Below are 555105 nucleotides of genomic sequence, written 5' to 3' on the forward strand. Positions count from 1 at the left end.
CATTCAATCATCTCAGAAAAGGAGTGGGCTACAAAACAAACAAAAAACCATCAGCCGGGAAGTTTTGCGGACTTGGGAGATGTACCGTGTTTCTCATATTATAAGACACGTCTTATATTCATTTTTTCCTAAAAAAAACACACACTATGGCTTATTTTCAAGGGATGTCTTATTTCTTTCCTCCTCCTCCAGCCACGGCCGGCATTGCTGCTGCGCCTATCACTATGTCTTATTTTCGGGGTATGGCTTATATTCCTTGAAAGCTTAAAAATCCTGCTATGGCTTATTTTATGGGTATGTCTTAAAATATGAGTAACAGGGTATCTGCTTTATTTTATGACTGACGTCAGTCTTTTGGAAGACACGTTTTAAGTTTTGTAGGCAAGGAAGACTAATTTAATAATTAAGTTGGCTAGATAATTAATTTCTCTAATTCTTTTAAGCATCTTGAGACATGTTTGTTTGTTCCACAGGCTTTCAATAAATATTTTCAGGGCAGGTTATTATTGTAATTTATGAATTTATGTATTAATAAGTAACAATGAAAAGGAATATGACAACAATGAAGTAGTAAAAACAATAAAGCCTTCAATAATCAATGAAAGAGGATTAAAGACTCAATAAATGTTAAAAAGCCATGGAAAATAGATGGATCTTTGCCGGGAATCAAAATGATGAGAGTAGATGCTAGGCAAGCCTCCCTGGGTATTGCATTCCATAGGCAAGATGCCACCACCAAAGAAACAGAAGACAAGGGCCTGGAACCAAAGGACCATGCAGCTAATTCTACACCCAAGAGAAGGATTTTGACCTGTGGTTTCTTCAACAGCAGCACATGCTATATAGGAAGTGACTTTTCAAAAAGGGAGGAGTTTCACAGTGGTTGGCTGCTTAAAAAAAAACACCACAATCCCACTGGTTATTTCCCCAACTTCATTATAAATAAAAATTCAGAAAAAGAGAAAAGAAAATGATACATGTGGCATGGCACTGTATGCCCTGACTTCTCAAATCCTTGCTTAGATAAGCAGCCACTGCCTCTTAGGCTGCTATTGTTTTTTCCACAATGACAACTCGAAACTTGGCTCTCTCTATTTTAGCAACGAAACAAGCCGAATCTCCCGGTTCTGCCAGAGGCTGCCGGTTCCACAACGGGCCGCGCGCGCGCACACACGTACACACGGCGTGCAACGCTCAAGGTCGGATCCAGCATCTCTCTGTCCCCCTGGGTCTCTTCGCACAAGGCTCTGGAAGATACTCGGGCGCCATTCCGTCCCCAGGATACAGCATCCGACCACAGAAAAAGGAGGCGAAGACGAGGAGGAGGAGATGGGAAGCAGTGGCTGCTTGTAAGCCCTGGTTTCCCTTACCGAGGAACCGAAACCTCTATTTCCGCCTCCCTCCCTCCCCCACCAGCCACTTTCCACCCGCTCGCCGTGGGCTGATGTCGCTGTTGCTGGAGGGAAGTGAAAATGAAATCGACTTTTCTGAGAACTGATGAAAGCAGCGGAGCCTGCCAATGAACGGCTGCGGCAAACTTCCGCACCCCTTTCTCTCCTTCCAGCCCCCACCTCCCCTTCTCTCGCTCTCTGCACAAACAGGCCTGGAAGAGGAGCAGGAGGAGGAGGAAGGGAGGGGGGGATTTCCAAGACTCAGCTCCTCGCGGCTTCCTCCCCTTGTTTTGCTTTCGATCTGGACTGATCTCCGCCAAAAGCAGAGGAGGAGGGAATAACTTTTAGTTTTGCTCCCGCGATTTATGCAGCCGCCTGTTTTCCTTTCCATTTTGCGTCTCTTGGCAACCGCGATAACCTTGAAGGGAACTGCCATAAATAAGGCGAAACAAACTTATTGGTAAGGCATTTTTTTAAAACAAAAACAAAAACCCAAATATTAATCCTTTGCAGATTAGGCGTTTCTCTCCCCGTCCCCCACATGCTTGAGACGCTTGCTTCCAGAAATGTTGCTATTGATCTTGATTGAAAACAAAAATAAAAGGCCAGCGCCGTTGCGGGTCATATGATTTTAGGTGCAGCTACTGGTAAGAGAATGCAGGGCTTTTAATTTCACTTTTGGATTTGCAGAGGCAGGGAAGGGATCGGCTGGAAGGACGCGTTTCTCTCGCTGGTTGTGGGGCTCTGAAACAGGCGGTTTGCTTAGGGGGTTGCCGGATGGCGAGAAATAGCAGCGGCAGAAACAAAGGCGAGGAGCGATTGCGACGGGGCGGAAGGGAGAAAATAATCTGGATTTAGGAGCACAGAATTTGAACCAAGCCCAGGAGCACCTTGCTTGGGGGACGCGGAGGAAGCAACTTTATTTTAACTCCCGCGGAGGTTTACGAGAGAAGCTAATGGAGCTGCTGAGCTGGTGGACACTTGTTGTTTTCGATCCCGGGATACGTTGGCCATGCGGATATTATTTCTGGCAGCTGACCAGCCTCTTCGCGGGCGTGGAAGCTAGGTGAGCGAGCGAGGGCCTCAAACCCTGCAATGCACGAAGGGGAGCCGTGCATAAAACCGGGGGGGGGGGGCTAGGCAAGGATTTCTCTTCCCACCTCGGGGACTTTGAACCCAGCCGTGGCAGGGCAAGGCCCGTTGTGGTAGTAATCGCTTTGCCGAGAGAGGAGACCCGGGCGGCTCCCGGGGCCCTGCGGCTGCCGCTTCCCATGCTTATTCTTTCCCACTCAGTACTGTGAAATGAGGTCGGGGAGGGGAAATTGGGCTCGGTGGTTTCGTAACGTGTGCTTGGTACCGAAGGGCGCCGTGTGCTCTTTTTTGTCTTTTTTCTTTTGCCTTTCCCCGCAGAGGCCTTGCGGCTGCCATCTCCACCTCTCCCCTGCCCCTCCCCGAGAGGCTGTATGTAAGAGGAAGAACCAGGCAGGGAGGCGGCCTTGGGCTGGAGCCGGAGAGAAAGGGAGGAAATGGCCACTTCCCGCCCTTAACTAGCAACTGGCGCTTGGGGGGGACGGGACGAGACACACCTGGAGGTGCCACTCTGCCAGAGGCGTTGGCGGGAGCCCCCGCCTCCCCCAAATACAAGCGTGACCCTCCCCCCCCCGCGAAGTAGGCTGTTGGTTACACAAGCTTGGCTCGGCCACTTCCTTTTCTCCTCCGCCTCAGCGGCCGGGTCAAGCCGTGACGTGTCTCCTCCGCTTGGCCAATGGGGAGCCGGATTCGCGGCAATAGAACGCGGCACTGGATACTTCTGCGGCTCGAGGCGTGGGAGGGGAAAGGCGATACGTACTAGGTGCATTTTGTTCCAGGAAGCTCGGCTTACCTGGTACAAGGGCTACCAGATACTGTATACCCCTTTCGCGCGCTAGCCTTACCCGTTTTTGCTTGAAGGCAGGCCGAATAGGTTGGAACCCGATGGTTATTATTCTAGGGCAGGGTTTGAGGAACCTGTGGGTCTCTAGGTGCTGCTAAACTGCAACTCCCATCAGCCCCAGCCAGCATGGCCAGTGGTCAGGGTTGATGGGAGTTGGAGTTCAGGAATATCTGGCGGCACAAGGTTGAGAAAGGCTGTTCTAGAGTGTCACAGCTACCTATGATGGCCTTCTCTGTTGGTCACTGTGTTCAGGTACATGCACTTAGGAAAGTGTACCTTAGAACAGAAGCTCTAGTTAGCAAATTCATGGTGCCACGTGGTCGATTTACTCTGGTTTAATTAATCTAGAATCATTACCACCCCAGTTTATGTTTTGCCAATTTACAACCTTAGATTGTGGCATGGCAGCCCCTTTGCTCACTGGGATTTAGCCATTAATGTCATGTGCAGAGGCAGCAGGCGCACACAGTGCAGAGCAGGTCTTTTGTGAAAACCTGGTGTGCACAGAGTTCTGTGCCTGTCTTTTATGTGACTCTAAGGAGACATATAGAAGTCAACAGTGGTTGCCACACTTCAGGAAGCCAATAGAATTTTACACGCATTAAAATTTGATAGTCTGTAAACCTGCATTTGCACTTTTCACTGAATCATGACACTGAATACAAAAGAGCCATTCAAGTAAGGGGCATAAAAGTATATTGGCTATGAATGCTGGAGTGTTGTCTGCCCTGCAATATCAAAATGTACTTTGTCTGCAAAAATTGCTCAGCGTGAAGATTAGGCTATGTGAGGAGTGGGGGGGGGGGGCTTCTCAGTAGTGGCACCTACCCACCTTCGGAATGCCCTCCTGTCAGATGTCAAGGAGATACAGTATAACCTTTTGAAGACATCTGAAGGCAGCCCTGTATAGGGAAGCTTTTTAAGGCTTAATGTTTTATTATGTTTTTATATATGCCGGAAACCACCCAAGGTGGTTGGGGCACTGCAGTCAAATGGGCAGGGTAGAAATAATAAATTATTATTAATATTAATATTATTAGGAACACAAATCAATTCCAGTGAGAATCACTCATTGAAATCAATGAAACAAGTTTTTAAACAGCAAACTTAAGCCCGATTAATTTCAAATGGACTTAAGTGCAACTGACTTTTACTGAGTGTAAGGAACTCCTGGTCTAAGGTTTATTTGGGGTTTTTTGGTGTTCTGAAGTCTTTGTTTGGTCCAAGTTTGATTCTCCCTATTCCTAAATTGTGGCAAATTTCCTTCAAAAGAGTGGCATCCTTTGCATTGGGCAGTCTAGAAATCCTATTTTGAGTAAATATTACCATTTTTGAAAATCTCAGTCTGGTTCCTTTGGATCCCAGAGATCACATAGGAAAAGGGCCTATAATTAACTCTTAAGATTCAGATATTCATACCAGCTCAGTTAGTATGCAAATATAAAGGTAAAGGTAAAGGGACCCCTGACCATTAGGTCCAGTCGTGACCGACTCTGGGGTTGCGCGCTCATCTCGCATTATTGGCCGAGGGAGCCGGCGTACAGCTTCCAGGTCATGTGGCCAGCATGACAAAGCCACTTCTGGCAAACCAGAGCAGCACATGGAAACGCCGTTTACCTTCCCGCTGTAGCGGTTCCTATTTATCTACTTGCATTTTGACGTGCTTTCGAACTGCTAGGTTGGTAGGAGCTGGGACCAAGCAATGGGAGCTCACCCCGTCACAGGGATTCGAACCGCCGACCTTCTGATCAGCAAGCCCTAGGCTCAGTGGTTTAACCACAGCGCCACCTGGGTCCCAGTATGCAAATATAAACATAGCCAAAGTCTTGGGACAAGTTCTTTTTAACTTGTTCACAAATTATCTAGAGCAGTGGTTCCCAACAGGTGGTCCGCGGACCCCCAGGGGTCCGCGAGCTATGCCAGAGGGGTCCGCAAGATGCTATTAGAATAAAAAATATATTAAATATATTTCGTATGATAACAGATTTTTTGTTTTGGCCGCTTCCTGCATGAGCAGAGTCTAGCGCAAAACTAGAATTAGATAGAGGCAGTAGTTCTGCTGTATGCCGTTAGGTGGCGCTTTACAAACACTACTGTTTTGCAAAGAGGCAGTGCGCGCATTCTACTAATGCTCACCTCCCCAAGATGCTTTGCGCGCGTCGGCTTCATTTGTGCGCTACTGCGCAGGTACCCTGTCTTCTCCATTCCCCTCCCTCCTCCCTGGCGCGCGCTGCCTCTTTGCAAAACAGTAGTGTTTGTAAACAAAGCGTTGTTTTTCGCGGAAGCTACAGTTCGCGTAGTTAAAAATGGACCGTTGGTTAAAAAGTGGTTCATCTCATTAAGAACTGAAAATTAAAACTAACTGTATACTGATGGAGTACTCTGTTGTAACTGTAAAAAACGTATAAATATAAAATATAAAAAGACTCTTAATTTGGCTCTCACTTTTTAATTTTAGGATGAGGAATTAATGGGGGTCCTTGTCACAATAGCAGCTCGATGAGGGGTCCTCGAGAAAATTTTGTTGGGAACCCCTGATCTAGAGGTAGGGTGAGTAGTGAAGCAGCCAAGTTTGCTAAAGACTTCAAATTATTCAGGGGATTAAAATACAAAAAGCAACTGTGAGGAACCCAGAAAGGATCTCTCCAAACTGGGGAATGGGTATTAAAATGGCAAATGCAGTTTAGTATAAAATCATAATTCACTGGGGTAAAAAAAAACTTCACATATACGCTGATGGAATGTGAACTAGCAGTGGTGGATTTTGTTGTTGTTTAGTCGTTTAGTCGTGTCCGACTCTTCGTGACCCCATGGACCATAGCACGCCAGGCACTCCTGTCTTGCACTGCCTCCCGCAGTTTGGTCAAACTCATGTTCGTAGCTTCGAGAACACTGTCCAACCATCTTGTCCTCTGTCGTCCCCTTCTCCTAGTGCCCTCAATCTTTCCCAACATCAGGGTCTTTTCCAAGGATTCTTCTCTTCTCATGAGGTGGCCAAAGTATTGGAGCCTCAGCTTCAGGATCTGTCCTTCCAGTGAGCACTCGGGGCTGATTTCCTTCAGAATGGATAGGTTTGATCTTCTTGCAGTCCATGGGACTCTCAAGAGTCTCCTCCAGCACCATAATTCAAAAGCATCAATTCTTCGGCGATCAGCCTTCTTTATGGTCCAACTCTCACTTCCATACATCACTACTGGGAAAACCATAGCTTTAACTATACGGACCTTTGTCGGCAAAGTGATGTCTCTGCTTTTTAAGATGCTGTCTAGGTTTGTCATTGCTTTTCTCCCAAGAAGCAGGCGTCTTTTAATTTCGTGACTGCTGTCACCATCTGCAGTGATCAAGGAGCCCAAGAAAGTAAAATCTCTCACTGTCTTCATTTCTTCAACCTATGCAGTGGTGCATAGGTTGGTGAAAATGTTGATGCCGTGTGTTGCAGCTTTGGAGGAGAAAGCAAATTTCTTTTTTGGAAATGGTTTGAAAATAAAACTGTCAATATTATCAATATTATAGTGCCTATTTACAGACTTCTGGTGTGACCAAACTTAGCATACTGTCCACAGTTCTGATATCACCTCACAATATTGAGCCAGAAAAGGGCAGTCCAAAATGATCAAGGGGCTGGAGCAACTCCTAAGAACATCTAGGCTAGCATCCTGTTCTCACTATGGCCAACATTCTCTCCTCTAAAAACCCAGGTCATCCAGTGATGCTGAATGGTGGGAGATTCAGGGCAAACATTCACTACCACAAGATATTGTGATGACTGCTACCATACAGTGGTCCCTCGACTTACGAAGTACTCGACTTACGAAATTTCGAGTTACGAATGAAAAGAAATGGTCGCGCGCTTACGTTTTTTTTTCGACATCCGAAAGGAAAACTGTAGTAGTTTAGATGGGGTTTTCTCGACTTACGAATTTTAGATGCGGTTTACTCGACTTACGAATTTTAGATGGGGTTTTCTCGACTTACGAATTTTAGATGCGGTTTACTCGACTTACGAATTTTTCCGTTTCCAATGCATTCCTATGGGAAACCGCTTTTTTCGACTTACAAACTTTTCGACCTATGAATGTGCATTCGGAATGGATTAAATTCGTAAGTCGAGGGACCACTGTATATAGCTTTAAAGCGGGATCGGGCAAATTCATGGAGGATAAGGCATATTGATGGCTCCCAGTCGTGGTTGCTATATATTACCACCAGTATCTGTCAAGATGCCCCAGGTGCTGTTAGTGCGCTGTTCTGCTGTGGCTTTCTTGTAGGTGTCTGGTTGGCCGCTGGGGGAAGAGAATGCTGGAGCTGTTCGCACTCCGACCTGGTCGGATAGGGCTCTTCCCATATTCTCAAAATAAATGTGGACACTGGGACAAGTTTCAGTTAATTACACTTCCTATATTGTAGCACTGACACTGGTAATGGCGCAACATTTCTTGGGACAGAAATTGGGCTTGTAATGAAGAATGGCCATTTTAAAATAACACCACGGGCTGTGTTCAAAAGCATTACTTGGGGATGTATTGTGCCTCCCCTTCTCATCTCAATTTAATAATAATAGTCCTGATTAATTTGAGGGCATATTTTCTGCATTCTAACAACAGATAGCAACTAATATGAGTATCTGGTCAAGGGGGTCCACAGTTTCACTTGCCATGTTCCCCATGTTTGAGTTCCTTCCCCTGACGAGGGAGACAGTATTGCTCTAAGTTCTACTGAGTATTATTGCCATATTGCTATAAGTCAGTGGTTCTAAGTGAGCCAGGACATTACCCTGTTTGCCTCTACGTACTTATATCCTTATTTCAGACATCGTGATATATTGATATATCATGATGCTTAACTGGTGATATATTATGATGTTGAAAACCAGGCATTGCTCAGCTCTAGCTGCCATCTCGTAAAATATCAGTGTGGTGTACAATACAATAAAGCACAAAACACCATTAAAAATAATACAGTTGGTAGACGGCTATCAAAGCCAACAAAAATGTGTGGACCCCTTATCAGGTGCCTCCAGACATTGCTCTGTGGGGAGAAAGAAGCATGTTATTTTAACAAGCAATCTCTCTGGCCACCTGGTTAAAAACCCCTTCCTTCCTGGTGATAGATGATATAGTCACATCTCAGGTAATTTGCTACTTTCGGAAGCAGTAGTGGGGAAGCTGTGGCCTTCCAGATGTTATTGGACTCCCAACCAATTCCCATCATCCTCACCCAGCATGGCCCATTAATGGTCAGGGATGATGAGAGTTATAGCCTGGAGAGCAACATCTGGAGAGCCACAGGTTAGTCACCCCTGCTTTACGGTGAGGGAGAATCAGAAGGATACACCTGCATCTGAAAGTCACACCAAATTGAGAGTTCCCTTTAGGACATAAGGGTGTTGTGAGACAGCCTTAGAAAACTTGGATCGTTTGTGCCACAAAGTAGCATGGAGTTGGATATACTGTAGATTGAAAACTATGATTGTTGTTTTCACTTGCATGTAGAGCTATGGTCAGATTTTAGAAATGGGTTTATGTTACTTGCGTGTAGACAGAGAAGTGATTTTTGTTTTAATTTAGCAGCATTTACTCTGAAGTAGATGTGCATAAGATTGCCACCCATAGAGGGTCGTGATTCTAGTCACAATGGGTTTACACAGAGGAGCACTCATCCTCAAAAGTCTCCAGCTGCAGAACCCTCAATCCATCCAGAAAGACTTTTCTTGTTGGGGCATATTGTGCATTATTAGCCTGCTGGGCTGCAATTATGGAAACCCTTGCAGCTTCCAAACTGCATTGATGCCTGCTCTGCTTTACTGGCACAAATGCTTTTCAGAGCACAGCCTGAGTTTGCTACTTCATAAGCATGAGTCATTCTTCCAGTGTTAAACAAGAACAAAATGTGCTCTAAACATGATGTTCTTTACAGTAAGGTACTCTTAGCATCAATGATTTGTAAAAACACTGCCTACTGCTGTAATGCTGAATGCTGCTTATGAGTTTTGTTTTCTGTTTAAGGGCACTTTTGTCATGCTGCTTATGAATGGGGTACAGGGCTACCAATATAATTCTGAATTTGTGATCTCTTGTGCAAAGGGGAAACTAATAGGCTTGGGGGGGGGGCTGAAAAGATACTTGTGGCATGTCCAGGGTTTTGTATGTGGCCAGTGGGTTTAGAAAAACAAACTTGTGTTTTTGTATCAACATTTGATTTCCATGCCATGTCACAAACTACTTTGGAAAGTCCCCCCTCCTGCATTTTAAGAGTAGCCATATGAAAGGTGCCACTTATGTAAAAGAAGTCCGCAAGTTCAAAGTCTGTCCCTAGCCAGACTATAGAATACTATTTGCAAAGATATCTCAGATTATGAAGTAAAAAAAATAAAAAAATGATACAGAGATAGATAGATGCTCAAACTGTGGTCTGTGAACTCTATTCTGTGGTCTGCAAAAAGTCAAGCATATCTGTTCTTGGCTGTGCCTGTGTTTTATTTTTTATGATAATGGAGATCAAGGCCTTTTTAACCAGGGCTGGATTATCAAATAGTCTAACAAGATTCTGGCCTAGGAGCTGTGATTTTCATAGTAAGATGCTGGTGCAGTCTACTAATTTCCCTCTAAGTATTTTCTGAAATAGTGGTCTAGACTAGGGTCCCATCTGCACTATACATTTAAAGCTGTATGATACCACTTTAAACAGTCATGGCTTCCACCCAAAAAATCTTTATTAAGAGTGCTGGGAGTTGTGACAAGACCCCTATTTCCCTCACAGAAGTAAACCCAATGTGGTTTAGCAGTCAGTCTCTCTTCCCAGGGAACTCTGAGAATTGTAGCTCTGTGACAGGAATAGGGGTTTCCTAACAACTCTCAGCAGCCTTAACAAACTGCAGTTCTCTGGGAAAAGCCATGACTGTTAAAAGTGGTATGATGTCATCTTAAACATATACAGTGGTACCTCGACTTACGAACGACTCGACAACTGAATTTTTCGACTTACGAATGCGGGTAACGGCCACGCGCTTACGAATGCCTCGACATCTGAAAAAAAAAACCTGCAGCAGTTTTAGATAGGGATTTTTCGACTTACAAATTTTTAGATAGGGTTGCTTCGACTTGCGAATTTTTTCGTTTTCAATGCATTCCTATGGGAAATTGTGTTTCCAATGGCGTTTTTTCGACTGATGAAGGTGCCTTCGGAACGGATTAAATCCGTAAGTCGAGGCACCACTGTAGTGCAGATGAGGAAACTCCTGAAGCTAAGTTGGTGTCTAATGTATTGCTCTCAAGCCGAGAGGAGGTCTTCTTGCCGGGTAGCCCAGGACCTCCATGGACACTGCCCAGGCTTGCGCCCCAGGAATGTCATTTGGGTGCTGCTAGTGCAGCAGTTTGACTCCACCCTCAGAGGCACACAGAGATGCCGATGACCGCCTTAAACACATAATGCAGATGAGGCCTAGTTGTCAGAGCAGTAGGCAGGATAGTCATCAACCTTGGTGGTTGAAAACAGAATGTTGAAAGAAATCCAAGAAGTTTATTTAATCATGTATGGACCACTTTCCTTACATAAAATATCCAAAAGTGGTTTATAAAAATAAGGAGCCAAAGACTCTTAAATCAACAAAGAGCCATGGGCCCCAAAACAAAACAACTCAATACACATTTACTGATAATATAAATAAACAGCAAATATTTTTTTTTAAAAAAACCCAAATGTCCAACCTATAAAACTCTTAAAATAAACAGTACTAAAGATAATGGTGACAGTGACCGTGATGATTCCAGTGACCAAACTTGAAAGTGAGATGACACAGTGACTGAGTGACTTCACAGAGCTTTGCTCACAAAAGCAGGCACATCCTTCACATTAGAAAGGTAAGGGTGTGGTTACCAAAATAGAAATTAGGCATGTACTTTGATTTTGAGAAGGAAAAAAGTTTACTAAGTGGTCCACTGAGACCCCAGTAATTTTTCAGGTGATGTTTGAAGGTGGAGGCGGTGGCAGGGATATTGAGAAACACTGTTAGTTTGTTCTATTTCCAAATTTATGCCACGTCTACACATACATAGGACACACAGCCCCATCACAGATATCTGTGCATCAAATGAGGGGACAATTGACATCCTCATCAGAGTGCCGAGCTAGGGAAAGAACTCCCTGAAATCTACGAGTAAAGGGTGGTATACAAATTTAATTAATAAATATGGAAAAATTGAAAAAGACCCTGCACTATGTCTGCTGTACTTTACTTTTTTCTACTCCCAGTTCTAAAATTGGTGGCTTATTGGTGGGGCAGAAAGAATTGCACAGGGCTTGCCACCCCTAGTTTAAAATTTTGTTTTACTCACACGTTTGTATGGTTCTAAGATCACAACGGGGGGCAAGTAATTCCTTTCAGTTTTGTTTTCTCACCCATCGGGTTGGTGTTATGACTGGTCTGTCTCATAAAGTTGAACTGGCATTTTAAAGAAATGAAGATTGCAAGGCATTCTGTCTTCTCAGAATGCTACATTTATGCTTAACAATACTGTACTCAGAAGGGTGAGTATTATGTCTAAGGGCAACAGATCTCAAAGAGTGTGTCACACACCTACTCACACCAAGTGACACTGTAGCATAGTTCCTGATTCCCACAGTCAGCGCATGCAGAAATCTCCACTGATGAAACCCAAAGCATAACATCAAGTGTTTGTAACAGTAGAACAAACTGCATTCATAGAGAAGTTGCTTCGTCATGGGGAAGTCCAGCACACCTTGTCAGGCAAAATCCCCCTTGGCAAGTTGCAAAAAGGATTAATTTTGTAATGTACGAGACTGAACTTTTTCCTTTTCCCTGACATATGTGTGACAGTTGCGCAGTTAAGTTCCCCATTGTAATACTTCTTAAAATAAAAATAAAAATAACCAGTCTGTAATTGCAAGCAGCCTACTCTAGTATAACTCCATGTGCCCCGCAGACCAGCTGATTTGGTGCAGCATTGCAGCCATGCCTGCCAGCCGGATGGAGATACTAGGCATCTCTGCTTCCTTGCAAAAGGCTAGTTGGCCATCACAAAATGCGCCTGGCACCCTGCTAATTTCAAACACTGTAAGATGCTCTGATCTGTAAGGTGCCATTGCTCTGATCCAGCAGGCTCTGATGTTCTTATGTTATCATGATGTAATTGGTATAAACACTGTAGGACTATTACCCTGATGTTACAGGCAGATGCACTGGTAGATGAGGCTGTATATCATGATCCAACAGAAACTAAGCCATAGCTTTTCAGTACATTGGGCATTGGCTATAAGTTACTATATGTGCGCAAAAACTCAAAACTAAATCATTTATAGCAGGTGTGGGAAACCTTTGGCCTTCCAGATGTTCCCAAACTACCATTTCCATAATCCTTGGCTTTGCTTGTTGGGGCAGGTGGAGATAGTAGTTCAACATTGGGAGGACAAAACTTTCCCCATACCTGGTTTCTGGCATGCCATGTAAATTTTTAAGCATCTTTAGGGGGGGGGATCCTCATTCTGTAATAGTTAAAGGCACTGAATATCATACATATCCCCTGGCACATGTGACTGAGTATTACTACTTCATTTATGTAAACCTAAAACCATCAACGAATGGGATTCGGGTGGCTCTGTGGGTTAAACCACAGAGCCTAGGGCTTGCCGATCAGAAGGTTGGCGGTTCGAATCCCCCCAACAGGGTGAGTTCCTGTTGTTTGGTCTCAGCTCCTGCCAACCTAGCAGTTCGAAAGCATGTTAAAGTGCAAGTAGATAAATAGGTGGGAAGGTACAGGTAGGTAGCAGTGTTGGTCTGAGTCGAAACAAAATAAAAAAATTCCTTCAGTAGCACCTTAAATACCAACTAAGTTTTTATTTTGGTATGAGCTTTCGTGTGCATGCACACGGTGTTTCCGTGCGCTGCTGTGGTTTGCCAGAAGCAGCTTAGTCATGCTGGCCACATGACCCGGAAGCTGTACACCAGCTCCCTCGGCCAGTAAAGCGAGATGAGCTCTGCAACCCAAGAGTCGTCCGCGACTGGACCTAATGGTCAGGGGTCCCTTTACCTTTACCTTTAAAACCATCAACAAAAAAGTAATTCACCCATGGCGAACAGAAAATAAAACTCATAAGAAAGTTTGCACAAACAGCCAGGGGCTGTGGGGTTCAATACTACAGTGGCAGGCACTGCTTTTGCTATAGCCAAGTAATTGTAATTTCCTGCTAATTATGTTATTGTTGTTGTTATTTGCAATTGCAAAAAAAAGTTTTCATTATCCTTTGGATTTGGTTCAGAGTGTTCACCTTTGCAACTCAACATTACAGCAGGGCTTGAGTGACAGAAACAAAGCACAAATGAGCAAGTATAAACAAATGTTAAAATGCCCAATTTGGAAAGTCTTGTGCTTGGGAGATTTCCAAGTCCTTAAAGGTGAAGAGACAGATAGGGGTGGGGAACTTCACTTTCTAAAGAGAGCGTCTTTATTTCTAATCATCTGTCTAGGAACAGGTGAGCTGTAGGTGGGAATGTCTGTACCCCAAAGCCATGGGTTAATCATGCTGAGAACTGGAGGGTTTCAGAATAGGAGAGATTGTTTACGAACAGCTAGAACAACCCCGCCCAAGTAATAAAACAAACTCTTTAATCAAATATCACATACTTTTATTGCACTGAGCAAATAGACGTTGCTTATGATGACAAAGAACAGTTTTACAAAAACAAAGATTACTATGAATAGCAAGTACACCTTGTGATTGTGAAGCTTGTACCCCAGATACTTGAAATTTTGTGCTCCGGCACGTTCCACACTAAAGCATTTGGTGTCTTTTTCTGATTTCTACTCAGAAATGAAAACATACTCCCTGTCCTTTTATAATACCTCTTAAAAGTGGGTTAATGAAATGGTCTTTTAAGAACAGATTTGTTCTTAGCCTCAACTTCTGTGTATTCTAAAGGGAGAAGCTGTGCTTGAAATATTAGCATACTTTTCCTAATTGACATATGAGTGCATTCCGTATCTGAGCACCCAAGTACAAATCGTTTTGTAACATGCAGCTATCAGAAGAGCACATAAGCAATAAAAGTAACAGTGTTTTTTTCTTTTTTTCTTTTCCCATGATTGAAAATTGACACTTGAAAATGTGTTGCTTTGAATTTTGGACTGGCTTGAATGCTGTTCTTGTTTGTTGAAGGTGAGAGAATCAATATGACAGTCTCCTAAAAAAAATGAATGTGCTACCAGATAAATCTCTGAAAACCATCATGTGCTTTTACAGAATTGGGCCCATTTATTTTAATTCTTCCTGTTTCCAGTACACACGATTTAAGTTATACCTATTAAAAGTACCCGTTGTGATATAAACTTCTAATACAAGAATTAATATTTAATTCTGTTGTAAGTGTAAGCAGCAATTTCCCCCAGAATCCCAGGGCCTTCCAGCAGTTCATATATACATATAAACATAATGCTGTCATCACACAGCTCTTTTGTTTGAAGGATTTGTAGTGCCTCATCACAGTCCTGGATTTGCATGGTTAGGGCTGGGGAAGGCAGCAGAAGAGAAGGCAGGGTACACAGCAACAGGGTCATGGCATGGGAGTGAGAAAGGGGAGACATTGAGAGGGGGGGAAAGTGGTGCTTTAGAACAGCGGCATCAGTAAAGCAGGGATGGAGGAACCCAGGCAGTTTTAAACAACAGCCGAGGTTTGAATAAAGCAAGGATGGAGGGACACAGGGTGCTTAGAGAAGTTGCTGTTTGCGGAAGGAGGAAGATGCAGAAGGTTACTGTGAGTTGGCTTGGGTGCAAGTGGGGCTGCAGAAAAGAGAATCATGGCTTCAGAAATGGGCTTAGGAAGGTGAAAAGTGATCTTAATAGTTGCATGAGGTGGGAAGGGGAAATTCAAGGGGGTCAATGTGGAGGGAATGGCTGAGTGGTTGGTGAGCAGAGCGAGCAGGGACACAGCCCCTAGTTAACAAATGCAGTACAGTGGTGCCTCGCAAGACGAAATTAATTCGTTCTGCGAGTCGCTTTGTATTGCAAAAATGTCGTCTTGCGAAGCGCGACGGAAATCAAGGAAGCCAAAACCAAAATAAAAAATGAAAAAAGGTCGTCTTGCGAAGCACGGCCATAGAAAAATTAGTCTTGCGAGTCACCAAAAAAATCGCAAACCCCTTTCGTCTTGCGAGTTTTTCGCTGTGAGGCATTCATCTTGCAAGGTACCACTGTAATAGGTGCAATGTCATTTGTTTGGTTTAGGGAACTCTCATTTCTTTCATGCATCCTGTCACAGAGTTAATGTGAAATATAGCCTGCCATTCACTAGAGGATTAGCTAAAGTTTCCTAGTAACTGCCTATGACCTTATCACCTACTTTCTCAGCCATCTTTACATGTATTCTTGGTGGGTTCACTTATGTCTTCAAGTACAAATTCCTTTTGCTAACTTTGGAAGCGATAAGAAAGGGGTTAGATGGGGGAGCGGAATTTGTTGCCCTCCAGATGTTGCCTGACTACAGCTCTTATCATCCCTAACCATTCACGGTCCTGACTGAGGCTCAGTCTAACACTATCTGAAGGGCCACAGATCCCCCACACCAGTGTCTAGGTCAGTGATGGGCAACCTTTTGAGCTTGGTGTGTCAAAATTCGCCAAAAAACCGAGCATAATTCGGGTGGTGTGTCACTTCGAGAAAAAACCCATAATTTCATGATATTTATAGTTTAGATAACAAAAATGTATAATTGTAATATATAACTGTATTTAATAAACCAAAAACTAATTATTTAACCAAACCAAACAAAAAACCCCTTATTTATCACAAAGTGCCCAGAGTTGTTGAGCTTTTGGGGGGGAGCTGCTGACCAAAGTTTTGGAGGTTTTGGGTGTGTGTGTAAAAGTTGCTTTACTTTTTTTTGGGGGGGTGCCCCAAAGCTGCTGCGCTTTTGGGGGGGGAAAGAGAACAGAAATAAATTACGAATAATACCTTCGCTGGAACTAACACACAGCACTGACACAGTCTGCCAAAGCGCCAAAAAATCCCAGCACAGAACGGGTTAAAAAATGAACGCTGTTACACCCAATCATTGTCTGCCAAAGCACCAGAAAAAAACAGCACAGAAAGGGTAAAAACCAATCTCTGGCTACCAGCAACAACAACAGCAAAAAAAGGATCCTAACAGTGGAGACAAGCTGTAGCGTGAGGAGGACCGGGAGAACAAATGTGGGGGGGAAAACAACAGCGCGAATGGGCCGATGGGGCGTGTGCCAGCAGTGAGGGCTCTGCGTGTCACGTCTGACACGTGTGTCATAGGTTTGCCATCACTGGTCTAGGTGATAGATAGGCAACTGCTGGTTTGCATTCTGCTGCTTTTAGTCTCCTCCCTCATGGACTGTACTGGTCAGGCAATAATGCACAAGAGACGTGGTTTATTATGGACTAACACATCCTTCTTACATGTCACTTTGAAGGCACAAAGTTCATTGGCCAGGGCCCATGAAGTTGTTACAGTAAGTGTCACCAGTGCTTTTTTTCCCCTAAAAAAATGTTTAGGTTAGGGGTACTCTCATTTTCCTACTCATATTGAAATACTGCCCCTCAATGAGGCCAAACTTAGATTCACAAAATTTTTAGGGGTATGCCTACCTCTGCGTCCCCCCAGAAAAAAAGCACTCCGAGTGTCACACTTTTTAACAAGAACAAAAGAGAGGTGCCAGTACTGTGTACCCCTGAGTACCCCTTGAAAACAAAAAAGCACTGGGCCCAGTGATGTTCGGCATTGAGCTAGACTGTTTTACCTTGTCTCTCCAATAACAAAGTTTTTTCTCATGTAACCTTTGGGTAGCACCTGTACAAGCATGGAAATAACAGAGGAGCTACATTTCCTGGGAAAATTAGGGTTGCACCATGCAGAATCAGTAATGATGAGTCACTTTTGCAAAGGCAAAAATATTGTGTTTTTCTTGGTTTTGTGGCTCAAGATTGGGTGGATGGTTTTAATTTAATTTAATTTTTTCCTCCCATGCTTTCTTCAATGCACATTCAGGAAGCGCCAAATGGTAGCCATATAATTGACTAAGGAAGTTGGGTTAAAGTTCATACTTTTCTTTTATAATACAAGCAGTGTCCGATAAATGCATGTCCAGTTGATGCGTGGCCACGCATGTGCACCTCTTGGCAACCTGGAAGTGGCTGGAAAGGGGGGAGGGGCATAACACTGTGGGCTTATGCATGCTCTGCTGCCATGCGTGATGACCCCTGAACACAACCCCTGCGCAACTCAGGAGTTCCCTGTACATTGAACATGACTTAAGTATACAGATGATTTACAGTCACAAAAGACACATGGTTAAGGTAAGGTGGATGTGTACGTGTATGCATATCTTGAAAATGAGCTAGATTTTTAAGGGTCATCTCTTATTTCAGAGCATAACTGAGGATATCTCCTACCTTTTAACAGCACATCTGCCTAGAACAGATCAGCTAACCTTCATTCCATGTTCCAACTTTGATCTGGTCACCGCTGAACCTAAGCAGATCCTGGCTAGTTGGGGTGACCGCACTGCAGGATCGTGGATTAGCGTTGGTGGGAAAGAATGCATACATGCAAAGCTCTGAAATTCTTGAGAGGTATTTGATGGGAAGAAGCTTGGGGGGGGTCTTCACATACGTAGAATTCTTCTTTATTGTCTGCTAGGTTTTTTGGTGGGATGGATGTTTGTGGTAGAAGGCTGCTCTTTATTTTTGTTCAAGTGAGAAAGGAAGGGTTGGAGAAAGACCTGGAATCGACGAGTGCATGTAGTCTCTCTTTCCTTGACAACTGCACACAGGCACTGACTTAGAATTTATTTTATGCGCAAGAGCACGCGCATGAAGGAACACAGTGCCTTCCAGCTGCCTAGCTTCTCTGTAGTACTATTGTGAGTGCCAGAGCAAGAAAAGTGACCCGCTTTTAATGAGGAAATTGCGCTCTGGAGGCTTGTCTGAGTTAGGAAAGCATATGAGATGTTGTATATTTTATCTCTCTGCACACTTTGACCTCTTCCTTGGGTGTTGCCGTTCCTCCCACCCCCACCCCCAATCTTCACCAGCTGCGTCAAGTTAGATGAAGGCCACATTGGGGGAAATGTCAAAATGTGCTTCAAAGTAGCTGACGGGTGAATTTTCCATGTGTGGAACAACTGAGCTCAGAAGCACGCATCCAGCCAGCCATAAAACATACTCAGAAGATTTACAGGCAGTATTTTCAAGTCTTAAGACAATGAAGGCTGCAAGGGTGTCATCTCAGCATGCTTAAATGCCTCTGCTAGCTAAGTTTTTAAGTGGTGAGAAATGTAGTCTAGCAGCTAATATAAGTGTTATGGGGAGTGGCCTACCTTCCTGCGACATTTGTCACTGGACACACTCATGTAAGTGAGATGGGGTGGACCATAATCCAACTTCTATTGTCTCCCCAGATGCTTCTTTCTCCATCTCTCCCTTCTAGCCTTAAATGGCCTGTGAGACGTATCACGTAGATAGGACAAAAGCAGGAGACAGTCAGGTAAGTGCAGAGCTCAGCTTTGGAGGTTTATTTGCTGTATCTGTAATCTCAACAAACTGGGCTGCTTAGGGCAGCTTGCAAGATCATACACAGTGTTAATGAAATAACGGCACCAGGAAACGAGTTGGGACCCAAAGCACCCGCCTTAGCAAGGGATGGTATGACACCCCCCCCCCGCTCACTTGCATAATTAAACAATTGGCTGCATTTTGAACTACATACTTACTGTAACATTTTTGCACAGTTTTCGTAAGCTAGTGGTTAGCATAGAATTTACAATAGTGCCCGGACCATCATTTTCTAGGGATGACCATAACTAAAGTACCACCCTAAGTAGGGATGGGGCACTTTTGGCCACGATGACCACCATCTGAGGATCCCAGAAGCGTCTTGCCCTAGGGTAGGTGTGGGGAACCATTGGTCCTGTAGATGTTGCTGAATTACAGCCCCCCCCCCCCGCTATTGACCATGCTTGCTAAGTCTGATGGGATTTGTAGTTCAGTGACACCTGGAGGGTCAAAGGTTCCCCTCTCCTGCTCTGGGGCCTAGGCAAGTGGCTCATTGTGCGGGGAATATGCTTCATAAGGCATATGTTCAGATCTTGCTGTAACTTTCCTCAGCCTGGAAATCCATACTCTTTAGTGTGCAATTAGGATAAACATTGCAAATTTCCATACAGTGTATTTCAACTGTGCACTTTATTCTGGATGTAATGGAGAGTCGTGGTCAAGTGTATATCCAACAGCCAGAGCTTCCTTGTATTTGGTGTTCCTTAAAATAGGGCTGGTGCTGCTTTACATCCTGGAATAGCTCCAGCTTCTGAACAGATCCAAGTTCCCTGAATCCTATAATTAGAGTACAGATTCATCTGAGCAATTCTATCTGGTCTCGCAAGATAATATCCAGACTAATGAAATGATTGTGAATCTGGAGAGGAAGGCTGAGTTTGTCACTGCTGCTTAGTTTTGAAAATCACGTTTCACAGCTGTAGATTTAGTGTTTTCTGTTAGGCAGAAAGTTGTACCACAGATGTGGAGGCAAGGGAAAGCAGTAGAAACTGAGGTTTATGAGCTCCTATTTCACCTGACTTCTGCCAACACCTGTGGTCTTTGGCCCAACACCTGCCCCTTCGTCATGTCAACTAGAGTCAGCTGTCTAAACTAGGATATTGGCCAGGCAAAATCAAATGGGGAACATTAAGCAGGAGTAAGTGGATGGGTGGGAATCTTGTGATACAACGGCTCTAACCTTTAAATGGAACTCAAGAGAAGAACTGGTAAAAGGCTTGTTGGCCGCTGAATTTCTGTTCGTATACTGCAGGGCAGATTAGGTTTCATGAATCCAGCACGATTGCAGGCAATGACAGAGAAAACTGGGCTGGCCCTGTAGTCTGGCAAGGATTGGGGCCCACTTAAAAGTAGCTTATGGAAATCTTCTCCAAGAGGAAGTGGGGTTTTCCCTGCTTGGGGTTGAGGAACAGAGAGCTTATCTGCTTCATTTGATTCCTGTGAAGGAAACTCTTGTGTGGCAGAGCTCTTTACAGAACAACACCTGCCTGTTCAGGGAGAGAGGATACTACAGATTAATACAGAAACACTGCATTGTGTAAACTGTTCCTTCTTTGAATAAGCTGCTGCTTCTGCCCTGACAGCGATTCATGTTACTGGGATGCTGAAGAATTTGCTGCCACGGTCATGGGTGTGAGTTCTTACCAGGAAGCTACGGAGGGCTTTCATTGCACACGGCTTTCCATGGAAATGTGTTCACAGGGGCAATAGAGGCATGTGGCTTGGAACCCTTTTGCAGTGCAAGAACCTGATATAAGTATGTGCTAGTATGCTCCGCCAATTAGCTTAAAGCAGTGATGGTCAAACTTGGCCCTCCAGCTGTTTTGGGACTACAGCTCCCATCATCCCCAGCTAACAGGACCAGTGGTCAGGGGTGATGGGAATTGTAGTCCCAAAACACCTGGAGGGCCAAGTTTGGCCATCACTGGCTTAGAGTGTGGTACCAGTACCACAAATGCCACTCACCCTTGCTTTAAAGGCCCTGATCTGGCCTAGTATATCTTTTACCAGTTGTGACTCCTACACCCTAGCATAGTTTTACAGTTTGCCCATCTACCTGAATATATCAGGTACTTTAAGGTAAGGACATATTCCCTGAAAATGACTAAAAGACTTAGAGGCTAACTCATAAGATGGCAAAATTCACTGCGTTATCATGGAGGGTGGCTATAGATATAGATATAGATAGATGTCGTTACTGCAGTGTTCCTACTTAAAACATTTTTCCAGTTGCTGACAGAAATTGAAACTGACGTAAGCGAAATACCAGGTCCAGTTTCATTTCTAATTTCTTCTCTACACCAGTTTCAATTTCTGTGTTGTTTCCATTTCTGACAACATGCTCAGCCCCAGAAGTTGCACTTTCTGTATGTCATAAGGGTTGCTAGCCAGCAAAGTTGACCTTAAGGTTTACTTGAATTGTTCAGAGCAGCTTGAGGAAAACTTTATGGATGCCACAGGGATAGAGCAATTCCAGATATAAAATCAGTCCCAACTGATTTTATGGTCTTTTATAGCACATGAATGGGCGCAGATCTGCTAGAAGGTAATATCCTTTCTCCAACTTATAATATCTATCCAACATCAAATGCTCTCCTGCAGGAAAGTAGTTTGCGAAGCAGCAGCCGCACCCCACAAGACTGATCCTCCCACTGTTGAGTGGAGACAAGGATCCTCTGTCGGGCAGGGCATCTGGCAGGGAGTAGAGTCGTGTCTTGGGCAGAAAGATGCTGGTGCCTGTTAGGTAGGACTTGGCCTTTTTCACACATTGCCTGCTCCTCCTCCTTCCTGCCCAATGCCCAACTCCCTAACAGCCACATGTTGCTCAAGGCCGATCCAACTTGACTTCCAGTGATAACGTGTCTGGGTACTATAGCCAGGCGATATATCAGTAAATTGTCTGAAACCTGTATGGCATTCAGATCGCAATACCGGTTTCAGACATTTTGAGCTGGCAATACGTTGTGGTGGCCGGGGAGCCGCAATGTATTTCCAGGTCAAATTGCCTGTAGACAGCAAAGGTGCAGGCAGGCAAGCAGATGGGGCCTGCCTGCGCCTTTGAGGAAGCCCCCTGACCCTCCAGCTCACGTGAGCCGGAACAGTATGGGAGCTCACTCAGCTGAGGGGAGGGGAGAAAGAAGCAGTCGAGATACATTCCAGACATTGTGATATATCAGCATATTGTGGCAGTTAGCTGCTGATATATCATCATGTTGAAAACCAGATATCGCCCAGCCCTGGTGTGTACCCATCCTGCCCAAGGCCCTCCAAATATGCCCACTTTGGCTTGAGCCTCGACCCAAGCCAGTGCACACCCCTAATACTGTATACGTTTGTTAAATGAGCATAGCACTTGTTCTGTCTGGCAAAGTATGCTCAGGTCCAGAAAAGCTTCCAGTTTTTAAGGTACTCCAGCATGACTTTATGCTGCAATGCAGCTATCCTCTTGCCATTTGATTCTGCCGATTTGTACAAATAATCTTTATGCTGGAGCCAGACTTTCTGAAGCATGGACTGTTTGATCCTGTGGAGAAGTACAAGAATAAACAAAGTGTGTGGGTGTTGCTTCGTAGAGATTAGAAGAAGTAATGGTTTTGCCATATAGATATGCTCCGTTTAGGAGAAGAACTATCTCAGACTGTACAATTGCGAACAATTTATTTTAGAGCCACACTCCCTTATGTGCTTATATATGTGTCCTCTTTTGTTTCATTCATGTGCTTTGTTTGTTTGGTGAAGTTTGTTTGCTAACTCATTGGAGGAAAGGCTCCAGTGTAAACTGCAGATTGGACGAGATACATAAGTTCATGGAGGTCTGTTTTCATACTGTATTCTGTAGGGTGTGGTGTGTGATAGTCAACGGAGTTTTTGTGGGTGATTGGTGGGTGCGTCAAGGTCCGCTGGCTATTGACTGATGCATTAATTGGGCGGGCTATTGGCACTTTGCCACTTGCCTTCGTTGAGCGTGCAGACGATTGGTGGCTTTGTCGATGTGTGTGCGATTGGCGGTCTTGCAGCTGAGTGGGGGGGGAAGCTCAACAAGTCTGGGTAACCCCCCCCCAAAAAGCTCAGCAACTGTGGGCAATTCCCCCCCAAAAAAGCTCAACCACTCTGGGCAATCTCCCCCCATTTTGAGTCCCCAAAAAGTCCCCGCCTTATACACGGGGGCATGTTACACATGGAAAAATACGGTACATAGTACATGTGTGCCACTTGAGGAACCAGGCACCAGCCTCACTATGGCGTAGAAGACATCTGAATGCTTTGGGACCTGTAGGGAAAACAGTTGGGAGATCTACGTGGGCAAAAAGAATCTAATCCAGGGGTCGGCAAACTATGGGCCCCGGGCCGGATCAGGCCTGCCAGGGTTCTTAATCAGGCCCACCTGGCCATTTAAGAACCCGCTGCAAAACCGAGACTCCCGCCAAAGGTGATGGGAGGAAGAGGCCGAGCAGCAGCGGCTCTGCCAATCAAATGCCACGCCTGGTTTACCTCAGCGTGGCGCAGGGATTTCTCTGCCAATCAAACGCTGCGCCGTGCTGAGGTAAACCAGGTGCGGTGTTTGATTGGCAGAGACTGCGCCGCGCTGAGGTAAACAAGGCGCAGCGTTTGATTGGCAGAAACGCCGCCTCTCAGCCTCTTCCTCCCTCCGCTGCTGCCCTGGTGCTCCTGTGGCTGCTGCTGCTCTGCGTCCCCATGAGGGGGGCAGCGGTGGCGTTCCTGGAGGACAGCCAGCCCTGGCTAGGGCTTAGTGGGGCTGCCACCGCCCCACTCCCATTGGCAGCCGACGAAGTGGCCCAGGCGGCGGCCTTCACGTCCAGGGAGCAGGAGGACGAAGGGGCGGAAATGCCCGCACGGGGCGGCAGCTGTAGGTGAGGCACCAGCTTCTGCAGCTCCCGGCTTCTGAGGCAGCCAGCTCCCATGAGCACGCCAGCCCACTCTCCAAAACTTCCCGTCTTGCCCCCGACAGTGTCTGAGGGACAGTGAACTGGCCCCTTGTTTAAAAAGTTTGAGGACCCCTGATCTAATCCGTTATTACCATTTTTATAGTCTTGCTTCCTCCAAGGCTCAGGGTAAAGGTAAAGGTAAAGGGACCCCTGACCATTAGGTCCAGTTGTGACCGACTCTGGGGTTGCGGTGCTCATCTCGCATTATTGGCCGAGGGAGCCGGCGTATAGCTTCCAGGTCATGTGACCAGCATGACTAAGCCGCTTCTGGCGAACCAGAGCAGCACACGGAAATGCCGTTTACCTTCCCACTGTAGCGGTACCTATTTATCTACTTGCACTTTGAGGTGCTTTGGAACTGCTAGGTGGGCAGGAGCTGGGACTGAGCAACGGGAGCTCACCCCGTCGCAGGGATTCGAACCGCTGACCTTCTGATCGGCAAGCTCTAGGCTCTGTGGTTTAACCCACAACATTTGTATGCACTCGGTGTGTCTTTCAGTTGTGTGGGGCTGATCCCAGGGTAGGAGGGGGTTGAGCACCCACAACACTTGTTCAAAAATCCAGATGTGCCCAGAGTCCTAAAAATGTTGATGATCTCTGGCTTACTTTAAAGCTCATAGAAGGCTAGTCTGTTTTGTTCACTTACGTCAGCACGTTGTTTATTTTGTAACAAGAATTCTGCCATGAAGGTGAACCCTTTATGGAGGGATATAGTGTGCCAAAAGGCTTTTGTATATACTCTAATCCCAGGTTGCTTCCTTCCTTCATTCAACAGGAAGAATCTGAATGGCTCCTGGCTGTAGAGGATAATGATTGCATCTATTTCTTTCTTTACACAACTCACTTAATCCCCTTGCTAATATATTTGCATGTACTGTATGCAGTGGCGGAGAGCAGACACGCTGCCCCCAGGGACGTAGTGTGCGTTCTGGGGCCGGAGCACGCATTCTGGGGGCGGGGCATGCCGCACGCAGGGGTGGGAAGCTCGTATGGGGCAGCCTCGATGGCGCCCCTGGGATCGCGCTGCCCGGGGCAGGGCGCCCCCACCACCCCTATCTTCCTACGCTACTGACTGTATGCAGGCTGTTTCTCAAGTTACAGGTATACTGTCCTAAAGGTGCTTGAAAAAGCAATGGATGCTTGAGTATAAAGGACCCGTCTCAAATTGTAGAGCCTCTAAACTCCAGTATGGCTTCTTGCCACTGAGCATATGACGTAGGGCTGGGCAATATATTGATATATTGTCCAAAATCTGTATGAAGTCCATATCGTGAGATTGGTTTAATAATTTTTGACCTGGTAATATAGTGCAAATCATTGTGCGTGCGTGCATGTGCGCGCTATGCCAAAATCACAATGTGGGGAAAACAGTGAAGCCAGTCAATGGGTCTCTTGTTTCCTGCAGCCCCTGTTAACTCTGCCAGCTCAGCTCTCCCGTGCTTCATGCAGGGGGCAACAAATCTAAAGAACAGGTGCTGATTACGATGCAGGAAAAACTGTGAAGCCAGCCAGTGCCTCTATATCAGGCATAGGCAACCTTGGCTCTCCAGATGTTTTGGAACTATAACTCCCATGACACCTAGCTAACAGGGCCACTGGTCAGGGATCATGGGAGTTGTAGTTCCAAAACATCTGGAGAGCCAAGTTTGCCTATGCCTGCTCTACATACAGTGGTACCTCTACTTACGAATTTAATGCGTTCCGAACACACATTTGTAAGTCGAAAAAATTTGTAAGTCGAATCCCATAGGAATGCATTGGGAGAAAAAATTCGTAAGTCGAAGCAACCCTATCTAAAAATTCGTAAGTAGAAAAAATCCTATCTAAACCGCATCCAAGATGGCGGACGGAGCTCCATTTGTAAGTAGAAAAAAATCGTAAGTAGAGTTATTTGTAAGTAGAGGTACCACTGTAGTTCCATCCTTATTTCAGACATCATGATATATTGGTATATTGTGATGTTTAGCTGATGATATATCATGATGTTAAAAACCAGATATCGCCCAGCCTTGTATGAGGTATGCTGCTCAAAGACTGTAGTCAGGTGGTTCTTGATTGGCTCAATAATACTAACAAATCTTGCTACGGTATAGGAGGCTAACACGCTGTTGCCAGTTAAAAGGGGCAGCCCTATTTCTTCCCAGTGTAGGGCACCTTTCCACACACATCATAGCATGCTGTTGAACTTTTGGGGTCCTACTCTTTCTTCTTTTGTGTTTGTACACTAGCCACAGTTGCTGAGGTTGCATGTAAGCCTAAACAATGGTCAAGCCTGAGCAGGAAGGACCTGCTGCAAGCCTTGCCACCTTGCATGTATAGGTTGATAGGTGGTTGGTTTTCATATAATTAATGTCGTGAGTGAGATTCTGAATGACCATTCTGATCTGTGTCTTCATTTGATTTATGGAGACAGAAAATTATCTCTCCGCACCACCTTGCCTTCTCCATGGCAGCACAAATGGGAGAAAATGCCAGAGTGATAGGGGAAGGGGTTGGTAGTAAATGCTGGAAACAAGATGGCTTGTGGTGAAGTTTGGAGACTGGAAGTAAGTGCAGGTGAAGCTCCGGCTTCTTGTTGCCATCTCCAAAGCAAAGAGTTTGTTGGAGGCTGCTGATGAATGAAACTGCGAAGGCCTAGGCAATTACATAGTCATTTATGTCAAGTGAGGACATGCTTCAGACTTGTAGGTTCTGCTGTTAGGTTTTTTTTACTAGCTCTCTGAGATCTACCAACCAGAGCCAGGTGCAAAAGACATACACTTGAAATTAAAGAATGCTGAGCCCAGGAATTAGCCAAACTTCAACGGAGCTCACTGTTTGTCCTCACAAAACCACTCCTGGTTAACTCCCCTCCCTCAATCCTAGGTATCTTTCATTTTCAGCAGTATAATTTGGGAGTGGGGGCTTTCTTTGTTGTCGCCATAATCAAGAGTCAGAAATCCTTGTTGATCTACTTCATGCAGATCTCTACCAGTAGATCCCACTTTCTGAGTACCTCTGCTTTCCATTGTTGACCAACAATTATATTGACTGGGTTTTAATTCCTGACATATGATTTGCATACTCTATAATCAAAATAAATGTCTACTGAAAAAAAGATTAAGAGTATTCTAACTGTCAGAGAGAAAGATCTTCCTTCTCTTAGGCAAATGAAGCAGTTAATTTCTCAATGTCCCGTACCTGCACAATGATTTTTCCCTCTTCGTTATTTTTCTCCCCACAATTTCAAATGATGTTTGATGGATTTTTTTTTGTAGCAGCTGTGGTACTAATTTCTTGTGGAAATCAAGCCCCTCTAGAAACCATCAGGATTTGGTCATAGATAACAGTTATATCTATATATAGGGAAATGTTTTAATAATTGCTTAAGTTCCATCTTTGAGTAAGCAAAGAAAGCACATTTGATTTCTTTTCGAAAGGTTTTTCTGGCTCTTTCAATCCCACCTACCTACCCGAATCCCACCTGTATTTGTTGATCAGGCCTAAATTCACTTCTATATTTAGCCATGATCTCTCCAGTACAGCATACCATCCTGCTTTCTTACAGTATGACTTACTACCCATTTAGAGGCAGAACACATTCCTAATTCATGAAATATATGATGTCTAAAATTACATTGGCTTCATTTTACTGACATATTACATTGCAGGTTCATCATTTATTCTATGGTATTACTTGCTCATCAGTCACAGAATATGATATTGAATCCATGATTGCAGCCTTCCATAAAGTATAAAGCAAATAAAAATAGATGAGTGTATTTCATCAACGTGTAAAGTGCACAACAACCTGATACTCCATGTTTACTGAGAAGTGAGTCCCATTGACTCATGCAGAGTTCTCAAATTAAGAGTGCATAGGATTACATGCTTGCTCAGAAATCGCCCTGAATTTAAAGCGACTCACAGCACGATCCAAGAACACGAAGGGTTTTGTTTTGAGTAGACATGCAGAGGATTACAGGCAAAGTGTTATCAACTTCTGTTGGGAAAAGTTTAGCAGATGCTTAAGTCTTTCAATAAAACTTGTGAGACTCAAGAGGTACTTCATTTTTAAACTTCAGCGTAGGTACATGGTGTTGCAGTGAAAATAATCTCCAATGAACTGTTATAAAATACAATATAGTGTAGAACAATTGCTTGTAAGATTGTCGGAAAGGTCTATCAAGAATGCCCTCCAAAGAAGTAAACTCTGATTATAGCCTTCCAATGCAGTCCTAGAGATTGGTTCTCTTGAGGTCAGCAAAGTGGAAAGCCATGCATTGCTGACCATCTTGGGCCTGCGCTGTAGGCAGAGCCTTTGTTCCCAACTTTCATGTTGAATATTGCCATAAAGTTTATAGATACTGTATATATTTTTACATTAGCCTTATAGTTAATTTCATTTCTGTGTATAATGTAAAGTAGCGGTGGGAATCAAGATCTGGTGAGTGGGCTGGATCCTGAGCTCTGAAGGCAGCCCTGTTTAGGGAAGTTTTTTATGCCTGATGTTCTATCACTTTATTATTATTATTATTATTATTATTATTATTATTATTATTATTATTATCATCCTCATCCTCATCATCATCATCATCATCATTAATTCTGTTGGATAACAGCAACAACAACAACGTAATAATAATGTGACTCAACTTCAAAGGAATAAATTGATAGTTCACTCTTAAGTGTGCTCCTAATTCTTTGCTTTAACTACATCTTGACGTTCAAAGTGAAGCTTTAACTTTTCTGGACTTGATGTCATATATGACATAGGAAAGGAGGGTGTGCGTGTCTTGCTGAAAACAACATGGCAGGCCAACCCGCAAGACCAAATTAGGTCCATGCACCAGAGTTTCCCTGCTACTGATGTAAAGGAAACACATCTGGCTTGTCAAATAATTGAGCTGTGCTTTCTCTTCTTGCAAAGGTAACAATGCCAGTGGAAAGAATGCGAATGCGGCCATGGCTGGAGGAACAAATTAATTCAAACAAAATACCGGGTTTGAAATGGCTAAACGAGGTAAGGCATGTCTGTGTTTTTAAACATCATTATGGGCCCATGAGGTGATACGAAAATAAGAATGCAAAGGAAGACACCAAATTAAAACCAAACCATTGCTTAAACAAAACTAAGGAATGGAATTAAAAATCCCATCAAAAGCCAGGTGAAATAAAACATGTTTATAGCCTGCGTGAATCTAAGCAAAGGGAAAACCAACCTGATCAATAAAGTAGACAGTTGATACATGGCACATTCATAATGCTACAGATTGATTTGATGCTAGAGGAATTAGTCCAGCATTAGCATTCATCAAACACTAATTTGAGTGTAACCAAAATTAGAATGAGTGTAACCAAAAACTATGGTTTGCTGCAGGGTGGATTTGATTTAAATTGAATCGATTTAAATCACTAGTCAGCAAGACTTGATTTAAATCACTAGTCATTAAGACTTGATTTAAATCATTATTATTTTTTGCAGAAAGACCCTCTCTTGCTGTTATAATCTTAATATTTACAACCAGATGAAAGTTTCATTTTTGGAATAATAAATTTTCAGTGTAGTTTTTACAGTCATATCAAAAATTACTGATTTGGTTATACTATTAGAAATACATAGACAGATAATTATGAAATTATTGTTAGGTTTAATAAGTTAACTCTTTATATTTGGACACCTTTCTGCTGTACTTTATTGGAAGGAGAAAAATAATCATTAGTAACAATTTAAACAATTTATTTAACTAAAACAATAACATAGCATATGGCATAGCTGCCAAGTTTTCCCTTTTCTCGCGAGGAAGCCTATTCAGCATAAAGGAAAATCCCTGTAAAAAAGGGATAACTTGGCAGCTATGCCATATGTATCCATGTTTGTTAACTGATGTAGTTAAACAATTTTTTTAAAAAAAACTTAGACTGAGTTTTAAAGGTATAGGGACCCCTGACCATTAGGTCCAGTCGTGGACGACTCTAGGGTTGCGGTGCTCATCTTGCTTTACTGGCTGAGGGAGCCAATGTACAGCTTCCAGGTCATGTGGCCAGCATGACTAAGCCACTTCTGGCGAACCAGAGTAGCACACGGAAACGCTGTTTACCTTCCTGCCAGAGTATTTATGTACTTGCACTTTGAGGTGCTTTTGAACTGCTAGGTTGGCAGGAGCAGGGACCGAACAATGGGAGCTCACCCCATCATGGGGATTTGAACCACCAACCTTCTGATCGGCAAGCCCTAGGCTCTGTGGTTTAGCCCACAGCGCCACCCGGTTTTAGCACGCATGAAAAACATAAAACGAATCCTTATTTCCTGATGCTTTGGACTACAATACAACTTAGATAGAAAATTATCTTTAGAAATATTTTTCCTCCTAAGCATTTTATTTTAAAAATCCGATTTAAATCAAAAAAATCTGATTTGAATAAAAGAAAATCTTTTTTAAAATTAATAATAATTGATTTTTATCCACCCTGCTTTTCTGTAAACCGAGAAGTAAATAATTATGTGGCATGTGCAAGTGAAAAGGAGTGAGCCTGTTAGGACAGGGCTCAATGCCATTTGACAGACATCTCCAATGTGTCAATTGCACGATGATTTTTGTCGATAATGACCCGCCACCCTCTCCCATGGCCACCAGGCGCCCTCAGCATACGCTCAGCCGCAGCCGGAGCGACTGAAGCTCCGCTTAGCCAGGCTTGCTCACCGCTGCCACAGCAAGCGCTCTGGCTGTTGCTGGCGTCGCCTCGCAGCTGCCTCAAGCATCCTGCTCCGGTCACTGGCTTTGCCCAGCACCCAGTCAGCTGGCCCAGAAAGACGTGAGGCTTGCTTCCGCCCCCTGCAAGCCACAGCCCGGAGGCAGGAAGGCGAAGACAAGGTGTGCGGGCTCTGCACGGACTGCAGCGCTGTGGAGGGAGCCATGGGAAGGGCGGTGTGTGTGAGAGAGAATGACGTCCCCCCTCCTTCTCCCTCCTCCCACTGGTTCCTATGGAAAGAAAACGCCCTCTCTTAGTTCTGCATGGATGCTAAACTTTCCCCACCTTTCCAGCTCCAGCCTAGCTGCATTTACTCAAAAGTAAGCTGCTGCCCCCCCTCCCCACGGAGCTCTTCCTCTGGTAAAGGGGGAGTTGGACATTTTGGGGCATGTTGGCTTCCCACGTGCACCAAAGGCCCTGGGAGGTGGCTGGTGTGGGGGTAATAATTTGTTGTTATTATTTTTATCATCATCACCACCACAATTTTATTATTTATACCCTGCCCAGCCAAATATAATATGTTTAAGTTGAAGAATGACAATGGGAGGGTGTGGTAGATCACTGCTAGTTTTTGATATTGGATAGTAGAACGCAGACTAATGGCAGTTGGACATGCCTGTCATATGACATGTGAAGCAATCAATACTATTTTGGTTTCTATATTCATGGTTTTCTGCGAAATGTTACAGCCTGCCTTATTCTATGAACTCTGAGCCACTTTTAGTCATTTTCCAAATGTACATTTCTGTTCCCAGGGGGTTTACACTCTTAAGCAGTTCAAGTAATCAAAAGGCTTACGATAAGAGGCCAGTGAAATTAGAAATGTTTGCCTGAAATCACTGTAATGCACATCCAATAGTACCTCAATTAGTTCACAGATTTAAGTTACAATGAGGCACCTGAATATTTTGCAGCATTTAGTAATTTTGCTTAATCTCAGTAAAATCAACAGCTTTGACTTTCATTCCATGCAGAACATTATTGAGCCAGAAAGTGGGAACGTAGTGGAAAATAGGTACATGTTGTACAAATGCTATTTGTTTTATAAAGCAAGAAAGTTTAAAGACTATCTGCATGTTGATAATTGCGGGTTGTTTCCTGATTGTTTTTCTGTTCCAGGAAAAAATGATTTTTCAGATTCCTTGGATGCACGCAGCACGCCATGGGTGGGATGTTGAAAAAGATGCTCCTTTATTTAGGAACTGGGCTATTCACACAGGTAAGAAGAGCTCAGGTTTATTGGGGCAGGTTTATTGTGGGTGTCTTATCTCTTCTTTCAGCGTTGTAGTATTCCATTTTGTTTTTTTCACTTTTTCACCCTTGCCCAGTGTCCCAGCTGTAGTGCAGTGAGCAGGTGGGGCTCTTGCAGCTACGAGGATATAGCTGCAGCTATTTAATCATCTGGGGAAAACAGATCCACGCATGCATCCCTTTGCCTTTTCAGAACTGCCCCCTCCATTCCTGTATACTGTGGTACCTCAGGTTACAAACGCTTCAGGTTACACGTTTCCAGGTTGCGGACTGCAGGAAACCCTGAAGTACCGGAAAGTGTTACTTCCGGATTTCGCCACATGCGCAGAAGCGCTAAATCGCGTTGCACATGCACAGACGCAGCGCTACAGGTTACGAACGCTGCCGGTTGCGGACGTGCCTCCGTCACTGATTATGCCTGCAACCCGAGGTTCCACTGTATGTGGCAGGGTAATAATGTCTGTCAGAGGCGTCTCTGCCTAGCAGCTCGTTGCTGATTTGATGGGCCAAATGCAGAGAGGTTTGGCGTATACTTGAGCAAGCCGCTGCTGTGTATGCCTTACAGGGTGTCCAGAACTTCTCGGTCTGATTGTAAGAGTCCCTGAATATGAAGGGTGCCTAATTTATTAGCATAAGGTGTGTCATACCACGAATCCCATTTTTCTTTCTTTGTTAGGGAAGTTCCAGCCAGGAGTCGATAAACCAGACCCAAAGACATGGAAGGCAAACTTTCGATGTGCTATGAACTCCTTACCCGATATTGAAGAAGTCAAGGACAAAAGCATAAAGAAAGGAAATAATGCCTTCCGGGTATACCGGATGCTGCCGTTATCTGAGAGGCCTTCGAAGAAAGGTAAATGAGAGGAACATTGCAGATATTCTGGAGATTGAGAGAGCCATGCTGATAGTGGGGCTGCTTCCTACATTAGTCAGACTGACTCCTTTCTAGCAGGCACACTTGGTCTTTAACATCCCCACTAATAATAATAAATTGTGCAGCGTCTTCACTTCTGTGCCTCACAAAAAGAGCAAAACGTTAACAAATAAAAACGCTTCTTAATACAAGACAAATGTACATACAAAATAAACACACACTGGGCAAGATTAACAGAAAGCCTTACCTGGTTGGCATAAGACGGTGTATTATCTGCCTGTGGTGTGTCAGGTCAGGCAAATGTACAGTGCAATGATGTAGCAGTAGCTCCGTGGTTTTAGGAGCAATTAGTTTTTCCTTGAATTCCAAATTTAGTGGGGCATCTTGCTCCTCACTCCAGCTGATGATTTTGCAGGGTAAACTGCAGGCAGTACCGCTGTCCAAGTTTCCTTAATCTCATTATGGTTTGAATAGGTAGTCTAGGCCATTTCAAGTACCACGGAAATTATAATTTATGATCAACATTGAGTCCAGTGACTTTCCAAGTTGGAGATCTATTATAGTATGTTGGGGCTGTCCATTTTTACCGGGAAATTATTGTAAAACAATAAATGAATCCTTACATTTCTACAGGAAGGAAACCCAAGGAAGACAAAATGAAACAAATTAAGGTAAATATTTCATCATTTTACGGTTGATGATTGGAAGATTAATGGAGATTCATGACACAGTGTCTGCCAACCCGTGAAGAAATTGGGCTTTACTGATTGGTCTATGTGGGTTTACTAGGGTTAACTGAGATTCCAGCAAGCATTGCCCCTACTCTTTCAAGCATATGTTCACACACAGGCTTAAGGGATAGAAAAATGCTTTAAAAAGAAAGGAAAGCTGAAAACTTTTGTGCAGACTAGCATTACTGCACTTTTTTTGTATTCCCATGTGATCATGCTGAAATATATACAAAACCTTTATATCACCTACTAGGAATGAGAGATTCCCCATAGTTGATGGGCATTTAATTTTATTCTTACCCTTCTCCATCCAAATACGGAACAGAAGAGCTGTGCATATCTTACACTGAAACAAAACAAAACAAAACGAAACCCAAATGTTTCTTTCTGAATTGGGCCTCCAATCCTTATACACTTGTACCAGCAGGAGCAGGTCTTGTAAAAGGCATTTTCTTGCCTGCTTTCTGTCTCTTGCTCTCTGGGAGCATGGATTTTCTGAACAGAGAGAACATGTGCCGCTGAAACACATTTTGTGGGTGCAAAGTTCAGGTTCTTTTCTAAGGAACCAAGAGGACGTGGCTAAGTAGGAAAGCCTTGATTATTTGTTTACTTAGTGACTGGCTCTCACGATTATCATGCATTCTCTGCTCACAGCACTAAAATGTGCTTGGAAAGCTGCAATGAATATTTAATAGGAATAAATGTTTCAGGCAGCACCTCACCCTTGCAACTCTGTAATGTTTAATTTTTCATTACAAACCATGCATTAACTTTTCTAGGAAGGCACCTTGTGAATTTCACACTTTGCTTTTATGTATGAAAAGGTTGCTGTTTCAGTCTGATCTTGGGAAGCTTAAACGGCCATTCGGCTTTCATTTAGGCCTACCATCATGGCTGAGAAGGGTGTGTCAGGGACAAAGGGTAGGGAAAGGTTAACGAATGATAGTCAGGAGATAGCTCTTCCTTATACTCAACAATCTTAACACACTTTCTTTCTCCCCCAGCAAGAACCAGAGGAATCGTCTTATGAACTGAGTAATGGAACATGCCAGGGGTTTTCTGATTACTGCTTATCTTCAGCAATAAAAGCTGAAGTCGACAGCACAATAAACATTGTAGGTAAGTTGTCCCAGCACATTCCTTTTCATATCTGGTAAACTCTTACTGCACTAACTGTGGCCTTTAAAGTTCAATTTCACTATATGGTTGGTAACACAGCGGAATTACAGCAACAGGAGTTCCTATTTTGATGTGGCCTAATAAAAAGTAATTTTAATTATTGTATATTTCATATCAAGGGAAGATCCCCCCCCCCCGGCTAAAACTGATGCACTTATTTGAATATTCTGGTATATACATGATGCTGGCAACAGCAAACCAAGATTTGCAAATCAGGAATTTGCTCCCCTCTCTTCCTCATAGTCAAACCTTCTATCTGATTCCGAACCAAGTCCCCTCTTAACCATGTCTTCAAACCCTGGTTTCAGATGTCAGTTGAAATGAGACTCAAGTTTAAGCCTCTACCAATCTTAGGGCTAGATCTCCAGCCATTGTGAAGTGACGGTCCATAACAGTGCTTTTTGCTTGACTGTAATGTATGCTCTTTATTAATGCAGGCACAGGTAATCATCACAATTCTCTCTTGTTATCATTCAAAGTTGTAGGAGATTCGCATTTTGAGTGTGGTTCTGAGGATCATATGATAGTTCATGATCCACCTGACGTTTGCCAAGTAGTGGAAGTGACAACAGAATGTGATGACCAACCCAGCAGTATGAGTCAGTCGTATCCACTACAGATCTCCCCAGTCTCCTCCTATGCAGGTAAGAAACATTGCACTTGCAAAAGAACTTGGGTTTCTTGGTTTAAGTCAGTGCCACATTTTAACTTTTGGTAGGAAGGTGCTTTTCTTTTCTTTTCTATTTTAAAATAGGTCAGATTCTTTTAGTGCTTGGGTTCTGATAAACACAGCTATTATTTCCTCCGAGAAACAAAAGACCTAATCCTGTTGTAATACACAGAAACGAAATACCTATGAAAATTACCCTTTACAAATATGTTCAGTAAACCTCACTCGGTGTGCAAAAATTATGCTTTTAGCGGTTCTTGTTTTTATCTGTAAGCCACCTTGAGTCCCCCTCACAGGGAAAGGCAGGGTATAATTAAGTAAATAATAATAATAACACAAGTGTGCATAGTGTCACAACTAAGATGATTGCAAATGTGGCTTCTTAGAAAAAGTTCTGTTTTGGCTTTCACTTAGAAAAGTGGAGCATACATTTCAGTATGCATGCATGTACAAATAAAATAACTTGAGATGTGAGGAATGGGAACCGAATCGCAATAGGCTTTCTTACACAGGGTTCAAAAGAACATTGTTTGCCTGAATTGTCTATGTGCTGCTGCATCTAGGAATTAGAGGCTGATACATGTTCTTATACATCTCTGTCACATAACGGGATTTCATGTACAAGCTATATCACAAGCAAAGGCTTGGTTCTGGGGGGGACGGGACACAATGGAGCAGGAAACTTAATACACTACCAGTTTGTTTGTGTTTTAAAAAGTCCTTGAGGCTGCATGTTCTAGATAAACATTATCAAGTGAAAGAAGTTTCATTGCTTCTTGGGTGTGGGTGCCGATAGCGTTGCTTGGAGGTCAGCCAGAGGAATGTGCAAAGACTCTGATGTACGATTATGTCTGTAGCTCCAGAGGTGGTTGCGAAGGGGCTGTTGACCATGCAGCAGGCTGAGTTCTAGCAGTGTCTCCCTTTTGACCCTTAAATAGAAAGTTTTGCATCTTAGTAACGTGACACTTTTTACCTGGCACTGTTGTGCCATTTCAATGGTATAGCTGCCTCATACTGAGTCAGACCACCCACCTCAGTATTATCCAATCTAATTGGCTGCAAGTGTCCAGGGGTATCCGGGGTGTGTGTCTTTCCCTACCCTAACTGGAGATACAAGGGATTGAACATTGGGGCATCTGATGCTCACAGCCCTTCCCCACATGGAGTCGCTGGTTCTGGAGAAACCTCATAATGTTGCCGTGGAATCCATGATTGAACAAGAGGAAACATTCTGTTATATGGATTATTGACAATCAAGATGTCACATGTTTTCAGTATGCCTATTTTTATCCACAGAAAGTGAGACAACAGACAGCATACCAAGTGACGAAGAAAATGCACAGGTAAGCAAAGGAATATAATATATTTCATAAGTTCTTTATTCCTTTTCCCGCCCCCTGCACTAATATGCTTCAGTCCATTTCTTCTATGAATTGAATGGTAGCAAGATTGAGGTGTTTGTTGGCTGGTTTAGGAATTTCTGCCCCTCCTTCCATCTACAAAGGCCCTGAAGGCAGCCCACAACAGAATAAAAATATACAATAAAATCAAAGCCATATCCATAAGATTAAAACACTGGAGTGGCATTATCGTAGCAGAGAGAAACCCAACCATTAAAATAATCCAAATGCCTGTCCAAAAATGAAAGTATTCAATAAAAGGCTGAAATAGTGGGAGCCAACTAGGCCCTACTTCAGAGCAGGGCCACTGAAATAACTGAGACGGTTTTGGGGTGTAAAATTTAAGGATTTTAACTTAAGAGCCATTCACTTTCTACTCAAAAGCCCCAGGGATGTATGGTGCTAGGAGAGGCAACCACACCACCATGTTGCTCACCCACATGGTAAATAAATAAATGCTGTTTCAGCCAATGGCTATAACAACTTTGCTTCAGCTTATGATGTTGAACCGATGAAGCAGTACTAAAAATACAGTCATGACGAGGCGTTTTCATATTTCGGCCCTAGCACAGCAGACAGTATTTCTACACGCAAAGTCCCTGGGGAACTTTGCTGTTGCAGCTGCTCCTTCTCCATGAGGGAAGTGGAATCTCAAAGTTAGCACAACTCTGGAGCGCCAGCTGCACACAAGCGGTTTTCTGTAGCAGCCCTGTTGCTGCAGTAACCTTAGAATTACTCCAAAGGCAGCATTTTTCAAGCGTTCTAGCTCAGCTGGGCTTGCAAATTGGGCCGAGTTGTGGTAGAAGTTGATACAGTCAGTTCAAGGTGCCCTGGTATCAATGCAAAGATTGCATTGATACCTTGCATTAATACCTTGCATTAATCTCCAGGTGCCAGCATTGCTGGATAGGGCCTCCTTTCTAGCACCTTCACGACACAGTTGTGCTGCACAACTGCTGTGCCATGTCAGCAGAGGCTGAAAGAGGCCAAAGCTTACTTACGTAGTGTTCTGGGGTGCTTTTTTTGACTCAGAACAGCCATTGGGGCTGGTGTGTATCTGCACCAGACATAGCAGATTATCAGGGGAAACTGCATGTCTGTTTGCTTACCTTCACACTTCAGGAGTCACGGTGTTTGCAAGTTAATGTAGTGCTGCAGCAATCTGTAATAGGACACTTTTTTCTCCTTCAAAATGAGCAGTAAAGTCTTTCATTTGGGTTCTGCTACAAACAAGCAGCTATGCATAACATTTTCCGACTATAAAAGCTAGTTGCAGCTTTCTTGTTTGTCATATCTTGGTTGCAAGCTGCCACTTTTGGATTTCCTGAGCTCACATGTGGTTGAACACAATGGCAGGAAGTTCTCCTAGCCATGATGGAAAGCTTTCTTACATATGTCGTACCTGCAATACCAAAAGTATTTCTGTCCAGCCTCACAGTCACTTCTTGTATGAGAGAAAAAGCATTCTTCATTATAGCTTCTGTAGCTGTTTTTTTGTGTCAACCCTGCAACTGGGCAGGTGAAGTCTTAGGTGTATATGTTTATGTATGCTTACAATATGTACTGCTTCAGTGAAACTCTGTAGACTTTCCTCCATCACCACAAGGAGAGGGAGTGTACCATTGCTCCACCCCTGACCGCTGTGTAGTCAGTGGCAGGTTTGAATGGGGTGCCTAGGCAATCGGGAACCCTGGGCAATTGGGGGTTCCCAGTTGCCCTAAAGAAGCTACAAACGCTGCCCCAGATGTATGAAAGTCAGGATGATAAGACAGTGCATGTGTGCCAGTGTAGGAGCACTTCTGCCACATGCTAAGTTGGGAGCTGGGGGTCCTTTTATCGCACCTCCCTTGGGATGGCCAAGCAAAGGAGCCTAGGGCAATTGTGCAAGGAAAGGAGTCAGTAAGGCCTACTATCCATGGACCAAAACAAACAGGTTGCAATATGGAGCACAGTTGAGGGAGAGGGGAAACTGCCTTGCATTCTACCGTACAGCGGTGCTAGACGAATTTAATTCGTTCCGATGGTCAATTCGTCCAACGAAAAATTCGTCTTGCGAGGCACTGTTTCCCATAGGAACGCATTAAAAGTTAATTAATGCGTTCCTATGGGCTCCGGGGGACTGGCGGCAGTGGCGGCGCTTGCTCGCTTGGCTCCCTGGAAGGCAGGAAGACAGGCGGCAACAGCCCCGCAGCTCTCCTTGCTGTCGGTGGCAGGGGGAGAGGAATGAAGGAGGAGAAAGCAGCCCTTTCTCCCCATTCGTTCCTCTCCCCACCACCACCCGACAGAAAGCACAGATCCCGGGGTTGCCGGATCTGTCGGGCGGGGGGAGGGACAAGCGGGACGATCCACCGCTGTGTCAGGCAGGCTGTGGGGGAAGCGCAGGATCTTTCCTGCATTTCCCCCACATCCCGCCTGTCACACAGTGGGGATCCTAGGGGGCTTGAGAAGCCCGCTACGATCCCCCGCTGTGTCGGGCGGGATGTGGGGGAAATGCAGGAAAGATCCTGCGCTTCCCCCCCATCCTCCGATTCTCCGCTTCCCCCTTCCCCCCGCCCTTGGGGGAACGCAAACGGCGAAAAGCCCCTGCTGCTGACTGGCTTGGCGGTGGTGGGAAGAAGGGGAGGAATTCCTCCCCTTCTTCCCGCTGCCGCCAAGCCAGTCCCTGAGCCGAAGTGCAGCGCGGTGGATGCTTTTCGCCATTTGCCTCGCCCTTGGCTCGGGGAAGGCAAACGGCAAAAAGCCCCTGTCACGCCGCACTTCGGCTCGGGGACTGGCTTGGCCGCGGCAGGAAGAAGGGGAGGAATTCCTCCCCTTCTTCCCGCCCCCGCCAAGTCAAAGCCGGCTTCCCTCGGCAGCAGCCGCCACTTTGTGCCGGGCGGCGGCGGGAGAAGCGGTTCGTCTGCTTCTCCCGCCGCCGCCCGGCACAAAGCCGGTTTCACTTCCCTCGGCAGACGCCGCCTGCCGAGGGAAGCAGCTGTGTGCCAGGCTGCTGCGGGAGAAGCAGAGGAACCGCTTCTCCCGCCGCTGCCTGGCACAAAGCCGACATCAGACGGGGCTTCAGAAAGATGCAGCGCTTCTCCGAAGCCCCGCCCTATGCTCCTGGGTGTCCATGGCGTGGCAGTGGGGGAACGGATCCGTTCCTCCACTTCTCCCCCCTTCTTCCCGCGCTACAGCCCTTTGTGTTCCGCTGGTCTCTGCCGGTTGCCCCTCACCGGCAGAGACCAGCTGATCTTCCTTTGCCTTCTTCCCATGCTACAGCTGGTTCCCCTTTTGCTAGACAAATGCCCCTTTCACTAGGTTTTGCGATCGGAGGTTTATATGGCCACGCTTCGCAAGACGAAGCGGCAGCCATAAAAAAGCTCGTTGTCTTGCGAGGCAACCTCCGATCGCAAATCCTATTCGTATAGTGGAAAATTCATCTTACAGGGCATTCGGTTAGCGAGGCACCACTGTATTTTTCACTCCACACCTCGTTTTTAGAGCAGGAAAACGAGAGAGAAAACCATTTTTCTGGTTTTCCTCCTCTAAAAGGCTGGGAGGGGGCGGGGGAGGAAAGGGCAGCCCAGTAGCGATGCTTCACAAAGCAGGGAAGGAGGAGGAGCTGCCACCCGCCCCTCCTTCCCTGCTCCGTGTCAAACATCTCGCCCCCCCGCCACCGCAGCTCTTAAAAGCAGGCTTTTGCAAGCGGTGGGCAGTGGAGGAGATGCTTGAAGCAGGGAAGAAGGGGCAGGCAGCTGCCGCCCTCCCCTGCTCCCCATCAAAGTTCTCCCCCCTCTGCCACTCGTAAAAGCAGGCTTTTGCAAGCGGCAGCAGCGGGGGGGGGAGGAGATGTTTCACAGAGCAGGGAAGGAGGGATGGGTGGCAGCGGTGGCGGAAGGGCGAGCGGGGAGAAAGGGCTTTCTCGCCGCTCGTCCTTGTCCCTCCGCACCACTGTCGCCCGCCTCTTGCAAGAGCAGGTATTGGGAGAGGCGCAGCGCCCCAATGCCTGCTCTTGCAGACGGAGGAGGCGGTGACTTCGCTCCATAAGACACACAGGGATTTCCCCTTTTTAGCAGGGAAAAAGTGTATCGTATGGAGTGAAAAATACAGTAGATCCTCCCAGGGGCGGAGCAAGCGGGGGCGGTCTGCCCCGGGCACCTCCCTGGAGGGGATGTCACTCGGGGCTGCGCCCCTGCCCCTCGCCTCTGCACGGCAGCCTCAGGGGGAAAACAAAAACAAAAAAAATCTGCAGGTGCGCCGGCCGATTGGGCGCCGCGCGGGTGCCTGCTGGAGGGGGGGTGGCACTCGGGGCCACGCCCTCGCCCTGCAATCGGCACCTGAGCCTGGACACTCCGTTTAGAAGTCACGGGGGCGATCCCCCTCTATCTAGCACATATGTTGAGCGGGATGCTGCGCATGCGTACAATGTAGAGGGGATTGCACACACCCCCGACTTCAAAACGGAGCCTAAATAGAGTGCCCAGGATCCAGAAAGATAGCCCTCTGGTGCGACGCGCCAGTGGGCTATCTACCTGGAGCCTGGGCGCTCCATTTTGAATTTACGGGGGGTTGCGATCTCCCTCTACGTAGCGACACATGTGTCGTTACGTAGCGACACCGCGCCCCCTGGGAGCATGGCAATTTGCTGCCCCCGGGTGTCGCGACACCCCGCTACGCCCCTGGATCCTCCTGTTGTGAAGTGTCTTTTTTTGTACCCTCAGCACTGACAACAGTCATCTTACAAGTGTGGTTATTGCCTCCTCTCCAAGAAATGGCTTTTCCAATTGCAAGAGGTATCCTGATTATGCTGTAAGTAAGGGATGAATAAAACCCTCTTCCCACTGCTTGTCTCTTCTCTGCAGGGTCATCTTCAGTGGCAAAAGGAAAACATTGGCGGCAAACAATACTACAGCAACTTGGGGACAAGGAACCCCCCTTACCCGCTTCCTGGGATGGCTACTTTTGTGACTTCCAACAAACCTGACCTCCAGGTCACCATTAAGGAAGAAGCCTGCCCCTTGCCTTACAACAGCTCGTGGCCTTTCCCAGAGCTCCCTCTGCAACAAATCGTCTGCTCGGCTTCCACCAGCTACAGCAACAGCAACAGCAACAGGCCACCAGATCACGAGAACCGGGCCAGCGTCATCAAGAAAACGTCAGATATTACTCAGTCAAGAGTCAAGAGCAGCTAAGCAACATAAACTGGCACGTTCTTGGTGGATTCTCTGTTGTAGTTTTGAGGAGCACATCTAATGTACATTCAGCAAACCGAAGATAGAGAAAAGCCTTGTGCAGTGCGACCGTGTCCAACTCCAGCACTGGAGCATTTTAAACTCAGGACTCCAACCAACAGAATGTAGACATGAAGCTGGACAGAGGTCCAAGGTTACAGCCCAGGGACAGGGAAGCCGCCCTGGTAGATTCCAAGGCTGAAACAAAAGGACCAAGAGCCTCCCCCCCCCCAAATGAAGTTCCTCCATTTCTTGCAGTTCAGGCCCCAATGGAACTGAAAACCTCGGAATGGAAAGAAAAATGTGAACTTGCTTGATTTTTGTTTTCTCAGAATCAGTTGTGAATATGTACATAATGCAGTGCTGTGTTAGCAATACTGCAGACTGCTTTCGCACCTTATTGAAAAAAAGAAAAGAAAAAGCACTTGCAAAAAAGGCCTTTCATTATCTTGCTCTTATTAATGGCACACTTAAAAGCCCTTTCTTCCCCACCTTCAACTTCGCTCTTTCCCAGGGCTCTTCTGGAGTATGGAAAAAAAATCAAATAGGAAAGTAAAACCACCTCGTGTACATTTCGCAGGTTGTTTTTAAGAGTGCTTACCTTATACTTGTCTAATCTGCTATGCTTGAAAGCTGTGTGGTACAATAGAAGAAAATCTATTACAGATATATTATGCAAATTCCCAGGTTTTAAAGAGAGAGAGAAATGCTCTAATTCTAACCAGAGTAAGCTTTTTTATTTTTTTATACAGTGGGATATTTTATTCAAAGTAAAATTCTAAAGTGAATATTAATTGTTTTACTTTTTTTAACTTTTCTACAGCAAATTTATAATTTTACAATTCAGTGACTTGGTTGTCAGCAACCATTGCATCTTTGTGGCACATTTTCTTTTTTCTTTTTATTTCTTTTTTTACAATTTGTAAAGGTGAAATAGCTTTTAATGAATTTTATGTAGCAATCAAACTATCCTGTGGATTGATAATAAATATTATATATAAATGAGTTTTTAAATAAACAAGTTTTCTTTGGTGTATGGGGTTTTAACTAAAAACACTTCCAAGGGGATCATGTAAAAAAGTTAAGGTGGCAATTGCTTTCATGTTCTGAAAACAAAAGATGCCAAAATATATGATGTGTGTTCCATTAATTGAGAGGTGCTTTGGTGCACGTTCCAGGCTATAGTAGAGGCAGGAGGAATAAATGATAACCTAATCTTAAAAACAACAGCTATAATCCAGCAAATGCTGAGCCCCATTGATCTCCAGTTGGAGAGTTTTAAGTGGAATTTCTTATTGCTTAAGGTACATTAGGTGTCAAAAGTTCTTTACAGTGTACATGATGCTTACAAAGAAATCCTGCACACAGACAATTTTTACTAACTTGAGACAGAAGATCTGCTTGAGACATACAGTTAGAACAAATTCAATGCCAAAGAGCTCTAAGGTGCACATCTATAAGGAGACAGGTAACTCTTGTCTCCAAAAGCCAGCATGGTAGTTTAATTTTGCAGTGTGCCAATAAAAGCTTTAATAATTTCTGCCTAAATCAATCTATGCACTTGTTACATTTCTGCCCAACCCAAATGAGGACAGAGCAGAAAGGTCCATTCGGCTGATATCCCAAGGCTATTCATTGAGCTTCCTAGCCTTAGGGCGAATTCCATCTTTACTTTTTCTGCTTGGATACAAACCTAAATCGAAATGGTAAAATATATGTACTGTAATTATATCACAGAGAATTCTCTTATTTTCTACCCATACTGACACAGTTCAACAATATCTTTTGTTTCTATAATGTATTATTTTTATTTGTTAAAAGTGCATGTACATGGCTGTACTGCTTCAGTACTAGTTTATGCACACACACAAAAGGGCCTTGAGAAAGTGTTCACATTCATCCTGTCATTTTGAAAAGTACTTAAATGTTGGTAATTTATCACACAGTGAAGTTTAAGAGTGCAACTACGTAGGAAACCACAAGTAAAGTGCACACAAGCCTCACAACTCACGGCTGCTACTGATAATGAACTTTCCCAAGTATGTGCTCTTTTGTTCATATTTCTGCAGTAACATTGTTGCAGTGCAGCATTTAACTAGTTCCAATCACTTACTTGCTCCTCCTTTGGCACGGCTGCGATTGCTCTTTTGGTTCAGGATACAAGTGCATTTGGAGATTCTTTTACTAGAGTTCTGTACGGCAGACAGGTGTCACAGGAGTGTGTGTGCTCCTAGAACAAAAGGATATGGTTTAGTCTTGCTTTATACATCAGGGATTCCCCAACTCCAAAGCGTAATAAGAAAACCCCCATAGGGTTTCTGTTGTGGCTGTGCACCAGATGCAGCCAAATTGCAGGCTAAATTGGGCTGATTAGAGGGGATCTGGGCTTTGGCTGAGTTGGGTTGGGGCAGCCCTGGATCAAGGTGGGCCATCTGGGGTGACGTGCAGCCATCAGGGGTGGGGCATTGGGTGGAAAGGCTGCAGGAGTCTGCCAGCATGTTCCCCACAGAGAACTGGCTAATATGGGCATCACTTCTGTAGGATCTCATGACCACAGATGGATGGATATTCGATGGCTATGTTGTCCAAGTTTTTAAGCTGGAGATTACAAGTACTGAAACCAGAAACTTCTTATTTGTAAATAATATATCGTGGGCCATGCTCTTTTCCCGATAGGATTCTATGCAAATTCAAATCTAATCATATTTTTTTTTAAAAAAAAAACAAGAACACAAAAATTTAGGAGCCAGTGAAATTTTATAGTAGCCAAATAGGAGCAGAGAACGGGTTCATACTTCTGCAGCAACCTTCATGCCAACACTCGAGCCCAACATTTTTGATGCACCACTGGCTATTAGGCACATTCATTTTTTATGCTGTGAATTGAAGTATTTAGGTATCAATTTCAGGCATATGATCATTCTGAGAGTACTCTTGAGTTGTACTTAAATAGGCCTTAATTTTAAATAATTGGGACTGCCCAATCCCCACACATCGACTCCATCCTCCAAGCAGCCCTGTTCTGTTAAGACAAAAATTCAGCAGAAGCTTTTCCTGAAACTGAAGTGATGGGGGTTGGGAACCTCCAGCCCACTGGACAGCTCCACCCAGGCCCTGATCCTTCACTGGTCCTACTCTGTGCTCTGCGTCTTTCCCAAAAGCTAAGCCTCAGAGTGCATTGGTTAGAGTGGCCTTGTAACATTCTTCTGCCAGCACCGCCACACTTCATGGTAGGGTCTTTGAGCTGTGTTAAGCCCCGATACCACAGCACAGGCTTCCTTTCCACTTACCTCCTCTGTTCCAAAGATCTCACCACTGCTACTGAAGCTGGAGACCCAAAGGTGGGAAGGATGAGATAAAGTGCAGCAGGTAGAACCAACTTTCCAAAAGTCCAACCACAGGGCACGGTGATTAGATAACTAAGAAGTGATAGGGAAAGTCACAAGAGCAGTAATAGTTAAAATAGGGTTGCCATGTTTGAAACAGTAAAAATCCAGAGAGAAAAGTGGTGGTTGTTTTGGCCAAAGGTGTAGAGCTGCTCTTAGTTTTGCCCAAAGTTGTTGAGCACGCCCAACATGGGTTCCCATGCATCTGGATTTTCCCGGACATTTTTGTGATTTCTGCCCAAACACTGCTTCCAACTGCAGTATTCCAGGGAAATTCTGGATGTGTGACAACCCTAGTTAAAAAGAGTGACAACCCTAGATTAAAATGTACACGTTATATGGATTTTGCAGATTTCAAGGCAAACCTTTTGAAAATACAGTGCAAACTATTTGTAGCCTACCTGTAAATTCTTAAAGCTGTGTTGGTTTTTTTTTTATTAAAAAAAAGTACTAAGCTGCTAAAATGAAACAGCAGCCCAAGAATGACTAATTGAATTCATTTCAAAACTCCTTCAAACAGAGCTATGTTTTTATAATAAAAACTCCAGCTCCTCAATAACTGACTTTGACAATGTGTTTGCACTTTCAGTTTACACAACAACCTGCTTGGCTAGTTGCTGCTCCAAGTTCCCATAGTAACCACTCACTTGGCTGCCTTGCCATGGAAACTGCATATTATTTCCTATTACCTGAATGACCTTTGAGCTACAGAACAAGAAAAGGTAGACAACTGTTTCACGTATGGACGTCGTATACTTATATGTACCCCTGCAGCAATTTCTTGCAGGTACTCATATCAGATTCTCCATTCCCTTAAATGGAAGTAGGGAATGCCACACACACAAGGGAAAGACAAAAAGAGCAGCACCCCGCTTTAAATTGACAGAGGAAATGTGCCTACAGTTCAAAAAGGTTAGGGACCCCTGTTCTTGCTTCTTGTCATTTCAATAAGTGCTCTTTTGCTGCTGGATGTTGCAGAAAGTTTTCTACACAGAGGCACTGGACATATAAAAAGGGATGTTACAAAAATGGTTTACCGTAGTTAAACAAACCATGGTTTCATGTTACCATTGGCTCCAGGCTTGAAGTCATTACTAGAATAGGTACATATTGAACTGCAATATGAGCATCACATGACGTGACAGTTATGCAGCAGTTTAGAGATAACGAAAAAATAAAGTTTCCTTATTAGTCCAATCGGTTAACTATCTTCCTCCCGCCTTCATTGCTAGCAGTTACTGAGGCTCTTTGGTAGTATTAAAGCCAAAAAGGGTGTATCAATGCTAGCCAGAGATTGCAGCATTCTTTATAGTGACAAATTAACAAACCCAGACTTCCAGTGTTTACCTTTTTCCGTTTTATAACTCTGGCCCTTTGAGCAAACAAATAGCAACGATGATGCAACTTCATCAAACATTGCATTATGGAAATATGCCAAGTTTTACTTAAAAAAACAACAACACACAAAATACTTGCACTAAATCCGTTCAAAGGTTACAGCAGATTGTTTCATACACACCCAGCTATAACTAATGTTAGAGCACTCGCCGTCTTCAGGAAACAAAGGAACGAAATCAACCATCAAGTCAATGATAATTTTTTTTAATCTACATGAACTTAAAAGAGTTTGATGCAAAGAGGTTTCTCCCTTTTGTTTCCTGGGCTGGGCTCCTTTGCTCTTAAAAGCTGTGTCTTTGTCAAAAACATCAAGTGTACTGTACCTTTCCCCATCAATCATTACATCACTGTGAAAGGGAAGGTTGCAGTTGTGCCCTTCCTGCTAAAAGGTGGCAACTGCATTAGCATGCTAAGGTGACATTTTCCATTTTAACAGATTTCCTTTTTATTATAATGCTGACTTCTAAGCAAACCAAACCAACCTGATTTATCTCTATCCGTGGTGCTGGGAAAAGAGCATTAGGTATTTTTCCACAGAGACAAGAACTCAAATCCCTGTGCTGACTAGCCTTGAACACTTGAGGCTGCATACACACCACACGTTTAAAGCACAGGGCACTCTCCAAAGAATCATGGGAACTGTAGTTTGTGAAGGGTGTGGGGAATTGTAGCTCTGTGAGGGATAAACTACAGTTCCCAGAATTCTTTGGGGGTACGTCATGTGCTTTACATGTATAATTCTCTCAGCTAATCTACCTCAGAGTGTTTCTGTGAGGACATGACTGCCCACATACATGGTGATGCAGTTTTTTCAGGTTTCAAATTTCATACTATTTCATGGAACAAAATCCTGTATCACTTCTGCTCTCCATCTCCAGGACTGGCCAAATCTAACATGTTACTCAGAGTAGCTGTATTTAACCTCTTTCCATGCCAGCACAGTACATCTGTCTGCCTGTCTATTTTATTTTTTATTATCTTTTATTTTTTATTTTATTTTCAGCATTTGATCCTAAGAAGTTTTATTCTCACTTTCACTTGTACCGTTTATAAACAGACAGACAGTTATGGGAAATGTCTGTGCAAAAGAATTATGGAAGGCACAGGAGCTTCGACGGTTTTAAGGCTGACTCTTGCTTCCATATAATTAAATATGTGTTTTTATTGGAAGTTATTGCTGGTTAAAGAGCCCTGTTAAATGGAATGGGCAAATCAGTATTTAATTTTTGCTATTTGGGCTGATTCATGCATTGCATGAATTCCACACACAGGCCTCACTTGACAGAACTTTTAACTGGTTAATTGGTGAGATGAATTTTTAATCTGTGGGGCTAGGTTTAAAGGGCACACTTAATTACTGAAGCCATTTTGGCTCCTGTGTGTTACTGTAACTGGGAAAGAAGAACATCATATTATTAAGGAAAGGCCATGGAACTTTTGTTAATTAAATAGAACCTCTTTCAGACTTTCTTCAGTGTCCTCAAAAAAGCACATATTGAGCTTTTAAGAAACATATCTTATTATAATTTATTTTTATATAATAACAGTTATCTCAAACAAAACAAAAAAACGGAACAAGCAAAACCATTTCATGATCATTAGTAGCCCAGCAAAATACAGTTCACTGCATTATAAAGCACATTTTATTGGCTGAAGGAGCCGGTGTACAGCTTCCGGGTCATGTGGCCAGCATGACTAAGTTGCTTCTGGCGAACCAGAGCAGCGCACGGAAACGCCGTTTACCTTCCCACTGGAGTGGTACGGTACCTATTTATCTACTTGCACTTTGATGTGCTTTCAAACAGCTAGGTTGGCAGGAGCAGGGACCGAACAGCAGGAGCTCACCCCGTCACGGGGATTCGAACCGCCAACCTTCTGATTGGCAAGCCCTAGGCTCTGTGGTTTAACCCACAGCGCCACCCGCGTCTAGGTGCACTAGATAGCCTCAAAAGTCATAGGTATATGACTTAGATTCCACTATTGATTCTGCTAAATAGAACAGAATATGGAACAAGGTTCTGTTCCACTTAGTCTCTGCTAGACTGAAGGAAAATTCATTAAAATTGACACCCAGGTAATACCTGTCCCCCCTCCCCCACCCACCACCTTGAGTAGGGATAGCTGGTTCTAATAGTCCCCTGTATTGATTACTTTTGTAATATGATTTGCGTATGTCGAGCTTTTTCAATATACAGATTTACATTTTAATAAATTGATTAAAATTTAGGCCGCAGACTTGTTGATAGCCCCAACACATTCCATTCCACTGACCATCTCCTATGCTGCAATATGTCATTCGGAAGGAATAATCCACGCGATGGTCAAACTATTCCCACTGTGCATAATCCATGAGTACTTTTGAAGAATCAGACGCCTTCCTAAAAACACACAAGCACAACCTCATATATAATCAAAATGACCTCAATTATGTATAAAGATTTTAAGGAGTTCACTGTGGTTGGGAGTTTCTGTGTGCATTTTCCTTCCCAGGTCTGTTTATCCTCTAGTCTAGGACACAATTGTTTTGCATCTGAATACACAAGAGCTGTTGACAGAGGAGGGAGTCTCCTGAAATTTAAGAATGAGAACCCTGCTCATTGTAAACACTGCCCTGAGGGTTATTTCCTGCTTCCCCTGCAGCAGCCATGACAACAGTCATTCACGTATAAACAGTTGCTAGGATGCCAGTTGGAAGGGAAGGAACAGAGAGAATACCAATAATATTTCATTTAAATGCAAGAAAGACCTAAATTTAAAATGTCCAGTAATCTCACGAGCGTTCATTAAAATGAAATTTCACATAGTTTTTAAAGGGGAAAAAATATCAGTGTGAAGCTCACTGGGTGTAATTGACCACTATTACCCAGTTGTCACCGTGTCAAAAGTGGGGTAGGGAAATACTGTAACTATTTATGGCACATATGTCACCCATTATTCTTTGCAAGGCTTTCAACACCACACACACACACACACACACACACACACACACACACACACACATCATGTGTTTCAGATGGCCTTTGGGCAAAGATGCTGTGGTCCTACAGGGTTTCAACTGGCTGTGTGGTATCTATAAGGTTTTAGCTGGTTTTAAACAGAATTTACTATTCTGGTCTGAGTGAGTTGGTTGTTGTGGCTGGGCTTTATTTTAAATATATTATTAAATTCATCATATATTATTGATTTATATATATATATATATATATATATATATATATATATATATATATATTAATAATTAGTCATTCATATTTTTAAAGAATTAGTCATTCATGCACAGGCATTTATTTCTTTACATTCTGAAAGTGCAGTTCTTCTGTCATTGGGATATAAAGTAGCTTGGAATGAAAGCAATTTCACACAAAAAAGGTGTGATTGGAGAAGGTTTGTTTGTTTAATTTCTTGCTTAGTTTCACAACATTAAAGATTTGGATAGGACATCGCTTCCCTTTTATAAGACCAAGATAGCAAAACACGGGGGAGGGAGCATGGGGGCTGGTCAAGTTATCAATGGATTTGCATACAAGTGTCCTTTTTTGAACTTGGGTTTAAACAATGCTGACACCTAGTGGTCACACACCACTCAGTCAACTTCAAGAATTGCCTTGCTGGATCAGCAGAAAGCACTCTCAAGAGCCAGCCAGGGAGGTGCATCTAGAAAGAGCACAAAATAAAGATGATGACCTTTTCATTGGCCTGCATCTTGAACAAAGAGGTTCTGTCTGTTTTCTTTTATTTAAGACAGAACTTCATTCATTTATTAGTATGTTTGTAGCTCACCCCCCCTTTCTTTTTTACTGACAGGACTCCCTATTTACAAGTTGGGTTTTCCTTCCTCTTCCCCGTCCTTGCCATAACCAGGGCAACTGGCTTGCAGTGACCTTGCACCTTGCAATTTGTTCCTCCATGGGGCGATTTGTGCTCATGAAGGAAAGTAACCCCTTCCTCCGTGGTCCAGTTCCTCCAACATATCTCGACCTAACAATAAACTAGAATGCAGATACATAACCACAAACTGACCAATATCTTATTTAGCCTTATCCATTCCAGGCATCCACTGATTTCCTTGGGAGTGAATTCAGTAAACCCTTATCTGTTTTTCTTTCTTTCTTTCTTAAAATTCCTTACTCCCTTCTTCAGGTTTGAATCTCACTGCCTCTCAATTCCACTCGCGCCCCAAAGGGCAAATGCTAGCACTCCTTGGCAACACCTCTACATTCATTCCATATGGGTAAGATAAATTACAGTTTTTCACTACTTTGCGAGGCTATACCCCAAACAAATCTACTGTCTGTGATTGTCTGGCTAAGCTCTGTATCACAGTAACAGTTCCTGGTTGTTAACATTAGCATATTATCACCACCACCACCACCACGATTTATCAGGGCTGGCCTGGGACATTTTGCCGCTTGAGGCAAAACAGAAAATGGTGCCCACCCCTCCTCCTCTTCCTGCCCCCTGCCAAAGCCCCTTCCTGCTGTTATATCAGTGGAGGCAACAAAAGGCAGTCCCAGCTGGGACCCAGATCTGCTTCCCTCCCCAGCTGCCCAAGGTGACTGCCTCACGAAGCCTCATGGGCAGACCAGACCAGTGATTTATTAAGCTTATTGACTGTTTTACAGAAGCATCTTAATGGGACTTGCAAGTAATAGTAAAAATCAATACTGTACATGAAAAACAAAACAACTAAAATGAAGTGCAATGCGAGGTAATCAGAGTAAAAACAATCCCTCCATCCTCAAACGCAGGCCAAAATACCACAGACACCCTCCAAAATAAAATAAGAATACAATCAACTGCTGCAAAGAAAAAACACCGAAATATCTTTGTGCCAAAAAGATGGCAATGTCTGCACCAGGCAGAGCATTCCATGTAAGGGGGCCACTGCTGAAAAGGCCTGTTCCCACATGGCCCCCTGGACAGCTGCTGGAGAAGGATTTCTGATGATGACCACAGGACATGGACAGGCTTATAGCAGGAAAGGCATTCTGTAAGGAAACAATCAAACTTTGGGAACTTATTCCTTTGGATTTTTGAAATAACTATTTTCTTTTCTTTCTTTCTTTCTTTCTTTCTTTCTTTCTTTCTTTCTTTCTTTCTTTCTTTCTTTCTTTCTTTCTTAGCTTGCCCCCAAATGGCATATATTAAACAGTGCTATTACACAGGCTAATCCAAAGCAATATTTTGTTATTCAACACTATGAACAACAAGGATTTGAAATGTAATTAGACTGTTATTTGCTATTATTTTTTCTACAATCTCTGTGCTGGAAGAAACTTCCAAACGGCTTCAGTTTTCCTTTAGGTCAAAATGTTCAGCCTACTGTTTTAACTGATTTGGCGTTGCAGTTAGTTTCTTGGCTCTCAGTCTGCATTTTTCTAATTATTCAGCAATTAAAATCATGTGCAAACCATGCAATTAATTAAGAAACAAAAGGTCAGGGATGGGAAGAGTGAAACTGGGCAAGAACCTTCCTCAGCCATGCCAAACAATTTTAAGTTTCTGTATTACCTGAGCATGCAGTGATACACCGGTGCCACCAGTCTAGTACTGAAAGCAAGCGTCTGCATCAGTTTCACCCTCACAATGTTCGCTTTCAAAGCCGTAACTTTTCTTTGTTAGTAGTACTATGCAAAGGCAAAACTTTGCTAATTGTTGAAGGAGCTAAATCAAGCTAACCCCCAACCACAGACACCCCTTCCCTGGAAAAAATGGAAACAAACTTCATTACACACACACACACACACACACACACACACACACACACTCCTGCAGACACAAGAATGTGAAATAAACAGATCCCAAGGCAGGATAGATAAACACAAACACCAGAGAGGGGGGAAACTAAGCCAAACACATCAGAGAGTACAAGTAAGAACTAAACCTATCTTTTCCTTTTTTTGACTCCAAAAGTTTTTCAAAATGCTTTCTTTCCCTCCCTCCTAATATCCGCTCAGTCTGGAAAACCAGTGAGTTGAAGGAGGAAGTGGAAATGTGTGAAACACTTACTTCCTCTCTCAATTTGCTTTAGCTTTCCAGGTTGAGATTGTTCTTTTCCCATTTCTAAGGAAAAGAGAAACACTTACTTGTGAGGCAAAGGGACAGAACAGAAGGAAGAGCACAGGAATGCTTCTCAAGTGCTAGGGGAGGCTTTCGTGGGTGCCACTGCACCCATGGGTGCTCCATTTGGGAGACCAGACTTAGCTGAAAAGCTTTCTGCCCAAACAATTCAGACTATCTCATGTGCATTTACCCAGCTGCTCCCGAGAGTTGGGAATGGGATCTGGCACAGAGGGGTGCCATTTGTACAGAGACCAGCAAAATTCAGAAAGGTTCACACAGTGCTTTTTTTCTAGAAAAAAGGTGCCAGAATACCCCCAGAAAAAAAGCACTGGGTTCACATCTCATTGCTTCTAAATGGAAGGAATGGACACAAAGCTCTCTTGAATAATTTCCTCAGGCACGCCATTTATTGTTAGACCTTGTGCCATTTTCAATTTGAATTCCATGGGCTTCATCATAGGAGTGGCTGCCATTTGGAATTCGGGGCACTGTGTATGATCAGGCTTCTCCCCGCCCTCACGCATAGTGGTGGACGCGCACTCCTTCTCCATTCTCCTTGCACCATTATCAAGCTATCCAGGTTGTATCGGTGCTGTTGCAATGGGGAGAATCACTTGCATCACTCCACAAAAACAAAAGTATGAGCACAGCTTGCTCAGACTTGCACTCACTGAATCTGTGTGGTGATTGGAGACTGCAGGTGGCTGCAGAAGGCTTGGACCTCCTTCATCAGCCCAAGAATGCTGTTTTAGGTGTTTGAGAAAGCAGGATGCTGCCAACAAAACACATGAGCATCCCAAGAAATCAGCCATTCTGGCACCTGGCCTTGCTCTTGTTTTCCATTACAAGTTGCCCTAACTCCATACTACTTTAATGGTGCTGCTGCTCTGACCCCACCGGTCTGCTATTTGCTGTGCTGGCTTTGACACTTTTATATTCCTGAACTTTATTTCTGCCAAATCTAACTTCTTGGCTGCAAGATTCTTAGTTTTGTCTCCTTTCTGGATTCTGGGACTTTGCATTGGCCAGCCTCCAACCACATTCAATATGTTCTGGCCTTTCACTTGGCTCAAAGACCGTTCAAGAAATAAAGAGCTGCTTTTTACCGAGAGGATTGCTTAACACAGCCAGATTGAAACAAAATCAGAATAGTAATATGCATGGTACTTATATAGCTCTTTTTCTCAAGTGCTCAAAGTGTTTCACATACATTATTTATTTCATGACACAATAATAATAATAATAATAATAATAATAATTTCTATGGAGGAAGAAATGGAGGCAGTGAGAGATTTTACTTTCTTGGGCTCCTTGATCACTGCAGATGGTGACAGCAGTCACGAAATTAAAAGACGCCTGCTTCTTGGGAGAAAAGCAATGACAAACCTAGACAGCATCTTAAAAAGCAGAGACATCACCTTGCCGGCAAAGGTCCGTATAGTTAAAGCTATGGTTTTCCCAGTAGTGATGTATGAAAGTGAGAGCTGGACCAAAAAGAAGGCTGATCGCTGAAGAATTGATGCTTTTGAATTATGGTGCTGGAGGAGACTCTTGAGAGTCCCATGGACTGCAAGAAGATCAAACCTATCCATTCTGAAGGAAATCAGCTCTGAGTGCTCACTGGAAGGACAGCTTGTGAAGCTGAGGCTCCAATACTTTGGCCACCTCATGAGAAGAGAAGACTCCCTGGAAAAGACCCTGATGTTGGGAAAGATTGAGGGCACTAGGAGAAGGGGACGACAGAGAACGAGATGGTTGGACAGTGTTCTCGAAGCTACGAACATGAGTTTGACCAAACTGCGGGAGGCAGTGGAAGACAGGAGTGCCTGGCGTGCTATGGTCCATGGGGTCACGAAGAATCGGACACGACTAAACGACTAAACAACAACAATTATTTCTATACCACCCTTCATCTGAAGATCACAGGGCGGTTCACACAAACACAAAAATACAAAACAGAACACAAATTACTTAATAAAACAAGAACCAAAGCATACCAATAACCCCTGTCCCACAAACACATTTAAAAGGCCACAGGATGTTCAAGCAGCCAAAGGCCTTGTTACAGATCTATGCTTCTGCCTAGCACCTAAAGATATGTAATGAAGGACCCAGGCGAGCCTCCCTGGGGAGAGCATTTCACAAATGGAGAGCCATCACAGAAAAGGCCTGTTCTCGTGTTGCTGCCCTCTGGATCTCTAGAGTCTATTGCATTATACATCTGCAACAGGGTGGCTTTCTGAGGTGACATGTTTTTTATCAAGCTGATGGAAGAGAGTGATGCGGAGCTTAGCACTGTAAATCAAACAGAGGTGACTTTCCAAGTCATTTTTACTGTAGAAGAAACAAAGTTGCGCAAACCCATCCATAAGGATGCCAGCTCCTTTTCAAAGAAAGATCACATGCCTTTAATAGCTACACAGAAACCAAGCAGGGACAACTTCTTCCATCACCGTGCTGCAGTGCCAAAGAAAAATGCACACGCTAAACTCCCCTCTGTCTTGCAGCTATTAGAACCCAGGCAAATCCAACTCTATCTTTTAACATGATTTTTAAAACTGAGAACAGTTTCAAAGCTTGCTAGTCGTATGAGGAGTGGTGCAAGTTATTCAACAATGATGTTACAGGCATTATTCATTACTACAATTATACACTGTGTTGTGTCAGCACTAATGCAGAGGGGAAACTGAGTTTCGCCAGGGGACACAATCTGTGGCTTGCATTCTTGTAAAATAGTTTTTTTCTGTAACAACAGAGGGACAACTTGATAGAAAATGTCTCTATTCCCAATCAGCAAAGGATTACAGGAGTCCTCACCCCAAAAATGTGTGTGACATCTGCACACATCTTTAGTTACAGGGACATACAGTAAATACTCAACCAAAGCAAAGGAGTCAAAACAAGCATCCCATCCTAGATGATCAGAGCCCTGTTGCTCCCTTGAACTGCTGGCTACATTCCTCCACACAAGTTGCCTTTTTGTTTACTTTTAACGTATAATTGATGTGTATGTGCATGACAGCACATCAGGAAGAGAACTGTAAAATGCGAAGAGGAATGTCAGAAGTTTAGCACCAACTTTCCTCACATAATAGACTATAATAAATAGACTATAAATATAGGAAAGCCGCTAACATATGTGAAAAATTTCAAGCCTGGGTGTCAAATTTCTCTGTAAATTTGCAAATATCCAATACTGTACCAAAATCTAGGAGTCAAAAACAGAAATAAAATGTGCACTCCTCATTCTTTAAAATTATATCAACCCACTGGCTTTAAAGAAAAGGTTTAAGATCTGAAAAATTCATTATGTTTTTGTTCTCAGGTTCATCCAGTTTGTTTCGAGTGCCCTGAAAAGTCTGACACGTGGGAACCGAGGAGTTGCATTGTTCCTGTGTCAACCTTTTGAGTGTCTTGGAAGCCGCATTAGAGCTAACACCGAGAACTAATTTTGTTGTTGTTTCAATGCAACGTTTCTTTCTATAGTCAGAGCACAGTACCAGAATGCAACCAACAGCATCCTGCTACACTACATTAGAATGCAGAGTCCACCGTGCTTATAGAAGTTATCCTGTAACTTTTAAAGTCTGGCCATTCCAGTTACTGCTGCTGTACCTTTAAACTCTGGAATCAACCCAGCCAAATGAGAGCAAGCAGTGTGAGGTCCAGCCCTTCAGAGCAGCTTCAGATGCCTCATTGATAGTTATTGCACAGGGACAGGCGGTGCTGACAGTGCTCTGCCAAGACTCCTCTCCACCCAGCAACATGGCAAAGCACATGGCCCCCTTTCTCCTGCTTGTCCTCACCCTGGCAAGCTCATCCCTTGCACTCCGAAAAAAGCTCCTGCTGTTCTTGATTGATGGGCTTCGCCACGATTATATCAGCGACGAAGCACTGGAATCCTTGCCTGGCTTCAGAGAGATTGTGAACAGGGGGGTGAAAGTGGATTACCTGACACCAGACTTCCCCAGTCTTTCCTATCCAAACTATTACACCCTGATGACTGGTGAGTACATTCTTTGACGTTCTCACTACAGGGCTCTTAATAGCAGGCAGCCTTCATTGTTGCATATTGCATAAAGTCAGTAGTTTTTGTAACACTGTGGGGACGAATACGGACTAAATTTTTAAATGAGGGTTCATCCTCGCTGAAGATTAAAAGGAATGACTGGAATGACTGCAGGTCAGTCTGAACTATATATATATATATTTAAAAACTGTCAAGTTTTTGTTCCACTTTATTCTCAAGAAAGATACTTTCCCCCCACAAATATAATCTTGTCAAACAGTTAGACCTTGTTGGCTCATCTGAAAAGCAAACAGTATGATCAGATTTTTTAAAATAAAAATAAAAATAAACTTCCAACTATTAACTGTAGTTGTGATGACTCTGTAGTAAACTACGTAACTTCTCCCCTCAGGGAATATCAGGCATTAGCAAAAGACATTAAATGATTAGAAAATAGAAATAGAAATACTTTATTGTCACTGTACCACTTGTTTACAGTGAGATTAAACGAGCCCCCCCTCCTCCCCACAGTCTCTCAGTCCTTGTTGCACTCTGTGTGATTCTAGGATACAGAATACTATTCTCAGCTGGTGCATCTTCCATCACTGGAATACAGTATTAAATTGTGCTGAGTAACTGGTTATCTGAATAACTGGTTAAGATATAATTTAACAATTACTGAAAACAGACATTCATTTATTTGAGGGCGTGTAAACACATTTAATCATTTTATGGATCATTTCACTATATTAAGCAAAATTTGCATCAATTCTAACTAAAACTGAAAATATTGTGGCAGGACAGGATGGGGTTGTTGTCCCCATCATTACTGTATTTTCTTTCTCTTTTTGTTTGTTGCTTGTCACAGTTGAGAATGTAGATGTGTCCATAGCAGGTTTATATAGTAAATAATGTCAGGTAGATAAACTTGGAGAGCGTCTAAGGTGCTCTCCAAGTTTTCATATTTTGCAATAAACCTTTCTTTTCATCCTAAATAAACTGCAATTTATATGCTTCTCTAGAGTACTTCTAATATTTCCCATTCTGAGCACTTCTGCCAGCATCAACCACACGTGACCCTGGCATAATAAAAACCCTTGTAAAACCGGCATAATGTCATGATTTGTGACTTCGTGCTTGTGCTGTGGTAGGTACATTGTTTCCTGCGTTACAATTAGCTCTATGATCAGCAGATAACTACTTACTGAAAGGTCTTACCCCGAAGAAGCCCCATTCACTTCCACAGGACTCCCTCAGAATCAGAAGATTGGGGACTGGAATTTCTGCGGTGCTTCCAAAATTCACTTTGCTTCCCATTCCGGTTACGCAGCAGGAATGTGTGAGAAAGAAAGAGAATATAAACAAGGGGCAATTGGCCCAAAAACTGTGCAAGGTTCCTGGAATTTAAAAAGCAAGGCACAAGTTTTGTATGTTCAAAGCACTGCACTTGAATTAAAGAGAGAATCTGCAACAATTTACGTGTTATCCAAATACATACAGCACTCTGCACCCCCTGGATAACTAAGGCTGTAACCTGCATAGGCTTGCTCTGCATGTTGAGAAGCGTCCAAAGCTCAGCAGTAGAACATCTGCTTTCAATCCCTGGCATCTCCAGATAGGGCTGAAACCCTGGACAGCTGCTGCCAGTCAGTGTAGAGCAGGGGTCAGCAACCTTTTTCAGCTGTGGGCCGGTCCACCGTCCCTCAGACCATGTGGTGGGCCAGACTATATTTTTTTGGGGGGGGGGATGAACGAAGTCCTATGCCACACAAAGTAACATGTAAAAACACACTGATTCCCGGACTGTCCGTGGGCCGGATTGAGAAGACGATTGGACCACATCCGACCCACAGGCCTTAGGTTGCCGACCCCTGGTGTAGAGACAAAACAGAGATAGATGGACCAATGGACCAGACTCAGAATAAGGCAGTTTCCAGTGACAATCACCCCTGCCGTGCAATGATGAGAAGAAGGTGCTGGGAGGTAGGACAGCTGGAAGAAAGCACTCATAGCCACCGAGGACACTTGTTCTTCCAGAGACAGTGATAGATCTAGGACTACTCTCAAACTATATACCTGCTCCTTCAGAGAGAGGGCAACTTCATCAAGAACAGGCAACTTGCCAGTTCCCCAACTTGGGAGCAACTTGCCCACAGGGTTTCTGTCTTCCCAGGATTCATCTTCAGTTGACTGGCCTTTATCCAGCCCCTTAATAATTCCAGATATTGGTCAAAGAGACTTGTTATCACCTCAGAGATTTGAGGAGTAGAGAAGTAGAGCGGAGTGTCATCATCTTACTGCTTACACACCTTGCTCCATATTGCCAATTGGAATGGTTCTTCTTTTCTACCCAGTCACATCTGGTTTATCAAGTTACTCCTGGAGTAGGACATGGGAACGAACCCATCACTACACAGGAGTGGCTGCTAGGTGAGAGTGAAGCAACAGACACTCCTTATTTGATTCCAGTCACACTACAAAAATGCAGTAAACTTCCTTGTGCCATACTTGAAGAACAAGGGCTATTGTTCTCACAGTGCACTACTTACCTTACTAGAGGATTTTGATTGGGCAGGAAAATCACAATAACCACACCTAGGCTGCATTTCTTCAAGAAATAATTCTTGCAAAGGGGGCACTGGTGCTGGTGTTGCTCCCGTAAATGCTCCAGCAAGATGGCACACCACATAGTTGTTGGTTGGCAAGGGAAAATAGGTACAAAAAAATAAATAAATTCCTGGATGCCAAGATCCAGGTTTGGGGCAAGTACTCTTTGGTGAAAGAACCCCAGCAGTTTTTTTAAAAAATCACAAAATATGCAGCAAAGTAAAACATGGAAATATAGGCTGTTAGACATTTAAAAGACACCCTCTATGTTTCTTCCAGGGACCCAGGTGGCGCTGTGGTTAAACCACTGAGCCTAGGGCTTGCTGATCAGAAGGTCGGCGGTTCGAATCCCTGTGACGGGGTGAGCTGCCGTTGCTTGGTCCCAGCTCCTGCCAACCTAGCAGTTCGAAAGCACATCAACATGCAAGTAGATAAATAGGAACCGCTACAGCGGGAAGGTAAACGGCGTTTCCATGTGCTGCTCTTGTTTGCCAGAAGCGGCTTTGTCATGCTGGCCACATGACCTGGAAGCTATACGCTGGCTCCCTCGGCCAATAATGCGAGATGAGCGTGCAACCCCAGAGTCGGTCACAACTGGACCTAATGGTCAGGGGTCCCTTTACCTTTACCTTAAGTTTCTTCCAGAGTTTCCCACTTCCACCAGCACAGAAAAAGACCAAATGTTTGGTAAGTTAAAACAGTTTACTTACAAACTTTTCCAAGGTCAGATTCATGTGCTTTTCCATGCAACATTCAGGAAACACAGGCAACAAAACTTAGGTTAGTTCCAAAGTGGTGAAAGTTCCAAAATTATCAGGTACAGGAAGACAAAGATTGCTTGTAGAAAAGGTTGAGGGGGAGTGACCTAGCTAAGTCTGGAAACGTAGCTCTATAAAGGCATAAGTAACACTAAAATGCTATTTTATCAGGAGTGGGTACGAAGGTGAAATTTTGGTGTTCCTAGTTAATTGCAGGTCCCCTCTGGATTCTATCCAGAAGAGCCAATCCCTTAGTCAACACAATTACGCAAGGTCAAAGCAGAGCTCAGTTTTGGAAAATAGTCTAAAACAGTTTGACACACTGCTTTGCAGAGTTGGTTATCACCCAATTGCAGGAAAACACTCAATTGGCACAGTGGCAATTCTTTTAATATATTTTAACTGAGCACGGTACACTCTTGCCTTAATTGTCAGCCGCCCGGATTCTGTACAAAGAAGGATCTTTCAGGAAAACCACGACTGGTACATGTTTGTTGTGATTATAGCCCCAAGTCCGTTCACATTAGTGAAACACTCCGGTGAATGCCAGGCAAAGACTCCTGCTGTCCCAGACCTGTTAATTTTTGTGGTGGTTAAGTACTGCTTTAGCTCTGTGCATTTTTATTCTTCTGCTATGTGTTTTTAATTTGTTTAATGCGATGGAGTTGTATTCGTCTACTGTTTAGTTTTTAAAATTGTGTAGTTCAGCCTTTTTCAAGCACTCTAGCTGCTTTGGACTACAGCTCTCATTAACCCCAGCCATCAAGGGTTATCACATCAGGCTTATTCTATTTGCTGTGCATTTTTCTTGCACTTGTAATACAATATAAAAACAAGAGCAAATAAAAAGTAAGTTGCCTACTGTGTTATCGGGCAGTCTGTAAACAAACAAATAGGGATGTAGGTTTCCTGAATCATAAATATTCACAGGTGTGCAAACATAATGTGCAAATATAGAAACATTTCTTAATTCTTTATTCCAGCTCTCTACCTTTACAGTCCATTGCTATTAAAAATCCCCCCACCTGCACTGCCAGAGAAGATTATCATCTCCAGTAAGGGAGCAGCAAATGAAGAGTTTTGAGGGGGGCAAGCATCCAGAGACCCGATGCGCTATACAGAAAGTAATATGGAAGTACTTTCCCCTGTTTTCTGTAAGGGGGTCAATAGCTCTTTAACCTACGCTGCATTACATCTGGGCTGACTGATGCTAGAGGATGGGAACTCCCTGGCATCTGAAGCTTGTCAGAGGCAATGAAGTGTAATCAGGAAGGCTACAGCAGCAGGAAGATGTGTGAAAAAGTACTTTTCTAAGAGCAAGGAGAGACTGTTGGCGCTGAAGTTAGATAGAGAATGTGGTGATGGGATGCTACAGTGGGATTCCCCACCCCCACCCCTGATGGTTTAGATCAGGCACCCCCAAACTTGGCCCTCCAGCTGTTTTGGGACTACAATTCCCATCATCCCTGACCACTGGTCCTGTTAGCTAGGGATGGGAGTTGTAGTCCCAAAACATCTAACAGGCTGAGTTTGGGGGTGCCTGGTTTAGATTCAAGTTGTTGTGAAATTTTTGGTCAATTGTAGGACATGTCAACAGATGACAGAAGGTCAGATTAACTGCAGCAAGCTGATTCCTACTTATTTGAGGTCTTCTTCCCGTATAGAACATAACAAAGTATGATAACAAATGCCAAAAAGTAAAAGGGATAATCCAGAACTGAGTGGTGAGTACACCACTCATTTCAACATACTGTACTTAAAGGTAAAGGGACCCCTGACCATTAGGTCCAATCGCGGATGACTATGGGGTTGCGGCACTCATCTCTCTTTACTGGCCGAGGGATCCGGTGTACAGCTTCCGGGTCATGTGGCCAGCATGACAAAGCCGCTTCTGGCGAACCAGAGCAGTGCACAGAAACGCCATTTACCTTCCCATTGTAGCGGTACCTATTTATCTGCTTGCACTCCATGCTTTCGGACTGCTAGGTTGGCAGGAGCTGGGACCAAGCAACGGGAGCTCACCCTGTTGCAGGGATTCGAACCGCCAACCTTCTGATCGGCAAGCCCTAGGCCAGGGGTCCCCAGAATTACCGGGCTTCGGGCCGGTGCCCGCCGCGCCGACCGCGCGGCGGGCCGGAGGGCAGGGGAGTGCGCGCGCAGCGGGCCGGAGGGTGGGGGAGTGCGCGCCCGTGCGCATGCGCACACGCACACGGGCAGAAAAAAATCGCCGAAAATCGCTTGTGTGCATGTGTATGGGCCTCCCCCGACCCAGAAGTGCATTGGAAATGATCACTTCTGGGTCGGGAGAGGCCCATACGCATGCGCACAAAGGATTTTCGGCGATTTTTTGCCGATTTTGAAGATCGCCGCCGCGCCGCGCGCCGTAAGAGCGGGCAGCGGCAGCGGGGGGCGTCATGGGCCAGATTGGGAGGCCAATTGGGCCGCATCCGGCCCGGGGGCCGTAATTTGGGGACCCCTGCCCTAGGCTCTGTGGTTTAACCCACAGCGCCACTCGCGTCCTTACTGTACTTACTATGCTACAAATCACACAGCTAGTTTCTGTGATCACTTCCATGAACTGCACAAGTACCGGTACTCCTGAAAGCAAAATTTTCATAGAGAGATGGGGAAGGCTTAGGGAAATTCTTTTCATCTCAGCCCTCCAACTGTATTTGCTTGTTTAAAACATTTTTATTATCACCTACAATGAAATACCACATTTAATATTAGTATAATGATAGTGACCCATCTTACAGGGACATGAAATGCTCTGGAAAGAAAAAAATAATCAAGTATTGTTATTATACGGTTTTAATCAGCTACAATGCCTCCTCTGTGTCTACAAAAACAGTGAGCCACAACAATGGGTAGTTAAATACAGCAAGGGATGTTATGAACAGCCAGTTATTACTGTTACAATGTTTTGCATAGCAATTCATTGTGCAGTAAGTTTTGCCTACCTAAATCTTCAAGAATACATCTGTTACGACCTAAAAAGAGTCCAGTTAATACTTAATTATGAAAGAAACTGGTGTGTGGGGGAGGACAGGGAAGAGAATATGATAATTTGTTCGCTATCTGGTGACAAATCTATTACATGGGACTGGCCTTGAAAACTGTTCAGATATTACTGCTTTCTGGCAGATTCAGCCCTACCATTAGGAAGGATGAGGAAGCTACCTCAGGCAGTTGATTTTGGTATCCTGAAGGGCAGAAAATAGTTATTTATTTTGTATATTACTTCTGGGGACAGGTAGAAGCACTTATGGGATTTTTTATTTTATTTTTTGCCTTAGGTGGGAAAATGATTTGACAAGTCTTTGATGCTGTGCATCTCAACTTGTTTATGATCATCTGCAGTACTTCAGACAGCAAGCTGTCTTGGGCCAACCTTGCATATAATCTTTCTTTCCTTTCCAGCATTTGCCAGATTGCATCCAAACTTGGCAGAAAGTGCTGGTGTTTATTTATAAAGCTGTTAGGGCTTACCTATAAAGGCTTACATGATCAGGAAACAAACACTATGACACATGTAAAGCCCCACAACAGATGAATCACCCCTGCTTTGCAACTTACATAAATTTGTTGAGATAGAGGTGAGGCTTATGGAGTAATGACTTCTCCACGTAGATGTAATATCTTTGTTAAATGGAACAAAATTATTGAAAACATTCCTGTTCCGTTCCATCATGTTTGGGAGAAATATGTGATACCTGCTACTACTCCGCCTGCCCCAATCATAATTGGGTTTTATATTTACATGTTTACTGCTTTGATTCTAGTTTCATTCTGTGGTATGATTTTTAAATATAACTTACCAATGTGGTGTAGTGGTTAAGAGCGGTAGACTCGTAATGTGGGGAACCGGGTTCGCGTCTCCGCTCCTCCACATGCAGCTGCTGGGTGACCTTGGGCTAGTCACACTTCTCTGAAGTCTCTCAGCCTCACTCACCTCACAGAGTATTTGTTGTGGGGGAGGAGGGGAAAGGAGAATGTTAGCTGCTCTGAGACTCCTTTGGGTAGTGATAAAGTGGGATATCAAATCCAAACTCTTCTTCTTACCATACATTTCCATGGGTGCTCTGTAGCAGCCAAGAGATATGAGGTATTAAATGTCAAAGGATTGCTCATACATGGGAAGAAAAGCATTGGCATTGGCTTTCAATCCAATTTACTTTTTCTAAATAGGTTTCAGTGCCATTATTATTATTATTAATCTGCATGTCACACACCCATCCCTTGAATAAGTTTGCTGTTATTCTTATAATGTTTCCATTGAACAAGAAGCAGCAGTAGAGAATAGGTGCTTGCATATGTGACACTTAAAATAAAAACAGTTAAAGGTAGGCAGCCCATCTTTATCATTAGGGGAGGGGCAAGACTGACAGCTCGTTCCGTTTGAGCACATTGACATGTACATCTGCCCCAAAACCTGCAAGCGAAGAACTAATGAAATTTCTCTTTGCATCTTCTTCTTCATACTAAGTCAATACAACTTTTCTCTCCCTATTTTGCATTATATCAAATGCCAATCTAGGTGGTTTATGACAATAGAACTTGATGGCGTTTTACCAGTAATTTCATTCATCCATACTAGAAAGGGAGCATGAGTTCCGCAGCTCTTCTGGGGGTGCACAATAATATATACTTTTCTTCAAAACTGCATCTTTACATTTATTACTTATTTGCAAGATTTGAGCTGGAGCAATTCTTTATCTAGTGCCCTCTAAGTCTAAGAGAGAGAAAGAAGTGAGACTTTATTCTACCTCCACAGGGCCTTGAAATGGGTATGGGGGTGTTATGACTGCTAAACGTAACTGAGAAGTGAGGATATAAAGCAATCCTCTCACCTTCTAGGTCGCCACTGCGATGTCCATCAAATGACTGGGAACTACATGTGGGACGCAAGTACAAATGTGTCTTTTGATATCGGCGTGAATCAGGAGAGCCTGCTGCCTCTTTGGTGGAATGGATCAGAGCCCTTGTGGGTCACTATGATGAAAGCAAAGAGGAAAGTCTTCATGTACTATTGGCCTGGTGAGTGTTGCTGAATTCTGCACTTCTTAAAATTGCTGACTAACATTACATGTTCTACTTTTTAACTGCTCTAAATGCAACCTTAAGATCGATCGCTCTGGCTCTGACCCAATAACGCACAGCAACCTGAAGGCTCTATTTGAAAAGCTTAAATACCATCAACCAGCTTCTTAGCAAGGAAAGTCAAGCAGACAGGAACTGAAACTGTCACACTCATTGCTTTCTCTTCTGGCATAGACTGGGACAAGAACCCTTCTGGATTAGTCCAAAACCCCATCTAAACCAGTATCCTATTTCATTCAGTGTCAGTCTAAGGGAACTTGCGCATCAAATGGCCCACAACCATATCTAACTGTTATTTCATGGCAACTGGCACTCAGAGGCAAAGTCCCTCTCATTCTGGAGGTAGTATACTGCATGCCATAAAGACTAAAAACCATTGATAGCCTTGAATTTGTCCAATTCCCCTTTTAAGGACATCTAAGTCAGTGGTCATCCCCCACAGATAGCAGGGTTTTTTAGCCTTTTAGAAAGTGCTCAGTTCACAGAGCTAGAGTAAGTGGGTTAGGGATAGGGACACACTCACAGCACCTTTTTGGGTACACACCTCTGCACACGAAGAAGTCTTTAAGTGGATGGCAACACCTATTCTTAGCTATCTATATATTGTTATAGGCTGGTGGAGGTGGAGCTAGAAATTAATAAATGGTAGGATGTTGATTATTTGGAATATGAAGGGAAAACACCAGCTGCGGATGAATTCTTGGGCTAGCCTATGCAGAAAACAATCTGACCTAGCTAGGGCCATTGAGAAACAATACAGGGCCACTGAGGGCCACTGGCAATGCAAGGGAATTGCCCTTCCCACCTGCCCTGAGCCTACAAGGGTAATTATTATTATTATTATTATTATTATTATTATTAATAATAATTTATTTATACCCCGCCCATCTGGCTGGGTTTCCCCAACCACTCTGGGCGGCTTCCAACAGAAAAATGAAATAAAATAATATATTAAACATTAAAAGCCTCCCTAAACAGGGCTGCCTTCAGATGTCTTCTAAAAATCTGGTAGCTGGGTATGATGGCACAAGAATATTTTGGGCCTTCGGCTCAAGGCTTCGGTTAGCTGAGAAAAGGCAGAATGACCCTGGCTGGCTGGCTGAAGGCAAGCTGGAAGATATGTATTAGACTTCAGTGCTGCACTGCTATGGGGAATGAGCCCCTCTCGAGACGACCATGCTTCAATATCTGGACTCCCACCATCTAAATTCAGGTGTAAATATGTGAATAAATAGTATTTCTTAAAGTTACAACCAGTGACAGAGCTTCATGCTCTGGTACCAGGGGGTGGAGAGCAGGTGGGGGGCAGGGCCGGCGTGCGTACTGGGGGTGTGGTGCGCCGCCTGCAGGGGCATGGCATGCATCCTGGGGGCATGGCACGCCATCTGCAGGGGCGTGGCGCTCAGCGCGGGCAGGGGGAACAGCTGCAATGGCACCCTACCGGGATCGTGCTGCTGAGGGCAGTGCGCTCCCCCTTCCCTCCTCTTTCTCCGCCAGTGGTTACGACAGCCTCCGCCACGTCTTCAATTCCCCAAAGGAGCACAGACCCTAATAATAATAATAATTTATTATTTATACCCCGCTCATCTGGCTGGGTTTCCCCAGCCACTCTGGTTGGCTTCCAACAGAAGTATTAAAATACAATAATTTATTAAACATTAAAAGCTTCCCTAAACAGGGCTGCCTTCAGATGTCCTCTAAAAGTCTGACCCTAGTTGAGGACCAAGACACCTGGAATCCCGTGCACAACGGGGCAGGGATTGGAGTGGTCTGCTAGTGCTACCACAACCAGGGCAACAATACTGTGGAGTATTTGATGTCATATGACAGGCATGTCCAACAGGTAGATCGTGATCTACTGGTAGATCACTGGACGTCTGTGGTAGATCACTGGCTCCCCCCAAAGAAGCTCAGCAACTTTGGCTCTACATGTTTGCCCTGAATCCCCCCAAACAGGGCTTTCCTTCCTAAAAAAAGCTCAACCTCAACCTGAACCCCCCAAAAGGGGGTAGATCACTGCCAGTTTTTAACTCTGTTAGTAGATCGCAGTCTCTTGGAAGTTGGCAACCCCTGTCATATGAGAAACAACAACAACAAAGATGTTTATTCGGCTTTACGCCCATCATAAATCACAACACAACAAAACAAATCAAATAAAACAGCGGACTCGTACAAGCCACAAATAATATAACACAATTCACAGCTCACAAGGACAAATATTAACAATTCAAAAAGAAAAGTTTAAGATTATGATTAAAAATTTAGGCACTACGCTAAAATCAATATCTGATGTCATTATAGAAAATTCTTATAACTATCACTAATCAGATAACATAACATTCCGTCTCTTGTACGAGAGGACGGCTGTTAGGAATTTAGCAACCTGTAGAGTAATATAAGGATCCACATCTTGAAGAACCCAGGCAAGCTGTAGGTCAACTGGTTTGTCAGCCATAGGCTGGATTATGGAGTTTAGTATACTAGCACGAGCCGAACTGTACATAGGGCAGATAAACATAACATGATGTAGAGATTCAGATGTTTTAATTTCACAAGCACACATTGAAGAGACTTGGCCCTTAGTAAATCTATAAATCTATGTTGGAAAAACATTGAACCTAGCTTTAATGAAGGCATATCGATGAGACGTGGCCGTAAGCGATGTTAAGTAGGGCGGAGCACGGTAAATAGGGGTTATGCCAAAATTTAACGGCGAGCAGACTCCACCACCAGCTAAGAAATTTTGGTATAGCTCCGCATCATCCTTCATATGAGAAAGCTGCACAGGAGTATTTTCACCCTGACTGCAATTTGCAAATTGTTTAATCCATAAAATACATATGTGCTATTTTTCTAGAAAAGGAGGTGCCAGAACTCACCACTAACACATCCTTTGTTCTCTCAGAATAGCAATGGCGTCCACCTGAGAGATGCCAGAACTGAATTCCTGTGAGTTGCCCCTGAAAAAAGACCTGCATATGTCAGTTGCTTAGTGTAGCTGCATTGAGAACCATGTTGGCACTTATCTACAGTCACCAACAGATGTTCTATCATATATAAATGGTTCCTAACATTTGAGCTGCAAACCTTTGATATTAATCTCACCAAAATAGTATTTGATCAATTCTGTTCATTAGGTAAAAAGCATATTTATTTCAATGAATATTTTCTAATATGTTTTCCAATAAGAGCAGTATGTTGATCAACATTGTCAATGTATCACGCCATTCCTCTTTTGTATCTGGAATGCCAACATGCAAATATAAGTTCAACAATTCCCCTTTTCCATTAAAGATTAGCATCTATATTGTATTGTAGCATCTATATCTGTATTTCCTAGTAAGTCACTGGTTTTGCTGAACCCACAAACCACTTTCGCTTTGGAGGATGGTAACACTGAATATGGACTGCAAGAAGATCAAACCTATCCATTCTTAAGGAAATCAGCCCTGAGTGCTCACTGGAAGGACAGATCCTGAAGCTGAGGCTCCAAATCTTTGGCCACCTCATGAGAAGAGAAGAATCCTTGGAAAAGACACTGATGTTGGGAAAGATGGAGGGCACTAGGAGAAGGGGACGACAGAGGACGAGATGGTTGGACAGTGTTCCTGAAGCCACCAACATGAGTCTGACCAAACTGCAGGAGGCAGTGGAAGACAGGAGTGCCTGGCATGCTCTGGTCCATGGGGTCACGAAGAGTCGGACACAACTAAACGACTAAACAACAACAACAACAACAACACTGAATATGGAACTACTGACAAAACTTTTGAGATATAGTCACTGGATATTATGCCTTATTTCTACAAATGGAGTCCCACGTTAATATTGCTTTTGTAATGGGAATAATTTACTGTTGCTCCTTATGTGTGTGTGCACTTTGATATATGTGCAGGACTCTGTGTGTTTGTGCACAGAGAATGCCAACGAGGCAGCTGGCCTACTCATTCATGTTCTATGCCAATTCATCTCATCTTACCACATATGCACTTAGTCACGTCTCCCCTCATACAATACTGCATAAGACCATTCAACAGAAAGGGCAGTGTCTCAGCAACAGACAGATACAATAATAATAATAATAATGGCAATACAAGTTGGCATTCGCTCGATTCTGACAGGCAGAGAAACAAGCCAAGCCATTCTTCCTTTCTTAAATAGGAAACCTGATGAACAGCTAAGCTATCACAGCCCGTTCAGCCTTGCACACAAATTGCTATTGCTGTCAGATGTTCTCCAAATCCATCCAAATGGAATCTCATCTTATGATAATTCCCAAATGATTATTTGACAATGTCAGCCTGTACAGTTTTTATAAATACTTGTACACAGCATAATAAAGAATTAAAGTCGTTCGATAAATTTTAAAACATGAATCATTTCATAATCAGAAAACAGATTCCGAACTAAGTTTTAAAACTGTAGAAACTATTAATTACTGGAGGATTTTGTCTTCAAAAGTTAAATTGCACTCAATTAATGTGTCTATTTCAATGGTTAGACACCCCCAAGTTAGGCAGCAACATTTTTAATTACTCCCTGATTAAAACAATTAGGACAAAATAAGCATTAACATTTTAAATACTAGAGAATGCTTAATTAAAATCTCCTGTACTGTATTTGAAAACCACCCAAAACAAGGTATAAAAATCTATCTAAAAATGGTAAAAGCTCAAAAATGGTTGAGTCTCAAGAGGAAGGGAACTCCACAGTTACAGTGGAGCCAGTTAGAACATCTCTGTACATGACTTTGCAATGTACACAAGAAAATACTATTGTTTGCTCTTAAAGATGACAGTGCCATGGAACTAATGCTACAACCTCAGAACACTTCCTTGCCCGTGCTTGGCCCAGAATGGACCATGGATGATCACAGCAGGAGTTGGGAAGAAGACTGTATTCTGCCAGGTGTACAACATGGTTCTGAACCATTGGAATCCCTCACCTACAGTCTAAAGTCACACAGTCTAGTCAGAAGATTTGTTAAACTTGAAGAACTATATGCCTCAGAGCACATGGTATCTCAGAATACATGACATAACTAACATCTGCACATCAACACTTTTGTTGTGGATCACTGATACTGTTGTGGAAAGAACCATGCAAATAAATTGACTGCTTTTGAGCTCCCGATTATTATTGATAAAATGTTACAATCCTCTCATCTTTTTCAAAACTTGATTTAAGGTCATGTCAAATAACATTTTGAAGTGACTACGCAGCTGCTCAGTTTGTTTATAAGAATATGGACATGTTTACTTCAACTAAAGTAGAATGACCATGTCACTAGTGAATTTAAAAAATTTAAAGTACAAAACCACAAGTTCCATCCCTTTTACCCCTCTCCTTCTGCTCAAGACATTTCCCAGACCATTTGCAGCAATCTGGAAACCTTTAAAAGAGTTGTGTTATGACATTCAGCATACAACTGCTAAACCAATGTTTAGATATAGAATTGGAAAACGATAGAGGTTCAAGTCTCTGTGTCAAACATATAAAGATGCAGGATACCATACATAATGAGAAAGTGAAATGAAATATCAGTTTTTAAAGGCTCAAACACTACCTTACTATAATACGATAACTACTACTACTACTATAATATAATACTATAATACAAAATAGTGCAACTGGGGTAGTTAAATGGTCTAAATACCAAAAGAGATAACGGCAGAGCAATCAGACAGGCTGCAGATGGACAAAAGCCTTTGCAGTTAGTTGTACCACTCTAAGCGAAGGGAATAGCCCTTTGTGTAGTCTCTCGTCCCCTCTGTTGACTGGTTTTGGAGATTTTTGTACAGTTTTAGAAGCTGCAGAACCTGCCTGATTGGAGATGGTGATGGTGGGACAAAAATGTGTGCATCCTCAATGGAGAATAATGACTGTGTACCTATGATTTTGAAAAATTGGTCTTCAACCTTAGAGCCCACCAAGCTATGCTTCGCAAAATCATGCTTTTGCTCACCTGCTGGCAAGGAGGAAATACACAATGCCATAGAAATAAGGCCCATGTTCAGGTGGGTTTTAAAGTTTAGGAAAATGTGCTTTATGAAGCTCTGTATAGGTCAGACGGACATAGTAAAACACAGCAAAAATAAAATAGGACCTGAAAGTGGAAAAAGAACAATAATAGAGAAACCCAAGAGCACAAACAATTACTTAAGGCAGCAGAAAATGCTATGAGGACCATAAACACCTGGCCTCTTAGGGCAGCTACTGAGAACTAGTACGATAGTCACTAGATGATACATAAATTTTGAAAGCATGTGATTCGTTACTTATATAGAGAGCATCTGACATTCCTCAGTGTACGACTTCCCAAATTACTTGTTTTCTCCAATGCCACCACCATTTCCCCTCATTCCTCCTCTTGTTTGACTCTCCTGGGACTATTTGAGGAAATACATATTACAGAACTATGATTTCAGGGTGCCTGGGTTATGAAAAACTTAAATTGCTTGTGTTTTTTGTTGCTAAGCAGAGCAGCTATAAATATTACGGTAATACTAAAACATGATTCTCCTGTGTTCAGAGCTCATGCTCCCCCCTTTAGGAGTTGCCACAAGCTTCTAGGACTCAAAACAGTGCATTTTTTCTGGGAAAGGTTTGAGGTGACAGAAAGTTAATTGGTGTAAAATGCTTTAATAAGATCCTGTGGGGAAAGAGATTCAACATTTCAGTTCCAGAAAGAGGTTTTGCACATCTAAATGGAAAATATTTGGTAAAAGTATTCTTGAAATATAGACTATTGCTGTTCTTAGTTTATTGTAATATGGAGCAGTGTAACTGATTAGTCCTATACAAACAGAACTGATTTTTGAATAAAATTAGAGTTTTTATTTGAAAAAAATTGGTTGAATTTTAAAATAGTTTAATTCTAACAAGCAATTAACCAAAATGGCTGCAAATCCTTCAGATTCCAGTTCTGAATGTTCAAAATTAGCCCTTCTCTTTTGGGAACATATCAGGGATACACAGAATTCATGTCTAAGGTCAACATTTTTTATTTTCAGATTTTGGGTTTCAAGGCGGATGTTTACGGGGTGCCCTGGATATTTTAGGGGAGTGCAGGGGGAGGAGAGAAAGATGAAGCCCTGCTGCAAAAGCAGAACTTCACTGGTGCAGGCTTATATATCTTAGTCTAAGAGTCCCTTTCAATATATCCATCCCTATCTAAATATTGATGACATTATTTAAATTCGTAATTCAAAATTCGGAAGCTGAATTAAACTAATTAAACGCTTTGCTTTAGGGTGTGAAGTTGAAATCCTTGGAATTCGACCTACCTACTGTCTACCATATTATAGTGTTCCAACAGATGGCAATTTCTCCAATGCTGTAGATAGTGCTATTGAGCTTCTGAGGTAAAGTAATCAAATGTTTTATTTATTTCTCTGATCTGAGGAGTAAAACCTTCCTCCCCATAAGAGTAGCAGCATGATATGATAATAAAGGTAATTCATTTTGGTTTTCTGCATTATGGGAGATGGGAGAAAGGGCCCTTAATTGAGATAATGGTCGGAGGGGGTGGTGGATGAAGGGAAAAAATATGGCAAAGACCAAGAACATTTTCCTCAGCTCCCTCTTTCTTTTCATCTCCAGTTAAATTTTCCACACAGACACACACAGATGAGGAAAGAGGAAGAAGACAATAATGGTTATGAATGTAGCACTTTACAACTGTCTTCCCAATGTACAGTATTCTGAAGATTAGTTCGGCATGCTAAAAGCCACTGAAAGCATCAACACAAACTGGCATTACACCATAATAACTGGTTGTGTGAACTTTACCATTAGTTCTGAAACTGCTCCACTTGGAGTGGCCTATTTACTTGATGACTGTATCTATAAACTGTATTTTGGACAAAACATTTAGGGTGTTAAAAAATGGCTTACAATATAAGAAACAACGGTGCAATGGGGTGGAGGAAGAGGCAAATTAGCAAATTCAGGAATGTAGAGGAATTAAAAAGCATGGCCTGCGCCTCCTCTGTCTGCGCATAGCATGAAAAAATCCAAGTCTTAGTGTTGATGCTGAAAGATGCTTCAAAATATTAGCATGCTATACTTGTTTTACACCTAACTCTTTTGTGGTGTTGCCACTCTAGAAGCGGCAGAGCGGATATGGCAGCAGTGTATTATGAACGGATTGATGTAGAAGGTCATCACTATGGCCCCTCATCTACTCAGAGGAAGAATGCCTTAAAAGCAGTGGATAACGTATTGCACAATATGACAAAGCTTATCAAGGTTAGTGTTACTTAGAAGCTACAGGGTCTGTTAATTGCCCCACAGTCCTTTCCTTATCCCTGTTAAACATTCTTCATAACTATTCATCAAAGGTTTTTATCACACCTTATATCTACACATCTACACATTGTTTGAAATGGTAGCACATATTGTACATGTTCCAGATGTGAGTCACAAATACCTATGGCTCATATAAGCAGAGGTCCAACCACACCAACAGCAAAGTCAGAATGCCAATGTATGCATGGAGTACCAATAAATTCGGCGAGAAAGTGAGAGGATTGTCGCTTTGTATGCTCCACCTCTTCCAAGTTAAAAGGGACAACTAAGTGCCTGTCTTGAGGGCCCTTAAATTACCGGAGTCTCCAGGCTCAGCATCAGGCACCTTCAATTGTAAGATCTCCAACCCTTCCTCAGCCACCAACCCCATTTAAGCCAAATTGTGCTTTCCAAGTAGCCATTAAAGGAGCCATCATAAAATGGAAAGGGGGAAGAATCTCTTTGCCATTTGAGCACTGAGCAGAGCTGGGAGAAGCCTCTTGTCTGAAGTCTTGGATGGGGAACATTGGGGGGACTTGGTACATAGATTCACATGTTCCCTCAAAGAATGATTAAATCTGCCATGTTAAACTAGAAAATCAGTGGGCAAGGACTGCTCAGTTTCACTTTCTTGGCATCCACTGACATTTTGTAGCTATGAAATAAATGTAGTAGATGCGCACGCATAACAGATTGATTCACGTCATCCAGATTACAGCATACAATAAGCATGAGCTAGTAAGATAAAACTGCAGCCTGCCTGCTCATAAGAGTGGGAAGGTGGAAGCAAATTTAATTGATTCTGCAATAACTGCAAGGTTATTCTCTTGATCTTTAAAAGCCTTGCGTTGCTTGCAACCTACACATGGAATAACCATCTGAACATTAAATCCACCAGCACTCCGATATTTCAAGACCTACGCATATAAAATACTGCTCAAGAGGTTAGAATGAGTGCTAGTAGCAAAAGGGTTTTATGATGTTGTTCCTGCTACTCCTCATTTTATGCTAGTCCACCTACTAGATTTAAAAGTCCTTTAAAAGAGGCCCCGTGGATACAGAGTACACATGTTCCACGGGGCCTCTTTTAAAATACCCACTCTGTATTTTAAAGAAACTATAAAGAATCAGAGAAAGTTAGTCTGAAAACCAAGAGGGTAGTAACTTAGTTGTGACTAACAGCAGAAGCAGATGTTAATTTCTCATTGTGCTACCTCTGAAGGAATATTTATTGTGCAGCCACAGGGAAGCCACCAAAACCAGCCTCCCTCTGGCAAATGATCCCTGCTCTGGTAGGAATATGTAGTCGCAGAAGTATTCACTCAGAGAGGCTTCCCTGGCACCATCATTACATGTCTTTAGGCACCAGGCAAAAACATTCCTCTTTACCCAGGCCTTTAGCCATTAAAATGATGATGTTGATGTTGATGATGATTTGGAACATCAAATTGTAAATCTCTACCGCTTCCAGCCATTGGCACTGAGAATGAGCGCCAGGCATGCAGAGACATTACCTGTTTATTGTACCTGCACCTTGATTTGTTTGTGGAAAGTTTGCAGGGAGGCTAGACAATGTTGGCTATTTATTGAATTCTGAATTGTTTGCAAGGGAGGCTGCATGATGTTGCATCAAATAATTCATCCTATTTCTCCATCACTTTCCTTATCCCCCAAAGCCCAAGCTTTTTTGGGGAAGTGGGTTGACTGTGCAAAAGTGCCACACCAACTTTAACCGTGCAACCTGAATTTGCCAGTATGGAGTTGAATCCCACCCAAAAAAACAGCACATCTGGAAGGGCCCTTGCAATCAATGGTTGCATCCTCATCACAGTGTATAGCGTATATATTCCATCTCTAACTAGACCCATTTATTTCAACTTAAGTGCAATTTTCTCTGAACCAAGACTAGAATATTATTTGATATCAGCCCCTTTTAAGCTTGGAACGGTGAAGGGATTATTCCCCCACAGCACATTTTCTTCTATCAGTGATGGCATGGCAGGAATGGTGAATCTGCTTACCGAACTGAAAATGGGAAGTGCATTGTGTATTTTTTCCAAGCTGCAATCACAGTCTTTGCTACGGTATCTTGACAGGACAAGGGCCTGCAGAATGACCTGAATGTCATTCTTTTCTCGGATCATGGGATGACTGACATTTACTGGATGGAAAAAGTGATCGAGCTGAGAAATTGTATCAACATGAGCGATGTTATACAAGTAAAGGACCGAGGTCCTGTTGTAAGCCTGTGGCCAGCCAAGGAGAAGCAGTCTGAGGCAAGGGACCTTTTCTTTTCCTTTACCCACTTTGTGCCAATCAGGTTTTCCCCCCTGCTTTCCTGTACCGCTTAACACCCAGTTCTGCTGCTTGGCCTCCATACTCTGGCGTTACTTGTGCATTCACAGGAAAGAACCTGGTCCTGGTCCATTATTATTATTATTATTATTATTATTATTATTATTATTATTATTATTATTATTATTACAGTCATACCTTGAACGTTCCAGCTCCTGAATGATCGAAAACCAGAAGTGAGTGTTCCGGTTTTCAAACTTTCTTTTGGAAGCCGAACATCGGATGGCACTTCCGTAGTTTCGGATTGGCTGAAGGAGCTTCCTGCAGCCAATCAGAAGCCACACTTTGGTTTCCGAATGTTTAGGAAGTTGGACCGATTCCGTTCGACTTCCAAGATATGACTGTATTATTATTTTATTTTATTTATTAAATTTGTATACCGCCCTATACCCATAGGTCTCAGGGCAGTTCACAAGATAAAAATCACAAAATAAAAACCCCAAATACACAATCAAATAAATAAAACAAACAAAAGAACTAAAAACAGCCCAATAACCCCCTGGAGGTCTACTGAAGGTAAATAATCTAGACTAGGAAGAATTACACGTTGTCTACTAGCATCCTAGAGTCATGCATCGTAGCCCTAAAGGCTTCCTCAACCTCGGCCATCCAGATGTTTTGGCCTACAACTCCCATGATCCCTAGCTAACAGGACCAGTGGTCAGGGATGATGGGAATTGTAGTCCAAAACTTCTGGAGGGCCAAAGTTTGGGGATGCCTGGCCTAAGAGATTGGTCCATCCTTTATGCGTCATCTTGACCTCTGAATCACCTTCTCATCAATAGGTCAGATTTTATCAACTGGGGTCTACATGTCACTTTAAACTACAGTTGAGCTTAACTATGGCACAAAGGCTTGTGCATGGAACAAAAAGTGGCCACTTGGCTCCTTCCTGTGCCTTCTGCTGCCATAATGACACCAGCCAAGCCATAGTTTGGCCAAGGAACATGTACAAAAATGCATACACTATGACAATGTGCACACAAAAATGCATATATTCATGAAAATAACATACAAAAATGCATTACATTAGGGAAATAGAATTTGCAAAATTATGTGTGCAGTATTAGGTAAAATTCACGGATAATTTTTGTAGTAGTAAATTGATGTGGAAATGTGGAGAACTGAAGAAAAATTTGAACTTGAGAAACCAAGTTCACCAATCAGCACTTCCAAGTAAATGTGCACAGGACTGCAACCTTAATATGTTTCAAAATATTACTACCTAGCTTTGTGACTGGGTGAGCTAGGAATGCAAATACTGTAAATTATTTACTTCTCAGCAAGATGGGGGTGCAGAAGTCCAATTTCCCCTCCTTTAATTATATCCAAGCTCAATATTTTAAAAGGAATATTTTTTCATGGGATTTTCTGCACAAGTTAGTAAGCCCACAGTGTTCCCATAATAGCTGTTTTTAAAAGGCCATGTATCTTAGGGCAGTGTGATCATCCATGCCAGCAATTATGATGTACATTGAGGCTTCATAGCTTTTTTCTTTGCAGGTATACAATAAACTGAAAAATGTGCCACATATGACAGTTTACAAGAAAGAGGATATCCCTGCTCGATTTTATTATAAAGAAGGGAAATTTGTCTCTCCTTTGACACTTGTCGCTGAGGAAGGATGGTTCATAGTGGAGGTAAATCATCTGTGTCAGGGCTATACAAGTTTGAATAAGTGACCTGTCTGATGCTTCATAAGTCCTCTAGTGGTTTTTTTTGTTTGTTTAATAAGTCCCTTGTGGGCCACCATACATGGTTGATATGCTCTATTTCGCTTGTTGGGTCCTAGATTGTACTGACAGTTTGTATGAATTATTTTAAAGGCTGTTTTTCAATATAAACATATTTTATTCTAAAATTATTTTCACAATATCTAGTTCAGGGTGGGTTAGCATTTTATATTAAATGTTTTCTCTCTCTAAATGTTACAAACTTTGCTGATACAGTACTGTTAAGGTTCTTCCGGAGTAAGTATGTCTCTTCCTGCTCTTAATTTTTATTGTTTCTAGATTTTGAGAATATCCTTCCACTACACCAGTTGTCCCTGAACCACTTTCATGATTAACAGAACAGAATTTCAAAAATGGCTTTTTATTATATGGTGAATAATTGATTTTTAATTTCCTTCCTATCAAAGGCACTGTAAAATGGCTGCCAAACCTATTCAATATTATATTTGATATATTTTTAAGGTGTTATTGTTGAAAAAGTCTAAGCAACTCAACATGTTTTTCTTCTTCTTAACTGCTCCATCTCACATCATTTTGAAAAGGCATAAGCAGAGCACAGGTGTCAGAAATGTCTTTGTCATGTTAGTCATCTGCACCATTTTGCATACAATCAGATCTCATTTTTAAGCTTCCTACAGGTCTAATTATTTTATTGGCTCCAGAAAATGTCTTTAATTCTACATCTGGTCCTAAATTATAGCCCAGTGGTTAAATTCACTTTGATTTCTTGGGTAACCCTCAAACTGTGGATAGCACATAGTGGTGGAAGATTTCTTGGGGTGGGCAGAGGGCATCGGAGTCTTGTTGCTGAGCAGCTATGTGCAGAGCTCAGTGGAGTGGGTGGCCAGCCAACCAGAATAGTCTCTGAGGTGTACTTGCCTGGGAGGAGAGTCAGCATCCAAAGTCAGGGCCAGTCCTAGGGTCAGGCAAACAGCAATCCGTGTGATCAGACAGTCCAGGGGTCAGGGAATCTGATGATGAGCGAGTAAAGACAAGCAGGAAGCAGCAAGCTTGGGCCAGGAACTGCAAGTGTTGTTACCAGCACCTGACTGCTTTGGAAGCTCTGCTTAAGAAAGCTGACACCAGCTGGTTCTCATCAGTGCCTCCTCTTCTGGGTCATTGAAGGTTGATCAGCTGCAGGTGGAGTCTCTCCACCTTCAGCCTGCTGTTCAGCAGGCAAAGCTGACTCCTGGCCCATGACAGAGGACCTGACCATAGCTGTCAAGTTTTTCCTTTTCTTGTGAGGAAGCCTATTCAGCATAAGGGAATTTCCCTTTAAAAAAGGGAGAACTGGACAGCTATGGACCTGACAGTCTTCCAGATGTGGGAAACATGGTATAGTTGAATGAAGTTTTGCAGCTCACAGGAGGAACAATAGTGTGCAAAATGAAAGTAAAATTTTAAATCTTTTTAGTAAAAGTATGTGATGATGTGTGTGCCTACTTTAACAGATTATCAACCATTTTGGACCTTACTCATATATATACCTTGGGTTTGGGTCCTGCCTGTGACAAATATGCAAAACCTGAATGTCACTGGCACGACACATTATCACTTGTGTTGGATTTTAGGCTTATACAGTGGAGAGATGCATGATTTCTGCTACACACAGTTGCAGCATAAAATCTGCCACTGCCTCTGGTGATGGGGTGTTCGAATCCCCCTTCCTGTATGAGTGATGCCAACAACTACAAGAGTGAGCAATGGCTCGATCCAAAGAATGATGCCCTTCCAATTTATAGCTTCAGTGAATTTGAGCTAGTAACACAATAAACTGATGCTGGAATCCCTTTTGATTTTTATCTGCTTCTATTTCTGATGAGAATCCTTGCCTGTCAGCACTGTAGTCATTAAAAAAATAAAAACCTTTTAAAACTCAGGAGCCCCTTGAGTATCCATACATTTCTCTGTATTTAATAGTCAGCAGATGTACTAGATAATTGAACAATTCTAGCTGACAAATTAAATCTGTTTCCTTTTCTCTATCTATTTTTACTGACAGCACTCAGAATGAGCAAAGGGGAAAAATTGGCTCCCCCTTCTAACTCCAGGGCCCCTTTACACCACTGCTCTGTTTAATTCATTTCCAGACAGCTAGCTGTCAGTGGTCTGCACAACGTCTACCACGTTTGCTAGCATTAACCTATGGCCTGCCAAGTCTTACCTAATTTGCAAAATAGTCTTATGCCAGCATGACATGGCTCATCTAGCAGCGTATCAAAACTAATAAATCAAAAGTCCCCTCTGCTCAGGTCCACATATGAAGAAAATGCCAATCAGTGGTTGAGAATGAAGTCCAAAAGCTCAGCAACTTTTCAGTACTTAAAATCAAACATATTGAATGTATGGGATAATACATTCAAACGTATTATAGGTTTTCTCATTAAACCAATATGTCACCACAGTAGTTCAGTGGAAGTCAAAAACAAAAACAAAACAAAAAAAACAGGACCAGAGTTATCAGAATGACATTGGAAAATGGGGTGTGTGTTAAAGAAGCATAAAGGTAAAGGGACCCCTGATCAGTCCAGTCCAGTCGGTCCAGTCGTGACCGACTCTGGGGTTGCGGCACTCATCTCACTTTATTGGCCGAGGGAGCCGGCGTACAGCTTCCAGGTCATGTGGCCAGCATGACAAAGCCGCTTCTGGAGAACCAGAGCAGCGCACGGAAAGGCCGTTTACCTTCCCGCCGGAGCGGTACCTCTTTATCTACTTGCACTTTGACATGCTTTCGAACCACTAGGTTGGCAGGAGCTGGGACCGAGCAATGGGAGCTCACCCCGTCGCGGGGATTCGAACCGCTGACCTTCTGATTGGCAAGTCCTAGGCTCTGTGCTTTAACCCACAGCACCACCTGTTTTACAGGAAGCATACATTCCTGTAAAAGAAGGATCGAAGCCGGCTCTTCTCAAAACCATTGCTTGCTGCAGCTGTTGTGGCTGAAGTGATAAACCAATTTATTGTTTAAAGGTGAAGGTGCAGTGTGCTGGTGCTAAAATTTGGCCACTTTTCTCTTTCCCATTTCTGCTCCAGTATTTGGCTTAGCATTATGTCCAAACCTGGGCTCATAGGTTGTATCTCTCCAAACAAACCATATGTTATAATCAAAGTTTGTTATTGGCTTACTGGTAGTGTTTTGTTTGGTGGGAGACAAACAATGGCTTAATTGTGGTTTAAAAGATGCAGAATACAGAATAGAACTCTATAGTATGGGGGTTCATGGGATAGCTGGAAGAGATACCAAGCCCTTTTCTTGACGCTTACTCACAAATACCTCCTTGATAGACGAGTCATCCTGAATTGTTTACGCAAGCAAGGTTGTAGCTTGGAAAGATGTCTGAGTTTTCTTCCTTCTCTTTGAAAAGATGAGGGCAGTCACTTCATGAAACACTACTGACCTGTTTGTGTTACGGTAACATAATACTGTGCAATGGTATTTAATCTATATCAACTAAATGACCGGTTAGACCCATTTACACAGGGCTCTCATCTAGGATGCCCTTCATATTTTTTATTTTACCAACCCTTTGTCTATGGAGGACTAAATTGCAGTGCAAAATTAAAACTAGCATGGCAATTCTATACAGCATGCACACTTACCGTATCTAGGGCATGTTTCACTGAACATGGGTGTTATGTACTGAGCTGAATCCTAGAACAATAGGATTCAGAAACAGCGGGAGCTACCCAATCCAACTCCAGGTGGAAGTGAATCCGCAACCTGATTGGCCTGCTGGAGCAGCCAATCAGGCGGCGGGCAGAAGTGAATCTGCTACCTGATTGGCCTGTAGGAGCAGCCAATCAGGCTGCAGGCAGAAGTCAATCCACAATATAATTGGCCCACAGGTGTAGCCCTGAAGTAGCCAATCACGCAAGGCCCATTGTGTAAATAATGTATATAAGCAGATGGTTTTGGGAAAAGAGCCATTCTTCTTCTCCTCTTCTCCTTGATGACTATGAGCTGAATAAAGAGCATGAAATTCACTCTCGACTCCGAGTACATTTCAATGGGACTTACTTTTGAGTAGGCATGCACAGATTGTGCTTCAGTCATTTAATGTGTAGGTTCTGTATTTGTAGTGCTGTATGACCTTTTGTGAAAGCAATTAAATACAATTACTTAATTTAATGATTCTGTTCTTTAAATCCATTCATCTGCATGATCACCTTTACTTGGAAGGAAGTTTAATTAGTTTCACAGTGGAACTTTTGCTCAATAACTATGTTTAGGACTGAAGGCTGAGATGTGTAACACATTCATGTTGAACATAATTTCTTTCCCCTGCAGAGCAAAGAAAAGCTTCCATTCTGGGAGAATGGAACTGGGAAAAGAGATGCCTGGCAGAATGGATGGCATGGCTATGATAATGAGCTGATGGATATGAGAGGATTCTTCCTTGCATATGGGCCAGGTAGGTCAACTGGAGAAGTAAATAATCACCCTATTTCTTCCTTGCTTGCAACTGATGCAGTTTTGGTGCTCTATGTTGATTGTGCAGTGGTATCTCGAGTTACAAATGCTTCAGGTTTCAAACTCTGCTAACCTGGAAGAGTTACCTCGAGTTGAGAACTTTGCACAGGATGAGAACAGAAATCATGTGCCGGCGGCACAGCAGCAGCAAGAGGCCCAATTAGAAAAAGCACGCCTCTAGTTAAGAACAGTTTCAGGTTAAGAAAGGACCTCCGGAACGAATTAAGTTTGTAACTAGAGGTACCACTGTATGTGGACACTAGTTAATCGTGCAGATTCAGCCTTTCTGCTGCAGCAAGTGTGGAAAAACCTGTGGGCCCTCCAGATGTTGTTGGACTCCAACTCCCATCAGCCTCAGCAAGCATGGTCAATGGCCAAAGATAATGGGAGTTGCAGTTTAGCAATGTCTAGACTAGGGCCTAAGGTTCCTGACACTGTAAATGAAGCAGAAACAATAATTACTCTACTTCCAACTTCTATGCCTTGTTTTAAGCTGCTTGGTAAAATAGCATTTAACTTGCCTTACCAGCATATTTCCAGTGTACTCTTTATTGCCTGCCAAGGCCTGGTGGAATAGAAAGGTTTAAAAGTTGGCACAGAAGGTGCCCACTGAATCTCTATTGGCAGGGTGTTCTACAAGACTGGGCTGATGACACTAAAGGCTCAGCTTCTCATTGCTGTAAAATTAATTTCCTTTCCCCACCCTCCAAAATAGGGCAATATTTATTTTGTTTAATATTACAATACACAGACATTACAGTTAAAATTAAACCCGTTAAGTAGGTCTGTGTAAGCCGCCACTCAAGGATATCCAGTATATTATAGTTAAAGGAAAGTTTCTTTTGAAAGCTATGATAATTGTGCTGGGTTGAGAGGTTGCCAGTATTATGAGATTTCATCAGCTACATTGGATGTTCTTGAGGAATGTTGGCAGAAGGAAACATTTAGCTGTGCCCCCCTGTGTTTATCAAAAGTCTGGCTTGTCGTGAACTGTTTTTGTTCTTGGGGTTGCAAATTTTGGACCCCTATACCTACAGTCAAGGCTTTGTGTACTTCTTATTGTGTTAAAAGAATAATAATCCGTCATTCAAACCTTATGGAGAAATCCTCTCTCCACTCACAGTAAACAAGGAGCAATTTTTCAAACATTTCGCCTTGACCCAATCCTTACTTTAACTATTCATGTTATTTGTCTGCTATCAGAGGAGTATCTTTATTTGTGAAAGCATTGAAAAAACAGCTTCTGTTTGTTGGAGAAATAAGTTCTTTCTACTGAACTCAACAAAAGTATTCCAAGCAGTACTTGTTGATTTCCCAGAACCAGAGCAATTCAAAATTATTCAAGGCTAAGATGAATTCTCACGCTCTATTCTTTGTCTGTTAAGCATATTCAGTCCAAATTACATCCAAAGTCATCTCCTCCTCACAGAATGGGGTGGATAAGGTTCATTATTTCCTCAACTGGTATAAAAAGGCTAAATCACCAGCAACATATCCAACTGCCTTTGATTTATCCATTGTGAAAAACCACATCCTATAATTATAATTAGGAGGACTGAGTTGGTTCTTTATCAGGTAGGATCCAAACACAAAATGGTAAAAAAAACATGCAGAGGTGTGTGTGTGTGTGTGTGTGTGTGTGTGTGTGTGTATTTTCTTGCTATGTTATCTCAGTGTCTTACACAGGAGCATAATGCCTTATATTGAATCAGACCATTGGTCCATCTAGCTCAGGCATCCCCAAACTGCGGCCCTCCAGATGTTTTGGCGTACAATTCCCATGATCCCTAGCTAACAGGACTAGTGGTCAGGGAAGATGGGAGGGAACTGTAGTCCAAAACATCTGGAGGGCCAAAGTTTGGGGATGCCTGATCTAGCTCAACAGACTCTCTCTGTTAAGATTGGTAGTTCCATTTCCCTCAAGTGTTTGGATTTGGTGATCTCAGAGGCATAGCTGTCAAGTTCTCCCTTTTTTAAAGGGAAATTCCCTTATGCTGAATAGGCTTCCTCGCGAGAAAAGGGAAAACTTGACAGCTATGCTCAGAGGCGGCATTCCCTACAGCAGTACCTAACCGGTAGAAGAAATCCATCCCCATATGGTGCTGTGGTCTAAACCACCAAGCCTCTTGGGCTTGCTGATCGGAAGGTCGACAGTTTGAATCCCCACGACGGGGTGAACTCCCATTGCTCTGTCCCAGCTCCTGCCAACCTAGCAGTTTGAAAGCATGCCAGTGCAAGTAGATAAATAGGTACCACTGTGGTGGGAAGGTAGACGGCATTTCCGTGCGCTCTGGCTTCTTCCTCGGATCCCGTTGTGCCAGAAGCGGTTTAGTCATGCTGGTCACATGACTCAGAAAGCTGTCTGTGGACAAACGTCAGTTCCCTCGGCCTGAAAGCAAGATGAGCGCTGCGCAACCCCATAGTCACCTTTGACTGGACTGAACCATCCAGGGGTTCTTTACCTACTTTAACCTTACCTTGTTGTAAAGCTGAAAATGCAACTCTTTACCTAGGCCTTTGACATCTGAGAGAGATATTTTAGGACCCACTGTATTCTCTTGATTGTCATTTGTTTTACCTAAATCATGGTGAAGGGAAGTGAAGGCTTCTTAATCTTAATCATATTATTATCTATACTGGCTGGCAGCAGTTCTTCAGGGTCTTAGGCAGTAGGCCTTCCCAGGGGCAGCCTGGTGATGCTCGGAAATGAAACTGCAAAATAGATGCTTAACAACTGAGCTGTAACTGTTCCCCATACCTGGACAATCTATGAATGGAAAAAGGAAGTAAAACATAATGGAGCAAACATCTCAAAAGCAAATGTTAAGGTTATCAAGGATATGAACAGAGCTAATGTGGCACGATGGCCATATATGGAGAAATGAAACATACAGTCAAAATTACTTTGCAGAAATAAGCCTTAGCTGGATTCCGTCCCAAACCGACCCAGGATGGCAAGGTCTGCAGCAGAGTTGTTACTGTGAAATTCATCCAAATTGGATCCTTCTGCTAGTGGGTAAAGTAAACTGCAACATAACCTGAAGTCAAGATCCAAGGATGTGATTAAAGGCAAAAGAACAGTGGGTAGAAGACAACACCAAACACAGAATACAGGATACCAACCAAACCAACAAAACGTTGCTTAAAAAACAATACTTTTGGAAATACCCACACCTGCTCACGGTCAGCAAGATCCAGTCATTAGGTTAGGAGGTTCTTTCGCGTTCTCTCAGATCCTCTGATATTGGAACAGAGGGCCGATTCACAACATGCACTAATAACTGTGCAGTAGTGGCTGAAAGCAACTTCGCATTGAGGCTGACTAACTGGTACTGTATAGTAAGCCTTCATGAGAGTACTATGGGGAAAAGTGAACATTTAAATGGGGATCATGCTTGCTAACTTTTGTTCGTGTTGCTAAAGGCTTTCGGACCTCGTGCAAAAGTGAGGCAAACGTTAAATTTCAGGTGATATTAATTTAGCTTGCAGCATTGCAAAGTATGCCACTGATCTAAAATGCCTCATTGTCATTTTGTTTCAGATTTCAAGTCTAACTTCAGAGCTGCGCCAATCAGATCTGTTGATATTTATAATGTCATGTGCAAGGTTGCAGGAATACAGCCATTGCCAAACAATGGGTCCTGGTCGAGAGTGCAGTGTATGTTAAGAAATAATGCCAGTTTGGCAACATCATTCCAGTGGAGCAGCTCTGCACTGGCACTACTTCTGTTTGTATTGTTTGTATAACAGATCTTGTTACTTCGGTCCCAATACAATGTCAGTCAGTGTGTCCAGTCCTTTTTTTTTCATTCATCATTTGAATAGCAGCATTAACAGAATGCTGTCTGGGGTAAGATTATACATATGCATTTCTAAAGCATCAAACCCAGTTTCACGTGTTTATAGGCACTAAGAAACATTATGTAAGCTTCTAGTTCTGGGGCATGCACTACCAATGAGGGAAAGAAGGAATATTTTCCATGGTATTCGTCTCCAGATCCCTAACCAACCTCTAGGTGATACAAGCACATGCTTAAGACTAAAACAGGCATCCCCAAACTTCGGCCCTCCAGATGTTTGGACTACAATTCCCATCATCCCTGACCACTGGTCTTGTTAGCTAGGGATCATGGGAGTTGTAGGCCAAAACATCTGGAGGGCCGCAGTTTGGGGATGCCCAGACTAAAAGGTCTACATGAAATCTAGCAATTCTGGTCCTATAAGTCTTCCTGGCTTTGCATTTATCTACATTTAGAAGGTGTATGGGAAGCTCCATTTGCTGACTAGACAGCCACCCCCACTTAGGCTATCCCTTAAGCCAGGTGTGGGCAGAATTCAGGCTCGAGGGATCTACTCCACTTGTATCCCCCACTTCCACCTTTAATATCAAGATCCATCAATCTGAGCCTGGTGCAAAAGACTCTGAACTCAGCGTAGTACCAGAACTGAACTGACCTTCCACAAAAAAGATCCATGGCTTACTACTACCGTCCCCAGTGGGTCCCCCCACCCACCCCGTTTAATGCTAAATTTTTGTTGTTATTATTGATCAGCTAGGAACCTGAAACCTTTGCTGATGTACCTCAAATTATCCAGAGATTTACCACATGAGCCACAAGCCCTTCTCCATATGCGCCAAGCATTTGTTCCTAAACCAATGATGTTTTACTCGTCTATGGCCTTCCCTGCATTTCTGCTTTAAGCTGAAGACTTTGGCATTTGGCACTGGAATTGTAAACATTTAGATCAGACAAAGTCTCCTTGGTTTTACCAGAACTTAATTGCAATGCCACTCAGCTTCGGATAAAAGTTCCAGGTGCTAGTTTTCTATCCTGGCATGGAAGTTAGCTCACAAATGTCACAAGTCACTTCTTCATTCCTGTTCTGATGCTGTAGATCTGTATGATTTTATTTAGCTTTAGCTTTCTTTAAAATATTTCCAGTGGGAAATAAAATAAAGAGCCCCTACTCTTCGGAAGTCAGGTAACCAAATTAAAAATGTGTTTCCAACTTAACCTAATGCCAGAGCAAGCATGTGTGATTAGCATTTCCTTGCATTGAGGTCATTCAGATAATGGAGGTTTTACTGTCTAGAAAAGGGAGAGATGCCAAGCCCTTCCTCTCTTTTAAAGAGATAAGAGTGCATTTGCTCACCATAATTGCAAGAGAAAAATTTCCCTTAACAGCTTGAAAAATCAGTGTGAATGTTAAAAGCAACTTTTAGAAAATTCTATGTAAAATTAAATTTTTTTAAAATTAAATATTCAAAATCCTTCATAGCTTTGCTTCTTTAAACAGAAGATGTTTCAAGGATTACTACTATGCCTGAGCATCTGCATGTCTGTCACATAGACACAGATATTAACGCTGACAGAAGAGTTCTGCAATAATTGGTAAACCTTTATGCAATTTTTTAACGTTCAAGTGAACCATCAAATGCATTCGAAGGAAAAATAAATAAAAGAAAAACAGTCTTTTGTTATCAAGCTATTGAGTATACAAGGCAATATAGTTCTTTCTAAGCATTTGCAGTAGCTGGGGAACAAGCATCTATTGTTTAAAAGTCTGTGTCATTCATTAATAGACCAGGCACTTTGAATTCTTTGGAGCACTCTCCATGCCTCACCAATAATAATAATAATAATAATAATAATAATAATAATATTTCAAAGCCATCACAAAAATTACTGAATTGCAAGTCAATTTTTCAAGAAGATGCCCAAACAGGAAGCACTAGGATATGCAAACAGTACAGAAGTCCTTTGTGTTCTTGTGAACATTTTTTTGGGTATGCTTTGCCTTTCATCTTTCATCTTCTTCAAGCTTGAATACATTTGTGCCATCTTATATATGTTTACTCAGGAGAAAGCCTCTAAGTTCAACAGGGTTTACACCCAAGTAAGTGAGAGCACAGAATGGCACCTTTTGTTTTCTATATACACAATGAAAATTTAGCATAACACTCCATTCATAACAGCTGAATTATCCTGGTTTGCACCAGAAGGGATAGAGTTTTGAACTGAACCATTATTGTATCTGTATAGAAAAAAGTGCCTTTATTGACTGATGCTGAGCCTCTTCCACAGTAATTGCGGTGGGACAGAGTTTTCAATATGTTCCCAGTTTAATGGGCGGGAGGTTGTGCAAATAGATATAGCATGATACCTCACTAACATGCACCCCAAAGATAACAGTCATTCATAATGGAAACAGAGAAGTAGCTATTCTTAATGTTGAATGACCTTAAGAGGACTGATTTAATCACTCTATTTTTGTGTCTTTTGTACTGATTGATGTTATACTTTTTTTTTAAGTCAGAGATCTGCACTGCAACATTCTAAACATATAGATAGGGTAGGAATGTGGGCAGGGTTTAAAGAAACTGAGTGATGTTTGGAATACTGGTAAACAATAGACTAAAGTAAAAAAAGCGCAAGATTTTTATATCTACAGTATTACGCATTATTGCAAATACAATATGTTTACAAAAAAGCACTAAACAGCTTGGTCTAATTGTGAAATCAAGGCAACCAGCCTGGCCCACTTATCTGGGCCAAGAAAAACATTAAACATACTTTTTTATTTAAAAAACCACACAATATTATAATCACAGCAGGTGTGTGGGGGTTAACACTTTCCTTCTCTGCTGCACTCCTGATGAAATAAAATTGGTTCCTCTGAAGCTACTATTTGCACCAGGAGGGAATCTCCCATTAGGTTAATGGGGGAACGAATGGTCCTCCCATGAAAAATGAAGTGATTTTCATCCAAATCACTGCAGGGGAGGAAAAACTCTCCCTCCTTGCTATGATAACGAAGATGATGAGGCCCCCCCTCCAAAAAAAAATCTGAGCTGCTATTTGAATTATTTAAAAAATCGTACATCTGAAGGATAAAGATACATTTAGAACCACTTCTACTTTGACCCTCAGTGGTAGGGTTTTTCCTTTCCCTTTATAATTTATAGACTGCTTGATTGTTATAAAACTTGTAAGTGGTTTACAAGAAATATTAAAAATTGGTTACCAAGTTTTGATTTAAAACTTTCTGGTACATGGGTGTGGCCAGGCAAGTTTAGAGGCAGAGTCTGGCAAATTTCAGAGTACATACTGTACTGTACAAGGAGGTAGTAGGAGTAGCAAAAGCTGTCTGTTACTTCTAGTGTTGGCAGTTATGGTAGGCTTAGCTTGTCTGAGCATATCCAGAAAAGTGGGAGTCAGAGCAATGGACACTTCCATGCTACTGCGTTGCTCTGTTTTTTTGTTTTTGTCAAACAAGGACCTAAAGGTGGAAAATGAGAAATAATTTAGATAACCTAAGCCTTTACAGTACAATTCAATTTGAATCTTTTGCTGTTTCCTTTTCATGGCATGTACAGGTGAAACTCGGGAAATTAGAATATCGTCGAAAAGTGCCTTTATTTCAGTAATGCAACTTAAAAGGTGAAACCAATATATGAGATAGATGCATGACATACAAAACAAGATATGTCAAGCTGAATGGTAGGTTTGTGTGTGTAACTCTCCTCCCCATCAAAGAATCAGAAGAAACCTTCAAACCCCAACTTATTTAAAAATTAAAAAAACAGGAGGGGGCATTGGTGAACACAAGGGGGATGCTTGAGGGCACCCTGCTTTTGGTAATGAAAACTGCATTAGGTCATGAAAACAACTGTGTATAGTATATTGCTTACATGTATGTACATACATGTATGTATTTATGTATGTCAGGCTAACGCTCAGAGACAAGACAAGAATTTCCTTATTATATAGCTGTACTTCTCATTTTTTTAAACCTAACTCAGAGCTCCCTCTTCTGGCCTTACTTAGGCCTACCCTTCTCTATTTAAAATTCAAATACATTTAAAGTTAACACACAAAGAAAGGTTTCTCTCTTTGATAAAAGCAGCCTGAAAATTTAAAGTACTGTAGTTATTATTCTAATGGCACTAACATGCTTTTAGAGAGGGGGAGAGGATAGCAACACGAAGAGACTGGAAGCACTATCCATATGAGATGTAACAGCAGGACCGTCTTAAGCGGGTCGGACGCCCTGGCGCCGTGGTGCGCGGATCGCTCCGGCACCCCCGCCCCGTTTCTTCCCGCGGCTGGTGGGCAGGCGCAGCACACAACGTGGTTTCCATGCGGCTTCACCATGCAGCGCCCCCCCCTGCCGACCTGGCGCCTTGGCACTCCACACCACCCAGCCTACCCCTAGAGCCGGCCCTGTGTAACAGGAAAGCTGAGACTGACTGGCTGGTTATAACAGTTCAAGAATGACCACTCTCTGGTTCCAGCACTTTATTTTTAAGGAACTAGAGACACACACTTTCATATCCAGGATGTTATATTAGCTCTCTGAACAAGGAGGACACACAATCAAACTTGAAGTCAGATCATTTTCAGACTTCCTAGGGAAATTTGGGCATATTCTCAGAAGAACCAACAGTATCAGATATGGTAATATTTGGTCAAGGGCAAGTGGAAGCATAATTTACTTTCTAACATGCAGAAAACCAGGCATACTTAAAGCGAAGTGGGGTGGGGTGGGGTGGGGGTGGGAGTTTCAACTTGGTTGGAAAGTAGTGGTTATATATGACGGGGGGAAGCTGGTCTATTCACAGTTTGGAAAAGAGCAATGGAGTGAAGCCAGTTGATGACACCACTGATCCTAGTTATGGCTTCCAGTTCTTTATATTTAATGCATATTGTGATTAATTTGGGACTGGTTCACACATTGCCTCAACATGTTAGGCTGCACAAGTTGCAGAGCATATGTGTGAGCCTTGGGCTTAAGCAATCTTCTCTTGAATGTGAAAATGGGGCCTACATGTCTAGGCTCAACTAAGGCATCTATTCACTGTTAAGAAGAAATGGGTGCATAATGTTTACTGGACCTGGTATAAACACGAGTATGCAGAGGGTAAACTCATGTGGGAGCTGGGTACGTTTAGCCTGGAGAAGAGAAGGTTAAGGGGTGATATGATAGCCATGTTCAAATATATAAAAGGATGTCATATAGAGGAGGGAGAAAGGTTGTTTTCTGATGCTCCAGAGAAGCGGACACGGAGCAATGGATTCAAACTACAAGAAAGAAGATTTCACCTAAACATTAGGAAGAACTTCCTGACAGTAAGAGCTGTTTGGCAGTGGAATTTGCTACCAAGGAGTGTGGTGGAGTCTCCTTCTTTGGAGGTCTTTAAGCAGAGGCTCGACAGCCATATGTCAAGGAATGCTTTGATGGTGTTTCCTGCTTGGCAGGGGGTTGGACTGGATGGCCCTTGTAGTCTTTTCCAACTCTATGATTCTATGATTCATGTATGAGTATACATATGGCACTCAAATGTTATTGGAAATGTGGAAGGGCTTTTGTGAAGGAAATATGTGAACATACTTTCAATACACAGAACCATAGAACTGCAGAATGTGTTCTTTCACTGAGTTTATTCTTCTAATTTTCTAAATTACTAGCTCTTCGTTTTCTTTAGACACACTGCTCTCAACACACTTTCACTCACATAATTTCCCCCCTCACATCCCTTCTTGGTTAAGTTCCCACATTTATTCAAACTTTAAATTGTTGCTCTTTTAACGTAACTTTTTTGTTCTTTTATGGACCATTGTCTGCTGTTTATCCCTTTGGAACATGTTCCCCTCTGTCCAGGATACTGGTCTGTTTTAGGTAAGGTTTTTTTCAGTTTTTCTGTCACTCTCAACTGTCCTCCAGCTCCCCAGTGTCGAAGGAAGGTGAGTGAAATGCTCACTTTGAATGCATTTTCCTCAGCTTCCCTCTTTGCAACTTTTGAGGTAAGATCATTTCCCACCTAATTTTACCAATGTAGCTAAAAACCAATATTTTCCTTCATACCGCTGAGGTTCCCGCTGCCCCTCCCTGCTGTTCTCCTCCCTTACAGCACTTTTCAGGTCCACCTCACAAAGCAATTTACAAAAAAATTATAAAAACAGTAAGCACCAATCAAACAGAAAAAGCAACTTTTTTTTGTAAACCCCCAGGTTTACAAAAAGAGTCATAACAAACCTTGCGCTGACAAGGGCATTAGTTGTCTCTCATTGAATAGATTATGTGTTTGGGCAACACAGAGCTAGAATAACTCAATGAAGTGATTTAACATAAGCCACATCTTCATGGCATGAAATATGAGATGAAAAAATACATGACTGAACTAAAGCTAATGAGATAAGTCACCCATAAGGGAAATAAACAAGTTCGGGAAAACATTCTGCTCTATAATGATATTTTATAAAACCCCAAGCTAAAACATGTTGTTATTAATGATAAACAGGATGTTTGTTTTTTGATATTTTGTAGCACCATACGGTAAATATATCACATACTTGAGGGAAAGGGATTCCTTACCTGCAAATATCTGAAGATAAACAGAGTAAGCTCAGCACAAAATGGTGTCTGTATATACAGTGAAAAGAGTGTCACTGTTTTTGTTCTACAAGTTATAGGTCACAAAGGTTAATTCCTGTAAATTTAGAAAGTTGTGTCAGGTGCACCCAGTACCTACAACAGCAGGGTCCAATTCGATACTAAGTCATCCATCCATCCAAGCACATTGCGAGATTTTACTTACTGACAAAGACTGGGTTCAAATGAATCACAGCATCAGCTGCCAGGTGTGCTGAGTGGATCACATTCCATCCCAGTCCAATATTTTTTCATTACTGGAAGCAGCCTGTTAAGTCAACGCAAAAGAAAAAGGGAACAGAACAGAATCTCTCCAAAGGGAGATAGAAAAACAAACACATCATTGAGTTTAAGTTCTCAGTCTATATTCTAGAATAACAGTAATTTCAAATCTTTTTTACATCTACCCCAGATAATGTGCTCTGCAGCTTAAGATAAGCTATAAAAGAGGTTTGTTATTGAACTAAGATTTAAAAATATATAAAGCACATGCCCAAATTTCAGTGTTTCCTCAGCCCGCATAGGATATGGGTTGGAAGGCCTGGGGGAAACTCTGGGGTTATGGAGGCGAAGTTGGAATCAAGCGTAATATATGACTGCAGAATATATAAACAAAAACAAAAACCCTCAGAGTCGGTTCAAGGTACCCAATTTCATGTCACCAACTGCCATGTGGGAACAGTCCTGATGTATGCAATAATACTGTCTTGTGAATTTATTATTGTTGTTTTCATTTTACTTGTAAGTCACCTTGGTTAGAATTTGCATCCTCAAAGACAAGATATAAACAAACAATATTTGTGTACTGGTTATTAGTTAAGCCTATAACCAATTTCCAAGCTTCTCGTATGCAAGTTCATTTGTAAGTTTACCTCTTCTCTTAAACCAAACATTTTCTAAATATTTATTTGTATTCCCCCCCCCAAAGGAAATTCCCTGAATATATTATTGTTCGAGGTATCTCAGCAGAGGCTAAATGGCCACCTATTAGGAATGCTTTATTTATTCCATCAGCAGGAGATTGGAGTAATTGACCTTTGAGGTATAATACAACTCTATGACTCTGTTAGCCTTCTCAGGGTGTGTGGTGGTAAGCAAAATTTAACTGATCACTCCTTCTAATGATGAACTCTGTTGAGGAGTACTAGCTACATGGAAGTCAAAATCGGTCCAAGAAGAAACAAAAGTGAGGTGTATCAGCATGCTGGGGGGTGGGGGGTGGGACGGGACACCAAGGTTTGCAGAAGTGAAAGTAAAATTCTAAGGAGGTAATCTTCCCCCACAAGCCTCAACTATCCCCCAGCATACTCGTGGATGTTCAGATGGCTCAGTGATTGGATGTTATAAGGCAGCTTCATATGCTCAAAAAATATTTTAGTTTCTAACACAGAAAAAGGATAACATGAACATGATAAAATGGACTGAAAACACAAAACGCAACTAGCATACACGTTTTCCTCACATCAGTGGCATTTGCAAAATAAAATAAAAAAGACTTGAAAACGTAACATATAACCAAATGTTATTTAATATTTTAAAAAGTAACACAATCCAAAATGGATATTTCACACAACACTACATAAACAACATGAACACAATATTACCATATGGAGGGACTTTCAAATATAGACTTACAAAAATCCCTGTCCTTTTTTTCCTTTTAAGTTATTATACTAAGCATGACAAGTTATCATCATTTACAATATGGTACACTGACACAATAAAAACCATGTCACAAATGTGCTGTTATAAATCAGTAACGTTAAGGGAAGACATTTCATGAACTGTATTATTTCATATGAAATACTATACAATATAAACAGAACATCCAGTTCGGATGACCTTTACAGCAACCAGAGACCAAGTAATTTTAATTTTTTTTTTCAGTGCAAACACATTTATACAAGGCAGTCTTGGTTGCAAAACTCCCTTCTAGCATACAGTAAGTCCCACTTGCATTTATTAACTCAATTAAACCTAAAGCAACAACCACATTCAGTCACTCACAGGTTACCTGCAGAATTATGATCCCTTTAATCTAAGTCTCCTGTTCATATAGAAGTTAACGTCTGTGCCAATTATTCAAAGGGCCCTATCATTCATGCTCACAGGTGGGTGTCTGATATATTTTAAGCTGTCTATAACCTCTAATCACAGTATTGTTGTGAATCATTATGGAAAAGCATCAAGGGGTATGTGAGAGAGTTTGTCAATGAGAAAAGAACAGTTTGCTTAATGTTTCTTAGGGTACTTTTTATGATGCAGAACAACTCAAAGTGGAGGCACTCTGGTGAGTTTGTGTTTATGCATCATATACTTGGCATGGTAGGAGTCTGGCAGCTGCAGAATATGATACACAATGGCTCTATGATAAACTGTGACCTGGGAACCATCTCCCAACAGAAGTACTTTGCTTCTGCCACTGCTAGATGGACCAAAACATCTTCTCTCTCATCATGAACTATTCTTGTCCACCAACTGTATAGGCTGCATAGGCTACTGTTATTTTAAACTTTTCTAAAGTGGTTAACACGGCCTCTGCCTCTCAGTCACATGATGCTGGAACTGTCACTGTATTTTCTATTAACTATGGGATACTTACAAATGCTTCCATCATAGTCCCACTTAGGCTGTGGCCATAACAAGCCATCTAGCTCACCCCCAACAGAACGATGATGGACCAGCAGTCATGTATTGAGTCTATCAGGCACTTTAGATTTGAGCCCCATGTCCTTGCAGATCCAAGGCAGACTGTAATATTGTGAGCGACAGGCCTGCTGTACTACACATTTAGTTTAACAGATAATCTATCCCTCTCATGCTATATTTTGTGAATACATGTCACAAAACACCTCCATGCGCTTTGGGCTGATCTGGGACCATTTTCATGACATGTTCTTAAAACTGAAATACTGAAACGGATTCAAAGCACAGAGGCTTAAGTATTTTCTGCTAATTTCACATGAATGAAAGCGAAGGTGGAACTAGAATGAAAAAAAACACAGTGTTGTGGCTCCTTAAAGACTAACAACTGCTCTGTGGAATGTGCATGAAGTGGATTGTGGGCCATGAAAGCTGATGCCACAATATATTTATTGGTCTTTAAGGTACCAGAACACTCTTCACTTGCAAAAGACTAACATGGCTGTGACATCTCATTATACTTTTATTTCATTCCATTGCCCAAACCCAGCAGAGCAAGCTCAAAAGACAGAGAGGAGAAACCTCTCTCTCTCTCAAAGTGGATGCTGCGATGGTCACCTGTTAGGCAAAAGAAAGCATGCCTTGATTGTCTAATGGGTAAAGAGGAGTGTTACATTTTGGAAGCAGAGGGGTATAAATCAAATGAACTACTGTAGATTGGGATGATTATCTTTAAGATTATAACTTAAAAGTGATTTATTTAAGTTAACGAAATTAGTTGGAAATATTCTTTGAGGAGCAGAGAGGAATATAAACTACAGCAGTCTCTAATTTACTGAACACAGCGATTTCACATTTGGAAAAGGCTTGTTCAAAATATGCATTTTAGTATTTCTCTTGTGTGTAGTAATTTTAGTTCTTTTTCACTAGTGAGAATGGCTATGTTGCTGGAAGATAAAACATCTTGGCACTGTAGTAAGGGCCACTTCAAGGTTCCAAAACGGTTTCTTTTCTTAGACAGCTTAAAAACTAACTTTGTAATGTTAACTCTGAACTTAATTTTAAATATTAAACAAATGTTCATTGTTACTAGGCAGTCAAACAAGCAGGATGAGGAAAACCCTGTATTTGAGAGGGTTTGGAACTTGGCTACATTGACTTGGAAACTGACTGCAATGGAGTTTATTTCTACTAGTTAAGTTTGCAAAATGCTTGAGATTCTCAGGAAAAAGTACAGTATCAGTGCATTGCCAATCTTTAATGAACAGCTCTTTAGAGCAAAAATTTGCGCCCCCCCCCCAACCAAGAAAGCGGGGAGGGAAATAATTGCTACTTCTTCCAATTGACAGACATGGCTGGTGATTTACTGAAGGCAAGAATGCTTTTAAACCACACAGCTATTTATGCTAATCTGCCTATTACAATCAGGACTATATTTATTCTGTGTGTCCATGACAGTACCGCACGTGTGGACTGGAATCTGGGTGCTGCATGAGAGTCAGCATCCTATGAATCTCTGCAAACAGAGGCTCAAAAATACACAAGGGAAATCTAAAAATTTTAGAATGGCTCTGAACACGACTACCAGTGGTTGGGATGTGTGTGGCTTCAATCCTATGTGTCTCTCCCTCCCTCTCCTTCTTCTATGGGTAGCTGATGCAGGGAAAACATATTTATTTCTCAGGAGATGGCTCTTCTTGGTACAGAATCTGGATTACTTTGCTGTAGAATTGGGATTTTTTTCCAGGTACAGAACATTCACAGCCCTGACTACAATAAAGCCAGTATTATTTTAACGGTGTTAAAAGGTTCTAACAATATGCTCCTCCAATCTTGTTTTGGATTTCTGTGTGAGTGATAATGGCATGGATTTAGCTGAACAACTCCCTAAAAATATATCTAGCATATTTATAGAGAAATCATAGCTTTGATAGCTTTGAAGGGCAGCTGCCACTCAATGCGCTTACCTCGCAAAGGATGCTTCTGAAGATACTTTAACTGTTCCTCGCTCTTTTTACTGTATGTTTAAAGGAAAAACACTCCTGCGGCTTATTTGGTGGTTCTGTTATTATTAACACTAATATCAGAATCTCAGACTATTTATCTCATTGTGAAAAATATTGGGCTCTATAGAATTCAACCCCCAAGATGCACATGATTGAGAAAACTGAGAGCGTATTACGCCAGCGGCCCACTTGGGAGGCAGATAATGCAAAGATTTAAGCTAAACTCTGGCATGATATGTTGCCATAAATGAAGGCAGAATAGGGGCCAAAGAGTTTAAATGGAGGCAGTAAAATACCCGGTGTGTCTTCTGCTAAGCCCCAAACTGCCAATCATATTCCATATACTGTATATATTTAACAGGCTTCTAAAGTACAAGCAACACTAGACTTTCTACCAGGTAGAAACTTCAGCAGAAATGGAAAGACAAAGGACAAATTTGAGCCCCCCCTTTGTTTATCTAAAAGATTCTATGACCCTTGTATAAAATCTCGTACTACTAAAGCCAAAAGCCAATTGAATACAGTAACAGGAAATCATGGCAATGAAAAATGACTTCATATGCAAGCATCGACACACAAGAGAACGTCATGGCCTATTTCTTCATAAAGTTTAAACGTCGCTCTTAACAATACCCTTTTTTTAAAAAAGACATGTTGCTGCATTTCATCAAATTCATGGAGGTAGTTATATGTGTAAAAAAGAATTTTACCATAAAAGTAACATGTTGTATTATAATAATACATATCAAGTGTGCAAAATGCCGACAGATTTGTGTTGACCCTTTAAAGTTGAACACAACATAGAGATTCAACGCATTCTGGTTCTGTAAACCTTTAAGTTGATACATTAGAAGGATGATAGATGATCAACCATGCAATATAAGGTCATCATGATTTCATCACAGGATAACAGTGATAAAAACACTCAAGCTCCACTCCTGTGAGTATATGTCTATAATCTCAAAATGGACTTTCTTAATATTTCTTTTTTAAAAGAATGCACATTAATAATGTTTCTTTTTGTAAGTTTCATTTATATAACATGTTCCGAGATTCACATTAATGCTAATAAAATGCCACAAACATATTATTGGCCAATAGCCATGCCAATATTAACAGAACCTTTTAAAAGCTCATCTTTGGGGACCTTTAAATGTCAGCTGAGGGAGAATTTATTGTTAAAACACTGGAATGATGTCTTTTGTATAACTGCTTAATGTATCCATTTCAATAATCTTAACTAATGGAAGCATATTTCCCATACATGGTAATATCTTCCTCATTCACATTTTTATACCGCATTTTAATTTTTACTTTCAGTTATGAATTCTGATATCTTTCCAGCAATTGTAGTGAATTGATGCATACTATAAATATCAGAGCATGTCTTTTAAAAAAACAAAAAACCCATACATTGCTACTGTATAGCATTATAGCAATTTCCTCCCCAAAACGTAATAACTCTGGAACCTGCATGTATTAAATATTCCCAGAGTTACCTATGTAAGGAATGAGATTTGTCAGGCAATGCATTTCTAGGTTATTATACCATAGTTTCAAAGGTATTTATAAGGCAGGAGGCCAAGTAACTAACCAACCAAGCAGCATAATAATCTCCATTATATGCACTGAGCCATCTCACTACTTGTAGCAAATAGAATATATATATGATAATAAAGCAAGTATCTAGGCCTGATTCTTCACTGGTTGTTCCAGATAGCAGGGCTACAACTCAAAGCTTCACAGGACCCAGAAGGCTCAGTGTGCACAATGGGATTTCATGTATGGAGCATTTCCTAACGCTAAAGTTAAAGGAAGAGCTCCAGTTTGTTCGGTACTAAACACACATCTGAGTCCCTGCATATGTACCAGAGTGCCCTGGATTTGCAATGGACTGATTTACCCCGGTGTAAACTGAAACCAATTGTGCCTAGTGTTTGTAAAGCTATTTAATAAGCACCTGAAAGCTGTTTAAAACTGTTTAAGGTAAGAGTGCACTTTCAGAAGACAACACAGAACACAAGTGAAGCTTGAACAGGTTATACAAATCATCACCAGTACCTGATGAAAATACCGTCTTTAATGGTATGCTTGGTTATATCACCTGGATATCAACAAAAGACAGATAGTGTAAATGTCAATCCATACAACAATTTACACTGCTTCTGATCTTTCTTATTGTGTTTTCTTATTCTACTTGTACCACCATTATGATTGTTTGAAAACAAAATTTATGCAGTACTGGGTTGCATAAATAACAGACAGCAGAATTTGGCCCTTTATACTTTTCAAGTTTACTCTTGAAATTGCAGATCTCTCTAAACATTAATCTAGAATACTTTTCTTAAAAAATAGATTACTTTGGATTAGCAATTTCAGGACATACACATTAGATATAATAAACCTGTGGATACAGAACTTCTGCTATCAACTTTGTGAGACTCACAAAAGAGGTAACGCGATGTCTTTTATTGAACTAACCTTTGTTGATGAAAAACTTAGCAAACTTTTGAGTACATCAATGAATATCTCATTTTCTCGGATCAAACAAATAATCTCTCTCTTCATCAGCGATCCACCTGGACACATTTAAAACTCATGATTATTTTTAAACTAAGTATTTCCATACAATGTTTCCTCACAAAGAAATGTAATTCAATAAAAGGCCTGAAGTTTATTAAGTCTCTAAATCTTTTCTCTACAGTGTATGCTAGTTTCAATAGCCTAATTTAGGCACTCTAAAAGCTACATAAAATAAAAATATAATATGTCCTTCCATAGAAAGAAATCAACCCTTCAGGCTATAATTCATCATTTGTATCACAAAGAGCTTTCTTCTTCTTCTTCTTCTTCTTCTTCTTCTTCTTCTTCTTCTTCTTCTTCTTCTTCTTCTTCTTCTTCTTAACAAATTACTTTGAGAATAATAACAATAATAATAATTTGGGGTAACAACTGGAGTGACACATTTAAAAAGTGATCACTTTACTTGCCTTTTATATTTTTAAAAACCAAAAACACCTGTTACCTCTTCTATCACTTAGTGATGTGCCTCAATCAAAGTTAGGTCTCTCCTTCCTCACCTTCAATTCAAAGTCTTATATCCCTGCTTTCAACTAGGGGAAATTAAGAATTAAGTTTTAGGTAAACATCTCATACTTTAAAAAAAAATCAAAGTAAAAATAGATAACATCTCCATTATTTCCCACCTCTTCCCCAAAACGCGACCTCTTTTGACTTACGTTTGCTATGGATTCTTGCAAGATCATGTCATGAAGACTCACAGTGAAAATGACAGATGTATAAATAATTCACAGGTAGAGCTGAGGTCTTTCCTAGACTCATTTCGCATTGTTTTCCCTCAAGGTGACCCTTAGCTGTTTACTTTCAACGAAGGCTCAGTTTATAAAGGAAAAGAACCATCTCTGTGGCAAATAGTTTAACCAGTGGTAGGGGGGGCATCACATATCTGTGGCATTTTAAAATGAAGTTGGCAACTGCATGACATTGAAAATGCAGGTTACACTTACAGTGTCTAGACTTTCATATATGTGCTCAGTTACGATTAAGTGAAGCAAAAGTGTACATATTATCCCTACTGCTATTCTCTTGCTACAGAGCCGCAAAATGTGAAAAGCAATACCTTGAAATAAAGATTTCTTTGTTGTCCCTAGCCCTACCCAGTTTAGGTAGACACAAAAACTGTGCGGTTGAGATGCCTGGTTTCCCCCCCCCCCCTCCAAAAGACGTAAACATCAGTCCCAGTGTCGTAAACTTTGCTGTATAGGATGAGACAGAAGATCTGAGGCAGAAAGCACTATCAAACACTTGTAACAGAAGCTTGCAGGCAATTAGCAGGTTTCTGCAGTTTTTCATTTTCGCTTGTTGGCGGGTCAGCAGTTGCACGGAAGCTGAACACTGGACCTGCACCACCATGTGCAGGACTGAGGGCTGGGTTCTGGCGCCTGTTGCTTTCAACAATGCTTGACGTGTTGGAAGCTAAGCTCTCACGAGTACTAGAGAGAGAAGGGGGGAAACAAACACACATATAACAGTTGTACATATATCCATCTACTTGCCTGCAAGAAAAGGTAACACAGAAGGTTATATAAAGGAATTCCTACTTTTTCATTTTAACAGTAAGCCGAAGACACTAGTTTAATAAACCATACTGTGCACAAGGCCCAATCGCTCCTACTTCTCTCTTGCCCGGACATCAGTGGGTAAAAAAAACAGCTTAGTGTGATGTCCAAATATGGTTTGTTTCCTTCTTAAAAAACCAGGATTTCTAGGCAGACTCAAGCCAAGTTTGTTGTTGACTGACAAACCAAAATTCTGGGTTCAGATGCTTCCACATCACAGAAAGTCAAATTATAGCTTATCAGAGCTGTGTAAACATGCAGACTCCTGGAGAAGAGCTCACAGTTGCTTTTCACATCCTCTGTCTTTTGTTATGTGCTAAGCCAAGCCATGGTATGGCTTTGCATGTCATCTGAACTCATGATTCAGGTAGCTGCAACCTATAGTCAAAAACAAACCTTGGCTTCAGCTCATGGTTCTAGTGAGGAAAGAGATAAACTGTGAGCCCTGGTTTAGACAACATCAGCGTAGGAGTAAAAAAGAGACTGTGGAGGAGCAAAGAGGATGCAAGCTTCTCTCTGGGAGTCCACACATTTGCATGGTCCTAGTAAGCCATACAGTAGCTTGCTTTACCATTATGTGCAACCTGGCCAATATATTCAGGTCTGTGCAAGCTGTAAATTCCACCCATGTGCTGAAAACCCATCACAATCTGTACTGGGAATTACATCTCAGCTTTCTGTTTTTGGAAAAATAGGTTTCTAGCCCTTATGCCTGCAAAGGTAGGTTTGAAAGTACATAAACAATGTCTACTAAGAAGCCATAATCGGCCTCCATAGTAATCATTTCATTGTCCGGTGGAGCCTTTTGCCCCTCCTTAAGAGCAGAAGCAGAATTAAATAAAGTAACTGCACATTATTTACTTGACTGGCACAACACAATCTAGCTGCAGAATCCAGCCTTTTTGGTGCAAAACTTGGTGGCCTTGTTTCACTTGCTCTTTTGGTGCAAAATATACACATGTCCTTTGATGAGTACACATACCTCCTTCTAAAGACAATTTGGGAGTTAATTCCAGTGATATTTTTTTAACCCTTAGAAACACAGGAAACATATTATGGAGCTAAGCAATCAAAATTCTTCAACACTGAATACTAGTACTGTATATGTTAAAATTAATAATTTCAATACTTTATGCAAGATTTAATAAGTCCTTAATACTGAGCCCATGTCAAGGTGCAGATATTGCCAATTGTTGTTCAAGTGAGGCAAACAATATATCCCAATTGCAGGTGAAACGTAGCACCTTTCCATTCCAGACTGGTGCACTCAAGAACAGGGTTGCCCTGGACCAGACGTGTGGCTGCATGACTGAACTAAGATATAAGAATTACTGCTGTATCACAGGCTCCACTGAGCACAGGCACTTACTGCTCCTTATGTAGCATACAGAACATTTCAGGATAAATCTGAAAAGCCTTTAAAAATAATTTCTAATATATATCATGCTGTCAGCATGACACATTTTCCATAATTTTATCATGCAACTATGACAAAAGACTGACCTTATCCCTGCCCAAAATATGTGTGGGCCTAGGCATGTTACCAATATTCCTTTGTGTATCAAAAACATCATCATGCTTGGGTCTCCCAGGGGAGGGGCAAAGAAAAAGGATATGCGTGCATGAAGCTACAAGACAATTGTAATAAGTTTGCTTCTGAAGTTCTTTACTTTCCCCTTCTGTTACCCTCTCTTTGTTCCTTCTGTGTAAAGCAACATTCACTTTTGTCTGTTATAGTTAAGTATCATTCATGTTTATGTTAAGAATAGCAGGTTGGCTCTTTTATTTTTCATAAGAAAGAGCTGTGAGGAGAGGGGCTCCCTCTTCCCATCCTCTAGACCCAACAAACCTGCTGTACCTAGAAATTGGTGTAGAGAGTGCAGCTCAATGGGACACTGCTGTGTGCAGCCTGAGGAAGTGCCATCCACCTTGGGCCTGCCCATAAAAAGCAAGTCTAGAGTGAAAGATTAGGGTAATGTCCGCTATTTCCATGAGCTCTTCTTGTTGTGGGTGAATTGAGTGTTTGTTTAGACCCCGGGTGAGAACCCAGAGGCTGAGAGGAAGGGTGAGTCAAAAGGCAAATGAACTGATATTGATTTATATACAGTGGAACCTTGGTTCTCAAATGGCTTAGATGACGAACAAATCGGCTCCTGAACGCTGAAAACCCGGAAGTGCTCCAGTTTCTGAACGTTTTTCGCCTGTGCCAATCAGAAGCTGTGTCTTGGTTTCGGAACGTTTCAGGAGTCCAACGGATTAAGTTTGAGAACCAAGGTTCCACTGTATATATATATTTGTATTAATGTAACATTTTTGTATGTAACTGTGTATTTTTGAAATATTTTAATTTTTAGTATATTAAGCGGCACATAGCTTAAATAATCAAACTAATCAATTCCTACCTCAATTCCAAGTTCATTTTTAGGCCATTAATATCTCATACGAAGCCATATTGTTCAGCCGATGGTAAATCTTTCCCAGATAACCCAATTGCTCTGCCACAAATAGACTTTTATAGCCAGCCAATTCCTGAAATGCCATCATTCTGCAGTGGCATTTCAACTAGAGAGTGATCATGGTGGAAATATCACATCAGTAATAAAACAGTAAGAATGAACACCCTAGGCACACTTCTCACTGAACATATAGGGGAGATATGGCATTATGGACTATTGGTAGGAGCTCACAGCACCATCACCAACAAATGTTGCTGAACAGAGTTGTTGATTGTATAACTCTAAAATATATATATATACATCATTTAATTTCCAAATAAACTCAAAGAACAAAATATATAAAATCCCCAGTAAAATAAATATTGGTATCAATGTAAAAATAAATAAAAAGAATAACAAGAATTAAAATCCCACTAAAATTAAGACAAAGATAAATCAGCAAAGAGAGAACAATCTTTTAAATTAATTAATATTTTTACCAGCCACAAATACAATATAGTGTAGACCTAACACATCTAAGCTGGCATTCTACATGTGTTGCACGGAGGGAAAAGGCCCGAATCGTAGTTACTACTAGTCCTGCTTCCAGGGATTGAAGATGTAGAGTAGGGCTTCACATAAATGACTGGCAATGTTGGGAGAAATGTGCAGAAAAAGGCAGTTCTCAAGGTAATCAGGGCCCAAAAGGTCAACACCAGTAGCACCTTGAACTGGGGCCAGAAACACACCAGTAAACAGTGTACAGATCACACAAAACTGGCATGACAGAATCAAAATATCGAGCACCTGTCAGCAACCTGGCTACAGTGTTTTGCAGCAGTTGCAGTTTCAGAACACTTTTCAAGGGTAACCAACCGCACATAGAGCACTTTATTAATTATCAGCAGCAATGTTAATGTTATTGCCATTGGCCTTAACAATTTTCATTTAAAATTTCCAAAACACAAACTTCAAGGAAGTAAAAAAAGTTATATATATATTTTAACCCAATACATTAAAATTACAAATTAAATTAAAGGTACAGTATTTGCTATCTTCTCCTTAGGATATCTTCCACACCAGCTGTTTTGATCCTTTCCACTTCTTTCCCTCAAAGTTAAAACGTATAGCATGTTATATACAGGGCCGTCTCTAGGCCCGGGTCCGGTGGCGCGGGGCACCAGGCCACCAGGCCACCAGGGGGCGCCGCTGTGCCCGCTGCGAGGCATGGCGGAGGCCACCCCAGGCGCACCGGATGCAGCCCTAGGTGTGCTTCTCACCTGTTCAGGCCGCTCTCCAGAGGCGTGCGGGCCTGGGGCCGCCTCCGCTGCGCACAGGGAAAAGGGATGGGGCGGGGGTACCGGAGGGATCCGGCACGCCAGGGTGCCAGGCATGCTTAAGACGGCCCTGGTTATATAGGTCACAAAAGGCTGTAACACCCAGCTTGGTTGTTTCCTGTGAATTACCTTCTTATATTACCTTCCATTCTAGGAGTATGGCAGGCAATGTAAGAATCACTGAAAGGGAGCTTCAGCAATATAAAAATCTAAAAAACTGTGGTAGCAACCTGGAAGATTTGAAGGAAGAAGAGAAAACATGCTTATTCCTTTCCTCCATCCCAGTTTCTTCACAATATTAGCATAGATGTTCTAGTTGGACAGGTGGGTTCATGTCCTAGGCCAACTGTCCATTCTCTCAAAATAGGAACAAATTACAGTATTTTTTTTTGAGTGAATGCAATATTGCTCTTTATATGCAGAAACTGCATAAGTAACAAATAAAAAATGTTAAGATACATATGCACCAGTTGTTGTTGTTGTTTAGTCGTTTAGTCCACCAGTAGAGATGTAAAATTTCTGAAAATTTTGAAGCTTGGAAAAAAAACACCCGTTTTTTTCCGGGGGTTTTCGGAATTAGCACTTCTTTTTTCTTTTCCAGATTGAAAGTCATTCTGTTACTTTAGAAACATAAAATATAACTATGGACAAGTTTAATGGGCATAAAATTATCACAACTAGCATATTAAAAATATAGTGTATCCAAACAGGAACTGAAATTTAACTTTTCATTCATCACTGTTTGCTATGCAACATGCTTACTCCACCTCTATGAGACCTTATGTATTTCCCTCACACTGATGTGTGTGATCTGTTAACCACCTTAGCTACTACTATATGCTTAAATTAGTTTATTTCACTTTTTAAAGACTGTTTTCCAGCATTTAATGTTTAAAATATTTTCATTTATTTTTTCTTTCATAACACTTCTCTGATTGCCACGACAACACTTTCAGGCCCTTTTTGTTGCTCTATATTTTCTTCCAGTGCTTTGAGGCCTAGTGAAGAGGAACAGAACCAATGCATACCACACACATGCAAAAACAAAACTGAAACCTTTTTATTTTCTGGTGACAACAGCTCCTCCTAAAAGAAGAAATGTATCTTGTTCTTGCATTGGAGAGTTCAGTTTGTAACCTATGACTTGCTTGTCCTCACAGAAATTAGAATAATCTGATACCATACACATATTTTTTAAATGATTTATAAAATATTTGAACCCCTTATTTTAAAACATTTTATTCGTCATGTTAAAATAAAACGTTCCATAATCAATCTATTTTTTATTTTTCCAATTTTTCGGAAAAAAAATAAAAAGGCTTCAGGAAAAAAATGGGGGGAAACCATTTCCCCCCGAATTTTTTCGTTTTTTCCCTGGGCCTTCACATCTCTATGCCCCAGTAGTGTATATATAGTGGTACCTCGGTTGTTGAATGTAATCTGTTCTGGAAGACCGTTTGACTTCCAAAATGTTCAACAATTGAGGCGCAAAGGGCTGGCTGCCAAGTCAATGGGGAAATTGGAAAAAACGCAGCGGAAGCCATTTGACATCTGAGGTGCATTTGAAAACGGAAGCAATTACTTCCGGGTTTTTGGTGTTCGAAAACCAAAACGTTCGGCTTCCAAGGCGCTCGAAAACCGAGGAACCATTGTATTTTCTGATTTTTGTCTGCACCAAAATGAGATTGTAACTTTTGCTAAATGTAATCATACAAATAAAATGTGTATGAAACTACACAAATGGATAGTTGACTACAGTGCTATATGCAGGGAAATGTAGGAAACTGCAGAATAAATTTAAATCCATGTTCATATACCGGTACGTAGTTTTTCCAGAGGTATTAATCTGAACTGACTCAATTCAAGTGATCCTCCAAACTTTGTTTGTTTCCTCTGAGGCTTCTCTTTCCATTTCCCACTTAGCATGAACCCTAATTTGCTTTGCTGTGTGACTTGTGAACTAGCAAGATAGGACTGTTCTCCAATCCAGCATCAGAAATCCACTTCAAGCCATGATTTCCGATCTTGGTTTAGAGGGCAATTACTAACCATAGTTTCCTGATTTTGTAAATTATGGAGTATATTAAGAGCAAGGAATGCACTCTGTTTGATCCATGGAAAATAATCTGAAGAGAACCTTAGTCATTAACAGACTAAAACCCCTGTTCCACACATGCAAAAAAATCCACCCCAACCTTTACTTTGAAAATCCTGTTGAGTGGCATTTTGCAGGGTATTAATGCATGGAGATTTGCAAAACACTCACTAAGTTCTTCCCTGAGCCAGTGAAAGATTAAGGAAAATAAAAAATAAGGGGTTAAAAAGGTTCTGTCTATGAGAGAAGCAATACAGGAAGCTGCCTGATATTGAGTTGGAATATTGAACCATCTGTGACAGTTTTGCTGACACTGACTGGCAGTGGCTATCCAGGGTTTCAGACAGGAGATGCTCCTAGCTCAACCTGGAGATGCCAATAACTGAACCTAAGATCTTCTGCCTGCAAGGCAAATGCTCTCCCTCTGAGCTACAGAGGCAGAGAGATTAGAATACAGAACCTGCAGGATAGAAACAAAGCCTGCCTTTTACATTCATATGATATGAATAGCATGTCCATAAAACTGGCAATTTTTTTTTAAAAAAATGCTTGGTTGAAATAGTCAAATAAAATTGCACCTCCACACATACCCTGGAAAAGGCAGTCATCACCACACAGAAAGCACTGCATCTTTTCTGTAAAAGATGCAGGTAGTTTGATAGAAGCAATTTACTTTTAACAAAGCACGTGCAATAAGACCATCCTCATCTTTGTCTGGTCTCCAAGAGCTATAAACCCAGTAGAAAATAGGCCAATTTGAGAAACAACAACAGAGCTCTGTGGGAGCTGACCAGAAAACAAAGACAACAGCAAGGTCTACAGAAGCTCAGAGAAACTCGTAATTAAGAGCCTCCGGCACAGGAATCGAACCTTCTAGGCACAGGCTCCCTGAGTTAACAGCAAGAAGCAGCTGTGAGAAAAGCAAGCTCTCTTTCCAGAGCCAAAGGGCACCAAGATCGAGCTAACAGTGCTATTTCATGCATGACAAATTTCCGACAGAAGATCATTTCTGTGTAGGAAAAATGTCACAGCCTACAGTCTGATCACCAGATCTGACTATCTGTACAACTTCTTGCCTTAGATTAAGAAACAGTGTGGGAGGAACCTGATCTTGTTGAGATCATGCTCTCTTTTCCTCCTGCTCTCTGGCCTCAGAGGACACAAGTCTAGTCTAGCACTGCTAGAGGAAGCAACTGTGGGCTCCACAGGCATTCTTCCCAATGAGTTGTCCTTCCAACATTGGTCGCTCACTACTTTTGTCTTCATTTCAGGATAACTGATAATATAAAGACTATTGCAATCATTACCAGAAGTGTGCAGAGATTGGTAGGGTTCACTATTCATTGCAATAAAACAAAGAATGACTTGACTCTGCAATCCTATAGGATCCCTTCTATATTCGAGTACATAAACCTAGGCAGATAATCCATATAGGCAAGAATTTCACCACACAGCTGCACCATGTTTGAGTATCTGTATCACATCAATTTTTGCCAAAGCTTAAGGAAAAGTATAAGCAGAGTTTGGCTCTAATGGGTTCATGCTCTCCCTTTTCAGTAGAAAAAGGCTTTCTTTACCACTTGACGGTACGGTGACGAAGTTAATTCAGAAAGAGTTGGGTTACCTTTGTGAGCTTAAAGGTATTGATTATTTAGCAGAATAATACTGACCTAGTCATCCTCTGAAATAATCACAATTATCCCCAGTTGTGTAAACAACCTCACAAATGTCTGGTGGCTGCCTAACTTGGGAAGAGTAACCAACCAGCCAGCATAAAGTTAGCAGAGAAAACCTGTTATAAAATGCTATCATCGAATAATAGCCCAGCCTCGTAATACTTAATGCATACGTAGGACACGATAATTTAAGATTAAAATGTTACAGGTTTTGGTAAATGAATGTTAAGATCTTACCGTGGCGAATTGAACCCACTATCGACGGTGATGCTGCTGCTGTCCATGCTGTCCAGTCTTGCTGAATGTGTGGCTCTCTGGTTGTTGCTGTTTTCCGTTTCCTTTGGAGCAAGGAGGGTCAGATTCTTCTCAAACTTCCTTTGCAGGTCTCTTTCTTTTTCCCGCTCAAGAAGCCACTGCATAGTGCCCACATCATCCCGGTTCTTTTCTTCTTCAGCGTTCTTATTGGTCCCTTCGTCAGAATCGTCATCATCCGATACGTTGTAATAGTCAAAGGATGCCTCTTGGTTCCTGGCTGTTTCTTGCTGTCTCTGTGAAACAGGTATGACTTGTGTTACTGAGGTTACCATAGCTTGCTCGAGTTTGTCGCATCTGCCTGGCAATGCATCAGAAGGTGTCTTTTGATGAGGTTTTAGTAGTGGCACACCAGGCTTGTGAAAACTGTTCACAGACAGAGTACTGTGGAGAGGCTTAAAAAGTGTGTCTTTACTAAATATTTCTTTCCTCTTATCAAGGCTACTAGATTCCGTGTTGTGGTGTTGAACCAGTCGGCCATTTGCAATCACTTCGGGGGGTTGGCTAGTTGCAACTGGTCCACCACTGCTGTTTGGCCCTTTAGGCGACTCCTCTTTGTGCACCCCAGGCTCTCTGGCTATGTGCTGAGACTGCCTTTCCGAGGGAGACACTTTTTTAATGCTTTCTGTCAAAATCACTGTGTCGTGGTCTTCTTTATTTTTCCCCAAAGGTGAAGGAGCAGTAAGTACAGTTTCACTAGAAGTGTTGCACTGAAAATAATCATCAATTGCTGATTTCGTTGTACAGGAGTTGAGCTCATTGTACGGGGGCAAATTCTCGGCTGGCTTGCTTTGTTCCAAGAGGCTACAGGAAATGGGAGTTTCTGAATTGCCACCAGTCTTTTCAGGTTTAACTACTTCTTTGTAGTTTACAGATGACATAAGAGCCCTTTGATGACTGAGTGATTGAGAAGGCCTTAAGGTGCTATCGTCAATGTACGTTTGGCTGGTTGTTTGGTCATCTTGACTGCAAGCTTCAGCTATGTCTTCAGGTGTACCTAAAGAAGGAGCACCCAGAGGTCCTTTGGAGTTATCCATCGATCGAGACCGCTCCTTGGCTTTATGAGACCTCTCATTCCTTGATCTTCGGTCCTGCGTATGGCTGTGGCTTCGATGGACCTTAGAATGGGAGCTTCCCCTTGAAGGTTCAGGAAAAGGCATTTCAGTTCTCCTTTTGGCTAGTTCACCAGATACATCCCATTCAGGTGTCATAGGAAAGTGAGATTCAATTACGTTAGGGCTGCTGTGCATAATAAAATTGTCCCTCTTGTGTTCTATTATGAAACAGCCTTCCCGTGGGGACCTTGTGAGGGGATCATAGAAATCATACTCTCTTTCACCCGGAACATCCAAATGGGAACCCTCTGAAGGATCTCCTTTAGAGACCCGAGTTTTGCTATGTGACCGAGATTTCCCATGAGACTTCCTATGACTTCTACTCTTTTTGCTTCTCCCACTATGGTGAGCTGAAGATCCAGCTTTGCTTCGTTGAGCTTTTTCTTCTTCAAGTTTCTTCATTAGTGCAGTGTGCCTCATGACATTTTCCACAGTTAGATCTGGGTTAATACGCCTAATAATCTCCATCTCTACCTCCCTCGGTATAGTGGTAGGGGTATCTTCATCCCTCAAAGGCCATTCTTCTGGAGGAAACTGGGCAGAAAAGTTGGCCAGCTGTTTTGTCTTGTCCTTTTTGAAGCTTAGTCGAAACAATTTTAGCCCAAATTTCTTAGACTGCTTTTCTCCATCCTTAGGCTTTGTAAGTGTCTCTGTTTTATACGAAAAATTTACAGTACTTTTACTTTTTTCAGTGGGTGGCACCTGGCACATGGAAGGGGGGCAGTAGGAGTCCTTGCAGTCTTTTGCCGATTTCCTCTGTAGAGTGGAGGCATGTATGCTGTGCATGTCTTCTCTACAACAATGGCAGGAGTCGCAGTGGTTTTTGGGTAATGTTCGGTCTCTGACGCAGCCTGAGGTGGAAGGCGTTATAGTTCCTTGCTGTGGAGAGGTACACTGAGACCTGTCAGGTATCCTCTCATCCAGATGGTACCATTTACTGTTAGTTCTTATAAGGGATGGTGTTATAAAATAAGTCTGTGGGGTCACAATGAAGTAGCCATCTGGTGTTGGGTATATTTTCCTCTCCCGTACCAGCATGTTTAAGGTATGACGAAGGATTTCTGGACTTGGCGTTGGAACACCTGAAACAACAGCAAAATGTATTTATTAGTTCTTTTTAACCCTTCCCAAAGCATGCAGATCCTTGACATGTTCTCAAAGATAGTTTCTGCTGAGCAAGCAAAACTTGGTCGAGCATCCTCCAGCATGTTTGCTTTTAAGCTATCTCTTGCACTTGAGGTCTCTAAATTATTAACTAAAAAGGGAAAGCACTAGCAGAATGTGAAAAAATTCCCTTATTTATTTTCAAAGTGTTGGTGAACCTTAAGGTTCAAAGTTACACCTCTACACCAAGCCCCGAACTTGATTAATAAATTTATCAATAGCTTGATAAATATTTAAATCCTAATTAGCCAAGTTTATTGCATATAACACAAAACAAGGCAAGAATAAAATGCTGTTTTTGGTATCTGCACATGTATTTAAATAAAGAAATCATATCAGAAAATTAGTAACAAATGCCGGGGGTAGGGAAATACACCTTAAAGAAGCAGATCAACATTTCCCTGATTATATCATAAACTATTATCTTAAGAAAACTGAAGGTGCAGAATTCAATCTAAAAGAAAGTGTCATTTCAATATCAGGAGAAAGTCAGATTATGTCAAATTTTTCACACAATACACAGATGGCATTAGATTTTGAACTTGAGGTAAAGCTAACTCTAAGACCAATTCAGAAATACAACAGGTTGACTAGAGAGGTTTTATGCAAAAGCTAGATGAATAAAAAAGCTTCACAGTGAATATTCAGTATGAAGATGACAAGCAAAGCGTCTTAAAGAGATCGTTCATTTCCATCCCATATGAGTGAATATGCAACCCAAGAAACTGTGCAGCTGCAACATAAGATGCTACCCAAATTACTGTATGTACATGAATCTAATGCGCCATCAAATCTAATTCACACCTCAAATTTCAAAACCCTGAAACTAAAAAAGGTTTTGCTGGCGAATCTAAATGTGCCATCAAATCTAATGCACACTCTAATTTCTGCAACGTAATTTGGCCAAAAAAGGTGCGCAGTACTGTACATTCAAGTAAATAGGGTAAAATTCTATGCTATTAAAGGCACGTTAACTTTTTAAAGCAAACTTACAAGGCATGAAGAAACCATTAGTTACCAAAGAAGACATAATAGATATAGAATACACTATTGATTTGGAAAGTAAGTTAATTGGGGGGGGGCGGAGAAACGCCCACCAAAACCAAGATTCCAAAATAATCTTACAACAACAAATCAAGCTTGTTTCACCACCCATCCTAAGGCATGTGCTACAGCCATCCCATGCATAATGAAGGCTTTTTAGATCACTTTCCTGCTTATGTCTGAAAAAAGTACAAGTAAAAGTGACATAGTGAGAAAATTTGCTATAAAATGTGTTAGGCTGTGCGAGAATTTTAACACCAACTTAATGTCATCATACAATCATGAGAAGAAATCCAGCTATTTGAAAAAAGAAAGAAAAAACTTTAATACTTTTTTTGGGGGGGGGGGAATTCAAGCTGCGGAGGCACACTTTAAGTGCATTACTCATTATTCCTTTCTAGATTTAATTTAAACTTAGCACTTTTTGAATTTGTCACCTTTTTCAGTCACTGGAGGACGAATGGAAAAGGTGACAAATTTTAAAAAGAGCTGGAAAGAAAGAACTGGAAGGGCACTTAGGGCATGCTCCCGGTTTTCCCTTTTGAATTCGGCATGCCGGAAGTCATGTGGTGAACATGTAGGCAAGGTTTAGGTCAAATGGGGAAGAGGCTCATAGGCTGGGAGTTCTCCACCACTGCGCTATATCATAACGGCTCAAATATGTTAGGATACCATTTCAAAGCCATATTTCTGTACCCTGCAGAAACATCTTCAAAAGGCCTAACAGTACAACAAGAATAAGTAGCATACAGTAATTTAATCGAGCCTCACAATTTATTACAAATGCACAATCCATTTTAGTGCAGTGGCCGGCCAATTCTTCCCCCTATGCACTCTCTTGCCCAATGTGCCACCTTCCACTGTGTTTTAGAGGAGGGGTTGCTAACCTTTTTGGACCAGCATAAGCACCTTGAGTTTTGAGAAAGGGCTGCAGGCACTGGTCACAAAACAGCAGCCATAAGGGACCTAGCGTAACGAAACGTTAGAGAGAGCACAGTCATTGCTGATTCCTCCTCCCCAAAAACCTCAGGCTTACCATGGGAAGTCAGCTATGTCCTATTGGTACTGATTGGTACCGATTGTGGAGATCAACACAAATTGTTTTCTCCCCCACCACTTCAGGAAAAATATACAAGGTAGCTACCATGTTTCCCCTATTTTAAGACGTAGTCATTTTATAAGACGTAGCAGGATTTTTACACTTTTGCGGAATTAAGCCATACCCCGAAAATAAGCCATACCCCGAGCCACCTGGAACTGGTTGCTGCTGTTGCTGCTGCTGAAGCGCCGTGCAGCTCTCTATCCGTCCTCGCCCTCAACTGCTAATTTCTCCCTCAAACATGGGCGGGGGGGGGGGAGAAGCAGGAGGAGGCACAAGCACCACGCGCTCGGCCCTCTTTCGGCGTCACCAGGCGAGCCGCGCTGGGAGCCTCCCCACTCTTCCCAGAACTTTTTTACACTCGAGCGCCCGGACGGGGAAACCCCTCGGTGTCGGGAGCCCTGCTGGCCCCTTCCGCGCTGCCGGAATGTTGTGGGGCTGCATGGCCCGAAGCAGAGCAGCGGCGGGTGACAAGCGGCGGCAGGAGCCGCGCCGCCGAAATGTTCTGGGGCCGCATGGCCCAAGGCAGAGCGGCGGCGGGTGACAGGCGGCGGCAGGAGCCGCGCCGCCGAAACGTTCTGGGGCCGCATGGCCCAAGGCAGAGCGGCGGCGGGAGGCCCGCGGCCCCTTCCGCGCCACCGGGGCAACAGGCGGCGGCGGGAGCGCCGCTGGCCCCTTCTGCGCCGCCGGACCGCACGGCGAGGAGGCCTGCCGCCCCAGCGGAGCAGAGCGCGCCGCAGCGCCGAGCCCTCAGAGCGCCCAGCAGCGCTGGGCGGAACGCCGAGCCAGCGGCCTGGCCTCTTCCTGCCTGCCACCCCACCGCCCGGAACCGGCAAGGAAGAGGGGAAAGGGGCACCTGGGAAGGAGTCGGGAGGGCCCTTGCTGCATGAGCCATGGGCACGCGGCTCCTTCCAAGCACAGTGAACGCCGCGCCTAGCTTTGAGCAAGAGGCATGAAATGGACGCAGCGACGAGGGTGATGGCTGCGCGGGCGGTGGCCGCGTCACGTCTCCTGGCGGCCGTGGGGGCTCTCGGTGCTGCCTTGCCCGGGCCCCGCATTCCCCGGAGGCCTTCCGCCTCGCCAAGCTCGGCCGGCCTCATGCGGTGGGTGGAAGGCGCGCGGGTGGCCTGTCTAAGGCCGGGCGGGATCCCTCAGCCCTGCTCATCTTTATGCATTTACGGTATTTCGCGAAACACCCCCCTCCCAAATAAAGCAGCAGGAACCTTGGAGCGGTTTGGGGGGGGATGGGAGAAAGATTTTAAAAACCAAGACAAAGGCATCACCTCTTCCTGGCCCGGCCAAGGAGGCCTGCCGCCCCACTGCCCGGAACCATAGGTACCATAAAAATATAATAAAAACAAGACATCCTCTGAAAATAAGACACCGTGTGTTTTTTTGAGGGAAAAAAGTTATAAGACGGTGTCTTAAAAAGGGGGAAACACGGTACAACGTACGTTCGTTCTCTCTCTCTCTCTCATACACACACAGGCATACATGCATCTCTCTCTCTCTCTCTCTCTCTCTCTCTCTCTCACACACACACACACACACACACCACATAAACATCTCTGTGTCTCCCACAAACCACACATAAATGCAGACCACATATTCATACCTACCTACCTAACTTTAATGATAACACATTTCCCTTTCACTGACCACACATATATGCATATATGTCCCCCCCCACACACAGAGAACTCATACACTTCTCTCTCTGTCTCTCTCCTCCAAGGGCACTTCTCCCTCACATGCATAGGTATCCAAATGATTTTTTGGTAGGAGGGGAATTTCCAGGGCTACCCCATTCCCCTCCCTACAGGGTTCAAAAAAAATATTGACAGTCTGGAGCAGGCTAATTTCTCACACAAAGTGAGAAGCTACCTGTACATTCTGCCTCACATCTCATGCTCTAAAAATGTTAGAAACGTGCTCTTAAAAAAAGAAAAAGCTGGGAATCTGAGGGTTACAATTATTCAAAACCCCTATTTTAGAGGGTCCTGCAACCCTCTGGAGCAGTACAGGTGGTGGTGCTAGGTACAGTGGAACCTCAGTTTATGAACACCTCGGTTTATGAATTTTCGGTTTATGAACGCCGCGGACCCATCTGGAACCGATTAATTCACTTTCCATTACTTTTAATGGGAAAGTTCGCTTCAGTTTATGAACGCTTCAGTTTATGAACAGACTTCCGGAACCAATTACACCCATGTTTCAGTTTATGAATGCTTCAGTTTAAGTACTTCGCGGACCCGTCTGGAACGGATTAATCCACTTTCCATTACTTTCAATGGAAAAGTTCGCTTCAGTTTATGAACGGTTACTCCGCGGACCGTCTGGAACGGATTAATCCACTTTCCATTACTTTCAATGGGAAAGTTCGCTTCAGTTTATGAACGCTTCAGTTTATGAACAGATTTCCGGAACCAATTGTGTTCATAAACCGAGGTACCACTGTACTGTAGGGGCTGGGCAGAATTGGCAAAATTGCTGCCTCCCTTTGCTAGCAGGAACACTTCCCCAGAATTCCACTCAGGGAATACGCTCGGTGGTAAAACCACACCCTTGATCCAGCCCAGCCTTGATCTTTTATGGTTTTTTTTTCTTATAGGCCAGGTTTTAGGTCTATAATTTTGTCATAGTAACATTTCAGTAAATTAATGTTAATCAACTTGGATTAAACAGCCCAGCAAGTTAAGTGTTGGCTATTAAAATTTTATATCTATATATCTGAAGGTTTCTCTTCAATACTGGCAAAATAATTAATTCAAATGAACCCTATAACCATTGCATTATATTATACCCATTTTAAGTTAGAGAAAACTTTCTAGGTTAGGTGCACCCCAAAGATCACACAAAATTCATGTTACTACCATGACTAGCAATCAGATTAGATAAACTTCTATTAAAATATATTTGTATGTTAAGTTTATCTTCAAAAGCTACCTCATTCCTACACTTCACCAGTAAATTCTTTCAATGATAAAAAATAAATAAAACACAGAGGAAACCGGAATTTAAAATACTGCTTGACAGCAGTAGTGTTATTTAAGATTATGTAGTGCTTTAATAATTCAAAAGCAAAATCTGTCTGGACACTGAATCATCAGACATGTACATTTTCCACATCTCAAGAAAGTGTACTGTGCCCTCCACTGAGCTTCCAGACAGAAGATTATGTCTTGTTTGCTGGCCACAAAAGAAGGCTGACCTAAGGTGAACCCAGTTAAATGTAAGACACATTTCAAGCTGCTGTGTGTATATTGGATGCAATTTAGAAAGGAAATGTATAGGAATCCTAGTTTTAGAAAGGGGCCACAATGAAGCATGGCAGCTGTCAGAAAATGACTTCCTCACTCCTCAAGGTAACAGGCAGCATTAATAGTTATATTGCATTTCAGTTTACTGTGCCTTGACAGCCCCATACATTATGCTAATTTTGTAGCTACCTTGACAGTAAAAATGGCCAAAACGTACCTATGCTTCCTCCAGAATAAGTCTTCCCTTTTGTTGCTGCCTTCTAATGACTGGCACCTATTCAATCTGCCTTCAAACAAATATTGGACATAACTTTACATAAAACGATCTCTTTTAATAAGGTAATAGGCATTCACCGTATTTGCCTATTAGGAAGAATTGTTTTATGTTCATCATTATATTCAAGCTCTGCCAAGATATTTGTGAAACCTCTCTCTCCTCTATATATGAGGATAAGCATGACAAGTGGAGGCCAACCTGGCCCTATCCAACAGCCAGAAAAGGAACAGTTGCAGCATCACTGCTTCCTCACTTCCTGCACGAAAGAACACTCTGCTCCAGATGGGAGTGCACAGCTGAAGGGATGTTCTCCTAAGGTTACTGGGAGGCTGCATGCCTTGCTTCATAGGAAGAACATCATGGCAAGGAAGAGATCAGCTTGGCCCCATCCATTGGCCGGTGAAGATGCAGAATACTCAAATGCTTTCTTGCCTTCCCATCTTGCTTTCCTTTTGTATCATGTCTGTTAGATGGTGCATGCCCATAGGCTCACAATCTTATCTTTCAGTAAATAGACAGTACTTTGTAATAAAAACAATAACAATAACAACAACAACAACCACCACTTAAATGCTTTAGTTAATGAAGTAGTAGCATGCTCCCTCTCCCTTCCTTTTAAATAAAGCCAACCCTAAGGTATAACAATAAAGGAGGCATGTTCTACTGGAATTGGTGTTTATTCACTATGAATACAGATTTATGAAAAGCAAATTCCAAATACTGTACTACTAAATCTTCTAAAATGATTTTTTTTCCTTGAACTGTCATTGTGGCTTAACAAGGGGTAGAAAAAACCCATCCTTTGCTCATGATATACGAGTTTAAGATGTACAGTGCTTGCAATGTGAGGTTATAAATAATTAGTATACCTTATTTCTGATATAGCCATGACCCAGATTTGTACCTGCTCTGTTGCTCAGCAAACTAGGTGGCTATGTTGCAATGTAAAAACCTGCATTGAGGAAGCACATTTTTCTTCTAAGGCTATGGCTTTGAAATTACTCAACCTTAAAGAGTTGTGTAAAAAGCAGTAGCAGAAGCAGTTTGTTAAGTGCAGCTTCAGATGGGCAACCAGTTTTTGAACCAGATGGACTGTGGGTTGGTACCGGTTTTCATTAGCAAATGCCAGAGCAGTTATTAGCAATTCTGATGACTATAGGGGTGATCTATTCTTACTTTCAAGTATTTTGAATATCATCCTTGAGTAAAGATTCTGTGGGTGGTTTACATAAAAGGGGGGGGGGAGAGAAACACAACAAAAATAAAAATAATATGAAAGGACTCGGTTATCTCCAGTAATAACATCTGCAATCTGAGATGGAAACAAAATAGCAGTGGTATGAAAATGTTTATGTAACCACCACACACACAAAAGGCCTATAATATGAAACAGTTCTACGAATAATGGGTCCGGCAGCCATAAAAAAAAAATCCGTCTACCAGCTTCTCACAGGACACTATGGAATGATATGTTTGCTTGATCTATTCTTATCATACAGCATCATTTTAATGATTGATTCCAAAGTAGGCCTATTATTCTTTAGCACTATCTCTGTTAACATTTTTGCTATTCTTCTTACTCTTGCTATATTTGCACTGAGGGCCAGACACACATTTGTCTTATAACAAGCCCTTCTGTCCCCCAGGTTTTCTCCATTTCTTACTAGGCAGAAATTAGTTGCCCAACTTAGTTTCTATCAACATGACAACTGGAAATTTCTTATTAACATAACTTTCATTGATTGGCTTTTTACAAGCCCTGTCTTTTTGCCAATTTAGGTAATATTGACTGATCCACGTCTCCAAAAGAAGTTGGCATCTTCAGGTTTTTAGAAAATGTTAACCCAAAACTCTTACGTGTGTTCATTCTGTCAGGTGTTGGCATGAAACCACATTGTCTAGCTCTAGCTAGTACAAATCCTACCGATATATATATTTTCTTCCTTTTTTATTTTATTTTTAGATATGTATCCTCTCGCTGAACTGGAAACAGGGAATCCACGGGATTGCTTTTCATGTTGATGATATGTTAACTTAAATGTCAGGTGCTGAAATTGTCTTACTTGAAACGGAGTAGAGAAATTTAGTCATTGGAGAGTTTTTTAGATTACAAAATGAGTATACTTTTAAATTTGATATACATACAGACAAGCTGTCAGCTGTGCATGAGCTTCCATGTGCTAGGAACAAAAACCAAGGAAAGAGCCACCAGTTGGAAGAAATTATTTATTAGTTGGGTTAAGTAGGTGGTTTGCCACCTGCATGAATTGGCACTCCTTGTTATTCCACCTGTTCTACAAGATCTCTATTCACAGACTTTTGTGGTGAGATCAGAGAAGAAAAGAATCAAAAGCACTGTTGCATTTCTGACTATGTCCAGATCTGCTCTTAAAAAGCTGTATCAACAAGCTCTGCCCACCTAGTTGTGGAAGCTCAACTCTTAAATATGGAAAAGAATAAGATGGTGGGGGAGGAGGAGGTCTTGAAAAGCAAAGCTGAATTGAAGGATAGACAGAGAATTTAAATGAGCAGTTACTGTTCACAGAGGATTGTGCTTTACAGGAAAATACTAAAGAAACCAATGTTTCCAATACTAAAGAAAATACTAAAGAAACCAATCAAATCATTCCACAAAAGTGGAGAACACAACCCTCCAATAATATTATAGGGCAAGAGAAAATTGGACAAATTTAATTTCCCTTTCAGGAGAGTAAAACTTTCGCAAACACTTTCTTTGTAAAATCAAGTTCAATAAAAACACCCAAATTTTGATTGAAAAAGTGAGGTCCTTTGGCATTACCTCAGGAGGGTTAATCTCCAAAAGGAATCTTTAATAATAATAATAATGTCTGCTGAGAAGCAAGTCATGCTGTGTTCAACGGGGCTTTCCCGCAGGTAAATGCGCATAGGATTGTAGCATAAGGGACTGTTGTTAATATGCTAATGGGTTGAGAAATCTCTTTTGGAGTATATTTTCGGCTGATAAGCAAAGTACTGTAAAGGGTAAAGGTAAAGGGACCCCTGGCCATTAAGTCCAGTCGCGGACGACTCTGGGGTTGCACGCTCATCTTGCTTTACTGGCCGAGGGAGCCGGCCTTTGTCCTAGGCTCTGTGGTTTAGACCACAGCGCCACCCACGTCCCTCTGTATTGATGTGTATAAATCCAAATTAGCCATTTGAAATATTTTTAATCTCAACTGTCTAGTGGAAGTGTTCCTTTCTTCGGGATTTCATTCTTTTGGCCCTTTCTGTAGCACACAAAGTTGTCATGCAGAAAACATTGAGATATACTATGCTAGAAAGTAATGTGAACTCTATGTGCCCTCTCCACCGCCTTTCCACCTCCAACATGGATCATTAATTTCACAGTCTTCTGAGAACACTGGCAACTCACCTTATAAATAAAGTCACACGTGAAGACTGATAAAAGAACTCTGCTACAGAATGCAGCTACAATCCTATGCATAGTTACTTCAGAGTAAACCTTACTGAACTAAGTAGGATTTACTTCTGCAAAAACAGGATCAGGCTGCATGTCAAATTCCCAACCCCCACCCCTAAAAAAACAAAAAAAACCAAGCATTTTTAATTCTCTAATATTTTGAACTCTTTTTAGAAAAGTTGAAGGAAGTATTTGAAACATACTTTAAAATCCACACTCACAGCTATTTAGAAAGAAAATCCTTTCTATGCACATATAATTGAGAATGAAGCTACAGACAAGCCCTGATTCAATATAACAAGAAAAGCAAGTGAAATAACCTGAATATACATCATTTCAAAACAGCAAGCTTGTAAAAGTTTTCAGGTCATTTGAAATTCTTTGTTTAAAAATAAGGAAAAGAAAATCTGGGTCAATGTGAGCACAGATACATTAGCATGTATTTTACCTGGGAAACAGGTTGTTAGGTGTTCCATTAGCGCTTCTTGCGTGACTTGTTTTCGTGCTGAGTTCATTGCAGAAATGGCCAAGCAAAGGATTTCCCCAAGTGGGATAAACTGTGATTGACTGATGGGAGACATACTGATGGGCGATACATCACCTGCCAGAGAGAAAATATTTTGCTTAAGTATCCTCAAAGCAAGCTGACTATATAGACACAGATGTTTCCAACCTAGTTTTGGAATAAAACCTGGACAATAGAAGAATAGAGAATATTAAAACAGCAGCAGCAGCAGCAACACCACCAGCAGCAGCAACAACAACCCTAGACTATTTTCAAAACAGAATTGACATTATTAAAACATATCAATCCCAAAAGTCTGGTTTAATAGGGGTGGTGGTGAGGGGGTTAAAATGTACAAGTCTTCAGCAGTATGGTGACATGAAAGGCTACCAAAATAATAATAATAATTCTTTAGGAACAGGCAGCCTCCATTTTTTTTATATAAAAAACCCCTACTCTCTATCTTTAAGCAGATTGCTCGACAATTCTATTAAAAAAACTCTAGCAGAGGGCTAACATTACTTACTCATTTTACTAGAATGAAACCACAAGTATTGAGAGGACTGTCAGTCAAGAATGAAGAAGCTGACAGAGAAATCTGATGGAAGTTTTTGGCATCTGTACTTGACCTTATTAGGTTGTTTCCCAAATTTTTACCCCTTCATCATCTTCTTTAAAAATCTGTGTAAAATTAGTGAATTTTAAAAAGAGCAATATATACCGCATTGAAAAAAATATGGAACCGCTCCCTGTGATAAGCGATTACAAAGAACCAAAATCCCATATGCATGACGTTTCAAAGTCTGCACTTTACCTACTATTTCAGGCCTAATTCTCATTGAGGTGGTGAATTTGCATCAGCATCACTAGCAGGGGTTCACAAAGGCAACAATTTAATTTGAGATAAGGAGGGGTGGGGGGAAAGGAATGAAGGATTTAAAATGGTAAACCATGAGTACATCTTTCAAGTAATGAGGGGCTTCAAATTTCCAAAAATACAAAGGCTAATAAGAGAATTTGTTTTACACACAGTATTGCATTGATTGTAAGTGCAAGGTGCTTTCTTGTTTACTTAAAAGCAATATTAAAGTCGGTTCTTATGAGAAAGGATTTTAGATTCATGCAAATGATTATCTTTGTTTCATTTATCTACACTTCCATATCTCTAGCTGAAGAAGTCATATGCAGCGAAGTGTATACAATTCCCCTGCCTGAAATTGCACATGTGGAACCCATTTTTAAAAAATGAAACCCTCCCATCAGCTGTTTTAGTTGGAGAGCAGCCTCCCTTATTGTCCATTTCTGAACAAACATCTGGTTATCAAGAATTTCACATTCAACACAGGCGCCCATGTGGAGGCCCAGCTGGTCTACATGCTCTCTGATGGATCAGCTGTGCATGGGACAAAATCAAATGCTGCTCTAAATGCACTTAAGCCCAATGATTTCAGGGTGCTTAAAGGTGTCTAACTCTACTAGATTTTGTGTTAAATAGTTGCAGCAACACAACACAGGGTCTTGGGCATGTTACGTAAATACATGAAACAGCCACCAACACACCACTGCACTGGATTGTGGCCACTGCATTCAGTGGTATGACTTAGGATGCAGCTATTATTTTCTACTTATGGTAAATCATTTACTATTACTAAACAAATTGCTTCTGCATACCTGAAAACTCTGCTAATGTTTCCACTCTACACAACTTGTTATAAAGTCAAACTAAACAATGAATAAATATTTACATGGGCCGACTGCCTTTTAAAAGCATAACATAAGCCACTCTTTTTTAATCCTTAAAATAATTTTTAGTTCTTGTTTATCGTGACAGGGGAATTCTCATTTATGTTCACTGCTGACACAGTTAATACAATAGGCACTCTACAGATGTCTATGTCTATGAGACATTTCGTGGCTCCTCATCTCAAGTATTTTTGTAGAGCTTACAGAGAACCAGTGGCAGCTCCTCTTCACCTCACCTACAGAGGTACTAATTTGCCATGTTTTATCATACTCTTAAAAATAATATTTGCTAACACTTATCTTCTACATTATTTCAGATCAATTTTAAAGTGCATTTTTCTTCTTAATAAAAAGTTCAGTAGCTTATTTCTTCTGAATACCACAACTCTTGCAGGGCATGGAGGCAGAGGGAATCAACCATATGGCTCCCATTAACTTGGGCTGGTGCTCGCTTAAAGCAGCTCTCCTTCAAAATTAAATTACCACAGTCAACTTTCCGATGTTTATGCTCCAAATTAAAGGGCAAGCTGTGGGTGGCTGGGGGGAGTGCTTTTGCAATTTGACTGTCCGGTTTGTTTAAATGCCCAACAACTGGTTTTATCACCACTACTACTAACTGAAAGGAACAACAGTCAACTGAAAAAAGCAAAGCTGTTCCCTGTTACTTTCTTACCATAGTAAGAAAACAACCTGAAAATGGCTACCAGGCAGCATTTGCTTGAGTAGAGAAGATGCTTCTTGCAGATGGCTACATAAAAAACTGCAAAAACCAAAAATTTAATTTAATAAGAAAGCTTTCTAAATGATAAAAAAGGATAATAATGAATGGATTCTTAAGGAGAATGTTATTCGAAATATCCAGTTAGATTCTCAGGATATACTTTCCACCCATTTCCTCTAACAGTATTTCTCAAACTTGAACTACAACTCCCATCATCCCTAACTAGCAGGACCAGTGGTCAGTGGATGATGTGAAGCGCAGTCCGACAACAGTCTGGGACTTTAGTTTGAGAAAGACTGCAAGCGTCTCCTATGTCATCCCTCAAGGAAGGGTCCTGTTCAGAACAAATTTAACCACAGAATATAGCTCACAGAATACAGCCCAATTATGCATCATTTCCCCCCAATAAATTTGTTTATAATATAGAATGATTACATTTGCCTGCAGAGTAATTTGGGTGCTACTATCAGGGGCACACAGTTCTGTTTGTCACAACAGCAAGAGTTTCATTCATGTTGCATCCCATTTATCTTATCCTTTCTTGCTACTGGCAGGACTTTGTGGAAACCGAAGAGATAAGGGGTGATGGAGGACATCTCTATGAGCTCCTTTGGATAACCAAACTATTTGATAAGTGTCCATTAGTCAATTGTTTAGTAATAGTATGAAATACATCAGATGTACCCACTCTATGGAAAAAAATTGATTTGGGGGAAAAGTTTTCATTTCATAGGACAACTCAATACTAAACAGCAACTTGCTTTCTTTCTTTCTCTCTCTCTCTCTCTCTCAAATGAAATGGGGAAGTCTTATCTCAGTGGTAAAACACATATTTTGGGTGCAAAAAGTTCTAGGTTCAATCATTAGCATGTCAAGGTACAGCTGGGAAAGATTCCTGTCTGAAACCCAGGAGAACCATTAGCAGTCAGAGCACAAAATAGTGAGCAGGATGGACCAGTGCAGTATTTTTAAATAGTCCATAGCTATTTTTTTAAAAATAATAATAATAATAATAATAATAATAATAATAATATGATAAATGCATTTTCATGTGATATTAAACCGGAAGTATTCATCTTCTAGATTCCTATTAATAACATTACATTCTTCATTCTAAAGCAAATTAAAATTTTCCTCTTTTTTAAAGATTGGAAGTAGTCATTCCAGAAAGAGCCCAAGCTTTCATAACTGAGGTATACCCTGCATTAGCTCTATAGTGCCATACTATTTTATAATATTTTGGCTGATAAGTTAAAATGGTATCCTGACTTCAAATTAAATTTCACATATCTTCCATTTTTTGGAAATAAATTATTTTTTATATAATGCTACCTTTTGCTCTGTTTTATTAACACTTTGTCAGCTTTTAAAAAATTCATACACTTACAAATAGTCTCCGTTTTCCTTTTTCTTCTCTTCTCTTCCCACCCAAATGTCATTGACATTCCATTCCACCCTTGCCTCCCACTGTCCTTATACATACATCAGCAAAGAAAAGAGAAAGGGAAAACACAAAACAAGCCATCACATAAAAACAAACAGAAGCACAAACCCACACATATCATATATTTGGAACACAGTCCATTTGCTTTGCTTGCAGTTTAAAACTAAAACTATTTGGGAAGTCACTTTAATGCCCTATAACTACTGCTTTCTAAGAAGTGAAACATGCAAGATCGTGTTCAAATTGCTATCTCAATTCCTACTACAGCCCTGCTTTCAATATCCAAATAATATTTGGTCAAAGAAACCTACCAAAGTGTTCTAGAACACCTCAAAATATAAGTTATGCTTGAGACTTTAATTCTGCATTTCTCTCTCAGTTTGCCTTACATTTTTCTAGCTCTACTTTTTGAACTGCATCACTCAAAGTCAACTCTTTCATTATCTTATTAGATTGTTCAAAGTTCCAGCCTTGGGCAACCTGCAACATTATAGTGGAGCAGCAGATGTTTATATGCTGATTGGTGAGACCTGGATATTGGGTTTTTCTTCCTCCCAAGTCCTGGGAGGTATGAGCCACTACAGGCCACTCTTGAGAGCTCGGCAAGTTTTGACATGCTCCAGCAGACGCTCCAAGTATCAAATGCCTTCTCCCATGCAGTACTTCTGTTTCACAGCACAGTGTGTACAGCTGCCTCTAGCAATCTTACAGCAAAACAGTGGAAACCTTCTCACAAGGAAGTACCAGAAGACAGAGTTCTTCTTCCACCCAAGTCATTGAAAGAAAGGGCCATTACCAGGCATACCTGAGAGCTTAGGGAGAGCAGGAGCTGTCAAAACACCCACAACCTTGTAAAGTCTATGTTCCAGAACACCCACATACTACATTTACCTTTCAGTATATGCTACCCTTTACATCAGTGTATCACCTCTTTAGGTCCTTTGAGCAAGGAAAGCTTTTAATTTCCTTTTTTTTAAAAATACATTTTATTCCAATTTTCCAAATTCAACAAATTAACAAAACCAATCTTTTATACAAAATCTTATATTCACATCTTTTACCTTGCTCCGCCGAGCTATGACTTCCCCCCCCCTCCCTTCATGCGGGTTTCTTGTTAATTCCCTTTTTTGCAGTTCCTTTTTTAACATATTGGTCAATTCGTAAGGTTTATTTTAATCCTGCGAGAGTTTTTAATGATCTACAGTTTTTCTCCATATAGTCCACATATTTACTCCAGTCCTTTTGAAACCTTGTCTCCCCCTGGTCACGAATCTTGCATGTCAATCTAGCAAGTTCAGCATAGTCCATCATTTTTATCTGCCACTCCACAATTGTAGGTAATTCCTGTAATTTCCATTTTTGGGCTAACAAAGTCCTAGCCGCGGTTGTTGCATACATAAACAGTGTTTGATCTTCTTTTCTAATCTCTCCTCCTATTATTCCTAACAAAAATGCTTCTGGTTTTTTTGGAAAGGTATATCTAAACATCTTTTTCAATTCGTTATATAAACTTTCCCAAAATCTTTTAACTTTTTCGCATGTCCACCACATATGATAAAATTCACCATCTTTCTCTTTACATTTCCAGCAACTTTTATCACTCATTCTATACATTTTAGCTAATTTAACTGGAGTTAAATACCATCTGTACATCATCTTATATACATTTTCTTTCAAGGCAGTACATGCTGTAAATCTTAAAGTTTGATTCCATAATTTCAACCACGCATCATATTCAATATTATGCCCCAAATCTTTTGCCCATTTAATCATCACTTCTTTTGTCAACTCATCTTTTGTATACCACTCCAACAACAAATCATACATCTTTGCCAAAAGCTTTGTTTTGCCTTCTAGCACTTCTATTTGAAATTTGGATCTTTTATCCTCAAAACCTATTTTTCTATCTTCTTTAAGCACATCATTTATTTGATGGTATTCTATCCATCCTGTTAACACTCCTTTAATGTCCTCAAAAGGTTTTAAACTCCATCCTTTTTCAGTTTTCGTCAAGATTTCCTCATACGTGGCCCGCCTCTTCTCCATATTTACTTTCTTAACTGTTAATACCTCTGCTGGTGAGACCCACCAGGGTGTTTTAGTCTCTAACAGCCTTTTATTTCTTTCCCACACCTCGTACAGAGATCTTCTTATCACATGATTCGTAAACCCGGTATGTGATTTCTTTTTGTCATAACATAAATATGCATGCCATCCAAATCTATTGTTAAAACCTTCCAAATCTAACAAGTCCGTATTCTCTAGAGTTATCCATTCTTTTATCCAACAGATACAGGACGCTTCATAATAAAGTCTCAAGTCTGGCAGGGCGAATCCACCTCTTTCTTTCTTATCTACCAAAATCTTATGTTTTATTCTAGGTTTTTCCCCCTGCCAGACAAATCTTGATAAAATCTTTTGCCACTCTTGGAATTGCCTCGTACCTTTAACCACAGGTATAGTTTGAAATAGGAATAACATCTTAGGTAATACATTCATCTTTATTGTTGCGATTCTTCCTAAGAATGACATTTTCATATTAGTCCATCTTTCCAGGTCTTTCTTTATTTCCTTCCATACTTGTTCGTAATTATCACTGTAAAGATTAATATTCTTTGCTGTCATCCATATTCCCAGATATTTTACCTTTTTAGCCACGTCGAGTCCATGTTTTAACTGTAATTCCTGTTTTTCTTCTTTCATCATATTCATTGCCATAACCTTGGTTTTTTGTCTATTTAATTTGAATCCTGCCAATTGGCCAAATTTCTCCATTACTTCTATAGCTTCTGCAACACTTTCCTTTGGATTTTCCAATGTTAAAACTAAATCATCTGCGAAGGCTTTCACTTTAAATTGCTTTGCACCTACCTTAATACCTCTAATTGTAGATAGGTCTCTTAATCTGATCAATAATATTTCCAGGACCATGATGAACAATAACGGTGATAAAGGGCAGCCCTGTCTAGTTCCTTTTGTGATTTCAAAATATTCTGTTAGGGTGTTATTAATTATCAATCTTGCCTTTTGCTCTGAATAAATCGCCTCGATCCCATTCACGAATGTATTCTTCCCAACCATTGATTCCAAATTCCTCTTCATGAATTGCCAAGATATATTGTCAAAAGCTTTCTCAGCATCTACAAACATCAAGACAGCTGGTTTATCTATCTTGGTCAGGAAAGCTTTTAATTTCCAATCCATGCTTCCCTTGCGCAAATGACCTAAAGAGGTAATGGTATATATGCCAACCTCATAAATAAGTCCCTTTGAGTTTAATGGGGCTTATTCTTGGGTTATTGAGTGGCAGCTTAGGCTCTGGTTTAGGAGCGGGAATGGGGAAACCAAGGTCTTAAACAGATGTATCTTCACAATCAGGCATGGTGGGATACAGCTGTGGAGAAGCATCAACGATTATACACTCACCAATTTTGTATTATGCCAAGCCCCGTGGCAGCCATTTTGTGAGTGGCGCCCACAGTGCTCTCTCAAAATTTGAGATGTGCCCACTGGTCCAAAAAGAGTGGTGACCCCTGCTCTATAATCCAATCAAAAGCAAACTCAGGTAAATATGCACACATAACACCTGAAAACCTGTTTGAAGACGCACTTCAACTTTACTAATAAAAACAGCAGTTATGCACAATCATTTCCATTGAACACTAATGCTCTGCTCTTCATGCCAAGAACAATGCTGCTGTCAGTTGGCCTCTGGTGACAGCAGAATATTGAAAGTTTCTATGCTGTGTGGAGAGCTCCTACTGCTAGTTAAGTGGCACCCAGCCATTGTTTAGTATCTATTTATTAAATTTATATCCCACCCATCTGCTTGCACTAAGACATGGTTTGGCTTAGTGTATGTGCAAACTAGGTCAGTGGAAGATTAAGACAATAAGCATTTGCATTACAAATTTCAAATTTGCAAGTTATATTCAAAATTATTTTCAAAAAGGGTAGTGATACCATCAGGATAAGACTTTGGGGCAGGGGCCCCAGTTCACACTCAGTGAAGCAGTGTTGGCATACCACATTTTGAAGTAATACACCTTACCATCCAAAGAAGCTAAGACCATTTATTCCAGAGTGCAAAATTAGTAGTATAGTTTTACCTGTCCAAAACAAACTTCTGAAATTTCTATTTATGCTAACATTCCTTCATACATGCTTATCTTAATATAGCTTGTAGAATATGCTGATTGTCTAGGTACAAGATAAACAAAGGCCATTATTGGATTAAAAATATTAGATTAGAAAATTACAGCATTTACTATTTGGGTTTTGTTTTCAACAAGAACCGAAGTATTCTCAACATGCGCTGTTTCAGGTAGAGTGAACAGATGTACAGAACAATGGCGAAAGTTCAATGGAAGGGAAAAGTCACACCCTCAACATCCCTTTTTGCCAGAAATAAATATCCAAAATGATAAAACCCATATTTTAATATATTTTTCCTCACGTTCAACGGCTAGCCAAAACTCCAATGCCATAAACTCACATCTTCTAAGCACATTTTTTTAAAAGCCTGTATAAAATACAGAGCACGTTCTTCACAAAACCTAAACGAAAGACAAAAAAAGTTTTAAAAGGCTTAAATCATACTATTCCACTATTCCAAGATTCTAAAAGCAATGTGTTAGTAAAACCACACATGCTAAAATGGAGCAGTCTTTATACCCTTGCAAATATGCTTCCTTCATCTGCATGGAAAACCACACCAGATACAGACAAAAAAAATACATTATTATTATGAAAACATCTATTTCATAGTATAGATGAAGACCACAGTCCACAGGACTCTCTGAAAGACTGCACTGGACCTGAAAGATGACAAATACACCTTACCTTCAAAATCAGGCTATGACCAAGAACACATTACCTATAAATTGGTCACAGTTAAAGAATTCAGCAGTGTCTGGACAATTAAGAGTAGGTGTCAACTCATCAGACCGCACAGCACACAAGCAAAATTAAGTTAGCTGGAAAGGACTTTAGGAATGTGGCTCCTCATTCATTAATTTGCTTTACAGTATCTAGTGCAACTCAGCATTTCTAGACCAGTTCTACTTCTACTTTCTGGAATGGAGGCACTCAAAATGATGGGCTGCAATGCCTCAGGATTCTGCCGTGTCATCTTCCGCCTGGATCTCTGCAAAGTGAAGTCATATGAAAGCATTGGCCAACTTCACTCTTCACCACTGTACCCAGAATCCTTTGTAAGCTGAAATGAGTAATTGCTCTGGGAAAATGCTATCGCACAGTGTTCCAGGTTTCCCAGAGAAGCTTTTGGAAAACTGCCTAGGTGCACTGTATAACAGAAACAAAACAGTTAAAACCGTGGCCAAAATAACTAAGTAATCACTAATTAGTTACCATTTTAACCCCTAGAGTTTTTGAAGGAGTAGATACACTGTATTAAGATCTAAAACATGTCAAGTGTTAATCCTGTAATTCAAATACGCATCAGCTTCTACAATAATAAATTAGATGGCTGGTTCACTTACCAGCTTTTATAATACAACCACGGATTCCTGAACGGTTCTCTTTCAAACGTGGAAAAAGAAACTGCAGTCCACTTGAGCCGTACAGAATTGCGGGAGGCGTGGCTCACTTTTGAGCTTAATGGTGGCTTAGTATCAAGTCTCCCACCGCCACTGAGCTTATATTGCTTCAGGCAATGGCTGTATTGAGAACTAGACAACAGCAAATCTAGTTCAGCAGTGGGGAACCCTTGGGAGGAAAGGAAAGATGGCCAAATTGAGAAGGGAAGAGGTAACTGATGAGAGCATGTCTGAGCTGTCAGACACGAGGCCATAACTAGCATGGTGCATGGTAACAGCAAAATAACATGGGGTGTGAAACTGATAGAATTCGTTGCAAAGGTTAGACAGACATTAGCTGCTCAAGTCGATCAAGACTAAGTTATAGGATCTCTTCTTGCAAATTGTGGAGTTAAATAATACTGCAAATGAAGCTATGAACCTGGACAATCAGGCAAAGGTAGACATTTTAAAAATGGAGGTGGGGGGGAGGTCCATTGGCTGTGCTTGCCAGAGCTGATGGGAGCTGCAGTTCAGCAACATCTAGAAAGCCAAAGGTCCCCCACTCCTGCCCTAAAGATAGAACTACATCTTTTCAATGGGGTAGTCAGACTAGAAATAAACTACTCCAAGTCTATATAATATCACTAAATATGTCAGAAGCAGAGAAGAACTGCCCTCAGGCTTCACTTTGCAGGACTCACCTGCCGCTGAGGGCCTGAAGGGCCTTGCCTGCCTCCTTCCATCTGGGCAGAGAGGGCTCACTTTTTGTTTTTTAAATTGCTTTTATTTTTTATCTATGTCATTTTAAATTGTAATTGATATTAATGCTGTATTCTTAGTTTTAAATTTTATGATTTGTATGTGAAAATTGTTTTCCATTTGGTTATGTACTTTTAATGTATTTTATTTATTGCTTATGACTTTTGTTACGCTGGTAATTATGTAAATCTTGTCATGTTGTAAGCTGCCTTGAGCATTGTTTTAACTATGGAAAGGCGGCATACAAATAAAATGGTGGTGGTGGTGGTGATGATTTTAGTGGGTTTATGTACTTGGGGGTAACAAATGCCCCATTGAGAAACATATTTGTGGGAAATTGTATGGGCAGATTAGAGGGGAGAACATGGTTTGGGAGAACAGCAGGCATTAAAATGGCTATACTGCCAAAGCACTACTTTCTTTTCCAGACCCTCCCTGTCACTATTCCAAATAATTGGTCCTCAAAGTGGCAGTGGCTTTTGAATAGCTTCACAAGAAGAGACAAGAGGAGCAGTGTGAGTAATGCCACATTGTACAGACCACGTGACAGGGGTTCTGGGAATGCCTAATCTAAAGCTGTATTATGAAACCTTCCTGCTGAACCATCTTATTCACATTATATGGGGATCCCAGGGAATACAGTAGGTGCAACTTGAGATGTCTCTTTCAATACCTACTGTATCGTCTCTTATGCTTTTGCAGTAATACATAATACATAAGATTAGCAATCCCTTTTTATGGACATCTTTGCAGGTCTGGAAATGCTGAAACTCCTTTTTAGCTCAAATACAGTCTCCCATTATTCCAATATTGGACTATTTGAAGTTTTGCTGCCCAGACAAATATGATAAATTGAAGTGATGGGGAGATAAAGGGATAATCAAGGTAAAATATATAATTATTAGAAGCTACCTGATGACACAGCATTCTTTGCTAGATGAATTACAAGAGTGAAACACAACTAGTTTCAAATAGCACGACTAATTGCATTATTATTATTATTATTAAAATTTGTATCCACCAATCATATGAAGATCACAGGGTGGTTCATTCTCGTTCTTTAACCAGAAGGGAAAAGGGTCTTCGCTCTCTCACGATGGTTGAGCATCATTGCGTGGCAACAAGTTTGTATTGCAAAAGCATAACTTCTGAATTGTACAAGCTATTAAATGAACAGTAAGGCTTCAGAGGGTGTGGAAAGGTGACCTGAAAACACTAATTGATGATAAGCAGTGGGACAGAATGTAGCCAACAACACCTCCCCCTCTCAAACCTGGCTAAAATACAAGAAACCGCAATTAAAGTACTTTTAAGTTTGGATCCCTTCCAGTCAGGATTCAGGCCTCATCATGGGACTGAAACTGCCTTGGTCGCACTGGTCGATGATCTCCGGCGGGCTAGGGACAAAGGTAAGAGCTGTTTCCTTGTTCTGCTGGATCTCTCAGCGGCTTTTGACACCATCGACCATAACATCCTTCTGGACCGTCTAGAGGGCTTGGGAGCTGGGGGCACTGTCATGCAGTGGTTCCGCTCCTTCCTCCTGGGCCGTGTTCAGAAAGTGGTGGTGGGGGATGAGTGTTCAGACCCCTGGGCGCTCACTTGTGGGGTGCCTCAGGGTTCTGTCCTCTCCCCCATGCTTTTTAACATCTATATGCAGCCGCTGGGAGAGATCATCAGGGGGTTTGGGCTGGGTGTCCATCAGTATGCTGATGATACCCAGCTCTACCTCTCTTTTAAATCAGAACCAGTGAAGGCGGTGAAGGTCCTGTGTGAGTGCTTGGAGGCGGTTGGAGGATGGATGGCGGCTAACAGATTGAGATTGAATCCTGACAAGACAGAAGTACTGTTTGTGGGGGACAGGAGGCGGGCGGGTGTGGAGGACTCCCTGGTCCTGAATGGGGTAACTGTGCCCCTGAAAGACCAGGTGCGCAGCCTGGGAGTCATTTTAGACTCACAGCTGTCCATGGAGGCACAGGTCAACTCCGTGTCCAGGGCAGCTGTTTATCAGCTCCATTTGGTACGCAGGCTGAGTCCCTACCTGCCCACTGACTGTCTCTCCAGAGTGGTGCATGCTCTAGTTATCTCTCGCTTGGACTACTGCAATGCGCTCTACGTGGGGCTACCTTTGAAGGTGACCCGGAAACTACAACTAATCCAGAATGCGGCAGCTAGACTGGTGACTGGGAGCGGCCGCCGAGATCACATAACACCGGTCCTAAAAGACCTACATTGGCTCCCAGTACGTTTCCGAGCACAATTCAAAGTGTTGGTGTTGACCTTTAAAGCCCTAAACGGCCTCGGTCCGGTATACCTGAAGGAGCGTCTCCACCCCCATCGTTCTGCCCGGACACTGAGGTCCAGCTCCGAGGGCCTTCTGGCGGTTCCCTCATTACGAGAAGCCAAGTTACAGGGAACCAGGCAGAGGGCCTTCTCGGTAGTGGCACCCACCCTGTGGAATGCCCTCCCACTAGAGGTCAAAGAGAACAATTACCAGACCTTTAGAAGGCATCTCAAGGCAGCCCTGTTTAGGGAAGCTTTTAATGTTTGATGGATTTCTGTATTTTAGAATTTCTGTTTTTTTTGGAAGCCGCCCAGAGTGGCTGGGGGAACCCGGCCAGATGGGCGGGGTATAAATAATAATTATTATTATTATTATTATTATTATTAAGTTTGCGCTGATTGGGACCCAGGTGGCGCTGTGGTTAAACCACTGAGCCTAGGGCTTGCTGATCAGAAGATCAGCGGTTCGAATCCCTGTGACGGGGTGAGCTCCCGTTGCTTGGTCCCAGCTCCTGCCAACCTAGCAGTTCGAAAGCACATCAAAATGCAAGTAGATAAATAGGAACCGCTACAGCGGGAAGGTAAACGGCGTTTCCGTGTGCTGCTCTGGTTTGCCAGAAGTGGCTTTGTCATGCTGGCCACATGACCTGGAAGCTATACGCCGGCTCCATCGGCCAATAATGCGAGATGAGCGCGCAACCCCAGAGTCGGTCACGACTGGACCTAATGGTCAGGGGTCCCTTTACCTTTTAAGGTTGCGCTGTATGATTAAGGGAGTCTTAACTCTGTGCTGACAAGAACATGGGGAATGGGGTTGCTACTGTACAGGTGGAATTGTGAAATACTTCAGACTTTTTGGTGGCAGGTCTTTGAGGATGTGCCAAGATCATGAAACAAAATTTTTGTTTAGACCTTGCACTATTTTACATACAAAATAATAAAAATCCCAAAACAATACATAAATACTAAATTTGTATGGTTCTATCAATCACCAGCTTAAAATCAACACCCTCTCATAACATTTAACACAACCCCACAGAGTAGTGAAGGGAATGTCCAAGCACAATCAATTTGATGCAACATTGTTCCTGTTTCTTTGTTTCATCAGCGCTTGCAAAGACGTTACTTATCCTCCAGCCACACATGCAATCTTATGGTGTGGATGTGTCCACACAAAAGAGTAAAGTTTTACTTTCCTGTTATTGTAACATTCCTAACTCATGTGGATGAATACTGTTGTGATTATTATTTATTATTCATGTTGTATTCTGGAAAATTATGGGGAAAACATTATTAATTTTAATTTTTTTTAAAGAATAATTCTTTATGTTAAACTCTCTGCTAAGGGCTGTTTGCCAATAATTTAAACTGGTGAACAAGTCCTTGCAGGCTTGCCTCTCATCATCCTATTCACTTTGTTATGCATGCACCAAAGAGGAAGCCTTGAAACCATGCCAGTAAGTTGGCAATTAAACGTCAAACAGCTCCAAAGACAGAAAGCCAGTAAAGCGGCTGCTTCTCCCGCTCCTGACAAAGAAGGTAACATTCAGAATGAGGTCACTGTGTGAGGTTGCTCTCAGCGTGAGATTTGTATTTCCTTCGCTAGAGTCTGTAACATAGTATCTGAGAAAAAAGAATTCAGGGCATGTCTGGGCTTATAAGAGGTTGGACTGCAGTGATGAAAATGTATTTTGTATCCCATGTGTTCCAGCTAGGGGAATGGTGAGTGTAGCACCTATCACATGCAAGAAACAGGAATCTGACATTGATGGAGGGAAGGGAAAATTATATAGCTTGCACCAGTCATTAGTTGTGTGTAACTAGTGTGTGTGTGTGTGTGTGTGTGTACGTATACATATACATATACATATACATATAGGATTTGCCCATAGCAGGTTTGTGTTCTATTTTGATACCTAATTTAGAGCGTTTCACCGTATCATTCTAAATGGAACTCAGCTTTCAAAACTTTTCTGGGTTAGTAAACAATTGTGCTAAAAGGGTAAGAGTTTGAAATATGGTTAGTTTTGTTCTTCTCAGGCGTTCTCTGTGATGAGATGGTAGCTGTTTTTATTGGCCTGTGGCACAATAGCTCATCTGCCATGCGAAAAACCACATACCTACTGAGCTCCAAGCCAAGCTTTTGTGTCATCTAGAGGAAGTCAGCCCTGAACCAGTGTCTCATAACTAAAATGATAGACAAAAGGTAATGAGAAGAACCCTGCAAATTAGTCAGCCATCAGTCCTATTAACACTTCAAATAGGGTTGCCAGACTCAATAGAGGACAGGACTTCTGTGCCTTTAATTGCCCTGCTCTCTTTTGAGTCTGGAAACCTTAAAGAGAAACCAGCAGACCCTTTGTTTAATTTCCAAGCAAAGGGTCTGCTGGTTTCTCTTTAAGGTTTCCAGACTCAAAAGAGAACAGGGCAATTAAAGGCACAGAAGTCCTGTCCTCTATTGAGTCTGGCAACCCTAACTTCAAATTGGCTTACCATACTTCCAATGGCTCTACCATACCGAGGCAGCCTCCTCCTACTTCTCTTTCTGTCAGCCTGCTACCCTGTAGCTTCTGCAAGTGTTTGTGAAGACTTTCATTTCCAGAAAAGCTCTCTAACATCTCATGATCTGCTCACCACCTCTGGTTAGAATTCTCGACTTAAAGCCAGTACAGTAATCAAGATCTCTACCTCACCCATGAGAATTTGTTAGCTCTCCATCTTCCCCTGAATGAGTGCCCCCCCCTTTTAACTCATTTAATATGTCCTGTCACCACAAACGGGCAATTCTTTTCAGTTCACAGTTTGCAGAGGTTAAGAATATTCAGATACAGAAATCAGATTCAGAAAACTTCTATTACTGCAAACAATTCCATCCTTCCTAACAAGTATAGTAGGTAACAGCCCATTAAAATGCTTGTAAGTTTTTAAATCCTTAACAAAGTAACATGCTATGATGCCAACAGAACAGTAGACAGTTATTAGCAAACTTGAGGACTTGGCAAATGGTGCACCATAATCTGTATCAAAGCAGCCTCTTGAAAAGGGCCTAGCTGATCTAAATGCAGCAGCTCAGAAACTTTAGGAAATACTGGTCTGGTTTGCACATCACACTAAGCCATGGCTCGTTTACCAAAATACATACAAATCAGAAACTGTCCCTAATGATCAAACTGCAGTGCACATTATTTAGGGGGAAAGAACAAAATGAAAACGGTTCAGACAGCACAGAAGAATTTGAGGAAATGAGTCACTTTCAAGAAACACTGCTGCACCTCAGTATTATTAATGATGCAGCATGGATCAGAAATCCTAAATACACTTACAGTGTGCTTTTTACTTACAGTAGGATTTACCTAAACATGCATATGATTGTGCTGCAGGTCTCCTTTGAAGTCTCTGATTCAAAATGTGACAGAATAAACCTGCCACAGATCTGCACCTGGAGCCAAAATTGGTGTGCTGATGAACCACTAGAGGGAGTATTCCTTGTGGCCAAAACCCGGCCAATAGAAATACATTACACAGCTGCTGTTCCTAGGAAGTATTTAATTATGTGCTGACTTGCAAGTTCTCACAAATTTTTGAGATGGGCAAAGAGCATAAAGAGCATATTTGCTTGCACAAGAGTGTTTTCTAATGCCTGACACTTCAAACCCCAGACTAGTTCAGGAAGGTTTTTTCTAAAGAAAGCAGAGAAAGAGGCACCATAATGCAAGATATTCAAAATCAAAGCATATGGCATATTCACTTGATAGCACAAAGAATTAACACCCTTAAATACATATTTTAAGAAAGATTTGTTTATTGGTGGAAATTTCTGAGAACCGCTTTCAGCTTCAAAGCTGGCCAGTCTTCTGTGAAACACTTTTGACAGGTGAGTTTATCTTGTGACGTCAGGTAGAATCGTGTCCACTTTTGGCAGGCGTCAACTCCACCCTGGAACTGCCAAGTGGAACCAATCTCGGTGAGGCTTGCATTCAGCATCAGTTTAAAAGCCCCACAACCAAGGAACAATCACAAGCATGCCTCACCCCTGGCCTAAACCAAAAGCAAAGGCATTTTAGTTTATTTAATGAAATGAAAATCTCTGCTCAATATTCAAGATTGTTCTGAGTGGTATTCAGAACACCCCTTTTTGCACGTCTGTGGTTATATGTATATTGTAATAACAATCAGAAAAAAACTAATATACAGACATCTTTCTGTGATAAAGAAATCATGATTTTGTATATATTGTATGATTTTGTATATTATTCTCACATTTAAATGGGAATTTGAAGAACCCTATGTATAAACCCATTAGCAAAATGTGGCCCTGTTACTGTTCTTCACTAGCATACTAAACACAATGCCTGCTGTTTAAAAATAGCTATGATACTATATGATAGTAAAAATAGCTATGATACTATATGATCCCCTTCAAAAATAGCTATGATACTATATGATCCCCTTCATGGATCAATGCCTTGTCGTGGCGAAGGGGCTTGAATAACTCAGAGAAGCTATGAGCTATGCCATGCAGGGCCACCCAAGATGGACAGGTCATACGGTAGTGGAGAGTTTTGACTAAACGTGATCCACCTGGAGAAGGAACTGGCAAGCCACTCCAGTAACCCTGCCAAGAAAACTCCATGGACAAAGACAACCGGCATATAAAAGTTATGACGCTGGAAGATGAGCCCCTCAGGTCGGAAGGCGTCCAACATGCTACTGAGGAAGAGCGGAGGACAAGTACAAGTAGATTCAGAGCTGATGAAGCGGCTGGGCCAAAGCCGAAAGGATGCTCAGTTGCGGATATGCCTGGAAGTGAAAGGAAAGTCCGATGCTGTAAAGAAAAATATTGCATAGGAACCTGGAATGTAAGAACCATGAGTGGAGGTAAGCTGGATGTGGTCAAAAATGAGATGACAAGAATAAATATCGACATCCTGGGCATCAGTGAACTAAAATGGAAGGGAATGGGCGAATTCAGTTCGGATGACTATCATATCTACTACTGTGGGCAAGAATCCCGTAGTAGAAATGGAGTGGCCCTCATAGTCAACAAAAGAGTGGCAAAAGCTGTAATGGGATGCAATCTCAAAAATGACAGAATGATCTCGATACGAATCCAAGGCAGACCTTTTAACATCACAGTAATCCAAGTTTATGCACCAACTACCGGTGCTGAAGAAAGTGAAATTGACCAATTCTATGAAGACCTACAACACCTTCTAGAAATGACACCAAAGAAGGATGTTCTTCTCATTACAGGGGATTGGAATGCTAAAGTAGGGAATCAAGAGATAAAAGGAACAACTGGCAAGTTTGGCCTGGGAGTTCAAAATGAAGCAGGGCAAAGGCTAATAGAGTTCTGTCAAGAGAACAAGCTGGTCATCACAAACACTCTCTTCCAACAACACAAGAGACGACTCTACACATGGATATCACCAAATGGGCAGCATCGAAATCAGATTGATTATATTCTCTGCAGCCAAAGATGGAGAAGCTCTATACAGTCAGCAAAAACAAGACCTGGAGCTGACTGTAACTCAGATCATCAGCTTCTTATAGCAAAATTCCAGCTTAAACTGAAGAAAGTAGGAAAAACCACTGGGCCAGTAAGATACAATCTGAATCAAATCCCTTATGAATACACAGTGGAAGTGAGGAACAGGTTTAAGGATTTAGATTTGGTGGACAGAGTGCCTGAAGAACTATGGATGGAGGCTCGTAACATTATACAGGAGGCAGCAACGAAAACCATCCCAAGGAAAAGGAAATGCAAGAAAGCAAAATGGTTGTCCAACGAGGCCTTACAAATAGCGGAGGAGAGGAGGCAAGCAAAATGCAAGGGAGATAGGGAAAGATACAGGAAACTGAATGCAGATTTCCAAAAAACAGCAAGGAGAGACAAGAGGGTCTTCTTAAATGAGCAATGCAAAGAAATAGAGGAAAACAATAGAATGGGGAAAACCAGAGATCTGTTCAAGAAAATTGGAGATATGAAAGGAACATTTCGTACAAAGATTACCATAATCAAGGACAAAAGTGGTAAGGACCTAACAGAAGCAGAAGACATCAAGAAGAGGTGGCAAGAATACACAGAGGAATTATACCAGAAAGACATGGAGGTTTCGTACACCCCAGGTAGTGTGGTTGCTGACCTTGAGCCAGACATCTTGGAGAGTGAAGTCAAATGGGCCTTAGAAAGCACTGCTAATAACAAGGCCAGTGGAAGTGATGATATTCCAGCTGAACTATTTAAAATTTTAAAAGATGATGCTGTTAAGGTGCTACACCCAATATGCCAGCAAGTTTGGAAAACTCAGCAATGGCCAGAGGATTGGAGAAGATCAGTCTACATCCCAATTCCAAAGAAGGGCAGTGCCAAAGAATGCTCCAACTACCGCACAATTGCGCTCATTTCACACGCTAGCAAGGTTATGCTTAAAATTCTACAAGGCAGGCTTAGGCAGTATGTGGACCGAGAACTCCCAGAAGTGCAAGCTGGATTTCGAAAGGGCAGAGGAACCAGAGACCAAATAGCAAACATGCGCTGGATTATGGAGAAAGCTAGAGAGTTCCAGAAAAACATCTACTTCTGCTTCATTGACTATGCAAAAGCCTTTGACTGTGTCGACCACAGCAAACTATGGCAAGTTCTTAAAGAAATGGGAGTGCCTGATCACCTCATCTGTCTCCTGAGAAATCTCTATGTGGGACAAGAAGCTACAGTTAGAACTGGATATGGAACAACTGAGTGGTTCAAAATTGGGAAAGGAGTACGACAAGGTTGTATATTGTCTCCCTGCTTATTTAACTTATATGCAGAATTCATCATGCGAAAGGCTGGACTAGATGAATCCCAAGCCGGAATTAAGATTGCCGGAAGAAATATCAACAACCTCAGATATGCAGATGACACAACCTTGATGGCAGAAAGCGAGGAGGAATTAAAGAACCTTTTAATGAGGGTGAAAGAGGAGAGCGCAAAATATGGTCTGAAGCTCAACATCAAAAAAACCAAGATCATGGCCACTGGTCCCATCACCTCCTGGCAAATAGAAGGGGAAGAAATGGAGGCAGTGAGAGATTTTACTTTCTTGGGCTCCTTGATCACTGCAGATGGTGACAGCAGTCACGAAATTAAAAGACGCCTGCTTCTTGGGAGAAAAGCAATGACAAACCTAGACAGCATCTTAAAAAGCAGAGACATCACCTTGCCGACAAAGGTCCGTATAGTTAAAGCTATGGTTTTCCCAGTAGTGATGTATGGAAGTGAGAGCTGGACCATAAAGAAGGCTGATCGCCGAAGAATTGATGCTTTTGAATTATGATGCTGGAGGAGACTCTTGAGAGTCTCATGGACTGCAAGAAGATCAAACCTATCCATTCTTAAGGAAATCAGCCCTGAGTGCTCCCTGGAAGGACAGATCATGAAGCTCAGGCTCCAATACTTTGGCCACCTCATGAGAAGAGAAGAATCCTTGGAAAAGACCCTGATGTTGGGAAAGATTGAGGGCACTAGGAGAAGGGGACGACAGAGGACTAGATGGTTGGACAGTGTTCTCGAAGCTACGAACATGAGTTTGACCAAATTGCGGGAGGCAGTGCAAGACAGGAGTGCCTGGCGTGCTATGGTCCATGGGGTCACGAAGAGTCGGACACGACTAAACGACTAAACAACAACAACAACATGATACTGCTGTTACATGCACACACAGAAACACATATCCAAGCTATTTCTTTAAAAAAAAAGATACAAAATCAACCCTTACGTGTTAGAGGAACTTGGAATCCTGAAACATGCAGATGTCAATCCCACACAACACTGCATGTGTGTAAACCTCAGTGGCTGTCTGTAGGTTTTTAATCACACAGGTAACACCAGATTAGGGCAGCCTACCCAGTTTAGCATCCTGACATTGAACAGCTGAAGTTGGTGTTTTCCAAATCACTCAAAAAGAAAAAGAGGTAGCTGTGTTGGCCTGCAACAGCAGCAGCAGCAGCAACAGCAACAACAACAATCCATATTAGGGCAATATCCAAATTAGAATTATTTTAAAAAGTTAACTTATGAAGAATTAGTACGCAAATCTGCTTGTTTTCATGTTCTTTTCCTGCTACTTTTATATCACATACATTAGATCAGAAGCCTGCAGGCAGGGATTCTGCTTTTTTCACATCTTTGCACAACACTTAAAACTTTAGCTGTTTCATAATGCATAATAGTAACTACAGCAGCAGCAGGCAGTTAAAAGTTGTATTTGTCATACTTTACTTTTAAAGTGCCTAAAGGTATTAGACATTATACAATAATAATCACAGGCTTGCAATCAAAATCAAGGGGGATGTCATGACATATTTATCGCTCCCAATGTCTAAAACAGACTAAGAACCTCCTGGACTTCACAGTATCTACACCACATATGCCCACCCCAACCAGCGGAGGGTGGGGGAACAACAAATGCATTATATTTTCCACTCTTGACTGTGTTGCACTCTCTTTTCCTGATCGTTCACCACGCTTCCTGAAAAATCACACATTCCTTCTCCTAAATAAGAAAAAAGAGGAGCAACTCAGCTGCTTTCTTGCATCAATGTAGCCACATGCCAAATTATTTGTCAGGAAAGTGTAGCAAGGCATGAACTGCACTTCCAAAGACATATGACAGTGTACTGCAGGAAGGAGGAGTTGTGTCCATATATTATTTTTCTAAGCTGAACCAGCTAGACAGCATTGTCCCAGCAAGCACTCCCATTGTGGGTAAACTGGAGTTGTCCCAACATTCATTAAGACTGCCAGCCAAAGTTACTGTTAAACCCCTAATTCTTGGCTCCAGTCCGCTAGGCTCTTTCCACAACCTTTACTGTGAGGAAGGCTGTTGTACTTGGATCGTGGGTACCTACAGTACAGTGCATCTTACCATCATCATAAAACACCAGAAATCCCTCCCTGGTACAATTTCAAATGTCCTGCCCTTAGATCTATTTTTGCCTTAGCTTCTTCTTCTTTCACTACCTGGGAACATGCACATATATTGGCTTAAAGGTAAAGGGACCCCTGACCATTAGGTCCAGTCGTGACCGACTCTGGGGTTGCGGCGCTCATCTCGCTTTATTGGCCGAGGGAGCCGGCATACAGCTTCCAGGTCATGTGGCCAGCATGACAAAGCCACTTCTGACGAACCAGAGCAGAGCACGGAAACGCCGTTTACCTTCCCGCCAGAGCGGTATCTACTTGCACTTTGACGTGCTTTCGAACTGCTAGGTTGGCAGCAATGGGAGCTCACCCTGTCGCAGGGATTCGAACCAGCCAACCTTCTGATCGGCAAGCCCTAGGCTCTGTGGTTTAACCCACAGCGCCACCCGCTTAACAGAGGGCTAAATGCACTACTGAGCATGCCCAAAGTACAATGGCAAAGCTGCTGAAGCTAGCGAGTGCCACATTAAAATGCTAAGCTGTGGAGTCAGATGGTTTTTGCTTGTTTTAAGTATCCTGTCATATAAGAACAGCTTCTTTCTACTCCTCTTCATTTCTTGGAACTTTCTAGCCCTCCTTTGGCCTTACCTCCTGCACATATTAAAGCTACATACCCAAAAGAGGGCAATATGTGGATTTCTATTAGCACATGCAAATCTGATCATTATGCGGCAAGTTGCTTTGATTTGGTTATGCAAGTGCTCAAGGTAGATGCCATGGGCAAGCAGACATGCAAGGAAACAATGCCTTAACATTATGTATCTCAAAGTATAAATGCAACTGCAATGGAAAGCAAGCAATTATTTCACCAAATCTTACTGGCTCACAACATATACATTATACAATTCTCTCCCTTTCCCCCCCCCTTCTGCCAAAAAGGGGACCATCTGATATTCAATCAAGTCTTAACTACTGTAGGCAAGTTTTTTTACAAACACAGTATGACAGTTTTTCCAATGCTTTTCAGCCTTTGAAACAATGATGATTAGTTTTAAAAATCATCACAAACAACCATTAGCATCCTACATCTTAAACATTTCTCCAAACGATCAAATTCCTAGAATTACACAGATAGGTTTCTCACTGCACACTGGGATTATATATTCACAATTTTACATCTGTGTTAAATAATAAATTCATCCTGCACATAACTGAACCACCCAAATCCTATCATTCAAATAGTGGCATAACTTGGGTCCCTTCTTCCAAAGGTGAACAGAAAGTAACTCCAAACTTTCTTCTCTCCCACATCAATCCCTTTTATCACGCTTAGCCAAAGGAGTTGTCAGCGCATCTTCAATTATGCCAGCGCTATGTAGCTATGCTGAAAGCAGCTCATCCCAAACACTGCCAATCAATCTGCCCACAGATAAATCTTAAATTGCTCTCCTAAATTCCCACATCCCACTACATAAATATACATAGAAACCATATAAAGAGTACTGGGGAGGGGGGGTTTCAGTTCAAACGGGAATGAAAATAATCTACACTGCAGCCTTTCAAAAGATCCGAGTCCGTAATCCCAAAAGATTCAAAAGCATTACCTCACCGCCGCTTTGAGACAAACTGAGCATTCACTCCGGGTCCTACCCAGCATTCCCTGGTCCACACAAAGACAACAGAGGTGTGACCAATCACATTGTGGCTAGCAGGCACTGTTTGAAAGCTCCCTCCCTACACTGCCCATTGACATGCTAGCTGGCAGCCTGCTGAACCTGTCGTCATGGCAACACATCCCAGCTGCTCTCCACTGAGGCTTGTTACATTACTCAGCCCCCTCCTCCCTTTTCACCACTCACTTTTGCTAATTAAAAATTTAGGCCTATGTTTTGCATGTCGGAAGGAAACAGAAACAAAACACACACTCTCGCTGTGAAAGAACTAAAAACACACATTTAAAGCAAACAGAAAGTCTTGCGGCAGCCAATCAGTGGGCAGCTGTACAGACCTGGACAGATGGAACTTGTCACTAAAGCTCCTCTTTGTTTTTGTAGCAAACACGCGCAGACCTAAAGATACTCCACCCAGATTCAAACCTTGCAGACCTCCATGAAATACATTTGTTTTGCTCTCTCTCTCTCTCAAGATACCGTTTCTGCTCGAGATTGCGGAGAGACCTCAGTGTTAACACAGGACCAATAAAATTACAAATTGCCCACAGGATAATAAGGCATTGTATGGGATAAGAACCTAGTTAAGCGGTCAATATAGTAAGTAAAGCAATGGGGTGGGAGAAAGAAGCAGGAGATGGGACAAGGTGAAACTTTCAACATGCAGCTTTTCCAGTGGACTTCCCTTGCTGCACAACAAGCAAAAGCAGAGATTAAAGATGCAACCACAGAAACAATAACCTGGGAGTGAATCTCAATGAACAAAATGGGACTTACTCCTGAGTAGATTGAGCATACATGCTGTTAGAAAGGATACAGGATACAACAGTGGAAGATCCTCAGATGTGAAAAAAGAGAGCAAGGATCTTTTCAAATAAAAAAGGGGGCAATAAACATTATTTTAAAAAGCATGTTCAGTGAGTTAAAATACGCATCAATACGAGAAGGGAGAGGAGAAGGAAGTTCAGTGCACAGCAGATATCTCTGGCAGCAAACTGAGTTCATGGAAAGTCTTGCTTCATCTTAACTCTGTTCATGATTGCAGTGTCTCCTGTTTTAGCCCATCACTTATGGTTCCATCTTTCCACCTGCTTCTTTGTCATCTTAAAGTTCAACATGTGGTCAAACCACAGCCCAACAAGAACCCACCAACAGCATTTGAATCAATCTGGCTAACCTGCTCCAAAAACATCCACCCACCCCATTCACACATGAAAACAAATTTCACTACAGCCCATCAAAGACAACCAACCACACCCTAGGCCAACCCCAACCTCTCTCACCACCAAAGGAATACAAGCGAATAGTAAAGAAAACCCACACAAGTGACGCTGACAGAAAATCCCATGCATACACTAAGTAGAATAGACGCATTGCCACCCAACCCCACTCCCACTCACTATGCCCCCCTCCACCTCTTCCCCCCTTTTCTTCCTAATGTAACACTAATGTCTCAACTAACGAAACTGATCTGTAAAAAATGTAACTTGAAAAGAGAGACACTGCACATACTTTTGTAAACCAAGAAATCTTTAATAAGAATATATTATTTTTAAAAAAACGTGGTCAAACTACACAGTGACTACATTCACACAAAACATAGAAACTGCTAGACAATCTGACTAGAGGAAATAAGTGGGACCTACAACAAAACATTAATGTGGATTACTCATGACATCTTCCAGGATACTCCATTCCATCCCCCTTCCTCCAACCAATTCTGAATTATGTGGCTCAGTGTTTATTGGGCTATATTTTTAATTCGATTATGTAATTTGTGGTTTTATAGAGTATTTTTATTTTATTCTGTGAACCGCCCTGAGACCTCCAGGTATAGGACGCTATATAAATTTAATAAATAATAAATAATAATATCAATGGGGCTGCCTCCTTAGGCTTGCTTCTTCTTCTTCAAACTTTGGGGCTCTCCCAAGCATGCCGATACCTCTCTCATTTTCTAGTGGCACCATTTGGCTACAATTCTGTTGACAGCATCTGAATTCAATATTAGAGGAAGTGATGACATCATCATCTGCTCAGGAGACTGTGAAAGTCCTCACTTCCCACAGCCCCTAGTTAAGGGGTGGCAAACCTTTTTCATTTGTCAACTGTTGGGGCTAGGAACAGGCTTGTCAACTGAGGCACAGCTGATGTGCAAAAATGGGCATGGACAGTTGTTTTTAAAATAGGGTAAAAAAAAATTTTGGGGGGTGTCCACAAAATCTGTTTTGCATCACAAAAATTGCATCATGGGACCCACTGGAGTGGTCAGCAAAAAAAGGGGGGGGAAATGGGGAATACATTCCACTGGAAGCAGGGAGTACAAACATAATAACGATTTCAAAGGTGTGGTTGTTTTTTAATTGAATGTGGGGGAAAAGGTGAGGGAAGCTTTGGCATTACGGCACCACGGCAAAGAACCCAGAGGAACAGTAAAAAAAAAAATTATTTGTTATTATTTTAAAAACCTCTTGCAGGGCTGGATGTGGCCAATGGTGCAGAGATTAGCCACCCTGCCCTAGACATTGTGAACTCTATTTTCATGTAAACATTTAATTGGGCTCCTTTGGTATACAAATACAGTGGTACCTTGGTTTAAGAACAGCTTAGTTTATGAACAACTTGGATTAAGAACACTGCAAACCCAGAAGTAGGTGTTTTGGTTTGTGAACTTTGCCTTGGAAGCAGAACATGTTGAGTGTGTTCCATTTGTAAACTAAGTCCCTCCACTGCTAAGGGAAAGCACACCTTGGTTTAATAATGCTTTGGTTTAAGAATGGACTTCCGGAACAGATTACGTTCGTAAACCAAGGTACCATTGTAAACTTTAGTAATGTTTTTGACCAGGACAAAATAAATGAAGCAATTTTGGCAAAATCTTTGAATCCCCATCTTCCTGTCCACTCCCAGCTTCTGACAGCTTAAGTGATAGCCTAACTATGAAGAAGCTTTTTCGCCATGCAGCCTAGGAAAAATATGGAAGAAAGATACTGAATCTCTGAAAACAGATTGTAATATAATCATTTTCCAATCGGAAATGACTGGAAATAACAAATCAAAAATATGATTTGGTTAAAGCTTGGGAACACTCTCAAATGTGCATTTCAAAATTGTGGCTCATTTGCAGGTAAGTATAATGAATTGAGTGTGGTTGATACCTCATGAAGTTCACACTTAAAAAATTATTTCTGGGAAACGAAGGATTTTTCAGTCCCCAAAAATAATGAGGTAATGTCTGAGCTTCACCTGTGAAAGTGAGCGGGGGGGGGGGAGATACCTGCATGCATCATCACTGAGTTGCTGTCAAATGCTATAAATCTGGTTAATATTTCAATAGTGTTTACTCTCTCATATAAGCAATCATATTTGTGTATGTGTGTGCGCGTGCTGGAAGTTATTTACCAACTTAAAAGACACGCTTTTTTTTTTAAAGGTTGTCATGTGAACAGTATCTCAAAAGAAGTATTTGTTTAAGTCAAAGGTCATTTAACAGTCAATCAGAGTGTTTATTTTGTGATACTCATGTTGATTTTTCATCAGAGCACAAGCCAAAAGCCGAACATGTAAACATAAGGACTGTTTATTGAAACCATTAAAACTACATGTAAGAGACATTGCGATGAATGTTCATTCATAGTAAGAAGACTACTTCATGCTGCAGACTGTGTATATCATCAAGACTATAGCACAAATCTCCACAGTGGGGAAAACTTCCAACAGCACTATCCAAATAATGAACATCTGGCCAAAGAATGAAATGTGGGACACCCAAGAGATGAACAGCAGCATGAAACATTTTTGAGGGCATGTAGCTGTTTAGAAGCAACTAATGAAGAATAGCGGAGTATTGCAAAACTCAGCAAAATTCACAAGCATACGATAGCAGACACATCAAACACAAGCTTAGAACACTATGGAAACAATATTGCCATCCCTGGTGAACGTGGTAAAGCTGATGAGGTGACACGGAGAAATATGCTTTACCTCCCTCTCATGACTCTAAAACCTGTGAATAGCCAATGAAGCTGAATGTGTACTGATCTGTAGCTACACTGAGCTGTAGTTTGCTAGTTTGTGGCCCCACAACTTGTGTCATGCTTTGTCCAACTGGCCCAACCTTTTTTGACACATGCTTTTCTACAGAGAGCTTCATACACTGATTCTGACTCCGTGGGAGATACTCAAATGCTTGTTCCTCAGTAAATCGTTTAGACTGGGGTACACATATTTAAAACTTGATGACTGAGATGTGATGCCAGTTCTGTTAAGTTTTGCTGCAGTTTCAATTACATGTATCTTCTGTAGGTTAATGCCGCCTTCTTTTGACTTTGCACAGTACCCTTGCAGGATATGACCATCTTTCCCTATCCCCTTTTTCTCTAGGTCATGCATAATTTTCCCCATGCTGCAACTTTTCCCTAAAGGAGATGCTCCATTCTCTTGATCATTGTGGTCACAGTTTACTGAACCTCTTCCAACTGTACAATATCCTTTTTGAGGTAAGGCAACCAGAACTGTACACAGCATTCCAAATACAGTTGTGCTATAGATCTGTATAACAGCATTGTGATAACATCAGATTTATTTTCAATTCCTTTCCTATTGACCCCTAGCATGGATTTCACACTTTTACACTGTCAACAACTTCAATGAGGTATCCACTATGACCCCAAGATCTCATTCCTGGTTAGTCACAGGCAGTTCAGACCCCATGAGCATATATGTGAAATTGAGACTTTCTTATCCCTATATTTATCACTTTACACTTGATTACATTGAACTTCATTTGCCATTTTACGGCTCATTTACTCAATCTGGAGTCAATCCTGCAACTATCATGTTATTTCCTGTGAAACACTATGTTTTGATGCATTTATCCCCAAACCAGGTTCGATCCAAATTGAGAAAAAGAACAATGTAGCTATGTTTAAAGCTGGCAATGTGTACAGAGCCTTACTCGCTACAGTTGAGTGCCTATTTATAAAAGTGTGATACGGAAATAGCCATGGTTCATTTTTTAATAAGGACTAAAGAATTCATGGGTTGTCATTAATAGTCAGCACTATTCCTAAAATGGTAAAAACAACCCAAAGAGCATAATTTAGTGGCTGTAGTGTCCAAAATAAATCCTTTGAAGAACTTACAGAACTGGAAATTCTTAGAAATAGGCAAGTGGGCTAAGTGGGCTGCTTTATCTATCCCATTTCCCATTGCTGAAAGCTAACTAGGTCTATATTATATGGAAGAACATTTGCAGCTTAAAGGTTATGTTCAAAAGGAGATTTCTAATTTATGTTTTTGGGACGCAAGAGCATATTCACACCAACATTTTATGTGGCCGCTTATAAATGATTTGGGGGTATTAAATGAGTCTTAGGGATGTTCTACCATATAAATTTATCACACCTTGGAAAATTTCCAGAAGTGGATGGAACCAGATCATAATCTCAACACGCCTGAGCATCCACAAGGTTGGGGGAAATAATGCCACTATCCATCAAAAACATAACTGGGTCGTGCAAAGCCACCTTCAGTTAATTAAACTAAACACAGAAAGGAGAGGGGAGCTTAACCTGCAGTATTTCTCTTTGCGCCCCATTCAGAACTTTAATTTTTAGCATTAGGCTAAGCTTTTGTCCAGATTTTTCACCTTAATTTTCAACTTAATGAAATTAAGCCAGTCACTACACGAGTTCAGAGTGAAATCTGAAGTCTTTATCAGACTCTAAAGATATAAAGCTTTTCTGTGTGCCTCTATTGTCTTCACCCAAGATGAAATAGCAGGCTACAGCATGCATTGAAAAGTCAGTTGAGGATGCATGCCAAATATTTTCAGGAACTAGCACAAGCAACTGAAGAAATGAAATTCACACCATTCTCCCCAGATGAAATCTAAACTTGTGTACTGGTGCCTGTGGTAAATCAATTAACACTACTTGGCTCACCTTCCACACTCATTTATGAATTCAGTTTAATCTCTATGCCATACATACATGTGCATGATAATATGGAAGATAAGATCACTACTAAATCCCCTTGTGCAGACAGAATTTGGGGGCAGGGGCAGGGGGAAACAATGATACTGCTGCACTGGTGGGTGTGAGCTGGCAGACTCTAAAATGCTGAAAGGGATGGAGTAGGTGCATGATCAGGGAGAAGCAAGGCTAGTCAGAACCCTCTGCTTGCTCATAGGTTCCTTCTGCCCCCAATGGTGGCATAATGTTATTATCTATCAAATACAGTGGTGCCTCGACTTACTAATTTAATCTGTTCCGAAGGCACCTTCGTAGATCGAAAAATCCGTAAGACGAAAAGTGCCATTGGAAATGCAATTTCCCATAGGAATGCATTGGAAACAGAAAAATTCGTAAGTCGAACCAACCCCATCTAAAAATTCGTAAGTCGAAAAAACCCTATCTAAAACCGCCACGGTTTCCGTTTGGATGTCGAGAAATTCATAAGCGTGCGGCCATTTGCCCCATTCGTAAGTCGAAAAATTCGGTTGTCGAGTCGTTCGTAAGTCGAGGTACCACTGTCAGCAGTTCTATTTTTCTAGAAAAAGAGGTGCTGGAACTCACCATGAATGCCCTCCTCGTTCTCTTAGAATGGCAATGGCACCCACTTGAGAGTGGTGCCAGAACTCACGTGAGGTGCCGGAACTGAGCTCCTGTGAGTTCCCCCTGGAAAAAAGCCCTGCAAATAAGTGGGGTAAGGAAAAGCATGCCCAATAGACTCAGTCCAGAGATCCAGATGACTTTCCCCCAAAGTCACAGTAGAACATGGGTGTAGACAGGGGGGGCAGGAGGGGGCAGCTGCCCCCCCTAGAAGCAAAAAATTATTGTATTTTACAGACCATAACCAATACTTTGCCCCTCCAAAAACTGAGGTGGAAAGGGCTTTGCTTTAGCAAGAGCAGCTCTCCACTTGCTGGGGGCGGGGACGGGGCAGGAACACAGCTGTAACAAAAACACATCAAATAAATAAAGCATAGTGGCTACCAGTACTTAAGCAGTTAAGACAAGGGAGAAGAATATCCCTTCAGGCAAGGTCCACCCTATTCACCCTATTGTTCTTCAGTGGGAGTTGTTAATGAGCATTCAGGGATCGCATTAGCAGTTCTTTTGGCGATTTAATGAGGGTGCAGAGGATTCAATTTGACTAAGGTGGCCCTGCAAGGCTAAAAGGAAGTGAATAAGAAGGGGGGGGCTGTAGCTTTGATAGACACAGTGATGTTTATAAAAAGCAGAGGTGTTCCAGTCTGCCCCTCCTCCTGCATCTGTATACTGTAAATCAGGGGTGGCCACCTCCCAAGAGACTCTGATCTACTCACAGAGTTAAAAACTGGGAGTGATCTACCCCCTTTTGGGGGGTTCAGGTCAAAGCTGTTGAGTTTTTTTAAGGAAGGGAAGCCCTGTTTTGGGGGGTTTAGGTCAAACTTGTTGAGCTTCTTTTAGGAGGGAGGGAGGCCCATTTTTGTTTAGGGCTTCAGGTCATAGTTCAGCTTTTTTTAGGGAGGAGGAAAAATTTGGGTGAGCTTTTTTTAGGGGTGCCAGTGATCTAGCAGTGATCTACCACAGACATCCAGTGATCTACTGGTAGATCACAATCTACCTGTTGGACGTGCCTGCTGTAAATCAAGCAGAGAGAAAGCTGCTTACAAGGCTCCTGTACAGGTGTACCGGTATCTTCCTCTTGCTGCAGAGTTCTAGCATCACAGCGTCACCCAGAGGCACCCACAAATGTGAGTTATCCCTCTCTCTATTTCTTCCTTCCTTTCCTCCCTCTTCCATCCTCAATAAAATACTGGGGGGGGGGCAGATAGGCCCCACATAGAAAGCCCATCAACATGGGGGGGGAGGACTCTTTAAAATACAGTATTTACCAGTAATTTCTTTGGGGGGGGGAGGCACCTAGGCCTCTAGGAGTTGGCTGCTATGCCTAGGACAATTCAAGAAAGCAGAATCATGCATATGCTATGGTAATATATCAATAGAATCATGGAATTGTAGTCGGAAGGGACCACAAGGGTCATCTAGTCCAACCCCCTGCAATGCAGGAATTTTTCCCCAATGTGGGGCTTGAACCCACAACATGGTTGAAATATTATGCTGATATGCAGCAACGCCTCGGAGCCATCGAGACTGCGGCCCTGTCTTGCCTTGCCCTCGCCTGCCCTGCCACCCCCTCTCCCCTGCCCGACCCTCCCATCCTCTTGCTGCAGAGTTCCAGCTTCACAGCATCACCCAGAGGCACCCACAAATATGAGGTATCCCTCTCTCTATTATTCCTTCCTTCCCTCCCTCTTCCATCCTTAATAAAATACTGGGGGGGGCAGATAAGCCCCACATAGAAAGCCCATCAAAATGGGGGGGGGGTGTGACTCTTTCAAATACGCTATTTACCAGTAATTGGGGGGGGGGGGTGAGGCACCTAGGCCTCTAGGATTTGGCTGCTATGCCTAGGAGTAGGACAATTCAAGAAAGCAGAATGATGCATATGCTATGGTAATATATCAATGGAATCATAGAATTGTAGTCGGAAGGGACCACAAGGGTCATCTAGTCCAACCCCCTGCAATGCAGGATTTTCCCCCCAAGGTAGGGCTTGAACCCACAACATGGTTGAAATATTATGCTGATATGCAGCAACGCCTCGGAGCTGTCGTGACTGCGGCCGTGCCTTCCCTCGCCCTCACCCGCCCTGCCACCCCCTCTCGCCTGCCCGACCCTCCCGTCCTCTTGCTGCAGAGTTCCAGCATCACAGCGTCACCCAGAGGCACCCACAAATATGAGTTATCCCTCTCTCTATTTCTTCCTTCCTTCCCTCCCTCTTCCATTCTTAATAAAATATGGGGGGGGCAGATAAGCCCCACATAGAAAGCCCATCAACATGGGGGGGATGACTCTTTCACATACGGTATTTACTAGTAATTGGGGGGGGGAGGCACCTAGGCCTCTAGGAGTTGGCTGCTATGCCTAGGAGTAGGACAATTCAAGAAAGCAGAATGATGCATATGCTATGGCAATATATCAATAGAATCATAGAATTGTAGTCGGAAGGGACCACAAGGGTCATCTAGTCCAACCCCCTGCAATGCAGGAATTTTTTCCTAAGGTGGGGCTTGAACCCACAACATGGTTGAAATATTATGCTGATATGCAGCAACGCCTCGGAGCCGTCGTGACTGCGGCCGTGCCTTGCCTTGCCCTCGCCCACCCTGTCACCCCCTCTTGCCTGCCCGACCCTCCCGTCCTCTCCAGCCAAGCAGGGTAGCCGCCGCCGTTGCCAGCCCCAGAAGCACAAGGTGGCTGCTGCCGCCGCTGCCGCCACCACGATGACGCCAGGCCAGCTGGCCCTGTAGCCCCGCCCACGTTCCCACTTTGTGGCCCCGCCCCTGAATGATCATGGCTTGCCCCCCCCCCCTAGTTTTGATCCTGGCTACGCCCTTGCAGTAGAAAACAGGATACAGATCACTTCTGGCTACAGCGAAGCACAGCACCAAGAATTGAGGAGACCCAGAAAGGGAAATGAACTTATTCATATCACAGAACAACTGTACTCTACTTAATTGTCAAAATAATTAATCAGCACATATAAGAGAGCACCCTGTGCCTAGACTTTATTTCACCCAGGTCAAAGACCCAATTTGGCACACCTACACCCCTGCACATTTGCATACACACACAGGCTGGGAGCCTCAATGGCGCCCCTCTGGAGGCTTCACTTGGCTAGCCCCACCCCCCACATAGCTATGGCTCTGCCAGGAACCGTGGTGAAGGGGCACTGCTGCTTATACAAAAATAGCCAAGGCCAACAATAAAGTTGAGAAAGAAGATGCATTACTCTTATGGCTTCAACTCTCATCACAATGGTACTGGCTGGAGCTGGTGGGAGTTGGAGAGCAAAATGTCTGTGGGGCACTGAGTTGAGGAAGGTTACGTTACATATATGCTGTTTCAGGATGCCAGAGGTTTTTTATATTAAAAAAAAAGTCCCTGGGACTAGGGCTCCAGGGGCAAAGCAGGCAACAGAAGCAAGAAGGAGAAAGGGCTCGCTCCTGAACAACCTTCCCCTTTCTTAAGCAGTCTAAAATAAGCACAGCATCCAACGGGCATCTTCCCTTCCAAATGCAACATGGAGCAAAAGTATACTGTCATAACAAACTTCCTTTACTCAACAGGTAAGTGCAGTACAGTGGTATCTCTGGTTACAAACTTAATTCGTTCCAGAGGTCCATTCTTAAGCTGAAACCATTCTTATCCTGAGGTGCGCTTTTGCTAATGGGGCTTCCAGCGTGCAATTCTACAGAACCTTTATCATCAGTTTTTTTTGCAATGAAAAAAATAGTTAAGGCAGACATGCTTACCCTGAGACAACTTTCCCACCACTACTGATTATCTTCAAGGGAATCTGGGTGTGTTCTAGTGAAAACACTCATGCAATGATGGGCAATGGAGAGGCTCAACAATAACTTGCATGGACTGGGTATACATCCTATCATTGTACCCTGGAATCCTCAGTAATACATGGAGCCAAAATGGAAAGTGCTCTTTAAATATGGAACGGTTGACAACTACCATAATATGCTACTACGAATCAGGTATGAATATTTACCCAAAGTCAAAAAGCACATGTTCCAAGGAAAACTTCCAGGACCAAATTCATTTCAGCTCTGTTAAGAACTGAGGCATCAATACATCAAGGCAACAGATGAAATACAGATTGAGACTTGCAGTCTCAGAAATGTAGGTTTGGGTCATATACATAGCTGCCAAGTTTTCCCTTTTCTTGCAAGGAAGCCTATTCAGCATAAGGGAAAATCCCTTAAAAAAGGGATAACTTGGCAGCTATGATCATATACAGTGGTGCCTCGGGTTCATAGTTGCCAAGTCTCCCGTTTTTCACGGGAAACCCCCAGATTTTAATCCGTTTCCCTCTGTTATCCCGAATAGAAAAAAATCCCATAAATCCCCCAATTTCCTACCTGCCAGGGAGGCTCCTTCTGCGCATGTCTGGACATGCATAGAAGCGACTTCCAGTGCCGCTCTGCCCATGTCTGGGCACTGGAAATCGGGCAGCGCCGGCGCTGGAAGTTGCTTCTACGCATGTCCAGACATGCGCAGAAGCGACTTCTGGTGCCGTGCCGCTGCTGATCCCGGATTTTTCAACAGGAGACTTGGCAGCTATGCTCGGGTTACAGACTCCGCTAACCCAGAAATAGTACCTCAGGTTAAGAACTTCACCTCAGGATGAGAACAGAAATTGTGTGGCGGCGGCACACTGGCAGCGGGATGCCCCATTAGCTAAAGTGGTACCTCAGGTTAAGAACAGTTTCAGGTTAAGAACAGACCTCCAGAACGAATTAAGTTCTTAACCCGAGGTACCACTGTATATTTTTCCCGCAAGTGGCAACCAAGTTGAGCTTAGTTTTCCTCTTGGAGGTTGTTTATTGGATGATTCAAAAAGTGAACATGATTAATGAGAAAAACAACAACATATGCTATATGACTCAGAACTCAGATGATTGGGGGACATGCCATAGCAAGGGCACATTAGGACACAGAAATGGAAAATATCGTCTGGCCTCTGTCACTGTAGCATACTTTATGTTAGTTCCTTCGTGGTGTGTTTTAGAAAGGAATCAAGGGTCCAAAAGTTGTCCAAATATCATTTCATATGGTTTGCATTGAACATCTGCCAGTGTTTTAGGCCCCTATTGATACACAATACATTTATTAAAGTTTACGAGGAAAGATTTTAAAAGTTTCCTTCTTGAATTAACAGCATGAAGATGGTAATGGCAAAAACAGACAAATCAGCTTTGTGGAGGTGTGTGTTTTTCAAATCATGTTTCTGAAAACAATCACAGTTTTACTAAATGGCATCATATGTTTAGGATGTGTACCACTGAGCAGAACGGATTAATGTTTGCAAAAAGGAAATTAAAATAGTGAGGAAAATTCACATACACATCCTTTTTAGAGAATACGAATAAATCTTTAACTGTACGTTTGTTTTAAAATCCTTTGATTTAGACATACCCTGTGACTAGTGTAAATTCCTGGCTGCATTTAAAGATGTAACATAAGTCTTATTGGTTTTAACAAAGCCGTGATATCGTCTACAGGGTTAACTGAGACATGTGCAATTTCCATAGTAACCTTCTTGATTGTTTATTTGCCATTCATTTTTTATGATGCCCTTGAGTGCTGGCAATTCTTTTTCTCTTTTAATAGCACTCAATTATTGCACTTCATCACACCTGGCTAGGAGGTGAATGTAAAATGTATCAGCACTGCTTGGCATTTCTACAAACCTACATAAAACAGATTATGCCTGAAAAGATCTTCCATTCCCATTCTAGCACAGCCACAGCAGCCCAGACAGTTGTGCAATAGAAAAGTAGCTTCATTTTGTTTCTTTGTTGTAATACATTTAATACAATTATAATAGATAATGTTCCCTTTTATTTGTTTTATTAGAGTCTTCCAGTTCATACAGGATAATAGGTGATCGCATAAGGACTGCATTCAGGTGCAATAACAAATCACTACATGCACCATTTGAAAAAAACAAAAAACAAAACCCCTTTCCTCAGGTTTGGTGAAGATATAACATTTTTGATTTCCTAACTATGGCTAGGAGATTAATTGCATGCTTCAACTCACATGCTCCCTCCCACTATCTTCATGCACTTCTTGTTGATGAATTCTCCTCTGCTTTCCCTTTTGGGAGCTAACCATAGTACAGAGTGAAATCTTGAAGAATGCTACTGTCAACTATGGTTAGTTTTTGCAAACAGAATTAAAAGCAGGTCTGCAAACTCTGCTTAATTCAAACTCCCATATGCATTCCACAGATGCCACTAGGAGTTTGACCCTGTGCAGGCATAACATTTCTGACCTCCTAACTACCGGTATGGTTTGAAAAGTAGGGTTGTCTTCTCAGCTTGCACTTTCTATCTTCCTCCCTTCTATTGCCTAGGCAGATTTGTAACTTGTCTATATAGATGCTCACATGATCCACAATCACCATTAACACTGACCTAGAAATAATGCTGCACAGCACTGCCACACAAGGTAAGGAACACACCAGATCTCACTCAGATGGCAGGCTTCTGGGATCTAGATATCAAACAGTGCACAGTAGGGAATATATGGGAGAATATCATTTAAGGAAAGCAACCACAATAACATTAAGAAAAAAGAAAGTGCCCTACCGGGGGTTGGAATTTTTAGTTACTTTGTACTAATGGGTTTTTATTATTGCTGTTCAGTTTTACCATAAATACTACTCTTTTCCATTTCTGCTCCTGGTCACCAGATGTAATTTCCAGGTGACACGCAACTAACTTCATCATCAACTTTATTTAAATGGCTGCTGACAACTAATCTTCTCATTTTGCCTTATTGCAACTGATTTTTGCTGCACCTCAGCTTTCATTGAATCTTAGAAATGTCTGAAGGGATCCCAAAGGTTATCTATTCCAACCCCCTGCAATGCAGGAACCTCAACTAAAAATCCATGCCAGATGGCCATCCAACCTCTGCTTTAAAACCTACAAGGAAGGAGAGTACCCCACCTCTGCTGGGAGTATTTTCCACTTTCAAACAGTTCTTACCAATCCACTGGTCCAGATCCTAGCCTCCAGAGCAGGAGGAAACAACCGGTTGGGTTGGCATTTGTATTGTTTTATTTTGTACAGCATAACAACTGATTTTTAGAAACAAAATTCACAAATCAGGTTTTGTAATTAACTACTCCAGAGCTGGAAAAAGTAGCAAAATGCTTTTCAGTGAGCACCACTAGGATGGTGAGAGAGAAAGCTGCCTTATAATGTACAAAAGCATCTCAAATTGCTTAGTATTGACTGGCGGTAATGTCATCCAAATGCCACTGTTTCAGACAGCAGTCCTTCCTAACCCTACCAGTGTTGATTGTATCTTTCAACAATGCCTTTATAAAGTTTTCCACCCAGTATTAGATCCAGTACAGTGGTACCTTGGTTTACAACCATAATCCGTTCTGGAGGCCCGGTTGTAACCCAAAGGGTGTTTTCGCCCATGGGGCCTCAAAAAAAAAAAAATTGGTTGTAACCCCCCCCCAAAAAAATGGATTGTAATCCAAAGAAAGGGACATGCACTTCCTGTTTTGACATGGTTGTAATCCAAAACAGTTGTAATCCAAAACAGTTGCAAACCAAGGTACCACTGTATACCTTTTTGATGCAATTCACCACAAAAACTGAAAAACAAAAACGAAGAACTTTCTTAATACTGAGGCTAATACTAAATTCAAATGGTTGATCTGGCACAGAGGCAGTGTTGACATGGTATTAATTGGCAGCAGTCCCTCCCTTATCCCAGTTTAAAGTAAATCCTTATGATAACAGAACAAGGGCACTGGATCCCACCTCAAGTATCCCAGACCACTGAATTCCCTCAAACATATTCGGGTTTTTTTTTTAAAAAGAACCATAATTAAGAGTGTGCGTTTTTAACAAAATACACAAAAGGTGATTAATAATCCAACACTCCCTGAAGGTAGATATAGTTCTGTTTAGGAGAGTGACTTAGAAGGGAAGGTACAATTGTATAAATAAACACAAAAAAGTTTATGCCCCCCCCAAAAGGCAACACATACAACCATAGTTTACCCTGAAAATTATTTTTGAGAACAAGGCCAGTAGCATATAGATAACTTATCCCAGTCCGTTTCGGGGGACAACTTCAATCCTAAAAAAAGCTCAACAAGCATCAAATCTGTTTTCCGTGCGCTGCTCTGGTTCACCAGAAGCGGCTTAGTCATGCTGGCCACATGACCTGGAAGCTGTACGTCGGCTCCCTCGGCCAATAATGCGAGATGAGCGCGCAACCCCAGAGTCGGTCACGACTGGACCTAATGGTCAAGGGTTCCTTTACCTTTACCTTACTAAGTCATCTTTTGCACAGGGATCAAATACTTACTTCACTCATTATAATGCACATCAATCTCTGACTTTTGTCTTCTGGGTTTCTGGGGGTTTTCCTGTTGTTATTCTGTCTCTCGCAGCTACAATAAACCTACCATTAAAATTATGGACTGGTCATTTCTTCGTCAGGGGGCAAATGGGCAAATTTGGCAGGGGATCAAATACTTTCCCCCCTCACTGTATCCTATGCAGGCACATCCAACTCCCCAGAGACTGCGATCTACTCCCACTACAAAAAGACTGGCAGTGATCTACCCATTGTCAATGGAGGGAGGATGGACCAGAGTTGTTGAGTTTTTTTTGGGGGGGGGACACGGATGGACACCAGAGTTGTTGAGCTTCTTAGCTTCCTTTAATCACTCACCAACAGCTAACGCCAAACAAGTGCCAAATTGACATGATGGAGCAAGAGGGCCGGGGGGGGGGGCAGAGACATTCATTCCCATTTTTTTAAAGGATCTCATGATTGACCACGAACACCAAGGGACACCTGTTGAACGGTTGGACATGTCTGCTATAGTGTGTAGCGTGTTGATTCTTCCCAATGTTAGAATCATAGAATCACAGAGTTGGAAGAGGCCACAAGGGCCATCCAGTCCATCCCCCTGCCAAGTGTTGTGAAGCTCCCCCATCCCATTTCTTCCCTTCAGACTATACAGGGAGCGTGGGCTGCATGTCAGGGTCACCATGCAACCATAGAATTACATCACCTCTGACCAGGCTAATCAGGCCTTGAGAGCATCAATATTCCCTAGCAGCCCACATACATGGCAACCTTATTCTTGCAAAAATTAATGTACTATTGTGAAAAGTGAAAGAACTCTAGATTTTTGCTTAGCACCCTATTGCTATTCAAACTACTGCATTCAAAACTGGGGGGGGGTCAGGTTTTTTGGACGTCAGCTCTACAGAGGATTGGGCAAGGGATGGGGAAAGGACTGTCAAAACTGACAAGAAACACTGTCAAAATTTTAAGTGCTAGGGCAACTATCTGACCAGGATTTTCCCCGCCTCCAACCAACTGTGTGGAAATTATAATGGAATAAAACCAAACCATCACACGCACAACAAAAACTCAGACCCACAGAACCTTTCCTCATTATATTAAATATTACTTATTTGACGTTGAAGACAAAGTGGACAAAATTATTGCTTTTGCATTCCAAAGCAATAGCAGATAATTAGTTGTTCTTATAAAACAAAATCCCATTCACTAAGAAGTTCAGTTTTGGATACAAAAACACAATTCTGCATCATATATAAAATTCTGTTGCCATGCTACTAATAACTAATCTCCTTCCCTTTTCTTTCATAAGTAATCCTTCAAGTGTGGAAACCACTCTGTGTAAAATTGCAGGGATTCAAGTTAGGACGTCTGTAACCCTTAGCAGCCACTGAAGCTGCAAACGTGACACCAATGGCAAGTCCAAAATAAGCTGTGTATTGACCAGTAACTGCAACTGTTTGTTTCCCTTTCAGAGGCAAAGGAAAAATACATTAGGATGACTGAAAAGGGTAGATGCACTATCTCTACTGACCTGAATAACAATCCATTAGAAGTTGACATGGCAGCACAAAACAACACTGAGACACACACACACACACACACACACTAGACAGACACCATCACTCCTGCAGCAAGGGAGCCAGCAGATAACACTGCTCCTGTAAGTTATGCCAGCCATCTCTGTTCCATCTTGTAGCCAGTGATTAATCACTCTCCAGCAGAGCAACTCATGCAATGCAGGCCATGGAAAGGGGGGCGGGAGGGACAACACCGTGGGAATTTTACGCCTGGTTAGGAAATCTTTTCATCTACCTGAGAAACTGAAAGTGGTGCAACCAATGAAGTGGAAATACAAGACAGTAGTTTTGATGACTGGATGTGTGTGATGGCATCCCAAGATCAGCAACAAAAGATAATTCTTCTGTTTATTTAAAAAAATTATAGAGATAAGGGAACTTTTTACATTATCAGTAACTAAGTAATTCCCTGAAGGCACACTGTGGGCCCTAGCCACTGACACCATGAAATACTAATGAGCCCATTTTACATCTTGGAAGGCTGATAAATAGTTATGGAGTCCAATGAGCCACAGATGTAAAAGCATGACTCTAGCGTCACAGAGCACAACAGACTGGGTCTAAGACTCTATAAAAATAATTTTTGGATACTATTCACATTTATTCTAGATGAAACATTTTTTGTTCCCAGTTCCTTACCACTGGAAGAATGCATTCAGACAATAGCTAATCACATGGCAACTACTTAAAAACTTACTAGGTGGAATGGAAATCCCCTGTGGCCTTCGGTCATGTGAAAAGGCCAACATTACTTTAGGCCCTTGTAATAAACAGGAGGATTCATCAGATTCTACAGCAGGGGTTCCCAAACTAAGGCCCGGGGGCCGGATGCGACTCAATCGCCTTCTAAATCCGGCCCGCGGACAGTCTGGGAATCAGCATGTTTTTACATGAGCAGAATGTGTCCTTTTATTTAAAATGCATCTCTGGGTTATTTGTGGGGCCTGCCTGGTGTTTTTACATCAGTAGAATGTGTCCTTTTATTTAAAATGCACCTCTGGGTGGGGCATAGGAATTTGTTCATATTTTTTTCAAAATATAGTCTCCCCCCCCCCCACAAGGTCCGAGGGCCCCCTGCTGAAAAAGTTTGGTGACCCCTGTTCTACAGGAAATACTTTGCCATCATGACAATTGACTGACCAGTATCTGCCTTACACTGGTGCAACTTTTCCAGCTACAAGTGCAATGCTGGCAACATATCACAAACCATCACTCCTTTACACGCAGGCAACCCCCAATTTGCACTGGGGTTGTATACTTGATCATTGCATGCATCGGTGGAGTGCATAAGCCCACCCTCTTCCAGGTCCAAAAATCACCTCTGCATGCATGGTCACGCATGCTTAGAATCCGTGCAAAATGTTCGTTGCCTGCATATCTTGGTTGCAAATAAGCATAGTCGTTTGCATATTGCCTTTTGAGAAGTTAAGCCAAAACTGCATCCTACATTCTAAATCTGATTCTCTGGTGCTGTTGCTTATGTAGCTAGAACAGCCACACACATTCAGGTCATATCATCAGTCTGAAACCAATGAGGTAATGGGAAATGAGGACAGAGAACAGAGAAAAACAGATACAAAGGTACCCTCCCTGTTCACTTGATCTCTCGCCCACACCTTGGTCACTTACTTTGGGCAGCCTCCTGTTTGAGTAGGAAGAACTTTGAAGCCTTCCTCCCAATCACATACAAAACTTTGTGCAGCCACACTCATTTCAAGTTACTACCATTTTTCACAACTGTGACACTTGTGGCCACTGTTAGAAACAGATTCCTGGGCTAGATGGACCTTACTTATGCAGATAGGCTCTTCTTATATTCTTATCCTTATGGAGGCAGTGTGATGTACTGTAGTGGTTAGCGTGCTGGGACTAGGACCTGGAAGACCAGAGTTCAAATCCCCACTCAGCCATGAAAGCTTAGGGGGTGACCTTAGGCCAGTTGCAATTTCTCAATCTTACCTACCTCACAGGGTTTCTGGGACAATAAAACAAGGGAGGGGGAGAGTACGGAGGACACCACTGTGAGTTCCTCCAAGTCAACGAATACAAATGCCACACATACAGGAAGCTTTAGGCCAGGCTTTCTCAAACTTGGCCCTCCAGATGTTTTGGGACTACAACTCCCATGATCCCTACCTAGCAGGACCAGTGGTCAGGGATGGTGGGAATTGTAGTCTCAAAACATCTGGAGGGCCGAGGTTGAGGAAGCCTGCTTTAGGCTCTCCCAGCACAAGAGGTGTTGATAAACGCCTGTTTGTGTCCCACGTTGCCTTCATAGCTGCCAAGTTTTCCCTTTTCTCATGAGGAAGGCTATTCAGCATAAGGGAATTTCCCTTTAAAAAAGGGATAACTTGGCAGCTATGGTTGCCTTGAGAGTATGTATGTCATGCTGAAAACTCAGGGTTTTCACCTCCCCACTAAAAACAAATGGTTGCACAGTTGTGCTTATAACGACACAGAAAGAAGACTTGTTTAAAGAAAAGATTCCAACAATGGAGAATATACATGATAAATGGCCAAGATTATGGAAAGCAAGATTTCTGTCCAAACTAGTTGAAGGAAAAGTCTGTACCTGTACCTGTTTTGTGTGATACAAACTTGCCTGTAACAAAACTGAAAGTGAAGCACTAAACAGAACAGATCACTAAGGATGCATTACAATGTGCAATACCTTGTACAACTATCAGCAGCAAATTGTACAAAAACAGTATTAGCTTATTTTCTGCTGTGCCTTTAAAGGTAAAATCATCAGAACCACAAAGGGGGGGGGGATGAGAATTCCTGCAATTAAGAGTTGACAGTTCTGCAAGCCTAATACAGAAAAGCCATCTGCGTGGCATATCTCATTACAACACTAACTTCCCAAAATGTAGAGCAATTTAAACCTCTAAGCCACTGAGCTTTAGCAGGAGACAAGCATATGTGATTAGAAGTATACTTTTTTCACCATAATACCTTTTAAAATAACACTTTAGGCACAGAACTTCCTAACAACACAAACAAATGCAATTTTAAAACTGAGTGAATTCTTCTGGATATTTGCAGTAAATAATTGCTTTTTACATAGTTACATTCTTCTGTGGTTTATCTACATCTTGAGCACTATTGATAGCCAAAAATAAACAGATTTCCATTTCAAGTATCAACTAGGCAGTTGCCTTTGACAGTAGAGGTCAAACCAGTGGGTTGCTACGGGTCATTCTCCTAGAGACCAAGGGGGAAATTCTCATGTGCAGTAATTTCTATTGAGATTAATTATACACACATACACACACACACACACACACACACACACACACACTGCATTATTACGGAAAGGCTATTTAAACTGCTTTAATTATTGAACAAGAAAAAAATACCTAAACAGACCAACAAACCAACTTATTTCCTAAGATTTTCATGCTTCACTCAGATTAGGTGAATAAATACAGTAGACACCACACAGAACTCAATACTACTTTGGGCCAGTTAAAAATTCTTTATTCAGAAACTATTACAGGTTCAATTGGCATGCAGAGATTCCTACTACATAAAATCCATAATATAACAAGTGCTATACTGATCTGTGAGTCTCAATTATTTGAGTGATGGGACCAGCAAGCTGAACCAGTACACATAAGAGTTAAATTTCCTCTTTGTGTTAGAGGCTTTTGTTTTAAAATACAGTGGTACCTCGGTTTATGAACACAATTGGTTCCGGAAGTCTGTTCATAAACTGAAGCGTTCATAAACTGAAGCGAACTTTCCCATTGACTGTAATGGAAAGTGGATTAATCTGTTCCAGACGGTCCGCGGAGTACTTAAACTGAAGCGTTCACAAACTGAAGTGAACTTTCCCATTGAAAGTAATGGAAAGTGGATTAATCCATTCCAGACGGGTCCGCGAAGTACTCAACCTGAAGCGTACTTAACCCGAAGCATGGGTGTAATTGGTTCCGGAAGTCTGTTCATAAACTGAAGCGTTCATAAAATGAAGCAAACTTTCCCATTGAAAGTAATGGAAAGTGAATTAATCCGTTCCAGATGGGTCCGCGGCGTTCGTAAACCGAAAATTCGTAAACCAAGGTGTTCATAAACCGAGGTTCCACTGTAGTAGACTATTTTAGATATGTCTACTTGCAAAAATCTCTTTAGTTCAAATTTAACATGATCTCACCCATGTTTACATAGAAGTAGCCTCAATGTATTTCAATGAGCTGTCCATTCAAAAGTGTATGTGCTTGATACTAAGAAAAAAATAGTATTATACTGAATCAGAGGTGAAGCCCTAAAAGTTGGTGAAATTAAGGAATTAAGAACTTATTGCATTGTAAACATAAACTGACAAAAATAGCACATAGAAAGATAAAACAGTATTATCAAGTACTAGCTGGCCCGGCCACGCGTTGCTGTGGGTTATCCCTGTGATTCCCCCCACCCTGTCCCGATCCATGACGTATCCCACCCCTCCTCCCTCCAACCCCCTGGCTCATCCCTGTGTTTCGGTAGGACAGCCTTCCCTCTGTTTTCTCCGGAGAGTGTTGTCTCCTTCCCCCGTATCGCAACACATTGGCCCCTGCACACGCATTGTGAACATTTTTATATATTTAGATTAATTTTTTTAAAATAAGAACATGAGAAGCAAAAGTTATTGTTTAATTTTATTTTTGGGGTTGTCATTTATTTTGGTGGGTATTGTATGATTTGGGCGTATGGCAGCCCCAGGGCTATGTGTGCGGATTTAACAACAAAGGTAAGGAGCAAAAAAATTAAAGACAATTGTTTAGTAGTGGTGCTTTTTTCCACAGAATAGAATTTCTTCACTTATACTGCTGTGCATACATCCTGAAAAGATACAAAAAAGTATTTAAAATCTTGGAATGTTCTCTGGAGAGAAAATCGAAACGATTTTGACTTCTGCTGCACTTTTGCACCAGATCAAATCAAACTAAAATAATATGAGCAAGTGGATACAGTGCATCATGAGTTACGTTGACTAGAGGATTATGGTACATTAACAAGTCTCTGGGCAACACCTAGAAGCTGTAGCCAAAACACCTCCCAAACAGAGAGAGCAGGCCTGCATGCATTGTGTCAAATAGCTTCTCCTCAGAAAAATAATTCAGGAGAATTGTTATAGACTACCACCATTGTCACTCCAAATGAAAAATAAAAGGAATATTATATTACTTCTGGAAAAACAAGGCATAAGAAAACTTTCTCAGTTTGAAAGGATACTGACTGTACCCAGTGGTTGTGCAGCAAATGCAAGTGATATTTTCTTCCCCTCCCCTTCAGTCTATAGACCCTGACCCTGCTCCCTGCCCTAAAAAAAAACCCCACTTCTGGATTTGTTCTGAATATAATGCAAGACCAATGTTTTTTAACAAATAAAATTTGACAGACTGGCTGTATAGGATTCCCAGTGGCCAACACCAAAGAGTAAGCTTAGACTTGGAAAATAGGAGACAAACTCTGAAAAGTGAGGAGGGAGAGTGCACAACTCTGGAAATAGAGAAGCTTTGGTGTTGAAAAATCATTTTTCTCCTCTCGCCCAAGTTAATTCCTTTTCTTGTAACTGTTAGTGCCTAATCTCCACTTTCTGAGGGACTCCCCTCCGCTGAAGTTACGAAGGAAAAAGGAGGCAACTGGAAGTTCAGAGTAAGTATGTTAACCCTGCACACATGTTGCAGAATGGGATGACAGAATTCTATCCCAAGGCGGTAGAGTGAACCATGTATTTCAGAATAAAGGGGGCCATGGGAGATGTCATTTTAAAATCCTACCTCACATTAATCGTGCCCTCTATTTATTTATTTTTAATAGTACAACAGGAAGAAAGGTTTTAGCATAGTCATTTCTGTGTGTCATTCTTGTGCTTTCAGGGAGTTTCACATATAGGGGACCTGTCAACTATCTGTCCACAATCCACCCATGTCATAACTCTAGCACTGTATTCTGGTGCATCTATAGTATGTCAAGGATTACAAAAACTGACAGCCCAGCCCTACCAGAAAATTCATATGGGAAGAACTGGTAAAGTCTTGTTTTAGGACTGTTCTGTACTTACGGCATATATTCACCAGTCATGGGCATTAGCAAGGCAATTCTCAGAAATTATTCAGCAGGGCAAGTTCTCTTTGGCCTGTAAAACCACATTAATATTCTACTTTGACTGTGACTAATGTTAATCTACTGGCAAACTCAGTATTCACACATAACTAGTAATTAAAACTAATGGGACTCAAATACATGCATCAAGATTGGGAAGATATCCCTTGTGATACAATTTTTCTCTGAATCCAATAGGAACAATGTGAGTGTAGAAAGCAACTATCTTTCACCTATGAATTGCACAACACCAAAGCAGATTATGCGCTAGACTCAAGATACTTCATTTCAATTTCAGCTCTTCTTCCTTGGACAAATTGTTCCTTGATTGTTCTTGAGAACAGCAATAGCTTCCTCTGCTCAGCACCCCTCATATCCTCATTTTTGGATTGGAAATAATATAAATGCAGAATTGTACAATTGTAAGCGACCCCAAGGGTCATCTAGCCCAGCCCTCTGTAATGCGGGAATCTCAACTAAAGCATCTGTATTTAGTTGGAATCTCCTTTCTTGTAACTTGAATCCACTGGTTCAGGTCCTACCCTCCAGACTAGCAGAAAACAAGCTTGCTCTGTCTTCCATGTGACAGCCCTTTATAAATGTAAAGATGGCTATCATATCTCCTCTGTCTCCTCTTTTCCATACTAAACATACACAGCTCCCTCAACTGTTCCTCATATGGCTTGGTTTCCAGACCCTTGATAATCTTTGTTGCTTTCGTTTGTAGAAGTTCCAGCTTGCCAATATCCTTAAACTGTGGCACCCAGAACTGGACACAGTATTCCGGTGTCAGCCAGCTAATAGCATAAGGAACACCAACATTTTGTGGACTCTGATTATCATTCTATTTCTCTAACTGTTTAAGTCTGTGGTTCCAAACGTAGGGCACACACCCCACAGGAGGACAATTTGGATGCTTGTTTAGACCAAGTTAATGGCTTTTTAGGCTTCCTCCACGTGAATAGGAGTTCGTTTTTTTGAATAAGAAGAATTATGTGTCATGGGGGCATCAGGATTTTAGAGATGCTTAGGTGAGGTGTGGCCAAAAAAAGGTTGGGAACCACTGGTTTAAGTCAAGCCCTCTGGTCAGTTTATATAACTGATAAGACTTAGGCAATATCCCTTACTTATGCTTCAGAACCTGGTTTTGGAAGGAAATCAGAGGTGCATTTAGTACAGTTACCCATGTTTACCCAGCTTGCAAGGATTATTGACCCTATAGATATTGTTGGATGTGAAACTGAGCTAGCAAAGCAACCAGGACAAAGTTTCCCAAACTGCAAGCATCATTCAGTAGGTCTGCGGAATGTCCACATTAAATTATATTTTTATGGCTTATTTTATTTCTTATACAGTACTGTCTTTTACTGCATTACTTGAATTTTATGGGATGCAAATTGTAATACAATAAAACACAGTATAAAAATATAAAGAAGCAATAAAAATTCAATTACAATTCAATTACAATCATACAGCATCTAGCACAGTGCATTGGAATTTCTACAACAGGCAGAAAAGCATGAAGTGGTCCACCTAGACCAAAGACTATCAGCAACTACCAGATGGTCCATGAAGGTGGGAAATTTAGAACCACTGAACTAGGGTATATTGTGCCACACACAATTTTTGTTGCAAACACCAGAAAATTATTTCATCAGACATTTGGTCCCAATAGTTCAAACAATATTAAACAGGACAGCAACCCAATAGAACTCAGGAACCTAAATAAAGTTTGTAGGCCAACACCATCATCCAGAATTGAGACTAAGTTCAGAACAGTGAACTCAGTATAAACAAAGACCTGGGCTTAAATATAAAGGTAAAATCCCTTGATGGGAATTTCACATACTTAAAAGTTGAGTTGGTTGCTAATCTGGCAGCCTTTGAGTTTGACAGTGTTTCAAATGGCAACAGTTAGCTACACAAAAATATTAAATCAAGAGTTTTTGATTTTATGCTGACTTAGAACCCAATCATACACAAGTTTAGCACAGAACTCCTATGCAAGTTCAGTGGAGCTTTCTCTCACTTGAAGTGTGCACGGAACAGCGACCTTGGCCTTATTGACAAAAAATAAAAAATCAAGTAATCTCAATGTGATGCCCTCCATCTTTCAGACACTAATTACCTCGCAGAGAACCAATCACAAATAATTCTTGCCAAATGTACTCATTTCTAACCTCGAGCCATGGAAAATATACAGCCTTCATGATGACTAAATACATCTTACATATGTAGATATTCAAGCAGGAAATCAAGAAAGAGGAGGTCTGCGGAGCTGCATCAATAGAGGAAAATGTGTCAGCTAAAATGTCACCAGTTTTTGAACAAGTTGCAGCATGAACATCAAAAATAGTCCATGGAATGTTGCCACTACCTTGACAGGCACTGAGTATTGGTTCCTCAGACACCCCTTCCTTCTACCCAACTTGCCCTCCTCCTTTCCCATTCCAATGCACAGCAGCTATCTGTTGGGAAAGGAAAAGAAGTCATGATGGGCAGCCCTCCCAGCACACCCAACACATGCAACAGCAGAGTTTCCCCTCCACTTCCTACACTGCAGGGGGTTGGACTAGATGACCCTAGGGGTCCCTTTCAACTCTGCAGTTCTATGATTCTATCCCTGTTTGCCACAAACTGACCTTCCAGTTAGCTGTATTTGCAAGACTATCGGGGCTTACAAATAAAACAGAAAGCTAAAACTATATATTCTTTTAATCATGGTATGTGGTGAGACGCTACACACACATCAAGAAAAACCACAGGTTATCCCAGAATATAAACATACATGGAAATCTGCAGGATACTGGAAAAGACGGAAAGGCGAATAAGTCCCAGGCAGGTACCAAAATAACCTAGAGAGAACAAAACTACTATTTAAGAAATGTGTCCTTATGACCATAGCTGCCAAGTTTTCCCTTTTCTCGCGAGGAAGCCTATTCAGCATAAGGGAAAATCCCTTAAAATAAGGGATAACTTGGCAGCTATGCTTATGACTGAGATTTTACATACAGAACTTTAGCTTCTCAGGCATCAATCAATTTATTTCCTTTAGACACATCAGGAAGCTTGGGAAAGAAAAGTAGGAAGCTAACAGTTTCACCCCCCTGTCTTACATTAGAAGGGATCAAAAACTATTTATCTATCATAGAGGAGTGTTTCAAACAAATAAGTGGATACCTGCCCTAGTTTTAAATGGCATAGTTTTTATAAAACCACAGGCGCGTAGGGGTTTTTTTTGTGCTTGAATTTTTAAAAGCAGGGGTGGGGAACCAGTTTTCTATCAAGCACAAGTGACCTGCAGAGGAAAAAATAGGTGTCATAAGCATGATTAATTGTAGCATAGGTTCTTTAATGTATTTTTAAAAAAAATATTTGACGTAAATTCTAGGAAGATAGTACTGGGATGCTGCTGGGATGTGGCTACCCAGGATGAACACTGTTACAATACTATAAATATTCCTAGAAAGGGAGGCAGGAGAAATTGCATACCTGCTCCTTCCAACATTCTTGAATAGAGTATGTGGCACCGATCGCTGGTTTCTATGCAAACAAATAGCTGTCCTTTTTTAGGAGGATTTTGTTCCTGGGTTAGTTCTGCATCCTAACCCTATGCACTTAATCTACAAGTAATTCTATCACATACAAATGGGATTTGCTCCCAAGTAAGCAAGCACAGGGCTGAAACCTGCAATCTGGAAAGAGCTGGGTGCTTCAGTTTTTAATTATTGGTGCAGCAGGAAATGGGGAAAGGGTGGGGGTTCTCTTTCGGGATAGTAACAAACTAAATGTTTCTGTCTCTATCACAAAGTCTCTCCTTCTCTTACACATCTCTCCTGCCACTTCATGTAACTGTAGTCAACAGAGAAAAGAAGGGCCATGGACAGGATTGGTGTGGGAAGTAAAAACTTTGTGAATACCTTATTCCGAGTGGAGAAGCAGAGCTCCTGACCAGTGGTTGGTGATGCCATCATGGAGGAAAGGGATGCCGTACTACTGCCTGATACAGTAGTCCAGGGTAGGCAACCTAAGGCCCGGGGGCTCGATGTGGCCCAATCGCCTTCTCAATCCGGCCCGCGGAAGGTCCTAGAATCAGCGTGTTTGTACATCAGTAGAATGTGTCCTTTTATTTAAAATGCATCTCTGGGTTATTTGAGGGGCATAGGAATTCATTCATTATTATTTCTTTCGAAATATAGTCCGGCCCACCACATGGTCTGAGAGACGGTGGACCGGCCCCCTGCTGAAAAAGGTTGCTGACCCCTGAAGTAGTCTTTTGGGCTCTATGACTCTGGGCTTTCCATCTCAAACTCTGCTCTTTCATGGAGAAGGGAAAGGAACAGTTGTACCACTGCCTAAAGGAGCAGCAAGTAATTTTGTGGGCTCTACAGACTTTGTGGCCCCCCTTTGTTTCAAGCTCCAACCTCTCTCTCTCTCACACACACCCCACAGAAACTGCAGTTCCTTTTCAATATGTTCTGTATTTTGTTCCCTCTGTTGTCAGACCAGGCCTGATTCAGAGTCACCTTCCTCAGTCAGTCACTACCTCACTTCCTGAAGTGCTGTGGGGCAGGGTGGGGCAGGGCAGGGGGTTAGGGGGCTCCTTTCTTTTATGCCAGCCTCAAGCAGCCTCTTTACCCACCTCAGGAATGTGCCCCTGGAAATGTACAGGGGCCAGATGAAGCTAAGCAAGGGCCGCTTCAGCCTCAGGCCTAAAACAGACCTTCAAGTTGTTTAGGCCTCAAAATCATCAATGTCTGAAGGGCTCTTGATGCTTTCGTACTTAAAAAGAACCAAAAAAATCCTTGCAAAGGCTGAAAGAGCTATTTTGCTTTAGGTTTCACTTCTGGAACCAGCTGCGTATGGAGAAAATAATATAGAAGATTCTGACATTTTCTGGTCTTCACATGTTTTAGCTTTAGCTATTGGAATCCATCATTTATTAAGAACAGCCCCACTGCACCAGGCAAAAGGTGTACCTAATACACCAATCTGCTCCTATAGTGACCACAGGCAGGGAGGATTTGCTGGCCTCCAGACTCGGTTGGAGCCCCAAACCCATCAGTCTCAGCCAGCATGGCTAATATATAGGAAAGAGGGGAGCTGTAGTCCCTACAGGACTCCCACAAGCAGGATGCGAGCATAACAGCCCTTTTCCGCTTCTGTTCCCCAGCAACAAGTTGCGCGTCGATGACCTGTCACCCGCGTGGAGTAAAATAAGACACAAGGACATGTGGTTTTAGGTTAATGGGTAAATAAAGGCTACAACTTTATTGGTTATAGCATGTGAGTGGTATTGGCTTAGGCACTGGACGGGAATGAAACACGTAACTCCACCTGACCGGTGTGGAGACACTTAAAAGGTTAACGAACAGTGGGAGGAGCTTGTTGATGCAAATACAACTGGAGGCAAATACAACTGGAAGCTTCCCCTGATGTCACCAGTAGGGCATCGGACAGGATCCACGACTGCCGGATCCCCTGAACGTGATACCCCTAGGAGGTAGGTGATGGCCTTAACCTGACCTCTGACACACAACGCAGATACATCACTTATTGAATAATCCAATGCCTAACCGCCAATACCAAAAGTTGTGGCGAATTGCTATGAGGTAGGCGAAAAAACCCAGAGGCCGGTGCCAATTTACCAAATGGATAAAAAAACCTCCTACCAGGCCCCTTGGGCAACCAAGGCAACCAACTGAAGTCCACAGCAAGGTCAAAGCAAAGCAACACCTAAAGGGAGGGAGGATGATCCGATGCGGGCAGGAAGCAAAGAGAAAAAATCCCCGCTGCCGCAGCCATTTAAGCAAAGCTAGGCTCTGCCCCCCAGTGAGCCCTATTGGCCAGCTGAGGGGTATGACACAGAGGCGGGGAGGGGCTGGTGCAGGGGGCTGACCACGCCCCCCTGCAGAGGCGGGAGGCGGGCCCTGCGCACAACCCCTCCCCTTTGGAAGGGAGGAGAGGCTTATTCAGAAGCATGCTGCCTTTGATACAGGAGATTGTAAACAGCCATCATGGCTACCGTAGTAACCACTGATAGACAAATCATGGAGGATACGGCTAATTCCCTTTTAAAAACCATCCAGGTTGGTGGTCATCACCACATCTTGAGGAAGCCAGGTGAAGAAGTTTCTCTTGGAACTTCACACCATTCAGCTTCACTGGATGATCCCCAGGTTCTAGTATTATGAGTTAGAGAAACCTCTCTCTATCCACTTTCTCCATGCATTATTTCATATGCATCTTTCATGTCTTCCCTTACACACTTTCCACCTAAAACCTAAACCCTTTCTCACAGGAAAATTACTCCAGCCCAATGTTCATTTTGGCCACAGGTACTGCACGAAGTATTTCAAGTATGGTCACAACAGAGATTTTGTTCTTTTTCTGCATCTGTAAAACATGTTTTTAATAAGTGATCCACAAGTTACTATAAACTTTTGGAACTGGTCTTTGGTATCCTAGGGAATTTGTAAATGAAATGAAGCTCCACCATTCTCCCGCAAATGTATTTTTGTGCTTTGTTCCTCTTAATTTGTAAGTCAATTTTTCTGTAAGGGCAATGCACAATTCTCTCTTGAACCAGGCATTCCGGTTTTACACCTTTAAAATCCTTCCAGAATATGGCTATAATCATATGTGCAGCCACTAAGAGAAATTCAATTACTAGTTTACCTACCAAGTCCTGATTCTCATTTAAATACAGATTCCGTAACACTAGTTCTGAAGACTTAATGACATGAGATCCTTTGGGAGCTCTTCATAATCCCATTTTTGCCCCTATAACCAATAAGTTGGTATCATTCACAAACTTGGCAACTTTAATGATCTGGCTTTAGGGGTGAGCAGTAAATAATTAAGGCACAGGTCCCAAATCAGATCCTTGGGGACCACACCTTACACCCTCTCATTGTGAGAACAGCCCTTTTATTTCTATTCTATGCTTCCTGTTCTTTATCTATCTTCTTATCCCATGACTGCTAAGTTTGCCCAGGAGCTTTTGGTAAGAGACGTTGTCAAAAGCTGTTTGAAAATCCTAGTATACAGTGTCTGCCAGATTTCTCCTATCCACTTGCTTGCCGATACGCTCAAATAACTCTAAAAACTTTGTGAGACAGGACTTACCTTTCCAGAAATTACATTGATTCTTCTTTAGCAAGATGCTTTATCATTTTAATTTTATGCCTTAAATTTTGTATATTGTATGGTGTTTTGTATTGTTGTTTTTGTAAGCCACATGAGGCACAGATATGCTGAAAAGCAGGGTGCAACGTTTAAAAATTAATTAATTTAAAGGTCACCTTCCAGTTCTAAGACACCATTCTTAGGGAGAATTTATATCACTTTGTAACTCTGGTGGACAAAATCGACACAATATATGAGATGGATGGGATTTGGGCTCCAATAAAATCTAGAGGCCAAGAGGTTCTCCATCCCTGATGTAGGCATCTGGTTGGTCAGTATAGGTGTAAGATGCTGGATTAAATGCAGCTTTTTTGCCTGATCCATCCGGGCTGTTCTTAAATTATTAATCTCATCCAAATTCATTAAATTGCAATTTAGCTATGTAAACAAATATGGCCAAAACATAATGAATTCACAAATCATTTGTGGTTTTTATGCCCATTTTAGCATGACAGTTCAAAAGTTTAAGGAATTTACCAGTAAGCAAAAAATATCTGAGTATTTCCTTTCTCCTCGGTCTTCTACTCAGACCCTATCCAGTGCTAGAACTACTAATATCTGTTTGATGTTCAAGACAAAACTGTCATCTTAGTTTTCCTGGCAACATGGGGTATATATTATAAAACGAACAAACTTCTGCCTGAATTTTCTATTGAGGCTGCAGCTTTTCTTAGCAGACGGCATTTATGCTGAGCTGAATAGGAACCACTCCTTATTCTTTTCAAATAACAGGAATCACATTTTCTACAATGTGATGAAAACAAAGTGTTATTTTTGGTTGGTAAGCAATTGGTTGACATGGTAAAAGTGATACCACCACTTAATAACAGTAATTCCAAATCATCTCCTGCTAGTATTATGAAAAGGGAAGTATCTTATACAGTCATCAGGTAGGAAGAAAAAGAAAATTTGCATGAATGTTACGGCAGTTCAAGCTGCTGGTCAGTGAGCTGAACCGACAATGAAGCATTGTATTTTAGACTTCTAACAGATCATCATGTTACCAAAAACACATTACAATTTCACAAAATTTCTTCTCAACTTTTTAAAAATAATAATTCAGTACACTATCCAATGCCATGATTCCCACAGATGTGTTTGCTAAATATATGTTTCAAAAATGGAAAGCTGTTAAATTATGTTTAGGCTTATCTAAGCCAATCCACAAGTTAGCTGATAACAAAGGGAGATAAAAACTTTCCTGCATTTCAAACACAATAAAAACATTCTTGGTTAGTTTACATCTAGTACCATGATCCAGCACTACAGTATGTCGATAAATATCAGCAGGTCTGTGCAAAACAGTTGAGCTCACATACTCCTCTTTGTCTCCTCTCCTCCTCTTACTCAACAAGGAGGATTTCTACTATGTTTACTTTCAACTCGTGACTTCGTGCAGGAATGGGAGCTGTGGCTGTCCAGATGCTATTTAACTATAGTCCCTATCCTCCATGACCATTGGACTGTGCTGGCTGGGCTGATGGAATTTGGAGTCCAAGAACATCTGGACACCCCTGACTCAGCAGTATGTGTGAACTGTGAACCAGGAATTCTAGTTTACAACCAACAATGGTTAGTTGCTAAACATGCCAGCTTCATGGTTTGAGCCTGGCTTGTTTAGCAACTAACCATTGTTGGTTGTTAACCAGAATTCTTGGTTCAGACATACTGCTAACGTTGAGTTTTTGAAATTAAAAGTAAACTCAGCAGTGATCCTCCTCCTGGGTGCATGGGAGGAAGAGACAGGAAGTGTGAGAGCTCATACTTGCCAATACTTATCCACATGGTGCAAAACTATTGCTTAGCGCTAAGCAGAACCAATCAAATTTGAATACAGGTCAATCAATGGTCTCAGCAGCATTAAAAGAATATGAATTCTGGAATATTCTTATAAAAGCCAGGTTCCCCGAATGACATTTCAGGATTTTATTGAAGAGTTGTGGTTCTAGGAAAATCATTCTACAAAGACCACATGTGTATGCCAGCCATATTTCAAATGGTAGCAAGAGGCAATGTATCTTTGCTTTTGCCCTAACCTAAGAAGAAGTCAGCCCATTTTATCCTTCACTTACCTACCGTAAATGGTCCTCAAGCAATGTCTGCCCAGTTTACTGCTAGAACAATGCCACTACCCAAACAATTAAATACCGGTAAACAAAAAACACTTAAGGCTTCAATTCTACATACACTTACCTAAAATGAAGCCTCTCTGTATATTGGGGGGGGGGGGAACATCTTGAAAAACATGTACAAGATTGTACAGGACTGTAGTACAGAATTGGTCTAAGCTGCTTTATAAATATAAAATGATATCTCTTGCTCCAGGAAATTTGCCATCAATACATTTAAGACAGGAAAGAGTAGGAGACTACTTCAAAGCAGTTGTCAGGGGCTATACGGTAAACGCCTTTGCCTGTTCATCAATGAGGTCATCATCCAAGGTCTTGCCTCTGGTGGGTGGCTAATGCAGAAGATCATCCCAGAGATCTCATTTTGTTCCTACCCTCTTTAAATGTTAAAACATTTTATTCTCTCAAGCATTTAGTAAACAAAACTATGATATTTGTATCATTTGTTGTCTGCCAATTTCTCTGCAGCTGCTACAATTGTGAGTGTGTTCATTGGTTATTTTAAGTGGGTTACTTTTGGCATAGTTTTATTTTGGATTGTAGATCACCTTGAGGGCCTTCTAGTGGAAAGATGGAGCGCAAATGTTTTGAATAATCTTTTTATAAAAAGACACATGATGTATGTGCATCTCACCATAGCAAAGTCACAGTTGGGTGCTCGTCCAGGGCAGTTGCAACTTACTATAGCTGGACCAACACTTTGCAAATTACATGGCGAGGCTTAACAAACCTTGGCATGGAGAAAATATACAAAATTAGACAACAGGCCAGGTGCAAAAGGAAGAGCAGAACCACTGTGGCTTGCCTAATTTTTATCCCTTCCTTCATCCGAGAGGGGCAAAAAATATATTACTTCCTCACGCTCACTTTTTGTATTATTATTCTCACAAGAATCTGTGAGGTAGGCTAGAATGAGTGCATGTGATTGGTCCAAGTTAACCTAATATGCCTCAGGGCTGAGTAGGAATTTGAGCCTGGGTATGCCTGGTCTTAGTCAGAAACTCGCGCTGAAATACTATATTGCCTCTCAGACTTAGGAACAGAATTCTAGCCAAGTATATCTATGTTGCACTAGGTTCTTAAACAACCTATGTAATGGCAAGCCTCTATTACAGAGCACATGGACAAGGAATATGTGGCACTGCAAACATTGTTGGACCAGCACAACTCCCCTCATCCCCAAACACGGGTGATGCTGGCTTGGACTGAACAGATGTTGGAGTCCAACAATATCTAAAGCAGGCATGTCAAACCTGCGGCCCTCCAGATGTTTTGGCCTACAACTCCCATGATCCCTAGCAAGCAGGACCAGTGGTTGGGGAAGATGGGAATTGTAGTCCAAAACATCTGGAGGGCCGCAGGTTTGACATGCCTGATCTAAAGGACCACTGGCAGGTTTTTCAATAATTTTATGTATTGCATCAGAAGCCGGAAACAAACTCTTAATATTGAGTTGAAGGGCAAAGACAGTAACATGACAGGGTTGCTAAATTAATCACAGTAGTGTCTTTCAAGCCAATGTGTTTCCATTCTTCAGATAAGCAGCCCAAATTTCAGAAGCACGAGTGACCCTATGCTTATTTTTGTCGCCTTGTTCATTTATCTGAGCACCAACCAACCCTTATTTGAAACTGAATTAAGAAGCTCGATATAAGTTTCTCTTTCCCCAAAAATCTCTTTTTTAAATGGCTTTTTCAATGCATTTCATCAAGTAACATGAACAAGTAGGTTATTCCTCCATTAACAAAATTAGTACTTAAGCTTCTGCTTGGTGGCAAGACTTGCATTTGGTTCCTTTTTTTTCTATTTGAATACATGAGCCACTTCCCACTAAACATACTGAAGTGATTTAACAACAAAAACTTTGACAATACAGATGCGAACCGGGATAAAATTCTCAACTTAAAAGACTCGTTGGAATAGGAAGGTCTTCAATAAATAGGTGTCAAAAAGATGGAAGAGAGGGTGCTTATCCGATGCATCACATGAGGGAGTTGCAAAGGCTATGTGCCACCACACTAAAGGTCCAATTCCTACATTTGAAGGAATGGACCTACACATGATATGGCATCTGCAGGTGGCCTTCTCCTGCGGAGCACAATAACTGGTTAGATACAGAAGGAATGAGGAAATCTTTCAGGTATCCTAGTACCAAGCTGTATAGGACTTTGTACACCAGTCCCAGCATCTTGAATTTAGCCCAGTAGCTAACTGGCAGCCAGTGCAATTATTTACCAGTGACACAATATATTGCTGATATTCTGCCTCAGTGAGCAGTCCAGTCACAGGGTTTTTTCTTCTTCAGCAGCAACAGCAGCAGCTTTTGAGCCAAACTCAGGGGCAGCCCCAATCTGGAGGTTACTAGATTTAAGTATCCTCAATACTTCCTCACCATTCCAAACAAATATATTGGTGTAGCAATAGGGGGAAATTAAATACCGGTATTTATTGTCAAAAACACACCTACAGGTTAGGGAAAGGCATGTCATCTGTCCTACGTCTCTTAGCTACTCCTAGGCGTCCACCCAATGAGGCAGTTGCCGCAACAGAGAGTTCCCGCCCCAACCTCAGCTTATATATCTCCCCTATCAGAGATGCACGCAAGCAGGAAAAGACTCCACCTACATGTAACTTTCTGCTCCTCCTCCTTCAATTCTCTCCTGATCCTGGGAGACAGTGGAGCAGGAGAGGTGGGGGCAGGAGGAGGAGGTGTAGAAACCATTGCATCTACACCAGCCTGACCTATCTCTTCCCCTTCCCACACCTGTTTTCCACTCTCCAATCCTGCAGTTTCTCCTGCCTCTGACTCTTGTTTACTGGCTGCTATAGGTTACCCCAATTCACTGATCCCTTCTTCCAAGTCAGTTTCTAACCCTGCTTCTCCCAGTGACCACTCATCAGTATCCACTCACCAGTCATCAGTGTACAACCTGTCTCTGACATTTAGCCACTACTAATATATTTTGAGTTACAGGTAGGTAGCCATGTTGGTCTGACGTAGTCGAAACAAAATAAAAAAATTCCTTCCAGCAGCCCCTTAGAGACCAAATAAGTTTGTCATTGGTATGAGCTTTCGTGTGCTTGCACACTTCTTTGAGTTAATGGCATTCATGCAGACTGTTCAAAACTTTATATACCTTAGATTGAGCAACACCACCACCGCTGCTAGTAGCAGACAGTGCAGAAAGTATCGCAATCATACTCATCCTGCTTAATCAGATTCTGATGGAAAAACTATTGTATGTGTATCATACTTAGGGTTGCCATATTTCAAAAAGTGAAAATCCGGACACAAAGTTGATTAGCATTCCCCCCCCCCGTGGTTTTTTGTTTGTTTAGCGTTGCCCAAAGTTGTTGAGCTTTGCCCAGTTGTTTAGCGTTGCCCAAAGTTGTTGAGCTCAAAAAGGGTTTTGAGCTATTTTTTATGGAAAATGACACTGCCGGCATGGATTGCCATAAGTCTGCATTTTCCCAGACATTTTAGCAAATTTCCGCCCGCAGTATTCCGGCTATGTTTGGGAAATTCCAGACATATGGCAACACTGTCCTCTCCCCAATCACCCCCACAGGGCCAACTGGCACCAGCTGCCCTGCGGAAAGGAAGAAAAGAGGCAGGCAGGCAAAGACAACATCAGGACCTGTTCCAGTTGGACTGTCCCCTCCATGATCCCCACAGAGCTAACATAGCAACTACCTTGTGGGATGAAACATCCAATGTCAGCTCCTACCCCACCAGAACCGTTGTCTTTTGGGGGGATGTGGCTCTTGATGTATCTGTATTTCAGAAGGATTACTGGCCACTTTGAGGACTGCTGGAAAAGTGGAATATAAATCTACTAAACAAACAAGAACATGCATGGGCTATCTTAATTACAACTCATCTTCTTGCACCGATTTTAAGTAATGGGCTTCCAATACATGGTTAAGTGCAAATACATAATAGACAGTAAGAGGCAGTGTTAGAAATTCAGATATATTAGTTAGGTGCCAAACACCACCTTAAAGCTAAGTTACAGTTGATTTGCCAGGGGGTGGACTACATGACCCTTGGGGTCCTTTACAATGCTACTATTATATGATTCTATGATCTCAACTACAGTACATTGATTGACTGTAGCTTGCTCTTACAATTCACTTGTCCCAGTGTGCAAGTAGGAGAAACACAAAGAGTGGTAATGAAAATGGTATTAACTATGGACTAAGGCAGAGGCTTTTAAATTGTGGTCGCCAACCTGATGTCCAGAAATCTCCAAGTAGTTGCAATTGGGCCCAGGCCAGTAGCAAAATGCACTTTCTAACACTTCGCTTGCTAAGTTCTCAATAAGCAGCATACTAGCATTTGTTGTTGTTACTGTTGCTGTTTTAGCATGACTGTTTCCTATTAGTTAAAATTCATCACTATTATAGTATCTACTGTTACTGTCATTTTCAAGTTATAAAAATTATTAGGATAGACTTAGTCAAAATCTCTCTCTAGATACAAGGTCAAACATGTTTATTGTTGCAGTTTCATTTATTTCAAAGGCATCAAAGTCAGTGTGATTTATTATGGGATATGTATATTTTCAGCGTGACCAATGAACTCTCTGCATAGCCTCTGAACCCTATGCTTACTCAGAAGCCTGAAGAAACTCTGAACTTCAGCAGAGGCCATTTACTAGACAATTATTCATCAGCAAAAGGCACAGAATCTCACCGTGAAAACATCACTACTTTACCTAGCAGTTTCTTCATGGGTTGTCTATCAGCTTTTTCAAAACATTTCACTGTTTATTAGTAGCCCACTCAAAATACTATTCAAAATGCTATATATATTATGCTATATATATTATATTATAAATTCATAATATTACTAATTCATAAAGTAAATGCAATTTTTTAAAAAGAAGCCCTCTCCCATTCAACTTTGTAGACAGTTGCACTTCTACAGTAATTATTTGGACCATTTTGTTATTCAAAAGCACATACCCTGTCAGATTACAATTCTTAGTAACTGTTAAGACCACTTTCAGGTCTTTTACAATCAAGTGGTATGCAAATTGTATGAAATAAAATAAACAAACAACACTCAAAACTCTTACAGCCATTTACATGAAAACTGACCTTCGGTTCCAAAATAATCAGGGTTGGAGCAACTCCCGTATATGGAATGGTTACACTGTTTGGGGGTTTTATGGGTTGTTGTTTTTTTTTAAAAAAAAAAGCTGAGTAAAGGGGACATGATAGCGCTGCATAAAATTATCCATGTGTGGAGAAAGTGGAAAGATATTTTTTTTCCTCCTTTTGTCACAACACCAGAACTCAGGGTCATCCAAAGAAGCTGAATGGTTGGAGATTCAGGACAGGCAACCGGAAGTACTTCTCTTCATATAGTGCATGTTTAAAAGTATGGAATTCTCTACCACAAAATGATGGCCGCCAACTCAGATGGCTCAAAAAAGGGGATTCATGTAGGATGTGGCTACTGAAGGCTACTGGTCACAAAGGCTGTATAATACCTCCAGGATCAGAAACAGCATGTCTCTGAAAACCAGTCACTGGTGAACCACAGCATGAGAAGGGCATTGTACGCAAGTCCTGCCTACGGGCTTCTCATAAGACATCTAATTGATCACTGTAGGAACTGGAATATTGGATTAAAGTAGCCTTTGGTCTGCTACAGTCATGAAGATCTTGTGTACATGTATTGGTGTGGGAGGGGTTAGAGAGAATAATTTAAAAAGAATTTTAAATTAGATCTTGTTTAATAAACCCATGCCCAATCCCGAAGACTCAAAGTGCATACTAATGAGTTTACAGTCTTTTGAGTGTAGGAGGGAGAAGAAAACAATTTACTTGCTTGCATCCCTCAATGTCCTTGGGCTCAAACAATCAAGCCCAAGCAAGCAACCTTGTCTCCTATCTCCCAAACAATACAGCACTTATTTATAAGGGACCACAACAATACTAATAGTAATTAGGCTAAATGACTGGATAAACAGAATGCAGCCCTCTTGAAAAGCCCATGTGTTTCAAGGCCCTCTCTCCTGAAAAACAGTTTGGGCGACAAAGAAAGCATTTGTATTCACAGTCACTGCTACTTTTATGCAAGACGACTTCCTATAGATTTCCTGTCAGGAAGAGAGCTTCCTTTTAAAATAGCCGAAGTGTTTAGATACAGTACCCATTCCTCCCAAAACCAATATTTGGAAAGGCAAAGGACAGAGTTCATTAAGAGAGAGAGAGAGTCAACCCACAAAGAGGCCAAAATTACTTTTCCAGCTACAGTATCACATGCTAGATTTGCTTTACATCATTCTTGTTTCAACTGCCACTTGTGCTATGCTCCTAACAATTATAGTGTATTACTCATAGTGGATGTGTCACCTGCTCCCACCCCCCACACCACACGTTCTTGCATTGTAGCACTGCAGATTATTGCCTCTAGGATATTCAAAGATGTAACATTCTGTTTTAGAATGTCCAGACACAATAGGCATTCCCTTCCCATCCCCCAAGCAAGTACAGACTCATATATGTGTCTATATTACTTACACACATACACACACCTCTGGAATCAGACAACTCAGTATTGATAATCAAACTGGACCATGCAACCACTCTCCAGGATCTTGTTTTTATGAATACACACATACTTTGCATTTAATTCATGCTAATTGCCACCTATAAAACTCTTAGGAGAAATACATCTGTTAAAAGGATAACTCTTTCAACAACACTGCTTTCAAGAAAAACAAAGAAACCTGTTTTTTCCCTCCATAGTCTTAATACAGTTGCAGAAAACTAACTTACTATTCTGTTAGGCATTATCTAATCATTCTGATCTAAAATGTTCCAAATCTCTCTCTTTTTGGGGGGGGGGGGACACTACACTGTCATAATGAACACCAGCTCAGATTCTAGGTGTATACAGTACAGTGAGGCCAGATTTCTCATAGGTGTGTTGCTAAATGTACTGCAGCAACCAAACTCTAAACAATATAGTTGCTTTTCAGCTCCTAAAAGCATAAATTACACTTGTCATTTCATTTAATGCATACCTTCTGAGCAAGACAGATAAGCTTGTTCACCAAAACTTAGTCAAGTAATATTTCCATGAAATATTTCTTCTTCATGTTTATGATTGCTGACAAAAGAATGTTCACAAGAGATTATTAAAGCACAAGAATCCGCTCCAGTACTGTTTAAAGAGATATATTTATTAGAATGCAAAGGAATAACTTAGGTATGTAAATTGCTGATAACCACTAACTTTGACTTGAAACTGGGGATGGGATACAGGAAGGAGATGGAAAACCTTTTCTAGCTATGTATAAGAAATCTTCATTTCTCCAAGCTAAAGTGAGTCTCACAGGGGGAAATATGCCTTGATGATAAATGGGATATTTGGCATCATGGTCATGAAACATTATGCCAGATTGTCACACTAACGAAGCACTCAAACAACAAAGGAGGCTTCCAAGATATTTTGTCCTTCTCATCAACATTCTCTTAAAGATTATTTCCTGTTTCCTCCTGAACATCTCAAAAGGGAATCATAGAATGAATGGAACATAAAGACATCATTAAAAGGGAGGGATGAGGCATTTCCTTTCATGATTTTTTATTAAAAGATGACTGTTTCCCCTTGTTATAATCTTCCACAGCTTTATTGTTTGTGCTCTTATCCTGCCATGCATGCACAAGCATGTTGGTGCAGTGTCCATTATTTTTAAAGAGCTTCCACTGAAGCAATTGAATAGATGAGCATACACATGTGACACATAAACCACAGACACCCTGTCCTCCTAACACACAAATGTTTATATTTATACTTATTTTTGTATAACCAAAAAGAACTTCCCCAGAAAAAAAACAGTCAACTGGGACACGAAGGCTCTATTCACAGAACCCCCAACAGCAGCGACACTTTTTGTTGTTGTTTAGAAAATGAAACGCAGAAATGCCTATTGAGATAATTGCATTTAGCTGGATTAAGAGACAATATCTGATTTGGTAATCATGATTTAGCAGAAGGAGACCAGGGGTGCAGATTTGGGAGTGGGGGGGGGAGAGACTTCTTGGATCACATCTACTAGGCATTTTGATTCGTTGAAAATACTGATCTGACCATTTTTCTCTCCATTTATTTTAGGGGGAAGGGGGGGGGTCTGGAAGGCTTTAAACACCATATTGAGCAGGCCCTGCTGTGAATCTTCCTGAGGTACAAAATGGTGGATGTGAGCTTTAAAAGAAATTGCATTATTCATTACAACCTATGTTAATCAGTCACAAGATAACCCTTTTTTACACTGCACAGGGGAGATAAACAAACATGCCAGCCCATGCCTTGAAACAAACATACAGATGTACACACACACACACACACACACAGCCAGTTACTGACCAGATGTCATGTAGCCCCGTGAAGCCTGGGAAAGGAAAGCTGGGGGGAAATGTTTGTGCAGGCGGTAGTCCTTTTCACTGCGGGACCTCATGCGATCAGAGGCCCGGTCAGAAAAATCAGAGCTAGGCCAGGCTCGCCGCAAGGTTGTACTTCGCGTCTTCTTCATTTTGAGGCTACCTGCAGTCTAATCCACCACGAACAGCAGCAGCGGCGGCGGCGGCATGAGCCAGGAGGCCTCACAGCTTGCTCGCTGCACTCGTTTTACACACGTCTCTTTACAGGCACCGCTCGGGTCGGCTCTGCAAGCAACATTTTGCCACTACCTTGTCCATCAAGCAGACCGCAGGTCCTTTCCTTTCCCCCCTTGGAAAAATCCAATTCTTTTACACACGTCCCACAATGCATTACAATTCATTGGCGCTCAAGCCCGGCTTGTAGCTTCCAGAGTCAAGTGGAGGAGAGGCAAATTATGTGGCTTCTAAAGCGGGGGGGTAGTGGCGGTGGCGGAGGAGGAGAAGAGCGACCGGAAAAAAGGGGGAGGGGGGAGAAGAGAAGCGATCTGCAGCGTGGAAGCTCTGGGGTCCCAAAACAATAGGTCGATTCAGCACAGAAAGGCTCGGCCAACTGTGATCTGCAACACAAAAGGCCCGGGCGAATTAGGCAAAGCAGGCTGCCTTTGGGCTTGACCCGAAAGACCGCAGGGAGCAAAGCAAAGCAGCATCGGGTCTGCAATGCCATAGGATTCGCGGGGAAGTGCTGGTAGCGGCCAAAGGCTGGCTTCCCCCGCCCTCCTCCAACCTATCAGAATCCGAGCAAAACATCAATGGAGCAGCCGAAAAATCATGGCTGCTGCAGCAGCGACCATTCTCCCCCTTAGCAGCTCTCGCAGCTCCTCCTGCTGCACTGGCAAAGCAAGGATCCCTCGCTCGCGCGCCCATTCAAGGTGTACATAAACCTACAGGCAGCAGCGATGGTGCTCGATGCAGATGGTCATCATGGCCGAGGGCTCCCGAGTCCCGTCTCTTCCAGGCTCCTGCAGCCTGCCGTCTTTCCTTCCTTCCTTCCTTCTCGCATACACGCTTATTCCTCTTTTCCCATCACCGCCTGTGCTTGCCTACGTTTGCGCCCGTCGACCCGTGCCAGCTCCTCCAGGCTTGGGGGGCAGCCGGACCGCGAGATTAAGCCCAACGCGCTTTGCTTTCTGCAAATCCGGTGCGTTTGCCTTGCCTTGCCTCCCTGCTCCTCTCCGCCTCGACTACAGTGAATAGCTATTGAAGGCAGGAAACAAGGCAGCCACCCAGTCTTATGCTAATCAAGGAGCTGCCTTAAGTTAGACGCGCTCAGCCAGTCGGGCTGCACATTCTCATGTAAAATAGCCCTGGGCTCACCCAAACCTTCGCTTGTGCCCCAGCCTATAATCAGCTTGTGCGTATTTACATACAAAGTTGTATTTTTTTATTTTTTAAATAACAATCCAGCCTCTACCTCCTCTCTTTTCTTTTTCTTACAAAGAAAAAACAGGAACGTCTTTGTTTTTTGTTTTGTTTTTTGAAACCAAACCCGCCTGCTAGATTTCTTAGCCTGCCCAAACAATCATTGATGTTGGAACGGGGGTGGGGTGGCATGGGGAGAGAGATTGGTGGAGGGAGCCCATTCATTTGACATCTGGAGAAGAACTCTAGGACAAAAGTAATCAAACTGCCTAGAAGCAGCTACTACTACTACTACTACTACTACTACTACTACTACTACCACCCTACTTCTTTGGTCCCTCTCTCTCTCTCTCTCTCTCTCTCTCTCTCTCTCTCTCTCTCTCTCTCAGAGCACACACTGCCAACCAATCAGACTCTATGAGAAAGGCCTGTAATCTCTTTTGCAAACCAAAGGCTTGATACAGCTGTTTCTAGTCCAATAGCGAATCATTGTGAGACAACAATGCATGCAGGGTACTAAAAGGAGAGGGGTCCGGTTCTGTTTGGGATGTGCTGCTATCTGCAGAGCACCCAAGCAGCCAGAGCATGACTGTGGGAAGGCTGTAGGATTCTGTTCTGTCTGGAGGCTTAGAGGGATACACCTCCATCCCCTCCACCCCTTTTACCTCTCCACTAAAAGGAATTTTAACTATGCTTGTTTTTAACCACAAGAGCTCTTAAGGCCAATAATTTTCATTCGGAATAACATTATTTACTATCAAACAATTCAGAGGTCTTATTTATAGGAACATTTCTATCTGGTGCCTACATTCCACTCTGGGCAGCTGAAAGCAATCAAAAGCAACCATAAAGTACAATAAAAATTTATAAGGTACAATATAACACAAATAGACTAGAACAGCAGATAAAGTAAGGCATCAGATTAAAAAAACTTTTCGAATAAAACACACACCTACCTAAAACAGGAAAGGTTTTGCCTCATGGCGAAACACCATAAAAGAGGCGGCCGATAAAATCTCCAAGGGCATAGAGTTCCAAAATTTAGGTGTGACCACAGAGAAGATTTTCTCTCTAGTCCCTATTTATCATGCCTCTGTCACACACAGGACATAAAGAGCCTCTTTGGAGGCTACTACCCTTCCATCTCTCTCTCTCTCTCTCTCTCTCTCTCTCACACACACACACACACACACACACACACTTCTATGCTTTCATTAGCCATTCACCTGTTCACTTTATTTTTTAAAAAAGTCATTTTATGCTATATAAACAATGGACGAGAGTAGTGAAATTGAACTTCCAACAATACTTTTCAGTGTGGACCAGAAAGGGTTAACTTTTCATATGCAAAGTAACAGATTAAGACCCAGGGACATTTTTCTCTCTCTTCATTGCTGGGCTCACTAGTCATTATAAAGCTTTTGCTCCCCAGAGCCAATGAAGGCCACACTACGTAGGACTAGAAAACATTTAAGAAGAACTTCTTCCTTTCCTAGTCCCTAAGAACACATTTCCTGCCACTTATTTTCATGGAGATGTCATCAGTACTTCAAAGCTGCCCAGGCATATCTAATGTTACATACATGAGATTAATCACCCAAGTTGCCACCTGAAAATTACTTTGTCGTCAAGCTGCTAAACATTCTTCCCTCCTCTTTTCTTGCCATGCTGCAATTCTCAACAGCTTAAAATATATAAATGGTAGTTCCCATTTCATCCAAACTGAGAAACTGCAGTTACTGGGTTGAGAACAAGTCAGAATCTTAAACCAACTTCAAGGCCACCATGTTTCTCTAGGGAATTTTAAATATCACCTTTCATAGGTGATTTTGCTGCTGTTCAGCTGATCGTTACAGTAATGTAAGAAAGGTGAATTAAGGACCATAGATATGGTTGGGGTTGTGGATCTCCTTTCACCTCCTTTCAACTTCTAATTCGGCCATGGATTTGTAAACAAGTCAGAGGTTGAAATGAGTTCAAAACATTAACCCTGGGCCAAGGTAACAGATTGTGTAAAGAGGTGCTTTGCCTTCATTGGTTTTAAAGATTACTATTAATTCATCACAGAGACCCAGAAGTAGCTTTGCCCATTAGCACAAGTTTAATTTACCAATGAAAACCGCCATATGGTTCTCTTTGACTTAAAAGGAGAAAAAGTGGTGGATGCAATCTTTCTGGCAGAAAAGTCATTGAACCATCTACCGGTATTACACAGTCATCTTTTGGAGAATATTACTAAGGCTAAATGTGGCAGGGGTTCATTTAACCAAAAAAAGTCACATGGGAAAGCAATGGGAGACCATTTTCAATGGACGACAGTGTCATTGCTCCAAACAAGTCAACAGGAATAAATTCAATTCAGTGAGGTTTCCAGGTCAAGCTGCCAAATTTCTGTCACTCAAGGCATCACCTTCTTAATGTTCCCCACTTTTATTCCAGTACAACACAAAGGAGAACACAACAACTACCATTTCCACAAGCACTTCCATGCTATATATATATATATACACTGCTAACCATCTGTGAAAGACTGCAACAGTTTCCCTGTTGAAAGCCATATTAAACAATGAAAGGTTTTCACTATGTACATATAATTATAAATAGGAATATCTGTAATGGAGCAAAGAATACGTTAAAAAAAACCTATATCCATTATTGCCAAAATATTTCACATTTTTAAAAGGTCATGGATTTGAAAGGTGCAACTTCAAAAGTAATTAGGCATGACTAAATGGATGCTTCTTTTTAATGAAAGTAATAAATATTGGAAGTTCATACATGGATTTATAAAATATCTGGAGATAAGGCTGAATAAGCTTCTAGTTTACTGGCATCACCAAAGTAAACAGAATAACAAACAGGACCAGCTCTAGGGGTAGGCTGGGTGGTGTGGGGCGCCAGGGTGCCGGCCTGGCAGGGGGGCGTCGCGCAGCAGAGCCGTGCGGAAGCCATGCTGCGCCCTGCGCCCGCCCACTAGCCGCAACAAGAAACGGGGCGGAGCGGGGGCGTGGCGCGATCTCCGCACCACGGCGGCCGGGCGCCTGACATGGTTGAGACGACCCTGATAACAAAGCTCAAAACAGTCATTGAAAAAAAGACAGAAGGGGATCTCTCCACACTGACTGGATAAACAAATATACTAGCAAATAAAATTCACTGCTAGTAAGAGCAAAGTAATGCACGGTAGGGACAAACAATCATAACTACACAATGCACACTCATAGGTTGGCTGCAGCTACCGAATAAACTGATCATAATAGAAAGTCAACCAATAATGTCAACCCAGTGTGTTGAAACAAAAAAGGCAAATGGCTTCAAATAGTTTAAATAAGTTAGTGGAGGGTACATTTCAGCAGAATTTAGCCATGACAGATGAAGATGTATTTCCCATGCTCAAGTGCTTCCATCTGTCTATGACATACTAGAAGCAAGAAGCAGGGGGATGATATTGTCAATTTGCTTTGCCAATGCTCATTCCTGGGACACTGGATCAGTTCTTGCGAGCTTCTTTAGCCTGAAAGCTGGTGTTAGATCGGCATGACTGGGACACCAGCAGTTTCTCTAGCCTTTAAATGTGGAAAGTTTGGTCTGGGGTCAAGGCCGCCTCTTGACTAACAAGCAAAAAGCATCAGAAGATGTACGCATTTCAGCCTTCAACTGCTAATGTTAATTGAAACCTTAAAGAGTTCAAAGGTTCAAAGGGGGGAGGCTGAGATGGTGAAAAGTTTTGTTTAGAAAGCTCAAACATGAAAACAGAGCTCTGCATCCACCTATCTCTTCCACATGAAGTAAGCAACAACAAAACCAACTAGTTTAGGAGTTCAGGGGCGATGGCTACTCAGTGAAAAAAATACTGTATATATTGGTTAAAGTTCTACGCTGGATATAGCAGAAATGCCCCAATGAGTGTGGATGTTATACAGAGAGTGTGCAGGCACAGAGCTTCAACTAATGTACCACTTGGTAAGAGTCCTGAATCTTAAGAGCAGGGGGGGGAAGAGTCTGGAATTTCTTAAACAGAGAAAAGGAATTGGGATTTATTATACACATGAGTTGGCAATTACAAATGCTGTAGTGCTTCCCCTCTATCCCTTTTCAGGTCACTTTCAAAAGAAATGACTTTTATGAGTGGCCCAATACTGGGTTACAGGAAGTCCCAGGTTTTGTCTTTCCCACACTGATACCGAGGTTCACTAAGCAAAGTAACATGAAGAAAGGACACAGTGCAGCATCTCTCTCAGGATGTCTGCCACTGATTTAATTTGTTCCCTTTCAAAAAATGCTCATCATCATCCAAATCAGATATACAAAGGGAGCCACAAAAAGGAACAGTTGGCAAGAATCACAATCTTTTGGCTGTCTCTATCCTAAATACTATAAGATTGTTTCCACTGATGGAATTGAATTAGCACCACAGTTGCCAGTTTGACACATTTCAGGGTCTATCTTCTTAGATGCAATGTTTGAACAAATTTTGTCTTTAAAAAACTTGAGAGATACAGAGAGAGACAGCAAAGCAATTCCCAGGCTGCTGATAGAAGAGCAGGATCTTCCAAATATAAAAGCAGGAGCCATTCAGACGTCCTCAGGCTAGTCTGCCACTTACCTGCAGAAGGGCAAGAGGTATATTATGCTATTGTACTAATCCAGGCTTAATTACAGAACCTCTTAAGCTTATTTCAGATCATATTTCTCTCCCTTCTTATGGTTCTGGGATGCACAATAACAGGAATGCAGTGCTTCTCTTCCATCAGCTTTTATTTTCCTTTGTTCTACAATGTGTTTATTTTAACAATTACTTTTAGTCTGGTTAGATTCCCCATTCCCTAAATGTCCCATTGAGAGAAGAAAGGTTTTCCTGACTTATATCCTATTCTGCTTTTTAATCCAAAAGCTTGTGCTCACAGGTACAAATTTCATAGGTGGCAACCTATGACTCAAGGCTCATGCTTCTTATCCTGCATTTTTTAAAGAGCTGAAAGTGAAGCAGGAAACCACCTCAGTCCTAAATACCTGCAGCCATGCTTGCATGAACAATTACTTCATTTTATTAAATCCTAATCCTCTTCAGCTCATACTCCATCCTCTATGTCAGACAAGGGGACAGTGAGAAGGAAGACTGAATACAGAGTCCTTAGAGAGGGGTCCACAGTCACTGCCATTCGCACGGACATAACCAGAGAAGCTTTCCATGCAAATGTGACCTGAATTAGGTGCACACAACCTGTTCTTAGGATGCTGCTGAACACACCAAGACGGAGCTAGGAGGACCTTCTTCAGTTCAAGGGATGCATTCTCTCCCAGGCAACCTTTCAAGGGCCACATGCAAGGACAGAGGCAATGGATGTAAATTTAATCTTTCTTCTCTGTCTTTCACATACGCATGTAATGGGGAAACGTAGTTTGAACTAGTTTCTATAGACACTCACACACCCATCCTTACAGTCATCTCTCAGAGAAGCAAGATGTATTATCAGAATTCAAGGACACATTCCAAACTAGGCAAAAATGTTTGGAGTGTATAGCAGAGCCAGTGAAAGGTGTGACCTGGGGAGAGTTCCAAGACAGAGAGCAGCCTGGAGGTCTGCATTTGGCCCCCAGGCCCCCATATTCATATTCAGTAGAAAATGAATAAAGCTTCTCATTCAGTTCTCATTAGAGCCTTTGATCCCCAAAACCTTCTCCCCACAAGCACCTCAGCCACTTTCTCTCATGATGAAAATTCCTTCCTTCCTTCCTTCCTTCCTTCCTTCCTTCCTTCCTTCCTTCCTTCCTTCCGTAAAGGTAAAGGGACCCCTGACTGTTAGGTCCAGTCATGACCGACTCAGGGGTTGTGGTGCTCATCTCACTTTATTGGCCAAGGGAGCTGGCGTACAGTCATGTGGCCATCAGGACTAAGCCGCTTCTGGCAATCCAGAGCAGCGCACAGAAATGCTGTTTACCTTCCCGCCGGAAGGTAAACGTGCTTTCAAACTGCTAGGTGGGCAGGAGCCGGGACTGAGCAATGGGAGCTCACCCTGTCACGGGGATTCAAACCGCTGACCTTCTGATTGGCAAGCCCTAGACTCTGTGGTTTAGACCACAGCGCCACCCGTGTCCCTACCTACCTACCTAACCTACCTTAAATTTGTATACTGCCCTTCATTCAAAGATCTCTGAGCAGTTCACAGCATACAAGTTTCTACATACTAGCAAACGGGAGTAGCTAAGGCACCTAAAGGTAAGGCTTTGCCAAATCCTGTTGGGGGATCACAGCACCCTTTACCCTGAATATTGGCTTGAGTGAGAATCAGCCAATGGGAAAGCAAATGTTGCTGCCCCTGCCTGCCAGGCGTTTCTCAGTTCTGGATTAAAATTTCTTTCTGACCAGTAAAGTACACTGTTGGGTTAAAATATGGTGAACCACAAAACAGCAGTTCCGGAGAATGAGTCAAATAATAAAGGAGGGTAAGTAGTGGAGAGGAGGGTGATAACCATAGCTGTCAAGTTCTCCCTTTTTTAAAGGAAAATTCCCTTATGCTGAACAGGCTTCCTTGCGAGAAAAGGGAAAACTTGACAGCTATGATGATAACTGGGATGGCATAGTTATGGAAAGTAGATGTAGAGCAGGTGTGGAGAGCAACGAAAGCAATTAAGGCTGAAACCCAATGCAATTTACCAGGAAGTAAGTCTAAAGTTCTAAACCAAGGGGCTGTGCTTTGCTGACTAACATTGTCTCAAAAACACATCATGGCTCTCTAATGCAGCGTTTCTCAACCGCTGTTCCGCGGCACACTAGTGTGCCGCAAGACGCTGGCTGGTGTGCCGCGACGTGCGACAACAAGAAGGGCGATTTGCATTGTCACGTGCCTGGCGGCCGCCAATGAGCTTCACTAACCCGCCGGAAAGCAATATTTCTCCTCCTCTTTCCCAAAGCTCAGTGCAAACGAGCCTGGCAGCCGCCAATACACAGCACTAACCCGCCGGAAAGCAATATTTGGCAAGTGTTTCTTACAGTCATAATTATAATATAGGGCGGCACAGAGTTAAATTTTTTAACTTTTTTAATGGTGGTGTGCCTCGTGATTTTTTTCACGGAACAAGTGTGCCGTGGCCCAAAAAAGGTTGAGAAACACTGCTCTAGTGGACTGAGAGCCTCTCTACTGAAAAAAGTACAGAGCATGTGTTTTCAGGGGGGGAAACCCAGGTATTATAAATATCCTCAAGTTTCACCTGGTTCATTTAAGATTTTACAAGTTTCACCAGCTCTTATAATATGTGCAACATTATACAGAGCTTAAGCAGAGTGGAAAGGGTTTAGTACATTTCTCATGCATTTTGCATAACCATGTTCTATGGCTGTACACAAGTCAAGGGGCCTGAAATCTGGAAGATCTCAAAGGCAAAGACCACTTTCTTTTTCTCAGGTAGCAGCTCATCTCCACATGCTTTTCAAACTTTTTCAACTGTGAAAAAAAAGGAGCTTGTGATAGGAAGAGCTTGATGTTTAGAAAAGAGGTACTGCTGTGTGACAACATGAAAACTGCTGTGGGGATTCTGCCCCATATTCAGTCTTGCTGTTTGATTTTGAAATTGATTTGAAATGTGCAAGAATAATTAGCCACATTTAGCAGAAATGTGCTACCAATACAGTGCACTAATTTTGGCATGATCCTTAGAGCAGGGGTACAAAACCTGTGGCCCTCCATCAGCCAGCTCCCATCAGCCAGCATGGACAATAGGCAGGAATGATGTCCTCTCAAACTTGTACTTAAGACTGGATCCTGTTTTACTGTACTTTCCTCCAACCCCTGTGTGTCAGACATACCATACTGGAGTACCATACTGGGATGTAGAAGATACAGGTGCTTCTCATTTTGGGGACTTGAAAACATCCACATTGTAACTGCCCTGCACTGGTACTGCCAAGATTCATGTGAGCCATACATTTCACAGTCTACGTATCAGTCGCTTGGAAGGGACAGCAAAGCAACAGCAGAGGTAACCATCACTATAGTGATGTATGTTGAGACAAACAACAACAACAACAACAACAACAACAACAACAACAACAACAACAACAACAATTCAGAAGGGTCCAATCAGCTGAAGCAGCAGAGAGAATAGCATTATGGTCTTTGGGCCACCTGTTGAGCACCCTTTGCTTTATATCATTTCCCTTCAGTTTCTCAACTAAAACATTAACTGTGCTAAGGCATGGTGTAAAATGCTGAAACATTCAACAGCTGCTCTCTTGTTACAGGCAAGATTGTACAGACAGCAGCTTTAAAAAGCCACAGGGTAACTTGCCCTGCTTGCCAGTGAGCTCTTTGATGAAGATGGGGGAAGAGACAAACAGGTGCCGACTGTTATATTTGGACAGCAGATAAACCGTGTAATGGCATTTGCTAGAGGAAATTTATTATCTTCTTCCCTTATAGCATGCTGTCATTTAAAATAATATGCAGTACAGCTGGCTTCTATATGTCAACTTGTGGCCTTTGTGCTATAGATATTTAAAACTGTGGAAAACAAAAGTTGAGGCCAGCATTTATCCCAGCCCAAAATACTATTTGATTTGTCCGTAGGTTTGTTTGTGTAACTTTTTATTATTACCATGTTTTATTTTATATAGAAAGTTAATGGGTTGCCATATGGTTGGTGGTCAAATGCCATGTCTACAATAAATATTCTTATTACTGCAGGAGTAAAACGATCCATGAAAGTCATCTTTTGAGATGCTATTACACATGCACTTTTGCTGAAAAGCCATGTGAGCAACTTGTTTTGCTTGGAAATACATTTAGTTGGTTCATACAACACAGTAAGCCAAACTAGGTTTAGGTGGTTTATTCTTGGCTACAGCTCATAGATGGCAAGAAGAGAATTTAGCCATGATTTCGATTCAGATGACACATTAGTTCAAATTAGTGTTGCTGCAGTAGTAAAAAAGAGAGAGAGAGAGAGAGAGCATAGCAGCTGCAGGATTCTTCCTGGGAGGCTACACATCTGTGCAGTCCTGTTAAGCCACACTTTGTCTTATCATTTTAGGTGAACCAGGCCATTGTATATCTAGTGCCGAAGGGGTTGGAAGAAGAGAGAGAACCCGTGCATGTGTGTATAGTGGAGGCTTGCAACCATGCCACCAAACATCCTGTGTTTGTCTTGTACAGTGGGTGGGTTTTACCAAACTAGACCCGTCAGCGGAAGAAGCCCTGTGCAAGGACTTCCACTTGTGCAATGGGGTGCTCCCCCTTCCCCCTCCCCCTTCCCCTCCAAAATGGGCTCTGGAAGGGTTGGGAGAATCTCCAGAACAGTATACGGGGGCAGAGGGAGGGATTGTTCCATCAGGCAAAACTGAAATGCTTGTGCAGATGGAATGATTAAAAGAGTGTGACGCTGAATCTTGCCCAGTGGCTGTATTAACAAGCCCTTTTCAAACCTCCTAGCCAGGATAACACAGGAGTCAGGGGCACATGAAGGGTTGGCCACCACCTGAAACATTCATTGTACATGTAATGTGTATCACCATAAAACAGAAGCATTACTCGGAGAGAAGGTACTGATTATTTGGCTGAGAAAACAGGCTCACACCTAAAGCCCAGAGAAGGCAAAAGAAAGGAGGCAGACATTATTTAGACATTTTCTCAAGAGTAATCCTTGCCCCCAAGAACTGTAGCCAAAACTGTAGCCTGAGTCCATGATGTTTGAACATAGAAATAACTTGCTAGAGGAATAGCCACTTGGACTGAAATTGTGTAGCTTCTCTTACTCCTCCAATTGCCCTCCAATACCCCACTTTTGCCTATTTTGCCTTTTTTAGATTATAAACCTGTGGGCCAGGCCTATATTAAGTTTTAATTATGAACCACACCCATCTTTGCATGCTCTGTAATAATGCTATTTGATACTTTGCTTCAATTCAGTCCTGTAATAATTATATTATTCACCCACCCACATGCATACACCCAGTGACTTACCTTGTGCTGACTGCACAATGAAGCACATGGGCTGCCCAAAGGGTGACGAAGCACATCTTTTATGTGCATAAGATCGCACATTTTCGTATGTTTTCCTCTCAAACGTAAGTGCTTCACTCGAGAACAGATTGGAATTTGGTAAAAGCAAACCATGTAATATTTCCAACACATATTTTAAATGTTGGTTGCTTTTGGGCTCTGCATCAGGTGTGACGGCAAACTCACATTGTTATTTCCATTTCCCACCTACTCACCAACTAGGCATTTGGGGGACAATCCATGCTATGACAGAAAGCAAACCTTTGAAAACGGTGTGTGTGTTTAATAACCTACATGAAATACATGCCTTTCAAAGAAAACAAAAACAAAAATGCTTGGGTAGGCACTGAAGGCAGTGTTACCTGTATCTTGTGTTCAGATAACATTTTTTGCCAAGAAAATGTTTAAATTGTGTAACAAGCTGCACATCTATATCAACAAATAGTAGAATTTTTTAACTTTTCAGATTTCTATTTAATTTACAGCCCTGAAGAAGAGGAGGAGGAGGAGGAGGAGGAGGAGGAGGAGGAGGAGGAGGAGGAGGAGGAGGAGGAGGGGGAAGATTAATGCTATTATTGAGCTGTCCATAAAGAACCTCCTGCTAACAGCCTTTCAGCACATCCCCACATGTACCTAATCTGAACATAAAAGGGTGGGATTAAAACTGCCTAGATAAAAACTGCCTGCAGTTTCAAGCTTCAGTGGTGGTGGTTTAAATCCTTGGTTACTTGCATCCTTCAAAAATGTGAAATGCTAAGAATTCCCACTCACCTCCAAGTTGCAAACAGGATCATACAGATCATCCACACCTGCAAGCTCACCATGCAGGGCAGGATCTTGAATGTCATCTTTAATATATATATTAAAAAATCAAGTTTCTAGCCCTCGAAGATAAAGAAAAATGGAAGGGATACAGGCAGTTGCTTCTGAAAGGAAACTAAAACTCTCAAGCAGAGATTCCACTGGGTGAGAGGATATTGTATTTCAGCAGACATTTTGTACCCGCATCTTATATTTCCCATATGTGGTAGATTATATGTGGTAGATCATACTGTAGCATACAGTCCAAAGCTGATTTGCAACCATGGGCAAGCTTGCTGCAGATGTAAAACTGTGTCATGGGAAAGAAGAAATGGGAAGAAGAGATAATATTGCATCCAAGTCCATTACCTGATCCCAGTCTCTTAACCTTGGTTAAGAGTTTGAATGTTGTATCTGAACAGATCTATAGTAGTTAAAATGAAGCTTGCATTTCTGAAAGTAAACCGATATAAAACAGACATACATGCTCATACATCACATTTCAAAAGAAAAATATTTTCCTTTTAACACCACTTACGGCGAACTATATTATACATAAATCCATAGCCTTGACTCTTTTGCTATTTGCTATTATTCTTATTACAATTACTATAGCGCTGATGATTTAATAGTGCTTCCCATCCCCCAAGTAATTTCGTATTATTTTTCTGGCAGTCTAATATTCTTCACAAAAGGAACTAGAAGATTAAGAGTAATTAGTGTAACTTTTCTTACTGACAGAAAAGCACTGAAAGGAGATCAAGACATATTTCAAGATTCAGCAACTGTTATTCCAGCTGAGTAGCGCTGAAAATATTTTGCAAGAATGGGAAGTTAGAAGGACCACAGAAGAATTATATATAGAATGAAGCTCACATGAAGAAGATTCTCTTTATTTTGCTATTGACAAATCTCACAGCAGTTATCACATGGTAGACTTGAGTGTAGAAGAAAGCCACGTTAGATGCCAAACCAGGGAGAAATAAAATTTATTAAAGGAGCTCAGGTCGGCATATATAAGAGTTGCCACATTTTTATTTTCACTAGAAGTCTCTGGGGAAGGTTTGTTCACACAGGATGCTAAATTGTGGTTTGTTTAGCTTAACTGTGATTATTTGTACATCCAAACCAAGCTCACAAAATATGGTTTTGAATGTGACCAACAAACCATGGCTTGAAGTTGGCTTACAAATCTGAGCTTGTCTTAATCATGGTTCCTTTTTAGGTCTGAAATGGTACTCTGATTTGTTTCAGTGTCCCAGCCCAAATGCTCACTGCCTGTACCTGGATGAGACACAAAATGTAAGAAAACAAAACAAATATTACAAAAACAACTTGCAGTTACTTTGCTCATCTGCAAGGTTGATCCTCTTTTGTTCAATAGATCATGATTAAAACAAACCATGGCTTAGTGTCGTGTGCAAACATGGCCAGTCACTTGTTCACACATAGCATCAAACAACAGTTTAACATTATTTATTAAGAGATTTCTATACCAACCTTCAACAAAAAAGGTCAGAAGGAAATTTACCAAAAAAATAAAGTAATATAAAATATATTAAATGAAAGCATTAAAATAATTCTCAGAATTTATATAAATAGCATAATTAAAAACACCCCAAAAATGACTTAACTTTCAGCCACTAAAAGCTGGCAAAAATGGTGTGTTTTTACCCAATATCTGAAAGAATACAGAGCCGGGGCAAGATGCATGTCAATGGGGGTGCCATTCCAGTGTCACAGATCCAACACCAAAAATGCTCTTCCGTAGGTCCTGGACTATACACCTCCTTTAACACAGCAACCACCATGAAAGCCTCTACCACTGATCAACCAACACAGGTAGGGTGGTCATTATCTCATACATTTGGATCCAGGCCATTCAACATAAGCACCCTGAGCTGGGCCTAGAAGGTAACTGGCAACCAGTGCAGATGTTTAGTAAGAATAGTATAAGTTACAGGGAGAATAACTGGAAGAACTGATTTTATTTTATGGAATATTGTTTCTGTTTGGTATATAGTTTTATTTATATTTCTTTTTTCTTTTCTTCTTCTTTTCTCTTCGCAATTTTTGTGCGAGTGTTTGTATTTTTGTATTTTGTATGCTTTTGTATTTTGTATGTCGATGCTTTTATATTTATTAAAATAATAAAGAATTTATTAAAAAAGAAACAAAAACAACATGGAAAATAATATGAAAGGTTATTTAAACTTTTTTAAAAATGAAAATCTAGGTGTTTCTGCCACAGCAAGTCTGTTACCAGTGTTTTAAGAGGGTATAGCCTCTGTGGACGTGGAACTGTTGTTGCAAAATGAATAAATCTTCCAGGAGGAGGTGGGCTCCCCTATTTGCATATATATTCCCTCCTTGGATCGCAAGCGAAGAGCTTTGTTACCAAATGTGACAAGGCAACAAATTCTCTTTGCATAATTATGGCTCACAAATGCCCACAGCTCTTTCGAGATAGTCCCATATGAAGAAGTGCCCGTGTTTACATAGGATGCAGCATTTCCAGCTATCTTCACAGTTCCTAAAAATTCCACAGTGATCAGAAGGTGCACTGCAATCCCATATAGAGGTGTGCTTTTAATTCACAGTCTTACATCCACATTGTTGAAAGCAAGAATCTGAGACTGATCACACTGTCAACAAAAGGTTTGCACGTACAAAACAATGCTTAGTGACCTAATCCAGAAATATGGTGGGCCTATTACACGTGACATTCATTCTTTCCCCCCAAAAAAGACTATCAGGAAAAAACAGAACTAATCACTACTGGATAATATAAGAAAGGTTACATACTAAGCAAGATTTATGAACACCATCTGTTTGCCTTTTCTTTCAAATACAGGTTTTTTACCAGAATAATTAAATAAATGAGCATTGTAACATACAGAGAAAACAATGGAAGCTGAAGCTAAAGCCAGTTTGACTTGTTTGGGCTGTGTTTTATGCTCTCCAGATCCAGGCCAAATTGTCTGTCACCCACTACCAATATGCTGGGAGGGCTACACATTGGACCAACTTCATAAGTACAATTCCACTTCTTCTCTTTTCATTGGACCACTGCCAAACTTGCCAGGAAATAATAGGGTGCCTTTTTAGGTTTCAACCACATTAAGTCTGGTATCTTTCAATGACTCTAAATTAGGAACTGGAATGTCTTCTTGAAACTCCATAATCTATATGCATTTCTGCTACAATAACTCATTACATATTTATATGTTACTTATAAATGCATACATATACACTATGCCATACATGCCCACAAGCATTGCTGAGGCAAAAAGGGAAAAAGCCATTGACATGGTTTTGCATAATTAAGACTCCAATAACTCAGCTAAAGCAAGTTACCAGGTTCTTTGCTCTTCAAGAATAAAAACAATGAAACCAAAGTAATTCAGGAGGTTCTATTTAGTACTACATTGAGACTGAATGCAAAATATGGAAAGTGCATGACAAGATCACCAAAAAGACTTTCTAATGAATGAATATCCCCCACACACACACACATTGAAACACTGTCATAACTATACTCTTGCAAATTCATTCTTTGTACAGAGGGACAGTAGAGTAGGCAATCCCAGCAGAGTTCATAAAATGGATTGATACTGCATGCTACAGACACTTAGGACTATGTTGCTACACCAAGAGAATTGTACAAGTGTCACACTTCTTAATATCTTTATGCGCCCCCTTGCCCAGATTGTCCGGAGTTTTGGGCTGGGTTGTCATCAATATGCTGATGACACCCAGATCTATCTGTTGATGGACGGCTGCCCTGCCTCGGCCCCGGACACACTCACCAGGTGCTTGGAAGCTGTGGCTGGATGGCTACGTGGGAGCCAACTGAAGCTAAATCCTTCGAAGACAGAGGTCCTCTGGCTAGGTCGGTGCGACATGGGGTTGGGGGGCCAACTCCCATCTTTTGCAGGGGCTCAATTGGTACCAGCGCCTTCTGTCAAGAGTTTGGGTGTAACCTTTGACGCCTCCCTTTCCATGGAGGCGCAGGTTGCATCCACAGCAAAGGTGGCACTTTTCCATCTCCGCCGCATCAAGCAGTTGGTCCCTTACCTCTCTCGCCACAGTGATCCATGCGACGATCACCTCCAGGCTTGACTATTGTAACTCGCTCTACGCAGGGTTGCCCTTAAAGCTGACCCAGAAACTCCAGCGGGTGCAGAATGCCGCGGCGAGGCTCCTTACAGGGTCCCGGCCGTGGGATCACATTCATCCAGTGCTTTACCAGCTGCACTGGCTCCCGGTGGAGTACAGGATCAGGTTTAAGGTGCTGGTTTTGACCTTTAAAGCCCTATGCGACTTGGGACCCTCGTACCTACGGGACCGCCTCTCCTGGTATGCCCCACGGAGGACCTTAAGGTCCACAAATAATAATATTCTGGAGATCCCGAGTCATAAGATGGCTAGATTGGCCTCTACTAGAGCCAGGGCCTTTTCAGTACTGGCCCCAACCTGGTGGAACGCTCTTTCCCAGGAGACCAGGGCCCTGCGGGATCTGTCATCTTTCCGCAGGGCCTGCAAGACAGAGCTGTTCTGCCTGGCCTTTGGGTTAGACTCAGCCTGACCCCTGTGTTTTCCTCCCTCATGGCTTGGATTTATGGCCTACTTGAAATGAGGCTGCACTTTAAATTTTAATACTGTATTTTAATCTGTATTTTAATTAATTGTTTTTATGTTTTATTGTAATTCTGTTGGTGTCAGCCGCCCTGAGCCCGGTTTTTGACTGGGGAGGGCGGGATATAAATAAAAATTTATTATTATTATTATTACTTCTGCAAATATTTTGGTTTTCATATAAATCACCAACAACATAAATTTTAAAAGCTTAGAGAAAAGTTCAATACAGTGGTACCTCGGTTTATGAACACAATTGGTTCCGGAAGTCTGTTCATAAACTGAAGCGTTCATAAACTGAAGCGAACTTTCCCATTGAAAGTAATGGAAAGTGGATTAATCTGTTCCAGACGGTCTGCGGAGTACTGAAACTGAAGCAAACTTTCTCATTGAAAGTAATGGAAAGTGAATTAATCCGTTCCAGATGGGTCCGTAGCATTCGTAAACCAAAAATTCGTAAACCGAGGTGTTCATAAACTGAGGTTCCACTGTACATCCATAACATTGTGCTTTAGCCTATAGTACAACCTATTCATACTTCAATTGACACCAGAGGCTTTCTCAGAATTTTCTCACCATATGCAGGGCCATCCCTAGGCCCGGGTGGCGCAAGGCGCCAGGGCGCCTGGCCATCAGGGGTGCAGAAGGGGCGCCGAACGCTGGTGTATGCCTCTGCACACCTCTGCTGTTGAGCAGCTTCAGGCACTGGGGGAGGGGGGAGCTTTTCAATTGCAGCACCACATGCCTTCTTGAAGAAGGACTACCTGGCCCACTAGCTGGTGACTACGGTAGTTGGTCCGCCATGTTCTGAGAACAGGCATTTTCATAAAGCATTGGGCAAGGGCCTGGTAAGATGTTAAAATGTGCATCTTGCCCACTTTTATTCTGGGGTGCTTTGTTTTGGCTGATACAGCTTGCATTGTATTTTGATTTGCTGTAATATTTTGCGGACTTCAATGGATTGTTTTAAAGCAGGAGGGGAGAAGCTGTAGCCCTTCAGATGCATCAGCCCCAGCTAGAATGACCAGTGATTAGGGGTGATGGAAGTTACAGTGCAACATCATTTCAAGGGCCCCAGGCTCCTCATCCCTGTTTTAAAGAAAAGCAAGCAGGATATAACAACAACTCACTAACCATGTAAACAAATAGGCCCTTGCCATATTATTCTGCCTGATCACCACTCCATACCTGCTCTGAGGAATAAGTTGGCCCGGCTGTGCCTCCTTACAAAATAAAAGGTGGGGAGAGGTAGGACACTTCTCAAACCAAAGTGGAGGCTATGCAAAACTATCATAAGCTCATGTTGAGTTCGCAGCATAATAATATCATAACATGATTGAACAGCGACAAACAACACCCTTTAGAACACATGACATCTAAAGGGGCAGAGATTTTCACCTATGCAAGTCTTTGGAATTCTTTATCAGAAGACAGTTATGTTTGCACTGTTCAATTAAATCCACCCCATATATGTAAGCATTAAGCATCCTCTATATCACTTCAACAAAGCCTGTAAGCTGTTGGTGAAAAAAGTGAACATAACTAATATTTTTAAGAACCCCATAAAAAGCAATGTGCATGCGTATCATTGGCAGTGGGGGACGTTATTTCACAGTCATTTCCCATAGTCAGTCTTCTTGGAAACCAGAATTTTGCTAGAAAAAGTAAGACAGAAACAATAGTTTAGAAAGCAATTCAAAGTGGCAACTTAAAAAGCATTCATCTAATGCAGGCATCCCCAAACTTCGGCCCTCCAGATGTTTTTGGACTACAATTCCCATCATCCCTGACCACTGGTCCTCTTAGCTAGGGATCATGGGAGTTGTAGGCCAAAACATCTGGAGGGCCGCAGTTTGGGGGTGCCTGATTTAATGTACCAAACCAAATGTTTGGCTCATGTTTTGACATAAAAGCAGTGCCCTCTACTGGACAACTAATGAGCAGCAGTGCCTAACAAGGGCAATAATATTAAATACCCTTTTAATCAGTGGTAACAGTCACTGTTCCTAGTTTATACTTTTCAGTGACTAGGCTAATTGAATGTACGAACTGTACAACACTGGCTAAGAAAGTAGGCAAACTAACATTTTCTCCTCCAAGCCAGTACAGATAATTTTTTCTGGTAGCAACTACATTTTTGCTGATCACAAAAATACAAAAAGGAAAAAAACACACCTATTGAGTAGCATTGTAGTATTATTGACAGAGAGTTTGGAACTCTGAAATAAAAAGTATATTATATAGCAGAAAAAGCCTAGATAAACCATTCATCCAACAGTGAGTCTTTTCTTATGTTAAATACCAAGTAGAGTAATGATAAAGATCTAGTCATAAGACACCCTTTATTGCTCAAAAGGAAGTGCATGAATTAATCTGCTCACATTGTCCTAAACAATCCTCCTCTAAACACAGATATGAGGCATCCTAAAGTTATTGCAGTCAAGACTTGAGATGCAAATCCAAGTTAGCACCAAATAAAACATTAACCTATCTTGTTTTAAAATTTAACATTTTAAAACGGCATAAATGTTGTTGTTCATTTAAATGCTCACAACTTGAAAAAGAGTGAAAGGCAGACAGAAGGAACAAAGAATCTGCAGAGGATTTATTGATTGTCAGACAGATCCAGGGAGGTCTGCTAACATTGGAACACAAATATTTAATCTGATTCTGAAATCTTATCTGCTGCCTTTAAGAAGATTAACATATATTCTCTTGCTGCGGACTATGAATTCTGACTGCCTAACAAAGTGGAAGCTCCCCCCCCTTTTTTTTTAAACCATAGGACCTGCAAGTCTGTAAAACACAATTTTACTCAAAAGCAATTTTGCTAATACAGACAAAGAGGCAAGCATGTTGAGGAAAGATGTATCTTAATAGCTTACAACAGAGCAGTATTCATGTATTCTAACTTCATATGCATTTAGGCTGTAGTTACTCTGAATCTCTGGGATACAATGTGTATGCAGAATATTTAAATTGGGTTGAACTATAGATTAGGAATTATATTTTGTGTGTGTGTGTTATTAAAGAAAGAGATAAATTTACATTCTGAGACTTTAAATTAGCAAATAAAAAGAACTCTTAGCTCAACGGTGAAGCAATCCTAAACTGAATTGACAGAAAATAAAGACAGAAGCACTCAATATGCTAAACAACCAAATGCTTGAATAAATGAAACTTGTTGCCTCAAAGATGCCTTTCCAAACCAGTGTGAGAACACAGACAGGCACGCAGCCAGACTGCCATAGACTATCAGCTACATCCCACTCCATACGGAGGTTTGGGCCAGAAATTCCATTAATTTACAAAAACATTAGGCGTGCCCCTGGCTCTCCACAGCATCCTTCACATTGCCACAAGGGCTTTGTCTAGACTAGGATTTAAGAGTTGCATTAGCTTATCCTAGCATCTAACTCAATCAATGTAAGTATGTATACATTATTCTGTACATTAGACTCTCTTTAAACTCTGGCTGTTGCCATCCCCCCTAAAAAAGCACATCAACTATTAAAGCCAAGTTAGTCGCAGTAACATCAAAAGAAAGTAGTGGCCCAATTCTAAGAGCCACTGCAAACATACAGTTCATAGGCAACTTGCGACAAAGGTACAAGCGGTTTCTTGCAGAAGGGCCCAGACCCAACTGCAGTGCTGGAACCATGGCAAAAGGGATTGGGGCTCCTGCTGCAGTGTTTCTTCTCCTGCCCAGCATGAAACAACTGTGCCTTGAAAGATGATGACACACACTGTTGAACCTAGATAAAAAAAAATTCCTTCCAGTAGCACCTTAGAGACCAACTAAGTTTGTCATTGGTATGAGCTTTCGTGTGCATGTACACTTCTTCAACCAGAGGCAGCTACGCCACCTTCCTGAGGGCCACCAAAGTGAGCAGCCCAAGAACTCTTGTGTTTGATTTCAAGACTTTTTAAATGGCAACTGGAATCGAACTGCATACAAACTGCTGCCTGTGTTACTTGTAGCCAAAATTCCATGTGAAAACTGGACTAGGTGTTGATTTATGAGAAAGTTAAACTAAAGAGGTCTGCAAAGTGCATTATTGGTTAATTAGCAACAGGGGCCTGACATCCATTAGTTGTTGCAATGTACTGTAAGTAACAAACACCCAGCACAATTTTTATAGATCTCACTGTATTGAACTTATTTTTTAAAAAACTCACCCTGCAAATTTGCTGAGAAACATCTTTGTCATCTTTTGCCAACTTTCTGGTTTCTCACAGCCTGCTGCTATCGAATTACAAGTAACAATCCTGCTCCTTCCCCCCCCCCCAAGTTTTAATACATTTGGAAACTGCTTTCTTTAAACCGCATCTTGAATTCTCACACATTTGTTAAATGTATGAAAAATCCTGAGCCATTTTGGGCTTTGTATCACTCACTAAAACTCCCCCAAACTTGCAAAAAGGCCTCTCTACTTCTTTTTAAACCAAATTCTAACATCATGAGCAAAATCCGATTTTGTTGATCTTTTATTTTTTTAATGAAATGTTTGAAGAGGTACTAAAAAGTTAAAGTTTAATAGAAGAAGAAAAATAACACTTCCTGGAAATGTGAATATTTGAAGAAAAACAATAGAACATATCTAATTTTGTGCTTCTTCTCTTAGAGGGCTCTTTACTGCAGTTGAGGCTTCTGTGACTGAAAGGGGGGGGGAATAGATGAGTTTTGCAAATTCTCCCTTTCCTCAGCAGTCACACTCTTCCAAAGGCTGCCCATTCCTCTGGAGAAGGTGGCGAGCTCAGAGAATTGCAGAGGGAAGGTAGAGTCAGTTAGGTTAACCAGCCTAAATATACACTTCTGGTTCTTCTCTATGCTGAGATGTTCTGCTAGCATGGAAGACAAGGCATTCAAGCACTCCTTGTTAGCTACATACAGTACTGTCTCCAGTTACTGGAGAGACATTGGAGAGGGCTACTGCAGTCATGGTCCTAGTTGTTAGAACATTAGGCATATATTTGGGCAGTGTTGGAAAAAGGTTACTGGATCTGAAAGGCCTACAGTCTGATCCAACATGCCTGTTCTCAATGCACTGTAGGGGTGGGCACTATCTGGTTTTCAACATCATGATATATCAGCAGCTAAACATCATGATATATTGATATATCACAATGTCTTAAATAAGGATGGAGATATGTAGAGGCTTTGGCTAGCTTCATGTTTTTCCCCACATTGGGATTTTGACATTGCACACACACACTTCATTTGCAATATATTTCCAGGTCAAAAATGATGAAATCAATACAATGACAGGGACTTGAAACTAGTTTTGGATGATATATCGCCCAGCCCTAACACACATCATGATTTGCGATATATCGCCAGGTCAAAAACTATGAAACTGATATTCTGATATGGACTTCAAACCAGTTTTGGACTATACTGTATATTGATATACCGGCCAGCCCTAATATAATGTATATGGGGCTGCCTTTGAAGACAACGGTACTTGGAAATTTTAGCTGGTACAAAATGTGTCAGTCAGATTGTTCCTGAGCCCAGCTCTAGCCTAACAGCAGCCCTATACAACATTAAGTATACACTGTAGGTTGGAATTATTTTCATACCATCAAATGGCAATGCAAGACACAACACACCCACTTCAGAAGTTCTCTCCTCTAGTTCTTTTCCACTAATACCAGTTCAACTGCATTCTCTCAATGTGCATGAACTCTGCCCCAAATCTGATGCCATTTGTACCTTCTCCTCACAATACAACCCACTGCTTTTGCCTTTAGATATTGTCCTATCCTGACCAATTCCTAATCCTGAATTCAACTCTGATCCATGCTTGAGATAAAACATAAATATATACATATAATTACATATTACTGTAGCTCTGTCTCTTGTCAACCCACAGTATAGTTTTGGTCCATGACTGTAAACGCCTTGGAAAATTCTAACAGAACTCATTAGTGAGGGGTGGGGAGTATATAAAACACTACTCTGCTCATATTTCAGCTTTCACTAGTAACCACTTGACCTCAGAGAATCTAAGAAGACGAACGGCAAAAGGAAACCACCAAACAAACCTGAAACTAAAACAGACAGAAGAGGGAAAGAGGATGTAATATATGCCAAAAAGAAAACATGACCAAACAAAAGCTTTAAATCCAGCCAGCAAAGAATGTTTTTTTAAGTGGCTTTTACAATACTCCAGTTCGGCAATGTTTACATAGGAAAGTTCTTGAAAAGGGGAAACTGTCAAATATCATTAGATTGGTAAAATTATACATCTCGAGTTTACTGCCGCAACCCTCATTTTTCCAGACTTCTTGCCAATTTTTGGCTTTTAAGACTTCACTGCATCTTCAGAGAATCTATTCTGAATTAAAATATATACATTTTACAGAAATATCTGAACTCTAAGCTAAACAGAAAAAGGAAAAGACAAGGAAATGATGAGTTCTGTAGACAAGCATTGTAAGAAAAAGCTGAGCATCCTTTAATGAATGAGCCAGATGTCCCAGCACTCCGGTCCTAACTCAATTTAAGGGCAGCCTGAAAATTTGCTAAATAAATTTTACTTTAAAGGAAACAGTGTTTGAATTATTGAATTTTAGATTTAAATATTTAGGTTTTGATTAGATCCTTATGCTGCCCTTTAAGATTACAGCTGTACTAGATATTGAGTTCCATTCGTAGCTCATGAATAGGGAATTGAAAACAGCCAAACACAAGTCAGACCATTTCCCCATCTGCTCCAGTTGTAAAGCATATTTTGACCAGTAAGTTACAGTACCTTCCATCCCATAATTATCTACTCTTGACTGGCAGTGGCCCTTCAGTGTCGTCAGCACTCGTCATAGCTTTGGCAAGGAGCACATCATGGAGTTCTTCAGCTCAGACAATTACATAGTCTAAGAGGTGCCAGTGGTTTGACCGAGGGTGCCTCCATGAAGTTTTAAATTTCTTTATTTCTGTTGAAAGAGTGTGTTGGTAATAACAAGGTTGTGCGCTGCACATATATCGTCAAAAGTAAGATTCCATTCTGGTTGCTGTTGCCAATTCCTTCTTTCCCAATAGTCCCAGGCCACAGATCGAAATCTCGCCCAACTCTTCCATTAAAATCACCCAGGAGGATAATTTTATCTGATAGGATGGCATCCAGCTGAGACTAATTTTTTTCTTTAATGTCTTCATCGGCATCGAGTGTTTGTGCATGAGTGCTTAGAATTGTAGTCTGTTGGTTTTTGGCAAGTTTTATTCGAAGGGTTGAAAGCCGCTCATTAATGCTGGTAGGGACTCTTGATGAGAGATTCACAAGATCATTTTTGATAGCAAAGCCTACTCTATGTATTTGACCTTCTTGTTCAGGTAGACCTTTCCAGAAGAATGTGTAGCCTCCTTTTTCTTCGTCGCAACTCTCTTGCATTGATGGTGATCCTGTGCTCGGAACGCTCATTACCTGTGTTATCCAACAAAGTCTGTATATTCCTTGTTCCAAAGTTCAATTGTCTTTTACAACTGCTGGGTGGTGTCCCCACTGGGCATGGTAATCCAGTCAGGGAAAAAGGGAGGCAGACTATGTTTAGGGCACCTTTTCTACACACACACCCTTTTCGTGGTGAGCAGAGTGTGTATCCTAAATAGGACCGCTCAGTCATGGATACAGCTGCTGAGCTACTCAACTGCCTCATTCCTTGAGTCAGAACGAGTGAATCTGTATCCACTGCCCACGGGCTGGTTCACGACTAGGGGCTTCCAGATTTCATGGCCTTGCCCCTGTTACCATTTGCCGATTGCCATGGGACTTTTTTGGGTCGGGATGGATTTTGGAAGACGCCTGCACGTGAATTTGTTTTGTGTGTGTAGATCAGTGCACGCTGACCAATGCATAGTCTTCTTCACAGTTAGACTATTCCGATGGCATGAGTATCACTACACCCGGTAGATTCTTATCTGCTACAGCCTTCATCCGCCGTCACACCCATTGTAACATACCGCTTGTTATCTTCCGCCTGTTCTGTCATTGAGGACTTGTTGTATCATTCTTTGTCTAGCTCCTCCCCTTTGACCTTACCACCTTGGGTGACCCTGCTGGGAGTACGCTCACAAGGGTCATAGGAATGTGCACGCCCACTCACCGCAACAAGGCAATGATCCTGCAAGCAAGTGTATGTATGACTTGCTTGCCTTCCCTTCACTGTAAAGTCCCGACTGCCAGGGAAGGTTACAGTATTACACAGTTAGGATTGCTCTGAACATAATTTTAGAAAGAAATGTTAAAATTCTCTTTTAACATTATAACCAGAAACCCGCTCAAGAACACCACAAGAGCTACTTACTTAGTAACAGTATGCTAGATATATTTTCACAATAATTAGCAAAAACAATCGCCTACTGGTCAGCCTTATCTAAAAGAGTGGATAAGATGGATAACTTTGGTTAATCACAGGTTTGCCTAAACCAGTATTTATCACAGAAGAAGAAAAACAGGCTGGGGTTGAGATATATATTATTTAGCTTTTTTATATGTTATTTTATTTTGCAGAAATCAGGGTTTCCTTTACAAAATGTTTCTTACAACCGTAAGTTATTTCTTTGTTTATACTGACCTCTAGTGGTATAAAGTAGTATACAATAATTTTATTTGTCCCAGAGGTGAAATGAAGAAATTGCCATAACCAAACCAATGAGTCTTTCAGCAGTTCATGTTGGCCAAGGAGGTCACACCCTATGAAGTACAAAGCATATTGACACAGATAATACTCAGAATCCCCCACTGGGTTATGAATTAATACCTTACTGTTCATTAACAGACAGGTAAATTCTGTTTTCACATGTTAAGCTTGTAATTAAAATGTGCAATTATAAACATGTAATTAAAAATGTCCAGGAGTTATTAGATAATGGGAAATGTTTGCAGAAATATTTGGCTGAAACTCTGGCTCCTACATGTTAAATCTGATGGATGCCCTTCCTATTTGATTAGATTTTTTAAAAAATCTCTATACCTCTTAATATATTAAAAAACATCTCTAAACTGTGCACAGAAAACTGAAGCAACAACAGACAACTTAAACCAAATATTACAAAAATACACAATTACATATAAAAATGTTACTAGGATTGCCAGACTCAATAGAGGACAGGACTTCTGTGCCTTTAATTGCCCTGCTCTCTTTTGAGTCTGGAAACCTTAAAGAGAAACCAGCAGACCCTTTGCTTGGAAATTGAACAAAGGGTCTGCTGGTTTCTCTATAAGGTTTCCAGACTCAAAAGAGAGCAGGGCAATTAAAGGCACAGAAGTCCTGTCCTCTATTGAGTCTGGCAACCCTAAAGGTTACATTAATACAAAGATACTAACATATATAAAAATCAATTTAAATTCATTCTTCTTCTGATGCACACTCCCTCTCAGCCTCCGGGTTCTCACCCAGGGTCCAAACAAACTCTCACCTCACCCACAAAAGTATCACAAGAAGACGAGTTCCTGGAACTCTAGTCTAGTCGCCCACTCTAGACTTGCTTTTTATGGGCAGGCCCAAGGCGAATGGTACTTCCTCAGCCTGCCCACAGCTGTCTCTCATTCAACTGTGCTCTCCACACCCAGGTCCAGGTGCAGGTGGTTTGTTGAGCTTCCCAGGCGGGCCCAAAGGATGGGAAAAGGGCGCCCCTCCACTCACAACTCTTTCCTCAACAACTTCAATCCTCTCTCCTCGTCCTCCATCTGATACATATCCTATTAATAATGTGAATGAGGCAACAGGGTGTAATTCAGTATTGGATGGGAAAATGGAACAACAGGAGTAAAATCACTAGTAAATTTTCCACGTGGGGCTCAGCTTACAGATGAGCAGAGTGCCATTGACTAATTTAATGTATGTACAGAGGGTACCAAAATAAAAATGAAGTCCTTGCACTTTAACTGCTTTCAAGTACAGCACACTGAAATGTAGTCCATTCTTCCATTCCAAAATTTACCACAGCTTTGGTCACAGGGGTCAATGCATAAGCAGGCGCAGCACAGGAGTGTTTCACAAGAGGAAGAGGAAGGGTCAAAAGATGGGCAACAGTAGGAAACAACTTTAGCAGTTCATTTCCCTTCTAAAAGAATGACAGTTATTTCCTCTTCCCAGGAGGGAAAAGGTGGATTAAAACAAACACATTGTAAGAAATAAAAGGGAGCAAACATTCTCGTACTAAATACATTCAGCTGAAGCAAAACCCATTGAAATCCAATAGCTTTTTACTGCCCAAAACATTTTATGGCATACACAAACCCTGAATCAGTCATTTTTGCCCTAAAAACAGGATGAAAAAAGAGCCAGCTTCTAAAAAGTTTCTCTGCTCAGTTTTTTGGAACACCCCCCCCCCGGGTGCAATGGTATGACAGATCCACTAGATACAGCTTGCATGTGTTGTGCTTCCTGAGAGGAACTAGGAACGAGTTAGGGGCAACATTCACTTTCCCTGGCCTGAGGAGAGGGAAGCTACAGAGAGCTGTGAAACTGTGACTTAAGCAATACTTTTAGGTTGGGTTTAGAAAGCAAAGTTTGTTTGATACTGTAAGCAACTCCATAACCTTTAAATACAGGCCACCAGGCAAGTAGCTATTAACTAGTCTGGCATACTGCAAAGTAATAATTAGTGTTTATACGTCACGCTTAAAAGCGTAAAAAGCACCTTGTATACCTTAGCTCAGCAATCCTTAAGGCAGCCACGGAAAACAGACTAGTACCAGTACTATCCCATAGGGCAGATTCTCTCATATCAAGCTAAGAGAACAATACGCTTGCCACTACAGCTCCACACTTTATTTGGCTACCATCAAGAGTTGCTAATATCTCAACACCTCAGGAGGATGTGTCACCAATGCCGAGACCATCACTAGCCTCAGCATTTAAGCTATGGTGGACTCCCAGAAATTAAAATTGTGGGGACCAGAAGCCACACTTCCATGGAACACAGTCTTCTTACAATCTATGGGGTACGTTTAAGTTGTCGTGGCCTGAAGACATGGACTGGTGAGGCCAACTACACACCCTCTTGGTCCCTTACCCATTACGGTAGGCAAAATCTAGCAGGAAGATATTTATTGGATAGCTAATGCTTCACTATGCAAGGGACTTATGCCTATCATCTTGAAGGACGCAGTGGCGTGGCCTTTTCTTAACAGACCCTCCCTGGACCCAGAGGGTACAGAAAATGCCAATATTCCCTTTCCAGGCAGGTCTCCTGATCATGTGGAGCCTCTGCACCACTCAAGCACTGGGGTTTCTTTACAGTCAACCAAGTGCCACATTGGAGGAAGAGGACACAACACCAGGGACAATGTTAAAAGTGTGGCCCTGCTCCAAAATAAATATGCCCTACATGTGAGAAACATAGGAACAGAGGTTTTGCCCCAATTGCAATGGCACCTGGCTGGGAGGACTAGGGCTATCCCTGGGTGTGTGGGGAATGAATGGGCGATGACTCCAGCCCAACTACTTTTGGGAGGGGGGTTGCTTGGTGCAAGGGCCCAGCTGTCTTCCACCCACCCAGCGAGGTTTTTCACCTCCTCAATGCCTAGAGCAGGGAGGCAGGTGGCAGAAGACCTCGCTGGAACTGCCATTGCTAAAGCAACAGGAAAATAAGGAGAGGCACTAACGCAACACCCAAACAGCAATTGAGGTGGAAGGAGGTGCTGCCGCCACCACCACAAGGAGCAGGTGCAGGCATGGATGAAGGAAAGGTGTGGGGAACACACACAGTGTGATTTGTCCTGGCTCTAGGGCTCTAGGGCTACCCTAGGGATAGCCCAGGGAAAGGGATAAGTGTTGTATTTTCAGATCAAGGTACACCGCCCCCCTTCACAGAACGGTTCAGGTCTTCTTGAAACTGATCTTGGCTAAGTAATATAGGGTAGGATCTTCCACACAAAGGATAGTTCTTTCATTAGACAGGCTCATACAGTTGTTATGGACGAGATAAGGAAAGCACACATTTTTATAGCCTGCTACAGTATATACAGTTGTACCTTGGAAGTCGAACTGTTTGACTTCCAAAATGTTCGGAAACCAAAGCGCGGCTTCTGATTGGCTGCAGGAAGCTCCTGCAGCCAATTGGAAGCTGCGGAAGCCCTGCTGGACGTCCGGGTTCCAAAAGAATGTTCGCAAACCGGAACAAAACATCTGAGTTCCAAGGCGTTTGGGATCCAAGGTATGACTGTATTATGTTGCTAGCATATAGTGTTCTATTTAATTGATAACTTTCCCCTTACTCAAAAAGCTAATATATAGAGGGAGCACCGACACATTATCTGTGTCAGAGGAGCTTTGCACGAAAATACAATTTCCATGTTTGTAAGATGCTCTTTGAATGGATCCTTCAGAATCCTTTACATCACGGGTGTCAAACCCAAGGCCCGCGGGCCAAATCCGGCCTGCCAGACCTTGTCATGTGGCCCGCGTGGCCGCCAGCCTTCACCCCCGCTGCCGCCACTAGCGCTCGGCCCACGGCCGGATCGGGCCCCGTCGCCTCCGCTAGCGGCCTACCACCTCCTTCAGCGCTCGGCCCATGGCCGGATCGGGCCCCGGCTCCAGTGCTAGCGGCCTCTCGCCGCCTCCAACGCTCGGCCTATGGCCGGATCGGGCCCCGCCTCCAGTGCTAGCGGCCTCTCGCCGCCTCCAACGCTCGGCCTATGGCCAGATCGGGCCCCGCCTCCAGTGCTAGTGGCCTCTCGCCGCCTCCAGCGCTCGGCCTACGGCCGGATTGGGCCCCGCCTCCAGCGCTAGCAGCCTCCCGTCGCCTCCAGCGCCCGGCCTACGGCCAGATCGAGCCCTGCCTCCGCCGCTAGCGGCCTCCCGCCGCCTCTGGCACTCTGGCTACGGCCGGATCGGGCCCTGCCTCTGCCGCTAGTGGCCTCCCGCCACCTCCATCGCTCGGCCTACGGCCGGATCGGGCCCCGCCTCCAGCACTAGCGGCCTCCCACCGCCTCCATCGCTCGGCCTACGGCCGGATCGGGCCCCGCCTCCAGCGCTAGCAGCCTCCCGCCACCTCCATCGCTCGGCCTACGGCCGGATCGGGCCCCGCCTCCGTCGCTAGCGGCCTCCCACCGCCTCCATCGCTTGGCCTACGGCCGGATCGAGCCCCGCCACCGCTAGCCGGCCTCTCACCAGATCGCCGCCTCACCCACTCGGCCTATGGCCGGATCAGGCCCCCACCACCACCACTAACCTGCTGCCTCGCCGCCACCCGCCCACACTCCCTGCACAAAAAGGTAATGTTGCTGTGCATGCCTTTAAAGTCTTTTTTAAAAAATAATTTTTATTGATTTTAATATAGACAAAACAGAACAAAACATAATATATATACTCCATCCTTCTTCCCTCCCTCCCCCCACAAGTCCACTTCTGCCACCAGTAGACCCCGTGGGCATTGAGAGTCAAAGGTGGTCCATTTTAAAGCTGGGTTTGTCCTCCCCCCTCCTCCCCCCTGACCCCCCCCTGATACCTCTTTTAAAGGGTATTTTTCCTACAGATACAACTGGCCCTTTGAGGGTGACCAAAAATTCAGATGCGGCCCCCGATGAATTTGAGTTTGACACCCCTGCTTTACATGAACTCTCTTTGCATGTCCCCAAAAAGAAGATTGGTGATCTTCATTTACTTTGTATCACAAGCCGAAAGAAGTTGAAAATCCAAATAGCAAACAAATACTGTAGCAGTGATTGCCGTTGGATGGATGGTTGGACAAGAATTGAGTTATTTATTGTTTCCTGAAATTATTATCAAATCCACACCCTTTCCTCTCAATTAGGACAAGTTACACCCTTTCCTTTCCTTGGGAACATACTTTTTTTCTGCAGCCAAGACTAGTTTCCTTCCTGTGATACACACAAACACAAACCAGACAGGGTTAGTTTATAGTTTTTACTTGCACTGAAAACCCCAAGTTTTCCATGAAATCTGTGTCACAGGCAAAGGCTTTTTAATTATTCCCCGCTCTCAGTGAAAAAACTAACGTTTAGAAAGACCACAGAACTGTTACCACATTCAAAGTGGCCCTAACTATACGAAATAACCAGTGAAAGACACTATATTATGCCTTATGCATAGAGAGAATTTGACACACATCAAGCCAAGTAATATATTGTCTAACTCCGGCTGAGGAGATGAAAAGAGCCCCAGGCCTCTGTTCAAATAATTACAAAAGCTTTAGTCTCCTAGAATGTGGCCCTGATTTGCATATTTACATAAATATGACCTCATTCCAAATCAATCTTTGGACTTCTTCATAATTACAGCCTTACTCAACATTGGCAGAACGCCAGTGTTGTGATCCTTGGGCATAGGCAATCTATTTTTCATTTTCTCTCAGTAAACACACATGACTTCTTGATAACTTAAGGATACTAAAACTTATGCCTAATAATCAGGCCCCCTAAGAGGTCCAGGAAGGCCTGGGTCACATCTAGCTTTTGAGACTCCCTGGCCATATTAAAAAATGAAATGACAAGACCTAAAAACAACATAAGGCACCAAAAATAGATTGAGAAATAATCTGAATACATATTTTCTTATTTAACAAATGCTTTTGTAGCAAACATTTGGGTCGTATGTGCATAAAAAAGAAGTTGCAAAACTTATCAAGTGCTGAAAAAATAAATTTGAAGTCTCCTTTTATCTTGAGACCCTGGGACAAAATGACTCTCCTATCCCACCCCCACTGGCCCTGCTAATAATCTTTTGAATGAATACTCTCACCCATGTTTTCCATTACTTTTAAGCTGCTAATCAGGACAAGGCTGGTTTTAGCAACTCTTGTCTAAATCCCACTTTGCATATCTATACTGCTTTGCACCTAAAGATCTCACTGTGACTTGCAAACAATGAATCACAGGAAACCACTGGTTTTTAACCAGAGAAATCTGCCTGTGAGGTTTGTAAGCAACAGTCTCTAGGAATGAAAGAATGAAACCATGGTGAATTAAATTAGAATATAAGTGAAAGAGGCAAGACATATTGAGCACTACAACCTCAAACAACTCAATTAGCAAACACAGGAGCGGTATTTAAAATTTGCCATTCTTCCCATGTAACTTTAGGAGACAACCCCCCCCCCCAAAAAAATCCAGTAAGATGAGCAGATTTCTGTTACCAAACATTCTGTTACCAAACAAAACCAGCTAAAATATCACAAAGTTCTGAGGAAGCTTTCTAATTCTCCATAAATCTTTTCCAAACTATCCTGGTCCATGAACCCAATTTTTCAGGAAAAAACATGGTCATTTCAAAATGGCACTGCTAGGCTAGGGACGTGGGTGGCGCTGTGGTCTAAACCACTGAGCCTAGGGCTTGCCGATCAGAAGATCGGTGGTTCCAATCCCCGCTTGGTCCCTGCTCCTGCCAACCTAGCAATTCAAAAGGATGTTAAAGTGCAAGTAGATAAATAGGCATTGCTCCAGCAGGAAGGTAAATGGCGTTTCTGTGCGCTGCTCTGGTTCACCAGAAGCAGCTTAGACATGCTGGCCACATGACACGGAAGCTGTACGCTGGCTTCCTTGGCCAGTAAAGTGAGATGAGCGCCGCAACCCCAGAGTCGGTCACGACTGGACCTAACGGTCAGGCTAATGAGATTATTTCTAAAAGGAAAAAAGGGGGTGATCACCTATGTACTCAAAATGGCTTCTACCAGATTTGTCCTGTGATGTGTGAAGTAACTTTAGCCACAGCACAAACACCATGGGTTTGAACTTAGTTTTATCATGATTTTCATACTCATAATAATTGTTTTTATTTTTAATATAATAATAATAATAATAATAATAATAATAATAATATTGTTTTTATTGCTGCTAATATTATGGCTTTTCTAACAATTCTAAAGCACTTCAGATACCATTCTACAGACAAAGAATGCAACACCTTTTTAAAATTAAACAAATGGGTTTTTTGCACTTGGTAGTAGAAATAAGTGCAATAAATGATGGCAAAATGGAAGCTGACTGTGGACTAAAAAGGCCAAGATGGGCTGCATAAATTGCCCACTTGTGATGAAAAAATATGTAGGTTTAGTAACTGTTTCAAGCAGTGGGCATTTCAGGGAAAGACTTAAGTTGCAAACACCTGCAACCAGCTCAACTGAAGGGAAGCAGTAGCAGCCAGAACTCCTCACTGTGCTGCTTTCTAAGTTTAACATTCATTGTAGCTGCATACCTCAGAACTTTCTCACAAACAGAACAAAGATCATTTTCAGAGATAACCTCCAGAATCTCTGCAAAAGGTACAGCACAAACGTCCCTGTTATTTTCTAACTCATTTTCCTGTCAGCCATGACCAAATATTCAACCCTATTTAAGTGGCATATTTATGACACTTCATTCTTCACAAAAATTATCATCTCATAATTGTCATGTACAATTGTGTGTCAAGGGGTAATTTATTTTTAGATATACTCAAATTTATGGCTTGGACCCAAACCAGCTGGGGTTTTTTTCCACCATCTTTCTATTCTTTCTTTCTTTCTTTCTTTCTTTCTTTCTTCATATATGTTACATTATATTATATCAATTATTATTATATTATATATAAAAGGGCCATGTTTGTTATAGTCCACTTTTCTTGGAAACCGATTGACCAATTCTGCTCAAATTTGGACACAGCATTCCTTGCCAATACGAGACTGTTTGCAGAACATTAGATTGTTAAGATCCCACCCCTAACACACCTAAAAACGTGGTTTTCTCTTTTAAAAAAGCCAAAATATACCGCCCTCAAGTGGACATCAAAGGAACAGACAGCAAATACTGCCATAATCCCGCTCACTCCTCTTCCTCCTCCTCCTACAAGGCCGAACCCTTTACAGACTAAGCCGAATGGAGGTACTGACTCGCCTGGGTGGGGGTTGGGGGCAGAGGGAGTTGGGGGATTCACAGGAATGAGCCGGGGGGGGCAGAATAGGTCATGGATCAGGACAGGGTGGTGGCAGTCACAGGGATTAGCCACTGCAATGCGTGGCAGGGCCAGCTAATTGCTAATAAAACGTAAGAGGTGTGGTTGCCAGTTTGTTTCTTAGCCCAATTAAAAATGCTCAGCCTATTGCTTAAAAGGCCTAATTGACAGGCCCCAAACATGATTGAGACCACCTTTCCCCCTACAGAACCTCTCGGGATCAGTAGAAGGAGTTCTCTTGGTAGTTTCACTGAATTCAGAAGTTCAGGGTGGTGATGGCCCAAGAGACTACTCCTCTCTTCCCACTTCAATCTAATCCTCCCTTTGGTTTATTAGCAGACATTATTAAGCCAAAGGTTCCCAAATTTGGACCTAACAAGGAACTCTGGCATAATTCAAGATCTCTGCAATGAAGCCCACAAGATGGAAGGAGGCAAAGGAGAAATACACGGCTTAATTTAAAAATCTATGACGGGAAGGGGGCTGTTTTGTTTGTTACCATGTTGTGTATTTTTGTGTTTTCATATTGTCAATTGCCCTGTGGTCCTCGGATGAAGGGCTGTATATAAATTAAATAAATAATAAAATAATAATAATGGCCACAGCACTCATACATAACTTCATAAACTATTATTTATAGAGACAAATGATAGTCTGAATGTGGCCATTGAATAAGCAACCAACACTGTCCACAATAGTGATCTGGATTTTAAGATGGTCCTCTTCCAGTTACCATAACATTCAGAAGCAGAACTTTCCACAGCCAAAAGGTGTTTTTTTTAAAGGTGACACCAAATTTGATAGTTTCATCAGTAACAGAGTTCCACACACAGTATCTCTGTAATCATTATATGGACCCTGTTCGATAGCCCAATATTATTAGCCAAGATATAGTGGTTTGCATAAAACCATCCTTCTAGTGAGTTTGCAGCAGCTGTGGGACTTGAACCAAACACATTTTTCACATCTTGAAGTTTTTCTATGTATAACTTTCTGGGACTTTCTGGTAAATAAACCTGGCGCTTTTACACACCTTGGATCAAGATCCTTTGCTCATGTGCTCAGGCAGCGGTCAGCAACCTTTTTCAGCTGTGGGCCGGTCCACCATCCCTCAGACCATGTGGTGGGCCAGACTATTTTTTTTGCAGGGGGGGCATGAACGAATTCCTATGCCCCACAAATAACCCAGAGATGCATTTTAAATAAAAGGACACATTCTACTCATGTAAAAACACGCTGATTCCCGGATCGTCCGTGGGCTGGATTGAGAAGGTGATTGGGACGCATCCGGCCCCCAGGCCTTAGGTTGCCTACCCCTGTGCTCAGGTAAAAAGGAATGCATTTTTAAAATTACATATTTCATTAAGTAGCTTCTTGATTAGTAAGTTACAGCTTTACCAAGAGCTTTGTAATGAGATAACTCCTCATAGGTGAGTTTGTTTTTCTTTATACAACAGTCACACAACTCAAAAGGTTCGCTCACTTCTTTTTGAAACAACAGCATAACTGGGAGTAGCTGTGCTTGTAAAAAAGAGACAGAAGGCGATACAAGACAATGCTCTGGCATACCAGTGCACTGACCCCATGAAACCGGACTGTACAGAAATTAAGCTGCAGCACATCTGAACTAGCACATCAACATTCTCCAGATCTTTTAGAAAGATTAGACTGTGCAAATATTTACACCAACCCCGCTCCCATCCTCCCCACAGAAGTCAAACAGCCGAGAGCAGTTTTAACAGCTGACTAGCTCCAGGGTAATCTGCTTACCTGTGTCATATCAATATACAATGCCTCACAAAGTTTTCCTCACCTTCTCCTAACAGATCTACCACACAACTCAAGTTTCACTTACTGGTACTTGTAGGCAACCGGACATAACAAAACATAATAAATTATTGTTAGTATATGGACTTGCCCTTCCCTAGGGCTTAACATAGGAAACCATTCACTTCAATAAGAATTTTATTTGATCCCATAACTTCATATATGTATAAAATTCTCTCATCTCTCAGCAGTTTCCCACCCCCAGCCATCATGGTTGAACGTAGTTTGCTACATCAATTCAGTTTATTTTCCGTAAGTCCAATATTGTAACAAGGGCATTATTTCATTTATTTAGAAGTTTTTTCACTCAAGACATATCTGTTTTTCAAACTTCTATTACACCCTCCCCCAAAAAAACTAACTTTACTTATTGTTCTCTTTCATGTCTATTTATTATGTATTATTATGGATAATTAATAAACCGCTGCTATGACAAAAATTCAAAACAAGTTTTCTTACTTCTGCCAATGGTGACCAATGACATAGGACTTGGATATGGTAACTTGGTACAATTAGGGACACATTCAGCCAGCCAGGCAGTCAGCCAGGATGGCCTCCAAGAAAATGGGTCCACCCTTATCAAACAAATTTTAAAGTCTGTCAGTGAAGCTCCCAACACAAAAGAGCAATACACCTTCATTAATATGTATATGGGTCAACAAAAACATAATTATAAAGCCTGCAATTTAAGGCTGCTGGTTAAAGTGCAAGTGATTTCTACACACAACAACCACACAAAACCATCTTCTATCTAGATCCCACAGAAACTATCCACAACAACAGGAAATATGTTCAGTGTGACAGTGAAGAAAAAGACATTGATGCATGTTGTTATGAACTTCCCAGCAATAAAGACAGCACAGATGAGTAGTGTTAAGACTGTTCAGCCAGGGAAAATCAATGAAGTTTGCAAGACACATATTAAAATTGCTGAGGCTGTTCTACCATCAAAGTTGTTCTCCCTTTATTCTTCAGAAAAGGACCAGCCAGCAAATGAGTCAACACACACAGGGCGTGTGGTCTAGGGAGGGGCCTTGGAAAGCAGGATGCAGCCTGCAGGGATGTTATTACCTATTCTTACCTATAGCAATTTTGTATCTAGGAGAGAGTAAGAAATAAAAATAATATATGTACTGGTAGGTGCAGTAAAGAAATGTCAGGCATTTATCACCAGCTAACGCCCTATGTAAGTTTAGCATTCATTCAAGCAATGACTGTTACTGAATTTTGCTGGTGCTCTCAAAGTGTTAACGATTTATAGGCTGCCAAATCAGAGTCACTAAGAGTGAGAGAGCCATGTTCAAAACCTCACCTCAGCCATGTACACATTAGAAGTCACTATTCACTTAGCATGCAGAATGGGGATAATAATAATTCTGACCCAGTTTGCAGGGTTAGTGCAGAAACATTACTTAGTCATGAATAATGGTGCCTTTTAATATTATTATGCATTCATAAAACAGATTTAATGAATGTTTTATTAATGTGTATTATTAATAGCAATAGTAAACAATTCCTAGCAGTTTGAAAGCATGTAAAAGTGCAAGTAGATAAATAGGTACCGCTACAGCGGGAAGGTAAAGGTGTTTCCGTGTGCTGCTCTGGTTTGTCATGCTGGCCACATGACCTGGAAGCTGTACACCGGCTCCCTCGGCCAATAATGTGAGATGAGCGCTGCAACCCCAGAGTCGGTCATGACTGGACCTAATGGTCAGGGGTCCCTTTACCTTTACTAAACCACAATAAAACGGAACCTTCTTAGAATGCAAACAAACAAACATGGGAGAGAAGAGGAAAGTCGATTTTACCTTTGTCCAAGAGAAAGCAATATGTGAAAACATATTTAATGGTCTGGCTAGGTAACGTTGCTTTAAGCTACTTTGCTCCTCCTCTTTCCTCCCCCACCTCCAACACCCATTAGTGACTGTGAAGATCCTGACAAATATTTCATAATAGAGGTATGTCACAATGATTTCACAGCAAGGCACAAAAATGTCCCTTCTGTAAGTAGCTCACAGCTAACAATGCATTAACTTGTCCAGACATTGTTGGCTAATAAGAAAAAGATAGCTTCAAGTGACAGGATCAAAGGGAATATGCCTTGCTTAATGAAATTAGATTTGCCCCTACCAGAGTATTAGAGAGACAGCTGTTGATCCTGGGTTTAGAGAGTCTTAGACTCACTGTCTGGGCTTGCAGATATTGTCAAGTATCTACATGGATACTTCCCACAGCATCTGTGGCCAAAGAAACATTAGGATTTGTGAACATTTTCACCTTTAGCTCCTTGTTCATCTGGCATTGAGGCAGGTTTTGTCAAAAGCTGGGGGGGTGGATTCTTAGCCTATCTCTGTGGGTTTTTTTTTTTTACTGCTCAGAAATAGAATACAAAGAAACTGACAGAAACGTAAGTGCATCTACTCCCACAAATGACAAGAAGGACCTACAGATAGCAGTGGTCTCAGAAAAATGCTACAGCATTTGACAAACTATGCCTTTATTAAATATTATGAGCAGCTCCATACTAAAAGCATTTGCTTTATATTCACAAAATTATGGGTTTGTGGTTGCTCTTGAAAATCGCTTTCGTGTGGCTGGGGCTCCTCCATACACCAGCTGCGAAGTCTGAGTCTGCTTTTCCATGTGGATCAGCCAAATCGCACTGTGAGTAAGCCAGCGAGAGCCTCACACATCTGACAGGCTCACAGTGCTGGCATGGGTACTTGCTGTGCATTCCAGCTCAACCATGTGCAGAAGTGATTGTCAACAGCAGCCATGTTGTAGAGGTAAACTTCTGAATTGGACCTTAGAGTGCAGTTGTGCTAATCGCTGGCCTGTTGCTGTATCACTGGCCTAATGTTACATGGCTCACACTTGAGCAGAGGTAGTTCAAAGTAACCTTGGAAGTACATTTACAGGGGATAGCATAGCAACCACAGCCTCCTCTGTTCTATAGACATGTAATATCCTCATCCGCTTGATGGCAGCTGCCATTGGACAGTACAACCTCTGACAGGTTTAGAGAGAGAGAGAGAGAGAGAGAGAGAGAGAGAGAGAGAGAGAGAGAGAGAGAGAGAGAGAGAGAGAGAGAGAGAGAGCAAAGGCTAGCACAGGATTTCTGCCTCAGTTTGCAAGAAGAGATACAAAACAATGTTTCCTCAACTGGGAAAAACACAATGTGGCATAATGAATTTCCTGTGAAACACTTGATATGCAGCACAGTGTTGCATTTTGATCATCCCACAATTTAAATGGAAACATTTTGTAAATAAATAAGTAAATTGTACCCTGCCCATCTGACTGGGTTACCCCAGCCACTCTGTGCGGCTTCCAACATACAAAAAAACATCCTAAAACATTACACATTAAAAGACTTACCTATATAGGGCTGTCTTCAGATGTCTTCTAAAGGTTATATAATTACTCAACTCCTTGACATCTGATGGGAGGGCATTCCACAGGGTGGGTGCCACTGCTGAAAAGGCCCTTTGCCTGGTTTCATCTTTTATCATATTTGCATTTTTTAAACTCCTTTAAAGGGTGTTCTTGGAATGCCATTTGACCATTGAAGGACAAGGTATAAACTTCAAAAGTAAACAAATTACTGCCAAGTTTTATTTTCTGTTTGCAGGCATTGGGTGCAAGGCTACTTTGAATAGTGCCAAGTGAACTGTGCAGTAACAGCAAGGAGAGCTGCAGCAAGGTGTTTATTGTGACATTTACTGCATCATGACAGTTTCAATATACAGTAGACAGTTCTGAAAAGCTAGCACCACTCAAAGAAGAAAGATGCAAGAAGCAATTGAAATGTCAGGAAGGAAGTCCATGTATTGGAAGAAGCAATGGGCATCTCCAAACCCCTGGGTTTGCCAACACCATCCAATAATATTGCAAACACCATTGTGTGCATTTTACAGTGAACTGTAAGCTTACTGTATTTGCAAGTATTTATAGCAAAGCAAGAAGAAAGTAATGCACAAGCAGCCACCAATGTTTCCCTCTTATTGTTGTGTTTTGCAGGAGATGGAGAGAAAGTGAAACTAACACAAGTGACACCTAAAGAGCTACAAAAGTCCTGTTAGTTGTTAAGGCCACAAATGATACCAATATGCTAATAATAACAATAATACAGAAAGTAATGATTAATTAGTACCTTCAAAAGAATGCTAAGTGTTGTAACTAATACACAGTTATAATGGAATGAAGGAACAATGCTACAAGTACAGTATAGAATTAGTTAGAATTAGAGAGCAAGCTGGTGATGTAGTTCAAGATTAGGGACACAATCCACAACTGAGCTATGCAGCAGGGGTTGGGGTTTGCATTGACAACCTCTACACTGCTCAGCTCTCACCAACTCTTGGCATATGCAGGGCTGAGATACCTGAAATTTGGGCAACCCAGGTGGTTGTCTAGTTTGCCTCGAGGGCCCCTAGTGTTATCTCTAATTAGGGCAGCGTTATTAGACATAATTACCAAAAGCAAACAGATAACATACCTTTTATTCAGCATACTTCTCAAGAAGCTGTCTACTACTATACAGTATTAGTGCATATAAAAAAAGAACGCAGAAAGCAGAGACTGAAGGATGCTCATATTCTAGAGGAGGCAAGCGTTGTCCAACATGCCCTCAGTCTACAGTTATGTGTCAATGAGAAGATGAGTTGTTACAAGAAATCACAGGCTTTTAAAAGCAAAAAAAAAAACAGAATTAACTGAAAGGTTAATTACAGAAGAAAGGTAAAGCCCTGTAATTAAGCTCATAGAAAAAAAACATTTAAGATGAAGTAGGAAGTAAGGTTTTCCCCTCCAAGGCTTTTGCCAACACATGTCTTACACCATTAACTAGAATTTGGCAAAAGGCAAAACTAGCTTAACAGCAACCGAAATGACCCTTTATCCTAAAAGGGCAGAATTAAAAGTAATACATCATTTGCTATAATTATTTCAGAAAATAACAAAGATGCGCAGTGATGGGGTATACACACTGGGACACACCTTGCTGCCTTAAACAACTGAATCATTGGCCATTCAAGACCAGCACTGTATTGGAGATACATAACCAACACATGTGCTCTAACCAGGATCTACCTGTACAGGTAGTGAAGAAACAGCACTATAAATGCAGAGAAAACATGGCTAGCCAACCTGCAGCTCAAATATCACACATAGCATGGATCATGGAGGTTTGAGACATACTTTCATAAAAGCACATGGACCCATAGGCCTGGATACAGCATGACAGCAATGACTATGGCATATGGGCTTTTTCCTGCCTCCTCCTGAACAATGTGCTTTTGCCTGCTCTCGAAGGCAGATTAGTGGCAAAACTACTCCAAGGTACTAGTAGTTTATTGTGGCACTATCAGATACTCTGGGCTTGACTTGTGGCACACTTCACCCCAAAAACTGACCATCACTGAAATGAGCAAGTTTAACATGTGCATTTATCTGTGCAGTTGTTAGGGGTGAGCTATAGACAGCTGCCAGAAAAGAGAGCTCAAGAAAATTAGGGCAGGGGGTTAGAGCTGAGAGCAGGCTTCCTTCCAACTTGTCATTCACCATGGTAAGTGAGTTTCTGCAGCACGATGAACAGTCCTCCTTCCAAGCTTTAAAGCAGGCACCCCCAAGCTCGGCCCTCCAGATTTTTTTGGACTACAACTTCCATCATCCCTAGCTAACGGGACCAGTGGTCAGGGATGATGGGAATTGTAGTCCCAAAACATCTGGAGGGCCGAGTTTGGGGATCCCTGCTTTAAAACCTGCAGAGGTGGGTGGGAATCGTCCTGGAGGTTTTGTGGTGATCCTCAACCCAACTCCCAAGATTGAGAAGACAAGTACAAGCGCTATGGCTGCTGGGTTTCTGGAGGTTGACTGAAATGCCTCAGCTGCCCAGGACCAAACAAGCTCTGGAACAGGAAATACTACAAGGAGCAATGCCCCCCCCCCAAAAAAAACACAATGAAAAATAAGTTAGCAGCAGCCGTTTTTGAGAAGTAACACAGATTCACCACTTTTCCTTGAAGTTAAGTAAATGGATAAACAGCACATTTTTAGAATGCCTGCTAGCTAACTTCGCAAAGATCTGCCTTACCACAGAAAATAGTACTGTACTTTGTAGGTGCTGTAAACTCACACATCAAGCACAGCAAGTGTGGGGCTATATAGAGGAAGAGAGTAAACTTTTCATGAGAAATTTTCTTTCTTGTTAATCATTTGCCAAGTACAAGGTTACACACAATGCAAGATTTGTGCGTTTAATATTTGTTTTGTAAGAAGCAGCAAATGAATTGGTTTGTTGATTAACTGTGCTATGCAATTTTTAAAAGTTACTGAATGAGAAAATTTGGTTTTATGCTAGGTTGAATGCTGCTCTTATGGCTGTTTTATGGTTGTGGAGCCCTACTGCTATTTTCAATGGGATTATCACCATAGTTTATTTATTTATTTATTTATTTATTTATTTATTTATTTAATTTATTTATTTGACTAATATATTTTGTATTTTTATTTGGTGGAAGCTACCTTAGGACTGCTTGGTCCGAAGAAAATACCTCGAATAAATAAAACATGTCAAGTACCCATATTGCATTGTTTACCTATTTATTGAAGGTATACAGTACTGTACTTATTGCTTAAGGGCCTGATGATGATAAGCCTTGTTCCAATCCACACAATAAACTAATATTTAATGCTTTGAGATAAAAGTTCATGCAGGTTACCCTAACCACAGAAGAACATCAATACCTTTTTCATGTTTGTTTATTTTAAGATGTAGAGACCTTCTTTATTCCCCCCCAAGCATCCAGGATTCAATATGTTAACTTAAAGTTATGAAACACATTAATTCAAAGAACAGAACAGTGGCAAACACCAAGTTCTGCAGAAATGACAAAATTGTGTATCAACAAGTAGATACACAGTGGTGCATATTCAGTTCTCAAATATATCTCTCTTTTCTTCTCCTCACTTAAAGTTATTTCAGTGGAGACATTGAAACCAAGGTTTTGGAAAACATAAGCAATGTTCAATAACAACAAGACCTAAGGCTGTCCAAATTGCTTTATTCAGTGCTCAAGATAAATTTACTGTAACCAGCTACTGCATTGCTTTAGAGATCTCATCATCTGATACTGATACTTCTGGCTGGTTAGTATGACATTAAGTATGAGTCACCTAATATGAACTCTTTGTAAAAAGAGGCACCAATTAAACAGTGTGGTTGTTTTTCTGCTGAAAAAGGGTAAATTGCATCCAAAAACTTGTGATACATAAAATATCCACTCCAAACTACATAGTTACTGCACAGTTATTATCTGTGTTACCCAATAATACATGCAATCCTATATGACAAAGAAAAAGTTTCATTTGTTTTGGTAGCCTAATAATACTCTTAAAAAGCAATTAAAAACTAAACTTTAATGTAGGAAACTGATGTGTGACTGAAGATATTCACAATAAAACTTTGGGGGCCCTCCAGAGGTCCCTTTTATTTTGCATTCATGATTGTTTGTGTTCACAGTGGTGTCAGGGCAGTTATACACAATCCCATTTCTAATACTGTTTGTGCCTGCAAAAGTTTTGGGGCAGACAGCTTATTTTTACACTTCCTCAAATAATAGCACAAACAGGTTTTTTCCTGCCCAGCCATTGACTGTCCCAATTTAACTTGGGAGTTGGGGAGAAGAGAGCTAAAGTTAGTATCTCACTAAAAAGACATAAAACTTTCTTGCAATTGGGCAGATGCCCTTGGGTGCTTCATTATAAAAACATTTTTTTCTTTATAAACAATTATTAAGGTGCAATCCTATACATGTTTAACTGGGAAAAAGTCTAACTAAATGGGACTTACTTCTGAGTAAATATGCATGGGAATGGCTGCATGTCATCAGGCCTGGAGCCTGGCTTTGTGACAGGAAGCACCAGCTGACTGATCCTGGAAGGTAGATGATGAGTGCTATGTGCCAGGTGAAGTTGTGTCTGTGACAACATTGTGGGGGATAGAGAACACGCAGTTTTTCTTTTTCTTTTTCTTGGGAATATTATTTTGTTTTGCCCTGCCCACTTTGTCCCCTGCCCAGCACTGGAATCCAGCCTCCAGAAAATTGGGCTGAAACACATTCTAAAATATTTTTTTGAACGGTGTAAACCACACACAATATTTTTTAAGCACTCATCAAATTGGTATAAACACAGGAGGAAATGGTGTTGCTTGCCACTAGTGTCTTGACAAAACGATCTAGCCAGTGTCTTTGATGAAACATGCACACACTTCACACTGTACTTATTATCTCAATGATAAGCTGGGAAGAAAATCACCACTTCCCCTGCAGCCAAAAATTTCTGTGCTAGTGCTGGGAAACATCACATCTCAATAGAAGCTATACCTCAATAAATTATGTCTGAAAATGCTTTAACAAATGAGCATCAACTCTGCTATAGATATGCAAGCCCTAATATGGACAATATGAAGATAACTTCCAGAATTGTTCTAAAAGACACAGAATTGTTATATATGAATAAACCTTACTCCTCTAGGAGAGGGATTACTACAGATGAGTAACTATTACTGTACTGTGAAACCAAAACAACTTTTCAAGGAAGTGAAGTTTTCATGGTTAAAAAGGGATATTTTGAACATGGCAATACATACTTTGTTACCCATCAACGAATTAGCAGCATTTCATGTGCTATATCTGCTGTACGTTTCTACAGTTATTCACTAATGACCAGAAAATTACAACAAAGCACCACTCCTGGGAGCAAAAATTAGCAGGGGGTTAATTTCATTTCAAGAAAAAGAAAGAGAGAGAGGGAGGTGTGGGGAAAGGAAGAATGTGCACACTCAGCTTCAACTCAAGAGAACAGCATATAGCCCCTCTACTGTTATGCATGGCAGCGTCTAAACAAAGGAACAATATTCCTGTTGAATCCCCCTTTGCCAGACTGTTGCTGGTATATTTTGTTTAATTATTGTACATGCTGGTGAAGTCACCCTCCAATTAAGGAAGCTGGCTTCTGAACTGTACCAATCACTTATAAAATCTGTGGGCCTGTTCCAGCCAAATGTCAGGCCCTTCCTGGCTGTATAATGCTGACATTTTTCAAACAAATCTCTTTACTTCACATTAATTCAGCAAGTGAAGACTGTAACAAGAGCTGCAACTGTTGGATAGGGCAAATTTGAAGCCCACCTACTAAAGCAGTATTAGCATCGTACAATAAAGCAAACAGCAACAACTGGCTGCAGACGGACACAGAGAAAATCCATAGCTGACAAAGTTGGTCAATAAAGAATAAAAGTAGGGAAAAGAAGTGCCTTCTTGTTGCTTGCTGTAGAATTAACTTCAAACTCTCCTGCCTAAGAGCTCTAGACAAGTATATCATACATGTTGGTTGAGAGGTGAAGTATCAACCACAGATTAGAGTAGTGATCATCTATAGCTCTTTACTAGTTTCCCTCTGATGGAGAACCTTTTTAAAAATACCATTCTCATTAAGTCTTGTCCTTTGATTGCTGACTTCTGTGCAAAATTCCATGCAAGGCTTCATCTCCAGCCAACATTGAAGTATAGACACACCCTCCAATTTTCTAACACTTGAGCAATTTTGGTACTAAATAAACTCTTTGAGACTATTTTGAGTACAGCATAAGAAGCAACTAGAAAAAAGTACATCACAAAATCCCATTATCACTCATATTAAGAGAGGTTACACAGGGCTGAGAAGAGCAATAATGTCTCATTCCATGAGTTTCGAAAGCCCTGTCAGCCTTATTTGCCCTGCACTAAACTTTCGGTCACTGATGGGCTGTCAGCAGCAACTAATTGATCAGGTTCAATACATGGACACCTTAATGTTCTCCAACTAGATTTACAATAAGAGCCCCAGTGTAGTAGGTCACAATGAAACAAATATACTATGTTTCTGCTATATATGCAACTAAGCAAAGTTCTCTCTCTCTCTCTCTCTCTCTCTCTCTCTCTCTCTCTCTCTCTCTCTCTCTCTCTCTCTTACACATGGTTTACAAATATTAAAAGATACACTAATTCTAAGATTAAAAGCAAAGATAGTTCACAGCTGCAGAAAGATTTTAGCCTTTGGGCACTGTACAATTACTCATATCTTTCACTCACAGAAACATGATTGACTCAACAATTACTGTGTAAACCAGGCATGTCAAACCTGCGGCCCTCCAGATGTTTTGGACTACAATTCCCATCTTCCCCAACCACTGGTCCTGCTAGCTAGGGATCATGGGAGTTGTAGGCCAAAACATCTGGAGGGCCGCAGGTTTGACATGCCTGGTGTAAACCATTCCTTACAGTGTTTAGAGTTCCAACACTTTAGCCTTAATATCCTATTTGCAGTACATACAAATTCAAGGTATCAAGTACACCCTATTATAAATGTGGCATTTTGCATCTAATAATGGCAAAACCTCAGTGGCAGAGCACATGATAAATACACAGAAGGCCCCAAGTTCAATCCTTGGCTACTCCAGTTAAAAGGATCAAACAGCAGGTAAAGGGAAGGACCACTCTTAGACCTCAAAGAGCTACTGCCAACAAGAGACAATTCTGGGCTAGAAGACACAGTATAAGGCAGAGGGGTGTGTGTGGAAAGCCATGGTGTAAACAAGCTCCGTTTTGTACAAATGCTTGGGAATTCACAGGCACAGATGCCAGCATAGCAGGGGCAACCAGAAAACTGATATTTGTAAAAAGCAGGGAAAGCATATGCAGGTGTAGCAATGTTTGTTCTTTTTAAAAACTGCCAATAGCACAGGAAGGTGGGGCATTTTATATAAATACAACACTGCATCTAATCTTGAAATGCAGTATCAGTGAAATGGGCTGGAAGGGTACAACCAAGACCCACACTTCTCATTGTTCCTCCTCTATAAAGTCCCCAGCTAGGTACACACTTTACTTACTGTGGAGCAGAAAGTGAGGAAGGTGAGATCTGCTTGTTTCTAGTAAGGCAGTAAATGCATATGTGACAGGCAAATAAATAGCATCCACCATCTCTTTTAAATATCAATACAGAATCTTGTGATAAACATTTAAAAGGTGAAACATTTGACATTCATCTCACTGTGGAGCTTGCAGAAAAGTAAGTATAAAAACTTTTCAAAAGAAAAGAGTGAAATGCAGGACAATCTGGGTTCACCCCAATACAGTTAGCTGCCCAAGGCACAAAAACAATATGATGCATTCAAGGTGGTGAAAGAAATCCAAAGACAACAAACTAAACAACTGACAGTTGACTGGCCTTTAGGGTAACCCTTCCAATAAATCCAGATTAAAATAAGAACTGGGGGAATATCTAAAATAGTCAATAAAACGGCATTTTATTTGAACTGTTGACACCCACATCATAAAAGGAAAGACTGTGACCTGCCCACCATAAGTAATTAAACGTAATGCTCTCAGTGATTATGGAAATACAAAATACAACATGCTGTTAACACAGGCATAAGGAATTTGGATAGATGTTGTAAGCAGTTAAAAACAGAATCCAGGAAGTTATTCCCATGTCATTTACTGTATAATTTAGTGGCACTAACCAGAACTTTAGCCTTTTGCACCACTCACAGTTCAACCCTTTCAAGTATACTTTGAAGTAAGTCTCACTGAGTTCAGTGGGACTCTACTGCTTTAAATCATGTTGATTAGAATCTGCAGCTTATTTCAGTTCACCCACAGAAACAGAAGCAGGAATGTTTATATGGACAAGACACCACAACACAAATTAAATAGTATTGCTTCTTTCTGCCAGAGCTGTGAAGAGCACTGGCATGCTCATTTTCTGGCATGATCTACGAAAACATGATTCACAGAGCTCACACAAATGCACCTGCCATTGTAAACATGAATTACTGCAGGGGGTGACCATTACTGTCCCATAATAAAATTCCCAAATGTCTACGGTATGATATAGGACATAGACTCTGAGACACACTAAAACAACAACAAGTAAGTCTTGAGAAACATCCCAGGTACAGGAGACTTAGGCAGACGCTGCAAAATCATGGTAGAAATCCAGCAAAAGCAAAAAGTGTTGGCCTACTATAAGAAGCCATTACATTTCATCTTCAAGTTTCTAGTATTTCCACATATACATATCTACCTAGGTCTGATGTAAAGGTAAAGGGGCCCCTGACCATCAGGTCCAGTCGTGTCCGACTCTGGGGTTGTGGCGCTCATCTCGCTCTATAGGCCGAGGGAGCCGGCGTTTGTCCACAGACAGCTTCTGGGTCATGTGGCCAGCATGACAAAGCTGCTTCTGGTGAACCAGAGCAGCACATGGAAACGCCGTTTACCTTCCCATCGGAGCAGTCCCTATTTATCTACTTGCACTTTGATGTGCTTTCAAACTGCTAGGTGGGCAGGATCTGGGACCGAGCAACGGGAGCTCACCCCGTTGCAGGGATTCAAACCGCCGACCTTCTGATAAGCAAGCCCTAGACTCTGTGGTTTAACCCACAGCGCCACCTGGGTCCCACGTCTGATGTACCAAAGGATAAACAAATACTGTATAAGGCAGTGTAACAAATCAGCTCAGCTACAAATCAGATCAGCTACTGAGCCACAGCTGAGTGGTACAGCATCTGATTTTCATGCACAAGTCCCCAAATTCAGACACAAGTTGTTGAGCTATTCTTGGCAAAGTTGTTGAGCCTTTTTTAGTTGTTGAACTTTTGGCAAATGAAGTTTTGGAGCTTAGATGGGAAAGTTTGTGATTATGTTAGGCATGTGCACTTAGCTTATTTAGTGATGGGGAGGTTAAAAATTGGGGAAAGGAGAGACAGTGACCAATTGATCTGGGTAGGAGGGTGGTGGAGATATTTTTCCCACTTTTCCTACAACACTCACTAGTTAATCTACATGAACTGCCTATCAAAAAGACAGAAAAAACCAGAGACGGGACTGACAGGTAAAATGCTAAGGAAATGGAACTTTTCTTAGCAGTTTACCTGTTAAACCTGTATTCAATTGTTGACACACCAGAGGGGGTGAAAAGGAGGCAATATCCTTTTTTCTAGAGAATAGGCCGCTTCTGGATGGGCGCAATCAAAAGCCCTGCCACTTTTCAGGAATCAAACACTGCTTTTCTTCTTCAAATCACACAATGGTTGCGTCGTGTATTATATTACCAGTATGTTGTATTATACTTACACACCCCTCCCCTCCTCTATCAAGAGGAAAACGCATTTGACAAGAGTTCAGCTAGGCAGAAATCATTAGGAGGTCGCTGAAGGGGTAACGGACTGAGTGGGAAGCAAGAAGGTGGAGCGCGCGCTTTCCCAGGAAGATGCCCAGGTCGCCCTTTGGGCAGAGGGAACAAAAAACGTAACCTGGGCTCCCTCAGAGCCTTTCCAAATTGCCAGGCAGAGCTGTTGGGGGGGGGGGGTTGACATTCGTCGGCCCTGCGCAGGCGCACCCCGCGCCTCCACTGGGGGACGCCGCTGCTTCCCTCCCTCGTCCTGCCCCGGCTTGCCCCGCCGCGCGCTCGGCCCTGCGCCCTCGGCGCGCGCTTACCCAGGCACTTTATTCGGAAGCCCGCGGGGGGCTTGAGGGACCTGCGCATCCAGCCCTCGCGCAGCGCCTCCAGGTGCTCTTCCTTGCCCTGGATCAGCAGCACCTGCTCGTCGATCCAGCCCAGGAAGAAAGTCTCGGCCACTGCCGCCGTCACCTTCTTGTTCCAGAAATGCTGCATGTTCTCCTGCTTGAAGTCGGCGAAGATCTCGTAGCCGATGTGGTGGCGACCCAGAGAGTCGCTGCCCGGCGGCGGCGGCGGCGGAGGCGCTCCTTCCCCTTGCTGCTGCCGCCGCCGCCGCTTGCCCTCACCTTCCCCGTCGTCGTCGTCGTCCTCCGCCTGTCCGCAGTCCTCCTGCAGCTCCTCTCGGTGCCTGGCCGGCCGCGAGGCAACCTCTTCCCCGCCGCTGGGGCTCAGGACGATGGCCAAGGAGTGCGGGGCAATTTGCAAGAACTTCTCCATCCGGCGAGGCATCGCGGCGGCGTCGGAGAGCCGAAGAAGCAGCAGTCGAAGCAGCCGCTGCCTGGCCAGGAGCGCCGGCGGCCACGGCACTAGTACGCGCAGCACCAGCAGCGCTGCCAGCCTGGCGCGGTTCCCAGCTCCGCCAGGACCGCCCCCGCCGGCCCAGCGGCGGATTCCGCGTCTCCCCGCCTTCTCCCCGCTCGCTGCACGTGGACGCCTGGCCCGCCTCCCGGGCGACCCTCAGCGGCGCCCTCTCCCTGCGCCGCGGTTATAAAGCCGCTCTTTCACGGTTCAGGGAGTTGCGCGCCCTACTTTTCAAAGCAAAAAAAAAAGTTTTAAGGGCGCCACACAGCACCATACAACTCTCGAGGAAATTATTAAAATACTTTCGCCCGCCCCCAGTTTAGGGTTGCCACCCACAGTGCCCCGCTGTGTATTTTAGCTACTGGAAGATTGGGGAAGGGAACTTAATTCGCCGCCTCGAACTTGAGGACTGCTCAGTCCTGTCATACAGCTCTTGAAAAGCGCGCGAGCGCTGTGAGGAGTTGACAGCCCTGATCCACCGCTAGGGAACGAGAGAGTGGAAGTGTTCTCTCCCTCCTCCCGGTCGCACCCTAGTTTAACAAGTCACCTGGGCCATTGCAAACTCCTTTAAAACATCAAAGGATGAAATCAAACATATAGAACCTACTCACAATTTACATGTCACTTGAAATAAGCAAGATACCACACAAGATGATGGTTGTGTACCTTTTCTTTTTTTAATCCTTACATAACATTCTCTTACAAAGAGTGTAAGATAAACGATGGCAACTGTATAATCGGTGCACTAAGATGTGTAATATTCATATATATACACACACATTTTTAATAAAAAATAAACATTCTTTTCTTACTACATTGTACCTGAATAGCAAACTTGGCGACAGCTCCTCGACTATTATTACTGATCATCTTGTGACCAGAGATAGTATTTTAAAAATTCTGCATTGACAGCTATTTAAATATGGAGGGATTATTTTAATTATTATATATCTCACCATGGGCATAATTTAACCAATGCAGTATTATCTTCAAGCATCATTGATTACATTGGAGAGCCAGTATATATTGAATTTAATTGTTGCTATCTAAATAGGACGAAGCGTTTTAATTTTGCTGATTCATGAAATTTACATTTTTATCACTTTAGAAATATGTTACCTGTCTCGAACTTTAGGTTCTAAAAGGTACAAACTTTAAGGGGTGGGTGGATTTTTTAAACACACAGCAGCTTAAAATGTTTAAAATACAAAAAGCCCAGTAAATCTAAACACCCAAATAGTTTTACCAAAATCCACCAAACCAAAGCAGAGAAAAAGAGTTAAAAAGGAACAGTATCCCAATACCATGCCCAGTGCACTCCACTGAATTACAACACTTAATCCTAGATTTATTTTAAAGATACAAAATGATGGCATGGCGAAAGCATCTTGTTTCTGTTATAAGGTTGCGTTTTACTTTCTATTATCTGTTACAGATCTGATGTGCATAAGAGTCCACTTTTCCCAGTGGACTTCAGGGAAAACTACTGTCTGTAAAGCAAAACTCTAAATACTGACTGACTCATTTGTGGTTAAATAGGAATGTAGGAGACAAAACTCCAAAGGAAAGTATTAACTGTACTACCAAAAGTAAAGTTACAGTTAACATTAATGCCCTTGATAGCACCAGGCTATGGTTGATAGAGGCCCTAGGCACCATGATAACTGTTTTGAACAAAAGCTTTAAAAAGTATATTGTAAAGTATACTCTAGTGTCCTTTCTTCAGTGCTTCCCTAGAATGGACTTGTTAGAGAGTCCATGTTCTCTTGTAATCCCTTCCAGCTGCAGGTATTAACTGCAGCTATAATTTCAGGGTATCACAGAATTCTCTGGATTACGGCCATGTTCCACATTAATAACACCACCATGAAAGCTGCAATCATATATCATTTCTTCGTTCTCTGCTTTGTGCCATTCCCCGTATTCGACTGGATCTAGCAACAGATAAACAAAATAACCTTGATGACTACTCTTGTTGAAACTAGTCTAAATTAATTTAAGCATGTATGTGGGAAGGAAAATGTTAAGAACAAGGCAAATGAAGAGATAATTGTGGGTAATTTGTCTAAAGGTTTTCTGGCTGGGGATAGTATTTCACACACACGTGGGCAGCGAGGCATACTCTTAGAACAGATCCTGATCAAGTCAGTATAATTTTTCTTTTTTAGTTGACATTATATTGTGCCATATACAGTGGTACCGGTACCTCGGGTTAAGAACTTAATTCATTCTGGAGGTCCATTCTGAACCTGAAACTGTTCTTAACCTGAGGTACCACTTTAGCTAATGGGGACTCCTGCTGCTTCCGCGCAGCCAAAGCACGATTTCTGTTCTCATCCTGAAGCAAAGTTCTTAACCCAAGGTACTATTTCTGGGTTAGCAGAGTCTGTAACCTGAAGCGTCTGTAACCCAAGGTACCACTGCACTGAAAATAACAAACTGTCCATGAATTAGCTGGAACAAGCAGCACTTCTGGGTTGTTTTGTTTTTCCTGCAGCTTCTAAACAGATAGCAGGCCAAGCCCAGACAATACCCAACTTGCCTTTAATTTATGCCTTTAACTGCTACTACCATGCAAAGAGTTTAAGGTCAGTGGGAGACATAAAGGAAAAATGTTTCCTATTAAATGAAACATATCCCTGACATATCGTGCCACCACAATATTAATGTTTATGTATTTATTTAGATTTACAAATCACTTAATTGCAAAAGTCTCAAAATGGTGTATCAATAAGACGTAGCTAAAATTAACAAAATGATTCCCCCCCCAATTACATTATTACTGAGGATTAGATTCCTCATTTGTACTGTTACAAGGATAATTAGCTGACATCACAACTCAGCATCGACTGAAGCTATTCCAGTGTGATTTTCCTATAGATTGGGTGGCTCCCAAGAATTAGGATCATAACGGCAGCCAAAATACCTCCTTTCCCCCCCACATATATAATTACTCATTTTTTTACACTCCAACAAAAAGCAACTGCAGCAGAAGTCTATTTCCTTTGCATTGTTTTCTTCATTTAAAAAATGCAAATTTAAACACTTATTGAGGTAGGTGTGAGCTTAAATAAAGTGTTTTGCACCTCTGTGGTCTATAAGGGTTTCCAGCACTTTCAGAATTTGGGTACTGGAATGAAAATAAGCATCAGGATCCAAAATCTTTTGCCAGCTGAATGAAAGAGTACGGATGGATAATAAGCAACTGCTAGCCATCCATTTCTAGGAGTTTGCTTGCCAGATCCATAACCTGACTGGAATCACCTGGAGCTGTAGTAAACCCCTATTGCAGCAGTGGGGGATGTCTGTTCAGTGGCTTGCAAGTGCTAATAACCAGCTGATCATCGGGGCTTGCAAAACACAGAGCATGGTGCTTTGCAAGCCCCAGTGAAAAGCTGATTGCCGGGGCTCCCATGCTCAGAGGTACGAAAAATGGGTCACCTGGCGTAATTACGACAGGTGAATAATAGGTGGGTGGCCTGGCTAGCCTGTCAAACATGTCCTGTGAGGGAGATGCAGCCCACCATCCAGATGCAGTTCCCCACCTCATCCTTATTGGGTCACATCCAAACAAACTTAAGAGTTCAGCACTGCAGCTACTCCCCTCTTTTAAAAAATAAGAATCAAAGAATGTTTTTTATTTTGAGGGCGTAGTCCATGCATGTCAAACCTGCGGCCCTCCAGATGTTTTGGCCTACAACTCCCATGATCCCTAGCTAGCAGGACCACTGGTTGGGGAAGATGGGAATTCTAGTCCAAAACATCTGGAGGGCCGCAGGTTTGACATGCCTGATGGGTAGGAAGTGTATGAAGCTTCCAGGGTTACTTGGTTTCGATTAATTTTGAAGTGGGAAATAACCGCCAGCTGTTACTTTGCTGTAAATATCAGCTGACCCTGATAATTTTGGGCTTGCACAAGTTGGGACATACCTTTGCTGGTGGCAAAGAAGGGATGGGAGCCCTTTTGGCCCATTGACTGAAGTGTAACTGGTCCTAGTGCTTTCTCTCTCCCCTGTAACTCAGCAATAATGTCCAATTGCTGAGCAAGCCATAGAGACATAACACTGAGAAAAACCTTATACCAGGCATCCCCAAACTGCGGCCCTCCAGATGTTTTGGCCTACAACTCCCATGATCCCTAGCTAACAGGACCAGTGGTCAGGGATGATGGGAATTGTAGTCCAAAACATCTGGAAGGCCGAAGTTTGGGGATGCCTGCCTTATACTGTAGATCAGTGGTTCCCAATTGTTGGTCCATGGAACTCAGGGTATCCGCATAACCCACCCAGGGGGTCCATGGTACCATTCACGTAACAAAAACTACTATAGAGATATAAAAATTTTCAAAAGTAGGGGGGTCCATGGCTTGGCTTTTGAAAAACAGGGCATCTGCAGTACTTGGCTAATTTGGAACCACTGCTGTAGATTTTGATCCGTTGAATGGCTTGCTACTTATGTTATATTTAATCATTAGAAACAAATGAAAATAGCAAGAGCAAAACAGTTTTAATATTGCAATGACAAAATGTACCAGTGATTTGTGGTGGGTCATATGTACATCTAACAGAAATAAAAAGGATATGATTCATATACTTTTTTTTTTTTGCACAGAGTAAACATTTAAGATGTAATGTGCAAATTTACAAATTAAAAAAAATGTTGTGCTTAATGCATACTTTAAAAAGGGATGGAATGTAGAAACAAGTAAGACCAAAATACACTACCAGCGGGTGGTGGTGGTGGGTTTTTTTGCGGGTCTTCACTTGTGTTTATATAATAACCTTTTAGTAAGAGAAGACAGACGGCTCCGTTGTACAATAGCCTACGGGTCTGGACACACCCTACATACAACACTCTGCCATCGCAATGACAAGATCAATAAAGAAAAGTGCTATAACCTTGACTTAAAATGGAAAGGAAACCACTAACCTAAATTAAAGAGATATGCCATCAGCACAATCTATTTTTTTCATTCTCTTCTTCAATAGCTATTATTTTAGGTGTATGTATGGATTTTAAACTATTTGCCACAAGATTGTTCATGCTTAAGGTTTCTGAAGGCCATAATTCCTTAGTGACTACCAGCATGAAAAGTCTTTAATCCCCCCAACTAGATGTTTGGAAATTCTTCTAGTAAAAATTCCAGATCTTTTATTCCCCCCCCCCCCGGTTGCTGTTGCTTTTTTTACCGGTATGTATCAGGAATGTTGTTAGGGGGCAAGCAGTTCATGTCAGATCTTTCTCTTCCTTTTGCAAAATAACTATTAAAAAAACTCTTCCCCCTTTGCTTACAGGGTGACCTAGCACACCCTGCTGTGCAGTGCCAATGAGACCATAGCCATCAAACATCTTAATATGCCCACAGGCACATTTATGTCATGGGCCTGTGATCCTGGTCTTTTAAATACTGAAGAATACCCCAGTTCTTTATTTTCCAAACCTGCTTTGTGTTTTTGCATGAATTGTTCATTAAGAAAAAAGAAACACAAGTAACAAAAGAGATTGTAAACTTCTTGGAGGAGAGACCAATAAAAAAATTCCAACACGGGGAAGGAAAATGGAGGGAAGGGTAAGCAGGGCAAGAATGTGTGTTCAATTTGGTTCCATATAAACTTAGTTTCAATAAGGGTTGAAGATTAAGGGGTTGTGCCAAAGGTTTAACTAAAAAGGTGGCTTTAGAAGGAAGACAGAATTAAGGCAACACAATGTGCTCTGAAATGGTGTTCCAGAGACAGGGGGCAGTAAAGGGTGGCATGTTGATGCACAAACACTCCCAGGACCTGACAGTGGAGTCAGTGCGCCTCAATGGAAGGGAGGGTGAGGCAGCAGTGAGGTTGGTGTGGTGCAAATGCACTGGCAGGAGCACTAGATATGCTCCCCTTCCCAGTAAACAGCAGAACCTCAGCTATTAGCTCAGCCCCCCCCCCACCAGCATGTCATCCATTAATGCATATGGGGCACAGTTTAATGAAACAGGAGACCTGTAGATGGCCGAGGGTGGTGAAGCTGGAGGAACAAAGGTCACAGATGAGGGATGGTAAAGGGATAAGAGAGATGAGTTTGCTGGAGAGAAGCAACATGACCTGGTGATGCTCTAAATAAGGAAAGCAAAGAAGATCCAAGATAAAGCCATGGTTACATGCCTAGTCAACAGGGTGGATGGTAGCAAAGAAGGAAAAAGGGCCCGGAAGGAGAGTTGCCCAAGTATAAACCAAGTTTGTAATGGCGATGAATGAAACATCTAAGCTGAAATATCAGACAGAAAGTTGGTGGGGTTGGATGCAGTTGTGGAATAAAGAAGTAGAGCTGGATGATCTCACTGAAAGCCACAAGATTTGATGAAGTCACCCAGGTACATAAATGGAGTAGCAGATGACCAAATACAAATTCCGGAGACACCAGCAAATTTCCTGTGGAAATTCTGAATGAGAGATTAGGCAAGTTGGGGGGAAATGAGCAAAGAACAGAGAGGGAGAAACCTAACACACATAAGCAAACAGCAGATATACCCAGCGGCATGAGAGGTAATAGATAAGGATAGAAGATCTGAAATGGGGAGGGAGTTCTTTTGAAGAGTACAAGACAATTGGAGTACAAAAATTGGAGTACAAAAGGTAGAATTCAGATTGTAAGGATTTGAGAGGAGCTGGAGAAAATTGAGACAGCACTAATCTAGGATGAGCAACCTGCCGTTCTCCAGCTATTTTGGACTACGTTTCCCATCACTTAGAGTGCATGCATTCAACGTAAGATGAATTTACTTGTATTCCTTTCTTTGAAAGGCAGCCATTTTAGAGAGATTTTAAATATGCTTTTTTAAAAAAGGAATTGTGGTCAGGAAAATGCTGCTTCCAAGCATCCCAGCTGGGGAAACTTATTTCAAAGATAATTGACTGTTTTCAAAGCATTCAGAAAGATCATTATCAACATTCTCTGGTATTCATTAGGTATGTTATTTCTCCTCTGCTTGTGGGCTACCCAAGCACACACCACTGTTCCCGCCTCCTGATTGTAGTTCAAGTACAAAGCCAGAAAATATGCTCAGGTATTTATTTTCTATAGCCAGAAAACATGCTGGGGTATTTGTTTCCTTTGTTGTTTATGCAATCAAATCTATTGAAAGCCTTCAAACAGTAGAAGAGATTGGGGGGGGGGGTTCTTGAACAAGTAGATAACCCTTTTTTCTGGTCAAGTTCCATGACTCTTTGACAGGGTCATGTACGGGCTTCATGTTGATGGCAAAAGGGGGTCTTATACTGTTAATGCAAATGAAAAATCATGAGGACTTAATGTATCTTCTACCCTTATGGTCTCTTTTTACTCACATTGGTTGTAAAGTCCACCAAGGTGCACTTTATACAGCGTCTGTGGGCAGATTTTTTCCCTCCTTCAGACCTTATAAAAGGCAAGCCATCTTTTTAAGGGCTCAAGAGGTGGTATATATAATGCTGCTAATACTATGTGAAGAAAAGCAATGTTGGATTGGTGGACTAGAAAGGCTGCCCCTCTTAGGAATGGCTTAAAGATGCTCACCCAGTGATAGAGCACAAATAATCAGCTTGTATTTTAACCAAACATCAGAATTTTGAAGAAAATAAATGTGCTTGTGAAAGTCTTCAATTTAAAATTTCAAAGCAGCAAAAAGCAAATAAAACTCAGCCTCAACTCAGCATTGTTATGCCTGGGATGTTACAGCTCAACTTATGCAATGGTTAGTACCGTAAGCATAAGATTTCGAGAGCAGCTTTAAGATCAAGCTAGACTGATCTTGCAGCAATAACTGGTCAGTTTACTTTTAAAGCTTGTATATACCATCTCAGGTGCACAACATACTTCTTCAGGATCAACACTGCTTTGTTACAATTATTATTTTATTTCCACAATTTGTTCTTTTCTGGTTTAAAGCAACTCTGATTTATTCATATTTTCATCAAAATGAGGTTCAGTGCATTCATGAGGCTAGAGGAAGTTAGCCACATATTTTCTCTCTCCCTTGCCCCTCAGTAAAGTTATTTTATTTTTTAAAAGGACATTTGGTTCATTTCCAGAAAGCTGCTTACCCAGTCAGCTGGCCACAATAGTAGCACTGAGGCAGATCTTGCCATGGTGTTAGATTCCTTTAGAAGGAAGATCAAGACATACCCACTCCCACTAGGTGTTTGAAGGTTAGGAAGTATACTTTTTTGACATTGGTCAATACTACCACATGGGTGACCCTTTTATTAGTGCAAAGCCAGCTACAATAATGCCATATGCTAGTTTGCAAACCTCCTTCAGATTACAGGTGTAAACCTGCTTCGGATGACATTTACGCCATTTTAAAATACTGTATTATCTGCTAGACCTATACCATACCATACCAAAAATTCAGGATAGCACTACTCTGTGCTTAGATCGCACTTCAAGCATTCTGAAGTGGATTGTCTATGTTATGCCAGCAATTGTCAACAGACCTGGAAGTTAAGCCAGTTGTTATCCTCATATTGCAGATGAAGGGACTGAAGCTGAGAAAAAAGCAGCTTGCTTAAGGCGACCTAGCAAGTTCACGGCTGAGGAGATATTTGAACGAGGAAATTTCCTAGCTCACACTGCTGGCTCACATTGTACCCTGGGCTCTGATATTCCTTTAGATCCAAAAGGAGACACACTATGAGATCCAAAAGCCAAAGCTTAAATTAATTTATTTAACAATGAAAAAAAAATCACGAAACACTTTTATTTACATGATTTACTGTGACCGGCTCACATGAACATTGATAGGATGAATTTCTGTTAACTAATTGACATTCTGCATGAAGAGTTAACCCTGATAGAGATTGACTGGATAAAAGTCTGAAGATTGGAAGATACTGCTGCAGTGTAATGGCCTTTTTCCACAAAATGGCAAGTAGGTTAGCAACTAGAGTTTAGAGTAGAAAGCATTTTTAAGCCAGTCCATGGTAGCAGACCTGGCTCTGAACTGCTAAAATTAAGCATATGACTTCACACATTAGCCAAAAGTTTCAGCTTCTCCCAAAAGGCCTACCATAGCAATAGGATAGTTTTGCAAGGGTGGCCAAGCATTTAAGATGCATTTGGCTCCTTGATAACAAAATCCAGCCATATCATTTTGTAGTATTGTGGTATCTAGGGTTTCTCTTCTCCCATAGTAAATGACTGTCAAAGGATGCTGAAGAGCTGCTTGAAAAAGCCAAGTGGCAAAGTTGCCATTAGGAACTATCAGCTTCTCAATACTGGTATCATTGCCTCTTCATGAGAAAAGGCCCCCAAAACAGCCTCCCAGCGGTTTGCACAGCATTACTAATAGCCAGCAACTCTCAATTATCAAGCAGAAAATGACACTTATTCATGGAATACTTCAAATTATCAATCATGCATCAAGTAGCTAGTGCCTAATAAGACAATAAGCATATGAAGTGAATTCTGTTCCTTACTCGAAATACAAAAGGGCACAAAAAGGAGGTTCTAAAAGCAAGTGAGACTTACGGTAAATGCTATAGAAATTGAGGGCCAGTGGTGGAATCAGTTATTATAGCAAACACCACAGGCGTTGAACCTCAAGACTGGCTACTGAAGGCAGAATAAATTTTCTTCTTTTTAGCCAAGTTAACGTCATTCATATTGCCAAAATATTCCATATACATAATAAATAGCACTTCCGTTTCAGTGAAGTCAAAGAAAAAACCCGCACACTTAGAAAAACCCGCACATGCAAAATCAGAACACTGACTTTCCTCCATATATTATTTGTTCGAATCAAGTCCATAAAGAGACTTAATTAAGACTTTAAGCAGTTGTTTTGGCTCCTAAGTTTTTCATTTGTAGACTGAGTAAAATTAGTTTGGAAAAAAGCAGAGTTTTATAAAGTATGTGCAAAACTCTCCCCCTTAAGTGCATGAATCCACAGTTATGCAGCAGCAATAGAAGCATCATCTGGTTGACGGCCCTGTGGCTTTAGAAGGAAGAGAGAACAGATTTAATATTTAAGTTTAATCTACAAGTATACAGCAGTACAGTACAAATCTACATACCAATATTAGTTTCTTGCCTTTTAGAATTCACTTAGCCCCAAACTGTAAATCCATTGTACTGCAATTCATGACACAGACTAATATTACTTTGAAGCAGCTGCAGCTAGAGTGGCATCCTCCTCCTAGCAGCTATGTTGGGATTCATTGGGGTGGGGTTGGAGCAAGCCAGTGGTGAGGTTCAGGAGCTCTGGACCTGCAGTGGTGGCATTCTTCACCACCAAACCAGAGTTTCGCTGACCTCACCACCTCCTTGCCCCATCCTCATCCTAACAAACACGGTACCCTCCAGCCCTCTTCACGTGCAGCTGCTGCTTAGAAACTCTGTTTTTATTGTAGAGAAAGTTGCCTAGGGTTCCACTCTTAAAAATATTTAATTGGAGGTGCATCTCATTGAGATTAGTGAGTGCTGAAGGATTGTTAAAACAAACACTGTTAGGCGTTGGCTACAAGGAAGCAATGAAGTTCAGGCTATAATGGTGAAGAGCATTACATTCATTCACTGGTGGAAATAATGTAAGAGCGATTCTTCATATTTTCTTGTCTGTCGGATCACTTCTGAACCAAACAAAAAGGACTTTGGATATGTGTTAGTTACAGCAGAAATACAGGCAGAATAAGGCAATAATTAGATGCCAATTGCACTTTGAGCATCCTTCTCTTTTTTCAGATTTCCATCAGCAAGCTGCTCCACTAATAAAAAATGTTTATCTAATGTCCCTCATTCTGTGGACTAACAATACTGCATTTTTTACTCTTAAAGAAGATAAATACATGTCACTTAATTAGAAACTTTACAGCATGAGCAAGATGACTCCTATCATTCTTTCAAGTTTGTAAAATTCCACCTAGTTTTCAAAAACATTAGTAGCAATAGCTTAGAATGAATTTTAAACTGACGTCACTAGCTCCAACAGTCTCCATAGATACCATGCACAAAAGTATAACTTGCAAAATTACGATTCTTTAGCATTTAAGACCACAATTTTATTAATATCTAAGCAACTGCAATACTTATACAGTAATGACAAGTATCTTTAACATTACTTCAGTGCTGAGGGATTATTAAGTCTAACACAATCAAGGCTTCAATTTATTCAACTTTTTTTCCTTTAGAGCAGAAAGGGAATGAAATAAGTCCCTTAAGGAAGCCCCCCACCCTCTTTTAGGAAGAGAAACTAATATTGCCATGTATGAGAGTATGGGCAAGAAGAAAGTACAGCTCAAGATGCTACACATGCTTAGAGCTTCCTTCCCAGAGGGAGCAGACTTATGTCTCTAGCTGGTTCATCTCAATAGTATATTGATTGTCAGATATGGGAAACACCCATCCTTTTTGGCTGTAATGCAAATCAAGTAGAATGAAGAGCTATGACAGGGGAGGGGATTAGGTTGTTTTTTTTACAATGTAGTTCACAAAAGGCACATCAATTTTTTTCAACAATTTCACTAACACTGCCTGGACATGTCTCTTCCTAGCCACCAGCTTATCAGTAACATAATGAGTATGAATATTTCAATTAATGTAGACCAATTCTTGCTATGAAAAAAGGGCTTGGGAGAAAAGACTCATTAATCAACTTCATAGTACCTAATAATTCCACTATCATATGAATACTCTTAACAAATGCCAAAGAAGCCATTGGTGCTTTGTCTTCATATTAGACTCTTTTCAATTCCAGTTATTTCCAAGTTTGATTTAGCATCCTGGTAATTCATAACCCAAAGAGATATTTACTCTATCTTGAAACTATTTCAACTAAGCATCCTACAAAGTACTGAAATATAATATAAAACAGCAGCTATTGTTTGCCTAATTTTAATTTGGATCACAGAATACAGGCAGAAGCTTTAGCACATTTTACAGACTGAATAGATACTCTGGTTCCCTCATAAAATGATGTAAGCTAGTCTTAACATGAAATATTTCCTCAGAATCCCAATTAAATTATTGCAAAATGCAGTCAACAAGAGCCTTCTAATTGACTATACTCCAAATTATAGATTTGCTTCTTACATTTTGCAATTTCTGGGTAGATGCTATGCCAACTTGAAAAGTCTAGCCTAATATTCAACTGTCTTTAAGCATGACACATGTACTGAAAGAGCTCTAAACAGCACAAATGTCATTATTATATCTTACCTTTACAAATATGTGTGTTGGTATAAATCTTCTAAGCAGCTGGTTGGTGAAATTTGGAAACCGTAGCAGGTTGATATTAAGTGATGGCAGCTGTTGATATCCAGCCATGAGAGGATAGAAGTTGTATAACATTTCCTGTTCGGTACGAGGAAGGATTCGCAATCTTATCTAAAAATACAGTTCAAGGTCTGTAATCAGTCCTTTTTTTGGATTAAGATCTCAATCTAGGCTTCCTATATTATTTAAATGTTTGTCTGAAACAGTTAATCATTAGTATGTTCTTTTTATTCCCACTCAATTTCTCAACCTCCTCGTTCTTTCAACTTTAACCTTGTAATTTCAACCTTCCTGACCAGCACTTGCAAAGGCTCACGTATATCTTGTGAATGTTGCAATTTGTCTGTTTCTTAAATGGCAGCTGCGGGAGTCACAACTGTATCAGAGTTCCCCATGGAAAAGGTAAAGGACTCCTGGATGGTTAAGTCCAGTCAAAGGTGACTATAGGGTGTGGTGCTCATCTCGCTTTAGGCTGAGGGAGCCAGTGTTTGTCCACAGTCAGCTTTCTGGGTCATGTGGCCAGCATGACTAAACTGCTTCTGGCGCATGATGATTGCCAGAGCACACAGAATCACTGTACCTTCCCGCTGCAGCAGTACCTATTTATCTACTTGCACTGGGATGCTTTCAAACTGCTAGGTTGGCAGAAACTGGGACAGAGCAACAGGAGCTCACCCCGTCACTCAGATTCGAACTGCTGACCTTCCGATCGGCAAGCCCATGTAATGAACGGGGGCATACAGTTTAAGGTAATAAACCATACAATTTATCTCTTACTACCATCATTCTTTTCTTTCTCTACCCTCTCTCTACTCTAGGTTAGGTTCTTTCTCAATTCCCCCAGGTACCTAGATATCTGTATATACAAACTTAATATTTCAGATTTATGTAAAAAGTTGTTCTTCCCTCAAACAAGGATATTGTGCAGTTTTTATTCCCCAGTTTCTCCACCTCTAAGTTTTGCAAACGGACACAATATTCAAAACACTATTGGACAATCAATTTATCCTATGTGTGGCTCAGATAACCGCTTGAAGGTGTGCAAGAGGCTTTTTCCAATATCCCACAACTGTAACAAAATATTTCTTTTAAATTTGGAGTCTAAGCCATACCTGCTTAAGGCCAGAAAACATGAAGGCTTCACTGGGTTCCACTAACACTTCCACATCTTGAACAATATTGGTCTTATTTTGCAGGTGATATTTTACAGGTAAGGATTCTCTGACTCGACCAAACGAGGGCAAATCTTTGGAAAGGAAGTGTAACAGAAGTTACATGTATTTCAGCAAAAATAGCATTTATCATTCTTTATTCAACCGTCAGTCAGAAAAGATACAATTCTCAATACAAAGTTAAAACATCTAAGACATCTAAAAACTAAAATAAAACATGGGCAGCACTAATAAAGGCTATACAGATAAACCCGCATCAATGCAGTCGATTTTACTCTTACGACGCTTGAAAATAGCATTTATTGTTTCTTTCTCAACTTTGCAAGTATATATTAACACTATTTAGGGTTATACACCTCAGAAACCAAGATGATTAAAAATGTACTGAAAAGTTACCAAACACAGGAGTAACCAGGAAAGCATTGTAGCTTCACTTAGGACTGACGAAAATACCAGTCTCTTTTTAGACACTGTTAAGTTGCTGAAATGCTGCAAGGCAAATTCCATCTGTCAGCAGTAAGTGAAAAGGGAAGGTTGTGCATTACAGTCTGAATTTTTTAAAAAATGGAACTAGAATAGCCTATTTCAGTGTTTTGCTTTTATGAAAATTCACATCCGTAACAAAAGAATGGAAGCCAGTGGCATGGCAGACCGACTCCCAAACCTGTCCAATGAGTGTGACAGGCTGAACATCCTGGGTTTAAATCTTTGCTATGCCACGAAGCTGCTGGTGATATGGCGCATCTCACCCTAATTCAAGTAACCTCTCTTTGCCATTTAAAAGGCAGGGTATAAAATGTAATAAATAAAAGTTTATTTGCTAAGTTCTTCCATCATTTTGTATGTTTCTGGGGAAAGAAGTGATGTTCAAGAAATGGTGTGTCTTTTCATGGAAGTTTTATTAAGATGGAAACAGGTGACAAACATAATTTGCATCTATCAATTGTGTGACCTGTGATCTTTTTTTTTGCTTCTTATATCTTAGAAACTGGAGTTGTGGCAGTATAAAGGGTTGGATCTAAACTTAGTCATACTTAGAGCAGACCTACTGAAATCAATAGGACTTATGACTAACTTAATTGCATTGATTTTAGTGGATCTAATCCAAGTATGACAAAGTGGATGCAACCCAGTCCTTAACATTTAATGGGGAAATGACTTTGTCCACAACCTGTGTTAGTAAGCAACACTTTTGCAACACACCAGAATCTAATTTTGCACTGCGGTAAGAGTTTGAGAGCATCTGAGGTCGAGTATGACTTTATGCATAAATTTACATTACCTGCATTAACATGGAGTGGGATACTTTCTGCAATAACGTGGGGGAGTGTGATCACAGTATTAACAACAGGTATGCTCTTCTCAGCTGTGCGCCTTTAAAAGAAAACAGAGATAAATATTTTAACACTACAGAAAATCAGCAGTAAACAACTTCTTAATTTTCAGTTTAAAAGATAAGAGGAACGAGTTACAAGAAAATCAAAGTATTAGAGGCACAATACATGGGACAGAAAGGGATACAGGATCTAGGTGACAAAAACAGATTCAGTGCTTTGCATAATAAGTCAAGATAAGTATTGGGAAGAATGATAAAGGTTATAAAACATGAACACCAAAATATACTAAGGGCAGATGGTTAGGGGAACAGAAGAGCACAGGGAACTTGTTTTTCAGCTTTTCATTTTGACAACAGCTCTTTCTAATGAATGCAGATTCTTTTTGCTTGTTTTAGGGTTTTTTAGGTTGTTGCAATACCTAGATATGAACTTAGAATATACAATGGCCATAAATTTTAGGGATAAGTGAAATACACAAAATAAATTTGCAAAAAGATCTATGTTCCTGAATTTGATAAAATACTACAGTGGTAGCTTGGTTCTCAAACTTAATCCGTTCCAGGAGTCCGTTCCAACTCCCGAAACCATTCGAAAACCAAGGCGCAGCTTCCGATTGGCTGCAGGAGCTTCCTGCACTCAAGCGGTAGCCCCTTCGGACGTTTGGCTTCCCAAAAACGTTTGCAAACCGCAACACTTACTTCCGGGATTGCGGCATTTGGGAGCCGATTTGTTCAACAACTAAGCCGTTTGAGAACCAGTATTTGGATTCTGCCTAAAACTACAGCCTAGCTAGAATCCACAATCCAACCTCTACTACATGAAGCCTCTAAAGTGTTGGGTCTGAAGGTTTGCACGGTGGGCTCTTCACCACACTAACAGAAGCATTCATGGCCACCTGGCATTATGGGCACAGATTCAGCACATAAACATATGAGGCATATATATAGGCTTTGGTCTGCATGCTGTTAGTTACTCACTACACGGGTTGGGCAATGAGAAGAGCTCCATTCATGACACGCAGGCTAAAGCCTTTGCAGTGGCCTCAAGGCACCAGGTGGGTCCTCAGAAGCCAGACAAAACTTGATGAAGAGTTTTCCAAGCCCCCATCCCAGGTAAATTACAAAGTAGAGTCCACAATGTAAACTTAAGACTCCAGACAAAATTCTGCCTTGGGCAACATTCACTCCAAGCTCTTTTTTTCAGCAATATATTATGAAAGTTGTCCCTACTGCATTCTGCTAAAGAACTGGCTTCCTGAATGCTTTGTTTGTTTCGCTAAGGAGCTGATAATGAAGAAACAAGCTCCTCGGCTGGGAGTGTGCCTTGAACAGTCAGAGAAATGCTGATCTGCCTTATCTGAACTCTCTAGATTCATGTGTTCAAAATTTGTGTGAATGGGTTTCTTCAGCAGCCCTCTGCCTGGGGTATCTGTGTGAATGTTTTCCCACAGTCTATTTTACCCCCGCTATTTTAAAGGACTACTGTTGGATCTGGCTAAAAGATACAATATTAGATAGCCAAGGCTTCTCTCGGTTATGCCCAAATTGTATGCCAGAAGGCTTGAACTGTGATAATGCTTATTGATATTCATCAATAAGGAAGAAATATACAAGACTAACCTATGGGATATTTGAAGAGGCAGATGGGAATATTTACCTTTTCCAGGAAATTACATAACTTCCAGTAGCCACTCCACTTTGACCAGTAGGAACTGATGGACAACGAAGGCAAAAACATTCACTAGCACTTTCACCTGTCTGTAAAACAACTATTAGAAAAGTCAGGTTCAGTCTAAAGTTTCTCAGATACAGAAATCATTGTTTTATATGAACATACTCTATATTATTTACATACAAGTAAGTGTAGCAAACATTAACACATGAAGACTATAAAGAACACAAGCATATGCACAGTACGGAGCATTGTTTCACTTTTTCCTGTTCCCCAGCAAAAGCAGAGGAACCAAATCACATAAAGACAGAAGGAGCAGTCATTTAATGACAAAAGGTAGGATTATTTGTTATCAAATATCTCCAGAGTCAAACAGGACTTGGTGGGTCTTCACCATCTCTGCCAAATTACTTTATTTTAAAAGTGCAGACATTTCACTGTGTAGCAACTATGTCAAAATGCTGATTGTGGTGGAGGAAATGCAGACAGAGTAAGTACACTTGCAAGGGAGTCTAATCTCCAGGTTTTGCTTTTTTGAGAAAAGCTTACCAATTCTACGCAATATAAGTCAAAATAATCTATTAAAATAAAATAAAAACACACACTGTATGCCTGGCATAATGCAGTAACAATCAATGGGTTTCTTCCCAAACAACATTCCAGAAGGCTGCTTAAGAATACACAGGAAGGTTCTCACCATTCTCCACATAAGATTCTAGATGATCCACAGGCATCATGGAAGGAGAAAGCTGCAGCTGGCTGGTTACAATAGTGAGGGCCCAAGGAGAAGCACTGAGGATGTCTGTCATCAACAAAAATGGGATGTCCAAAAATACTTTATCTAAATGCTCAAACTGCCAGGAAGAGAAACAAAAGGTAGGTCATTTTATTGTTCATACTGTCTGTCCAGGCAATGTTTTCAATCAGGTTTCAGTAACGTACCTTAGCTGAGACAAACTTAACAGCTACCTCAAATGGAAATACCGTCTCCACAGTAACTGTTTCATCCTGCATAAAAAAAGAAACCCTAAATCATCCTCCAGTTTCGATTTTCATGGGCCAACATCCAAAAAGTAGCAAAAGCTTTATCATTCCTCTGCAACTCATGCAAACCGTAACTCCTCCATCTATAGGTACTCTAAAAAACCACCTCCTATATCAGAGAAGGATAAATTTCCAAATATAGCTTGATCTTATCCATACTCAGGGTGTGTGTGTGTGTGTAAAATGGTAATGACCAGTACACAGCACCACCACCTCTTTTTTCATTAACCCTGGAAGCCATCATGTGCTGGCACCCATGACACATTTATCAAGATAACGAGTACCAGCATCTTATTTTTTACCAAAAATAAGAGGCATGGTCAATACTAGTAGCTATTGTCTCAAATTAGTTGCATTCTTAAAACACACATTATTAAAACCAATTATAGTCTTTCATCCCACTGGTCCTATTATTTCAGCACCAGAGTCATTTGGCACCTTAGCGCCCCCCCCCCCATTATGGCCCATTATGGTTAGGTCTGCACAAGTCATCACTCACTAAGCTGAACTCATGCATGGCAGCTAACTAGTGGCTCAATACATTTCCTGGTTTTGCTGCCAGCCAGAATGCAAAAGTTGAGGGACACATGTGGCTACATTCAGCTTAGTTGGTTACATCCAGCTTAGTTGGTTACAAGGTGTGCAGACTAGCACTACATTGATATAAACATTCTCTTGAGTTGAATAAGACTGTTGCATGTTGGGGACCTAAGTGTTTACCATCCTAGCTATTTCCTGACACCTCTTAAGTTTGCCTTCTTTCAGTTATAGAACGGTACACCCATTCTTCCTCTGAACATCTTGTCAGAGGAATGACTACTTTTATCACTGATAGCCAAGCTTATCAAAGTGGATAATGAAGAAAGGTCTCTCTTAATATGCATTTCTGGTTGACCACATTATAAACAAGCCACTCAAATTATTTTTATTTATATATTATATTATATTATATTATATTATATTATATTATATTATATTATATTATATTATATTATATTATATTATAAACATATTCCATTTCCTGATACTGTTTATACATTTATAATGTCCAACTTCATTTCAATTTATTGATGCTGTAATAAAAACAACAGAAACAAAAAAATAAGAAACAAAAAGATTACATTTGTTGAACTACCCATGCATAATGGATTCCAATAGAACTTATGCATGTAGTCTGCATGTTAGGAAACCCTAGACTTTAGCTAGTCATGCTCACAAGGATACACTTGGAGAATCTAAGAGAAAACCAACTGCCAACCAGTCCAACATACCCTGTGACATTTGCAGATAATCTCTTTTCCCTCAATGGTCGCACTCACTAGGTAGGAAACATATACAAGAAACATCCTAGCACCAACTGTTCCACAGTGAATAAATAAAGTCTTCTCCAGCTTTACAAGAAGAAAGAGGGAGGGAGAGAGAGAAAGTGATTAGACAAAACAAATACCAAAAACCTCTAAGTACAATATGCAGAAGTCTTATTTTAAAGCATCATCACATCCAAAAGCATTTCTAGGACTATCTCAACTATGTGTGCATATGAAACCAAGAGAAACATTTGTGTTCCTAGGTTGCTTAGTGTTTTACTTTGGAAAAACAAGTGGTTGTGGTTTGTACTATGTGCAAAAATAATTCTTGAGCAAATTCTGAATTCTGAAACACTTTCCCTCCTTACTGTCCCACATGTATCGTGGCACAGATCTAAAGAAATATCATAACCCTGAACTCCTATTGGAGTGAAAAGGGAATTGAACTGTAATCAATCTTCTTTGGATTGGGGCCTATATCTCAGAGGTACTCATGTGCAACGTAATTCCATCACTGCTTTTTAATACTTGTTACACTGATAAAGTAAGGGACATGTTTACCTTTTCACCTGGTTGCAAGTCTCCTACAGGGATATCAGTAAGTAAAGCAGGATAGGAATCATCACACATTTCTGTTCCATTTAGAGTCACATGAGTTTTTTGAGTCAGGTTTGCATCTTGGCCTAAAATAAGGGGGTAGTATATTGTCATATTTGTTTACAATAGCAACAACTAGGTTTACCATAGCAACAACTAGGAAAGATTTTAAGTTACTTGTATTACGAAACTGCAGTCAATATGAACTTTACACAGCACTGATCTCATGCAAAGTTAAGTTCTTCAGAACCACATTGGCCCAGTTCACATAAAAGATTGTCGTGGAACTGATTTGTGAACCTTGAGCTTGAACATCCTGTCGCAAACCCACCTCCCAGCAAGACTACAAGGAGGAAACTTCTGCTTCCATTTTAGATTAATCCTATTTTAGCATTACATCTGAATCCTAAACTGTCGTTAAGATTAACAATCGTTTGCTGAAAGCTTCTTAAGTTACACTTTGAAGTCAGCTTGCTGAAAAAGACCTGTGTTTGGTTGTCTTCCAGCACCAATCCAAATTGTCTATAGCTATTTATTATAACAGTACAAGAGAAGGGAGTGATTTAATCCTTTCCATAATAAGTCCATCACTCTCTATAGGGAATGTGAGCAAGTACCACGGCACATAATAAATACCTGGTTTTAAGCCTGCTGTGAGCTTTACATCTTTGGCAACAGTCTTCTCATGTGACTCAATTGTCACAACCAAACAGTACATTTCATTTGTCAGGGCAGGAGGTTCGTGACTTAGCTGTACAGAAATGTTTGGCACTCTGGAAATGACCCTTTAATAAAAACAAGAGAAAGATCAACTGCCTGCTACCTCTCAACATTCTTACTTCCTGGTATTATCCGCTCCTCTAGCTGCTGCAGCACAAGCCTCTGCTTGCACCACAGCAGCAGCAGCATTCTATGCAAGGCAAACAGTTGAGTTTTGTTTCAAATCCCCTCATATCCTCTCTTCTCGCCACATACTTTTGCAATCTGCCCAGCACAACACACACTCAGGCACTTCTCAATACTATTTTCATTACCACCATTTCCATTTTACAAATGGGAAGAGAGGGAAACTCTGCATTCTTCACCCTCTCTCTCACACACACACACACACTCCCAAGACACCAGACCATTCTATGTATCCATTAAACATTTGTCATTGTACATGCTGATTCCCACTTACATGGTGCTCGTCTGAACTGCAAGGCTATCCCAATGAACCTCATTATCTGGAAGTTTAGGTCGCCTTTTGAAGGAACGAGCTGCAAGCAATGCTTCTTGAGAAGAAGCAGCATCTCCCCCTCCTCCATGCCAGTTCAAAATCAAACACCGGCCATTCTCACCACCCAGAATCAAATCCACTGATGTGATCTGGAAGACAGACAAATACCATTGGGACTTTTCCACTCCAATCCATGTAACATATGCCATGACACATACAATATTCACCCAGAACCATACTAATATAAAACTCACATTACCAGTGCCACCTCCTTCTCTATGAAATTATGCTGAGGCAAATCAATATTCTGAACTGTCTGGCATAAATCAGTCTGCCCCTTTGGACATAAAAATCTCCAGCATCAAAATTTTCCTATTATGTGTGGATCTTTTTCAATATATGCCACCTTTACTGGAAACTTTGTTCAGAAGTCATTTCAAAAGCACTTGTCCCACTACAATCTATATGTGCACAGGATTGTGATCTTAGGATTCCTAGGTTTTCTAGAAAATACTTCAACTCTGCCATGTCCCCTTTCTACCAATGCTGCAATTTTGGCCTTCTGAATAATGCAATGCCTTGCAGAGTCCCATCTGGTGCAGTGCTGCAGCACAGCTCAAAATGTTCTACTAGTGCAAAGGCCTTGGGCATCTAATTCTATCTCCTGTTTGTTAAAACAGTACCCCCTTGGATCAGTCTGTTAGTGTTAACAAACTCCTGATCTATAATCAACCTGTCACTGAGCTTTTTAATGTATTATTTTGAATATTAGTTAAGGGCATACCTCAATCTTCTTTCCCACATCCTCAGTCTTTGCCACAAATTTGAAAGTGAACTTCTTTGTCTTACCAGGGATAAGACACAATGTCCCCTGGCTGGGTGGTTCCATGTCACTTTTTTGATAGGCTTCTTCCACCACACAATATTGGTTGTATTCCTATAGCCAAAAAAAAAAAAGAAGTGGGCAGGTTTTTCAAAAACAGCACCACTACAAGAGTAGAATAATGTACCAAATCTAATTTGTTGGGATTACAGTTTTGCCCCCCAACCCTTTTAGAGCTAAATAAAAGTTACACATACTATGCACTTCATGTCAAAGCAGCAACAGAAAATACTCAGATAAATGTATACAGTCGTACCTTGGAAGTCGAACGCAATCCATTCTGGAAGTATGTTCAGCTTCCAAAATGTTCAAAAACCAAAGCACAGCTTCTGATTGGCTGCAGGAAGCTCCTGCAGCCAATTGGAAATTGTGGAAGCTGCGTCGGACGTTCAGCTTCTAAAAATAGTTTGCAAACTGGAACACTCACTTCCGGGTTTGCGGCGTTCAGGAGCACGTTCGAGAACTAAGTGCAACGAACCCCCTCGCCGACGTTGCCAATAGATTATGAGATGAAAGGGTACTGGGGTAAAGCAATCCCCACTCAATTCCTCACGCCTTAAAATAAACCCCTCAATTCTGGGCTTCTCAGAAAGAGAGTCTAATTCCAGCTTTCGTGGCCTGATCTCACAAACACTCAGGGCTATTTGAATGAACAACCTCTTGCCTACAGAACAGGGACTCCCTCAACTCAGATCCCCACTGTATCAGTCTGCCATATCTCCTTGGCAAACGTGTGGCATACAGTACTGCCCTTCCTGTGTGACTCTAGGACACAAACTATCCCCTTTTCCTTAGGTAAGTTTTGCCCTTTTCTGAGCCTCCACCTCTGTGAGTTTTAATACGCTGCTGGAATAACCAAGGCCAGGCATCCCCAAACTTCGGCCCTCCAGATGTTTTGGACTACAATTCCCATCTTCCCCAACCACTGGGAGTTGTAGGCCAAAACATCTGGAGGTCCGCAGTTTGGGGATGCCTGACCAAGACGATACTCTTTGGCACAAAAAGAAGATGAATTTTATTTTCTTGAGAACATAGGTTTTTCTTTTCTTAACGATGCAGAAGTTTACAAGCTTAGTTACAGTTATACATTAACTCTGTCAGACTTTAACTTCAAGTTATCCTAAGCCTAACCTAAACCACCACTATCCTGGCCCCACACCCTTCCTTATTCCCTCTTCGTCACCACACTCCCACTCTTCCTCTTCCAACTGCCAAAACGGTTATTCCCTCCTTTTTAAACTGGGCACCGTCCCGCCTCCTAAAGATGCACTGTCAGTTAAGATGGAGGTGGATTAACTCTTTCTAATCCAGGGTGTAATAAATCTTCCATCCTGGGGCTAATCCGTTACACTAAGCTGTTCAAAAACCAAGGTAGGTTGAAAAAGAACTATCAATTGCATTTTTAAGCTATTTAAGATGAGAAAAGTTCAAGGAAAGATTTGTAATTTATACCGCAATCCTATGTACTAGAGGGTACATCCCAGTGAACTCAATGGGGCTTGCTTCCAAGTACAGACAAACAGGATTGCACTGCAAGTAGTTTAACTGGTTACTTGGGATAGCCAACACGGTGCCCTCCTGATATTGTTGGAACCACCATTAAATCAGTTCTGTACTTACAAGGATTACTACCTATACAGAAATAAAGATGCAGATTCTAAAAAAGAAAATAAATAAGTGGAAAAGGAAGTACTGGTATTTTGTAGTATTAAAATGCTTAGCAGAAGGTGAATCTTATCCACTGCACATCAAGAAGGTATTAACTTTCCTCAAAAGCAACACACGTTTTGCTGTTTTTTAATTACCTGATTATTGAAGCTAACACACAGCTTAGAAAACCGGATAGGATGTGGACAATCAGCTTTCAAGCATATGTCAAACTGAACTGGTGTATCAACATGAAAACTTGGAGCAAGAAACTTGGCTTTGCACTGCACTAGAGTTTAGAGCAAAAACAAAAGACAAGAAACACAGTATTAAGTATGACTGTCATATTTCACAGAGGGCCAATGGTAGATGAGCTGCTCAGTTAAATGGGGTCTTATTTTCTTTCTCGCCCTAGCTAAAGACATGGAACACTTGATGTGAGATTCTCCAGCTGCAATCCAAGCAGATATGCAGTAGGCAGAGCTGCTTCTGATTTTCTACTGTGTTCACTTATCTTCAATCAAATACAAACAAGATGTACCATAATATATCTATTATATATTAGGGTGTGCACAGGAAAAAACTGAATATGCCTCAGCTCAGCCCAACATCATGTTTCACCATGAATTCAAAGTGGAGGTTCATGCCACCATACTTCCCAAAGCATTGGATAGATTCTCCCTTGACTACAATAGGAAAATGCCTTTAACTTAAGCTTCTTTTTGGCAGTATTGGATTAAATTTACAGGCATAGTAATCATTCTGATGAGATGAAGCCTGCAAAATTTCTGACAAGGTGCACGTTTTTGTGTGTGTGCTATGCGTCTGTGCGATTTTAAAAAACGATTTGATGCAGTTCCCTGTGGCAATTGGAATGAATGTGACATACAACCACACAAACATTTTGCAGTTGGAATTTTTACCCGAGATCTGAAGTGTACATGTTTAACTTTTTAGTGCAGACAGATTTCTGCATAAATATACCAATGTACTGTATCAAGTCCCTACCTCCAAATCTAATAAAATTTGTAAACTATCAAAAATATAACTTTCAGAAATGAAATATGGATGCTTACAGAATTGAAGTGTGCCCTTTCATTTTTCTAACAAGTGTGCAAAATGTTCCTTCTTTGTTTTCAATAGCCTTGATACTTACCAAATGGAATAAAGTCTTGCACTTCTATTGTAAACATATTACTTCCTGCCAGAGAAACTCGGTCAGTCCACAACTTCTGGGCAGCTTTCACAGAAGCAGTATCACATTCAGGTTCTGGATCTGGATTCTCATTCTGAATCCAAAACAAGAATATCAGTTCTACATGTAAAACATTTACATTTTTGGAGACTCAGAGAAGTTGGATTCTACCTACTGACCATGAGAACTTTGATCAGATTCTTTTCTATCCGAGATTTTTGATCTTCTTTCAAAGTAGATGCTGATGGAAAATACAAAAACAAATTAGGAAAAAATGAATAATAATAATAATAATAATAATAATAATAATAATAATAATATTGTTTATACCCCACTTTCAATTTATAATGAAGAGTTACTGCCTGAAAAACCTGCAAATGCTTTAACATTCCCCAGCCATCTTCATACTCAAAATCCAGGTCTAGTTCTTGCAACCAGCTCCAAAGAAGGTTCAGCATATTTGTTGCATTTCTATCCCAATCCTACAAAGATCTCAGAGCAAGATGTGTCCCCATCTCTCCCCCCCCCCACATTAGGCTGAGAGTTACTGAACAGTCCAAGGACACTCAGGGAATTTCTTAATGTAGTTGGGATTTGAACACAGAACTCCTTGGCCCTAGATCAGGGGTCCCCAGACTTACCGCGCAGTGGGTCGGTGCCCGCCGCGCCAATCGCGCGGCGGGCCGGAGGGCGGGGGAGTGCGCGCCCGTGCGCATGCGCACACGCACACGGGCGGGGGGGAAATCGCCGAAAATCGCTTGTGCGCATGCGTATGGGCCTCCCCCGACCCGGAAGTGCATCGGAAATGACCTCTTCTGGGTCAGGAGAGGCCCATACGCATGCGCAAAAAGGATTTTCGGCGATTTTTTGCCGATTTTTCTGATCGTCGCCGCGCCGCGCGCCGTAAGAGCGGGCAGCGGCAGCGGGGGTCGTCGCGGGCCGGATTGGGAGGCCGATTGGGCCGCATCCGGCCCGGGGGCCGTAGTTTGGGGACCCCTGCCCTAGATAGTCTAACCACATTTGAAGCAAAACCAAAAGAAGGGATCTCTTAAAGGTACAACAACCCTTTTAGGCAGGGCTGTTCCATACACCACAAATGCCTTTCATCTGCCCATGTTTGCACTAATAAACATTCAAATCAAAATAGTTAAAAAGAAGAAGACAGAAATGAAGTGCACTTCCTTACCCCTTCCCAGCAGCTCTAATGAGTATGTAAGGTAATCTTTTATTTGTGCCATGAGATAGGAACATTTAAGAGCTGTGGTCAGTATAGAAGTAAGAAGAGTCCACCATCCTTCACTACGATAGTCACATAAAACATAATCTAGCAGCCTGGAAAAGGGTTAAAAGAGAATTTAACTAAGCAAATGAACCTGACAGTTCATATAAAAATAACACAGAAGCCAAATAGAAGATACACCTGATCAAATAAGCTTTGTGATGTGAGTTTCCTGGGGGGGGGGGGAATTAATCTGAACGTTTTCAGTTCCCTATGACAACTGGGATCTTATTTCACATCTTTGACTTCCGCTTAGCAAACAAAACTAAAGAAGTACATACGGTTAATTTTACATGCCGCAAAAGTACTTGGAGGTTTGTTCTAATAGCTGAACTGAAATATTAGCTGAGCACAGAATGGAGAAATCCCACTGGTTACTCCTCCAGTGCTCATGGAAAAACTACCGGCACACACTAACCACAGGGGAGTTTGTCAAAGAGACATGAGTCCCACATAGGGGAAATAAACCCATCATGTCAGTGCAATGTCTAGGAGCAGTATCTGAGAGGGTGCAGACTATGGCACCAGTCTATTTCTCCCCTAGCAATGCTCTATTATTCTTCCTGCTTGTCAGGGGGACTCCCTACAGGGAGCCTCCCCCCATCATCCTGGCCAGCACTTCAGGTGGGGGAAATGAGGAGTGGAGCTGAAGGAGGAGGGAAGGCTCAGCGAGGTATCAGAGCCCCTGCACTGCCCTAGCCAACAAGTGGAAGAGGGAGCACAGCTGCTTCCAGCACCCGAATTGAGATGCGTGCCCAAACGCAGGTTTAGGGGGCGGCGTTTCGGGGTCCCCTAGCTATTATGCTGGCCCTGGAGCAGAAGGGACGCCATTGCCAGATTCTGCAAGTGACTAGGAGGTCATGTTTTCTGCTATCTCTGGACTGTAAGTAGTATGCACAATAAAACCCCTAAAGACAGAACGGACTAGAGCGTCTTTACTCGGGAGTAGCTGCAACAATCCCCTAACACTGCTCTAACAGAGTTTACTGGCAGTTAGGTATGATACATCAGTAGGCCATTCTATTGATATATTTCTGACTTTTAGAAGACATCTGAAGGCAGCCCTGTTCAGGGAGGCTTTTAATGTTTAATAGATTATTGTGTTTTATTCTTCTGTTGGAAGCCGCCCAGAGTGGCTGGGGAGACCCGGCCAGATGGGCGGGGTATAAATAATATATTATTATTATTATTATTATTATTATTATTATTATTATTATTATTATTATTATTATCATTTCCCTTCTCTTCTCTCCCCACATGCCCCTTAAATCTGCAGAGGGTTTGAGAAACACCCAAAATATATGGTATTTAAGAGGCACACAGAGGAAAGAGAGAGAGAAACTTCTGCTGCACAGCCAAAAGTCCTTGTGCTAGTGGAACTGTCTAGTTGCACACCACCTGTAATATCTGAACTCACTGAAGCTATGCCAGGATAACCTGTCCTGTTACAAATTATGATAGATTCCTGGTCAATAACCTTCAAACTAACCTGTTCACAACCCTCTTCTATACAAGTTTTCCAATTTTCACTTAAATTACTAAACAAAAAAAAAACAAAAAAATTAAAAAATTAAAAAATTAAAAAATAAATAAAAAATCATGCAGTGGCATTTATAAAAATCATACTTACTTCAAAGCTTTGGTGTAATCTTTAGTATCGTAATACTCTTCACCCATCTGAACCACTGAAAAGAACATTATGTTATTTACAGTATTAAAAACTGTAAAATGTGTTTTATTAAACATTAGTTAGGAATATTATACTTACTCAAGTGACTTTTCATTCTTGGACATTTGTACTTCTTGAATTGGGCAACTGCATTACTCAGCAAGGTGATTATTAGCTCCTAATAAAAAAATATTGTTAAAGTTATATTTGCCCTTACAATGACAAACTACAAATGCTATTGAAATGTGACTTACAGAGTGAAGAACCTTTCTCTCTTTCAGTTGCAGCGCCAAAATTCCCACTTTCTCCTTTTCGGGATCATTGAGATCAAAGCCTGCATATGACAATGAAAAATCCATCTTAATGAACTATTGTACATTCTTTTGTTACAAGCCTGGTTCCAGTTCAAGAATGTTCAGATTCTAAACACTGCTCTGTATCTTAGGAGAAGGAATGTTTTAGAACTCAGGTGTATTCTTTGTTCTTTTAAGTAGACTGTTTTAAAAGATAGGCTGAAATAATTAAACATACTAAAAACTAAAGCACCTTTAAGTGCTATGGTCTAAGTCAGCCTACTGGGAAAATTACTGCTCTTAGCAACAAAGCCAAAACCTCACAATCTGTGGTTTCTTGGCAACAGCCCATAAAAGGAATGATTCCAGAAAGACAACACTTACTGTATTTAATTTTTGCTATTATGGAGGCTACCAATAATGACACAATCCTTATATCACACAATGAGAGGGTTTGCATTTATCTGGTAAACTCATTCTAAGCCTCTTTGAATGGAATGTTTAAAACCACAGGCTTAGTTCTCTGTTCTCCCGTTCCAAATCTCTGTATGGGCTCTAACAAACAGAAGTTGCTTCTCCAAGCATAGGCTGCCTCATTCATTTCAACAGAGGTAGTAGATCTCCATGTGAACAAAAATATACAAGCCAATCTATTTCCTCTAGTCTTGTGCCACTTTAAAGATTAACCAATTTATTACGGTACAAGCAGTGGCGGAGCTTCATGCTCCGGCACTGGGGACGAGGCTGGGCGCACCTGGGGGCGGGGCGCACCTCCCAGAGGGGCGGGGCATGCGTTCCGGGGGCATGGTGCACCTCCCGGAGGGGTGTGACACACGTTCTGGGTCCGTGGCACATGTTTTGGGGGTGGGGCGGGCGCCTGCAATGGCACCCCTTGGAGCCCGCCGCTTGTGGCGGCCCGCCCCTACCGTCCCTATCTTCCTATGCCCCTGGGTACAAGTTTCCACAGAACACGTTACTACTCTGTGGAACCATTCCTGAACTGATATGCCTCTTGATGAACTTCAGCATGTCTGTCATGTATTGCAGTATATAGGATATGTCTTAGGCTGTACTTGATTCACTTGAGACATAGTTTAAGTCTGTTGGGCTTTATCACTGCTCTGGATGAGCTGCAAATACACACCTGGGCACTGAAGGATAAGATCAGTAGCAGCAGGGAAGCTGACAGAGGAGCTCAGCTAGCACTACCAATCTTCTCATAGTGCAGAGGTAGAAAACCTGTGACCCTCCAGATGTGGTTAGACTATGATTTCCAGTAGCAATAGCCAGAATGGTGAATGAACCAACATCACCAGGGGAATAACAGGTTCCTTGCTCCTGTCATAGAAGATTCCCCAATATGCATGGTAGGATATACTGTATAAGGCTCTCAGGAACACAATTTGAAATATACAAACATTAGGATAAATGTCTGTTAATTAAGATTGTTTTTTGTTTATGTTCTGTAGGCAAGAAACTGAATAAGATATTTACTTAGTATTCCCTGCCTCCATGGTCTTTGTCCGTAGAAGTCAAGCATTCCAGTTTGAGTTTCCAGTGGATCTGGATTGGGATATATTACGGAAGACTGCAAATTAAGCAAAGAGAACCTTAAATATATTGTTAAAGGTTATGACACAGTGTGATAATAAATTACACAACCGAATGCTGGGGGGGGGGGGGAGAGAGAGAGAGACTTCCAAAATGCCCAAATCTGTATTGGCACAGAGGATGGAAACTGAAAAATGCTTGATGGTACATAAAGGCACTACACTGAACCTATGCATACCTGCTTAAGACTCTTGAATTCAATGAAATTCATGCACATATATTTGGACACAGGACTGTGCGTGCATGCACACTTAATTACAGCTTCTGTAGAGCTAATTATTAGAGGAGTAAAAATGTTTATGTTTTGCATGATCTAACTAATAGAGGGAGACCTGAACACCCCCCCGAGTTCTGGATTATGTTTGAATACAACAGCACTGCTATTTAAAGTTTTTTTTGTTTTTTCCACATACTTTTAAATGAACACTTCTATGCGCATTCTGTCATATTAATGTAGCATGACCTATAATTAGTCTGTGCCCAAATAAAGTTGCCTAGAAACCTAGAATTGAATAAGAGTGCAGAAATTCACTAGGATTTTTAAAGATGTACATTATCTAGACCAGGCATGTCCAAAGTCCGTTTCGGGGGCCTAACCCAGCCCGCCGGTTGGTTGGCCCCTGTGGCAGTTTATTTTAGACTATACAACACATGCATTTGCCATACACAAACCAGGTTTTTTTAATCTCTCTGTGTGTATATGTATATAAGTAAACATATAAATCTCTTGACCAAAAGAATTACGGGCTTATAAAAGTATGCTTACAGCAGAGATTACAGGATCTGAGATACCTCAGTCGGTAGAGCATAAAACTCGGGCAAAAAATTCTTGAATTACAGGGGGTTGGACTAGATGATCCTAGTGATCCAATTCTACAAGTTTATTACTCTGAGTGTGGACTCATTAATTTAAAAATACCAACTTGCTAACCCAAAAATCTTATTATTCAAGTTACCTTTACCTGAAATTGAAACTGAGAAATCAAAGTAAGTTCTGTTTTCAGCCTTACTTTTGGTTAATTTTTATAACCTATGTGCCGCAGGTATGGTTTTATAGCAGCCCATGTGGATTCTTTGTTGCACTAGAATCACACGCAAGAATGAACAGGAATCAGCTTTTTGCACACCATTGTATCTGATCAGTGCATGGTAACACCAATCACACAAATGAGTCAGCACAGCTATCTAGAAGACAGTATTAAAAAAACCCTAAAAGCTATAGTCGCTTCTTTCAGAAAACCTTGTAAGAATACGGTCTCACAAAGGAGCTTAAACAAATGCAAGGCAGCCTATGACTCACCTCATGATTACAGAGACTATTGGCCAATTGCTTCTGTTCTTGTGCATAGTATGCTGCCTGCTGGTAATAGAAACCAGGATTCTGAGTTTGAATAGCTGTCAGTCCTAGTTTAATAGCTTCATCGAACAAATCTCCAAAAGCTTGGAATCTGTTTAAAACAAACAAACAAAAATCACACGCACATCTGAAGAACTGGACACTTCAGATTTTCCAGAAGGATTAAGCAGAACAGAGTAGCAACAGGCAACTCATGGGCCACACAAAATCCTAACCTCTTTCTAGGACCCCAAGAATCTTAATTTAAGGAAAGATTCCAAAACTTTCCTATATAGCCATGAGAAGTAGAAAGTCTGAAAACTCAGGGCACCCTTTGCCTCAAACCAAAATAATTTTAAAATAAAGAAACCCACCAAATATATCACTACATGTCTCAACTCTCATGATTTCTATATTTGTTTCAAACTTCCTAATGATCCCACTGGGCCAAAAAATAAAATCAGAATTATGCATGTGATTAACATCTGCAATGCATACTATCTACTACATGTACGCTAGGTGCATGCAGATGGTTACTTGTTAACAGAATATGCAAGCTGGCAGACATTCTCTGGCTCACTATATATTAGCTTACTATATATTTATTTCTAGTGTAGCCCTGAACATGTTCCCCATTTCTTCTCTAAAACATGTCTGGAACAGAAAAGACTGAAATCTAGATAATGAGCACAAAAGAATTTGAGGCTTGCACCAGTCACTTTGGTTCACATCCCCGTAGCTTTAGGCAAGTCATTTAAGCCTCATTTGTATAATGGGTATAAGGGCAACCTTCCTCATGGAGCTACAGCTATAACTGATGTGGAATGTCATAAGGTTTATGTAATAACTTGCAAACCAAAAGCAACACCGCAGTTGCAGCTTGAATAAGCTCACCTATTCACTAATCACAGTAGTAAAATTACTAAGTAAAAACATACTGTTTTGACATCCAGGCAGCATGCTCAAAAGCCAATTCAGCACTCCCAATTTTTTTCTTGCACAAATCTATGTGTTTTCTGAACTGTGCAATTGCATCAAGCGGTGTATTATGTTGAAAACAAAGGCGACAAATCTGAAAAGATTTGAAATTATAACATTTTGATTAAAATATTTTACAATGGTATACTAGATTGACAACTACAACAGAATATGTATGTTCCTCTCTGCCCTTTCAGACTATTTCATTTTCCCCCCAAAGACAGACAAAATGAAAAGGCTAGTAACTATGTAATAGAAGCACAAATTCCAATTATTCACATGAAGTAACCTCAAATCATCGTAAAGATGCCAAGGACAGCAATGGGCAACAGGCTGCCCCTCAGAAAGAATTTGATGAGGAGAAACCTATCTGCATTTATAGGAGAATGCTGTTCTCACTGGTGCTTTTCCATGTTAACATGAAAACTTGGGATGAAAAATCTCTACCAGAACTTTTCAATTACTTGAATCTGAAAGAAGAATAAGTTGAATGGGGGGATGGGACTTAAAAGTTAAAAGTAGAAAGATGTTCTAATCCATATACTTCATGTGATTCAGTATCGAAGCATTCAATACAATAAAATCAAATTAATAAACTCAAGATTTCACCATTTTTAGCATTTATAGCCTCCAGGATAACACAAAACCATGGGCAATAATTTAAGAAAGGATTATGATTTCTGGTGTTGTTACTTATTCATCATTGCACAAACTGTACCCTCTGCAATTTCAGTGCCATCCTTCATGACCCAACGTACCCACACTCTGTCCATTTACAGGATATAACTTTCTATAACTATGTTGAGGACCAATTACACTATGTCTCTATACTTTATATAAAGAGCATGAAGAAAGGCCATTAAGGTCTGTAGGAACATAGCTTTACCTTACTCATTCTGCCTATACTGCCTCCTCACTCAAGCTCCATCCATTCAGGATATTCAACTAAGAAGTGTCCTTAAATCACTCAGAACAGGAACTTCTGCTACAAAATGTCCTAAGAAGGGCCAAGTTAAATAGTCATTACCTTGTAGTTTATAAATCCTGCCATAGTCTTGATTTCCAATATATTTGTTTCATGAGCTCTCAGTTCATGTACAAGATTATATGCAGTTCTGTAATTTCTAAGTAAGAAATTTTAAAGTTAGAAGTTGTTCACTTGTTGAAGAATAAATAAAGTAGTGAGTCCCAAATGTATTGCTTTTCTTTTCTTTGGACCACAACAGTGAGGCCCAGAGTCCTTTTGGAATTAAAGGGGTTTACTGTTGCCTTTCCTCTTAAGTAAAGTTACTTGAGAGGAAATATATTAAATATACTTGATAAAATGCTGCAGTGCATATTTACTCATGGAGAATGGCAATAAATCATTTTAAGAATGGCAGTAGAAAGGTGCTCTCCACTCCTTTGTCTCCCATCCCACCCACAAATGGAAGATATGCCTCTCTTTCTAGGGAGGTGGGAGGGTCCCATGATTCCAGCCTCTGCCTACAAGTACTTACTTTAGAGCATTCTGTGTGTCTTGCTTCAATTCACTGAAGAATCCTATTTTGAACTGGTGTCTAACAAACAGAAGCTGCAACACAACCAACGTACAATATTTTTAAAAGGTGGTATTAGTTTTAAAGCCATCAACATGAGGCTTTAGGCAACACTAATGCAGATTAATACCAAACTCTTAAGAATACCAAATCAATTTAGTCCACCATAAATTAAGGATACTGATTTGGCTTGCTTTTAAATGTGTAACACCTAGTGTTATTAATGCTGGTTTTAACATATAACTTGCTTTATTTTTGCTAGTGCTAAAGTTGCATTTTGATTTGTTTTGTATTCTGGTATGGTTTTAGAAATGGTCTGTATTCTTATAGAATATATGGTTGTAACATGTATATGCCACTGCATACTTTCAGTAGAAGAGTAAGAAATAAGTTAATAATAATTTCTCTCTCTCTCTCTCTCTCTCTCTCTCTCTCTCACACACACACACACACACACACACACTACCTCCTGCTTTTCCATGCCTACAGAGTGAAAGACAGGTTCCCAAAGTGGCAGACTGTAATGTCAATATTGTCCAAATGTCTAACAGGAATGATAATAGCACAAAGCAATACAACAGTGACTTGGAAAGTACAAGTCTATTCTAAAATAAACTTATTTATAAATAAGTTTATAAATAAAATATAAATAAATAAAATATTCTTAAAACTACCAAGAATAACAGGATTTGCAGCAATGGTGCTTCTAAATCAAGCATCCATAAACTGCGGCCCTACAGATGTTTTGGCCTACAACTCCCATGATCCCTAGCTAACAGGAACAGTGGTCGGGGAAGATGGGAACTGTAGTCCAAAACATCTGGAGGGCCGAAGTTTGGGGGTGCCTGTTCCAAATTCTTCAGCACTGGTAGCCCAACTACATAGTTTAATAAAGTTGCTAGTTATACCTGATGTGTTGTTTTGTTCAGGTATTCTTTATGAGATTTCACCCTGCGGATTTCTGTATAGTAGTATGTCTGTGCGTGTTCATAGAAGGCATTCTCTAACCTATGAAATAAAAGGTCAACTGCTTAAAAATGAAGTAAGAGTCTTAATACTTCACTGTATCACTAACTAGCTGCCTGGCTTCAAACAGGTTCACCCTCATTTCTCTCCCATAAATCTTAAAGCTTATGCAGGTATTCCCAAACTTCGGCCCTCCAGATGTTTTGGACTACAATTCCCACCATCCCTGACCACTGGTCCTGTTAGCTAGGGATCATGGGAGTTGTAGGCCAAAACATCTGGAGGGCCGCAGTTTGAGGATGCCTGGCTTATGTATATCAGCAGCATGGAACAGGAGCACACAGCTTTTCCAGAAATAAAATGGTGGTAGATTCATTATGTTTCAACAGAAATATGTAACATGTAGGTAATAGGTATATTCAAGAGTTCCATACAGATGTCGATGTAAATACACTTGGTGGAGATTTAACACACACGAAAGAAAATGTGTTAAATTGTGGAGAGATTTTAAAAATGCTTATTTTCTTAAAACTAGCCATATGCACAACCTGACCTTATAATTGCTCAGAAGCAGTGGAGGCTGCTCTATTAGGGCAACTGGGCACGACCTCACCAAACTCAGTCTGCCCTCAGCCAACCTAACCTGCCTGTCTTTTCAACTGCAACCAGTCCACAGGGTAGCATTGCTTGTCAGTTTCTTCCTCCTTAGTCTCAGTGTTGCCCTTGCAGAACTGAGCAGGGAGGATGGGGACAGAACTAAAATGCCTTTGCTCTGCATTTCATTGCCTCTGGCTCCATCTACTGTTGGCTTCCCTGCCTTCTTCCCCATGGCCATGGTAAAAAAATAACTAAAGAAAAGCCGGCCTCTCACATAATTTACTTACCTTATAATATAACCTACAAGGTGATCAGTATGTGGCAAAACGAACAGTGACTTTCCAGAGAGGTCACAAGCATTGCATAAAGCCGCTGCCCTTTCAGAAGCAATAACATCTTCTCCTAAAACAAAATTTTAAAAATGCTGAACCATCTACTTTCTGAAAATCTGTCAAAGGGCGACAGATTGTCACATTCACGGTACACTATTAACCATAGTTTACATGACATGCAATTGAGTTCATTCTGCACTACAACATATAAGATGAATGGTTCCCCTTTGAAGCAAGTGTGAAGTTAATTTTTTTCTGAGCTGGAAGAAAAGACAAAGACCGTGAGACTTACAGGAACAACACTGTTGTTGCAGCTGATTACAATATATCTGAACCCGTGGTGCACTAGATTCCTAAAATAATGTCAATCTGCACCATAAGGACAGTGTGAAAGGCTTTTAACACAAATAAAAAGGAACCTAGAAAACCTGATTACCAGAGAGAAAAGTGGGATATGACTATACACCCCATAAAAGGCTTTTCAAACCAGTCTCAGCTCTGTCATCTGTCTCCAGCCAAGGGTTAAGACAGATATACTGTATGCTTTTAAGTTGTTTTTATTTTATTGTGTGTTTTGACATTGTTGTAAACCGCTGTGATATATTTCTATGATACAGTGGTATATGATAATGTTCATAAATAAATAAATAACTGCTACTGAAAAACATTCAACCTATGGTAAATACCAAGTCTCCCCTCCCCCACTTTCTTTATGGCACACATTTCTGCCTTCTATTGAAAAACAGGTGCATTTCACAACTTCAGATTACTGTGTTCATTTATTTCAAATCTGATCAATTTAGCTTTCAATTGTACTTCACCTGGAGGTAACGGTGTTTTCTTCTGAATCAAAACAACAGCAACTTTTGTGTTTCTTCCCTGCAAACTCTGTCTGTAAGAACAATACGTAACATCAAACTAAAGATGGTAAGCATGCAAGCCTTTAGACCATACATACTGCAAAATACATTTAGTAATAAATGTTGCCTTTCTCAAGAGACAATGGGGTGTGCCTCTGGGGGTGAAGTCACACCAAACATTTAGTACAACCTTAACTAAAAGGAGGCTTTCTGTTTTTGTTTTAAAGAAGCAATGAAGCTCAGCAGCAGGCTTTCTCTCTTTCCACTTATGTTAGATTTCCCAAAGGTGTAAACTAAGTAAACAAAGCTGGTATGTGTGCTTTTTTTTAAAAAAAGTAGCATTTCAAACATGGGGATGAATTCAACATAGTGTAACAGCAATCATTCTGTCAGCACAAGCATTTCAGTATGCCAGTCAGAATGATGCCCCCTTTCATCTCACCAAATGGGCAGGGGGAAGAGAAAGAGAAAACCCTGTTGTCCTTGCAGAGGTCCTTGCACTGGCTTCCACTAGTTCCCAAACTTTTTCAGTTTCAGAGCACTTTTCAGGAGAGAAATTCGTCATGGAGTACTACTGTTGCCTTTATGCCAAAGGCATGTATTTATTTATTTGCTAAGCACTTGGAGATGCTTCGGGGAGACCAAGTGCTCCATGGAGCACAGTTTGGGAACCACTGCACAAGTGGAACTCATTAAGTTAAATCCAGTCTACAGTTACACTTCTGTTGCAAAAGCACCCTCACATATGTAAGTTACAGTGCAATTCTACACTCAGAAGTAAGCCCCAATGACTTCAGAATTGCATCCTGCTTATCTGTCTTGAAAGTGGAAGAAATGAGCTTGTGAATGATGACCTTTCCCCAAATATGTTTGCATTAAGCCATTACTAAGCTAATGCCTAAGAAATCTTAAGAAATTATACCTGACAATTTCAACTCTAGTAGCACATTCTGACTGTTTTTCTTTCCACTGTGGCTCGTCCCAGTCCAGTTCATAAAACACCACAACAAGTGCAGGCACCAAGTTCAAATGTTTGTTCATCCAGCCAGTCTTCAAGATTCCTTTTGGAATGTACCATTCATATGTTGTTCTCTGCAAGCATTGACAAACAAGGTGAGTTGCTCTCTCTGTTCTTACACAAGTTTGGGTGACTGATATATTTACGCCAGGACTTAAACATTCTGCTTTATCCCATGTCCTTCTCAGTCACGGCTACCGGAAGTACAATAAGGGATCAAACCTTTCTCTTCTCTACGCTAATCACCAACTTTACTGCCTAGAGCAGAATACACTTGGGGGAAAGTTTCATTATACTTAGGAGGACTTTCTACGTAAACATGCTTCATTGTAAGAAAGTAAGAATCACAATCTACTCTAGCATCTTGTTCGCACAATGGCCAACCAGATGCCTATGGGAAGCCTTGCAAACAGGACATGAAGACAACTGTGTTCTACCCACCTGCACCTCCCAGCACCTGATATTAAAAGATTCCGACTTTGGTGGCAGAGAATAGCCATTATGGCCAGAAGCCGATAGTCCTATCCTCCATGAATTTGCCTAATAAAGTTGGTGCCCATCACATCTTGGGAGAGTTTATTCCTATGCATTTGAGCAAAGCACTTTCTTTTGTCCATTCTGAATCTTCCAAGGTCCTGGATTCTAGTATCATAAAGGAGGGAGATTCTCCCAATCCACATTCTCTGCACCCTGCATAATCTTATACACCTCTATCATTCCCATCCCCCCCCCTAAATTAGGAAGGCACAAATGTTGTAACCTTTCCTCACAGGGGAATTGCTCAAACCTCTTGATCATTTTGGTAGCACTTTTCCAAATTGTTTTGCAACTCTACAATTTCCTTCTTGAGGTGAGGGGACCAGAACTGTAGATAGTGTTCCAAGTGTGGCCTCAACAAAGATTTTACAATGGTATTATAATATTAGTTTTTTAATTTCCAATCTGTTTCCTAATGATTCCTAACATGATATTCCTGTTTTTACAGCTACTGCACAATGAAACAACATATTCATAGAGCTATCCACTAAAACCCCAAGACTTTGCTCCAGGTCAGTCAGATCAGACCCAACTAGCATATATAAGAAATCAGGACTTCCCCTCCCTCAATGTACATCACTTTATACTCACTTACAGTGAATTGCTTTCGCCATTTTATTGCCCATTCACCCACCCTGGAAAGAATGTTTTGGAGCACCTCACAATTTTTTGTTTGTTTCACCATTCAGCCCTAACTCAGACTATGAATAGACAAGTTAAAAATAGAAGTCTCAATATGGATTCTTACGTGACTCCACTTTCTAAAGCCCTCCATTGTGAGAACTGTCAATTTATTCCTAAAATAGTTTCAAGTAAGAGTTGCAAACCAACAGCATGCTTTGGTTTGTGTCAGATACAGAATAAGGCTTCTAGCCTATATGATAACTCAGTTTTTAGATTTAAGCTACAATTATATGCTTCCTTTTGAAAGTACCCCTTTAGCTATGCTGATTCCAGCATTCAATTAACGTTCAAGTGGAAAACTAATTATTCAAAGAATTACAGGAATAACTGCAAATAGCAAGTAATTCATATTAAATATATTTTACAATCAAGACATAATCCTTTACTTCCAAACATAAAACAAAAAGCAATACCTTTGTCCTACATTTAGGATATTCATGATCCCCAGGGAGTACTTTGAAAGAAATTGGTACTCTGTCTGCTCTCCTGTTTGCACAAAAGGCGTCCCAAACTGCCCGATGAACAGCATTATACACTACATCCAAACCCGTGAGTGTAACGAAGGCCATAGGACGGCAGCATAGTTCCACAGGAAAGTCCCATTGCGAAGGGCTCATCGTTATGGTTGGTTCGCAGGGAAATCTGAAACAGTAACTATACATTGTCAACGAACTGGTCTGTTACTCAGATACATTCATCATTATTCTGGGACACCGATAGTCTAAGAGAAAGAAACACCTGTGCTAAAATAAAATAAAAATACCTCTGACTAAATTCTTCCCAAATATTAGCTGATACGACATGCAAGAGTAAATGAAATCTTAGGATTTAAAGAGGCACAGCTTCCACCACCTAGATAGCAGTATATGGAATCACAGAATTGTAGAGTTGGAAGAAACTTCCAAAGGTCATCCAGTCCAACCCCAGAAATCTCAACACGCGGTTTCCCATCCAATCTGAAACCATACCGGACCCTGCTTAGCTTTGCAAACCGATTACTCCGCAGCCTGAAATGAATTTGTGGCTTAGCCATGAATGACCAAGCGGCTTCCTAGCAGGTTTCGCCCAACTTTCCCCGAGCTTCTAGGCGGTGTCCCTGTTCGCCCGAGGCCACTGGCCGGCGCTTTCCCTCCCTCCGCGGCCCCTCCTGGAGCCAGTCATGGCGCTCCCTACAGCTGACAGCGCCTGACCCTCCCGCCTCCCCTTTCCCTCGTAGCCCACCACGCCCTGCCCGGCCCCGCTCCACCCGCACCTGCGCTGCACGGTGAGGAAGAAGCAGCTCTCCGTCAGCGCCACAGGCGGCCCCGCTCAACTTCCACCGGCGGCGCAGTCCATGAGAAAGGCCCGACCGAACCACGGAGGAAATAAGTGGAAAGGGTCCACAAGCAGCAGCAGCAGCAGCCCAAGGCCTGACTGAGGAAACCAGCAAACAAGACGGGGGTGGGGGGTGCGAAACCAGCTGAGAGCGACGTCTCCAGCTGACCAATGAGCGCCGCGACTCATCAAGGGACGAAACCATTGGAGCGCGGTCAGGGGCGGGGCGGCGTTAGAGTTCGACGAGGAGCCAATGAGGACCAGGAAAGAGTAAGGGAACCGAGACAGAGGGCGTGTCTGAAAGAGCCTGGCCAATAGCCAGCCGGGAACAAGACGCGGTAGGGTAGACCCCCCCGTCCAATAGGAAGGGTGGTGAGAACGCGGGTGCCCTGGCCCCGCCTCCCCCTTGTCATTTTCGGCGCACGCGCACGGGTAGACGGCTGTCGGGATCAGTCGGGGCTGCGTGGATCTCGCCCTGGGCTGCCAGTGGCACAGAGGAAGGCGTCGCGATCACCTGGGAGGAGGGACGGTGGGCAGTGAAAGGGTTGGTTGGGGGGTGGGGTCCTGTTTCCTCCGGTTTCGCGCCATGACGGCGAACGAAGACCAGGAGGTGAGTAAGGATTGAAAGGTTGGGCTTCCAGAGGCGTTTGGTGATGACGGGGAGAAGAAGGGCAGTTTCATCCGCTGCACAAGTAGAGAATCAACAGGCGAAGTTCTTCCCCCTCCCCCCTCTGCCTCTCGGGGCAGGCGCGTCACCTGTTGCGCTTCTGCCTGCCGCAGCCAAAAGCTTTTCCAGGCAACATGGGCATAGCTCAGTTGCTTAGAGCAACGGTGCTGATAATGCCAAGGTTGCAATTTCGATCCCCATATGAGACAGTTGCATTTTCCTGGATTGCAGGGGGTTGCAGTAGATCAGGCATCCCCAAGCTCGGCCCTCCAGATGTTTTGGGACTACAACCCCCATCATCCCTAGTTAACAGGATCAGTGGTCAGGGATGATGGAATTGTAGTCCCAAAACGTCTGGAGGGCCGAGTTTGGGATGCCTGCAGTAGATGATCCTTGTGGTCCCTTCCAACTCTCCAGTTCTATGAACAGACCAGAGGTGGGCAGAATTTAGACTAGCACCCGCTGCTAGTCTGGATGTCTAAGTGATTTGCAGAAGGTCCGGAAGGTTTCCGGACTCTGAAGTGTCCTGACAATAGCAAGAACTATTAACCTGTCCTTCGCCATTGCCACAAAGTCTAAATTAGGCTGCTGGGGGCGGGGGGAAGAGATGTGTTGCTAGAGTGGGCAGAAGGGTTCAAATCCAAATCTCAAGTTCCAGAGCAGAGCTTATGTGCAGAGACATCCTGTTCCTTAATTCTGAACAGATTTGCCTTGCTAAACCACTATTTTGCACCTCCTTCTGTTTAGTGGTTCTCAGAGTCTTAGTGAAAAAACAAACTGAATCCCATAGGCCCACCCCTACATTACAGAAGTTAGCATGCTTAAAAACCTCAGGATAATTTTGGTAATTTACTCACTACAGTTGTCAACACCAAGTAGGTAATACCCTGATTCAGTGGTTTTCAACCAGTGTGGCATGACACCATGGGGTGCTTGAATGATGGCCATGGGTGCAACACTGGCATCTGTCTCTCTTTCCTCCCCTCATCCTCTGATGCCCTCTCGTGTCTCAGCCTCCCAAAGGCTTGCACAGCTGTTAGTTGTGGCAGACCTGGCTACAAGCTCCTCAGGCGAATGCTGCCTCTGGGGCTGGTCAGGGGGTGCTGGTTGCCAGGAGCTGAAGCAGCCTCAGAGTAAGCAAGCAAGCGGGCGAGGGAGGGAGGGAGACCAGCCAGCCTGTCCACCAACCCTTGCTGTTGGGAATGGACAGACAAGTCCCAGGCCTCTATGGGGCAGTGTGTGGAGGCACCTCTCTTTGGGGCGGGGGGGGGGAGCTCAGAGACCAGGGGCGGCAGTATTCGCTGCCCAGAGGACTCCCAAGGAGAGGGGAGAGGAGGAGGCTGAGGGAACACTCCACAAGGGAGGATGTTCAAAAAGGTGAGAGGCTGCCTGCTCTGCATGCAAAGGGTGACATAACTGGGCTTCTGAGCCCCACAGGGGTACCGCCGAAAGAATGTAGTCGCTCAAGGGAGCCGTGGACTCAAAAAGGTTGAAAACCTCTGCCCTGATTGAAAGCGGGAAGGGAGCATAGCTTGGGGGGACCATAGCTTGCTGGTAGAGTGCGCACACTCAGACCAGACACACACACACCACATCTACATTCACAAAGACAACCCACCATCTTTACTTTTGCTACACAGTAGAAAACCCAGCAGTTATGAAAACATCGGATTTGGAACATAATTTTTGTTGTATTCTTCATATCAAATAATTCTGTCAATTCTATAGATAAATACAAATATCCAAATTTATCTGTTGTATATAATATGTATTTTCATGTTTTCTTTTCTTAACTTTGCCTTGGATTTAAAAAACTGCATTAGAGAGTATATGCCTAATGGAACTTTGGGCTTCTGTTTCTCAAAACAGCAGTCTCCCGGGCCACATAGTAAATTGGTTCTGAAGCAAGGGACACAGGGGAGACTTTCAAAGTAGCTTGAAATATGACACAAGGCACTATTGTCCATAAGTGGAGGGATCAAAAAGTTACAGTGGTACCTCAGTTTAAGAACAGCCCTGTTTACGAACTATTCAGTTTATGAACTCAGCAAAACCGGAAGTAGTGTCTCAGTTTGCGAACTTAACCTCGGTCTCATTGATTGTAGTGCACTTTGGATAATAATCCCTGTAGTTGAAAACATTGGTTCCTAAAAAATATTCATATTGTTTATCATCTTTCTTTTATTTCATACCCAACATAATACACCTCTTCTAAAGGTAAAGGGAAAGGGGCCCCTGACCATCAGGTCCAGTCGTGTCCGACTCTAGGGTTGCGGCGTTCATCTCGCTCTATAGGCCGAGGGAGCCAGCGTTTGTCTGCAGACAGCTTCTGGGTCATGTGGCCAGCATGACATAGCTGCTTCTGGCGAACCAGAGCAGCGCACGGAAACACCGTTTACCTTCCCGCCGGAGTGGTTCCTATCTACTTGCACTTTGATGTGCTTTCGAACTGCTAGGTGGGCAGGAGCTGGGACCGAGCAATGGGAGCTCACCCCGTTGCAGGGATTCGAACCGCCGACCATCTGATCAGCAACCCCTAGACTCTGTAGTTTAACCCACAGCGCCACCTGGGTCCCTCTTCTAGGTTGGTGTTATCATTAGTAGTACCGGTAGTAGTAGTAGTAGTAAACCCTTTTTTATTTAATGTTCTCTTTTTAAGAATTATTTTGAACTAAGATTGAAAGTGATGAAATTAATATCAGATATTAATACTTAAACAGATGTACACAATTTAAATGGTTAAGAAGCAAATAGGAGTTTACCAAAACCACTACTGGCGAAGTATCTCTGGCCCTTTCCCGCAGCATTCCTCTTAGGACTATTTTGTGTTTTAAAGATTTGTGCAAATGTTCTCTTTAGGTTTTAAAAATATTAATAGTTTTCTTGTTCTTTTCTTCAGATGGAGCTAGAAGCATTACGTTCTATTTATGAAGGAGATGAGTGTTTTAGGGAACTTAGCCCCATTTCCTTTCAATATAGGGTGAGTTTGCATGAGGTTTTATTACAGAAAAGTAATCTTTGTTGACTTGAACTGAGTCCCAATTCTTCCAAGTCATATGCATGTATCGGAGGTACCTCATTGTTTTTACTGATTTTTTAATTGATTTATTGATTAATTGCATGCATTTACTGTGATTTAGCTATTTTACTCTGCTTTGGGATTATTTTATAGGAAAAGTGGGTAACAAATTTATTAAGAAAAAAGTACACCACTTGTCTAATACAGTTGTGAATGAAGGAATATTTAACTTTAAGCTTCAATAGCCAGATTCATTTTCATAGGATTGACAGCATGCAGTTTGTGAAGTCGAGCTCAGATTCATGCTGTTATCCAGCAATCTCATTTGATTTAAGCAATAATTATTTGAATTAAGAACAATTTGAATTAATAATTAAACAGTAATGATACTGTGTTTATTCAGAATGAGGAAAGTTACCTATGGAGCAAATGTCTTTTTTATTATTGTTTCCTAATGGCAGCTACATGGATTCCTGTGAAGTAATATTTTACATTTGTATCAATTAGTGTTGCAGTCATCTTATCTGAAGACTCAGTTCTGTGGATGATGATGATAATAAAAATCAACAGTGAAGGATCCTTGTTATAAAACAAATATATTTCAGTATTTTTTCCATTGATTTAAAAAATGGGCGGGGGGATTTTTCTGGATTCTTCTTACACTGCCATGCTTTGTAAATATTTTCCAGATAGGTGAAAATGGAGACCCTAAAGCTTTCCTGATAGAAATATCATGGCCAGAAACATACCCTCAAACTGCTCCAGTCATCTCTATGGATGCATTCTTCAATAACTCTATGTAAGTAGTCCAGATTATAAGAAGTAGCTTTCCTTCTGGAATAGCCTTCTTTTGCATCTATCCCTAAAAGGAAGTTCTATGATTTCTCCTAGAGCCTCCACCATAAAGCAAAGTATATTGAACAAATTAATGGAAGAAGTTGAAGTTAACCTTGGTACCTCTATGACATACACAATTTTTGAATATGCTAAAGATAATAAAGAGCTGTTCATGGAAAACCAACCTATTAATACTGCGGTAAGCTGATAACTTGTTTATATATCTCAAAATACTAGTGTTTCTACCCCCCCCTCCCCAAATATTAAGAAGTTAGTGCCAAACTGCCACTGCAAGAATAAGTTCACATTTCTAGAAAAGCTTCACTTTCCTATAGTAAACTAGTAACTGTTTGCCTCAGGTACAAATCGGTATTCTGGATGTTGTTACTAAAAATGGCTGAATTATCATACCTAGAATTGTATATTGTTCACTGGCTACAATATATAAAACTCCCATGTATTGTCAACAAGGATTATGATAAGTCACAACACTAATATACTTGTCTCATAATGAGCTTTCATAGCCAGTAAATGCAAAGTTTCCAGTGTAGAAAAGTATAGATGAAAATCTGAAGCTGTTGGATCTTTACTAGATGGGAACCCAAGGGATGAGAGAAAGTGCCAATAAATTACAGAAATACCTTATTAACAAATTATGTTTTTTAGACAGCTTTGAACAACTGCATCTCAACCGGACATCCAGATGCAGCACAAACTAGTAAGAAAAAAGAGAAAAAGGAACAATTGACCAAAACACAAAAACGAAAGTTAGCAGATAAAACAGGTGTGTATGGTGTAGTTCATGTGTTTTTGTTAGATTTTTTAAAAGATGCATTTTGTTATTGTATGAATTAGAAGATTTAACAAATATTTGTCAAAGTACAGGATTTTACCAATGTTTTATATTATGTTTATATTTTTAAATGTGCAGGATTTTTTGCTTTTTCGGGTGCTTTAATAATAAAATGTTTATGAAAGCTTTGGTGTGTGTGTGTGTGTCCATACAGTTAATCTTTCAGTAGTTATTGAATTGGCTCCCATAAAAAGATCAAACCATGGTTTGGCCCTATGAGAATGAACCCTTTGTTCACGTCCTCCTTCCTTCCCACTCCCCTTATGAACCCCTTTTAATTCTTTAGTGTGTGGCTGCAAATAATAGTTTGCATTTTGAATCTCGCAGCAAGCTGTGGTTTGCTGCAAACCAGGAAACAATTAATTAAAATTTGAAAATTAACAGCTTGTTTGTGGTGTTTTGAATAGATCACAAAGGAGAGCTTCCTCGAGGATGGAATTGGGTTGATGTAATAAAGGTAACATACATCACAGTTGAAAATTATTTAATACATATATATTTAAGAGACTTCAGCATTGTCTAATCTGTTTCTCTCCCTTTCCCTTCTTTTTGTTAACCATTTTGGACATGGATGGCATTTGGATTCTCTTCTTCTCCTTATGTAGCATGTAAGTATTTCAGTCTTCCTGAATTGTTGTACTAGTTTTGAGATATCTTTAATTCCAAGATTATTTGGGATACTTTCCCCTTTTGATAAGTTTTTAGAGCACTTATCCTAAACATGAAAAGAAATCCTATTGATTTATGTCCACATATTTTTTTAAACAAATTCAGAAGTATTGGCTAACCAGCCTACCACTTTCGTGAAAAGAATAGTAATTGTTAGAGCTTTTCAACCAAATCTGATGGTATAATATTGAATATGCAAGAAAGTGGAAATCAAAATATTGTGTGATGTTCCCAGAATTTGTAAATGTGTGATTAATACAGGTTAACTGTTTACAAATAAGTTCAGTGCCCACATGTGGAATTGCCATCTCCCTGCATGCTTTCATTCTTCCATTGTTGTAATTATGTTGTACACTAGCCTGCTTCACATATCACTTTAAACCAATGCCTAATTTCCCCCCTGTACTTCATCACACTGCATATTCACTTTTAAACTACAGCTAAGCTCACCATGGTATAAAGTGATATGCAAACAAGGCCATTGACTGTAGTGCTAAGCGATGGCTTCCATGTGTGAAGGAACTATCACAGAAGAATCACAACAAATAAAACTTTGTAGTAATCTAATGTTAATTAAAAAAAACAATACTTTAAGGGCTGCCTAATAAGTGGTAAAACATGTCTACTGAGTTTCATTAAGGTTGCCACAAAGCATCTGATGAACTGCCCCAAGCCAAGACATAGCCTGCCTTTTTGTTTCCATGCACTGAGATTCTGATCAGTGCTATAGTCCCAGGTTCGTACTTTCAGGGTTCCTTTTTTCACTCTATGTGTCTCCAACCCTTTCAGCAGCCTTTTGTATAAGCATCTCTCTTCGTTTTGGCAGTAAATCTGGCAGTTACTGAATTTTGTGACATTCTAAATACTAGCAGTACCAGTCACAGATACCTGCCTTTAAGATAGAAAAAGTTAACAGAAAATCTGCAGATTGGGGCCAAGAAAAATGGAAGCTTCTGAATATTTGAATCTTCTTTTCAGCTAAGCAAAACTGGCTCCAAGGATGATGAATAGGAGGACACTGATATAGGAAAACATCAACTTTTACTGCAACACTGTTTGGAATCAACTGCCATATTCTCTCTTTTTTCATTTACATTTTATAAAACGACAGTTCCTCACACATTGTAATCGGAAAAGGTGTGCTTACCTAGAGGGAAATGTTTTTTCTATCCATAATCACTTTCTTCATATCACATGTTTGCCTTTAAAGAAATTAGGCTGAAGATGGTCTCCTTCTATTTGGATGTCAACTATCAGGACTCTGAATATAACAATATGTAATTTGTTTTTATACTGTTTGACCCTGTACTAAATCATGCAAAACTGAAAGTGAATCATCTAATGCTCTAGCTGCTAGTCTTATTTTGTATTTCTTTCTTGCATAGCTGCTTCAGTGTTATTTCAAATACTATTCATTACTTATCCAGCTTTTCAGATGAAATCTACAATGACAGGCCAAATTTTGGAAAAATATTGGATCTTCCTGTACCGTGGTATTCTTTAAATGCATTTTTCAACCTAATCCCATGGTCTCCCTCTAGCACAGCTTCCCAGCTGTAATATAGTCACGGTCCTAGAAAGCAAAACAGGATCGTGAGGTACAAAAGATAAGGTATCAACTTTTATTCCCATGGCAAATCTGCAGTTGCCTACCAGCCACTAATGATGCCCTTGCATTGGTACAGTCCCTGCATCGGTTATCAGCCCATGGCAAAGAACAAATGCACTCATATGAGATTGAGCCATTACACATGGTGTCCCATGTACAACTAGAGAGAGATGGCTCCACCTCTGCATGCTGCAGGGAGGTAGCAGTAGGCAGAAGCTACAACCACCAGACCTCCCTTCAGACAGGGATTAAATCTTCTGCCAATCCACAGCCTACAACAACAATACTTTTGCCAGGCAAACAAGAAGGGAAGAAAGGAGAACCATTCCATTGGCAACCCAATAGACTAGTGAGCAGATCCATGGGCTCTGAGAATTGTGGGCCCTTGAACGAGATTTGCGATTTGCTCTGGGATCAGTGATCATGCACTGACAACTGTCGGAACACTCCACATAGCTTATATGTTGGTGTCTTCCATGGAGAGAAAAGAGTTTTTTGCTAATGGAGAAGTCAGAGGCAAGAAAGGAGGAACAGTATGGTAGGGAGCTCACAGCAGAAAGCATCAGGAGTTATCTGGTAGTTTGTTGGGATGGAGAACTGTAACATGAGACAGAATAGAATGAAGTCACTGCCTGCCACAGGAATTAGCATAAGTCAGACCCACAATGTGGCTTTTGCAGCTACCCAACAACCTATGCTATGACACACACCCTTTCCCTAACCAGTGTTGGCCAAACATGGCCCTCCAGCTGTTTTGGGACTACAATTCCCATCATCCCTGACCACTGGTCCTGTTAGCTAGTGATGATGGGAGTTGAAGTCCCAAAACAGCTGGGGGGTCAAGTTTGGCAATCACTGCCCCAAACAATGTTTAGATGCAATTGGATAGACTAGGTGCGTCTGTTTCATTTGGAGCTGCAACTTGGTGGAATGGGATAGCAGAAGCTTCATTGACATTGGGTTGCAAGTTCAATCTCTGGATGAAATATCCTAGCAGAAGAGGCTGGAAAAGAGCTGCATGTATAGACATACTTGAGGCAGGGCAGTGCTACAGCCAATGGGGGTCAACGGTTCATGAGCCGATAGCCCTATTTAAACATTTGCTTGCCTTGCATAGAAGTTGAGGTGTTTTAATCTTTTTTTACAGTTGATTTTAATTAACTTTAAATGTGTTTAATGACTTTAACTGTTTTTGTTGATAATTTTAATAGTTCTTGTGAACTACTTAGAGGTTTTACTACAGTCAAGCAGTTTTTCAAATTTGGTTGAATAAATAAAATAAAGTTATGCCCCAGAATGCCATCATTTCTCCCAGCTCCTTTCACCCTGGCCATGAATATTTTCCCATAAACCTTTGGTTGGTTGCCGGTAGCCACTGTAGAGGCAATGTCCCATTTGTACACACCCTTCTACTACAGTACTTGATTTATTATTACATCAACACATAACTAGGGTAAGTGGGTGGTATATAAATTCAATAAAAACTACTACGACTACAACAACATAGAAAGCTAGTGAATTGTTGGGATGCACTTTGTAACTCTAGCTCAGGCATCCCCAAACTTCGGCCCTCCAGATGTTTTGGACTACAATTCCCATCTTCCCCAACCACTGGTCCTGTTAGCTAGGGATCATGGGAGTTGTAGGCCAAAACATCTGGAGGGCCGCAGTTTGGGGGTGCCTGCTCTAGCTAATGCTCCAGTGGTCACAGACCTCGTCAGGTCATTAATTATGGGGGAATATTGAAATCCACAAGCCTTACTTGCTGAGTTCCTCCAGTTTCAGCCAAATCATCCCACCTCTTTTACAAGCATAACATATCCCAAGCTGTTTCCCAGTACAAATGAAACTCCTATTCAATCCAGAACCAGTTATTTGACAGCAATGAATCTTACCTTTTATCAATGAAGTTACTGTTCTTCACTCATACACAAAGTTGATGGGCTAAATATAATTTGACTTCTGATAATATTATTTTTAAATGGGTAATTAGAATTCTGATATGACTGCAGTCCAAAACACACTGGATGTACACTTCATTGAACTCAGAACTTCTAAGTAAACCTGCATAGAATTCCACTGTATGAAAAACTGATGAAAAAATAGGTACCGGTACGTAGTACTAACACACCAGTACATTTTCTCTGTTGGAAATGCATTTATGGTAGTTTGTATTTTTCCTCTCAAAAGGTAGCACTAAATGCTGGGCACCATTTTTTTCTGTTTGTTATTTTCTTCCTTTGGAAAAATAGGAGTTGTCATGTTTTCTTGTATATGTTAATGAATAAAGAGATGGATATAACCACCAAATGGGTAGATAAAATGGAATTTTGCATAGATGTGCCGTCTTGTATCTAAAAGTTCTCTTTACTGTATAAATAGTAATAGAGCCTTAATGCCATCTAATTTTTATTGCGGGGAGGGAGGGGTTTAAATAAATATATATTTATCTGCTGTGTTGTGTATTTGTTTGCATTTAGGCCCTGTGCATACAGTGGGCCAAAGTTAAGCAGAAACTTCAACTGTGGAGTTCAGCACATATTTCAGTCTGCTATTAAAATCTTTGTGACTTCAACCTGCTTCAGGTTGGCTGGGCAGCATTATGTGTTTCTGTAACAATATGCTACAAGACACTTGAAGAGCCCTGTTGCAGCACAGCATCCTGTTCTCACAGTGACCAACTGGAAGGCTGCAAGCAGGACATGAGCACAAGATTGGGGGGTGGTGTTTCCCCCCCCGGATGGAACTCACCAAAACTCAGTCCCAGCACCTCTCTGGTGGGCGCCATTGCCACTATAAGAGAACAAGGGAGGCGTTCATGGTGAGCACCTCTTATTCTAGAAAAATAACACTGGCAACCAAGCTCCCCCAACCTGTGGTTCCCAGTAACATGCTGCCTCGAACAGTGTGGGTAGAACATAGCAGTCATGGAAGGGGGAAGGGGAGATACAGCAACAGCGGATGAGTTGGCATGTAGCACACAGAATAAAAGAAATGCATGGGATGTCCTAGTGTTGAGGCTGTGAGCAAACTGGTGGAATGTTTCTGTTGTAAATAACCATTTCAAACAAGGAAAACTGATGAGAGCGGGGTAATTTTAGCAGAGAAAGACTGCTCCAGAAACAGTTTAGCCTGTTCCTTGTGTTCTCCCCAACCCCCTGCCACTGGAGAATCAACACTGTATAGGATCAAAAACCTACATATCCTCCCAAATAAGTAAATTAAATAGCATGATCAACAGATTGGATCACAGGCCAAATTATATTTTGACAACTCCCACCTTTCTACAAATAGATGTTATATAATTTTGCACTTCTTTAGAACAGAAAGGAACAGAAAGGATTAGAATAATAATGAGGAGAAAAAAGAGATATTATTAATATAAGCCTGTGAAACATAGGATATAGAAAAGTGTGCAACAAAAGGGACAGGAAGTATCTATATGTAGATGTGATGAGTGTATTTGTTTTGTATTCTTATTTGTTCTGTAAACCTGTGAGGATAAGTTTTGACGAAATATTGGAAGAATAAGGGTTTCTTTTGCCCTCTTTTTTCTTTCTTTTTTTTCTTTTTTCTTCTTTTTTTTTATCGATCTTTTTCATTGTATCGCTGATTCTTTTTCCCCTCCCTTATTATTCTCCCCACCTTATTATTCCTTTTTATATGTAAGTGTGTATTTGTTGCTTTGTTGATTTTAAACAATAAAAACTATTTTTTTTAAAAAAGAAGTTTAATTGGAGCCATCACAAAAAAATAACAGGCTATGCAGGCACTCGGCTATGTAATTTTTACCGCAGTGAATACCTACATAAATTGGGCCTTTTACACAAAAGTAATTTCTATGAAATGAATCCAGATATTAAACATCTGACATCATTGTCGTGAGCACCTGTACTTCTGCTGATGGGGGGAACGGGACTCACATTTGAGACTGCCAGCTATGGTAAATAGAGTGCTTTTGTTCAATAGCTCCCCAAGGGAGAGGAAACTCAGTTGCTCGTTTATGCAGAGTAGAAATTTAGTTACCATGACAATTTATCTGAATAGACCAGTTGGGGGGGAAACAAACAAACCGGAATTGCTTGTCTCCTTTCTGATGCCACTTGACATGAAGTCAGAATTGGTAGGCTCTTGAAGGAAAACCTTGAAAGGTAGGATATCTGGATACTTCAGACACACCGGCTGATCTTTAGTTGTGTGTTGCATTGTAGGGCACGCTCTGCTTCTGCACTTTCCTTGTAATTAAAATATCTTAAAATAGCCCACCCCAATGGTAATCTGGGCTGGGGCTAGTGGGAGTTGTAGTCTCACTTCCAGACCAATGTTGGGGTTGCACCAGCCTGGGAGGAAACTCTGATACCCTTTCCCTTACCAGATCATGGTGGGGGTAAGAGGTGCTGTATCAGTGGTGCTGTGGGTTAAACCACTGAGCCTAGGGCTTGCCGATCAGAAGGTTGGCGGTTCGAATCCCTGCAACAGGGTGAGCTCCTGTTGCTCAGTCCCTGTTCCTGCCAACCTAGCAGTTCGAAAGCACATCAAAGTGCAAGTAGATAAATAAGTACCGCTCTGGTGGGAAGGTAAACGGTGTTTCTGTGCTCTGCTCTGGTTCACCAGAAGCGGCTTAGTCATGCTGGCCACATGACCCAGAAGCTGTACGCTGGCTCCCTCGGCCAATAAAGCGAGATGAGCGCCGCAACCCCAGTCGTTCGCGACTGGACCTAACAGTCAGGGGTCCCTTTACCTTTACCATTTAAGGTAAGTGGACCTGTAGTCTAAAACAACAGGAGGCTGCCTAAGAATATTATTGTCTTCTATAAAGCTGTACCATGTGTGATAGGCAGGCTGTGGTCTAGGAGTCAACTATCCTGATGAGCCATTTCAACTCTACTGATTGGGGAACAATTGTTGCGGCTCAATCTAGCACGATTGATTTTGTATAATTAATAAATTTGTTCATTGTTACCTACCGGCAAAAAACCAGCCACCTAACAAACTCCAGACAACTGGCCTAATTATTTTTCGCAACAATTTGTATAGGAATCTGTTTTAAGCTAAATGTAATAAAGTGAGATAATAAATAAAGGTAGAGATTCATGTCGAGTGCTGAACACATTCTTATGAGCCCATTAATAATGTTCATCTATTTGGCTTGTTTTTTCTCTTTCCATGTTTTTCTTTGGCTTTGGAGCTGACTGTTCTAGCCAACAGCTCTTAAAAGGAGGCTAAAATCTGAATGGCAAGTCAAACAGGTTTTGCCACTGTATGTTGCTATGGCTTAGTGCTGCCTGGGAATCAGTAAACTTAATCACTTCCATACGCCAAGAGGAAGAGAAGAAACATAGCACTGGGGAGAGTAATGGGTTTTTTGTCTGCTATTTGGAAGAGTTTGCTGCGGGAGAGAAAATCCTACTACGCCATGGGTATTTTGTAAAGACATGTTATACTTCTCAAAGGCAAATGAAGGAAATGTGAAATTATAAGTTTATGATTGGCTGATAATACTCTCAGTTACGCAGCAGTACCTGTAATGCTATTTGTGACCTGCTGTCTTCTTACTAAAATTATAACTTTGGAAGGAAGCATAAGAAGATGTTTGGTTACCGTATATGTTTTGGAGTACAACTAACTGATTCTTGGCTCAGGAGAGAGCTAAAACAATCTGCCAATACCCAAGAGGCAATGAAATAAAACTTTCCCCTAAACTGACTTTCTACATTTGCACATTAAACATCTGTGCAAAAACCATGTGGGCAGCTTACACAAAAGGAAATTTGTATCAGAAGACTCTACATACAGTAAGTACCTTTTGAGTAAATCTTAGATATTTTATTAAAACTGTAATTTAAAACTAGTTCTACTCTGTTAGTTTCTGTTCTAAAACTTTGTATTTCACCCTCACATTTTTGGAGGGGCTATCTGGGCTGTGTAAGAACCCCAGTGTTAAAAAGCATAGATGAAAGCTACCTAACCCTTGTATTATTTTCAACTCAAAACTGTCAGCATATTTCTTTTATATATATATATATTATTTATGGAATTTTATTTACAACATAACACAACCCCCCCACCCCCAATACACAAATCCACCCTCATTAAATGTGAACATAACATACAGTGAACATAGCATACAACAATATAAACAACCAAATAAAAGACTTCCTTTATCCTGTGTCTGGCCTTATTTACTTCTTATAAACTGTTTCCTTTATGAATAATTATTAAGGTTTTCTAATTATAACTTAAATATCCACAAAGTCTCCTGCAGTCATTAGGGTATTTAAAACAAGTCCATGTATGTATTTTAGGGCACTGTTTTGTGAAGCATTCTCTGCATTTCCCCCATGCTTTTCGAAACTCTTGTCTAGTGTGATCTCTAATTCCCTGTGTTAATCTAGCCAATTCAATATACTGTACTCTAACAGTTTATCTTGCCCCATTCCTTTTTTGTTGGCACAGGTTTTTTTTCCAGTTTTTAGCAATTAGGATCCTTGCTGCTCCTGTGGCATAGAGGAATATTTTCTGATCTTCTCTTGCTATACCTGTGTCCATTATCCCTAGTAGAAAAGCCTCTGTATTTTTCATAAAGTTATACTTAAACATTTTTTTTAATCTCATCATACACTGTGTTCCAGAAGCTTTTGATTTTTTCACAGGTCCACCACAGATTTCAACAAATTTTTAATATTGAAAGGTTTTGATCTCCTTATCTAAACTGTTGCTTCAAAATAAATATGCTGTTGAATTTGTATGCTAGTTTTTATATTGTTAGAGGCCATATATACTCCCTCCTCTGTAACTTCGTTTCAATTTAAAAGTGCCCAGTCTTCCTGTTAAATTCTCAGAGATTAAGAAAGGGAGAATAGATGTAATGTATCATATTTACTTATTTACAACATTTTTATGCTGCTTATCAACAAAGTCATCTAGGTGTTTACAAAAGTAATGAATCAATGAAATACAAAATCACCATCAAATATCATCAGGACCATTAGAAAAACCATTAGAAGCTGGCATGAAATGTGCATGTGCCCTAGGCCCATGCAGACACAGAAGCAGGCTCAGCCTATTTTGCCGCCTGAGGTGAAATAGCAAGCGGCTGCCCAATACATGTACCACACACATGACCTTGCCTCTGGCTTTGCTAACCAGAGTTGCACGGCTGCAACTTCTGGATTTCAGTGAGATCCTGTGAGATCACGCGGAGACTTCCATGCACCAAAGCCACTTCTCATTTATCTGGTGGTACTGCGGCCCAGTGATCTCATCTGCACCTTAATTTTCAAAGGCCTGCCTGAATAAGGAGATCTTAGCCTGCAGGGGAAAGGGTAGCAAAGAGGGGAGCCAGTCTAACTTCTCTTGGGAGGGAATTCCACAATATGGAAGCGGCCACAGAAAAAGCTCTCTCTTGCGTCACTACCAACCATGATGGGATCAAGAGAAGATGCTCACCTGAGGATCTTAGCATCTTTGGGTAAGCTTTTATAGGGAGATACAATCTTTCAGAAGGCCTGGGCCCAAACCACATAGGGCTTTGTAGGTCATAACCAGCACTTTCAACTGTGCTCGGAAATGGACAAGTAGCCTGCGAAGTTGTTTAACAAAAGAGTAAAATTCTCCCTGTAACCTGCTCCACTCAATAATCTGGTTGCAGCATTCTGGGCCAGCTAAAGTTTCTGAACACTTTCCTTTGGATTCGGAGTGTGGGGTGGTCCAAACACTTTACTTAGAAATTATATAAAGTATTATTTTGTTATGCATTTTGTATACAGATACAGATTCATTTTTATAAAATTGGTACACACCATTTCCAGAGCCTATGTAGACTTTTCTAGTCTTGCAACAACAGACATTATTTTTATCTGGCTTTGGTTGAATGCATAGTTTGCAAAATTGAGGCACAGCAAAATTTTATGCTGTATTTCCTACAGGGTGAAAAAGAAACAATTGTTTTACCTTCAATTCATAAGAAACGATTGGATAAAATTGTGACTGTAAGTATTTTAACAGTAATGCACTTTTCATTATGTGTGGTGGAGTTCTAGCCCTGCTTACTTGAAAGTAAATTGCACTGTGGTCAGTGAGGTTTACTCCCTAATCGAGTTTCTTTAGGAATCACAACCTAAGTTTCTATCACTGTTGATTATCATGTAACTTGATGCTCCTCCAGACAACCTATTTATTCAGCATTCATCCAGATTTGCTTGCACAAAGCATATGTGGTGGTTAGACTTTTCCCAATCTAATTAAGCATTCCTCTTGATTGGTTTATTGGGGGGTAGTTATGAGCATTCTTCCTGATTTGTTTTGTAGGATCTTTACACATATTTCCATTCATCCTTTGTACATCCCACATTTTTACAGTAAATACATTTCCTCATCACTTTCCATAGTGCAAAATATCTGGTTTTCTTTTTAAGTGGATTTGTTGTGCTAGGGCAACAGAGCATTTAAATCCACTTTAATTGTACAAACCTAACATCCAGTATACGACTGAACCCTTCCCACAATAAAGTGTCAGTCTGAAGACACCATCGGTTAGCTTGTGGAATATTAAGAATAGCTGGGTAATCAAATAAAATATTTTTAAAGTACATACGGTAGTGCTTTAATTTAATATAATTATTTAATTTGTATTGTTGTTTTTATTTTGTATTTTTGTATTTTTATGCTGGGAACTGCCCTGAGATCTTTGGATGAAATGTAATAAATCAATGAAATGAAATGAAATGAAATGAAAGGGATTATACCAAGCCTGCCACATGGATTTACTTTTCTTTTTAGCCTTCCAGTAATTTGCATAGCCGAGGACACTCTAAAAGCCTCCAAGGATTGTTCTTCTCCCCACAGATGTCACATTCACAGAAACATGTGTGCAAGGATATTTGCTCAAAATGGACTGGGGTGAGTTACTTTTTCTGCCTTGATGGTGAGGTGAATGAGGTGCTGTGTATTCCCAAAGCATGAATGGTTTAATAACCTAAGGAATAGCTTAATCCTAAAACATGCAAAGAAAAGCCTTGTTGTCACACACTGATGCAGACATATGTTTAAAGGAAGTTGAAATCAAAGGAGACCCAATAACTTTCCTGCTTTTTAAATAGAAGTACTATTAATAGAAGTACTATTAATCATAAGGGACACGGGTGGCGCTGTGGGTTAAACCACTGAGCCTAGGGCTTGCCGATCAGAAGGTTGGCAGTTCGAATCCCCGCGACGGAGTGAGCTCCCATTGCTCGGTCCCTGCTCCTGCCAACCTAGCAGTTCCAAAGCACCTCAAAATGCAAGTAGATAAGTAGGTACCGCTACAGCGGGAAGGTAAACGGCATTTCCGTGTGCTGCTCTGGTTTGTCAGAAGCGGCTTAGTCATGCTGGCCACATGACCTGGAAGCTGTATGCCGGCTCCCTCAGCCAATAACGCGAGATGAGCGCCGCAACCCCAGAGTCGGTCATGACTGGACCTAATGGTCAGAGGTCTCTTTACCTTTACTATTAATCATTAGGAACTCTGGTTTCAGCATGAGTATCATTAATCCCAGGGAAGCTAAGAATCACTGTTAGAAAATATATTTCTTCCCATTTATGTGAACAGAACCGTCACTATAGCTCAGTCGCTAGAGCATGACACTCTTAATGGGTTTGAGCCCAATGTAGGGCAAAAGGATTCCTGCATAGGGTTGGACTAGCAGACCCTCCAAGTGTCCCTATTTCCCTGATTTAGAGAAGCTATCCCGGTTTCTGATTTGATCCTGGAATGTCCCACTTTTCCTTAGGATGTTCCTGTTTTCATTGGAGAAATGTTGGAGGGCATGGAGTTATCCAACCCCTGAGCCGTCTGAAGGCAAACTTGTATAGGGAATGTGTTTTTTTAATGTTTAGTGTTTTATTATGTTTTATATATGTTGGAAGCTGCCTAGAGTGGCTGGGGCAACCCTGTAAGCTGTGTGGGGTATAAACAGTAAAATTGTCATTATGGAATGGGACGTCCCTATTTTCATCAGAGAAATGTTGGAGGGTGTAGACTAGTTAACCCTTGTGGTCCCTTCCAACTCTATAGGTCAATGATACTACAAGTAAAATTTCACATGATGTATATATTCATCAGCTGTGTTCTCATGTGGACCCGTGGGGCAATAAAAAGAAATTTTTGTGGGGTCAAAACATTATTGAAAGACTCACAAATTTTGGCCCATTTACATCTCTCTGGCCACATTTGTACTGCACATTTAAAGAAGTATCATACCTCTTCAAGCAGCCATGTCTTTCCCAAAAGGATTCTAGGAAGTGTAGTTTGTTAAGGGTACTGAGAGTTTTAGGAGACCCCAACTCCTTACAGAGTTACAATTCCCCAAGTACCTTGGGAATAGGCATTGATTGTTAAACTACACTAGAAATCAGCTCTGTAAGGGGAAGAGCAGTCATTTAAAGTAATACCTCATCATCAGTAAATTCGCTCATTTACCATTTTTATATTATATTATTAAATTACTTTTAGAAACAAAAATGTCATTGGCATGTACCATACATGAAAATAACTGAAGAAACAGACATGCAAGTGAGAAAACACTTAAAGGTAGGTAATTACTTGCCTTTAAATTTTTTGAAAGGGGTGGAAAACAAAATGTCCCTAACATTTGCTTTGTTTCTCACTAGCACTGCACGTCTTTCCATTTTGCTAAAACCCAGAGACACGCATCAGAGGATAAAAGTCAATCACATGTGAGAAACCCAGAGATGTTTATTCTAAGGGTAAGACACAAATCACCAGATGGTGATAATGATAAGGATTTTTGTTATTTATATGCCGCCCATCTGACTGGGTTGCCCCAGTCAGTCTGGGCTGCTCCCAACAAAGTATTAAAAACACAATAAAACATCAGTTAAAAACTTCCCTGAACAGGGCCGCTGTTTAGACATCTTCTAAAAGTCAAATTGTTGTTTGACTTCTGACGGGAGGGCGTTCCTGTGCGGTGTCAGGAGACGCTGTGGGGACCGGCATAGCCTGGTGTGAGACTGTGCTGGCCTGTGCAGCATCTCACAACACTGCACAGGTTGTTGCAGCCTTCCACTAGGATGTTTCTATAATTATATTATTCTGCAGTGCCAGGTGATGCCAATAACAGATATTGTATTGGTCTCTCCTCTCCCTATGCATGCTGTCCATGTATGATCAAGATCCTTGCAGAGGACAATGTTGTTGGACTACAACTCTCATCATCCATGGTCATTATTCATGCTGGCTGGGGCGGATGGGAGTTGGAGTCAAACAACATCTGGAGGGCATCATGTCTGCTAACCCTGGTGTAATGTGAAGCATTTTAAAATTAGGTAGTTTTAAAATCAACAAAGCATGATATAAGCCTCTTTTTCCAATCTTGCATCTCTTATATGTACTACTGCTGCAGACGTCAATGGGCATTTTGTGTGTATATGAGATACAGAGAAATGCATGCTCAACAGTATACGTATATGCAATTAAAATGGCAGTTTATAAAGGCTATCTAACTAATTGTGGGCTTGTTCATTTATTTGTTCTTAGCCGGAGGCAAACATAATAAATCAGATAAAATGCCACTATTCAAGTTTAAGTGTTTGTTCAAATGAGTCACCGGATGGGGAGAAAACCACTAAATTGATTGAAAAAGTTGTAATTTCCAGACACAAGGAAACAGAAACCCAGAAATCAATGTATACAAACAAATGGCTCCTCCAAAGGCAAACAAGTGAAGAAACCCACCATTCAGAAAACACCAAGACAACTGATGAAAAGAAAATCAACAGAAGGATAATGGATTTATCGAGAAGTGTGCTATTGGGTTCTCTAACTTTATCAGATGTAAATAGTTCAGAAGATAAAGCAGACAGAGCTGTTGTCTGTGAATCCTCATCATCCAGTCTACCTCACCTGAAAAACCAGACTGAAACAGTAAAAACCTGTAGTGTTCATTTGCTTCAAGACCAGGGAATAACTAAAGAAACCAGATTCTATCCATGCAAGTCTTCAGATGGCGATACAAACACAGCTGCCATTAGAGGACAAATCAATTCTCCGTGTTTATCCAAAAGGAAAATCTTCATGATCTATATCTGTGGAGGCTATCAAGGTACAACCAAGAGGACCAGAATTTTGTGTTAATAATCTTAAGACTAACATATTTATTGTGGTATAAGCTGGTGTTTTGGGGTGGGTAAGTAAATTGTCACTTTCTGCTACTCGCCTTTCCTCACCTACTATCTCCTCAGTGTTTTCATTCCTTCTCCGGCCATGCTGATTTCTGGAGTGCTCTTGAACTATACTTTTTTTGTTTTTTTGTTTCATCCCTCAGATTTGCACAAAACCAGAAAACAACACAAGCAAATCACATTATAGAAAATTTTAATGTAGTTTGCTTGTGCCATTTTCTGCTCTCTCTTTTTTTGCAAATGTAAGTGATCAAAAGAACAAAAAAATACACCAGATATTGCTTAGCAAGTTATTCTGAAAAGTGTGTGCTGAGAATTTACAATTGCCTGTGAAATAAATTATGCTCCTAAAAGTCATGATAACTAGTAACGCTAGAGTCCAGAACCCGGTCCCCTTTCCATTCAAATAAGCACCTTATTTGTACATTGCAGCGAGCCTATAAATCATATACTGAAAGTCTGCCAATTGCTTCTATATCTCCACATGCTCTAAAAATGTTGCGTTCAATCAACAAATTGATTTAGGTAATATGCTTGCTTTATTATCTTAATCAGATTCAGAAGTAGAACGAAATGCATTAATGGTAAAGTCCTTTCCTTGGCTGTACAAATACTGTAAAGAGAGAGGCTACGACTTCCGGATGGTGGACCTGAGGTGGGGGATAAAAGATGGCATCACTAACAATCACAACATGGCTTCCCTACATATGAAGACATTAAGGAAATGCCAGCAGTTGGGATTCCAAACCTTTGTCGTAAGTTCAGATGGAATTTGCAATATGTTAAGCACACAGAGGGTTTTTAAAATGCCATTTCAGGGCCTAGTTTTTCCATTTCATAAGTCATTGGATGGAAAAAAAGAGGGGAGTCCATATCAAAACAAAAATGGATATATCTGGGCAGGGATGTATGAAGGGGGGTGCAGTCTGCCCCAGGTGTCATCCCTGAGGGGGGGGTGACAAAATGGCACACCGCGGAGGGCGGCACTTACCGCAGGGTTTGGCCTGCAGCGCACCCAAGCCACGTGTCTCTCCTGGGAGTGATGCAGTGGCTCGGGGCCCCATGCTGCCCAAAACAGCAGCATGGGGCTTGTGCCTGCCAGGCAGACTCCGTGGACAGCTCGCCCGCCCCCCCGCCCCCTAGGCTGGTTGCTGCACTGCCCCCATAGGCAGCTTGCCCCGCCCCTGCCGCTCCGGGTACCGGAGCAGCTAGCTACGCCCCTCTATCTGGAACACCCTAGTAGCAGTCAGTTCATTAGGTTACTGTTCTGCTGCCTCAGTTCATTAGGTTATTTTTATGCACTATATATTTAAAGCACATTTGAAGCATGTTTTTACCCTCGGAGAATTCTGGGCACTGTCATTTTTTGTGTATTATAACTCTGTAAGGAATAACAGATGTGCTTTGAATGTGTGTATGCAGCCTCAGTATACTGGCTTCACAAAACATTAAATGCACCAAGGCTTTATTGGTCCCATTGTAAGCCAATTTTCTCTCCTTTGGTTTTCTGTTTCAGGTTTTTATTGGGCAGAAGCATGACGACCCCTCTCTCCCAGCAGCAATAGCCAAGGAAGATTTAGAGGCGATCAAAGCCACAGTTGAACAAATGAAGCTGGGTAACAAAAAGTCAAAGCATAGTTTGGCTAGTGGTTTGAGGGAAGAAACTCTAGTAGATAAAAGGAATGAAATCCAAGGCGATATTAATCAATATGCCCCGAGCCCTAGTGTCTCAACGGAAGAACCTGAAGCTGAGACAAACAGCAAGAAGGAATATGAAATGATGAATTCTAATGGGCAGGAGTTTTCTAATGCTTCTCTCCTCACCCAAAAGACTGTAGCTGAATATGAGAGAGAACTTCAACTTCTGGATTGCTGGTACAGGTTGGATGAAAACTACATCCCTGCAGTTTACAGACTTCAACCTATTTGGTTAGTTATTGTCATTATTGTTGTGGTTATTAAATGATAGAAGCTTGGCAAAAACCCACAGGCGTCGGGACAACTGTTGTTTACTTTTCCTGGCGTTTGGTGTCCATTTTGCTCTGTTTGTAAACAAATTCCCTTTCCAGTACTGCTTCGGAGGTTTGCATGCCATTTACTTCAATTGGCTATTGCCGGCCAGCAAAGAGTTTAACATGAAAAAGGAAAGCAATGTGGAGACTCAACCCAGCCACCCCCAGTTGCTGGTGCTTTGTTTGTGTGCAGGTCTGAATGTTTGAGTCTAGTATAAAGATGCCCCCGGGGGGGGGGGGAATGAATGTCATTGCTCAACCCAGCTGCCTGCCATGAGTGGGCAGAGCAGGAGGTGGAGACAATCTGAACAGCAGACTATGAGAATGAGTGGGAAAGAACTGGTTTTCAGGGGCCTGTCCTGGAGTAAAAATCCGAGGCAAAATTTCGTGGGAACCCCCAGCACGAGACCAAATTGAAAATGGAACTAGGTCTGGATTTAACGGAAAGTATGGGTAAGCCTTTATTGAGCTCTAGTCCATGAACAAGCATGTGTTGGCTATGTCTACTGCAGTTTGGTCTGAGATTGAAATGAACCTAAACAGTTCCTCATGCAAATACATATTCTTGTCACTTTATTCCATGAATATTATATCCAGAGACAGTTGTTCTATGCCAGAAATATCTGCTGTTTCATCTGCTAAAAGCCAGTGCTTGAATTATAGGGCGGGATGGAGGGACAGAGAAATCTTTTCTAAATTGTGCTGGCTACTGCTCCCCAGGGCTTTTTCTCAGCCAGAACTTGCTGGAACTCAGTTCCGGAACCTCTTAGGTGGGTGCCATTGCCATTATAAGAGAACAAAGGAGGTGCTCATGGTAAATTCCAGCACCTCTTTTTCTAGAAAAATAGCATCGTTTTCCCCCATTTGTTTTTGGAAGCTTATGGAGACCATAGACCATAATATATGGCTAATATGAGGTGAAATTAGGCGTTGGATTGTGTGTTTATTAGGGGATTCTCCTAACTTTCTTCCCATAAAATGGAGACACTGCCCTGTGCTATGAATCACTATGCTCTGTGTATCATGGGCATTTGTGTATCGTTGATCTGTTGACTTGTGCTCCCATCTTCCTTTCAACCATCCAAAACTCACTTGTGAATGGAACATATCTGTGGGGCTGCTCTTCAACATTTCATGGAGCTGGCGAATTGTACATTTCGAAGATCACCTTCTTTGCTCATGTATTTCATGTTGTCTGCACAGCACAGTGTACCGAGATATCCTCAGCAATGATCCTACTCGCAGGCAACAAGCGAAGAACAAATGGATGGCGTCTTTTCAGAAACTGCATAAGATATTTCAAGAATATGCTGCAGTTGCTCTTGGACAAGAAGCTGCCACCACACTGCTCAGAACAGGTGGGGAAGGTGTCCAATACATGAGGAGCATGTTGTTTTGCTTTATTATATGGGTGGTGGCTTACTTGAGTAGTTTAAATAGAATTATTTCTGTTTTGCAAGTTTTGCAGCAAGAAGTGGATCAAGGATTCCAGGTCCAGGGAAAGTGTGAGGATCACTGTCACTGCTTCAAAAGAGACATCACAGATCTGCAGTCCAGCCTGTCAAGTCCCCATGCACCAAAATATATTGACGTTCACCCACTAAGAGCAGAGATCAACAAAACAACGTATGAAGCACATCAGAATTTTGTGAAAAGCATTCACTCTAGGGTAAGTTGCTCAGAACATCATTGGTTGTGGTCAGCCACATAGGGCCTGGGCTACCTATAGAAGCATCTAAATGGATATTCTGGTTGAAAATATCTCAAGATGCCCTGATGACATATGATGGGATATGAGATTTGTACCACATCATCCTCTATAACAAGGGTGGAAAGCCCTTTCCAGTGCAAGGGCAATATTCCCTTCTAGGGACATAGGCCAGTTGTGGGTGGGACCAGGGTGACAGATGTAAATTTTACCTTTGTACAGTAGACAAATTTCTACACACATCTCTCTCTATCCTATCGTTACCAGACTTTTTTCAATGAATCCGGGCGCACTTTTTTTTTTTTTTTGAAGCTGAGTAGCAACAGGGAGTCAGTAGTGGGGATTGTGAGGCAAAAGATCCTGGGCCCAAGCACACATGCATATTGTATAAAGGTGCAAAGCCCTTCTTTCATACCCTGTGAAACTTAAAAGCGCAGAGTTTTTAAAAAACTGGGCAATGGCAGGCTACCCACCCCCAACTCTTGAGCCTCCCCCGATCAATCAAAACAAAGGGGGAAGGGCAGGAGATCTGTACTACTGCCGGATGTCCCAGTTCCCCTTTGGGAGTGGCGGCGGCGGCGGCAGCGGCAATCAGTAGCCCGGAGCCAGCCTGGTAGCGCAGTTGGCTCTGGCTAGCTTCAGGAGCTGTTCGCTGCTGTGGCGCCCACCATTTTTCCTCTCCGGAAGTCCCCATATGATTTGTTGTGCACGAGACACAACATTTGCTGGGGACAGATTTGCAAATCTGGGGACATTCCAGGGACGGAATTTGTCCGGGGACAGATTTGCAAATCCAGGGAGATCTGGTAACCCTACTCTATCCTCCATCCAGACCAGACATACAAGAGGAACCATCAAAGTGCAAGGGCACATTCCAGCCAGGCAAAACACTTGGGGGTGGGGGGTGCAGTTGAACCAGTGAATATGGCCTGGGGAAAGTTCTTAAGGCCAGATCAATAGGCCTGGAGGGCTGCATTTGGCTCCCGAGCCCAAGATTCTCCACCTTGCTCTATAACATAGCATAGGGAATCCTGGGGTCTCTTTCTTGAACTGTGCAGTGCAGCTGCTTCGGGCAAAATGTATTGAACACCACTTAAGAAATATTTTTTCTTAAGCTGTCCACAATACTGTATCCATGAGGAAATGAAGAAAGCCTTTCTCACTCTGTCTACCACTGCATTCTACATAACAAGTGTATACTCTGCCTGTTTTCAGAAAACCAATTCGGACTTTTTTTTCAGAAAACATTTCTAAGTACTATTATATACATTTTCAGCACCTCACCCTGCCCCCCCCTCCGGCCTTGATTTTAATTTATTTTAATCCTGTTATCTGAATTTGTAATCTTTCACAGTTATCCCACAATATGCACTTTTTAAAGCTTTGTTCCTCTTCCTATCTTTATTGCCACCTGTGCTTGTCATTAGTCACTGATTAGTCTTGAGCCATGCTCTAGACCTGAAAATGATGGAAGCAAAGCAGAGCCTTTAATTAACAGGTAAAACCTGACAAAATGAATACCATCGCTTCATCTTTTATATATAAAGCTACTACACTCTAACCCCAAACACACTAGAGGGAACCGAATACGAAGCACCGTTTTTCATTTATTTGCATTTCTCAGCATGAGCTTCAAACTATGCTATTGACAGAAATGGCTTACCATTTTCAAAGGAAAGGTCTTCATTGATTTCTTTCCCAGCGTGTTTCTGTGCGATCTCAGACCAGAACATGGCACTGCTTCAACATAATAAAGCTTGAAAGAAACACCTTCATTTGCTAGGCTGAAATAAACTACAGTATAGTCAATGAAACATGTTATGTATTAAGTTAACTGCAGTACTCCTTCTGGCCACTGTGGCTGCAGTTCTTACCCTGCCCACTGTGGCTGCAGTTCTCACTCAGGTCCACAATGGGTGTTATGTACTGTATTAAGTTAACTGCAGTTCTCACTCAGGTCCACAACATGCAAATGAATGATTGAGAGTGCTGTTCACGGATTGGGTAGCTAGGGGAAGTTTGTTACTGTTGCAAGTTACTGAGTACTATATAAGCCAGTTGGCTAAGCTACTGTTCAGTCTGGACTCAGAGCTAGAATAAAGATCTGATTGTTTTGAGAGCTGTGTCTTCATCCTTCTTACACACTATTCTACAAAACATTTGTATTATTATTTTGCATACAAGTTATCCTTCAAGAAATAGCGTCAGCTAGATCTGTGCTACTCAAAATCTCATACTGCATTCTAAACACTGGGTGGCCATGTTCCTAATGAAACAGTACTGTTTAAATGAAACTTATTCCTATAAAATATGCCCTGGGACATAACCTAACATACCCTACAACATTTCTCTGATGAAAATAGGGACGTCCCATTTCATAATGATAATTTTACTATTTATACCCCACGTATCTTACTGGGTTGCCCCAACCGCTCTAGGCAGTTTCCAACATATATAAAAAACATAATAAAACATGAAACATTAAAAATAATAATCCCCATATAGGATTGTCTTCAGACAGCTTGGGGATCAGATAATTCCATATCCTCCACCATATCTCCAAAGAAATCAGGGACATCATAAGGAAATGTGGGACATTCTGGGATCAAATCAGAAATCAGGGACTTCCCTGGAAAATAGGGACACTTGGATGGTGTGAGCTATAAGTATGAAGAACTTACACTACAAAAAGATTAAGCAGGTTTAAGTTAATCTTACTCAGGCACAAAGGCTCAGTTTAACATTCAAAACTTCTCTGATTCAAACAGTTATCCTTTTCAGTATTGTTCAGACAGTTGTTTGCTTGCTTTGGTGGTTGATGATGCCAACATTCTAGGCTTGTCTTTACAGCTTCGTCACACAAACATCTACAGAAAGAGCATTAAGTGGGGAAGAGATGGCATCAGCCCCACCACCAACAGATCCCATGCTTACTACCTTGAGTGCCTTTGCAATGACTTTCAGAAAATTGTCATCAATCACTTCAACAGGTCAGCCACATGACTGCTTCTTTGGTGAAACAGTTCAAAATGTATACATGACTTAATAGTGAAGTTTCGTTCCATTAAACTTCAATATAGAAGTGGTTTCCCCATGGCACCTTAAATAATCAAAACCTAAGAAATATGGCAGTTGAAAAATTCTGATGTGCTGTATGCTCTGTTTCACTTCCTTACATTAATTACGGAAGTAATTACCACAAGAGGAAGAGATGGACAGTAACTTAAAAGGTAAAGGTAAAGGGACCCCTGACCGTTAGGTCGAGTCTCGGACGACTCTGGGGTTGCGGCGCTCATCTCGCTTTACTGGCCAAGGGAGCCGGTGTACAGCTTCTGGGTCATGTGGCCAGCATGACTAAGCCGCTTCTGGCAAACCAGAGCGGTGCACGGAAAAACCATTTATCTTCCCGCCAGAGCGGTGCTTATTTATCTACTTGCACTTTGACATGCTTTCGGACTGCTAGGTGGGCAGGAGCAGGGACCAAACAACAGCAGCTCACCCCGTCGCGGGGATTCAAATCACCGACCTTCTGATTGGCAAGTCCTAGGCTCTGTGGTTTAGACTCCAGCGCCACCCTTTCGAACAGTAACTTAGGTGGCTTCAAAGAGGATTTGACAGATTCATGACGATAGGCCTGTATATCTATTAGACATTATAGCTTATAACTTTATATATACAGTGCTTATAACTTTCCAAAGTTGTCTGATTGGTCTGTAGCAGAGGCGGGATGTGCATGATTTAAGAAAGCAAAACAAAAACAAAAACCCCAACCCTCTTGTACTTTCACATATTTTGTGGAGCAAATTAAAGAAATATAGTATGGTTTGGCTTCCTTGTCAAAAAAACAGTGCAGACAGACCTTCCCTAAGAATTGCCACCCATGCAGGCACAATGCTAGGAGGGCCAGTGGAAATGGTTAGGGAGCAGGATCCCGTGAGCCAAAGTTGCATTTTAGACTTCTAGTGAAATCTTTCCAAAATGTCATTTCTAGCAAGTGGGCATAAGGGCTTGAAGATGGGTACTCAGTGGCACTTAATACTATGTGAAGTGTGTGTGTGTCTAAATCAGGAGGAGGTAATTCTTGGCACTGCTGAGAAAATAAAGCTGTTTTAGTCACTTGTGATGGTGCTAAAAAGCCATACGATTTTTTTTAAAATATTGTGATTAATAGCATTAATAAAATGATTCAAATATGAACACTTATACATCCCATGCTGTGGGATCACTAATAAGGCATCCTCCAGAGGCTGGGGATTATAAATGCCATCAGTCCAAACTAGTTGCAGCTGATGGGAGTTGTAACCCTTGCCATGTGGTTGCCAACAATCATATAAGAATGTTGACACCACAAACACATTTTGTGCATGTCTTTACAAGGATAGTCTTTTTCCTTGCTTGTCACTTCTGGATGCTGGAAATTGCGATTAAATAATCACCAGCATTCTCCCGTGTATATCTTCATATTTGGACATTCATAAAAGGAACTAGGTTTTTGAACATCCTCACGTGGTTGTCAACAACTACATGTGTGGTGGCATCTAACTGGGATATGAATGGAAGAAAATAAACAACACTGTCCAAAAGTCACTGTAACCTATACACAATGTTGAAATGTGGATTAAAACTTCCCCCCTCCATGTTTTCATTTGACCAGAACAATCCATTTGAAGGATATTCAAGAAATGCGAAGAAAGGAAGCATTTGAAACTCATAATGATGACGAGATTCTGGAACATATCCGGCACTGTCAGGCCTTGTGAGTTTGGTGGTGTTTGGTTGCTTACTTTACTTTAGCCAGGCTTCATGATGGAGAACAGTTGAAGAGTTGATATGATAGTTGTGATTTAAGAACAATCTTATTAGCAGCCTGTATTGAAGTGAAAATCTGACCTACCCGTTCATTTGGGCAGCATTCTAGTCATTCAACAAGAGCGTATATGAAGGAAAATTAAATGATACCAATTCCTACTCACACCCACAGCCCTGACTCTTACCAGAACATAGACATGTTTGAGAAATATAAGTTGTACTCTTGTAAATCACTTCTTCTCTGCTACCAACATGTCACCAAAGTACTTTCTGGACCACTGTGTACTGGCTAAGACTGATGCTGTGCACACACCATACCTTTAAAACAAATAGTGTCTGATTTGTTTTCCCCTCTCAAAACAGGGTTAAATGTCTAATAGGAAGAGAAATGTTTTTGTGCAAACTGAAGAATCGTGTTGCATCCTCGAACAGAAGGCTAGTTGTAATTTGTGGAGAGGCTGGATGTGGGAAAACTGCCGTCATAGCAAAAGCCGCTTCTTTGGCTCCTAGCTGGATATCTGGGTAAGGGCCTCCCGCAGTCTCACAGATACTTGGAACATAGATAAAAGTTCTTGAATAAAGACAATAGAGATAAACCCAGTGTCACCCATACCCAGCTCCCAACTGCTGCTTACTAGCTACCAAATTTGCTCCCTTTGATTTGTCTTAGCCGGTATCACAGAGTGCTGTGAATTCTGTGAAATGTAAAACTATTCCATATTGATAACAATATATAAACTAAATTAATACCTTTATATTTGCATATTTTACTCTAAGCCCAACATTCAACTAGATGATATAGTAATGGCATGCATACATTGATTTAACAGCTAAACACATGTATTAAAAAGAAAACATTTTCATGAGCAAGGTAAAAAGCTTTTTTATTTTATTTGCTTTTTTCCATTTTCATTCAGGAACCTCAGAGTTGTAATTCGATTTATTGGTGTTACTGGTGAAAGCAGAAATATCCGACTCACTCTCTTCAGTCTTTGCTACCAGATAGCTTCTATCTACAAGGTCTCGGTTAATTTATCCAAGGTAACAAATTAGATTTTACTTCTTTTGAAGGCTCAAACAAAAAATTATACTGCTGCATTTTTATGGCGGCAGCACCTACATGCACACACTTTCTCCTCCACATGATTCAACAAGAAATAAAACTTAGGAGTGGAAGATGACAAAATAGCTCAAGCCTCCGCGGACACGGAGCAATGAATTCAAACTACAAGAAAGAAGATTCCACCTAAACATTAGGAAGAACTTCCTGACAGCAAGAGCTGTTCGACAGTGGAATTTGTTGCCAAGGAGTGTGGTGGAGTCTCCTTCTTTGGAGTTCTTTAAGCGGAGGCTTGACAGCCATCTGTCAGGAATGCTTTGATGGTGTTTCTTGCTTGGCAGGGGGTTGGACTGGATGCCCCTTGTGGTCTCTTCCAACTCTATGATTCTATGATTCTATTCTAATGCTGACAGTGCTGCTCAGATAATGAAAGGTCAGAAACCAATAAACACTTTTCAGCAAATGATCAGTGCTATTACAGCTGACAGTGCTCATAATCAGTTCAACATGGGGAAGCAAAGGGGCTCAAGAGGCACATCTCCATCATTGCATCATCAGACAATGTAATGTATTGCATGTCTACAGTCAACTCATGTCAGAGAACATCTCCAAAGTTAAAACAGATTTCCCACAATTTCTATTGCCAACACCTTCTTAATAGTCTGCAAGCCATTAGGAATCCCTTGGTATCCATTATTTTTGCTGAGTTGACATTTTGTTTCTGCTCTTTACTCAATCATAGTGTTTAAAAATAATAATCATTCTTACCTAGGAATGAATAGATTGGTTTATTTCCACGCCATAACAGTTTCTTACGTGTTCATTCGTGTCTGTTTCGTCACATTTCCACATCAACCTGTGAATTTTATTAAATGCATGAAAATTCAAATTGTTTTCACACATGTATTTTCACAAATATACCCTAAAATACACATTTTTAAAACATAGCTTTTAGCTGAAAACAGTGTTACAAAAATTTGAATTGGATATAGCAGCAGAAATGAATATGAACTTTTGTGGAAACATATCACAGGGCTCTCTGGAACATGTAATTTTGAAGCATCTATTCCTCTACAAAGAACTCCTGCAACATTTATTAAAGAAAAGGTTTATCTGGAAAAGGTAACAACTTTATGGGATATGTCTGCTAAAGGATAACAATGAATGCAAATTAAGTTGATTAGCTGAAAAATGTTGAACGGAATTTTCAGGCATCTCTGTTCCTGTGACCCAACACAGTATTCATAGGTACTTGGGACTGGCTAAAATGTTTGCTATCTTTCTCAAAAAGGATTTTGAAGGATTGGTGGAAGAGTTTCTTTCTTTACTGGAGTCTGCCACACAAGACAAACCACTTCTAATATGTCTGGATGGCATAGATGAATTATCAGAGGAATATGTCACAGATTTTCCTTGGATACCTCCTGAATTACCAAAGAATGTGTATTTTATTGTTTCCACGTGCACCGAATCAAGTTTTTCATGCTTAAAAAAACTGGAGGTAAAGTGATATCTTATTCAGTTGTTTTTTTCATTCCACGCTTTCTCAAACAGTGGGAAATTCCAGGGCAGTTTGGTAGGGTCAGTACTGGACACTTTCAGCACAATCCTATCCTTGAAAGAAAGTCCTGTTGAAATCAATGGGTCTAAGTCCCACATAGGTGTGTGAAGGATTGCAACCTTAAGGGCTTTGATCCAGTCCCCCATGAGCACAAATGTTCATGGATTCCCACACAGGGCATAGAACATATCCTTAGGGGAAAGTGAGAGTCGTGCCCTAATCTTGCTTTCCTTGAGGAAGTGGAAGAGGTAAGTTGGATGGTGATATGAAACTTGTACCCAGACCTCCCATTCCATGTAATAATAGGCTAGCATGTTGAGTGCTCATGGGCACAGGCCTCAGAGTGGATCCTGACTCTGTTATGTGCTATGCAGATCTTTCTAAATGTGAGTGTTGCCGTACCCACAGTGACCCATTGGATCAAGCCCATGGTGCTCTTGTGGTATCTGTTTATTTAAAGCTTGAGTAATTTATTTACTGAATTTATATTCTACCTATCCTCCCAAAGGAGTCCAGGGCAAATAGGAAGGTATAGGTAAGAGAGCGCTAGATTTACAACAACACCCACCCCAAAGCAACAGCAGACCCAGAAGAGACTTTACCTTGTAAAAGCTTTCTTTCTTTAGCCATATACAAACTGTTCTGTTTAACTTTCTTGGTGTGTATACCCTTTTTCCTCTATGGGTTTTTCCACACTGGAGCAAAATGTGGATTCACACTAGCCTGTCTCTACATTAACAGAGGGGCATCTACCGTACATGACACTTCCCCTATCCCAGTGTTGTCCTGTACCCTTTTCCCTTTAAATGTGGGGTTTTCCCCCCTATCCTTGGAAAGTCCAAAAAAGACCAGGATCAAAAATTCCTGCATTTAAGGCAGCCATTTCATTCTACATCTATGCCATAATTCCAAGGTCAGTTACGTCTGCGTTTTATACCCCAGCCCTTTCCCAATATCAGATGTGAGTCAAGAAAGGTAAGACACAGGAGAGTGTCAGATTTTGCTCCAGTCCCTCTCTGATCTGTCTAGTCTAAAAAGTAAAGGGAACATGCCACCTATATTTTATAGTCAAACTGTCACACAGGTGTTTAGTATTAACCCTGAGTCTTGATTCAAAACTTGAAGAGCCAACCTGTGGAATCCTGGCAGAGATTTATAGGTATAGTTATCTGCCCCACAAATCTGGTTATTGGATGAAGAAGTGCAGAAATCCAGTGATATTAAATCCTTTTTAGGTTCTTATGTTTTACAGTAAATAGGCTGTCTTGTATTAGGCTGGCAAAGTGAAACCAACTCAATTGGCATTGATCAGGCCTGGAGACAATGTGATCAGGGGCAGACTTTGGTCTTTCAAATTTCAGCAGCACCCTGTGCAAGGCCAAAATTTGGTCCTCCCCCATCTTTTGCCTACCGTTTTGCGCATGCACTACTACATCACAGTTTCAAAGCTGCAAGTGACCTAAATCTGCCTCTGATGTGATAACTGAGATAATGCTTCTTTTCCTCAGAAAATAACAGTGAAAGAGAATATTTTACAAATACCTCCTTTGACATTTGGAGAAATCAGTGAGATGATAATCTCCTGGTTAGAAAAGGATTGCCGAAGACTTTCCCAGCAACAGCATGATCACCTAATGGAAGCCTGCACAGCCTGCCCAGTACCACTTTATGTATACTGTGCCTATAAGGAGTCCTGTTTATGGACATCTTTCAGCCCAGAGGCAGAGGTGTGTCTTCCTCAAAATATACCTGATCTGTATTCATGGACACTGAGCAGAATGGAAAAATCCCACGGAGAACAAGTTGTAAAAAAGATGGCAGCTTATACCACGCTTTCAAGAAATGGCCTTACTCAGGAAGAGCTGCTCCACCTTATGTCAACGGATGATGTGGTTCTTAAGGAAGTAGCTAAATTCCAAAAAGTCTCAATTTCCGCATTCCCGCTAGTGCTGTGGTTGAAACTTTTGGATGATTTTGGAGACCACCTGAAAGAGCAAATAACTGATTGCACTTATGTTTTTAATTGGGCTCATACATCTCTGAGACATGTCTGCATGGACAGATATCTCAGAACACAGGATTCCCAGGCATCGCTGCATGCCACCTTTGCAGATTACTACCTGAGTAGAATTCCACATAAACTCATTGAAATGTCTACATTTCAACCTTTGGTCTGGACTTTAGAAAAAGAATCCAATATCAGCTACACCTTTAACATTCGTAAGCTCCTTGGGACTCCGTATCACCTCATCAAATCTAAGAATATTACTGCCTTAATCAAAGAATGTCTCTTTAATTATGAGTTTCTCTTATACAAAGCCTGGGCTTCATCAGTTATCAGTATTGAAGCGGATCTAAGAGCAGCTATCAATGCAGACAGGTAGGCTTACAGCAGCAGAACACAACTGTGAATGTCTGGGCTTATTTTACTTAATCACAAACCCTCATACTTGCAGCCTGTCATCAACTAATCTGGTATGATAGTAGGGCCTGCCCAAGAGAGTTGGCTGCCTGAGCTGAAAGTCAAAATGGTGCCCTCCATTTTTCCTATGTGGTGGCCATTGACTCTTAGGCCTCATCTGCACTATACATTTAGAGCAGTTTGATACCATTTTAAACATTGGACCCAGCTATACAGCTGCAAATAAAACACTTTAAATGTGTTGTAAAGTGCAATATACAAATGTGACACTAGATGGTAACAGTGAGCTATGCCAAATTCAACGTATTTTTCAAAACTTTTCTTAAAAGGGATTTGCACAGCGTTTTTTAATATGTGTGTAGATTCCACCAGTCACAGCTTATCCCAAAGAATTCTGGGAACTACAAAGAATTACGAGAACTACAGTTTGTTAAGAGTGCTGAGAGTTGTTGAGAGACCCTTCTTCCCCTCACAAAACTATAATTTCAGGGTGGTTTAAAGTGATATGATCCCGCTTTCAATGTGTTGTGCAGATGAGGCCTTTCTTTAACACAGGTAAATTGATCTTCACCCCACCTAAGGGCAGCAGGCTAGCTGAAAGGTGGGCACATATTGCTTTATCTTCCAAACCACTTCCATTGTTTATAGCACTGTTCAGCAATCCATTTTGTTTAACAATCAAACCTACATTCAAATAAAGATTCTAGTTACATGCTAATCAAGTTATTATGAGTTTAGTTTCCATCCTGGCCCTCAGCTGACCTTTCATTTCTTAACAATAAATAGTTAAGTCCCACAATGTTTCTCTGTGAAAACCACTTCTCTGTAAAAACCCCTCTAGTATTTTATTGATATGAGAGCAAGGAAACTCAAATGTGATGTGATTCCTGCCCCCCTTGCCTCCTCCACAGGACTATACATGACTTAACTTTATTAAGTGAAGCGCTCAAGTTATCCAAGAAAGTTTTACTACAAGACCCATGTCAGATGGCTTCACAGCTTATAGGCCGCCTTCATCGTATTGTTGCGGCGGATAAACCAGTGGCCCCAGGTACTGAAAATTATGATATTTAGATTGTTAAGCAAGTATTTTGCGTTTTCTGTATTTTTGATATTTGTTTGGCGCGCCAACCATTATTTGTCACTATTGGGACTTAAGCATCCAAGACAGAACCCAGGGCCAGCCCAGCCATTTGGCAGAGTGAGGCCTCTGCCTCAGGCAGTTGAAACCCCTAAAGTGGTGCCCCTGCAAACATCCCACCCTCTCTGCCACCTTTCGGGGCACATGAGATCTCACCCAAAATCATCGCTGATGCCATGTGCCACTTCTCCACCAATGACAGGGCAGGGTGGCACTTCCTGTTTTGCCTCAAGCGGCGAAACGGGACGTGATGGCCCTGGCAGAGCCAAACTATACTTACATGTTTCCTGGAGCGTAAGTTCTCTTGACAGGAGGCAGAAAGAAATACTGGAGGCAAATATAAGAATGTAATTGAGGGCTGGGGACCTTTTTCGGCCTAAGAACCGCATTCCCTTCTGAGGAATGGGGCCAGTGATGGAGCCAGAGACAAAAGTGGGCAGAACAACAAATATAAATTTTACCTTTGTAGTCTAGTTCACACACACACACACACACACACACACACACACACACACACACACACCTGTATACTCCATCCAGGGAAGGCTGACTCATTTTCAGAGTTCAAGGAGACATTCCAGTCAGGCAAAAAACATTAGAGGTGTGAAACACACACAGTGAGGATTGTGGCCTGAGGAGACTTCTGAGGGGCAGAGAGAAAGAGACCTGCCCCCTATTCAGTCCCTTGGCCTGAGGTTCTCCACCCGTAGGGATGGAAACATGCATTTTAAAAACATTTCAAATAATGCAGAATTGAGGTCAACAGGGTAAAAACTCCCCCATTTCATATTTATTACAGTTTTAAAGCCAGCTCAATGAATGACTAACATCTATTATTTTGGGTTGATTCAGGTGATCCCAAAAAATATCCCTATCTGCCAGCTCTTTTGTCCCAGTGTCAGAAATCTTCTATACCTGTTCTTCTACCTTCAACAACCTGCCTTATAGAACCTGGTAGACTTCTCTGCGACCTTCTGAGAGGTAAGGGAGAATAATATTAACCTTTTAGAAACCGTTTAATGGCGAACCTGTGCTGAAGTTCTACACCCTCTAAGCCCTTTGGAAGATTTGGCTAAAGACCGGAAGTTACGAAGTTTCTAGCAACTTTGGCTTGATGTCTATTCCCTATGTATTTCATTTTAGCATTGCATCTATAATTCTTACCATTCAGTCCCTTCCGCACCACTAGAAAAGCAACCAGACCTTTCTTTATGGTTTGGATAGGGAGAGAAAATAATCATATTGTTTCTTATAACTTGTGTTTTGGCCGCTCTGCCTGTTTGCTGACATTTTGCTGCCTTAGGCAAAATACAAGATGGTGCCCATCCCCATTTAGAAAGTGACTAGCAGCTGAATCTCATGTCAGTGCTAGCGGTGGGACAACATTGCCCCCACCCCCACCCCGAGGACAGCATGTAGGCATAGAGGACACAGGGCACACACACACACACACACCAAAACATTCCTGCTGTTCCCTGCCTTGCAGCATCTACTGCCTGCTGCCTCACTATTCCTGATGAGCAGACTGCCCCTGGTCATTGGCACTTAGTCTTCTTAAAAATATTTTTGCTAACATGGCAAGCTTTGTGATTGGGCCAGAAGCATTACAAGCTATATCTACATTTGTGCGGAGAGGGAGGGGAAGTTCCAGTGTCTGCAGCCGAAAGACATTGCGCTGACATAACAAATGTGTTGAATCCCGCCTACAATCTCTACTGAGACACTTGAGCGTTTCTGAAAACTGGACAAACTCTCCCAATACACACTTTGGGGGCTGAAAACATTGCTGTTATTTTTAAATAGGCACTCCAGTTGCTGTCAATTGCAGGTGTTATTTTATTCTATGCCACTGCAATACAATGCCAAGTAATATTACGTTTCATGATATTGTACTCAGGTGGCATGAGACATATTCTGGGCTAAGTGATTATGGGCTTGATAATGGGTAGGGTGGTCATGTGCCCTATTCTACAAAGGGCAGTCCTCTATTTGAAGGCGTCCTCTATTTCAAGGTCTGTCCAGTCCAAGTTGGGTTTAAAAATAAAGATCTAAAAGAAGGGAAAACAGAGGCCTTGAAATTGCCCATCAACAGTTAGGACCTGGACTGTAGGCTGAGCAAGCAAGCATGACCTAGGCCCAGTCTTCCCCAGCCCCCGCCATCATGGTGATATGTACTTACCTAATTTAAATTATTATGGTAATTATTCCTAAATATAGTTTATGTCCTCTTTTTAATTATTATGTTGTTTTAATGGGTTTCTTGATTGTATTAACTGGATGTTTATTTTAATGGTTTGATGGAATTGTTTTAGTGTGTATTTTAATCATCATAGAATTGTAGAGTTGGAAAGGGACCCCAAGGGTCATCTAGCCCAACCCCCTAAAATGCAGGAATCTCAACTAAAGCATCCATGACAGCTGCCCATCCATCCTCTGCCTTTAGAAACTTCTTATAATCAGTTTTCTAAACTGCTAAGAAACCATTTTTACAAGTAAGTGGTATAAATTAATAAATGATGGTGAACAGCTACCCATTTATCTGAGTTTCAGAGGAAGGTAAACAATTCCAATTGATTTTACTGAAGCTGCTTTTCCCCAGAGCGAATTCTAAAATTTTACTCCCGTGGATCTATAGGTCACTTGGACAGAATTGTAGCAATTGGAGAAACCCAGGAAGAATTCACTGTTGCAACAGCCTCCAGTGATGGCACTCTGAAATTGTGGGATTTGAGGGTCGGCAAAGCTGTCTTCACTCTGCATGGAGTTGGGAATAATATCAGTGCAATTGTAGTGTGTCTGGAGAACAGACTGGTGGCTGTGTCTGACAAAAGCACTATTAAAATCTGGGATCTTTCCCTGGAAAAAGTGGTATATGCAACTGGCGAGTTTGTTGGTACTCCAATACTAACATCTGCAATGAATGGACACCTCTTACTGGTGTTTTTTAATGGCAGCCACATGGTTAAGGTGAGGTGTTGTTTTTTAAAAAAAATCACATGTATGACAGTGGGTAGAATTATGTTCTGTGCACTGACGTGGTTGGTTGTGTTTTGCTAGATTTTTGTGCTGTTATTTCATTGGTATTGTATTGAATTTAAGTCTTTAAGTTGTTTGGAACTGTTAATCACCCCATGAAACTTGGTTATGGGGAAACTATAAATGTAATCGATAATAAAACGAAACTAACCTTTGAATCAGGTCTTATGTAGATCAGCAGACATTAACAGATATTTTGATACTGATGCTGGGATCAGTGTAAGAAAGAGATACAGGATTCAAGCCTTTAATTGTATTCCGAGTGGCCTACTTTTTATAGTTACTTTTCTTGGCGATTTTGCAATTTGGGCTCAGCAGGAAAGGTATGCAACATGGCTTTACATAGATACAAAGTGGTCAGCAGCCAGCTCAAACCAATTCGTTTCCATACTATATTATGTTTCAGGTTTTTGATCTTGCTCATTCCTGCCAGTTGCTCCATGAGGTATACCTTTCTACAGAGGAAGAGCCTATCCAGAAGACTAATTCCATTTTGGTATCCAAAAATTCAGTGAAAGATTATGTTCTCTGTGCCTTTAGGTTAGTAGAATGTAATTTATTGTATTAAAATAAATAGTAAACTCCTCTCTATAGAAAGGCTCCATGCATTTGATAAATATTTCATAAAGAAAAGCCTTGTAGATCAACTATAAAACTGTTTAATCACTACTTGGATGTATTCTATATGGGTGGAACTTAACATCACACAAATACGATAGGCAACAAAGGCATTTCTGTTTGCTAAGTGGAACAACCTCCCCTCTCCTTCTTCACACACTGTTCAGCGGATTCTCCAAACTGTCCAGAGTGGATTTGGCGAAGGCATGGGGGGAATTTAGGGGAAGAAAGCAGAGTGAAAGCTCCATTGCGCTATCCAGAGTCCTTGCACTGGCTTCTGCTAGTGGACCAGCTTAGTGGAATCCAGCCCTATGTTCTCCAACACAATGTATTCTCGCTATTTCTCCCCATCAGTACCACAATGCCTTCATGCAATCTTTCCACCTGGTATCCCTCACATCTAGTTTTGGACTACAACTCCTATCATTCCTGACCATTGGGCACGCTGACTGAGTTTGTGGCCTAAACATCTGGGGGAGGCTGCCTTAATGTTTCAGTCTCAAACGACATGTCCCCCTCCACATTCCTAATTACTTAACAGGGGGATGAAGTTTTGGAAATGGTCTGAAACAGGGGCCAAAGAGAAATTAACATAAGTCCCCAGAAGTTGGAGCAAGTACATTCACAAGATGGTGCATCTCCCTCTGCAATTAAGCTATACAATTTCCCATTGGCCTGATCCAGCAAGCTCTTTTAATGCTCTTATGCTTTGCCATAGCTGTGTGGCTATTACAAGGAAGATCTCTATTGTAGGGAATGTAGCCGACAAAGTCATTCCCTTTGTGGAAACTGCAAAGTCATCCCTTTTGTGGTGGAACTGCCCCCCCTCTCCTTACTTCATGTGCCTCCCAAATCCAGAGGGTTGCAGGAACCTTGAGAACAGGTTTTGGGGGGGGGGCACAAATGGTGCAGGGGAGGGGAAGTTGCATTGCACAAGGGGGAGATAGTGAATGAATGGAACGCCCATTGGATACAACCCACTGGTTTTAGGCCCAGTCAGACTTGAGAAAGATAAACACATCTTTAGAAAACTAATTTTTACTGGCTTTAATAATTTCTCAAAAAGGAGAACAGCAGCATGCCTCATAAACTAGGGTTTTATTTGTAGCTTTTCTTCTTGGTGGATTTGGATGTAAAATCAAGATTGCCTCTTTTAGAGATTCACATGGTCATTATTGTAAACAAAATGTGACTTTGAGGATGATGTGGTCTTGATTCTGTAACATTGTGGCTTCCATAAATCTCTCTCCTCTCTTTTGCAGGAGCGGAAGTGAAGCCATGGTCTTTAGTGGCAAAAAGGGGAAAGTAGTTGCTAAGCTGAAAAGCCAAGAACCAGTGGCAGCTGCTGAGGATGTTGCTGTAACTAAGGAATACTTCCTAGTGATCTTCAGGTAGTACTTGGAAATGAAAGAACAACTTTTTCTACCCTCTTCCAACTGACTATCAGTTGACCATTCCGGTATTATGGCATAAAATTACTCACACCCACACATCAAAACTTTATATGTCTCCACAGAAGTAAGCCCTGTTGAATTAAATGAAATTTGCTCCCAAATGAGTATAGGATTTCAGCCTCAGGATGAAGAAAGAAGAGGCAATTGACACACAAAAATATATATATAGTTAGGGTGACCTCATCCCTATCTAATTTTTACACATACTTCCTTTGTGAACCTATGATGCCTCTCCTTTTAAAATATTTACCTTTACCTAATATGAATGTGAATATCACAGAGTTTTTCTTAACTTAATCTTGCAAAGCCTTTAATATACAGTATATATTTATAACTTCAGGAGACTTATTAGGACAAAGCTTGCAAAATTCACTTTATTATTATTAATACTATCGCTACTAATTTTCACTTCTAATTGATAACATTGAAGCTATAGTTTATTGGCCCTTTGGAGTGGGTAACTATTTGTTCTATTTTACATGACGTGAGAGAAGTAATTTGCTTAATGCCATCTTTTTAAACCCTCATGGATTCTGTTTCTCATTATGCTTTAACATACTTTTCACAACACTACTGTTCTTGAGCGTAAGTTTTCCTTCACACTTCATTCATTACTGCAATACCAACGTCTATTCACACAACCCACCCATATTAGCTTTTTCATTACAGGTGTCCCTTCATGAAGCAGCGTGAGATTGTGCATATAGAGCTCTACAACGTCCACACTTTTGCCTATGCTCACAGTCTGAAGGGATGCTGCAATGATTATATTCACATTTTTGCTGTGAATCATTTGGGCTCTCACCTGCTGGCGTTCAGCCCCATTCCAAACACCAATACCACTGAAATAGTGTCATGGAACCTGGAATCTGAAGACCACAAGCACTTGGCGAAGTTTCCTTCAGTCCCAGCTGGTGGTGAGTAACTTTTATGGGAAGTTCAAAACCTCTATAGAAAAAGCCGCAAGAGGAACATGCACTTCCGTACAATGAAAACAAGGGGGAAATATAAAATATATAGGAATTCTCAGTGAGGACATTCACCAGCACATAACTCCAAATAAGGTTATCAGGAAATCTAAATACAGAGTGTATCTGTATATTGAAGCAAGCATATATGCCACGAGTGGGGAACTTACAGCATGTGGCTCAGTGAAAAAGCTGCGAGTTTCATAGGTGTTGTAGACATTCCATGTTTTTCTAGTAACATGATTAGAGTTTAATTATGCAATGTTGAGATTTTATGACTAATGGTTCTTTTAAATTATGATAAATATGTAGGTGTATGCTCTGACCTTCGTTACTGTTTAACATTCTGTGATGGAGACAATTATCTTCAATCTTGGAATTTAGCTTCCAAAATCAATGACCAGTCATTGACAGTCACTGCAAGTAAAGCCAAGAAAACAAATGGTATTCATGATATTCTAACAATGGAAAACTATCCTAGGTAAGAAAGACCCACGACTCTCCTAAAAATGTGTTAGTTACTGTTTTAAATATTGTAGTTGACAACCATCATTTTTAAAAATTCTGGCTATGCACTTTTCAAAAGTAGGTTTCAAAAGTATCCAGTTTTTCAAAAGTAGTTGAGAAAATGCAGAGATTTAAGTGCAAAAGACAGAGTTGTTGTGTTTCAGTGATAGCAGGCAATCTAAGGTACTTGATCCCTGAACAGCTTCCAAAATATGTGCATTACAATAGGCAGGCCTGTTGTATGCTAAAAAGTGGCTGCAATGGGGACGACAGCAGGAAATTCTGTGTGAAATTAATTCCAGTTCTCCATCAAGAAAAGCAAAACAAAGAGAATCTGTATATCTTGGTTTCTTTTGCACTGCTGACCAAGAGCAGAGAAAAGTACCATGGAGGATATGAAAATTCCTTTCTCTAGGGACATCCTTCTTTTCATTTCTTTCCCATCATTCCTATCCACACTCTTTAGCAGTGCAGAAATAAAACATTTGCAAAACTTTTGCTGTATATCAATAACAAGGCTATTCATTTCAATATTTCCCAAGGTATGCCATGTGCAGAAACACAAGTCCAGGGGTCATAACGGTGTGGAACATCATGAAATCAAAATGTAAACATAATGCTGTGAGAGTGGAGAGGGGATTGCTAGAGAATACGGATATAGTTCTGCTCAGAGACATGAAACTTTATGTCCTTACAGACAAAGGAATGGCCTCTTTTGCAGATCCTCCGAGACCCATTTTCCAGGTATTGAAGGCACCTCTGTCCTGTAATTACTGGTTGTTTGTTTTTTAGTGATTGACATTTAAAGCTGAGGCTGTTCAGAAAGAACCTTGTAAGAAAAAGCTGAGACTGTTAAGAAAATGATATGCACGTATATTTCCTTACGGAAATTTTTTTTTTATGCCATTCCAGACTCTTTTAGTTTATGACCTTCTGAAAAAGAAGTACATAAGGAAGCAGACTGGCCTTTACATCATTCCCTGCCCAAATAACGAGTATAAGATCCTTGAAGGAGGCCTTCTACTTGGACTTTCAGAGAACAGGTAATATCTTTACAGCTATTGAAGATAATATGGCTGTTTTCTTTTTACCACATTGAACGGAATAGTCACCATCAGCTATTAATATTGGTATGACATGAATTGACTAGACCAGTGGCTCCCAATTAGCTAATTACTGAGGACCCCCTATTTTTCAAAAGCCAAGCCACGGACTCCCTACTTTTTTAAAAAATATATAATTACCTCTGAAAAGCAATTTTTTAAAACAAAACAAGCCCCTAATAAGCAAATGATGTTAGGTATATGGAAAAAAAACAGACTAGGGCGGAGCGATATCTAGTTTTCAAAATCATGATATACCAGCAGCTAAACATGAGGATATTCCGATATATCACAATGTCTGAAATTGGAAATCAGGCGGTTGGGGTGCATGCAGATCAGGCGTGGAAGGAGCAGCTGTGAAGACTGGATGGTTGGGTGGAGGAGAGGAAGCAGATTCACCTCCACTGCATGGTTTGAGTGGGATGGGATGGGAATGGGAAGTACATCAAGCTGCTGTCATTGGGGGTGGCAGCCAGCGAAGATGCAGTCCACTGTGGCTGCTGCTGCTTTCCTGCTGACTGAGAAAACTTGCTTTGCCTCAGTGCCAGGGGAAGGTAGTGCCACGGACGGTCCCTTGAAGTGAGGGTGATCAGCTGCCCTGTTCCCCATCAGTGTGAGGAAAGGCAGCGCCTTGAAACCAGCTACCCTGGTCTCCCTCCAAGTGAGGAAAGGCAGCTCAGATAAGCAGCGTTATCAGCTGAGATCATTGTGCGATATCAGCAGTGCCTTGAAATCAGCTGCCCTGCTCTCCCTCATGCGAGGAGCAATATATTGCTGCATATTGCTGGGTCAAAATTCATTACCGCAGTGTGATGTCAAAACCAATTTGCCCAATATATTGAAAAATCACACAGCGCTAAAACAAACGATAACATTTGTGACATTAACATGCAAAAATGACAAAAAAATAGTTGGGGAGAGGCAACCAAGCCATGCTTATAGCAACACACTGAGATTAAAAAGCAAAAGATTCCAGGAGGTTCCAGGGTTATTTTTCTGTTGGGAAAATCAAGGCACAGTGAAGGCTAATATCTTTAAGAAATATAGTTTATTTTACACATAAAGGTAAAGGGACCCCTGACCATTAGGTGCAGTCGTGACCGACTCTGGGGTTGCGCGCTCATCTTGCATTATTGGCCAAGGGAGCCGGCGTATAGCTTCCAGGTCATGTGGCCAGCATGACAAAGCTGCTTCTGGCAAACCAGAGCAGCACATGGAAATGCCGTTTACCTTCCCGCTGTAGCGGTTCCTATTTATCTACTTGCATTTTGACGTGCTTTCGAACTGCTAGGTTGGCAGGAGCTGGGACCAAGCAACGGGAGCTCACCCCGTCACAGGGATTCGAACCGCCGACCTTCTGATCAGCAAGCCCTAGGCTCAGTGGTTTAACCACAGCGCCACCTGGGTCCATTTTACACATATTTATACCTAAAGTCTTCAATGGAGAGGATGTAGAACAAGAGTATACTCATTAGCCAGCTCATAGCTTCAGCAAGCTTGGGTCCAAAGCAGCTGTCAGTCATGGCTCCTGCTCAGACAAAGGGGGAAAGATAGCTTTTTGCATTGCCAATGGCCCTTAATGGCCCAGTACCTAGCTCCCCATTGTTTATCAATGGCTCTGCACTTAGGGCCAGGCTGATTTGCATAAACTCACCAATGAATTTTTTTGTCTGGCACAATTTTGCAGCTTGTATTCTCCCTTCATATCCCAAATATTAGATCTATGACAATATGGGACCAGGAAGGTATGGTAGAATGTCCTGCTCATGTATAAAGTGCAGTCTGAATTGCTTCATTTCTGAAGCCTAGCTCTCTTTACAAGCTTCCGAAATGAGATGGATGGGCAGAGAGTGAGCTAAAAGGTGGTTTGTCTGCTTTGATTCTCACCCCCCCCCTTTATCTCCTGAATTGCTCTGTTACTGAATCAGAGATTTTACTTCATTTCTGTGCCCATCTTACATCAACTGATCATCTTGAAGTTCTAGAAAGTTATTATAACATAAGTTCTGTTTGCTTTTCTGGTTCCTGTTTTCAGAGACCATTTTATTACCTGGAACTTGGAAACTGGATTTATTAAGGATCGATTAAGGCCAGAAAACAAGGACAAATTTTCCTTGCAAGCTGAAAAGCCTAACCATTCCCTGTCCAGGGAAAACATGAAAAGATGCAAAGGAGTCTTGCCTAACAGAACAACAGGTTTCAAACTTTTCATACTAATTAATTCCCTTTGCAGTTTACACAAGATATTAAAGCTTACTGTGCATATATTGTTCAACCACCACCACACCCCAGTTGCCTCAAAAACCTTTTATCAGAGGTTTTGTTCTCAGTTGTGTTAGATAACCGTTGCAGTGAGGCAGGACCAAAAGAAAAGCCAGGTTCCAAATTATCAAGTTCAGCATAGCCAAGAGGTGTTTACATTTGCTGCTCCTCATACAGCACCACACATACATATGGCTGCAGAGCAAATTGCTTTTAATATTTATTTGTTTGTTTCTTTGCTTGCTTGCTTGCCTGTCTGCCTGTCATTAAGGACCTTTGGCTCAAAATGAAAAATTCAGCAGAGCAAAGGTAAGCCATTAGGGGGACCTTGAAGGAGTGTTTTGCATCGTGGCCTGTTCTTGTATCACCAAAACACACAAAGTGGCTTACAGCAGTTGAAATCCACTCACGCATTTTAAAAATTGCACTTTTAAAAGTTATTTGCAACACCATTGCATTATATAGCAGTGTTACAGCTTCCATGGGAAAGGCGAAATGAAACAATGACTGGAAAGAGACGGAGGAAGGAAAAGGCAGCAAAAATGGAGACAGAACTGCTGCAGCAACTTGCTAATGAAAAGAGCAATGCCATTGACCAGTTCCTCCTGAGTGGAGATGAGAAGGTGAGAGGCAATGTGTCCTAAGCGCCATATGTTTATCTCATGCCAATGTGCTAATAGCTTGCATTTATTTTAGTGCCTTACAATACTGTTTTTTTTCTAACCCATAGCAGATTGTAAACTTTCTTGAAAAATGAACTTGTGCCATTTTATGGTTTCTAAAAAAATATATGTGTTAGAATTAAGACACTGTGTCCTTTAACCCAGAGATAGTTTAATGTTCAGTTTCTGTTAATTGGTTAATTGGTTCTCATGGGAAACTTACAGATTCTGGCTTCACACAATTAACTCAAGGCAGTGTCAATTTACTCTTGGCAGAAAGCCAAGGTCTGCCTGACCTAGAAACTACTCTCTCTGATTGGTTAACGACCAGCACTGAACTCTGTTATCAAGGAATGCTAGCACAGTTGGTTTTTGTTAGGTGTTAGGAGTAGAAGTGCTGTGTATATGGTTGGAGAGAGAGAGACAGAAAGGATTTATTTTGCTTTGCTTTGTATGCAGAAACTCTGCTGCTTTTATTTTCTTTTAATAAATCCTGTAAATAGTTATTCTGCGTCTAGCCGACTAGTAATTTCCACCTTAACTAGCTTCTGCGCTGTGCAGGAAAACTCTGCTACGTTTGGGCTAAAGCCACTAGAGCTATGCCTGACACTTCATAATTCTAAGATTTAATTCCATCATAACTTATGAACTTTATTTATTAAACATGAACAGCATTTGAGTAGATATTTTAGATTGGAAGCCTATGGTCAGGCTTACTATGATGACAGAAGCTAAAAGAACCAGTCCATGTTGTGTTTGGCTTGGCTACATTTCCTGGAGGGATTTCTGTTTGTGCAGAAGAGGTACCCTGTACCTTATTGGCAGCATATAGTACAGAAGTGGGTAGTTCTGCCAGTCCCTGCAGTAAACAGTTATAGCTCATCCCTCCATTCCTCATAGGTGCAGCTGTCTTATACTGTACCGAAGGCCTTTCATACGACTGCTAGTTGCAAGAGAGGATAGATGCACCAACATTTTATTTCACCTCAAGTATTTATAGCCCAATATCTAAAAATTAATCCACACATCCCATTATCTTCTCTTAGGTTGTTGTGTGTTCCTACTATGCACATCACCTGTCAGTGTTCAGCTTGGAAAGCATGTCCCATCTCCACACCCTTGAGAGCAGAGAATCCATGCTTTTCTTACATAATGCTGCCTTGACCTATAACGGCCATTATCTGGTGCTCTCCAATTACAGCGAGAAGGAGAAAGTCAGCTATGTAACACTATGGAATTTACCCATGGGGAAGGTATGTTTTCTGAAATTCTTTTGAGGTGGCAGAGAACCAGCTTTGCAGTTATGGAATATGCCCCCCCCCCAAAAAAGAGGTCAATGAACAGCCGCAGCTTCCTTGGTGTGCAAACTAAAGCGATTTTTTTGCTGAGCACCGATCTCTTTCAAGCTCTCCTTACAGCAGTTTAAAATTAATGATAGAAAACATTCCCAGTTCTAGAATTTCTGAGCTTGATGTCCTCTTGGTCTGCCCTCCCTCCTATCCCAAAGCTAGACCTGCAACTCTCTGTTTACTGATGCAGCTGACTCTTCAGTATATCTTCACACCTCATTCTTCCAAAGCTGTAGAGTAGAACACCAACAATGTACAGTACTGGAACACTACTCCAGCCTGCCACCTAAAGGGAGAAAGGGCAGTGCTACACATTAGGAAGTGCTAAGCAAGTACATAACCAACAAATTTAAAATAGTTTATCTCTCCCCTAAAAATGCAGGTTAGGAAAAGACTAAAAAATGAGCCAAATGTCTGCTGTACAGCCATTGCTGATGATGCTAGTAGGATAATTTTTGGAGTGATGGTGGAAAACAGGTAAGCAAAATGCCAAAGTTTAGTAGTTTTTTCCCTACAATAGGTTCCTCCCCCCCTTAAATCACTCAGTTCTTATTAATTGTTTTCTGGAGCAGTTTAGCAAGAGTGTCACAGCTGGACACAATTGTAGCAGGTTCTGATTACAGGCTTTTGGAAGCAAAACCTCATGGCACACACAGACAAGCCTTTTTAAATGAAGCAAAATTTACCAGTAAGCACACACAGGCCTATTTTTCATTGGATTCACCTCTCCCCCTTCTGGTGGAAGAGACTGCAAGTACCACATAGCCCTTCTTCAGACATCAATAGTATATTGACTAGATGACCCTTGAGGTCCATTCCATCTCTACAATTCTATTTTTCCATATAATTACTAGTAGTGAGACGTGGGTGGCGCTGTGGGTCAAACCACAGAGCCTAGGGCTTGCCGATCAGAAGGTCGGCAGTTTGAATCCCTGCAACGGGGTGAGCTCCCATTGCTCAGTCCCAGCTCCTGCCAACCTAGCAGTTCGAAAACACATCAAAGTGCAAGTAGATAAATAGGTACCGCTACAGCGGGAAGGTAAACAGCATTTCTGTGTGCTGCTTTGGTTCGCCAGAACTGCTTTGTCATGCTGGCCACATGACCAGGGCCGTCTCAAGCATGTTGGGCGCACTGGCGCCGTGGTGCGGAGATCGCTCCGCCGCCCCCGCCCCATTTCTTGCCGCGGCTGGTGGGCTGCTGCGCAGCTCTGCCACGCGGCGCCCCCCTGCCGGCCCCGCGCCCCCCAGCCTACCCCTAGAGCCAGCCCTGCACATGACCTGGAAGCTGTACGCCGGCTCCCTCGGCCAATAACGCGAGATGAACGCTGCAACCCCAGAGTCAGTCATTACTGGACCTAATGGTCAGGGGTCCCTTTACCTTTACCGAGACAGTATGCTTGATTTAGTAACACAGGATGTTTTTCATAAAGATCAGAAACTACTTTGGGCAGGTGCAAGGGATTACAACTTCCCAGTTCAAGTTGTTTTCCTCCTAGATAGGCCCGTTGTGCTTCACAGACTATTGAAATTCTCCTGCGTTCCACTTGTTGTCTGAACACAAGGTAGAGCTTCTCTATGAACATACAGGGCCTGTCACATACAGCCCTTATCATCAAAGTTGTGTACCACAGGGAAAATATTATTAAAATAATTTACAGACCACTATTCATTTTGAGAAGAAATACCAAGTCCAATGGTTCTACTGTTCCAAACATGACTAACCCTGGTTCCAATCCTATTTGTTTTCTAAAATTTTAGTATATCCTTTGTATCTACATCTCATCAGAAATTGTAATAGAGACTAGAGATATTTAATTTACATGCTCAAGAAAGGTTTGACTGTCCAGCATTCAGCTGCATAGCTGTTAACTAGCTAAACTTCTGGGCAAACGTTTGCCAAGTTTCATTAGTTGGCATTACTTTGTGTAAGTTTGGGTAACTAAACTGTGAGATGACGTTGTAACACCTATACAGTGGTACCTTGGTTCTTGAATGAAATCTGTTCCCAAAACCCGTTCGCCTTCCAAAACGTTCGAAAACTGAGGCGCGGCTTCCCATTGGTTGCAAGAGCTTCTTGCACTCAGCAGAAACCACGTCACATGTTCGGGTTCCGAAAAATGTTCGAAAACAGAAGCATTTGCTTCCGTGTTTTTGGCATTCGGGAGCCAAAACGTATGATATCAGAGGCGTTCTGGAACCAAGCTTCCATTGTATGGTGAATTTCCTGGAGCAGAGATGCTTAGGTTCCAAATACTTTTGGATCCAAATACTTTAGGTTCCAAATACTTTTGGATGCTTAGGTTCCAAATACTTTTGTACAAAAATTTAAAATGGTGCAATGAAAGCAAAGAGGGCATGAAGAAGTGATCCACAGCTGTATGTCATGGATTGGAAACCTTTATTCAGCCCTTTTAAGTACAGTAGTCATTAGTGAAAGAATATCTAATCTGCATCTGTTGAACATTATGTCCCACGTATTAAAATATGTTGTCCAGTATTCCAGATGTCCCAATTTACAAACATTCAATAAGGCAGTAGGGCAAGCTGAAGAAAATGTGAACTCAACACCTTTTTTATAAAAAAAAACACCAACATTTGCTCACCATAGTTATTTCCCTGTCTGTCACTCTCAGTACTACAGAACTGATATCTCTTTTTTGTGAATTCTAGGATAAAGATCTGGGATCCGTTTAAGCATAGGCACAAGCTAATTCAAGGTTACGAAGGTCTTCATCTAACTGTGTACAGCAAACTACACATATTAGATGGAACAAAGGCTGTTCTCCTTGCAGGTTTGTGACAGATTTATTTTGTGGAGGCTGTTGGAGGCAGTAGGGCTAGAATATTTTTGTTGCATTAAGCTGGGAATCAACTCAATGCAATTTTCTCCCCCAGTTTGCTTTATTTGCTTACAATGGTTAGTTTAAACATTTAATGGCAAAGCAAAGGTAAAATACCTGGCCTCTGAAATGGGTACTTTATAAATTAAAAGGGGGAAATCCTTTCAATGTTGGCATGATTTTTAACTTTTCAGCCACCCTAACCCTTTGAACAAGGGGGAAACCAGAAAGAAATATTGATTTCTATTCTGCATCCATAGATTTAGCCAACATGAATGGGTTGATATTACGACTGATGGGAAAGGAGGGAGAATTCACAATGCTGTGCCTTAGCAGGACATAGTGTGATGTTATGCGTATTTTTCCCATTAGGTGAAGTCAGTATCTGGGATTTGGAAAGTGGCACAGTTATATCAGTCTTTACACCAGACAGCAAAATTTCCTGCATGACAGTTGCATTTGATAGAAACACAGTTCTTTTAGGTTTGAGTGACAACCCTACTCTCATTACTTTGAAAATGCTGAGCACCAACACCGCTGCAAGTTCAACAGGAAAAGATTTGTTTGGAGAGGAATCCTCAAGCAGTGAAGAAGAACCTGAAGTTATTTAAAAGCCAAAATTTTAACCAAGTAAGAAGCTAGCATTCACAATTCAATGGCTTTTTTTAAGAGAGTATGTTACAAGATATCCATTTATTTGGGAGAACTGGTACAAAATACTTTTGCGTTTCTGTAATGTTGAATCATCACCCAGAACAGACCCAAGGAAATCAATGAGCTTGTGTGGATTTTAATGGGTCTAGTCTAAGCGAGATGAGTGCCGCACCCCATAGTCGCCTTTGACTGGACTTAACAGTCCAGGGTCCTTTACGGTACCTTTTACCTTACTCTGTAGCTTAGTTGGTTTATAATCTTGCCCAAACAAAAATACCTACTTTTGGTTTGCTATTGGCAGATGTTTCCTGGCCTTCTGCATCAGTGAGAACTTCTATTGATTGCATTGTCTAAGGATCCAAACGGAGATTATCAGGGATAAAACACCCAAGTCACTAGTTCCATTTGTGTTGGGTTATATAGAGCTGCTTTATTTAGCCTTGAGCTCCCAATGTTGCTGGACCAAAACTCGCATCATCCCTGACCATTGGCTAAGCTGGCTGAGGTTTGGTGAGAGTTGAAGCCCAACAATATCTGTGGTCTCAAGGCTGATATAGTAGATATTTTGTGCCCTAAATGTCAGGAAATGGATGAATAATTTGATTTTAACAGAATACGTAGAAGGAAGCGGTCCCCTTTTTTAAGGAGCAGCAAAAAGTAATTGGGATACATATATACTACACACATGGTGAAGCTCATGTGCTTGATTAGGTTTCATAAAGGTAGGAAAGGGTTATCTATCAACTTTAAGAATTGTTATGACAATGATAATAGATTTCAGCGATTTTGTAAAAGATATAATCAGAATGTTTCAATGGAAATATTGATATCTTTTGTAATATTTACTGATAAATTAAAATGATAGCAAACATTTGGATGATACTGGGTAATGGCTATTGCATTATGAATATGCATTTGATATCATACTAATCTAAAGCTAAAAGAAGCTAGAGTAATACATTCGTCTTAGTACTACTAACAATGAGAAATTCTGTTAACTAATTTAGTTGGGTCCAGCTGATTTTGCTCCATCTGAATATCTCAAAGTATGGTTTTAAACAGGACTGTGTTTGTTCTCATCCCTGCTTGGCTTTTGTGGGCACAGCTTATTCCTTATAGGCATTGACATAAACACTAGCCTCAACCATATCTCTTTGGCACATACTGTACTTGTCAGCTTTGTGTGGAAGAACACCAGTTTATTTATAAGGAAGCATAGGTACAACAATTTCTGATCATCCTGTTTAGGAATTCATTCAGATGTCCACTTTCATCAATGAATGCCCTTTCTAGTTATTCTGTGAGATGCAGTTTTAAGAGGTAAGTGCAACATGATACAGCATAGAATGGCTTAAATTATGAAATTACGTTTATTTCTTACTGTTCCCACTTCCCTCTTTCCTGTCATTATATGCTGCTAAATTTAGGGACGCTCAAAGGGAAGAATACTACTTGTCTCACTCAAGCATATAAGCCAAGCAAGTCAGAAGGAATCTCAGCATTCATACCTATTATGATGGTTTTCATCAGAGCTCCAGTACTTTTATAGCTTTATTTCAGTACCATTTGTCAGATACAAATAAAAGAATATTACAGAACCTAGGAGCTCAAGAGCTGTGTGGGGTGTTCCAGGCATGCACTGGAGACTTCCAGTCTCACTCCACCCTATGTCAAGGTACCCCTGGAGTGACATTTTGAGAGGCAAATGGAGAATGCAGTGTGAAAGGGAAAACTGACTTCTTTCCACATGCACAAAAATATTTATTATACATGTACAGGTTTCTTTGGATCCCAGCCTGTGTGCATTACTGAAAAGGGGGGCAATATAAAAATGTTCTGTTCCATTTTTACAACCAAAATGGTTTTTATTCATAAAACATAGCATGCAAAATATTAGATCCAAGTAATTGATACACTTCAGTGGCACCGTTCTTATTTGCATGTGCCCAGGCTTACGAAATTTAGAACCAAGAGGGAGATTGTCAAACCACAGCAAGCAAACTTATTTTAAAATCATTAGTTCATAGCAATGACAATTTCTTAAAAATGGGAAACATTATCATTTTGCTAAGATAGGGCTAAGAGTCAGGTTGTCAATTGGAAGCAGAGGAGACACAGGAATTGCAGACACTAGTCTGGGCATTCCAAGTTTAGGAATAGTGCAGGTATTTAATGTACACCATTACCTGGTTGCAGAATTATAATGCCTAGAAACAGATCTGAAATGCACAAGTAGTTTTACAATCAGTGGAAGGTGTTGAATATGGTGTTAAGCACACAGGAGCGAATAAATCCAAAAGCAGTTCCCAAGTCTCCTTCAATCAGCTGGGATCAAGTCACTGTTCAAAATATGTCCTCTTTCTTAGAATTTCAACATGCTAGTACCTTGGGACTTAAATTTTCCTACTCATTGCATTATTATGTTCAGGACACTGGGGAGAAACAACTAGACATCCAAAATAAATACATCTATCTGAACTTGCATTTTGTTTTTCCCAAAGACCCTGAATAGAAGACATATTATTTATGGAAGAAGACTGTTACTTTTTAACTGGGAGATAGTTCACAATCAATGAAATTGTGAGACAGTGTTTCAGAATCAGTTGAAACAAGTGTCCCATTCCTCTATGGAATAGAGAAGTAACGATTCAGCTGATAAAACCCGACACCTAACAACAATAGCAGTTCCCAGTTAAACTAGGTACTATATAACATCCCAGAGATGCTGCTACTCACCCTTACAAAATGAAAAATGTCCACCTTAAGTGCAGTATCTGGTCAGAGTTCTTGATAACTTTTTTTGTGTGTGAAAGTATCCAGAACTTTTTCAAAGATCAGTTAAACCACAAAAACTTTTAACTGCCACAGAAATGTGGCACAGTTTGTTGTTGCAGAAACAAGAGTTTGAAGATATGTGAATTTATTATCGGGCTGTTTATTCCATTTCATTCACATTGCTATTGCTTCACATGCACATTATAAACTCTGTGAAATGCAAACAGATCCCTCTCAAGTGCCAGAGGAAAAAAAAACCTCGTTTAGAAAAACCTATAGTAGTATGTTAGACAGCTAGACAGAGGTTACAGCTGTTTGTCATCAAATTTGGCATGTAGAACTCAATTAAAGAAATAATATCTAGTTTTGGAACACCTTCAATTATTGTCTGCTCCAAAAATAAGTCCTGGTTCCTTATGTATAAGGTTTTACAAAAAGCACTACGCTTTTGAGGAACAGAGTTCCTTTTGTCTACATCTACATCTATTGTATGCCTCTTCTATAAGAGGGCAGTTCTTTTTACTACTACTGTACTGAACTTTCCTCAGCTCCAAGAGCCTAGAAAGCACGAAAGCCAGTTAACATACTAGTCCAGGCAAACTCTTATAACTTGTCCAAGGACTTATAGATATTATAGTACTTACGCATCCATTGTACCTGTAAACTTTTCAACATGATTGTATGTTCCTGCCATCATCCAAGAAGTCAGTGGCAAGATGGCACAACATGAGTTAAAAGATGGAAAGGAACAGAATGGGAAAATCAAGTAGCCTCAGTTCAGGACTGTCTTTGTAATGCTGAGTAGAACGCTTCTAGCCATCGTATTTTATTGTTTAATATACCGTCCCTAAAAAGGCTTCTAACCTCATCACCACAAGATTAACATAGTGACATATACAGAAATCACAAGGAAGGCAATAAGGAAGAATGTTGGCTTTTCACCCCGAAAGACTTAAAAATGTAACACTAGATTAACCCCAATTAAATATGATCTTTTAAGACTCTGAAGTCTAAAAGCGTCATAGAACGAAAGTGTTCTCAGCAGAATGAGCTATAATGGACTAAAGTTACAACTGCAACAGATGTTAAAATACCAGTCTTAACATGATTATCCCTCCAGTCCATCCTCATCAGGCATCACCATAATTCTGCAATTAAAAAGAGTGAGGGACCAAGAACTCTTGAATCCCCTTTGTGCTACTCCCATGTGACCCTGTTCGAAGAATTTGGTTATTTTAGTGCAGAATATTCAAAAGCACAAAAGTACTAACATCTATTAATACTCCATTAGTACTACAGACTGTAAAAAATATTGCATAGTTTTATGCATTATTCTAAAATACGGGTCTGCCTATTAAACAGTTTTTAAAAACTACGCAGCTCTCAATATATTCAGAGCATCGACTACCTCGATCTTCTATCTTTTTTGGATTTGTCTGTACATTTATCCATAGTCTTCTCATTGTCTCCTCTGCACTTAGGACAATACCATTTCCCCTTCGGTTTGTAAGTGAGTCCAACACATGAAAAATGAAACCATTCAATGGGACATAGTTCATTGTCACACCCTATCATTTCCCCGTAAGACACTTGGTCACAAAGACAGTAAGTTGGTTCATTAGGGTCTACTGCAAAATCTACTGGTGAAGCTTCCCTTTCTTGTTTAGCTTTAGAGCGTTTCTTTTTCTTAGCAGATTTGGATCTCTTTTCTTTAGGGGGCTGGTCATCATATTCATCAATTCCATTTGCTATATGGCATATATCACGGCTTTCGCTGGTGCGCTGTCGACGTGGCCTTCGTGAAGATCTTTCTGGTAGACAAGGGTCCACTTTTGACTTTTCGGTGGGCTTCTCTGTATCTGACAGATCTTGGAAACACTGAGACTGGGACTCTATTTGCCGGGCTCTGTTCTCTACCAACTCAAGCATCTGAGTGACTATTTGGATTTTCTCATCACCAAGCTCTTGACTGTTGATCAGGGCTCTCTGAAGATGCTGCTGCAAACGCTTTTTCTGAGCAGGATCATCTTCACTCTTGTATTTTTCATAGACTTCATCAATTTCTTTTAACGCTTCTGTTAAAAAGAAGTGAGAATAAGTGTATTATGAACTAGAATCCTTCAAGTCACTCCTTTCAAGTTGACAAATGCTAATCTTGTACTAAAAATATGAATAGTACATATCAGAGGCTATTTAATAAAGCATATACTTTCAAAGGATAGTAACACATTAAGATGCAAAAACAAATCTGTCCAAGACCGCTTCCAAAATACAAGGAAGTTTTTTAAAAGCATCTAGAGATTAATGTGTCATTTAGCAAGTGAGCATTATAAAGTGACATAATTAAATCTGGTGTTCATAGGGGAGGGGGGAAAGCAAGTTTGTTTTTTCTAGTTCTTTTCTCTCCCTGCATTTTTCCACATGTGAAGTACCGTACTGAAAATGCTATTTCTGTCAATTTACAAGAGGTGGGGAATCTCAGGTCTAGACCCCAAATGTGACCCTCCAAACCTCTCCCCAGGCCACTGTTCATCAGCCTTGCTCTGCTTTTGCCTAGTGGGAATGCATTCTAGAACTATGGCAATGCCTCATTGCTTGTATGGATGGAGAATAGAGAAATGCTTGTGTAAAACATACAGATTCTGTATGGCTAGAATGTAGCCTGCTGTACAAAGGCAAGAGTCATACCCACTGCTTTGCCTACTTGTACCTCTAGCCCTACCCACTGTGTGCCCCCTGGAAGGTTGGCCCTCGGCTAAAAGAATGTGGCCCTCGGCTAAAAACAACAACAACAACAACAACAACAACAACAACAACAACAACAACAACAACAACAGGTTTCCCAGCTCCGTTTTGCAGGGGAGTTGGAGAAAAACAACAACAACAAAAACAGGTTTCCCAGCTCCGTTTTGCAGGGGAGTTGGAGAAAAAAAAATTATATTGAGGAAAAGACACCATTCCCCAAACACCTCCATCCACATTCTAACATCATGCACAAGAGACCACAACATCATAGAATTGTAGAGTTGGAAGGGACCAAGAGTATCATCTAGTCCAACCCCTTGCAGTGCAGAAGTCTTCTTGTTTGCTTCACTTGCCTGGAGGAGTTACTACCTGCTCAATTTGTATTTTGGTCATAAAAACAGACTAAAACCATGTAAAAAGATGGGGGAATAGCCCTTGGTTGCAAGTGGAACAAATAATAGTAAATGGCCTTGAGTATATGCTCTTCACCCATCTGCCACAAACACTAAAAAGAAAAAAAGCAATTTATGTACCACATGTATAATGTAGTCTGTTGATACAAATGATAGTTAAACTCAGCCCCAAAACTTGCCTACCTAGCTGATCTAGCCCTGTCAGCCCTACCTAGAAAACGGGTGGTGTGCAACTGTGTGCAGGTGTGGGTGATCGCCGCACTGCATTTGAAACAACAACTCAACTTTGCAGAGACGTCTCCCTGTGCAACCAAGGAAAAACCGAGAACAATTTCGAAGTTCGCATCTCGGAACTTCTCGGGCGATGCATCCCACCGAAGACACCACCACCACCACGGAGGCGTCTCGGGCATCACACGGGTCCTGCTACTGAACCTCCGTCCCTCGTGAACTTGGACTTTTTTTTATAAAAAAAAGGTGACAGAGGGCATGCCCCGTCGTCCGCCGTCCCCTCCCGGCTCGCGTCACAGGGTGTGCGCGGACAGAAATGAGGGCGGTGGTGGGTGGTCCAAGCCCGCGGGGGCCCAAGTGCCGAGGGTCATTCCTCAGCGCCCACCCACCCCCAAGTTCGTCCCGAGGGCCAAGGCGGGTGGGGGCTGGCGGAGCGTGGCCATTTTCCTGCCCCTCCGGGCGCCTGGCAGGCGGCGAGTGAGGCGTGGACGCCCCTCCTCCTTTCAAAGCAAGGACGGTTGGACTGGAGGGGGTGGGAGCAGCGCCGTGGCCTCCCCCGCCATCGCCCCCTCCTCCCCGCTCTTCCCCCCCCACTCACCCCGGCAGCGCGTGTCCATCTCGCGCAGGAGCGAGGCCAGCCTCTGCATGTCCAGCGGCAGCGACTCGACGCACTCCAGGTAGTCCTGCACGTAGCGCGCCAGGATCCTCTCCGACACGCCGCCGCCGCCGCCGCCACACGGGAATCCGGACACTCCGCCGCCAGCCCCGCCGGCTGCAGTGGCGGCAGAACCGGCAGCCGCCGCCGCCGCCCCAGACCCCGCCCCCCCAGGCTGTTGCCCCGGCGACCCCAACATCATTACGCGACGTGACAGCGACCCCGCTTCCCCCTCAGCGGACCCGGGGCCCTCGAGCGATGGGGAGGGGGGAGGGAAAGGAAGCCCCTCCGGCCGCTTCTGTTAATCGGCGCGGGCAGCCGAGGCGAAAGAAAACCTCCTCCCTCACTTGGAACTCCCCGCCTCTTTTTCCCTTCCGCGCCCCCCCTCTCCTCCTCCTCGCTTTTTTTTTGTACCGCGGAGCACGCATGCGCGAGGCCTTGTCCTTATAAGGAGCGGCCGGTTCGCATTCTCCCGCCTTCCCCTCACGCCCGACGCGATTGGTCTGGACGGACGGAACGTCAGGAGGCAAACGCGGAAAACGAAGGGTTGGGTCTCAACTTAAAGAGACACCGCTCCATGCATTACTGTTTCCCCTCCTTCCCTTCCTGCCAGTGCCTGGTGTCAACGGAACGATCAGTCTCTCCACACACAACACACACTCTTTATCAGAACCCGCCTACTTTTTTCGTCCAGTCAATCCGCTGCCGAGAGGGACGGAAATGAAGCCGGAGAAACCGAACGCTCCCCCCCTGCCTCCCCCTTCACTTGTGTCGGAATCTGTTGACAGCGGCGCGTGGAAGGGAGGAGAGAAGGGCTGAGGGAACAAAAGGGAGTTGGCGCGGGGGAGGAGAGAAGGGAAAGTGACACTGGAGCGCCCACGTGGGGCTTGGGGAAGGGGAATGGAATATTCTGCTTCAGGACTGCAGTGTGCTCCCAAACGTAAGGTAAAAGGACCCCTGACCATTAGATCCAGTCTTGACCGACTCTGGGGTTGCGGCGATCATCTCGCGTCATTGGCCGAGGGGGCTGGCGTACAGCTTCCAGGTCACGTGGCCAGCATGACAAAGCCGCTTCTGGCAAACCAGAGCAGCACTGAAACGTTGTTTACCTTCTCGCTGTACCTATTTATCTACTTGCACTTGGACGTGCTTTCGAACTGCTAGGTGGGCAGGCGCTGGGATCGAGCAACGGGAGCTCACCCCGTCGGGGATTCGAACTGCAAGCCCTAGGCTCTATGGTTTAACCCACAGCGCCACCCGCCTCCAGCTCCCAAACCTACTTCGTCAATGGTCTGATCGCCCTTGCTTCGAGGGTCTCTGGACTCCACTTCCCGTTTTATGCTCTCGAAACAGATTTATGCAGAGAGAAAAGTAACCTGGTCGTAGTGTGCTGCTCGCCTTGCTACGTGAGCTACAATATTATAATAATATTATAATAATTAGAAATTACCCCGCACCTGAAATGAGTGGGACTTGGAAGTTTCCAGCTGCAAGTCCAGGCACACATACGGTAGTAAACTCCAGTGAACCGACTATCGAGGAAACTGCACGAAATAACACATCAAACAAGTACAACACGCTAAAAAAATAATCAAAATCAAATCGAGCAGGAATTGAGACAAATTACTGCTGGGAGGCTCAGGCAGTCAGTCCTACGGAACTCAGTAAGGCTGATGCTGTTATTGGTGGTGCTGATAACGCCAAGGTCGCGGGTTCAATCCCCATACGTTGGACTAGATGACCCTTCCTAGTCTACTGGTGCACTTGTCAAAAAAAAAAGGCGTTCTGAGAATGAGCCCCGTTCTGTTGGTGCGGCGATGCGCACTACCTGCGTGACTATGGAGGTGACGAGAGGCCCCTCCCGCGCCCACCCGCTCGGCCCTGAGGGCTTCTTGGCGGAATCAACGTGGGCTCGCGAGACGGGTTGTTGCGCGCTGCAAAGCACGCGGCACTCTCTGCCCAGGGTCCGGGGACTTTCCCCTAGGCGGGCCCAGGGGCCCAAGAGAAACAAGCGTTCTCCGCGCGTAGCCTAGAGAGCAGGTCTTTAGAACACCCTACAAAAAACTCACGCTGACAGCGGCTATATAAAGGCTTCAAGAAGCGCCTTTTTCCCAGGTCATGGTGAGCAACATGAAATGCAAATCTTTTTCTATTTTATATAAAATCGTATTGCGGAGGTTCTGCCTCTCCTCTCTCTTTTTCTCTCTGTTTTTTTATGTGGGCGATTGTGGTGGGCGGCAGTTCTTTACTACAGAAGCTCTGGGTGCGTATGCTAAACGTGCATGCAGATAGTATGCAAATATAACTCATCGCCCCGCCCATTACTGACTTTAAGAAGCGGAGGAAAAAATCCCGTCAGCTGAAAACTTCTAGGTTGTGGCTGTATAGACTGAGATGAGCTCGCTGCAGGTGCGGCCACGGGGCGTCAGATACCGCCCCCCTACTCCTGATGTTTTTGATGCCCATCTTCCCTAGCCCCATTTCCCTTGGCAGGGGCCGGAGTAGGCCAATCCGGTGCCAAAATGTATTGGGCTGGTCCTGCTGTTTTCCCATTGAAAACATTTATTTGAATCCATGGCTCACAAGGTTATACTTACTGTTCGAGATCCTGGTGTTTTTGCTTATTTTTGCATATAAAAAATTCTTTCTTTGGCGATCACACGTAGCCACGGTTTTAATATTGAGTCCGTAAGTGACTCACTGTGGAGGCCAATTCTGGATCCACACGTCCTTCCACAGTGGGGACATTGGTTTCCAGGCGGGAGTTGATCATGGTGTGGATTTGCCAAGCGTGCCTTCCTCTTAGCACGTTTCTCCCTTGCGTCCTGTGTTCGAGCGTCTTCAAAGTCCACGACACCTTTGGTAAAGGCTGTTCTCCAACTGGAGTGCTCGCAGGCCAGTGTTTCCCGGTTGTCAGTGTTTATACTACATTTTTTAAGATTTGCCTTTAGACAGTCTTTAAACCTTTTTTGTTGACAGCCAGCATTACGCGTTCCATTTTTAAGTTCGGAATAGAGTAGTTGCTTTGGAAGACGATCATCAGGCATCCGCACAACATGACCAGTCCAACGAAGTTGATCGCTGTGGGAATTAAAAGAGAATCTCTGAGCATGTGCAGAGTGCCATTAAATAAATAATTCATTAAATAATTGTCACCCTCCCCCCCCCAAAAAAAACTACTGGAAAGGGAGGGGAACTCAGAAAGTTTAAGTGCTAGAAAAGCTTGAGGACCCCTCCTTTGTTTGTAAATGGAACATTCCACTCACCACCGTTCCAATGTATTAGATAAGCATCTGAAGCAACAGCAGTAGAACAGCAGTCTTACCTTGCAACTTTTGGTGGAGCAGCAGCAAGGAGCAGTCACTTTTGTTGCCCACCCACTGAGCAGCATTGGACGGGAGGAGTGTGTTGGGTTTGCTGTGTGCAAAGGGAGAGTGCAGGCAAGAGTGCACCAAAGAGCAGCAAGAGGAGCCGCTGCCTTCTCTTGCTAGCACTCACCCAGTGGTACAGCTCAGGGGAGGCTGAGAGGCAGCACAGCTAGGGTTGTGTGTGTGTGTGTGTGTGTGTGTGTGTGTCTTGTCCTGGCAGGTGAATCCCTCTCCTCAACCTGTTGACCAGGTGCTTGCCCTTAAACATAAATTGTTTGAGTGTGAAGAGTGATTGCAAGATATTTCCTAACCTTCTACTTGAAATGTGGTAGCAGAAGCAGACACTGGAGCCCAGATGTCCCATGTAGCAAACACTGGAGCCAGTGCGTCTTCTGGTACTGTCTGACACTTCTCACTGAACCAAACACCAGCTTTAAGGTGAAAAAGTAGTTTGCCTGTACATCCTTTCATACACCATCTGCTAGTGATGCCCTTGCACTGCTTGTTTAGTCCAGCACATATGAAAATGGGAATGTCCCTGGACATGGGGGTAGACCTCATGAGTCTAATATTCTGTAGCTCTTAACACAGTACAACCACCAGAATTGTAGCAGGTTGTAGCAATGATAAATTTAATTAAAACTGCCAACTACCTTGGCTACTTCAGTCCACCAGAAGACATGGTTGTGCTCCACTCACTTCCATACAGATGCATTACACTTTTCTGTACCGGTGTAAAATAGAGACCCCGAATTAAAATGGAAGTCAAGGAATGTGTTAGTCTAAAACTTCTAGCTCTATGGGCAGAATGATGCAAGTAGCCAAAGCTTTACCTGAAGTTGATACTGCAGTTCTCACAATGACCACTTTTTTAAAGTGGAAACTGCTAGATCAGGCATCCCCAAACTGCGGCCCTCCATGTGTTTTGGCCTACAACTCCCATGATCCCTAGCTAACCGGAGCAGTTGTTGGGGAAGATGGGAATTGTAGTCCAAAACATCTGGAGGGCCAAAGTTTGCCTGTGCTAGATCATATGCAAGCGAGAGGCTAGAAGGGTGTGTAAGGAAGTGTGTGGGGTGACTCTGCCTGCTGCTGGCAATATAAGGCTGTCAATGGCTACTAGCCACAAGCAGTTTTACTTCCACTCACAAGAAGCAGTATGCCTCTGAATACAGGCAGCCCTGTTTAGGGAAGTTTTTAATCTGTGATATTTTAATGTATTTTGCTATTTGTTGGAAGCTGCCCAGAGTGGTGGGGGAAACCCAGCCAGATGGGTGGGGTATAAATTAATAATAATAATAATAGCTGCTGGGGATTGCAGATGAGCAGTGTGTTGTTACACTCGCGTCCTGCTTGCAGGGTTCCCACAGGCTTCTGGTTGGCTGCTGTAGGGACAGACTGCTGGATTGGAGGGTTCAGTGGCCTAATCCAGCAGGCACTTATGACCTTGGTTAGGAATGGTAGCCACAAGCGAATGTGACCTGAAAAAGGTTATTCACCTCTGTAGCAAAATGCTGGCTGAAGATGTGCTTTTTGTTTAACAAGCACATATTATTATACAAGGCCAAATTAAAGAAGCACAAAGAAATACACATTTTATGCTACTTTTTCTGCCAATCTTCTCTTCTCATGAGTGGTGTTTGTGTATTGTACAATCTACCATGTTGCACAAATAAAAACTGAAATCAAAATTGTTTTCCCAATAGTCTTTTGAAAGAAGTTTAACTCATTAAGTTTGAACAGGAGCCAAACAACTGAAAATATCTTTATTTGAATGAGGTTTTTTTTCTTACAAAGGAGTCTACCTTTCTTTAACAAACAATCAGCTGCCACATATTCATTTTTACCCACTATTGCTCAGGAACAGGCGTCACCAACATGGCACTTGCAGGTGCAGATGTGCCCAACAAGGCCTTCCCTTCAACAGAACCCACATTCATTTCTCAGGTTTGCAAATGTGCTTATGGGCCCTAAGAAGTCAGCAACCCCTACTACACAACATTCTATTAAAATGCGTTTGAAATCAATTTGTAAAAATTTCAATAATGAGTTGGATCCTAAGTCAACGTAAGGAAGTTTGTGAAAGGAGTGTTTCCTCTCTTCCTCCCCCTATCACTCCTTGGTATCCCATCTCACACTTCAGGATGGGCTCTCCAACTCTCCAGAGACTTAGCACAGGGTGAGAGAGGTGGCCGCAGGAACAGAAATGTTCCTTCCGTAAGTTTCCTTAAGACCAAGCCATTGCGTGTTCTGTTGCTGAGGTGAGCAGAATTATTTAAGCAACTTCAGGAAGGGCTCTGTTGTAATTTACTACTAGTATTTCATTCGGCTGCAATAAATGCTGTCTTGCTTCCCATCTTACAGCTTTGGTCCAGATCCTGGAATTAGCATAGGTAGCTGTTGCCTTGGGATATTTATTAAATGGCACAGCAACATTCAAAGCAGTGCTGTGTGAAGAAAATTAACAGATGATGGGAAATGCTCCATCAGTGCTGAGAGAACATTTGACTGTTCAGAGAACATTTACTAACATGGAGGTAACAGAACAATGCCTGTACATGTAGACCTATGTGCAGACATCACAGCAGTGCAGAACTATGTGAATGCAACACCTTTTAGCTAATACTTGCTGACAAGCCCAAGTCATAATGCAGTGCAGGTTTTAATAAAATTAGCATTTAATTTGAGTGGTTGAACTTGCAAATTAATACTAGTGTGTTTAAGACTGAGTAAATATCTGTTATAAGCATATATCATTAGTTAAATGAAATGGAAGCAGAATATTTCATAAAATCTTTTTTAAAATCCCAAATTACACAGACATAAATAATTGCTTAATATAGAAAGCTGCATTTATTAGAAAAAAAGCAAAGATGGTATTTCTCACAAAATATAAGTCAAAGCTGCTTAGAGAAATGTTTAGTGATAGAAGTAATTTGGTGATTATTGACTGTTAATTTGCAAGTATGATATTAAATAGGACCAGCATATAATTTAATTAAAATTTAAAATATTACCACTTCATTAAAATACTCAAATCAACTATCTTGAGTCAAATCAAATTTGACTTTTCTTAAAACAGGCATATGAACATTCTGAGCAACACATGAAGCAGGTGATTAAAGGTTTGATTGAAACTTTTAGACAACCTTCTACAATCCAGATACAATGGTTCTTGTCTACAAATCTGTTCACAGCTAAAAAGGATGAGTTCTGAAGTGAGCATTACTGATACTAAATAGTAGGATTTAGAAAATTAGACTGAACAGCAAACTGTACCTTAATTGTTCCGTAAAAATAGAAGACCTGGTATACTATTTAGCAAATAAAAACAGCACACTAATGTGCTATATATGTTAAGGCATACCTCAGCACGCTTTACATCTATAACAAATTATTTACATTTGCTACTGAGTGAAAAGAACAAAAAATTCTCAAAACTGAAAAATACAAAATATATGGGAGTCTAATACAGTGTACAAAAAGTAATCAAGTTATTTGTGATAGAACATTATTTGCTAGTATAAACAGTGACTGTTTCACTGTTTTATAATATTTCTTGAGGATTTCTTAAAGCTGGAGGTAAATTTAATGGTTTTGATTCTTCATCAAGAAGCACCAAATCTTCAATCTCCCTTCCTTTGTACTTCCTTTTACATAATTTCACAATTACCTTTTTCTTGAGAAATAGTTTCAGTGCCTCCCTTGAAGCAACTGCTTTGGCATTTTCCTTACTTTTTCCACAGCCAGTACCCAAATACACCGATTTACATCTCAGTTCACACACCACATTTTCCTGAGAGCTTTTATTCTGAGGTAAATCCGCCAGCTCTTTCAGTGGGACAAATTCAACATCTAATGTTGCCTTTACAGACTGAATGGATGAGTTTAAGAGTTCTACATGATTGACATTGGGACTGAACCCTCCAACAGCAACCAACTTCCAAGCAACAGCTTTGTATAGTCTATTGAAAAATGGTTGCCTCTCTTTTGCGTCTTCACTTGTTAATAATTTGCATGGCACTTTGGCAGGAACCACACTTGTGTGTGAGCTGCTTTTTGAAGCTAACGCTGCTGTATCTTCCAGTATGGCTTTCTTTTCAGATGCTAATGTGTTTTCAGATTTGGATTCTGAAGGTTTATTTAAACAGTAATTCAACTTTGATTCAGGGCCAGGCAAAGAAGAAGCCACAGCTGATTTGTGCCTGGTAGTTGCTGTAGATTCATAATTAGCAACTCTGGCTTCTACTCTTGTTACAGTTGAAGATGCAGCGGGTGCTACCTTCTGGGCTGCGGAGACTGGAGCTGCAGATGCTACCTTCTGGACTGCAGTTGAGGATGCTGTGGGTGCTACTATCTGAGGTGTAGTCGAAGAGGCTACAGGTGCTACCTTCTGAGCTGCAGAGACTGGAGCCGTAGGCGTTGCCTTCTCAACCACTGTTGATGCTGCTGCAGGTGCTTCCTTTTCGGCTACAGCTGAAGATGCTGCAGGTGCTACCTTTGGGGCTGCAGTCGAAGAAAGTGACTTTTCTGCATTTTTTGCTGCCTCTTTTCCTGTGTTCTTCACAGGATTAGTATCTGTTTCCATGGGCTCTTCTGGCTTTGTAGATTCTGCATCACTGCCAGTAATTTCAGAAGCTTTTTCTGTGCCAACAGCACGCTTCTTGCAGGGGCCTTCTGGCCCTTCTAAAAAAAAAGTACAAACAAATTATGTCTGTAATTCAGAGTAAGTGTAACTGTCCTTATCACAATCCAACACACACTTTAGAGACAGAGTCAAGGAAAGTGAGTTATCTTAAAGTCTTACAATTAATGGCCTCTGCAGGAATTTTATAGGCATATAATTAAGAACTGTCTGCTTTAAAGAGGTACATTTAAAGCATCATACCCTATTGTATGTAGTTTAGCTCAAAATAAAGTTCCTTGCTCACAATTGCCATAAAACTACTAGGAAAGCAAATTGAATAGTATGAAGCATAACAGTCTCATGAAAGTTAACATTTCGACATGAATTAAATCAAATTCACCATACACTTATTTGATTATAAGATTTACCAAAGCAAAATGAGTTAGATGAAATATTAATAATATTATCAACATAACTGACAATTTAAAGAATGTTGGCTGACATTTTTGAGAGGATAACATGTATTCATTTATTATGCTCCTATGTGTATTTGCACAGCTATTATCTGCTAACCATTGCTACTGGATATGCCTCGTTTCACCTTGGCAACCAGTTCATCTCTCAGAGTGTGGGTTGGAGCATTGGTCACTGTGATGCCTGCAGCCATGTCCATCACCTTTTCCATCACTTGCAGAGGATACCTGAAGGGAAAAGGCAGCTGCAATTAACATTTTGAGAAAAATTTAGTTCCTATTCACTGATTCTCAAGACAGCTACCAACACATACATGTTATCTGGATTGTATATATTGCCAATTCCACCTCCACACACCCCGAGCAATAGTCAAATAAGAACTCATGAGAAGAAGAAAAGGGGGCAGTCAGAATGTTTCCAGACACCTGGCTGCATGACCGCTTGGCTCTAAAAAGCAATTAAAATACTTTAAACAAACTTTTGATGCCTCAGAGTTTGAGGCACTCTCCAAACCCCAGATATCTGCGTTGTGGAATAGTAATACCATTTTTCAGTGCACTGATATAAGGATGGATCAGATCCATACAAAAGTACGTCTAATTAGGCCTCATTAAGCCCAATGTGAAAAGATAATCATTCAACTTTAATCTTATTGATTTCAGTGACTAAATGTGATTAACTCCACCTGGATCCAGTTGATTGTGTAAAACTAGAGACCTCTTATGTTCTGCCTAAAAATGTTTCAAGAAGCTAAGAGCAATTTACAGTATCTGCCATTCAGGGTGACGTTTGGAAAGACAGAACAATGAGACCTAGACAAGAAGAACTCAATGCTAAGGTTATTAGAGTCTTAGCACTGTTTAGTCACAGAATGTGTATTCAGAGTAACAAGCTTGCCTCTCATCTCAGAATCTAGATCAGGCACCCTCAAACTTGGCCCTCCAGCTTTTTTGGGACTACAGTTCCCATCATCCCTGACCACTGGTCCTGTTAGCTAGGGATGATGGGGAGTTGTAGTCCCAAAACATCTGGAGGGCCGAGTTTGGGGATGCCTGATCTAGATTAACAAAGGGGAGGGGCAGCCAAAATAGAAGGTAAGTTTGTTTGGTTTATCTGGCTGTTACAAAGCCTCATAAGCACCACAGTTCTGAACAACAACAGGTTGCAAAATTAAAGCAAGTACAGGCTTTAGCACAATTGGCCTATATGGTCAAATCAGGACATGATCAATATAATGAGGGTTTTGTGGGACTACAGCAATTTACAGGTACACCAGGCAACTACCTTGCTAAAGGTAAACAAGTTTGGTCCTGGTCACTGCCTCAATGGAGATCACCTGGGAATTCCATGTATGTCAGCCTGAGCTTCATGACAGAAGAAACATGCGATATGAATATGATAATACAGTTAATACAATTAGGCAGACAATGATCTTGCAGTTTTTGCTCAAAAATGGAGGATTAATGTTATTTTAGCACATAGGCTGGCTGCAAAAATATGTGCATTGGCTTGTAAAAACAACAACAAAGTTTTATAGCAACATTCGGAGAATGCCTTTTTTTCCTTCTTAGATTTATGACATCTTAAGGAACTCCTCCTCCTCCTTGTGAAACTAATTACCCTTAAAGGAACGTGCGAATTACACGCAAACGAAACGCTTTTAGGTTTCACTTCTCCCGCCAGCGACTCACCTGCATCCCAGGAAGACATGGTTGGCCCACACCATAGACAGCGAGGTCAGTCGCCGTAATTCTACGCTGTCTCCCTCGCCGTCCTCCCCACCGCCGTCTTCCCCGCCCGGTGACAAGGGCAACCCTTCCGCGTTGCGAATCAAGAACTCCCGGCGGTATTGCCAGTGCCCCTCGGGCTCGCACTCCGCGCGCAACTTCTCCACCCAGCCCGTCCCGGCGTCGCCGGCTCCCCCGACTTTCTCACCCCCTCGGCAGGGCTCGGAGTCGGGCCCCGCCGCTGGGGCGGCCTCCCCGCCGGCCATGGGCCACAGGGGCGAGGTGCTCGGCGGGAAGTCGCCTCCTGCCGCTGCTCGCTCTCCGCGACAGGGAACAGTTCACGGCAGGCCCGGGAAGTAGCGCTGGGCAACGGCCCAGCTTCCGCCCGAACTGGCTTGCGGCGCCTGTGGCGGATACTCAAAATCCCCTCACCGGAGATGATCGTATAAGAAGAGGCCATGCCCACAAGTTCGAGTTCCGGCTAGCCATTATGACTTCATTTCCGGCGCCGACAGCCGGCCCCTGAGGATGTTGATAAAAAGCCGCGTTTCTTTCCCATAGCCCTTTGCTGATCCAAGAAGGTGGGGAAGGCAAGGGTGTTGTCACCACTTCCGGCTTTCATACGGCTACCTCTTGCGTGCAAGGCAGGAGCATAATACAAACTGGGAAGGGCTCCTTTATCCCCTTAAAGCAGTGATGGCCAAACTCGGCCCTCCCGATGTTTTGGGACTACAATTCCCATCATCCCTGACCACTGGTCCTGTTAGCTAGGGATGATTGAAGTTGTAGTCCCAAAACAGCTGGAGGGCCAAGTTTGGCCATCACTGCCTTAAAGTGACAAACACGGCTGCCCCACGTTACCAAGTTTCTACGGTGCGTTTCTTTTCTCTCTCTTTTTGCATCAACGCACTCCTCACACACGCAGAGATAGAGAAAGGCGTTGAGTGTCACGTAGGTGTCGCATTCAACTGAGAGCCGTGCCTCTATACTTTCATGCCTGCCTACCCCGCCCCTGCCTACTCGGCGATTGGTTTGTCGTTGCCCGTCTCGCCCCCCGGAATTCCGGCACGAGATATCATTGGATCATTTTCTCACAAATGAGGAGGCTGTTCGTTCTCGTTGCTGTCTCGAGCGAATAGAACACGGGAGCCCAGCAGCAACGGAGCCAGCGGGTGTGCGGCGGCGGCACTCGTCGCATTTAGACTGAATCCTGAGTGCACTTTGACGTGCTTTCGAACTGCTAGGTTGGCAGGAGCTTGGACCGAGCAACGGGAGCTGGGCGTCTAACCGCCGACATTCTGATCGGCAAGCCCTAGGCTCTGTGGTTTAACTCACAGCGCCACCCGCGTCCCTGCAAGCAGAATATGGTCCTGCGCTAAGAAGATGTGGCCAATCCTAACGTTACTTGAGAGGCTCCTGGGAACACGGGTTTCTTCGATAGGCTGGAGTTGGGGCTAGCAGCACACAGCGAAACAGCATAAGCTGTAAATCATGGATTTGCAGGACGTTCCTCCTATTTGTAACATTAGGATAAAGGTTTACCTTTGAGCAGTTGTAAGAATTACTCAGATAATTATTATTTTACTTTTAAAATTTGCACATTGCCCTCCATCAGTAGATCTCAGGACTGCTGGCAACATAAAATACATATAATTTTATCCCCCATGCTGTTTAACATGAAACCATTGAGTGGTGTCATCCGTAGTTTTAGAACAAAATGATGATGCACAGCTCTACTTCTTTACATCTGCAGGTGTGGTGGGTGCACTGTACCGTTGTCTGGCCTTGGTAACCTAGACCAGATAGATTGGAGGTTGCCTGCTCTTGATGGGGTTACATTCCTTCTGAAGGAACTGCTACATAGCTTGGGGGTCTCCTGAATCCTTTGCTGTCACTTGTGGCGCTGTGGTCTAAACCACTGAGCCTCTTGGGTTTGTTGATCGGAAGGTCAGCGGTTCGAATTTGCGCGACGGAGTGAGCTCCTGTTGCTCTGTCCCTGCTTCTGCCAACCTAGGAGTTCAAAAGAATACCAGTGCAAGTAGATAAATGCGGTGGGAAAGTAAACAGCATTTCCATGTGCTCTGGCACTTGTTATGGTGTCCTGTTACACTAGTAGCGCTTTAGTCATGCTGGCCACATGACCTAGAAAGCTGTCTGTGGACAAACACTGGCTCCCTCGGCCTGAAAAGTGAGATGAGTTCCGCACCCCATAGTTGCATTTGACTGGATTTAACCGTCCAGGGATCCTTTACCTTATCTGTCACTTGAGGTGGTCCCAGTGGTGCAGAGTGCCTTCCATCAGCTTCAGCTGGTGACCCAGCTGTGCCCCTATCTGAACGGGGATAACCTAACTCTTGTCACCTGTGCTCTGGTAACCTCTATGTCAGATTACTGCAATTCATTATGAGTGGGTATGCCACTGAAAACAATTTGGAAATTTCAGCTGGTGCAGACTTCAGCGGCCAGTTTGCTCACTGGTGCAATATGGTTTGAGCATATTACTGTACAGCAATCCTGGCCTGACTGCACTGGCTGCTTGGTTCCCATACCCATTTAAATGAACTGAACTTTAATCACATACAACTAAGTCCCACTGACTGTATTATTATAATATGTAAATGCTGGACCAGCATACTCATACTGTGCTGGAGAAAGTATGGGTGTAATGTTAGTCCCACAATACAACGGTCTAATGACACCTCTGAAGTACTGTAACTCCCTCCCCACATGAGTGCTATCAGTGCCCAGAAAAGTGCAGAATTATCTGATGGGAGTAACTAAGTCGCACTGCTTTCACATGATCTCCCCATAGCATAAGTTACTATGGGGAGCAACCATTGCTCTGCTAAGGTAATGTGAAAACATTCCCTTATTGTCATGGATCATTTTAGGGATTATTTAGCCAGATTTTTGAAGGAAATACATTACCGTTAATTGGTAATAGCTCTTTTACACAAATTAATGGCATTGATTTTTTTGTCATCACCCTGCAGAAGTGAGAGCTACATATTTCTTAGATCTCTGTATGCATGTGTGTGTGTGTGTGTAATTTGGTTGGTGCCCCAGGAAAGCATTAATTTAAATGCATTGCTATAAAAATATATATATACTGGTTTTGAGTGTTGTTTTAGCTGTCACCCTGACAACCTTTATTTACTTTGGCATCCTGAAAATAAAAAGATGCTTTGTATGCTGCATAATTTATAACTTCCCCTTGTATAGCTGTGATATTCACATTAATTCCACTGGATGGCACCGAAGGAGGCTAGATCACATGTAAATAGCTCTACAAGCCTAACATAATTTTGAAAGTGAATTCAGGGGTTATACTTGATTTGCATCACTGCTCAAATATCAGGCAAATGCTACCTGATTTGTAATTCTGTTAGATTTGTAATCATAAACATAACTGAAGCAATATTATGGAGCATTATGTGACTGTGTGCCTCCAGTATATCAAAGTATGTGTAGTGCTGAGTTTTGGGATTTAGTTTTGGCAGAATGCCTAGATTCATATTTAAAGATTAGTAGAGCATTGCCTAATATTGTGTAGTAATTCCATGCTGCATTGAAAGCTCAAATATCTGTCAGAAACTTTAGAATCCATTCCTCAGCACCAGCCTATACATTATGCCTAGCCTGCCCATGGGACGCTGCAGAAAAGCGACACCCCTGTAATGAATTCTCTCTCTTCCTCTTAGAACTTCTAGAAATACTCTCCATGCATCACAGAAACATCTCCGGCTTTCTCACTATGCTCCAGACTATCTCTCCTACCACTCGAAAGGTGGTATGTCTCTGCCTTCACATCAAAAACTGACCTTGCTGTCAGAGATGCCCAAAGTCCCAATCATTGTGTTGTCATTTTGAATAGCATAATCGTAGCAGTTAGCACAAGCAGGCCAGTGGGAGAGTTAGGGACAATGTTGCCATATTGGTGAGTGTGCGTTTTCAGAAAATACTTGTAAAGCTGGAACACTGCATACAAAATTTTGTATTTTTATGCTGTGAACCACCCTGGGATCTTTGGATGAAAGGCAGCACACAAAATGTAATAAGTAAATACAAGCAAGATTCCTTGGTAAACATCTTTTTGCATCGCCTGACAAAGCTGGGATACTATCCCAAAATGACATGATCACAAGAAATTCCTTTATCTCAAGCCATTGGAAAAGGTTTCAGAACTAACATAGGTTACTTGTTGTTGTTTAGTCGTTTAGTTGTGTCCGACTCTTGTACCAGAGCACGCCAGGCACTCTTGTCTTCCATTGTCTCCCGCAGTTTGGTCTGCCTATTGTGAGACCTTGCAGACTCTTGGTTCAACAACACACCAGGAAATTCACATTGTACAATTATAGTTGATTGGGAGATCTGGTGCAAAAACCCCCCATTTATCCCAAAGGTCAGACTTTTTTGGTGACAAGGAAAGTAACTGCATTTAATAGATAACCAACATCATCTAATCTTCCCGCAAACAAAACAGGATGATGCTCAATAAACAGGTCATTTGGAAGTGCCCAATGTTACACTTCTTGGGAATTGAAGCAGAGGGAAGAGATTTAGCTGATTCGCTTTCCCTCTGTATCTCCCAATGCCACCTTCTGTGGAGGGTCCCTCAACCCCCTGGAGCAGATCTGGGAGGACTGCAGCAGGGGAAGTAGTGATTAACTAAAGTTGCCTCCCTCTTCTGTTAGCAGGAACAGGGGGGGCTCATTCTGTGAGTGCTGTGCATTTATTAAATCCGAGAGTCCAACTCCTTGATATTAGGATAAAAGGGGAAACTGAAGTTTTTCAGAGATTTGAGTCCCACCTTTGTACAGAGAGAGCTCAGCTATTAGGAAAGAGCATCAATGGCTTCAGAACCAAAGACACCTGAAAAGTCATTGAACTATAAAGGGAAGGGCTTTTGAAAAGCAATTGGGAAAGGTTAAGTGTGAATGATGTTGTCTCTAAAGCAAGGAATTTCTGCCAGCAGCACAATTAGCATCTCTCTCTCTCTCTCTCTCTCTCTCTCTCTCTCTCTCTGTGTGTGTGTGTGTGTGTGTGTGTGTGTGTGTACTCATAAGACATATAGTCAAAATCTACCACACTTTCTGATTTACCACACTCATTGCTGTGGCAGATAGAAGCACACAATGAGACTTTTATTACTCACATATCACATTAAGAAACTTTTGGTTCTTTATCAAGTCATCTGCAGTTTGACAGACCACTCTTCTTCCCAGGTTGAGAGGAAAAATGGTGGCAACGGTTTATTTACTGTGACAGCGACTTTTGCAGCTGTTGTTAAAGTTCACGGTGCCAAACAACGAAGCACGGGACAGAGCTTAGGCCACTTTTTTTTGGTACCACATCAAACATTTGTGCATTTTCACTGTTTCAGTTGCCATCAACCAAGATATCCACAGCTTACAGGTCTGCCACCTATCAGCACCTGAGGGATGCCATTGCTTGATGTGCATTACCTGATTTATTTCTCATGCTGGAACTCCACTGAAGTTGTCATCTGTGCATGTGCAACAACTGTTGCCAGTGTTCACATCTCAGCTTAACCCCAGCTTCTGTCTTCTAATTGGATGGCAGCTGATTTCAGCGAAAGTCCATCAAACAGGAGTACTGTATTTCTCAATGAGCCATGGGATGGACTGTGTCTTATAACACGTGTGCACAGCTTCAAACATCAGGTGTGAGAGCGTGCTAGAGCCAGAGAAAACAGTCATGTGCACACAGCATAAGATGGGATGCATCAAAAGCGCCCCCCCAGCCAGTGCAACATTGAAAGACATCGTATTGTATTGGCACTGCAGCACTGTTATGACAGCATCATAGTCATACAACCTATCACAGCTGATTGGAATGTCAGTAAACTTTTTAAAAAACTTCCTTTGGCAATGACAAACAATCCCTAACTTTAAAAGCTTGTTGTTTTGTAACTTTTTGTCTCTTTGGGGCAAATGCCTCTGGGGCAAATGTTGATACAAATCAAGCTTTCACCTGCATTTTCGAGGAACAGTTGTTTGATACCCTGGAAGTTTATTTCTAATATAATGGGATGCTATTATGAAGGAAAGTATCCACCACATCTTCAATTGCTTTGTGTGCCGAGATCCTGCCGGGGACTACTTGGGGAAAAGAAATCCCTCTCATATTCACTTCCTCTCATGAATTGCTTTCCTTTTCTTCTCACTGTGAAATGGCCTATGGCTAAATTGTCAATAAATTCACTGTTGCAGATTGCCTCTGCAGCAGAAGCAGCATGAGGCTGGAAATACAGAAGCAGCCAAGAACTCAGCACTTTGATGGTGGTGTTCCACTGCCCTAGGAAAGGCCTCTGTGGGCCAATCATGCGCGTATCTTACAGCCTCATGTCTCTTCTTATTCTTCCTGTGTTGCCCATTTAGCTTTCTCAACCATAATAGTAGGAGGCAGAATTCCCAATGAAACAAGCTCTACTTCTCTTAGATACATTGGAGCTTTAGCTCAGAATGAAGCCTAATACAGGTATGAAGAGAGGTTCTGCTGCAGTGTGACCCTCCCACAACTTTGTCAAACTCCAAATGCAAAAGCAGGGACACAGGAGCAAAGCATCCAAGGAGGAAGAAAATTGAGATAAACACATGTGTTTCTGTCTGACTATCACACACACTCAGACATTTTGTGAAACTCAATTACTTGAAGCAGGAGTAGCCTTAGGTTAGGATTTATTCCAGTGACTGTCTATGGCTGGATCTACATTGATCTTCTAAACGGTATTAAAAATTAACATTCTATAACATTTATAACGGGAGTTTCCCTTCGCTGGTGGGTCGCTGCTCTGTAGCACCCTCTGGTGTCACGTTTTAATAACACAATTTTAACGTTATAAACCACGAGTGTAGATGCGCCCCAAGTCTTCCAAAGACACATCATAGAATCAGGGCCCAAGCACCATTTTTTGGGTCCAGTGCAAACTTGTAATATACCTCTCCACCCTGCGCAACACAGTGATCCCATCCCATATGTATAATTTCACGAGCACTGAAATAGAAGTATCTGTTTTACCTTTAATGACATCTTCTACATTTCTGAAATTACACTGTGGTCCACACTGGGGCTTTTCTTCCATGCCTACAACCACACACACCCTGGCTTTGTGCTTCTAGCATGACGTCTAGTAAGACGTCTACTGATCTTTTTTCACTGGTGGAACTTAAGTCACCTTCTGCCAACCCTCTTCCACTGACACTTCTATGGCTCCAGTCCTACGTATTCATTGTTGTTTTAATTTTGATAAACAGCCTTGAAATAACTGGTGAAAGGCAGCACATACATGTTTTAAGTAAAATAAATGAAATCCCCTCCCCACCATAGCTATAGCCTTTATAATCAGTGTGGCATTTATGTAGAATTTGTAATTCCTTCAGGGAACAGCCAGCACATTAGTAAACAGAGGAACAAAGGGAAAAGAAATGTACTGACGGCACGAACTGTGTTGGAAGGGTGAGGGACAACAACAAGGTTTCCTCTTCTTTATTATTTTTGAAAGGAACTCAAGTAGCCCTTCTGGCAGCTCCTCTCCAACCCTTCACTTCCATTTGATAGGCAGATGAGATAGAGATTTTATTAGAATGAAGTGAACCATCAATAATTAGCTGGTGGCAAGTCAGCAAAGAACTGTGCAATGTAATATGCCTGGGCATAGCAGATTAAGGCTTGACACCTGTGAAATTATGAAAATAATGAAAATTAATAGCTTCCTGGTATTGCGATGGCTGTTCCTCTTTTTCTGTAAATTGTCTACTTGGTGTATGTCAAAAACAATACACAACAGAATGTTTTGTTTTGTTTTTTAAAGCCACAACTGCTCAGTAAAGAAACTGAAGTTTGATATTTTGCATCTCTTTCCTTCGGTTCTTATTGATAGTATCTTCAGCTAGTTATTTTCCATTGCATCTGCCAGGAAAATTCATGCCTGGCTATTACAAGAGGAATTTTAAACGCAACCTATAAGCATGTTGTGTATGTGCCTTACTCCTACTTAAAATTAATGCTTTAGAAACTTTCAGGAAACACAGTTAGGATTGATTTTAAAACACATTTTATACATGGCGCCTGCTTGTTTTGGCATTTGAAATTGAGCTGGAATCAGTTGCATCAGAAGCAGCGATGGCTTGTTCCGTACCACTTCAAACATCCTGACAATTATTGCTTGCCTTTGGGTTTTCAAATTTATATTTGAATTAAAATGTATATTTGTATTTAAAATACAGCAGCGTGGGATCTCTTTATCTGCTTATTAGGGGTTCTGAGTCACCACAGCTCAGTTTGTATCCTAGCTGTGTCTATTCGTTTACTTTAAGGTTGTGGTATCTGCAGTGGTACAAAATAGTTAAAAGGTAACCCACCTACTGCAGTTATTTTGCTTTGATAGTTTCAAAACTGCATTTGCTTAAAACAAGGATGGGGAACCTGTAGACCAGGCACCCCAAAACTTCGGCCCTCCAGATGTTTTGGACTACAATTCCCATCTTCCCCGACCACTGGCCCTGTTAGCTAGGGATCATGGGAGTTGTAGGCCAAAACATCTGGAGGGCCGCAGTTTGGGGATGCCAGCTGTAGACCTCCACATGTTACTGGACTCCAACTCCCATCAGCCTCAGTCAGCATGGCCAGGGACAATGGAAGTTGTAGTCCACCAATGTCTGCAGGGCCCAGGCAGCATGAAGTGCTGCAGTAGCTCTTATGCTTTTATTCTGATCTGCTATATCATATGCACCCTCTTGATTGCCCATCTGTGCACCAACCTCCATACCAAAAAGTATGCTAAAGAGGAGTTTGGGGTAGGTGCTCTTCGGTTGTGGGTGCTCCTTCAGCCTACAAAGGATAACGTTTATATTGGAAGTTAGAATAGCTTCTTATTCGGCTTGGCATTTTGGCAGCTAGGCTGAAGTATATTTTTACCTATGAAGATGACACCGATTTCTGCTTAAAATGATCTTTAATGTGAATGTAAGATCTACCTTGCCCCAAAAATGGGCGTTAGATTTCATTTCTGCATCATGTCCTGCATTAATAGTAGCACAGAGAAAGACTGAGAGGGATTTTCTGTGCTGTTGAGCACAAACTGATGTGAAAACAGCCCAAATGGATAATGTAGGGTATGCACGTGGAAGGGATTTTAATGTTGCATTTTGCTAAGTATATTATTTTAAAAGGAGTGTGTTTCAAAATTGTCTTGTTGATTGGGTTTTGGATACTTTGTATCCCTTCCAGATCCTCCGAGGGTAGGCAGGTAAAAAATGATTGCTAAATTTCATCAACACCCGTTGATCGTTTTCTTTTGTCAAATCTCCAGTCAACACAGTTCTGCTGATCTCTTGAAAATTGATCATTTGCTACAACCCAATGCTTAGCTATTTTCAGATTAATTACATAGCTTTTCCTCTGTCTCCATGGCTAGTGATTTCCCTTAATAACCTATTTGGCCAGGCTTTTGGTCTTGTCTAGACTTGGGATTTGTGCCAGTTTGGATGTAAGGAGTCAGCCAGTGGTGTCGTTGTGTATAAAGCCTTAGTGGTATACACAGGCAAATCTGTGATTTAACATTGTCGTGGAGAGAAAATGCTATGGGTAAAGTATCTTTCTCCAAAGAAACCAAGGATTTTTCATATTGCAATGTCTCATGCCCTGACTGCAAATAGCAGGATTTCAAGCAAATCCCAGAATAGCAAAACCTTTTCTGCACATTTTCCAAAATCCAAAATATAAACTGCTTCTTCTTTATTTTTGCTAACAACAACCAAGGAAGAAACAGTGTCCTATCCTACTTGATCAGTATGTAAAATTGATGTTCTGCAGTTCTGAATGATGTGCCAATGAATGCAACAAGGCATTTAAACAAAAGATTTGGCCTGACTCAAAATGAAATAGATCCAAGTGGAACAAGTTGGAAATCCTGGTGTGGAATTATGCCCTTTTGCAAGTTCGGGGTGTTATAAGACACAGCTTATTCCCTTATCTACACCCTCCACCTGTGTTGAGAGAAGAATGTGACATTTAATCCAAACAATGGTTCAGGTAAAATATCTGGAACAACAGCAGTGGGCAGAATATGGGAAAGCTCCAGAAATGCCTTTATTTACATGCTCAGCAAAGGCAATGACAAGCTGAAATGGATACGCAGTGGAGCCTACATGTTAGTCTTCATAAAGGAAAAAAAATTAAAGAGCAAAACAATTAATTTAGCTGTTAACTCTCCTTCTAGCAAGGTATCCCAAAAGCAAACCAGTTCTGTCTAACCATCTCTTCTGTCTGAAGAATAGTGCTAAGGGCAAACTTTGAGCGAGATGGATGGAAGTAAATGAAATAAGATTTAATATAGATAAATGTAAGGTAATACACCTGGGAAAAAATAATAATCAACAAGGATACAAAAATGGGAGGTTGTTGTTTAGAAAATAGCAATACAGGAAAGGCCTGGAAGCCAGGAAATAATTAATTACTTCAGCTATGAACCCAAAGTACAACATTGCTGCGAAAATGGAATAGCATCCCAAGGCTTAAAGGGTACGTTTGGTTTTCTGCATTTGTATAATAAAAACATAGAAAAGGCAAACTTTAATGTCATTGGCACCACATAAACAGCACTGTGAAAAGAATTATAAAGACTGTTATTTTGCTGCAGAGAAGATTCTCCACATGCCTACTATGGTTTATTAATTTAAAATTGCTATTGCTTTGTGAACCATTCTTTTTCCTCCATGTGCTCCAAACTGCAGATTGTTATAAAGCTGGACTTTATATTCAATACCCAATTCAAGACAAATCCCAATAAAGAAATTTGAGTACCTGCTTGTAGATTAACCTAGGGCACTTCTATGACTCTGGAAAAAAAATTGATGTGATTAGCGAGTAGAATGTCTGTTACTAGGAAATTAACCATGGCATTTCAGAAGCCCTTTTTTTCTTTTTCTCAGGGCAAGTGGGGACCCACATGAGTCACCATAACAAACATGGGAAGGGTGAGAGAAAGGAGCAAAAGACGTTTTGCAATATGAAGAAAGGAAATTACAACATGTAGGCAAGCTCTACCTAGGCTCATTAGCATCCTTTACTGGAACGACACATGGCAAAGGGGGGTGGGTTCCAGTAAACCAGCTGTGGGTAGTTGGATCCGGCCAAGAGGCTGAATCCTCACCTCACGAAAGCACACCTGTTTCACAGGCCAACTTTCATAGGTGGGTGTCACCATGCGCCAGCCACTTATTGCAATGACATCAAGTGACCGGTTTTTCTTTGCCTGCATGGTTTGAGAAATCAAACTGCACAAACAAAAGCTTGCAAACCCTGTTTTCAATAAAAAATTGACACCCTTCCCTACCCCACTCCTGATGGAATATATTTATGCCTTTGTAAAATGGAATTTGGGTTTCTGTGTCAAAAATATTTGCACCAAACTCTTGCCCCTTGACGTGGGTGGCACTGTGGGATCAGAAGGTCGGCGGTTCGAATCCCCGCGACGGGGTGAGCTCCCGTTGCTCGGTCCCAGCTCTTGCCAACCTAGCAGTTCGAAAGCACGTCAAAGTGCAAATAGATAAATAGGTACCGCTACAGCGGGAAGGTAAACGGCATTTCCGTGTGCTGCTCTGGTTCGCCAGAAGCGGCTTTGTCATGCTGGCTACATGACCTGGAAGCTGTACGCTGGCTCCCTCGGCCAATAACGAGATGAGTTGGTCACAACCGGACCTAATGGTCAGGCGTCCCTTTACCTTTTACTTGCCCCCCCCATCTTAGATTTCATAACTTTCCACAAGCTAGTTTCAGTTTGCCTCTTAATACCTCTGAGTGAAATCACAGGATGTGTGCATAGAATACATTTAAAGCACACCCCCTATCCTTAAGAATCCTGGGAACTGTAGTTTATCATCCACAGAGCTACAGTTCCCAGCACTCTTAACAAACTTTAGTTCCCAGGTTATTTTTGGGGGGGGAGGGTGCTTTTAAATGTTCTTTAAATGTATAGTGCATACACAGCCATAAATAATAGCTCTGTGACTTCATCTTCAATCAAGCATGTCTCAATGAATACGTATAGAGCACACCCCTATATGTTTTGGTGTGCACCAGAACATTCTGGAGGGGCCAGAATCTATCTGGGTGGAAGATTCTCAAATCGGGTGGTCTTGGTATACTTATGCGAGCAGATGACTCTCTTCAAAGCTTTACAGTTAGGGCACCTTCACATGACACTTGGGTGCTGCAGCTTGCTTCTAGAAAGCAAGCATCTCTAGCACAGACAGAATGCAGCCAACCAGTCTTTAACAGTATGCCCTGCTCCACAGCAGTTCAAAGGACAAAGTCAGATCAGGATAACTGAGAAGAAAGAACATCTGTTGGTGATGTGCTGGGTAAGTTGCTGGAGCCACTGCAGACAGCAAGGATATCAAAGGATATACAATCCTATGTGAAGGCTATAAAGCCAGTATTCTATTCTTCAAACTCTCTCACAGTGGCATCTTCTGTTTTAAATCTATGATATTACTGATAACACTAATTGAACAAACATGTCTAAAAATGTAGACTGCAAACTTTTCATTAACAGCAACAACAATATTAATGCACAATGGGAACTATTTTCCTTTGTTAATTAAGGAATGGTCAGTTGATTATAAGCAAGAAAATGGCATAAGTTGAATTCATTTAATTTTGTTGTATAGAACACACCATGGCTGGGTAATTTATGGTTGTCAACTGTGGGCCCCAAGTTTAATAAAGTCAGAAGAAAGAGGGATTCTATTCCAGCTCTGTTCGCTGACTGGGAAATCCAAAAAGAGACTTTCAAGAAAATGAAAAGTTCTGATTGATGACAATAAAACAGATTTTATGGAAAGTCCTTTTCATAGTGTATGATCTTCTCCCACATGTACCAAGCAATTAGGGCTGTCTTGTAGTAAATTTGTGGCCTTATAAATTGTAGTCCCTATGAGTCTTCAATGAAAGGCAAATAAAGTTGTCTGTTTTACAGTCTGATAAGGCTTTTCTGTGTTTGGATTATTAATTGTGTGTGCCTGGCTATCTAGACAGCTTGGACGAGAACTCTTTTTATATGATGTAGCGTGAAACAAAATATTTATGGTAGAGCAGTGTTCTCGAACAAAAAACCTAGCTTTACCTTAACTACTGCCTGGGTATTTCCAGAGATGATGAGAAGAAGAAGAAGAAGAAGAAGAAGAAGAAGAAGAAGAAGAAGAAGAAGAAGAAGAAGAAGAAGAAGAAGAAGAAGAAGAAGAAGAAGAAGTAGTTTGGGTAAACTGTGTGTTTGTTCACACACATACAGACACACAAATTAATTCCCTTGTCTCCTTCAGTGTTTGCTGCATTCTAATACTAGATACCCAACAATGTTTTTTCAAAGTTGGCTCCTCACAGTCAGTTCCTCTTATCCAGTTAAAATGGCTGAGACTATGGCCTTCCTCATATGATTCCAAGCTGGTCATTATCCTGTAATCACCTACAGGGCCAGCTCTATAGTTAGGCATAGTGAGGCAGATAGTGTCAGCTGGCAAGTTTTTTTGGGTGCTATTAATTGGGGAGAAAAATTATGACTTACTTTTATTTTGCAATCTATTTTACACTATTGGGGACATCATTTTGACCTTCTGCCTCAGGGTCCAAAATGTATTGGGTTGTATCTGCTAGGCAAGCAGCAAGACACCAACAATGCTAAAATATTGAATTGCAGCATTAAAAGAAGCTTAACTTTGACAGACGCAGTGAAATTTCCAAATTCACTGTGCAATGTCTTCATTACTCGCAACAACATGCCCAGATAAATTCTCAAGCAACCACACAGGAAAACCCTCAATACAATGTACTACAATGACAACCCATTTCTTCTCCTAGACTATAATCAATGACGGTTCGGGAGAATCACCTTTCTCTTCTGCAATTTTGCCGGTCAGTGGTCTAGAACAGCCTTTTCCAACTTGATAATGGTCTCTGGAAGGTTGGGACTACAACTTCCATCAGCCCAAGCCAGCGTGGCCAATGGTCATGATGATACATGAAGCACGGAAGTGACAGTCTAGAGCTCTGAAATCAAGTGAACATTAGTTTCACGTGATGTCACTTCCGGCAGGAATGGGCTATTGTTACTGATTTGGGGTTGCGAATCGCATGAAGTCATTTATTAATTACTAGCTGGCCCTGCACGCGTTGCTGTGTGTTAGTCTGTGAAATGGAGGGTAATCCCCCCATGAGGGTAATCCCCCTGAGCCTCAGAGTCCCCCTGTCGAGGCGAGATACTGTGGAGAGGGCAGGTTTCATCCCTGTGTCTCCCCCCACCCTGTTCTGACCCATTACGTATCCCTGAACCCTATTCGGCCCCCCACCCCACCCCCAGGCAGGCCCCTACCTCCACTTGGCAATGTTGGGCCTTGTTTCTGGAAAAGGCCTATTTTAAGTTGGTTTGGTCTTCAACATCTTTGCCAGATGGATGGATGTGATTGGTGGATCTCGTGGTGGGGGCGGGGTTTGTGGGTGTGGTGTAGATTTCACAGGAAGGGAGGGGGTGTACTGTGGGAGGAAATCCACTTGAGGGTGCTGTTTTACTTTGTTGAAAAAGAGGTTTGTACCTGCAGAGGTGTGAGATTTGAGGGATTTTTTTTCTAACAACGCTCGGGGAGTGGCCTGGAACGTTGTGTCAAAATTTCAAGATGATCGGTCAAGCGGTTACGGAGAAAAGTGGATCCTGCACTTTCACGATTTTTACATTTATATATATATAGATAAAGAAAAATCAGGCCATGTATTTGTTGGTCATATTTTTGTTCCTACAATAGTGTTTATTTTTCAACACCTAAGAGCAGGAATTAATGTTCACTGTTTTACAGCGTGTGTGTCAGTGTGGAAGTGGACTCGGCAAGTGAAGGAATTGTAGTTGTTTAACAGTGCTGGGAATTTTAGCGCTTTGATGGGTAGACTACAATCCCCACGACTCTTAGGAGGAAGCCATGTGCTTTAAACATGCTTTAATGTGTGGTGTGGATGTGAGTTAGAGAGGGACATGTGGCTGAGTTTCATGTTGCTGATCTAATCTCTAATGATTCAGACAGGACTACTATGTACACATGCCCACCCCGCCAAGGAGAGCATTAAAGAGAAAAGGCTGTTCTCTCTTCTGAGGGCAATTAACAAGGGCTGGGTGGGTGGGGTTTTTTTTTGTTTAGAGGAAGGGATTACCTTTCCTATAGATAGGCAGTATATATCAGCTTTCCTTCTTAGTCATGGATTTTGGAATTCATACAAGTTGATGCCTAGTGCTCCATTACTTCCCCTTAAAAAAAAAACTTCTCTAACAATAAGAGAGTTGTGTTTATAAGAGGGTTTTTCTGAGGGTTATCTCTAAGCATGTGTGTTATCATGCTTTCCAGTTTATTATATTTCAAGGAAGTATTTTGCCCCCCCCTTCCTATAAGTAAGCCTTTTTCAGAAACAAAGCAATTAAAATATTTCCCACACTATTTGTTATCAGTCCCCCCCCCCGGGTCCCTGCCCCCCCCCAAAGGCTGTTCTAAAAACAGCATGGATAGGAATGAATAGGTAATACAGTTCACATAAAAGTAGCACAAAACAACATTGTAGAACCCAGGGTAAATGGTGCAATGTATGGCACCTTTGACTTGAAATAAAAATCATACTGAACTAAATAACCATGAATGATTTGAGGGCTGTGAGCCAGTGATAGTATCTAGATTAGTTTCCCCCACCCCTTAGAGTGACATGAAACATCTGATTAATACTACTTTGTTACTCCCACAGAAAAGCTGACCAGGGATTACTTGTATTATATATCTTGGGTATTATATATAAATAGATAAATGTCTGTATATATACCGTACATACCACACTTGAATCCCATCCATCCTCCAAAGAGATTGGGGTAGTAGCACATGTACAGGTCTTAACCCATTCGGTTCCCTAACCTGATTACCAGAGAATATTTAGATAGATATGGCTGAGATTAAACCTGTGACTTTATACCAGCAAATCATATGATTTTTGCATGGAGCGTTGACTCCTCAGTTGAGTTTAGAGTGAGAATTTGAACCCCAGTTCTTAGCAACTTCTTGTATTGACTGTAAGTTAGAACAGATGGGTGCCATTGGCATTATAAGAGAACAAGGGGGGCATTCATGGTGAGTTCCCGACAGGGCCGTCTCAAGCAGGTCGGGCGCCCTGGCGCTGTGGCGCGGCGATCGCTCCGCCGCCCCTGCCTTGGTGGGTGGGCGCAGGGCGCAGCGCCCCCCCTGCTGGCCCGGCGCCCTGGCGCCCCACGCCACCGCGACTACCCCTAGAGCCGGGCCTGGTTCCCGAACCTGTTTCTCTAGAGAAATAGCACTGAAAGAGTGCTCCAAAAGTAGAAAGGGGGAGTGTGGCTGCCCAGCTGTCCTTGATCGTGATGTTTGATGCCTCTTTGCTGGCCACCTGATGTCTGAAGAAGACAATCTGGAACATTGCACAATTAGGCATTCAGATAAATTGGAAGTCTATATGGGTAGAGCTCTATGTGCAAAGGCTCCCCTTAATCAGGCATCCATACTCAATGCATGAACATCCGGGAGGCACATGGCATTGGTGGTTGGGCTAGTAGCATGACCCTGCTTCACACACACACATCTCAACACACCTGTTATTAAAAGGCATAAAAAGTAGTTTTTCTTTAGGACGTCCCTATCCATTCTGAAGGAAATCAGCCCTGAGTGCTCACTGGAAGGACAGATCCTGAAGCTGAGGCTCCAATACTTTGGCCACCTCATGAGAAGAGAAGACTCCCTGGAAAAGACCCTGATGTTGGGAAAGATGGGGGGCACAAGGAGAAGGGGACGACAGAGGACGAGATGGTTGGAGAGTGTTCTTGAAGCTACCAATATGAGTCTGACCAAACTGCGGGAGGCAGTGGAAGACAGGAGTGCCTGGCGTGCTCTGGTCCATGGGGTCATGAAGAGTCGGACACAACTAAATGACTAAACAACAACAAATTTTCATTTGAGAAATGCTGGAGGGTATGGTAGAATTTCTCTATTTTTGGTAGAATTTCTTTATTTTCATCGGAGAAATGTTGAAGAGTATGAAGTAGGGAATATAATATTTGACTATAAAGTTTCATTTTTTAAATAATACTTTTATTTATTTTCAACATAATTTACACAACAAAATCAGTGCTGTCAACTTTCCCCTTTTTTTGCGGGAAATTCCCTCATTCAGCGCCCTTACTTTCATATCCGAGAGTTTACAGCACAATAGGATTTCCCTATCTTCAAATCCGGAGGTTGACAGCTATGAACAAAATATCTGACATAATTTACAACAACAAATAAAAAAAATCAGGCTGTTTCATAGTGAGATACACAGAAATGGCTGTTCTGAGAAGCAGGTTGTTTTTCTTCCCTGCATTAGAAACAGAAGCAGTCCTTGCTTGCTTGCTTGCTTGGCCAGCCAGATCTTGGATTGATGAGCCACCTGGGAAGTTTCAGGCCAACCTTGTGCAGCAAGGTTCGAGGTGGAATTTGGCATGTGGTACTTGTGTTTGGTGAACCTGGGCACAGTTTACAAATGAGTTGTTGTCTGCATGTAGAAGCAAGAGAACTAGCAAAAGAAGTAACGGAGAACTGTACTTTTTGATGATGGCACACTTCAAAGCCCTGCGTGACTGTATTCCTCAATATATACTTAGACTTAACTGTTTTATTCACTTTGAACACTGCTTGATCTAATATCAACTGTGGTAACCCCATGTGGTGAGACACTTCCATTTCTGTAATCAGCAAGGAGACTTTATTCTCTTGACACAGCCAGGTTCTAATGCATCTTAAATTGCACACCCACTGACTTAACATGATATCCAAGAATGGCATCCTAACTCATTCCCTCTCGCATGCAGCCAGCCACTTCATCTTAACTCGCCATCTTCCCCCACCCTTTGGCACTGCTGACAGAAATGGGACAGGGGAGGGAAGGAAAAGAAATTCTCATTTAGACATGGGAAAAGAAAGCACACCAACTCAGCCAGGTTTTTGTATTTGTATGACTGTGTTGCTGTTTTTATTGCAAACCACCCTGATGATTTATGTAATAATATATATATATAAACAATATAAGTGTTTTCAATTAAAAATAAATGGACACCATCTTGCTTGTTAATCTTATTCAGATTCTGTACTGTACTGTACTTGATTTCTCTCTCTCCCATTTATCAATGTATAATGCCTTTCTTTTTGTAGTTTAATGATCAGCGGTAATAAAACTGTTGGTAAATGTTGTAAAAGCAAGTGTTATCCCACACTTTCCAACACATTTCCCCCTCATTTCCCTTATTGCAAGAAGTCCAATATTTGGGGAAGCTGGTTTGTTTTGCAAGACTTCCCAGTCAGCTAAAATTCTGCAACATGAAGTTGCCAGCATGTGGCTGAGTCCCCCCAAACAGCAAGTCTGGAAGCGCCCTATGATGGGAAAAGCCACACCTGATGATATTATCAATTCTGTTCAAATCTTTCACACCGGAGCATGCTCTGAAGTCACATGATGCAGTAACCTTGCTGAAGCAGGTTCAGTATGTTGATAAAAGCCACTAGGGAGCCATATGGATACCGCCTTAAGCTCATGGAGTTAACATGGAATGGTGTGGTTAAGTGGTTCCTTGTTGGACTAGGAAGACTTGGTATACCTAGGGTCAAATCCCCCACTCAGCCAGGATGCTTAATGAGCAATCCTTTGTGCCCCCCATTCTCATCCTTATGGAGGTGGAAACTAGATCTGACCCACATTTGAGTAATTAAAAAAAGATTTGGCCGGGCACCTAGATTCAAAATGCAGGCGTACATTCTTCAGCAGGAGAGAGCCCCCAACAGAATTAAAAACACTCTCAGAGTTAATCAGCAGCATAGCATGGAATACAGGCTGTTAAGCCTTTTTGCATATCCCGTGTAGTCTGCTTACAGCTCTTGCCTCCCCCCTCTCACCCTCTTGCAATGAACAGACTACACACTGTTAAATAAATTTAAAAGCTTTATTTATAATCCAAGGTCTGGTTCATGTGTTATTCCGTGCAGCAGCAAAGAGAACACAGGTAGATTATTATTGGGTGCAAAATACAGCATATAGTTTCAAACATGTGGTCTGAACTTAAATTAAGTTCAGACACATCCATCCTAGTGGATTACATGGTGAAAACAGAGAGTGAGGAAAGGAAACAGAAGCTTCACTTCCTTCTTCTCAGAGGAGAGGGGGTGTGACCTTGCTGAGGCTAAGAACAGAACTCTGTGGTCTTAATCCCATCATGCCATAACTAGCACTCATGCATGTTTGACTGCAGCATCCCACAGTCCTAGCCTGCCTCCCAGGATTATTGTGAGGATGAAACTGATGTGGAGGAATGAAGTAGACACTGTGTGGTCCTCAGAGAGAGGGTGGGATAAAATTGAAGTTAATAAGTAAATAAATAAGAGGCACATTCTGGAACTGGATTCAGAGACGTGATGGGCAACAGAACTCTAAAATATAATTAAGGGGGGGATAAACAATAATTTATCAGTAAATTGCTGCATTTTAATTTTCAAGAAGCATCAACATCTACAGTATTTCAGCTACCAGTGTGTGTTTCTCTCTGTGTGTGGTGGTGGGGATTCTTTTGCGTGAACACATGATAAACACTTACACATAGCCAATTGTATAAAATATTTCCATGGCTGAATGTCATCTAGCATTACTTGTTATTCCCAGATCTATCATTTCAGTCACTAGATCAGTAATGTCAACAGTGAGCAAATTCCTTTTTTGTCTGTTGTCAATGCGTCTGCAAACAGCAGGATACTCCAGTTCTGTTTTTTTTTAAAAAAAAGACAAGCTTTTGAAACATTAGAATAATGATGACCTTTTGCAGGAATCAGTAAAGGGACAGTGCTCTACCACCCTTTTTGAAATGTGAGCAACGAAACAAAGGGAAGCCCTAGGGAAAGAGGTCTTGTTTTCAGAGAACTTGCTGGAACCTCCTGCATTTCTTTTGACAGGTTTTCCATTCCTCTATTTCTCCCCCTGAAAAAAAATAACATTTGAGAAAGAGGTGGGCTGCCACATTGCCCAGGTTCTTGTCATTTCTCAATTGTTCTGCCCGAATTCAGACTATAAAAGGCAATTGTGTGTAATTCTCAGATCCTGTTCATAGTTAACATTTTCTTTCTGTAAAAATGACTTTTTTAATACAACATGATTGATTTCTCACAGCTCTGTTAGGATACTAATGAAATAAGGGCTTCTTATTCTGCAACTGAAAGCATAAATTTGCACCAGTGACCCATCCGCCCACTGGCACTTGACTTCAGATCAGGCGGGAATAGCAGCAGGAGATTAATTAAAGTAAGATCCTCTTTTCATGTAAATGGCCTTGGTGTAATGCCCAGCTGTGCTTTCTAATGACTCAATACTGCTACTTTCTTAGAAGCAGCTGTGCAAGTCATATGATGGTAGCTGGGGGTGTAGTGGAGAGAGAAAAACCTGCCTCAGGAAAGGACCACAGTGAGAAATATAGTGATACATTGTGAAAGCAGCATCATTCTGGAAGACAGATGTGTTCGACGCATGAAGCGCATCAAAATTAGGGTGTGTTCACACTCCTTACTCCACATCTGGCACGCTCCTATTGCTAGTTTTCGAAGCCACATTCGCACAATGTTAGGCACAACCCACACAGTACTGCAGCTTCTTGACAAATACTGTTTGATGCATTCCCCTGCCCTCAAATGAGCGTCAATCCAACTAGAAAACTGGATGCAGGATAAGCGGCCATGTGATCATTTGAGACAGCGGCCTTCATGCATGTGCAAATGAGCACACATGCTAAGAGGACAGGTTCATAAATAGGAGCTCCAGGGGGTGGGGATGTTGAGCAGGCAGGGAAACCCAAAACATCCTGCTGTCATGGACGATATCTTTGAAACCCCTCCAAGTCTGTTTTTTATATCTGTAAGATGGGAGTCTACAGTAGAAAGGACTGCTGAAGTGCTCAAACCAGTCTCCTTGTTAACGGCCCTAACAAACATGCTATTCCTTCAGTAGCACCTTAAAGACCAACTAAGTTTTTATTTTGGTCTTTAAGGTGCTACTGAAGGAATTTTTTTATTTTACTTCGACCCAGACCAACACGGCTACCTACCTGTAACCAGAAACATGCTATTGACATGTCTAAAGGGTTGGTCGAGTACCGGTGTGTTGCTATATAAACACCTAGATAGCAATACTTTCAGAAGTAGGGGGCAGGCACTTTCCCTCCCTCTCACCTCGCTGGAGGTCACATCATCCTAGGGGTAGGAGAACAATAGGCCAAGGGTTAGTCTCATCTGGAGCTGGGAAAACACCAAAGCAAGTTCTGTTGGAGTGGCAATGCTGTAAGCCCTTCCACTTCAAGCTCATGATGCGGATATGTAGATATAAGCACCGGCATCCATGAAGTCTCTCACTACTTGGAAATGTGGGTGTGTGCAACACTATATTCCTTCTTCTCAGCTTTTGGTGCAGCCTGAAACCTGCATAGCACCCAACACCTTGGATGTCTGCTATCTCATCCCACATTCCATCTTGATTGATCACATGGAAACTCCATGACACCCCAACTCACCTACTCTGTTTACTATCTAGGCTGATGAAAAGTTAGGGAGAACTTGAAAGTTTGCACACTCTGGGTGAAATTTTAGTTGGTCTGTTAAAGGTAATAAATTCCAAATACTGATCTTGGAATTTTTATTATGCCCCCAACTTATACCTGTGGTTGCCACAGCTGTAAGACTGCAACAAGTCCATTTCTTTTCTCTACATAGGTGATGGGTTATGTGCACCATTTCTTTTAGAATATTTCCATTATCATTACAGTATTTTATTACTCTGAATATTTAAAGCACCAGATGTTGGCGATGCAGCCAGCGCTCTAGGCTAAATGACTTATTTTGGCTACAAAACACATTTCCACCAGGTCTTTCCTCCTTCAACATTATTAAGTAAAAACAGAGAATGGGTGGGAATTAATTTACATGCAACTTCAAGCGTTGAGATGCTTTTCTCTTTGATATTATTTGCATTTTCCAGATCCCTTTCTTTTTCAATAAATACTCAGTGAATCTAACAATTATAAAAAATTAAAAGCAACACAATCAACATCACAATAAAGAAAATGGCAGTGCAGTTCAAAACAGAATAAAGAACAACAGCAGTAAGAGCGCACTTCAAAAAGCAGTACCTGGAAATGCCCCAAAACAGCCTTTTTGGCCACTGAACAGGAAGCAGTCACAGAGCTTGGAAAACAGCATGTTTATGACAAATTACTTGCAGAAACGTGTACAATAGTAAAAAATGTGTTAATTCAGAGATAGTCATGCTAAAACACTGAAGGACTTTAAGGAGGTTTTTCCAAAAAATAAATTCACCATCTGTTGAAGAAATACAGAGAAGGGAATTTAAAATGAGAAAAAACGAGAAACTGAGAGAATCGCAATTGACAGTCTTCTGTCCCTAAAGGCAAAAGGCTGAGTAGTGGTATTTTTTTCGGACTTCCCACTTACTTTCTGGGTCAGTGGTTCAACCCCTCAATATTTCCCTCCCATTGGTCACCCCCCCCCCACCATTGTGGGAGCTTATTGGAAGAATGAGAGGGCTTTGAATCCAGATGATCAAAGCTTTTCCTGATCTATATATACCCCTGCCATGCTGAGCCCTCTTAGAGGAGTGAGGTCTCTGCTTCCTCAACAGGGGGTGCTTGCAATATCTTTCTCTCTGTGGTTGGAGAGGGAGATTATCTGTTAATGGCAGCTGGGACCACCCACCCACCCATGGGACCATAGGATTTCTCTCAATCAGTTAAATGACTAATACCCTTTTGATCCATAAAAATGGTGCAGCCAATTAATCAGGCAATATAATTTTTAAAATGTTAATGCTTCTAATATAAGGTACATTTGGATGTGGTAGAAGATGGCACATACATATATCATCTAAGAAATAAGGATGCTGCCCCATAGCCTGTTGAGTCAGCCCATTCAACCATTGAGCCCACAACTGTATACCCAGCCTGACAATGGCTTTCTATGGCGAGAGCGGGCAACCTGTGACCTGAGGGACACATATGGCCTGTGGCCTAATTTCATGCGGCTCTCAGCTTCATTTCAAAAGCCCTCTGCAAGCGATCAGTTCAGGTCTCTTGCAAAAGCAATCTGTCCCTTCCTCAGGGGCATTCTGGACAGGGAAGGAGCCAGACTGGGGTGGGGTGGGGTGTCAACATGGACCACTTTTGCCCTGGTTCCATCTATCACTGGCTTCACCCCCACTTTCAATAAGCAGGTGGGACCTATAGACTACTCCTGAGAAAAAACAGCAGCAGTTTCCCCCATCACTGACTGGAGATTAGCAGAGATTAAATATGGGACTTTCTGTATGAAAAAGCCTGCCATCTACTTCCAATCTAGGATCATCCCCTGCAAAAACAAACAAACTAGAAAGCAATGTTTTTTTTTCTCCAAAACTGTTGTTTTATTCTATGCAAATTTGAAACGGCCTTTTATTCTATGCGAATTCTATGCTGATAAATTGATTGGTTTCACTGAGTGACAGTCCTATCCTTCATGTTTTGGGTGGCACTTTTGCACAGATGAATCAGAGCTGACTGTTTTCTTCTTCACCAATGTCAATGAAAAGCCATTTAATTTAAATAGCTTTAAAACATTTTCATTTGCCTGGGACTCAAAATAGCAACCTGATTCTTCCCAGGGGAGCCTGGACTGGTTGGGCTTAATTGGAAGGAAAAATATGGTATGCAAAACTCTCTAGCGCCAATCCAGAAGTCTTTGTGTAGTAGAACATCTGCTAGGGCAGTATGTAGTCCAGTCAAAAATAGCCAGTGTGTGGATTAGTGGGCAGCAAAGTGAGGGAACTGGATACAACCCCCTCCCATTCCCCCTGTGTGATGAAATTGCCAACTTTTGCCTATATGCACCCAACAACTGGATGAGAAGAGGCAACCCCTCTGCTTGTATTTTTCAGCCTTTCCAGATGGGATATGCCACCTTCATCATACACCTACCTCCTTAGGTAGATTGGAATGCATATTTGAAAAATATTTGCTTTGCTACTGCTAACAACAATATCTCATTTCTATTAACATAAACACACTGTCATATTTCCTTTTCACCGGTGCTGTTTTTCTAGAAAAAGGGGTGCTGGAATTCACCATGAATGCTTCGAGTTCTGGCAAGTTATGGCTGGGGGGGGGGGGAAGCCCCGCTTTTCATCCTTATTTTGCTCCAGATATAAGAAACTGGCCCAAATACTTACACCTCCCACAAAATAGCCGATGTAAGTTGGGTCCTGCTCATTGTATAACAGTACAGAAAATGGTTCGTGAACTGTAAACATTGGTTAAGTGTATACCAGTTCATTTCACTCTTACATTGTATTCATGGCACATTTTTACTGTTTCATGATTATAATGGATCTCTTTATTGAATTATTGAACAACATTTTTAAATAAAACATCAAAGGATATTTTTCTGCTATCAGTTCTCCCAGAGTCATGGGATATTTCAACCCTCAGGACTATATTCCCTGCCAGAATACTAACTTTGCCAGATTCATTATTTCTAAACACACTTTACAGAAAGAGTACCCAGTTCTTTTTTTCATTTCAAAGTAAAACAAGTGTTCTTATAAATATTAAAAAACTAAATAGTTTTTTAGGAGTGGGGGGTTGGGGAATTGTGTGTAAGCTCTTTTCCCAACATCTAATTTGCATTTCTCTTACATTCTGGAAGCAACATATTAATTGCACCCTTTTATAACATGCACAACTTAAGTCTGCAAATGTGGAATTGTAGCCAATGCTAGTCCTCCTCAGAGTAGACTCACTTAGCTTAGTGTCTCTCAGTTAACCATTTCCATCCATTTCAGTGGGTCTTCTCTGAAGACGACTAATGTTTGGAAACCTGCATCCAGAAAGTTGTTCGGATCAAGTTGGACCTTCCATCCTCCCACTACGTTGGACCTTCCAGCTTCAGCTCTCAGAGACATGACAGAGGACAGAATAATTGAGCTTTTCCATGGCAGCGCTGTGGTGAAGGATATGCCCTTTTTATATAACTTTGCAAAGTATGAGAGCCTTCTCAGGAATGAGCCTGAGCGAAGACAATTTAAAGTGATCTTTTTCTGATATTAAGGTTAATTTTAACTGAGGTGATTTCATTGTATATTTTATTGCATACAATGTAGAGTGCAGCATTAAACAGATATATATATATAACTGACACATGACCGCTGACATGCAGGTCCTTTTGGACCCGGAAGAGGGTGGAAAGGGGCAAATGTGGGTAGGTCAGGGTATAATGGGACGGGGTGGGCTTATGCATGTTCTGCCAATGCACACAGGGCCAGGAACAGAACCCCCACATACATAGGAGCCAACTTCTGGCCCCTTTGCCCCACCAATAAAATATTTGAGAGGGCTGGACCCCCGCAAAGTTGAGGGGAATTCTCATTCAAATGGTATGTGTGCCACGTCATGTGATTGTTTACGCAGGGCAGGGCTTACCTGGGCCCCCCAATGTTTTATTCAAATTGGCACCCCTGGCCACACAAAATGGTCGCTGACTGTACTTGTGTGTGTGTATACTTATGGGGTGTATGGGGTGTTAACGAAGGGGCAGTACCTCTGGTAAGAGACACATTGTGCTTCTTCTGGGGTAGTCTGTCCAACTTTGGTCCCCGCCCTGCACTCAGTCAGCTGTCACCTATGGCTCCCAGAAGCTGTCAGCATGTGGCAGTCGCCACACCCCGGGAATGGCTTCGACTGTCCAGATCGAGCAGATGAGACCAAAAGTGAGTCCAAAAGTCAAGAAGGTAGTTTTTGCAAGTGCTGTAGATGGAAGTGAGAGGTGGTATACCAAATTTAGTTGGGTCCCAGGCACAAGTCTAAAATTGTTCACAAAGACCATCTGCAGAGGTATCGAGGGGACAAGACATGTGACGGGTTGCTCCAACCCTCACTGGAGCTGGAGCCTGGGTCCCTGGGAACAGAATCACAGGCCCCACCTGGGCAAGTGGCTCCACCATTTTAGCTAATGTAACCAAGGGCAGTTTGGCAAAGCTGGAGGGTGGGGGCAGGGGCATAGGAAGGGGGGCTGGGGGGCGGGGGCAGTCCGCCCTGGGGGTCATCCAAGAGGGGGGTGACAAAATCCCCCCCGGGTGGATCGCCACAGCACCGATCACCCCCCCCGGACGCAGTGGCAAATGGTGCCGCTTGGCTGCCTGGAGCAGCACCCCCTGGGGGTGGGGTGTCGCTCCGCAGCACACATGCATCATGACGCATGCATCGTGATGTCACGACGCACGATGCGCCAGGACAGACTGCACATGTCCACACATGCTCAGTCCGTCCGGGTTGGCACTGCTGCTCTGCTCTGCTGGCGCGCTCTGAAGCAGAACGCGCTACGGAGCAGTTTGTTGGCGCCACCACCCAGCAACCCGCTCCGTAGTGCGCTCTGCTTCTTCCTGCTCGGGCGGAGGTAAAGGGTGGGCTTGGGGCCTGTGGCGCTGCCCCCGCCAGAGTGGAGCTAGTGTGGAGCTAGGGGCGGCCCGACCCCTACACCCCTCCCTTGCTACACACCTGCCCGGGTGGATCACTGCCATGCCGATCGCTCCCCTGGGCAGATCGCCCCGCCCCCAGGTGCACAACATGTGCGCTGCTCCGAGCACCTGAGCAGCTACTTCAGCCACTGGGTGGGGGCTCCTCTATACACTCTATACAGTCTGAGGCAGATGTGTGCTATTTTTTTTCACAGGGAGGATGTATTTTCCTGTTTGTTGTCCATCTGGGGTCAGATGTCTGGTTCTAACACCCCTGCCCTGATGAGATAATTTATCCAAATGGCAATTGACCAGAGGAAAATGTTAACATGGACACTACACATCCCTATATATTGGCTAACTTTTCCAGAAGATAGACGCACGGTTCTTGTTTGTGGGATAGGCAGTTCTCGTGTACTGGGGTGGGTGGGGTGCTAGAAGCATCTCACAGGGGAGAGCATCCTACAGACTGAAAACACATTTTTATCATATGATCACCTTGTGCATTTTCCTCAGGTGAGGCACACAAAGAAGGGGGGTCCTGATGAAGACCTAGATGTGACACTATATGTGTCATTAGCAACCACACCTTAAAATGTGTGTGCATTTTAAATAGCAGGCACAGAAATATTTAAGTGGGGGTGGGGTGCTATTTTGCTATGGTCCCTTCCTTGTCTCCCTGTGCAAGGATGTTGCCTGCATATTCAGCTTTGTGCAGCCTCAGTTCACTGGGAATACAATCAGCTGCCACCTTGATATGTCCTTATATTGCACAAAACTCGTTTGCGTTAATGGCTACAGAATAAGTGGAGCATATTGTATCTTACAAGGGCAATCAATTGCCAACAAAACTGGATTCCAATTCCAGATGGACTGCTTTGTGCGGCACTCAAGACATTGTTTCACTTGTTCTCATAGAACCCTGGCTGCATTAGGCAAGAGATATACTGTTGTTGTTGTTTTAAAGGCAAACATAATGTTATGCACTTGAAATTAGAGAAATGTAAAATTTACTGTTGTCAAATGAAACGTGCTCTGTCCCTCACCCCCCACTTTTAAATCAATGTTAAGGTCTTCATGTATTCATCTCTTCCACTCAAGTTGATTCTAAACAAAAACGCTAGCCTTTGTTTGTAATTTTATGGCTGTTTTCAGATGAAATTTTTTTAAAAAACAAAACTTGTTCCACTAATAAAGGATTCATTAAAACCAACATTAATGTTCAGATGGAAAAATGCCCAGTTTGTCAAAGCAATTTATTATGCAGCACCACAGGAGGCAAAGCAGTTCACAGAACAAGTGCGACTCTAGTGGACCTGTTACTGAACACAGAAGGTCTGGTTATTATGATGTCCTTGAAATGCTTAAAAGAAATTGAGCCCACTTATTAAAAGGGGTGGGGGAGGAAAAAAGATGCAGTGTTTGAAGTACTCGAAGAAAGGGATTAGGAAGAGTGCTGTGGCTCTCTATGTAAACAGCTTTTCTATTCCAGCATGCTTAGATACATTTGGATCAGAATTTCTACACAAAGGACTTGTTTTGGGGACACACGAACCCTTATCACCCCTAGACTGAATTCAGATACTAACTGGTGATGCCTTGAAATTAATTATCAATGTGTCAACTGTGTTCTCCGCCTGGGGTCAGCATTGTTATTTTTCATCTCATCCCTAGGATTCAGTGCAAGTCACAATTCTTATTGTTAGCATCTATCTGTTTCGGGGGGGGGGGGGAGGATGCAAGAGTACACCTTCGGGGGTAAAGTCAAACCATTTGCAAGTTATGGCACCTGCTGTCACTGTAGAAACCGACATGGGAGAGACATGTTTTATTGTAGGTGGAGCAGGTGGAGGTGCCCAGTTGTGTGTTGCAGGTGCACCATGGCATTTCTTCTTGCTGAGCTCCTCCCAGCAGTATTTTCATCTCTGGTCACTGCTATGGCTTGTGCAGTTGTCCCATGTGTGATAATTGCCCATTGACCAGGGGCAAAACTAGGCTTTATTTCACCCAGGTCAAAGACCCAGTTTGGCACCCACCCACTCATGGCCATTTGCATACACACACGCAGGCTGGGAGCCTCAAGGGCACCCCTCTGGAAGCTTCACCCCAGGGAAAAAACCTGGCTAGCTCCCCCATACCTACAGCTCTGCATTAAAACATAAATATCATGCAAATCACATTTATTGATACAGTTTGGTCATTTTATGAAAACCAGGACAAAGCAAAGGTACTGGGAGTCACTGTTTGTTGGTTCGGTGATAGCAGACCTCTGGCAGCCGTGCTGCATATCAAGTTCAAAGCATTAGAGTGTGCCACAATAAATATGCATTGTGATGGCTTTGTCTTTAGTTTACTAAAGGAGCAGGTAGAGGCACACCATGGAGAGGCCGGCCGGCCAAACTCTCTGCCATGACAGAGCCTGTGTGTCCGTCTGTCCTTGTTCAAGAATGCCACAAACTGTCACTGCCAATACCAGACCAGGATCTGAGCTCCAGGTTGGCCACCCATAGGCTAAGTGAGCACCAACTAAGGATTTCTATTCTGTGCTAGTAGATCATATTAACACTTCTAGCTACACATAGCATATAATAAAGGTGTTTAAACAACACCCCTCTCTATGTTCAGTAAATGCATAAGGGAAGGAGTAGAATTGTGTTCCTACCAGCCACACACAACAAAGGTAAAGGTAAAGGGACCCCTGACCATTAGGTCCAGTCGTGACCAACTCTGGGGTTGCGGCGCTCATCTCGCTTTATTGGCCGAGGGAGCCGGCGTACAGCTTCCAGGTCATGTGGCCAGCATGACTAAACCACTTCTGGCGAACCAGAGCAGTGCACAGAAACGCCGTTTACCTTCCCACCGGAGTGATACCTATTTATCTACTTGCACTTTGACGTGCTTTCAAACTGCTAGGTTGGCAGGAGCAGGGACCGAACAATGGGAGCTCACCCCGTCATGGGTATTCGAACTGCTGACCTTCTGATCGGCAAGCCCTAGGCTCTGTGGTTTAACACACAGGGCCACCCACGTCCCAACCACACACAATATTCAAAGCTAAACCATAGCTTACTGCAAATGAGCAAACATATGGGCTCCTGAAGATGTTTGCAGGTAGGACTCATCTACAGGTAGGTGAGCTTGGCCAGGGCTTCCCACTTGCTTAGGAGTTGTACAGAAGAGGACATATAGCACACACACACCCAACCATTATGACAAAATATGCATTGTTAGGAGCAGAGGCACAGCAGGCAAAATCCTGTTCCCCCATCATGCATGTCTAAACACCCCTATTCTAAACATCACCAAAATTGAGTGATCCAAATAAAGCAGCAGTTCCTAATATACACAATTTAAAATCCTAAGATATCTTAAGTAACAGTGGAGCTTATCGTTGTGGAACATTCTCATTATGAGGGTGGTTTTCTTAAAAAGCTTTCTCAATCCTGTTCTTTCTTGAGTCACAATATACTGTAGATAGTTTTGTGGTGGGAGCTATCATTTTCTATGCTTCCAGTCTACAGTGTTCCTGGGTGCATGGAAATGTATATCTATGAGATGGCTTGTTAATTTTATGTTATTACCTTTTAATTTCAGTGTACATGTTGGAATGAATCAGGCTGTCATGTCACAAGGATCAGCAATTTGGCCTGAAACAAGAGTTTCTTTTTAAGACTGAAGAGTAATGCAGGAGTCAACGTTTTTCTAAACAGTTCACATAAAACACGCTTGTCTATTGAACGATGTAAAGAAAGTTACCTAAGAGGCTTGTTCAACATACATTTCAGTAGCATCACTGCAGTCTTGTACTGCCAAAGGAGATAAGGACAAGAAAAAGCCCCTGTAAGAAGCCAACACTCAGAAGATCAAGGTGTGCTCAGAAATACTGGGAAGTCAATCTTTATTCCCATAATGCTCCTGTGGTGCCGCTTATGTAAAGTCTTAAAACAATAGAGTTCATCTTTCCTTTGTGATCAGAAATTCTCTTTTTTCCTTTTTCCCTTAAAGATTTTCTCACCGTCCTTATAAATTAGATATTTTCTATTACCTGATGCCCACGGTCATACAGTATCTCAAGGATACAATATTAATTATCTAATACATACTGTATCTAGTATTTCAAAGGATCTTTTTTGTGCTTCAATTTGCAACATTTCTGCAAAGTGCTTCCTCAAAAAAAAAAATCACCCTATTCCTTCTTTCCCTTGCCCAGCAGATCATCATGTGAGCTTGCTTTATTTATTGGCGCTTCTGGACTTTGAGGATATCTCATTTGGATTTATCTTTTAAGCCCTAACATTCTTTGACTGACCTGTGGCAGAAATCTGAAATGTAGCGTCTTGCTCTATCCCAACATGGCTGCCTCCCCACTCCCTTAGTGAATATTTCAATTGGCTTCAGTCTTTTGAGTTCTTCAAATAATCCTAGTTACAACAAAGTTCTTAACAGCGTCAGTCCTGCCACTGAGCCTTTCATATTTTCCTTTTATCAGCCTTCAAATGCTACCAAGTTTTCCCTTTTTTGTACCCTTGAGAACTTCTACCCTTGAGGACTTCTCCCCCAGTGAACTTTGCTTTTCCATTCATACTTCTGTGGGGTATAGCCAAACTAACACAACAGATTGTGTGTCACGTGTAAACAATAAAAGGAGAAAATTGTTTTTGACCACCCTTGCCCTTGCATTTTACTAACGCAACAAAACATATTTGTTCTCTTTCAAGGGGGGATTTTGCACAGGCTTGATGGTGCCATTGGGTGATGCCTTCTACTTATGAACTATCTGTCAAAGATCAAATGAAACTGACAGAAATTTAATATTACTTGACATCACCTCAAACTCCCAGTTACTCCCTCTGCAGTGTCTACAGAGTCCAATGCCGCCACAGAGAGTCTCCAAACTCATCTTCTTTAGGCAGCAAAACACACGGGGGAGTTGAAGGCTAAGTCTCTTCGAGGGCTCTGTCTGCCTGTTGATACTGAAGTCCTGCTTGTTGTTGCACTGACTACAAAAGACTTTGAGCTTCCAGGTGTGTGTGTGTGTGTGTGTGTGTGTGTGTGTGTGTGTGTGTGTTATACAAGCTCAGCGTTGGTGTGGGAGCTTATTAGCACCGAACCCCTATATTTTGAGGTGGGTGGTTAGACACTCAAGTAAGGTTTTGTAGGTGGTATTGATTTTCACACTTTTTATACCCGTTTGCTCTTCTCCTGAACACAACCTAGCCATTTTGTTTCTGGCAGCCTGAGTGTTGCAAGCATGCCTATTTCCACCAGTGGCTGCAGGCTGAACTGTACAGTGGTACCTTGGGTTACAAACACCTCAGGTTACAAACACTTCGGGTTACAGACTCCACTAACCCGGAAGTAGTACCTCGGGTTAAGAACTTTGTGGGAGACCCCATTAGCTAAAGTGGTACCTCAGGTTAAGAATGGACTTCTGGAAGGAATTAAGTTTGTAACCAGAGGTACCACTGTATTTGAAAGATCTGTGGAGACCATAATAGCAGTACATTGATCACAAGCCTCCATTTTGCCTATTGTATATTGGCTTCCACTGATATTTATTTCCTCTTTCTTTTTTTGCTAGTCCAGGGAAGTAACACTTATTTCTGTACTCCTTTCCCTCCCAGTGCTGGTGGTTCATAATGGTATGTGATTTTTTAAATTCCTCTTACCCACCTCTCCACCAAAAAGTGATCAAAACATTGCTGGATGATGGAAAAACTGGTTAAGTTTTCAAGATACATTTTTCATGGTTATAAAGAATACCATATTAAATATCTCCCCCCCCCCCAACTCATCTATTATATTTAAACTAGACTGAGTAGTTTTGCCGATATGGAGTATCATGGGTTTTGGCATTTGCACATTTATTAATTTCAAAAGTAAATGAAGCAATCATAAGGACTTAAGCAGAGCCTGCTGGAGTGGGGCAAAAGCCTATCTAGTCCAGCATTTTGTTCTCACAATGGCCAACCAGGTGTCATGGGAAGCTGGCAAGCGGCACTCTCCTCACCTGTGAGTCCCAGCATCTGGTATTGAGAAGCATACTGACAGTGGATGTAGAACTTTATCATAAAAGGACTTATACTACCCATGTCAGCATATCCTCTTATGAAAATAGGGGCACCCTATTCAACAACAACAATTTATTATTTATACCTTGTCCATTTGACTGGGTTGCCTCAGCCCCTCTGAGCAACTTCCAACATATATAAAAACATAATAAAATATTAAACATTTAAAAAACTTCCCTATACAGGCCTGCCTTCTAAAGGTTGTATAATCACTTCTTCTTAGCTCGGGGGTTCTCAGAACTCCATACCCTTCAACAGTTCTCTGATGAAAATAGGGATGTCCTAAGGAAAAAGCAGGGCATTCTGGGATCAAATCAGAAACCCAGACAGCTTTTGTAAATCCAGGGCTGTCCCTGGAAAATACGGACACTTGGAGGATCTATGATTTCTATTCTGCTGGGTTTCTTTTGGTTTCTAGTCTTGGCCACTGCTCCCATCTGCCCCTCAAAAAGCAGGGTCTGTCGTAGCAGCACACCCAGGCTCCATACCTGATCTCAAAAAGGCATCACTACTCCTTTGTTTACATTATCATTGTCTTTCTAAGCTTTCCAAATCTTGTAATATCTGGAAAAGTAGCATCATTGGATGAGAATGAGCAGTATTCATATGAGCTACCTGTTGGTCCAGGAAAGCTCTCCTTCAGAAAACTGCAGCAAGTCTTAGATGGCAGCCACAAAGGAGTGGTTTCAGAGATCACTCTAAACCTCTTGCGGACGAGCTGGCAAGCACCCAGCCCCTTCTTCCCTGCAGACACTCATGAACGCCATACAAGGCCAAGGCCATCCATAAGGTAGACTGAGGAAGCCACCTCAGGTGGCAGAATCCAAGAGTCACCTCCACTGGTGCCCCTACCAGAGAAACAGCTGCAGCGGCTTCTGGGTTCTGGCGAGAGTCCTGTGAAATCTCTTTGGCTCTTGTGAGATTTCACCAGAACCTGGAAGCTGCAGCTGAGCAACCCCATTAAGTGAGGTGGTGGGCATTGTGCGTGTGCCGGGTAACATGTTCTTGTTTTGCCTCAGGTGGCGAAAAAGGATGGGCCACGCCTGGTGCCACCCAATACTGCCCTTCTGCCCCCTTAGCTGCAAAGGGCTTAGGGTTCTGCAGTAAATCCTTGAACAATAAAATCCTAAATGTGAGTGAAAGGGCAATGCGCTCAAATAGCTAAGGATCATGCCCAAGTGGGATATACATATTGCTGAAAATTTTCTTCTAAGGACCCTGCAGAAAGTGCCTGCCTCAGGACTCCAGACACAAATACCTACCACCAGGAATCGCAGATGCACTGCTGCAGGGGACAGGCTAGCCAGGACCTCAGAGTGAGACCCCCCCCCAAAAAACCCACCCAAAGCCATGCAGAGCCCCCACAGACCCATGGCTTCATATGTCTCCCTCTGTAATGAAGATGAATTTTGCCTTAAGAACCCTTCCTTACTCATCAGATAAATTGTGTCTCGCAGACAGAGTGCACAGAGCAAGTATACACTGCGCAGAAACGGGGCCACTGTTTTGTCACAAACCTCCAAAATACAGGTTGTATTGTTGAAGGCATTAGCTTGAACGTACTCTTGGGCAACATTTTATACACACCATAAATACTGATACGAGTCCAAATGCTTAAATTAACTTCCATGACAGGAGTGTACTATTCACTCAGGATTTCAGAGTGATACTGAGCTGTTTGGTAGCCCTCTTAAGCAACATAGCATTTTATATTTTGTATAATGGGATATTTGTGAGGAAACAACTTTCAGCATGTCATGGCCTACTTTTGAAGGGGAAACCTGATGAATCTATACTAAAAAGTTAATGCAAAGTACAACCAACATTCCTAAAATGATTAGAGCTTTAACTCTAACCTTTCATCACTTCACATATTCCTTAATCTTTACTTTCCTGTGTCTTTTGTTCCTTATAAGATTCTGCTGGGTTTTGTTACAGGATTTCAGGGGTGCATAATATACTGTAAAGCACCACCATGCTTTCTTTCACCTTGCTGTTAAATATATTCTTTTTGAATGGCCTTTGTTTAAAGGCAGGTGAAGCAGTGGTACAACTAAGATGCTAGCCACTATCCTAGGGTTCACACCAGTGTGAATATAGTTGCAATCCTATGCTGAATCGGCACCCAGGGGTCAGCAAACATTTTCAGCAGAGGGCCAGTCCACTGTCCCTCAGACCTTGGGGGGGGCGGACTATATTTTTTGGGGAAAAGTAATGAACGAATTCCTATGCCCCACAAATAACCCAGAGATGCATTTAAAATAAAAGCACACATTCTACTCATGTAAAAACACGCTGATTCCTGGACCATCCGCGGGCCAGATTTCGAAGGCGATTGGGCTGGATCTGGCCCCCAGGCCTTAGTTTGCCTACCAATGACCTAAAGCAACACAATTTCTGCCAATGTAGCAATACCCACAGGCACCCCTAGCATATCCCCTGCTACCCACCGGTCATGATGTTGCATGCCAGCAAGTCTCCCTTATTACTGTACCAGGCATGGGACACACCAACTGATGTGTGAGAACCGTTGGGTGAGTCAGCTTCCCTTATGACATCAACATATGCTGTATCATATGCAACCCTGTACATATGCAACCAATACAATGAACAACCACAAAGCTACAAAGAGCAGACTACCATGGAGCAGAGGACAAGAGGGCAGCAACTGGATTGCAACGGGCACACATTCCAGGGCTTTGACACACTCCAAGATGAAACATAGGCAGCCTGAAAATCATCACCATTGGCCAGCAAAGATAGAGCCAGGCGGGAAAGGAAGAAATGCTATTCCAACTGGAGCACCCAATCAGCTATGCGGCCTGGGGAGTAAGAGATATCTCTGAAGATCCCATGGGCTTCCCAGAAGGGGAGTTCAAACCCCTGCTTTCAGAATAGTGCTCTAACCGCCAACTTCTTTTTTTCTTTAATGAACTAATTCAGCCTATAGAAACATATTATGTATTCATTTCACTTTGCCCTGATGGATGACCTCCCTGGAGAAAGCGTGAGTGTGATGCTTTTGCTGCTGTAGGATCTGAATGAATCTTTGTTCGCATCAGCCATCGGCCAAAGCAACAAAACAACAATACAGCTACGAACATGAGTTTGACCAAACTGCGGGAGGCAGTGCAAGACAGGAGTGCCTGGCGTGCTCTGGTCCATGGGGTCACGAAGAGTCGGACACGACTAAACGACTAAACAACAAAAGAAATAAAAAAATCAATTATATTTTAGGGTTTTGAATCAATAGTCAAATAGTGGATCTTATTCTAATTGCCCCAGCTAAAAACCTTGCAACCTTTGCTGTCACCTGCTCATCTTGATCTGCCAAGAGAAAGGATACTGTGGCAGTGGTTTGGTGATCCGGAATGGACAATAAAAGAGGGGTGATAACCTCATTCCTCAAGTCTGCTGTAGGATCTCTCAGTAGCCATTGATGCCTTTGATGCCCAAAGTTGAGGGGTGTCCTCTTGGACTACCTTCTTGTGGGATGGAAGTTGGAGGCAATGTTTTCCGGTGGTTCAGCTCCTACTCGCATGGCTAAGTCTCAAAGAACAGTACTTAGGGTACCCTATAACTACATATTGGGAGCTGTATTGGCAGGGTGCTGCAAGGCACTATTTTGCCCCCAATGTTATCTAGCATGTATATGAAGCCATTGGCAGCAATCCTCAAGATGTTTGGGGCACTCCATATGCTGATGACACCCAGGTCTATTTCCACATTATATCTGAGTCAGAAGAGGCTGAAAGCTGAGCCAGTGGCTGGATGCAGTGCTGGAGTGGATGAGAGCTGATAGGTTGAAGCCAAACCCTGCCAAGTCAAAGACATGGTGGGTAAGAGAATTGGGTTCCCAGGCCTGAGAATTGGGGAGTTTGCCTATTCTAGATGGGGTTGCATCTGATGGAGCAGGTATGCAGCTTGGGGCTGCTCTTGGATTCATGATTGTCCATTGAGGCCCATGTGGCCTCTGTGGCAAAGAGCATCAAACATCAGCTTCAGCTGCTTTTCTCAACTGCATCCTTTCCTGCACAGGGATAATTTGGACAAACAATGGTCCAAAGAAGACATTACTGGTGCAATGCATCCCATGTGGAGCTTCCCTTGCAGCTGGTCTGGAGGCTACAGCTGATACAGAGTATCACAGCCTGGGTGGTGAGTGGTACTCTTTATTGGGCACATATCACAGCAGTGCTAAAGGATCTGTCAGTTTTAATGTTCTGCTACTTACATAGTTGCCCCTCTACTGCTCAGTAAGGACGTTAAGACTAACAAATTGAACCCAGTTAATTTGCTATGTCCTGATTATTGGCTTGTGATAACATGTCACCAGTGTTGTGAAATGCCAACCCCATCAATATTGGCATTCCATTGGCTCTTGAAGACACATCAGTTAGACAAACATTCCCCTGAACTTGAAACTTCTTATCTGTTTTAATTATTAGATGCCCGCCAGTGTGGTGTAGTGGTTAAGAGCGGTACTCGTAATCTGGGGAACCGGGTTCACGTCTCCGCTCCTCCACATGCAGCTGCTGGATGACCTTGGGCTAGTCACACTTCTTTGAAGTCTCTCAGCTCCACCCACCTCACAGAGTGTTTGTTGTGGGGGAGGAAGGGAAAGGAGAATGTTAGCTGCTTTGAGACTCCTTTGGGTATCAAGCGGGATATCAAATCCAAACTCTTCTTCTCTTCTTTGGGACTAAAATGGATGGAGTCGATGCTTTTTTCCTGGTAGTATCTGCAACCCCCCCATCAGAGCCTTGCACCTTGAATAATATTTGTAAAGCTTTTTGTATGAATTCAATAACAATGCTATAATGCAGTCTTCTGATACCATTTGCTTTTGTGCGAATTCGTGGTGTAGCACAGTAAGTGTATGGTATAAATCAATAGCCTTAGGTCAAAATCTTTTCCAGACCCTGTTTGGAAGCAGATAGACTGAGCAACATAATACAAATAATATTCTCTGGATTGGAAACAGATCCCTTAAATTCAGAGGAACTGCTTTCATTGGGTGCCTGCAGCTTTTTAAAGAAGTGTATCTGGGTGATTTGTTCCACATGTGAACTGGTTTGCACAGCTAAGTCTTCGTGTACACTATTGTTCATGTACCATTGCCAAGCACAGAGAAGCACAAGAAGTCAATTGTCTTGTGCAGGCACCCCCAAACTTTGGCCCTCCAGATGTTTTGGACTAAAATTCCCATCTTCCCTGACCACTGGTCCTGTTAGCTAGGGGTCATGGGAGTTGTAGGCCAAAACATCTGGAGGGCCAAAGTTTGGGGATGCCTGGTCTTGTGCATTCAACACTATGGATCATGGCCTTTGCCTATGGAAACTGGTCACAAAATAGTCACAAATTTTAAACACCTGCTGGAAATGTTACTATTCTGCCAGGCCTTTGCTGGCAGTTAAGAATACATCCTACCACAAAAGTTAATTTATGTCTGCTTTTAACTTATTTTTTCTTTGTGTTCATTGTATAACTTATATTTTATTGCTGTAAAGGGCTTTGATTATATATATATATATATATATATATATATATATATATATATAATGACACAGCAGTATATAAATATTTTTAGAAATAAAATTTATATATGGGATAAGCAAGGCATGCTCTACCACTAAACAAAATAAGATAACCAAAATTGACTTTTTAAAACAAACAAGGAATGTTCCTTCATTGACAATGGATATTTCAGGAATGTAGCTAAAATGATCCTGTAGCCTACTTTATGTATCGCTGCTTCTCCATTGTGCTCTAAAAGGGTCAGATATATAACAAAGCCTATTTAATTTTAATTTTATATAAAGCACATGAAAAAGATCTTTTGCAATCTTTTCTGTGGTGGTGAAAGAAAAGAAGAATGAAGGAAAGCCTTTGGGTGTATATATACATATATTGAGGAAGTCTAATAATACAGATTATAGGAAAACAGTATACCTTTCTTTACAAGGCCTTGATTTGCAACCCTGAAATCTCAGATTTAGCCATTACAATGAAGTCCTGTTGCAGACAGAGCTGGTTTTTTATCACCACTTAAAATCTAATTAATCCGTATTGAAGCACAAAGATTTCTGTTGTTTTTTTGAGGTTAGGGGTCATAGAGCGTTCTTTGTTCATCCTCAGACTTGTAATCACCAGGCATTGGGATATAATTTTACCAAGCAAATTGGAAGGTAACAGATCAAATCCTTATCACAAAACCTAACTCATGGTTAAGCAGAGTCCTTCGTCCTTTACAAGAAACATTATATTCAGGAAGAACAAAAACACATTTCAGAGCTTGGAAAGGGTTAATACGCAGAAGTTTATATTCAGGGCATGAAAGAGCTAAAGATCATCAGAGCTGCAGCCGCCATATAAAGTAGCAAGTCTTATAGAGTTGGCCAAGTTTTTTCCGGCCAGGCGTTTTCTGCCTTTAGAATGGCTTTAGTGTACCGAACCATGATGCAGTTAGCTGGGATTTTATTTTGTTTGTTGGGATGGGTGTTATCCTGCCTCACTACCTATTTACCTCAGTGGAAAAATCTCAACTTGGAATTGAATGAATTGGAGATCTGGACAATGGGACTCTGGCAAGCCTGTGTAGTTCAAGAAGAAGGGGGGATGCAATGCAAGGAATTCGATTCTTTTTTGGCTTTACCTCCAGAGCTCAAAATTTCTAGGATTCTGATGTTTGTATCTAATGGATTAGGACTTTCAGGCCTCTTGCTCTCATGTTTCGGACTGGACTGCTTGAAGATTGGTGAACGACAACTGGACCTAAAGAGGAGGTTACTGCTGTTGGGAGGAATATTCTTCTGGATATCAGGAGTCACAGCCATAGTCCCAGTCTCCTGGGTTGCTCACACCACTGTGCAGGAATTTTGGGATGAGAATATTCCAGACATCGTTCCCAGGTGGGACTTTGGGGAAGCACTGTTTGTAGGCTGGTTTGCTGGATTCTGCCTCATCTTAGGAGGCTCAATGCTAAATTGCACTGTCTGTTCTGCTGATGCTCAGTCATCCTCGGTCCATTATACAGTGGCAGAAGAGCAAGACAACTGTCAGTACCTGGAAAGTAACAACAGACCCAAAAGCCTAAGCGTTTGAGAGACAGAGAGGATTCTTCTTTCATTTTCAGACACTTAAAACACACGAGCCAGAACCTTGTTCCAATTAAGATTCAAAGGACTCTTTGTTCCGTAGCAGATTCATTACACTTGGGCGTCTAAATTTTCTTCCTGCGCTTTTTCTTTCAAGAGCTGTGTTTTACCCTCCTTATTACAAAACTGAGAATGTCGACTTCACCAACAGGATGAGATTAAAATGACTGTGTAGAAAATCACCACTATGTAGATTTTATCTGATTCATTTTAAATGTAAAAACAAAAAACATCCTAAGTTCAAGTTTAGACAGGAAAAAATGTAATAGGATACCTCTTCTTACACAGCTTCACACTACTAAAGCTAGTGATTTATTTCTATGGCCCACTGAATTTCTTCAACGGTCAAAAAGTACAAGGAACTGTCTTGCCTGTAGGTTTCTGCTGCAAGAAACAAATCTAATTCATGCAAAAAGACTTTTAATATTAGTTACAAATTGCCCTGCAACACTGGCAAAATGTTTAAATGATTTCAGTGATAGCATCTATGGAATAACAAGTGACTCATCTTAACACATGGGAAATGCAAAGTCCCACTCACTCCCTAATCTGAACGCTCTAGTGTCAACCTATTTTTATATATCTATATATGTAAGTTAGTAGCAAACACAAAACAACCTGTGAGATAATGTGTTAAATGTTGTTCTTGTAAATAATCAATGCTGTTCTTCTCTATGTAAATAGTTGAGTTGTAACCATGCATAATCACAATATGTTTCCTAAAATCTGATAAATTCTACATTTATTTTACTACATGAAGGCAGTGTCGTCTTTAGTTTACAGCTTGAAGGAACGGGATTGCTTCGTTCGTGCCCCATGCAATCTAAATTAACTTTTATTAAGTAGCTTTGTATTACTTTAATTTATTAATGCCACCAGACACTGAAAAGCTATTCTAGAAAGGGATTGACTATTTTTATTTGAATAGAAACAAAAAAAACCACACCATACTTCGTTATTCAGTTTCAGTGGAGAATGGGCTTTCTTTCTTTGAAACAATGCCTTGGCACTGTTCCTTTATGTGCAAAGTATTTCTATGTCAGCAAATATGAAATATGGCTTCATGTTCTTTAGCAAAACCATGTAGAATTTCAGTGTGAGAATATGAACATCTGTTTATAGCCAGTATTAACATAACTTCCAAAAGATGTAACTGCAGCAAGTTCAGAAATTAATGCCACAGCTTTTACAACTCCGACTATGTAATTTATGAAAACTTTACAGTATTTAATAGGAAATGATAGCTAGGGTGTTTAATAACTTGCAAGGCTGGAATAGCCTTGGGTTTTATATGATTTGAAGCAAGGTGCCAACAGTACCATGTGAATATTCCAAGAAGGAACTATGTAAGAAGAATTGTGTAAAAAAAATGTTAATATTTTTTCCTCTAGCTTTGCCTGAAGAAGTCAAAATTTAGAGAATTTTAGCATCTGTGATGAATGGATAATTGCTTGAAGAAAGGACACCAGAGGGACAAAAAACAACACAAGTGCCATTGTGCTTGATTCCAAGGTTTGTTCCAGTTTACTTAGTGTACCCATATTGCAGAAATTTGGTAGGACACTTATTCAAAAGATTGCCACCAGATGGGTATAGTGTTTATTTGTTACTTTAGTAGATTCCTGCTTCTCTGCCCATCTTTCATCAGAGATTCATTCATCATAATTCTGCAATCCATTAGGTCATGGCAGAAATTCAAGATATCATCAGAACATTGAAATCGACAATACAGTCATGGGTAAACTAATATCTTAAGGATGACAGAGGGAGGTTGATAAACAAGTACTGCTTCCTTTAACTCTTTTTTTAAAAAACGGAAAAGCATGCTTCCTTTAACTCTTTTTTTAAAAAACGGAAAAAGCTTCTACCTGAGAGAAAATGTTCAGATTTTGAGTGAAAATTCCCAAAACTTAAGTGATTATATGTTTGTTTATTGGGGTATCTATGTTTCCATGATAATCCGATTTGCAGAACTAGCTGCCTATCACACAACTTGAGATTATTATATAATTGAACTAAATGCATAACATCAAATTATTTGTCACATAATGAATTCCTGTTTCTGCTGGAATAGTGGAAAAACTGTTAGGGGTTTAAGATTATAAACTAAACAGTTCCTATTGGCCAATCTATTCCTAAAAGTATCCAACATTCAGAAGAACAGTAAAATGAATGATATTGACTGAAAATAATTTTCCATTCTGCAAAATGGCAGTGAATTCTTCGGCCCCCATAAAAAGAATGAGCTTTGTTCAATTATATTATATCCTAAGAAAAAGGACATAAGTATGACTCTGGATTTTAGAGTGAGATCACTGCCTTCTGATATAAATATCCCATTTTTTAGTTGGGGCTGTCAGAACAGAATCATGCAGACACTGTCACATACATTTTACATGGGGATAGGCTGATAAGTATCAAAATACAATTCAAACTGTTATTGATAATATCGATCACTTTACCACCAATATTACATGGTCCAAGTCTTATAAAAACACCAAGGAGTCTTTTGTATGCAAAAATCAAAACGGCTGCGTTTGTAAAAAACAAAAACAAAAGAACACAAATGAGCACAAAAGCTTTGTTAAAAAAACTGTATTTTTCCCAAATCACTGAAACACATGGAAAGTGCAGAGATGAAAGTTAATCTAGGTGATGTACATATGCACGTTTACAGACAACATTAGCACAGAAAGACATTCATGATATAACCTGATTAAATATTTAGTTCAGTCCTGAGCATTTTTTATTTAAATGTAACAAAAAGGCAAAAAGTTGAAATTTGATTTTCATTCTATAAATGATTTGCTATATACTTTGTTCAGTTGGCTAAAAAATAATAATATTGCTTTGTACCTCTAATACTTAAAATTTGATATATAGAACTGTACTAACATACTGATAATGGGAACATGAAGATTATTATATTTCTTATATCCTATGAAGGGTAAATCCTACAATAAAAGCAGTATCTGTATAACATGAAATGTGGCTGGTATTTTTTTATCAGTGTCTCATCAATGTTATTTCATTACTGTATATAAACTGAGTTCAAAACACAAACAAACAAACCCAGAACAGTTGAATTCCCCCCCCCAAAAAATGAGTTGATATTACTGTAGTCTGACGAAGTCAGAAGATGTATTACTGCAGTGACAGTTGCTCTCAACAATATTATTTCTGCCAATATTCATGATTTATCAGAGAATCCTTTTTGGTTCCCTCTGAAATTCTCTCTCTCTCTCTGTGTATGTATGAACAGCTTCTCTGCTAAGAAACCAGAAAGCTGTATACATTTCTCACAGTAGCTTTTTTTTTTTAACCCGTAAATTTTAAATGGCCAGAACTGAACTATATTAAGCAGTACATAAATAGGACTGAAAATAAATAAATCACAAGATAACAGCTCTATACATAATTTCTACAAACATTTATATTGTCAAACTGAGAAGCTGAAACAGTCAAACTTTATTTCTATATTAAACAATTTAAAACTTTAGCTTTTAGAGATTGACCTCATCAGAATACATGGCATGAATGTATAGGCCTAAAAAAGAGAGGTAAAGAAAAAGGGGTACAGTTAGTTTACTGACTACCTCCAGGTTTGAAGTAATATTTTAAGATTCTGAATAATTACACAGACTTCTGCATAATAAGAGAACACTTGGGGAGATTTACAAAAATAAATTAAGGCACAAGTCCCCCCCTCCCCCAAAATCAGGATTTCCAAAGATGGCAACAAACATATTTTAGTTATGCAAACATATTTTAGTTATGTTCCCCTAATCTTTCAATGAGACAATTACATTCTGGCAAAAATAAAATATGACATAATTTATAATAATGCTGCAAAATGGTCAGTGTTCTAATAGTCTAGCCCTTTTGTTTCCTTGCTGGATTTCATATATAGTGTGTGCATGTATGATTCATATACATAACCAGTCATGTTTGTGCTCATCAAAATGCTTCCAAACAGTTCAGCCAACTTGCAAAATGGTGTCTGAAAGCCCATGTTTTGTAAGCAATATTTGTGAGGCTTACAGTTTGATCCTATAAATGCCTACACAAAAGTCCCATCGAGTTCAGTGGAGTTTGCACTCTACTAAGTGTGCATAGGATTTCAGTCCTGATTCAGCAAAAGTAGCTCACTGCTGCTAGTTCTCTCAAGTGCTCTCCTCCGGGCTGCTCATCACAGCAGCCGTCAAGCTGAAGGTAGACAGAGCTTTGCCAGGCCCCATTGTGATGGCCTCAGACTTGATCAGCAATGTGCTTTCTGGTGACATTCAGAGCCCATCACTGGTAGTGCTAATATACACATAACACATTTGCAGACATATGCCTCTTTTAAAAGTATCCAGATTGTTACCAGTTTAAATTCTGACAAGCACATTCATATCGTCTTTTACCTTTTATCAATACAAATTCCTGTTTAAACAAGTTAAGGTTCCAATTCCACAGATACCTTGATCATGCTTATTGTGCCATTAATTAAACACATCATTTTAAGTGCTTCATATCACGAGTTTTCTTAGCACACACACACACACACACACACACACACACACACACACACACACACACACACGGTACTTAAGAGCAATGAATTTCCTAAGAACCACTCCTTTGAAAATTGCATGGGGCTGTTTGGGCTTTATCAACTTGACTTTTCCTACAGGCTACTGGCTGTAATACTAAACAAACTATATTCTATTCAAGGGTTAGTTTTATCTTTCAGCTCAGGTTTAAATACTTTGTGCGTGAACCTGAGTCCCATTTCAGAAAACAGCTGCCCTTTGGGTAGTTTCAGTTTATAAACACATTTCAGGGTTACAGACTTGCCCCATATTACTTCTCCCAGGTTACAGATGCAGAGAACATTAGGAAAAACCCAAATAGAGCCCAAAGTCCAGTACATTCACAAAATAATACTCCTGCAACTCAGTATCCTATGCCGCTTCCTTCATACAAAGACAGAAAGGAAAAGAATTGGGTTCAACATTGAAAGTTCCAATGTGGGTGACACAAATATAAACAGCACCTGTTTGTATGAGGCAGTCTTGCTGTTTTGGAAGAGGGCTCGTGCTTGCTGCTAGCTACAAAAAAAAATCACACTTTGTACAAAAATATTGCATGGCCTAACAGCCATCTTCACAGTCTGCTCTTGTGAAAAAACAGTGAAACGAAACCGCCTGTTGAACACAATATTTCTCAACACAGTGCAGTTCAACAGGATATACACACTTGGTACAGCCTTTGTTCCTTGATCCATCTTTACAAAAAAGTAGCGTATCTGTAATACATACAAACTGTACAAAATTAGCATCATGTACCAGAAATATTCTACTTTGGTTTTCTGGTGTGGAAGATTTAGGCAGGGGAAGAGAGAGGAGGCTTTCTCTTGCCTTTATATAGATATATATTTATATGTATATGTATATGCATATATAAAATCTACCAGCACATAATATATACCACCACATAATGTACTGTATTTTTTTTTTTACAAACAGTATCTAGGCTTGGATGTAAAACAGTAGGTTTTATAATCATGGGACTATACTACAAAAAACTGTCATCTTAAAATAAAAAAGATGGACGAGTAGAAAAACAGGTTGTGGAGAAAAGCTTCATAGTTAGACATCATCAGCTGGCAGAGATGGTATGCTGATCTTTGCTCTTGTGAAGTATGCAATCTTCTCCCTTAAAAAAGAAGGAAGAGGGAATACATTTTAAGTGGTTAAAAAATGGGAAAAAAGAAAATCACAGTGAACATGCAAAGGAAAAGCAATGCAAGAACCGAGTAACAATTTCCCACCCACCCAAGCAAATATCTGCATAATTCAATCCCTTGGAATAAACTGATTACTTGAAGTCTGTGAGGGCAGAGAGACTTTCTGTTGGTCATCAAGCCAACAGATGCCTGTTCCACCTGCCTTGCCCCAGCCTCCAGCCCTGGGATAAATGATAAGTGTAAACGGTTTAATTATTTGCTGATTATTTTACCGTGTACTATTAGATTAAAATGGATTACTGAATATTGCTATATTTGATATAAGTTTGTCTATTTTAAAGTTCCTGTGACTTTTTATATTGGATCAGATTGTTATTATTAATGTTTGATTTTTATTATGTTTTTGTATGTGATGGAAGCTGCCCAAGGTGGCTGGGACAACCCAGCCAGATGGGGGGCGGGGGGTATAATTTTTTTTTTAAAAAAAATATTATTAATTAAACTGTACAGTCAAACCTCTTCTTACGTCTGCCTCCGCTCGCGTCCATTTCACCCAACGTCCGCAGCAAACCTAGAAGTAACCGGCGGGTTTGCGCCGTTCATGCTTGCACAGAAGCGGGCAATTGCCGCCTGTGCACAATGGCGCCTCTCCCAGCGACCCATTTCGACTTCCGGATGGGCCTCCGGAACGGATTGTGGTCATGAGTAGAGATTCCACTGTACTGCTGGAGCAGGGCTCAAATCACAGAGGCCCCAGCCCTCTCTCGACCTTTTGCAATGGCTCCCTTAGCTACTGTTGAATAAGGCTACCTGGGTAAATCTTTGACTTCCCTCCCTCCATCAAGGGCCCCATGGTATTCCTGCCTGCTTTCTCCACTGTATCTCTTCGTCTGGGGCCACATGCCTTACTAAGGAAGGTTGTCTGGTATCTAACTCTGCATTGCTGCATTTACCGTAAATCACATGTCAAAAAAACTGGCATCGTCCAATACACGGATAGTGGCATGGGGGGGGGGGAGATGCCGCAGCAAGCAGGGAGCACTACCTGGATCATTTCCTGTGCACAGCGGCATGGGGAAAGGTGCCCTCTGGCGAACTGGCTGGCTGGCTGGCTGGCTGGAGCGCAACTTCCCTTGATGCTGCTGCGCGAGGGAAACACTCCCTACCTGAGCACGGGAAACTACTGTATCTAGGGCAGGGATCCCCAAACTGCGGCCCTCCAGATGTTTTGGCCTACAACTCCCATGATCCCTAGCTAACAGGACCAGTGGTTGGGAAGGATGGGAATTGTAGTCCAAAACATCTGGAGGGTCGAAGTTTGGGGATGCCTGATCTAGGGAGTGTTTCCTGCGTGGAGCTGTATGGGGGGGGAGGCTCAACAACTTTGGGCCATCTCCCCTCATTTTCTTAAAATTGTTGTTGTTGTTGTTTAGTCGTTTAGTCGTGTCCGACTCTTTGTGACCCCATGGACCATAGCATGCCATTGAGTCCCCCCCAGATTAGGGAGGGGTGTCTTATATGGTACATGGGGGCATCTAATAGACGGGAAAGTACAGTATTCAGGCTGTCAATCCACAGGTTTTGTTCTCAGGACAAATCTCTCTTTAGCCAGCTGAATGTCTGTGTCTGCCTACCTGTCGTCCCCCTTGCATTTGGTATGCATATTGACCACCTGAGTCTCTTGCCACAAACCAAGAGTCCTATCTGCTGCAGGTTACATGAGCTGAAGTAACTTTACAGCCAGCAGAAAAACAGCAACCATGCTCTCTGGACATAAAAACATCTGTTTTTTTGCTGGAGTTGGGGAAAATAAAGTCAGTTCTACTACACCTCTACTTGCATTCTGCCAAGGGGAATCACAGAGCTATGTCTATTTGATTGGCTATGTCTGTTTGGTTGGCTGTTTCCTCTGGATTATTTGAAGTCATTTGGCTCGTAAATGGATGAAACTGGGGTGAGGATTTACTGATGAAACCATTAATGCCTTTAGCTCCAGCACTTGGAGCTGCAGATTCCACTTCCAAACACTGCACCTTCTTCCCAATGCTCAGAAACCGCATCACAAAGCATGCCCTGAAGACATCTTATTTTAAGAACATGCAGTACTCCGAATTGCATTTATTGAATAGTTAATCCCACGGCATCAACTAATTCTAGAAAGGTGCATACATAAGATGGGAAGGCCAACTGTCACAGATTTTTCTACAGCTCCAAGGAATCAGGGGTCTCTTTACCTGAATGACTGCACCTGCAGCGGCACCTTCTGGCTTTGCTCTCGCAACCGGCACACATCCTTCGACGCTTTCCTCATCAATTTTTCAGCACTTAAACCCTGTTTCTTTTCCTCCTTTGATTGTTCAGCCTGGTGAGGGAACAAAATTACAGCTAACAGTTACCAAATGACAATATGACAGGATTCAAGAAGCCAGAGGGAGAGAGAGAGAGAGAGAGAGAGAGAGAGAGAGAGAGAGAGAGAGAGAGAGAGCGCACCTCACAAAATGTCTTCAACACAATATGCTCATGGGACATAGGGCGGACTTGCAAGCAGAGGAGAGGTGTGCATACTGCAGCTGGAAGTTGTGCATTGTTCATTTAACAAAATAAGACATATTGGCACCGCAGCTAAAATGACTTGGGGCCGATTTTTCAACAAGATGCATGAAAAGGACTCCACACTTCCTGGCATGTCCTTTAAAGGGCTTTTAGTCCATGTGCTGGTGCATCTGAAGCTCATGGCCCAGAAGGCAGCTCTATTGGCATGCAAGCTCTCTGTCGCAGAGGCTGGCAGATGGATGGAAAGCTTTTTAAATGAGATGCCAAGCCACGCAAAGCCTGTTTTTGCACACCCAGTATCTCATTTAAAATCAGTCCTTAGGATGAACTAAGAAGCAGGTATGGTCTGGATTTTATAATCAGGCAATGTTCTTCAGCCAAGTGTTTTGAAAACCCTTCTGGGCAATTAAGAGTGTCTAATATCTCAAACACCCCAAACAATCTTTCATTTATTTACTTCCTGTGATGTTGATTAGTTTTATTAAATGCCCCCCTGCTGTGTTAATAAAGTATTAGGTATCTTACTGCCTGTCTCAACTTTTTACTTTAGTACACTAAAAGCCCTAAAGTGCCTATTGACTTTTGCATGGGAATAGGTTCTCATTTCTAGTTCTTATAAAAAATGCACTCAGTTTGCATTAAGGGGGGGGAATCAACTCCAGAACTTTAATACAGTCGTACCTTGGTTTGTGAACATTTTGACTCCCGAACGCCACAAACCTAGAAATGAGTGTTCTGGTTTGCGAACGTTCTTTGGGTCCCAAACGTCCAACGTGGCTTCTGATTGGCTGCGGGAGCTTCCTGCAGCCAATTGGAAGCCACGCCTTGGTTTCTGAACATTTTGGAAGTCGATTGGACTCCCAGAACGGACTCTGTTTGACTTCCGAGGTACCACTATATTTAAAATAAGGGTGGGGGTGAGGGGACAAAATACCAACTGGAACATTTTTCTTATGTATGGGAGATAATAGCCCACATCTAACAGAATTAGGTATGCTGAAGCCCATTGGACTGCATCCAGTGTTCCTCTTCCATTAGCGACTTCCACTTGCAGATTTAAGGGAGAGGCACAGGGGGTGCAGGGCAATTGCTGGGAATTGGTTCCCTTCCCATTCCGTTGAGGAAGCCTTACCATCAGCATAGCAACACCATTGGCTATATCCAGTGCTTTTTTCTAGGGGGACGTGCACCCCTAAATATTTTGCGTTGCCCCGACCATCAACAGATGGATTGACATGCCAGCTGTCTCCGCAGTAGCAGTGCAGACTGGAGCCCGGGGAGAGGAGTCTGGGGCAGCCAGGGTGGAGGCAACGGCGCTCCTCCTCCTCCTCTTTCCGGGCTAGAGCCAGCTGGCAAGCGCTCACCCCTCCTTGCTCAAGCCGACCCCGCCACCGTTGTCACTGGGGGCCTTCCTGTCTTCTCAGTGCCGCCTCCGCCTCGAGTCCCTCATCCGGGGGTTGGGGGGAGGGGGAGCAGCCAAAATGAGAGTACCCCTAAACATTTTTTTTAAAGAAAAAAAGCACTTCATGTGCATGCTTCTCTTTCATTTAGAGATGTGCAATTTGATGTCTCTACCTGTTTTTCAGCTTGTTTCAATAGCTTCTGGAACCTTTCATCCTCCAACACCCGTGGAGGAAGCTCTGTCTCTCCTCTTGCTTTCATCTCCTCGAGCTTCTGCTTCAGGTCACGCAGCATCTGCAGTTCATAATTCAGGCGACTCTGCCGTGTGCGAGAAGCCTGGAGGTCCAGCTCCAAATCCAGAGAGGTGCGAACAGGGCACTCTTGCGTCGCTCTTCGCATGTTAGGCTGGCAGGCAGGCTACAGTTTTCAGGAATTCCAAAAACATAAGAATGAATTTAAAACCAGGAATGAAAACTTCTCAAGATGATGTCAGCATACCTACATAAAGCATGCCAAGTTTATTTATATTTTTGTATTAGACAGCTTTTCCCTATATATCAGTGTTTTCAGTTTTTACTTTGCTTTAGCTTTATATTGGTTTTAATTTTTATAATATGTTGTAAGTCATTTTTAGTTTACATTTCATTAAAAATAACAAAGTTAAATAAATAATATAAAACATATGTATGTACTTTGTGTACAGATTAACGCACACAAAGCTGTGGTCAGACTAAATGCTACAGTGCCATTATCTTTCAGTTGTCCTGAAAATTAAGAAGTTTTTCCTCAGTTAATTAGAGTATGGTGCTGATAATGCCACGGATGCAGGTTTGGTCCTGATATGGGACAGCTGTATATTCCTGCATTTCAGGGGGTTGGACTAGATGATCCGCAGGGTCCCTTCCAACTCTATGATTCCAGGCAAAGACCATTCCATGTTAGGAACAAATTTCACAACAGGGAAGGCCCTTAACTCCTTTCTCATCCACTACTGTACCTGCAGCCTCCACCTCCATCTGGGATTCCCAGACGATATTTATCACCTTGAAGGGAAAAGCAGTAGATGCAAGGAAAGGGGCAGGTTGAGAAGGTCTGTGACAAAGTGCCATTTCATGAGACCCCCAACAACTGCCTTGCTCAACTCCCCCCCCCTTTATAAATTGTACTACACCAAGAAGCACATCCCTGGAATTTGTTTTTGTGGCAGTGGCCATCTCCCCACCAAGTGCAAAGCAGTGAGCAGAACACTGGTGGCAAATCCAAGATGCTGACTGACTCTACTAGGCACTGAAATGCAATTGCCTGGAGTTCTACTCATAGTGGTACAATACTAAGGTGGAGGGTAAGTTGTAGGCAAAAAGTGGCTGACCCAGAAATAATTAAATAGGAATTTAGTCCCCACTCCCCCAGGCACTACCCCACAGCAAAAGGTGCCCTCTTCTCAACCACTTGTAAGCTTGTTGGCAGCAGCCATGATTTTCTGACTCTGCTTGTTCTCTAGCTCAATTCACTGTTTCCCCACTCTGAGCACAACTAAAGCACAACTGGGCTAAAAAAAAGAGAGACCAGAGCCACAACTTCCTTTGGGCTTCATTCAAATATTAATGAGAAGCCAGGGCTTCCTGGAATGAGAATAAACCACAGCAAGCAACTTCAGTTTGTGGAAGGAACTCTTTAATCTAGCAAAGTGTTTGCAACGAAATGGAAAAGTTAGCAGCAAATGGTCAGACACCACATACCCTTTTAACTCTCAAGCTCCGCCGTTCAGTGGCATTTCTCACAAAAAGGGATTTTTTGGCCAAGGTGGAGCTGTCGCTATCACTTCGATTCAACTGTCAAAACAAGGAACAGACAAGAGAGTTATAACATAAAGAGATTGGGTTTGAAATGGAACAGCTCCTAGTGTTAAAATTGCCAAGAGTAACTACTGCATGTACTAATGGAGGTGCCTACACTCTCACCATTAGTCTTATTAGTAATGAATGCAGAATTGCTAAAAAGCCACAGTTTGATTATCAATAATTCATTAACCCTGAAAAGTGTCATGATTCCATTCCATTAAACAATGTTTACATAGAAGCCATCACCAACTGCTTTGCTGCCCTCAAGTTTCAAAACTTGAGCGTCTAAGGCAGAAAATCATCTGAAAGTTTCAAAGGAAACTTTGCTTGGTCAGTGGATCACCAAGAAACTCCTTATATTGGTTAACGTGAGGAAGCTTCATTTACTGTGTTTTTTAAGGTTCTACAGATTGCAGTAGAGCTCTAAGCAGGAAAGTTCACAATGGATTAAGAAGCTATGTACTGAAAACAGATTTTTTTAAAAAAAGCTTACATAGCCACACAAAATGTTGGACTTTTCCCTCTGCACCAAACTGGGACCATTGCTTGATCAACTTCTGTTTATGCAGAACACTGGTGTAGCATTATAGGCTCAAACACTCCTTCCGCATGCCCTTGGGAACAGTAACTGAATGTTTCTGCTCCTAATTTAGTAGCAATCCAAAGGCTGGGATTTGCTGGGTTTGGACAAAACAGCCAACTGTGGTTTCCTGCAAACAAGGAATGGGAGCTTCCAATATCCATCTCTCCCAAAGGAGGGGAAAGGGAGTATATGTAAGCCCAAGACTCAAACCTGCTTGCATTTAATAGAATGCTAAACCATGATTTAGTATCATTACAGTTGACTGCAGTGAGTATTTTCTTCAGACCTAAGGTTACAACCAATTCGAAACGTAGAATTGTTTGCTTCTCCACATTTCTGTCTTATATTGAAAGGTCCTTCTGAGAAGGATCCTGTCTTTGTTTCCAATGCTATTCCATGAAACACCATGTAGAATGATATCACAGTGCAAGAGCAACAAACAACTTTCTGGATGTCTTTGAACTGTAACTCCACTTTTGTTAACTAATTGCGGATTGTCTCACCTTTAACCCCCACCCCCTTCAAATAATCTCATTTTTCTTGCTGTATATCCTGAACGGGTTGCATTCCAAGACAAAAATGTCATATTAAACTTTAAATGAAAAGAAACTACATGTAAGATATACATTTCAGTTCTTCTAGAAGGCATATTAAACAACATTATTTACAAGAATTATACCACAGAATTTTCAATAATTAACAAGTTCTGAGTCTTAAAATATGCTGATGTAGCTAGGATTTGAAAAATAGCTTTGTGATCTCGGTTTCTCTCTCCCCAAAGAGACATTAGTTTTCCTACTCTAGGAAGTACGCTGTTAAGCGATCATGGATGATAATGCCATACATTAGTGCTTAAATGTCATTTGGAGAGGTACAAACAGAATCAGAAGCTCAGTTTCCCATTATACAATTTGCAGAATTATTACTTTTAAAGAAAGATGGATAATAAAAAGTATATTAAAACAGGCTGCAATTATCTAATGGTAAATGGTGTGATTAGCAGCAGCCAACATAGATTTGTTAAGAATTAATCATGGTAGATCAACCGCATTTCCCAGTTTGGTAAAAGAAACTCTTTTAGTAGAGACTTTTGCCCTAGTTCCCAAAGTGCTAGATATATGTCCAATCTGGGCGAAACCTCTAAAGGAGGGCATAAGATTGGGACACACACACGGACACACACACACGGACACACGGACACACACACACGTGTGTGTGTGTGTAAAGGCTAATAGTCTGAATGAGATTACTAGTGGGATTGTGTAAAGGCAACCAAGATAGATCAAGAGTTTTATCAGCATATATATGCCAAGTGTCCCTTTCTGGCAAGGCAATGTAGAGTTTTACAGGCCTTTTGCTACCTCTTGTTCATCTACGTTGGGCCTCCAGTTGGGTTGTCTCAAGGATTCACCATTTTGTGTGTGAAAGTGTTTGCGCCCACTTGTTAGGTAAAGTAGCTATGCTGGTAGCTACTTTAACCACATTTGCCACCTTCCTCCTAGTCCCTCCTTTGGATTTGAGACTGAGGGGGCTCAAGACTTCAGAGTTTTATTCGAGAAAAGCCAGACCAGTTAGTCATCACAGACAGAGGGAGGGACAGCTTGAACAAAAAAATTAACCACAATTCAACCATACAATGGTGCAGCACAAAGATGGCTGCCATTTTGAAATTGTTGTATCCATGATAGAAAGTTACTAGCACCTCAAATGTAGGGGTCTTGATTTATACATTACAATAGCTTTCCTCCACACACCAAATGAAGATCCAGTTCAATTTAGGAAAGATTTAAAGAACAGCTAAAAAGATGATATTATAAGAAGTGTGAAGAACAAGGCTTTGTTTAGCGTCCAGTTTTTAGATATTTAGCATTTCAGAATCAGACAGAAATTGTTCAACCCTCAGCAACTGGAAGGGAGGATAAGGAGCGATTTTCAGAATAATGGAAGCCAAACTGAATATTCATACATTCAGTCACTGATTGTTTGCAAGTCTCTCATGTAACTCTACCGTCTCAGTTTTCACATGAGCAGTTTGTTTGAAAGCACTACTATGATAATGTATAAACTGTTGCTTCGGAACTAAAGGAGCTCCATGGAAACTGTGTCGGTACAGCTTCTTCCAGAAAAGGTATTTCTGAAACAGCACCGTCAGAGGAAGTGCCATTTCCACATTGCACATATTAATTTCAAAATTACACACTCCTAGAAATCTCACAGAAGCAGCATGTTGCATATAAACAATTGCATTAGCAGAGGTCGCCACAGGAAAAAAGACAAGATTATCTGAGGCTTAAGGGGAGGCCAATGGAGCCATCTAGCCATCTCTATCCAGCCACTGGGACTCTTCCCAAGCCCTTCCCCATCTCTATCACACACAATCTGGGCCCTTCTCAAAAGCTTTTGCCTGGCTGGGAAGTGTCCTTATGTTGTTATAATGCCTCTTGCTTGCCTGCCTGGACAGGCAGATGTGTGCATGTGGGGTGGTTGTGTGGGGTGTAGAAACCTTTGCTTTTGTGTGGTTGGAATGTCGCCTGCTCTGCAGAGGTAAGAACTGCATCCATTGGTCTGCTAAATTAAGGAAATAACAGCAGCCCTGCTGGATTCTACCCCACTGCCTCTGAGGCAGCACATAGTCATTGTGGCTAGCATCTTTCAATGGCCTTATCTTCCACTAATTTGTCTTAAAGTCATCCATGCAGGCATCTCTGCCATGTGAAGAGTACTTCTTGTCTGCCATGAGTATTCCAAAATTCAGCTTGATTTGGATAGCCCCCCAATTCCAGTATTATGAGGGGAGAAAAATGTCTCCCTATCTACTTTTTCCACACCATGCATAATTTTATAAACTTCCATCGAGCCCCTCCCCGCTTACTTGCTTTTTTCCTGCACTAAAAAGCCCTGGTGCTGTAGCCTTCCATCACAGGGGAGTTGTTGTGTGGCGATGCCCCGAGCCCTCCCCGCGAAAATAAAGACACAAGACACAAGGTATAGGGTTAATGGGCATGAAAGGCCACAACTTTATTGATTACGACTGTAGAGGGGTATTGGCATAGGCATTGGATCTAACCGACTATATCTGACTCCAGCCCGCTCTGCTGGCAGTCTGTGAAGGGTTAACCACCGTTGGATGAGTCCTGCGATGCACATCAACTAGGAACTCATCCTGGGGCCACCATTAGGGGCGTGCCCTCAGGCCCTCACCTACCACGGCTTCGGACATGGCAACGCCCCGGACTCCTTAGGGGAGTACCCTTCTGCATTTGGGGGAGGTGATGGCAGCAACCTCCCCCCCCCCGCACCTGTACCTTCTTGAGATAATCCAATGCCTACCGCCAAAACCCCAAGTTGTGACGATTTGCATACGCGGCAGGCAAAAAACCACAAGGCCAGAGCCAATTTGCCGAGTGGGAAAAATCCTACCAGGTCCCAGCTGGTGACCAATAAATGTGCGCAGCAACGTCAAGAGCAAACCTGCCTAAAAAGAGGGTGGGTGGGTGGGGAAAGCAGGTCAGGTCCGGAAGAAAGAGGCCGTTTCCCCACCGCGCGCTCCCTTAAATGCGCGAGCCGCGCCCCCAAGGAGCATCCTGATTGGGTGCGCCATGGGCACGCCGCGCCAGGGAAGGAACCAATGGGCTGGGGGGAATGCTAGCCATTCCCCCCTCACGTGAAGGACTCGTGGGCCCACAACATCTCCTCCCCCCGAAGAGGGAAGAGATTTTCCAGCCCTATAAATATTTTGGTTGCCCTTATTTGCACCTTTCCCAACTCTCTGATGCTAGAACAGTATTCCTAGTGTGGTTGCACTATAGCTTTGTTTAATGGCATTATGATAATGGCAGTTATATTTCTAATCCCTTTCTTAATGGTCCCTAGCATGGAATCCACTTTTTTCACAGCTGCTGAATAATGGGTTGAAATTTTCACTGAGTTATCTGCTACAGCCTCAATCTCTTTTTCCAGATCAGTCACCACCAGTTCACACTCCAGTAGTATACAGTAGTATACAGTAGTTTTATGCAGACCTCAGACTGCAAAAGCCCCCCCCCCTCCCGGCATATGGAATTACAGTGCAATCCTACACACTTGGAAGCAAGCCTTGCTGACTTCAGGCTGAGGCCTTTTGTGCACGCTCGTATATTTAAATCACATGACTTCCCCCAAAGCATCCTGGGAACTGTAGTTTGTGAAGGGTGCTGGAAATTGTAGCTCTGTGAGGGGTAAACTACAGTGCCAATGATTCTTTGGCAGAAGTCTTGTGCTTTAAATGCCTGGGCGCAGCCTGTCTCCTAAGTAAGTGTGTCCTGTAAGTGTGTGTGAATGTGTTTATGTCAGTGGGGTGGGGTGAGGGGATGTCAACAGCAGCAACAACCTCCATGCTCGCTCATAGCAAGCAGCAAATTCTAAAGTCCACAGGCAAGAGTGACAAGCTTGCTATAGCTTAGCAGCTGAGAGATGGATGCCGGGTTGTCAGTGGATGGCTCATTGCCAGTAGCGTGCTACTGCCAAAGAAGTTAAATGAGTCTTTTAGTTAATGGGACCTCGTGGAGAACACTCTTTGTCTTACCCTGCAGATGTACTGGTTCCGCTCGCCTGGAGAGAAAGTTTGTGAGCGCACTATCATGCTGTTCCTGACAAAGGGATGCTGCTGAGACTTGAGGCCGGCTCTGTCCTTGGGTCGTACAGCCACACCCTCACATCTGTCTTCTGTGTTCGTTTCCTTATCAACCTGTTGAGGATATTGTGCATTGTTTTCAATCCTTAAAACGAAAACCTCCCCACCAAGCTTGCTTTCCCTCCCATTCTGGCACAAATCAGTTAAGATAAAGACAAAGAACCCAATGTACCACTCAGCAATAATAGACAAAAGGTACTACTTCAATGTGTGACATGTGTGAATCTTACTACACAAAGCATCACACACTCACCTGCCTGAATGGTATGTGAATCTTAATTAACAACGAATTCCCCTACTCATACTGTATTTGATATTAAAGGCTTGTGACTCAGGCTGAAACAAGGGACAAAGGGCTGACCTCAGGTTAGAAGTTTCTGATTTTACTAATGGAAACAAAAACCTTGCAGGAGAATGAAAGCTGGAGACAGTTTTAAGTAAATGAAGTCATATTGCCTGTTTAAAACTAACACTTATAGCGAGGCCTACCGTTTGCTAGCTGCAGGAATGCTGTTGTCCTCTCTAGAGGTGGTCAAACAAATACTGGAGAAAAAGCATATTTCCTATTCTAAAACAACAACACCTCCCTTTACTTAAATTCCAAGTCTTAGAAGAACTGATGCTAAAATCCTCAGTGGGGTACTACAAGAATGTGGACCAATCTTTCAGGTTTTCTGTTAAATGTGTATATTATTTTTGTAGAACAATTAAAAATGTAGGAAACTTAGGCCATAAGTGGTAAGGAGGTATCAAACAGGTTCTAGCCAATGAACATATTCTGAGACATTGCTCAAGACTCTATATAACCAAGAGGTCTTATCAAGATCTTCTGCTTGGTTTTTTTCCAAAGAAGCAGCTGGTACTTAAAAAGGAGATCACTTTGTTTATATGGAAAGTAAAATAATAAAAAATAAGAGGAAGGGGAGCAGGCTGCAGTAAAAACCAGGCTGCAGTTCAAGAGCAGAGCAAGAAGATGCTTTATCAAAGTACAGATACTGTACTCACATGCTTCCAAAGCCATTCCTTCATGCAAAAGGAAGAGGAGTGCCTCTTTGCAATTTTTGTAATTAAAAGTAATTGTTTTTAGTGGGTTGGATCCAGAGTTGCATAAAGTGGAACTCTGAAAACTAGCAGAAGAGGCAGAGCTGATTTTGGGTGATATTCTCTCTTCCCTTCCAATCTCTCCCCCCCTCCCCTCGCACAAAAAACGAAACAAAACAAAAACCTGATCCAGAGGGTTGGAGGACCATTCAGAACTGCAGAGGAGAGGGAAATTGGTGAAAATCACTTTCCCACTCCTCCTGCCCACAGCAGAATCCACTTCACACAGCGGGAGTCTCCATTAGATCCATTTGACCTCCATCGGAGGAGTCCTTCTGCTCACAGAACATCAGGTCTGGATCCCACCCTATAGGCACTGCCTCCTTAACTGGGAGACACCTTTTTAGTTGATCAAAAGTGCTTTTTCTTTGTTTAATTCCACCAATTCTTTGACTAAAGCGTACAACCTAAACACACAACACACAATTCTCCTGCACTGCTCTGAAGCGCCGAGCCCTTATTATTAAAACTTCATAACAAATGCAAAAACTAAAAATATTAAACCATCCGTGTATGCAAGTATAGCTTAAACATTAAAATAGCCTATTAAATATTTAATACATTCATTATTAAACATGAATAATCTCCCAAATAAACATTAAATGTTAACTAGCAAGCTGAATGCTTTTCTTGAGGACTTAAGAATCTCTTTTCTGCTTTCCCCCTTTACTGTATATCAAAACAAAAAAAGGATCACTTTGTCAGGTTGGGGGGGAGGGAACAGAACCTGTTAGAAACCAATGGAGAGTTTAAATGTTGAGCTGACTTTGGCAGTGTGTTGGTGCTCACTGCATGCACACCCCTCCCACTCCTGGTGCACTGCCCCGAACCATGAGCAATACGCAAAGGACAAACCTTGGCTTTTGACTGTGCGTTGTTTGGAAGGAAACAAACCATGCGACAGGGTCCAGACACCACAATAAGCAAGACTCTGGTTTGTGCTTGTTTTCCAGTGGGGCTATTTGCTTATAAACTATGGTTTGTTTTGAATTATGGTTTAATGTTACATGCAAACCAGGCCTTCATTCATTAACATAGGGCTGAAAACAATAAACAGATTCCTTATGACGAACATGGTTGCCTTTAAACACACCACCATGCTCGACCAAGTACAGCCACAGGATGTCAGTGTCCTCTTTGTGGTGCATTAGAGAAACAATCTGAAATATTCACCAGTATGGGTGGCGCTGTTGCTTGCTCATTGTGACATGCATGTTCATGTTTTCTGTCTTCCCTGTGCTTGATTTCACCTTCCTCTACCAGTTTAAGGCAGAACCTGTTGTCGTCGGAGTATCTGCTTCCCTCTGCCCCTTTAAGATTGCCCTCTTCTTCTGTCACAATCTCACTGGATGCCTCTGCCAGCATTCCTAGCCTGTGAGAACAAAGTAACCCAAGTTTACCCTTGAAAACTGACAAGGCCCGCAAAGAGGAAAGAAAAAGAAAAAAATACTGGCATGCGTGGGATCTGAACCCTGTACAAAAGATATATTATTATCGACACATTATCTCAGCCAGAAGTAGATTAGAATTTCAGTACAACGCTTTCATGATCCGACATGTGAATGCATTATATTAGTCATCCGCTCCAAGAAAAACAGAAAGGTCTGTTGCAAATCGGTTCCCTTACAACATTCTGACAAAAGCGCAGTACGTGTGACATCCACAGATGGTTCTAATGGAGAGATGCACGATACCTTTCTCATGATTATTAACCAGCAAATGTAGAACTAGCAAATACAGACTAATTCTTTTCACATTCTCTATAGATATCAAGATTATATTAACATGAACAAGGCGGGGGGGGGGCACCCTCCCTGCATTAAGGTTTGTTTGTTTTTACGTGAAATCTTAACACAAGGCAATTAATCCACATTTAGTAACATCTCTACTGAAAAATGAATCATCCAAACTCTGCATTTATTGTGGACAATGCAAAGCTGGCTCCAAAGAAGGGATAATACCCATCTTCATTGTTTATGTCATTAAATAGCATAAAAGGCTAGTGCCTTCGCCTTCGCAACCTGCTTATTATAGGGTTCTTGGAGGCATCTGACTGGTCACAAAGGGAAATAGGACGTTGGACTAAATGGACCTTTGGTCTGATCCAACAGGTATCACAGGTTCTTACGCATGGGGAGTGGACTGTAGTCCCTTCAGTCATTAGCTTCTGTGCTATTAAGGAGAGAGGGAGAGCAGGCCTTTGCCTTCCGGCTGCATCGCTGTCCACCCACAAACTCATGGGGAGAGCCAATGCACGTCCACCAGGCTTCCCATTTGAAAATACGCTTCTAATTGCAGGCAGGGCTGGCAGAGGAAATGGGGGTTGGGATTCCAAGGGGTGTGGGTCTCCTGGAAATCTTAATTGTGTGCAGACTCAACGGTGGAAGCATGTGCTGCAGATATGCCATTCATAATTCCTGCTGCATTTCCCACTAAAGACACAAAAGGCTACTTAAATTTAAAACAAACAAACAAAAACAGCTTCTCTCTTCAGCACTGGGGAAACTGGTGTAGGGAAAACAGCAAGTGAAACGTGCAGTTCTCCACCAAGGGGTCTAAATAATAAAAAAATATTATTTATAAAGCAGCATCAAAAGCAAGGCTGATCATTGAAAGAAACCTCTGCTCACCATTTGCTCCTCGTGCACCTAAAATGAATGGTAAGAAGTTAACTTTACGTGCACGAGAAGCAAATGGTGAACAGAGGTTTCTTTCAATGATCAGCCTTGTTTTTGATGCTGCTTTATAAATAATATTTTTTAAATAAAAAAAATCAATCTACCAGTCTTCTTCAACATGCTGTGGCTCCTGTACACCCTTTTCTTCTTCATCTTCCTCCTCCTCCTCTTCTTCTTCCTCATCTTCTTCTTCATCTTCCTCCTCTGCCAACTCTTGTTCTACTGCCTGCAGCTCTGCTGATGTCCTTTCCAGTAATGCTGACACGGCATCCTAACAGAGACATTGGAAGCAGATCTACATTAGATGAGATACTGAGCGATGTTACTTATAAAACCTGCCGTATTAATATTTGGGAACAGGCAATGCCTTTGTCAATTACACTGACATTGACAATTACACTCTACTGGAATCTACCTTTCAGAAAAGGTGTTGATTAAAAGTATTGATCACAAAAAAACATCTGCAGGAACACATTAATATAAGCAGGGTAACATCACGTGACACCATGTTTCCATGTGACTTCAGAATTCGTGCATCCCTTGTGAAAATTATACCCCCTACCAAAATGTATTTTCTCAGAAAGGATATAGTAAAGGAAATAGATTGCGGTTCTTTGGTACAAAATTACGTATTAACTGTATGCTGCAAAAAAACTAGCTGCCATTTATGCGTAGCTGGCAAAAGCAAACTTTACAGAAGTATCTGACATTCATAAATGACAACCAGCCAGGTAAGATTACAACTTTTTCTGGCTCTGCTCCCTGACTTGTAGTAGCGAACAGGAATGCTCATTCCCTTCCCACACTGCTGAAGCGGGACAATCGTACATGAGCATAATGTTCATAGAAGACAACATGTTCATTAAATCCAATGCAGGAAGGCCCGGATCTTGTAAGCTGTCATTCCAGGTAAAATCTGGGAAGCAATAATGTGATCGGGCCTGCGTGCGATGGATTTTATGTGCCTTTAAGAATGCTATCCATGTTTGAGGAGGGCTACACATGCCAGGTAGGCAGGAAATACTCTTACTCTTTATCACACATAGAATAGCAGATCAAGGAAAGAAGATAATCCAAGCTGGCCCACTATAATTGCACACTTTGTAGCTGAGAATAGGTGTCCAAGTACAGGCGGAAGGGGTGTGTGTGTGTGTGTATTGAACAACTGAACTCCATGTAAAAACAATAGCACTGCTACCAGTTCAAGCCCTAAAGTTTACTTGCAGGAACACCTCATGCCATATGCACACACACTCTACTGCTTCGACCTGTGGAACTGGCATTGTTACAGGTGCCCCTTAATCCTCATTCCGGCCTTGCAAGACGTTCAACTTCTAGTGTGGGCAGGGCCTACATTTTGGAAGTCCCTGCCTATTGACATTCCACAGGCACCACCACGGTGCTCTTCTCAAAACCTGCTTAAAATATTTTTGTTTAGGCAAGGCTATCCAGACACATAGAGGTTAATGTGTTTTGAGCTTTTCTTTAGCTTCGGTTGATTTTATTTATCTTTTGAATATCTTAATGCCTATTTTTAACTGTTTTCCATCAACCATTTTTAATGTTTATTTTATATTGTTGCAAACTGCTTACAAGTGGGGTTTTTTAAAAAAAGAACACAATACAATACAAATTTTGTTAAATAAATAAACAAAACAAATAACTGTGAAAAGTATCCTAAGCTTTCTCCATGATGAGCTAGTGTTGTGCTTTTTATGCACAGGGAAATTTTAATGTGGTAACATGCAGCTTGCAGGTGTTTTCCCCCCCTTACAAGGTAGATTTGGTTCTTAGAAGCCAAATTACACACCTCCACTCAGGCCATATGGCAGTCAGCTAACAAAAGCAGCAGGAGGGAGCAAATAATTAGACAGTACAATTGCTTCACCGTTGCCACTTCTATTTTTCTAGTCTCCTGTTCAGAAGTCATCACACATTGCTCACCAGGTCCAAGGAGCCAGGCGACTGATTGTTTGATACAAATACAGGATCCTCCTTTAGTTCCTTATTCTTTTTCCTAGGAATCTGCTTGTAAGCCAGCAAGTTATACCAGAGAGTAGAAGTCTCATCCGAACAGGGCAAGTCTGCCAGGCTTATTTGAGTTCCAGCCTGTATAGAAATGTGAAATGATAATTCATTGGTTACTGAGAAAATCAAATCAATAAAAACAACAGTAATTTTAATAGATACAACACCCCCTACCTGATGAAACAATGCAAATATGTCAACATGGTTTTACACTGGCTCCTCAAATACCTCTAACTTCCCGTACCTCTTACATAACAACAGGGCAATGGCCCATCTACAGTAGCCCAGCATCCTGTTCTCACAGCGACTACTACCTGTGGGAAACCCACAAGCAACTGGGATTCAGAAGGACTCCACAAAAGGAATCCCAGCTAAGCCCTGGGACCCAGATCTTCTTCACTGGTTGGTAACAGCCAGTCTTTTGCTGCTCTTGTGTTTTCCCTCAACGTGGGGACAACCTGATTTAAAGGAGAGGTGTGTGTGTGTGTGTGTTGTAATCTAGAAATATTAAGGACCAGACAATGCATACCCACAAGGAGAAATATATATAGTAGTTTATATTCTGTAAATCTAATCAAATATAACAGATCCATGCAAGAAACAGTACTAAGTTGGTGCCTGGGGCAAAAACATAAAAACAAAACCCTGGCATCAGTCCATCATGAGGAAAGAATGTGGCTTTATATGCAAGAAAAGAAAATTTAGGCTCCTATTCGGAGGCTTGAAGAGCCCTATTGCACAACATGCCTCAGGCGCCATCATTTTAAACTCTAGCAGTGTCCATGGTTATTAATCAATATGCTTCCATTATACTATTATCCACTGAATGGTTACTAAGGCAATGATAGCGTGAGAAGCAGAGCAATCAGCTTCTTACCAGGGTGCCCATTTTGCTTGATGCACCTTTGCCACTGAGGTAGGGGAGGAGCCAGAGCTCAGTGACAGAACCCATGCTTTGCTTGCACAAGTTCCCAGGCTCAATTCCCTGGCATGGGACATTCTGTCTTGGAAAAAGATTGTCTGTAGGCAATATTGGGCTCCATGGAGCAATTTGGTATAAGGCACTTTAGTAGATGCACCACAAAGGTGAATGGAAGAAACTTACTAGCGTTGCAGTTTTCTAGGCTGCACATCATTCCTGTATTGATGTGTGTTGTGGGTCAATGCTGTCAGATATCAACATAAAAGGTAGGCCAGGAAATTGCATCAGCACCAAAATTGTATTTTAAGAATTTAACTCGTGTGTTTCTTGTTCATGTCAATGGGGCTTTCGAGAGCCACAGTAAGACAGAATTGTGTCAGCCATGGAGTGAAAACAGGTGTCACAAACATAAAATACATTCCAGTGCTTCTACCCTCTCAAAATAAATAAGCTTGTGTTGCAGATGGGCATTTTCCTCTCTCCATAGCCAAAGAACAAAAACATTGTCCGGCAGACAAAAGTTTGCTTCCTGAAAGCACAACAATTGCACCAACTGGCATTTAAGTATTTAGTAGGTTCAATTCTAATCTTCCATCATCCCCTCCCACCCTGTGAATGTGACTGGAAGTCAAAATGAAAGCAACAAAAACTGAACCCCGTCCATCTACCTGCAAACTAAAGATACACAGTTTTTTTAGGGCCAAAGGGATAACTACTCCATGTGGGTTGCATATCTGCTAGAAACAAAGGATTTTTGGTTTTCATTAAATTTTCTAGTTGTCACAGCTGGAGAGAGATGTAGAAGAATATGATGAAAAAATGCAAATAGTAGCAAATCCCCCCCCCCAAAAAAAGTCTTACTGTTTTCAACTTCTAAGCTGAAATATAAAAAATTGAGTTGAGAGGCTGCCATGTTTGGAGCACACTATTTTGTTGCAAAGCTCATTGTAGCTTGCCATTGACTACATCGATTAAAACCATATGCAAATTATGCTTATTACATGTGTCTAAAATATGTATATTAGCTGCAGCCCTCAGGCTTATGATGCATTTTCAATGAAGCCCTCAGCACTGAACAAATTGTCTACCTCTGTAATACTGTGATCAAAAGGGAATCTAAATTCCACAATCATCCCATATCAGAGATGAATATATTAAGTCCTGCGGAGGTTGCTAATGCATGCCTCAGAAGCCTCCTATCCATCAGCATGAGAAAAAACAAAAGAACATCAAACAAAGCCAATAATAAAGAATACTTACTAGGCATTCTTCCCAACGAGTTTTACTGACGGAGCAGACATCCACTCTCAAAGTCTTCTGATGCAAAGATGCCTGGGAAATGGCTACTCTGAACATCTCACTAAATAAAAGAGTTTCAGCAGCAGAGTGGACTTTCGTGCGGAAAAGACAGCTGATGTCAGCGGAAGAGGGAAGAACTGCAACTCTAAAATACCTAGGAGGTGGGAAGAAAAAAACGTGTGCTAAACACTTGTAAAAGAAATATCTTATTCCTGGATAAGTCTTATGTTCAACTGCAGGGACTTCAGTGCCCACTGCCTTATAGATGGTCAATAGTAAAGGTGTGTCACCTAACCTGGCAATTGGGAAAACTAGGGAAAAAAGAAAAGTGAAAATAGAAATGGAAATGCTGAAACTCAAGAGTGGGTGGGAGTTAAGAAGAGCTCACAAATCACAGATGGAATTTGTAGAGTCTGTTATCCTACTGGAAATAGCGGGGAATATGCTAGGATGCTAAATACTATCCTGGTTACAGGTAGGTAGCCGTGTTGGTCTGGGTCGAAGTAAAATAAAAAAATTCCTTCAGTAGCACCTTAAAGACCAACTAAGTTTTTATTTTGGTATGAGCTTTCGTGTGCATGCACACTTCTTCAAATACTATCCTGTTAGTGATATGCTAGAAAGTTGGGAAAGTCTTTTAAAGATGCAAAAAGGGCAAGGAAAATAAAGCAGAGCAATTTGAGAGTTTGAAATGAAATACCGTGTTTCCCCTTTTTTAAGACGTAATCATATAGTAAGCCATGGCAGGATTTTTAAACATTTGCGAAATATAAGACATACCCCGAAAATAAGGCATACCTCCATGCCATATGGAGCGAGACCGCCGAGCGCCCCAGCCAGCCAGCGGGACTCAGAATGTCGGCTGCAGCAGCAGCAGCAGCAGCAGGCCTGACAGCTCGGTGCCTGGAGCCAGAACTGGCGGCTGCAGCGTGGAGCGTGCCAAGTTCTCCGCAGCACCAAACGGTTGGAGCGCCCTGCCGGGCTGGGTGAGCACCCCAGCCAGCGGCCTCCGCCTGGCCCAGCCGAGGAGACCTGCCTCGCCGCCCTAAGAACCGGCAGCGGCAGCGTGGAGCGCACCGAGCGCTCCGGAGCACCGAGCGCTTGGAGCGCTCTGTCGGGCCGGGCGGAGTGCCTGAGTTAGCGGCCTCCGCCTGGCCCCACCAAGGAGACCTGCCTCCCCGCTGCCCAGAACCGATGGCTGCAGCGCTGAGCGCTTGGAGCGCCGAGCACTTGGAGCGCCGGCCGGGCGGAGCACCTAAGCCAGCGGCCTCCGCCTGGCCCAGCCGAGGAGACCTGCCTTGCTGCCACCCAGAACCGGCAGCTGCAGCGTGGAGCGCATCGAGCGCTCCGGAGCGCCGAGCGCTTGGAGCGCTCTGTCGGGCCGGGCGGAGCGCCTGAGTTAGCGGCCTCCGCCTGGCCCTGCCGAGGAAGTGTGCCTCCCCGCCGCCCAGAACTGGCGGCTACAGCGTGGAGCACAGCAAGTGCTCCGGAGTGCCGAGCGCTTGGAGCGCTCTGTCGGGCCGGGCGGAGCGCCTGAGTTAGCGGCTTCCGCCTGGCCCCACCGAGGAAGTGTGCCTCCCCGCCGCCCAGAACCGGCGGCTGCAGCGTGGAGCACAGCAAGTGCTCCGGAGCGCCGAGCGCTTGGAGCGCTCTGTCGGGCCGGGCGGAGCGCCTGAGTTAGCGGCCTCTGCCTGGCCCCGCCGAGGAGGTCTGCCTCCCCGCCGCCCGAACTGGCGGCTGCAGCATGGAGCGCGCCGAGCGTTCCGCAACGCCAAGTGCTTAGAGCGCCTTGCCGGGCCGGGCGGAGTGCCTGAGCCTGTGGCCTCCGGATCGGCAGAAATCAGGGGACTGGGTGGGAGGGCGACTGCAGCATCCGGAGGGCTGGGGGGTTGCTCTAGGACTTCTCTCCCTCCCTCCTTCTCCGTCTCTTTCCCCTCTCATCAGACACTCATGTGCTGCATCTGCATTGGGATAACTTGATGGTAGAATTTGGGCTAGATGACAGGTAATTAAAAAAAAAAGACACCCCACCGAAAATAAGACACCCTGTGGTTTTTTGAGAAAAAAATGTTATAAGACGGTGTCTTAAAAAAGGGGAAACACGGTAAGAAATAGTGAAATGAAACGTTGTGAATTGTAAACAGAATACTGATACATAGATTAAAATACAGAAGTAAAGGAGAATAAGTGACAGAAAATGGATGAGATGAGAGAAATATTAAGAGTGTTTAGCAGGTTCTGAGTGCTGGTTCACACATACAAATTGCCATTTCTCCCTCCACACAATCCCTTTTGACCGTTTCCAATGACAGGTGATGAAATGTCAGTGTAAATCCAGCTGCATGTGAATACAATCCCAAATAGCCAGCAGGAGTTTCCACAATCTTCAGTCCTTCATATAAAGTTGTCCAATTCCCACTAACATTTCTGTTATTGGTCCTGTACCCCAATGACCAGTTGAAGCCGTGTAGGTCAGTAATCTACTTCAAAGGCCACTTTCTCTTCATATTGCTCGTTTCTACTTACGAACGGAGCTCCGTCCGCCATCTTTAGATGCATAGCTGCCAAGTTATCCCTTTTTTAAAGGGATTTTCCCTTATGCTGAATAGGCTTCCTCGCGATAAAAGGGAAAACTTGGCAGCTATGTTTAGATGGGATTTTTTTCTACTTACGAATTTTTAGATAGGGACTTACAATTTTTTTTCTCCAATGCATTCCTATGGTATGGGATTTGACTTACAATTTTTTCCTGACTTACGAATGTGCGTTCGGAACGCATTAAATTCATAAGTAGAGGTACCACTGTAGTGGGAATGAGCTGGAGCAAGAGTAAGTGGTAATGTATACACAGCCTAAGTCTTGTGGGAGCACTCCCAGACCATATTGTGATGTAGAAAGCAGCCTTTTAGTACATAAATATTTCCACAAATTAAGCTACCTTGACGGAAACAAGTGCTCCCAGTAAAAGAGGCATTTCATGCTTTCGCAAAAAGGCGCTGCTCTGCTTATCAAGTGAGAAGGTGAAACTCCATTCCCTTTGAAATGCAAATGCATTACACACATACAATGAATGTTTAAAATGGTCTCCAGGTAGCATATGAATCTCAAATACAACTCAAAAGGTATAGTCAGTTTAAGGTCAGCTCCTTCTGGAGAAGACTTTCTGCTTGCCTGTCAAATTGATAGTTAGAAAAATCCAGGCATATATCATAAATGGGGCTTTGCTAAACTATAGACACTTGTGTCCTTTTTAGGTAAGGCCAAAAAGCAACAGGAACTTAAAAGGTGCTGGGACACCTTGGCTGGGTTCACCTATGACCACCTTTTGAAAAAGTTGTGTATAGCACAGTTTGAAACCTCACAGGTATTAAAAATATCTTCCTATATTCCTGTTTATTTGTGGGGCAGGGCATTGTTCGTTGCTTGGCGAAGAAAGAAGATGGGTGCTTCTGTGACGCAGAGAAGGAGCACACAACCTTCTAAGGTTGAAATGGAATGGAAAAATAAGGACGGGGGTCACATAGCAGGGCTTTGGTGCGAAGGGGAAAGTGTAATCTTGCATCCGTTAGCCTCCCTCCTCCACCCACCGCCATCTTCTTAAAGACTATGTGAGTATTTATCCAGTCCAGAAATAAGACATCAACCTTTACAGAATAAAAAACCCTTAAATAATTCTACAGGGTCCAGCATTTACCCAGATTCCTCAGAAAAGCAAAGATCATTTATTTTTGGTATGTCTGTGGGGAGTATGTTTGTGGGGAGGTGATGAAACATAAGCAACCAGAAAGCAGGGTGCCCACAGCACTTTCTCCCAATTCCAAATATGCCTATGGATCCAAAAAATGTGATAAACCGTAATCCGAGGATTACTTTACTTACACTTTGGAGCCAGGGGATACAGAAAGAGCATGAAGATTTTGTAACTGCCCCACAATGACCACAAAACTTGAGCTGTTTGTATCGTATCTGTTAAGAAGAGACAAAAACAAAACAAAACCCTGCATCAGGAACTTATAATGCACAAGTTGACCCTCCCACACATTGCTGTGGGTTATCCCTGTGGCTGCCCCCACCCTGTGATGATCCATGATGCGTTGCTGTGCCTGACTCAGGGTCCTTGTTTCCCAAGGATGTGTCCTTTTCCCCCTGGACTATGTGTTTTTTCCTCCCTCTGTCCCCGTGGTTGTGTCTCATCCTTGTGATTACTCCCATCCTGTAGTGACCCATGAGGTATCCCCCCCACCCTGTGGCTCCCCCCAGCCTACGTCAGCCCATGACCTATTTGGGCCCCTCCATTCCTTGGCCCTGGCCTGACTCTGTGGGTTGTCTGGTAATGGCCGCCTTGGTGGTTTCAGTTGCTCGGTTGATGACATCATCAACTTTTCAGAGCTTTTGCTGGTGACAGTGCGTGATCTGCCTTTCTATTGGATGCTGCTGGAGTCTTCAGAGTTTCTGCTGGTGATGTCTAATTTGCGCGTCACATTTTTGTGTTTAATCATTATTTTAGGTATGAAAGGTGTGGGTTTTTTTTTTTAAAAAAAATTATGCCAGATCCCTCCCTGATGGGCAAGGTACGCTTTCTCCTATTTTGATGCAATTTGGTTCAGCGGTTATGGAGCAAGGGTGTTACCTCCGCGAACGCAGTGGGAACATTTATATATATATATATATATATATATATATATATATATATATATGGAGAGAGAGAGAGAGAGAGAGAGAGAGATTTGCAGTTGTCAAGGAATAGCCTCACTTTTCACACTTACCGGAGTCCTATTTGTACTTGAGGTGCCTCTAGAACTGTTGTATCATCTTCACTATATGCAACTTCTTCACTATCATTTGGTCTAGAGGAGAGAGGAAAAGAGGTTGAATAGTCACAGCAGACCAACATTTATACCTTTGAACAGTAATATACTCTATTCTATACCAAATCTGTAAGATTGTTCCAAATGCACTGTTCAAGTCAATGCTTAGGATTTTTTTAGTTTCATATGTAATGTCAAAAAGTGATGGCAGAAAACAGCTACTTCCTTGTAGATCTAGGAAGGAAGTATTGGTAAGGTTGATCTCACTAATGGCTAATTACTTGAGGACCCTCCCTTGAAGGGTCATCATCCTATATAATAAAGTGCAAGTGTCTCTGCGTCCAGTTCCCTGTGTCCTTGTGTCCGCGCTACTGCTCATGTGCCCCACGGACACAGGGATTGGATGCAGAGACTGCACGCACACACACACACACACACTCCCCACCCCCCACCTACCGTTTCCCTGCGACCGCCAACCGCTGCTCCCAGCCGGACTGAGCGTTGGCGGGTGGGGGGGAGAGCGCGTGTGTGCGTCCAGCAAGGACAGGTCCCGGGGTTCGGAGAAGCGCTGCGCAAGCGCTTCTCCGAACCCCGGGATGTCTCCTTCCTATCGGCGGCTGGGGGAGAGGACGCTATTGTGACGCTATTGACAAAATGATGTTCAATAGCCAGTAAGTGTGGGCAAATGAGGCTGAGGATTGTGTGGGCAATGAAACAGCAGGGGAAGCTCATCATCAAAATAGTGAGAAGGTGTTTACAATTACCCAAATGAGTGGGGAAACCAATACAAAATGAGATAAATTGTTTCGACTCAGCCGCACATACTATTTTTCAAATTGTTGCAAAATGCCTGGACATGACAGAGCCAGATGCTCAAATTTTAGTTTTGGATAAATGGAATTCTGCCTTAAACCTACTGTTTTACAGAAGCTTCGTATACACCACTGTCTCCAGCCATGGACTCGTCAGATACTGCAGCAGATACACACCCTGCCTTCTCCTCAAGGTGGTGACTTACTGTTCTTCTTGGTAAGTCAACACCTAAGTAGGTAAGAAGGAAGAAAATCTTTGTTTTAGGTTCTATCAATCTGAAAAGCATATACACAAAGCTCTCAAGTCACAGTCAAGTTGAAAAGCATCTTGGGAATCAAGCAGAGTAACTCGTTTCATCACAAGTCATTTACAGTATTGTTATTTACTGAAATAGCATCACACCTTTTTAGATCCAGGACTCCCCTTTAACCCCAACCTACAATTACATAGAAGAGAGAATGTGTTAAGTGCATCTTGCTGTTTAGGGCTGAAAAAAAGCTACCGCCACTACAATTCTCTTTTGTACAACCATTAAAGGTAAAGGAGGACTATCTTGCTTTGCATCTTATCACAATCTCCCCACTTCTTCCCCCCAAAAAACAATACCCCCACCAAACAAAGAAAATGGGAATGCTGGTGCCCTTGATGTGACCAAACTCAGGTCTTCGAATGATCCATTTGTAGGTTCCAACATGCTGGTGGAAAACCAATGTATTGCATACTTTCATTAGGGTTTTTGTGCAAAACTACCGGTAATCAGCTTCATAGCCGAGCACCATTATTAACTTGCCAAAAATAGTTTCCCATCAGCATTATTCCAAGTCCTTAGCTACAAATGAATATTCCCCACCTTTCAAGCTTGTCACCACATTCTATTTGAGAAATACTATAAAGCAGTGTGCTTGACGAGCCTTGCAAATGGAACGTCTCAGGGCCAAGTTAGAGCAAAGGCCCCATTCAACTTGGCCAACAAGTGAATCAGTCCCCACACTTAGCAATTAGGACAGGATTGGGGAACCTATCCTTTGCCCCATCAAAGGTTACTAAACCACAGACAGGGTGAATCAACTGGGGGACTGGTTTTTTTTTTATGTGGCTCAGTGGCTCAAGAGATGCCTCTGAAAGTGCAGATTGGGTTGGCTGTCAGATGCCCCAATCTGCCTCTCCAAAACTCACCACAAATACCGGTAGGAGACTGCCCAGCACTGGACAACCTTACACCTGAGAAGAGGAAGCTCTGAAAGTGCTCATTGGGCAGGTCACACCTGGATGATATACACTTTCAGAGGTGTTGCTGCTCTCCCACATGAAAGGAGCTTGCAGAATGGATGACAGATGGGCAATTCACGTCTGAAAAGGCATCTCTCCTTAGGAAGAAGGCTGCCCAAGTGCTTCAGGACAGATGACATTAGTTGGCTGGCCACACTTGAATTAAAATATCATATAGAATTCTTCCTACTGAAATCCCTGCAAGAAATTAATTCTAATTCTGCCTTCGTTTCAGCAGTGATATGTTCTGCCGAATGTGATATGACTCTACTATCAAAACTTAAGGAGAATCTTTAGGGCCAACCACCACTTAATTTCAATCTTCAGCTCACATTCATGAGCTAGAGTTTCCTGCAGAGAGCAAGAAACATTCACTGTAAGCAGCATCCTGTAATATAATAAGTTGCAAGGCTGAGGAGTCCTTTCATCTGTCAAGGAGCCAAGTGTATTGGTATGCATTACGCCCCCCTCCTGAGTCATGACTTTACATCTTGTTAAGATGTTTAAATTTTAAGGCTTCAGATTAGAGGATTGATTGCTGCATTTCTCCTTTCATTTGTAGCAGTGGGGATGCTTTTTCCTTGATGATGAAGTGCTTTTTCTTCCACCACTTTGAGAGGGGTGAAGGTGATGACATGATTTATTGATTACCCCCAGGAATAACCGCAGCAGTCTGAAATCGACTTTGACAATGACAGAGACTGTCTGTGGAAGAACTTCATGGTTATTCTAACTCTGTTACTCCCAAAGATATTTGGCATGGGAAAACCTATGTGTGAGGACAAAGCCCCCACACCATATAAGGATGCAGGAGACAGCAGACATGGTTGTTGCAAAAATAAAAAAAGTCAAAGTCAATTGTGGGGGGGGGGGGAGAGAGAGATTATTTCAATGAGGGGAGAGAGAGAGAACTAAGCACATGCTTACATTTCTCAGTGAAATCAACAGAACTAAAAGCAGCCAACAATGAAACTAGATATATACAAGAATTTCAGGAATAAATTCAATGCAAATGAATGATCAAGAGGTATGCACTTAGGGATCACCTTTCCTATGTCCTGTTTAAAGGACACACCGTGAATTCAGATAACTAGCAGTTGCAGATAAACAAAGCTGATATAATGGAGATTGTAGATTATACATAGAAGGATACAAGTTACAGAGTAGCTTCTTTATACAATTCACGTTCAAGTAGTAAAACATGTTTAGTATGAAGAGAATGATTAAGCTCAAATAGTGTGTATGCACGGCACATCATGTAATCGATTACGTATGTGTTACCTGTCCCCCAGCCTCTGATACGTTGTCCATGAAGGAATACAACCCATGGTCTGAAAGGGATTCCCTATCCCGTTAAAAGGAAATTTGTCTTCATTTTGTCTGAATCTTTGCACAGAACTAGGATATATTTCCCCATTTGTCTGGCAATAGGGAAAGGAAAGCAGAATAAATGGGATTTTTGAATACTGGGAGCAATAGGTACATGTTGGATCAGAAACTAAGTCCACATGTAGCCTCAGCCAGGTTACAAAAAACTTCCATGGTATTGCCAATAAACGCCTTTATTTTAAAACCATTTCTTCCATTACTAATGAGGGTTTGAAAGATCCACAAAGTTTGAGATATAAAACACAACTTATTCCAGGTTCTGACAGATGCATCAGATAACCACAGTGAGGGAGAATTGAAGGTGTACAGATGTCCAGTTTTCCTGAGCATACATGTATGGTGTCGTGCATTAGAATTTGATAGCCACAGCACTGGGAGAGAACTAGAGAAGATTACAGCTTGCCAATAAAAGTCTCACATTGCACAAAACAGACGCATACAACCGCCCCCTCCACAAGCTGAGTGAGAAGAAAAGCCTCTTGCTATCTTAAAAAAACCAAAAAACAAAACAAAATCCGACCCTGCTTTTAGCCATCTGCAGTCCTTACACTTTTGGCAAGTTTGCGATAAGCTAGAGAATGTACTATTTCATATCAAGTAAGCTCAGCCAAGTGTGTTAAGCCTGAGTTAAGCACTGAAATACTGTCATTCATATTACAAATAGATTTTTCTTTCTTTACTCAGGCAACTGAGCAGATGGCAGACAGTCAGCTCTGGGAGCCCAGCTTGGGCAATAACAGCTGGCTATCGATATTGCATGTCATGAATGCACTTGGGCTGCAACCAGCATTCTTTGCTACAATGGTCTATTGCTATGAAACAAGCTTCAGTTACCACATTAATCCAATACTTGACCAAATCAACTTGACAGCCAGTGTGGTGTAATGGTTAGAGTGCTGGACTAGGACTAGGACCTGGGAGACCAGGTTTCGAATCCCAAAACGAAGAGAACCACGTGCACCACTTTGAGCTACTTGGGAGAACAGGTGTTATATGAATGTAATAAATAAAAATAACTTGCTACAGCTAGTTATGGAGGCAGTGAGAGATTTTACTTTCTTGGGCTCCTTGATCACTGCAGATGGTGACAGCAGTCACGAAATTAAAAGACGCCTGCTTCTTGGGAGAAAAGCAATGACAAACCTAGACAGCATCTTAAAAAGCAGAATAAAAAAATTCCTTCAGTAGCACCTTAAATACCAACTAAGTTTTTATTTTGGTATGAGCTTTCGTGTGCATGCACACTTCTTCAGAGGTGTCAGTTTGTACCTGTGCAAGTTTCTTGGTGAGGTTGATGGACTTCCATTTCATGCGGCTCAATGTGGTGCCTTCCATAGTTCTGGTTACAGGTAGGTAGCCGTGTTGGTCTGGGTCGAAGTAAAATAAAAAAATTCCTTCAGTAGCACCTTAAAGACCAACTAAGTTTTTATTTTGGTATGAGCTTTCGTGTGCATGCACACTTCTTCAGAAGAATTTTTTTTATTTTACTTCGACCCAGACCAACACGGCTACCTACCTTAAAAAGCAGAGATATCACCTTGCCTACAAAGGTCCGTATAGTTAAAGCTATGGTTTTCCCAGTAGTGATGTATGGAAGTGAGAGCTGGACCATAAAGAAGGCTGATCGCCGAAGAATTGATGCTTTTGAATTATGGTGCTGGAGGAGACTCTTGAGAGTCCCATGGACTGCAAGAAGATCAAATCTATCCATTCTTAAGGAAATCAGCCCTGAGTGCTCACTGGAAGGACAGATCGTGAAGCTGAGGCTCCAATACTTTGGCCACCTCATGAGAAGAGAAGAATCCTTGAAAAAGACCCTGCTGTTGGGAAAGATTGAGGGCACAAGGAGAAGGGGACGACAGAGGATGAGATGGTTGGACAGTGTTCTCGAAGCTACGAACATGAGTTTGACCAAACTGCGGGAGGCAGTGCAAGACAGGAGTGCCTGGCGTGCTATGGTCCATGGGGTCACGAAGAGTCGGACACGACTAAACAACAACAAGAACAACTACCCAAAGCAACTAACAGTGCCAGCAACTCTTCTCTTCTTGAACATGCCTGCTTCAGAGCACAATTCAGCCTTCCCCAACCATGTGCCTTCCAAATGTTGTTGGACTCCAGCTCCCATAAGCCCCAGCTAGCATGGTCAAGCACTATATAGTAGGAGATGTCAATATCTATGAAGGAAGGCCTATTCCCACATCAATGTGCCCATGCGCTAAGATTGCTGAGCAGGGCTTTGCTATGGGGGCTACCGTCATTTGAGTTGAATCCAGAAGCAACAGGAGAGAGAGCTTTCTTGATGGTAGTTGCCTATTTATGGAAGTGCATCCCCAAAGAGGCTCACTCGGTGCCTCCTTTGCTGTCTTTTCAGCACCAGGTAGCATACTATTATTCTTTTAATTAAGTTCTAACTATTTTACTCTGCTTTTAGAAATTGCTGGTGCTTATTCTTTTTGCTTTGTAACTGATTTGATCATTATTCTATTGTGTTGAGGACTACTCTGGGAAATGTCTTCATTGAAGGTATTTTAAAGGAAAGAAGGAATAGATGGATGAATGAATACAGTATTAACAAAATTCTCTCTAACCAGGTCAAAATGCTTGTGAAGTTGAACACATGACCAGAAGGTGGCAGCAATACTGTATGTAAGAACATGGGGAGGTGGGAGAGGAGAGGTTTTGAATGTGTAGCTTCAGCTGAAGGAATCAAGGAAAGACCGCAAGTGAAGCACAAGAAAGATATCAGCAGGAGCTGAGACACAGCATCTCTCTGTGTGTGCGTGTATTCACACACACATGCCTCTCTTTCTGCTTCTTTATCCTTCCGAGACAGAACTTTGAAAGGAAACCTTATCTCTCTGGATCTAAAAGCCGCAAATCATTTTGGTCTTGGAAACACAAATAAAGCTCTTGATGCCAGAGAACAAATCCATTCACAACAAATCACAAGACATTTGCTAAGTTCCCAACAGTCAGCTGCTGGAAAACTGTAGATGGTTTGGTCAGTTAGCTAAAGAAAACAACAGCACACCACGGAGTGTTCTTAAAACAGTTTTAACTCCTTGTCTCGAATGATTTGGCATGGATCAGGGGAGAACTGTCAAGGCACTGCCAGAAATTGCCTTAACCCGAAACTAGAGTCATATGCTAGAGGACAGAATATTTCAGAAGAGTAAGGGTACCACCCACTTTTGATGGTCAAGCTCAGCCTGGTTATGAGTCTCTCTGTCTGCACTCTAGAACCCCTGTGCGTGAGTTGCTTAAGGCGTCAGAATGGTGGACATATTCTATATTGACAACTCAGGTACTAGCACAGTCCTGTTCTGGAAAAATGGCAGCCCACTTATTTTCCTGACATAGCCTAACTACAAACACTTCAGGTCTAGATCCTTGTCAGGGCCTTCAGCTGTAAGCGCAGCCCTGCTGGGCCAGACCTTGGGCCAATGAAGGTCAGCATTCTGTTCTCACAGGGGCAAACCAGGTGCCAATGGGAGGCCCCCAAGCAGGACATAAATACAACATCACTCTCCTCCCTTGTGCTCCCCCCAATAACAAAGCTACCCATGGACAGCCACCATTGATAGCCTTATTTACCAATCCCTAGCCACCAGGGACACAGGAGCCTAGGGCTTGCCGATCAGAAGGTCAGCAGTTCGAATCCCTGTGACGGGGTGAGCTCCCATTGCTCGGTCCCAGCTCTTGCCAACCTAGCAGTTCAAAAGCATGTCAAAGTGCAAGTAGATACGGTAAATAGGTACCACTCCAAGCGGGAAGGTAAACGGCGTTTCCGTGTGCTGTTCTGGTTTGCCAGAAGCAGCTTAGTCATGCTGGCCACATGACCTGGAAGCTGTACGCCGGCTCCCTCAGCCAATAATGCGAGATGAGCACCGCAACCCCAGAGTTGGTCATGATTGGACCTAATGGTCAGGGGTCCCTTTACCTTATCCACCAGGTTGGTCACCATCACTACATACTGTGTGAGCAATATTCAATCATTTAACTGTTCCAAATCTTCCAACATTCACCTTCCTAGGATGACACCAGGTCTAGTATTAAGGGAGAAAAACTCTTTATCCACTTCCCCACCTTGTGCGTAATTCTATACCTTTATCCCATCCTCCTTTACTTGCCTTCCCCCGCCCAAACTAAAAAGCCTATATTGCAAACTTTCTTAATGAGGAGTCGCTCTAGCCCAGGCATCCCCAAACTGCGGCCCTCCAGATGTTTTGGCCTACAACTCCCATGATCCCTAGTGAAAAGGACCAGTGGTCAGGGATTATGGGAATTGTAGTCTAAAACATCTGGAGGGCCAAAGTTTGGGGATGCCTGCTCTAGCCTCAATATAGTTTGGGTTGCCATTTATTAAACCTTTTTTTTTTTTTAACATACTTTTTATTAATTTTACAAAATACAAAAAAACAAAAAAACGGTACATACTTAAACCCCTTTTCCACCTCCTTCCTACCCACCCACATGGGTCCTCCCCTGCCACAGAAGTATCCCATGTTTGTGAACAGTCAGAAATGGTCCATTTTATGCTTGGATTTCTGTCCTCCTCCCCCTCCCCTGACCCCAAAGCCCCCCCCTGCCACCAGGGAGCTCCAGCAAACCAGGGCAGTACGCAGGAGGACATCCATCCAACCATCTACGTATTGTTATACCAAAAAAAGAGAAAAATAGAAATAGGAAAAAAAGGGGAAAAAGAAAGGGCGAGAAAAAAAGAAAAAGAAAAAAAACAATACAAAACAGAAAAAATTTTCTTGCATTCATAGTTGAAAAACCATATTTTATGGGCTTCCCCTCCCCCCCTTCCCCGGTTTTCATCCCTTTTTTATCATCTGCAACAGTTTCTTACTTTATAAAAATACACCTTTGTATCTTATACAACTTATAAATCAATTGTTAACATTTTCATCTAATATTCAAATCACTGAAAATTCAAACTCCCATTTTCTCTTCCCGTGCCTAATTTTTTTTTCTCCCTCTATAAGCCTCCATATTTTCACATTTTCCAAAATCCATTCACTTTTAAAACTATAACTATTCTCAATTTAACCTTACATCCCCGATTACCGGCTCCACCCCCCCCAATCCAGCAAATTCCAAAATCAGCAGACCAGTTATAAACCTGTTAATCCATCCTTATAATCACAACATCACTTTCCCTTCACCCCACCCCCTGTTTACAGTCTCTTGCCATCCAGGCCACCATACAGGACCCCTGAATTTCTTCTCTTCTCTGCATATTTTTTCCTTCTTCCCTGTGGGCGTTCTGGAGTTCCAATAATACCAATCGTGCCCCCCTCAAAGGCAGGGCACTCCATCCAACTTTTTGTAGAGTAGAGTCATCATTTTTTTCATGGTGTGTTTCATTTTGTGTTGAATCATCACAGTCCTCATCTTCATCTTTTCCTTCCCCATCATTGTCATTCTCACATTCCTCTTTTTCAGTGTCAAAAGCTTCATCTCCTAGAAAATCATATTCCGCCATCACCTCCTGAAATTTCTGCTGTAACTCCTGTCGTCGTGTCTCCTCTTGACATAACTCTATTCTTGTTTCCCACATTAAGGTCAAAACAGACCGCTGGAACTCAGGGGAACACTTTTTTGTTGACATATTTCAGTCCTGCCAAGGTCAAAACTTATCACGTGGGGTGGAATATGATCACAGTTTATTTTCTCGACTCCATTTTAACAAGCTGGCTGCATTCTTCAAGTCTTGTTAACAATAAAGTTCGAACTCACATTTCACAAGCACTTAAGCCAAAAAAGAAATTCCACAAAGTCCAGAAATACAAAGTGAAGTAAAAATTGACTTATAAATCCTGATCAACTCACTGGATTGCCTGGGCTGCCGGCTCCCGAGGGAAAGAAAGGTTTTTCTTAGGCTTTACCTCATTGCTGCAGGGCAATCATAAACCACAGTCTCTCTCCCCTTTTCACCCTGCATCAAAGGGGATATTCTCTTTGATGCCTTTGAGGGATCCTTTTGAATTACAAATCTTCTGTTTATGGCTTCGGGTTTCTATTTACTGTCTCTTTGTTGCCGTGGGGGGGGGTGGCTTCCTCTTTTCTCCCCTCTCTCCCAGACCAAATTGTTTTATAATCCAAATCGTGAGGTTACTTACAGTCTTTTCCAATCGTTTTATTTTCGGAAGAATCCAGCGCTCTCCGCCTTCGGCTTGAAGCTTCTCCCTGCTAGAATAACGTTGCCGCTCAAAATGGCCCCCGCGACTTCTACCCTCCTCGCTCCGGAGCTCTTATTAGAGCTAACCGAAGAGTTGGGGAGTCCGGATTGGGTCTGTGCCGAGCAAATTGCCCTCGGGACGCCCTTCCCGAGGTTCTAAGGGGCGCAGCGTTGCTCTCGCTGCCCTCCCCACTCCTAGCAGAGACGGGCCGTCTCGGAGACGAGACGAAACCCCGCCGATCGACGCTGGCGCTGAACCCGGAAGCCCGCCATTTATTAAACCTTTCCCAGCCCTGCAATATCCTTTTTTGAAGGGGCAATGACCAGAATAGTACACAATACTGCAAGAGCCGTCACACCATAGATTTGTATAATGGCATGATGGTATTGGCAGATTTATTTTCAGTTGCTTTCCTAATGATCCCTAACATGGAATTTGCCTTTTTCACAGTTATTTCACACTGGGTCATTTTCATTGAGCAATCTCCCACAAGCATTTCTTTGCTGGTCAATCATCACTACCGGTAGTTCAGAGTGTATATGTGAAGTGAGGATTTTTTTGCCCCAGTGTGCATCACTTTAGACTTGTTTCCGTCTTAATGCCCCTTCATTCAGTTTAGAGAGATCCTTTTAGAGCTCCATGCAATCTCTTTTTGGTCTTACCACCCTGAACAACTTCTTGTCAATAGCAAAGGTGGCTACCTCACTGCTCACCCGCAACTCCAAGTAATTAGTTGTGTACTTCTTTCTAGATTATTCTGGCAGTCAGCCTGTCCACTTATCCTGTGGTCTCCTTTTCTGCCTGCTACTTTTCCAGTCATCCACTGCCCATCTATCTGGCTGTCTCTCAATTTACTTCTACCCTTCACTCCTGTTCTAGCTTTTTCCTGGCCTACGATATACCCTGCCACCCATTTTCTTGAGCTTTGTTATGCAACCCTACTTCTCACATTCTGCCCAGTTGCCCTTATGGGATCTGCCCCAGCATTGCACTCCAACTCTACCTCACATCTTGCCAGAACTCATAATTCCTGTCTATGCTCAGCTGCCTACAGTCCCATGCTAACTGTGACACCCCTAGTTAAAAGACAGCTTGTTGCTCTGAACATATTACACACACACACACACACACACACACACACACACACATTTCCAGGATTTAAGTACTAAAAAATATCCAGAGAAAAAAAAACCAAGGGGCATTTGTGAGTATAAATAGCAAGATATACCCATATGTTACAGGTAGGCCTGACCCTACTTTTTTACCTGTATTTCTTGAAGGCGACATGGTTTGCCGAACACTTTCATGGAGGTCTTTATCATCCACCGATGTCTGAGAAGATGCTCTGGCTTCAGAGTCCAACAACATTTGGTTCCCACAGAGGCTAATGCCTGCAAAGTCACTGGGTAAATCGCAGTCCTCAAAGTCCGTGGCGAGATGGTGCAATGGAGAGTCTTGAGGAGGCACTGGGAATGCACCTTCTAAAACCAAAGGTGATCCAGGGGGGGACAAAGAGGAGAGGGAGGATCTTGAAGACAGCGATGTCACTGATTTTGGAGGTTCAGTTAATTTTGGTGCATGGCTTGCTGCCAGAGAGCTGGAAGAATCGCTGTAGTCCATTCTCCCATGGGAATTGACCACCTCATTTTCATGAATTGTGGTAATAGGGCCCGAAGGAATGTAACCACATTTCTCTTGCAATATGAAGTCCAATTTATACTGATAGTCTAAATCTGTAGGTTGTTCACCTTGGTTATAATACAGATCTGTAGAGCTAAGGGAATTCAGCGACCCCCTGCTGGATGTATTCAGAGACCCGCGACTGGATGCCAGGGACCCCAGGCTGCTCCCTGAAGACATAGATAACGTGCTGGCTGAAAGACTGCAAAAAGAAAGAAATAAAAAGATTGAGCATTCATTTCAAACTACTATGTGTCCAATTAGTCTCAGCCCACAATAAAGGATAAAGTATGAATATATAGTCCAGTCAGGTCATAAAGGTGACAAGTGTAAAGACATCTTAAAAAATGACAAATGTTACAATTGGGGGGGGGGTAGAGCCTATTAGTCTGATAATAGTTTTTGGAGGCCAGTTAATTAACTATACAGCCTATTGGTAACAATATGAGGATGTACCAATTATCGTGGGATTTTAGTGCTTAAGCTCATTTTTTGAGGTTTTGTGTCCAAGAATGATCATACTTTCACATTTGTTTGCAATTTATGTGACAGCTTCCCTTATCAGTTCTTTTGGTTCACTATTTGGGACACTCCGTTGTTCCCCCTTGGTAGGTAGGTAGGTGACATGGAACATGTACACATAACAGAAATTAACAGCAGCTTTTTGAAATTTCCACTGTGATCACCTCTGGATGCACAAGACCTTGTTCAGCTAAAATGTGTCTGCTAATCTGTTTTCCCCTTTCCCTCTGCCCACTCTCATGCAGCTGCAACGCCTTGGAGAAGACGTGTGTTGACAGCTGTAACAGCTGTTTCATACAGAAGTTGCTTCTGCTCTGTGGAGTCTGTGGTTTGGGACACAGGCTGTGGGGAGCCAAATATTTATTAGGAGGTACATTAAATTTTTGTGGGGCATAAAAGTAGTTTCCAAGTTAACAAAATTCCACCCAAAACAAACTAGTACTATTTCAAACTAGACATTTTCAGAGCTCTGTTGGACAAACCTGTTTTGCTCTTGTCAATAACAACAGTGTAAACAGAGCAACCTTACCTTTTAAGTTGCAAATGCAAGTTAGTCGTTAGTTGACTAGTTTCTTCAAGTTTTTTAACTAATTTATTCCTTCGTTCTTCCAGTTTTAACCTAGAAGATACAAGAACCATAGTTATACTTAAAAACTCTTTCGACTTCATTTTTCAAGCACATAAAATATAATCCTAAAAACTCTCGCTTCACTGCCACCTTATATTTAAATAGTTCAAACAGCAGACCAAGTTCCCATAGAACCCTAATCTTCTCATTGCTGGTCAAAGTGACAACAATTGAAGGAACTGTAAAACAGCTTTGTATTGACAGATAATGTGTGCACAAATAATATCTGATTGAGCAGTATCTGTTAATCAGAATTTTTTTTAAAGTTTCCATAGCAATGTCATTATTATGGCAAGCTGTTGCACATTTGTTTAATAGCAACCTTGCACTGATGAGGATCTATTCTATGGCAAATGCCCCATGCCTTTTTTATTTTCTTTGCATATTACACAGTACCTTAAAGCAACTGGTTTCATTTTTTTAAAAAAATGTTTCTGGCCCAAATAATTGTGATATGCCCCTGATAAAGGCTATAATCTTGTTCCGTTAAGCTGCTCAAATCCCACTGACTTCATTTTTTGTGTTGCATTGCAGCCTGAATAGCCAGAGGTGGACAGAGAGTAGTGTTCAATAAAAACAAGGAACAGAACAACTTAATCAGCAGGGCTGCAAGGAGATATTATGTGTTATTTATATTTATTAGCCACTTTTTTCAGAAAAGGAAACTCGAAGCCATTTTCAAAAATGAACATTAAAAACAAGCAGGGATAAAACTGATAACCTGGGTCCAGGGGCATTTAAGTATATGGAATACTGACATCAACAAAAAAAATATTGAATGCAGTATTTCATGATGTAAAAATTTATTAAAAACCATTAATACTGTTTCACGCTATACATATTAGGCAATCGTGGCTCCATATGTTCCACTAAGCAACTAAGCACATTCCACAATGGCTTCTTCTTCAGCATCAGATGACTGTTTTAATGTGTTGCGGCCTCCAGGCTTGTGGGACCCCAGGGTAGTTAGTAAACTGAAACTGATGCCTAAGGAAGCTTTTTTAGTGGGGGGCCATGGACTCACAGGAAAAGTTAATTGGGGCTGGAGTCACATGTGGATAGAGCAGGCTTCCTCAAACTTGACCCTCGAGATGTTTGGGGACTTCAACTCCCATCATCCTTAGCTAGCAGGACCAGTGGTCAGGGATGATGGGAATTGTAGTCTCAAAAAACATCTGGAGGGCCAGGTTTGAGGAAGCCTGGGATAGAGCCACCCCTGCCCCACCCTCTCTCTCTTGTTTGTGGTCACCAGGACATGGCTCTGCTCCAAGGGTGTGGTCTCTTCCTTGATCTCATGCTCCACCTTTGAAACTCAGCATGAAATGAGAGACCAAAGGAAGTACCTCTGCTACCCCTCTCCAACCTAGAGCTGACAAGGAGCAGCACAGACAGACTGGGCTTCTTTGCCTCTGTGCCTGCTGGATGGCTCAAAGGGAAAGGCTGTGTGGAGGGAGATGCATGCTATTAGACACTCCCTGGAAGCAGCACCCAATGCTCCAGCCCAAAGGTGTATTTATAGAATCGGCTGCCCCCCCTGACAGAAGAGATCGGCTGCCCCTGCTACAAGGAGTTTCAGGGCAATTTTCACTCTCCTGCACTGTTGTTCTTTAGAAATGCTTTGTTTCAAAAATGATCCAACAGAATCATGTGCAATGTGTAAGTTTAGATTAAGTAAAATCAATGTAAAGTTGTTTAAACTGTATAAATCATTCCAATTACAGAATAAAAAAAAATCTGTCACAGAATCTCTGTGCAGTTCTGTTGTTTTAACAAAGGGCTAAACTGCAGCACCTTCCTACCAATATAGTCAGTTTACCTCCCATCCTGCTCTCACTGGTTCAGGAAAAAATATTATACCAATAGCGAAAGAGACCTGAACAAAGAAAATGGTTGTGGGAGAAAGGCATGAAGAGAAAATAAAGACCAAATGAAATGCATCTATTTTGGATTTTATACTGTTTCTTGAGCATTTTGTTGCTCTGAAACATAAAACCAACAGCGAATGAAGAAAACAACTCCCATACATTTTCACTACTTTGAAGAGTACAAGAACTGTGGAGACGACTGTAAAAAGCACAAACATTCAAATAACATTCATTGATGTTTAAGAAAATGCTTTGGACCTTATGCTGCCTCATAAAGATTCAGATGATACTTGCTGCCAAAACCATGATCCAAATTCTGATTCACTGCACATTCAGCTTGTTATCCAAACATTCCCATGCATATCTAAAAGATTCATATAAATGTTAAATATGGGGTAAGATGTTTATTTATCAACGTAGGATCGCTGCAGTATTTTTTGCCAAATGTACTTCTAAAGGAATCCTTTCACTTAGCATCCACGCTTTTGAACCCTGATGAAATCTAGGCTAAAGGTTGCACAGCCCTGTTTTTAATGGTGTTCTTATATAAATTCCACATGTCATATGAAATTATTTCTTTTTTCCTAGTGCTGTTTAACAGTTTCAAAATTTATCCAAACCACTCTATTCTTTTTTTAGCTGCTCCTTTGCCTTGGAATATTAAGATATTCTGAATAAAAATTACACTATTCCCCTTTCACCTGAAAAGTTTTAAACTTGTTTTAGAAACCTTTCCTTTGGGAGTCTCCTCTCTGAAATGTCAGGTAGAAGACAAGGTTTCAGATGCACATACCCCCATCAAAGATACAGTTCTGCATGCAAAATACATACAACGGTGGGGGGGAAGCTTAGCACTAGGGTTTTTCTTTGTGATGCAGACATCTTAAGGGAGGCCCTTTTTTTAAGTGCAGCATTTAAATACAGGTTGAAGTCTGGTTACAGGTAGGTAGCCGTGTTGGTCTGTTGAAGTCTATTTCTGTTCAGCATAATGCTCTAAATGGTCCATTAGAGGAGGCCGACAAATGACAAAAAGGAATGTTTCAGTGGATAGCTTTGAAAATTGATCAAAATACTAGGTTTATGTGTTTCCTTACTTCTGTCCTCTGGATAATGTCCATTTTCTGCCACAAACATAAATATCATCCAGGCAGGGACTACAGTATACCTGCAATGTCTTATTGGGCAAAATGCACATAACACAGGGAGATCTAAAACTCACCTTCATATCTCCCTCCTTCTCTCACACTTTCCCCCAATACATCTTTGGAGGAAGGGGCTGCACTAATTTGATCAGACAAGTAGAGTGGTGGGTGGAGACGCTTAATCTGTTTCGTTGGACTATTTCCCCAATATAAAATGCATCCTCCAGGTGCTATTTGATCCATAGGGGGCGTTTTAGGCACCTCCTTCCCCTAGTGCCTGGAGTGGAAATCAGTACAGATGGAAAGTGTCAAACCCGCCCCCTCACCTGCATCACTTTCCTGATCCAATTAACGGTCCTCCCTTCTTCACAGTTGTATTAAGGAGAAAGAAACAGAGGGATCAAACCGCAGACCTCTCAGTGTCTTTGGCCCTTATATCAAGCAATGTTCAATAGATTAAAGGTTTGCTTCTTATTCTACAATATAAAAAACCATATAAATGATCTTTGAACAAGAGCAATTGTCCTTGGGGAGATTTCAACACAGTGTTTGGTGATTCGGAAGTTCCAGTTTGGATATGCAGTCTGTTTTTGACAAGGGTTCTGGTGGTGCAAATCCCTACAGCATAGAAAAGAGTTGTTCTGCTGCATTTTACTAATTATGACTTGTCTGCTTTGCCTTTTAAATTTGGCGCACCCAAGCCCTTGAAGAAATAAGACTATTTAAAACAGTCTTAACTTTCTTGTAAACCACTCAGAAGTTTTATTACAATCAAGTGGCACAGGAATTATTTTGTTAAATATAATGAACTTAGAAAAACACTAGAAGTTAGAGGAGTTTGTTAGCTTGGAAGTTCCTGCTCTGCCATTTGGATACGGTCCTCCTCAATCCTTGAATAAATAGATTTTAAGGGCAGTCAGAGCTGGATGCTGATTTTATTTTATTTGTCCGGAGACACCTGCATTATAATTGTAATGGTTTTAACAAGGCAGCTAACATTTCTTAGGAAGCTGAAAGCAAATAAAAATAAGCGATTGCTTCCTCAGTTCTGCTCATAACACTTTCTATGTCTGAAAGGATGAATTCTTCATTTTATAGGCTGAAAGAACATTCGTGTTCCTGAGAGTGTGGTAACACTCATTCATATATTAATACTTTGATTTAAAATTTTCTTTTTAATAGGTTGGCCTGCTCAAACACATTGCACTAAATGTAAAGTATCCAATTTAAATATTTTTGGAACTGTGTTTAAATTACTGGCCAGTTAATAAAGAAGCTTTCAGGAAATTTAGAAAAATCAAACACACACTGCTGGCAAGCAAGGTCTAGTACATGCATAACTTCATCTCAGAAGTCTGGAGTTTGGCTCTCTTTCAAGACTTGTGTCAAGGGTGGTAGAAGAAATTTATCAGGGCATGAGAACTGGGAATCTTCAGATTTGCTTTGGGTTGAAGGGAAAGCAAGCAGTGGCATTACTTCACAGGTCTCAGATACTTTAAACTAGTTTAGTGGAATTATGAAATATTTTTGAAAACTATGCCTGCTGCATTTTGCACTAGCCACATCTTCTCAACTTGGCTTAAGGGTAGTGCATTATGGCTGTCCAATCATGAAGTTACTAATACTTCATGTCACAGTCACAGTGGCAAGGCTACCCCTGTCCAGGAATGATTGCAATAGGAGCTATCAGTTGGAGCGGGTTAAACCGCAGAGCCTAGGGCTTGCCGATCAGAAGGTTGGCGGTTCGAATCCCCGCGACAGGGTGAGCTCCCGTTGCTCGGTCCCTGCTCCTGCCAACCTAGCAGTTCCAAAGCACCTCAAAGTGCAAGTAGATAAATAGGTACCGCTACAGCAGGAAGGTAAACAGCATTTCCGTGTGCTGCTCTGGTTCGCCAGAAGCGGCTTTGTCATGCTGGCCACATGACCTGGAAGCTGTACGCCAGCTCCCTCGGCCAATGACGCGAGATGAGCGCCGCAACCCCAGAGTCGGTCACGACTGAACCTAATGGTCAGGGGTCCCTTTACCTTTTAACCTTTACAGCAGGCACCCCCAAACTGCGGCCCTCCAGATGTTTTGGCCTACAACTCCCATGATCCCTAGCTAAGAGGACCAGTGGTCAGGGATGATGGGAATTGTAGTCCAAAACATCTGGAGGGCCGAAGTTTGGGGATGTCTGCTTTACGGTCAGAGTCTTCCAGTGACAAAAGATGGATCAGGGAGCAGTGCAAAGCTACACACCTGCTTTGAAGGCAGCAAAAACCCATGCAGAAAAGGCATACTGTCTGATTCCTAGACTTGGGAACTAGCCACCCACAAGACTACCCTGTCAGGATTCAGATTCAACTTTCTGGCCCTCATTGGGCTCATGACCAAATCCAGGCACCAATTCAGCACTTCCAAAGCCCACCTGGTTCAGATGTAACAGAGAAGCGGAGCTGATGATATTGCACTGCAAATCCTCTTATGAATGAACCCAACAGCTTCATACAGATGTTAAATGGCATTGGGAACAAGATGCTTTCCTGACATCCCACATGCATAATTGCCAAGGTGGTGAGGTAGAGTCATTGAATGCAACTTTCTGTCACCAGCTGTGCAGGTAAAAGAAGAATCACTGCAAAACAGGACCTCCAACTCCCATCTTACACAGCTGGTCCAGATTAATCTGATGGTTAATGTTATCAAAAGCTGCTCAGAGATATAGCAAAACCATTAGGGCAACCAAGGATGATTAAGTTATAAACCAGGCACCCCCAAACTGCGGCCCTCCAGATGTTTTGGCCTACAGCTCCCATGACCCCTAGCTTACAGGACCAGTGGTCGGGGAAGATGGGAATTGTAGTCCAAAACATCTGGAGGGCCGAAGTTCTGGGATACCTGTTCTAAACCCACGAATGAACTCAGACGGAAATGGGTCTATAATCACTTTTCTCCAAGTATGCTTGGAACTAGGCTGCCACTACTCTCTCCAGCACCTAGTTCAGGAAAGGGGTATTTGCGATCAGGCAGTAGGTTTCTAATACCCCATGATCCAGAGTGGGAATGCATAATCATCTCTTTCAAGGTGGCAGACACCGTCTCCGCCCACAATAAGCTCACCACACCTTGGACCCCTCATCAGCCCCTACTGGGTAGCTTGAATTAGGCATGTCACGCCAGGGTCAAAAGGTCAGCGTAACAGCTACAAACAATTTGTTCACATCCTTGGACCTCAAATGCTGGAACTGATCCCCCCAAATTAAACAAGATGGTGCATCTGACCTCATCAAGACCTCTCAAAATGCAGAGAAAACTTGTAGAAAACCTAATAGTATTTACTTGGCTTTCTGTTCCTCTGTAACTAGGATAATACCTTGCCAAAGGCAGAACTACGCCAAGCAGACAAAGAGCTTGGATTTGAAAAGCATTAAATTAAAACATCCCCATAAATGTAGATACACACTGGGGGGGCAGAAAGTCACTCACCTATTAAAATATCTTTTCTTAAGGGAAAGAATAGGTTCATTTGTATCTGTAGATTCTTGAATATACCAGAACATTTAGGCATAAAAAAATCAAAAAGCTCTAGCAAAAAAGTACAATAGATCCTTTGCTTAAGTCCGGTGAAAAACAAAATTGCTGTTTTTCTCCCCTTGGTTTTCAACAATGATTGAGGGCTCACTCAATCCTTTTTCCTTTGAGGTTAACAAGGATTTTTCTGAACATTCTTAATGGTTGCATCTTTGGCAGCAGAGTCCTATAAAGGAAGCTCATAGTAGCTTTTGCCTGGCAAATCCAAGCTAGCTTATTAATTAATGCTCTTAAATTCAGTGACAGACAAAAGCTAAGCTAGACAATTTTCACTTTGTGCTTGATATGTACAAAACACTGGTTTACAGAGTTAGCATATACCTCCTTAAAACTGGGCCTTACCTTTCTGACACTGAACTTATGACTACTCAATTACTGGTGTGATGGTTACAATTATTATTATTAATATTAATATTATTATTATTAAGTATCCGTCTCAGGGTGTGTTACAACATTAAGACACAATATTAACAACCGTTTAAAACAACTTACAATCACAAAAAGAAGGTGGGTCTTAAAATATATATACTTCAAGTGTTTTAAACTGGTGCATCTTCAGCATTCGCAGGAAGCTTTATAATGAAGGTACCAGAAGCACCTCTGTGAGGAGGTTCACAGCTTAGGAGCTGCCACAGAGAATGTCCTCTTCTACGACACCACCCCGAGCCTCTGAGGGCAGAGAATTCACCAAGAGGGCCCCCCCCCCCTGGCAATCACAGCATCCAATGTGGTCCTAGGGAAATTCACATGAGCATTCAGGAAATCCAGCAGATTCCGTCAGTCTCTGAGGACGGACCATGTCAATGGGTTCCCCATCCTTGCAGAGTAGGTAGCTGCTCAGCCCAAACCTCACCAGGGAATGGTCTGTGCATGACAACGGACTCACAGTGACCCCACCTTTATCAACCGAGTATAACCAATCAGCTCTGAGGTGAAGACCAAGTCAAAGGTATGCCCTGCTACGTGTGTTGGGCCACTGATGTACTGTACTGAGACATCCCCACGGTTGCCATGGAGGTCATGAAGACTTAAGCCAGCCCATTGGAGGCAGCCTCAGCATAGATACTGAAGTCCCCCCAAGACCACTGAGTGAGGGCTCTCCAACACCACATCCAAGACACCAGCTTGGTCAGGCAGGTTGCAGAACAGCAGGGTGAACAGTGCAGTAGCAACATATCTCTCTGATGCAACACAACAAACAATTCCTCAAACCCAGACGCTGTGCAGATCAGTCTCGGTTACCAGCAATGGCATTGGGAAGTCGAGGAAGCAACTCTGCCCCATCCCACTCTGCCACCCACGACTGGACACAGGGTTATTCCCAATTGTGTCCTTCCATTGACAAAAGGCTCTTTGATCCAGTAGAGGCTTCTGTAAACTGAAAGGGGAGAAGAGGTTATTCCCTTCTTCTCCCATATTTCCCAGTCACCTATCACACTGTTCCAAAGGGTTCTCTAACTCTCTTGAGCAAGGAATGAAGAAGGAATCAACAAAAAACATCTCCACTAGCCTTTCCACTAAGGGCTCATCTACACAACTGTAGGGTCTGTGATTTATTCTGTTTGTCCTGTGACTTCTAGGCATAGAAAACCAGTAGGTTTTCCCTTTCTCCCGCAGCTTTCCCTGGGAAAACTCACATTTTAACACTGAACAGGAACAAATGTCAATTGGGTGGATGGATGTTTGTTTTGATTCAGTGCTAAACCACAGGTTTTCCCAGGGAAAGCAGTGGGACCAAGGAAAACCGCTCAGACCAGTGCCTAGAAGTCACAGGACAAATGAAAGAAATTGCAGACCTAACAGAAGTGTGGATGAACCCAGACTCAGGACTCCACTAAACCAGAGAGGGTCACAATCCCTAGACTTTTACTATGGCAATAGCACTGATTACTGGGAAGAAAGGTCCCTTATTATATTTAAGATAAGATAAGGTATCTTTATTGTCATTGTCCCCTTGCGGGAACAACGAAATTACTCGGTTGCTACATCCACTCCGATAAAGCATTCCGCATAATCCAAAATTACAAAAACCTAATTAAAAACAGTAAATATAATACAAAATAATAAGTAAAATAAGATGACTTCAAAGTCCAGGCTTTCCATTTAAGGCCAAAATCGCTCTAGAGTAGAAACTGTTCCTGAGACGGCTCGTTCTTGCCTGCATTGTTCTATATCTCCGTCCTGATGGCAGGAGCTGAAAGAAATGGTGACCAGGGTGCGTTGGATCTCTTGATATATCTAGTGCTTTTCTATGGCACCTGGTGGTGTAAATTTGTTCTAAGGTGGTGAGTGAGCAGCCAATAATGCTCTCTGCTGTTTTAATAATTCTACACAGCCCTGCTCTGTCCTGAGAAGTAGCTTCCGTACCACACACATAAACCGTACGTGAGCACGCTCTGTATGGCACAGTGATAGAAGGCAAGCAGCAGCTTTTGTGGAAGATGGTCTTTCCTTAAAATTCTCAAAAAATACAGTCTCTGCTGCGCCTTCTTCACAAGCCCCCTTGTATTAACACTCCAAGACAGATCCTCCTGTAACTCAATGCCTAGAAATCTAAATGTTGTTACCCTCTCCACACAAATTCCGTCAATCAAAAGTGGTTGGACCTTGTTCTTCTGTCTCCTCAAGTCCACCACAAGCTCCTTAGTTTTCTTTGTATTTATGAGCAAGTTGTTGACTCTGCACCACTCTGTCAGCCGCTCCACCTCATCTCTATACTCAGTTTCACCCTCCTTATCAGAGATGAGCCCGATCACGGTTGTGTCATCTGCAAATTTGACGACCCTATTTCTAGGGTGGGCAGAGACACAATCATATGTATAAAGAGTATAAAGGAGCGGACTAAGCACGCATCCTTGTGGTGTTCCTGTGTTAGTCCTAAGCATGTTAGACATATAAGGGCCCAACCGGACCCTCTGGGAGCGATCTGAGAGAAAGTCCAGTATCCACCCACAAAGTGATAGCGGGAGCCCCAGATTTCCCAATTTAGTTATCAGACGTCGCGGTAGAATGGTATTGAATGCCGAGCTGAAATCTACAAAAAGCAGTCTGGCGTAGCTCCCCCACTGCTCCAAATGTGCAAGAACAGCTTGGAGGGCAATCGCCACGGCATCCTCTGTTGATCTTTTCGTTTTGTAGGCAAATTGGAATGTGTCCAATCCCTCATGGGTGAAGGGTTACAGCAGCTAAGGTGCACACCCAACATCAAAATATTCCTCCATTGCAGGGGGTTGGACTAGATGACCCTTGTGGTGCCTTCCAACCCTACAATTATATGATTCTATCTACCAATACCCTGTATACTTAAAACTCTTTGCTAGACATCACACAAAAAATTAGGCTGAAATTCTCATATAAATCCTATTGGCAGAAATTATTATTACCCCCATCATTCATTAAATGCTTGCCGAGTTCAGAAAATTGATAAGCTATGGCATGACTTGCAGTGGAAACGAACAGACCCCGCCAGTTGCATGTCTCCCCTTTTGAACTTGAAGACATTTATTCATTCATTTTCTCATGCAAGCACATGTGTGAATTAGTATCTCTATCAAGCGTAAGAGGTTCCAGTGCTGAAGCAATCAGGACAACATTTGCCGTGAGGAGTTCACACGGGTCGTGGCTATTATCACAAAACCTGCCAATGATGAATTGCGCTCTGCTGACTTCCTCCAACTATTTAACATCAGCTCTAGGTTTTCTCATGCTGGTCACAAATGCAAAACACAGAGCGTGGAATAATAAGAACTCTGTGAGTTCTATCACGGATTGAAGGTCCCCTCGTGTTACTGCCTGGTGGACTAATAATAAATTTAATTAAAATCTACACAGAACAGATACTGAAGGAAAATGGCCCATCAGGGCACAGCTCTGACTCTAAAATGAGTATAAAGGTTAAACTGAAGAAAGTAGAACTTAATGTTAGGAGGAAGGAGGAGGGAATAAAAAAAAGGAAATCTTACCTCTCTGTAAGTTCGTCACTAGGTGCGCTTTTCACAGAAAGCTCCTCTTCCAGCCTTTTCCTTTCTGTTTCCAGATGCTCCAATTCATCTTGAGTGCGTTTACATGGGGTGACAAACTGAAGTTCTTTCAGAAGCTCTTCCTTTTCATTAATCAGCATCAGCTTTTCTTTCTCAATATCCAGTGCCCCAGGCCAGGCTTCACTTTCCAACTTGGACAGTTCAATCTTTAAGTTTGCCATTCTAATCACATATACATAAACACACACACACATTAAGGAAGGAAGAAGAAGAAAGTGCAGATGAGCAACAAGGCCCCCAAGGGTGAAAAACAACACCTGGTAGAACAGGAACATGTATTTAGACTTGGCAAGCCAACGGGATGCAACTATCAGGGCGGAAGAATCAAACCTACTGAACTAAGAAGGCTTAGCAGCAAATGTATGCCATGATGCTTTTCAGAGGAGGACAATCTTGAGCCAGATCGGATGAAACAGATCTATGTGTGGTGGAGAGCAGAAGCAAACAGCCAATGCTATTAGCTGCCCAGACTGGGGCCTAATATTAGAGCAGGAACAACTCATGTAAAAAAAAAAGTATGTTAAAATCCTAAGTTTCATTTGGAAATTCAGCTGTGCAATATAAGCAAGCCTATGGACATAGACCCTGATCAAATGTTATGCCCTCATGTGAATGAATGGCTAGTTGTGTCAGAGGGAGGGCAGACATATGAGTGGCTAGGGAGGCAAAGCTTGCTTATAAAACTCCCATTTCCCATGCTATGTAGGAGACCAAGTGGATCCATTTGATCCCATTTGATTCCCTCTGTTATCCCAGTCAATAGCTGGGAGGAGGGAAATGGAGTTATCTTGCAATGTCACCACACAAAAGGACAGACAGACAATGTTTGCTTTGTGCTTAATAATGCGTAAAACTAATAATAATAAAACACTGGCTTAAACAGTCAGCATATGGTATCTTAAGTACTGGCATTTCTCATCCTAGGGGTAGTTTTAGTCATCTGATACCGGTAGATGGGTTCATCACACAGTGAGTCAAATCAATTCCTTTTTTTTTTTAAGAAACAGCTAATTTTGAGAAGGAACCTTTCTTCCCATTATTGCAATGTAAAAGCTGCGGCTTGCCATTTTTTCAGCTGTAGCGATCATTTCATGAAATTTGCTCTCAAAATAGATCCACCTTACCAGCTCTCTCCAGCAGGTAACAATCTCCCTTTACTAAAAGTCTTTCCCTGTTCTTTTATGTATATAGGCTGCATTCAGGAATACTGCTAGTTTTTGTTTTAATTATACTGAGTTTAAGCAGTTGTTATGAGAGATTTGTACTAAGCTATTATTATTATTTTTGTTTTGTAACATTTTAAAATTATTTATTTTATGCCTTACTCTACCTTCAGTAAAATTAATAATATAGAGAGGCATCTCAGCAGTCTTCAGAAATCGTACATTAGCCAGCAAATACAACACCTCTGTATTTAAGCTCCGATAACTAACATTACAGGTTTATAAACCATTTCCTCAACACACTAAAAAAACTAGCAACCATTTTAATGGGCAAAGCATTACTTTGATTAACCAGAGAAAATATAAGCTAGAACAGACATGATAGAAGAAACGGCCTCCTTCTCTTGGACCACAAACACAAACCGAGCAGGAAACTGCTTTATAAACACCTTTGATTAGCCTTAAGATTGTTGAGATTTATTGCACTCTACCTAAACTTCAGCTTTAAAAACTGTATAGAATTCAGGTTATAGTCATTTGTATTTTAATTTCTTTTTTAAAATGAGTAGATCATCATTTGGAGTATGAAGTCAGTGCTTAAATTCATTTTCCTCCAAAAATTATTTTGATTTGGAAGATGATAATTTGATTCAGAAGATTATTCAGGTGGATGATAATTATTTTGTTTAAGAAATGCACATGGAATATGTATATGGGACATCTTAAAGAGAAGCCTGCCTGACAGTCCAAGATTGATAATGGAATGCAGCAGCTTTATTCTCTGGGTCACTGGTTCAAATCTAGCCAACCTTCGTATTATCTTAAAGTAGCTGCTTTTGACAGCTGTTCAATGACTTACAAGATGAGGTGGCAGTCTCACAGGGGCTTTTTTCTTCACTGCAATGCTGACAGTTATCCGCTATTGTAATTGGCACCCTTGTTAGCTGTCTCATAAAAGGGGCCCAGGATAACAAGGACATGAACACTAAAATGCCCTTTCAACCTTTGAGCGAACATCTTTTTAACAGTGCAAAGTCAATTTATACATACCGCAATATTCCCATCTAATACTGTACTTGCTCTCTGAAGAGGTCTCTGGCCTCTTGACTGGCACTGTTTGTCAATACCAAGTTTCATTTTTAAGCCAGATTTTAATGTTTTAAATCAATCCAATACCATTTCCCTTGTATATGTTGAACTGTTTGTTTGAGGCCCCTCTAAGGGTTTCAAGAACTATTCTTCAAACTTGTTAAAATGATGAGGGAGGGAGGAGGATGGCTAATTGAAAACACACCATCTACAATACTGCACACTATAACTGGCCCAGGCCTCAACACTACATCCAAATCTCTCACCAAATTCCACCTGCGAATACTTTCTTGGACCAGCACAACCTGAATTTTTCTGCTCATTCTTTAAACTTGTATTCCTTCCCTGACCTTAATCCTTATCAAATATAGTTCTCTTTCCCATGCCTTTTGTTTTCTCTGCCTTACTCATACTTAAGCTGCTTTTGATCTGAAAGCACGCACAAAACATTTTTGTTCTGTGCCACAGACTTTAACATAGCAATGCATCCACCAACAAGGAGCAGCTATCTGTGGCTTTCAAGTCAGTGAGGAAGATGTGCTTGATTGGATCTCTTGTCACTTATGGTGTGGGCAGGAAGAATGTCCTTTACTATACTCCATAGCTATCAAATGACTAGTATCGAACAACAGGGCCAGCCAAAGACATTTTGCGACCTGAATCAAAGGGCAAGATGGTGCCTCCCTCCATTTCATGTACAGAAGCTGACTGGACTGGCAACTAAATCTTAGTTCGACACTGGCAATGGAACAGCACCCTTCAATGGGCAGCAGGTTAATTTAGGGATAACATATAACTCTAATCTCCAATAGTAGGGAATAGCGTACGGCAGCCATTGCTACCCTAAGCGTTTGCCACCTGATGTGATTGCCTCACTCTGCATATTAGTAGCACTGGCTCTATTAAATAAACATGAAATTGGATTGTCTCCATATAGGCGATCAATACTGAGAAGTCCTTCAAATACACTGAAGTGTTATGAAGTGTTCAGTAGGGCTTTTGCTATTTTTTCATTTAAATGGCAGTTTCCAGACACCCTAGCTTAAACTGAATACTTCTTTTGTAGTTTGGGAAGTTGTTGATAATTAATCCCTGCTTCCCCCTCCAACCACAAAAAGAAGTCAAATGCTCACTAGACATGGATACCTAATTCTCCATTCATTCTTCAACTACCTTTGAATTGATCCTCATGTTCTACATGTATGTGGATCACTTTGTACCTTCCACCAAGGTATTTCAGTACACTTCCATACACATATTTTGAAATAATTTAATCTTCATTTAAAATATGTGGATTGGTCTTAGAAAGTCCTAAAGCACAGCCACCAAGGCTCTGATCTTATGGGAACTAATTATACAAATTATGTTTTTTGTGCTTGAGAATCTCCTCTCATTGCTGAAGTATAATATGAGTGCACGAGCCAGGAAGTGGAACAGAACTTGCAATAAACGTCCTCTTCTCCTGAACATGCACTTCAATTAGGTCCAATTTCTGCAGCTTATAAGCAGCAGTACATCACAGCATCTACTAATAGCCCAATACATAAGGTTCAATCAGCCTAGAAAGAATAGAAATAAATGATGCTGATAAGCAATGTTTCATGAAGATGCATCCAGTAGGTGTCACTGCAAGCATTAGATTGGCTACAAGGTTCATGAACTCTGATACAAATTCACATGTTTAAAAAGAAAAGAATCCAGTCATTACCTTCTTTTTGCTTCTTCGTACTTAAGACTTAGTCTGACCTTTTCAGCTAAATTGGACATAGTCCTGACACCAACCTGTTGAAAGAACCAGCAGCTTATTGCATGGATCATTTTTAAACAAAGTGAGAAAGCAATTTAATGAAATGTAAGTAGAAACACATTTCAAAATAGTAACCATTGATTTTTCAGCACAAACACTCATAATTACGCAATGTTTTTCAAAGGAATTTACATTCTCAATTGCTAAATCATTTCTGAACAGAATTTAGTACAAGTCAGTACAATTCTGTTTAAGGCCTACTTTGAAGTAACGTTTAATACATCCCAAGTTGTTACTTGCTACTTTGAACTCAGAACTTTGGTGGAGATCAATGAAGTTCAAAGTAGGACTTCAATGAAATCAAGATTACTAAAAAACCACATTCAAGTTTGGGCTTCTTCTCAGAAAATCTTAGTACAATCACTTTCACAGCCTTTCATCATGCTACCTTAAAGAAATATGCCAGCATTTGGAAAACATTTGTGGATGTAAACCTATGGCTGACATATGGGTCAATGAGATGCCAAAGATTTTTAAGTCACTAAAGTGGTAATTCCATCAGTCACTTTCAGATGTACAAAAACAGAGATTGGAAGAGATCTTTGCTCACCACTTTTTGAAACTAGAAAGGTGTCAACTTTACTTTATCACCTACTTATATTTATTTACTTACTTACTTTCTTTTTGAGAAAAAACTAAAACTGATCACTTAAATTCAAGAAATATGGGATAATTTAAGTTATATTTTTTATTTTGAAAGGTACAGATTACAAATGACTGCTTACTGGCTGGGTTCATATGTCTAGATAAACAATGGTTTAATGTGAATGGACAGTATGCTACTGCAAGCTGATGAAATTATTGGTACAATGGTACCTTGGTTCTCGAACTGAATCCATTCCTAGAGTCCGTTCGACTTCTGAAACTGTTCGAAAACCAAGGTGCAGCTTCCGATTGCCTGCAGGAACTTCCTGCAGTCAAGCGGAAGCTGCATTGGACATTCTGCTTCCAAAAAATGTTCACAAACCAAGGTGCAGCTTCCGATTGGCAACAGGTGCTTCCTGAATTCAATTGGAAGCTGCGTCAGCCACGTCAGACGTTTGGCTTCTGAAAAACGTTCACAAACCGGAACACTTACTTCTGGGTTTGCAGCATTCGGGAACCAATTTGTTTGACAACTAAGCCATTCGGGAACCAAGGTACCACTGTACTTCACCCATTCCTCACTTCTGTTGCTGCCACACTGCTAGGAAACAAACCATGGCCTGGTTTTTGTCATCTGAACCCAGGCTGGTGGTTTCTTTCTCAAACAAACCTTGGCTTACCATCAGATTTGGAAGCTAGAATAAAGCAGCCCATGGCTTGTACCCTAGTAGCAGCAGAAATGGGGCAGCAGCAGCCCAGCATGCTGCTCATCCACATTAAACCATAGCTTAAACCATTAAACCATAAGCATGGCTTAATGTGATGTACAAACCAGCTAATTCCCATGCTTTCTACTTTTGAAATGGCTTGCATAAGAAACTGGTTTCAATGTCAGAAAAAAATAATATTACTTTTACTAAAGGAATTTGAAATATATTTCCTCCAAATGGAGGATGGTACTCTTTTGGTACAAGACATGCTATATTCTAAATATTTAGCTAGAAAATTTTACTCCCCCACAAAATACTACAAAACATGTGCAGGAATATTTAGCTTATCATATTTTCTTATGCTTTCCCCCACCTGCAACTTCTCAGAAGCCAATAACAAAATTGGAAGACAAAACTCGCTTTAACATTATTCTTTTGAAACCCAGCCCTCAGAATTCTAAATGTACCACAGAAAAGCCTCTTTTTGGCAATACTTGGTTTCGCTGTCGGGGGAAAAAAATATTTTAGTGGGGAATATATTAGCCATCTTGATTAGACATAGCAGCAGCCAACCATTTGACTCAAATCCCCTCAAGAATGTTCTGCAGCTATTTTCTCTCTTCCCCACCTTTGAATGGCATGAAAAACTTACATCACCAGAAATGTCTGTCTGAGACCCTGCATCCAAAGTCTGCCTCGAGAGAGAAAGCTGAGAGTGTGCTGGACTGCACCTCAAATCTGGTTCTGATCTGCCAAAATTTTGATTGAGGAGGAACCTCTCTCTCAGCTTTGCAAGACTCTGAAAGGAAACGCAAATAATGATGCACTTCCATGCTTCATTTACTGTAAAAGATTGACACACAGCAAAAATACATTGGGTGGGGGAGCAGGGGAAAGACAAACCATAAAAGGAGACACAGTATAAAGAGCTCCCTCAACAGTTAAACATATCCACTTAGGGAATCAACTCAACTGAAGGTTGATCATATTTGCATGAATAAAAGCATTATACGCATATCACAAAAAATAAGCTACTACTTCAAGAGGACAACAAAAAACAATGAGTGGTCAAAACAAAATAACAAAAATACAAGAACATTTACCACTACAGTTGTAGGATAGAAATTCAAAAATACCTGCATTAAATCTTGTTTCTCCTTCTCACCGGAGCTTATAGCCTTTCGAATAGACTTTAACTCATTCACAATGGCTTTGGCTTCACTTAGTTCATACCCACTCTGGCCTCCAGACATTTTTTGGTCAATTCTGTAAAACAGAGACACTGGGGGTAACTGTAGAGAAACAAATACTCTTCTCCAAATTAGGGGAAATAATAGGTAGTTCTAAAGATATTGTTTCCCAAAGCATAGTAAGGACCCAGCTACATTGGCAAAGAAAAAGAGCGTTTTATGAGTTGTTTATGCTTTTTAAGACTGTGACACCAGATGGTGCTGTGGAGTTCCGTTTTTGCCAACCCAATTTCTGGCACCCACAGCATTTTTTCAAAGCACAAAATAAGCCCATTTGTCCAAAAAGGTCGGTGACCCAGTGCTAGGCAAATATTTTAAAATATTCATCTCTAGCCAGACTGGATACTTTCCAGAGGAACAATTTAATATAACCATACGAGTTTTTAAAAAGGTTGTTATTGATTTACAATATCTATCTCCCCATCATTCATCAAGAATATTCTCAAAGTGGTTTGCTTAAAAAGGTAAAGACAATAAAAATATCTAAAGAAAAATATATTAAAACCACCATTATCAACAAACCCAAGAAAACAGCAGCCTTACAGAAGCAACAAAAAGGAAGTGATGCAACAAACTAGAAAGAGGAAGCAGCATTTCTGAAAATCCTAGGTTCCTTCCCCCTGCCCCTGCTTCTTCACCTATCAACTTCAGTCATAAATTTATGTTTTCCAACAGAATTGCACCAACACTTCAAAGATAAGTAGTAGTCTTCAACTTCAAGTACACATACAATATCTTACACAGAATACATGCATTGAAAATGCAACGTTTTCTTAACCCTGACATTAAGCTCCCAGTGTTAAAGAGAGTTTTAAATTGTACACATAGTTTGCTATGCTTTAAAATTCATGGAAGAAAAGTGTCTCCGACCTAGTAGCACAGGTAGACAGGCAGATGGCTACTTGATACATGCACAGGAAATTAAACATTATCTGTTATAGGAAGCTAAGTTTTCCAAAAGGTGAACACAAGTTCACAAACTGTGAGTGACAATTGGCTCCTATAGAAATCCATGGCAAAGCTCCAATTGATTTGAATGAGAACTATTGTGGCCAAGATGCAACCATGGTAGCACATTAAAATGCACTAGAGGCTTGCAGCCAAAGATATAGCAAACTATGCAAACTCAGGCTCTCTTGCGCCTCTGTGGCACTTGGCCACGTGAACTTTTCCTCTCTGCCAGTTCTCCTTTTCCTCCAAGGCGTTTGCTTGACTTCTTGCATTCTCCTGCAGCAGTCAGTGCCTCTTACATGGCTATTTTTGTAGGGCTCTGATTCTTTTAGCCCTCACCCCCCATGATCTTCTACCTTGCTAGCAGGTAGGATGAGAGCACTTAGCCAATCAAGGCCAGAGGCTCTTTTGACTGAGACAATCACTACAGGAGGCTTTTATCACCACACTGCAATATGGAGAGCAATTGTTACTTTGCGGGTAAAGCCATTTGCTCTTTGCAAACAGAGCAAAATAATGACCGGCTGCTTCTTGGGTTATTGTTGTCAAGACATAGGTGCATTCTTGCAAGTTGAATCACGCTCTCTCCAGATATGTGTAAGTATAGCAAGAAAACCAGAAAGAAAAAACCATTTATCTCAGACAGAGGAGTCTATAACTTCCTCTGGTTGGATATGCAGATGACACACATCTGGTTTCTGCTATTCACAGGGGTTCCTAGCTGGTCAAAACTGAAACTGTGGATGGTTTTAACTATGGAAAGCAAGCCAACTTCAATCAAGTTGGGATGGGGAACCTGTGATTCTCCACTGCGTTGCAGACTTTGGGATCTCATATTTCAGCGGTGCCCTGTGTAACACGAAAAATCGGCATCCCTTGCCTCTTGCACTCTGTTCTAAAGCCTTGTTGTGGCACCCCTGCGGCGCAGCACTCAGTGCTGCCACAGCAGTCGCGCCACTCTAAAACTGCCTCTGCTCCAGATGTTGCTGGATTACAGCTCTCATCATCCCTGACCATTCTCCATGCTGTCTGGGGTTGGTAGGAGTTGGATTCCAACATCTGGAAGGCCACAGGTTTCCCAGCCCTCTCCTAAACCACAGTTTAGATTAACCATAGTTCTGAGTTCAGACCCAACACACTGTGGCTTGTTGAAAATGGAATTGAACTCTTCCCATTCCTTCCTTGTGGCCATTAGAAGGAAAGGCACTTAAGCCCAAGACTTGTAATGCTAAACCTTAGCCAAAGACCACATCAGGATTCAATTTAAACATACATAACTGCCATGGACAGTGAACATATAGTCCCTAATCTTGTTTGATTTTAATATCTTTACCCAGCTAGGCTAAACGAACCGCCAAACAAGTGAAACTGACTGTGGTTATGTTGCACACTGAATGTCTGGTGCTGTGGAGTATGGTGTCTCACATTTTAAGCTGGAGCTGCCATATCATCACATATATGGCAAAATATGAATAAAATGGCTCTCCAGCACACAAGATATTCTGACCTCCCAAAGTGGCTGTCTGAATTTTTCCAACAAATGTCCATTGTTTGCTTGTGGTATGCTGCTGAAAGTTTCCCAAACATGTTTTAGATTCCTATCAAAATTGCTTGCAAGCAAGTTGCTTTAAAACAATACTTCATTGTTACAGTAATGTAATAAAACCAGCATGTTTGGCTAAGCTTTAATCTTGGGATAGTAGCAGAAGTTTCTAAGCTTTGGATATAGGTCCCCGACCGCAAAAAAAAACAAAAAAAAAACCCATATGCTTTAAGGGGTAGCTTAAATATGGTTAAATATGTACCTGTTCATTCCCTCCCCTCAACGTAAAATAAAAAAATTCCTTCAGTAGCACCTTAAAGACCAACTAAGTTTTTATTTTGGTATGAGCTTTCGTGTGCATGCACACTTCTTCAGATACAGTGAAATGGAAGTTTCCAGGCACTTATGTAGAGAAGGGGTGGGGAGGGGTGGGGATGGGGAGGGGGGATCACTCAGAAGGGTGGTGGAAATGGGTGATTGACTGACTGATAGCTGTTGATGACCGCAAACGACTGCAAATGGTTTTGCATGAAAAAGCAAGGGTTGAGATGGCTGAAGATCGCTTATCATGTATAATGAGATAAGAACCCGATATCTCTGTTCAAACCAGGTCCCTCCATGGTTTTGAGCTTGGTGATAAGTTGCAATTCAGCAACTTCTCTTTCCAGTCTATTTCTGAAATTCTTTTGTAGTAAGACAGCTACTTTGAGATCTTGTATAGAATGTCCTGGGAGATTGAAGTGTTCTCCTACTGGTTTTTCTGTCTTCTGGTTCCTGATGTCAGATTTATGTCCATTTATCCTTTGGCGTAGGGTTTGGCCTGTTTGTCCAATATAGAGAGCTGAAGGGCACTGTTGGCATTTGATGGCATACACAATGTTAGAGGATGAGCAATTAAATAGTCCTGAGATGGTATGTTGGATGTTGTTGGGGCCAGTAATGGTGTTGTCTGGGTGTATGTGGCAGCAAAGTTGGCATCTGGGTTTATTGCAGGCTCTGGTACCAGTGTCCATGTTAAGTCTGGTGGTTGTATTATTGTGGGTGAGGAGTTGTTTAAGATTGGGTGGCTGTCTGTAGGCAATGAAAGGTCTTCCTCCCAGAGCTTGAGAAAGGGAGCGGTCATTGTCCAGGAGAGGCTGTAGATCTCTGATGATGCGTTGTACTGTTTTAGCTTGGGAGCTGTATGTGATGACTAGTGGTGTTCTGTTATTTTCTTTTTTGGGTCTGTCTTGCAGCAGGTTCTCTCTAGGTATCTGTCTGGCTCTGTTGATCTGTTGTTTAACTTCATCAGGTGGATATTTTAGTTCTAAAAAGGTTTGCTGTAGATCTCTTAGGTGAGATTCTCTGTCTGTAGAGTTGGAACAGATGCGGTTGTAACGTAAGGCCTGGCTGTATACGATGGATTGTTTGGTATGTTTGGGATGGTAGCTAGAAGCATGTAGATATGTTTGTCGGTCAGTTGGTTTTCTGTATAAGGTGGTGTCTATACGTCCATCCTGTATTTTTATAGTAGTGTCCAAAAAATGTATTTCTTGCATAGATTGGTTCATTGTTAGGTTGATGGTGGGGTGAAAGTCATTGAATGTCTGGTGGAAGGTTTCCAGGGTCTGCTGTCCATGTGTCCAGATAATAAAAATATCGTCAATGTATCGCAGGTACAGGAGAGGTTTGAGTGGGTAGGAGTTAAGGAAACGTTGTTCTAAATCTGCCATGAAGATGTTGGCATACTGTGGGGCCATGCGGGTGCCCATGGCTGTGCCGCTGATCTGGAGGAACAGGTCATCACCAAATTTGAAGTGGTTGTGGGTAAGGACAAAGTGGCAGAGTTTGGTAGCAAAGTCCGCTGTGGTTTTATCTGAAATGGTGTTCCTTATGGCTTGTAAACCATCATTGTGTGGGATGTTGGTATATAGAGATTCCACATCCATAGTGGCTAGTATAGTATTGTTAGGAAGATTGTTCAAATATTGTATTTTCCTCAGAAAATCTGTGGTGTCACGTACGTAGCTGGGAGCACTGATAGCATATGGTTTCAGAACAAAGTCCATATAGCCGGAAACACCCACTGTAATGGTGCCAATACCTGAGATGATGGGGCGTCCTGGGTTTCCTGGTTTGTGTATTTTGGGTAGAAGATAGAAAGTTCCTGGCCGAGGTTCCGCTGGTGTGTTTGTGAGGATCTGTTCTTGGATGTGTAGGGGTAGCTCCTTAATAATCTTGTTCAGTTCTTTTTTGTATGCTTGTGTGGGGTCTGAGTCCAACCCAGACATTATAATTAAAGAGGCAGACAAGGGTGGAGCTGTCGTCATCATGAACAAAACTGATTACATCCAAGAGGCCCACAGACAACTTTCCAATACTGCCTTTTACATGAAATTGGACTCAGACCCCACACAAGCATACAAAAAAGAACTGAACAAGATTATTAAGGAGCTACCCCTACACATCCAAGAACAGATCCTCACAAACACACCAGCGGAACCTCGGCCAGGAACTTTCTATCTTCTACCCAAAATACACAAACCAGGAAACCCAGGACGCCCCATCATCTCAGGTATTGGCACCATTACAGTGGGTGTTTCCGGCTATATGGACTCTGTTCTGAAACCATATGCTATCAGTGCTCCCAGCTACGTACGTGACACCACAGATTTTCTGAGGAAAATACAATATTTGAACAATCTTCCTAACAATACTATACTAGCCACTATGGATGTGGAATCTCTATATACCAACATCCCACACAATGATGGTTTACAAGCCATAAGGAACACCATTTCAGATAAAACCACAGCGGACTTTGCTACCAAACTCTGCCACTTTGTCCTTACCCACAACCACTTCAAATTTGGTGATGACCTGTTCCTCCAGATCAGCGGCACAGCCATGGGCACCCGCATGGCCCCACAGTATGCCAACATCTTCATGGCAGATTTAGAACAACGTTTCCTTAACTCCTACCCACTCAAACCTCTCCTGTACCTGCGATACATTGACGATATTTTTATTATCTGGACACATGGACAGCAGACCCTGGAAACCTTCCACCAGACATTCAATGACTTTCACCCCACCATCAACCTAACAATGAACCAATCTATGCAAGAAATACATTTTTTGGACACTACTATAAAAATACAGGATGGACGTATAGACACCACCTTATACAGAAAACCAACTGACCGACAAACATATCTACATGCTTCTAGCTACCATCCCAAACATACCAAACAATCCATCGTATACAGCCAGGCCTTACGTTACAACCGCATCTGTTCCAACTCTACAGACAGAGAATCTCACCTAAGAGATCTACAGCAAACCTTTTTAGAACTAAAATATCCACCTGATGAAGTTAAACAACAGATCAACAGAGCCAGACAGATACCTAGAGAGAACCTGCTGCAAGACAGACCCAAAAAAGAAAATAACAGAACACCACTAGTCATCACATACAGCTCCCAAGCTAAAACAGTACAACGCATCATCAGAGATCTACAGCCTCTCCTGGACAATGACCGCTCCCTTTCTCAAGCTCTGGGAGGAAGACCTTTCATTGCCTACAGACAGCCACCCAATCTTAAACAACTCCTCACCCACAATAATACAACCACCAGACTTAACATGGACACTGGTACCAGAGCCTGCAATAAACCCAGATGCCAACTTTGCTGCCACATACACCCAGACAACACCATTACTGGCCCCAACAACATCCAACATACCATCTCAGGACTATTTAATTGCTCATCCTCTAACATTGTGTATGCCATCAAATGCCAACAGTGCCCTTCAGCTCTCTATATTGGACAAACAGGCCAAACCCTACGCCAAAGGATAAATGGACATAAATCTGACATCAGGAACCAGAAGACAGAAAAACCAGTAGGAGAACACTTCAATCTCCCAGGACATTCTATACAAGATCTCAAAGTAGCTGTCTTACTACAAAAGAATTTCAGAAATAGACTGGAAAGAGAAGTTGCTGAATTGCAACTTATCACCAAGCTCAAAACCATGGAGGGACCTGGTTTGAACAGAGATATCGGGTTCTTATCTCATTATACATGATAAGCGATCTTCAGCCATCTCAACCCTTGCTTTTTCATGCAAAACCATTTGCAGTCGTTTGCGGTCATCAACAGCTATCAGTCAGTCAATCACCCATTTCCACCACCCTTCTGAGTGATCCCCCCTCCCCATCCCCACCCCTCCCCACCCCTTCTCTACATAAGTGCCTGGAAACTTCCATTTCACTGTATCTGAAGAAGTGTGCATGCACACGAAAGCTCATACCAAAATAAAAACTTAGTTGGTCTTTAAGGTGCTACTGAAGGAATTTTTTTATTTTACTTCGATCCAGACCAACACGGCTACCTACCTGTAACCTCCCCTCAACGTTTACTTAGATTTAAAAGCATTAGTACTGTGAATTGCATGCAAACTTTACTTCTATTCTACTTTGTGAACTTCCAACATATGGGTGAAATGTGGTATCTCTTTCCAGCACCTTAACTACCACATCACAAAAAGATCTAAAGTCTCAACTAGTTGTAAAGTTTAATCAAAAGTTCAGCAACAAACAGACTAGGAATTCTCTGCCTCATTGGTTGCAATCCCAAACATACTTACTAGAAAGGGGTTCAACTTAATTCCAAGTAAACATATTTAGGGGTGTGTTGTAAATTCTAACCCTATGTTCCTTGAAGAAGGTCCATAGCTCAGAGGTAGAACATCTGCTTTGCGTGCAGAAGGCCTCACCTTCAATCCCTGGCATTGTTTCTAATCTCCAACCCTGAAGAACCACTGCTAGTCAGCATGGATAATATAAGGCAGCTTCTTATGTTCCTATGAATTTAGTACCTATTATTTATCATTATTAATTTTATTTTGCCCCACAGCCAATTTAGACTGCTGCTTTTTCCTTTTCAGAGAAGCGGTGGTCTTCAAGTACAGTGGTACCTTGGTTCTCGAATGGCTTAGTTGATGAACAAATTGGCTCCCAAACATCGAAAACCCAGAAGTAAGTGTTCTGGTTTTCGAATGTTTTTCAGAAGCTGAATGTCCAATGCGGTTGTCAGCTATTGTTTCTGGAGCACCTGTGCCAATCGGAAGCCGCACCTTGGTTTTTGAACATTTCAGAAGTCGAACAGACTTCCAGAACGGATTACACTTAAGAACCAAGGTATCACTGTAGATACTTGTATTATGCCCATCAACACTTTACTCAGCATGGGGAGAATTTGCATTTGGAAATGCAAAAATTAGCCAAGTTTTTTAAAAAAAGGGTCCTGAGATCTTTCCAACTTGCAGCATTTCAACCTACAGCAGCTTTCTTGTGCTTCAACCTCGTCACTACAGCATGTCTTTCTCCATGACAGGTAAGGATGAAGTAAAAGTCTAATCCCACTTTATAGTAGCTGATGAAGCAGGAAAATGAAACACTGCTGCTCTTCTCTCTCTTTTCCAGCTGATTCTTTGCTCTTCTGCATCCCGCAAGTGGCAGATGGAATCATTCAGTGGTGCTTTTTAAAGCCTTGAATCAGCTTTGCATCCCCCCCTGACTTTTTTGAAGTTAATTTTTCAAAACAAAAACATTTCAAAACAGGGGCTAGGTTTTCCCATTGCCGGTAGGCAATAGATTTATCTCAGCTGTTTTCTTATTCCAAAGATTCTCTCTGTAAACGGATGCAATGATTCTATTTGATTTGGTCCTAACCAGCGGACTGAATTATTTAAGTCAATTTCAATCATTTCATACTCACTGTTGCAATGTTTCATAGCCTTGCTCCTTATACAGTAATTCTTGCTTCATCTGCAAGAGTTCCCTCTTCAGCTTTTTAACCTTGGATGCAAAAACAAATCAGTGAGCCGTTTGTTTAAGACAATGGAACACATGGTTTGGATCAGCAATTGGATTTCCGCAAAGCATTCACTCTTGGTTAGTTGAGGGACTGGATGTTACAACCACATGATACAATACATGATACATGGGGGTTGCCTTACATATATGTGTGTGTAATGCTTGAATGTTGTGTCCTATCTTTAGAATTAGTGTGCCTTATTAGTTTTGGCACACTATATAAATCCGTTAGCTTCTACAGGAGTAACAGGCAATTTCCACTCTTGGATATGCTAATGCCCACTAATATGGTGTGAAAAAACTGTTCACAAAAGGACTAACTGCTCTGAAAAAGAGTGCAGCATGTGTGTCAGTGTTCAAGATACCTTGCTAGCAGACATAGGTGGTTTCAACACTGCCAGCCTTGCCTATCACATATAAATAAGCCCTTGTTAGTATTTGTTGAACACAAAGGAATTCTATCTTCCTCTTGATGTTCATGAACAAGCAACTAATGCAAGAGACATGCCAGATTAAGACACCTCTTTATTTGGATAGCCTCATTATAGTAATTAAAGTTGAATTTAACATTTACTTGCTTAAGTTAATTTGTCACTGGATGTGTGCGCATGCCACCTGTTCTCATTCAAAAGACATAGCACCTACTGACATAGCTTGGAGAGAGAGAGAATGAAACAGAGAGTAAACATGCAAGCGGGAGAGGATCCCCAAAGGCCACTTTTTGGTGTGTGTGTGTGTGTCTACACTACACTAACTCAGAAACCAAGAAGTTCCCATCTGGAAGTTAATCTACACATGCTACAATATGTACTACATTTAAAAACAACAACAACAACATTATTTTCTGTTACAACACGCCTCTATAAATTACCAACAAGCATGAATATACCCTAAACCAAGTACAACTGTCAAGTGCTATTCGTATTATTAGAACTGGCAATGCATCCCCCCCCCAAAAAATGTGTTCATACGTGCATGCCACATAAAACCCAGCAAACATTTCATTTAAATTTGGATACTTGGGGATTTCAGTGCCTGGATGGCAAATGTCTAACAAGAAACACCACAGATGACACACATTTCCCCATAGATCTCAAATTAAGCATTCTTACCCTTAATCTTGTAGTGGAGATTTCCGCCTTCAGAATATCAGGGTCATACTTAGTGCTGGAAGAGGAGCTTGAAAATACTTATTAGGAAAATTTAAAGAAAATGGAAAATATATTTAACCAGCTGAGAAATGGTTCACTGTTTAATTGCATCACATTGCTGCATTACAGCCAAAGCTACAGCACAATAACTACAAATATTCAAATCCATTTTCTTGCTATCAACTGAAAAGCACCATAAAATTATTGGAGGATGATACACGAGTGAAAGTTACACAAATGAACAAGCGACTGGCCTTTTGGGGGGCATTTAAAACTGGCCCAAGATTAAAATTCATTTTGACACACCCATAATAGGGATGGAGGAAAAATTCATTCACTTTGCATTTTAGCAGGAAACTAGCTAATTTGCACTTCCTGAACCAGGATGCAAAATAAAACTATCCTTCAGAATTTGCACCTCTCTGAATCTTGCAATGTAGTTCACCCTCAAAATATGTGTTCAAAAACACATACGGCCCCTGAAAGACCAGTTACCCAACCTGGGAGTCATTTTGGACTCACAGATTTTCATGGAGTCACAAGTTAATTCTGTGTCCAGGGCAGCTGTCTACCAGCTCCATTTGGTATGCAGCTGACACCCTACCTGTCTGCGGACTGTCTCGCCAGAGTGGTACATGCACTGGTTATCTCCCGCTTAGACTACTGCAATGCGCTCTATGTGGGGCTACTTTGAAGGTGACTCAGAAACTACAACTAATCCAGAATGTGGCAGCTAGACTGGCGAGTGGGAGCAGCTGCCAAGGCCATATAACACGGGTCCTGAAAGACCTACATTGGCTCCCAGTATGTTTCCGAGCACAATTCAAAGTGCTGGTGCTGATCTTTAAAGCCCTAAATGATCTTAGCCCTGTATACCTGTAGAAGCATCTCAAACCCCATCATTCACCCCGGACATTGAGATACAGCACAAAGGGCCTTCTGGTGTTACCCACACTACAAGAAGTAAAGCTACAGGGAACCAGTGACCCTGTGGAATGCCCTCCCATCAGGTGTCAAGGAACTTTTAGAAGACAGCTGAAGGCAGCCCTGTACAGGGAAGCTTTTTAAAGTTTAATGTTTTACTATGTTTTCATATATGCTGGAAGCCACCCAGAGTGGCTGGGGCAACCCAGTCAGATGGGCGGGGTACAAATTTATTACTACTACTACTACTACTACTACCGTGTTTCTCATATTATAAGACATGTCTTATATTAATTTTTTTCCTCAAAAAACACACTATGGCTTATTTTCAAGGGATGTCTTATTTTTTTCCTCCTCCTCCTCCTGCCATGGCCAGCATTGCTGCTGCGCCTATCACTATGTCTTATTTTCAGGGTATGGCTTCTATTCCTTGAATGCTTAAAAATCCTGCTATGGCTTATTTTATGGGTATGTCTTAAAATATGAGAAACAGGGTACTATTAAGGCAACAAATGAATAAAAACAAACACCATATTTCTAAGATACGTACAGCTTGTATGAGAGCTTGATTTCTCCTTGTAAGCATCATTGAGTCTCACATACTCATCCAAAGCAAGTGCTAGTCTCTGTTCTTTCACATGGTAAAGTTCTTTCTGAGTGCTGAGTGCATCTTGTGCTACAGTAAGATAATCTTTCAGCATTTTCTCTTGTTCTTGCCTCCATTGTTTTCTTGGATCTTCTATCTGTGTGGTTTCTGGGGAAATGTAGTTGTAAAAGCTTTTATTTAGTAAAATAAAACTGGTCAATCTTAGCCACATTCAAATTAGTGATGTCCAAAGGACTTGTTTAAAAAGTTTTGTTCTATTACCTTGCTACTTTTAAGTGACATCTTTACTGAATCACATTTTGAACCTCTGCATTATCTACCCATTTTTCACCAGACCCAAGCAAGACATACATACTCAAGCAATACAATGGGTCGGAGCAGACCCAAAGAAAATAATGGAAGTCAGTTAATTTTGATAGCTCTACTCTGAGAAGGATTAACACTGAATACAACTCATGAATCCAATAACATTTGTCTCGCAGATATTTAGGTATAAAACATGTTAAGAGCTGAGATAACTTTCAAAGTATCTTAGGACTGACAGACGTTTAAGAGAAAAAGCAATTTTTACATGCAACATGTATGTTATGCTAAATGTTCTTTACTACTTTCAGCCTGCTGTTCTCCTATATAAAAGGCAGAAAAGAATGTTTAAACCTTTAAGGCATTTCAGATAAAGATTCAGGTTTTTTAGAAGATCTCAGATCAATGAATTCAATTTATGTTGATGAAAGATGCTATAGTCCAGGCATCCCCAAACTGCGGCCCTCCAGATGTATTGGCCTACAACTCCCATGATCCCTAGCTAACAGGACCAGTGGTCGGGGAAGATGGGAATTGTAGTCCAAAACATCTGGAGGGCCAAAGTTTGGGGATGCCTGCTATAGTGTATAACTCTTACACAGTATTTTACATCTTCAAAGCTCTCTAGGAAAACATTAATCCAAGATACTGATTTAGGTTCAAGTGCTTCTCCTAGCTCTAATATTACAGTAGTTACATATGCTTCTCTAAGACACTTTCTCTACTTTTGCCTACTTAAATTATCCAGTGCAAACAGTAACTCCAATGCACCACAATAGACTTTAAACATATGTTTGGTTAGCTTCAGCTGCAGCAGAGGAAGGTCCCTAGTGGTATCAATTGCCAATAATGCTCAATAGTCCTACACATTTAATCTTCCTACTGCTACACTTTGATGTGAATTCAAGAGGCAAGTGAATGAGGAAGTAGCTCTTTTTTAAAAAAGGAATCAGAATGCTTCCCATGCTCCCCCTCAAACTCAAATACAGTTTATGTAGGTACATTTATATGGAAAGTTTTGCCAAATATACTCAAAACAAGACTAGAGATAGATAGTACTTGCTTTTACACAAGCATATGGAAGGAAAATAAGAGGTGCCAACTTTATATACAGCTGATTTCTCATACGTTTAATAGGATGCTTCTCCCCATCCAAATAATTTTTGGGTATCTGTTGGTCTCAAGGGACAGTGATGTGAGCCTCCAGGGGTGAAGTCAAACCACTGTTGTTAGCAGCATCAAAGTGACCTCCCTGGGGTGCAAGGCTGGAATGTGTGCATGGAGGTCCTGGGCTGCTCAGGCGACGACCTCCCTCTCAGCCTCGCTGATCTGCTCCAAAGGAAACCAGAGCAATACATTTGGCACCAACTTGGCTGCAGGAGTTGCTGAAATAAGTCGTACAAGGCACCTTCCAACCATCTTAGGGACTCCATTCTGGGTTTGTGTAGGGTTTACTCCTTTGCCTTCTCTTCTCCCAAAGATATCCCTCAAGGCAATGGAGGTTTAGGATCAGAGTTTTCCTTCTAGATGGGCTACCTCTCCAGGTTGATGAGCCCCATCTGCCCCTCACTTCCCTCTACAGCACATGCAGAAATTGCCTTCTTGACCATTTGACCCACTATTTGTCTCATCCACTCAATCCAGTGCAGCCTGTCTTCACATGCAGGGAAAGTCCCTAACTCATTGAGGGTTTGAGATCCATTGTATACCCTAACGTGGTTTAGCCGGGCAGTCAAAGCTGTTTCCTGGAGTGTGGCCATTGTCACATGCTGACAGCTTTTAGAAGCCACAGGTGAAAGCTCAGTGCAAGGTGGGAACAAACTACCCCAGAAGGAGCACAGTGTGTCTCCCACCAGAGGCACTACCCCTCCCCTCCCCTAACACCCCATACAAATAGTTTTTATATAATGCAGAAAAACTGGGGAAAGCCACATGCAGTCAAGGCAAGCAGAAATAAAGAAGTGTTTCCCAAGCAAAGGCAGAGCACAGGAGATGTTCCCTCCATTGCCCTTGTCTTTTTTGCTCCCTTCACAGAGAAAGGGGGAGATCATCCCTATGGGCACCAACATACATCCTTAAATCTCAGAGCCAGGAGCAAGACTTTCCCTTGGGCATCATGAGACAGAAAAAACTCCGGAGAAATTCTAGTTGAGACAGAAAGAGCCTTTTTTCCTTCTGCTTTTGTGTGTGCCTTTTTTGGCATACATACTAATCTATGCAAAAATAACAATTATTGGGGTGGTTAAGGGGAAGTGATCATGAAAGCAAACCCAAAGCATCAAATGGGATTTCATAATGATTCTACAATCAAACAGGATAAAGGCAGTTCTGTTGGGCTTCGGGGGATGAATGTAATGACTGCGGTTGTACTTTAAGAGAGCAGCACTAGTCGTAATGGAAAATAATCTCACAAGAGAGAAAAGCCATATCTGTGAACACATTTCAGGTAATTGCTCAGTAGGTTTAAGTCAGGATTGCTCAATGTGTGGCCCAAACTAAAGGAGTAGCCTGCAGAGTCCTAAAATGTGGCCCACAGCAATCCTGTCCTTGTGACTGTAGGACAAGGACAAAGCTGTTTCAATGCAGGGTGTGCGTTTTTTAGCACTTACAGTCTCACAAATCAAGCAATTTTATTTATTTTCACCTTTAAGAAACCTCATGTGGCCACAATTTTTGTTTCTGAATATGAAAACAAAATCAGTTGTGATCATCTCAGTCCTGAAAAGCTGGTGACATTGTTTCTGAAACGTTCCAGGTTTAGGAAAAATTAAGATCCTTTTGAAGAATGATTTCCAAACCCTAAGTTTTCTAAAGATGGCTTCCACTCTATGGCTGTTACAAGAAATAGCATGAAAAGATTCACTGTCTGACAAGTGGAAAACGGGTATATAAATTAAGGCTACGTGGGTGAATTTCAGCCTACTGGAGGTTTCACAGGCCATCTATTCCTAACAGCAGGGCAGTGTACTTTTACATCCACGAAGCAGCGGGACGAAAGCCAGTCCTGCTTGCATTAAAGAAAAAGGTTACCCTTCCTCTTCAAGGTAGCAAAGCCAAAGCTGGATACACCACACAGCAAGCATCTGCAGAATATTTGCTGCAACCTTGCTTCCCTCAAATAAGAGCAATTGAAATAGGTCAGACATAATTCAGGCTTGCCTTTGGTAGCAGAGCAGAAGAGAGCAGCACACATATGCTGCTTCAGAACTGCTGTTACTTGGAACATACTGGGAGAAATGATGACAGCAAAATAGTATATTTTGCAGTAAAAATAATTTTCAGAGCACCAGTTAAATATGAGCCCATAAATTCGATTCATAAACACCATTTATTCCCAATAAAAACATATTTACTCAGAGAGCATTCTGCATGCAGATATGAAGCTCTGGTCTGTGCTGCAATCTACCTGTATAAATTTCAGTGCAATTGTAATTCCATAACAAAAGAGCATTTCTCTTGACTCTGTCAGGCTTGATTGAAATGTCATACCATGGAATTGATCTCTATTCTTTGAGTTAACTGTCCTTTTGTGTAAGGCATACGGTGTTTCTGGGGATCATGAACATTTGTATTCTTGTTCTTCCATAGTGGAGAACAGCAAGCAATTTCAGACTAGATTGTCAATTTCTTGTGCTTAGGGAGAAAAAAATAACTCAAATCTTTGGACCCATTTGCTCTTCTAAACTGCTGGCTTAAATAAAAAATGTATGCACTTAAAGAAACCAGTGAGGGACCAGAGTTTTCTCTTCCTCTGACTTAAATAGCTTGTAGACAACACAGTTTCCCATCTTTCTTGAGACAAGCACAACACTGTAATAGAAGAGACTTTACCTCTGCTGTCACACATTGTCACATGCACCCTTTGTCAGTATGACTTTGATCCCAAGACTATCAGAAAAGAAACTGAAATACCATGAATCACATGTTTTAAAGCCTTGGGATGCTTGAAAAAATTAGGAATTTAAAAGCACCCAACTGTCACTGTTCAGCTTCAAGCTGCAAATGGAAAAGCAACTCTGCTATCAGACCTGTGAAATGCAAAATGACATTCTGTAGCCTGGTGGACAGTCCCTTTTCAACAGCCCCAAATGTTGGGAAAGGGATGGTTATCAGAACCATGGTGGGAGGGGGAAGCATTAAATACCCCCTCCCTCCTTGTGAAGTCCCAATCCTGATCCCCCTACCCCAGCTATAACTTAGGGAGGGAAAACAAATCAATGTACAGTAGGACCTCTACTTACGCCCCGCTCTACTTTGGCCCATTTCAAATCGCGACCGCGGCAAACCAGGAAGTAAACACCGGGTTTGCCGTTGTTCTAAGCAAAAATCTGCTCTTATTCCCTTATGGGGTACACAAGAGCCTTATTGGGTTCTCCATCGGTCGGAGAATATATAACAGAGGCCAACCAGAGAAGTTTGAGAAGCAAAGCCTTTATTTGCTGTTGCAACAGGGTCCTTCCCCTCACGCAGGAGAACAAGGAAGGAACCCAGAACAAAAGAGAACCTCCACTTTTATCAGTTTTCCCATCACCAAGAAACGCCCCCAATACATCATTCCTACATCACAGCTATGTAATCAATACCTCACAAAAAAGGAGGGTTCAAGGTAGAAATCTGAGCACTTTTGACACCTCTCCTAGTCCTCCTATCACCCCTCCCAGGTGTGAATTCCTAAACACAAAGAGAAATTAACATTTTCATAAGAGTTGATCACTGCCTTTTGTTCAGAGGAGTCTTCCATTGTGAATGAGATACCATTGACAGGGAATTATGGCTCCCAAGTTGCTAGTCATGTGGAAATGTGTGCATATGCTGATCCTTAAGCCTTCCTTAAGGCAGGGTTGAGTCCAAGCGGGAGGGGTGCGGGTCTCTGGAGTGGAGCAGAGGCGAAGAAGGTGGTGTTGCGAGGGATTCTGGGTAACTGCAGCTGTCAGGTTCGGTCACCCCTCTCTGTTCATTAGTAATGGTGTCCTGCAACCCCCTTATAATTTTCTATAACAGTGTGATTCGCTCACGCGGCAGAAATGGCTGCTGCCGTCTGCACATGCATAGAAGCAGGCTGCTGCTAAATGCGGCTGTGCACAACGGTGGCCTCTGTAACGGATTGTGGTCTTGAGTAGAGGTTCCACTGTAAAGGCAATGCTATTTGGAAAAAGAAAGGGTTAAAGGGACAGAGGAGAATCCTACAGAAGGGACATTATAATTAATGGGGCTTACTCCCAAGGCAGAGTGTGCATATTTGCAGAAAGAGCATGTTGTGTTTGAACAAAACAGTATTTTAGTGCTAACACAACCCACCCACCCACCCCAGTTTGAAGCTGTTCTTCAAGAAAAATGAAATCAAACCCAACTGCCAGCCATACATTTAATGTAAAATTAAATGGTCCATAAAACACCAGGTACTTTTATTTTTCATGGGTTTCCTTTCAAAACATCTACTGAAGAAGCTTTACTTCTGTTTCTCCCTACTTAAAGAGAAAGTGTATTACCTACATACAATTAAAATGTCAAATGTAAAACAAAACCTAAAAAGCAAAAAGGGGAACTGAACCCCAGTCCAATCAACATAGATTTACTGCATTAATTGCTAGCATGATTAACCACCTAATCAACACTTCATAAAGTATGGCATGCTTCCATCAACCCTAAAAATTAGAGCCATGCATCTTTTCTACAACATGCTTTTTGACTGCAAGTCATTAGTGCACAATTCACACGGCAAAGACTAGGTCAACATAATTAAACACCCACTCCTGAAACTAGCTACCAATCTGTTACTTACCTTCTTTACCAACAACAGCATGCAAAACTAGAATTTCTAAATCTACCAAGCTTCCTGTTGTGTTCTAGTGTTGGCATTGCTAGGTAAGATCCATGGAAGGTCACTTGTTTAACTAAAAACGTTACCATGGGGGGTCAAGACTTCACCAAGCCTTACCCACTGAATTCCTGCAGATATGTCATTTCTGCTCTGCTGGTTAGCTGGGTGGTGAAGGTGGCATCTCTTGAAAGCTAGGAAAGCTAGGTATATACAGGTGTCCTTTCCACAAACTGATTGATCCCAATCAATCCCAATTGGGTGTGTGTATCTGCTCCCTATATAAAGGAGTCATTAACCCACAGATGAATGACAACACGGAAGAAGCTAAGAGAAAGCAGGTCACTTTTGAAGCTCAGACATTTCCATACTAAAGCATTAAATTATCCAAGGTCCATATGTCAAACCCTGAAACAAAGAGGCAATCTGCCAAAACTTCAATCAGAAGCTAGCTGGTAAGCACATTGGTGCTTCTTAAAGCTTCAAAAAGTAGAAGGGAAAGTAATAGTATTATCCTTCTTGACTTCACCATGACTGCATCTTCCCTTCCATCTCAGGCAGTGCATTGATTCCCCATTGCAGTCCCAGGTGCAAAGGACATACAACAGGACAACAGTGTTGGAATGAAATAAGTCCATAACTTTCATTCATTGCGGATGTCAGATGGTTTGATGTAGGCATTGGGTATGTATCCTGAAATCAACAAGCCCGTGTGCAGGTTGATGATCAAACAGAGTTGACCAAGGTAAAGGGTCACCTTTTACCTTGCATCACATCTGGGTGACCCACCAAGATCACCATGACACGGGGGCAACGGTCAACCCCTGAGCTGGGTATCTGGACATGAGGCACCCCATAGCCTCCCTTAAGGGGATACCGCATGACTGCAGAGCAGTGGTGAGCACCCGCTGGCCATGTCGGCTAAGGATCCATCCCAACGCCTCTTCCAGCACTCGAAGTTGGTGGGAACGGGCATTACCTGACATAAACGCTTCTAGGCAAACATTTCCTGTTCCAGTGCTCCTTACTATCGCCAATCCCAATCCTGCCAGGACTTGTACAGAAAAGAAGCAAATAATCCTCTCATTGCCATTATACTTCACCTATGTCTCCAGGTACTAAAGAACAGTCTGTGCCGTTGATTCAGAGCAAGACACAAGACATTTGTTCAGTCTATAACCTTTGAGAACCTTACAAGGGAACCATTCATAAGCAGCAGGAAGTCAACAACAACAATGGACACAAATGCTTTACAAAAAAAAACAATGGACACAAACATACAAATTGCCATTGTGATGAAGGGTCATGAAGTCTGCATCATAGTGAGAGTCATCAGGCATCGGCATTTTCATTTGAAGTTAGTAGATGTTTTAGAAAAATAACCATTTACATGCTGAGATCTCAAGCCGAGGGGTGTATATGTGAATGTGCTATTTAAATCCATCATCTGCCTCCATGCATTTGGCACAGGATGGAAATCCTGCCAGAAACATAAAAGTAGCAACACGGGGTGGGGGTGGATAAAACATGTGAACGTGTTGCTGAAATGGCCACAAATGATACATCATATTACACAACTCTTTTCAGATCATGATGGGTGAGATGCTTACATCGGTTAGCAGCTTCAGGCTCCTGCAAAATATTTTGACTTGGTTAAATATTAGTTCCAACACTGTGGGTGGCTTGTGAGAAGTAGAGAGGATTTCTAGCAATTTACAAGTCAAGCTGTTATAAGAAGGTGTCTTTCCCCAAGACATTTGAGGATAATGCTGTGTTTTTTCTAGTTGTAATTGTATCTGTCCTGTGCAAAAGAAAAAAGGATTACCTGTTCTTTCAGCAATCATACCTAGTGTTGTCTTTTGAGGATGTTATATGGGCAACAGTACTAGTTTGCTTAGATATGTCTTGGGGTTTGGTCCAACTTGTTTTGTGTGTGTGTGACTGTAGCATTAGATTCTGTTTTCTCTTCTCCTGCCTAAGCATCAGGATCCAGACTCAGAACTGAGCCCCAATGAGATCTCCTGTGCAGAGGAGGAGGATCATGGTCCCAGAGAGCCCTCTAGCACAAATGGAGACCTGGGCACTCCATGCTTCATGAAGCTCAGCTGGAGGCCCTTCCCCAGAAAAACAGTCTTCCACCATGGGCCCCCAATATGAGGGATCCCACTGTCCCTTATTGGGACCTTGATTCCAGACCTGGGCTTGCCCATCATTCTCTCCAGGACTTCAGAACTAGTGGCAATTCTGCCTGGACAGAGGTTCCATTATGGTGACTCAATGCCCAACTAGCAGCCTCAGACCTACCATCCAACTGGACTACTTAGGAGGGAAAGGAGGGAAACATAAACCCCGTATGTGCTCTGGATACTGGCTGTGAGAAGCTCCAGAAAGATGTGAGGCTATCGGTCCACTTAAAAACAAAAACAAAATAACAACCACCAGTATCTGCAGTGCTATATTTCCAGAAAAAGAGGTGCCAAAACTCATCATGAAAGCCTCCCTTGTTCTCTTATAATAGCAATGGCACCCACCTGAAAGGTTCTGGAACTAAGTTTTGGCGAGTTTCGGGGGGGGGGAGCCCTGAGTCTCCGGCTGCTCAGTGTTGATGCAACAGCGCAACAACTCCAGGAGGTAGCCCTTCCTTAGTCTTGCATTTCCCTGCTCCATATTTTTTCAGTACAATCTCCTTGCCTGGCTAGAACAAGACAAGTAAGTTTTGATTGTGCAAACAGCTTACCAAAGCCCCTCTTGTTTATAGTAACTCAATTGTAGAACCAGAAGTTGTGCACAAACAATAACTAATCAATAGTGGGTTGTGACAGTGTGACTGTGCCACCTCTCTGACAAGTTTCTGAATAAGTATATTTACCTCACACATATAACCACCATTTCTCTGTCAATAGCCTACATAAATGAAAAAGCTACTGTTGGTAGACATGCTGCCCTTATTTTGTACTAGTGATGTAATTCTGAAATTACTGTATGTGAAAAGCCCTGGGGTACCTTTTCAAAAAGAAAATTGCATACATGAGTTAGGTGAACTTAAATATATTTTGAGCAAGCTAAAGACTAAACTAAGCAAGGGATTCTTCTTAACTGTTTTTGCTTTCTGATCCTGAGCCTACAATACAAATTGGGAACTTATCCAAGCAGCGCTGCTGATATGCAACTTTGATTTATTGAACTGCAACACTGAAACCATACCAAAATGGGGGGAAAGGAGGTAGTAAATCAAGCCCAACAGTCATCACATACTGAAAGTCAATTCTTCAGAACGGCTAAGGGGTGGAAATCACTGCTTGGGATTCTTACGGTTTCAACAATAATACTTAACATTTATGTGGGGCTTTGGTTGGCATATTTGAACATTCATCCCATAATCCACCACCCTGTGAGGTAAGTGACTATTATCATCCTCATCTTTCTGAAGAGAACAGAGGCTGAGAAAGCAGTGCCTTAACTAAGGCCTCCTCATGAATTCATGGAAAGGACAATCCTAGAACCAGGAACGCCATGCTTGACAGCTGACAGTCTTAGCCACTACAACCATGCCAGCTGTTTCAAAAGAATTCAGGCTACATAAAAAGGCTGAGGATACAACATTATCCTCCTACCTAAAATAATAGCCGGGACAGTTTGGCATCCATTTCTTTTAAGGAGCAAAATGCTCATTTGCTGAAAAAAGGGAGATATGTTGCTTCCAACAGTACAAAGACTAACAGTAACGCAAGTGCTGCAGCTGTTAATAAATCATCTACATTTCTGTACAACTGATAATGTATATAAATGCCTCCCCAAACTGCCAGTTCTACAGCTAAAAGTTAATGAAACTTTTGGTAAACTCCTGTGTGCTGCAGTTAGCAATTATCAGACCGTTGCATTCCAGGCAGAAGAATTAAAACTATAATCTCAACTTTAGCATGTAAGACAAATGACCTGCCTCTGACCCTTATCACAGGCAGTTTACCATCCAGTAACTCAAACAAAGAATGCTCTCTTCAGAACACCCACTCCAATACCCTACATACCTGATGTCTACTGCGCTCCAGAAAAGTTTCACCAAAATTGCTCCGTCAACATGGATTAATATACCACTAAGAGAGCATTAAGTACCTGAAACCTCAGTTTCAAACAATGAGGTAAAACCAGTTCAGCAAAACAAAAGTACACCCATTCCACCACCTTCCATAAAACACATTTACAAAAACACCCCCTCAAAAACCTCACCCCTACACACATTTTAAAGCCCACAGCAGAAGAAGGGGGAGTTCATTACAAATATGTGTGTTTTGTTGCATTCCAGTGCAGCATGCCCAGTAAAAACCTGCCGCGTAAACAAATTCCAAACAGGCTGTCTCAGGTTTGCTATAGACAGAGTTGTATCTTGTTTCTTCATCCTTGACACCTCAAGTATGGATCTTAGCCCTGTAAAGATTTTTAGCACACTACAAAACATAGTACTTTATAACCTCTGATTTTAATGCAGTTTTAATCTTATTTCTCAGACAAGCCATGTCCGGTTATAATCTAGGATAATAATAACCAATAGCTGGTCCATGACTCTCCTTTCTTCACAGCATGCTCTTTAGATGGACCATTATGACTTCAGTAAGCCACCTTTTAATATTTATCAGGTTGAACTGGTCTTTGGCCGTAATAATAAATAGTTGTTGTTGTTGTTATATTTATCTTACCCAAGTGATAACCCCTCTTCTGCTGGTGCTCTATTTTAAAGAGACAAGAATTGCTGCAGACCCTTGGAGCCTGGTTTTATTTTGATATGAGCATTCGTTAGCAAGACCCTACTATTATATCTGGTGCTTAGTGATAAAATATCACTACAAGGCTATACACACTACATTGGTTTAGAGTAAATGTGCATATGGGTGGAGAATAGGGATAATGCCAGTAGACTCCACGTGTTCCTGCAACATGTGGCCATCATAACATGGGGAAACTCTATGAGCATACATACTGTGTTTCTCACGAAAATAAGCCATACCCTGAAAATATGCCATACCCCCGAAAATAAGCCATACCCCGAAAATAAGCCATAGTGATAGGCAGTTTAACCTTGTAGGTTAAAGTGTACCATACTCAATAAAATAAAATAAAATAAAATAAAATGAGACATCCCCTGAAAATAAGCCACCGTGTGTTTTTTGAGGAAAAATATAAGACGGTGTCTTATTTTTGGAGAAACACGGTATACAGGCTCTTTCACAAGTTATGGTATACAAACATGAAGGATGTTACTTTGTTCTCTTTGTGGCGAGGCTGAGAGTACACCAATGTAGTACAGGGCCGTCTTGAGCAGATCACACGCCCTGGTGCTGAGAGGCGGAGATCGCTCCGCCGCCTGCCCCGCCCTCGCAGGGCGCAATTGGTTTCCCTCGCAGGGCGCAATTGGTTGCCAGGCCGGCGCCCAGCTTACCAGCCCCCCGCCATGGTGCACTGCGCCACCGGGGGTCTATGTAGAGCCAGCCCTGATGTAGTGCATGAAGTACTCAGGCTTTTCCTTTCCTTTTTCTGCTGTCTACTCTTCCAAAATTGGTTTTATTGTTATTAAAAACAATTTTTGAAATCTCAAGCTACACAAAGCTCAGATAGTTCCAAGAAGATTAAGCTCTTCACTACTTTTTAACAAGTAACATCTCAGCAGCACAGATGACAGAAATTCTTAAATGAAAAGTAGTAAGCAATTACACTGGGTTTTATCCAATGCTATGCTTGTCAACTTCTGCTTGTGCAATGGAATGTCACTCTGTACAGCCCACATGCAACTCCCAACTAATAATTTTGGGACCATTTGTGTGTCATTAGATCAGCTACTTCTGAGGTTTTTACACCACCCATGCTGTCAGAAGTACAGTGGTACCTCGAGTTACAAACACCTCAGGTTACAAACACTTCATGTTACAAACTCCGCTAACCTGGAAGAGTTACCTTGAGTTGAGAACTTTGCCCCAGGATGAGAACAGAAATCGTGTGCCAGCGGTGTAGCGGCAGCAAGAGGCCCCATTAGCGAAAGCACGCCTCTAGTTAAGAACAGTTTCAGGTTAAGAACGGACCTCCAGAACAAATTAAGTTTGTAACTAGAGGTACCACGGTAGCACAATTCAGTCTCTAATGTCTGGATCTGGGACATTAACTTACCAACTGAGAAACTTCTACCTATGGCAAAGAATTCAGGGGCAGACATACAGCTTACATGGGGTGCTAGTCAGGTCTCCTGAGCCTAATGAGAATGCATCCCAGAAAACACCCAGCATTCCCCTGTGGTTGCACAATGCAGGGAAAGACTGACATCTGTGAGCAAGCTGGCTTTCATGGAAGCCTGCCTGCCATGACTCACCTTCACTTTGAGGATCCCTCAGTTTGAAAACCACAGCACAAAAGCAATTATGAATATATGGTTATATTTAGATTTAATGCAGTTTCCTATGAATATATTTACTGAATAGTGTTCCAGCATCTTCTGGATTCTGTGTTTCTGGCTTACAGAGAGACCAATTAGAATGTTAAGTTTTGACAAAGATGGGGAGTTATTCCTTATGTTTGTATAAACAGAAAAACAGAATGTTTTAATTAGTGGCACAGAGGTTTTAAGGTTAACAGTCAATCCTGATCTCCATTTTGAGAACCTCAGTTTTAAGTGTCCTTGACAGACAGAAGGATATAAGAGCAGTTTTTTTAAAAAAAAAAAAAGGAAGGAAGGAAGTGGGGAGGGGAGTAGCAGCGGTAGACATTCATTTATTTTCTTAGGAAAAGCACTAAAAGAATTGCTATGGGGAGTTTTGACTGTCTCATAAGAAATCTCTCCTCTTCAAGTTCTTGTTAAGAGTCTAACAACAGAGTCTAATCTGGCTAAGCCTTCTTATATAATCAATAAAGCACTTAGAGAAAACACTTACGGTTTATGTGGTCGATATAGTAGACACCAATCTGAGGATCGTATGCAGCTTCCCATCCCCATGGTAGCTCATCTCCAACACAGTCTGCAAAGGATAATGGCTTTGTTAACCTAAAAACAAAACCAGAAAGTAATTGAATTAAGATTATGGAATTTTCCTAGACATACACATGCAGAAAATTAGGCAAAGTAATTCAGAAGTGTTACTGTTCAATAGCTCCACTTTCAAATGAGGAAGCGAGAAAGGCTTGTTTAGGATGAACTGACAAGGGTAAGAGGCTAAAAAAACCAATGTCTGAGATGTCTAAACAGAATCAAGGAAATCTTCAATATATGCCTTTTCTCAAGGCCAAACAAGATACCATTCTGGAACACCCATTTTTCAGAGCTATGATGTGCCCTCTTTGCTCTAAAAATCAGAGCCCCTCCTTGATGGGGCACAGTAGAATTAAACTGGACCGACATAATCCCATATAAACCCAGAAGACAAATTCGAGGATTTGCCTAACTTAGGGTTAAAAACATAAGAGTTTGTTGGATCAGGCCAATGGTCCATCTAGTCCTGCATCCTGTTCTCACAGTGGCCAACCAGATGCCTGTTAGAAAGGCTCGCCTGACGCTTCTGTTACATGTCTTTAGGTGCCAGGAAAAAACATTCCTCTTCTCCCAGGCCTTTGGCTAATTAAACAATCTATGGCCTTTTAAACTGTGGGGTGTTTTTTTGTTTTGTTACTATGTTATGTATATTTGTGTTTTTATATTGTAAACCCCCGTGATCCTCGGATGAAGGGCAACATAGAAATTTAATAAATAAAAATGAAACAAAAAGCCCACAAGAGCACTCTCTCCCCTCCTTTGGAATTCAGTAATTCACAATGAGAAGCATTACTGTGGAGGCAGAGGATAGCCATCATGCCTAGTAGCCATAAATACCTTTCTCCATGAATTTGTCTAATCCTCTTTTAAAGCTGTCTAGGTTGGTGGCCAGCATTGCCTCCTGTGAGAGTGAGTTCCACAGTTTAACTATGCACTGCATGAAGAAGTCCCTTTGTTTCAATCTTCCAACATTCAGATTCTCCAGGTGTCCATGGGTTACGAGAGGGAGAAAAACTTTTCTCCATCCACTTTCTCCATGCCTTCTACTTGCCTTTTCTATACAGTAGAAATTTCCAAACCCTGCAACCTTTCTTATATATATAATTTTTATTAAATTTTCTGGTTTACAATTTAAAATACTCATTTTACATCCTTAAGATATCAATGACTTCCCTTCTTCTCTTTCCATGGTTCGTTTTACATATCGTAAATCCCTGCATATTTTACAAAAACTATACCAATAAGTATTCCAGCCATCGAAACTTATTTGAATTCATCTTAATGCTGCCAGCGTTTTCAGCTGTACACAATTATTTCCCAAATATTCAATAAACGTTTTCCAATCTCCTTTAAACTTCTGTTCTTCTTGTTCTCTTCTTCGATATGTTAAGTCTGCAAGTTGTGCAAATTCTGTCAATTTAAATTGCCATTCTTCTTTGGTTGGGACCTCGCTCGTTTTCTATTTTTGGGCTAACAAAACATGGACTGCAGTATAGTAGCATACATAAATAATACATACACAAGGCTGATTGCCCTTTTATTAACCTTGTTAAGGATTCTTGTTAAGAGATTCTGTTGTAGCATCCTAACCCAGGCGGAAAACTAGGCTTTATTTCACCACAGTCAAAGACCCAGTTTGGCAGTAACCCTATGCACATTTGCGTACACACACAGAGAGACAGACAGACAGACAGACAGACTGGAAGTCTCAATGGCGCCTCTCTGGTGGCTTCATCCAGGGCAAAGCACCCAGCTAGCCCGCCTGTAGCTATGGCTCTGCCTAACCCAAACATCTAATAATTAATTGCAGGAAGATGTCTTCGGAGGGAAACAGCTTGCTTCTTGCTAGAGCAGGATCTATCAGCAAATTCCATGAACTGTCATGATGTGAGCAAAGAGGCTATAATACCTCTAGAAACTGGAGTCTGAGGGATATCAAAAAGGGTGAAGCCCTTTCACCATTCTTAACCTTGCACTCAATTTCTGACCAAATTTAAGAACTTCTGAGGAATACAGAAGACTGACATGGAAGCCAAGAATCTGGCTTTATAAAAATAATACTGAAAGGCAATTTATACAGTAAAATGCAACAGCATGATATGCTGATCAGGTCTATGGGCTGTAACTACCCAGGAAAAAACCTGGGGGTGGTATGATAGCAAATAGATCGCTGAAGACATTGGCTCTGTGTGCTGGGGAAGTGAGAAGGAAAATTCAGTGATGGGAATTCACAGGAAATAAATTGAAAATGAAACAGCAAGTATCATAATATCGTTATATAAATCTATAGCAAACTCACATTTAGAATACTAAGTATGTTGTTTCTGCTTTCCCTAACTTAGGGTGGATATCATAGAGCCTTACAGGGTACAAATAAAAAATCTCCTGATTTTCTCTCAGGAGAAAGGCAAAAGGTAGAGCCAGCCAGAGTGGTGTAGTGTTTAAAGTGCTTGACTAAAAGCTGGCAGACCTCGAGTGCAATTTCAATTCAGTCATGAGGCTCACTGGGTAATCGTGGTCAAGTTTCTAACTCTCCATCTTATCTATCTCACAAGGTTGTTCTCAGAATAAGGTGGTTGGGATAAGAACTACAGTGGTACCTCGGGTTAAGAACTTAATTCGTTCTGGAGGTCCGTTCTTAACCTGAAACTGTTCTTAACCTGAGGTACCACTTTAGCTAATGGGGCCTCCCACCATTGCCGCACGATTTCTGTTCTCATCCTGAAGCAAAGTTCTTAACCCGAGGTACTATTTCTGGTTTAGCAGAGTCTGTAACCTGAAGCATCTGTAACCTGAAGTGTCTGTAACCCGAGGTACCACTGTACAAGCTTGTGGGACAGGGATGATTAAGTGGCAATAAAATAAACAAACAAATAAATAAAAACTAAGTAAGGTTGGGCCGCTTAGTTAAGATGAAAATACGATGGGATGGGAGACAGAAAAGAGAGAAAGGTTGATGCAGTTATGAACCAGTGTGCAAAGAGGGGAGGAAATCAAACATCTTCCTCTCTCACTAGGACTTGAAACAGTTCACTATCTACTGAACCTTCTCCTTTAGAAGGTGGTCTTCATGCAATTCCGGTTAATATTTAAGCATGAATTTTTTCATGTAGCTGGTTTGCACAACAAAACACAGTATTATTTCCTAAGAAACAACAGGATAGATATGGATTGTGGCTAATGTGGTGCGTATACCACTTCCCAAAGCAGCGATGGGAGCTCACTGAATGTAGACAAAATTGGAGTGTTTACACAGACTGTGTTGGTTGCCCCTCCTCACTCTCACCTTCTTCACTCCTGTTTTTTAGACTGCAAGTTCTCTGGGGCAAAGATCTGTTATTTCTTTACAATGCTTGAAAATTAATGGTTCTATGCACAGGCCACCACAATACATTTGTGTTGTCTGTCCACTGATCTGGGAAGCAGCAGCAAGCAGTGCAAAGCTGGAAAAGCAGGCAGAAGCGCTGGCGCAGCCAAGTGCCATAGTTAGGCTTGCCACAAATGTGCCCCAAATCTCCACTGCCTCTGCCAATTCATTCAGTTTGGTCACCCATGGTCCAAGCAATATGCTTCTTCATGGAAGAAAATGAGGATTCTCTAATCCATCTAGGATGGCTGCATAACCAAGACTAAAACTTGCAGCATATGCAAGTAAGTGCTTCAAAAATGACAATAATATTAAAAACTCTTGTGACACCCTAGAGATTAACAAATTTTATTATGGTATAAACCTGTGTGGACTAGAGTTCACTTCATCAGATGTAATCCTCAGACGCAGATAAACATTCACATGGTTGTAAGAGGAGGAGTTGTAAGCAGCGAGATCAAAGAGAAATGAAATGCAAATAGTACAGACAGTGATAATTCAATTACTGCTTGAGTGTGTGCAAAATAAACAAAGTATGCCTTTATAACAGCAGTAGTAGGTGATAAAACAATCAAACTGACAATGCAAAGTTAAGTAACACCTGTAGCAGGAATGGAAACTATTGTCTCTATTCAGATCAAATGTATGGCAATAACTTGAGACAACAACAGACAACATCTCGGCATCCCATGTACAACTAACAGGCCTGTTTAAAAAACCTATTGAATTCAATGGGCTGAGCCCCAGGTAAACAGGTTCAGGATTTCACCCTTCCCATTATAAACAACCAAGAGCCTTGTGATGCCTTAAAGACTAACAAATGTACTGTGGCATAAGCTTTAGTGGACTCACTTTGTCAGATACATGAAGTGAAACACTAGTTGGCAGGTATATAAAGGAGAAAACTGTAAGGTGGGGCAAGGAGATGCAGCAATTACAGTCAGTGATAATTAGCACTTAAATGTATGTTAAATAGACATGCCTTTTTACAGTAGCAGATTGGTGATACTAATCAGTATAAATACAGATGTTTCCACCAGGCAGTTCTTGCCCTCAGCCTGTGAGCAAGCAAAGGGAGAGGGAGGGAGGAAGAGTCATGCTGGCTTACAGCGCACATTAAAGTCCTTATGAGAGGAACTCCAGCAAAAAAAGAGGGAGAGAGCTGCCTTACTGATAGTCCAGTGCTAACAATAAATCACAAAGGGAGAGGCACAGGTTAGGATAGGGCAGCCAGTGAGTTGATACTCTGCCTCTGGCTCCAACCAAGAGAGGCAGTAGAAAGAGGTCAAGGCCATGTTCAGAAACGCCAGAAACATAGCACTGACTGCTGTGCCAGTGCAGGAGCATGAAACTCAGTGTGCATGTTCACAGGGCGACATTAGGGTTCCAGAGAGTCAGAAGGGCAGCTTTCCAAGAGAGAGCATCTTGGTGACTCTGAAGCACTGAACATGGAAAACCTGAAAGCAAATGCTAGATAAAGGTAAAGGTAAAAGGGCCCCTGACCATTAGGTCCAGTTGTGTCCGACTCTGGGGTTGCGGCGCTCATCTCGCTCTATAGGCCGAGGGAGCCGGCGTTTGTCCGCAGACAGCTTCCGGGTCATGTGGCCAGCATAACAAAGCTGTTTCTGACGAACCAGAGCAGCACACGGAAACGCCATTTACCTTCCCGCCGGAGCTGTCCCTATTTATCTACTTGCACTTTGATGTGCTTTCGAACTGCTAGGTGGGCAGGAGCTGGGACCGAACAACGGGAGCTCACCCCATTGCAGGGATTCGAACCGCCGACCTTCTGATCAGCAAGCCCTAGACTCTGGTTTAACCCACAGCGCCACTGACCACTAAACTGATTTTATTTCAAGGAGTTGCTTCTACATATCTAGTCTCAGTTTCAGCAATGTACATAACATCCTTGTAAATAAGCCCACAAAAGTTCATAGCCTGCAAATATATGTGCACAACATTACTAGTTAAGAGAGTACTATTCTGCATTACCACGGAACTAACTCCTCAATCTCCAGTACGGATATTGAGGATACTAGCCTCTTAGCAGGCTTGTAAAACCTCTTTGTATTCTATCAACACAGGTGGCAAAGAAGGGGTGGAGCTGAAAGATTGCCTTCCCATTCTTCTCAACTTGGTGGAGCACTCTGGTGGACAAGGGATGGAGAAAGCAATCACCTCCATTGCTAAACCATTCACTCACCTGCATGGGATTCCTCATGTTGTGCGGATGCCTGATGATAGTCTTCCAAAGCAACTACTCTATTCCGAACTTTAAAATGGAAAGCGTAACGCTGGTGGTCAACAAAAGAGGTTTAAAGACTGTCTCAAGGCAAATCTTTAAAAATGTTGTATAAACACTGACAACTGGGAAACATTGGCCTGCGAGCACTCCAGTTGGAGAACAGCCTTTACCAAAGGTGTCGTGGACTTTGAAGACGCTCGAACACAGGACGCAAGGGAGAAACATGCTAAGAGGAAGGCACGCTTGGCAAATCCACACCGTGATCAACTCCCACCCGGAAACCAGTGTCCCCACTGTGGAACGACGTGTGGATCCAGAATTGGCCTGCACAGTCACTTACGGACCCATTGTTAAAACCGTGTTTATGGAAGACAATCTTACTCAGATACGAGTGATCGCCAAAGAAGAAGAAGGCTACAGTGTGTTGTTAAATAAAAGGCCACTTTATAGGTCTAGAAATGTACTTTCATTTCCCATCATGAGCAAGAGACACAGTACATCTTGAGCTCATGTGCTCCTTCTTTCTCTTCTTCTCCCAGAGCTACTTTTACTTCTGAAGATACCACAGTTCTATGTGATGTCTGACTTCATGGAACAGTGGAGGGAGAACAAACCATAATTTGAAACCATGATACCAAACTGGTTTGAGCTTGCTAATCTCAGGTTAACCAGTCGTGGGGAACCTCCAGATCAGGCATCCCCAAACTGCGGCCCTCCAGATGTTTTTGCCTACAACTCCCATGATCCCTAGCTAACAGGACCAGTTGTCGGGGAAGATGGGAAATGTAGTCCAAAACATCTGGAGGGCCGAAGTTTGGGGGTGCCTGCTCCAGATCATGAGCCAAATTTGGCTCTGAATACCCTTTTCTCTGGGAACCAGGTGGCGCTGTGGGCTAAACCACTGAGCCTAGGGCTTGCTGATCAGAAGGTCAGCGGTTCGAATCCCTGTGACGGGGTGAGCTCCCGTTGCTTGGTCCCAGCTCCTGCCAACCTAGCAGTTTGAAAGCACATCAAAATGCAAGTAGATAAATAGGAACCGCTCCGGCGGGAAGGTAAACGGCGTTTCCATGTGCTGCTCTGGTTTGCCAGAAGCGGCTTTGTCATGCTGGCCACATGACCTGGAAGCTATACGCCGGCTCCCTCGGCCAATAATGCGAGATGAGCGCGCAACCCCAGAGTCAGTCACGACTGGACCTAATGGTCAGGGGTCCCTTTACCCTTTACCTTACCCTTTTCTCCAAGTCATACAGGCATACAGAGGTAAAGATGCAGCTGCAAAGGAACAAGCCTTAAAATAAGCTCCAGGTGTTCCTGGGCAACCAGGACTTGCCCAGCTGAATCTTCAAAGTGAAGCCAATCCTTGCGAAAGGAGAACCTGAAGACAGCACAAATCAGCTGATTGACAGTGGCTTTAAGCCAGGGGTCAGCAAAATTTTCAGCAGGGGGCCGGTCCACTGTCCCTCAGACCTTGTGGGGGGCCAGACTATATTTTGAAAAGAAATATGAATGAATTCCTATGCCCCACAAATAACCCAGAGATGCATTTTAAATAAATGTACATATTCTGCTCATGTAAAAACATCAGGCAGGCCCCACAAATAACCCAGAGATGCCTTTTTAATAAAAGAACACATTCTACTCATGTAAAAACATGCTGATTCCCCGACTGTCCACGGGCCGGATTTAGAAGGTGATTGGGCCGCATACGGCCCCCAGGCCTTAGTTTGGGGACCCTTGCTTTAAGCCCTACTGGAATCTTTCTTTCAAGTTCAATCCACACTGCTAAGGAAAAAATGGTCATCATTTGGAATGCTTTTAATGTGGTGTTTATTGGATTGTTAAAATGGAAAACTTAAATATTATTCCAAAAAAGAGATGAAAAATGGTCACCTGACATCATTTTTATTAGGATTGGTTGAATGCTGCAGAGTTCCGATTGGCAGAAATGTTTGTGGAGCTTCTGTGAGTTCTAAAAGAAGCATAAAAAAACCTGTGGCTTTAAAGGGATTTTTTTGAAAAAATTCTTGATTCTTAGGAAGGATGTGCCACAGTAGCCCTAGTGCACCTCTGGCAGCCAGCGTCCAATATGCATAAATGTGGGACCATCACATATTACAATCTACACAGATGCAGGAGTGTCTTAATTTCTAAATACTAGTGCCTTCCACTTTATGCTGTATGAAGTGGCCTTTAGATTAAAAAAAATAGTGCAGAGCTGATAAAGTAAGCCAAAAGTGAGGAAGCCAATCAATAATGTTCAATTGCCAAGGGGAAAAAAATAAGTATTTCCAATGTAGGAAATCATTAACCAGAGGCCATATGCACATATCCTCTAAAAAGAGTTAGCTACATCACAACTTAATATATAACCAATTCTTGACAGAGAAGCTGTAAAAGAATTCACGTCTTTGACCAACTTTATGAAGTATTCAACATGCAATCTGTCCCAGCTCTATTTTTTATACACTTGGGTAGTGCTCATTATCAGATCTTGCAGAAGGGAACTAATTTAGCAGTCCCAATTAATAAGTAACATGCTTGTTTTGGATCAATCACTGCATGAAGGTTGGGACAGAAACAAGTTGGATTGCATACTTGAGATTCATGAGCAAGCCTGAGCCTAAATCCTAAAAGACCACTATGAAGTTTAGTATCCATATAAATAAATTCAAATGATCTCAGAAGCATTTTTTAACATATGCTAGCAAAAACAATAGTTCTGATTCTGCAAACCTTCTTAAAACATGCTTGGTTCTAAGTACCTAAGGAACATTCTTTATGTCTCAGTTGTTTAAGGATTATTACAAACTGCTAGAATTATGTCACGTTGTGGGTTGCCAGCTCTTACAAAAAACAAAATTAAATTCCAGTTTTTGAAATCCAAACCTTAATATTGCAACATGACAGAAGTAAGACTTATGGAATTCAGCTATAAATAGGATAGCTCTACCAATGGTGTGATTATACATGGTACTTAAAAAAACCTTTAGGATTTAAGTCCCAGGTACCAGGGGAAAGCAGCAGTTTCATATTCTGCTAGGAAGCTGCCGGAGGCATCCTGGAATAAACTGAATTTGTTCTTATTCAGAAGGGGAATTCTTCATTATACCAATTCAGAAGTAAAGTCAGTGGATGATACTTCCAAGTGCAGTAATTAGGTTTAGGAGTGCAGGTGTAGGTTGCATTTCTATGCATATTTACCTGGGAATAAGCCCCACTGGGAGTTGCAGGATGTTTTGGAGTAAGCAAATATAGGATGCATATTTAGGCTCCTACGAATCCTAGTATATCTTGCCTAAAGTTGAAAGCAAAGCCAATAAAATCAAGGTCAGCCGTTAATTTAATAATTCCCCCTTCAACTCATGCTTATGCAGCCAAAACAGCACCATCAATGCATAGCGGTCCTTGAGTAAACCCAAGGTATACAGAAGGGCAATTTTTTAAAAAGAAAAAAAAAACCCTAAAGGGGAAGAATCCCCTCAAAAGTTAAATGAGGACAGAGCATGCTCAGGGGGCTCAGATGGTATTGGAATGGAGGGAGCATCCTGGAAAGGCAGCTAGATGAAGGGAGACACAGACATACGGTACAAAAGGTTGAGGGAGCCATCTCATTCACTGGTTCAGATCAAGAAGCTATTTTTGAAACAGAAGATTTGCCCATTGAAATACAGTAAATGGATAAATCCGAGATTCTTCCCTTCCCTTATACCTCTTTATCATGCACACATAATTACTCCATAAAGAGGGTATTGCACATTTCCTGGTCAATATACATAATTTTCAACAAGCCTTTGGAAATGGGCATATATTGAATGAATTTTATACATTCTTCAGTAATTATGCATAATACTCAGCACTTTGGGGGATGCAAATACTATATATTTGCTGAATCTTGCACGTTCTCTGGGCAAACTGTATACAGAATTCTCTTGTCACTATGTCACAAGAAACATTTTTGTTTTAAATTTCTTGTTCAGAAGGGTGCAATCTGTGCTCTTCATGTGTCTTCTGGCTCGCTGCCTAATCCAACATGGCCTCCAACATTCCCTCCAACTGATCAGCCAAGCAGCAGGAGGACTCCAGATAAAGATTAACTTTTTCTGCAGTCCAACCCTCTTTTCAACACTCTCAGCTATTCCCCTGTCAGCTGAGCAGCACAAGGGGGATTCCAGTGAGAGGTAATTTTTAAACCTTTCTCTCCTACAATTCTGATGAAAATTATTGCTCTCCCCCCCTCCACAACAATACAATATTATCCATTGCCTTTGTCTTCATGCTGCAGATTGGGCTAAGAGAGTAATATACAACAAACCTGCAGTACAGTTCAATCCTGCAATGTAGTTAACTGTTAATATTGCAGGGCAGTGGCTGGTTGGGATTCTGAGTCAAAAATCCCCAATACCTTTCAGGTTGCAACAAAGGTCAGTCTTCTTAAACTGCCACCTCAATCCTGTTGCCAGACCAAACTATGCACTGCTACATGCAGAAACCTTGGGGTCAAGTGCTCTGCAGCAAGGCTGGTTGCATGTCAGGGACTGGGTGGACGAAGAGAAGTGGGAGGCGCCAGCCGGGAAACACCCTAGGGAAGCCTCAGAGGAGGAAAACTCAGAGCGGGGGGGGGGGGATACTGAGGACAAGTCAGAGGATGAAGGGGAGGCAGAATGGTTGGAGGCTAAAGAAGCAACAGGGCTGAGCGAGAGAGATGCAGAAAGCAATGCAGACTCAGGACATGCAGCAGAGACGGAGGAGCCAGAGGCTGCAGAAGCATGCATGGAGCTTGCCTTTCCTACTGTGGTAAGCTCCCCTCCCTCCTTGTCTTCTAGGTCACAGAAAGCTTTGCGTGTAGCAGAACAAAGACCACAAGTGGCCCCTGCCCAAAGTAGTTTAAGGCTGCTTGGGAGACAACTGGCTGGGGAGGAGGACCTAGTGGGAAGTAGAAGGCAAAGACCTTCAGTCCTGGCAACTGTTTCATGGGGGCCAGTCCTGTATGTCGGCATTGCTACCTGGTATGATGTTTTCTTGAATTAAGAGCTAGCTTTTCTGCTTGTCTCTGCATCTTGACTGCTAACCTGCACCTGAACCAGCCCTGACATTGCTCTTTTAAATGTTCAAAAACAAACACACACACTTTGATAGCAATTTATGACTTACTTTACGTGCAAAGACAGGAGCCCCTGTTTTGTAGATTTTTTCCAACCTTTTCACCCACAGATTCAGGCAGGGGCATAGCACCCGGAAAAGGGGGGGGGGAGCTGCTGGGGTAATGGCCCCGGGAACATTTTTATGGAGGGTCCTTCTCACGCCGCCCGGCTAGCCCTGTGCAACTTTGTGAGGATGAGATCGAAATATGGCTGTTGCATCCTTCTCACACTGCCTTCCCCGACCACTCTGGGAGTCCGGGATCATCCCAGCCTCTCAAAGCTGCTTGGGGCTGGCATCGCATCAGCAGTGCCAACTGGGCTGGCACAGCAGTCGCCATTCATCCTCCATGCTCTCCCTCCCACCCCCAGCACATGCATGCACACCCTGGGCACCAGCAGTACACACTCCAGCGCTGGACTCAAGTAACACATGCACCTCAGGACCCTACTTATATCTGTGTTATATCAGACAACTTTCCCAAATACATTTTAAAAGAATTTCCATTACTGCATTTTAGAACCTCAGCTGTGAACTTACCTGAAACTTACAGTCTGCAACGTTTATTCTACTAATCTTGAAAAAAGTCTAAACTCTTGCAAGCAGATCCTATTTATTTAGATTTTCTGCTTCTGCAAAGTTTATAGTGCTTATTTAATTACTACCTACATAGCGTAGGAGCCTCAAGCAAGCACCACCCAAGACATATGACAGAATTTACATATTAGCAGTGAATGAACTGCTACTGCATTGTGGTTGTGCAACAGTTTCTCTTAAGCTACAATGGTGCATAATTTTTGACAGGTGCGGAGTATATGCAGCCCTGTATATTGCTCTACTACAAAAAGGATGCAAGGGTGGCAGATAGTCTAAGTAATTGCCTTTAGAAGGCGTTTTTGCTAATGGTGGGGGAATTTTAGTTACAAAAGCACAGTGTCAAGTGATATGAAAGATTGCACATTATGAAGACAAGAAGCAAAAGTTCAAGTATTCTATCCACAGGCCACAGCGTACTATTGGAATTTCAATTTTGTTTTGCTCTGTGTAGGAAGTAGAGTTTAAGCATCCAGAAAATATTGAGCGTAAATTGCCTTTGGGCACAATTTATTATTTCAATGGTTATCTGTTTTTTGACATCAGAGAGATAAGGTAACTAGAGGCAAGTCATAAAAGGGAAATGTAACAAAAATGGATGAAATTTCCTGTTCATGTGTTACTTTCCAGGGAGAAATCTCAACCCAGTTAAGAGTCTCGAGCTCCCTCTCCTGCCCCTTCACCATGCAGGGGGGGAAACAAGTGAACCATAGAGTATTGCATTGATTTGGATGCAGACCCCTCTGACCACACAATCCATCTCCCTTTTCAGCTGGGGATAGACTACAAGGACAGAAAGATCCCATGTTCAAATGCATGCAATACCGTTCAGCTTGTTTGATACTTTTCCTGTGTAGAAGGGGAACGAGGGAGAAAGTATGCCTGTCTCTCCAGCTTGAGATTTCTTCTCAGAAAACATGAAGGTCCAAAGGGAAATAGCAACCCAATTATTCACATATTGCCCTAAAAGCCCTTGCTTAAAATAGCCTCTCATGTGGAAATCTGCATGGTCTGGGAATTACAAGTAAGATAATAAACTTATTTTCTAGTAAATCTTCCCTCTCTCCTTTATTCCTCATCACTCTCCCATACACAAATTAAGCTCTTAAGGCCCCTTGCCAGTATCACTTATCTCCTACAACTCCAGGCTGTGAAAAAGCCCAAAACACAGATTAAGGAAAAATTAAAAATGTGGTTTACTTTTATTGTGTATTCATCTGCCACACATCAGTGTACCATGAGCTGTGAACTTTTAAAATCTGATGGTAAGACTTCCTATACTGTCAGTTGAACACTCAATTAACCCAAGCTGTTTTTCTTTGCCTATGGAATGCTAGCCCATGAATCTATTCTGCTTGGAGTCACTTAGAAAGCTGGAAAGCATCCTCAAATCTTCTAGTTCAGCCCCCTTCTTGCTACAGGAAATCCAGAACTAAAGCATCCTCAAATTACTCTGAAACCTCTACTTAACAACTTCCAAGCAAGGGTACACCCACACCCACCAGTAACTGGTTCTGTTGTCAAATGGCTCACACCATAAGGATTATTTCTCATAATTGTAATGTTCAACCCAAATCTACTTTAGTGTAAACGACTCTGGGGTTGTGGCGCTCATCTCGCTCTATAGGCCAAGGGAGCCTGCGTTTGTCTGCAGATGTGGCCAGCATGACTAAGCCGCTTCTGGCAAACCAGAGCAGCACACGGAAACGCCGTTTACCTTCCTGCTGGAGCAGTACCTAGACTGGGCGTATAAGACGACCCCCAACTTTTCCAGTTAAAATATAGAGTTTGGTATATACTCGCCGTATAAGAAATATGACCCAGCGTATAAGATGACCCCTGACTTTTGAGAAGATTTTCCTGGATTAAAAAGTAGTCTTATACGCAGGAATATACACTTTGAAGTGCTTTTGAACTGCTAGGTGGGCAGGAGCTGGGACCGAACAACGGGAGCTCACCCCACTGCGCGGATTCGAACCGCTGACCTTCTGATCGGCAAGCCCTAGGCTCTGTTGTTTAGACCACAGTGTACCTCTATTAAGAGAAAACGCCTGCTGGGAGAGAAAGGTGAGAAGTCTCCGAACAACTTTGGTTTTCTGATCTTTACAGCTCTTAGGTGTTGATTCTAATCTTGGCATTGAATGCATGAGACAATTACAATAACTAACCTGACAAAGACATGTGCTCTGAAGGAGGAAGGCAAGTAGCTGGTGCACCCAAGAGGGGGAAAACTGGTGCTCATCTCCAAGAGAGACTCCCACTCACCATTTGGTTGAAGGGGCATGGAGAAGGATAATAAAATATAAAGGGACTACTTTGCACCAAGTCTTTAGGATTACTCTAGGAGAAACAAACCTAACCATTAATGAATCTGGGTCACTGTAAGCAGCAGCACAGGGAATCATTGGCCCCTCCAACTCTGGGAGCTGTCTCAGAAACCTATCTGAATGGTTGTCTTGCCTTTCTTAATGGCAAACTCGAGCTTCCTATTCCTTACATATCACTAGCCTCCATGCCTATCCTTCCAAAAACCAAAGCAGTGCCTCATATTTCTCAGAGGCTCACAGCACTTTCCCATGTCCCATTTATTTCACACCATAGCAACAGAGAAGGATAAACATTAATAAGCCAACTCCACTTAGACTTACAGGAGCAATGAAAAGCGTGCTCAACATGAATCTGGAAAATCCTTCGTCACCTATGAACTAGATGGCTTGGGCAAGTGCCAATCTGTGAAATAGCTATAGTCCAACTCTTGCCCAACCCACCTCTGCTTCTTAAATCCTGCTCCTTGTCAAACACACCAACATTAAGTTCTTCTGATAACTACAAATATTTAAACCTTTTAAAAATACAGTACATGAACACTTGGGATAGAAATCTTAAAAACTTAAAATCTACAAAACATAAAGGGAAAATCAGGGGAGACAAGGTTTTCATTAAAAGCAACTCTAGCTGAGAGGCTCTCCAGCTCAGATATGTACCCTTTTCTACTCGCCACAAAATCAGTATACAGACCATCAACTTATAAAGTGACTAATGTGGAGTCTTACCACTTAAGGCCCCCAACCTTTACCACACAACAGAATTTGTGGCAGAAAACCTTACCACTTGGTATGCTGGTCACAGAGGAGGATTTGGGGCAGATGACTACTGGTAGTTCTCCTGCACTGCAGGGTGTCATAACCAGGGGCGTAGGAAGAGGGGGCGATAGGGGCACTCTGCCCTGAGCAGCGCAATCCTGAGGGTGCCATCGCGGCTGCCCCCCGCCCACACTGGGCGCCACGACACGGCCCCAGAACGCACGCCACGCCCCCACGGGTGGTGTGCCACGCCCCCAGAATGTGCACCAGCCCCACCCGCCTGCTCTCCGCCCCCGGTGCCAGAGCATGAAGCTCCGCCACTGGTCGTAACTATGATGTAGCATTTGCACAGAATGGAAGGCGGGGGGGGGGCTCTGAATTTCGGCTTCACACAGGGCTCTGCTTAAATGTGAAAGACCTAGGTCTGCCATTGGGCCTATGCTAGCTTCCTGGGCCTATGTTCTGTTCCTCTCACTCCCTACTGCTGAAACACAAATTGCAACAAGGTCCTGCCTTTTTGTCCATGTTATTCTGTGTTGTGTTAACTGATGAGACTAAGAAATAAATGAATAAGGTGGCAACATGGAGGGGTTATGGGAATGAAATAAATTGAGCAAATAAATAAAGAACTCATTATCCCAGGAAAATAGCCAGTGACAAAAATATGAGCTCAAGACCACCTAACTGGCATTTGATTCATTTCAGCATATTCTCCCTTATGGAGGCGGTTAGATAAAGATTGTGTAATAAGATTGCAGAGCAGATTCTCTGACATTCAAAAGTCTTCCGAATGAAAGCAAGCGGTGGTAATACAGTTTTGTTTTACCTCCTAGGGCTCCCTGTAACAGTGTGAAGCAACTTTAATTAGGATGAACACTCCGAGGAGGAACGTATGATGAGCTTCAGCCATTTCCTCACCTTGTTTTGCACAAGGGAGCTCTAAAATGTTAAATCCTTCCTTTGTTCCCAATTATTACTGCAGTTAGGAGGTCAAAGAACAGCATGCCTGATAGTCCAAACAGGTCAGAGAACAGCATGGCTAATAGCCCAAGCAGGATAAAAGTCTATTTGGTTGAGGTCTGGCCCCATTAATTGGGAAGAACAAATGAGGAAGAATGTGAAATTAACAATCATCTAATGCCCAGTTGCCTTCAGATCACAAAACCCACATGGATTTCAACAGGCTGTAATGTAAAGATAAAAACAAACAGGAAAACATAGGCTGGTGGGTCAAGCAATATGAAATTTTAGATCAGCTCTGGTATAGCTGCCTCTTTTATGAAACAAAGTTATTTTCTTAAGATATCATCAGAGCAAGATACAGTGGAACCTCGGTTTTCGAGCGCCTCGGAAGCCGAATTATTCGGAAGCCAAACGCCAAAAACCCATAAGTGAATGCTTCCGTTTTTGAACGCGCCTCGGAAGTCAAACGGCTTACAAGATGGGTTTCTCCATTTTTCTGAACGGAATTTGCCGCCCGCCCATTGTGCCTCAGTTGCCGAATGCTTCGGAAGTCGAACGGTCTTCCGGAAAGGATTACGTTTGACAACCAAGGTACCACTGTACAATGGAATGGGTCTACAGAACAGCTGGGTTCAAGTGATCAAAAAAAGAAAGAAGTCATTAGGGAAATTTTTCCTCCTAAAGAACATCCAGTGAAACAAGAGTTTCAGGACATTTTAAGTGGAAATTATGGGGTTACAACTTTCCAGTACCCTTGTCAGGATGCAAGGTATAGGGGCTGGCAGCTCTTGCTTTCCACTCTTTTAATATATCACTAGCCTAGCAGATCACCCAATGAAAATGACTCGGTTCAGGACTGACAAAAGTCATCACATAATATATAGGTACCGTATCTTACGGTATTCACTGCCACAAGGTGCAACGATAACCACTAATTAAAACGACTTCCAAAAAGAAGAAGACCTGTGCTCCATGAAATTTGCAAATTAATGGTAATTAGCCATGAGAGAAGAAATCAAAACTCCTTGTACTGAGGACAAGCAAGGATTAGGCCAGGCATCCCCAAACTTCGGCCCTCCAGATGTTTTGGACTACAATTCCCATCATCCCTGACCACTGGTCCTGTTAGCTAGGGATCATGGGAGTTGTAGGCAAAAACATCTGGAGGGCCGCAGTTTGGGGATGCCTGATCTGGAGGTTCCCCACGACTGGTTAACCTGAGATTAGCAAGCTCAAACCAGTTTGGTATCATGGTTTCAAATTATGGTTTGTTCTCCCTCCACTGTTCCATGAAGTCAGACATCACATAGAACTGTGGTATCTTCAGAAGTAAAGGAGTTGCAGGCCAAAACATCTGGAGGGCTGCAGTTTGGGGATGCCTGGATTAGGCATTACCTGAATTCACTGTCTCACAGATTCAGAGGTATCCTAACTGGTCAATGTTTAACAAAATGCAGAATTCAGGTGTGACCAACTAGTAGGCCACCGGGCATTGCTGTAACTCCTTTTACCTCCCAGCCAGCATGACAAAGAATCAGTGATGATGGGAGATTGAACCGAATTACAATGCCAGGCAGCAGAAAGAATTATTCCGAAAGGGGATAAGAATTTCATATTTCACAATACTGTATTCTTGCCTAGCATACCACCTGTGCTAATTAGGTAATCCTCTTCAGTCACTGAGTCTGAACACACCAGGGCAAAAAGTATACAGGGGGTCAGGGGTGCTTGCAGTGGCCCTGCCCCCAATATCTCTAAACACAGGTCCATTTCCTTCCAACCGCAGGGGGTTGACACAAAGGTATTTGGCTGGTTATGCTTAGAAGCCTCCACATATGGTGGGGGTGGGGGGTGCATGCGTGCATGCGTGTGTATGTCTCTTGCTCATGAGGAGACCTGTAAGGGCATCCATCCAAATATGCTTCAAAGCCCCTTTCAGACCCTGCTGAACACAGGAATGTGGGGGTAGAGTTGGCATACCTGGGAACACTGGAGACATGGGCGTTCCTGTTGTTGTTGTTTAGTCGTTTAGTCGTGTCCGACTCTTCGTGACCCCATGGACCATAGCACGCCAGGCACTCCTGTCTTCCACTGCCTCCCGCAGTTTGGTCAAACTCATGTTCGTAGCTTCGAGAACACTGTCCAACCATCTTGTCCTCTGTCGTCCCCTTCTCCTAGTGCCCTCAATCTTTCCCAACATCAGGGTCTTTTCCAAGGATTCTTCTCTTCTCATGAGGTGGCCAAAGTATTGGAGCCTCAGCTTCACGATCTGTCCTTCCAGGGAGCACTCAGGGCTGATTTCCTTAAGAATGGATAGGTTTGATCTTCTTGCAGTCCATGGGACTCTCAAGAGTCTCCTCCAGCACCATAATTCAAAAGCATCAATTCTTCGGCGATCAGCCTTCTTTATGGTCCAGCTCTCACTTCCATACATCACTACTGGGAAAACCATAGCTTTAACTATACGGACCTTTGTCGGCAAGGTGATGTCTCTGCTTTTTAAGATGCTGTCTAGGTTTGTCATTGCTTTTCTCCCAAGAAGCAGGCGTCTTTTAATTTCGTGACTGCTGTCACCATCTGCAGTGATCAAGGAGCCCAAGAAAGTAAAATCTCTCACTGCCTCCATTTCTTCCCCTTCTATTTGCCAGGAGGTGATGGGACCAGTGGCCATGATCTTGGTTTTTTTGATGTTGAGCTTCAGACCATATTTTGCGCTCTCCTCTTTCACCCTCATTAAAAGGTTCTTTAATTCCTCCTCGCTTTCTGCCATCAAGGTTGTGTCATCTGCATATCTGAGGTTGTTGATATTTCTTCCGGCAATCTTAATTCCGGCTTGGGATTCATCTAGTCCAGCCTTTCGCATGATGAATTCTGCATATAAGTTAAATAAGCAGGGAGACAATATACAACCTTGTCGTACTCCTTTCCCAATTTTGAACCAATCAGTTGTTCCATATCCAGTTCTAACTGTAGCTTCTTGTCCCACATAGAGATTTCTCAGGAGACAGATGAGGTGATCAGGCACTCCCATTTCTTTAAGAATTTGCCAAAGTTTGCTGTGGTCGACACAGTCAAAGGCTTTTGCATAGTCAATGAAGCAGAAGTAGACGTTTTTCTGGAACTCTCTAGCTTTCTCCATAATCCAGCGCATGTTTGCTATTTGGTCTCTGGTTCCTCTGCCCTTTCGAAATCCAGCTTGCACTTCTGGGAGTTCTCGGTCCACATACTGCCTAAGCCTGCCTTGTAGAATTTTAAGCATAACCTTGCTAGCGTGTGAAATGAGCGCAATTGCGCGGTATGGGCGTTCCTAGGGGTTGGTTAGATTGCCCCCACCAAGGGCGCAAGCGGGTGCAAAAATCATGCCTCTCCACTCTGGCTCAGAGTGGCTAGGAACCGCCTGCCCACCCACGCATTCCCTGGGCTGTTCCTCAGTTGCTCTGGGAACCATGGGAGGCACACAGGCTCCTCTGGGCACCCCAGAGGAGGAATCCGGTTGCTGGCATGGGTTGTTGCAGCAGCCCTGTGGGAGCCTCTCCCCAGTCGGCCAATGGCACTATCAGAAGTGTGAGCAGAGCACCCAACAGGGCTTGGAGGGAAGAAAGATGGAAAAAGCAGGTGATAGTGGCAGGAGGAGGAAAAGGGAAGGAAAGAAAAGGGAAGGTGAGAAAAGAAGCAGACAGATGGAGGACAGGACAGCAGAACAGACCTGACCCCAACAGCAGTGGAGGAAATCACTGGCACACTGCAGAAGGTGACAAAAGGCAAACTTTTTGAGTTTCTAGTCCATGGTCTCTCCCTGTTTCAGAGGTGCCAATATAGCTCCTTGACAAGAGCACAGGGGAGCCTAGGTACTTTCAGGTTGCGGGTGGGATGAGCTTAAAGACTAAAGTACTTTAATATGGAGTTTTGGATGAGATCACACCTAATCAGAAGCAGTGAGTGTGATTCTCACCTGTCAGTGGGTGTAAAAGGAGGGGATGGAAAGGTTAGAATTAAATGGCAATGGAATGGAGAAGTACAATAACTGACCATTCAAGTAGAGTTTATATGCATTCAAAATGACTCTTCACAGCAGCAGCAATAACAGGATTCCCTGGGCACAGTACACTGTATGTTGATTGTATATTGATATTTTTTTTAAAAAAATCACTTAGAAATTCTTCGATTAAACAGTTTATCAATTCTTCTGAATTAAAATAAATGTACAGTTCCCCCAAGTTCCATAAAGAATATTAATGTCTTTGTACATCTCTTGTACACTATCTGTTCTCTAGGCAGTAAGCATATCACTAATAACTGGTAATAAATAAATGTTTAATAATACTGCCATGTGCTTGTTCATGGATATGTGCTCCTTTCTCAACTTTTGCATCAGTGCAAACTTGGTTGGAACCTTCACAAAATCAATTCATAAAGGGAGGCTTGCTATGAGGAACAGAAAAAAAATGAGACATGCCTTATTTTGCAGTTCTGCTTTTACCTCCTTCTGAAATTCTTCCTTAACCACATACCCAGCTAACATTGTCAAGTAACATGCAGTTGGGGACAGAGAACAAGAAGGCAAGCAAATTAATAGGTGTCTGGCTGGAATTGCAGGGGTCAGGTAAGAAGGCAAAGAGACATAGGGCATGAGATCCCTATTCACAGTTTATAAACCATGGAGGACAGTTCTGATTAACATCAGAATAATGTTTAAGACCTAGTAAGAAAAATGTGACCCAATTGATCAAAACATTTTGCAGCAAATTGGCCCCAATGGACCAATTTACAAGGAGGACACTCAGTCAAGACAAAGTATTTCAACCTCATTAATGAAAATATTCTTTGCTACTATTCTTGCTTAATTTCAGAAATCATCCTTTGCCAGTAAAAAAAAGAAATGGGGGGGGAGGAACTCTATAATTTGATTTTAAGGTTAACTATGCATGTCAGGATGGGGGTATCATTAATGCCTTTTCCCAACCTTATAGAATTGGCTACTAAGTAAATATAATAATTCATTATGCAGCAAGGTATTTCAAACAAAGCCTTTCACATGGGAAAAGGTTATTCCTTAAAAACAATAATAGTTTACACATCATATTGCTTCACCCCACCCCTGCAGGGAAATAACTCCATGTATGGCTTCCGCTAGCACACAATAAAGGAACATTTACCACCACCACTCCTTTCACTGGTGAACATAAGCATGAGGAGGGGATACTTTCCTGACAAATATTAAAGAAAGAATTCGTGATTTACAAGATGATAGTAAAGCAAATCTTACTGAAGATGAAAAAGCAAAAAAAAGAAAAAGAAAAGAATACCTTTTAGCACAGTAAAAATTCTGTTATAAGGATACCACTATCCTTTCTGCACTCTCATCCTGGATCAGAAACAAGTCTGCAATCACAACACAACTTTTAAAATATATTCATGCAGTTACAGCTCAGAAATACTTCCCATCGATTTCAGTGGAACAGATTCAGATCTACACACAGGGTTGGAAGCTATGACAATTATGATAGATGCCCAAATTACACCAAGAATCTGAAACAGGCTGCAATACAACGTATACTTACTTACTCACCCTACAACTGTCCCATTTCAGCTGGGACTACTACATTTTTAAGATGCCCATCCAGATGAAAAGCCAACATTCAAAAAATCCCAATTCGCAGGAAAGAATTGCGCTTATGGCTATGAATGCAGCACATATTTAAAACACTTTAAATGTGCTTTAAATATATGGTGTGTGTGCAACATACTCTTCTTCTGTAATAGCCCAGCATAGGCGTCAAACACCTAGAGACGGTGCATGTCTCACTGTGTGTAAATAACCTGTATACTGGATACCAAATAAATTATGGTGACGTCATACAACTTGCATCTCTGAGAATTAAGGAAAACCTGGTAAAATGCATTATTTTAAGTGACCCAACAGTCTTCACAACTGGTCCCATTCGTTGGAAAATTCCCATAAACATGGCATAATTTAAAAAGGGGTTGATTCCTTTATCCTTTGAAGCTGATTCAAAATACTAAGCAATGCTACTGTATTTCAATAATACCGGTATATATTTTAAAGAGGGAGGCCACTAATGATCTTTCGATCTTTACTCCTAAGTAGGTGCCAAGCTGAGTTAAATATTGGCTACTGGAAAACAGGAGTCTCAAATATTTCAACTTCTGTCTATAATCATCTTCCTTTGAGAAAACACCTTCCTGAATTTTACAATAACTTTTTTGCTACACATTTCAGCCAGTTGGCATAGTGAAAGTTAATTAGATACAGACATACAAAAGTCAAACTAACATTTTAAGGCTACAAAACCGCAAAAGAAGATTAATGTTAAACTACAGCACTTGCTTCAACGTGGGGAAAATATTTTGCTAAGCATTTCTTTCTTTCTTTCTTTTAGCTCTTGCCATGACAGTTTTACTGCCTGATTCTTTGATAAAGCACTCTGCTCTGCTTGAGCATATAAGGTCTAAATATTAGACAAATGGAATGCTAGGAATTTCTGATAGCCATACTCTGTGCAGGGATCATTCCAGCACTATAAACCAAATGACCTTTGAGCTTTCCAGAGGAAACTCCGAAGCAGCAGAATTATAAAGAGGCCATTATGTTGGGAGCTATTCCAACATATTTATCATGCACTTTCACACTACTTGTGATGGTAAAAGAAAGTGGGGGGAGGGAATCTGTGAAAATAAAAGGAATATAAAACAAGTGGACCCTAATCCCATGCAGTTATGCAGCTGTCAGTCCCACAGATTTAAATAAGGCATTTACCCATGGTTAGGACTACTGTCTTAATGTGCAAAGTGCTTCTTCAAGTGCACGTCTGTTCTTAAGACTATTTTTTATCACTCAGGAAGCCATTGTTCCAAGATCATCCCAGGCCAGAGGGTGTGGCATTACCTTTTTCTCCAGCTCAGGACACCCCTCTAATTCATTCCTAACTGCCTCCATGTTGTAGGAACCAGCAGTTACAGAATAAGGCAATGTCTCTTAAGACAACTCCTCAGAGGGAAGGCGGAAAGGAGGTTCAAGCCTGCCAGCCTTCATAAGGCTTCAGCATGCTGCTGAGGCAACAACTGTCTCTTGAGTGAGTCGTAGTCAGCAATGGTTGATGTGAGCTCTCCAGGGTGCTGAGAATTTGTCTTTTCCCTTCCCTGGTCCTAGCTGAGTTCTGGTGGCATGTACCCTGACTGAACTACTAGACCAGGCATGTCAAACCTGCGGCCCTCCAGATGTTTTGGACTACAATTCCCCAACCACTGGTCCTGCTAGCTAGGGATCATGGGAGTTGTAGGCCAAAACATCTGGAGGGCCGCAGGTTTGACATGCCTGTACTAGACTTAACTTACCATGACCCTACTGTGTTGGATGCAGTCTGCATCCTATTGGAGAGTGCATAAGCATCAACCTCTCCAGTATCCAGTATGAGGGAAAACAGGGCTATTCTCTAAAGAATAAAATTTGTTGCTAATTCTTGTAATTATATAAGAGCCTCAACCATCACTTTCACTGATACAGTGTGATATTCATCATCATGGTTATCACTTCCAAGCAGGATATCTGATCTTGACTGATCACAGCCATTTTTAAAAAAGTTTTAAACAACTTCACTTTCTAGATACCATGCATGTCTGCATATAGCAGAGGTCCACAACTGTGGCTAAATGTTTTCAATACAATCCTTATTAGGATGCAACCATTTTATTAAAAAAGAAAAAAGAAACCCATCCAACTATTAACTCTGGACTGGATTATTCATCTGTATGTATTAAAGAGCTTAAAAATGCAAATGCCCCACATTTCAGCCAAATAGGTACCGTAATGACCTAAAATTACAACCTAAGAGGATTTCACCACCACCCCATTCCCAAAATGGTGAGGGTTGTACCTTTACAGACATAACTTGATCTTTCTGTGCCTATGTAAAATGCATAGCAAGAGAATTTTAAATGAGTCTGATATTACTACTTGCATACTTTTACCCTTGCATGGTCTGAAATGTATCACGTCTCCAAATTTTCCCAGTAGCTTCCCCAAATGTCAAAAAGTATTAGCAACTGACAGCATTCACCAGCTTTCTGATCTAAGATGGCCAGCCTACAAAGAAATTCTGCAACATGTACCCTACACCTACCCTACACTGGACATCCTATACTCTAGGGAGATCAAGTAATATGAAATAACAAGACACTGCAACAAGTGCTTCATTGCAGCATTCCAGACACCTTCCCCCACGCATACCGTGTTTCCTCTATTTTAAGACACCGTCTTATATTTATTCGGGGGGGGGGTGTCTTATTTTTTTATCACCGTAAATACGGTACTGTATGATTCCAGGTGCCTGCCTCCTCCTGCGTTGCTGCTGCTGAGCGCCCCGAGCCATCCGGTGGGGTGCGCTCTAAGAACAGGTCGAGAAAAGTGTTCCTGGTAAGTCGAGCAGGACACCTTTCGTTGCGGAGAGAGAGGAGAGGGGCGTGTCGGCGAAGAAACCCCCCCCCCTTAAAAAGCTGAGGAAGAGGTTCTCAGCAAACAGCCTGAGCAGCGCAAAAGGGGGCTTTATCTGCTGCTCTAACAGAAGCCGAATTTCAAATACCGTACATTTTGTGGCAAAGAGGAAAGCAGAAAACCCAGCGCTAAAGAGGCTGCGCCCTCACCCGCCAGACGCCTCAGAACCCGGAAAGACTGGCACCAAGTTTCTCAATAGTTAAACTGACACCGAAAACAGCTACTCCAAAGGAGAAATAGTGAAAGAGAAGAGTATCTGGGGGACAGCTGATTTTATGTAAATGTTTTACAGTTACAAGGAATTCACAAATAAGGAGGCTCACCTTGTGTCGATTTATGAAAGCTGTGCTGAGAAACCTTGCAACGTGTACGGGAAGAGCAAAGGGGAACAAAGAGAAAGAAAAACCCCTCTTGCTCTTTTTCTCTTTCATTATAGACACTAACAGATAATAAAGAGTGGTAAAATGAGTGAAACAGGAGTGAACCAAGGAAGGACAAGAGGGACTGAGGAGGAAGGAGGAGTATTCGGAGGAGAGAAAACACGGTGTGGGAGAGGCAGGAAGGCAAGGGAACGCAGAGAGAGCCTGGGAAGGAGAAGAGCGAGAGGGAAGAGGAGGTGGAAAGACAAGCGGAAAACAGAGAGCGAAAGTATATAGGAGAGCAAGACAGAAGGGAAACGAAGGGAAAGACAGGAGGCTGAGGAACAACAAAAGGGAAGAGAAAGGAAAATGGCAATGAGTTGCTGAGTAAGAGGCACAAACACAAGAACCGGAGGCAGCCTGCCGGGTCGGCGCCCAGCAGTGCCACGTGGAGTGCCCGAGACTCTGGAAACCAGCAGCAGCAACGCTCCTGGAGGCTCAGGGCGCTCCATGCGGCGCTGCTAGGCGCCGACCTGGCAATCCTCCTCCTCCTCCTGCCGCAGCCAGTGTGTTGGGTCCTGCTGGCTGGCTGGGGCGCTCGGCACGGCACGGCACGGCGCTGCAGCAGCCAGTTCCAGGCGCCGACCCGGCAGGCCTCCTCCTCTTCCTGCCACAGCCAGCGTGCTGGGTCCCGGTGGCTGGCTGGGGCGCTTGGGGGTCTCGCTCCATGCGGCGTGAAAATATGGCTTATTTTCGGGGTATGTCTTATATTTCGCAAATGCTTAAAAACCCTGCTACGCCTTATTTTATGACTACATCTTAAAATAGGGGAAACACGGTACACACATTTTCCTTCCCCCCCCCCTTACTAACATTGCACCACATTGGGCTGTTGAGGGAGCAATCCCTCCCTTTGTTTTTGTTAGTTTGTTTGCAGGTGTGTGACTGACACGTGTTCACAGTCCCAGCTGCTTTAAAATATTGGATTGCTCCACTGTTTTCTATTGGCACCTCTCACTTCTGCGACTGGAGGCATTTAAAAAATAGCTTCCCAGCGTGAACCAGAAAAATGGTTCACCTCTGGACAATGAGGTGGTTCTTTCTACCCTTTTATACCGGAGTCTTTTCCTTCAGCCTCCTTTACCAGCCACTTAGTTTGTCCCAGCCCAGTCAGTCAGCATTCCATGGCCACTGAATTCTTACTCAAGTTTTTGTGGTCCCCCCTCAAACTTTAAGCTTGCACAAAGTCTGCTGATATCTCCCTTTTGTACATAGGTGGTCTGTGCGTCCAGCTACATTTGTATGAGCACACAAAGCCTTGAACTGGAAAGAAGACAGAATGATTCCTTGAAAAACAGAATGTTTAAACTACCAGAAGAAGAAAAATTAACCAAATATCCTTATTTTCATGCAGCACCATATGATTTTGTTTCTGATGGTTAATTATAGAGCAGCCTGGGCATTTGAGCTTCAATATTAATTCATTCCTCACTCATAATGAGGCTTAAAGATTAAGAAGCATGTAACATTTATGTAACAGGAAACATCTAAATGTTCTGTGGCCATTTCCTTCCTTCACACCCTCAAAAAACCTGACAAAAACTTCAACAAATAAAACAAAGCTAGCATTGTAACAACTGGTGACTAACCAAAGTATGGCCCAGTTATTAGTATTTGCTTGGAGCCATAACTCTAAAGTGAATTAAATGTCACTTCCTCAGCTCAGCAGTTAAATGGGTCACATGGATTCCATTTTTGCTCCGTCAGGATAGAATCTGCATTGCAGGGCACAGATATGCTCTTCTATATATATAAAAATGTAAAAATCTTGAAAGTGTCGGCCGCACTTTTCTCCGTAACCGCTTGACCAATCATCCAAAAACCTTTCTTCACCACCTTCTGATACACACATAATTTAGACTGAAAGCTCTTCAGTCTTTGACCCATTGGTGCATCCAAGCCACTGATAACATAAAGGATTCCCTGCATACCACAAGATTAGCAGTACTAGATATAATAAAATGAACTCAGAGGAAGAGAGAAAGCACTAATCAGGAAGCAATACAACCTGTGCCTGTGAGTGAACTCTAACATGCCAAAAGATACATTTGAGACTGCTTAACCCTTTAAATAAAGGAAGTCTACAAATTAGTAGAACAAGGCCAAATACTATACAATTTCTTGTGTGTGCTGGTGATGTTGAAATGAGTTTTATAGTTCTAAAGCAATGTGAAGCACGGGGAAGATTTAGACATTACATTAAACCTCGTAGACTTACGTGCATGAACTTTTTGCTTGTCCTCGCTTCTACTCCAGTTGGGCCAAAACCAAGGTGACTGAAAGCATCTGCTTCCATTTTAAACTAACCATAATTTGTCACCTGTTTTCAATATCCTCATCACAGCAATGCAAGGCGAGAAGAGAACACTTGTGATGCATAATGCTAAACTATGTCCAAACCAGGTTATCATTGCTTTAAGAGCAACTCATACAACCTGTCTTAACAGGTCTGCCAGAAGAGAGAAGTCTGTGTTACAGGCCTACATTTCAATACATCTTCTTATTTTAATCAATTATCTGTGCTTCTAGGATGTTCGTTGTGCCCTTTATCATAATGGGCACAACACTACCGATCTTATTCCCTTTCCTCCCTTTCTTGCCACCTTGCCTTCCTGCAGAAAGAAAAGTTCAAAGAAACTTTTTGGGTATACCTAAGGGGTGCTCTGTTTTACCCTGTAAAGAGGCAGGGCTTTAACTTGACTAGGGGAGCACATCACAGGCACTCACCTTTTGTTTTATTGGTCCCAGAAGCAGTTATCAAGGATCAAGCAATAGATTATCTCAGACAGGGGAGCATAACAGAAGGGGAAATAACCCCTCCCCACAAACTGTAAAACAGTCCTTTCCCAGAGCTGGCATTTTGACAGGCAAATTAATTGAGCCCAATAAAAGTTCAAAATGCTGGCATTTTTCTCATAAATGCTCTGCAGGAGGGTGATTTGGTAAAGTTTGCCTGCCAATGCAGATTAAGCACTGAAATGGCAGAAATGGCAGGGGGTAGGACCTTCCCTTGCTGCCAGCAATTCTTCTTCCAACTGCCACCAGAACAAGATTCTCAACAGCTTTAGATGTATTTGCTTCTCTCACATCAGACAACCCATTTTAGGAGACCCTCATGTCACTCTGATTGTCCAGTCAATAGCCATTAAATTCCTTTCTACAATTTAGTTTTTCAATGCATTTTACACAGCTATGGGGAAACATCTACAGAGAGCCAAAACCTCTACACAAAAAAAGCCTGCAGAACTGAAACCACTTGAGTTCACCTATTAGCCTAGAAAAAGCAGAGTGCTCAAGAGGTCTCATTTACTCCGAGCTCTCTTGAAAACAGTTGTGGAAGATGAGCTCTATTAGGTATAAAGCTGACATTTAAAATAGTGTCCTGAATATGGACATTAACCTCTTTGATCTCCAAGGCAAACACTGCATTACAATACAGTATGTTTTACATTTTCATTTCCCATACCCACCCTATTTTCAAAGTGAAAGCTACACCAAAAACTTGTTTAATTATGGTTTATCAACCATAGCTGTCAAGTTTTCCCTTTTCTCGCGAGGAACCCTATTCAGCATAAGGGAATTTCCCTTAAAAAAAAGGAGAACTTGACAGCTATGTTATCAACCATCAAAGCAGATACCACATTGCAGCACATTTTACATTGTTCCTTGACCCCTTGAAAACAGGTGCAGGAGCTGAGGTGCTGCTTTGAAACTGAAACACAGAATGGTACCTAAAGTAACCACATTTACCTTTATTCCTATATCTTCATCTTTTAAGGGAACTATCACACTGCAATGTATTTTGTGTTTTACTCCCTGACTTTAAAATCTGTGCACATGTAAAACTGATATTTGCACTTGAAATGTTACCCTGAACACATGTACCAATTTTTATTCCAATCTCTCCATGCTCAAACTATTTAGTATTTAAGCACAGTTATCTGAGATGCCTTGCTTCAGATGATGCATTGCTTCATCTTGTGTCACCAGTCATAAGGCAAGCTCTGGGTCAAATAAGAGGGCCTCTTAGCGTAGTTACTCTCCCTGCTAGGATTGCTCCTCTGGAAACTCCGGCAACATTTGCAGGAAGAGGAAACACAGTATGTGTTCCTCGTGTTACTTGGTGGTAAAGGATGGAGTCACACTACAGCAGTTATCATGCCACCAATATAATACAAGATCACACCTCTACTTTTAGCTACCTTTTGGGAGTGACTGAGGTCCCTCTTTAGCTACTGTATTTCTATTGAGGGCACAAGGAGAAGGGGACGACAGAGGACGAGATGGTTGGGCAGTGTTCTCGAAGCTACCAACATCAGTCTGACCAAACTGCGGGAGGCAGTGGAAGACAGGAGTGCCTGGCGCACTCTGGTCTATGGGGTCACGAAGAGTCGGACACGACTAAACGACTAAACAACAACATTTCTGTGGCCAAGCAGTGGTTAAAAACCATTAGGGGATAGCTTATCTGCTTTTTACCTACACAGACCTATTGCAATATTACAGTTGTTTTATATTCAAAATGCCAGTGTAATTGTTAAAATCAATGTTATATTCATAGATTATTTATTACTTATCAGTTAACAAACGAATAAATAATATACAATATATTAAAAAGCATGTCAATATCAGTAGCTGCAAGGTCCAGATTAGGGAACAACTATTCTATCTATGTAGTCTTAAACCAAAATTTCTCCACTGCAATTTGCCTCCTAATTTTGATGCTATAATAAGAACTGTATATTCCTGCGTATAAGACTACTTTTTAACCCAGGAAAATCTTCTCAAAAGTCGGGGGTCGTCTTATACGCCTGGTCGTACTTCTTCTGCGGCAAGTATATCCCAAACGCTGTATTTTGACTGGAAAAGTTGGGGGTCGTCTTATACGCCCAGTCATCTTATACGCTGGAATATATTATTACATGTGCAGTATGGTTTCATTTTTACATACTGTACATCTCATTTTTAAATTGCTCCTTAATGACTCTACTGAAAAATCTCTATTACTGAATAATCTCTGTTAACAAGTTAACAAGTTACGGTGTACGGCTGTTTGTCTGCTTTAGCAAACAGGTTTCTTGTGGTATAAGCCTGCATGGCCAGAGATCACGGTGGACTTCATGCGTCTGGAAGGTGGAAGCCTGTTTACTTTCAAATGCCTAAATTCCATAACTTACATTATACTCACATTCAGTTTTGAAGAACAAATAAGGACAAACAAAAAAATACACACCAGAAGGCAGAGAAAGCAAGGAGAAGAATGTAGTCCCTGGAGGCTGGTCTGGGTAACGGCTGGTCTGAGTTTAGAAGGCCTTTGATTTAGCTGTAGTTAAGTGACCATGATCCAAAGAACTACTTTAGGAATAACAGTTGGCTTGTTTTATTTAAAAAGCAGTCAGACCCTCCAGTTTCAAAAGCAGTATTTTGCTGTGTGACATTGGGCCAGTTGAAGACAAACCCAAAGCCCTCTTGAGTACATGGTACCGGTAGTAGTTGGTTGGTTGTTCTGGATCCTGCCTTTTTTAACTCCACGTTTACATCTACAGGTATATCTTCATTTCCAATTTAAAAATACAAGAAAACTTAATGTCTGTGTTTCCTTTATGGAACCTAACTTGCTTCATTTACGTTGTCTGGGTAGATAATTTGATACATGCTATAGTCTAAGTGTGTCTGCACTCTTTTGTAATTAGACACGCTCAGCTTAAAACTTTGCTCCAAAATTCAAATCTCAGTCATAAACTGGTATTGCTGCTACTGCCTCCCTGTTTTGTTGGATTGGTAAAACAACATTTTATGGGGTAATAAAAAAAAGATTGTGCATTGCTGGTGATGAAAAGGAGAACACAGAAAGGAAAGGAAGACTAATAAGTGATGCCCTGGTGTTGCTCTTACCTGGAAGTTCCCCCATCTACTCTGGAACAGCCTCCCCCAAATATTGTTTGACTACAACTTCCATAGTCTCTGATCAGAGATTCAAAGTTGGGAAAGGCTGCCCAAAATACAGAATGGTAAAATGGCTCCCTCTTGTCCATGTCTCATTCCCTTAATGCAGAAAAAAAAACCTTAAAAAAAAATCAATTACATGACTAATATTCCAACCACCACTACTGCTCCTTAGGTATTAATAAAGTCTGCCTTTGCACAGCAAATATTATCTTAATACAGTGGTGCCTCAGTTTATGAACTTAATCCGTTCTGGAAGTCCGTTCTTAAACTGAAACCATTCTTTCCCTAATGAGGCCTCCCACCGCCTCCCATTTGGCTTCCGTTCTTAGACTGAGGTAAAGTTCGCAAACTGGTACACTACTTCTGGTTTTGCGGAGTTCGTAAACTGAATCGCTCGTAAACAGGGCTGTTCTTAAACGGAGGTACCACTGTATACCATATAAACAATTATATCTATATATGGAACAGCACAAGGTAAAATTCTATTCCACATTATAATTTTAAAATAGCAGTAGCATTGTATCTTGAAATGGTAGTGCAGTCCCCAAATTAAGTTTAACATTTACAATACAATCCCAGGTATGTTTACTCAGAAGTAAGCACCACTGAATTCAATAGTGCTTATCCTGATATAAGTGTGTATGGGACTGCAGCCTAAACCTCCATCTTTCTTAATGGCAAAAGGGTATATTAAACCTCCACTTGACAACGACAGCTGAAAGGCATTCTATTTTCAAGAAGGGTTCCATAAAAATGAATCATGCAATATTCTGTCTGTGGAAGTCAATTTATGCTGAACTCGTAATTTATCATACAAACTCAGGAGATACAAATGAATGTCACAGAACTATTTCTTCATATCATAACTACTGAAGTCTTTTATACATGTTTTTAGAAGTATTGAGTTTCAAAAAACTTGAATCAATCTTTTTCCTATAGAAAGTGTTACAAGACTCATGAGAAAATATATTAAAAGCCTCTGTCAGAGAAAGAAAATCCCCTTTAGATCAGTGATCTTTTGAATAATCACATTAAAGAAACATTTCTATTCTTTCAGGGGGTGGGGGAACCAAGATAGACTACTAAAGTTAGCAAATTTGCAAAGCACAGATCTGCAGTCCAAAGATCAGAAGAAATGCACTAGTCAAGACAGGTAAAACTAGTTAGAACTCTAAGGGCTAAAAGGGAAAGAAAACCTTTGCAATCAACTGGACTTGCAGCCCAGCATTTAACTAATTTAGCTGGCACTTTCCCATCAAAGGCGAAAATTAATGGTGCTTGTGCTAACTGATTGGCCTGAGAGTAACTTCCTTGAACCTAGAAAACCTTTGAAACAGAGGCAATGGCATCCTCCTGGCTGTGCTCATTGGAATGGGGATGGGGCAAGGCAGGAGCAAGGAATCTCTAAGACCGCCACCTCAGGGCTCTGCGATCTCACAACCGCCTTACCAGGATGCCTCTGCATCTGTCCCCGCTCATGAGCCACAAGATGAATCCAAAAATATAGCACAGCGTTTCTCAACCGCTGTTCCGCGGCACACTAGTGTGCCGCGAGACGCTGGCTGGTGTGCCGCGACGTGCCGCGACGAGAAGGGCAATTTTGCAGCTGCAAACTCCACCTCCCTGGGCGTCCTATTTCTTCGCCCCTTCTAGTTTCCACAGACCAATCAGCTTTCATTATTTCCATTTTCCCCATGCCTCACGTGACAGGATCATCCCAAAATCCTTTAGCCAAGATGGCAGCCCCCAGCAGCTAATAGTGCCGCACGTGTGTCTCTTTTTTGGAAAATCGAGCGGACTTCAAGTAGCTACTTTTAAAATATTCAATCTCCATCATTCAAAAGGTAGTTTGTTGCTAATTCACGGAGGCATGAAGACCAAATCGTCCTCTCACAAGTCCGAGAACACGCACAGGGTAAGATACGGGACAGCGGGGTCAGGTGGGGTGGATCAGAAAACCGGATCTTTTAAGAACTCGGCAGCGCTGACCCGCCGGAAAGCAATATTTGGCAAGTGTTTCTTATAGTCATAATTATAATATAGGGCGGCACAGAGTTAATTTTTTAAACTTTTTTAATGGTGGTGTGCCTCGTGATTTTTTTCACAGAACAAGTGTGCCGTGGCCCAAAAAAAGGTTGAGAAACACTGATATAGCACAAGAAGTAGGGCAGAATGCAGTGGCCAGAATGTTGACTGGCTAGACTTGTATAACACCAGTGCCAAAACAATCCAATTCTAACCCCAATTCAAGGTCCCAATGCAAAGCCCTAAGCCAGGCTTCCTCAACCTCGGCCCTCCAGATGTTTTGAGACTACAATCCCCATCATCCCTGACCACTGGTCCTACTAGCTAGGGATCATGGGAGTTGTAGGCCAAAAACATCTGGAGGGCCGAGGTTGAGGAAGCCTGCCCTAAACAATGCAGGGCCCAAATACCTGAAGGTGCACATCCTTCCAATCAAGCTGCCTGTGAATTAAGATCTGCAGGGGAGGCTCTGCTGGTGATTCTGTTGCTAGGGGAGTCCTAGTGGGAAGGCAGCAGTACACAGGACAGTCTTTTCTGTGGTAGCTCCCCAAACCTTCCTTCTGAGGTGGGTCTAGCAGTGACATTATTTACGGTAATTTCTGTCAGCAGCTGAAGCAGAACCTCTTTATACAAGCCTTTGGTGTGGGATAAGGTTTCAATCCATTCAGGTATGTTCATTTATTGTTGCTTTAATAGCTTGCTACCATGATCTACTTTATTGCATTCTAGAATTTAATAATGTTTTAGTTTTATTAAACAATGTTTTATTTTTGCTGTGTACTTCTATCCTGAGAGCTTCTTGCAAAGGGCAGATTATAAATAAGGTAAATACATAAACGAAATAAAAACTATATTGGAAGAATGTTATAGAGATCTACAAATTATCTCAGTAGACACAGAACAAGCAACTTCCTATATTCCTAGGGGAGGCTTTGTATAAATTTACAATATTAAACTAGGTGTGCGGCTTTTAGTCTGGGCTAACGAGAGATTAATTCAGTGTTAGATTTACAGTGAAACACTTTCCTTTTTCTGCCTTCAAGAATTTTGTTGATTTGAAAGAAGACCACAGATAACACAAGGGCTCGAATAATTAAACAAATGTGAATGTTTTAAAAAATAGACTACAGTATAAAATATGATCTAGGAGCAGTATTAAGCTGCTGGAAAATTAAGGATCATGCTATATGCTCTAGAACAGGCATCCCCAAACTGCGGCCCTCCAGATGTTTTGGCCTACAACTCCCATGATCCCTAGCTAGCAGGACCAGTGGTCAGGGAAGATGGGGATTGTAGTCCAAAACATCTGGAGGGCCAAAGTTTGGGGATGCCTGCTCTAGAATCCTGTGACCTTTGCAAATAATGGATGCTCTCCTAAAATAAGGAACAACAACCACATTTGAATCTATACTGCCAGAAAAGCTTACATATTAAAAGGTAATAATGAATTTTTAAAAGGCTTCTATTTACAATGTGATCCAGAAGTATTGCATCAATGGTAAGCACAGTATAGCACAGAACACTAACTGGAAAGGCTTCTCTTCCCCTTTTTGTGCCCCATAAAGTCTCTAATCATCATTTTAGGAATGTTTTACAAAACGTGTCAGATGATTATTAATCTCCATAGCATTCCTTTGTTCATCTAACAACCATGACTGTATTAACCATTCTGTACACAGCAGTGATCCCTAAGCATAAGGAAAAATAGGTTTTACATGGTGTTTTGGTCTACTCTACAAAGCAAACCAATAATTATCTCAGTAATGTAGCTGCCCAGTTCTTCTCAATATACTACCAGTAAAAGGTAATTGCACTAGACTAGAGATTGAAATGAGCCATTTAAGCACATTATCAACCATAAACCAGTTACTGTACCTGATTAGGAATACCAGACGTTAATTCAGTTCTTAAATGTGTATGTTCACTTCAAGTTTATTTATGTTGGCAGGAAATACAACAATGTTTTTGTTGTGTATTGAGTCAAAGGATTTTATCTCTGTATTATTATCGTTTGTATTTGCATTAGGATAAAGTAACTGCCTTTTGGTTCCAGAGGGTACAGCTACTATTGGTTCATTTAAGCTGCTGTATTTGGATCCTCTGTCTTATTGGTTCTCTCCAAAAGGCAGCACTTTGATTGCCTGATATTGTTCCCTCCAAAATGTATCCCCTTCTAGCTAGTTCCCTGTCCCTATAAATGTAGCCTTCCTGCCCTCACAGTCAGTCTTGTTCACTTTAATAAAGAGCTGTTACTAGAGAACTGTCTCCAGCATGTTTTGTCAAGAGAGCTGAAATCACAAACCCCACGTCACAACAACTGGCGACGAGGATGGGATCCGGAATGCTGAGGAGCGGTTAAACACAACCCTGCCTCAGAGTCCGGATTGCAGCTGAGAACAAGACTCACTGGCCAGCTGAGAAGACGACCCTGCCCGCTAGGACAATGGAGAGTCCAAGGGTATTGGAGCCCTTCCAGCCATCAGAGCCCCACACCTGGGAAGACTACGTCGAACGCTTCGAGTTCTTCGCAGTGGCTCAAGGGATCACCGATGCCAGCAAAAGAAGGGCCACATTCCTGAGCTACTGTGGGCCCGAGACCTTCAAGCTAGCCAAGGCATTACTTGCTCCAGCGAAGCTGAGTGAGACATCTCTCCAAGATATTCTTGCCTGCCTAACAAGCCACTTGGCGCCTACTGAGACCAAGATGGCCCGGCGGATGGAGTTCCATAAGAGGCAGCAGCATGCTGGGGAGTCTGTATCCGCATTTCTGGCTGAACTCCGGAAGCTCGCTCAGCACTGCGGCTTCCAAAATCTGGAAGAGACTCTCCTGGATCGGTTTATTGGTGGTCTGAGCAGCAAGAAAGCCAGAAGACGCATCGTGGCTAAAGAAGAGGTTACCCTTGCTTCAGCCTTGAAGGAGGCCACCGCCACGGAGAATTATGAAAGAGAGGAGCTTGATGCCAGTCGCAAGGCCACTAAGCCACAGATAGAAGTTGCGCATGCCATGGACGAGCTAGAGGCTACTCCGAGCCAGAGCCCAGTCCGTGGGGTCGAGTTGGTGCGTCAGGCCTGCACAGTGCACAAAGATCACCGAGGCAGTTGCCCAGGTTGTGGCGGAAACCATGGGCGGAAGAGTTGTCGTTTCAGGGATGCTATGTGCCGGATGTGCGGGAAGACAGGTCACATCGCCAGGGTCTGTAGATCGGCGGCGTCGGGAGCAACAGGAGCACCTAGACTGGAGCATCGCAGACCGCCCACAGCAACTCATTTTCGAAAGGACTGCCACTACATAACGGAGATCAACGGGAGGGCCGTGCAGTTTCCAGCGCAAGGCAAGGCACACGTCAAGGTGAAGATTGAGGGTCAGCAGTGCGACATGGAGGTGGACTCTGGATCTGCATTCACCATTGTGTCGGACCAGACCGCGAAGACATTCTTCCCCAGGGGTAAGTTGCCCCCTCTGGAGCCCTTCCCGGCAACCTTGCAGTCGTACTCAGCAGGCCGCATCCATGTTATGGGAATGTGTGCCGTGAGAGTACAGTTCCGGGACAAACAGGCTGTACTCAAACTGGTGATTGCGAAGGGCAGTCGCCCCAGTCTCCTGGGCACTGACTGGTTCCCCACCCTGGGACTGAGTATCTCAGGGCTTAATTCAATCCAAACCTGCCCTGAGATGAGCGAGGCATTATGCAAGGAATTTGCTGGTCTCTTTAATGGAAAACTGGGTTGTTATAAAGGGCCCCCAGTTGACTTCGAGTTGGACCCCGGGGTGGCCCCAATCCGACTCAAACCAAGGCGAGTGCCATTTGCACTGCAACCCAAGATCGAGGCAGAGCTGGATAAATTGGTCAAGCAGGGAGTTCTCTCACCCGTGGACTCTGCTAAGTGGGAGACTCCAATCGTCATGCCCCTTAAAGCAAATGTACTATAAATAAGGCACTCAGGGGAAACTCATACCCCATTCCAGTCGTATCACATCTGTTGGCTAAACTGGCTGGGGGCAAGGTGTTCGCCAAAATTGACCTGGCACAAGCTTACCAACAGCTGCCAGTAACCCCACAATCAGCGGAAGCACAGACTATTGTCACACATAAAGGGGCGTTCAGAGTTAACAGATTACAGTTCGGAGTTTGTGTGGCCCCAGGGATTTTTCAAGGGCTCATGGAACGCCTGTTAAGGGGTCTGCCGGGGGTCTTGCCATTTTTTGATGACGTTTTGATTGCTGGAAAAGACCCACAGGAACTGGTTGCGCGTGTCCGTGCAGTGTTGCTCAAGTTCAAGGAGGTGGGGTTGCAACTGAAAAAAGAAAAATGCAGTTTTGGGGTGCCAACTGTGGATTTCTTGGGGTTTAAAATTGATGCATCAGGCATCCACCCCACAGATGCTAAGATTAAGGCCATCATCGAGGCACCACGACCACAGAACAAGACGGAGTTGCAGTCATTCCTGGGACTTATTAACTTTTATCATTCATTCTTACCCCAGAAAGCTTCGGTAGCTGAACCATTACATAGACTTTTGCAGAAAAAGAATGTGTGGCGATGGGGGCGGGAGCAGCAGAAGGCTTTTGACTCCTTGCGAGAAATGCTGAGTAGCAGGAGCGTCCTTGCTCATTATGATGAGTCGAAGCCGCTGGTCCTGGCATGTGATGCCTCTCAATACGGCCTGGGGGCTGTGCTGAGTCATAGGGAACCGGATGGGTCGGAAAAGCCCATCTCTTTCTATTCCCGTACGTTGTCACCCACGGAGCGCAACTATGCTCAAATTGATAAAGAGGCACTAGCAATTGTGTCAGGAATCAAAAGGTTCTATGATTATTTGTACGGTCGCCATTTCTCCATTGAAACGGACCACAAACCACTGTTAGGGTTGTTCAACCCAAACAAACAAACGCCACAAATTCTCTCCCCCAGAATGTTGCGTTGGTCAATATTCCTGAATGGGTTCCAGTACACCTTGACCCATGTGCCGGGGAAACAGTTGTGCCACGCTGATGCGCTGAGTCGATTGCCCCTTCCTGGTGGGAGCAATGAGGATCCTGCTCCGGCGGAGCACATTATGATGCTAGAAACACTTCCGGGGGCTCCTGTAACAGCTACTGATATAGCTGAGAAAACGAGGAAAGATGCTGTTCTCTCCCGTGTGCTCACTTGGGTGGGGAGGGGGTGGCCAGGTGGTCCGCATGAAGAAAAATTCAGGCCTTATGCGACAAGGCAGCACGAATTGTCCATGCATAAGGGTTGTCTCCTATGGGGAGATAGGGTGATCATCCCAGCACCACTGAGAAACAGGGTTCTTGAGACGCTTCACATGGGACACCCGGGAATGGTCAGGATGAAGTCGCTAGCCCGATGTTATGTGTGGTGGCCTGGAATGGACCAGAACATAGAACAATGGGTACGAACATGCAAGGCACGCCAAGAAGTGCGGCCAGAAGTGGCCAGAGCACCAGTCCACTGGTGGGAGCAGTCCAGGACTCCCTGGAGCCGGCTGCACATAGATTTTGCTGGGCCATTCCAAGGGAAGGTCTTTTTGGTTATCGTTGATGCATATTCCAAATGGTTAGAAGTGGCAATGGTCCCTAGCATGGCATCAGCTGCCGTAATCAAGGTGTTGAGGCAGCTGTTTGCAACCCACGGGTTACCTGAGACCATTGTATCAGATAATGGGGCAGCTTTTTTATCCCAAGAATTCAAGGCATTCTTGGCTGATAACTTCATAAGAGGGGTCACATCCGCGCCCTTTCACCCATCCTCCAATGGGCAGGCTGAGCGCATGGTAAGAACAGCCAAAGAATCCATTGCGCGCTTAATGGAGGGTAACTGGTCGGCTCACATTGCGCGAATGTTATTTTTGCAGCATGCGACGCCGTGTACTGCGACGGGCAAGCCGCCAGCTGAGCTGCTCTTAGGTAGAAGACTGGTAACGGTGCTGGATTATGTCCACCCAGATAAAATGCCAAACCGTAATTCAAGAGCAACCCCCCAGGCTGAGACTGACACAACAAGGTATCTCGCCCCTGAAGATCTGGTCTGGGTGAGGAACTATTCACGAGGTCCGCGGTGGGTGGCCGGTGTGATCACCCGGGCTAGTGGACCTGTGTCCTATTATGTGACCTTGGAAAATGGGCAACTTTGGAAGAGACATATAGATCAGCTGAGGCGCCGGGCGCTCAGCAGGGAGGAGTCAGATAATTCATCCCTGGCTAATGACGCACAGCTGCGAGACCAGAGTGAAGATGGCCCAGAGGTGCAGTCACCAGGGGCTTCAGCAAATGAACCAGGGTCTGCTAGTCCTCAGGATGACGAGGTACACGTAGGGGACCCTGAGATGTCTGGGACTCCATCTGTTCCTGACGAAACCCCTATAGCAGCCCCTCCACCACAGGTAACACCCAATCCAGAACCTGCAACACCTGTTGTCAGGAGATCAAGTAGAAGTTGTAGGACCCCACAGTACCTGAGGGATTACGTCTGCTGTGCTCACTAGGGGGGGAGGGGTGTTGTGTATTGAGTCAAAGGATTTTATCTCTGTATTATTTTCGTTTGTATTTGCATTAGGATAAAGTAACTGCCTTTTGGTTCCAGAGGGTACAGCTACTATTGGTTCATTTAAGCTGCTGTATTTGGATCCTCTGTCTTATTGGTTCTCTCCAAAAGGCAGCACTTTGATTGCCTGATATTGTTCCCTCCAAAATGTATCCCCTTCTAGCTAGTTCCCTGTCCCTATAAATGTAGCCTTCCTGCCCTCACAGTCAGTCTTGTTCACTTTAATAAAGAGCTGTTACTAGAGAACTGTCTCCAGCATGTTTTGTCAAGAGAGCTGAAATCACAAACCCCACGTCACAACAGTTTTGAACAGATATATTTGCTCATTGTATCGAATCTTCTCAAGTAAACTGCATGCTATCTGTGAATTGTCAAACTTTCCCAATAGCACATATCAGAGGCAAAAATCCTGTTATCATCAGGTTGCCCGAAGGTAAATTGAGACCAATAAAGAGCCCATATTTATCTCTGGTCTCTTATACTCAAGTGAACTTTCTTCAGCCTCCCATTAACTGCTTGATCATTGAAATGAATTAAGGTATACACACCATTTGGGAATTCTTATCCCAGGACAAGTGATCATGTAATCAAAACTAAAGGTAGAATGAAGTATAATGACAAAAACACAACAGCACACATATCCTTAAAAAGGGGCAGCTTAGTGCAAGCACATCAAATGTTCATGGACAGAAATCAAGTGTGAACAAAAGGGCTATAACATTTTGAAACAAAGCTGGGGGGGGATTTCCTCAAGTGAAGATACAGTATTTCTGAAAGGCATATCTTCATAACATGACATAATCAGAGTTATTTGTACACCATACTCTGAAGGTTCTAACATAAACACATAATCTGAGCCACTGAAAGGTTAATTTTATTATTAAAATTATTATTATTAAAATATTTAAAAGCCTAAATTATGCAAATTTGTGTTTATTTTCTTCTTTTGCTTAAGTTATCTTGCTCATTATGGGGAAGGTTAAAGGAATGTAGGGATTACTGCAACCCCACTCCCTGAGCACTAGAAATTCCAGCCCAGTCCCACCTTGCACCTTCTGAGATTTTAACTAGGTGCTGGCCGGCACACTTTCTAGCTCATTTTTACAGCATTTTTACAGCTTTTTATCAAAGCTAGCTGAATTACACTGTATGGATACTGGAGGTTTTTAATCATGCAAGAGGGTAAAATCTCTTTAATGTGAGCTAATCAAACCCTAATGAATAATGCACACTCTACAACAGAATTATGGATTTTCCCTTTAATAAAGACAGATGACTGTAAATCACTGTACTAAATGGCATGTTTGCTTTCAACAAGGAAGTTTAATACCATACGTATCTCAGGTGAAAAATACAGCACACTCCCTCTTCAAGACTGTGTTCTATGGTTACAACTACAGTAGTTATAAAACTATTCCACTCTTTATTCAACGCCAGTCAAGACACATAGCACTATGTATTGTTAGAAGTTATTCGCCCACACCATTTGTTGCATGTTAACGGCCCCCTGCTTTGGGGGGGGGGTATTTCCATGGAACAAGGGTCAAGCTGACAATTCAGTGTGACCAAAAACACTCTACCCAGTTGTCTCCATGAGGTTTTGTATAGAATCAGAAACTGGAGAACTTGAATGTATTATAGTTTCTAAACGTAAAGGTAAAGGGGCCCCTGACCATCAGGTCCAGTCGTGTCCGAGTCTGGGGTTACGTCGCTCATCTCGCTCTATAGGCCGAGGGAGCCGGCGTTTGTCCGCAGACAGCTTTCGGGTCATGTGGCCAGCATGACAAAGCTGCTTCTGGCGAACCAGAGCAGCACACGGAAACGCCATTTACCTTCCCGTCGGAGCGGTCCCTATTTATCTACTTGCACTTTGATGTGCTTTCGAACTGCTAGGTGGACAGGAGCTGGGACTGAGCAACAGGAGCTCACCCCGTTGCAGGGATTCAAACCGCCGACCTTCTGATCAGCAAGCCCTAGACGCTGTGGTTTAACCCAGTGGTCCTCAACCCCCGGGCCACGGACCGGTACCGGTCCGTGGATCAATTGGTACCGGGCCGCCCAAGGAACATTTAAATACAATTAAATTAAAATTATTAAATCAAAACAATCTAAATAAAATATAAACAATCAACGTCCCCCCTCAGCGGGCCGCGGTAAAATTATCAAACGTTGACTGGTCCGCGGCGATAAAAAGGTTGGGGAGCACTGGTTTAACCCACAGCGCCACCTGGGTCCCTCATTATAGTTTCTAGCTCTCAATAATTATCCACCCACAGGTTAAAAAAGAACACAACTAATGCAGCTAGGTACCGGTAAGTCCAATCTTATGTTGTTTACCGGTATTCAAAATTAATGTCCCATTTAGCTTTAAAGAATTTATTACTCATCAAATGTATATGGACTGCAGGTATGTACAAACACGAAAGTTCCCTCTTGCATTTTATTTTTAATCTCATAATTGTTGTAAGCAATTTTAAAGGACTGGCTCCTTTGACAATTACTTTGAGCCAAAATCTTCTGCCCAGGACTCCTTGGAGTCCGACTCCAGTAGCGGATTGAGTCTAAGGGGAAACTTCCAATGGACCCCTCCAAAGATGAAGGAGATGCAGATCTTTTAGGTAAGGTGTTTCAATGAACCCACTGTGGCTGTTTGTTCCTGTAAAGATTCCTTTAGGAGAAATCTTAAGAATTCAACCTGCATTGCTAGAGGGAAAAGAATATAATATTTTTCTCCTACTAAAAGCCTATACAGTATAAAAATGCATGTGGTAAAGTGGGTAACAACTAAGTCCCACCAAATAAAAGAGAGAGAGAGAGAGAGAGAGACAGAGAGACAGAGAGACAGAGAGAGAGAGAGACACAGAGAGACTGCCAGACAGAGTTTCAACCCTGGGAAGTGATAATAGTGTCATATGAGTGGCCTCATATGCAGTACCCAGTAAGTGTCAGTGACCATCACACAACAAAGTACGGTATACATGCCTCTAGCTGCACTTAAGGGAATAGTACAAAGATCTTTGATAGTTTGGCATGCGCCTCCAAAGGTGGTATGAAAACTCTGAGCAATCTTTTTGTCAGTAGTGGAAATTCAGCAGCAACAACAAATAAATGTGTATATTGAGCACAACAGGAAGAGGATAAGAGCATTTCCACTTCTCCCCAAACAGATCAATACAGCCTTAAAGACTGACAGTGATCAATACGACCGTATAGTAATGCACACATATAGTGATTTGTTAAGGATGTGCAGAAAGGCAAGAGTACAACTATATCAAAAATGAACATTAAGCTATTCAAATTATTATTCAAATTATTAAATTATAAACACAACAAATCAAACGAATTAGCTGAGAGAAACAAGACCTTCGGTTCAGCAAGCCCATTCAGTATTCCATATGTCTGCTTGTAATGCAGTAACACTCTGATGAGCACTCAAGTATCAGACTGAAATTTAATGCATATGTTCAGGGCACAATTCTACATTTTGAGTTCAATTACTAGCTTGATGCCTCACATCCATTTTCAAAGGAACATGCAAAATAGAATGCATTATATCTACCCTGAGAACGCAAATATGACACCTCAAGTGAGGTGTCCCAAACATTCTGCTTTACTAGCACTATTCTAATATCTATACCTATGTAAAACAAAATAAAAAAATTCCTTCCAGCAGCACCTTTGTCATTGGTATGAGCTTTCGTGTGCATGCACATTTCTTCAGATACACTGAAACAGAAGTCACCAGACAACTTCAAGGTATTCCATGGTGCTGTAATTAACCAAACAATATTGTCTTTGAACACTGGCTTTGCTTCCTAGCCCACCATTATTTGTGGTCACTCCTAATCCCTTCTCCTGTGTCTTCTGGTGTGCAAAGGGGCTTGGAAGAGATCCAGAGCAATATCTCATTTGTGTGGGGTATGGAATGCGTAAGAAACTACAAGAGTCTTTCCTGCTGCTCAGAAAGACTCCTGTTATTTATTACAGTATATGTTCGAAAACTGCAATGGAAATAAAGGCAAGGACCTCCAGGGCAAGGATCCATGGATGGGATCAGAAGGGTGGTGGCATTTGCTGATAAATGGATTTGTGGGTGCTTCGAAGCAAATGCCAACGATTTACCAAAAATTCTCTCAACTCCTCAAATAGCATAGTGACACCATCGAAGCCTTCTCCAAGTGAGTTCTTCTGGCTGTCAAAGATAAAGATCTCACTTTCAACAACAACAAATGCCTTTCATTTCATTCAGTCATATTTGCAGCACATTCTAAATTGCTCTCTTCCACTGATCAATTAATTGTCCTGCTTTCAAAGCTGCGCCTGCCCTGCCTTCTTCAACTTTTTTCTCCAATGGAGTCTTTTTCTCAGGTCTTCTCCAACACTGTCTCAACTCTCCTTCAACTTTTTTTTCTTCCTCTCTGTTCAGCATATTGCATCATTGGTCAGGCAACTCTTTCAATGAAGGGGCTAAACCAAGGGGGAAGTATACCACCACTAGTCCAAATATGCAAAGCGAAACAATTTGCATCAGAAGACAATTTCATTTACGAGAGTGGGAAAAAACCAACCCGTCCAACATTAAGCACTTTGAAATTTAACTGATTTCAATGGGAGATATTTAAGCATGTACTTAACTTTCCCATTGAAATAAATGGGCTTCAAAGTCCTTAACATTGGTTGAATTTTGTCCCATTATAACTATAAAAGGTGTAACCCATTACTACACCCAAGAGGAAAGCTCATTGCAGAGCAGCTATTATTATTTTAATAATAATGTTACCTACTGCTATCATAGAGCATTAGCACTTAACCCTGCAATTATAACTGTGTACTTTCATTCCATTAAAAAAGTCTTCTGAACGAGTAAAACAAGTAGCTCTATTCATTGTGGGTTATAGTAAGTGCCCTCACATTACCATACAGAGAGGAAAAAGAATATAGGGGGTGTTTCTAGCACTAAAATATACAGTACAGGTAGGAGTGTTAACAGCTACCGGATAGAACCTGAATACTCAGATACGGTGATACAATGCTGTTTAATATTACTGTATGGCATGCAGAATGATGTTAATAACTCTTTCCATGCAGACACATGCCAATGGATATATTATACTCTTCATTCTTAGGTGTTTGTAGCTGTGCACGGTGGAATTGTTACACAATTCCATAACAAATACAGAGACTCTACATATTATGATCAGTGAGGAGAAATAAATATATTGCAAAGTCACCCTGTCCTCAGTGATTCAAGTCCTATGGCTACGCAAACATCCCCTTGATTTTGGCATTTGAAACCTGTCTATCTACTCTCACCTCTGCAACCTTTGTCAGTAACTGACATTTTGACTGTCACTAACCATATTTGCTTTTTTAAAAAGCTATTTAAATCACTCATTCAAAACTAATCACTTTATTTTTGTCAAACTTCAAAAACAATGTTCTGGCAGCCGAACTAGACAGTTAATCTATTTCAAATATGTAATTGTCAGGCGTGTAGTAAACAGTTAATCCTGGATATGCACCCCAGTGGTAGCACACGAACAACCTATTGTTGACCTTATATGCTTACATAACATTTACTTCCAGCAACCACTTCTCTACTTTGGGGGAGTGTGACAGTATGCCATAATGCCAGATCTCCAACTCAGCTGGAATAACTCTGTAGGATTCAAGCCAAGCACTGCTTGTGAGGTCTCAAATACACTCTAAAAATTGTATTCTAAGTCTAGGGAAGGAAAGGAAGGCAATAAAGGTTGGAAGGAGATTAGCACTGAATCTTTACCGCAGAAGTGATCAGATTACCTTTTCCCCATCATCCAATTGTGTATTTATTGTTATTTATAGCAATTTATGTGAAATATAAGTAGGTTCAATGGGGGGGGGGTCCAAAGGCAGATACAGGGGAGCGCAACCAGTGTGGTAGCACCACAACAATGACATCCAACAGAAGGCGAGAGGGCACTGGATTTTGGTGCTGCACAGGCCGCCATTGAAATTTGAGACGCCAAGGTCTGCCACTGGGGGGACTGGATACTCCAGACAGCTTTGCCTGCAGTGACACAGGCAGAGGATGCTGATGATGATGCAAGAGTTAAAACCAATGGAGACTGGTCTATGGGGCAAAGGGGGCATTGCCTCAACCCGTCTGCCCTCAGCCAGTCCCCACCAGCTTGCCTTCTTACTTGAAACCATTCCAGGGGGTGGCAGCGCTGTCTTTCACCTTTCCCAGCCTTAGACTCAGCTGTCCTTGTAGGGCTCAGCATGGAGGAGAAGGGTGACAAAACTATAGTTTGTCGGCTCGGTCTGTCATTGACTGTCTCCAGCAACTTTCTGCCCTCCATCTTACCAGTCTCAACAGCCACCAGCTATCAGTGGCTAAAATAGCATCCTCTGCCAGGCCATGACATTCCTCTTGCTTTCCATTTAAAACTAAGGCTGCAATTCACTGGACACAACAGGGATTACTTCCAAGTAAACATGTGTAGGATTGCATTGAATATGCCTTAAAACCCTGTGCCCTTAAAAATAACAAGAACAATGTTATAAAAGTACAAAGAGCATTGGCTTTTGCACCTGGTAGCTACTGAACAGATGCTGGACACTGAATAGTGTCCTATCATTAGGAAGATACAATATTAGATATGATACTGTACTACTTTATATAAGAATCAGATCACTGGTCCATCTAGCTTAGTATGGTCTACTATTGACTGGTAGACTTTATCTCAGCCAGTGTATGGCCCCAACCCCAGATTTTATCAAGGATGGAAGAATGTGGGGGAGGGATTACTTATGCGGAAGGCATCCCTCACATTTTCTTTCAGCTGGGCTCTATTTCAAGTGAATCTAGGGTTTTAACAAAAGGTTTTGAAACATGGGCGTACCCAGCAGAAGATATATATATATATATATATATATATATATATATATATATATATATATATATGAAGATCATGTGGCTCCTCAAGAAGCAGCCGCCGCGTCGTCGGGCGCTGGCCCTGCTCAGCCCCTGCAGCAACGCCTCGGAGCCGTCGTGACTGCAGCTGTTCCTTGCCTCACCCTCGCCTGCCCCACCACCCCCTCTTGCTCAAACCTCTGCCCCGCGCTTAGCTGGAGACTCCGCTGCCCGTTTCCCTTGAAGCGGGAAAGAGAGACTGCTCTGGAGCAAGTGCGAGCTTGCCTTGGAAACGAACTCCTCCTAGCAAGGCTACAGAGCTTGGTGCGGCGAGCAGAGGTGGCTCCCGGGGAAGAGGCACCGGCCGCTGGCTATGGGGCAGCGATCCAGCCCTGGGAGCAGCACAAGTGCCGGTCAGAGGAACCTGCCGGTACGCTAAGCCAGTGTTTCTCAACCTTTTTTGGGCCACGGCACACTTGTTCCGTGGAAAAAATCACGAGGCACACCACCATTAAAAAAGTTTAAAAAATTAACTCTGTGCCGCCCTATATTATAATTATGACTGTAAGAAACACTTGCCAAATATTGCTTTCCGGCGGGTTAGTACTGTGTATTGGCGGCCGCCAGGCTCGTTTGCACTGAGCTTTGGGAAAGAGGAGGAGAAATACTGCTTTCCGGCGGGTTAGTGTTGTGTATTGGCGGCCGCCAGGCACGTGACAATGCAAATCGCCCTTCTCGTCGCCGCACGTCGCGGCACACCAGCCAGCGTCTCGCGGCACACTGGTTGAGAAACACTGCGCTAAGCAGGAGGGGGGGAGTGGTGGGGTGTTTGGAGGCTGCAGTTCTGGTCTGTTTGCACTTCTTTGGGAGGATCGTGGTGTTGTCAGGCCCGCTGGCCTTGCAGCCCCGCCCACATTCCCACCCACTTTGTGGCCCCTCCCGTGCCTTGGCCCTGCCCCTAAACGACCATGCCTTGCCTCCCCCTACCAGTAGTTTTGATCTTGGGTACGCCCATGTTTTGAAAAGATTTCTGGGGTATTTGCAGAGAAATGGTTAAGCATCTACCCCAACCCATGGCAAACCTGGAACATAGATTTTTGCTTGCACGAAGGCAGACCATTGGGTCCATCAGACTCACTATTGTCTATACTAGGTGGCAGCAGATTTCCATCATTTCATTTGGGCCCAACCTGGAGATGCCAAGAACAGAACCTGGAAACTTTGACATGCAATGCTTGTGCCCTGTGACTACTCTGCAAGTCATCTCCAATATGGGGTTTTAACTATAAATGCCTCTGGTAAGATCAAGACTGATTGTCAGAGAGAGGTTTTTCTCTGCTCTGCTACTCAATGCCTTTTAAAGGTAGAGATGTCAGACAGTGAATCTAAGGTCTTCTGAATTGAGAGCATGCATTGAGATATGGCCCCATCATTCACTCTTGAGCTGTCATTCTGAGACCCTTACACCTGATTCTACAAGTCACTACAAGTGCAAGCACAACAGCTTTTAAGGTCAGCCCTTAGTACACTCTGAAACACATTTACTAGGAAAGGAAGTCAACTGAAATAATTGGGGCTAGGCTATAATCTGACACACATTTGCCTGAAAACAAGACCCACTGAAAACAGTAGTTCTTACTTCTGAGTAAAAATGCATAGGATCGTGCTGCAATACTATGCATACTTTCTTGGGAGTAAGTCACATATTTCAGTATGTAGCTGGGCTATAACCCTGGGTAGACTCAAGATGAGAAGTTCACCTTTTACAAGGCGGATCATGCACTGTATACTGAACTCAAATAACAGGGTATACATTACCTGCCTTTTCCCCTTTGTTCCCATATTTGTGTCTCACAGCCGAGACCCATACATTAGTTATGGATTATCTTAAGTACGAAGTGCAACATACCTCTTTCTGTTTGTTCTGTAACAGTGAGTAATGAGATTGACAAGCATTAATAGAGTTACCCCAAACACTGTCTCCTACACTGTTTAACAAGGACTTCACTTCATTAGCTCTTGTGAAAGAAAATACAGTCAAGCTATGGGCTGAAAGTGCCCCAAGTCTTCTCTCACTTCAGAAGTTAGGAAATTAATGAAAAGTGAAGGACAGTAGTCAACTCAAATCTCACGTGATACAAGGAGCAAATTGCACTTCATTTTCTTAATTTAGCAGGGGGAAATGTAATTGTAAAGTTATAGCTGCAACTCTGGCTAACAGAACAGAAAAACCAGATATCTGATCAATACTAGCCACATGTTCAAGGTGTCACAACAACTCAAAATTTAGTTAACAACGCACAACAAAAACAATATTTAATTTGAGTCTACAGCACTCTTGATAGACAGTAGCACAATATCCTTCATTCAAGCATTACAATTTTCCTGTAATCTATTCATAAACAAACATTTAAATGTAAAATCAACAGAAAACAGGTAAGACGTTTTCAAAACTCTATCATTATAAGTTGCCAAATATATGCAGAACTCAGTACAATTACCACAACCTGCAAAACCCACCACTTTATCAACATTTACTTTTTGTTTCAGAATTTTTTTTGAAGTACACAGAACGTCAAATAAGAATGTTAGATCAGCAGTTTGAAAACAGTTTCATTCCAGTAACATGTTTATCATTGCAGCTGCTACATTTTGCATGAGGCATGTCAAACTTTTCAGTGTGCAAGCACCATGGAGTCGCTGCAGCTACTTTTTCTTATTTCAGCCAGGAAATATAAGCCAAGACCTTCATGAATAATTCAGCAACGTTTGTGCCATAAATTTATAATGCCCCTTATTAGTTGGGAGATAACTGGATTTCATTGGGCTTAATAAAGTTTAACACTAGTTCCAAATGTGAACAAATGGCCACTGGACATGTTTTAATAAAATTACATACTGGAGAAACTGTTCCTTAACCAAAAGACACATCTTAGATCACTAGTATTATTCTTGCAACGGATTAAATATAAACTAATATTTATAAAGTAAATAATTAGTTATGGGATCTCTCATCATGAATTTTATCCCCTTGTTTACATTCAAAACTTCAAGTTTGAGGACTAGGAAAGGCAGGAAGCATCCTATAATCTGGAAGGGGGGGATAAAAGCAGTCAGTTGAGGCCTAGTTTTGTGGTTCAGGAATGAGGCCTGTGAAGATTCTCCACAAGGACTCACTTTGGAGAGAGGTGGGGTGGAGAAAGGGATACGCATCTAGGGTTGAGATCAAGACAACATACAAGGTTTATTATATATATATACATATATGAAATACATATATTTTATTAAATACATATATAAAATCCAGGATTTCAGAAGCAATGGAAGTTCAAACCTGTTACGTTCCAAACCTGCAGTTCCAAAAACAGACTGAGCAAACTGCCTACACTTCCCCACCACCACCACCAACACTTATTCCTCAGAAAGGCTGTTCAAAAAAGTTTTGTGCTAAAGAGAACGAAGTCAAGTACATACAGTTTTATCACACACACACCCTTTTTTTTTTGCACAGCCCCAAGACCTTGACTGTGTAGATTTTGGAAGAAAAGGGGGAATGTAAAAACAACTTGGCGGAATTCTTTAAAAGACTGACAAATCTATTCTAATTTGAATGCTGATTTTTTAAAAAAGAAATCTTTAAAGCTTGTGCAAAGTTGTTGTTGTTTTAAAAAAGAAGAGAGCACCTCAACCGACTTTAGTTCTAAAGGCAATAAAGTTTACGGTAGAAGGAATTTGCGTTTTTTTAATAAAAAAGATTAAATTGGGGGGAAGGAATGGGTGGGGATTCTGTGGCGGGTCACGAGAGCCTGAAGACATTCCCAGAGTTCTTTCCTTCCTCTTCCCAAACTCTCCTTTTTATTTCCCAGCCTTGCAGAATCACTTTCACTCTCTTGTCTCCAACTGCGCGCGCATACACACACACACAAACACCCTCATCTCCTCCCAAAATAATACCGGAGAGGAACCCACTCCCCCTTTTTTTAATTTTTTACTCTTTGCGGATTATTATATAACTGTAGAGACCCTCCCTTACACGGGAGGAGGAGGTGGGGAGAGGAGAGGCGGAAAGAAACTCTCTAAAGTTAGGACAAGCGAGGCCGGTGCCAAGTGCTCTCTCCCCCCCGCATGCTTCAGCCCCCGCTTCTTGTGATGCTTTCCCCCCCCCCTCCATCTACACCCACCTGTCTCTGGGGTCGATCCAGCTGGTCTGCTTGGTGTTGTGGTCGATGTAGAATACTTTCCCATCGAAATCCCTCGCCTCCTCCCAGCCGTCGGGTAAGGGCAGCTGCCCATTCCCCACTTTCCTAGGCATGGCCGAGGGCGGGGGGTAGCAGCTGCTGCTGCTGCTCCATAGGGACCAGAAAACAAGAAAGGAAGGGAGGGAAGCGGGAAAAAGAAGGACGACCCTACTTCTCTCCCCCCACCCCCTTACTTCTCCCCGGGAACCCTGGGCGGGTGGAGGGAGGCAGGCAGAGCCTTTGCAAATCGGCCAGGAAACTCTGCGGAGTTTCAGTCCACCATGTCTGAACGGGAGTCTCCGCTTCCTGCCCCCATTCCGTAGCAGCAGCGGGTCAGGGGGGGTCCAGGCTGAGCCGAGGTGGCGACTGGGTTCCGATCCGGGGCGGGCGCGGAGGGTCGAGTTGTGGGGGGGGGGAGCCTGGGTCAGCCCCCCGAGCGGCGGCGGCGGCGGCGGTAGCAGAAGCAGCCGCTCATTAGCATGAGATTAGCATCCATCTCATCTGCATGCACATTCCTCGCTGGGGCATTCCTGAGCGTTAACCCTGCCAGTGCCGAAGGGAGAATGAAAGACAGGCAGGCAGATGTGAATGTGCTGGGGGGGGGGGTTTAGTCAGAAAAAAGCGGGTGATGGGGGGAGGAAGAGGCGAGGAAAGAGAAGCAGAGACAAAGGTGATCACAAAAGTGATTTTTTAAATTATAATAATAAACCCTCTATGAACTGTAGGGGGGGCGTTGAAAAGTTCACTGTGCGACAACTCCCAAAATGCAAACTTTGAAAGTCCACCAGTCCCACCAAGTCAGCTCCCCAAAGTAGTTAGGTATGACCTCAATGGGTCGGCTGTTGTGACCTGCAGCGGGATTGTTTTCTGGCCCAGCAAACGGGATTGTTTTCTGGCCCTGCTTTCTACATCACACTTTTTATAAGTAGCGCAAGTACTCTCAGGAGTCACTTCAGCAACTAAGAACATTGTGTTCCGGAAGGCTGCATTTTGTCCCTCAAGTTGCCACTGCGAGTCTTGGAATAGCCACAGAGCGTTCTTGAACCTGAAATGACAAAGACAACCTTTTCCTCACATTTATCTTGTTTTAAATCAGGGGGTGCAATCCTGCAATCCTGTGAAATAATAAAGCAGGAACTACCTGCTTTAGGTATTACGGTAGTTTTTCTCAGCACAGGTATCAATACCTATAATGGGAATACCTATACAGTAATGGGAGGACAAAGTCAGTATGGTCCTGTGGACAAACAGCTGGAATTTAGTGGAATGGAGAGATAAATATCCTATATAATCCTATATAATCCTATATAATAATGTCATAATGTCCATGTTGTCCCTGCGTCCAGATGTCCCGTGTGTCCCTGGGGTACTGCGCATGTCCCCCAGAGACACAGGGATTGGACGGAGGGACAACCAGGGACACAGGGATTGGACCCGTGCTCTCGGGACACAGGGAACAGCCAACTGCCGCTCCGCCAACCGCCGCTCCGAAGCCCAGTCTCATGCTGGAGGTGCGCGGTGAGGCGGCGGGGGAGAGAAGCGCTCCCCCCCCCGGCAGCCTTGCCGCACACCTCCGGCATGGGACGGCGCTTCCTCGGGGAACCCGAGGAAGCCGAAGCGGCAGCGGGCGCGGAGGGAGGCCCGCTTTGGCTTGGCAGCGGCGGGAAGAAGGGGAGGAATTCCTCCCCTTTTTCCCGCCACCGCCAAGCCAGTCCCGGAGCCGAATTGCGGCGCGGCGGGGTTTTTCGCTGTTTGCCTCCCCCAGGGGAAGGCAAACGGCGAAAACCCCCCGCTGTGGACTGGCTTGGCGGTGGCGGGAACATCCCGCCACCGCCAAGCCAGTCCCGGAGCCGAATTGCGGCGCGGCGGGGTTTTTCGCTGTTTGCCTCCCCCAGGGGAAGGCAAACGGCGAAAAGCCCCCGCTGCGGACTGGCTTGGCGGTGGCGGGAACATCCCGCCACCGCCAAGCCAGTCCCGGAGCCGAATTGCGGCGCGGCGGGGTTTTTCGCTGTTTGCCTCCCCCAGGGGAAGGCAAACGGCGAAAACCCCCCGCTGCGGACTGGCTTGGCGGTGGCGGGAAGACCCGCCACCGCCAAGCCAGTCCCGGAGCCGATTTGCGGCGCGGCGGGGTTTTTCGCCGTTTGCCTCCCCCAGGGGAAGGCAAACGGCGAAAAACCCCCGCTGCGGACTGGCTTGGCGGTGGCGGGAAGACCCGCCACCGCCAAGCCAGTCCCGGAGCCGATTTGCGGCGCGGCGGGGTTTTTCGCCGTTTGCCTCCCCCAGGGGAAGGCAAACGGCGAAAAACCCCCACTGCGGACTGGCTTGGCGGTGGCGGGAAGACCCGCCACCGCCAAGCCAGTCCCGGAGCCGATTTGCGGCGCGGCGGGGTTTTTCGCCGTTTGCCTCCCCCAGGGGAAGGCAAACGGCGAAAAACCCCCACTGCGGACTGGCTTGGCGGTGGCGGGAAGACCCGCCACCGCCAAGCCAGTCCCGGCAGGCCGCTTCCTCTAGCGCCCGTTTTTAAACGGGCTAAAATCCACTAGTAATGTCATAATGTCCATGTTGTCCCTGCGTCCAGATGTCCCGTGTGTCCCTGGGGTACTGCGCATGTCCCCCAGAGACACAGGGATTGGACGGAGGGACAACCAGGGACACAGGGATTGGACCCGTGCTCTCGGGACACAGGGAACAGCCAACTGCCGCTCCGCCAACCGCCGCTCCGAAGCCCAGTCTCATGCTGGAGGTGCGCGGTGAGGCGGCGGGGGAGAGAAGCGCTCCCCCCCCCGGCAGCCTTGCCGCACACCTCCGGCATGGGACGGCGCTTCCTCGGGGAACCCGAGGAAGCCGAAGCGGCAGCGGGCGCGGAGGGAGGCCCGCTTTGGCTTGGCAGCGGCGGGAAGAAGGGGAGGAATTCCTCCCCTTTTTCCCGCCACCGCCAAGCCAGTCCTGGAGCCGAATTGCGGCGCGGCGGGGTTTTTCGCTGTTTGCCTCCCCCAGGGGAAGGCAAACGGCGAAAACCCCCCGCTGCGGACTGGCTTGGCGGTGGCGGGAACATCCCGCCACCGCCAAGCCAGTCCCGGAGCCGAATTGCGGCGCGGCGGGGTTTTTCGCTGTTTGCCTCCCCCAGGGGAAGGCAAACGGCGAAAAGCCCCCGCTGCGGACTGGCTTGGCGGTGGCGGGAACATCCCGCCACCGCCAAGCCAGTCCCGGAGCCGAATTGCGGCGCGGCGGGGTTTTTCGCTGTTTGCCTCCCCCAGGGGAAGGCAAACGGCGAAAACCCCCCGCTGCGGACTGGCTTGGCGGTGGCGGGAAGACCCGCCACCGCCAAGCCAGTCCCGGAGCCGATTTGCGGCGCGGCGGGGTTTTTCGCCGTTTGCCTCCCCCAGGGGAAGGCAAACGGCGAAAAACCCCCGCTGCGGACTGGCTTGGCGGTGGCGGGAAGACCCGCCACCGCCAAGCCAGTCCCGGAGCCGATTTGCGGCGCGGCGGGGTTTTTCGCCGTTTGCCTCCCCCAGGGGAAGGCAAACGGCGAAAAACCCCCACTGCGGACTGGCTTGGCGGTGGCGGGAAGACCCGCCACCGCCAAGCCAGTCCCGGAGCCGATTTGCGGCGCGGCGGGGTTTTTCGCCGTTTGCCTCCCCCAGGGGAAGGCAAACGGCGAAAAACCCCCACTGCGGACTGGCTTGGCGGTGGCGGGAAGACCCGCCACCGCCAAGCCAGTCCCGGCAGGCCGCTTCCTCTAGCGCCCGTTTTTAAACGGGCTAAAATCCACTAGTTTAAACATAATGATCTCCATAAGCATTGTGAAACTGAAAAAGTAGCTTTAACTATAGTATTCACTGCATGTATGAGAGGAAATTGCCCAGAAAGTGCAACACAGTCACATTTACCATAATTTCAAAAGAGAAATTTCACAACTACAGTATTGCAGGATTAGCTGAAAGGGGACATTCAACGGCCCAACTCTCTGCAACATTCCATAGTCCCTAGTCAGTCTTTCTAATTTTAAATTTTTATATTATTTTTATTTCTTTTAATTTACAAACTAATATACATGGTGAGTCCTTGAAGTTTGTAGAAAACTCCTAGGCTCCTACCTTATTTTGGGATCTGTTTTCTTACAGGCATGGGACCATTGAAGGTCATTATTTCAGGAAATTAAACAAAGAGCAACATACACACTAGCGTTTACTAAGACTGTTTTAGGGGCTGCTTTAGTTTAACTTATTTCTTAATCACTTTTTAAGCCACAGCAATTTTTGCATAACCCTCATCTGAAGGTGCCTTATAATCAATATTTCTCCACAATTTGTCCAGGCCACAGGTCTCACAACCAGTGGTTTTTTTTCCTGGGGGTACGCATACCCGTAAACATTTTGTGATTCTAAGTTTGACCTCATGGAGGGGCAGTATTTCAATATGAGTAGGAAAATGAAAGTACCCCTAAACATTTTTTAAGAAAAAAAGCACTGCTCACAACAATCCTACCTGCTCCCACAGATGAGAAGGGTCTACCAAAGCTTTGAACCATGCCTATTACATGACAAGTTGCATCTGCTAAGAGTTTCCTCTTCCATCAAAAAGCTTCATCCTCTACTGCAGGGATGGGGAACTTCTAGTTCTCAGAATCCAGACTGCAAACTCTTGCCAGGCCACACCTCCACCTGATGACTCACTAGCTGCTGCTGCTGCTGCTGCTGCTGCACTCTATGCTTTGCTTCCCAAATGTAAATAATCTGGTCATTCTTGGAATCACAATCTAGTTGGGAGCTATCAACCTTATGCTTAATACAAAAAAAGAAAGCTAGTTTATTTAACCATTTGTATGGGTGATAGCCAATGTTAGCCATACTTGGAGTAGACCTAAGTCAATTGATTTTAATGGGTCTACTTTGAGTATGAGTGGATGCAGGTGTCACTGTGGTCTAAACCACTGAGCCTTGTTATTGTTTAGTCGTGTCTGACTCTTCATGACCCCATGGACCAGAGCGCGCCAGGCACTCCTGTCTTTCACTGCCTCCCGCAGTTTGGTCAGACTCATGTTGGTGGCTTCGAGAACACTCCAACCATCTTGTCGTCTGTCGTCCCCTTCTCCTTGTGCCCTCAATCTTTCCCAACATCAGGGTCTTTTCCAGGGAGTCTTCTCTTCTCATGAGGTGGCCAAAGTATTGGAGCCTCAGCTTCAGGATCTGTCCTTCCAGTGAGCACTCAGGGCTGATTTCCTTAAGAATGGATAGGTTTGATCTTCTTGCAGTCCATGGGACTCTCAAGAGTCTCCTCCAGCACCATAATTCAAAAGCATCAATTCTTCGGTGATCAGCCTTCTTTATGGTCCAGCTCTCACTTCCATACATCACTACTGGGAAAACCATAGCTTTAACTATACGGACCTTTGTCGGCAAGGTAATGTCTCTGCTTTTTAAGAGGCTGTCTAGGTTTGTCATTGCTTTTCTCCCAAGAAGCAGGCGTCTTTTAATTTCGTGACTGCTGTCACCATCTGCAGTGATCATGGAACCCAGGAAAGTAAAATCTCTCACTGCCTCCATTTCTGCCCCTTCTGTTTGCCAGGAGGTGATGGGACCAGTGGCCATGATCTTAGTTTTTTTGATGTTGAGCTTCAGACCATATTTTGCGCTCTCCTCTTTCACCCTTATTAAAAGGTTCTTTAATTCCTCCTCACTTTCTGCCATCAAGGTTGTGTCATCAGCATATCTGAGGTTGTTGATATTTCTTCCGGCAATCTTAATTCCGGCTTGGGATTCATCAAGTCCAGCCTTTCACATGATGAATTCTGCATATAAGTTAAATAAGCAGGGAGACAATATACAGCCTTGTCATACTCCTTTCCCAATTTTGAACCAATCAGTTGTTCCGTATCCAGTTAGGGCTTGCCAATCAGAAGGGCGGTGGTTCGAATCCCCGTGATGGGGTGAGCTCCCGTTGCTCGGTCCCAGCTCCTGCCTGCCTAGCAGTTCGAAAGCACGTCAAGTGCAAGTCAAGTGCAAGTAGATAAATAGGTACTGCTCCGGCGGGAAGGTAAATGGCATTTCCGTGCGCTGCTCTGGTCCACTAGAAGTGGTTTAGTCACAACCCCAGAGTCATCCACGGCTGGACCTAACGGTCAGGGGTACCTTAATGTTGGATAGCACCCTATGTTTTTAACCTTATCCAAATCGAACAATTAACCAGGCCGGATGGAGGCCTTTGGCTTTTAACAATCAAAGGCCTTTTAGAGTAGGTGGGAGGCTTTCATGTTTTCTTCCCCCTCGCCACCTTGTTTTAATATATGTATGCAGGGCTTTGGCGGGGGGCGGGGGTATGCATACCCCTAAATATTTTGTGAATCTTTGTACCTTTCTCCGTTTACTGTATTTATTTTTCCCGTTTTGAACCATAAAATGGGGGTTTTCTTGAGTCAAAATGAGAGTACTGTACCCCTAAACATTTTTAAAGAAAAAAAGCACTGTGTGTATTTATTTTATTTTGTTTTATGTTACTTTGAGTTGCCTGTGACACAAAAGTGACTAATAAGATTAATAATAGTAATAATAATCTCCTGTCTTTCCTTACTGTTTTTCTGACTTACCCTCATTTTCTCCTGTCATAACACAAATAATAACCACTCACTGACAAATCAGATATATGTATGATGAAGTAACAGAAAAAGCTAAACAAAGATAGGAAAAGGAAGAAGGAAGTGAAAGAATGTAACCGGCTGCACATAAATGATACTCTTCGATGTATTTTTCACAATATCAAAAGTTTCTCTCATACATACATACATAATCAGCATGTAAAGATCGATAAAGTAAATAAAAGTCCCAATAAACCAGTTCATTCATAAAGTCCCAAATATGAGCTGTTTCTAATCCACATATGCCTCTGTTTATTCAAAAGGTCCAAAGAATCCAAATGGGAGCTTGCTGCAGTTCCACGACAAGGATTTCTGAAATAATAACCCTGTTTTGCCCTCCTGGGCTTCGTCAGTGGTACATGTTTCATATGATGTATATCGAAATTACGGCTGTCATGACATAGTGGTTGCTTGCATCATAGTATTAGTATTTGTGCTTAGTAGTATTTTAATTTATGTGGAGTGCCTTATTTGAGTTGTGTTGATATAGCAACCAAGAAATTTCGTTGTTCCCGCAAGGGGACAATGACAATAAAGATCTATTCTATTCTATTCTAAATCATAGCTGCCAAGTCGCCCATTGAAAAATAAGCTATCAGCAGACTCACCCAGCGGCGCGGCACTGGAAGTCGTTTCTCTGCATGTCATGCGCAGAAGCAACTTCCGGTGCCGGCTCTGCCCATGTCTGGGCACCGAAAGAAAAGCGCTTCTGCTTTTCTGTCTAGACATGCACAGAAACGACTTCCGGTGCCGGCTGCCCATGTCCACATGTCTGGGCACCGAAAATCACTTCTGTGCATGTCTAGACATGCGCAGAAGCAATTTTCTTTCGGTGCCCAGAATCTAAATACATTGAAGAGTATCATTTATGTGCAGCCGGTTACATTGTGTGTGTGTATGTGAATGTATTTCATGTAACCCAGGTTGATGTTAGAATATTCCTTGTACAATGCTGATTCCAATAAAGAGTAAAATAAGTATTTTTTTTCTAAAATATTTCTATTGAGTTGATTCATTCATTGCATAATTGTTTATATTACATTATTTTATTCAATACTATAAAGTTCTGGTGTTCTTCTTCCATTAACCTATTAAGGGTATTCTATCCGTTTCCATGTCCTTGTGATCATTATGCGGGCAGCTATCAGCATATGAATAACCAAAATCTTCATTGCTCTGAACCTGATGTTTGAGTTTCCCAAAAGCATTATCACTAGATTCAATTGTAATTGACAACTAGCTATTTCATTAAGATTTACTTGAATCCCCCTCAAAAAAACCATTTTAATTAAACAACAATACCACCACTAACACAACACCAACTTTCCTTCATACTTTTAAATGTAGGCATGAGCTACATTTAAATACATATGTGCCCAACCAGACAAACTGGTTTTAATTTTATCAAATGCACTTTCTTTTATTAATAAGATTCAAAAGTATGTACATTGAAAAATGTGAAGAGGAGATTCCTGTCTTTTGAACCCAGCTGCCAAGTATTGATTTTGGCACCACAGTAGAACTTCAAAGTATGAAAAGAGAGCAAGTTCTTATAAGGAGAGAGTAGGCTATTGTCCAGCTAATGCACATTTGTTTTTTGTTTTTTAAAAAATAATTTTTATTAGTTTTACAAAATAAAATGCAACAAGACATACATTTCATATTCTCTCGCCCTCTTCCACCCCACCCCCACAAGCCCCCTCCTGCCACGAGGGGTTCCCATGAAGGCTGGGCGGTCGAAGGCGTTTCATTTTATAGCCGGGCCTATCTCCTCCCCCCTTCCCCCCCCCAGAGCCCACAATGAGGGAAGACAGAGGAGGACAACCGCCCAACTATCTATCCAGACATGTCTTTTGACCAAAAAGAAAAAGAAAAAAAAACAAAACAAAAAAGGGTGACTTTCCCCCGACTCTCCCCCTTGATTTTCATAGCTTCTCATAATCATTCCCTACAGTTTCATTGCAAAAAAGAATTCCAACTCATCATCATTAAACATACATCATACCATTATCAAAATTCGTAAAAACATTTTTTTAACAGATATCATATTTTTAATTCCCTAGCCTGATCTTCTCCCCACAAGGATTCTTCATAAAAATAATCCTTTCCTTATTTCCATATATTTCTTCTAACCATAGATATTCGTTACTTCCTCCTCTCTCCTAGACTCCTTCCCCCATTTGATACAGCAATTCCAAGATAAATCCAAATTCCAAACTCAGATTCCATAAACCCAGTCCAAATTCCATAACCATTTTTTCTTTTCTAGCCTGCTTTTAACTCAAAATAACCTCATCCCACTCCCAATCTGTCCCATTTTACCACTCATGCATTTGCCCTCCCCTCTTTCTGCCCCTCCATCATCCCACATTCTTTCCCTTGCCTATTTACATTTTCCCACATTTCCCATGAAATCAGTTCCACTTCTTGTTGCTCCAATTCAAGAGTATCAGGGCCATCACATAACTCCTGATCAGTCTTTTCTCCTTGCTGGGCATTTCCTTCTTCCTCTTCTATATGTTCTTGCAATTTATCTTCAGATGTTAATTTCCCATTGTCAATCCCATTATGAATGACTTTATTCAGTTCCTGACATTGTTCCCTAATGTCTCTTAGCTGTGCGTTGAGCTGTTGCTGCCCAGTTACAATGTCTCCAAGGAGTTTTAACACTGTCCTCTGAAAAACAGATGTTCCGGATGTTGACATTCTCACACAAGGGCAGAAGAGAGATAAGAGGACAAAGAGCAATGGAGGATCAGAATTCCCAGACAAAAAAAATCCAACATGGCTGAAAAGTAATTTCCAAAGTTCTTATAAAGCAATCACTATATCTCTTTTCTTTTCATCGTAAATCGTTTAGCCTTCGTTGTTGACAGCTGTCAACCTTCCCTCTCATAGGAATCTCGCTGCCTCTCCTGGGGTGCCGAGTCCCGGGTTGAGAAGGGGTTTCTTACGCGTGTCTCTCTTATTTTTGCAGGGTCTGTATCGATCCAATCTTCCCCCCTTCACCCTGCTTTAGGTGGGGAAATTATAAACTTTCCTTTGGGCTTTTAATTCTCTATATCCTTTTTCTTCTGGCTTCGGGCTAAAACACTGCCCCTAGTTCCTCAGTGGGTAGAGACTGACTCCCGTTTTTTAAGGTCTCTTCCCTTAAACCAATTATCCAAATCAAAATCCAAATTAAGGTCCAGACTTACAATTTTTTGTTCCAAATATTGGGAGAATTGGTCACTGTAGCCTCGCAGTTCCGCAGCTTCGCAGATTGGAGTTAGTGGTCTAATGTCTGTTGCGTCGCAGCTCCGATCCCGCCGCTCACGGGGGCTCAAAATAGAGCCTTTCCGGGGGGGGGGGAGAGCCCGCTTTAGACGCCCGCCAGACAAACCTGTTCCCAAGACGCTCGACTTGGGGGTTTTAACGGGAATCCGCTTCGCTGGAGCGGTATTCCCTTTCTCCAAAGTGCCGAGGTCCGCTCCGCAGAACGGACCCCCAACCGCGATGGCGTCGCGACCAACCGGAAGTCCCAGCTAATGCACATTTGTGTCTAAATAGCCTCTGCAACTATATGCTGTATGTGATCTACAAATTCTGCTATAGAGGGTTAGTACAGATATCTCATCTACCTTGCTTCTTTCTCTGCAATTAATTATGCTAGTCCTATGAGATGCAACAACCTCCACACTTGAGTAAGAGCATATTTACATTATTTGGTGTACTAACATGATCCATGTGTAACAGCAACAGATTGAAAGATAGCTTATCAGACTAAAACTATATTTTGTACCACATGGTGTATTTGTAATGAAAAGTAGGCCTGGCTGCGAAATTACCAAAGGAAACCTGTGACCCACTGGAAGTTCAAACAATCATTTTCCAGCATGTGCCAAGGTTGAACTTAATTCAGGCTTGGAAAGTGGTTTATTTTACAATTTCAGATTACTGCAGTCTGGAAAATGCACTACAGATGTGTGGCGGACCACCCCTCAACAATACACACGAAATACAATCCCCAAACTCGGCCCTCTTGATGTTTTGGGACTACAATTCCCATCATCTCTGACCACTGGTCCTGTTAGCTAGGGATGATGGGAGTTGTAGTCCCAAAACCTCTGGAGGGCTGAGTTTGGGGGTGGCTGATATAGGTTATCGACCCACAGTGACTCTTTAGTTCACTTTGGTGTTGTATAAACAGTATTTGATAAAAGGAAGTTCAAGTCCTTTGGGGTGGAGTTTACCATGCAGAAACCTCTCCAGTGTAAGTATATTCATTGTTTAAAAGAGCAAGCCAAACCCCATTAAAGTGGGGTGGGTGTGTCATGAGCCCCACAACACTGTTAGGATCAGGTTTCAATTGGCAGGCTCTGATGGAAGAGGAGGCAGAGGAAACAGAGGGAGGGGTCTGAACTGGGGGATGTGGGATGCAGGGGTGGAGGGGGGGTGGAGGGGGCAGGTCGCCCCGGGTGCTACTCAGGGGGGGCAAGATGGCCTCTGCCTCCCCCCAGCTGTAGAGCGGCCGAGGGCGCGTACAGTCAGTATGGACGCCACTTGTGCGGCGACCGTACAGGCTGCCTCTCGCACAGCGACCGTACAGGATGCCGCGTGTGCACACTCCATACAGGATGCTGCACATGCGCAGTCCCTACGGACATCACATGTGCATCACCAGGTGGTTTGCCCCGCCCCTCGGTGTCCCGCCCCGGGTGCCAAAGAGGGTTCCTCCGCCACTGGTGGGATGGAGGAGAGGGGATCACCCCTTCTACCCTGACTTCAGTTACTTTGTAAGCAGGAGCAAGGCTGATGGCATTGCTGTACAGTCATACCTCATGATACATCCGCTTCATGTTGCGTCTTTTCAGGTTACGGACACACCGAACCCGGAAGTCCTGGAACGGGTTACTTCCAGGTTCGGCGCGTCCATAACCTGTGCACATGCGCAGAAGCGCTAAATCATGCTTTGTGTCACGCGCGTGCGCAGATGCGGCGCTTCATGTTGTGGCCTTTTCATGTTGCGAACGGGCTGCTGGAACGGATCCCGTTCACAACATGAGGTACAACTGTATGTGTAAGCGGAAACAGGCAGAGTTGCATTGCTGTATGTGCTATGATGCAGGGAGGTGGGCTAGTTGAATGTGTCCCCTGCCTCCCTGAGTTCATTGGCTCCCTCCGTGTGTGGGTGACATGAGATGTCATTGCTGGCAAGGTTGCTGGTTTTGTGGGCATTGGTTAATGTTTTCAAAGATGCTGGGGGGTTGTTACCTGCCCTTTTTTTTGCACTGTTTTCTAGTTATCTGTTTTGCAGCTTCCCTCTTGAGCTGAGTGGGTTTAGGATAGACTGGCAATTCCACTGACATCTCTCTCCTGTCCCAGTGTATAATTAGGGCATAGGATAACCCTGCGCTTTAAAATCCAGACAGATGCACAATAAAGACAAAGAGCAGATAGTTTGCTTTCCATGGGAATGTTTGCCTCATCAGTAGGATGATATAGCTTTAGAAAGGATTAGTAACAAGGAAAGTCCTTGACACAAATAAGGAAGTGGTGCCCAGTTAAAAAGACTTATTTCTGTAGTACAGGTTGGGGAGTATAAATACCAGTCTGAAATATTTCTAATACAGATGAAATTATTGGGAATTAATAATAAAGCAGAAGGAGAATGTTTTGGCATTGCATGCAAGACTGAAACATATGCAAGTACAAGTCCTCATTTGACAATGACAGAGTTTTCCTGCTCTCATGTTTTATTACAGTATTCTGAGACAGCAGCCCTTAATCATGTAATCAGATTTATTAGGGGGCTGTCATGAACCCCACAGCACTGCTAGGATCAGGCTTGTGTTGGCAGACTTTGATAGAGAAGGAAAAAATGGGGTCAGGGATGAAATGGGGGGGGAACCTTAGTTGGAGGAGGGGAATCTTCCCTTTCTACTTGTACATCAGAAACATTGGAAGGAGGAGCAGAGATGCTGGCTTCCCCCTCTGACCTTCCTGAGGAGCAGAGAGTCTCAGTGGAGGCTGGGGAAGGCTTTGATCAGCCAAGGCAGGACGCAGAATAGGAGCTTGAGCAGGAGGGTACAGTCTTGTCACCTAGAACCAAATGTTGCCTTCACAGGTGGGAGCAGACCCACCTGCCATGACAGAGTGCATGCTTGCAATCCTGACATTCCCACAAGGAAAGAGAGCCTCACAAATGAGTGCACCATACCTCTCATTAAAATCTTGGTGGGAAGAGTGGGGGAACTTGATTGGACATCTTCATTGCTTCTGTCCATTTCTGAACTTCTAGTCCTGCTCCTGAATTCCTGAATCATGACTCCTGAGCTAAGTACCTGTTGCTGAGCCGGTACTGTTAGTTGCCTGAATAAAAATGTCTTTGCTACATCCAAGTACAATGGTACCTCGGTTTAAGTACGTACACAATTGGTTCCGGAAGTCTGTACTTAACCTGAAGCGTACTTAACCTGAAGCGAACTTTCCCATTGAAAGTAATGGAAAGTGGATTAATCCGTTCCAGACGGGTCCGCGGAGTACTCAACCTGAAGCGTACTTAACCCGAAGTATTAGTGTACAGTAATTGGTTCTGGAAGTCTGTACTTAACCTGAAGCGTACTTAACCTGAAGCGAACTTTCCCATTGAAAGTAATGTAATGGAAAGTGGATTAATCCGTTCCAGGCGGGTCTGCGGAGTACTTAAACTGAAAGTACTTAAACCGAAGCGTACTTAAACTGAGGTATGACTGTAAGAGTTTCTCTCTGTGTGTGTTGGACAGGAGCCGGGACAGGGCTGTAATTTGTACAGTGAGTTGATGGAAGAGTTCTTAGTGTTACAAAATATACAGCAACTATCCCATTTATCGAGGGACCCAGGTGGCGCTGTGGGTTAAACCACTGAGCCAGGGCTTGCTGATCAGAAGGTCAGCGGTTCGAATCCCTGTGGCAGGGTGAGCTCCCGTTGCTCGGTCCCAGCTCCTGCCAACCTAGCAGTTCGAAAGCACATCAAAATGCAAGTAGATAAATAGGAACCGCTACAGCGGGAAGGTAAACGGCGTTTCCGTGTGCTGCTCTGGTTCGCCAGAAGTGGCTTTGTCATGCTGGCCACATGACCTGGAAGCTATACGCCGGCTCCCTCGGCCAATAATGCGAGATGAGCACGCAACCCCAGAGTCGGTCACGACTGGACCTAATGGTTAGGGGTCCCTTTACCTTTACCTTTTTATCCCATTTATCACTAGCAATAGCACAGTGGAGTATTATACGGTATGTGTATTATCCTTTTATGTAATCAATATTCCTAGTCCCCCACCCCAATAATATTGATCCATTTGACTGAATTAACCTCTTTAGCTTTGACTATTTGGAAATCCAGTGAAAGAATGTATAGACATGTGTGAGGGTCTCAGACAGACTGGATTAAAGTATATACAGGCATTACGCTGAACCATACTGTGAGACTGACCCATCTGTCACACTTTTTACTTTCCTTCCTATTAGGCACACAGAAAGCAGTCAAATGAACACACAAAGCGCCAGACACCTTTTCTTTGTCTCCCATCTGGTTATTTTAATTTTTGCAGTGGACAAACTACTTAATTTCCATACACATGGAACAGGGCCTCTTCTCTCCTGAAGGAGCCCACTATAGGAGAAATCCACTTTCCAGTTACAAGGCACTCTCGTGGGGCTGGCTCATCTATTGGAGATGTGGGACATTTGTACTATTAATTGGGTTGCTTCCAGATGACCTCTTTATATAACATTCATTCTGATTTAATTGTGGGCATGTTCTTCAACATTGCATCAAACAATTGCTATCCCATACTTTCTAGTGTACTTTTCTAGCACAAAAAGTCCAGTTTATTTGTGGGAAGAGGCAGGTTTCTTGCACAAGAGCAGCAAATCCACTTATACAATGTGAATTTAAAAGGTAAAGGTAAAGGGACCCCTGACCATTAGGTCCAGTCGTGACCGACTCTGGGGTTGCGCGCTCATCTCGCATTATTGGCCGAGGGAGCTGGCGTACAGCTTCCAGGTCATGTGGCTTTCGAACTGCTAGGTTGGCAGGAGCTGGGACCAAGCAATGGGAGCTCACCCTGTCACAGGGATTCAAACCACCGACCTTCTGATCAGCAAGCCCTAGGCTCAGTGGTTTAACCCACAGCACGAATTTACTAGTGTGCAATTCAATCCCATTGCAAAGTAGCAGCAGTCTGGTAGCTACCGTGGGTTCTGCAGAAGGCACCAAGGAGACAAGTGCTCAGAAAGAAAAGGATGGTTTCAGTAACAAAGCTATGGTTTTATTGATAATATACAACATTGGTTGTGCTGTATAACCAAGCAGCATGTTCATTTAGGAATTACATGAAATAATTTGGAATAAAATAATTTGATTTTAATACTACAATAACATATGAGAAATTGAACTACATGTACTGTATTAATCAATTGGCTTAAGTTCATATTTTGTTCACAGATCATAGGACATTGTTGCTGAATAAGTCCTTGGTTGTGGGCAGTATAACCAAAGGAGAGAAGAAGAAGAAGAAGAAGAAGAAGAAGAAGAAGAAGAAGAAGAAGAAGAAGAAGAAGAAGAAGAAGAAGAAGAAGAAGAAGAAGAAGAGTTTGGATTTGATATCACTACCCAAAGGAGTCTCAAAGCGGCTAACATTCTCCTTTCCCTTCCTCCCCACAACAAACACTCTGTGAGGTGAGTGGGGCTGAGAGACTTCAAAGAAGTGTGACTAGCCCAGGGTCACCCAGCAGCTGCATGTGGAGGAGCAGAGACCTGAACCCGGATCACCAGATTATGATACTACTGCTCTTAACCACTAGACCACACTGGCTCCCAGAGAGAAAAGCATACCAAAGGAATTAGCTTGTGAGCGTCAACAGGACAGATGCATACATTCTATTTAGCCATGGATCAAACCAGAGTCAGTTTCCAGAAGATCCATTCATGGGGATCTAGGAACTAGAAGAAGGTGCTGGGAGCATAGAACAGATCTGGGAAATTTGTCCAAAGTGTCATTGGGGACAGGCACAATAATTTTACTTGTCAAGTCTTAGAGTAGGGGGTGAAGAGAATGAAACAGGAATGGCAGCTCTAGAATGATGCTTTCCAACATTTATGCACTCACCTGGAGTTTTGAAACAGCATTCCCAAAATCTCCCCAAAATAAAAGGGACAATGTTTTACCAGGAAAAAGGGACTGTCCATGGTAAACAGGGAAGATTTGTGTATAAGCAGCTTACATTGCCAGACAATTTTCAAGCTGTAGAGACAGAACTGTCTGAAGATAGGTGGACTCATTACAATATGATGCTTAATAGTGTAATATAGTAACAACAACAAAGTCTTTGTTCTCAAGGATATTAGAATATAATTTCCAATATGGCAGGACTGGGAGGTAGCAAAGAGAGGAAAGAGACAGGAGGAGCAAAGGTAGAGACTGATGATTGAGAGCCAATGCAATTACATGATGCACCTAGGCTTCACTACAGTTGGATATTAGACTAAGGTTAGAAAGACTACAGCTCCCTCTTCTGATCAGCTGTCATGGTGGCATAGGGAATGGGAAACATGCCTAGCCTCCAAGATCTAATACTGTATTGATTGTACCTGATACAAGGAACCTACAACATTTCATTAAAACTGGCCGTGTGTTTTTTGAAATGTTAAGCGAACAATGTAGTCCGCGTACAGCAAATTTCTAGGAGAAGATTTCACTGGAGAAGATTCCCTTTGGCTCACTAGAACCCAGGTTCATCCACACATCCCCTCTGCAATGTAGTTTCAGTACTCAGACAACAAGAATTCTCATCTGACCTTGTCTCACCTTCCCACTGTCTGTGAGCCCGCGGCCAGGTGCATGAGCAGGCAAAACTAGGATTGCTCAAATTAGGAATGGAAGGTTATGAGTCCTTGATTCACAATCCCACCCCACTAATCCCTCCAACATCCTGCAGATCCTTCCTTCTGCCTACTCACAGATGTGTATGCACATATGAAAATAGGGGGAGAGAACAAGGCTCCATTGAGTCTATTAGAACCCTCTATGTGTAGGTGCTGCACTTGGAATGGATAGGATCAGGCCCTCTTTTATCTTCCACTATAGTTCCACTATAGCCTTAACTACTCAGGCTTTACCATGCATTATGGTGCCTAAATAATATATGTTTAAGTGTCCTTTCGTAGCATAGTGCAGAATGTTTTAAAGTGCACTAAATCTTATTTTTCTTGAATAGGAATGGCTCTTTAATCTGCTTCTGCTTCTGAACACTGCTTGAAATTATGGCATATATACTACAAATAGCTTTCAGTTTTCACCATTTATTTGACAAATATAATTATTTTCAGGAAAAGCTTGTCAAATACAGTTAATATTCCCACTGGCTAAGCCCTTAGGTAATAGATCTCAAAGTAATAGTTGCATTCTGAGAGTTTATATTTTCTTATTATTTTCATTAGAAGAAACCTTTAATAATATTTAGTGGTGTTTCTCTCTCTCCTGAAAAACATTTTCCAGGCTTGTGCTAATTAAAACCTTTATATCTTTTAGACAGTAAGAGCGGCTTTTCAAACCTGTAACTATTATGTAACTTGCTTTATTAGGGGTTCAGTTGTAAAGCCAGATAAACCTGTGATTTAATAATTGACACTTACCGACTACATTTTCCCCATGTAGAACAGTTTGCAAACATTAATTAACTAATTAATCCTTGAGTGACTCCTATAATTTAAGTAAGTAAGTACATCCTCACACATTTCCCTGTAATTTAGGTAAATAACCATTGTCTCATGCATTTTGCAGAGAAAACAGTTTATAGGCACCAGGAAAAAGAGGGAGGAAAAAACCAAAGCACTGCTATATAAAGAAATGAAATCCGTTTGTGGTGATCAGTTCTACTTTAATATTTCTAAATTATAATGTAAAATCTAGGCTTTCCTTTGCCAACTTTCAAATAAAAAAGCAGGAAACACCCCCCCCCCCGCCCAGCTTATTACTGAACCTTGGTTCTCGAATGCCTTGGTACCCATACGTTTTGGCTCCCAAATGCCAAAAACCCGGAAGTGCTCCAGTTTGCGAACGTTTTTCAGAAGCTGAACGTCCGACGTGGCTTCTGCTTGAGTGCAAGAAGCTCCTGCAGCCAATCGGAAGCCACACCTTGGGTTTCAAACAGTTTCGGGAGTCGAACAGACTCCCGGAACGGATTAAGTTCGAAAACCAAGGTACCACTGTATAATAAATGGGTGGTACTCAATTATGATTTGCTCAGAGAAGACACATTGAAATTAATGAACACAACAAGGTTAGGCCCATTAATTTCAGTACTATGCAGAGTTAAACTTAGTTGAATACTCCCCAGGATAACTTAACATGGTTAACTTACATTTTGATCACACAATCACAGGGTTTATGAAATTAAAATGGTGGTGTTATGAAATGTTAATTGTGATATGTGTGGTGGATTGTAACTATGGAATATGGGGGATGGGGGCTATTCGGGATTAATTTATCTTGAATGGACAAAAATCTGATCCTGCATCTGATCAATATTTGCATCTTCGTCACTGCATATAACCAGAAAATAGTTGCTCTACTAGCCTAAATAATGACAAAAGTAGTTCTATGGGTAGAATGCACAATTTTCAGTGTGTGTGATTCTTCATCAATGCAAGTCAGTGAAAATAGTGCACATGTGAGTAAATCTAATGCCATTTTAGAATCTCCACTGAGGTAGATCTGAATATATGAATATACTGAATGGGGTGTGTAATTGCAACACAGAAACACTATTCACTTGATGTCACATTAGAACTATGTTGATAATGACCACATCAAAAGTGACTAACCTTTGGCCCTCCAGATGTTGCTAGACTACAACTCCCAACATCCCTGGAGTCCAACAACATCTGGAGAGTCACAGGTCCCCATCCCTGGATTACATCCTGTTGTTGTTGTTGTTGTTTAGTCGTTTAGTCGTGTCCGACTCTTCGTGACCCCATGGACCATAGCACGCCAGGCACTCCTGTCTTGCACTGCCTCCCGCAGTTTGGTCAAACTCATGTTCGTAGCTTCGAGAACACTGTCCAACCATCTTGTCCTCTGTCGTCCCCTTCTCCTAGTGCCCTCAATCTTTCCCAACATCAGGGTCTTTTCCAAGGATTCTTCTCTTCTCATGAGGTGGCCAAAGTATTGGAGCCTCAGCTTCACGATCTGTCCTTCCAGGGAGCACTCAGGGCTGATTTCCTTAAGAATTGATAGGTTTGATCTTCTAGCAGTCCATGGGACTCTCAAGAGTCTCCTCCAGCACCATAATTCAAAAGCATCAATTCTTCGGCGATCAGCCTTCTTTATGGTCCAGCTCTCACATCCTACCTGGTATAAAACTATATTGTACATTGTAATGTATGAACACTCTCAGATTGAATCAGATTGCGAATTGCTTCCCGGAGTACTCTGGGTCTCAAATATCAACCATACAAAAACATGTACCGTATGTAAAGAGTGTCCCTTGAGGAATCTTTCCACCATGACTTCAAATATTTCAAACATTTTAATCACAGAATATGTATTTTGTACCACTGAGGAGCTATTAAGGTGACCGACCCAGCACCAGGAATCTGCAAAACCTCAACTTGTCTTGCATAATACCTATATTTGATTGGTGAAGCTCTGAATCCATATTTTCTCTTCAGGAAGATATCTTGAAATGGTTCAAGATCATTGACAGCCTATCAAACTTTCCATTTTAGATAATTGTTTTCTTTTATCAGTCTTTAGATTCTGAATTGTATTATCTTGTGGTCATTAAAATGTATGCACTAATCCAGGCAACCTCAAACTCGGCCCTCCAGCTGTTTTGGGACTACAACTCCCAGCATCCCTAGTGCTCAGGGATGATGGGAATTGCAGTCCCCAAACAGCTGGAGGGCTGAGTTTGGGTATGCCTGCATTAATCCCATTAAAATTGTTTCTATGTTATGTATTTTTCACTTCTTATCCCTAGTGGCTCGCTCCTTCTGTTTGTAGAGCAACATGCAGGCAATAGAAACATAATGAAATGGTGACAAATCTGTAGCCTGGTCCAGAGCTCTGTGTGTATTCTAATGTAGAACTTCTGGCAAGTACAAAGCATCACTCAAAACAAAGTCCAGGGCAGCCCGTACAAATTGAATTGTCCTTGACTTTGTTTTGAATGGGGAAACTATGAGCAGGTTGGAGCACTGTGATGCATGCGGAAAAACCCACAACAACCTAGGTTTGAAACGTAACACATCTAAATTACATTAGAGATTCTGAGATTTAGAAAGAAATAATCCTTGCTCATTAGTAATAAGGGAAAAAAATCTGTAATTTCCTTTGTGTCAAAACTAGACATAAGACCAATGGAAAACAAAACAATGCTTCATAGTTTTGCATCTTGCCTTCCAAGTTCAATTTCTCTGTAGACCTGAGCAGATTTGGGGGGGTATAATTTGTTCTTTTATTGTATTTATAATTAGCCTTCTGCAAGAATAAGTTCTCTTTTCGTTTCCACAGTGATGCATTGATTCCTTCATTACAGCAAAAATCCATGACCCCCAGTGTTCGACTGTAAACAATGATAGTTACTGGCCTCATTAGGCAACTAGCAGATGGCTTATGAAGTTCTCATTGGAGCTTTTATCCATTTGTGGCTTGCCATGTGCAAATGTTTGCCTTTTCCACTGAATAAAGCCATGCCAAATGGGACTCTGTTTCCTATTTTTATTAGTGTTGATACTTTCTGTTAATAGTTGTGAAAGAATTTCATTTTGTTCAGTTACATAGTCAATCTGCTCTTGTGACATTCGGGTGAATTGAAAGTAAAGCCCAGGTAGAATTTCACATCAACAGTCTGTAAAATGTGAATAGAATAAGTATGGAGGGTGGACTCATTCACACACAACTAGTGTTGAGATCCAACTGGTTTTATTCTGAATCACTGTAGTCAAGATTCAGAGTCATTCACATAACTGGCAAACTTTCAATGTAGCCATAATGAAGCTGATCTTGCTGGTCAACTCTCTCTGCCAGATATACAGGTAAGTGCAAACCACACATTATTGATCCTCCCAGGTCTTTCTCCTGCTGAGAGTGGGGTATTGATCCTGTGATTGTGGGCATTCTTAGGACTGCTCTTCAGTGGTTCCACTCGGTGAGATGCTGCCAGTCTAGCAGGCTTGGCATTAACACATAGGATTATCAGGCAGCTATTTGGCCTCAACACCTTGGTAGGATCCACAGATGGTGTCTTTTCTTTAAACAATTACCCTCCACACTTAAAGTATTTTTCTAGCACTCCAGTGAGTGACTGGTGACTGGTTCTAGTAACCCCACAGTGTCCTGGAGTGATGCTACTTTGCGGGCAATGGGGGAAATTTAAATGACCACCCGCCCTGTGGAACACCCTCCCATTAGATGTCAAGGAAATAAACAGCTATCTGACTTTAGGGAAGTTTTTATTGTTTGATGTCTTATTGTATTATTATTATTATTATTATTATTATTATTATTATTATTATTATTCTGTTGGGAGCTGCCCAGAGTGGCTGGGGAAACCCAGCCAGATGGGCGGAGTATAAATTAACTGTTATTATTAGAAGGAGAAGAAGGAGAAGAATGGTGGGAGGCTCCAGCTGAGGAACTCCCTAGAGAAGCCACAGAGGAAGAAGGCTCAGATCCAGGGGAGTGGTGGTGGGACACAGAAGACAGATCAGAAGAGGGAGGGAGCTGGGGGCGGAAGACACAGGAAGGAGACTTGAGTGAACAATAAGAGCTAAAGGCAGGGAGCCCTCCAAGGACAGGACTGGATGACACACACCAAACAGAATCTGAAGGCGAAGACAGGGAAGGGCTGTATGCTGCAACAGCTTCACAGCAACTTCCCAGTCCCTCTGCCTTGAGCTCCCCTCCCCGTTTGACTCCAGGGTCGTGAACATTTGGATGCACACGAACTGAATAGTGAACTGATTTAATTTGTTGTATAAAGGGACAAACGTTAACTCGAATTTGTTCCCTTTGGGATGTATGAAACCTGAACTAATTACTTTTTGAAATGAACTTTCCAAGCTCTGAATATGAGCTAGGAGGAAGGGCTCTACATGCAGGAAAGCATAATATGTGAAGTGAACCTATATAGCAGCATAATTCATGTATAGAAATTAAGTATAGTTCTGTTGCTGCATTAGCTAATGGGCTTAAACACTGCCATTCACTGAAAGAAGTCAAGGCAGTATACCCTTCCCCCTCCCTTCCCATTTTATCCTCACAACAACCCTGTGAAGTAGGTTAGGCTGAGAGCATGTAGTCAGCTTTATGGCAGGGTATGAATTTGAGCCCACATCTACAGTACTGAGTCTTGATCCAAGATTCTCACCTGTCTCTTCTTGTGAATGATGCCATTGGACTGCAATATCTTCCTCAGAGGAATATATCCTAAAGAATTAGAAGCATTTGGCAATGCAGAATATGCTCCAGTGTGTTTTACAGTGTATTTTAATCTAACCATCTCTAGAGAATGCATTTTCTTGAGCTAGCATCTGTACAAGCCTTTATGCTTCACAGAGATCTTCTTCAGGTTTTGTTTTTGTGGATTTCCTTTTGTAAAAAAATAAAGAGAGTATCCTCACCCATGGGAGTTGGTCCAATAAAAGCCATAATCTTACCTTCTTCATCTCTCTCCGGAGCCTCGTGTGTCTTTCATCTTTATATTGTGTTTTTATGTTTTATTTTCTGTTTTAAATTTTAGCACTTCGAATTGTGATTGCTCTAGTGAGACACTATTGTTTTTTTAAAAGAAAAAGAGAGAGAGAGAGAAGATTGTCATTACTTCCCATAGCATGTATTTTATGTTTTTATCTTCACCTGCTTTTATTAGAAGATTTGCATTAAAAAAGATCTTTATTTCTTCAGAGTGCATCTGTTCCTTCTGCTTATTGCTCACCTGAAAATATAACATTGTGCTAGCAACAAATTCAGTAAGGAATATAAGCAACAGTAGCAGATGAGCTCATAAGAAACAAAGATCCTGTTTTCATGAAAACGTTCTACTAATTAAAAATGAAGGGGAGGGGGTAAAAATAATAAAATGTGGTGCTAGCAAAATATCAATATTGCAGCACAAATATGTCCCTGACTGAACACCTATTGGCTGGGGTGGGATATTGGATTATTTTCCCCCATTCTTGTCCATCATCACAAAGGATAATAGGCCAGAGGTATTTGATACTCAGGAACACTGATGCCATATGTCAAGACATACGACACAGGGGCACATCACTCTGCTCCCACGTCTTTAGCACTCATGTTGGTTCACTAACACTAAGCGTCTAACGTCCTATGAGTCCATTTTCTTTATGTGAGCAGAACCAGTCAGAGGGCTAGGTGTAGGACTGGGCTTCAAGCTCTAAAGGGACTCCCAATTTGAACATTTGTTATTTTTTGGCATTTGATAAGTTTTGCAACTTGCTTTTGTGGGCATTGGACCAATATGTCACACACACACACACACACACACACACACACACACACAGCTTAGAGGTGCAAATTGAAGAATTTGCCAAGGCTACAAAGGCTCTCTTTTTTTGGCACCTTATTTTGTTTTCACATGTCGTAATTTTTATTATGACCGGCAGCCTCAAAAGCTGGAAGTATCCCAGTTTCTCTGGACCTCAGAGAGCTTTCTTGTGAGAAATAGTGGGGAAAGGGAGCTGAGATAGCAGTGGTCATGATCACAGTTCTCATTTGTTGGGGAGGAAGGAAAATCTGAAATGAATTCTCCTGCTGCCAAGCCAATTCAGTCACTGGGCATTCTGTAATTTTTGGCACTTATTTTCCACCATTTCAACTTCTATTTTTCTGCAGACCTTTATAATCTGAGTTGTTGTTGTTAAGTTTATCACAAGACTGGTTGCAACAGAATTTGCACTCGCAGGAATAGGGTGGGTCCTGAAAACACACGTTTCAAGTGTCAAAGGCACGGTAAGAACAGGGGACTGAGGAGGCTGTGACGAGACTTCTAGTCAGGAAAAAGAACATAAGTGGAGCCCTGCTGGATGAGACCAAAGGCTCATCTAGTAACAATGGCCAGCCAGATGCCGATGGGAGGCTCACAAGCAGGACATGAGTACAATATCAATGAGAAGTAGCAATAGTATGAGCAGGAAGGAAGAAACCATAGCTGTGGAAGTGAGAACAAAAGCTTGCTCTTTCCTTGTCATATATAACACCCTTCCCTTTATTTTTCGTTCCTCCTTTTCCCATTTGGAAAACAGGCATTCAGAGTAGTACAAGCTGCATGCCGGTTCTTGTGTATCTTTGTGGAGAGCAATTGGAAGCACCTATAAGCCTAAACTCAGATCCATATTAGATTACTAGATTAACATATAAAATTATTTTTTTATGTAAATAGCTCCTGAGGTGGGAGGGGGGGGGACTGAGACTTAGGCTCATGGGGGCTAGGAAGAGGAATTTATCTTTCTGTCAACCTGCCAAGGTTTCAACAAAAATCACCTCTCCAAAGCTGTTATTTGTAAAGGTGTGTGTGTCCCCCCCCACTTTGGGGGGTTACATTCTGGGGCCCTGTGCACATAAGTGAAAATTGCATGTGGGGAGCACCCTCTAAACAGCCTTTAAATGCCCTCTCAGCTGCTCTCTCTCCAATCCAGACCACAAATATACACCAAAAATATACACCACAAGAATTGAAGCTCTGGGGCCAGTTGGAGGACATGCAAAAAAAGTGGCTGCTTCTGCTGCGCTACCACACACACCAGCTGTTAGGCTGAGCAGCTCCGTTGGGGCTTCCTCCGCCCTCACTGACATCCTCTTCAGGCTCCATGGAGGGTCTCCTTGCAAACCACAAGGACTCTCCAGCTCTCTCCTACCATTTTCTGGTATGATTCAAATTATTTATTTCCCGGTATTGCACGTATACACGGTCATGCATGAGTTGATCATGCGTAAGTGGGAAGACACCTGTATGACAAGGGAAGCCTTTATTGGCACCAATTGGATCGTCCCTTGAAATGCAAATAGTAGCTTTGGATAAGTGGCTTTTGTGGGGGAAATGGATGGGAGAAAATGAGTCAAAATTCTCTCCTACACTCCCCTTCATTCCATGGCCCCAGGGATAGTCAGGCTTCCCCCACAGCTTCTATTTACAGTAATAAAGACTTGCAGCTTAATTGCACACACATAATCAACTATGTGCTTAGTTTGGTCCTTAGCAATGCACACTCACACAAAATGCCATCTGCCTAGAGCAGAGGTTGAGGCTGCCTAGAGTGTGGCAGCTCTGTTTCTTGACCCAAACAGCCAGTCATTGGCAGCTTTACATGTGTGGTGCTAATTGGACTTCAAAAGTCAAATTTAGCTTGCCATATGGGATTCACCGCTCACAGTTTCCTCCCATTCTACAATGATGTGCTGTTTCAGTCCTGTTGACTGCAGGAAACAGGAGAGGATAAAGTTTCCATTTCAGTGGAAGGGACCAGTAGGAAGCAGACTGTGGAATACCCAGTGAAAGGACAAAGTTGAAAACGGCTGATTTAGGACAAGCATCGCTATATCATTTGGGAGTTTGAACCAGCAGCGATGTCTCAGAGTTCAATGTAACAGGAGCAGCAGGAGAATAAAGCATGTTAAACATTTTCACTCTAACACCACAATAATACAATTTGATTTGCAATTTTGCCCTAGGTCTCTACAATGCATAGCTGCCAAGTTATCCCTTTTTTAAAGGGATTTCCCCTTATGCTGAATAGGCTTCCTCGCGAGAAAAGGGAAAACTTGGCAGCTATGCTACAATGGATGCCTAAGGCAGCTACACTAGATTCTGATCTTTCTTATTACAACGTACCATTATAGTCAAGTGAAACAGCATGTATCTTTATGTGCAATTTGTTTTTTAATGGTTGATTGCCTCTCAAGATTATTGATTTTCCCCATTCAGAAAAAAAACACATATATTGTCAGATGTTATTTCACATTGTATTCATTTTTATTACAGACATCACAGCTGAAACTTTTCCCCCTTTCAATTATGCTTTTAGGGCATGAAGTAGACTAGTTGTGAAATTAGCAAACATGCAAGACTACTTTCAGATCTCACCAAATGCCAACTTCCACCTTTAATGGCAGACTAACTGATCTGTTAACAATTTACTGATATTTCAACTGCCCATTTCTCACACCCTTTCTTATCCACAAATATGAGGTGAGAATATTGCTATGAGTATTCCAATGTTTTTGCCTTCTCCTTGTCCAGGCATGAGAGGGACTTCTGGAAATGCAGTTTGGTTACACTTGGTGGAGAAAAACCTACTCCACCCCCCCCCCCAATATATATTTTTTTTGTTTTCATGTAACTACAAGAACAACATATGAGAGAAAGCCACTTTAGACACTTAACCAGGTTGTTGGTTATAGGCTAGATGCCACAAAAATGGTAAATTATTTGATACAAGAAATAATGTACTTATGCCGCATTCTGCAACCAACAACTTGATTAGGAAACTTACCTGGCAAAACCCCACTGTAGTTACAAGAGTCTGAAGCAGAACCAACCTTCCTAGACTCAAGCAGACCAAACTGCAGAATCAGAAGTACATTGCTTAGACTGGATAAAATGATTTATAATACTTTAGGTTTGTTTCAGTGTAGTTGTGAAGCTCTGCTTTTAAAATTGCTATGTTAGTTGGCTAGAACCCTGACTTGCCAGCTTTCTTATGGCCATTAATTTGTTGTTGGGGGGATGATTATTAAAGTATGTGACCTTCCACAAGCAGCCTGAAGTAAAAAAAAAAAGCTGTACCACAGGGGTCACCAACCTTATTAAATGAGCAGGCACATTTTGAATTTCAAGAAAGTGCTGTGGCACCAGCTCCAGAAAGGGTGCCATGGTGGCATGGCATACCACAAAATCATTACTACAGCAAAAATTACAAATAACCCCCCCCCAAAATTCCTGTTTCTTTTCCAGGTCTTCGGTTTCTTTAATCTCTTTTCATGCTTGCCAGATGTTTCATTTGTACTACCAGCAACCTGTTCACCTTGCTGTACAGCCTGCTAGCAGCTATGGTGATAAAAGTGGATTACATGGTTTTAAGGAATTCCCACAATGTTACATTTGAATTAGTGTAGAAGAACTGAATGTATGTCAAAAATCCCTGATGTTTGTGCTCTGCATCTGTCCATTCCTTTCTACTTTCACCTCTAATCACAGTAGCTAGTGGCAGATCTCAATACTGATCTTGGCAGTATTGCATTTGTTGGTGCATACCAACTCTGGCTGCAATCCTATACATTGCTTACCTGGGAGTAAACCCTATTGAACACAGATGGACTCTGAGTAGATATGCATAGGATTGTGCTGTTAAACTGTAACCATTCAACATTCCTTTGAGGCCTCCATGACCAAAGTATTTTCCTGAAGAGAATAGTCAAGTTTTCAGTTTTAGTATCTTCATTTAAAAAGCTAATCCTGACATAAACCTTAACTGATTTATACCTCTTTTTGGAAAATCAAAAGTTGCCTGCACTGTTAAGTACAGTGGTACCTCGGTTTATGAACACAATTGGTTCCGGAAGTCTGTTCATAAACTGAAGCGTTCATAAACTGAAGCAAACTTTCCCATTGAAAGTAATGGAAAGTGGATTAATCCGTTCCAGGCGGTCCGCGGAGTAACCGTTCATAAACTGAAGCGAACTTTTCCATTGAAAGTAATGGAAAGTGGATTAATCCGTTCCAGATGGGTCCGCGAAGTACTTAAACTGAAGCGTTCATAAACTGAAACATGGGTGTAATTGGTTCCGGAAGTCTGTTCATAAACTGAAGCGTTCATAAACTGAAGCGAACTTTCCCATTAAAAGTAATGGAAAGTGAATTAATCCGTTCCAGATGGGTCCGCGGCGTTCATAAACCGAAAATTCATAAACCGAGGTGTTCATAAACCGAGGTTCCACTGTATATGGAAAATGTCACAAGCGTGTTTTTATTTCACATTGCTAATAGCCAGTCTAAAGCTGGAATGTTTTTTTCATAACTCAGACTTCATAAGCATATTTTATTAATATATAATATTAAATTTTGTTATATTTTTATGCTGCCATAATGCTGCCTTTTATGAGAACTTAAACAATGCTGATGTGAAACTCATTTTAGAAAAATGCAAGGCCCTCATCAAACACTTTTCTCTTCTCCCATCCATTTCAGTTTGTAGCAGCACATCCATCTTCCTCCTTTCTTTTTGTAGATCATTATTGCTGGGGAATTTTCATAAGAAAAGAGGAAGAAAATATTTTTTAAAGGATTACGGCTGGTGCCAGCTGGCAATAGAACATGACATCCATCAAAAATTGTCTTACATTAGCAGATCTTTTTTATTGGACAATTAGCAAAAAGACATATGGCTTTATTAATATTCCTTTCAGCTTCAGGCTTCAAGGCTAAAAGCATGAGCTCACATGAGCCATAGTTCTCATATCATCTGTATCTCGTTTCCAGATATATAATCTTTCATCGTCAGGTCAGAAGCTGACAAGCTGCAAAAGCTTATACTTTCTTGGTAAATTGCCTCAGCCAATATCACAGGTTGAAATTTAAATGCATGTTTCACATTCTTTTGAAGCTGTATTTGTGATAGGGGAGGTTTGGATTGCCATACTGGAAGAATATCGCAACTTGTGGCAGTGCACCATGGGAATAAATTAATCCAGAACATTTTGCCAATGTATCAGTACTACTGCATGGAGTCTGTGACACTGCTGCCCAGTTTTGTGTGCGGTGCCCTAGTGGTCTATTGAATTCTTCAGGCTATGACTCTTTGCAATGGAAAGTGCATGATTTTCACTTTGATCTCATGTTTTACGCTGACCTGTTGCACATGTGATAGGGGAGTCCCTCAACCCACGGACACAGAGAGAATTGCAACTTCCCATCTTGCCTTTGACATCTCCACTCCCTGGCAATATCTGAAGAACAAACAAACTGCAACTGAATATAAGCAGTGTGCTGGTCAATCAGACCAAAGGGCCTATCTAGTCCAGCACCATGTTTCCCTACCTGATGCCCATGGAAAGCCCACAAGCAAGACATGAGCACAACAACACTCTTCCACTGTTGTTCTGCTGCCATTGGCTGCCTCTGATCCAGAAGCTCCCATGATTAGAAGCCATTAATAACTTTATCCTCCATGAATATGTCAAATCCACTATGAAAGCTATCCAGCTTGATGGCCATCATACACCTTGAGGTTGCAAATTCCACATTTAACTATACACTGTATGAATTATTTTATTTTGTTTGTCCTGAATCGTCCAGCATTCAGCTTCATTGGATAATGTAGTTCTAGTATTATATGAGAGGAGGAAAGCTCTCTTTCCACTTTCTCCATAGCACACATCAGCTTATACAGTGGTACCTCGGTTTACAAACACAATTGGTTCCGGAAGTCTGTACTTAACCTGAAGCATACTTAACCTGAAGCGAACTTTCCCATTGAAAGTAATGGAAAGTGGATTACCTATCTAAACCGCATCCAAGATGGTGGACAGAGCTCCGTTCATAAGTAGAAACATTCGTAAGTAGAGTTATTCGTAAGTAGAGGTACCATTGTAATCCGTTCCAGACGGTCCGTGGAGTACTTAAACTGAAAATATTCAAACCAAGGCGTACTTAAACCGAGGTATGACTGTAACCTCTATCATGTCCCCCCTCACTCACCTTTTTCTAAACGAAATAGACCCAAAGGTTTAAACCTTACAATAAGTGACTTGGTTTGATCATTATGGTTGCCTTTTTCTCCTCTATTTCCAGCTCTATAATATACTTTTTTAAGGTGTGGTATTGAATCCTAACTTTCTGCTATGGTGCAGTATCATGGTTGGTACATTGGGTGCAGGATTACAACTCAGCGTATGCTTAGTTGTTCATTCTTACCAGAGGTTTAGAAGGTAACTCTGAAGTACAGTAGACCAAGCCTTCCTGTGTACCTTACAATGCATGAGCTCATATCCTAGCCATTAGCTTCACAATACTATGCATGAGCTTATATTCTAGTCCTTTCTGGGTGCCATGATGCCTGTGATGGCCATTTTAAACATGAGTCCTCCTAGAAGACAAGTTATGAAGCAAAATTTCCAGGTACTCTATCTAAGAGGTTCCTATGGCTCTGCGCTGTAGAAGAGCAGCTCCTGGAGCTGGGGCCACCCCCTTGCCCCCTTCCACTCCAATTGATTGGGCAGTCAAGGGGCTCCCCGGTACTTTGGTTGGGCTGATGGGAACTGCAGTCTAAAACATCAGGAGGGCACCAGGTTGGCAAAGCCTGATCTAAAGTATCTTCTGCTGTTGTCCATGAGTGGTTGGTGGCTTCAAATGAGTTCCATTTCCCTAGTAGTAGTAGTAGTAGTAGTAATAATAATAATAATAATAATAATTTATTTATATGCCACCCATCTGACTGGGTTGCCCCAGCCACTCTGGGTGGCTTCAACAAATTATAAAACTACAGTAAAACATCAAACATTAAAAACAATGCCACGTTGCCTCTGCTTTTCTTGAAGACAGGAGATGGTGCTCTTTCAGATTCTCTAAAAGTGCAATATCCCAAAGTTGCTGATCCCACAAATCCAAATAAAGTCAGTAGCAGCTTTCTACTGTCTGTCTACCTCTAGCCTAGCTGCAATAAGCATAAATGTAATCATTTCTTTATTAAATACATTCTCCTTTGAAAGTGTAGCAGCTTTGTACACCACTGTGCAGCTGCTGTCTTCTTCCAGTAGTGTTGCCTCGTGTTTTCCCTTGTTCCAAAATGTGATTTTAGTTTCTGCTTTGTAACAGAAACGAACCTTGCTGCATGCACTCTCTCTCTCTCTCAGGGTTGTGTAGTTGCTGTTCTCTTATCTAATTTTAGAAACTCTTCTATTTTTAATGTAGCAGGAAAGGAAGCTCTCAGGTCAGTCCACCATCTTCTTTTAGTGACATTGCCGCCCCTATGGAATCTCTGTTTTAGTAACAGAACCTCCTACTTAGCATTCTGTGCAACCCATGTATTTCAGCATCAACTAAAACAAAATTCTGTAAGCGTTCCTTGTGATATAGGCTAATATGGAACAAGACCTAAAACAAAACCCGTACTGCGCACTGAAATGGTTTTCAAACCACTGTTGCTTTCCCCACAATTTCCCACATTTCTATCTTGCGATTCTTCTTATTCCCGTGCTCGTTTTGTGTATCACTGTCCACTAGAGAGCAGGCTGAGATCAGCAATCCTGTTTCATTCATGTCCTAAACCATGTTTTGAACCCAGGTGTCTCCGAAAATGGCTAGCACACTAAAGCACTTCACTCTCCAGCACCCATTGTTAGCTTATAAATTGCTATCAAACTTGATGGATATAGCTTGTGAAGCTTAGTGACCTACGGTGGTGATAATAAAGTATTCTGGAACCTAGATAACATTTTACTCTGTCACTATGGTTTTCTTGCTCTAGTGACATCAACTAATTTGTACTGCTTTACAGGGAATTTCTATATCCAGCTCTTTAGCTAGGGTCTCAGTTTCCTTACATTGCTCTTACTCCTTTCTGTCAGACTAAATTTCTTTCAAAGAGAAATATTGCTTGATATTGATCCTGGTGCACTAGATAATTTCGGGTTCCCACACTGCTGTTCAGCTAAAACAGTGTTTAAAATTGTGACGAGGTCTTCTAAATGCTCAAAGCTTTACTCCTTAAAAAAAAAACCAGTACTTACAATCCACTGAAAAAAGACTCTTAAAATACATTTAAAATCCTTCCCACCAAAGAAAAACCCCTTGAAATGGACATTTTGTCATGTTTCAGGGAGCTGTACCAGCTCATCCAGTACATTTTCAAAATGTTTTTAATTTCTTGGACACAGTTATAGAGGAAAATGTTAATAACGACATTTTAATTTTAATTCAAAATCTGTCAAGAATATAAGGCAGCAGATTCAAGGTGAGGATTGAAGACTACAGAGGAAAAGATCCAATAATTTATAAAGTATAAGTTAAAAAGAAAATTATTTTAACATAATGTATAGTATAAGTGGTGCCTGACTCCTATAAACCTAAGGAGGTTTACAGAAACCCAAACAGTGTGAACTGGAGATAGGATGTCAAATAAACACTTTTTTCCCATATATTTTAGTTGAGCTCTGCTATTAGCAAATATTGCTTGGATCCAAACATGCCCTTCCGTGAATGGAATAATTCTTTCCAGTGACGGAAGGGGCTCCAATCCAGCAGTGACTCCTGCTGGAGGAAGGAGAGAGTGATTTTACCTGGTTTCCTTTCCCCTGGTGGAGAAGAAATTTGGTGAAAAGGTAGCCTTGGTTCCTCTGCCCCCAAATAGGGTGGAGAATCTTGGGAGACTATCTGCACACAGCTCCATCATACTCTTGGGAGGGGGTAATCCTTTCACATATACTCAAGGATGTTGCTGTTATGTCTAAGCTTGCAAATCATGCTCAACTTAGAAAAGATGGCAGATGTATACAAAACATGGCCTTTATATGCTGTTTTTTTGAACAAGTAATACAATGATAAATATGAGCCCATATAGCCTAGCTTCCCATTGTTATATAAATGAAGTACATGGTGTATGATTTTACTTCTTTCCTTTCCTCTGCTGTGGTGTAAGAACTTCATTATTAACCTATACTATAACATATAATAAATAAATAAATAAATAAATAAATATTATATCTCGGGAAAGGGACTTTAAAGCTTTGATGCTTTCTGGCCTATTTTTTCACTGAGCTTGTACAAAATGTTTAGCTTCAGTAGAAAAAAAAGGTGCTTCTTCAGAGACAGATACCTCTCATGTATGGATTCAGCTGGCGGACAGCACAGCTTTTATTGTGGCAGTAGGGAACATTCTGGTTAGACTTACAGTAAATAAGTAATGTAACATTTCAGTTGGTCTCTGTTCCATCTATTCAACAAAAAAAAGCTTAATATTTTATACTGCTGCTTTGATTGCTTTCTTTTCGCATCTAGTTGAAACAATCTTCAGAAACAAGGGTAATGTCTACTGATAACCAGGAATTCTAGAGACTGCTCCTTGTCTCTGGTGTCCTGAAATATAAGCGCTAAGAATGTTCAGATCATCTATCCCCACAGATCAATGAATTTACCTATTTGCTTGGTGGATTCGATTCAGTCTGATCTAGTGTGGTGAAGGGCTTATTTTGAGCTATATATGTTGAGCTTTCGTAAGGGCATGAATTTTTAAACACCATTCTAATTTGCTTGCTTAGTGCTATTTCTGTCCTTTGGGCACACATGTTTTGAAGCATGGATGTAGAGCAAGGATGAGCAATCTGTGGCCCTCCAGATGTCGTTGGACTCCAATTCCCATCAGTCCCAGCCAACATGTCCACTTGTCAGGGATAATGGCAGGTGCAGTCCAACATCATCTGGAGGGCTACAGGTTCTGCATCCCTGGTGTAAAACAGAGATGCTAGACTCCTTCCATAAGTTGTCTAAAACCTTCTCCTTGGGCAGTCCTCTCCTGTAGCACTTACTCTGTTTCCCTACCTATGATTATACAATCACAGTATCATAGAATACAATCACAGTATCATAGAATTGTAGAGTTGGAAGGGATTCTGAGAGTCAACTAAATGAACTGAAGTACTTCATGGCTTACTAGTAAATTAAAAATAAATCTGTATTCTCAGCAAATTGTGTACTGCAGAATGGGAAAATTTTAATATGAGAGTGTAAACAGGGGCATTTCCTGAAGAAGAATTGCATTTTTGCAGGAAGGAGTTGATGTGACAGTACTGCTGGCTTTGGTTTTATGCTTTCACAATTAGAGGTCACCCAGCAAAGACAAAACTGTAGCACTTCATCTCTTTTGTCTTGTGTGTGCAGTAGTAACTCAGCATATAAACCCCTGTGATGTATGCTATCTTCCTTTCTCAGAGCGATGCTAAAAGATGCTATTTATTTATTGATCATGTTTGTATAACTCTTCCTCCAAGGACTTTACTGGGGCACACAGCTCACAGTTCTTTGAGCTAGATAGTAACTTGCCCAAGGCCACCCAGCGAGCTTCATAGCTAAATGGGGATTTGAAATCAAGTCTCCTTGGTCCAACGGGGCCACTAGAAGTAGAATCACAACCCAGAGGAGATAATAGGAAAAACCCTCAGCTTTCTGCTGCAGGGAAAATTTCAGGTAAGAATAGGCATATTGAATTTTCGTCATACAGTGGAACCTCGGTTTTCTAATGTAATCCGTTCCGGAAGTCTGTTTGGCTTCTGAAACGTTTGAAAATGGAGGATCAAACGGCTGTCAGCAAGTTCAATGGGGGAAATTGAGAAATGCGCCTCGGAAGCCGTTCGACTTCCGAGTCGCGTTTTGAAAATGGAAGCATTCACTTCTGGGTTTTTTTGCATTTGGCAGCTGAGACACGTTCGAAAACCAAGCTTTGACTGTAATAATACCGTATTGGCCTGAATATAAGACTCACTGTTTTTTTTCAAAATTCCGACCGTGAAAAGTTAAAGTGCGGCTTAAATTTGTAACCTTACAAAAATTGGCTTTTACGATATCGCTGCTGAAACAGACATATGGTAAAACGGGTGTGAGTGCCTGTGGAATTTTAAAAGAGCAGCTTATATTTGGGTATGGTCTCCCCCCCCCTTGAATTTTAAAGGTGCAGCTTATATTCAGGTGTGGCTTATATTCAGGCCAATACGGTAGTTGACAGTATTATACCATCTTTGACTGCAATCTACTTAACGGGAATGTTGTGAGGATAAAAATGGGCAAACCCTTGGAGAAAGGGCAAAATACTTATGTGACTCCTAAATTAAAGCTATGGGACATTAGCTTTGGCATTATAGGATGAAATCTGGATGGCTCCTGTTACAGTGCTGTTGTTAGCCTTGATTGCTGTTTAAGATTATTTTTATGTTGGCTCATTGATGATGAGGTTTACATGGCTTTATTTGAGGCATTAAACTGCAACCTATATTGTGATAGATTGGTGAATAATCTATAAGTACATATATTAGGTGAATATAGTTGGTGCTTTCCCGAAGACTTTTTGCTGAGAGGAAAGGTTTTGTCACATTGAGTTAAATTCTTTATTGTGTTGCTGGGAGGGTTTTGACTTCTCTTCCCACAGGTATCATATTCTAAGATGAAAGACTGCTGAACAGAGGCACATCTTAAAGAATATATTCAGACCAGGATCCTTGGGACCAGGGACCAGGTAATATTGAACAGAGTGACCCTGGCACACTCTCGCTTGGTATACGGTACCTTTTTACATTAATTGGTTTTTCTTCCATCTATTTTACAGTTGTTCTTTCTAGTTCACATTTATCAAGCTTTCTTTGGAGGATCTCATGTGAAACTAGATCAAAAGTAAAACTAAACATTCAATTGTAGTTCCCTTGTCTACCAAACCAGATACTTTCGCAAAGGAAGCCAAGTTAGTTTAGCACACTTTCTTCTTAACAAATCCATGTCAGCCATTAGTCATTCTGACACATAGGCTACCCCTGCCTCTCCCATTCCTTGTTCCTGTCAATACTGTCAGTTGTCTTATCAGATTTTATTTTTGTAAAGTGAGAAGCAAGGTTTGCATGCATTCATCAGCCTGGACTTCTTTGCATCATTTGACAGCATATTTTTTTCTGTGATCAATAACACACCCACCCAGCATATCCATTATCTATGCAGCCAATAAGAACATCCATTGTTCTACTAGATGGTGTATAAATTGCATGGAATGCGACCTCTTGTCCTTTAAGGTTCTAAAAAAACGAAGTTCTATCCATTTCCCCAAGCCAAATAATAAATAACTGACCTTTTCTAGTACTAAATTAGTATCTGTGGAAGCTCAACCAGAGATATAAATAATTTCAAGGTGCTCTCTTGCAACTTGTTAGAAGCAAGTGAATAATAATAATTTTAATTGCCTTCCAACTCATGTACAGAGATCCTTTTCTGTCCATGAAGGTATCAGGTTTCCAAAACACAGCAAAGCTTCACAGATGCAAAATCTCCCTGCTTCAAACAGTTGCCTTCCATGAGTTGCCCAACTGATCTCTCCTTTCCTTCTTATGCATTGCCAAGCCTTTCTGAAGAGTCTGGGGTACTTTCATAATCATAGTCATACAGTCATACAATGCTGCAATGGCGGAGGGAAGAAATGGCCAAAATCAGAGCTCCACTTGTGTAAGAACAGGCGAAGTTCTAGCAGACTGGAGGAGGGCAAATGTTGACCCTATTTTCAAAAAGGGGAAAAGAGAGGACCCAAATAATTACCGCCCAGTCAGCCTGACATCAATACCAGGAAAGATTCTAGAGCAGATCATTAAGCAAACGGTCTGTGAGCACCTAGAAAGAAACGCTGTGATCACTAAAAGTCAGTGTGGGTTTCTGAAAAATAAGGCATGTCAGACTAATCTAATCTCATTTTTTGACAGAATTACAAGCCTGGTAGATGAAGGGAACGCTGTGGATGTAGCCTATCTTGATTTCAGCAAGGCCTTTGACAAGGTGCCCCATGATATTCTTGTAAAGAAGTTGGTAAAATGTGGGCTAGACAATGCTACCATTCAGTGGATTTGTAACTGGAATTATGGGCTGCATCAATAGGAGTATAGCATCTAGATCTAGGGAAGTAATAGTACCACTGTATTCTGCTCTGGTCAGACCTCACCTGGAGTACTGTGTCCAGTTCTGGGCACCACAGTTCAAGAAGGATACTGACAAACTGGAACGTGTCCAGAGGAGGGCAACCAAAATGGTCAAAGGCCTGGAAACGATGCCTTATGAGGAACGGCTTAGGGAGCTGGGTATGTTTAGCCTGGAGAAGAGAAGGTTAAGGGGTGATATGATAGCCATGTTCAAATATATGAAAGGATGTCATATGGAGGAGGGAGAAAGATTGTTTTCTGCTGCTCCAGAGAAGCGGACACGGAGCAATGGATTCAAACTACAAGAAAGAAGATTCCACCTAAACATTAGGAAGAACTTCCTGACAGTAAGAGCTGTTCGGCAGTGGAATTTGCTACCAAGGAGTGTGGTAGAGTCTCCTTCTTTGGAGGTCTTTAAGCAGAGGCTTGACAGGCATATGTCAAGAATGCTTTGATGGTGTTTCCTGCTTTGCAGGGGGTTGGACTAGATGACCCTTGTGGTCTCTTCCAACTCTATGATTCTATGATTCTATGGTATCAGAGATGTTTTTCTCAATCTGGAATCATTAATGCTCGTCCTCAACATGCTGCTTTCAATCTAGATTTATCCTAGATCCTGCTGTCCACAAGGATGGTGTAGCTACTTGATATGCATTTGAAAACCCTCTTCTTGATTAGGTTATCTATGGCTTTTCCCCTTGCGCATGCCCCAGGAGAGCGAAGAAGGAAATGGTGATTGCGATCTTGGTGTATACACCCACTCACAACATCACTGCATAGGTGTGGATACCGCCTCCATTGCTGGGAGAGCCTACCTTTGTTTTCAAATCAACACACTGGAGTAATGTGGAATCAACATGCACTGAACTTTTATATTTGGAATGAAACCAGTTTTTCAAGAAGCATTTTCAGGGCAAAAACATATGCAATAGATCTAGATTGTACGTAGAAAAAACAAGTACTCATTCTTCATTGATTCTAGAATAAAATGTAGTGTATATGAAGCCTGAAACAGTAGTTACTGTCTGATAACATCCTAGATATACTTGTGGTAAACAGCAGCATGAGTAAAATTTCCTTAAAAACAGCAATAACAACCGCAGCAAAACTTCCAACTTCTCACTTTATATTAAAAAAATCCTGAAATATTTTGTTCTTCCTCAGTTACTTTTTATTTCTTTGGAGCAAAGGAAAAACAAAACAATTACCTTAAAGACTTTTTTTAACAAAAAGGAAAAAAGGGAAAGAAAAGGGCAAAGAACTTACTTAAGAGTTATTTTGCAATAACCTGTTATTCAGAGATCATACCTACTTTTAAAGGTAGCTTTAGTGACATTCCCTGTAAGTGATAAACACCCTCCTTTTTTCATGCCCCCTGTAAAGGCTAAGGGCAAAATTCTACTTCAACAGAAGGTGAATTATGATTAAAGAAAGAGAGCAAATGCATACTTACTAGTACCTAGAGATTATCTGCCCTTTTAAAAGTTAGAAATATCACCCAAGGACTTGAGACAATTTGGGAAGTAGGATTAGATAATTCTTTTGCAGCAAGTAGAACCATTGTTTCATTCAGTTTATCAGGCATACAGCAACACAGGAGCTAGGTTTGCAATAGCCAAGATCTTGACCTCATCTCATTCCAGTAATCCCTTTTCTTAAGCATCTTCAGCCAGACTGAAATTCTCCACACTGCAGTGTCTACAAGAGTAGATGTGAAAGGGAAATTTAGACTCACAAACTTATTCATTTTTATTTCACTTGCACAGCGCTGGGATTTGACTTCTGTCCTATTTCTATTTCACACTTACAATGATGTGATGGCTGTATCAGAACAGGAAGTTGTGATTAGTGTTGTGACGTGGGGTTTGTGATTTCAGTTCTCTTGACATAACATGCTGGAGACAGTTCTCTAGTAACAGCTCTTTATTAAAGTGAACAAGACTGAAGACTGAGGAGAGGAAAGCTACATTTATAGGGACAGGGGACTAGCTAGGAAGGGATACATTTTGGAGGGAACATATCAAGCAATCACAGTGCTGCCTTTTGGAGGAAACCAATAAGACAGAGGATCCAAATACAGCAGCTTAAATGAACCAATAGTAGCTGTACCCTCTGGAACCAAAAGGCAGTTACTTTATCCTAATGCAAATACAGACAATAATAATACAGATATTAAATCCTTTGACTCAATACACAACACCCCTCCCCCCCTAGTGAGCACAGCAGACGTAATCCCTCAGGTACTGTGGGGTCCTACAACTTCTACCTGATCTCCTGACAACAGGTGTTGCAGGTTCTGGATTGGGTGTTACCTGTGGTGGAGGGGCTGCTATAGGGGTTTCGTCAGGAACAGATGGAGTCCCAGACATCTCAGGGTCCCCGACCTGTACCTCGTCATCCTGAGGACTAGCAGACCCTGGTTCATTTGCTGAAGCCCCTGGTGACTGCACCTCTGGGCCATCTTCACTCTGGTCTCGCAGCTGTGCGTCATTAGCCAGGGATGAATTATCTGACTCCTCCCTGCTGAGCGCCCGGCGCCTCAGCTGATCTATATGTCTCTTCCAAACTTGCCCATTTTCCAAGGTCACATAATAGGACACAGGTCCACTAGCCCGGGTGATCACACCGGCCACCCACCGCGGACCTCGTGAATAGTTCCTCACCCAGACCAGATCTTCAGGGGCGAGATACCTTGTTGTGTCAGTCTCAGCCTGGGGGGTTGCTCTTGAATTACGGTTTGGCATTTTATCTGGGTGGACATAATCCAGCACCGTTACCAGTCTTCTACCTAAGAGCAGCTCGGCTGGCGACTTGCCCGTCGCAGTACACGGCGTCGCATGCTGCAAAAATAACATTCGCGCAATGCGAGCCGACCAGTTACCCTCCATTAAGCGCGCAATGGATTCTTTGGCTGTTCTTACCATGCGCTCAGCCTGCCCATTGGAGGATGGGTGAAAGGGCGCGGATGTGACCCCTCTTATAAAGTTATCAGCCAAGAATGCCCTGAATTCTTGGGATACAAAAGCTGCCCCATTATCTGATACAATGGTCTCAGGTAACCCGTGGGTAGCAAACAGCTGCCTCAACACCTTGATTACGGCAGCTGATGCCATGCTAGGGACCATCGCCACTTCTAACCATTTGGAATATGCATCAACGATAACCAAAAAGACCTTCCCTTGGAATGGCCCAGCAAAATCTATGTGCAGCCGGCTCCAGGGAGTCCTGGACTGCTCCCACCAGTGGACTGGTGCTCTGGCCACTTCTGGCCGCACCTCTTGGCATGCCTTGCATGTTCGTACCCATTGTTCTATGTTCTGGTCCATTCCAGGCCACCACACATAACATCGGGCTAGCGACTTCATCCTGACCATTCCCGGGTGTCCCATGTGAAGCGTCTCAAGAACCCTGTTTCTCAGTGGTGCTGGGATGATCACCCTATCTCCCCATAGGAGACAACCCTTATGCATGGACAATTCGTGCTGCCTTGTCGCATAAGGCCTGAATTTTTCTTCATGCGGACCACCTGGCCACCCCCTCCCCACCCAAGTGAGCACACGGGAGAGAACAGCATCTTTCCTAGTTTTCTCAGCTATATCCGTAGCTGTTACAGGAGCCCCCGGAAGTGTTTCTAGCATCATAATGTGCTCCGCCGGAGCAGGATCCTCATTGCTCCCGCCAGGAAGGGGCAATCGACTCAGCGCATCAGCATGGCACAACTGTTTCCCCGGCACATGGGTCAAGGTGTACTGGAACCCATTCAGGAATATTGACCAACGCAACATTCTGGGGGAGAGAATTTGTGGCGTTTGTTTGTTTGGGTTGAACAACCCTAACAGTGGTTTGTGGTCCGTTTCAATGGAGAAATGGCGACCGTACAAATAATCATAGAACCTTTTGATTCCGGACACAATAGCCAGTGCCTCTTTATCAATTTGAGCATAGTTGCGCTCTGTGGGCGACAACGTACGGGAATAGAAAGAGATGGGCTTTTCCGACCCATCCGGTTCCCTATGACTCAGCACAGCCCCCAGACCGTATTGAGAGGCATCACATGCCAGGACCAGCGGCTTTGACTCATCATAATGAGCAAGGACGCTCCTGCTACTCAGCATTCCTCGCAAGGAGTCAAAAGCCTTCTGCTGCTCCCGCCCCCATCGCCACACATTCTTTTTCTGCAATAGTCTATGTAATGGTTCAGCTACCGAAGCTTTCTGGGGTAAGAACGAATGATAAAAGTTAATAAGTCCCAGGAATGACTGCAACTCCGTCTTGTTCTGTGGTCGTGGTGCCTCGATGATGGCCTTAATCTTAGCATCTGTGGGGTGGATGCCTGATGCATCAATTTTAAACCCCAAGAAATCCACAGTTGGCACCCCAAAACTGCATTTTTCTTTTTTCAGTTGCAACCCCACCTCCTTGAACTTGAGCAACACTGCACGGACACGCGCAACCAGTTCCTGTGGGTCTTTTCCAGCAATCAAAACGTCATCAAAAAATGGCAAGACCCCCGGCAGACCTCTTAACAGGCGTTCCATGAGCCCTTGAAAAATCCCTGGGGCCACACAAACTCCGAACTGTAATCTGTTAACTCTGAACGCCCCTTTATGTGTGACAATAGTCTGTGCTTCCGCTGATTGTGGGGTTACTGGCAGCTGTTGGTAAGCTTGTGCCAGGTCAATTTTGGCGAACACCTTGCCCCCAGCCAGTTTAGCAAACAGATGTGATACGACTGGAATGGGCAACAATTAGGCTTGCAGTTAGACCAGCGTGGATAGAAAAAGGAAAATAGGCAGAAGGCACCACTGCAACCCTTCTGTCTTGGCCAGCCCACAAAGAAGTTCCACTCACACCCCCCCCCTTTCTCCAAACATCTGTTTTAAAAGGACACATTTCCCACCATAAAGTCTCATGGCCACCGTAACCCTGCCAATCCCCATTTCCCCAGACTCCAAAG

The 555105-nt window shown here is 42.2% G+C and overlaps 10 protein-coding genes, 1 long non-coding RNA gene and 1 other non-coding gene across 28 annotated transcripts; 5 read left to right on the forward strand and 7 right to left on the reverse strand.

Annotated features, from left to right (window-relative positions):
- The first annotated feature begins 512 nt into the window (after positions 1-512).
- Positions 513-42939, forward strand: IRF2 (interferon regulatory factor 2). Of its 6 annotated transcripts, XM_088661053.1 has the most exons (12): positions 513-1851; positions 2082-2457; positions 17728-17931; positions 18759-18844; positions 28768-28860; positions 31710-31809; positions 32518-32694; positions 33349-33386; positions 34451-34565; positions 35105-35269; positions 36592-36638; positions 41537-42939. In XM_088661053.1, exons 4-12 carry the CDS (start codon positions 18794-18796, stop codon positions 41864-41866), a joined length of 1116 nt encoding a protein of 371 aa, XP_088517179.1. In that variant the 5' UTR covers positions 513-1851; positions 2082-2457; positions 17728-17931; positions 18759-18793; the 3' UTR covers positions 41867-42939. The 6 variants fall into 6 exon arrangements, with proteins under 6 accessions (XP_088517179.1, XP_088517180.1, XP_088517178.1 ...); XM_088661054.1 differs by lacking the exon at positions 17728-17931; XM_088661052.1 differs by lacking the exon at positions 2082-2457.
- LOC148687308 (uncharacterized) lies at positions 42792-49721 on the reverse strand. The gene is made up of 3 exons (XR_015947883.1): positions 48961-49721; positions 45196-45324; positions 42792-44135 (listed from the first exon to the last, which is right to left on the reverse strand). It is a non-coding gene; the product is annotated as an uncharacterized LOC148687308 (long non-coding RNA).
- Positions 49722-56278: 6557 nt separating this feature from the next.
- Positions 56279-85863, forward strand: ENPP6 (ectonucleotide pyrophosphatase/phosphodiesterase 6). 2 transcript variants are annotated; one of them, XM_035111720.3, is made up of 8 exons: positions 56279-56758; positions 64984-65163; positions 72479-72590; positions 73335-73476; positions 75612-75791; positions 77374-77511; positions 81893-82016; positions 85617-85863. In XM_035111720.3, the coding sequence occupies exons 1-8, from the start codon at positions 56518-56520 to the stop codon at positions 85820-85822; spliced, it is 1323 nt and encodes a 440-aa protein (XP_034967611.3). In that variant the 5' UTR covers positions 56279-56517; the 3' UTR covers positions 85823-85863. The 2 variants fall into 2 exon arrangements, with proteins under 2 accessions (XP_034967611.3, XP_088517186.1); XM_088661060.1 differs by having other exon boundaries at positions 56729-56935.
- Positions 85864-99222: 13359 nt separating this feature from the next.
- STOX2 (storkhead box 2) lies at positions 99223-234215 on the reverse strand. Of its 3 annotated transcripts, XM_035111718.3 has the most exons (5): positions 185428-185730; positions 184469-185099; positions 121002-121154; positions 109078-111349; positions 99223-101171 (listed from the first exon to the last, which is right to left on the reverse strand). In XM_035111718.3, the coding sequence occupies exons 2-5, from the start codon at positions 184632-184634 to the stop codon at positions 100976-100978; spliced, it is 2787 nt and encodes a 928-aa protein (XP_034967609.3). In that variant the 5' UTR covers positions 184635-185099; positions 185428-185730; the 3' UTR covers positions 99223-100975. The 3 variants fall into 3 exon arrangements, with proteins under 3 accessions (XP_034967609.3, XP_088517184.1, XP_034967610.3); XM_088661058.1 differs by lacking the exons at positions 184469-185099; positions 185428-185730 and adding an exon at positions 233606-234215; XM_035111719.3 differs by lacking the exon at positions 184469-185099 and having other exon boundaries at positions 185428-185706.
- On the reverse strand, positions 201495-273625 carry TRAPPC11 (trafficking protein particle complex subunit 11). Of its 3 annotated transcripts, none has more exons than XM_088661057.1 (30): positions 273400-273625; positions 272561-272789; positions 270831-271000; positions 269870-269940; positions 269004-269118; positions 268062-268161; positions 267115-267188; positions 266643-266739; positions 265576-265709; positions 264602-264749; positions 263185-263278; positions 261652-261731; positions 261497-261575; positions 261359-261413; positions 259636-259781; positions 258629-258690; positions 258411-258543; positions 257413-257543; positions 255509-255661; positions 254686-254873; positions 254142-254290; positions 253470-253591; positions 252873-252992; positions 251500-251565; positions 251255-251411; positions 250543-250654; positions 248832-248923; positions 247490-247623; positions 246321-246488; positions 201495-202993 (listed from the first exon to the last, which is right to left on the reverse strand). In XM_088661057.1, the coding sequence occupies exons 2-30, from the start codon at positions 272762-272764 to the stop codon at positions 202967-202969; spliced, it is 3381 nt and encodes a 1126-aa protein (XP_088517183.1). In that variant the 5' UTR covers positions 272765-272789; positions 273400-273625; the 3' UTR covers positions 201495-202966. The 3 variants fall into 3 exon arrangements, with proteins under 3 accessions (XP_088517183.1, XP_060134717.2, XP_060134718.2); XM_060278734.2 differs by lacking the exon at positions 201495-202993 and adding an exon at positions 234805-236083; XM_060278735.2 differs by lacking the exon at positions 201495-202993 and adding an exon at positions 242812-244101.
- Positions 273626-273881: 256 nt separating this feature from the next.
- Positions 273882-283569, forward strand: RWDD4 (RWD domain containing 4). The gene is made up of 7 exons (XM_088661067.1): positions 273882-274071; positions 277028-277108; positions 277837-277946; positions 278039-278183; positions 278651-278768; positions 279245-279294; positions 279443-283569. Exons 1-7 carry the CDS (start codon positions 274048-274050, stop codon positions 279554-279556), a joined length of 642 nt encoding a protein of 213 aa, XP_088517193.1. The 5' UTR covers positions 273882-274047; the 3' UTR covers positions 279557-283569.
- Positions 283570-286409: 2840 nt separating this feature from the next.
- Positions 286410-325059, forward strand: LOC118084041 (NACHT and WD repeat domain-containing protein 2-like). Of its 6 annotated transcripts, none has more exons than XR_015947884.1 (32): positions 286411-286910; positions 289044-289106; positions 289897-290016; positions 291608-291685; positions 291766-291861; positions 292652-293216; positions 293851-294050; positions 294812-295224; positions 296511-296665; positions 296768-296976; positions 299866-300005; positions 301670-301771; positions 302188-302346; positions 302742-302865; positions 304176-304385; positions 305954-306825; positions 307779-307918; positions 308861-308989; positions 310644-310975; positions 311451-311584; positions 312925-313053; positions 313786-314033; positions 314397-314565; positions 315134-315335; positions 315504-315634; positions 317730-317890; positions 318422-318579; positions 319665-319871; positions 320350-320444; positions 322638-322759; positions 323180-323870; positions 323967-324332. XR_015947884.1 is itself a non-coding variant. In XM_088661062.1 (32 exons), the coding sequence occupies exons 1-31, from the start codon at positions 286860-286862 to the stop codon at positions 323416-323418; spliced, it is 6153 nt and encodes a 2050-aa protein (XP_088517188.1). In that variant the 5' UTR covers positions 286411-286859; the 3' UTR covers positions 323419-323437; positions 324889-325059. The 6 variants fall into 6 exon arrangements, 5 of the variants coding, with proteins under 5 accessions (XP_088517191.1, XP_088517188.1, XP_088517187.1 ...); XM_088661062.1 differs by lacking the exon at positions 323967-324332 and adding an exon at positions 324889-325059 and having other exon boundaries at positions 323180-323437; XM_088661061.1 differs by having other exon boundaries at positions 323180-324332.
- A 1305-nt stretch (positions 325060-326364) lies between these two features.
- On the reverse strand, positions 326365-330695 carry ING2 (inhibitor of growth family member 2). Of its 2 annotated transcripts, none has more exons than XM_035113271.3 (2): positions 330224-330695; positions 326365-328311 (listed from the first exon to the last, which is right to left on the reverse strand). In XM_035113271.3, exons 1-2 carry the CDS (start codon positions 330480-330482, stop codon positions 327641-327643), a joined length of 930 nt encoding a protein of 309 aa, XP_034969162.2. In that variant the 5' UTR covers positions 330483-330695; the 3' UTR covers positions 326365-327640. The 2 variants fall into 2 exon arrangements, with proteins under 2 accessions (XP_034969162.2, XP_088517192.1); XM_088661066.1 differs by lacking the exon at positions 330224-330695 and adding an exon at positions 329680-330203.
- A 1364-nt stretch (positions 330696-332059) lies between these two features.
- On the reverse strand, positions 332060-332335 carry LOC148687309 (RNase MRP). Its single transcript, XR_015947917.1, has one exon.
- Positions 332336-335400: 3065 nt separating this feature from the next.
- CDKN2AIP (CDKN2A interacting protein) lies at positions 335401-340868 on the reverse strand. Its single transcript, XM_035113869.3, has 3 exons — positions 340441-340868; positions 338849-338976; positions 335401-338334 (listed from the first exon to the last, which is right to left on the reverse strand). The coding sequence occupies exons 1-3, from the start codon at positions 340740-340742 to the stop codon at positions 337196-337198; spliced, it is 1569 nt and encodes a 522-aa protein (XP_034969760.3). The 5' UTR covers positions 340743-340868; the 3' UTR covers positions 335401-337195.
- Positions 340869-379616: 38748 nt separating this feature from the next.
- On the forward strand, positions 379617-380285 carry CLDN22 (claudin 22). Its single transcript, XM_035114094.3, has one exon. The coding sequence runs from the start codon at positions 379617-379619 to the stop codon at positions 380283-380285; it is 669 nt and encodes a 222-aa protein (XP_034969985.1).
- Positions 380286-382918: 2633 nt separating this feature from the next.
- WWC2 (WW and C2 domain containing 2) lies at positions 382919-514314 on the reverse strand. The gene is made up of 23 exons (XM_060278728.2): positions 513759-514314; positions 463744-463853; positions 450652-450855; positions 449139-449215; positions 447929-448008; positions 439556-439685; positions 439072-439218; positions 437026-437099; positions 432988-433227; positions 422349-422438; positions 420883-421499; positions 410873-410996; positions 409914-409994; positions 409027-409113; positions 405109-405301; positions 402843-403007; positions 401003-401169; positions 399394-399592; positions 397012-397173; positions 391763-391855; positions 390198-390440; positions 388304-388431; positions 382919-386038 (listed from the first exon to the last, which is right to left on the reverse strand). Exons 1-23 carry the CDS (start codon positions 513887-513889, stop codon positions 385972-385974), a joined length of 3609 nt encoding a protein of 1202 aa, XP_060134711.2. The 5' UTR covers positions 513890-514314; the 3' UTR covers positions 382919-385971.
- Positions 514315-555105: the final 40791 nt, after the last annotated feature.

The sequence above is a fragment of the Zootoca vivipara genome, chromosome Z1 (genome assembly GCF_965207765.1).
Source record: "Zootoca vivipara chromosome Z1, rZooViv2.hap1.1, whole genome shotgun sequence".
NCBI lineage: Eukaryota > Metazoa > Chordata > Lepidosauria > Squamata > Lacertidae > Zootoca > Zootoca vivipara.

Bases quoted from the DNA above. Each gene is read 5' to 3' on its own strand.
- IRF2 (XM_088661053.1), top strand. From the start codon at position 18,794: ATGGCCTGTGAGACGTATCACGTAGATAGGACAAAAGCAGGAGACAGT. The intron at 28,861-31,709 runs GTAAGGCATGTC...TTTCTGTTCCAG, and splicing joins GTTTGAAATGGCTAAACGAG to GAAAAAATGATTTTTCAGAT. The intron at 34,566-35,104 runs GTAAGTTGTCCC...TATCATTCAAAG, and splicing joins CAGCACAATAAACATTGTAG to TTGTAGGAGATTCGCATTTT.
- ENPP6 (XM_035111720.3), top strand. From the start codon at position 56,518: ATGGCAAAGCACATGGCCCCCTTTCTCCTGCTTGTCCTCACCCTGGCA. The intron at 75,792-77,373 runs GCAAGGGACCTT...TTTTCTTTGCAG, and splicing joins CCAAGGAGAAGCAGTCTGAG to GTATACAATAAACTGAAAAA. The intron at 77,512-81,892 runs GTAAATCATCTG...TTTCCCCTGCAG, and splicing joins AAGGATGGTTCATAGTGGAG to AGCAAAGAAAAGCTTCCATT.
- STOX2 (XM_088661058.1), bottom strand. From the start codon at position 234,077: ATGCCTCGCCGGATGGAGAAGTTCTTGCAAATTGCCCCGCACTCCTTG. The intron at 121,155-233,605 runs GTAAGCGCGCGC...TCTCTCTGGCAG, and splicing joins CTTCCGAATAAAGTGCCTGG to GTGATGTATCGCCCATCAGT. The intron at 101,172-109,077 runs GTAAGATCTTAA...TTCTCTCTCTAG, and splicing joins AGTGGGTTCAATTCGCCACG to TACTCGTGAGAGCTTAGCTT.
- TRAPPC11 (XM_060278734.2), bottom strand. From the start codon at position 272,764: ATGAGCCCTTCGCAATGGGACTTTCCTGTGGAACTATGCTGCCGTCCT. The intron at 257,544-258,410 runs GTAAGTATCAAG...TCTAAACTCTAG, and splicing joins GCAAGACTTTATTCCATTTG to TGCAGTGCAAAGCCAAGTTT. The intron at 247,624-248,831 runs GTAATGTAAATT...TCCTTTCCAAAG, and splicing joins CCCACTCCATGTTAATGCAG to ATTTGCCCTCGTTTGGTCGA.
- RWDD4 (XM_088661067.1), top strand. From the start codon at position 274,048: ATGACGGCGAACGAAGACCAGGAG. The intron at 277,109-277,836 runs GTGAGTTTGCAT...AATATTTTCCAG, and splicing joins CCATTTCCTTTCAATATAGG to ATAGGTGAAAATGGAGACCC. The intron at 278,184-278,650 runs GTAAGCTGATAA...TATGTTTTTTAG, and splicing joins ACCAACCTATTAATACTGCG to ACAGCTTTGAACAACTGCAT.
- LOC118084041 (XM_088661062.1), top strand. From the start codon at position 286,860: ATGTGGGCAGCTTACACAAAAGGAAATTTGTATCAGAAGACTCTACAT. The intron at 294,051-294,811 runs GTAAGTTCAGAT...TTTCTGTTTCAG, and splicing joins TGGGATTCCAAACCTTTGTC to GTTTTTATTGGGCAGAAGCA. The intron at 295,225-296,510 runs GTTAGTTATTGT...TTGTCTGCACAG, and splicing joins TACAGACTTCAACCTATTTG to CACAGTGTACCGAGATATCC.
- ING2 (XM_035113271.3), bottom strand. From the start codon at position 330,482: ATGATGTTGGGGTCGCCGGGGCAACAGCCTGGGGGGGCGGGGTCTGGG. The intron at 328,312-330,223 runs GTGAGTGGGGGG...TCTTTTTAACAG, and splicing joins GATGGACACGCGCTGCCGGG to AAGCGTTAAAAGAAATTGAT.
- CDKN2AIP (XM_035113869.3), bottom strand. From the start codon at position 340,742: ATGGCCGGCGGGGAGGCCGCCCCAGCGGCGGGGCCCGACTCCGAGCCC. The intron at 338,977-340,440 runs GTGAGTCGCTGG...TTTTCCCTTCAG, and splicing joins CATGTCTTCCTGGGATGCAG to GTATCCTCTGCAAGTGATGG. The intron at 338,335-338,848 runs GTTAGCAGATAA...CTTTTTTTTTAG, and splicing joins AGGCATATCCAGTAGCAATG to AAGGGCCAGAAGGCCCCTGC.
- CLDN22 (XM_035114094.3), top strand. From the start codon at position 379,617: ATGGCTTTAGTGTACCGAACCATGATGCAGTTAGCTGGGATTTTATTT.
- WWC2 (XM_060278728.2), bottom strand. From the start codon at position 513,889: ATGCCTAGGAAAGTGGGGAATGGGCAGCTGCCCTTACCCGACGGCTGG. The intron at 439,686-447,928 runs GTGAGTATGAAA...TCTGTTTTACAG, and splicing joins GGCTATGAAACATTGCAACA to AATTGACCAAAAAATGTCTG. The intron at 439,219-439,555 runs GTATTTTTGAAT...GTTTCCTTTCAG, and splicing joins AGAAACAAGATTTAATGCAG to AGTCTTGCAAAGCTGAGAGA.